Source organism: Ischnura elegans, chromosome 7 (genome assembly GCF_921293095.1).
Source record: "Ischnura elegans chromosome 7, ioIscEleg1.1, whole genome shotgun sequence".
NCBI classification, from domain to species: Eukaryota; Metazoa; Arthropoda; class Insecta; order Odonata; family Coenagrionidae; genus Ischnura; species Ischnura elegans.
In genome coordinates, this window is record NC_060252.1 from 4,362,616 (window position 1) to 4,924,422 (window position 561,807).

General features: G+C 38.7%; 2 protein-coding genes across 2 annotated transcripts; one reads left to right on the forward strand and one right to left on the reverse strand.

Moving 5' to 3' along the window:
- The first annotated feature begins 49,050 nt into the window (after positions 1 to 49,050).
- Positions 49,051 to 422,656, forward strand: LOC124162013 (gamma-aminobutyric acid receptor alpha-like). The gene is made up of 11 exons (XM_046538331.1): positions 49,051 to 49,871; positions 197,548 to 197,820; positions 203,410 to 203,555; positions 206,148 to 206,215; positions 322,970 to 323,196; positions 393,273 to 393,355; positions 404,092 to 404,304; positions 409,232 to 409,384; positions 410,254 to 410,387; positions 413,032 to 413,449; positions 420,326 to 422,656. Exons 2-11 carry the CDS (start codon positions 197,738 to 197,740, stop codon positions 420,748 to 420,750), a joined length of 1,950 nt encoding a protein of 649 aa, XP_046394287.1. The 5' UTR covers positions 49,051 to 49,871; positions 197,548 to 197,737; the 3' UTR covers positions 420,751 to 422,656.
- A 2,588-nt stretch (positions 422,657 to 425,244) lies between these two features.
- On the reverse strand, positions 425,245 to 510,972 carry LOC124162014 (gamma-aminobutyric acid receptor subunit alpha-6-like). The gene is made up of 11 exons (XM_046538333.1): positions 510,876 to 510,972; positions 482,229 to 482,491; positions 475,893 to 475,960; positions 473,572 to 473,798; positions 471,691 to 471,773; positions 470,955 to 471,089; positions 468,660 to 468,812; positions 466,004 to 466,164; positions 436,896 to 437,174; positions 434,602 to 434,835; positions 425,245 to 432,830 (listed from the first exon to the last, which is right to left on the reverse strand). Exons 1-11 carry the CDS (start codon positions 510,896 to 510,898, stop codon positions 432,333 to 432,335), a joined length of 2,124 nt encoding a protein of 707 aa, XP_046394289.1. The 5' UTR covers positions 510,899 to 510,972; the 3' UTR covers positions 425,245 to 432,332.
- Between the last annotated feature and the right edge of the window lie 50,835 nt (positions 510,973 to 561,807).

The following is a 561,807-nucleotide window of genomic DNA, read 5'->3' on the forward strand; positions in this document are numbered from 1 at the left end:
TAAACAGTGCACCTAAACAGATACTCCCCTATTCGAAGGAGCGCCCGCCCTGACATTTAGCATCAGCTCGGACCACTAGCATACATGGTCAACATTTATTTATACATTTATTTATGCATGGCAATCACTATTCTGTTTAATGTGCGTGCGTGTGCGAAAGAGCGAACATTTTTTCTTGAAGTTAAACCTTTTTCTATGCATTAAATAAAAGTAAATGTTTCCTGCAGGAAATAAAATTCTTGAATCAAATACAAAAACTCTTTTAGCTTCAAGTCGACTGGTTCAGGCCAAATTCTTCTTGGGAATTATCGGTTTCATTTTGGGGCCAAAATTTTGCAATTGCCTATGCGTTGCTAGTGAAAAATATTGGTCCCAGTATAAAAACATTTCATGATGAGCTTATTCTAGATCACCTGCGTCAACTGTCTCATGAGTGGTCCAGTAGATGCGCAAGCTATGGAAAGTATCTCATGAAAGGGTTGATGTTGAGGCCTACTGGCTCAATGGCAAATGATATTGTGTACAAAAGAGCGCCTCTGTTCTAGTAAATGACGCAAGACCTGAATTTTGTGACGTAAGCTGAAGGGAGGAGGTGCCTTATTCACCATTACTGCACCATAAAATTATGTACCAAACTGGGAGAGTTGGTATTATTAATTTAAATTTTATGGTAATCATCAGGAGCGACTGTTTGATGAAGACTTATCACTACATTTCATCACTTTTGCTGCGATTGGTGACCTACGCCCACTCGTGCCATTGGCGTTATTTTAATGCTTATAAATTTGTGTTCACCGTTGACTCCCTTGCCTGGAATTATTTAATGCTATCCATTTCTTTGCCAATATTGTACTCTATATAGGTGTACAGAGTTACCATAATCATTCGAGAATATGAAATTTCAGTTCGCAGATTCATTGTGGGATGCATTTTTGGTATTATTTTTATCTCGCTCATTTCGGTAGTACCATTGCGTATAAAACCGTCCATTTTCCAATCCTTCCCAATGGATAGCCCAATTTAGGCTAACATACAACCTTAAAGAACTGATTCATGATAATTGAGACATTATATTATTCGAGTGTGAATGAAGAACCAGGTATTCAAGTAGGTTGACTGCTTACCTAAGGGTTCAACTCCGGGGAGGATAAATCACCCTCACGATACCCCATTAAATATCTTTGTGGTACGGTGTGGCCTGAGGAAAATGACTCCCCCTTCTACCATGAATACGCGGAACTTAACCACTGGCTCTGCCCCGGGCGAGCTCTATCCCACACCCATCGAAACAAATGCTTGGATCGAACCACTCGGTGAGTAAGAGAGATTTTAAATGCTTTAAGAACCCGATTGTTTTTCGATCGATTAAATGGATATCAAACCCTTCGAGGTCTCAAATGCGTGCTGTATAAACTATCTTTCTCTGTTCGCGGTTCTCGTCCATGCCCGCTGCGATAGGCAGCAGCAAGAAGCGCATAATGAGCAAAAAAGCACAATCATCCTTCCTAATGATTCACGAAACATCGGGACGGAGAGGAGATTGAAATATACCAAAGAGAGAGAGAGAGAGAGAGAGAGAGAGAGAGAGAGAGAGAGAGAGGGAAGGCTGCTGATGAAGCAGCGGAGGTGGCATCAAATACTAATGAGAGGAATGTGCGGCTGCTCAAGGGAAGAGTTTCACGAAATGCGGTTGAAGAAGCGTTGGTGTGGCGGCAAAAAGATAGGTCCTCCCATCCCGAGGGCTTTGGTTACAATCCCGAAGGTTTAATGGAGCTGAGCAGGGACTACAACGGGGAAGAGGCATCCTTGCGCTTTAAACAGTCGTATGTTATCTGTTTTGGTTATGTTCAATTCTCATTCAATAATTGAGCTCTCGTTTGGAAATTTCCAGAGCATGTATAGTAGCCAAAGGTAAGCAAGTGGTTTTTGCAAGCTGCCATTTTTTTTAAAATGCCGTGCCCTTTCAAATTTTGTGTTGCCATTGGGAATGGCACCAAAAGTTGTTTATGAAGCTCATAATAGCAACTTCTCTCCCGGAAAAAACCTATGGGTCGTCCCTGTAAAGTGTGCGATATTAGAGAAAATATTCCGAAAATTTCAAACGCAATTCAATAGGATCAAATATCGAATTAATCATTCTGTGCTCTCTCCTCTCATTGAAATTCAGCAAAAAATTCCGAACTTCACTCAAATAAAAAATATTTTTAGATAACCGACGTAAAAAAATGAAAAGTAGTAAGAGAAAAAGCCTTTGGCAATTATTGCATAATTCTCAAATGGCATGATGAATTAAATCTCATTTTCAAATAGTAATGAGGAAACTTGTTCAGATTTGAGATCAGGAAAATGTCGAAGAATGTCCACACGCCAAATATTTCATGACGATAACTCAAATTTGTTGCGGATAACCCGTCACCAAAATAGGACTGCTTTAGTGACAGATATGATAAAGAATGACACTAAGATGGGAAATTTGAGAAGGAACGACGTGAAGAATCGGAAGAAAATATAATATCGATGAGGAGATGATGATGTTGTAATTAAAAGGATTTTGGTCGCCATGGCGAGGCGAGGGAGGTGGAGGAAAGAAGATTGGTGCATCTGAAAGGGAGGTGGCGGTGGAGTTGGAGTGTGTCCTCTCGGAGCGACAGAGGAGACTGCTTTGAAATAAACAAAGGAATTCGGTCGAAAGCTTCGCTCTCAAGAAATCTTTCGCATTTTACTCCCGTCATGTTAGCCTTGTTCTCGTCCTGAAGACAATGGCCAGTGGGCGATGTAAGCGATCTATTTCGAAGATTAAGACGGTCTAAAGGATGAGGGATTCGCTGAGCTGATGATGGGCTTCATTTGAGAGTTAAACTTTATACATGATTTTCACTCCTCCTTGGATCCACGACAGGTTTGGTCTAGCAGCAGATATCATCAAGTATACATTACAGGTACTTTATTCTTTAAATATGGGTCGTCTGAGGTTAACATGCGTCATGGAGTTAAAAAAACGGGGATAAGGGTTTAGGGCAGGGAAGACCTGGTTGACGCGTCGGCCATGGCTCAAATTCCTGTGATGGACGTAAAAATGGAGCGAATTTTAACCCTAAAGTACTGTTAAGTTGTGCAAATAGATGGGAGAATGCATTCACTTGCTTATATTTCTTCACAGGACGACCCCATTTTGCTCTCTTCAACATTCGAGAACGAGTATTTTCGTCTTCCCCTTATTTATAAATAAAGCGATCCGATTTGCTGTGGGGAACTAACTGTAACTAGGGCTGTAGACTGATATTTTTGTCTGTGATAATATTATGTATCAATTGTATTACTTTTCAATACAAATATCCTCTCTATTGCTAACTCTGATGGCTAATTAATGTATTCTTCGATGAGAATAAATGTAGCTTTGAGCTCATTGCTTCGTGGTGGACATTATTTAGAAAAGTGAAAATGCATCAAAAGAGGCTGCGTAAAATAGCATTTACGGCAAGCTTTGCATGAAGTATCCTAGGATTACTCATTTAAAATACAAATGGGTATTCCTCAATTGAAATATTCCCGATGTGCGCTGATAATGAAACGCGACTCTCGCGATGAAGGAGCAAATAAATTCGATCGGATAACTACGGACGAAACGAGAGAGGCTTTGAAAGCAATGACGGCGGGACCGTGCATCGAGGGAGTGCTTCGGGACTTTGTCGCGTCCGTTGCCTATGGAGACGCCGTAGATGGGTGCGTCGCCGGGGGGAGAGATATGGCGCCAGGGGTCAGCCACGGACAGGGCGATGAATCAAGGGCTGCAGAGGAGAGGGGGTCGTGGGGGAGGTGTGGGGGGAATGGCAGAATGGGTGGGGGTTGGATGGAATGCGGGGCTGAGGAAAAGAAACATAAAAAGAGGGAGGAAGATGTTGAGGAAGACATCACTTGCTTCTCTCTTGGACGACATTTAACCTTCGCGCACACTCTTGCGAGCTTTGAAAGACTCCAATCGTAACCCCATTTGACGACAATGATAAGGTGGGCACTCCACTCCATCTTTAGCTCCCTCTCACCAACTCCTAGTAAAAAAGTTGGGACATCCCGTCTTAATTATTGGAAAAGCACACCCTTAAATTTAATGTGACTGTTTGGTATTGGTATTAAAACTCAGGCTTGCGATGTTTGTTATTCAGGAGAATATTTATAAGGTTTCAGCAAGTATGGATAGGAGCACAGAAGTGAAGAATAGGAAATTTGGGGATGCCGAAGATAAAATGGGCCGACTAATTGAGAAACTTATTTATTCAAATATGTCTAACTTCCACCAATAGGGTGGTTTCCTATTATTTTTTATTGCCTAAATCGAAAGATTATTAATCCTGGAGTACATATTTCACGCTTTTAGATTTTTAAATGGCGATACCTATTTTTCACGATTAAATGAAAAGTGAAAATTTTCAAGCGCGCGAAAACGCGACAGGTATGTATGAATTCCGGGAAAACTCTGTGTGACGTCATTCTGGTTCCCATTGCCGCAAGAGAGGTGACCTTGGGGCGAGGCTTGAACGACGCAGGATGCTAGCAGGTAGCAGAGTACCCTGCTAGCAGGTAGCGCTTGACTTAAATATGGATTATTACTACCTTATCAAACGAAGGAAACTTTCCGACCTTAGACAATTTTAATAAGTGATTATTAAGAGATGTTTCCCTGATCTCTGTGACTCATGCATGCATTGGTAATCTCAGATGATGTAAAACTCCTATCCTCTCGTGTAGAAACTAGGTCCCCCTGACGTCACGTGGAGTGGAAACGCATGTGCGCGAATCTGGCCTTTTTAAATGAGGATAAAATTGACCATTGCCATTCGTCTAAACTGTGATTTATAAAACAAAATAATTTGTATATTATGAATACACTAATGGTGGGTAACGAATCGTAGTCAATGCCTTTCGTTTTCTTTGATGAAGGAAACTTCCTTATTACAGCCTGAATCTGTTGAGTTTAATTAAGTAACGATGGAGCGCTGAGAAAAGTGGGAAGAAGGAGAAGAAGGCGGGGAAATATAATCGGCCGAATCGTTCGGCATGATGGTCCGACTGAGGCAATCCTAGAGGGGCAAGTGGACACGAGGAGAGGTAAAGGAATGCCCCCAATGACGGCCGAGCGGCGAAGAATGTAAAAGAGAAGAAAATATCTAATGGAAGTGCTGAATGGATAGGTGGGTTAAAGCAATCCCACGGACGACGACTGCGCAAGGGAAGCGGGATGACGAAATATGCTACCGAGAGAAAAAAACAACGGCGAATAAATTTTTGATGTAGGTGCTGAAAGGATTTAACAAAAATACATGACTGTGATATAGCCAGCGAAGGAAGTTTTAAATTGCAATGTGGGCGTGGAGGTGGAGCCTGCTTCTTCACTGCACTTCCAATTCTCGGCGTAATTGTTCGCTGGGAAAAGTTTATTCGTCTGTTTTTCACGGGGCTTTAACAATGGAGAGCTGAAATGCGATCCATTTACTAAGGTTCATTTTCGACTAAAGCATAAAAAACAGAAGAGGAGGCGGAAGCGCACCTTATTCGCGTCGCGCCTCGTTATGCCTGCAATTTGAAAGTACTCGTCTCGGCGTGGGCGTCATTAGCAAATACACAAGCTAGAGTGATTCGCAAGCCCAATACTTGTGATTGTCCCCGAGGCTCCATCTAACGAAGGCACAGAGATAACAATACGATTTTATCTGTGCAGTAGTCTCCAACTATTCAGGAATAGTCTCCGAAGAAATTATGGCTTTAATGGGAATTCGACGAAGTTGTGCGTGCGTGCGGGTGGCAGGTTATTCAGAAGTATCTTAAAGCCACATTCTGAAGTCTTCTAAATCAAATGGAGATTGAGAAATACTGAGTCAAATTTTGACATAATTAATTTTAACCATCCATGTTTCTAAGTTTCGCGTCAGAATTGGATTAAAAAACCAGGGTAAAATATCAGATGTGTGTTTCTACCTAGAAAAATACACCTTTGACTTTTGTATTCGCGTCCGTGCCTGATACTGAGGCTTACTATGCTTAATCGCAGGTCGCCTTTGGCAACTTAATTTGGGATGAATGAGCTATTGCTTCCCAGTGCCTACTTATCAATGACTGAATTCCATGCTTGAGACAACGTGTTACATTCAACGCATTTGCTACACAATGAACGAATTACTTCGCAAACGAATATAATTAGATGAATATAGGGTGACCGAGCTAGATTGTTGATTTCACATCATCTGGACCCGGGTTTGAATCCTGGTGGAAGCAGATTTTCAGAGACTGTCCAATTCCTTATTGAAGGAGGCTCCACTCCACATCCGTCGGATAAGACGATAAGCCATGAGTTGGGAGGAAGCTAATGCCGACGCCGGGTTTCTCTCCGCCCTTCCCTTCCCTCGTGGCGACTAAAAATTCGTGACCCTATTCGTCGGTTGCCTCCTCCAAATGCCACGTCAAGTCGAGATGAAAATGGTTAGAAACACACAATGAATACTTTTATCAAGAGTTAATTAGATAGCAACTGCAGGGAAGAAGGTAGCGTAAAGCAAATATCAGTACAATAATATATCAAGGTGAGTATGACTTAACTACGGCAAACTTCACCTACACTTGCGTCGTTTAATTCAGGGCTCTGTGAAAAACCAAAGCTTTAATGAGTTTCGTATGGCGGCACATAACAAAGGGTGTGCATTTTTTTTGGACAGCAAGGAGATAGCGCGGAATGGGCCATTAAGCCCCAGATGAGCATTTCACCTCCGAAAGCGAAGTGAAAGGAGGTCGATTGTTGACGACCATCCCGGCGTCGTATGTCTTAAGACGCTCTCGGGGGAGATAAATGGGAGCCAGATTACGCTGTTTTTCTTTCCTCCGCCTCCAACTTGCTAACATATAGCTCATCCCCGTGCAAAGGTCGTGGGATGTCATTTTAGCGAGCCCGTGGATCGCCGGACAGATTTCTCTGGGAACAAAATTCATCAACACGCTCAGAAACAATTCAATTGAGAAAGATCATCATCACCATTGCATTGAAAAATTCGCTTTTAAAGAATGGAAAAATAATCAAACTCGCAATATCAGCCAAATTCACACTTACTGTCAACACCAAAACGGTTGATTTGGTTTCAATGGATGAACGAAACAATCATCGATTAATGTCCTTGAGATTTACGCCCTGAGCAGAAAAAACGCTCATTATCTGCAAGAAACAACAGGGAAAAAATCACATAACTCAGTCATCCAGATAATGACATGATAAATATATACCAATACAATCTATACAATTAAAAAACTGAATGTGAAGGACAATGGATAAGTATCATATGGCAAATACATGTGCATACATTTTGTCATGAAGTTAGCAAAAGATGACGCTGTTTTTACGTTTTTTTAGTTTTATCCATGACAATAACGAACTGACAAGTTTAAATAAAAATTATTAAAATTTGCAAATCGAATGAAATAGAATGAGTTATAACGTGCAACATAGTAAAAATACGAATGCATAATACGTTTCACGTTCACAAAGAGTATATAGCAAGATTGAGGATTGATGAGGGTAGAGCTCGCCGCAGGCTTATCCACGGGCAAGTAAACTTCACACATTTTCCCTTTGCTCTCCCCACTAGATCATCACGCTTCATCATACCATAGTTTATAACTTCGCGGAAAATCTGTTAGCCCTAATAATTATTATCAGTTGTAATATTCACACAATTTATAGAGACACAATACACGGTCGTATGAATTTATAACGAGTATAATTATATCAACGATTTCAATGTATATTATCTTCATTTTATTGATGCTTTCAGGTCCTATCTTTATTCCCTCAATTCAAAGATTTCCAGTTGTATTAAAACTAATTAAATTTTCCCAAACACCTCCAATGAGTGGCTGGCCATAAATTAACCTCCTGAAATTCTCTTTGATACTTTTGTACTCGTATACTTACGTTTTATTTTCAAATATTCAGTAAAAATCACTTCATTCAAAGAAATAGTTTAAGACTCTTGATGAAGATACTCTTGGCCACGGTTTACAGACAACTATTTTCCCTCACCCAATTTGTTAACGGAAAATTGTATCATCAAAATGAATGCAGCAAAGCAGTTGAAGCTGAGGTGACGAAACTAATTTGAAAATCATATTTTAGGAGTAAAAGAGCATTCAGGTGGGAGCATTCATTCCCATTTAATGTCATATTTGAGCGGCAATCCACTCTACGAGCGGCGACACCTCGCGCCATCGGAGCGAGCGTTTAAAAAACCCCCGCCATTCCTCCGTTCGTCTCAACCTCCACTCTCCATGCATAATTGAACCCAATAAATACGTCCGCTAAATGGAATGCGGCTCAATACATTTTTCATGATAAATACATCAGCAAGCATATTCATTAATACGTTTTATTGGAGTGAAAACGTTTGGGCACAACTCTGTGTTGGTAGGGTGAAAAAAAAACAAAACAAATCCGCGACCCTCCGAATAAAAAGTGACGGACGACGCGCAAACACAGTCCCTCTTATCAGTATTCCGTATTCAGTATTCCATAATTCCCACGAAATACTGAATACGGAACTGAGAAATAAAAAAAAGAAAAGAATTTTGTAATGCAAGGGACCAAATAGAGGTGGGTGTAACGGTTCGTTTTCGATGAGCCGTTCATTTTCATTCTGTAAATTAAGAAAAAACAGTTCTAAAGATCTGTTCTTGGAGAAAAATAGAGGTATTTCATATCATATATATTACATATTTACCATATGCATACATGACGCACGATAAATTAATCTTTTCCTAATACGTTTTCCTTGTTCATTGCTGGCTATTCGGATCAGTCCAGTTCCAATCTCCCTAAAGAGCTTCAGCAATTCAATTTTTTGAATCTTGAATGTTTCACGATTTTGCTTTTCCAGATAACAAAAAAAATAATTTTAGCAAAAAAAGAGCATTCATTTCTTCCTGATTCTTAATATAATTTTATTTAAACCGCTTTGTGAAGTTTGGACGATACGTTTAACAAGATGTCCGTGAAATACTTAAATACGGTATAAAAGGATCTTCATCATTAAAATATCTTCATCATTCTTCAGCAGCGCCACATTTCGAATGTTTCCACTCTTCACTTCTATGCTGCTGTCAACGCCATACTTCACGCACATAAAGAAACATGCTTCATGTGTAGCACCTGATGAATTACACGATTCTACTCTTTTGGACGATACATTTTATAAAGTTTTCTCTGGCTTCGCACCTCGTGAATGGATCGATTAAGTCCACCCCGTTCAAATCCTAAATAGTTTGATCATTACAGTTTATCAGCTATTCACCAAGACCTAGAAGCCTGAGAAAATTTCACAAACCTGCTCAATTGTTTCCTTACTGACTGCATGGTTAATTAATGGCAATGGACCATGCTTATGGTGCGCAGAGTCGCACAGTTCACACTTATCTTTTCAAAGACTGTGGAATACCAACCATGTACTTGTTTTTCTGTCGAATAGAGTCATTTTACGACAACATGAGCGCCCTCAAGAAAAGATGAAAGGCTGGAAGATGGATGCCACTGGTTCCTGCCTCGTGACTTCTCTTCCTTCTTTCATTCTCTCGTTCTGCTCCTCGCACAATATCTGCTGGATCTCGCATGAGCCAGTGACGGGGGAGGCAGCGTTTTTGACACTTAATGGGCCGAATCCCGCTTTTCTTTTCTTTTTTTGGATCATATCTTTTGCGAAATGGAGGAACGGCTATGAGATATCTGACGTTTTCCTCGCATGTAAGTGGGAGTGGAGGCGCCTAAATCTGAAGGATTTATTTCCTTCCTCCATTTTAATCGCAAGATTTGTGTCTGCGCTCTCTGTTGGCGAGATATGCACTTGACGGGGAAGTCTGGCAGTTAGTTGCTGGATCAGAGAGAAAGAGAGAGATGTGAAAAATTATTCCTCGTGTGACGTCACCTCACAATTTATTTACCGAGTACGTTGAGCGCCCTCGTCTGCCGGAGATGGGAATTGCTCGCTTTGCATGATGGGAAAACGATGACTGGGATTCGCGGGGAAGGAGGGAGAAGGCGTATCCATGACGCCTCGCGCCAGACGAGCTAAGAGCCGTTAGTTTTCGTACTATTGCTGAAAAAAGCTCAATTATTTACCTTTTTAAGCCAACTATAGCGTGATTATCATGTAAATAATGTGAATTGTTTTCAAAAACAGAACTTGATAACTCACCGACAACTCGAAAAACAGTGTGTTCACGTAATTGCGTTTTATTTTTATCGCAAATCTACTGCTACGACGGATATCTATGACTATTTTTTCCAAACTGAAATAGTATTATAATCATAATAACACTGCATGCTTTGCACCTGAAAAGTATTTTGAATACACCAGAAACAATCATTGGATATTTTGTAGAAGTATACAAAATTCTTCCATCATATTTATTAATTTTTTATAATACAATTTAGTTACCAAGCAACTGGACCGCTCTCTACCGCCGGAACAGCACGATTTGCATGATGGGAAGGGGAATGACTCGCACTCTGACTCATGCGGAAGGTGAAGGAAGTGAGCGTTCTCACGACACTTATTGCTTCTCTTTTAGAAGGTTCCGTTGCGCCTGACATATCTAAAGCAATTAAATTTCCGATATATAGTCAAAAAATTAATTATTAACTATTCAAGCCAATTTAGGCGACATGTACGGGAATCTAACGCATTTTGTTCAATTATCGAACGTGATAACTTGTGAACAGCCCAAAATGTCTTTGTATCGTAAGCATCATGGAATGACGGATATCATGTCTTCCGCAGATGGGAAGTGCAAGTGAGTGAGCGAATGAAAGTGTGTGTGTGTGTGAATGCGTTTCCACTGCACACAATATATAAAATTTCAAATTCTGCGGCGGCAATCAATATCTGACGTTAAACATTTTTTCTCGGATGCATATAAAAATTCGTAAATCAAATATCATATAACCGTTAGAAGGCGATTAATTTAACCATCATTTAAATTCAGCGACTTCACTTTCCGAATATGGGAATTCCGCGCTCTGCATGATGGGAAAACAAATGACTGGGATTTCGAATGATGGAGTGGCCAAGACCGTGGAGCGTCCCTTAAGGATGTTTGATTGAAAAAAAAACCGAAAGCAGTCACTTTTTACGTGTTTGCTTTAACGTTCAATGTTGACATCATGTGGCGCATCATAATATAAAAAGTTTAGCTTTCATGGACTGTGTCCAGTGATGTCAACAAAAATGACATGACGTAGCAGAAAGTGTCACATTAAAGTCTTCTATTTTGATAACTGCTCATCCTATTTTCCAAGTTGTATGACCCACCTGTGGCGCTGTATTTATGTTACCAACGAGATGAGTTTTCAACCGCGTCATTCATGCTTTTGACTGAAACTCTAAAAGTGGCGTAATCACTATTCTGCGTTTCATTTTTATAGCAATTCTCATGATGGAACGAATTTCATATTTCTGTCAATATATACTAATATTTTCTTTTAAATGATACCGAAGGATTTTCATACGAAAGACCTTCACAATTAATTATTTCATCACCTCATGCATTTGTGAATGTGTTCTCAAAGGAATCTGCAAAAATAACACCAGTGAAATGTAATTTAATTACTTTTAAATGGGAAAGAAATATTTTTTCTCATTAAAAAATTGCATTAAAAAATGTGTTGCTTCGTTGAGTTGAACTACGCATTTTCCGCCATCGAACTGCGAAGTTTATCAATAAATTCAACTAAACGACTCAAGTCTGTTAGCAGGAAGTTTCGCTGCGAGAAAGTCGTTTGTTTGGATCGCTCTTAAAATGTTTCGCCGGAGGCAGAAAGGAATGGTAGCAGAGCGTTGGCCCCATTAGGGCTTTGCCACGGATCAAGCCAGCCATTTCGACCCAATTGAGAGCAATCGCCGATACGTCGTCGTTATGTTTTGCCGTCAGCGCTACCGCGTTTCAGCGATCTGAAATCATTCGCAAAGGGGTTATCATGGCACGGGTTAGATGTCTCCGCGTGGTTGAATGTGGCTAGGCACGGCCTCACTCAGTCTCTCCGTGATTCAATGCGAAGATTAGTTTGGATAGGCGAGGGTAGAGCTCACCCCGGGCTAAGCATTAGGTGTGTGATGATCGAAAATTCAGTGTAAGTTCCTTTCCCTGGTCCGCCTCACAATTCAAAGATTATAATTTTTGGATATCTGAAGGCTTTTGAAACCAGATCCGTGTGATCAGCTGCCAAGTGCTCAATCCACTATAGCGGGAAGCAAATCGATAGGGTGCTGATCGATTTCTCGAAGGCCTTTGACAAAGTCAATCATGAAACCCTAATGGGAAAAGTAGTCTCATTAGGATTTGATAGGAGAATCGTTAAATGGATATATTCTTTCAACTCGGATAGAACGCAGAGGGTTAAAGTGGGCGATGATTACTCAGAGGAATAGTATGCCATAAGTGGTGTACCCCAAGGAAGTGTGTTAGGACCCTTACTCTTTATAATCTAAGTGAACGACACTAATAGATTGATGAACGACAGATCCTTGACGATAAGTGAACGACAGATAGGACCTTGAAAATGACACAAAATGTCGAAACCATTGGTCGGTCGTTAAGTGTTAAATTAAATAGTGTGGAAATCACTATTTGTGTTCATATCATGGATATAGCAATGTTTCACAAAATCAAGCCTGGAACGATTTTATAAACTTGATTAGATTCAAGAAAGGTAGAATTGTCGTATTAACTGATTACTGTGTTATTATGGGAAAAATTCTTAGGGAAGTTAATTGCTGCAAATACTTAGGAGTGATATTGAGTAGGGGTTTACCATGGGGACCGCACGTTGGAAGTAACTAAAGCTTTAAAAGTATTACGCTTCTTCATGAGAACCATTGGAAAAAGCTGCACCAGTATACGATGGGTTTTGCCTACAAAACATTCGTAAGGCCTATTTTAGAATTTGGAGGGTCAGTTTGGGATGCTTACGTGGGATGAGATATAAAATAACTATGGAAAGTTAATATGAAATATTATTTCAAGCATAATGGGAATAGCCACGGTAAAAACTATACGGAGTCGCCCTCACACCATCTGATCAGGTATAGTCCACAAATTTCCGTGCTTCAATTAGAAGCGTCGGTGGCGCGAATGGTTAAAGCACTCTTCTTTCTATTGAGAGTCACGTGTTCGTATACCAATCGGGGCATTTATTTATTTTCTCTGTTGAATTTTCGCGCAGTGAAATATAATTTAGAAGATATAATAAAAGGTGCCACAAGAGTGACTGTTTGGCATTTTTGTACCAAATAAAATGGTGTTATATAAATAACCGAGTACGTGCAAAACAGATAACAATCTAACCAAATTATTTTTCGTTATTTAAACCTACATAAATCGAGCCATTGATCATAATGGACACCATTCAACCCTATTTAATCACTGTATTTCCTTCCAGCGTACCTCCACTTTAACGGAAAATTTGTAGGATGTTTATGGCTTACCATGAAGGCTATAATATTATTCAAGAAGATATTCAATTGATTAAATTCAATTAGATCAAGTCAATATTCACATTGGATTGAGAAACACTATGAAAATATGATTATTTGGTTAAACAATAGAGCAAGTAAACCATATGTTTTCGGAAAAAAGGATGGATTTCGCGACTACCTGTATTTTAGTTCTTATGACCTTAACAACCAACCGTGCTCTCAGGAGAATGAACAAACGTGTTTAAAATTTACCTTTATTCCCGTTATTTGCACAAAACGGCAGGGGATCACAAATATTAAAAACTACAAACGGATAATTCTAAAATAATTTTACCCCGCAATAACGTCAATTATGTGACAATCTATCAACTAGTACTTATGTATGCCCATATATACCTCTCGCCTCCATTGTGAAGTGTCAAACCTGGCGGTAGGCTGATTTTCGCTGCTCACTTGTCTCTTGAAAATTATGACTTTTTATCGTTTCCCATTTCGGATGACTACTGACGTCATACCAAAAGCGGAACGCTCTCCGATAGTATGTGTGAAACGCACGGAAGACGAGCGTAGGATAGGTTCCCGATAGACTCGGACTGAATCCGTTTGCGACGCCGCCAATCCTATGAGACTCTGAAACACTCTCCTGGTCCCCAAGAGTTTCTCAGCGCGAATCCGGTGCGTCGGTTGAAATGCCGCTCAACCAATCGCATCGCGGCAATTGCCTCCTTGGAAATCCAATCGCAATAGCTCGTGGGCGACCTCACGCCCCCTTCGCCCCTCCGATTTCAAAATAAGTGTGTCTGAAGGAAAAGAGTCCGCGCACTGAGTCGCAATGCCAGACGAAGACAGAGAAGGCCACTCAAAGAGAAAGAGAGACCAGCATGGGCCTCTTCCTTAAAGTGTGGCGAAGAATATCGCAAGAAAGATTGCTACTCATGATGTCCATTTTAGGTGCGTTGTTTTGGGTCCGTTGCCGGCTGGTGATTTAATGTTGATTTCCGTTCCCTTGGAAACAGCAGCAATCAAATAAATGCGACCCCAAATTCAATATACCGCACCGTTTTCCTCTTTTTTTCTTGACCATTTTTTGGTTTATTATTCATTAAACATTATAAAATGATAAAATGTTATCAAGTGTCAAAATGTTTGATCTATTATTATGTTAAAAATGTTAGCAGAGCGTGATTCTTGGTATAAACTCGCCCAATATATTACCAGAAATCCACTCCTGGGACATGGAATCAGTAAAAATAAATACACCACCTTTGCTTGACAAGAGCACAACCAACAATACTTTATTTATATTTTACCTCTCTACAAAAGTAAATAGATACCAGTAGCGACTATGCAATTCCTATACTTGCCGCTAGATGGTGTACCCATCGGTATAATCGCAGCTGATATCATATGATCGCAACTTCCAACACCTCCCCTCAATCATTTAAATCAGCTGATAAATTACATACAGTAATTGAACAAAATTTACACGTTAAAAAAAAACAGTACATTCAAATCACAGTCAAAGTACAGTCACAAACAAAAATATTCAAATCAAACCCAATCTCTGAGTGAGCATCTTAGTCCTCACACCCGATAATATTTTTGTCAAGAGATCAGCTAAATTATTTGACGACTGAACATACTCCAAAATTATTGTCCCTTCTTGTACTAATTCCTTCACATAATGGAACTTAGGTCTAAAGTGCTTCGTTCTTTCAGAGACATTAGTTCCTTGAGCTAACTTTATTGCTCCCATGTTATCAACACAAATTTTTATTGGACTCTCTACAAACTCTCCCACTCCTAATTCCTGGAAAAAATACTTTAACCATGCAACTTCTGTACATGCTTCATACAAAGCCATGTATTCTGAGTGAGTTGTAGAGGTTCCGGTACAGCTCTGCTTGTGGCTCCTCCAAGATATTGCTGCACCTGCAAATATGACTACATAACCTGTGATGCAAATTCCATCTTGAGAATTATTAAAATCTGCATCCACATATACCTTAATTTTTTCTCCAGTTCTTACATAATTTAACTTATAATTCCTAGTACTCTTTAAGTACCTCAGTACATGTAAAACATTTGCCAATCCTTATGGCTAGCTTTCTCACAATATTGACTTAACTTTGAAATGGCAAATGAAATATCTGGTCTAGTTCCTCCTGCTAGATACAAAATACATCCAATCCCTTTGCGATACATGTAGTTATCAAAAATTTCCTCCTCACTTGGCTCCTCTCTGTCCTTTGCATTTTGGTCCAAAGGACTCGCCACTGGCCTACAGTCACCCATACCAAACTCGTGGAGTATCTCATCTACATACAAACTTTGGTCCAGTGTTAGCCCACTTTCCTCTTTCTTTGCTGACAAGGACAGAATTTTTGTCACTTCCCCTAAATCTCTTATTTCTATCAGTTCTGATAATTCAGCTTTAAATTTAAGAACAGCCAGTTTTTCACCAATGACTAATATGTCATCCACATGAATACCTAAAATTACAGTTTCCCTCCTATACACACACTGGTCATATTTGCATTGATAGAATTTCAGATCTAAAAGAATTCGATGTAGGAAATGGTTCCAATTTCTACCCGACTGCTTGAGACCATACAGGCTCTTTTCTAGTTTACAAACAAAATTTTAGGATGTTTCCCTTCCATCAAATGCATTTCTGGCTGCTCCATATACACAGGGATGTTTAATGGGCTGTTCAGGTAAGCTGATATTACATCAACTTGATGTATTACCCACTGTTTCTCAATTGCTATAGCCATTAGTAATCTAAGACATCTTCTCCTCATGACTGGGCTAAATGTCTCCCAAAAATCAACCCCTGCAATTTGCCTAAACCCCTGTGCAACAAGTCTTGCTTTGAATTTTATAATTTCCACATGGATATTCTTTTTAAGGGCAAATACCCACTTACTGCCAATTACATTTCCCGCCTCAGATCGTTTAACTAAACTCCAGGTGTTCATCTTCTTGAGGATAGACAGCTCCTCCTCCATGGCTGCCCTCCATTCAGCAGCCTGTGGGCCACTCAAGGCCTCACCTATAGAAGTTGGCACGTCAATGAGGGTCCCTTTCCGCTCTCCTTTGGTGATCATGCAACATGGTAGGCGGCATGGTACTCTTGGGTTGTGTTTCCTTCTCGCTTGTCCCCCAAGGGCTGGATTGCCACCATCGTTTTCGTTTACCTTGGCACCCTCCTGGTCATGCTCGTTCCCGGGTTGTTGCTCTATTTCTCCCCTGAGCAGTGCCTCCCCTGGATCCGGCGCCTCCCTGGATGGTGTCTCTCCTTCATCATCCTCTCCTTGGCCTCCCATTAGTGGTGCCTCCCCTGGATACACCACCTCTCCATCATCATCCCCTGCTCGGCCTCCCCTGAGTGGCGTCTCCCTTAGATTCGGTGTCTCCCTATGTCCAAACCTTGGTTCACTATCCACTTGGTCTGTTCCATCTTTCTGCATTTCAAACATTTGTGGAGGCTCAACTGGGTGATGCTCCATCTCCTGTGGCCTCATAGGAAAAACTGCTTCCCTGAAAAATACATCTCGTGCCACAATAACTCTTTTCTCCTTTAATACCCAGAGTCTATACCCCTTTACATCGTCTTCATACCCCATCATCATACATTCGACTGCCCTGGCTCCAAACTTCCCTTCTTGGCTCAGTTTAGGAATCCATGCCCACGCCCGACACCCAAACACCCGCAAGTATGAAAAATCAGTTTCTCTCAGTGCTCTCCATTTCCATATCTCCAAAGGTGTCTTGAACCCCAGAGGTTTAGATGGGCATCGATTTCTCACATGACAAGCAGTCTTCAAAGCCTCCGCCAAAAATGCACCAGGCACCCCCGCCAGGATCAGCATGCACCTGATAGTGTTGCACAGTGACAAGTTCATCCGCTCGGCCAATCCATTTTGTTGAGGTGTGTAGGCCACTGTCCTACGGTGCGTGATGCCACATTTCTCCAGAAAAGTTTGGAATTCTTTGCTGGTCAGCTCTCCTGCACCATCAGATTGGATTTGCTTTATTTTCCTGTCATGCTGCAATTCCACTTTGGCCTTGAATTTCATGAATTCTTCCAAAGCTTCACTCTTTCTTCTGATGGCTGTGGCAGAAACATACCTGGTCGCTTCATCAATGAATGTGATGATAAATTTCTTTTGTCCCAATCAGGCTGGTGTGATTGGTCCCATGATGTCTGTGTGAACCCTGTCTAGCACATTCTTCACTCTGTCATCCTTTGCAGTAGGAAAACTCTCTCTCCTCATCTTTCCTTGGATACATGCAGAGCAGTCCTCAACCATTTTCTTCTTACTAGTTAAAGAGGTCAATACTTGTAATTTCTTCATAGCATCCAAATTTGGGTGCCCCAACCTACCATGCCAAGTAGTGAAAGTCACTTTACATGCCCTCTTGTCATGATAAGCACCTCTTATATCTGAAATGCTAGAGCTCCCAACTGTTGATAAATAATACAACCTGTTAATTCTGTGGGCCTTAAACAATGTCCTTTCTCCCTTAGATGCCACCTGCTTGCCCCCTTCTGTAACGAATTTAACGCCCTTCTCCTCCAATTGTCCTACAGATATCAAATTATGCCCCATGTTTGGGACATACAGTACATTTGAAAGAGTAATATCAATATTACCACACTCATCAGAAAGATGGATACAAATAGCTCCCTCTCCTTCAATCTGTACAGGCGCATCATCCCCCATAGCAACAGTCCCTTTTAATTCTGTGAAACTAGTAAACAAATCCCTCTTGTTACTCATGTGATCACTCGCCCCACAATCAACCACCCAAATTCCATCATCTTTCTTTTCAGTTCTCTGCGCACAAAATGCTACATGTTCTCTGGTCACTACTCCTGCGGTTGCTTGTTTTTCTATCTTCCTCTCCTCAATTTTTAAAGGACAGAACCTTGTAATATGATCATTCTTTTGACCACAAGCATAACACCAGTAAACTTTAGCTTCGCCTTCTTTTCTCATTTCCTGTTTTCTTATCTCCTGGTGTTCCCTTTTACTCCCAAAGTCGCCGCTAGCGTTGTTCCTGGGCTTGTAGAACTTTTTCTTCTGCACTTTCAACGCTTCGTGAGAAACTCCAAGATCCATTTGCTCCTCTTCCTCGATTAACACTTGTTTAACTACGGACATGGTGAGGTTTTCTTTTTGGGCAATTAATGTTTTTACTGTTATTTCGTACTCTTTCGGCAATCCGGTAAGACAAACTGCGGCCAATTGTCTATCCGTGAGACCCAATTCGTTCCGTGTTAAACATCGGTTCATGTCCATCATACTGTTGCAATAATCTTGAATAGACATACCTGGTGTCTTCCTGAAACTTGCGAGTTCTCTAAATTTCATTGCGGCTCCGTATTCGGTGTTTTGGCAACAAACCCTTTCCAGATGATTCCAGGCCTCCCTCGCTACTTCATAATTGGCGATGTCGTTTATAAGTTCGTCTCCGACAGTTCGCATTAAAATGGCTAGTGCGATAAGATTTGCCTTTGTTTTTCTTTTCCTTGCATCGCTCGTCGTACTCTGCTTAGTCACATTACTGTCTTCATCTCCGTATCCTATAATCGCCTCCCATGCCTCCTTCGCCAAAAGTTCCGCTTTCACCCTTGCCTTCCATGCATTCCAGTTCCTTCTATTTAAACGTGGAATGGTATTTTGCGATATTACTTCCATCTTTAGTTTTCGCCTTCACAGTATTTCACTAGGTAGTGTATGTTTTTTTTTTCTTTTTTTTTTTCAAATAAATATTACTTTTCACTGTACGTCCCTGAGTCTGGGCTCCATAACCTGTTAGCAGAGCGTGATTCTTGGTATAAACTCGCCCAATATATTACCAGAAATCCACTCCTGGGACAGGGAATCAGTAAAAATAAATACACCACCTTTGCTTGACAAGAGCACAACCAACAATACTTTATTTATATTTTACCTCTCTACAAAAGTAAATAGATACCAGTAGCGACTATGCAATTCCTATACTTGCCGCTAGATGGTGTACCCATCGGTATAATCGCAGCTGATATCATATGATCGCAACTTCCAACAAAAAATACCTTATTAAATGACATATTTACGTTTTCATGCTTCGATTAAATTCAACTTGATAACCGAAACTGAATTATCTACTGTAATATGCTATTTATTTATGTTTATATGTAATTAACTTGTAATGAATATGTTATCAACTGTATTATGTATGTAATTTGCTCACTGCTTATGTACAATTTGTGCTCTTAGGGGTATTATACCCAGAGCAAATAAATATTATCATTATTTATAGTGTGAAAAATATATCACACGCAATCTTCAAATTAAATTTATGTGAATCTTTTTACAAACACTATCATTTCAATCCAAGTCCGGTTTAATTAGCTGTTTATAATCTTCATATTTGGAGGCAATGACAGTGACGTTATGAACGAAATGATGGTGATTCAGCAGACTGGTTTTCGGGGTTTCTACCGCGTAGATTCATCTCTGCAGACCTGCAGAGATGAATCTACGCGGTAGTAACCCTGAAAACCAGTCTGCTGAATCACCATCACACCGCGAAAGCCTACACAAGGATCTGACATGATAATGATGTTGTATTATCTTCATGCTGGAGCATTCTTCAACATCATCACCAGAAGATATCTCAAAATGTATTGAAAGCTGTTGTGAAGTGAAATTGAAGTAATTTGGGGCATTTGATAGCAATATAATTCACTAATATTTTTCAATTTACCCTGAATAAACTTGAGATAGTATTGAAAGGTAATAATTCCCATTTTTGTATGGAGTCTGCGAGATAAATATCATCTATCATTTTGAAATGCTGCAGTTAAATAAATGTACATTTTCTCGCTGATGTTACAGGTGTGTCCAGACAGTACTCGCCTTATCACCGAGAAAAATTGAGTTGCACCCTAATAAAATAGTAATTTCGAATTAGAAAAAGGGAATAAGTAAGAGAAAGCGAGAGAAGGGGGCCTTTTCAAGAACAGTGTTGGTTACCGAGAGGGATAAACGCTGAAAATCATCGTTATATGCTCACAAGGAGGACATTAATGAATGCAGGACTTGTGAATCCATGGCCGATACATTATTCATGGGAGAGCGGAAGATGGCGCTCAAAGGGCGTTTTAAAACGCTCAGAGCGCATTCAGCGGAGAAATCCTGGTCTCGCACCACTTGATATTTATTCCGACCCCTCTCACGATTAAATTCCTCAAAAGACAAACAATTAATTGAAATATTAATTCGGCAAAGAAGAAAATATGGAGAAAACTTAATGAAAGAGAACTCAAAGATTAACCAATATCAATTATCAAGCCCTTCAAATTCTCATAAACGCTGGGTCAATACTAAACTCTAAATCTACTTTATTGATACTGATTCTGGTTCCAAAATAATCGCTTCTCGAATCTCAATAACGATACCATCGAGGTTGCAATTCTATTCAGACATCTTTTAGAAAGACTCACCGTGCCTGATTTGTGCTGGAACAAATTAAAGGTATTCATAAAATCCGTATTTTCAATTCGAAAAAACAATGTAGCATGCTCAGAAATGGTCAATTTACAGGAAAAGCCGAACTCATAGAATTTGCACTTCATGAAAAAGCGACTCATTGGGCAGGTAAACAGTGTTTAACACTTTGGATTTAATTTTCCATCAAAAAGTTATTCGGCTTCATCGGGATTCGAACCCGGACCTTCCCATTATCCTTGCAGTACACGTGGCTTGGTAGTATAACTACTTGCATACCTGACTTTAATAATTTGAAGATCCGGTTTCAACTAAATCATTTGTCCATGGTAAATGTCACCCTTGATACGCGCATAAAATTGAATATGCTCACGAAGGCAATGGCGGAATAAGAAAAGCGAACGTATGCACCGTAACGAATGAATGTACGATGCGTGGATTCCGTTTGCCAATTCTCTGTTCCATGTGCTCACATCTCTGGCAACAGATGTGTTCCGTCAAAAATTCAAGCGAGTATTTATTACAAGAGCAGTTAAAAGGTCTCCTACGACTCCTCCGGCTCCTGCTACTGACCCTCTGAATAGCAGTATTGAGGAAAATTACCATTAGAATATGTACCAACTGAAGAGGGAAATGGCAAATATTTCAGGCATCACCCTTGCTTTCAAACGCATAGAGCGCATCGTATACATATAAGGAAGCAAATGAAGTAAACGATTTGAAGCTTAAAACGCATTGACCTATAGGAGGAAAACGAATTGTAAACAAAACAATAGTGATTAGAAAAAAGGACTTGTAGTAGCAGCGAAGCAAATCCCGTTATTGGAGTAAATAATGGAGAGTGAAAAGAAAAATGAAAGCCATGGACGGGAGGCTCAACAAAAATATCAATGAGGCTGTAGCTACTTCAAAAATTATTTATTTCACAAGGGATGTATACATACGGTTACACTACACAAGTAGGGAAACACCCTTAAAGATTCAGGAATATATGACTAGTAGTTGGTCCAGCCGTCAGGTTGCACAACATTTGGGTTATCAAACAGGAACTGAGTGATTCCACCTAGGAATAGACACAAAAATATTTCATTTTTTATTAGGGGATACATTTTGAATGGGGGCTCATTAAGCTCAGGCAACATTGATAAATACATCTCCCGTAAACTTCGAGGGGGGAGGGGTGCAGAATGGTCCCCCTGAATACCTTCCGCTTGCTATTCCCTTACCGCATGTTGGTTTGGATAAGTGAGGCTAGAGCTCTCCCCAGACAAATCCAAAGGCGGATGAATTGTGCACATTCAGTGTAGATGCCTTTTGTGTCAGTCTCTGCGTGAATTTTTATTCTGAGTTCTCCTAAGGCTTTACTCCGGATAGGTAGTCAAGCTCTTATTAATAAATAAAATCGCAGATTAAACGCATATTGAAATAGGAAATGTCAATCGTAAAAATGAGAACATAATGAAATTAAAGCCCAAGATATGCTCTTGAAAGAAACATTTTTCCTGGAGAAAATAAACGAGCGTAGGAAAATAGTCTGCAAACAATCGGGTTAGCAAGAATACGCAAAAAGCAAGAGAAAATACCACAAAATAGAATGAGAAGGAAAAGGCCAACAAAATCCTCGAAAAAATGTTACACGTGCGCATGACGAAGGTGATTAACGCAGAGAAATGGTATTTTTTCATTAGAATTGAATGAATATTTCATTAGAATTGAATTTCATTAGAATGAATTGATGCGGCGGAACATGTTCTGTGTTGATGGCTTGTAATTTTTAGCTGGTCTTATTACAATTTAGTGACACGACTAGTATCTAGACAACGTATCTCGAGCCTCAAAAACAATATAGTTCATCGGAAATGTTCGATTCGTGTGCTCACACAATACTGTGGGTTCGTGCACAGTATGCCGGAACAAGTCGACTAGTTTTGATGCACTGCATGGGTAAAACAGACGACTAGTTCCTACACGCGATCTCTCGAGACTATAAAAATGATAAAGTGTTTGGTAAGGAAGTATTCGCTTCAAATACAAGAGAAAGCGGATCGACTGTTGATACTAATCGATTAATTATTGATGCATGGAACTAGTGACTCAGTGCGCATTTGCGCGCATTGGCGAAAAGTTAATTACGCCCGGGATGAAAGTTGCCATTAAACGATGATTTGGCTCAGCCGATATCCCTGTATCGATATTATCAATGGCATTGATGAATTTTACCTCGTGATTCGAAAATTATACTTTTTGCCGGAACTTGTCGTCTTATTATATTTGATTTAACAATTAAAATTCGCTATAAAATTTCTGTATAGGTGAAATTGGGGATTTGTCAATAATTAATTGGACCTCCAGTGGACTGAGAGAGGCAATCCGTGAACAAGTGGATTGATGAATAGGGGAGCACTCTTCCGGAAGGAATCAGAATGGGAAGGGGAGCAGTGCAAAAGGAAGGAAGGAAGGGGAATGAAGGGAGCGGATTGAGGGAATGAGGAGGATGTGCGTGAGAGAGAGAGAGAGAGCGAATGAGGAATGCGAGTGATGCGTTCAGAAGGAGAGTGGAAGGAGGGAGCGATCGGCGAATAAATTGAATAGAGAAAAGAGAATTGGGGGGCGAGAGGGAATTGGGAAGAGGGGGAGGGGGAGAAGGTATTGGAATGCATTCAATGCGATGAAAGCACGAAAGTGTACTCTGTAGAACAGTGTTGTGCATTAATTGTGCCGATCACGTCCAAAGTAAGCCATGCGAACAGCACACAGATGATGAGTCAGAATTAATTGCGAGGAAAACACAAAGAGAAATGCAATTAAGTTGCGATTAATGTGCAGTATTTATGCTCAAAATAAAGTATAATATGGGCACATATTGATTACTGTATATTATATATCTATTTGACTACATTAACCTGGAAAACTATTAAATAGAAGCTTAATTTCACCCTCTTTTGACTAGAAATCTCAAGGCTCAATATCCTGGGCATATCTTATCAACAAAAAAACATTTTCCTGCTCCCACTTCCGTTGTAATTCCATTTCCCTTCGCGACCCGTTGATTCCTCTGAAATGAAGGCGACACTTGTGTCCAAGAGTAAGTGAATGACCCCTTTTTCCAATCAATGTAAAAATGTAATTTCCCAAAATGCTCAGTTCAATCTTGGGGGTGTATCACGTGAAACGTAGATAACTCTCTCCTGTATGTTGTTTTCATTATTTGTCCGCGAACACGCTCCAAGTGTGCATGATACAACGTAGCACTAATTCAGGCGTGTGAAACAAAAAAACAAAACAATGAAAATATATCGTCCATCTTGCACTACAATTAGAGATACTAACGTCTTACCTATATGTTTATGTTTGAAAACGAAAACTCAGGGGGGTGCAACCGATGAGTCTGTGGAAGCAATTTGGCGGATAGGCATTCAAAAAATCACTCGGTCGAAGGTTAGTCTGAGAAAAACGGAGGAGAAAAGTTGGGTTATCTCATAATAAAGAGAATTCACATTTTATATACTAGTATAGATCGATAAAAAAATAAATATAAAAATTTATGGGTTCTACGAAAGCGATCATTCTGGTAAAATATTACCATTTAATCAACTGATTTAAGAGCGTATTGAGAGTTCACAAGCAACTCTGGTGTAAAAAATTTACTGATGTTTCCAGGAACTACATCTGATCAGGGAAGAAAGGGACAAAAATGGAAAATTCATAATGTAAACATATTAATTCATCTCAAATATTAGAAGAAAAAGTTAACGAGAGTCAAAATATAATAAAAATAAGCTACCATTGAGCTCAAATGGATTTCAACATGATATCATACGCATATATTAAATAATTTATTTTATAGGACATGTACTTGAAAGACAATATTTTTGGAAACTTAAAGACAATTTGATATTTATTTTTAAATTATCATCATAAATTATAAATACAATAAAATATCCTTCCTGTCGGGTACTTGGAAAATATTTCAATCACGGAAATAGGATAGTAATTCCGCATTTCCATTGGAAACGTAACGGTAATGGGCTACACTTGAAATGAGTACTATGCTATTTCGCATGCACATTCTCGTTTAGTCTGTTGACAATTAATGCTGTCGTTTTCCGATGCATTCGCTTGTCTTGCATTATATCAGTGAAAACTTGAATGCATTGACAATTTAAAAAAAGCCGCTTTGAGGAACTTAAACATTTGAACGTCGCTCACCGCTATAAATTATAATCGTCTCATGAGAATGAAATAAAATGGTAAATTTCCACACAATTTTATTTATTTGGTTTTTATTAGTTGGTATTTTGTAAATAAAATTGTGTGGAAATTTACCATTTTATTTTATCCTCATGGATATTAAACATTTCCACCAGATATCGCTGGATTATATCGCCAGACTGTGAATTATAATCGCCTCTTTTTGATTGAGCTCTTAAACGCTTACCTTCGACATGGATAACGTCACTCTTATTGATTATTTGGGCAAAATATCTGGATCGGGAACGCCATTTCTGGCCATTTCTTCATTGACATCACCGGCATTTTCTGTCATTCCTTTCGCTATGACATTATCTATCCACAATTCAACATTCTTTGACATGCAGCACCGAGGACTTTCCCTTTCTTGCTATGTGCTAAAGGTCGCGGCTTATCTATTTCGTCATTCCTTTCATTCAGTACGCAATCGAATGCTCCTAATAATTCTATGAAGACGCCAATTTAGTTAATCTTTGTATCTTCACTGCTCAAATGTATTTATAGCTTCATTTCTGCATCGATACACTATGGAGGGATGGGTTGTGAAATATCCAACTATTTTCTGTAGTAAGACTTAAAATAAAGGAGGTTATCGATAGAGAGTTATCGCTATTAAGTTTAGCTTGGCGCCGCACCGATATACGTGGTTTTATGCATCAGCGACCTAAAAGACATATTTGAGAGAAGATTCAATTAAATGACAACCTTTTCGACCTGTCTCTTCGTGTTAAAAATACGAAATGCGCCAAAAATCCATTGGTACGAATCCGATGAGCTGTTCAAATCCCTTCCATCGGAGGTCCTTCCGAATGCTCCACGGCGTTGAGTGTTGCATCGGGGGTGTCCACATCAGACGCACTGCTGCTGCCCCCCCCCACTCACCTTTCACTCTGTTCATTTCTCTCGCCCCTCACATAATTCACACCCGCGCATCTGAAGGCGCGATGTTTCGCGAGGACGAACGGCCTTTCGATTTCTGAGTAACGACGCGTGGCTCATCCATTTACCGGCATCGCGCATTCGTATTTCATTATCTAGGCAGTCCATAAGTAACAATCGTCGCAAGTAAAGGTCCGAAGGAACACCGATAATCCATTATGGCCTCTTGGAAACGGGGGCGGGCCACGCCTTGAAATTGCAACGAAGCCAATTCAAAGCATTTTCAAAAACGTTTCCATTCCATCTTCATTACCTCCAATATTGACAACCAATATGGCTGTCTCGAGAAAATACAACCATTCCTACCATAATTCAAGTCATAAATATCCCAATTCTAGCTACCATAACGTTCATTCATGGAAATTTATCGCTGCGGAAGTTTTGATCAGTTTGAATGTTTTTTGATGTTATTTTCACGGCTATAACGAAATCAAGGAAACTTTTGTACGAATGCTATTATAGTGAACAAAATTCAGGCTGATTAAGGAAATGATTCGATTGAGTTTGGTCCCGTCCTTTGTAATGATGAAACAGAATCAAAAATTTAAGCAGCATTCGAATAAAAATAACTTACCATATGAAGCGTTAATAATTGAAAAATAATCATGATTTTAGACATATGCGTTAATTTTTCGTTTAAAAAATCGAGGGATAATTTTTCATGGTTTGATGTCTCAGTTCGTTAATGGAAGTGAGCCTCAAATGCATAAACTTAGTTCGGGAACAGGAAGAGGCACTAAAAAAAGAAATTGCTGACAGATAAGTGAAGTGAATAACTACGCAGAATGATAAAAAGGAAGTAAGTTTATTCAGTAAAATAGAAATATGGAGCAGTATTTATTGCTGTTTGCACATTATGGTAGTTGAAGGATCTAAAGTTGTACCGGCGAATAGACTGGAGGAAGAGTTCTCGGGTTTCCAGCCGGGTCCAAGGGGTTTTCAGCACCGACGTTTCGAGGGCGAAGTCTCCCATCGTCTTTAGAACTCTTCCTCCATTATGTTGGTTGCTGCTTGGACTAGAGTAGTGGCTGGCTGGCGAGCCTCGCGCCCGCCGCATACATTGGAGTCGGGGCAGGTGCGGATGCGAGTCTTGCAGCAGAAGAGAAAGCATTGCGCTCATTACACAGGTGTTCTGTGTGCTGTGTTTTGCTGTATCTGACAATGAAAACCACTTACTCTGACAATGAGCAAATACAAGCCGATTATTGCTCTATTTCCATCCATAGAGATATGTTTCTGTCGAAAGATGGCACACAAAGTTTCATTGTGAGTACTGCTCGCCCCCGGTCAACGATCGCGTGAACAGAAGCACAGCCAGAATAGAGGTGGAAGTAATCCAGGGGTCCACCCTTTAAGAATTCAGTTGGGACCGTCAATGACTTCGCTTCTTCTTCTCAACGGGGTCGCGTTCTTTCCCTCCTATTTGTATCTCTCATACTGGAAAAAAAGCAACGTGTCCTGATTGATTGATTCACAGACCCACACAATCACTCATCCACGCTCAGCTCAAACAACTCGAAAGATACAGCCAGGGTATTTCAGGACTTCAGTCATGCATAGGCGATAGGCGCAATATGAAACTTTTCTTTCGAGAAACAATTTTTAGGGGTTGTTTATGCCCCATAAACGTTAAATTTTTACCCCCACACGATTACCATTGAATTTCACGAGTAAGTGTTTTCCTTTTTTTTTAAGCTACTCACACCCAATTTGCTGCGAGAAAATTTGTATCACTACGCGAAAGAAAAAAAAATATTTTGTTCGGCCCTTCAACGCGCTTTGCTCGCTTCCATCTTTTGAATTTTCACACTCAAATTTACTCATTTTCCTTCCAGTTCAACAACTTATATATTACTGTATCAATTACGTGTTAACATACATTGATATCATATAAATAAGCGGAAACGCTTCTACCTTATCTATTTCTTGCTTTCCTATGTTGCTATAAACCTTTAGCCATTGCATCAATTAAATGTAAAGGCCTACGACTAAATTCATCTCGTCCATTTCGCTGGTCTATATAAGTGTAACGTTAGGGAGAGAGGGTCATTATTTCCAATTTTGAAAACATGTGTTTACAGCGATTAGGAAATATATTTTCCATTGCGAGGTTTCTAACGACGTAAGAGATAATATTAGAAATACAATCGATAGAGGTTACTTGATAATTCAAATTATTTTTAGAAAAAAAATTGTAATGCATTTAAAGAAAAACAGACCAATTGAACAAAGAAATATTTCAATTGTATAATGACCTGACTCTTGTAACGAGGAAACCAAAAAGCAGAAAGAGTGCAGCCAAAGCCACGCAGACACTAACCTTTCTATCATTTCAGAGCAATGTACCGTCCCGTTGGGTAAAACTGCCATTTGTAGGTAAATTATCATACAATCTAAAAAAAATAATTCCCAAAGACAAAGCTAGAGTCGCCGTCTATACCCCGGCAACATTGGAGAAACGATTGTGCAACTCTAAGGACATGTATAACCAAGAAAACAAAAGTGGTGTATACTTGCTAAAGTGTAATATTTGTGATATTTATTATGTAGGACAGACTGGGAGGAGATTTAAAGGTCAAGTGATTGAACACAGGAATAGTTTTATCAATAGTGACGAAAAATCATGTTTTGCTAAACATTTGAACTATTGTAAACATTTTAGTAACTTTGCTTTTGATATTTTACATTACATAGAGAAAGGGCAAAAGCTGGACTTTTACGAGAAATTTGAAATTGTTAATAGCCCACATAATGTTTGTAACGATGAAGTGTATTCTACCCAATCGCCTCTTTTGAATCCTGAACATTCCTGCCCGCTCTTAGATGTTTTTAATTTCTGACCTTCGCCAACACCCGCTCCTCTCCTGGTTGTCATGACTTCTCTTCCTACCTCACCGATTCACTGATTTACGTAATCCCTAGTCCCACCCCCCTCCTCCTTCAAAGACCTTCCCTATTACGCATCTTTTTGATTAAACTATCTCCCTCCTCCCTTGCTATCCTTTCCACCCCACCTTTCTCTTGCTGGACGGTATATATATAGAACTTGGAAAGGCAAATTGGTACCTTGATAACGACACTACGTGTCGAAACCGGGTCGGTAGTTTAGTAAATAAAATTGTGTGGAAGGTTACCATTTTATTTTATTCTCATGAACAAATGACTTATATATCAATTTTTTGGCTTTGTGGTTTATAAAACCGAACAAATTCTCTATTCATAAGTGAAATTCATATGCGGGTTGATCATTTGAATCAATCAAAATACCTAAGAGGAAGGAATTTTCTAGTTAGCATACACAATGTTTACTCGGAAGCATTTCGCAATATATTTTTATTTACTGACGCAGTGGCTTCTGAAATATGAAAATTATACTAATTTGACTGGTAAAATGTTTTGGCCAATCCCGCTTGGTTATGCGTAAAGGTCATAGTTGCGACCATCAGAGACATACCTTCCCTGTAAGTGATGACAGAATTTATAAAAAGATCGGTTTTAAGTCTTTTGCCATCGTAACCGTTTATTTATCAAACCATCCTCACAGTTATGAAAGATTCACAAACGGAATTATACACAGAAAATCATTCCATCAACAACTCCGTCGTAAAAAAGGTAAACTTTTTTGAGGCCTTTAGAAATTTTTTTGTAATTAACACACTGCCGCATTGACTAGAATCTTATACTTTTTCTCAAATAAAATACTCTATATAATGTTCGTTAGCCTCGCTAAAACTCGAGTGCGACCGGACCGATTTGTCTAATTTTTATTTATAAAATATTCTTGAAAGTTTAGGGAAAGTTTGAAAAGTGAGAATATTATTCTGCAAGGCCCATGAGGCCCTGGAATGGGCCGTGAATAATTTCCATAGGAAACAAATGTTAAGATTGTTAATAATGCCTGCAAACCTTTTTACTTTTGCATATTTAAATTAGAAATGATGTTCACATATAGTTTGAGCGTATATAGATATAGCGAATACAAATAAATTCATAGAGAAGGAAAGAAAAAGGGATCATATAATGGAAAAAGGACGAGAACAATGGTGCTGTGGTGGATGGACCATGTTCCCTGTTCTATCTTCCAATCCCTTCCTTTACTAGCCTGGGTTTTATTTGTGTGTGTGTACATATAAATACTTATTTATTATTAAAAACTCCGAGAAAATAAGAAGGTAGTTTAAATTGCATATGTTTTGAAAAGCAACAGTTTTGAAATTTAACCAACCGATTATGCCAGAAGCGAACATAAAATATTATTCAGCACTGACACAAAAATTCCCTTTTTCAGCGAATGGCTTCGGGGGTAATTTTTAAATGCCGGTAAAGCTGTAAACTGCGGTGTAGGAAACTTTTATTTGTTGCTCTTCCCTGTAGGGATATATAGCAGAGAGAGAGAGGGGGGGGGGGAGGGGCGGTTGCCGGGGAGTTGTTGAGCTTTTGATGTGGTCGGTTGATTTGGTGGTCCACATTCCTTTCCTGCCGTAGTGGCTTCTAGAAAATTTTTCTAAAATGGTCAATTAGCGCTTGAAGGCTTTTTCTTTCAAGGGAAAGTTATTTGCGTGTGAATAGGGAAGTGCACTAGTGTTTCAAATGCACCAAACACATTTTTTAAATTAGAGTTCAGAATAACATAATGTCGTAAAACCACAGTTTAAATCCTAATAGTGAATACTTGATTCGAGATGACCGTCTGAAATATGGAAAAATTCAAAGGCCGCGAAAACGGGTGTCCATGTTGAATATTGGCCGTGACGTCACAAGGCAGTAGCAGAAGGCAGCTTCTACACCGTTTAGTTCTACCACTATTATTGCATAGAAAAATTACAGAATTTGAGGGTATCCGTTTTTTGCTGTCATAAAATATCTTCAGATTATATATGTGGCTGCTTCTCTTTTGAGTAAACGACTTCATCATTGCGTAATATATTAATATTCATTTACGTGTCAACTTCAAGTTTGGAAAGAGTAGTACGAATAGCACATTGAATCTTTAATAAATGCATGATGGCATTTATTTTTCGCTGGGTATATTTTGGCACAATGCCGTTTATCATGCCAAAACTTTTTTTTTGTAAGAACCGAGTCAAACTAATAAACCTATTTCAGACGTTTGCTGCAAGACTTATTCGTTGCGTATGTATTCACGCCGGCCGGAACGTTCGCCCTTCGCTACTAGAATCATGGGATGTTAGCCTTATTTCCGAGCTGGCTGGTTGTTGCAATGGTTCGCTGTCCAGGATGGGTTCAAGAAAATATAATCTTGGTTGGGAGAAGGAAAATTCCAACGATTTAAAATGGTATACCAAACTTTGATGTATTTATGGTTACTGAATAAGGAGGACAGGTTCAACGCTCCATAGAAATGCGAGACGTAAGGCTAACAAGGGGAGACCGCGTACCTTGCTCCATCTTTTTCAATTAGGGCGTAAGTTAGGCTGTAATTAACTAATTTTCATGCGTTACTTTTTACAAGTTATACATACAAATTCAAAATATCCTCATTTTCCCAATAGGTCGGTTGGGGTAGTGGTAGAGTGCACGAGTCGAAGGGAAGTTATTACCCGAAGGACCGAGGTTCAAGTCTTAGTCATGGCATTGGTTTTTGTTGCCTTCATTGTGATCATACGGCGTCTAGTTTATCATTAATTATAATTGCAGCAATCATTGACATGAGACAATTTTTTTATCGTCATTATGGCGTTTAGGTATTTTAGCAGTGTCATTACAAACGCCGAGATACGATGACTACAAGGGTTGGTGTGCGCTGAAATGTTAATTTTTTCTTTGCTTATACTGACCAACTTCCACATTAAAAATGAAAACCACTCTTGCAAGAGCACATACTATTAAATTCTCGCGGCAAGCAACAATATGCGTACAGGCATAATTAATAAGAACACAAAGCGAATATAAAATGCCATATAACTCGAACACTTGTAATTCACATTACTCCAAAGGGAGTTTACTTACTCAGTACATACCTCAGTACCTTGTACTCAGTACCTACCAGTTTACCTCAGTAGCAGTGCTAAAAGAACCATTCTGAAATATTATTTCAACTAACAAATAGGATGAAATAAAAGTTGATAACCCTGGACCGGGCGCGCTGGCGTATAAAATACGTCAATCTTTGAAAACCAAGGATTTCGACATTGTACGTACATTCTGGGCTATAATGGTCTCGTGTATTCTTACAATGTACTTTGACTGCCTATATTGCGAGTTTTCAAAGTTCGAGGTATTGTAGCTAATTTTTTAGATCAGCAAGATGAACCCGTCACCAGTGGAGTACAAATTACGCCGCGCGACCTGCCGTGTACCTTTATATCTGTATCACCTATAAATGTACTAATTTCAACAAATAAAGATTAACTTTAACAAAAATCGTTTGTTATCATATATGCACATATCATGGGCAAAGTACGCATTTTGCCCGGTCGTGTAAAAAAACAGTCGCGCCATAATTCTTTAACCAAACTACTTTCAGTTTATAAATTACGTAGGTCTACGCGGAAGATGCTATATTTTGACTCAACACACTTTCTGATGTGACTGAGGTACCTATTAAGTAAATTATTATAATATAAATATCAATTTGATCTTACAATACCTTCAAATGATCTTCAAAACAGAACATCATCGATAGGTAAGAGTCAGGAGCAGCCTTCAACCATTTATTCCGTATAGCTTGTGCTTAAGGCACGGGAATGAATATCTTCTCCAGGCTTTTGTTTCGACGTCGAGATGAAATTTGGAACAAAAAATCATTTATAATTCTATTTTGAATTCATTTTTTCGGTACTAGACGACATTTTTAGGAAGCAAACTCCACCGATTCCCGGAAACTCTCGCCGCGCTAAAGAAGGCGACGGAATACAGTGATACTCCACTGGTGACTACTGCCTTGTGACGTCACATCTCAATCAAGATGGAGGCACTGTGTTTCAGCGCAACATGAAATTTTCCGACTTTCAAAACGTTTTAAAGTGCATACCCCAGATGCAGAAAATAAAAGTGACTATACTAATGTTTCTTTTTTAGGCAAAACTTTCAAATTCAGCAATAAAAAAAAATTAGTGCACTTCCCTATTGGCCTTTAAATTTAGTTACGCCACACATAAACCCAGTTGTTTTGAATTACAACTTAGGAAACTCTAATTATTTCTCTTACTGAAAGGTATGACTTGCTTATTTCTATAGACAGCGATCTTTCTAAACTCTCAAATGCTAATGAAAAGGAACTTTGATAGAACATGAAATGAATCTTTGGCTGTGAAAATTTTAACACGATCAAAGCGGAAATATAACATTCAACATCCATGAGTGCATAAATGCAGAATGCTTGAGGAAAATAAGACAGCCACTTTTAGGCCAAAGTTTACACTTGCGCACGTATCCCAATGAGCCGGTATGTAGGTACTGTAGAGATTGTATTGTAAAATTTCTTATGAAAATAGTAAATCAGCGATTAATTTGGTGATAGTTTTCTCAAATCGGCGGCATTCTCTAGGACAAATCAGAATGATACAATACGATTTGATGATGAGTGAAAAATGATTCATGGTAAGAATGATAAGTTATGAGTATGTGAAATTAGATATCTTCAATACAAAATATAGTGCTAAATTCACAAATTTTGATGCAATAATCTTATTTAAGCTTGATAACGTATAAAGAAGAGATACACTTCTCAGTTTTTTTTAGATCTCTTTGGATAAATAGAATAGGAATCTTCGTAGGTTATACTCACATGTTACATTTAACGTGAATATGAAACCCAGCATGGCGTTGTGGTTGACCCCATGGCCGACAGACCCGAAGACCTCAAGTAGTGCCTTAAAGGCACTTAAAAAAAATTAAATTTGCCCCACCTAGCAGAGTACAAAATGTACGAAATTCTATGTAGCCTTCATTTCACATGCCTTCATCGTTTTGTGGATCATGAAATAAATAATGAATGATTATTTTTTAGCCATTAAATTCGAGAAAAATTAAATTTCTGGGACGATCGGAATGCATACGAGAGGAAAAATCGATGAATGGATTGGAATGGATATTTGTTGGAGTTTAAATACGTTGGCTAGAGGGGTGAGTAAGGCCTTTGATATTTCCAGTGAAAGGGCTTGTTGTCGTGCGGAAATCAACAAGGAATTTCATGTTAACCTTCGATACTTAATTTCCCCACATTGGCAAAATATCGAACGCTAATCGAATTATTGCCAGGAGGTGATATGAATAAAAATTGAACCTAATTTTTAAACTCAATTGATAAGGCTGGGATTGTGAATAAAAAAGACGGCTATCAAGATTATCACTGATGAAAACGTTGGGAATTTCTAAAAAGGTATGCGAAAAATTAAAATATTTCCTTCAGATGGGCTTTAATTACATTGAAGTTAACACAGCGACTCATGAATACTGAGAGGAACCGTGTTGGCATAGTGGGACTGCTGATCGGAGGGCACTACATTCCAATAGGGTAGTTTCCTTAATAAAAGAAAACGAAAGGCATTGATTGCGATTCGTTACCCACCATTAGTGTACTCATAATATATAAATTATTTGGTTTTAGAAATTCCGGTTTAGACGAATGGCAATGGTCAATTTTAATCTCATTTGAAAAAGGCCAGATTGGCGCCCATGCGATTCCACTCCACGTGACGTCACAGGGACCTAGTTTCTATACGAGTAGATGGGAGTTTTACATCGTCTGAGATTACCAATGCATGCATGAGGCACAGAGTTAAGGGAAACATATCTCAATAATCACCTATTAAAATTGCCTAAGGTCGGAAAGTTTTCTTCGTTTGATAAGGTATTTATCCTTAATCCTTATTCTTATTTTATAAATTATTAACCCTTTCGAGACCGCGGAGTTTTCGTCTTAGCTTGACTGCTGTACCGAGCCCAAAGAAACTCTTCTTTCTCGTGGTACGGAGCATTTTTGGAGGGCATTCGTTAAGAAGGGTCTCGCTGAACCTTTTTCGACCCCTCCACGGTGGGACTCCGCATTATCTCGGACTCCGAGAGTAGTTGTGCTCCCTCCTTTCCGGGTTTACGACCATACCTGCGGCATTGGTTCGCGGTCACCTTATGTATTGCTTATATGTATTTAGCAAATGGATAATTGTTGCTTGCACGTAAATTACAGACATTGAATATAATTCCTCATTTTTATCTGAGCATTGTCAAATTTTAAACGAAGTTCTAAGGCCATTATCAAAGCATTTAACGCAGCAACAATTTCCATGTTGATGTTTATACATAACTCGAGATATAAGTTAATATTTGTCGTAGAATTTCGTTTAAAAATTCTAAACGCTGCTCAAAAGACAAACAATTCAATTCTTAGTTTATATTTCTTGAGAAATGAACAAACATTTATTTCGAAAATTGACTCTATAAACAATTGTATGACCGCTGTCCCTTACCGCTGAGAGGGGTTATAAAAGACGAAGGGTCCGGGTACCTGCTCCCGGATTCGGAGGGTTAATCCTGAACCCCGAAGCATTGGGGCCCGAGACAAAGGCGACCTAAACCCACGACCGTCCTGAAAGGGGGAGAGCTAGAAAACGTATATATACGGGTTTCGTTTTCTTGACCGGGAAAATCTCACACGTATATATACGCCCGTGGTCTCCCGGGTCAGGAAACGTCCACACGTATATATACGTGTAAGGTAGGGAAAAGGTTAAATAAGGAATAAATTAAATTATTAAATAAGGATTTATCTTAAATCCTTATTTAAACCAAGCGGTGCCAGCTAGCAGGGTACCATGCTACCTGCTAGCATCCTGTATCACATCAGCGCTCAAAGCTTCGCCCCAAGGTCACCTCATTTGCGGCTGTGGGAACCAGAACGACGTCACAGGGACTTTTCCCATCATTCCTACTTAGTCGTCGCGTTTTCGTGCGCTTGAAAATTTTCACTTTTCGTGTAATCGCGAAAAATAGATATCGTCATTTAAAAATCTAAGAGTGTGAAATACGTACTCCAGGAGTAATAATCTTTCGATTTAGGCAATAAAAAAATAATAGGAAACCACCCTATTGCGAGGGAATCCTTTTGATGGGCCCACACACACGCAGCCCTCGAAAGGGTAAGTGACGATCGGGAATTAGCCGATCCTCCCAAAACGAGTGGATTCAATCGCCAGTGACCGAGTGAGAAGGGTGAGCTTCTTTCTCTCTCTCACCCTTCCAAACCAAACTTCGGGTTGAATCACTGGGTAGATGACAAAAAATTATGCATGAGTGATATTGGAATTGGTTATTTATAGGAGGCAACTCGCCATAGCGCAGGAAGCTAGCGCCGCTGCTCCGATCGGATTTCCTTTCCAAATCCGGCCGGTGCTGACGTACGCCTCACGCCAGAATGGAGTGGCCGCATAGCGTGGACTTCCAGCGCGCCTCTCCGTGTGATTGATAACGCTGCTCTGAAGAACGTCCTCAAACTGGGGTGGAACTACGCAAGAGAGTTGCTATACGCCCTCACAGGCATCGAACCAATTGAAGACCATCTGAAGACAGTCGCCAGGGAATACTTCGAGAAAGCCGAAGCATCAAACATCACGGACATCCGACGAACTGCAGCTGAAAAGCCGTCCACATATGACCGCTATAAGCGGCCATGCTCTTCAACTAGCAGGGAGGAGGATCTGCCGCCGAAGAAGAGACGGAGGTGAAGGACCCTCCCAAAGAAATGGACGGGAGAACCTCTACGAAGAAAACAACAGCTGACAAACAAAACGTTAGAAAGCTGATAGTCCCAGGCACTAAGGAATGTCTGGCCAACACACCACCATTGGAGCGAAGGAAGAGAAAAACTTGTCGTGGACGTTAGCCTCCTCTTAATGAGAGACGCCGAGGGGACAATGGCTGAACGTCCCACCCGACGGACGGAGAGCTGTTCTTGAAGTGTTACCCATACAGGACTCATGCAGGATTAGTGCTTGTAATATTGGACCCAGTGGAAATGTAGTTCGGAAATGATTCCTCCCAACTTATTTCATTCCAATCAAATCGAAAAACAGTAGTATGTCGAATGTTGGAAATAGCTTCTAAAAATATTTCTGTTTCATCTCATATTTGCTTATTCTTAAGGGCATATCAATGATCATACAATTATCAACAGACCACAAAATGCATATCAACCGAATTTTCAATGCATGAGGCATCGTCATCAAGGCACCATATTTCATGATTTTTCGTGAAGTGGCATGATTTAAACTGACGATTGAAACGTGTGTAAAATTAACGCTCAAAGTGTTGATAGATAGTCATACCACCCCTGTCGAACATTGAGCAAGGACAAAATCATGGAATACTTTTTCGACACGGTGATCGTCACAAGGACTGCTCGAGACCCTATTTCTACGAGACCTCGCACATCATGGGATGATGGACTGATAATGTATCTGGACCCAAAATATTTCCAAGGGCTCTCCATTGAGCTTGCATCTATGGTAGGTCAGCGTGAATGTAAAGGTTATACGAGTTTTAAGACAAAAAAGTGATGATAGGCGAGCGATTAAAACGTAGTGCAACGAATTGATTAAAAACCTCGTTTATTTTACGCAATCGTAGAGGATTTTTCTTTGAGTAACACTGCTTTCACCGCGGATAGAAGCTGTATGCAACACGAGGTGCTCAAGGGTCTCCATCGATCGGAGTACGAGAACACAGCACATTTTAACTGCTTACTTTTCTTTCCCCGAAATCGATGATACATGGCATTTTTAATCGCCGGCAAAGGAGAGGAATAATACCTTCTCCAATGAATAATTCAAGGATCCGTGAAGTTGCTGGGAAGGCAAACGAGCTTCATGGCGCTCAATACACTTGCACACCTCACAAAGGAGACGGCGATGGCTGGGAACAGATCCCCTTGACTTGGTAATCAGAAGAGATTCCCAGAGTCGGGAGGCATGACAACGAAACGGCGCTAATGTTTGACGAGAACCAACAGGGGAGGGGAAGAAAACCTCCCCGGGATGTGCTGCATTCATATTGCACTGGGCCGCTAAGCTCGGACGGTGGGAAGGCAGTCCACGGGAGTTATTTCATAAGGGCCAAGTGAGCCGCTCTCATCTGGGTGGCGGAACAGTCCAGCGCATGGCATTCAGAAATCCTGATGATGGCGAGCGAGTCGGTGGTCGAGACGCGAATAGAAATGGAGAAAAACACGCGGAGTAGGACCCGAGAAGATTTCTATTATTTCTACTAATTTTCTACGGGTGTGCACATGATAATTTTTGAAATCGCCTCGACTGGTGCGCGGGGAAAAGGACCGGATCATTGTCCAACTGTCTCTACGAGGAGGAAAGGCATTTATAATTTGGAGGAGCAACTACGCATGGAGATGGCTTAATGATATACCTAATGTAACGAGGACGGAAGGAAGTCGATCCGTGCGCCATTTGAATGTTGCATTCAATTAATCGATTCATCGAACGTATGTATGACTGTGTGGCAGTTGAGTAAAGTAATCCGCGACGGCGCTCTTTGCCAATCCGCTGAGTGGTGAGTGACCAAATCTGCTCTTTATGTGTGTGATCGAGTGCGTCTTTCTTCATTTTATTTTCTTCCCCTTTCTCATAAACTACTGTATTTAGTATTCCATTCATTTCTTCTCCTCCCCAATCCTTTTGCACAACCATTCCTTTTCTTGGCCCACATGAAGTGCCTTGTGGGATTATTTCACTCAACTTATCCCAACCATTTGAAATTTCGATATGGCGAATTATTCCTCGAAATACAATGATCCGGATAGACAGTTTCACCATTCATGCTATGGGAATGTCTTTAAATGTTTGCAGTGTCTCGAATTGGGTAGCGTAGTGGGTGGAACTCTTTGCTGCTGATGTAAGGGATATGGAATACTCAAAGTGTGAGTTGGCCCTGGGGAAGGAACTGGCCCTGATTCACTCGCCTTTGGATAAGTCTGGGGTGAGCGCTACCCTCACCTATCCAAACTAAACTTGGGGTTGCATGAGTGAGTGATACATTGCATGATGGCTGAACCTCTCTCCACTGAATCAATCGATAAAGTCTTATCTCAATTTTCTTCCGTTGCAATCCCCATGTATTAATTTCCAGAAATAAAAACACACCAGAACACATTGGGTTATTTGAAACATTTTCTTTTCATTTTGAATGCTGAGGTCACTTAAAAAGAAGGGCTTGGATGGATTCGGCTTTCACTAGGTAAAACATCATGCTGAATGAACGCATAAAACCTTTACGTATTTTCACTGATTTTTAAATTGGGCACGACGTACTTCGGCATCATCCTCTAGAACAAAGAATTTTACATGACAGTCCCCATTATATATATTTTCTATGGACGAGGGCGAAAGGGATGGGAGGGGAGGGGAGGTTGGGGTGGAGTAGGTGGGGGTTGGGAGTGCTTGCTTTGGTAAAATGCGGAGGGATGGAGCGGTGTCAAACGGAAAGGGCGGAGGGGAGTGCTTTTGAAAAATAATGTCAATTTTTTCAATCTGGCGTATAATAGCCATAACAATTTGATAAATCTTGTCAATAATACAAAAAATATGGTGAAATTTTTTAAATGTAGTGGGATATATACATAAGAGTGTAGATAAAGGTGTATAGATTGTGATGCGATGTACAAGGGGTGGACGGATCCTGACCAGAGCAGAGGAACATAAGAGGTGTTTTTGCAAAGGGAATGTGATCCAATCCCACTTTGCGAAACACCTGTGGGAAGCCGGACACAATGATGACTTCATATCTGAGATTCTACACCACGCCGAGAAGAGGAAGAAGATGGACATTATAGAAGAATTGGAGATTGAGAGTAATTTGAGTACTCCTTTACGAAGTGCGTAGCTTGATTTGTGGGTTCACCTGAATCACAATTACTTCGAATTTCTGTACCAATTTGGGATAAGATTTCTTTTGTTAGAGGACTGTGATTAATAGTAAGCTACTTCTATTTCATTATAGCACTCTATACAAATAAAGTAGGTCACATAATAGGGCATTTTCACGACAGAAATATGCACGAGCTTCCAAAATGTTGACGCTCAAAATTACTCACCGCCGTGATTATGCATTTTGAAGTACCTATTTAAATTCTAATCGCGCAAACCAATAAGCAACCATTTGCATTCAAGATTATCGTATTTTATCATATTTGGTAAATTTCTAAGATAATTATAAATACACGTTTGAAAATACTTAAGGCTTTGGAGAAACCCAATCTATGAATTATGTCCAATTTGCACCTTTTCAGCATTTGCGGGAGTGTCATAAAGAAGATTTATATAAAGCAGTATTCATTATAAATAATTTAATTTTATATAATAAATAATACAATAATCTAGTTAAGTTTAAATAATACGCTTGATAAGTTCTTTTATATTTTTGGGTTCTTTTTCTAAATAAATATTTAAACGTATAATTTTCGTGGTAATATGTTAACTGTCCTGCCCTCATCAACATGATCGCAGCCTCCTTACGTTGAGCTAAAGTATGAATTAAGGCAAACGTGTGTATTTCAAAACCAATACATACTATTTTTAATTATAATTATAAATATAATCAAATATTTAAAATTTTATTTATTTTATATATTAAATTAAATATCATAAATTCTACCTACCTATACCAGAATCATCGTCAACAATTCATCAACAACGTGCTCACGAATTCATCTAATATATCTTTATTCCACGTAATTAATTACATATTACTTGATGTAATTAATCCAATATATTAACTTTTCTCAAAAATGGCTCTCCACAAAATATTTAGCATTTACGTAAACCGAGTAAATGCATTTGAATGTTATGGCCTAGATGTCACAATCGCCCACTTGTCCCACGAAACCCGAAGTTTGGATCGGAATGGCAGCATTCACTCACTATAAAGTGTTATTTTGTCAATTCATTTCTGTTCCAATTTCAGTGCCGCTGAGGACTAAAAGTGCGGAAAATTTCCAACGATGAGGACTGTTAGTATAAAAATTTCCAACTTTTTGTCCGTGATTTTTTCTGAAACTAACTTTTTCGTACGTGACCCACCAAATGGACCTCAGGCGATAGGAAGAGTCTCTTTCTCGGAAACTTTAAAAATTTCAACGTAAAACCATAAAAACCTCATCTTTCACTTCAAATCATACAAAACTTGAACTATTTTCTGGGGGAAAATTGATTATGAGCTCATTATGATTCCAAATTCTAGGCCTGCAGGTTTTCAAAGGCCGTGGGGCTGTAGATTAAAAATTCGCGGAAAATTGATAACCAAAGGTAATTGTGTTTAATTCTAAGAAATAAATTCAAACTCGAAAATAATGAAATGGCTTAGTTGGGAGATTGAAATAGAAATATATAATACCTTATTGTCGATGAAATGTTTTCGCTGCTACTAAATTTGAAGTTCAATAAACTCTCGGGTAGTGATTGAACACCCTAATTTTACTCTTTTTATCTTCTTCTCATAGGGACAAAAATATTTGAATTTTCCGAAGATGAAAAAAGAACAAGCGAGTTCAGTTTTTTTTAATTCTCAGATCGATATCGACCAAAATGTTGTCACAACCGCCATAATTCATAGTATTCATTACATGCCTAATCTGAACTTGTTCGATAACTATCATCAACAGTCGATCGGAAACAAAGCAGCTATAACAAATACGATTATTTGGAAAAATCGGAGTTGTCAAAATTGGGAATAATTCGATAAACTGGCGGAGGCATTTCTCGGTGAAAGAACGAATTCGTTTAAAGGACGCTGCCGTCAGTTAATTGTACGCCGTTTCGGAAAAAATAAATTTTCTACAGAAGGCGACTTTATGCTCTTTTGAATAAACAATAAATTAATTTTAATTCGTCACCGCCAGTGAAGTTTAAAATTAATCTCGTATGATTATATGATAGTTTATTAAGTGAAAAGAAGTGAAATTTTAGCCGAAAATCCGCCTCTGATCGTTTGCCATGGTTTAAGTTTACGAGGGGAAGAATGCGTGTGGAAATGGATTGGTTGTGGTGGGGGATGAGGAATTGATGCCCGGTCCACTTTAATTGGATACTGCCAAATCGTCAGTGGATTATCCCGAGGAAGCGAAGTGGGGTGGTGGTCAGAATATAAGGGCGGCTGCAGGGCGGATTGAGTCGATCGGCCCAAGCGGGCAGCACGGAAGGAAAAGACGTCAACACCACTTCCGTGCTAAACTAGATTTGCGTGGCCAAACCACATTCAGCGGTGCGTCGGGGGATTTTATGCATGGAGGCGTGGGGAGAATATATGCCTTATAAAAAAACGCTAAATAGTCATTCCAGGAGAAAATGAGCCTATGTGCTCAAAAAATAAAATTATTTATTGCGACTAATTTCTGCTCATTGTTATCCAAAAGGCAAAAATCTTCATATGTAAGGGAAAATAAATATATTTATCCTCTCTTAATGATTCTTTTATGCTTTGAAAGAAGATCACTCATGTTTGGAGGTAAATAAATATCCTCACACGTACTCTTTCTGATAAATAGTTGTTTATTTACTTACCTTAGTGCATTTTTGCTAACGATTGATGGCATAAGTTACAATTTAATTGCCTTAATTCCTATTTTAACCCTAATTTCCCATTTAAAAAAATAACATGGTTCCATGCGGGACAGTTCTGTGCCATTTATTTCTGCTCTGGATCTCACAAGCGTAGTATTTGTATCGCACACTGATACTGTGCTCCTAGTTTTTGACCTTTACCTCATGTTTATATAAGCTGCCAGGTTATAATTAACGTATAATTTGGGTGTTTTTTCTTATTAAAGTTAGCAATAATCTTGCCTAGCTCTTTAAGTCAGCAACACCTATGCAAAATGACCCGCTCGGCTGTAAATATATAAGCAAAGGTCTGGGAATGAAAATCATTGTAAAAACACCAATTATTTTACCGTTTCCAATCCATTACATGATTCAATGGGACGAAATTCCGCAATCGTGTTAATTTCAATTATGGCAGGGAATGCTCATGCGTAATTGCTCGTCAAGTTCTGAGAGAAAAACCAGTTAAATCTTTAAAGTAAGTATTAATATTATAATCATGCACAAAATCGGTTGGATGAATTATACTGGGGTAACATTTATCGCAACTAAACTATGCATAATGTGACAGTGGAAAGCTTTGCTGAAGCCTTGTGAAGGCGGTACCTGCCTTGTTGAAGTACTTCAACGTTTTTGATGTTGTGAATGGTTCCTTAAATGGTGTGAGGCTGCAATTTCTCACAAGGAAAGCGAGCTGACTCGCTCTCTCTCAGTGATACGAACCAGTAGGTTGAGCTCATCCTAAACCAAGCCACGCGTACGTAGATATTGAGTATTCAGGAGAGGAGGACACAGTTCCTTTCCCTCCGTCACTTCGACGATTTTCGTTTGGAGTGTCCAAAGATTTTCCTCGGGAATTGAACCTGGGAGGATGAGCAGCCTAGTGAAGACCACCCAGCAGATCACCACGCTCCTTGGTGCGAGTTCAATATTGGCATGTTCGCAAATGGCAGAAAATATGAACCGATTTAATTTTGCGGCATATTTTCCAGGAAGTGGATTCCAATTTATCCGAAAATAGCTCCTGGTTACGAAAAATGAACGAATCGGGTTACAACTCCAAAACAAATGGGAAAATCAACCGGTTAATTTCGGGAAAGGTCATTTTCTGATGCTCGTAGCCTCAGGGAAGAATAACAAGGCATGAATCACAAGATTGGACTTCTCAATAAGGTTAACTACTCAGCGTCATCGCGAAGCATCGTGAAGAGTAGGATCTGAAATAAGGTCTTGTTTTTTCCCGGCGTACGATGCTGCTAGTGAAGTCTTATCGGGCTCTCCACCGGGTGAGTTCATTGTATGGCGAAGTTTCGATGGCTGTCTGAAATAGGCCATTGACTAACTCCAAGACGAAAAAACGTCGGCGAAAAGAATATGGTGTAATCATATGCCGCTGCTGTGTGGTAAACATTTACTCGAAAAACTTTCCTAAGGTTAGCCACATTAGTTATCTTTCAAATCTAATCAAATTTGCTAATCTTCAACGAAAACTTTGTTCACTCCAGCAAATATTTTATATCAAACAGTTTCCGCTGGCAATTATAGATATACAGACAAAATGAACAAAATAAGTATTACTAGGATTGAATTTATTGATAAAAAGTCAATCGAAGTGCCCAGGTGAGCCTTTGAGGTTATGCAATACGCGACACGGAGTGTTACTCCGGATGCATATCACCAGGATAACGAATTGTCGAAAACGCCTCACACACAAGCGGTTTTAACTCGTAAATGATTTACAAATAATGACATATTTTAGTTCGGCGTGGTGTTTTTTTTTAGAAAGTTCGGTGCTGCAAAGAAAATTTGAAAGATATTAAATAACCTGTGCCCTACATACAAATCCATTATTTCCATGCGATAGAACTGAAGTTACAAGGACGAATAAGTCGGGGTGTGGAATGGGACACTGAATCGCACGTCATTTTTCAGGAGTCATTGTCTCGATAAGACACACCCGATTGTCACATCCACACTCACTAACCGTAGATATGAGTCCTCTACAGCGTACATCTAACGGAAGAATTTGAAATGGAGGTTAATTTTTACATGTAAATTTGATTTTCACAGTAAACTAGATTTTATAGAAACTAAAGTCACTATTGCAGCAAAAGGGAGGAGACTAAGAATCACATTAAACTAGTAAAACACAGGATTTAACGAGAGAAAGTGTTTTTTTTTCTGAGTGGGAGGCCGATTTACCAGGGATGATGGAGCAAGAGGAAAAATGGCCAGTTGAACAGCACAGGCGAGGAGAGAGCATTCTCACAAAAGAAGAATGTACTTACAAATGATACTACAAGCATAGAAGTATGGGAAACATTAATCAGATGCTACTTTAGGAGAACTTTATTTTGTATGGTAGCGAGGCTTGGACATGGACAGCAGCAGAGAAGTCAAGAATGAAAGCATTCGATATGTGGGGCTACCGAAGAATAATGAAGATAAAATATACTGACAAAGTGAGTCATGAGAAAGTGCTAAGAAGGGTGGGAGAATGTGGAAGTCTCTTAAAAGGCCTTAAGGAGAAGACGAGAAACTAAGCTGGCCACGCCATTAGACATAATGAACCTGTGGACGGACGTGAAGATGGGAAAGGGACGTCCCCCACTGAGGTACATGTAAATAATGTATTAAAAACAATGAAAAAAAGCTAAAATAAGTGGGCAAGTCATAAAGGATGTACAAGAGAAGAATACGTTGCTATGAAAAGGCTAGTGAATAGGAGAGAGAAATGGAGAGCAGCGTCGAGGAAACCTCACAATTGCTGATTTGGGATGAATTTGACGAAAGAGCGATAGAAGAAAGCAGATTTTCTTTTCTGAATGAAAAAGGCTGTAAATAATGGCGTCATATGGGACGTGTGGAGCGGAATATGTTGTACATGGTTGAAAAAGTTGAAGATTTTTCTGTAGTGCATTTTTATCAGTGGGCAGTATTCTCTTAAAAAAGACCGTTAATTGGTCAACAGTAAATCTTTATTATAATTAATACTTAGATGCATTTACAATTAAATTTCAATTCTATAAGGGTTTCCCGGTATCTTCAGCAATCTAAACTGATCTTTTTGAACATTTTAACCTAATTATATTTTTAAGTGATAGCATCAGTGCTTAGGATGCTGAGTTATACTTATTATCCAGGTAACCATTTGCAAAGAAATACTTCAGGCTAATTACAGATAAACTTTTAATGTTCAAGTGTCACCCCGAAGTTAACAAATTGTGCACAAACTTCACAGAAAAAAAATATCTGTATTCATCTGGAGGTTTAATAAAATCAGGTTATTTATCACTTGATAGAGGAAAAATGGAAGCTTTTTCATTATTTACTTATTTGTAAGCATTGATGGGTATGGTATATTTTAGGGCGGTAAGTTTGTCGTTCTAGCATTTTCAACACCATTAAAATGAAATACATCAGTTTCACTCAATCTCTCAACAGTAAAGTAATCGTACAAATGTATCATTCGAGCAATTCCTCCCCGCAAGAAGATTATCGATCATATACTGTTGAATCAAATTTAAACAAAAAGATTTATGCCGCCACAACGGAAGCAGAAGACGACTTCCCAATGTCTAATTCAAGCGCGCAGAAAATTTCAATGCTTCTCCTACCTTTGTTTTCATTTAGAATTTACTTTTGTTTCCGAACATTTTTCAGTGCAGTGATATCTTAATGATATCCTAGGTTTTGCTTATGAAGTATGATCAGAAAATGGTAAAGCGCTTGAGATCTTCTGCCTGGGGAGAATTTTGCTGATGTAAAAGACGAATGATAAAATGTGTAAGAAGAGAGAAGGGATATTTAAGAAAAGGGGTTATGCAAGAAATGAGAATGGATACTGAAAAATATCAGGGTTAAGGGGGTAATGAACATTATTTGAAAAGAAGATAATTAGTAGCTTTTTGCATAAACAGAGGGTCTAATATTTTATTACCTTGGGTTAACTCTTTGGGCACCCCAAACCAAAACTCTCAAATTCTGATTTTTCACCTGTTATATTTTTTACAGTACATTACTATAGTTTACTTGGTGGCACGGAGAAAGGAACTCTTAGCATGTGGAAAATTCACACCTGCGATTCAGTATGCGGTGAGCTCAACCCCCACCAATTCAAACCAACCCTCGGTTTGAAACTCTGGGTGAGATAAATGTGACTTTGTTCTGACGTATGTTTATTACTCTTGAATAGGTGGATATTTCGAAGAATTCTAATATAGACAATTACTGGCTTGTTCATAAACCTTGTTTTTGAGCGTTATTTGCAGATAGGTACATGCTGGGGCGTAATATAACCTTTTGTTTACGCCACCGCCTTCTTTTGTATCGGCATTTCCCGCAGCGGTGACCATCTTTTCGTCCATCTCACCCGAGGCGCGCGCTCGTTCTTCCCCTGAACACTCTTCCCGGGAGAAATCGGATACAACGTGCTGCAGCTTGGGTGTGTTTACGAAGCGCTCAGCGACGTAGTTTATATTCACTTTTAGGCGTCGTGTACACCTCCAACCCACACGCTGCCATGCATCTAGTTGTTTCATTTACAAGGGGCTCATGAGTGGAAAAAGTAAAGCTTTTTTAACATATATTAGAAACCATCGTTTCCGAACATTGTTCTCTCGATCAGAGCCAAAATTTAGAAAAAAATGAGGAGTATGTCAATTCAATCGAAAGAGTTTATTTATAAATAATTTACTACAGTTTAAAAAATGAAATATTTGAAAACTAATGTCAAAGCAGCGATAGAAAAGTATCTAAGTAATTTAATAAATAAATAGAGGACATGAGTTTTACCAAAAATAAACTTGAGTTTATAAACTTTACCTTAAACTAATTACAGCAAAATAAAAAACCCTAATACATTTACTTGTACCTGTTTTCTCTCAGATAATTAATCAATAAAATTGGCAAGAGTTGCTACTCAATTTTGAAATTTTCCTTTGCTTGTTACTAGCATACTGTCTCAACATGTCTAAAATATTTCTTTGATTATTTTTTTCAGTGTTTTCTCTAATTTCAATTCAAAACCGTCGTATTTTGTTCTTTAGACCAGCCCTAGACTTGCCATGGTACGCCGCGAGCATTTGGTTGACGAAGACTTCCCCAAAAGTGCAATTTGAATTTTTCCCTCTCCTCCTCCTAGCTGAGGCACAGGGGTGGGCACGGTGCGGTGCATCTCTTACCGCCGATGTTGATTGCCAGATATGAATGAAATGATTGATAATTATGTTTCTTTCAGCAAATTTAAAATATATTTAATCATAAATAAGGTCATCATTGGTTAGGTATTCGAATATTGGTTTGGCGCAGTGGTTCACTCCATTCTCCAATCACCTTACCATTTCACACTTTCCTACACACAGTGATAAATTTCAATTCAGCCGCGTGAACAGCGGTACAATTCTAATTGATAACCATGGGGCAATATTACTATGTAATCCAAATACAGACATTTAGCTTTCAGATAGGTCATAATATTCCCGGGGAAATATACCGAAGTTCATGGTGATGAAGGACTTTAAAGAAGCGTCAACCATTTGAGATACTTAGTCAAATATGCATTGCGGCAAATGCGATGTATGGCAAGGACTCTGCTCGAACTGCAGTGAAAATTACACCATTTGCCTTGGGAATCGAAATGTTTACCGCCGCACTGTTTTCGCGGCAGCCTTGAAATGCACCACTATATGCGGGTGATGTGCCGATTGGTTAAACAGCTAAGAGGGGAATAAGGTGGAACTCTGCGGGAATCCAATATTCGAATCTTCGACTTTGGACGATCATGACAAGTAAGGATTGAATTGCTTTTGAACTCTCATTTCACATGCAATGTGATTCGTTGGGTTCCTTACCGGGTATATAGGCTGATTGTCACCGTACGAATTGAACCCCTACACCCGGTGGAAAACCCGATAACTTCTCTCACAGTCGGTTTGGCGGTATCCCGTGTTCCACTTGCATACTCGCGCCCTTAAGCGTTGGCGGTAAAATCCTCCGAGGTTGGGTGGAGAGGGAGCCTGCTCAAAGCAGCGAGGAAACGAAAAAAGGACGACCAACAAAAGAGGTTAGAGGGAGCGCAGGGCGAAAGTTGGCCTTTGAGCGCACGGGGGTGGGGGTGGGTTGGGATAGGGTGGCGTTGGGAGCGGAGAGGGTTGGTTGCGCGGCCATAGTTCGGCGCCTGCCCGATGGGCGTCGCCCCCGTCGCCTTCCTCCCCCCCGCCCGCCCGCGTGGTCGCTCCTCGCGCGGGCTGTTCGTCCGTCCCATCTAGACATCAGCCACCGCCGCGAGCCCTGCCACCGCCAAGCGCCCACCAAGGCGTTCCCACCCGACACCAGCTCGCTTCCTCCAGCAAAACCAAGGGGTAGACTCACCAGCACCCCCCAGAAACGCGCCCTTTCTCTTCGAAGGTATTCTCGCGGCGTGAAATTCCCAAAGAAGAGTCCGCGTGGGGCGTTGTGTTTTTGCGAGTTGGTCGCCGGTGGCGCCGCGAGCGGCGGTGGTGGTTGTGATTGGAGTGTTGTACGGTGGTTTGAAGTGTTGGAGCGCGGCTACCGGGTGCCGTGGAGCCGGCGACGGAAGGAGCCTTGGCAGCGGGGGTGCGGGAAAGGTGCCGGAGCCGCGCCGCGCGTGGGAAGAAAACTGCGCCCGCGATCCGAGAAAATAGTTTTCTCAAAGTTTATGTTGCCACTTTGGGGCGAGTTTTTCCCCAAACAGGAATTCGAAAACTATCTCGTCACGTGACACAATCGCCAAACCTTCTCCCAGAAGGAATGCGCCGCAGTTAATCGAGTTTATGTATTTATTTTTTTGCTTTCGACGCAAGTTAGATCACGCCGCAACACATTCCCTTAATTCCGTGTTTTTAGTGAGAGTGACGACAACCAGTGGACGTTTTCCACTCTCAGACGATTAAGTGGAATAAAAACTTAAATCTGACATCATCTTATATTCGTCGCTGTGAATTATCACGTAAAGACAACATTTTTGTTTGCCCTGTCTGCGAGACGAGGGGAGTGCTGACCACCAACCTAGGCGATTATGAGACGGAAGTTCATCACCGGAAGGACCGAATTTGGAACACTACTTCGCCACGGAACTCTTTCATAAGGTAATTACTGTACAAGGTTCTTTTTTGCTTAGGAAAGTGCTCACTTATCGCAGGAATGTGCTGTCACAAAATATTTCTCTCGGAAATGTGAATTAATCCTCTCAATATCATGGTCAGACATGAAAAGGATGATTTGCCATTACAAAAAATTCTCAGGAGCCTCTGTGGAGAAATCATTATTATGTATATTTTAGTGTCTTCCTGTTAGCAGTGGCTCGAAATTTTAAAACGATGGCTCTAAGGGTTAGGAACGGAACTGATTCGCTGTCATTGTCGGTTGCTATGACGATCGTTTCGGAATGAAAGCCATAGAAATGTTGGGATTGGCCCGAGTGGGACGAAATGGGGGACACGCAGCCCCCCGTGCCATTCTGGGGGTGCACACCCCTCCCCCCCTCTTCCCCTCCAAATGCCACGCCCACCACCCCCTCCCTCCTGGCTCCACCCCATCTTCGAGTCCACCTACACGACTATCATCTGTTCGACAAATATAATCACTTTTGCCGAATGAATAAATCAGAATACATTGCGTCATCATGATGAGTCACCGATCCCAAGATTGGTTTGACGCAGCTCTTTACTGCGCTCTCCCGACACCTAGATCACCTCTCCACACCTGCGTAATTCCTCTCGAAAAATAGAGCGGTTCGCAAACTGATAAATGAAAAGTGAAGTGTAAAAACATCCTTTATATCCTGTCCTATTTAATTCATTGATACCCATTGCCTTTCATCCCGTGTACCTGACCTTCAACGACTGCCTTCAACCAGCTGTCTTGCCTCCAGATATCAACCTGTCCCGTCTTCTTTATTGAGATGTGTACTGAGCGAAATATTTTTCATTAAATTGAATCCAGCCAGGCAACATGTTTATAAATGGCATTCAAGGTAAAATTTTACGCCATTTCACAGAGAGTATATTGATTTGTGTAACAACTTAAACCGAGGTTCATGTCTACAGCGTTCAAGAACCTCATAGTTCTATGTTACTTTTAATCTTGAGGGCTGAAAAGATCCTACAAGGGTAGTATAGAATTGCAAAATTTAGACATAAAACAAAGGTAGGATAGTGCGTCAAGTACACTCCAAAATGAAAAAAATGGAGCGGTTTTAAAAACTGAGAAATGGAAAGAGAAGATAAATGTTGGCCTATAAAGTTTGGGGTTTACCGAAAGAAGACATTCATTGGCACTGCAAATGTTAACTGCAACGTATTATAACTACGAAAAAAAATCATGAACTTGACTTTTGGAATGCTTATGCAAAAGACTAAAAAAAAAAAGACTCGATTCCTGCTATCGATTTTTAATTGCTTTAATCAGCGCATAATTTTTAACACTTTCAATACATGATAACCGAAAATATTGGCGTTTTAGTCTATGGCGCCTTTTAAGGATACGTAGTTTATAAATTAAAAGGAGGAGTAAAAAAAGAATCTTGTGAAAAAATGAGCTCGTCCATTCATTTCACCGCGTTTCCATTGCAGTGTCTCGATTACATCGCGCCAATGTGATGTAAGTATTTATGAAAAATCTCGCCATTAACACGTTGGAAAATGAATCATCTATCACCGGATTTCCCATTTCCCCAACCACCTACAACCCATCTGGGCGCGCACTTTACACGACTTTCTTTTTCCTCGCAAATAGCAATCAATCGCCCCACCACGTGATGAATCTCGAGGTCCGCGGAGCCCGTTGAATAACCGCGCGTGAAAGTTACCCGCCATCGAATGTCGTCGAAATCGCCAACAACACGCTGAAACACCAATCACTTCTTAGTTATCATTTCTGCTTGCATTCACTAACACTCATTAAAATGAATTTCATTTTCCAAAGATTGACGTATGGTATGAACAATTAGCATGAATAATATCATATTCAACTTCAGGATTAGCTGTAATAGTTGCTGGGATGTTGCAATGCACCAATTTCAGTTTAAAGAGTTGCGATGTTTCAAACACAATTAGAAATCCGATATAATACTAAAAAAATGAACTTAATTAAAGAAACGGCAGTCTAAAAACGTAATATTGGTTACAATAAGCTAAATCGTTAAATTTAATAGTTATAATAGAATCAAATAATAATAATTCTGAATATAAAAAAAACAATTAAAAATGTAAGGTAAGGTTTCAGCCCGTAGAGTAGTGCCGCCACAGTTATCCAGCAAAGACGAAAACACAGCGAAAATATAATAAGTTCCTACGACTATGACGGATAAGTAAGGTGGAATTGATATTGGAACGAAGGGAGCGAGGAGATAATATTTGATTCATTCATGTTTGCACTTGTTGAGCTGTGTGTGTAATGATTTTTGTATTTAGAGGACCGGTGATGCGTTACATATAATACTGGTGCTAAGTAATTGCTTCAAATTGTGATAAAAATGGGCGTATCGATATGGCACCATGTCGAGATGAATATGCTGAGACAGTTTGGGGAAGAAAATCTTTTGATGAATTAAGGAGAAACAACAGGCAAAGCAAATTGACTTTCTGAGTATTAAAAAGAATGCATACAGGATTTTCCACATATTTTACTAATGTCATAAACCTTTGCAATTAACTGGAAGCAACATGCTACGAAACATTTTTCGACGTATTTTAAGACGAATACCAATATTTCAAATGCGTAGAGTTAACTGTGAATATGGATTCACTTAGTTCAACATCTCAGATAAGACTGCATTTTAATATGACTAAATAGCAACTAATTTTCGACAATAAGTGACATATATGATAACAGGCACGTCTTTAGTGAGAAAACGTTTAAAAACCAAAGTAATAATTAATGAAACGGATTTTTCACATCATTGTGATGGATTTTAAGGTGACTAATTAACTAACTAATAAAAATTAAAGAAAAAACTAATTTATTAGCTTATTAATTAATTAACTCTGCCTATTAAATCAGAGCGTAAGGCTCTACGGCTAGTTAAACTGGAGCAGTATGACTCATGTTTGAGGGATAAAAGTGGTTTGCAGATTAATTTAGTGCACATTATTTACGGAGGCAGTGAAGAATGCCTAATTATAAGCATTGATATGTTCGATTGCGATATTAATATTCACGAACGATAAAAGGAGAGAGGCAACCAACAGTTTATCTCTAAATTTGAAAACGTTTTGATTAGAGTTTTTTCAATTCAGTGAAAAAATTGAAGAAAGCCTCACCACAAGGTCTAAACCATGTAAGGCTGTATACCTGCAGAAGGAAAATTCTTTAACCTTAGCATTTGACTCGAATTTTGCACTTTATATCGTTGTCTTAATGTAAGAAGTCTTCAGTTCCATGGCATTGATTGCACCTGCTAATCACGTTCAATGATGCACCTGTGAGGCGTATCGTGGCGAGGCGGAGTATTACGGCGGCCCTGAATAAAGATATTAAAGCGAAAATATTTTCATGCCACGCCCATGCAATAAAGATGATTAGGGAAGTATTTTTGCGAAAAATCAGTTCAATAGAAGCCTTGCCTTACGCAGATTCATGCTTCTTCGACATTCCTATCTGTGGTTGGCAAAGTGAATTTTGGGATGGGATGTATTTTACCCTCAGCCGCAGTCTCTAGTGATGGCTTCGCTCGGAGTGGCATACTAAAGTACTTGCTATGACCTTGCTCAGAAACTAAAGTAACGCTCATCGTGGATGAACAAAAATACATTGAGTCCCCCAGAGATGAACACTATACGTAAGCTCACCATTCGTGATCTCAAAAATGAATATTTATTACTAAGAATATTTCTATCTTTTTTGTACGAGTACATTTATCATTTCGCCTTGAAGTGGGTCACAACTCCAACTATTCTGCATTTCTCCTCATTTCAGACGAAATGTGACTTAAAGTTAAGGCATTGTTGACAGTTCTTCTGCTTACTTCTTAATAAGCATATCATTAGAGTTGTGTAGTTTTTTTTCTGGGGTGTTTTTGAATAAAAATCAAGGCGCCACAGCTGCTTCACAAGCCATCAATTAGACCTCAACTCTAGATTTTCGATCGTTCACATTCTCTCTTGTGAGAGTAGGGAACTATTTTTTTTCCAGCAATTTACGGATCTCGATGATCATAGACAATGGGATGAATATACAGGGATTGGATGAAACTTACACGTGCACTCGTAAATCTGACGGAAAATGGTGACGTCTGCTGAACTAGCTCCACAGTTGTAAATTGGATATTATGCTGATAACGATGATTTATTGTAGAACCGTTTCCTTTAATAGTTGATTAATTTTTTAATCTAAGTTTAATAGTCTATCCAAAAATTTAAGCTTCCTAATAATTACCCTACGTAGCAAAATTATTCCGAAGAAGAACCAGATTGCTGGTGAATATTTTGACCTTGATCCAAATACCAGCTTTTCGGGTAAATATTAATTAAAATTTTGAAACTGTTTCTGCTATTTCAGAAGTCGACTGATATAGAAAATACTATACGTTTAAATAAGAAGTTGACATTATTGATTCAGATATTGTAACGAGATAACAGCTCAAAATGTGTAATCCCTAGTCAAGACTATAAGTACATTTGGAAAATTAAAATAGTTACATTTCTACTTTCAAAATATTACAGAGAATGAGTCACCAAAGGATAGACATGCAGAGAAAGCGACGTGCTGCGTGTTAACATTTTATAATTGGCTAGCAATAAGTATTGAAGTCTATAGAATTCCTTAATACAGCGATCGTTATATTATTGAGAGGTTTTCGAATATTTATTTGAAGCAGATATTTTAGGAAACTGCCCTTTGGAAACATTGGCCATGATTACATTTCAGTTGAGAGTATGCGATCTTCTGAGAACGTTTATGTTTTCATAAATAAATTTTAAAACAATGCTATACTGTTAATAACATTAAATGCACCTCTCTGGATTTCAATATGGGCTCCCAAGAGAAGGTCTGCTTTGAAAAAGAGGTGCTGTTATTCTACGTGGCTTATGTGAAATTGTATTGGAACAGAAGCATAGTTTCACTGAAATCTGTATTTATCAATTAAAATTCATGATATACATGTGTAACGTAAGACGATTAATTTTCATAACCTTTTTTATTTACTTCAATTCTCTCCACAATACTCCACAAAACCTCTCCTTTTCACATCTCCCTCAACAATCCCCTCTACCAAACAAACCCTTCACAACCAAAATAACAACTTCAAAAAATCAGACGTTACACATGGCATTCAATCAGAAAAAGAGGAGTAAGTATGAAGTTTAGTCCTCATTTTCTCGGAGGGTGTTACTCAAATGTTTATAAAATACTGTTCTATTTTCAAAACCCTACGGTTTTCAATTTACATTTTTTATTTAAAATAACTAATGCATTGGTAAAAATGTTACTCTATCTCATTTGACAACACAACGGCTGTATATCAGAAGGGTATCCATCAATGAATTTATCAAATAGAAATAAATGACGTGTGTTAACATTCGTCTTTGGGATGTATACTTGCATTAAAGGCTTTAATCAGTAACATTTACAACTGCTAACCACATTTGTGTCCTAACTTTTGGTATTTCTCAGCAGTTGTGATACAAATGGTGAAGGTCCATGATCATAACTCGGTTGTTCAATCAAGAGGAAATTGGCAATTTCTTAAACTCGGAAGATGGCTTTAATATGAAGTGAAAGGTTGGCCAATTTGTGATTCATGATTCGATAAAGAGTGCATATTCTGCGCTGTATTACAGTCGTTATTAGCAGCAAGTACCAACCCCTAAGCCGCCTAAAAAGGCGTGTAGCAGGAGGTGTTAGGAAACTAGCTGTTTACATATAGAAAGCAAATGTAGCTGTTTACATATAGAAATTACGACTAGCATTTATTGAAGTCATTTATGGTTCTATTGGGGAAAACAAATTCGCATACCTAAGCGTTCGGAAAATATATCTTTAAATTTATTGCTTCTGTCGGACCCTGAAAACAAAATGATTGCCTAATACGAAGTTCTCCGTGTCGCTCTTACGGTTTGCGATCTGATCTCAATTGCTCAAGGAATCTGAGTCTAGCCTCCGAGTCTCCAACGGGTCGCACCCTAATTCGCTAAACATCTAAGTTACGCTTCCTGTACGCCCGTAGTAGCTTTTAAAGAATCGTGCTTGCCGTCCTTGGTATTTTATTCAGTCCACGGATTAAGTCTTTCTACGCCGTATCCCATCTGCTCGCTGCATATATTTAAGACGTGCCTTCAATACCGACAAATATCATAGAAATTGGTACGAACGCATGTAATTTCGCAACTCTCATTAAATTGCAATTACCTACTAAAAACACTAAATCGCACTTCATCGCGGTAGTCGCGTGAGCTTCATCTTGCTTTCAAGCGCATTGAGTACTCTGTGGAGAAAGACAGACGCCGTGACTCTGGTTTTCTTGTGATTGGGTAATCTCTCGATGCAAGGTAGTAATAGTTCCGCTGCTTTTGCTGGTCATTCAGGTGGTAGATGGTCCAGATGAAACCTAGCTCCTTGGGCGCAGCCCACGAAATCATAAATCATGCTCAATAACGACACTAAGATTGGTTGGACGCACTCAACTTCCCCGTCTGCTGAACAATTGACACTTGCGCTATTCTAGCCAGTTTACAGTGATGCATTTAAAAAATAGCGCATGTGTACTACAGTGCTTATACCTCTGGACGACTCCTGTCTTGGTCCTCCTCCCGAAGTCTCTTCTGATTGGCCGCTGCGGGGGCCAATGGAATCATCTTCAGCGTCGGATTCCAAGCTTTCATGCTGTCCCAATTAGATGGTCCAAGCGGCCATGGTCTGTCTGCTCTGCCACTGCAGATTATTCGGGTGTTTCGCATAACCTCATTCCACCCGTATTCCTCCCGTGCACTTCACGGTCACACACACACTGCGTATCCTTCACACGCCCTCGGATCTCACATCAGCCCTAATGGCAGCTAACTAGACCATCGAAACGTCAGTAGCAATGCCAAAAATCACCCAGTGGGAAAACCTGGTAGCCTTCTAAGACGCTGGTTGCCAGGGAAACACGAAGGAATACTTCATTCATATCCGTCGAGGAATAAACATAACGATGACTAACAACACGTAACTCAAAATTTGGCCGGTCTGACGCAATACTTCTAATACTGTGCATAAAAAATAAAATTCAAGTAAGATTAACTCTTGTTTATAATATATGCTTCTTTTTCAGTTTTATGTATTTTTGCTTTTAAATTATATACAATTAGAACAATAAATGTTTTTTTTGCTCTCCGGAAAGGTTGTTATTTTTGAGATAGGTGTTGTTAGAACTTAGCCATCGATAATTGCTGCCGTAACTGTTCTATTTTGAAACACATTTCCACTGAATATCATTCATAGACGGAACTCCAGCACCTGAAGACGCACTTATGCTTGGAGATGACTCGGTGTGTGTCGAATTAATTTGCATAAAAATGCAGCATTATTTTAATCATGGATTATCGTCATTAAACATTGAGCCCGAAATATGACTGACGGCGTTGTTTTTATGGCGAATGATATTCAGGAACAGCTCTCGCGTTTTCAAAGAAATGCCACGAGTGATTACTCGAGTTTATAATTGCGTGCGATCGTCACCAATGGTTAACTAACTCATGAACTTCATCGCGAGGAGTATTTACTGCCTCATCGTCATCTGTGATAGGTAATATTACATTTATCAGGCGGAAAAGCAGCAGAGATAGTAGTTTATTTAGGAAATATTATAACAATTTCCATGTTGGTTTAGTCTTTTACAATATAATTCAAATAATAGAACAATATTTTTTTACAAATAATAAATGCAGTACCTATCGTGTTATAAAATATCCGTGAGAGATTGTTTAATGATCGGGCCCATTTCGATGCCATTAATTTCCTCAACACAGACAAAGGCACGTTTCATGCTTTTTACGCTATTTTCCTTTCCTATCAAAATCAGAATAGTTTATCAAATTGTTTGAAATTAAAATAGAGCACTATATAGATGGATCATGGACCATTGCATTCAAATTCGACCACAGGTTTGCCCTTTCATTGGTCACCGCTTTCAACCGAATTGGGGAGGCCATCTTCACTTGATGAGCAAGCGATAACACTAGAGTCTTCCTATAAGCATTCAACGGTTTTCGGGGAGTTGAAAAGTTGTGAATTGCAATTTTCAGGAAGCGTCTTCACATTTTACCTCTTATCTCCCGAAATAACGTATAAAAGCGTGGACTGGCTGATTTTAAAGGTTTCAAAATGAAAATATATCAATTCGATCGTTAAAAGACATTTGAACTATTTGATAACGCTTGCAGCAAATTCAAACTTTCGAGTCGATTTTTGGCTATGCAGCTAACCCTTCCATTTTCTTCATGTCATTCCATTTTCCTCGCATATGTCGTGCACCCATTCATATATGCTTGCAGAAAACCACGTCATGTTCGTTGTCATTGATATCAGTGGGGAGGGAGAACTTCGTCGGAGCGGAGGTCGCGTGCAGCGAGTTAAACTTCCGCATTCCTCTCCACCATTCAATAAACCATCGGTTATTCTCCACTCATTAGAGAGACACAAAGACACCGAAAGCCATGGGAACCACCCCCTTCCACCCTCTCGTCTCAATATTCATGGGGTTGCGGGAAAAAAGGAGCGAGGACAGTCGGAGCTAACGAGCGAGGGATCATTCTGAAAGCCCACACCCTCACTCATCTACTCATACTCAAACAATAGCAACGATACTGATTGTGAGAGCTTTTTTACGGCAGTAAACATTCCACCATGTTTCATAAAATTCACAGATCTGAGCCAATGAAATCTTAAAAAAGACTGGAGCAGCACAGTGGTCATTTAAATCGGATTCCGGATGCAAAAAAGCGAGCGATTGAACGAATTTGGCGACCGTCATGACGTCGAAAATTAATCGTCATTTTTAGGTGTTATACACTTAAATTATTCGTAATTTTTTGCCAAAGACCTTTTGCGACTTCATTTACGAATAAACTTACCTCGATTAAAACGCAAAGAGTCCATTTGCAAAAAAAAAATTTTCAAAGCCAAAAAAGACCAAATGATATAAGACCACACGGAAGAAATGTTAACTTCGACGGCGATAAACTGATAAATGTGAAATTAATTATGGAAAGTATTTTGGCTGTTAAAATGTAAAAATTCATTTGACCACTCAAATATCATGCGAAGAGCAATTTTGTAAAAATATACCTGTGAATGCAACTTAAGAGTAAGTATAAGAATTTTTTTCCCACCTTTCCACCCTTCTTATGGCGCTAATAATAATCTTAGCGGTCGGTCGCCTACCACTGATATTATACCATACTTTTATTAAAGCAGTATTTACCACCATGCAATTTTATTAATAAAGAAGAGTTAATATTTTATAAACTGTGCCATTCATTTTGCCACAGCTTGTATATTTAACTTCAACTAGAACAGGTCAGAGGAAAAGACAATTCAGAAGACATATAGCGTCGACAACGAAATAATTATCCCATGCATAACAGCATAGAATGCTTAATTTTGAAATAAATAAATTTGAAACCATTCAGAGTTCGCTCTTTTCGAGCAAACGATATCTAGTGAATAAGTTAAAAAGTGTTTACAATTAGTTGTATGCGAGTAAATATTTTTCACTCGAATCACAAATGCAGAATGCGATAATTGAAAGATAGTTCTGAAATGTTTTTCGGAAAATGAAATGATAAAGGGAAAACTACTCATTTGGGTAATTGCTTCAGAAATATTAGCGGGTACGATAGTGCTTTTTGCGCAATTTCCATTAGCGAATCCCATAAAATGTACCTTATTCATTTTTATCAGCTATATAGTTTTCATACACAATACAGTATACAAGGTTCGAACAATCAGTGAATATTTCCCAAAATTATTCCTTAAGCTCTCCGTTGTTGCGTGTTGAGACATGTTGAGCGCTTTTGTTATAATTCCCTCTTTTGCAATTATTTAGAGTTTTTGGAGTGCATATCGAATATTCCTTTTTGGAAAAAAATAAAATATGGATCAAATAAATATTCACGAAGTTTTCCTTTAATTTCATTCAAGACGAACATTATGGACACGCGAATTCATGCTATCTATTTAAAAGATTCGAAAAAAACGGTAAAGCATTCCCATAAATATATATATTTTTGAGCTCGCTTCGATAGCTTATTGAAATTTGGTTATTTGTGCATGCTAAGAAATTACCCATAGTGTAAATAGTCCTCTATGAAAATTCTTTGGCCGTCCTATTTGGAAAAAAAGATTGAAATCGGGTTTTCTTCGTTGACATATCATTCGAAGCAGAGATTGTGGGCCCGTATCTACGGAGTCAGCACTATAAAAAGCATTTCCTCGAAGGAACCTGCGGTGAAATTACTCAGGAATTGAAATTCATCACCTTTAATCTGTGCGAGTGTTGGTTGAGCGCTTAAAGAAAGGATTTAGCCCACAGACGTCTTGCGGTAGGAGCACTCGGGCGCACTCCGGCCTGCCTAAGATCCAGGAGCAGACTTCCCTCACAGCCCTCATTAACGACCCTTCTGCGGCCGTGGAACAATTTGGAGTCCTACCTCCCTACGTGGTATCGTGAAAGTTCATATCTTGTGATTGAAAAAAGCGGGATTTATAAGTATATATATCCGCGATGAAATGCAAATCCCTTCAAAGACGAATGCACGGCCCCCGAACGTTAATGAGGCACGATTACTCGCATCTCATTGCAGCTGTTGGCCTAATAAAATTTTGCCGATTTCCCGTGGTGGAAAAATATTATAGATTCCACTTTTTATATTTCAAGTTCTCCGCTTGAATGAATTGGCAGTGCGTAGTATTGTGACACAGGAAAATACTAATTACATTAAACATTTGTCTTCAAGGAAGAACTACCGTGCCATTTCCTGCGAAGCGTATCCAATTTTGCTTTTAATCAGCGAGATTTTCTTTTAGCAGCTAAAATTACTTTTCTGCAAACCACTCAATTCAGCATAACTCTGAGCATCCCAAAGAGAAAGCTTACTCGTTTCAGAGACTCAGTTGCGCACAATTTTCTGTGACATTCTGCGTGCACTAATTCGTCTGCTCGTTGGAGTAATTTCTAATGGTGATTATCACATTCCGGTATAATTTAAATTCCACATCGAGCACAGATAATTTTCCTTGCGTCTGACGTTCGATCTCCACCTTTCCGTAACTCTTGTTTCATTAAAAAACAAACCTCATTGTAACTGTTTTGAGTTCTTTTCCTCGAATTTCTTGAGACGAACCAATTTATTCATTGATTGTTTTACTAACATCGTAGAACTGACGGAGATAAAACAGAGAATACGAAATCTCAAGGATCATCATCGCCATCACTGGTCAACAATCCTAAGATTGGTTTTTGATTCAGCAGCTATCCGCTCAATTCTCCTATCAGCTAATCTTTTCACACCAACGCATTTCTTCACTTTCACATCCTTCTTTACCTGTTCTACATATTTGTTCGAGGTCTTCCTTTTCTCTTCTCTCCATCTATTTTTCTCTTGACGATTGTCCTCATCAGGCCATCATGTCTCAAGATGTGAACGGATATAAAAAATTAGGATGGGGGTCGCTCGAGCATGAAATGGAGGCTAATGAAAGACAACGTCGATTGCAAGTAGCAATAATACTGCTTGGCAGAACAGTGCTTGGACAGTTACACGTATAAGAGAAGCCCGAATGCACCATTTCCATTGAGAGGAAAAATAATGCGTGCAGAATATATTTAATTTATTTTTATGGCATACGATTGAAAACAGCGCTATTTGTCTAAAAATCGGGGTTTTTCTAGAATTTAACCATTAAACGTACGAGAAAATTCATTCTATGAGTAGGTTGTGGGTCGCAGTTCTTGTAAACTAGTTTGCACCTTATACCGTCGCCATCCATTCGATATTCTTGGTCGTGCGTCTGAAACAGCTCTCGTTGATAGAGAGAGGGAAATTGTCAGTATTAATAGACGGAAAAGGTATTAACAGCAAATAAAATGGGATTGAAATAAAAAAAACGATGAAGGAGCAATTAGTTTCACGACAGCACCCTTTGCAGCCACTCACAAAACTACAATGATTGATGACGTAATTTTCAAAACACCTGCAAGCGCAATTGAAGCGCAAATGTAGCTCAAATACTCAACTAGCTCTAAGCATCGCATCCTAGTCGGGATATTTGAGCCATTATTTTTTTCAGCTCGTTCTCTCGTTTTGCACTTACTTGTTTACATGTTTCTTATAATCGTAAATTCGCTGCAATTGCTTCGTATGCTTGCTCACTTGCCCTCGCTGATCCCATTCGCAGAGAAATTGACTGCGACACATTCTCCACTCACTCCATCACGTGTGATTGCAGTTGCCCTGTGACGCGACGCCGACTTTCCATCCGTTTTTTGAGATAATATTTCACGAAATGGTGAAACCGCACGATTCGCAAAAACGGAGAGTTCTGCGATCAGTCAAAAAAATAGGTGACGTATCACGTGGTCTAGATTGGAAAAATAACATTTTTGAAAAACCGATTTTTTGACTCGTTTGTCGGCGTTTCAACGACCAAATACTAGAAATTGTTCGTGATAGTCTCCTATTTTTTGATAAAATTGATATAATGCGTATTAAGATCGCGCAACGATAGGTAGTATCTACAGTGCTTTCTTTCGAATGCTTAGGCAGGGATCGTCAGAAATTTGTCGTTAAGGTACATTTCGTTACCTTTGGGTGTGTTTGGATGCTATTTTACTGTAATTTTACGCGAAAAAATGAAAATGATCGATTACTGCTTCATTGATATTTTTTCCGTGAATTTGTACTAACATTTGCATTTGGCCTGCCTCCTGTTTTAAGTTATCCACTTTCGCTAGGTTTAGTCTATATTTACGTAAATCAATAATTTATTTTTGGCATTTTAAATATATTTATACGTCATCCGAAAATTATTTTCCTCAATGGTTTCATTTAGAAAGAGAGGTTGCCTTTTCTGTTGAACATGGAGCTTCATTACCAGCTTCTTGAAGCGGGTTTTCATGATCATGAATTTCATTACAGTATAAGTACCTTTAAAACCAAAGGAAATTGAAACCAATTAAAACATTTGCCATAGCATAATACATCCTCTTGGTCTTAAACCAGTAGTTGAACAGAGACGCGGTTTTTATCTTTCATCACCGGGTTTCCCTATTTTGCAAATCCTAAGCCTTCAAAACGTAGCCATCCAAAATACGCCATTCCATGCTCAATTCCAATTTTTTTGAGACTTAATAATCATAAAAAAACCAAAGAGCAATTCGATTGAATTTACGGTGATTAGAAACTTATCATTAGTCACAAAACGAGAGAACGAGCTGAAAAAAATATTAACGTTCAATGAGGGGTAACCGATTCAGCAGACTGCATTTTCACAAGAGCACACGTGATCCTCCTCAACTCATTACTTTAAACTGCTTGTAACACGCAAGGAAGAGACCAAGAGTGGAAAACGGGGAAGTCATTGCACACGAAATAATCATTGAAGCCAACATAAATCGTAACAGAATGAAAAATCCGGAATAAAAAAAAACTTCTCCCTATCAGTTTGCATTTTAGCACATAATATAGTAAATATTCGCGATGCGATTCGCCAAAGACAGCAAAAGGAGTGAGGGAAACTACATTTCCTAGAAAAGCAGAAGTGGCGCCATAAACACCTTTTCCTAAACCTTTTGAAAGTGACTGTACAAGCCATTAGAATGCTGGATCCCGAAACGGGACCCAAGCACGGATAATTGTGAAAATTGTTGTTTTATTTCAGTACGACGAACTTTCGCTGTATCTCGAGTGAATCCGAGCAGAAGTGGCGTATAATCTCCGTGGCTAGTCTCGGTAAACTTAAATTAGACTCAATAGGTTTGATTCATGATTTTTACTTTCGATTGAAAGTGAACGATTTAGATCATGAGTCAAAGAAGATGCGATTAAATTACTTAATAGTTAACTTACAGTAGTAGTAGTAAACGTTTGGACGAACCTAGTGTGATGTGGATGTACGGAGGACAGGAGAACTATCACCATATTCAAATTAAATTAGATTATGTGAATAGATTATAGTGTAGCGACATTATATATACCAGATTATAGCAAAGCGACAATCGCACTTTAACTCAATTATTTTAGTGTGCGCGGCGCGTTTGAGTCGGCAGAGCTCATCATCCTGTTATCCAATGTCTTGCACAGTCACTTTCAAAAGCTTTAGGACAAGGTAAGTGCATAAAATATTACTGTACTGAATGATCTGCCTTCCATTAATTTAAGTATCTCTTTCCATTCCACTCATCCAATCCTTCTCTTCCTCCCTCTCAGGCCGTCGCGTCGTTCCCATTTTTTGCACGATATCAACTTTCCTGGCTTTCGTCTTCACTTAACCCCTTTTATCATTCACCTGTCCTCTGTTTCAAGAGTAAGATCTATGGAGTTGAAACAGGCTCTTTATAGAAGAGGTCATCTCGCTGCTATGCAGTGAAATAAGAATGCATCCCAAATAAACTACACAACAGCATGCAACCATCTCTCTTGCTACCTTTTTGACCTCAGTGATGAGCGCTCCTCGGACCTTAAATGAGTCACGATTGGATATTTTGCAAATTTTAGCTGTGCCGTTGTTTTAAACTTGCCCAAAAACCTATGAAATTCACCAAGAAAATCAGACTTATTCAGAGTGTTTATTGTTTTGATAGGCCTTCAGATATGTGACATTTAAGATATAACGGGAGACTTTGAAGCAGTAAAAGAAAAACATCGACATGTGCATGAGATTATAGCCTTAAGTCCGAAAAAGGAGCGCTCGCCTGAGTGCAGCGCATCAAAATGCACGAAGGAGATATTCCTGTAAGGGCAAGACAACTCAATGCATTTCAACTGAGTTCGTGTCACGATTAGGGTGATTTCAAGACGACTATGTTCTGCGTGAAACTAAAGAAAGGCTCAGAGTAACGTCGTTACATGCATTTCAGGCAGCAACGGAGAAAGAGACCGTGACAAAATCAATCCGATAACCACCTACCGAGAGTTTCAAAGCGATAGTCTTCGTCAACTCTGAACTCGCGACACAACACCTTTTATCCAAAGTCTGGGAATGTGGAATTCTAATGCGGTTACGGGCGAAGATGCAGGTTGACGTGGATCGCTTGATGAAGGAATGAATGAGTCTGGAAGGAAACCGCCTCTCAACAATCATAGAAAGAAAAAAATGCTTCCTGCAATCCTTAGAGGATTGAGACCTTTACAATTACCATATAGGTACTTTAAGCAAATATAACAAGGTCAAAACTCTAACGAAAGCTCCCAGAAACTTGAATAAAAATTTGAAGTGCATTAAAAAATTCTAACTTAAATCAAAGAAATGAAATGTGCATTTAAAACACGACTATTAACCTTTTGTTGCTTCAAATCATTTATTTGAAATTAGGGAAAGAAGTTGAGTCAGGTTCTGCTAAATTTACACTGGTTCTTCTGAGTAGCCATCAAAGGTCTACCAACTCAAGGCAGCTAAGAACTCCCGAACAGTACTGATTGTGAGTCATGCGATAGGGTATTGAACTCACACCATGATAAATGAATAATATTCCTACACGGAGGAGTAATGTTCTGTATTCCTGCAGAAAAGCTCGAAAGATTTCTGAAGGTTTGATAACACTGCCTGTGTGGTACCAATGGCAAAGGGATAACGACCCCTTCCCCCCCCCCCACCCGAAATGCGGACATTTTGGGGAAGATTAAGAACCGTAAAAATGATCAACTCCATAGAACTGTATGCTCAAATGAATCAGATGCAATGGGGATGGGAAATCCAAAAAAAGCATCATTCAGTATTCACTAGCCATAGATTTTTCTGAGACGCAGTCCTTTCGTCCTTCTCGTCCAATTCGCCACCACAAAATGTATGCATGGAGCGCGTGGGTCGTAGGTGAAGGGAGACCAAAGGACTGATTGTAAGTAAGAGTCCGCCACGAAGCGCCCGCCTCTAGACCGATCGCCTTGGATGTTTGATGTCGGGCCTCTTAGAAAGGCGGCTTGCCTTTTCATTGTGATGCATCTCTTTTCTTTTACGATCTGTCCCATCCGTCATATACTATTATTATTATTTTATGCATATATATTAATTGAAAATGTCACGAGATGTCCTTGTTTGAAGTGAAGCTGTAACCTTAATTTGATCATTGTTCCCTCAAATTTGCGGCTTTTATAACTCTATGTTGGAGCAGGAGGGGAAGGCGTGGAGGAAAAATCGCTGAAATGAATTTGACGAGTATTGCTGAAGTTTCGTGATCGCCTTCCGTCACTCATCTTTTTCTCTGCCTAGGGCACGATCGAATTTTTACTTGATTCGCTAATGTTAGCCATGAAAATACGGATGGCACCCCTTGGCAAGTCCTTGGTCTGCCCGTGCATACACCAATGCAAGGTGGATTATTTTAATGAAATTCTACTAATGGTATTATTTTAAAATGAAGTAATGGAACGAAAAAATACATTTAAAATACCAACTGATTTTGCGTTACTTGGTGGAACGATAAAATGTTCATGGTGAAACAAAACCTAGTACTGATCCACAAACTTTTTATTATTAGCTATCAACTAGTTTTGACAGCTATACCGTCATTATCAAGACTAAACAGATCTGTTATTCTAGATAATGACGGTATAGACGTCGAAACTAGTTGACAGCTAATAATAAAAAGTTTGTGGATCAGTACTGGGTTTTGTTTCACCATGAACATTTAAAATACGACTAGAAATGTAGTAAGGAGTGAATCACTCATTTAGCCATTGAAACGTAGCATTTCTTTTGAGGCGCGTCGTTGAACAAGGATAACTTTACAAATTTTGCAAGAATTTAGAGAGGTGCTAAAAGTAAGCTGGGGAGGGAGTCGAATAGAGGGAAGCACATATAAGACGTTATTTAGGTAATGTTTGAAAGACATGGGGGAAAGATGAGGGGGAAAATCTTTTTCGCTGCTCACAAAAATATCTTCACTTTTCAAGACCAATGAGAGGCTTTGCTTGAAAGCATTTAAATCCCAAAATAACTGAATTCCAATAAACTTTTTAGTTCTGCGTGTTTTATAACACTAAATTCACAAAATTTGAAGTCGACTGGAAGACTTAATTGAAAATTCTTAAGATAACCTATTTACACTTTGCTTTTATCCATCAAAGTCAACAGTTTTCATAATTACCGTCTTTTAAAATATATAAAATACAGGATGTGCTAGTACTCGAAAATTCGAGATGAGTCGAGTACTTGGTACTCGACTCGAGTGATTCGAATAGTATTACGAACGTCGAGTCGAGTAGTTTCGGTTACAGAGCTGTCGAGGTCAAGAAGTTCAGAAATCTGCGGGCAGAGGGCGCATCGGGCATATCGTGAAACTCTTGTGGTAATATCGTTTGTTAAGTCGTTCTAATGCCTTGGACCAGGAGTTTCAGCTTTTTTATACATAGCAGTCAACCCCATGGTAGTGGGTGCCGAATACCTTGTCGTCAGCTGCGGCGTTCGACCATCTTCCGCCCCGACAGCGTATTCGGAGAGATAATCCACATAATCGCTCATACTTTCTTATGCGATACTTTTATACCCTATCACACTTTCTTTACTCAAACGCCTGGGGGATACGTGTAAATTGTTATGATTTATATAGAATAAATGCAAACGTTTCGTTTCAGCGGGCGATGCCGGTTTTTCCCAGTGTTTGACGTCACATGTGGTGCCATCTTTTAGCGTTTTTGAACACTAAGTACGTCCAATGTTAATTTTCGTTTATTCCTTAGAGAGGTTTAATTTCTCTCTTGAACTAACAGAAAATCAAGCAGAGTACACAGCTGATAAAACGAAGTATGAAATAAAGAAAAATTCTTTTTTTTTTAACCGGGACGTTAAGTTCTATAGTTCGTTCGCTTCGCCCACTAAAATTTCATGAGTATTCAAGAACCATATAAATCGTTGATATAACTTTTAATAAAACTTCCCAAGGTTTCCAAGCCTTCCAACTTTGGAAAGAAAGTATTTGTGCCACTACACAAGTGTGTTGCCGAAGACATTTTTTTGCAGGCAGTAATACTGTAAGGTGGAGACGTCAAAACCTGCTGCCTGAGCATGTAGAACAATTTCTGCATGAGAATTTAAAAGGGTCAAATATCACATTTAACAATACAAACTTAATTACAATTGTACAAATATCTTTATTTACGGTTCTTCTGAGCAGTTTGGATACATGCATGAGACGACATATTACTAGAGGTTAATTCATTCCAATTGTGCTTATGGAACTGTTTTAGACGCATTAATTTACATTCATCTCCTAATTGCGACTCAAATACCTTCAACTTTCCTCGTTATCTTTCCCTTTTTACACCATTTCCCTTTTTACACCAAGCCAAGCATTCAAAACAGAAAATTCGCAAGGGGATTGAAAAAAAAGAGAATATGTTGGAGCATGCACCGCTGTACTGTCTTGTTCAATAGTTACCATACTCGACTCGATTCTCGCGAGTAGTTTTCAACTCGACTCGATACTCGACTCGATACTCGACTCGATACTCGACTCGAGGTCAAAAAGTACTGCTCGCACATCCCTAATAAATTTTTACCGTCAATACCAATTTCTTCTCATTGAATACGTGTAAGAATTGAATTAACGAATTTTATAACATTTTACAAAATTTAAAAAGCTATTCCACGAACGATTTCTCTTAGATATTCAAAAACTTCATCAGTTACAGCAATTTGTAATAATGGGGGAAAATAAAGTTAGCAATTTAAAAAATTAAGTTTATGTTTAACTAAGACTTTATTTTTATTTTCCTCTATAGTGCATTTTCAGCCTTCAGAATGGAAGTCTGACATATTGCTAATACAAAGCGGCAATGATTCACGTTAAGGCTTATAACACATCCGGTTTCAAAACATATAGTTCTATATTAGCCTTGATGATGTAACTAAACGCATTTAAACCAGTGTAAGAGTGCCCGATTGCCGTTCCCGCGTCAGTTCGGTTTCGCTCCCGGGGTAGCAGTGGAGCAGTAGAGCAGCAGGCGCCGAGTCACGCTTACTTGTGGGTCTGACACCCCTTATGCCTTGCAACCTATTGGCGTGGAACCGGTCTCCATGATCAGGGATGGCTCTAATGCCCTACGTCGTTTAACACGCTGTAACATAATAATTGGCGTGGGACGAGGTCATCGTGGGAAGGTGCAGGCAATGCAAAATCCTGTGGCCATTTCCAGCCAATAGGAAGACGCCGAGAGAGTCACGAGACGACGCGGGTGCGTTACGTGGTTCGGAGGGCGGAGACACCTGGGGGAGTCTCGTTCTGTGTATCTGAGGGAGCAATGTGCCTGTGCTTTGTGAATTAATAGTGTTAAACAAAACGCCCGACTTACCGCGCCTCCTCCGGACCTGGCCCTTTCTATTAAGCTCAGAGCTTACACTAGTTACAATATCAAAGCCTTCGTAGGAAATTGCTATCGAGTTCAATAAATATAAAAAAATAATTAAACAATAATTAATAAAGTAATAAAATAAAATTTGCAAATAATAAAATAATGAAAAATAATATTTAAAAAATTGGCAGGAAAAATATATCCGAAACTTTCGATTGCCTTAGGCAGCCATCAACGGGGATGAGAAAAGCTTCTAACGCATAAAGTGCGATGGCTATGAGTGATGTCATACTTATTTGCGGTTAAAACCTGTTCTCCTCTCTTGTGATTAACTAATGCAATCGAAAAATCGGTGCCGGAGGTATTTTTCCCATCAACTTATATTGGGATTTGGATTTTCTGTCTTCGGACTCATTCACTTCCTTCATCTGGGAGTGCATCTTTCATTATTCCTGCATCCCTTCCTTTCATATGAGGACCCTTTCATATCCTGGTGATAACTGAGGTGTCGCAGTACGTGATACAGCACTTTGAGTTGAGCGTGGACTTTGCCCTCGCGTTGAGGCATGACGGGGAAAGAGTGCCGGCCCAAGGAGTAGGTTTTGCTGTGGAAGTCCTTCAAAGGGGGTGGGAAGTGGAGGGGGCGGTTGAGATAAGCGGCCCAGATTCTATTCCGGAAAGGGGCTTTTGTCGAATGTGGGTGGCAGCAGACACGTGGAGTCAGGAAAGAAAGAAAGAAAAAGTATGAAAAAAAAAGAAAGGAGGAAGGGAGAGAGAGAGAGCGTAAGAAGCGAGGCGGGCTGTGGGGTCAAGAGAGGGAGAGAGCTTTTCTTTCTTCATCCTCCTCCTCGTCAAAGTCGTCTAGAGAATGTCTCTGAAATGCCTTTATCCGCAAAGCAAAAGGAATTTCTCCGCGGATAGAGTGGTTTTGTCCAGGGATATGAAAGTGAGAGCGAGAGGAAATATGAGGAAGGGATGTTTATGCGCGCAGAGGAGAGTGTCCGGGCAGCCGCCAGGAGGCGGGCCAGGCGCCCACCCGACTCGCTCGCAATATGAACAGCGCACGCCAACGCTGCCGATTGCCATATCTATGGACGCATGGGTTACCGTGGCTACATTTCAGTGTAAACCACGCATGGGTTACCGTGGCTACATTTCAGTGTAAATCCCATCCCTGATAGTGCGTAACTCTATTTAAATCATGAATAGTAATAATAAAATGGATACAGAAAAATACACACAAAAATTCATCCTACCTAGCCAAGCATAGGAAGTCATAAAAATACATTGCTTAGCCTTGTTCGCTACCATTCCAAAAGTGCAATAAATATCTTGGATAAAAAGAAATATGAGTTGGACATAGTATTATGCTGTATCAGGTAATATAGTTAATGATTACCATAGCGGTAGCACCACGGTAGGTATCTTAAGGATTGTCCATCCTTCCAATTTTGCAATTCACTTCGCGTTGCCCCCTGCAGCCGCAAACGGTTTTTTCCCCTCGCGTGGGGGTTTATATCGTTTTCTTCACTTTTCCCTCGTCGGCCCTAGAAATAAGGTGAGGTTCTGGCTCTCCGCCTCACTACGAAAGACACTTATTCTCAATTGCTCGAGCAATGTAAGTCCAACACGTGCTCTCAAGCAATCTCTCCCATCCAAATTCGTTTATTGCGCGAAAAAGATGATTTATTCCTTTTTTATTTACAAAGGAAACCATTCAATATATCCTCCTGTGCATTAACCTTTTAAAAAATTGCATTTATTAGTGGCCACACCAATAGTACATGCAGACAGCCTCAGAACACCGGGATCGGTTCTCATTCAGATCTTTGCTCTATATTTATACGAATAAATTTCGCTTAAAATGAATTCACGGCAAGACACCAATCGCGTCTTATATTGATAAAGAAAACCTCAAGCTATATGTGAGATACTTTCGCATTGGGAGAAATTGACCTCAACAATGCGTCCAAATTTACCGATTCGTAGCTGTTATCAAAGGTAATCTAAAATGTTGGCACCTTGCAAACGGGAGAACGAAATAAAAGACCAAGGGTGGATCTACATAAGCTGACACCCGAAAGAACGTGGAATGGGAATACACTGAAAAGCGTAGGTATCCTGATTAATTACAAGTAGATTCATTCTCTTCGTAATTTTTCAGTTAAATTCTGTTGAATTATTATGTTTTGATGTATGAGTTAGCGTTTGCTCATCAGCAGCAGTAGTGGTTTCAAATGATTCATCTCTATGTGAAATTCGTGTCCACGCAAATGTAGTAATCCAAAACCTATTTCATTCCGTCGTTTACAGTTACTTAAAGAATCTGTGAAATGGTAACAGCTTCGTATCTTCAGAAGTACTATTTTTTATGAAGTTCATTGAAAACGACAGAAGTTGACGAATTGCTGTCGGCTAGCATTTATTTTAAACGAAATCGTTGCTGAATGTAAAAGTCTAGCAGAAAACAATCGTGAAAGTTGCCGCCCTCTTTTTAAGAGCTGGTGATGTCAGTAAAACTCCGATCTATTTAATTGGTTTGGAAGAAACGCTCACTGAGAGAAGGATTCATGGGAAACGAGAACGAAGAACGTGGAGAAGTATGAGTAGCGGTGACCTTACTCGGGAAGAGCGCGTGACGTCATCAAATTATCTGTGGAAAGACTTATATTTGACTTAAGTAGTGATGACTGTATGCCAAAATATTATGCTGAATTAAATCGCTCACCACTCGGTTCCTGACTCTCATGGGTCTTACCTCATCACGTCTTCCATAGCCGGAATTCTATCTACCCATATAATCTATTCACCCCTAGAAAAAGACTTTCCCATGCATCAACCAGATGAGGCCCTTCCTTTCTTCATGCACCCCATGCCCATACTATTCTACTTCAATTTTTCCCTAACCACTGATTCCAAGTTTTGGAAATCGCTACTATCCTACGTAAATCTACTTTATTCCCCCAATCTTTAAAATCCAAATTTTTTTCTTACTATTTAAACACAAATTGTAATAGTATGTATCTTAAATCTATATTTACCTCATTATTATGTATATAGAATTATTTTTCTATACGTGTATTATGTCTTTTGAGCAGACTATGCCATTTATGTGGTATATTCCTCCATGGGTTCCCCCAGAACACAAATCAACCGTTCTTTTATTCATTAAAAAGGTTAACCCTGCCGAATTTCCTACGCATGTGATTTGAAAAGTAAACAAAGGCTCGAAAAGCGGAAGAAAACACTGGTATCATTAATTATTTCAAAAGCGGAAACATAACAAAAAAGTTGAACGATTCAATTATTAACACGTTTCGATGGGTAAGTGTTCGCTTCAATCCATTTAATGCGGGATATAAAGGAGTACTATCGAGTTCACCAACTCTCCACCGCGAAAAAGCATTCGATTCGAATAATTTGTTTCGCGCCATAATCGATGGCGCAGAAATAATAAGCAAGCGTCGAGACAGATGGCAAATTCAAACAATCATAGCAGCGTTCCCCAACGGTGGAATGGGTGATTTGAATGGGGTTGATTTTTCAACCGCAGGTGCACTTGTCTCGGAAGAATGGCGTTGAAGGGCAACGAGGAGAAGCGGAACGAATTAATTAGGCCCATCAAAGGAGGGCGTGCGACACGCTGTCACGCGAACGATATGCCGTCATCCCGACGTAAGTGAAGCCTGCGGATGATTGGGCGATGGGATTTTGATTGGATATCGCCCATTGGGGTTGAATCGCTTGGACGGGAATTCTGGGTGGAGGGTTACGTTGTGGGGGCAAGAGACGCTTGCGGATAGCCACTCGAGCACCTTTTCAATTCATAGTTTGGGTTTCCATGGAGCATGCAAATGTGGTGAAATTAAATTTTGATTAACTAGATGTCAGACCACCGAAGGCACCTCTGCGGGAGGTTTTGACAGCGACCGATTGCCGCCAGATGGAGCGCAATGCATCGGCCGAGAGGACTCCGTGCACTTTTCAAGCCACCAAGGAAGAATCAAGCATGCATAAAAGAAGAAATGAAATGAAAGTTTATCTAAATCACTCCCCTGATTGTCACAGTGAATACTTTGATGCCACGTGCCGTTTGAAATATTGAGTACCACCAAAGAACTTTGAAGAAACAGCTTTAGCAGCTATAGCGACAGGGATAAATCAAACACCTTGAAGTAAAGACCAAGATCAGAAGTCTTGCTTAGCGAAAGATTAAGTTTAAATATATTTCTCAAACTGTAGCTAAATGTAAGTGGAAAATGCGGAGTATTAATTACGTAACGTAAGTATTAATCAATGTACAGCATAACATTCAAGAGTGATTCAACGCCCATGACTTCAGAGAAAATTAGATCCAATTTTAGCTCGAGTTACTAATATTAAGTGGAAACCGCAGTTTAAAATGGCTAATTGCAGTGTATGTAATGTGAATGTTCTTAAGCGCCAGCTAAGGATTACCTGCAGTGAATGTCAAACTCAGTGTCACGCTACTTGTGTTCACTTGTCCAAAGAGGATATCGAGTATATTGGCGCTGAAAAGCAAAGTTGGCGTTGTCCTACCTGTGCTGCGGAAAAACGTAAGAGCATGTCAGTAGTTCCACTGGCGGATACGGACACTGCTAGTATCTCTCATATTATAAACCTTCTAGAAGAAGCTAAAGAGGACAGAAAACGCATGGAATTGGACTTGAACAAGGCTATTGAGTTTGTGCACAATAGATTAGATGAAAATACTAAAGTGCTTCAAGAAAACTCAACGCAGATTGCTGAATATTTAGCGACAATAGACTTACTTAGGCAAGAAAATGTTGGCTTAAAATCTCGAGTGAGTGAATTAGAAAAGAGGTTAGACGACCAAGAGCAATATTCTCGCGTTAATGACCTTGAAATACACGGCATTCCCCAGCAACCAAATGAAAATACCTTAGAAATCGTGAAAAGTGTGGGGGACGCCCTTGGTGTTAAAATAACCGACGATATGGTGAACACATGCCACCGATTGGGAAAGAAGGGACACGAAGGCGGAACGAGAGGTATCATAGTCAAATTCGTCCGTAGGTATACAAAAGAAGAAATTCTTCAAAAGAGGCGAGTGAAAAGGACCTTCTCCACACGGCACCTGGGCTTGGCGACCGATACTCCGGTGTACATAAACGAGAGCCTGAGTCCAGGTCGGAGGAGACTCTTCGCTGCTGCGCGTCTTGCGAAGAAAGAAAAGGGATACAAATATTTATGGCTAAGGCATGGGACAATACTCATGAGGAAGAAGGAGAATGATCAAGTAATCACTCTGAAATCCTCTGATGACCTGGAGAAACTGTAAGCATTCTGTGAGTGAGTTATGTATGTCTTCAACCTATCTTTACTAACAAAATGCAGAGTACTGTTAATGATAGTGAATTGAATGGTGGCAGGTTCCTTGTCTTGCATCAAAATATAAGAAGTCTAAGAGCTAATTTTGATAAATTTGTATTTCAACTAATTAATCTCGATATAAAACCCGCTGTAATTGTTTTGACAGAAATTTGGGTCAATGACACTGAAGTATCTATGTATCAAATAACTGGCTATCGGAGTTTTGATGTGTGTAACAATAACTATAGGGCTGGAGGAGTTATTGCATATGTAGCAGATACTTATGAGTGTTCTTCTGTTGATCTGGGTGAATTAAAAACTGCTGATATGGTTAAAATATCAGTAGGGATAAATGATTCTTCTTGGATAAGCATTATTGGTGTATATAGACTTAATTTTAATCCTGTTGAACATTTTTTGAGTGAATTGGAGAATGTATTAACCATCTCTAGTGAGAGGAATTTAATTGTAATTGGTGATATTAATTTATGTATATTACAACCCAACGATATTTCCTTTGAATATCAAACCCTTATGGCTAGTCATGGACTGGACCAGCTTATTCGAGTACCAACTAGAATTAGCAAAACGGGTAGTACATGTATAGATCACATTTTTTGCAGAAGTAGAGATAACTATAAGTATGAGGGAAGAGCGGACGATTGGGGTTTAACAGACCATCATGCTGTATCATGTTCTTTAAATATTAATGTACCCATTAATATATACGAACGAGTTTATCGAAGCCATTGCCGGATAAACTTTAACCATCTAAATAATAGTTTGCTAAGATGTGACTGGAATGATGTTTATTCACAACAAAATGTCAATGAAGCCTATGAAATATTTATAAATAAATTGAAATGCTGCATTGGAAAAGCTGAATACGTGTCAGACAGTAACAGATCGGGAGGAATGAAGAGGCCATGGATGACTTACGCTTTGTGCGGGAGAATTTCTAGGCGAAATTTTCTGTATAAAAAAATGAGGAAACACCCTGAAAATGAAAAGCTAAATAGGTACTACGTATCGTACACGCAAAGATTAGAATATGATATTAAAAAGCGCAAAGAAAAGTATTACAGGGACCTATTTGATAGTAATGTCAATAATACCGCTGCTCAATGGCGCATTTTAGATTCACTCACGGGAGGAAAGCAAGGAAATGAGAATTGTGTAAAAATTAGAACTAGTAATGGTATCGTTGTCACTAAGTGCCAGGACATTGTAAACGAATTTAGTTCACATTATGGTAAAGTAATTCAAGAATTGACCCAGAACAATTATTTTGAAAGTAATACGAATAAATACAAAGAAATATTCCCAACCTCCAATTCAATTGACTCACTGTTTTTTGTTCCTACTGATGCGAAAGAAATTAGCAGCATTATTAAGGAATTAAAGTCTAAAAAATCTAAAGGTGTTGATAATATTTCCACACAAGTTATAAAAGAAGTAAATGCAAATATTTCGGAGGTCCTTGCCCATATTGCTAATCTAAGTATGTATACTGGAATATTTCCTAAACAATTAAAAACTGCAATAGTGATACCAATTTTTAAAAAAGGTGATAAAATGAACGTAAATAATTACAGACCAATATCCCTATTATCTGTATTTGCTAAAATAATAGAAAAAGTTGTTAAAGTCAGACTTCTTAAATTTCTAAATCAGCATAGTTTTTTCAATAAAAACCAATTTGGATTTATGAGTGGTAAGAGTACAGAGGATGCATTATTAAAATTCTGTTCAGAGCTGAACGACGGACTGAATAAGAACTGTAGAGTTGCTGGCTTATTTGTAGACATTACCAAAGCCTTCGACTCCATTAATCATAACATACTAATGAATCGATTATGGGAAGCGGGTATACGTGGAACCGCATATGATTGGTTTCAAAGTTATCTTTGTGATCGAGATCAATGTGTGCGTCTCAAAAATTGCTACAGTGAAAAGATTCGACTCACCTGTGGTGTCCCACAGGGTTCTGTGTTGGGACCCATACTGTTTTTAATATATGTAAACAATTTATGTGCTGGCAGGTTTAAAGGTCAATTAACGTCATTCGCAGATGACACTGCACTAAGTTACTCTGTTAATAGTGTTGATGATCTATATGAACACATACAAAGTGATCTATTAACACTCAATATGTGGTTTTCGGCTAATTATATGTTGTTAAGTGAAAAAACGAAATATATTATGTTTAGCATGAGTAAATCTACCTCAAACAAAAGTAAACTATACTATCAATGTGCAAATTGTATAAAAGATAATGTTACTTCCTGTGATAAATGTATTTTGATCGAACAGGTTAGTCACATAAAATATTTAGGTATATATTTTGACCAAAATTGTAAATGGAAGTCTCACATAAATAAATTAAAATCAGAAATGATTACTATTGTAAGAAAATTCTACTTCCTCAGATACATATGCCCTGAATCAGTGTTAAAAATGGTATATTATGCTCTCGTTAATTCAAGATTGCAATACGGAATAGCCTGCTGGGGTGGAGCATATTTTATCAACATTAAACCATTGATAGTGGCGCAAAAAAGGGTTATCAGGGTTATAACACGATCGTATAGGAAAAGCCACTCATTTCCTCTATTCAAAAAATTAGATGTCCTCCCACTAAGGCATTTATTCATTTATAAAGTCCTTAGAATATTCTATAACCGTAGTGGTGAAAAGGCCCGACCACAAAACTATGACATTAGAGCTTGGAGAAACTTCCATATACCTAGGCCGACGACCGAAATTTATCGACAGTCATACAATTACTTAGGGCCTAAATTGTTTAGCATGTTGCCGAGTAATGTAGCAAACTCGGAAAAAAGATGGGGATTTAAATCCGCAGTTAAAAAATGGCTTATGATGTGTGAGGAAGTAGAGTTTCTACTAAGAAAAGTGGGTTAAAAAGTTTACAATAAAAGGTATATTGTATATTCTATGTATGTAATTATGCGTTTATATAAGAAAAATAAGAAAAATAGTTATCCTTGTCCAAATATTTGAAATACGTTTTGTAATAATGAATGCAATCGGCAATAGAACAAATAACTGAATACAAAGAAATTTTACTTCTCATGTGTGCTAGCACCAGACCTATGTAAAAAGTTTATGATGGTAGCCCCAAAACTACTAAAAGGGGTACCTATATATTCCAAAATATTTAAGTATGTTCTAAAATGTAATATTTGATTGTAAATGGAATAAATTATATATTATTATTATTATTATATATTATTATTTGATTCCATGATAGTCGTTTATTTTAGTTAACATTAAAATCTCAATTATTAATACTATTAATTTTAAATTATTTAAGATAAAAAAGTTGTAGAGTACTATTACGAACATCATATTATTATTATTATTATTATTATCAAACGAATTTGAACGAAATCACCCTAAAATCGCGATATAAAATGCTTCCAAAAGAACCACAATGGCATCAGACAATTTGAAACCCTTATTCTTAAGGATGTAAACACTTGCGGGATGGTCTCAAAAATTTCTTCAGGTAAGTCATTACACTCCTTTATTCCTGGCAAATATCCGTTTTCTGCTTCTTGAATTAAATATTGAATTTCTTACTTTCCATCCTAAATAGCAGGATTGGTGCTCCGTTTCCTCTCAAGCCTGCTCTTTTAAAAACGTATTCACATGACCCGCATAACCTATTCGTGGCTGTAACGCTTTCGCCTGTTCGATACCTCCCTAAGGTACACCTTCGTGGCTTCCTTCGAACTTTCTCAAGCTTTGAAATATTTCTATTGCTATGAGTATCCCTCACTGAAATAGCATACTCTAACACAGAACGAACCATACTCAAGCAGGCCATTTCTTTGATTACTATTGCACTCTCTTTAATATTTCTTAATGTCCAAAGCAGCGTTTAAAATGAGTTTCCCACTACCTTACCCATATTCCTTCCTCAAGCAAGGTGTGATATGAAAAGAACTCCAAAATATTTACAATCGTTATACCACCAGAGTGCACGGCCGACTTATTGTCACCCGGAGACAGGATAAGGTCTTTCTTTAGAGGCATATGCGTATGCGAAGACAAGCCAAGTCACCTCGCTTTCAGTTTTGTAAGAACTACCTAACACTCTTCTCATATTCTCGAATCCATGGTTACGTTAAGTCACAGTACGTTCTAGCGGACGAATCTTATTGAGGAGGGATTATTAGCCACGTTAAGAGGATGCATTACTTATGGTGTATCGGCCTTTTTATCATGACGTAGTCCTCACTTGAAACTTAAGCTGTTACCTCGGAATTGAAGCGGCAGCTATACATAAGAAAGCAAACCTTTGCACATTGTGCAATGCCCATGTTCCTCAGGAATTCGAATGTTTGTCTTTAGAATTTTGTTGATGTAAAATGATGAAGGCAAATGCTGAACAAGTCCATACTAATATGTGCCTTTGAAATTTAAGTATACTTTGCGAATAAAGATTAAATGCGACCAGAGCAATACGTAGTATTTATAATCCCGTTTTTTCAATTATGGGCCAGGACCAAAAGTTTAATGAGAGTAACTCAGGAGGATTTATTTCAATAACATTTCCTTTTATAAAAAAATATCCACATTCAGGTGATTGCAGTATTTCCTTGACGGTCCTCAAAATATTGAAGGACTTTTGTCCACATGTTGTTCAAACTATTATTAGTGAGTCGAGATGGCGCAGCAAGCAGAGGGCCGGATGTGGGGCATCAAATGGGGCTCGCGTAACCCAGTGCCTTATGACTGCAAGCGGAGGTAGATTTTCGGCGTGGGGGGTGAGATTACATTGAATGGCAGATGTGGAGAGGCAGAATGGATTTGATTGGCTCGATGGCCGCGTGGCATAAGCGGGAGGAGGGGGAGGGGAGAGAAGGAGGCGGGGGAGAGGTAGAAACGTTGACAGAGAAACGAAAATCGCGGGAATGAAGATGATACGCTGATGATGTCGCTTCAACCAAGTGAAATTACGATGAAGAAAATGATTTTTCACATCAAACTCTTTGAGGGGTTATTTTGTGAAATTTATGCACAGTTGAAATAAATAAAACTTTCACAATTCGCTTATGAATTTTAATCATCACACTACTCCGTTATGGGTTTCGATACATTTCTCATTAGTACATTCTATGATACATTCCTTCACCTGAATATGGCAGTATGTATCGAAACCCTTGTGGTGAGTTTAAGCCTTCTGGATTGGCAGCAACCTTTTTTTTAATCTCTCAGCTAATTTCAATGCAAACTCACAGTGCGGCGGTGGCTACGGATTGCTACGAGACAGCGATTTGCAAGCACGCCGAGGTGGAGGTCGAGGGGGAGGGTTGAAGTCCTCCCTCCCTCTGTGCGTAATCTCTGCTCGCAAGTAGACATAATCCGCGGAACACAGAGTGCATATGATTGCGGAATCTATTCTCAACCACGCGATTCAGAGGCAACCGCAATAACAGCGGCCGCGAACACGGCCACTGGATTCATGATGCAGTCCACCGCCTAAGTTGCCCCGAAATCAATCCATCCTACGCAATCTACGCATGTCCCACAAATATGGTGCCAAAAATATGTTAGGTGGGAAAATGGGAAAAGAAAAGTAGAGATTAGAAACTATTAATTTAGAAAAAAATAGGTTTTAAGGATAGGAAAGTCTCCACTGAATGTTATTTCCATGCGCTGAAACTAAGAGCGCAAGCGGTTAGGGTTTACGAATACTTGAAGTACTTTGACTTTTAACAGACACTGGATTTTTGGAGTTTGAACCCACGCAAAGTGGGGCCAAATGCTTAAAAGTTGGTCATAATTATTAAATATCATGTAATTTGCTTGAAATTTGGAATATAACAGTTTTCGAGGTCGGTAATTCCGAATATGATATTGAAATATAAAGAAAATTTATATTTTGCCAAAAAATTGGAATATTTGCTAAAATAAGACAGTAATTGTTCCATGTGTCCAGTAAAAAGGGGGGAATATTTTTAATTATATAATATTACGAATATGAAACTGATTTTGAAAATTTTATGAAATAAATTTCAAAGCTTTAAGGCAACCAATTAATAATTTTATGGATTATTTTAAATAAATATCATTTTATGGCTATTTTTAATTTTCAAACATTCTAAACGAATTAATTTCGGATATTGTTACATGTATCTTAATGTTTGTACACGTTATAAGCATGTATGCATACTTATGGCTTAAAAATACATCCTGGAACATAATAAGGTAGCAAAGAAATTATTAAACACTAGCTGACCCGGCGAACTTCGTACCGCCTAACAATCAATGAACTTACAGTTTACTTACACCATTTATAAATCAAGAGCGGCTGTATCGTTTTTAACCATGTTTAATTTATTATAATAAAATAAGGATACACATTCAATAAAACTACGTAAATGAGAACCAAAATTGCTTGTCAGAAAGACATTTTCTTTATCGAATGTACATAGGGTGAATCGGAGCACGTTTACGCGGATTTTTTTCAACAAATTTTCTTACGTTTTAGCTTAAGAAATTTTGGGCATTGTGGTTTAATAAAGCAGTTCATGAAATAAAAATTATACGCATTCAGTTGTTGGCTATTTGCGTTATTAGCTGTAAAAAAATGTTTTTAGGTCCTAGTCTGTTGCATACACTTGGCCCATTCAGGGGGCAGGTTGTAACGACCCCAGACCGACGCTTGACTGATGCTCAAAATCGTGCAAGATAAGCCCCTATGAAGCAGCATTCGCATTAAATGACTTAAGGCGCGCCAGTTTTAGTATCTTTGTTTGGAAAAAATGCACTTCGTAAACGTACTGCATGCGTAAACGCACCACGGTGAGCCCTACACATTCAGGTTTAATGTCTTGCGTCAAGCACCTTCTGAGAAACAACAGTTTTTGTTTTGTTATCAGGCGCAAGATGAAGCGGATGAAGCTAAATAAATATAGCGAAGCAAAGCAGTGACGCAGCGAGGGGAGGTTTTGGGGGATAAACCCCCCCCCCCCCCAAGAGCTTAGAGAATTTTTTTATGAAAGATTATGTTATTAATATTAGGGGGACGGATGACTAACAAACAAAACATATTTAACTATTCACACAGCCACAAAACCCACTATTTTGAACCATTTATCTTAAAAAATGTCTGGGGGAAGTGCCCCCACACTTCCCGCTCACCTTAGCGAGTTTTCTATACGCTACAGACCCGTGGTATTAGCTGCACCCAAAACCCCCTATCCTAGCTACGCACTTGAAGCGAAGGAAGAAATACAGAGGATGGTTTATCAACTCGTGAACATAGCACGCTAAATTGACCATGAGAAAATCATGGGTTTTCATCAGCACATGAGCACAAACAACCCAAAAACTGAAAAAATGACCATGCGATTTTTTAATCGTTATCACGAATGCAACACGAATTGTAAATTGAATACGTTTATGCTCAAAAGGGCATATGAGTTGAGATCATGGAATCTACGGAATGAGGACTTCCTAACCTTTGAATTTTCCTTTGAGTAAAGTTGCGTGAATCACATTCATCACCAATTTTTTTAATGACCAAACACGTTCCGTTGGATAGTTATGGTTGGTTTAGGCTTCGAAAGATCATGAGCACAGAAACTACATTTTTCTGTAAATCGTGCCTTGGTAAGCCAGGTACGTCCAAGGACTTAAAATATTCAGATAGATATTTGGCGATTTCGTCTTCGTTTGTTACACATTTAAAAGATCGAATCCATGCAGAGTACGAACTATTTGAATTTACCTCGTTTTAGTCATCCACATCTTCGTTCTTGCTCGCTAAATCAACCATCTTTGATTCTTTTGGTGATCAATCATATTCTGGAACTCTTTGTTGATGAGCTCACTGAAACTAATTTGCAATCATTCCAAGGAAATGAGTTAAAACTACTCGATTCCTCGACAGGAACACGGACATTACCGTTTGTCAACAGTTGCTTGGAGATTTGTTTACAAACACGGTAGTGAAGTGTCAACTCGAGCTGGGCCACGGCTGGGCTTACAATCAGCTCGAATTAAATTTTAAAAATGTAAATTCAATTTAATTAATATTTTGAATATATTTAGTAATTAAAATGTTACATTACACGCCTACATTTCTTAGATAACAGTGAGTGCTTGTAATTTAATATGAACTTAATATAATAGCAATAAAGCTCAAATTGATTCTACGTTTTAGTTAGAAAACGTTTGTATGTGAAAAAGAAAAGGGCTGTTTTTAGGGTTTTCCCGGCAATTATTCGATTTTTTCTCGCCGTAAGAACCATCCTTGGACTTCAACGAACATTTTAAAAAAAGAATTGGCCAAATTGGTCCAGGCGTTGTTGAGTTATGCGCTTACCAACACATTTTGCGATTCATTTTTATATATAAGATTATTGTATAACAGTCAATCTGCGTAAAATATGAACAGGCCCGCGACCACTCACTTAAAAAAATGCAAACACTAAATATAATCCGTCTCTAATTCGTTCCATGAATAATTATCTAAGCACAAAACTGCATTATTGAATAAACCCACTTATTATTTTAAATACTAAATGAAAACTAATAACTTAAATGTCTTTTTAAGAATATATAAAAAGTTAACAAACACATTTACATCACACATTATTATGTAGTAGGTTTTCTACGTTGAATATGAAAAAAGCTGCGCACATAGGCTTGTAAACGTAAACACAAATTTCAATCAGACTTCGTTCCATCCAAAGAATCGTCTACCGATTCCGATGAAGATCCTGATTCTATCAGGTAGGATTCATACAAAATATTCATGGCTCCGGAACATAAAACTGTCGATGACTTGGACCGCATCACAATCTGACTTTCATTAATCGAGTTGGAATGTAACATCAATCTCACGACGAAGTCCACTACAGTTTTTTTCCTCGAGCACTTTCGGGTAAAATCTTCCCTGAATTTCCTCAACAATTTGTTGTACGCTTCCTCTGACATTTTTCCGATTGGTAACAATGAATTTTGTATGGCATTCCTTTCGTGCAACAGTATTTAGGGTAAACATTGTTGGCATGCAAAACCAGTGATATAATTCAACAATAGCCGTGCTGTTTAGATAGAATGCACTTCGCAGATATCTATATTTATTTTACAGCCAGAAGACGGCTTGTAAAAAAGTATTAAATCTCTGAAGAAGCTCCAAATTGAGGCCTGTTTTATTGGCGGAAATTTCAGAGTTCTCGAGCTGTGTTGTCGTCATTACTACTACCATACACCTACTTTGGCCGGTTTAAACTAAGCTCCTTTTTAAGTCCTTCTCATTCTTCGGCTCCTCCACCCATTTTTTAGCGTTTGTATTGCAGATCTTCCAGGTTTTAACTTACATTCTGAAAGCCACTTGCAAAGCAGCATTCGAAATTACGAATCCATGCATGCAACGTGGTTAAACTACATTAGGGATATCATTCTTTACTGGACGAGATATTATAGCATTAACTTTGTACATAATTTGTCTTGAGTCTTTGTTGCGGCAATTTATTGCAAAAGAACTCATTTTGTTACGCCGATTATAAAGTAAGTGCTCCCTCTTGCATGCAACGTGTCAACGAGCTGCGCGCTTCGGCGTCCATACGGTTGGAGGTTACTTACGTATTTCTTCATTAATTCACGAAGGGGCGGGTTGGGGCGGTTAATTTTTTTTATTTTGATAGCCGAGAGATGTGGCTACAATAATATAACTACTTAAGAGCACCACAGAGCACTGCTATATAACTTAATGATGTTCGTATTTTTATTTTTGAATAAAAGTTGTGCAATTTATTGGTTAATATTTATGTAAATAATAATTTTAATATTGTTTCAATGTTATGGTAAAGCAACATTTTTTATCTATGCACATTGTTGCGTTGATTCTATTTTTTTAATTTTAAATTTAGCCCATTGAGTAGCTGAGGAGGAGTCTAGAAGATGAAGGTATTTCGAAGCGAGAGGGAGGCTATGTATCCCAGCAGCGCACCTGTCACTTTGAAAGTGATTTTTACGAAGAGGTGCACACTTACCTGCTTCACGAACTTATTTCTCAGCAGCTCAAATAAGTATCTTCCCAACCATGTATAAATAAATCATAACCCCGAACTTTTATTTTTCTAATTATGGCCACCTTTTATGGATTTGGCCCCACTGTGCCACGTGTAAATTATCGCAAAGCCTAGGCATGGAATGATACGTGGCCATGGTAAAGCAATGGAATGCTGACTGCTACGTCAGGGCCGTAAATATGAAGTCAAATTCCTACACATTCCTAGTATTTTACATTTCTTAAAGAACTAGAGCTTGCAAGAAAAATCAGCGACTAAGACTGCACGGTAGTAGAAAATGTGGGGAATGCAAAAAATTAAGTATGGAAGGAATAAAAACAGAAAAAGTATTGTTTTTTATTATTGAAAACACTACATTCACTTCAAAAATCTAAGTCTAAAAGCAAGACAAACCATGGATTGATACAACCGTCAGATCATAATGACCCTATGTGATGTGAGTTGGAGTTTCATTACGGTAGTCGCTTCCAATAAATCATTTCACCGACAAATGGTTTAAAAATATCATCCATTCATAGAACCTATATACATGCTCTGAAACTTTTGAAGGATATTATCTGTTTAACTTTTTAAGCAAAAGATGATGCTGCTCGCTGAAGTAACAAAACCGCGAACCATCAAATGAAAGAAAGGGCGAAAGAATGAGCCTGGAAGTCGCAGATTACAAAGTTGCGAAAATATTAATGACAAATCAGAAGTTTATCACACGGATGTAAAAAACTGTTAATACTATGCAACAAGTACGGAAACGTGATGCGCATAATGCATAAACCGAAAATACACATGCCATAACACTATATCGTTCAAAGCATTCCACCACATCCACTGGAAAAGAGAGTCTAAGACAATTGATTCATACGGTTAAAAGGTCGCATTTTTTGTTTGGCGCACAAGGCAAGTGGACATTGTTATTCAGTCGCTATATGGTCCAAATCTTCCTTGTGTCATTGCAATAAAATATGTAAAATCATAAAATCAGCCTGCCAATTACCATTGACCCCCTGCCTATTTAGTCATCGCACTGTATCCGAACTCAGTGATCTCTGGTGCAAAACCTAATCATTTAAATCTTTTCCTTCACTAGTCATGAATATTTCAAAATATTTTTCAACAGTTATTTTCTTATGTGCATTCGACTAATATAGGATCTTTTTCTTTTTTACTAGGTTGCTCAGCCAATAATGGCGTGGGTTTTATGATGTTTTCGATTTTAAATAATGTATTGCAAAGAAACTGGAAGGAGTTTTAAGAAATAAGCAATAAATAAACATGTCTATTTGCCTTCTGCACTAAAAATGTCATGGAAATAACAGAGTCAACTCTCGTAACCGCCCCTTTACAGCACATTTTGAACCAGATTCTAGGCTCAGCCATGACACTGATCGCACGCTGTATCTACTTTTTTCCATTACATTTCTCGTGCATACGTCCTCAGAGATTAGCTGGAGCAATTTTTCCTCGATTGAATCCGAGAAAAACGAGTCTTGCATCTCCTCAAAATTCACCCCTTTCCTTGTAGATGATTTTAAACGATTCGCTCCGATTATATGTGAACGATGGTCTAATGAGTATTCTTTCCAATCACATAAATGCTGATGAAAATAATTAAAAAAGGGAATAGTTATGGGGATCGATTTGTTCCGTGGATTTATTAAAAAAATTAAAATCCAGTTCCTCCAGTTCTTATTATATCCGTATGAAAGCGTACTTCTAAGTATCTACCGCTTGGTCAGCTATCAATTCAACTGGAATGGTTATTTCCACTTCTCGCCTGCAATAGAGGAGGCACTAATCTGCAAAATTTTAGTTTTGAATCGGAAATAGAAATTTTGAAATATCGGAGGAGACACGAAAAACATCCGAGGGTAAGAATATTCAGGGAAGAAAAATTATCGCAATTATTAGCGGGCCATCAGTTGAGAAACTTCCCATATAGCCGAGAACAGCTGAACCATATTCACATCCATCTTCACTTCGCAAGAGAATTTAATGATAGCCCCAAAATCACTAGGCCAGACAGCGTTTAACAGAATCTAAAAATGGTTTTTGACCCTTTGTCGAATAGATCCCAGGTATATATCTCTTATCTACATAAATATATGCATAGAATATCCAAAGTAAATTATGAAACTGACAATTTTCATCTGTATTTTTCTCAGAGCTGGTTAGATTGGCTCATCGCACTATAAGGCCCATTTTACGATTTCATTTTGTTCTGCAGCCACAATTTGCTCACCGCTGTGAGGTAGCTGATTGACAGTCCTGTGAAGGAAGGCGACAAAATGAGGAAAATTGTAACTTATTATCGCCGTGTTAAATATTTCTCTTGTTGTTATGCTATAACGCTTTGAATCTTAAAATCTGAACCTCATGACATATTGCTGAAAATGCACGCAAAATGATGGCTTAAAAATAAACACTAGATAGACAAAACGCTTTTCGGGTAACGCGGTATGAAAGTAATTTCCATTTTCTCGTATATGAATTTAAATATGAAAAGAAAATAATTTTAGCCAGTTTTAATTATTAATAAGCTTTATGTAAGGACCTCCACCCTTTCTTCACCCTCATTTTCAATAGAACTCTATTAATAACCGTTGTTTGAACTTGACACCATCGAGCTCAATTGATGATTCCACAAATAATAAAAATTCCAAGGAGGAAATCGATAGCATTTCCTAAAGTTCCTGTCTATAAAGACTGGAAAACGCTATTTTCTCCAAGAACTTATACACTCTGCTCTGTGGGAAAAGAGAATTTTAAAAATTCCCGAGGAAAGAAACGTCCTTGGAAGCGCCTTGCAGATGCTTCTCTTTTCACTCCAGTTGGAATGCAGTCAGATGCAAGTCACGTTCGGTGAAAGTGCAGACGACAGATTTTGCGATGACTCAGAGAATTATTGGAGGACAATAGGCTTCGTATAGCTTCGAGTCTTTCTTTTCGAATTGTTTCAAACTTTGAATAATACTGAGAAAGACGGCTCTTACCACTCTACTTTGGCAAAATTGAGTTAAGTAGATGATTTAAAAATAGTACAAATTCTAATGAATGCGGAAGTTGTGTCATTTGGAAGAGTTGGAGTTGACAATTGACAGTTCTGATAAATTTGTTAATCGCAATATGTTAAAATGTTAAACAGGGTGTTCCTTGTTCCTTTTAGGGTAAATTATTGTTTTTTTTACTAATTAGTGAATTTTCCACTCATATGTTTTTTATCTACGCATAATGTTATTTCTTTTTTGACATATATTGTTTTCTTATCGTAAATTAGCTACTATATTGGTAAAGACATCTAATATAATTGTTCGGTTCTAATTTGATTACGTATATGTCGCTTAATAATTTTGGCTAGACCCGATATTCATTTTAAGAAAAATAGTGTGACTAATTCTTTTTTTCCTAGAATTTATTTATATTAATTTTTAATCCGTTTTTAAAATATGTAATTCATTATATTCTTCGAAATCTCTTGAATACCAACTTTTTTTTTTAATTCTTGGAGTCTACTAAGTACACAGTGCATATGCATGCTACCTGAAGAATTCATGCACAATTTGAAACCAAAGAATCGAATGCGACCGCCTCTGAATGGCAAACCCTTATTCTCTTATTCTCGCGTGAGTGTTTGCGTGACGGTGCTAGGTCCACAAGGCCTGCACTTTTACTTTTGACTGTAATAGTAATTTTCTTAGGCTAATAAGGATGTTTTTATCATTTCGTCGTTGCAGCTTTCCCAGACGATCCCACTTGGTCAAAAACTCTTTTGCAAAAATGATAAGAAAACATTCAATGAGCAGAATTATTACAAGATCTGAACCTCTAGCTATGCGCTCTACATATTCCACGCTGCTTCATAATCACAAACATTTGGCCCTGTGGCATTGAAATATTTTTATGCTCTGTTTTTATTGGCGGAAATTTAAATTAGGCACTTAACCAAAAATTTGCTTCATTGCTCCGGCGTGTTCGTAGCACGAATTCTAACGCATTTCGATTGCCATCCGTCATAGTTTTGAAGAACCAACAGCAAACTGCCCGCCGAACACGCTGTTTTAAAATTGCCTCGACGCCTTTTCCGCAGCTTACGTCTCCAATCCGCGATTTGTCATCTTAAGATGCCTCTTTAATAATACACGGTTTAAGATTGAAAAAAGAACGGATACTTATCGTCAGAGGCAGCCAATTTTCGCGAGGAGCAATTTTAAGTTTACTTCTACAATATCAGTTCCCATTATTGCAAAAAGTACAAGCTATGCCTACAGAGGATGAGTAATGTTACTATGCAGTCTCTATAGCAACCATATAAACACAAATAGGTAAACTAGACTATGCAATTTCGCAGTTCACGAAAATTCGGTGCCTTTGGTAATCGCGGGAAACGAATGACGATCACGCTCCCAAAATGTCACGCTCTCATTCAAAACCCCAACCACACAATTGAATGTTCACCTAGTTCTTACCCTGCCTCACGAGCTATGCATACATATAATATTCAATGAACGCCACCGCCATTGCTCTTAAGTTACTATAGTATTACGCAAGAGATCCCTTAGTCAAATTCATAAATTTTTATGCATGTGCATGTATTTGGTAAAAAGGAGGAAAGCTGTACGCAGTGAATTTTCTTAGAGTTGGCTGTATATGCTTAGCCCCTAGATTGTCTAGTGCGTCCTTTGCAGCAGACTAACACGCCACATTGCCGTTGCTTAATAGGGTGGTTTCCTTTTATTTTTTATTGCCTTAATCGAAAGATTATTACTCCTGGAGTGCGTATTTCATGCTCTTACATTTTTGAATGACGATATCTATTTTTCGCGATAAAACGAAAAGTGAAAATTTTCAAGCGCGCGAAAACGCGACGGCTAAGTAGGAACGATGGGAAAAGTCCGTGTGACGTATTTCTGGTTCCAGCTGTAGGTGTGTGAGGTGACCTTGGGGCGAGGCTTGAGCGCTGATACGATGCAGGCTGCTAGCAGTTAGCAGAGTACCCTGCTAGCAGGTAGCACTTGGCTTAAATGTGGATTGTTAACACCTTTACAAACGAAGGAAACTTTCCGTACTTAGTTAATTTTTATGTGTGATTAGTAAAAGATGTTTCCCTGAGCTCTGTGCTTCATACATGCATTGGTAATCTCAGACGATGTAAAACTCCTATCTACTCGTATAGAATCTAGGTCCCTATGACGTCACGTGGAGTGGCATCGCATGGGCGCCAATCTGGCCTTTTTCAAATGAGGTTAAAATTGACCATTAACATTCGTCTAAACTGGGATTTGTAAAACCAAATATTTTGTATATTATGAATGCACTAATGGCGGATAAGGAATCGCAATCTATGCCTCGTTTTCTTTGATGAAGGAAACTACCCTATTGTGTTTTGTCTGGATATTTTCAGGTAAAATATACTTTTGCCACTTTCCATTGACTCCATAAAATTAGAACTTACGTGTAGTTACGCAGGTTCGATAATTTTCGCCTGATATCGCAGTGAAGCACAGTTCATTAGGAGCTGCCTGATGAAATGAGCTCGAGAGTTGTGCGAGCATATCGGTAGTATTTCGCGGTAATATCGCAAAGCATGTCCCGTGAGGCTAAGAGTACGCATCCCTGGGTACTTATACACGCAGTACGTACTTGTACCCTAGCATCAGTGATACTCGTTTATATTTATGGATTCTCAATTCTTGATTTCATTATTTATTTTAGTAATTTTTACTATTTCATGATTAAATTACAACTAACAAGAAAACGAAAAAATGCTCAAATAAAAATGGAGAAAAATGGAGAAATAAGAGATAGTAACGGTTGAGAAGATGGCAGAAAAGGCAAAAAAAGAAAATGAAAAAGAAAAAAGCAGTAAACAATAAAAATATTAAGGAAAAAGCAAAACTGACATTCGACACTAAAAATCCTCAGCCATGTACGTGCTCTGATTAAGTCATTTAGCATACCAATTAAAAAATATGAGGAAGTAGGAGAAACTAGTTGCGCAGGATGTGGAAAGTCCTTTAATGACAGCTGGATTCAGTGTGGACTTGTAAGGAATGGTGGCATGATGCCTGCTCAGCAGCTGAAGGCAACGGACTTCTCATTTTCTCATTGATAAGTAATTTCTGGTGCGCAATCTTAGCCTAATGATATGCGTGCTCTTTGACTCCATGGAGTGCAATGACTTATTTTATTATTGGTAAATTAAGTGGTGGCAAATGACTTGCTTTATTACTTTTTATGTAACATGAAAACATTCTATTTTAAATTCCAAAACTTTGTGTAGCTAGTTAAATTAAAGTGTCCATGACGATATTTTGGGTTGATTGAATCACAAGACATAACTGATAATCCAGTAGGTGCGTACTCTTACCCTCCTTTGCCATGCAACAAAATAAAAAAAGCATCCTATCCCCGGTGACTTGTATGGACTTGACAGCAAGTTCCATCAATCATTGCATAATTACTATGGCAGCTGCATTTACCATTATATTCATCTAGTGCAAATATTTACGGACAGTATTGTTTGGATTCATGGCACAGCAGTACACCTTTTTGTTTACATCATTTTTAGTCTTCTTTCAGCCATCTTTTAATTTTTATCTTTACTTTATTACTTGTGGTTTTGCTACTTATGCAAAATTGTATCATAATGTTGCCTATACTATGCCGACCTTAACTCTACCTGCTACCTGCCACCCTACATATTCCGCCGTCTCTTCTGCTCATGCGAAATCTGAGCGCCGGATACCCGCCTACACTCTTTCATTCTCCCCCTGACTCTCTCCCAAACATAATCCCAATAGCGCTTTCTCTCAGGGGCCATCAAATCTTCATGAGCGCTCTCTATGTTTGACAACCGATTGAGCCATGCGCCCGCCCTGAGCACTCACTACTTGAGTGAGCCCTCGCCTCCGCATGTTCAAATGCTCTAGTCTCTCCCAAACCACTATGCTGCAACAATTGCCATTATTTTAAAAGTGATTTTTATTTCCCACCCTGTTTTACGGATATTTTTATACAGTCGAGGCTAGTGAGCCTTACTTACGGCAAAAAAATCGTTTTTCAAAACACCGACATTACGCAGGCCAACGATACTTGGCAGAGTTGGCTACCCCTAAAATATCCCTTTAAGATTCTTTAACCTTCAGATATTTCTTAATAAAAATTAATTTATAAACTAACGTTGACGTTGAGGCATCGTTGATCTACTTCCATATCGAATTCGCGGTAAAACATTTGTCTGAGGAAAAATGAAACTCACTTCCCCATTTCAGAGTGAAAAATACCTCCATATTCTACAAATCTTCAACTAGTCAAAAATTTAAAAAGAGAGATCGAGATTCAACGACTTAAAAATTAAATATTCCTCCTTCCTGTTTCATATGAATTCTTCAATCTGATAAAATTTCGGCTGGACATAAAAGCGAAGCGTAAATTCACGATGGCCTCTCTCATGTACTCCCTTTTAAAAAACAAAGAAACGCTATATTTTATCGATTGTTCACACTAAGGTAACTCTTAGGACGTTGTCATCAGGATTGATTCGGAATATCAGTATGGACTTCAAGTAAGATAAAAATTATACCAAAAATAAATTATGGCTACAGACTCAAACACCTGGAATAATTCGGTGAAAATCATAGAAGACAAAAACACATACAAAAAACTTTTGTGCGTGTTTTTGAACTTTTGTTTGTTTAAACACATACAAAAGTTCAAACACGTAAACGATGGGTCCACTTCTCTGTGATTTTTTCCCGGAATGGGCAAGTTGTATTGATGCTTGCATTTTTGTTGATTCTACTAATCGTAACGGTCATTCATTTAAGAATTTTCACTGCCTCCAATGTTCCAACCTGTTATTACTTTATCACCTTTTTTATAATTTTGACAACAGAATTATTTGATAGATTCATTGTTAAAAATGTTCTCAGTCGATGTGAGTCCAATAATTATAATTAATTGAATGCCGCTTATCACATGAAATTTGGACGAAACGATAATTGAAAAATATAAACTGGAGCCTCTTTCTTATTTGGCAATTAATCTTTACTCCATCGGCCGTATCCTTGAAGGCTTGAAGGCTGATGGGAATAGGAGGTGGTAAGAACGGAAAAGGAAGACTTCGAACAAAGTACATGGGACACTTACCGAAGGATGTGAAAGAGAAGACTTACTTAGGTGTCGAAAGCTTAGCTGATAGTAGAATTTATTGAAGAGCTATGTAAAACCAATCTTAGGATTGTTGATGAGAGTTGATGATAATTATAACGGTAAAATTTGTGACTAATGAATTGAATTTAGGAACGCATATTAGCTTAATTGCCTAATTCATTTCAATAATATTACTCAAGCGAGAGCTAAACTTTCAAATTCCAATTATATTATATCAATGAAACAGTTTTCATTACCAAATGCGTTGTGTAATATTTTGTGCATGGAAAATTAAATCATTCCTGCCCGTTTAAGCATTAAAAAAGCTAATTCTGAAAATCTTCCATAAAGCACGGCATCTGAGAGCTAGCTCGTGAAATTATTGTTTTAATTGAGATATCGCCAACCTTATATTAATTATGGATTTTTGAAAGAGCGCATGAGGTTTATCGTATGAACAGAGAGTGCACTGCATGAGAAAGAATAAAATGAAGGCTGGTGAGCATGGCACACATATATTTCTCGAGTGAAATTCATTCCATCAGCTTGAGGAAATTCGAGTGGATGGATTGCAGCCGATGAAATGTAATCTAGTCCATTCCTCTCTCTCCAATGGGAACTAAATGCAATCTCCACTTATCTCTAAACACATACACACGTATACGAGAGAGCGGTGCACACGGGTGGTGTTCGGTTGAGAAATAAGGCGAGGTTGGTGGGCAGTCGGTTGCAGTGAGGGCAACCGCAGCGCCGCGTCGCGGGATTCGGAGGAAAGGAGCGGAAGTCATTTGCATTCACCCGCCCGATGCAGTCTGCGCGCGGAAGTACACATTGGAAACCTTGAAATGGAATGGCCTCTTCAATATTCAGTCCACATGATGAAAATGGAGGCTTGCATGGTGCAGGGGTGAAAATTGCCCACAGCTTTAAATATATTCATTGGCATAGCGACGCTTACGAACCCAAGAATTTCCATACAACGTGCAAAAAAATAATGAAACTTGGATACGGTGATAAAGAAAGAAAAAAGTAGGCAAGAGAGCAAGATAATACTTAGAACGTGTCATAATCATCTGAGCAAATGAGTGCATATTTCCAAGGTCTCCAGATCTTTTCACGTAAAAATACGTATAGATGTTAAAAAGGATCCAAGCACAATACGAATAAACAGAAGAAGTTTTGGAAAGGAGCCAAAAGTAAAAGAAAACATGCTATTGAAATCCATATAAAATCTCGGAAACGTGGAAGTCACCTTTGTGCCTTGGTGGGACGTAAAAAATGATAAAAGCCTTGAAAAAGAAGCTGTTGACTGATTATGAAACGGCAAGAAACACAATTAATGCCATGACAGTATTGAAAGATGCAAAAATATTTATTAATTTGAAAAAATAAAGAGAATTACAATGAAAAATTATGATTTGAGTGTTACGTAACTATTGTTCTATAATTAAAAAAATATAATGATGACGACAGTTTAAGCCACTTTCAATTTTTAGGGGAAGATGAGATCGCAATATTTGCTCCTAAATAAATCAAGGTAACACTACCTAATTTTTGCAGAAGATAGCCCACAGATTATTTTAAGATTCAAATTTTCTGAAGAAAACATCTAGATACCTTAGCATTCATACTTTTTACTCCCAAAAAATATAATTAATTAGACCCATTAATTCATTTTATATATCTCCTCTCGTAGCCTGTACTGTGATATAAAATACACAACCAGTCAGGTATACCTGTTTCTTAATGTAAAGTAGCGTTGCATGATGGAAAACCCAAGGGAAACAGCATATTGCTCGCATTTATCACCATTACGTATTCCATGTATTTCAATGGTATTCCTACCGAGGCTCGGAAATGCTTCCCAAAAGTGAAAACAAATACATCATGTGATAACCCTAATCCTTAGTCTTCCGGATAGACTACGCTCGGAATAGAGCCGCAGAAAGAGGCCGCGTTTTAATACCAAAAGAACGCTCGTAAAAAGTGCTTCACTGAACCTAAAAATGTTCCCGCTCTGTGCCTTACGTGCGCAATTCTTAAGCCATGAAGTGCGTCTATTAAAAACAATTAATAGTTGAGGGCTGCATTCAATCTCGCAAACCCGTTTTAAACTCAATAATAATGAGAAGAGGAGAGAGACAAATTCAATAAAAAATGTGCGACATCGTTATCACGCAAACTTTAAAACCTCTCTTTCACACGAGCACTCGAAAAACGTTGTGCTCAACTCGTAACGGAGTAGAGGGTTACTGGAGTAAAAAGAATGGAAGACCTGATGGATTGTGTGAAGAGTGGGAATGGCTTGGATCCATGTCATCCATTTATGACTCAGCAAAGTCGTCTTCTCCTTGCCTCTTTTCTTACGATTCCCTCTTTTTATTATTATCATCATTATTCCTCTCATCGCCTCCCACGTGCTGTGACTTTCATTGTCGTAACCAGCCAATCGCGCTACACAATCAACTCCTCAGTCTGAGGTCCTTCATCTCCCCATCCACATTTATTTGAAGCCGCTTGCAAAGCGCATTCATGCGTTAAATGTCACCCCTGTTCAATGACCGCGATCAGCAAAGGTTTGCCACTCGAAGTTGAAGAAATTATTTCTCGGCATATCTTTCTCTGCCACAAGATGCCAGTTCAAATCTTGGGTGCTTATTTTTAAATGATCAGGGTGTTTACATAAATTAGACATTTGAATGTATGATTTGAAAATTGAAAAAAAAATAATGCGCTGAAGAGTATAAAATTGAACCTAATTTGTACAAGTTGCGTCGTTTTTTTAAACATACTTTTAAAACTTCACTGTTTGATTTTCCGTATCTTGGAGCTTTGTGCATTTATGCATCAAACTAATTTCAGGCCTTTCTTTTCAAATTTTCAAGTACTTCGGCTAGAGGTTCTACTCTTTGCTCGGACGCAAGGGGCGGGGGACGCAAGCGGTCCAGCGAATTTTTCTCATTGAGAAAAACGTCTTTCTGAATTATCCCTATCATATCAGGCTCAACTTTGCGGAAGTTCATTTTGACGATAATAAAATGAAAACTGTTGGTGTATTCTACCAATTTATTGTAAGTTTACAGCGCAGCGGCGTCATTTTCAGGTACCTGAGGTATTCGTGCTTGAGGATAATGGCGTCGCTCCGTCGAAACTATTCGTACCTTTAAATAAATTGGTAGAATACATAATTTTTTTCATTTCATTAACGTATTTCTGGCTGGTTGCATACAAGGGTGAATCGAAAAAATCAGTTTCTCTCTAATCCATCTGGCTCAATGAAAAACAAAATGTGCAATCGATAAAATATAAGGCCTAAAAACTGGAGACCTCTAAGAGAACTCCTGGCACTCACTAATCGTCCATTTCTGGTGGTGATGGTCAGAAAACGACTAATTTAATACATAATGGTCATTATCTATAGATTTGGCCGAGTTACTAGCCTTTCGGATTAATTTTTTGCGCATTTTGATACATCTGCCTCCGTTAAGCCACGTAACGCCGATTTTGAGTCCGCGAAGAGAACATCTCAACGCCCACGCAGCGTGGCGGATAGAGGAGCTGCAGGTCGCTCGCGTGGTCCAGCAAAAGCGTTCCAACCCCGAGAAAGATTTTCGTAATGGCGCCGATTTAACCCTTATTTTCCAACACCTCATTTGCGTTGCTGTGGACACTATTTCAGCGTAATTGCAGTGGCTTAACTTGTCATTTACGTTGTGTGCAAGATGAGGTCACGATATGAATAACCAATGGCTGGGCATTCATGCATCAATGTCAATGACGCGATTTAAACATTAATCAAAACGTAAATTAAAATTTCCACTAGGTTACAAATGAACTGAATATTTTCATGGAGACATTTTTAAACTTCATGTCACCCAATGCGATAAATCTCTTGTAAAAGCGTCGCGCACGCAAGTACTCTGTTCTCATAATCAATTGTGACTTCAACAGGGCTATTCTGTAACAGATAGCGACTCCGCTATCACGACGAAGATGCTATTTCTGGCGCAATATTACGCCCCCCCGATTCACTATCTCAAAATAGCGGCCCCTAAGCAGAATTTGGGGTCGCTTTATAGCATCGACAATAACGCCAGCATTTGGCTCGCGTTATTCCGATAGCGGCCCCTACCAGGGGCGGAGTTTTGTACACGTCCAATCATATTTCTCGATTCTTTGCAATAAACAAATGAGACACCGAAAACGCATCAGGATACTCGGCAGCCCGGGAAGAAGTTAAAAATACGATATGGCTTGTGTTTGGAGATTTTGCTCTTTTTCTATCGGATATTTTCTAGCCTAAGTAAATAAGCGTCAATATTCTAGGGTTAAACAGTCGCCGACGGAAGAATATCGCCAATTTTTGAGCTTAATATATCGGAATTTACAAGTATAATTGTCTTGAAGAGGACTTCGTCCGCTACGCACTATTCGTTCACCTACGCCTATAATGATTATACTCTTATGATTGGTGGTGACGAAATTATTTTTACTAGTACGTTCATCTTCAGCCTCGGCTTGTTTACATCGTTTGCCTCATTGCTCGCCGTAATTCTACGAATTCCACAGTTAATCCACAGTTGTCCACAAGGGTAATTATTTAATTATAAAACATTTTTGTCACTTGAAATCACATTTTAGGCAATTTTAAATACATTCGTTGAGGAAAACAGCTGTTTTCTAGATTACGCGGATGTCATGGAAGGAATCATCGCGAGTGCTGTGATTGTGAACTCGTGTGACATACTTTACGGTTTCTAATACCAATTTCTCGAGCAATGATTATGGAAGTGTTATCATGTTTGCATTTTGATACCATTTCCATGTTACTTCAAACAACTTAGAGTTGATATGACTCGGACTAAATATACTGCGGTACAGTGTAAAGTTGTGATATGCCGCCGGAGTATTGATGTTGAAATTAAATGTATGCAGTTTTATGATGAATAATTCATTAAATGTTTCCTTGTTTCGAACAATCATTCTGTTTATTTGCCCCTTTCTTCCGTTGGAAATAACGGTTAGTACTTATTAGTATATATTAGTATAATGCATTGTCAATTGCAGCGGTGCTGTCTGTGCTGTGTGATAGAATGCTCGCAAGGGCATTTATGAAGGTAAGAGAGATATTTTCATGTTAAATCCCATTCTCTGCTGATGAGCTTGATCATTAGTACTGTAAGAAATTTTCGTCGTCTGCAATGCGCGGAGCTATTTTCGACCGTCATTTGTATCTTGCTCTCGGAGCTCGGAGATCTTGGATTTGTAGGTAATACGAGATACTCGTACGTATCATAAACCTAAAATTGGCTTTCGCTGACCGCTAGATAACGATGGAATAATTTAAAAAAGATATTTTCATCATTATTATGTCTAATAATAAGATATTTATAAATAACTTAATGAGTTACTCGACTTGTATTATTTGCCCTACACTAGGGGATATATTCTTCAAGGGGGCGATATATTACGCCCCCAAAATCGGCGTAATATAACGCGATGCTATTTGCTGAATCAAAATCGATGCCATTTGAAAGAGGGAAATAGCGGCGGCGCAATAAAGCGCCCCCAAGATACAGAATAGCCCTGCAAGTCTGCATTAAAGAAGATTCCTCTCTCAGTCAACACCCTCATTGTTATGAAATGATATACCTAAGATGTCCATATTGGGTGGCTCATTTAATGGTGGGGGTAGGCACTTTTCCCCGAGAGAGGAAAAGGAGGAACCCTTTCAACGTATTTTATAGCCCCGCAAGCAACCCTTCCTTTCCATCTTCCTACCTTTAGCCCGACCCACTCTTATGCTCACCCTTCCTATCGCCATGCGACACCTTCTTCGCACATTGTCAGGCTGTTTACTTCTCACTCGTCTCCAGGGAAATGAGACGGCAGTTAGCGATCTCACATCCCCTCCCCCTCGTTAACACTCCAACGGGCTTTGAGCACTGAAAAGCTTTTCACCAGATTAAATGGATTTCATAAGAGAGCTTGGTTAAGACATAAGAGAGGATTATTTAGACTATTGCGTTTGAGCAATGCTTTTTCAACCTTTGCCACAAAATTTCACGTAGTTCTCCTCTGAAATCCTTAGGAAACTTCAACGCAGCTGAGATTTGTGAGACGCATTACGAACCTCACAAACTCACGACGAAATGTTCGACATACAATCTTTCCCTCGCTTATACGCGAAACTGATGTTTTTTTAGCCGATGTGTTCATCACAATAGACAAGTAAATAGTAAAAACTATGATAGTGCAATGCTAGTTGTTATGAATTGGGAAGGATGAGAATATGTTTGAATAAAGGATACTACACAGTAGAGGCATTTTATCGTTCAGTGGAAGATTTATTTATTTTGCCGCTTACGGCGCATGACAATCGGTTTTCAAACATGTCCACCACGCGGCGCTGTAACTTCATTCGGTCCATAGCGATATAATTTCTCTCAATATTTATAGCTTTGTATTTGCACTCACGAGGAATGAATTTGAAGAGTTAAGTACCTACACATTTTATATATTTTATCGCCAAAATATAAAGTTAGGATCGCTCTTCAAACAGCGACGCCAGTGCAGGCGTCTGTGGATCCACTTGAATGCATAAAAAGTGTTTGAGTGATGAGTAGGTATAGGTCGCTTCATATAAATAATTTGCGATAAATATTAATCACCGTTAACGAAAACATTAGCTACACGGGTTCGAAGGGGCATTCACTGAAGAAATTAGCGTGAAGTGGACGACTTCTCTTCAGCTGAACTATAATTGCCAACTACCAATGCACTTAATATGATATTATATTTTGTTTTTTTCACGATGAACAATGGCAAATCATTGGATTCCTGAATCCCTCATGACAATGGGCAAATTGTCCGTCGAGACGTTGGAAGGAGAAATGGAGGACGTGACCCGGTGCGAAACCCGAGAAAGCTTAACTTCATGCTCGTTATCATTTCCATATCGAGGAATCTTCCACGCGTTTAGAAATAACAAAAAAGTTGAGTAACGCGCGAAAAAATAAATGCGACACTGCGTTTTCAGAGCTTCAAGTTAATTTTCCCGTTAAGTCAAAATAGACGAAACCCATTTGCGGTAATTTCACTTCGGATAATACCCGCGAATATTTTTTTCTACGAACGTCGCCACTGACAGATGAGTACTGGAACGTCACGCTAAACCCTCGATAGTATATGTGATTTATTGATAATTTAAATTTATTTTTAGGGATGGTTGGATCGGATACCTCGGATCCAAATATCCGCGGATGTTGCTCTTCATCGGAAACATCGGATCCAAAGTCGCGGAAGACATCGGATCTACATCCGAAATTTTAAACAATAGTCCAGGAAATGAAGCATTTTGGCTTGCAATTTTTTCAAACTGAATCGATTTTCTTGAAATTTTCACAATAAGTAGGGAATATATCAAGAATCAAAATCTATATCATGCCGAAGGGCGCTTTTATCCTGGGGGTGGTTTCCACCCCATCTCGGGGGTGGAAAATTTCAATTACATTTTGACCACAGGAATCGATAGAAAAGTAAATTCTAAGAATAAAATTTTCTTTCCATTTTTTGCGTAAAATTAATATTTTTCGAGTTATTTGCGATTGAAAGTAACAGTTTTTTGACGAAAAAATCAACGATTTTAATCGATTATAGGCAAATAACTTGGAAAGAATTAATTTTATTAGGAAATTGTTCGTTACAAAACTGTAGCTTGTAAAATATTAAATAAAAATCTTATTTTATATTTCCTTTACGACTAATTCGGACCGAGCTACAACTTGTTGATGGTTATCTATTGTTTGTCATACGCTAAATGTGAAAGATTCAATACCAAATAGCGGGATAAATGTATTTTTCGAGGAAATCGTATGCAATCTGTTTAAAAGTGTTTTTGAAAAACTTTCTTAAAATGAGAAAAAAAAATTTATCATGAAATTTGAGCGAGTTACGATTAAAAATAAGATCAGTCCCTACTTTTTTCTACGGAAAAATCAGTGAAAACAACGCCTTATTACCACACTATTCAAAATTGATCAATGCCGTTCATAATTTCTCTTTATTTAAGTATTTTTAATTGATCCTAGAAGTTTGTTTAATTTACAATTCTAAATTTTGAAAAAATTGGAGGAAAAAGTGAAAAGCCATTTTCTACAATTTCGTTAAAAATGCTCTTTTTTTCAAAATAACTCCAAAATAACTTGAGATATGAAAAAATTCTAGGGTAAGAAATTGTAGCTTCTTTATTTTCAAATGTTTTTGTGTATTTTAATTTTCTATACAATAAATCTTTGGTGAGATATTGATAATTAAAACCTCTATTTCCAAGGGAGCTCCACCTTATTCAAACCCTTAAATCCCTCCCCTTTCAAAACTAAAGACTTGAAAAAAATTTAATTCACATGACCTCGTAGTCAGTAAAAACCCTACAAAATACAATTTAAATGAACTTTCTATCATAAAAAATAAAGGAGCTATGTTTGAAATACCAATCAAATTTATTTTCGTCTCCGTTTGATAGTGTTTCATGCAATGTGTACATAATTATACATTTATTTGTTTATGTTACCATGACGAAGTATGTTCTGTTTATCCTATTGTTATATCTTTTCTGTGCTGTGATTAAAATACTGAGAGAAAAAAGTGAATACATAATAAAAGGAGTAAGAAAGTGAATAAGAAGATACAATGTGATAAATAATTTATATTTTTAGGGTAAATATTTTTTTACATTAACCCCCAATAAGGGTTGATTATTATGGGTTGAAACGCCTTAAAATTATTTTCCAAACAAAAAACAATAATTATACAAATTATTTAAACTAAATTTTACCCGAATTTAGCTTTAAAATATATTTTTTTAAGTTTAAGCTTTTAGGGGTAGTTTTCACCCCTAAAAAAATAAAAGGCGCCCTTCGGCATTATTTAGATTTTGAAGAATCCCAGTATAATCCCAAATATTTATGCAAATCGATTTTGTTTGAAAAAATAATTTGAAGGAGGTAAGATTAGTATAATTACAAATTTTTATGCAAATCGATTCAGATTGAAAATTCTTTTTTATATTAACCCCCAATAAGGGTTGATTATTATGGGTTGAAACAACTTAAAATTATTTTCTAAGCATAAAAAAAATAATTATACAAATAATTTAAACTAAATTTTACACGTATTTAGCTTTAAAATATAATTATATAAGTTTATCTTTTAGGGGTAGTTTTCACCCCTAAAAAATAAAAAAAAGTTAATTCATGATTTTTCAATATTTTGTTTTCTTTTATGAAGGAAAATAATTGCGTTTTTATATTTCGGGGGGGTCCTGACACCCTGTCTTCCGGGCTACGCCTCTGTTTGGATCCAAAAATATCCGATCCGAAAGATCCGGCTCCGAAAATCAAGGATCCGATCCGAATCCGGATCCGAAAGAAATCCTGGATCCGTCCATCCCTATTAATTTTATTAAGGTCTTGAGGCCATGATCCACAGACATCGGTCGAAGGCAAAAACCGTGCATACTTGTGAACAAAACTACAGTTTTACTCATCATATCCCACGGATTTAGTCAATCTTCAAGTTGAGTTTAAGCTAATTTCAATTTTAACCTAAGAAGCCTCACCAGTTCTATTTAGCCTCAATCCGTGTGCTCGTCGCCATTTTTTGATTTTTTAGATAAATATTCCTCAACCCTAATATACATTATTTGCAAATACTGTCTATAAAGCGGTCATAGGAGAGGGCAAAGTTATGGCAGGTGTTGAAAGGGAAGCAGGGTGAAAAAGTAAGGAATTCGAGGAGAGGGTGATAAATGGGAATCTTTCAGGAGGGGGAAGTGTGGAGGGGGAACGAGTTTTTTTCACCCGCTTAGTGATGCGATGCTAACGTTTCCCTGAATATATGAGGGTAGAGCTCACCCATTAGTAGGTAACAGAGGAAATCAAAAATTGGGGGAGGAGCTTTTCCCAGGGCTAACTCACGAAACAAGGATTTCACAATTCTGCAAAAATTTTTTTTGTTGTTGCCGGAGATATTTCATCGAATACTGGGTATATTTGGTATGCTAAATCTGAATCTGAAAACTGATTTCCCCAATTGGCTCTAGTTTCTTAGATACAGGCTATCTCTGACATGTAGCGTTTAATCGTTAAATTATCTGTAAATCGGTTGTGATTCCCCAATTTTGTATGCCTATTCATTTTATATTTTGTAACTCCGTATGTACAAATGTAATATCTTATATGTTACACAATATAGAGGAGAAGGTGAGATTATGGGACGTGGTAGTAATTTGAGACACCCTCATGTGTCTCACAATTTCAAGGAGCGTCAGTTAGTCACACTATTGCAGTGAAGGTCAGGGTCGTGCGCAGAACGGCTGTTGGGACCATTGGGATGGGGTGTGGAGGCATGCGTGACAAGAGGTGGCTTTGTTCGACGGGCTTCGTCGGCTCAGAGACACGGACGGAGCGCTCAGTCTTCGGCGCGGCGTCAGACGAGCGAGTGTGACCTATCCAGTGATGTGAACTACTATCGTAATACAGTCCACAAACCATTCTCAAGTTCGTGTTTTCATTTCTGTACGTAACCCACCCTTTGGACATTTCGTTGGAAAATACGAATTTCTGAAGCGAACAACGGCAGTCGAGAGAGGGACGAGCGTGTGAGAGGACGCAGTTTGTGTAATAGCCATTAAAAGTTTTCCTAGTGAAGAATTTCTCGTTCACAGTATCAAGAAAAAGGTATATCGCGATTAGTTACTACATTATATTCTTAGTTAAATGTAACATATAGATAATATTGTTATAAATATTGTCTTATTAGTTCCACCTTACCATATTTACAATATTTTTGCAAATATATTTTTTATTTTATTCTTTTCATAGATTTAACATGAGTTCTTCGCGTAAAGGTTGTTTCAACTCTCCTGATGAGTTCTGCTATATCTGTGGAGAATACACTCTGCAAGAACAACGAAAGAACATTACTGACTTTGTGAAACAGGCCTATCTTGCATATTTCGGTGTTAAACTGGGAGACCAAGATAAACATTGGGCTCCTCATAAAGTTTGCAAACGCTGTGTGGAGTCTTTACGACTGTGGACTAATGGGAAACGAAGGGGTTTAAACTTTGGAGTGCCAATGGAGTGGCGAGAGCCAAAAAAACCACCATAATGATTGCTTTTTTTGCATGGTCAATGTAAAAGGTTTCAATCTCTACAAGAAGCATAAGTGGGAATATCCCGATTTAGAATCAGCAAGGCGACCAGTGCCACACAACGATGATATTCCTGTACCAGTCTTCACCACTCTGCCAAAACTACTCCCTTCAGATGACGATGATTTGCAGCACGTGAACACTAGTAGTAGTGAATGTGAATACGAAGGAAGCTCCAAAAGACATCAGCTCTTCAGTCAGGAAGAGCTTAACGATTTGATAAGAGATCTCGGTCTTTCTAAACAGTCTTCTGAACTCTTGGCATCTAGACTTAATGAGAAGAATTGCCTGCAACCAGGAACTAAAATCACAGCTTACCGGACAAGAGAAGCAGATCTACTTCCATACTTCAGTCAACAAGATGAACTTGTTTACTGCAGTGACATTCCTGGTATACTACTGAAACTGGGACTAACAAAATATCAACCTCTAGACTGGAGGCTTTTTATCGATTGCTCAAGCAGAAGCCTAAAATGTGTGTTGTTGCATAATGGTAACCGCTATGCATCCATTCCAATTGGCCACTCAACAAAACTTCATGAGGAGTACGAAAATATCAAGATGATTCTCCAGAAACTTCGTTATAACCAACACCAATGGTCTATCTGTGTTGATTTGAAAATGGCTAACTTTTTGCTTGGACAGCAAAGTGGATACACAAAATTCCCCTGCTTTATCTGCGTGTGGGACAGCAGAGCAAAGCAAGATCACTGGGAGAAAGTTTCATGGCCATCAAGAGACACCTTTACTGTAGGAACAGCTAATATCCTAAAAGAACCATTAGTTGATAGGGACAAAATCATTCTTCCACCACTTCATATCAAGCTTGGTCTGCTGAAGCAATTTGTGAAAGCATTGGAAAAAAATTGTGACTGTTTCAAATATATATGCAAATTATTCCCTGGACTCAGTAATGAAAAATTAAAAGCTGGTATATTTGATTGTTCCCAAATTCGGAAACTTATGCATGATTTGGAATTCATTAAAGTTATGAATTGCATTGAAGCATCTGCGTGGAGCAGTTTTGTATCTGTTGTCAAGAATTTCTTGGGTAACTACAAAGCACATAATCATGAGGAACTGGTGAAAAACATGCTCAGAAACTTCAAAACCTTGGGGTCAAATATGAGCATTAAGATTCACTACCTCCACAGCCATCTTGATAGATTTCCGGACAATCTTGGTGACTACAGCGAGGAACAAGGTGAAAGATTCCATCAAGATTTTCAGGTGATGGAAGAACGATATCAAGGTAGATGGGACCAGCACATGATGGCAGACTACTGCTGGAATCTTCAGCGTGACTGTCCTGATGTTCAACACAACAGAAAATCACACAGGCGGAGTTTTTCGAGATGCTAATTGCAGTATTTTTAAAAGACTGTTTTTTTCTTTCTTTTTCAATTACATGCTGAATGAACAATGGATCAACATTTTTGTGATTATTTTCATATGTTTTCTCATTTTCATTTGCTTGTGTGCACAATGTATCTCAATTAATATTTTGAAGTTTTTTGTTTTTTGTTTTTTTTTTAATCTACATATTGTACGTTATAACAATAAATAGAGCCAATCTAGCAAAAAAATGACATATCCGAATTCAGGGCCATAAAGTTATCCTAAATTCACTGAAAATTGATTTGCAACAAAATCACTTCTGACCAGTGTTTTAGATTGATTAATTGCTGTGGAAAAATGTGCATTGTATTTTTTTGTTTCAGGAAATGACCAAAAAATACCAGACGCACTTGAATGCGTCTGGTATTTTTTTTCCATTGAAATAATTGATTTCAGCGAAAAGAGTTCATGGGTGAAACGATAAGTACGCCATACGGATCACAAGTGTCGCATGATGTTTCACACTAATGCCAATGTCTAGAGCGAATGTTCCCTCGCACACCACACTGCTCACTATCTCCTATTTACGTGCTCTGAACTTAATCCTTCTCAAGTGCCCTTCCTTTCCGTGACAGAGGGAATATTTATTTGGGGGGCCTTCCTCCACTCCCCCCTCTCAATTCCAATGCCCTCCATCAATTCCATCAAAACATGGATTCTTCATTCGTTTTCACCAAATATTTTGCAGTAAAAGTGCAAATCTAGTCCGGGGGCACTATTCTTCTGACCTTATTCTGGTTGTTAAAATTTGTGAATTTGTGAACTGAAGGTATTTAGTCACATTCGTCGTCACTGTTACAGTTTTGAATGACAAAAAAATAAGCCATTTCCTTTTGCACAGTTGCCATGGGACCACCCTCGGCATCTAAGACATCGAACCCAGCCTTATCCATTTTAGATTGGTTCTTTGGGTTCAATCAATGGATACACAGCCATTCAAGTTTTTTTGACATAAAGGAGAATTGCCTGAAGACTGAATTGGCTTTGAGTATCACAGTTGCATGAGATTCTATCATAGAACTGTGGCAACTCGGCTCAGGAAAATAGAAAAATACTAGAAGAAAAATGTAAAAATGCAGGGCACGATTAAGAACAAAATAAAACGAAAAAGTAAATAATTTTCCTTGCAATGACAATTTTTAGACTAAATTTTACAAAGTATACTTACGTATTTCGGAATTGCTTTGCATTGATGAAGTCATTAATGACATATTTTAAAAGTGTAAGCTATAATTTCATAAGTGTTTTAATGTAGGTAATGTCTTACTTCAGTAAAATATGGAGAATTTATTACAGATATATCTGAATATCAAGTTTAACACGAAAAGTATGGAAATAGAAGTATATTATTGTAAACTCTAAGGGACGAATCTGTCACTCAATTGAGCAATATATGATGATTTGCAAAACTGAAAATACGAAAAACAGGTAATCCTTTCCGCTTGAATGACTGATACTCGACTGACTCGCTGAAAAACTTGTGGGAATATGGAACAGTATCGTAACTGTACTTATAGTGCACTGCGTCAACGGGTCCCATGCGTGAACGTTACCCGGCCTACTTAGCCTACTTTCCCTCGGGAGTGGCGGATCGAAATTAATTGGCCAAGCCACTGTTGAAGGTTTACCAATCCAATTTCACACACCAGTGGCTTAATTTGGGGCAGATTCAATCCTTACAAACCATATCTATCAACCTTCGAGTCGAAACGCCGAGTGAGCCAAAGTTAGAAGGAATAAGACCATTTTAGTGACTTGCTAAACATAACACATTGTGTAAAAGTGTACATGCATCTGAAATAATGAAGATTGTAAATAACTGTGGTGCATGCAAGTAAGATAGATATGAAAACCTCGGTAAAATTATTTTCCTAGTAATAATATATTTTTAATTAATTTTCCAATGTTATGAAAACAGTTTCGGCAACCGCCAATGATAGGCCAACTTTCTCTCATCCAATCAAACACAGGCATTCAAAGGAAAACAATATTCAATGTGAAACTTAAGTGGCGAAACTGAAGAGCCGTCACGGAAAAACCGCAATTTAAAAAAATGGCGGAGAGCATATATTTGTAGGCCAATTGGTAGAGGTGCGGGTTATGTTAAGGGAGATATTGGAGAGGGTGAGAATCTGCAAGTCATGCGAAACATTCGATGGTGTGCAGTCGTCAAGTAGGGCGTGCTTGAAATGTGGGCGTGTCATTAGGTCTAGTGGGCGTGGGCGTGTTTACGTGAAGGAGGAGACGCGATTGTGCAGCGTCTGCTTCGAATGGCTCAAAAGTGGCAACACTTTCATGGTCTTGAAAGTACGATCCTGAAATGAAGAGAAATATACATTGGCATGGTGTTTGTTCAATTTGGAATTGGTGTACGCCAGGGAAATTTTATTCTTGAGTTCATAAATGTGTTTTAAGGAATTATCAGGATAAGTTATCTACTTAAAGTAAGATTTAAAATTTACAATGGTCTAGAAAAAAAACTTATGGTGGAGGAAGTGGATTGGACGAGGAGGAGGAGGAACGAGGAAGTGCTGGGCATGGTGGGTGAGGAGAGGCAGCTTCCAGATGAGATTCGGAGGAGACAGAAGGTTTGGATGGAGAGAGAGCTGAGGTGGGAGGCGATGTTTAAAACAGTGTTAGAATGTTGGGTAAAGGAGGGAGGGGAAGGGAGAGAACTGGGTTTGTAGATAGAATATGAAAGGATGTAGGCCTTACTGTGAATGGAAAAGGAAAGTCAAGGAATGGATAGCCCATGAATACTCTTACATGCAATGAAAACCTACGTTAATCGGTAGAATAGTTTAGCAAGTTAAAAAAAAAGAAAAAATACTAAAAAAATCAAGTAGGTATATTTACTCGGCTTGGCATTACTATTGAAGGAAGCGAGTGACACAGGGGTGGATGAGAAATGCGTGGAGCAGTGGGAATTCTCGTCAGGGTTCTGTCGACCGGTGGTATAAGCTCAAGTGGTGAGTGGCAGCCTCATGGGAAGCGAGGGACCCTTCGTGACGTCACACACTGACGTGGACGAGGAGGAGCGGGCGATGACAGCGCCTCTTTTGATGGGCATCGCAGTAACTTCGTAGATGAGGGTGAGGTCAACTTTGTCTGGGGGTAAAATTAAACAAGTACAACTTCCAAGACTTTTTCAGATTCGTACCCATTGAAGCGCTTGAATGGAACTATCGTCGGAGGAATAGAAGTTAAATGTGATGCAATTTGAAAAGGGAGGATTAACATTGGAAAAGTAAGTGAGGGAGGGCTTAAGAGTACGGGAAACTACTTCGCATTTTATAATCCTCCGCTTTCATGTCTAACGATTGAATAATTAAACACTTGAGGCATTCAATATTGTGGAAACATCGGATTAGGAATTATATTTGGTAATTATGATTCCCTCGCATTCAATTCCCAGGCCAATCCTTGTTGTTTTATCATTTATTTGAGAATACTTTTTATAATGGATGAGGCAATTATAATTTTTAATCATTTCACGACTGTTAACTTCCTTCATTTTTGTTCCTTATAGTCGCTCAAAAACTACCTCGCCGTCAATGGAATTCGCGAATGCATTTCAATCCTTGATATATTGCCAAAATGCTAATTTGACTCTGGAAAGTTGTGTTGCGTGCAGTCACTTTGGGCAAATCCAATCGGCCAGAATATTTTAACGATTTCCTTAAAATTCTATTTACAATAAGTAGTACTCATAAATTTAATGTTTTATTGCTTTTAATTACTATTAAAAATTTAAATTTTTTGGGCAAAAAGTAACGTCGATGTGGTCCTTTTTGATTGGCGTCATCTTGAATCTAAATCCTTACAATTTCCTTCTTACTTGATAACTCATTGTACGTATTGCAAATGCAATAGACAACTATTCTCTGCTCGTGCGTTCTCGGCATCGACATACTTTTCCCCTTGCACGCGCTTTCCCACTGCGCCCTAAATATTTCGGAATGGTAAATTGAACGGTAAATTTGAAGTGATTTCATTGTTATATGCCTTGGCAAAAATTATTATTTAACAGTTATTGAGCTCCGTTGTTTGCATCCATGGCTGTTCATTCTTCCTCACCATGAAACAGCCATTATAACCATCGCAACGAAACAAAATGACCGATGGACTTTTGTAAACACACTTTTATTTATCGACTCAGGTTTCAAGCAAAAAATCTCATCGTTAAAGATCTTCGGTCAATGGTTCCTGACAATGGCATCGTTTGTCGAGACGTAGGAGAGGAATCAAAAATCCCCCGACCACATAACCGTTTTTCTACCATTATTTTTGCACGTCCCACAAAATAAGCTTCCTATTTACCATAAAGTTCATTCATCGAAGGACAATGTTTTCCTGGAGTATTATCTGCCGATATCCATTCGAGCGGAGGTGGACGCTGGAGTGTGAAGTTTCATTGCACATGGGAATGCAAACACCTGCATTCGCCCATAATTGTGGCTGGTGCACTTGCTCCTCGCCGCCCCGGCAACTCCTCTCTCTTTATGGCCTGAATGGGATCTCGTCGCTAAGGCACCACCACAGCCCACCGCGTCCTCTCCATGGCTCCCATTGACGCGCGGACCGTTGCGATGCAGAGTAAACGGCTCAATTCCAAAACCCCGGGCCGTTCCACTAATGCAAAACGAAGATAGAGAGTGAGATCGTGGACATTAGGACCTAGTTTGGAAAATGAGGAGCCCATTGGGGAGGCCATGCATTGTATGCCACGGAGTTATCGATCAATGTGGAGCCTCATTATTTTCAACGTTCTTCCGTTACTATTGCAATCACTTACAAGAGACACTACCAGCAGAATTCAGAGATCCTGATGCAATCTTTTGCGACAATTTGACCTGTTCAAACATAAATTCCACTCTTACTGTGAATAGCATACGATTTCCGTTTTATACCAAAATTGTGTTCGACATGTTTTGCAATCTATATCATCACATTTTAATATTTCTATTTTTGATATTTTATTGCTCATTTTTACGTATTTCACCGCCTGAAGGATCTCCACAACCGACCATCAGACAGGTTTCCATGGCTTCCATTGATCCTTAAGCCGTTCCGATGCATGTAGACGGCAGGATTCCTAAACGCCGTTGATCCCAGTAATTTCAGAAGTAGGCAAAGAGACAAAGGGTATTTAATGGAAAATCAGGCCATTGTAAGTCGTGAGTTTGCATGGAAGGGGTTGTCCGGGCAACAGCTAGCCGTGATCACTTCAAAGTTCTTCCGCAACTACAACAAGAGTAAGAGGCACTCTGGCGACAGCAGTGAGAGATACCATTTAACTTACTAAACAGTTATATCAAAAGATTTCACGGTTATTCACGATGCCACTAGATATCCGTAATATATAAATAGATAACAACATCGATTACTGTTTTACAATACATTTTCTTCTACACACTAATGACTATTTTATCATTACATTTCAAGATGGTATATGTTATGGTGTGATATATTTTGTTTTCCACGTCATAATTTTATATTCATATTTAGTGCCCCCAGTATTATTTTTATATTTTTTGGGGGTTTAATCGCCAAAAGATCGACCAAAGCAGAGCGTTAGACTAGTCTCCATTGGCGATTGCGGTAGTTGCAATGCAAACCAAACGGCTCCGTTCCAAACCTCTGTTAGTAAAACAAGAATACGATAGGGAGTGGGTGCTAGACAAAAGCGTCTAGTCTAGAAAATGAGGAAGCAAAAGAAGAATGATATTGTAAACCATCTATTCTCTATAGTTTTCGAAGAATACCAATCCGGCGTAAGTAGAACATTTTTCCCTTAGCAAGAAATAGAAAAGGGCTGGCGACACAAATAATAAGATATGCTGGTACTATTATTTTTGATGGGTGGCGAAACGTGTAGAAAAAAATGAGGTATAAAATAGCAATAAACGTAAATATTACAATATCACAATGAAAAGAACAGGAATGGAAAATAATGAATCAGTAAATAATCATTTTTACTTTCTATTTTATATTCCATGATTGTTTTGGATTATGACGCTCTTTACATATTTATATTTCAATATTTATGTTTAATAGTCTTTCATTCGTTATTTTGATTCTGTAAGTTTCACCATCTCAAAGACCGCCACGGCGTCAGTGAATCATCATTTTTTTGTATTTTTTATATCTAGATATCTTCTATTTCTTTCTTTGTTTTCCCTTTGCGTTTTACTGCCTAAGGAAGCTTTGGATTAAATTACAAATAAACATTACTTAAAAAAATCGATTGTTAGAAAAATCACCGAAGATGTAATACTTAAATAGCAATGAAATTACTGTTAATGAAGCCTTGTCGGGAAATTAGCCGTGTCAGGATGGACATTGCTGCTTATCAGTAATCTCCATCCTGACCCCGCTGATTTCCCGAGAAGACTTCATCAATAAGATTTGCCGGGAAAGCACCAAATCCTTCATCATATTACTGTTACTTCGTCACGTGACATTAGTGTCGGCAACTTAACATTTTGTCACAACCGCACACTTAAACAAGTTTAAAAAAGTCACCACTGGCGGAGCTGAAGGGCAACGCGATCCAAATTTCACTTGGAAATAACTTACAGGTAATTAGGGCCGAACTTCACAATCGGGACGGTTTGATTCATACAATTCGTAACTTTTCCATTGTAGTCGTAATGGCGGTTTCAAATGCAGCATCGCATGCGTTCACATTATATGGATCACTCCGCACTAATCGCCGCCATGCGGACATTTCTGGAAACTGATTAAAATGCGCCATAAATGGAAATGAGACTCGAGCTTCCAACGTGATGGACGGACGACATCCTTTGAGAAAACTCTTGCCCATGATGTTTGCGACGCATACCTACATGCCCAAAACATCCGGATTTTGATAGTCAGCTGTTTGACATTCTTTGGCCAATTTTTTAAAATATCCTTTTGGGGATGCTATGAATTTTTTAAAATGTAAAATTCCATTGAAAGCTAAATTTTTGTTCCCATCCTATATTTATACGCAATAATTACCACATTTATCAAAAAAATCGCTACTGGTGGCTCATGACGCTTTTAATACAATTTAATCCAATTTTCTGGCACGTCGTTCAGAGAAACACGCCAATAGGAATGTTTTTTTTTTGGTGAATTCTTCTCGGCTTCTCAGCCAGGTTAATTCTTTCGTATAAGCCGACGTTTCGAGAAGCGACTACCGTCTTCAAGGTCGTCTATCAGCACTTCGGCTTATAGGTAATAACTGAAGAATTCATCAATAGTATTCACCTTGAGAAATTGGAATATTTTTTATTCATCCCGTTATTTTATTCCAATAAATAAAATAATAAATTTATGCTTAAATTAAAAGAGAATTAGCCCTTGTAATAAGCCATGGGAAAATTCAAATAATCGCTCTTGTTTCTCGAACTCCTCCTGATGAATACCGAAGGAAATGATGAAACGTTTTAGTGGTTTCTGTTAAGAGTTAGCTATAATTCCGTGCGAAATACTACTAATACTTTCCCTGGCGCATAAATATTTTAAATTAAATTGAAATGCCAAAAAACGAGGCAATTGACTTAAGATATAAAAGTGAAACTAAATTGAAGTCAGCCATAAGAATGAATGCCATTGCAATTAGCACATATCCCGTGGTTTTCGTAGGGCGAAGTCAAAAGAACAGGGGATAGGTTAGAGTAGATTAGGGTGATATGCGGCCTGTATATGTCGCCTGAGGCTGCACATTGGACACAAGATTGGACCTACAAAAAATTGATGGCAAATGTGGTTTCAAAAATTTGTGAGGAAAAAAATGATTTTAGTTATTTGCAATGATAGACGATTTATCAAAAATAATCAGCGGAACTTCATGATTCATTTATCGTCTGCCTACAAGTTCTTTTGCGTTGGTGTGTTTAGCATCCTGATAATGATCAGTAGTTTCAACGATCCTAAAATGGTATTGGCCAGCATGAAATTATTCTTTTTTCAAACAGCTCTCAAAAATAGCATGGAGGATCTCTCCCTATCTGTCCGCAACGGGCTTCCTTCTCACACACGACCCCTTCCGCACTGTGAAACACATTCTCGCCACGGGGCCATGTCCAAAACGACGACTTCTTTTTATTGTTCCCCGGATTCAAAAGGACCCACGTCCGACTCTGTGTCCCTCAACACCAGCCGCGCCGCTTTGAGCTCTCGGATTGGGAGTCACGTGATCACCGCGTCACATCCGATAACGGCTGAATACCCTTCCACTCTATCGGTGTGCCTGCGATCACCAAAAGATCACCCACTCCTGTTGTTGAGCTCCATCGATTATTAGCCTCCCGCATCACATCACGATTGCCTCGTCCTTTCGGATTAGATTTCGGATTGCAGAGCTCAAAAGAGGGAGGGGTGTTAATATGAATGGTGTTTAAATAGATGGAAAAGAAATCGATTACGGAATCGACTCCAAGCAAATGATATTATGATCTTCCGAGTGTCTCTAAATTCACTGCCACTCACCGTGCATTTATGTGTTTTATATCGTTGCCACTCTCGTCGCTGACCGCAAAACAATCCGAATTTCAAAAGGAGACAAGCTTAAAGTACTTAGGGCTGTTATCCCAACTTCATATTCGCGATGACAATTTTTTTCGAATTCATAACTTTGTACGGTCCACAGAATGTAATTACTAATCAACCAAGGTATTGATAGGTTATTATTTTCAAGGTGGAATTACACGTGATGTGAGGAAATCTATATAATTTTCAGAGGATTTATATTTCTTTTGGATTTAGAAAGATACTTATTGCAGTAGGACTTGTGTCATTATGAACACAAAAAATTTACTCTACAAGAATAAATATAGTAAACGTATACATAGGGGAGGATGAGAGGGATGATAAGAAGTTGGAGGATGAGGGGTGTTGGACTAGGAGCAGACGAGTTCGGTTTGAAATTGGTGGAGGGGAGGAGTGGGCAGCAACTTGTGAATGAATGTTAAGGGGAAGGTTCATTACAGGTGCCCTTCACCAACCGAAAGGACGTATAGTTGCACATAATAAGCATTATTCATTGTATCATTCTATTTTCTATCCAGCATGCTTGCATATTGCTTAACGTTGAACGCTGTTGAGAGAATGGACCCTTTCTTTTCAGCAGTGAAGTCGTGGCTTCTCCTTGCTCCCAGCTGGACCTAGTAGGCGTTCACTAATCAAGTTCGTCCTCTCTGACGTTTGCATTGCGATCGTAAATTTTTTATATCCATAGAATATAATCCGGGCAAATCCCGAAAACATTACCACCCTGTCATCACATAAGAAAGATGAAGCGATTGCGTTTTCGGTAAAGTGACCAGGATAGGAAGGGAAAGAGGAAGGTTAGCCGTTTGCGAAAAATAAAGCTACAGTTCCCGAGACATAATTTTACGTATTCAGAGACGAACCACAACAACACAAGAATGCACAATTGAAAGAGGAAATTTTCCATTCCGGAATCACTGCACTCTCTCCCGACTTCCTTGAGCGTCTGGCCGAGAGGGAAGAGCAGGAAAGTAATCGATCATCCAGATTTGTTCGCTTGGCTCGACACGATCTTCTACACCTGGAGCAGCCGGAACGAAGAAGAGTGTCTCACTCGTCACTCACAAAGGATTCGGCCGACCAAGTTGGAGTTTGGAGTCGCTCACTCCTCTGCAAACTCAATTGATGCGCATCTCGGAGATTATGATCTTCTCCTTAAAGAGAATTAAGCACTCAAGGACAAGTTAATAAGTAGGCTAATGAAATCGGGAGTATCTGTCATAAAACCTTAGGGTCACAAGTTCATCCGCGAGTGAATGTGGGATCGCAAGAGGAGAAGAGAAGCCCCTCGGGGTCATAGCGATTAATCACGCCCCCCAAGGGATCAAATTAATACATCCAAGCGAGAATGGGTCGAAAAAGTAATGCAACGGTTTAATTTTTGAGCCACGTATAAATCTAAACAATTATGCGGCTAATTACTAATTTGGAATTAAAAAGTAATATAACAGTAGCTAAGTGTATCTTTCATATGTTCTAATTATATTGGTTTATTATAATGCTGAAAGTATTAAATTATATGCAAGGTGAGGCATAACATAACTATGATCTAATAACCCTATTTAACATAATATAATTAAAAAAATAACGCGCAATTCTCCACCTGAATTGATACGATACTTGATTTCCGAAATATAGGCGGCGTGGAGGATAGGGTTTTGCTCTGTCTACTTTTGAAATACTATTCAATCCCGTCGAATTTCATAAAGAATGTTTTCTGGGTAGAAAATAGATATAAATACCCTGTCACAGCCTGTATCACGAGATTTTAAGAAAATATAATGAGGAAAATTTTGCATTCCTTGGATAAAAAGTTTTAACTTGGGCAGAGTTGTTAGCCACTACTTTAGTAACTTTTACTCTTCGAAAAAATTGGCTGAAGGATGAGGTGGGGAGTGAAAAATGTTAGAAATTGCAATGGTTAATGCATTTATAAAAATAGTTAAGTACTCATTTCAATAATTCTTAAAAATTGAAATATAAAAAAAGAGCTGAAATTCTTTCAGTAAACATAATTGGAGCTCAAAATTGTAAGAACAACTGATTTAACTGAAGCCCTTAGAAAAATAAATTTTAAAGAATTAGCTACTCATAACAAAAAACTACAGTAAAATTGTATTGTTTCGAAAAATAGGTTCCAACCATCATGGCAAGTGAACATGCTTACGTCAAATTTTATCGATTCTGAATACGCAAAAGAACCTATGATACAAGTATGAACTTCCTGCGATCGGTATTTATTCAAATTGCAGCCGAAAAAGTCATCAGGAGCAAAAAGTTTGAAAAAAAAAGAAACCCGTATTTTTCCATTTTTAATGAGTTGTCTATTTATGTGCGGCTATTTGAAGCGAGAAACCGACGAACTAAACCTTATGGCAGATTAGTTTGTGACGTCACTAGCTCATGCCAAGCGTCTCGCCCCCTCTGTTACTCCTCCCACATGGGCCTCGCGTGGTTGTATCCCTTGCTCCCGATTCCTTCCCTCAGTATAAGGTCCTTCCTGATCGAGTAAATTTACCAAAACTTTGATGACGTCATCAACTAATGAAAAAAGGAACGAAAAATTTCGTATTTTTTCCTTTTTTATTACTCTTACGACGGATTGGATGGTAAGAATTGTCCGCATTAACTCATCATTTCCTTTTTTATACAGAATTATTTAAATCAATGATGGAATGGGGTTGTGTAATTGCTGAGGATAATGAAGTCCACTCGAAATGTCTCTCTTTCGAAATCGTGGATTTCGCAACGAACGCGGGGAATACCTTCACGGCCAATCTAATGATTCCCTCGTCACTTGAGTGTGCCGTCGAAAGAAAGCGAGCGATCGGAGGCGGGTTGGATGCGGGCGTTTGCGGCCAAATGAGAATGCTCGCCGCTGTGTGCCAAAACAGTTGTGCCTCGCTAGCATATCGCTCCCCAATTCAAACGGCTCATCCTCCACCCAACCCGCACCCCCCCCCCTCTCTCTCGTGAAATTCCGATGCGATTTCGTCCGCCGCCGCTGCCAATTACCTATTTATGCGCATCCGTTCGCTTTTGCTCAATGGGCGACTGAGGGACCCCGCTCGTTTCGGCGACAAAAACACCTGCCCTTTTTCCGAATTATTGGTGAGCTAAATCAGGTCACTTATCAGGTATGTTAAAGCCACTTTCGATGGGCCAAGGTCCAGAAGCATAAATGTATCATAGCATGGAATTGGATAAACACTCAAGTGAATTTTATTCAGCAAAAATTTGAATTCCGCCTCAGAATAAAGTACTTCTTGCATCAAATGGACACCGATACTAAAAAATACCGATTAACACGCCAATATGTAAAAACTCAGAGGAAATAACAAAAAGAAACTTGATATTTAAAAAAATGTAAATCTGGGACTCCAAAGAATAATAATAATAATATAATTTATTATTCTCGGATTTACATCCGTTAGAACATTTATATGTAGCCAGATTTTAGCTCAGCAATAAATTTAACCAAATAAAATATTACCAGTTAACAAAAAATGGGATTAAACAAAAACTTCAAGACAATTTAAACACAACAGGAGTAAATAAATTGTACCAATCAACAGAAACCAACATGCACAAAAGATTCAAGTCAAACAAGTGCAGCAGAAAACAACTTGAACAAATTAACAAAAATTAACACATAACAAAATTTTAAGGTCAGTCAAATACAATGGAAGGAAAAATAAATTGAAACAATCGACAGAAATGAACATTTACAAAAACTTTCAAATCAATCAAAATAAAGCGTAGGAAAAGTATACAAAAACATCAGTAGAGAACACACAAAAACACGTCTATGCAACGTACAAGCAGCCAGTCAGGATGTGCTGCCTAACATCAAGTATAGTCTATTGCGGAACACTTGTAGGAATGAAGATTCCTTAAGTGTTATGGGGAGGCTATTCCATAATTTAGAGGCGGCAACTGTAAATGATATTTGAAACGTCGTGGACCTATAATGTGATACATGGAGATAGTTCGGATCGGCTCTGGTAATGACATTTGGTAAAGTTGTTCTCTTGGGATAGAAATCTATGATGTATTGTGGTTCGTTATTTTTAAAGAGGGAAAACATGAAGCTGGCCAATTTAAACTTACTTCTTGTTTTAATATCCATCCAGGAGAGTTTTATAAGATAGGGGGTTATATGTTCATCTTTTCTCAAGTTGTATATGAATCTTACTGAGGAATTCATGAGGCGTTGAAGCTTAATATCAAGTTCGGCTTTGAGGTCGTGAAACACCAGGCAACAGTAGTCGAAGTGTGGAAAAATTAGTGTAGAGACAAGCTGCTTTCTTACATGGATAGGAAATAGTTTTTTATGGAGTTTTAGTTGATGAAGAGCAGCATTAACTTTATTTGACACGTATAAAATGTGATCTTTCCATGAAAGGGTATTGCTAAATATGACCCCTAAATTTTTAGCCGCTTTTGTGTAAGGTATTGAAATTTCTTGAACTTCAATCGTTGGCATATTGGCAATATTTAGCCTAGAAATTATCCTAGAGTGGCCGATTATCATTGATTTGGTTTTATTACTATTTAGTTTTAAGCAGTTGTGTTGAGCCCATGACACAATAGCAGTTACTTCGTAGTTTAATAATTTAACAGTTTCGGAGAAATCGTGCGGGCGACAGTGTATATAAATTTGGAGATCGTCAGCGTACATCATGTATTTGAATTTTTTGATACATGCAGAAAGGTCTCCCACGTACAACGAAAACAGTAATGGCCCAAGAACTGATCCTTGAGGTACTCCATGTGAGATAGACGCCCATTCAGACAAATTACCATTGGAGTCTTTTACTGATTGGCGTCGTCCGGTTAGGTATGATTTAAACCAATTTAATGACGAACAGGAAAAATTTAGATTTCTCAATTTTTGTAGGAGCAACTTATGGTTTACACAGTCAAAGGCTTTGCTAAAGTCGAACAGTACCAGTATGGTCAACAATTTTTTGTCAATAGAAGATCTGATGTCATCAGAAACTTTGATTAAAGCCGTTTGAGTAGAGAAGTTTTTGCGGAAACCTGACTGAAATGGATCAAATAACTTATTTGTTGTGAGGTAATCAACATTTTGTTGAAATACTATCTTTTCAAGACATTTGGACATGGCGCAAAGTATCGATATTGGGCGGTAGTCACAAGGGGAAGACGGACTTTTGACTTTCTTAATCGGACAAATAAGGGAAGATTTCCAAAGTGTGGGAAAAATTCCAGACATCAGCGAAGAGATTTCAAAAAGAGCAGGAGTCACAACTTCAGAAGCAATTTTCAAATATTTAACAGAGATGTCATCTATACCAACTGAATTAGATTTCGACGCAGTGAGTACCTTACGCAGAGCGTCTGGCGTAACATAATTAAAGCAAAAATTTTTATCGTTATAAGGCACAAAGGCGACAGGAGAAGGAAAGTTTGTCAGGCGAGCATCAGCTGAGTTCAGGGGAGGAATACCACTCGTTGAAAAGTAGTTGCTTAGTTCATTTAGAGAGAGCCCACTTACAATTGAATTGTCCGGTTTTCTAATGAGTCCCAGGTTTTTAAGTTTTTTCCAGAGTTCATTGGGATAGGCTGGTTTAGAGAGCGCATTTGTGTAGTACTCTCTTTTTGAGTTCATCAAGGACTTTTTCACAAGGTTGCGTTGTATGACAAATAATTGGTAATAGGCAGGATTTTTCGTCCGAATGAAATTGCGTCTAAGTATATCTCTTTCTTTGATTCGCTCCTTTATTGCTGGGGTAAACCATGGAGCTCTGGAACGCTTAGGCTGTATGAGTCGTTTTAGAGCATGACGATCAAGGCACTCATGGAAAACAGAGTTTAAGCTTTGAAGCATTGCATTAACATTGAGAGAGTTGCACACATTTTTCCAATCAATGCTCAATAAGTCATCTTGGAAAGTTTCAACATTGAAACACGCATTACTTCTAATAACCAGAGGAGGCTGAGATTTTTTGGTGACATTAAATTTATAAGTTGCTATAATTTTATCATGGGCCGACAGAAATGGAACTGGAGATTGACTAAAAGAAGAGACTTTATCTCGTGAGTCAACAATGAAAAGATCGAGGAGCGTGTGGCTGTTCTCAGTATGATGAGTGGCATTCAACGGTAGAAGGTAAAGATCATTGGAATATATAAAATTATGCAAGAATGTGCTGTAATAGGTATCGCGGAACAAGTCTGCATTGAAATCACCAACAATTATAATATTTTTAAACGTTGGGCTAAATTTGGAAAATACATTTTCAATATCTGACATATGCCCAACTTTTGGAGGTCGGTAGATAATGAATAATAGAAGTTTAGAAAAAGTTACCCCCGCTATTTCGATGACCAGGAACTCGGGTCGTTTCTCGTAGACCTGAGGCGATGTATCCAGGACCTTTGAGTGCAGCCTTTGGTGTATAAAGGCACCGACTCCACCACCAACTTTGTTAATCCTATCGTGACGGATAAGGTGATAGTTGTCCAGTCTCACCATATCGTCAGAAATGCTAGGCTTCAACCACGTTTCAGTCAAGCAAATGATATCAGCTGGATTACATGTGAAGTGGTTTCGAAACTCGTCAATATGACCCACCAGAGACTGACAGTTAACGAGGCTTAAAGAATAGTGATTTAGGTATTGGGAAAGAGGAAAAGGTGTAAGTCTTTGCTTTGAAAAAATTTTATTTGAAGAAAGCATTTGATATGGTAAAATTGGATAAGATAATGGAGATTCCTAAAATGAAGAAAGTGGAATGGAGGGATAGGAGGCTGATAAAGGGATTGTACAATACCTAGACGGTGGTAGTTAATGAAAAATTGACAGAATGGATGGAACTGGTGAGGGGGGTACGGTAAGGCTGCTGCCTTCCACGCACCCTATTTAATATATCCGTACAGAGGGTCATTAAAACCATGGAACGTGTAAAAAGGATTGGAGGACGAGAGATAAAATGCATGACGTTTGCCAATGACAACCTGGCACTTCAGGGAATGAAAAAATGATTAAAGTAAGGAATGAAAGACTATGGAATGGAAATACAAATTTGTGAAAGTGAAATTTATGACAGTAAATTATGGCGAAAAGGTGGAGAAAAGATAAGCCAAGGTAGAAGGCATAGTCATTTAGGAAGCGCGCTGAATGAACCCTAGAGGAGTAAGACAGAGATAAAGACAAGGATAGCTTTGAGAAAGGAAGTTTCTAATGGGAAGAGTAAGGTGTTATGTAGCATCATGGACCTAGAGAGGAAGAAGAACTGGTGAAATGCTGAGTGTGGATTGTTGTGTTGTATGCATGCGAAACGTGGACATTTGGAAAAGAGATAGGGTAAGGATAAATGCTTTTTAGATGTGGGTGTGGAGAAGGAGAGATTGAAGTGGGTGGATGAAGTGAGGAATGAGGAGGTAATGGATAAAGAGTTTGGGAGGAAAGAACATCATTGAAAACTGTAATGAGGAGGAAGGAGGATTGGATAGGGCGTATTTTAAGAGGGAAGGGGATTTACAATACAGAAGTGGAGAGAGGGAACAGTGGGAAGAGAAAAGAGAAGAGGGAGAAGAAGATGATGGACGCGGTTGGGTTAGGAAGGAGGTATGGGGAAAGTGAAGAGAAAATTTGGACGGAATGAGGGGGAGAGGACTTTGGCGTTTGGGACAGTGAAAGGCAATCGATGGTGATGAGCCTGACCCCAATCCACGTGTATTACCAATCCTCGCTTTTCCAATCGTACAGTGCCATAATATATCATCGAGCAATTTGATCGATGGGTTATTCTTCCTCATAGGATAATGCTCTAAAATCGCTGGCACATTAATGGCTTTGCCTGGTTTCGCTATTTAGTGGACCCTTTTCGCCTCTATAGCGTTAAGGTGTTTTTCCCCGTCCTATCCCGGCCAACCCTTTCTCTACCCCAGAGGCGTCGTCGGGCTCCCTTCGCGGCGGCGCCTCTTTCCTTTTCCCTTCCTCGCATCCCCCTCCCCGGAAGTCTGGGCGTATAAGCCACTGGCTTGGTTCCCGGCCCCGGTGTGTTGTATCCCTGAAGGGTTCACCTTGAACCCTCACACTCTTTGTATCCTAGAAGGGCTCCCCTGAGCTCTCATATCTTGTCATAATATATCCTTTAAACGGGTCATTCCACCCAAATTACGCTGGTTGACTGTCTTTAGGGAAATGAAATTGTGCAAAGAATGACAAATCGTCTTCATGAAATTACAAAAATACAGCAAAGCCTTTTTTCAATGCATGCAACGGTTGAGAAGATATTACAAAGTTGTAACAATAGAATTTAACGAAAGTGTCTTCGTACTAGAAGCCATATTTCTGCAAATAATAAGGATTGGTTCATTTTCAAGTTCTTAAATTTAGAGTATGGTTGATTTGTCTATTTCCGAATTTTTACATGTACATAAAGTCTCATTTCTTTCTTTCTGAAGTCTTTGTATTTCAAACTAATTTTAGACGGTGAAGCAACCCCTTAGATTTTTCCGTCCATTTCTTTTATACAAAGTTTAGAGATGTTTTATGATATGTTCTGAAGCGTTGACCGAACTCGAGCAAGTTTCATGACTGGGCACTACGCAAAATAGAAGTTTTCATTTCCAAAGGGTGCTATTCTGGAGAGCGTTTAACGAAAATCATTCCAGCGTCTTATACAGTCATTTTACCTCTCACTGAAAAATCAAAATCGTAATTTTATTACAAGTAAACCTATGCTAATTGTTTCCACGACGCATACTTAATGTGTTCATTGCACATGCATTTCTATGCACCTTCAAATTTGAAGTATACGTTTCAATCAATAATAAACTAAATAAAACATTACTCTGAAATAAAAAATAACACTGAAGTGTATTTCTCATTGATATTATGAATTCTAATCATTGTTATCATAAAAAAATATGCAATGAAATCTAAGAATTATTCCTGCCGTGACGAATTCCTCTTCTCTGTTTCCCTACTTTTCCTCATATTTTCCTTCATTCTGCCGCCCTTAAAAATCTAATTTTTTGAACACTTCTCAATTATTATGTTCCATAGTGAATCAAACAAGGACCAAAGTTATTCGTACGGTTATATAGATCTCCTGTGGAATTTCAAACATCACTTTTTTTGTTGACACTTTCCTGTGAATGTATTGCATAAGTTGGAAATGAAATAAACCCAATTATTGCGGGAAAGAGTACTTTGGAACACATACTAATAAATATACACCATCGTGGAGAGGACTGTACCACATTAGCAACATTTGCGAAAAAACTGGACATGGAAATGAAAAAAAAATATATATATATATATATTTTATTGTCACGTAACAGAATATTCGTAAGAAGGACGAAAACAGAATGCCATAAGATTATATGATACAATGGTGGAATTTCGTACATATTCTTAAAGTTCATTGTTTTAAATTTATGTTATGGCAGTAATTGGCTCAGATGATCCATTAATTACTTCAAAAAGATTGATTTACTTGAATGAAAGTGTCATAGATAATTTGCTAAACGTAATAGTTACATAATACTTTTTAAGATTATCGTGATTATTTTTGTCACAGTATTCAGATATGTTTGTTATTATTATGTTGGCACTTTGATATTTTGATGGATGAACGCAACAAAACGTCTCTAAATGAATGAATAAATGAATATCCGATGGAACTTAGCATTCGACTCCGCCGTCAGATCGAATCCTATGCTCTCCCTCGTTTCCATGGCAACGTCGCCGCGGCGTTGACGCTAACCCTACGGCCCCACCTATTCGGGCCCACGAACGTGTGAGTGTGTGTGTGTGTGTTTGAATGCATTTGAACGCACTCAGTCGTCGTCGCTTGTTCACCGGATGATTTTCACGGGTAGTGAGCATCCATCGGGATTTCGTGGTGGAAATGTATTCGGTGCGGTGGCGGACATTACTATGGGCTCGTCGTCTGTTGGGGGAAATTGACACACCGGCGGACCTGTTTACAAAAATAAAAATGTAAAAACAGGCAAATGGAGAGGAGGAATGTGGCCATGCCCGTATGCTTCTGCTTTTTGTAAATCACGCTTCACCATTTGTTTTTTTAATGAGACTTCCACCGTTGGAATAGAGCCATGCTCCATTTTTCAGAGATAAGCGGAAATGTGGAAATTTCCGAGGCTAATGAAAGTTCTCTGTGGATGCTGATTAAAAAAATTAACCCATTCGTTCCCAGCACCTACTTCGTATTTTGGTCCCTCCCCTATTATGCCGCGAGATCAATTCCAGAGCTACTTCCACAGTGCGAGCCCATTTAAACTGACGATTACAGCTATCTAGGGGATGAACCATCGTCAGAGAGTCACAGACGAGCGACGGTCCCGCTGAAAAGTACCACCCTGGAAAATCACGAAGTAATCGTTGAAAGCAATCAGAAGAGATTTTGTCTAAATATTTCTACCAATGCACCAGGAATTTTCTGATGAATAACAATTTGATTCTATATTTTCCACTGCAATGAATGAAATTACATGCGTCGCACAGGAAACCGGTTGCAAAATTTGATGAATAGGTAGGAGGCAAGTACGCAAAGCACATGCAAGGAAATGCGATGCACATGTTACAAAGGCTACAATGTTATCATCGACTCTTTGAAATGCAGCTATTTATTTCGCTGTGAAGAATGTCTTTGAAAGGTGTTTGAATGGGAGCAGAGAGGCGTCGGGGTTGTTTTTTGTGGTCGTTTAAGTCCCACCCTCGCGTTGGTGTTCATAAATTGTGGGTGAGAAAAGTGGGGAGTGAATTTCACCTCTCTGTATCATTTTCCAAAAAAATAATCCAAGAAGTTGAAGATAAGTTGTCTTCATCGATTTTAAAATTGATTGAAATCACATTTGAAATTATTTGAGTAACGGTTAAAAAATAAAATTTTGGACAAAGAGACCCAAATTAGAAAATTTAAACAATTTTCGTTACTCATCTCTAAGTAATCAGCGTTGGCAGTTTATCACGAAAACGCAACATGGCGTCAATGGCTGATCCGTCCATGCGATGCATGGCAATAGTCATTCAATTTGTCTTCAATGGCCAGCTCGGTTCGAATTTTAAATGATAGAGTAGCTAAAAAATTCTCCGCTTGAGAATAATTTTCCACAGGAGATCAAGTACATGCCTGAGAAAGAGAGAGAGTAGCGGCTTCTGCTGATGCGACCAACACTCATAGTCGAGATCACGAGGCGTGTGGAATATCGCCTCAATTTGTTCGGGAGATAAATTTGCATTTCACAGTTTAAGATCAAAGTCGGATGACGTCACATGCTTAACTAAATATAAGTATTGCTTCTAAGTGCAATGAGCGACCAACTGTGGCACACGACTCTTTTTCACGGAAACAGTTCACTTCCATCGCGTAATTATCTCCAAGAATAAACGACTCATTGTACGGTTCAATTGAAGATCCAACAGCTCTCCGAATGACGTCATTTTCATTCAGAAATACAGAATAAGCCCAATGATAGACACATTGGGCTTATTACTCCCTCTCCGATAATAACTCCGATCGCATTTGTTTTGATGTAGACATCGATTGAAAAGTTATTTCCCTAAAACTTAATTAGAAAGAGAATTTTTATAAATACCAATTTGTTTTTAAGATAAAATGTAAATAAGTACTTCTTTTGCTAACAATGCGCGCTACCCAGTTATGATGATGAGGTTTCAATGTGGAGCCTATACTTCGATTACTTAGCAGTCTATGCGAAAGCTCTTGCCCAGATTGACTCTGAGAATATTGCATACAGCGAGCGATTTTAAACCCTTGCAATTTCAATGGAAATTACTAGGTGCATGCAATTTTCCTTAAGTTCAATAGTCACCAGTAGGAAAAGTAAGATGATTTTGATGAAAGCAATTTACTGTCAATTTGCTGACTTTTTCCATTTCTCACATTAAAGATGAGGGCGAAGTGGATAATTGGATAGGAAGAGAGAGAGAGAGAGAGAGGGAGAGAGAGAGAGAGAGATAGAGAGAGAGAGAGAGAGTGCCCTTGGCTACTGATTGAAGAGTCTCCGATTCGAATCCCAAATGAAGCTTTCGGAAAACACTACAAAAACAAAATCCTGGAAGGAGGAGGCCCAGGGCAAGAAAATCCCTCACTCACCACGAATACGTCATATCCTCAGGCTTAGTTCGAGATGAGATCTGCCCTCACCATACTAACCTTCAGGTTGAATCACTGAGTATTAGAATGCATACATAATAAATGGAGAAGGAGCAGACACTTTGTGGGGTGCATAGGATGACCTGCAGCGGGAAAAGAGAATGGGCAGAACTTGGGAAGATCATGCAAAATCGGAAATCATTATCAGCTCTTTAATATAAAGTTTCCTAGCACTTTTCCACAATATTTTAATGCGTACAACGCGTTCCGGCTCACAGGGCCATCAGAACAGTCAACAGTTATGACTAGAGTCCTCCCTCCACCCCTGGGTTTTCCCGTATTTCTTTAGTTGTATGTTTTCTCACTGTCTCCACTCTGTATCTACCGATTTGATCGATAGATTTTTCTTCCTTATAGGAAAATCTACTAAAATTGGTAGCATATTAATTGCGTATTGCTTGGTTTCGCTAATAGTAGGACCTGCCCGCCTTTGTGACGGTGCAGGATTCCTCGTCCCGTCCTTCCTTCCCCGTCCTTTCCTTGGAGGCGTCGTCGGGCTCCTATCGCGGCGGCGCCTCCTTCCTTGTTCCTTCCAGTCCTCCCCCTTCTGTGGTGCAGAGGTGATAAGCTAACGCTTCAGACCTCGGCCCAGGAGAGCAACCCCGCGAGCCCGCCCAAGGGTTTCGTATCCATTGTCTCCACTCTGTACGCCTGTTTCCCACCCCTTCCTCAAACATGTCACATCCTCCCCACCCCATTCTCAAAGGTAAACGGTGATGTTTATATGCAAGACAGTGTCTTGAACCAGATGATGGCTCTGTGAGCCGAAACGCGTCGTACGCAGATATTGTGGAAAAGTGCTGCCATCTTTTATTTAAAGATGTCGAACTTCCACCATTTAACGTTTGAATCCGTTGAGCTTATAAAGTTTCTCTCACAAAGGATTAATGTAAAAACTTATGCAACTCGAATAGAACAATACTTGATTGGAACGTATTGCCAGCAAAACTCTTTGAACCGTTCCCCAAAAATTTAAATGCCACTAAGGATTTTAAGGACGCAAACGCATGGAATAGAGTGTGCGTAATTTTGATGCTTCTATGGCTTATTATATTCTGGTCCACCACCCGGCAATCTGCCCAATTTCAACTATCATCATCGCTGGGGAACAATCCTTAATATTGGTTCGTTTCAGCCATCCACATATTATATCAGCTGATCTTTTAACACATTCAAAATACTTCTGCTCTAAATCCTTCTTCAACTGTTCCATATATTTTGTTCTAGGTCTTCCGTTTCCATTCTTGTCCCTCAGCAATTGTCTTCATCAGGCCATCATGTCTCAAGATGTGGCCTCTAAGGTTGTTCCGTCTTTTTATTACGGTTATCATGAGGCTTCATCATTCTCTCCTTGAACTTCATCATTGCTCACTCGATAGGTCCGTTTGATCCTCATCATTCTTCTGCAGCTCCACATTTCGAAGGCATTCAATATCCTTCAATTCTCCGCTGCTGTCAACGTCCAAGCCTCAGGGAATCATACTCTGAATGTGAGCTCTGATAAATTTTTCCCTTACTTCTACTGCCCTGCCTTATTCTTACTAACTACCCTGCTAATTTATACATCTTTAAATCTCCGCTGAAAATTGATTTATTTTGGTGGAATTATCTCTTCAACCGGGCCATTCTGCTGATTATTCATTCCCTGATTCTTTCATCTAGGGTAAGTCTGCTTTTCAAATAGCAGACTATATTCACCTCTTCCCATTTTTGTTTCCCAATTTCAATGCTACTTCTGACTCCTTCTCTGCAGTAATTTATTATCAGTAACAGTGTGAACTCTGAGAATGCGTGCAGATAGTGAAATTTGACCGTCGTAGTTTTGCTTGAGAGCGCTCATTGAGTGAATGCAAGGGAGCGTTCGTTCCCGCCGTGACGGCGGAGCACAGCACAGCCTCGGGCTGTTGGGAAGGCGCGCCTTCGCGCAAGCAGCCGCAAAAGGAAATGCAAACAGCCGAGAGATTTGTGCGATTCGGATGACACTGCACTCCACTGCGGCGCTCCCTTGCTCGCTGGAGCGAGTGCACCGCGACAGCACCGCGCCGTCGCATTTGGAGCGCAGCCTCTTCGCTGCTCCTTCTTGCTGCGACGGAAAACATCTGCTCCCCTCCCACAATGCAACGAGCCAGCTGCGATTTGAAGCAAGACGTTCCCCAGGGCATGGGTGGGTATTTAGGTTTACGTTCAAAATATTCATTCACACGATCCTTCCATCTTTGAGTCGTGGCTTTGATTTCACGCAGCATGACCAATGACGTGTCCTTGTAGAACTCGTATATATAAAAGTATGCGGCCGATCGAGGAGAACGGACAAAAGTAACACTAATAAAAACATAGAAACACATAAAAAAGGACACTCACAAAGAATCTTTCAGACGTTTCAGCAGGTTGACCCGCTATCCTCAGTGCCGAAGGCGAACTGCTGCAGGCGGATTCCTCCAGTAGCCCTCCTTGGTGAAGTAGTGGGGGTGGATGAAGGGGAAGGGGAGAGGGGGGAGGGAGGATAGGGTTTGCTTTGGCTGTTAATGGGCAATGTTTAGCCCGGGCGTTTCGAACGCTTTTTGAACCCAGATATGTGCCATTTCCCTCGTTCTCACCTCGATGATGGTTGCCCTCTCTGGCAGAACTTCAATGAAAGTTAGGGAAAAACATTGGTCGAAGGAGCTGTTGTGTGAGGCAGTGTGAATGGGGATGGGTTCATGAAAGGGGGGAGTTTTGCAGGAGTGCCTGTGGTTATTCATTCGGATGGATATGGGTGTGGTACATTCTCCTATGTAGTACGAGGGGCAAAACTTACAAAACAGCCTGTAGACAACGTTGAAGGAAGTACAAGACGGTGTGGAGGAGGATCTATTGATGACAGGTGAAGTGGTGGGGCGTAGCAGAGGGCAGCACTTGCAACGGGGGCGGTTGCATGGAGTCAGGGAGGAAAGTTGGGGGAGTGAGTGCCGGAGGAGGGGGCTGGTGGATTTTAAAATATTACCTAAGTTAGGTGCTCTTCTGTAGGCAATGGAGGGGCAGGATGGAAGAAGAGCAGCTGTGGTTTTGTTTTTGCTGATGATGGGGTACAGATCTTTTAATATTTTTTTAATTTTTTGAGTGCCCGGGAAGAATGTGGTGGTGAGATTAAGTTTGCTAGTTTGTTAGGGGGGGAAGGGAGGATAGGGTTTGCTTTGGCTGTTAATGGGCAATGTTTAGCCCGGGCGAGTCAAACGCCTTTTCAACCCAGATGTGGGCCATCTCCCTCGTCCTCACCTCGATGATAGTTGCCCTCTTTGGCAAAACTTCAATGAAAGTTAGGGAAAAACATTGGTCGAAGGAACTGTTGTGTGAGGAAGTGTGAATGGGGATGGGTTCATGAAAGGGGTGCCTTCTTGAGTCTTTTGTAGAGGGTACTTAAAGGACACAACGTCCGTCGGAAGGGACGCAAGCCGTGGTCCTCTTGGTGCATCCGACGCCGGATTTCCCTGCACCCTTCCTAAACGACGCTACCTAAGCTGCCCATCACCACCTCCAAATACCATGTCATAATAATAAAACGCGATAATATGCTGCACTTTTAATTTAATATCGACTGACCTGGGTTTCAGCATTTCACACTGAGCAGCCGAAACACGGCTCGGTCAGTATTGAATTAAAATTGGAGCATATGATCGTGCTTTATTATGAAGAACATCCAAAGAACTTACTTTAAGTATCGCCTGAGACGAATTTTTATAGCTATAAGGCTTAACTGGATTAAAATTCTAACCACAGTTGATTCTGACTGCTGTCACTCAGAAACTCCACCCGAGTCAGTGTTGATATCGTAAGAAGAGCGAATTCATAAAGTAACGCGACTTTTAAATTAAAAAGCTCATCAAATTATGGGCTGTAAGAGCTGTAATGCATGTGTATAATGAGCGGGCGATGCCACTTGCTACTCCAGAACTTTGCTTTGCACGGACTGACGGAAGCAAATAATGGTAACATAGCCATAGTTAACAAAAGTCTACGATCCTGCATTGCCAAAGAAAGCGTTTTAAGCGTGTTCGAAAAGATAATTTAAGGTTACATGAATTTAGAAGCAAATTTAAATGTTTAGTCCGCGTTACAATGCACATTACCGTAGAAAATATATGCTGATAATAATTATAAATCTCATTGCGCAGGCAATGCTCGAGGTGAAGCAATAAACAGCATAATTAGGCAATCCTGCTCATGACTTTAACGTCCATAAAACTTAAGACCGGTTTATAGAAAGCAGTGGAGATAAATTATGCATTGAAAGCACTTGAAAATCCAATTCTCATACATCGATTATAGAAAAAATTATCGTGGAGCTTAGGTGACTTAACGGGAAAATTAACGTGAAGAGGTTTGGTCGATTTTGAGTTAACGGGTACATTATTGAGGAACTTTAGAAGTGCAGTGTCATATTAATTTTTTTCATGCGTTTTCGACCGTGTTTTTTTCCTTCAAATAGTGAAGAAGACAACTCGGTGAGAAAAATAATAAGGATATACAGACAACCCCATAAAAGGAATAGATGCGTCTTAGATAAGGCTCAACTGAATTTAATTCCCGTCACTTTGCTTTCAATTCCGAAATACGCCCTCGAGGACGCGATAATATTTTCTGCAAGCGCACAAAATCTGCGAAGCTTATGTTTCGTTTAGCACTTTATTTAAATTGATTGCAAATTTAACAGCAGCCATGGGAGAGACAGGAAAAAGACGAAGAGCACGCACGACACAGTTTGGAAGTCCGTATGTGTAGATCGAGAGCATATTAGTTACGATACGCTAGTTTTGCACTGCCTATCAGCATGGACTGCGTGACTTTAAACCATCAAATGTTCTAACTTCGAAAGGCTGAATTTTTTAAAATTAATTTGCCAATTTATCAGCGAATACCATAAAAAATCCGCATAATCATATTTTCAGAAATCTATACTGAGAAAACTTGGCACCTGCATTTACATTTTAAAATGTACCATGTAAACGTACGGAATTTTACTTCTACAATATCACAGCATAAGTTAAATCACACACAGTCCCGACATTTCAAAATAATTGAATGACAATATGGTTTTTCCTTCCGTGGCATATAACCTCAGAATAAGTCATGAATGTGGACCAAACGCACAGTGAGTGTAAGGACTCAATTAGAATGCGAGGGATATTGGTGGCCGAAACTTAAGTATTGAGATAATAAGAAACTTCGGCTTCGAAAGGAATGACTTTGGTTTCGGATCTTCGATAAAAAACGCGCTGGCTATCATTTCATCATATTTGGAGTTGAATACGCCCCGTGAAAAAAGGAAGGGGATGACAATAATATATTTGCATGCGGAAGAGAGAAAACTGTGGTTGCAAATATAGCAGACAGGAATTCGAGAATAGAGAACAATGTGGATATCTGTACTACGCCAAAGAAGAAGAAGAAAATGGTGGATTGGCACCGTAATTAGATATCAGGAGAGAAAGTAATGGAAGGAAAAAATCTATGGAAAAGTACGATGAGAGAGAAAGAGAGAGAGACCTAAAGAAAAGTACGGAAATAGGACGGATCAAAGAGGAGAGGGGAGCTTGAGGGAGGTGGAGGAATTGCCTTGTGGTCGGGAGGGCTGCATTGAGCCAATCTCAGGGTTGCATCAATTGGTATGTGTGTTGGCCGAGTGAGTGAAAATTACCCCTTCCCATAAAATTATTGAGGCGTCACATTCCCTGTTTTTACACTGCGGACGACTTTTGCATTAGTTTTATGATCAACGATTCGCGTCAGCTCCCTTGAGATTAGCAAGAGCACATCAGCAGTCTCTTCCATTGTCAAGTATAACGGAGGAATTGGATTCATTGTTTGGGTGGCAATGAATCGAGCGAATGAACATTTGAGCGTCGAAATGCGAGTCGCTCTTCCCGCCTGCTTTAAATTTCCGCCGCTCTTCCTTGCCGACGGAATGTCTTCTTCTCCGACCCCTCTCATCTCGCCGAGATTTTCCACGTTGCTGGGTGCGAAAATGAAGTTGTCCTCGTCGCATATAAAGACAAGAGCGTAAGACACTCTGATTGCTTTTGTTGATGATCCACCGGATAGTGAACTACGATGATTATCAAAGAACTTTCATAGTCAAGCAATAAAATGATCAACTGTAATGCATTAACCAAACATTTTACGTGAAAATGTACCGTCAGCTTGACAATGGAAATGCACTCAATATAAATTTGAAATATATGCAAATAATGCATATGTAAATTCAATCAATGGAAAATACTTAAGTGTCGTCCCTTATCGTGGGAGTTAAGTTGGCACGTCTACTTGTCCACTCTAGCGGCACGAATAACAACGACTCTTAAAACATATCATGATAGATTCTACTAAGTAACCCTCTCTTTAAACCAACCTCAAAGTCAGCCATTTTTCTTTCCGTCAACTGGCACTTAGGGAATTTTTCTCGGAGAGTCCAAAGGCCACTCCCGGGGTTCGAACCAAGGAATCTCGGTTGTAAGCTCAAATCACTCCACTAACTCGCTCTCCGCGTAGCAAGTTGAATGTGCATTTTTTATAAAATGTTGGAAATGTATAATATTGCCACTCTGGTAGCATTTAACTCGTGTTTTCATGGGAACATTGGAGAGTATCATTTGGACGTTTCCATTTTTCCAAATTGCATCACAAGGAACGAACAAAACTTGGGAAATAAATGCAGGTGTCGGTATTTTTAGTGTAGAAATTTGGAACTATTGCGTAGCCTATATCATACAAAACGAAGATAATCTCTCAAAGGGATAAATATGAACGAAAACGTTATATTTCAGTGATGTACGGAGGGAGAAGATAATTGAGAGAATCTGGAAAGAGTCCCGTTCTTTCATCGTAGCGCTGATATTCAAGGAGGAGAAGTTAGGCGCAGAAAAATTAATAACTTTCTTCGAGAACACAAATTTATGATAAAAGGAGGAAATGTTGGTGGAAGTTTTTTCCTGTTGGACGAGCTCTCCACCATTTTAGTGAAGCATGAACTCTCCTCGTAGCTGGAATTCACGCAGGAGGGTGGTGCGGCAACGAAAAGTATCTCTTCCGGAAGAAAATGAGTGATTTACGCCGAAGAAATCTCTTTCAGACTCTTTATAGAGAGTTAGCAAAGTTCTTCGATATGAAGATAGGGAGATGAATTATAGTTTCAGGCAAAGGATAATTATAGTAAACCAACCATAGGTATCAGATTCACCATGATTTACCTTTTCTCATTGTTTTCCACGGGAGTTATTTATCCCAATATTTGGTTCCCAAAGTACGAACATATTTGACTGCCCTTGCATTTTGAAGGAGTTAGCTGTATTCTATTACATTCACTAAGCAACATCGAAATCGTTCGCATCCATATTATTCATTGAAATGGTTTACAATATAGCTAAAAGTATTTTGTTGCTTGAAATAAGGATTTCGATACGGAGAAATGAGATAAAAACATTTCTCATTGAATTAATACTTTAAAACGAATCTTTGTACCTTCGAAGGTTTCTTAAAAATAAGGTGATTTTAATTATGATAAACTATTTTCACTTAGCCCTATAACTGCCAAAATTCTCCTCCCATTCTACCTTTTGCACGCACTCATTACACTGTAATAACTGTAAGAGATATTTTTTATTTCAGTTTGAGAATATGCAACAATAGGCGTGAATGTTCATGTCAATGAATCTTGAAAGCGCACCCAAGTGAAGCATGTGAAATATTTTCGAAGTCGCCACATAAAACGCAAAGTATTGGCTGTGTAATTATAACAATGTAATTACAAATAGTATGTAATATTATTTTAGGAGAGTTTAAGTATATATGATGTAATACTACTTAACCCGTTAACGCCTAGCAGTACCAAATGGTACCAGTTGGTAGTGCAGTGTTAAACGTAACTTTTTTATTATTTATCGTAATTTATTAAGGTTTTTTAGAGTTTTAAATTGATGAGAATATTTTTGATAAAATATTTCCGAAATGTTTGGTATTTGAAAGCTGTATTAAACGCATTTAGAGCCGTTTGAAATTTTAGAACTATCAATTAGCCCAAAAAAACGGAGTTTTTTAGAGCAAGCATTTCAATTTTCCTTACTTACGTCCTATGTATTGTTAATGCAAAGGTTTTATTGCATAATTATAATTTTTGTAGCATGTACATCTCATATAAAGTATGGTTATTTGATGTGAGCCTAATATTTGGAATTTTATGATGCAAAACATTTTGGTGGTACCATATGGTATCGCTAGGCATAATTATTAGTGGTAAAAGAATACATTTTGCACCTTATGACTCAGAATTTCATTGACATTTAGGAAAATGATTGCCACAAAAATCGCAGAAACTTTTTAATTAAGGCGTTACTGGGTTAATATTTCGATTAATGCTTAGTATTCAAATTTAAAAAATGGTAGCCCATTGAAAATCCAAGTTAATTGAAGCTGAGTGAAACTAAGGCTATTACGGGCTAAAATGCTAATCCCAGCTATGTTTTCTTAAAAATAAAAACGAGCCGTAAGAAGCTGATGAATTATTCAATCTTTGGTTGAGAAAGAAGTTACATCTTCGAAAGCTCCAAGTTTTACTTTACCCTGCGAGTTTTCTTTTTCTCCGTCTATGTTTTGGTCACAGTGACATTAATATTATGTGCTACGTGCATCTCATTTTGACACGACATTGTGTATGCGCTGCTTCCTGCCGAATTAAATATTTTCGTAATGTTTGAAAATCTTTCTCCGCGGCCTCAGCTGTCTTCTCTCTCTATATCTCTTTTGTGAATGAATGAATGAATACATCGCCTCCTTTGTCTCCTTGGCGACGTGTCTTTTGAGAGACGTATTGGAAAGTCCCGCAGAAATGATGAAAATAATCCATGAGCTGAAACACAAATGCCAAGTCAGAGGGCGCGATCGTGGAGGACAAAGTTTTGAGGCGACACGGCATCTTGATTCGGGGGATAATGGCGGGCTGGACGAAATTGGATGCTTGAGACGTGAGAAGCAATGCAAACGGAGAGAAAATGCCGCGGAAAGGAGTGAAAAAATATTGGAGTTTTCTGTCCTCGAGTTTGACTCTTATGTTTTAAAGAGAGCCACACATACGCCACACTGCTTTCATGAGGAAAAGGGGGAGCGTTTTCCAAGCACTGCCAACGACACCTTAACTATTGCTATGCATCAAAAATAGCGCATTATCAAAAACATTTTTTTGGAATATTTTATACAAAATTCAGTTTCCGGAAAGTAAAGCGCTGGTTTTCACACTGTGTTTACTTTACTAAAACAACAAGGAAAAATGTTAAAATTATATTCGTATTGAGGTGTATTAGTATTTTTTATTCCTGGAAAGGAATATTTTGAATCATTTAAATGAAATAACAGCAAGTTTAGAAAAATGAAAAATGTTTCCGACGAAGAAACTGAGAATGGACAAACTGAGAGGACATTAATTTCAAAGGGATCAAAATTGAGGAGAATCCCAGAAGAGTCCCTTTTCATTAGAATACTCTTTCTTGCGATGAGTGGGGGATATGGATTTCCTTGAGACACCGAAAGCAGCCTCTGGCATAAGATGACGTCTTTTCAAATCAATTCCGAGATGAGAAATATTCCGTGAGCGCTGCAAATGCGGAATCGACCAGAGGAAATGACATTCGGACCACTGGCTGCGTTTGTGGACGCGATGGCTCGCCCACCGTCGCATCAAGCAAAGTGCTTTTCCTGCTGTGGGCTCGAGCGAGATGTTTACTCCGGCTAGGTCAGCTCCAGAGACTGCCGGAATTTACGGAAAAAGCCGCCGTGATGCGAAAAAGACGGAGACAATGGTTGTTTTTTTGCCGAGGCAGTCCGAGGCAAATTAAGCCCTCACCTCGTCCTAAATTTTGACGTTTCCCTTTTATATATATTCCGAATGTGCTAGCGTCTCGTCCCCGGCAGCATGAAATTCATATTGTACGGAATCCGTGCGCTTGCCTGGCTGGCTAATGCGCTATTTCCGCAGCCGTGATTATTATCCCTCTTCCAGGGGGAAGCACGCGCATAATATCTAATCCACCACTACTGCTGACCGACGCGATGAATACAAGAGGTCATTGCGACCATTTGGCAACATTGGGATCGCCAGTGACTCTTGCTACGGCCACGAGGGAAACTGCATGTCCAGGTCTTGCGACTCTTTTCAGACTCCAGGCCAGACATCTGACGCTGGGCTCATCAACTCACGATGCACTGCCTGCATAAACATTCCGTCAAAAGTTGGAGAACGAGGTCAGAACCAGAAATAACCTTTTGCAGCAATATCACTTGGGTGGGGCAGTGGAGCCATAATGAGACAGATTTAAAATCTGCCTTATTTGCCAAGTTTAGAGTATGATGACTCAAAAGACTCAAATACTTAATGTACTTTCAACTAAGAATTAATTCATTCCCATGGAATGCAAGGAAGGGATGTTGAACTCATTTGTAACAAATTTTAATCGGATTCAATAACCCAGGTGTAAATACGATAACCGCGAAATTAAGAGAATATAGTTAAGTGATATATATAAATAGAATATGACTGCGTGCATGTATGACAAGATAACATGAGCAGTACAGCATAAGAGTTAGTTTAAAGAGAAAATTTACAGAGTACGATATATTATTTACAAAAAAATAACTTGAATAACAAAAAACATTTGCAGTCACATATCAAGCAATCCAATAATCGATTAATACACTTGAATTGAATTGTTACCCGAAAACGAATCCATAAGGAAAAAGTCCCAAATTCGCATGATCATCACAAACTAAACAGCATAAAATTTCCAATTGTTATTTATTTTCTTAGCCAGATATCGTTCGTCCTAGGCCCATTAGCCCAAAAGAAATGTGTGCAATTTGACGGAAATTCACCTTATCTAGGATATTACAGTTAATAATAAAAGATCTCCCTTAGGGCTGAATTTCAGGTACATTAAGGTACAGGTCACAATATAATCGGAGCAAGCGTAGCAAAATATTCGATACAACCTTGTCCTAAGTGCTTTGCAAGGAATTTTGGCGTCGGTGGATATATTAAGGCCGTCTTGAGTCCAAAAGATCGCTATCGTAGCCCATCGAACCCCTCCTGATGGGGAGAAGATTTTGCGGGAGGCGCTAATTTCGGCTTGGTGAACAACATGGCCAACATTCTTTCATTTTGGATCCAAGGTCAAGCAGGGTGCAATCAATCCGCTCTTCAGTGATCCAGAAGAGGCAAGATGGTGGGGCGAATCAGGAAAGTCGCGAAACAGTCGGAGACACAATACAAGTGGGATGTTTCAAAATGGGGAAGTGCACAATTTTTTTAAACTACTGGAATACGAAAGTCCAAAATAGCGCACTCTTAATCGGTTGCTTAAAAAGCATGACGTCATTGGAGTGCCCGTGTGTGACGTCACGGCACGGCATTAGCTGCTGACAGATCGAGGCAGTGGATAGAAAATTGGTTAACGTGAGAACTCAAGCGCGAATTTGGCGAAAATAATTGCTGTTGTATCATCAGACTGATGATCGTGTATATGTTGGGTTGCCAAGGCATTGCTGAACGAAAGAGATTTCGAAAAAAACTTATTAGAAAATAAGTTGGTCGCATTAACTAAAATATATAAATTGGTTTCAAAGAAAGATTCTTGTGATCTACGATACAGAGTTACATCATTTGTTTAATGCGATAAGTGTATTGGTATTCATCAAAGCAGCATGCATCGTCGAGAGATAAACGTGCGAAAACCATATAAATCGTGTTTGGTGTCCCGTTGCTCAAGTGCCTCTATTTCCACGCCGGGGAAGGTCTTTTCTTGTGTACCAAAGAGCAAAAATATGAGAAGAACGTGATTGATGACCTACAATAGGGAGAAAAATATTTCATCTTTACATTCAAGGAGCTATTTCTGTTAAGATAATTTAAACGCACTTACAATTAGATATGAATCAGAGTTACAGTAGATTTTTTATATAATCACCAGTTTTTGTCGGAAAGCCAAAATATTAATAATGTGCCATTAATTTCACTTTCTAAGCATCACCGGAAATGTACTTATTAGTAGATTAAGTATAAAGGATTTAAGCAGTAGGTGCTTATTCGCGAGAATAAATTCTGATAACGACCGCAGCATGGAGGAAAAAAGGAATATACGAGAAGTATGAGGATTTAGGCAACATGAACTCAATACTTTGCTTGGTTGTGATGCCCGTAACGTCTGCTGCATGCCAACGCCAATCCTAAAATTTCGACTCATTTTTTTCGTGGGTCCCGGTTTAACTCGAGAACACACAGCGTAAATAGCACCTGTAATTTGTTTCTGTGTCCATCAACTACTCTTTTTATTGCTTTTTACGACTAATTGTCTCTCAGCCAATTGGAGAAAAATATCCTAGTTCCGCATGGTAGGTTACCAAGTAAACCAGTTAGATACATTTTCAGCTATCAATGAATCTGCAAAATTTCACCGGTCAATAAATAAATATTTCTAAACGTTGGTAATTTACTTTTTATAATCGAATAATTGCTTTAAACTGCTTGCTTTTACTCCATGCATCACGGCAGTGACGAAGCAATCACTGTTTTTCAGGAAATAGGACGTCATATGGGAGTCAACCAATTATTATTTCCGGAAGCGGCGCTTTACCAATTTTTCTCTCTACACTCAATTAGATGTTGTATTTATAATTCGAATGGGCAAAAATTGCATTATTAACAAGTAAGTCACAGGGTTAAAGCCCAAAAAATAAAATAACTAGCTAACTTTCGTGGTGAAAATGGGCTGCATACGCATTAGAAATTTTCGTTGAAAACGAATGAAGACGATTTAATTTTAGACGAAATAAGAATATTTATCCTTTACTCCACATTATTCGTGGAGCCTAAGTCACCTTTTACACCTCAGCCGTTTGCGTCGCTACGTTTTGAATAAAAACTTTCGCTTTCGATGGAGAGAATATTCTCCATTCAGCAGTTTAGCCACCTTTGTGTTTCCCGGATGCATCCTGGCTATTTGTGAATCCCGTATTTCTCGCAGATTAAGCGAGCGAACGACACAGAGAGAGAGTGGGAGGAATATCGCTCAGCACAACCACTATCGATCAGCTGATGACAACGCAGAGGGAAGAAGCCACACTGAAGAGACCCGCGCCTCAACTCCACGCCCTCCAAGAAATCCTTCCTTACCTCTGGGGGCAGGCGTTAAGCAGCGGAAATTGAGCTACATACCTACGTGACTCACGCGCTCACCGACGGACTCATGAGAGGGGAGATTAATGGTTGTCGGGTTGGACTGGGAAACGCGTTAAGTTCTTACGCTACGCCTCTTATGGTTAACCCCTCCCGATAAGACAATAATTTTCATTGAGAATAAATGGAGTTTTAGAAAAATCCCATGCTTTTCGGGCCATCAAATTTTCATTTAGCCACTTACACATATGAAACAGATAAGTTACTAGGTCGGATATAGGCTAGGATGAAGCAAAATCATGATATTATTTAATTTATGAATCACCGACTAAAGGAGAAATTTCAAGTAAAACACGGAAATTTTTGCTCGTTATCAATTGTTCTAATTCAGCCTCAAACTTTACAATGGAGAACTTGCAAGGATTTTGTACAGGCAATTTAACTCATGCATCGTATAGAACATCAAAAATCTTTAATGTGTATACTTCTCTTTAACCTGAGTGACGCATATTAACTGAATAATAGCGCCCTGAAAATAATGAAATCGTTTTACGGCATAAATGACGCGTGACGTCATATATGCCGTTCCGTGGCATGGTAACCAGGCATAACAAAGTGCTTATCAGTTCGAGACGCTGGAAAGTGGATTTACCTTGAGATATACATCTCCTGCGCTGTAGTACAAGTTTAAAGAAGTACGCTTTCTGTTTTTATTTTACACTCAAGAGAATTATCGGCATGGAAGCTGGATATATTCGTGCGGAGTCCGGAAATCTACCCGAAGTCGATTCTCCCATAATGATGGAGTACTTAATGAGCTGTGGCAAGTAAACATCAGCTGAAATACGAAATGTAAAGGCTTTGCGGTAAGTATTTTATGTTATTTACAATATATATAAATGTATAAATTGTTTTTATGTGAATTCTGTTGCAGTAGGTCGTCATTATCAGCAAAGTTGTGATAATACATGTGACCTTTTCGCAATGTTTACATTATGAATCTCTATTTCAGATCTATGAGAAAAGAATACATTGAGAGGGCGACTTGACGTGTGCCATTACAAAGATCTAATAATTTATGCCGGGTGAAGTGTTTTTCTGGAACGTAAAGTTACGGCCAAAAGTTATAATGCCACCATGGTGTTCGACGAAGCGTCGAAGACGATTTTGAGCATTGCCTGTCACGATTGCACAGCGTCGTCGGGTAATTATAATGCTTCGGCGTAATGATCCATTAGTACTAGTTATTAACTAATTCATGCATATCTTTATTAGTAGCTGCGACCACTGTTAATGGCTTTATAAGTACCTTTATGTTATGATATTTATTTGTAATGGTTTCAAGTAACTCTTAAATTTATTGTAATTTCATCAAAGTTTAGACGTATATCGACGTTTTTATAGACGAAATATGCAAGTAGAATCGATGGTAATATGTAAAATAATAATTTGTAAAAAATAAAATGTGAATTATTTTTCTGGAAGATGACTAATGATGCAATGTTTACCACTTCATGTTTTAAGGGGGGTGCAAGCATGCCTTCCTTGGCTTTCCTAGTGTGGCTCCATAGCAAGAGCTTAGAGCTTTATCCAACTGAAGTTGAGTGCTATTGGCGCAAACCACCTTTGTCTGGTGTGAGAAACCAACTCCTTATGGCCACTGATCTAGGAAATTTGAAGCCTGTGGACCCAATTCTTGGAATTGGTGATTTCAAGGACCGGGTATAGATGGACTGCAGGGAAAATAACGATCAATGTGTTCTGTTGGCTTACAACTCTCCCTCTCACTCCCTTGAGTAGTTGGACTTATTTCATTTGGGCATTTTATTTCAAACTCAAATTTTGACCCATAAGCTCTATGAGGATTCAGCTGACAGGTTTTCGGAATTACTACCGCGTAGATTCATCTCTGCAGATGACAGTTTCACCGGCATTACAGCAGGCTTCTTCAGGTCAATGAAGTGGAGATCCGTGGTATCGCCCGTCTCTTAAACACCCCGTCGGAGGCCGGTGCAAGAAGCCTGCTACAATGACGGCGAAACAGTCGTCTGCAGAGATGAATCTACGCGGTAGTAACTCCGAAAACCTGTCTGCTGAATCCTCACCACACCGCGAAAGCCTACACAAGGAGCTCTATGAGGACTTCATTCAATTTGCTAAGTCAAAAATGACCCTGCCCCTTTGTTTACAAGCATCATCATTGACTGTTGGGCAGGCATCATGTCACATGTGGCATACGTTGAGGTATGCACGATTGGGTGCCTCAATGATTTATACAGAGGCTAACTGTAAGATGGATGGTGGTGGTACCCTGGCAGAGCAGCTGTTGGGTGCTCGACCCTTTAAAATCACAGGGCCAATGAAGAGGGGGAAAGACCTAGAAGGTGATGTCATTAAGACGAGAGTTGGGTGTTAGTTTTGAAAATACAGGACTTTTATTGAAAGCTGAACTCCCTGAATTTGTGGCATCGCCTGATTAGTTCTGAATATGTGGTAAAGGTGAAGTGTCCCACATCTGAAACATGCAAGAATTATATTAGCAAATGTGGGAAAGTGGGCGGTAGATGCCATGCACAACTGCAACTCCAAATGTTGTTTTATGGGAAGGAAAAAGGAATATTGTGCGTTGCTGACCCTAAGTATGAAGTCAATTCCAAAATTGAAATTAAAATTGTCAATTATGATACAAATTTAGCGAAGACACTGGTTGACTGGGCCAGAGAACTCTGGAGAAAAAATATATTCCCACTGTTATTTAAAGCCCTTTGATTTCAATAAAATGTTTTAATGGATTTTACTTTACAATTTCTTTTAAAACCTTAATCCATTTAAATTTCACCAGAAGTCAACTGTCTATGTTCACAACCTATCCCTGTATTCCATAATTGGAATGATTGCATTATGGATGGCAAAATGTAAGTAATGTGAATATGAAAATATGAGTTACCTGAGAAAATATGACGTGCTTCTAAACTTATGGTAAAATACTGATTTCAGAGGTTTGTCGAATGTTTTAATGCTTTTATTTACAAGTATTGCTATAATATTAGACAAGCTCTCACTGACTCATTAAATTTCAATAACTAATCACACTTCTTAATTATCTTATTTTCTAAATTTATCAATCCTGCAGCTATTTTATTGACGTAAATTTTACGCAATTTTTCTGACAATTTGCCATTTAAGTTACATTTCATTACCATATAAGGCTCCGCTGCCCTCCCCAAAACTCCGCCCGTGCACCTTTTCCCCGTTAGTGCCGCCCAGAGTCCCGGAGGAAGCGGCCGGAACGGCGGCCCCCGCTGCAGTACTACCTCGGAGTACTCGGAACGGCATATATGACGTCAGACCCTTGGAAACAACCACGCCCCCTTTCGAACGCCGTTTTTCGCGCCATTGGATTTTCGACAAATTTGAGAATTTTTATCTCGGGAACGAAGCGTTACCTAGCCTTCGGGTTTTTTGCGTTGTGCAAGATTCAACGTCCTCTATCTCCTCTATTTTTTTCAAAAAATGTGCAAGTTCTCCATTCACGCAAATCTGAGATAATATAAATTTTGGAATGCGTATTTTAATGCATTAATAAATGCTACCGCCCTCACAGCGTTGCAACCTTTCCACTCTCTGCTTTTCCCGTTGTATGAACCAATAGATTTGATAACCCTTGATGCTCAACACGTGATGATTCAGAGCAAAGAAAGGGGGGGCATTCCTCCAAACGCATTATCAGAGAAGACTTGGCCTCACCCACTCCCCCTTATCCACCCAACGCAATGATTTCGCTGTAAACCATGCAAAGAAATCTAGAAAGCTGACTTTTCTACTCTTTGACCAGCTCATGGACTCATATTGGTATAACTAATCGAGCCGCCCATCAAAGTGGTTCATTTTCAAACTAAAACCTATCCACATGGTTAAAATATCAGGGGAGGGTTTTTGCTTGCTCGTAAGAGAGAAAAGTGTCCAAAACTCTGGCAAAAAGCCTTAGTTTCAGGCTCTGTACGGATTTAAATGTTTTCATGCGGATCAATGTAGATTTTAAAAATGTCTGCGTTTGGTCATATTTTTTTTAGCCATTAAAACATTAAATCAGTCAGTATATAATTGGGGAAAGCCAAATCACGCGATAGAGTTTCCTTCAATCATCGATAAAAAAGATGTCGAAATTCACTGATTCAGTTGCGATTTTTTAACTTTTTGAAAATTATTTTTTCCGAAGTGTGGAATAATACCCCTATTTTTGGTCTTTCATTTAAGTACGAAAAGTTCAGCCTCACGAAATTCAATGCAAGAGAATACGAGCAAAAATAGACAGAGAAAGACATTTTGTGACGCCTCTTTCAACGAATTCACATCGACAACGTTGAAACTTATTCTCACTTAGTCTCCTGTTTGCGAATTAAAAGTTCCCACTCATTATTTTAGTAATTTAACATCACGCTGTACAAGAAATGAATAACCAAGATATAACATATAAATAAGTATATCATATCCTTAAGAAGCGGTGCGATAGAACTCCTTAGTTTTCTGACACGAGTGGCGATGTGAGGTAAGATGAGATTATTTGGAACATGTCGACACAAGATGGGATGAGGCCTTCCTTCTCCCCGACTGATTTTAATCCGATCCTCTCGACGATCAATCGGAGGATCAAAGATCGGGCAAAGGGGGCGTGTCCCCTTCGAAGCAGACAGACGAGGAGAAAGAGATTGATGGCAAAGAGAGGAAGAAGGACGGATGAGTAGAGGAGACGCATGCGACCGATGGGGGCGCCGGCGAAAGGCGGCGGCGGTGGGCGGAAGCAGAATCGTCTGGGGGCGAACATAAACGCTCCTAATGGCGATACAATCCACGAGAGGCCCTCCGGACAACTTTCTTCCTTCGGCGCACAAACACCCATCCTTCTTCTCGCACGCGGGCGGAAGCAGCTTTGACAGCCGTGAAAAACACATCCCGAGTGGCGAGCAATTTTTCGCATTCCCGGAGCGAGGGAGGATTGTTGGAGACGCAAAGAAATAAAATAAAAGTTATCCGACGACACAGGGGATCATGATATGAATGGCGAGGAAAGCTCTTCGAGCGAACTTGCCCATTTGCGTTTGATAGATGCTCCGTTGAAGATGCGATCATAAAGCATCTCCCCCGACATCTTATCAATTTCCATCGGTAGGACGGTAACGTATGTACACGGGCGAACGGCAAGCTGTGTGGGTGAGCGAAAAGCAATGTAAAGGCATTGATCACCATCATTCATTATGAAAAATTAATAATTATAACTTTGTTATTCTACATGTGTTTAAGACAGCTATTCTGCGAGACGATCGTCTTCATCAGATACATTTGATATAGAGTATATAGTCAGACTTGTTTTAGTTTATTTTTTTGGATATCATTATATGTCTATTTTTATTTAGCATAGCTGTTTGATTAACTATTCCATTTCATCTACGCCCCAGGAGCCTAATGATGACGATATTCTACGAAGATTAGGTCGCAGAGTAGTTGTGCATTGAATATTTAATTAATTAAATTAAAAGCCCCTGGAAAATGACATCAAATACATAGATTGCACTTCATGACTGGTTCGAGTACATTTTGTGCGATCGCATTGTGGTGACTCCACGAGGGAAAACCTCGCCTGAAAATAGTAAAAAGTATTTTATACGAAAAAAGTTATATCAATTTGGGCGACTTCTCCAGAAAAAGTCACCGAAAGATATAACCAAATATTTTGAAACCGTTCGTGAATAGAAATTGAAGTATTCGTGGAAAATTGGCAGTGAATTTAAATCTAATTTTATGCTAGAAGTCAACCGTTTGAAACACCTCTCTACTCTCATTCACCTTTAAATCAAGTTCCCTTCCTTCTCCAAAGTTCTCTTACTAAAAGAACATAGAGTATACATTCGAAACCACCGTACTTATCGGGCGTGGTATGCATTCCTTTCTTTCTACTAACACCATGATTTTCCACGGCGAGAACCCCTCACAATTGCTTTAATTAGCCAGTCGGCCGTAATTCAATAACTAAGTGTTGCGCCCTCCCCGTAAAGTACTCCATTATGTTGTTTTTGGTACCCTGAAAAAATAAGAAATAACGATGGTTTCAAATTTTGATTCTGTCAGCAACCCAAGTGCAGAAATTCAATTGCAGAAATAAGGGGTAAAATGAAATGTGAATTAATCTCACCACAGGAGTCATGTTGGCTCAACTAAAGGAATTATATATTTCCTTTAATGCCCCATGCATTTGCGTAGTGGTAGAAGTTTTCCAATTGACATCAATAATTCAATATGTTAAACCTCCCATGAAAGGCACACATTTCCCAATTATCAACACAGAAGGAATAAAATTTCTTGTAATTCGAGCACAATTAAAATTCAAACTTATGTCTTGAAGTTGTTTAAACCTCAACTTAATACTGACATAAATATTTCTACGTATGATAGATCTATATCCACGGTCAAAAGATTCTAAATATAGCCTGAAGAGGTGTTATTTTGCACCTACCACGCTAATAATGAAGTTCAACAGTGACTATCATGATAACACATGGAACCACGAGTTAGCATTAACTTCTAGTACGACGTGATTCTTGATTGCTTTCTTGGCAATTAATTCTTATGGAGCACTGTTGGTGGCTTCGAAAGTCTCAGGCGCGCTCGTTTCCCGGTCCACGTGACTATTCTGTCGTGGAAATTAATTCGAATTCACAATGATGCAAGAGAAGCAGTTGGGTGAACAATTAAGATACCTAATTTAAAGTTGATATTTTTCAAAATAGTCATGAAGTTAATGTATATTTCCGAAAACGGTCCACTAAGTGAATCTCGACTACCACACAAGACCCTTCTGCTGCCTGCTCCTACTCAATCGAAAGTCAATCGTCGAATAAACGAGTGAAGTTTAAGCTCTCGCAAGACACAGGGGTGTGTGTCAATGGGATTGTTCACACGGAGACACGAAATAATGATTTAGTAATTTTAATTCGACCGAAGATGGATGCGTAAGATAAGTTATAGCGTTGAAGAAGTCTTTCTCATTAATCAGCCATTTTCTAATAAACTTAAATAAAGAAATGGGAAGGTCGACTCCCACATTTCATAAGTGAGTGACGTCATTAAAGTCCTGGTTCATTGAGTCGCTCTGAGCCTCCGGATCCTTGACGGAGACAATCGCTCATTAGAGAGTTGCTAATGACAACGAAACACGAGAAGGATGCGCGCGGCTGAGAAGAAGCGGTGAGCCGTTACGGCTATAGTCACTGACGTCATAAACTTTTCAGCGAAAATTAGATTAATGTCGCAAGAAAGTTTCAATTCAGTCTCTTTCTACGGTTATAGGCCGTTGTAAGTTTCTCAATTCTCAACGAGAATTCTAACTTCTTAATCTTCATCAATCCATCGGTTTGGATGTTTTATTTTTTTTAACTGTCATAATTTTAATTCGTACTTTATTTCCAACTTTTTGAGCAATTAAGGATTACAAATTAAAAGATTAGGGTGCGTAGAAGCGTTTTGGGTAATACGCTTGGCTTCTAACCGACGGTTCATCAATTATTATTTAACAAGTGGCTACACTTGAATTATTACTATACTCAAATGTAACCTCGAAATAAAAGTTTCAGGCCCTTATTAAAAGGGGCTGTGCCTTAGCCCGAGATGACCTCTGCATTCATCTATTGAAACCAACATCGGGTCAACTGTACACGGTGACTGATGGCTTTCATGGAACTGAGGGCACTAAGATCGGTCTCCTTCTCCACTCATCCATTTCCCAAATAAATATCTACCCTCCGCTCTTTTGAGGCTCTATTTCTCTGTACCCTTCTTTTTTTTGTATCCCTGTTTAATTGTATGACAACTAATATTGAATTCCCCTGGTGAATAAAGCAAAAATATTTGATTTTTGAAAGTAGAAAACTGATTTTTTCCTATGAAAAATTTTGTAAAATTTTTACCAGAAAGACTTCGGTTCCTTAAAATAAAAACATTTTTCCGATTACATTTTGGTAAAATCGCTATTGATTGACTAACGTGATTGATTAAATTACATATCAAACATACATTGGACGAACGTAGTAGCTGAATTATTAATGCAAATGCGTAGAGAAAATGGAGCATTGTATATGTATCTACTATGAGTCAGTGCAATGAAAGAGAGGCTTCGAGGATATACTGTGGAGTAAATTGGAAAGTTGGGAGGGCGCAACTGGTATCGACTCTCCGGAGAGCAGCTGAAAAGGAGAGAGGTAAAGGATGAGATAAAGGACTCGAAGGGGAAGAGGAGGATCGTGGGCGAAATGAGATGTCGATGAGAAAGAAGCGATCCGAGTCCCCTCGTGGCAATCTCAAACGGAGAGAGAGAGAGATTCAGGTGGGGTGGGAGGGTGGAGAGGGGGGAGGGCGGCGAGTCAATAATTAAGCGGCAGTGAAAGCGGGAAATGGGGGTGGGGGTGCAAGAGAGAGAGGGGGTGCTTTCCCCCACCCCTTTCCTCCAACTGGATATTTTAATGACTGAAAAATCGCCGCTTGGCGGAGATATCCCTCACAAAAAAGGGAAACGCGTAAAACGGACCCTCTATAGTTCACGGATAAAACCTAGGTGGCGTTTCCCTTGCTGTCGTATTCGAAACCATTTTCAATGAAAAACTCTGAGAGTAAAAAGGAATTTACGTTACTTGTGCCTTCAATACTAACTTGCTAGCAATATACATTTATTGCACAGGACGGCCATCTCTTTAACAAAAATTATAAAAACATCAAGTAACAAAATTTTTTGCTCCATTAAATTTATCAAAAACTATTCATTCACATTCCAAAGTTAGGGAAAATTATTGTGGGGCATTCCAAATGATTTTATGGGATGTATGAGAAATTGTCTACGTGAAAACATTCACCTTCCAAGTAAAAAAATAATGCTCATATTAAGGGTAATAAATTGTGAAACATACCAATGCCTCTAGAGTATGACAATTAAGCGTAATCATCAGGTATGATTAATTGTGAGAAAGAAGGCACAAGTTTAGCGATCTCATAAAATTAATTATAGTATCACTGATAACTTGAGTTAAAGGGTAAGACTATGTACGTTGAAGCATACGCAATAAAAGTAAGGACAAAAAATTTTCAAATTCTTCAATGAGTGAGTATCACATTTTGTTTAGAAACTAATTCCATTTTCCTTGACAAGTTGAATTTAGTCAAAGCAACTAAAACCTTAAATGTATGGAAGACCTGGAGAGAGGATGATTCGAACGTCTTCATTCTCCATCCTTTTTAAAAGTCCAACATTTGTGCATTATTACTGAAAAATGATCGAAATATTTCCGTCATTTTCACAAAAAACGAAACTTCGAGAGTACGTACGTTAAAATGAATGCAACCATTAAATGTACTGCTCAAATAAATCACTTTCAACGAGCCCACGAGACAAATATCAAAAGTTATTTTCCATATTTTCATTGACAACAAGTCCTGTATGATGCAAGCGGCGTAGATTATCCGCCAAAATTAATAAATGAAGTATCTCTAAGAATAATGCTATGGTTTCAAACTGGCAATCAATATTAGTTTTAAAATATTATAAATAATAGTTTGCATTTGAAGGATTGAAATAAAAAAACGTAATCAAGGGGGCTAGTAGTTTTGCCATGATCGCTTCGTCTTATAAAATTATTCGGAAGTGGAATATAATTATTGTTTAAGTCAGGCAGCAGATAGTAGGGACTATTAATAGATCATCCTAATTTAATTTTGGTGTTCACTTTATGATGCTCATTGCACACGAAATCTAAATGTCAACACAAATTCTAATGTTGACATGTATTCAATTAATGCCGTGTGAAACGTATTAATGTTATCATTGAGTTATCTTACCCATAATTCATCTGAAAAAAGTTGAAATTTTCGTGGAAATAGGAATTCGCTCTTACCGAAATATATTCAATGAAATCGCACCTCGCGCAAATTTCCTGGGGGAAGCTGCAAACAATTTCGTGTGGGCGATAGTATAGTGTGTAGAGGGAGTCGGAATTTGGGACGTCGCCTCACAGACAGACGGAGACACGAGGGTTGTCATGGCGACGGAGCGTTAGCGAGGCATTGTGCGAGCTAGGAGAGCGGATTGGGTCGCGGGGACTCAGAGGGAAGGGGGGGGGGGGGAGATACATCCCCTCGAAAATCACAGGAGGGTGTACCCGTCTCTCAAGATAAGGGAATGTCATGTGACTCATCAATTAAATAAATAAAGCCTCTCTCCCCCTTTTGAGTCGCGAGATGATCCTTGTCGCACACCATTTTATGGATATCTATTGTGAAATTTTGTATTGCATTGCATTGGCATCCATTGCATAGCTTCTTATCTGGTCACTGGCAAAAAGCTATAATTTCGACTGGAATCCATTTTTTTGCGATTCCATCCTTATGTCGAATCCATACGATCGATGATGAAAATTAAAATTATGCTGGTCATTCCATTGCTCTTATAATTTTTCAATCATAGTTTGAACATAATATAACTAAAAGGCTCTTATAAGAAAGTTTATCCATTTAAAACTTTGACCTGTAATAAACATTGGTGATAACAATTCATAATACCATATTATGAATTAAAATAACATTTATCATTACATTATCATCAAAATAAAATTTATCATATCATAAATCCAAAGTTAATTCTAACAATATAACATAGCAACTCAAAAAATCAAAAAAATTACAAAAAAAGAATTTGCGCTAATGCTTTATTCAAAATGTAAAACAACACCACTTGACATATTTGTGTAACTTCTAATTTTACAATACCACTCAATCATAGTTTGAACATAATATAACTAAAAGGCTCTTATATGAAAGTTTATCTATTTAAAACTTTGACCTGTAATAAACATTGGTGATAACAATTCATAATACCATATTATGAATTAAAATAACATTTATCATGACATTATCATCAAAATAAAATTTATCATATCATAAATCCAAAGTTAATTCTAACAATATAACATAGCAACTCAAAAAATCAAAAAAATTACAAAAAAAGAATTTGCGCTAATGCTTTATTCAAAATGTAAAACAACACCACTTGACATATTTGTGTAACTTCTAATTTTACAATACCACTCTTAATCTTCTGTTTCATACTATTTCATTGTAAGTCGTGAGGAAGAACAATAAACGTTCGAAATATTGGCCAATAGAGATTTTTATTCGCAGACTTAAACCTCTACAGTAATATATAATTATGTGAAAAGTCATTTTTCACGAATATAAGTGTTTCAACGTCCTCTTTTCACTTCTTGTTGGACTCCAGCAGCCATATTTTTCCACCCCGCGCAGAGAGTCAAACAGCACTGTCCGCTGGAACCGCCGACGCCTAAGGGCCGCGTGATCACTCGTTGATAAGCTAACGAGGGCGTCGTTTGGCGGCGATGGATGGACGGAGGCCCCTGATTACTCCGCACCCACTTAATGGACACCAATCAATCAATCCTCCCACATACGTGCTCGCGGAATATCGCCCACCGCAAATCGTCCGCCGTTATCTTCCCATTGGACGCACCGACGTCGTTTCTTTCATCAGCAAAAGAGTGCCATGTCGCACCGCGACCACATCGTCGAACACTGTTCCTCTCTTCCGTAACAAAAAACAAATGAACAAATAAATTCTCTCCCGCATGAAATCTTCGTCCTCTCTCTTATCCAGTACACAGATAATTATGACTTGACATCAACTCATATTTTCCGAAATTGTAATATAATTTAGCCAATATTCAGCGTATGGCTGTTATAATGGATTGTGTGTTATCTATATTTGATTTCTCCGTCTCTCCATTGTTTATTTTTCTCTATCATAAGAACACATGATTATTTATCGCTGCATGCGAATCAATGCTTTATAAAAAATAATAAGTGGTCACCACTGTTTTGAACATTGGAGAACAATTGCCATAGTATTACACGCTTAATTGGAGGAAAGACGGCAGTTGGCGTATTGCTGATTTGTTTGCTGGTATATGCTAACGTATACAATTTTGAAAGAAAAGAAAATTTCTACATGCAATATTTTTACCCGCACGCTGTTTCGGTTGCTTTCAGTGTTATGACCACGTACACTAAATTGAACAATGCCAGGGGTTATGCAGGAGAGAAAAGTGATTGAGTTGGAAGTGAGAAAGAATATATCGAATGAGTCGAGAACTGCATACTGAACTGGATTACTATATGGTCTCGCCTCCAGCTCCATCGCTCTACCCGACAGTGCACTCCCTTCAATGCTATCCGCGGATTATTAAGTGTCTCTCACCACTCTGATTTTTCATCGTGCGTATATTAGTTTTGTAGGAACATCCATGTTCCTTCACATTCATCATAATCATTAAGCATTTTCACATACGAATCTACAAATATTAGCTGACGGCATTGAATATTTTCCAGGAAGTTATTTAGCATACGCAAAGACATTCTTATTTCTTTCAATATATATCATTCTAACATTTCATACATATCGCCTACTTAGTTGTGCAAAAATATAGAGGGGAAATACTAAAAATATAGTGGTAGTGAACCTTTTAGAAACAGCACTAAAAAAACACCGGTCCTTGCCATTACCATTAACTCGAAAGACATGTTTCACTAACCACTTGTCTGTTTATACTCACTGTTAGTCCCACAACTCTCGTTAGTCCCTCGAATTAGTTAAATGCGCTGAAGAGATGAACTGGTCGGATACATTTATTAAAGGAGAAATGTTGGAGAGGGAAAAATAGAAGCCGAGGTCCACCGAGAAAGATAAAGAGAACAGAGCTTTTGCACTCAAATATCCATGATATCCCGCAAGCCGTTTGGCTTAACTACTAGGATACCATCTGTGTACCTGTGCATATTCTGTAAAGAAATTATGGTGTGTGATGGTCAAGAATTTTGACAATATCCCGGCATTTATAAAAGTGCTTTACTATCCGAGGGGAAACGAATTCCAATTGGCCCATTCGGCAAAATACATCCGTTAGTTTATCGTATCCTGATGACCTGGAAGTACGATGCAGCAGCTTCAGATTAGTGATTGAGAAGGTTCAAGTGGTGTACACGGTAGAAGTACTTGAGGTACTGCATTGGGAAAGGGACAAATGGAGGCACCAATGTACAACAGTATCCTCAGAAGCGACATCCAGAAGAACCTCACATGCGTTCCCGTGAGAATCGTAGTCACGTTCTGACAGTTCCTGTGCAATCGCCATCTTGTATTGATGTAAACGTAGGTCTTCATGGAGAATTCTCCTCGGAAAACGATTGGAAAGTCCAAGGGCAGATGCATGCTTGCGCGCAGAACGCCGTGGTGATCGCAACATTGAAGCGCTGACTGCCTCAACGTTCTCAGGTGATCTAACTGAACGTATTGGCTCACGTAACAATTGTTTTCCAGTCCGGAACAGGGGTCAACGGGGCTTAATTAAAGCGATTCCGAAAGACGATTCCGCTGAGTTGCGATCACAGAACATCAGCTCGAAAAGTAGGCCTCAACGGCAAACGCACGCTCCTCACTATTCCAACGCATGATAGTGACTGAAATGTGCCTCGACAAAACTTTATGGCACTGGCGGTCGAACGAGACCACAGGCGCTCCACTACAACATCAACCGACCGAATGCCGCGCATTACAAAAGAGGAAGTTATTCTGCCCCACCCTGTACTTGTATGAACTTTTCCTTAATCCACACTCCCGAAAAGGGCCCACATATTCCTGCCGTTCAAATTCCGCCGTCCCTGTCCTTCACCGCACCCTGAACCATTGAACCCTGGAATCTCGTTCTCTGCGAGATGAAAATCATCATCCAACTGCCCGCCCCACCTTTCACTTCCAAACTCTTTCGCCCCCTCATCTCCCACGACCACTGCTCCACGATACACAACGGCCCCCCCTCCCTCCCCACCCACATTCGGCTCAACCTTTCCCTCGGTCATTAACGGTCAGCACAATTTGTGGCGAACATCTTTCTCCACCGTCCTCACTCAACCTTTTCCACTTCATTTTTTCGCTGATTTCTGTCATTTCGCCGAGGACATGCGTCGGAACGTGATTTCTTTTCATTCTACCGCGTGAGCGGCGGTGAAATTTACATAAATTGTCACGAAAAAGTTCCCTTTGGCCAGGAATCGAACCGCAGTACATCGGATTCCCGAGAAACTAGGCAAACGTCTGCGATATCCAGCCATTACTATGGGGATGAGTCACCACTCCCAAGGCAGCTGTCGCCTAAATGTCGCTTCTGCTCAAGTGGTCAGTCTCCAATGTGTCGCGTCTTCACACACCTCTCACGTGAAATTATAGGAATCAGCAAAACTGAATGTTCTGATAATCAGTAGAGAAGGATTCGGGACAAAACTTTCTATAAATTAATGACTGAGAAAAGGTTGAAGCAAGTAACAGCCGGCCTCGGTGGCGGTGGGATGAAGTCCTCGCCTGCCAAACCAAAGGTCGTGGGTTCGAGTCCCGCCTTGGTAGATTACCCTTAGGCAGGGCATGGCTGTTTGTGCCTCCTCGATTGTGAAAATGTTCTCAGAAACCCCGATTTAAACGCCGAATAGTGCTGTTTTCGGATCTGAAGTGTGGATATAAATAAATAAATGGATTTCATTTATCGGAAAAACGCTGTTTTGGACTCTTTTTCGGTCCATTCCCACATTGGTAGCAATTATGGGTTGATATTGATAGCCTTGCTCTATATGCCGTAAAGCTTGGAAGTTTCCTATGATAATCAACGCTAGGAAAAGTTATGTCCGTGAATCTTAGTTTTTATCCAGTAATTTTAAGAGCACGGCTTATAAAGGCTAAATGTACTCTTATTAATTCGTAAATTCAATTTTTTTGGAGCGTGAAGGTCGGACGGGAAGAGATTTGGGAGGATAAGAATTGGTCTAAGAAATCACATTACTAAATGTCACTTATAAGGTACTTTCTTGTATACTGCAGAGGAGATTTAACACGTATGCTGAAGTAATCCTTGGTGAATACCAATGTGGCTTCAGGTCGGGAAGAGGAACAACCGACTAAATCTTTGTAATGAGACAATGCATGGAGAAATGTTATGAGTACAACATTGACATACATATGCTTTTCATTGATTTCCAGCAAGCTTTTGATAGTGTCAATAGAAGAAAAATGTTGAAGGCATTGGAGGGATTTGGAATACCAAAAAAACTAATTTAGTTGGTAAATATAACTATGGAAGGATCTCGAGCTAAGGCCTATATCGGGGGCAAGACTAGTGAAGCCTTTAAGATAGCAACTGGAGTAAGACAAGGAGATTCTCTATCAGCAGTACTTTTCAATCTGTGTCTACATGAAGCCATGAAAGAACTGGGGTTAGAGGGGACAATTGTGCATAAATCTACTCAGGCATGTGCCTATGCCGACCATATAGTTCTAATGGCAAGGAATATGGATTCTCTGAAAGAAATATTCAAAATCTTAGAACAGAAGAGTAAGAATATAGGGCTCAAAATCAATGAGAGAAAAACGAAATACATGAGAATGTCGACCACGGAAGACAGAAGATGGACTCAAAACGTTACATTTGGGCAGTACAACTTTGAAAATGTAAAATATTTCAGCTACCTCGGTACTAATTTAAACTGTAAGAACTCAATGACAGAAGAGATCAGCAAGAGGATAATGGCTGGAAATAGGGCTTACTTTGCTAATATTAAGCTCCTGAAGTCAACTCTTCTATCTAAGGAGACGAAATTCAAGATCTATAAGACATTTATCAGACCGGTCGTGACATATGGAGCAGAAACGTGGAGCATCTCCGCTGGAAACAAGCAAGCTCTGTGGATATTTGAACGGAAGGTTTTGCGAAATATATATGGTCCCGTGACAGATGGGGTAACTTGGAGGATAAGAACAAACAAGGAAATAGAAAATATTATCCGAGGCGAAGACATAGTGAGGTTTGTGAAGACCCAACGGCTAGCTTGGCTAGGTCATGTAAAAAGAATGAGTGAAGAAAGGATGCCTAAGAAGATTCTACATGGAAATATGGATGGAAAGAGAAAAATAGGAAGACCGAGGATAAGATGGATGCAGGATGTGTAAGAAGACATAAAGGCTATGAGGATTGTCAGATGGTGGGAAAAAATTGCAGAACAGGAGAGAATGGACAGGCGTCTTGAGGGAGGCCAAAGCCCATACCGGGCTGTAGTGCCGAGGAAGTAAGTAAGAATTGGTCCAAGAGCACCGAATTCGAATCCCGGCGGATGCACTCGCAAATAGAATTCTCAAGAGGAAACTAACCACCTACCCATGGGAAAGGAAATGTCTACTCTTGATGAGTGAACTCCATACACCATTGGTTAGTCTGGACTGAACTATGCTCTCATCAACTGATAACAACCAAATAGGATTGAACCACAGAATGCGTGGAATGTAATTTATTTTGGTAAAGTTATCTGATGTAATACTTTTAAATGTTTTGATGATGGCTAAAACTCTTCACGTAGCAGGCCTATATCGGAGGAACTGGTACTTTTGACCGATTAATTCTAAATATATTTAATTCTACTTTGGTAATATGAGAATGTTTTCTGCTGTAAGAGGTTTTTAAATGGTAAACGCGTTTAATTATTTGCGCTCTTGTGGAAAAATAGCCTTAAAATACGCTTCAGTTGGCGCCACATTCCCTATCTTAATCCTTTTGCCATTTAACTGGCCCTGGGAAACACTTGTCACCGTATTTTATCGCTCGGGAAGCACTTTCTGCAGACTGGCATTCAGGGAAAGGGAACGGGAGAATGAAAGAGGTGCGATAGAGGCGGGTGCGAAAAGGATGGCGACGGGCCGCAGATTGGAGAGGGCGTCGCAGGCAGTGGGGTGGTGCTCCAAGCGGGGAGGGTGGGCGTACGTAAAAGTGAAGCCGGTTCATTGCTACGGTCGCCATAGAGATCACCCGCCTTTGTTGAAAATTCATGGATAAAGATGATACTACAATCATGTAAAATCAAACAACTTTGTACTCTACATATAGCTTAATAGGTACCACATTCCATTTCAACGACTAAGCGCCATTTCTACATGAATTTAATATTTAGATTGCTCTCCTACCCTTGAAAATGATGCTAATTCGTTGAAATCGATTAGGGTATGTATAAAGCTGTGTAGATAGAACAAAATTGTTTCATTTACCGTATTAAACGTGTTTTTTGTGTCAATAGCAATTTTTTTTCGAAATCCGAGGCTTCCTAAGCATTCAGAAGATACGTAACCATTATACACTCACCACGCAATGCATCGCATTCGATAAGTAAGAAATTTAGAGTACGGACATTTATTTACAACACATCTAACTATCTTTCTTCGAATAAATGCGTTAGAAAAGGATAGCTCACCAGTCATTAGAGAAAACATTGAGTTTTTATAGACATATTTACAGTGAGAGTCTGCATATTTCCGCTTCTCTTGAGGTAGAGGAAATTTTGGAACTGCAGCTTCATTTTCCATTGGTAAAAGAAAGATCTCAAGCCCTCAGAAGAAATTGTTCCAAACGCAGGCTTCGATATACTGCTCATTACCATTCACTATTGACATCTACGATTTGATTTATGATAGCATCAAAATAAAAAAACAATGAAAATTACTGATTGATTAAACTATTTCTGGGCGAATTTGATAAAAAACTTCATAAAACTCACATGATTATATTGAAAATTCAAGATTAAATGCAAAAGTAGAGAAGTACGTACAAATTTGAGTTCCAATTAGACTTAGCTAGGCATGTTGAGATACACTGAAAAAAATATCTTAACGATTACATTTTATTGAGTGAGAAAAAATACTTAACGATGAAATTAAATTACAATGATACCTTTTAGAAGTTCCTACCTCATACTTTGCGTTTAAATGAAAGGAATAATGGAATATAAGAAAAAAATAACATAATTAGAATTCTACTGCTCACGCAAAGCTGTTGAAAATTCAAAGAAATTTGAAAGCGGTTGATGGCATAAAAATTCTTATCGCTTTGTAACCAGCTTTATTAAATTAAGGATAAATTACCATTGACCATTAAATAAAGGATATAGGTATGTTATGTTATTTCCAATGTCTAATAAATAAAATATTTCGCAATTTCCTTTCCAATGGTCGCTCTGAAAACATTCAACACTCTTCAACCTGAATTTACCTCATTTTTAAAGTCAATCACAGCCACGGCATCAAACATATATGTATCGAGGTTTCCCAAGTATTTCTCACTAATCATCACATGTGCTATCCTTAAAGAATCCATACGTCTTATTATATCCATATAATGTTATTTTTAGAAAAATATTTTAATGAGGAACCAGTAACATAATAATAATCAGCAATCATTATGAATATGGAATTGTTCTATAATTATTAAAGATTTATCTATGCCATATGAAGTTACGGGCATTATTCAAAACAAAATGATTAGGAATCTGATTCTAACAGCAGTATTGAAAAAAATAGAGCAACAAGTGTCGAACACCATTTTTATTGGACATTTTTGTATCCGAGTTGAAGGAGTGAAAAAGTTGCCATCAAAGGAGCAATTGGCAGCCATCGTGTTCGCGGGAGGGTGCACTGGATGAGCGTAGGTTGGGCGGACACGTATGGCTCTCTCTCTCCAGAAGTAGAGGAAGTGTTCGGTTGAGCGAAATGGCGGGGGATGTGAGTTCGGAGAGGATTTTCCTTGGGGGAGGGGGGCGATTTATGGGCGAGGGAGGGAAGGAAGGAAGGGTGGTTTCCTGTGGGGATGGGAAGTGGGGGAGGGAGGGGTGAGGAGAGGGGTGCTTTGTGGGGAAGTTTTTGAATGGGGCTTGTCACGTGGCCGTGAGCAGATTTCCTGAGGGTGCGGCGGATGGGTTGGTGCTATGGAATCAAACGTTTGCATCTTTTGGGGGAAGATGGAGAGAATGGGGCTTTGGTCACAAAATCGATGAAACACGCATGAAGAGAACAAATGACAGACGAAATGCGGACGTATTTCTACCCTTTTTCGTTAAACTCCTTCTAATTTATCGAACTCGCGTATCAAAGGCCAGGAGAAAAATGAAATTATTGTTTCCAGACAAATAATCTACCAAACTTCTACTCCCATGATGGGAATTGATTGTAGAAAAACAAACTTCATTTCTACTCATATCTGTGTTCACATTCCACAAAAATCTAAAGTTATGATTGAATATTTTTTTTCTTCTTCTCTTGACCTCATTTAATACATGTTAAAATATTTCCTAGAGTTTAGGTCAACGTATGTTATGCAGACAAGTTATAGCCAACGTATCTGTTTATTAAAAACCATCATCAGGGCTATAAAAGAAAAAAACATATGAACAGTATAAAATACAAAGATAATAAAGATATACTATATTTTTACATAAATAAATGTTACGATTGCGTTACTTTTACAATAATATAATTTAAAATAAATAAAATAACGAATATTTATAAAAGAACGCTATGTAAGAAATTGCAAGGTCGCAAAAACTTTTGCCAAAAATTGTGTTTTTCCACTTTTTGAATACAAAAGTGGTCTCCCACAGTTTTTCACTGATCGCACACATTTGAAATTAATGAAAATATAATGCATTTGTGTCATGATACATCCTGTAAACTCCCATGACAGTTTAAAAAAATATTTTAAACGAAGTCTTGGCGAAAAATCACTGAATAAAAATCACAGCTTTCTTGGAAAAGGATGCCTATGCCTATATTTCTACTACGCCTGATTTGGAGTGGATTTAGATGAGGTTTTTAAACCATAGGCTCCACAGGTAGTGAGTTTTGTGTATATTAATGTCTTTCAACGGCGAGTTGAGGAAACTAAGATGTTATTGAAATTTGGCAACCACATGATGGCAGAGATGGCATAGTAGATACGCATACTGGAAGAACAGGATATAGATAATGATTACTTTTTATGGTATAATAACTTAATACTATTTTTGATTTTTAAGACACCTCAAGATGTTAAGCCTAAAATATGCTGATTTCGGGGAAGAGGTGATGATAATTTAAAAAAAGGCAAACGCTCCACCCATTAACATAAGCCACCAAGCTCTTCATTCACTCCGAAAAGAATGCTAACAATTGACAATCTACATGCTACTTACATTATGAATTTGGATCTGAGAGTCAGGATGCCACTTTTAATGAATCCTATGAAATGTTTGAACAGCAAGGCGACCTGCGATGAGATCGTATCACACGATAATACCTTAGGAATCGATGGGCATTCCAATGATATCCTGGAAGTGCCTCTACATAAGCACACGTGGGATGCACAGGAAAGCATATCTTCACGTGTGATTAACTTCGGGAGCTCCAACCACCCATCTCAACGTGGCTGACAGGATGCAACAACGATTTTGTGTCAACATTTCATCAAGAAATGTATCTCCTTTGTATCCTAGGAAGGAATATCTCTTTCTAACTAAATCCACGATAAACACTTAGCTCCAGAGTTCATTCTTGGATTCACTTGATCTGGTGCACTGTAAATATAACTGAAGGTGACCTTCGAGGGCTAAATTAGCTTCAATCGTTGAACCAACATGCAAGTCAATTCCTCGCCTTTAACCTCTCTCGAGACATACAAATGTGCCTTTTGGCAAATAACTCAAAAGATAACTCGAAAATATTGTCCTTCAGTCTTATGTCATGCGTCATGACTTCGTGACCCAGAACTAAAACGATTGGATAATGAAGTTTGATAAATTGCAAATACAGCGGAAACTGGATAATTCAAACTTCTTTCATTCGAAATACTTATTCTTTAATCCGAATATTTCTCTTGGCCCCTAGCATTTTGTATTCAAACAATGCTTAAAAAACCGTGGACAATTTGAATTTTTATTTTGGATAATTCGAATTTTTGGTGTGTCACATTAAGGTATAAATTATAATCTACGACTCAAAATAATAGTGAATCCATCGGCAAATATGCTTTACTAACGCTATTGCCAAAAATGACAACTTGTCTGTGCGTTTACGATTACGAGGTAAGTTGGTAGTGCACAGCAGTTCAGATGTTGCTGAGGGCATTTTAAGGTTAGAATAAAAATGTTACCACACTTTACCTCGTAGTAAGTTGAAATAAATATTCCCGTTTTAAGGTTGCTTTAATCTTGTTAATAGGCGCTAATCATAGTATTTGTATTACAAGAGTGTTAATTTAATAAAGAGTTCTGATTGGATAAATAAATTTTACTTTTTTGGATCTAATTATTTAGGTCTTCTTCATTTCGAATATTTGGATAACTCGAAGTTTTTAACTAGTCTCTTGATGTTCGAATTATGCAAGTTCCACTGCAGTTACATATTTTAAGATGAAGAGCGAAGGCTGATGTCACGAGGATAGCTTAGCAAATTTGGATAGAAACCCGGCGTCGACTCTCAGCGAAAGGCGCCCAGGAGCCCAAAGCCTGTGGGGGAAAGTACGGGTACAATTTTGTGTTTACGACTCCATGATATGGGGTTACTTTGGTGCATACGCAGGAAGTATCCGATTTGGAAGCGTCGGTATTTAAGAATATAAAGTCGGAGTATTTATCCTGGAATTCCTTGAATAGTAATCGGCATAGTAGTGGATTTGGAGTAACGAGTAAGCAGAAGTCTCAAAGCTGGGCGGGGAATTAACCACGGCGGCACATTGCTGTACCCGGAAGGGTAAGTTTCGAGCAAGATAATATTGCATTCTGCAATAAGGTTTCTAAAGTGAACGCTAAGAGGCTCTCGTCCATCCGTTAAAAAGGTAAAAAAAAAACAGGAGACGGGGAAAAATAATGTTAGAACAGGCCTGGTTCGGCGCTGATAAAATTTTTGCGCATCAATTTCTCTCTAAGATTCGCTAGAGTAGACTCTTCTGTATCGGCGTATATGCTCAAGGCAGGAGAAGTCTTGAAGGCACCGGCTGCTTTCCAATGTCCAGTACTATAGACCGTCGACAGCGGTTTCATGTAAGTCTCACGAGCGGCCGAGTATACCATAGAACCGGAGTCTTGTCGAGAGGGCAGTAATGCTTGATACAACATTAGCATTGATATACGATCAGTGTACCATGTCCAATGAGATAAATAACGTAAACATTTCAAAACTTTGTAAAATTTGTCCTCAAGCATTCGAAAACGTTCGCGCCAATGGGGAACATACATGACTTTATTTTAACATGCTCGTAAGTCTCATTGAATAGACAATTTTCTCACAATTCCAAATATATAAGCCAAAACCCTCCTAGAACTCCATAAACGTCAGTAAATACTAATTAAAAGTGCTCGAATATCGCTTGAAATCACGTGACCTGAAACGCCTTCTGACGTCATCGCACGGTACGCCATTCACTTCGAGAAGAGAGTAGAGCGGTAGAGGCAAGAATGCAAGATATCGAAGTAAAAATCTTCGTCGAGCTTTGTAGTAGTTCCTGAAAGGATAAATTGACTTAAGAGGTATTTAAGAAAGCACAATACCTCAGTTTAAATTTTTTCAACTCCTTTATATGGCGGCTGATTTTCTGAAAAACAGAGATTGCTTCGTCACTATGCGATGCGTGGAGTAGAAACAAGCAGGTAAATAATTATGTGGATAATCAAAATTACATTACGAACGTTTTTAAATATTTATTTTTGTCCATTAAGATTAAATAAATCCCAGCAATAGAGATACAAGGACATGAACATCCCACCCATGGCAAAACAATGCATTTCGTTTTCTCGCGAGAGATACAGAGTCCACTCCTCAGAGACCAGACGGAGAGGTTATTCAGAGTCGAGCAAGTCAGCCCAGAGACACTCGATACTTTGGACGACCAGCAGGGCTAGTAGCTAGCTCATCGAAAAACGGGACGCCCATAAATGGCGGACGAATGAGGCACGCTTTGTATGGACCTCTGAGGTACTCCATTCTCCTGTGCATTAACACTAGATAAATATTTACCGATTCTAGCTTTAAAAACATGGGCAAATAAAAATTTCTTTGACTGATGGTAGGTTTCCTTGAAATGACCATTTATTCAGTGCTTTCAAATTTTTGTACTGCCAGACACGGTCGGTCGTACGCCTTCTTAATGTCAAAGAAAACGATTTGGTGGAAAACAAAAGCTTCCGGAAAGAAATTGTCAGTCCTGGCGAGGTGGTCGGAGGTTTGCCTTCTCCGCCGAGAGCCGCACTCAAACATCTGAATATCGTTTTCGCCGCGCCAACGAGACGATGATTTACCATTCTTCCCATCGCCTTGCACACTCGCGCCCAAGTGGTGGGAAACCAATCAACTAAACACCATAGCGACACGATTCAGATTATACTGAACAAGAAATTTAACCAGAGAATTTGGCATCTACGATACCTGAAAAGTGATTCGTTTATTTCTTTGGCCTAAATGTTTCATCAATATTTTATTAATTCAACTTTCAGGTGCAAAACTAATTTCAACCAAGAGAGGGTACTTGAGTTGGCTCATCGTTCAGTCATTCAGACAGGGGCTGAAAAAATATCTCATGGGCCTCGTTGTAGAGGGAGCGTGGAAGCCAACAAATGGATATCCAAAAAGACCGACCAACTCGATTACATGCCGTCCGGTATTTCCCTGAAACAGCGAGACCCAAGATTCGCCGAGACCCCAAATCCCAAAGCCACATCCAACAGGAAAATAAGCTAGCATCCATATGCTTCCGTGTTTGGATGCAGTCTCCCCGGGGAACTCCAAGAACGGATGTGGGCACTTGTGACCCTAATTTTCTCAGTATAATGCTCACATCTGTCTCCTCCCCAACTCACATCACATACACATTTATCCTTTCCAGGGATTTTCTTAGTTTTGAGACCAGACGTCTTATCTAACCCAGTGTATTCCAGATTTATTTCCCCTTGGCGACCGTAAATCCTTTATTTATTCGCATTAGTCTTAGCAAACCATTCTTTTCCAGAATATGGGTTAAGCGAAGGAACATATTTTCCTAATATTCACTTGTGGAAAAATCATTTTCTTTAGACGTGACTAAAACGTGTAAGCTCACTGTTAGTCACTCGATTGGGATCGAACCCTTGCTGCGCATCCAAATCCCGTATCATACACATCGAAGGCAATTAAGAAAGTTTCAATTCATAAAGAAAGTCATCGACTTGAGCTTCTGTTTCGAATATTATACAGCATTGATTCTTTCCAACGTTAACAAAAATTTGCATGATTTAAAATGCTTAAACTTCATCCTTAGTGTATATCAAGTTATTTCACGTAACGCCTGAAACTATTAATTACATTGTAATACCAGAAGCGCTTTCCAGCAGATAAAAGTACAATAGGAGAATGCATGTTATATTATGAACAAAACGTCAAATCTACAAAATTTCAGTCGAAAAAAGCGAGGTTGGAAGACAGGAAAATTTGTCGCAGGAGTTTGAAAGACATGAAATTACTATTGCGCTTTTGAGGTCACTACGAAAGTGGTTTACAATATGTGCTTGAAGTATTAAGAGTGATTTGATGTGAAGCATTTCACGCTGCATCTATTGAAGAGGAACGCCATTGTGTTGTGAAGACTAAAATGAACGTTACAATGAATAATAGGGTGTGGTAATCAAAGTACCCTGTGCGATCAACGCAGGGAGGCTCATGTTCAAAGCAAGTATTGAATATTGTTAGTCCCCTAGAAACACGAACACCAATATCAACTATCATTGAGACCGGAACGATATGCGCATCTAGTTCAAACGCTTTCAACTTATTTCACAAGAACAGGATAAGCATGGAGAATAATTTTAAACAGCTGATAATGGAATTCACCCTGGGATCATATTATTTCAATAATTGAACACAGGAAAACGTTAGCGCCGAAGTTCATCGAAAAACAAGACATCACCTGTCTCGTGCTAATAAAAAACGGAAAGGGCTCGAAATAACAATTCCCTAATAAAACAAAATCTTCTGGACGAGAAACATTTACAGCCAACTTCAAAAGTATGTCACCATGAGAAACAAAAAAGTCTCAATATACCCACAATATTTGTTCGATTATGGGAAATATATAGAAATTTGCACTCTTTGAGAAATGTCTAGAAAAAGACTTCGTGGCACAAATTATACATGAATGAAGGAAAATTGCTGTATTTTGCATTTCTGTCTCTGTTCCTGAAATTGGAGGAGGGAGTCGGGGGTACGTGCCCCCCCCCCCCCCAGACCCTTAAAAATATGCTAAATTTTTAATACGGTCCCATTATCATGGTGTTCGTTTTGTTTGACGAGGTATCCTTATGCCCCCCCAGAACAAAATCGTGGATACAGCCTTGCTTGTGCCCCCCCCCCCCCAGAAAGAAATCCTGGATCCGCCCCTGATTACCTCCCACATGTTATGGAATCATTTTCCAGTAAATTCTAGATCCTCTTCGACAATATCAACGTTCAAGAAAATCATGGCAAGACTTATCACTTTACACGTAAAACTATTCAGTTGATACTATTTTTATATGCAATGAATACAATTTTCTGTAAGAGTTTGACTACTGCGTGCGATTGACAGTGACAGGTCTTTCCTAAATTCTTATTTCAGTGATGAATGTTTGTTGTGAATGAAAGATTGTGAATGTACCAATCTATGCATCACCTTAATTAAAACGGCTTTGTCATCTTTAAATCCATAAATTATGATCTTAAACCTAAGAAAATCTGTGCTGATATTTGAATATTATCATGATATGTATTCACTTTCTTTAATCGTTTTATACGAGCTGCTCAATCACGCATGTGGCAATGAATGGTATTATCTCCATTTTTGTGATAAGGTTCATGCAGACATTAATGGTCATGTGGCAGAACACAAAGTCAAAGCTTAGTCAAAATGAAAAACGAATTTCTCTGACTTTTGGTGAAACAAAGGAGCTGGCAATTTGGCGCTTTGTACCAATTTATTAAATTAGTTTTTCTTACTCATTTCGGGATACAATTTTTTAAATACTAGAGGGAACTAACATTCCTGGAAAAATAAACAACAATTGGATTTCAAATCAATATTTGCCTAATTATAAAAACGCCGGCATATAATTCGCTCAAATTAAAAAAAATATTTAGACATTTTAAAAGCAATTGTCAAATAAGAAGTGAAAATGTCTACATAAGCCCACTTTTTTCGGATTTGATTCGGATTCTTCACGTTAATAATACGTTAGCCGTGTTATTTGTAAACCAAACATTTTAAAATAATTAATTAAAACTAATTTAGTGATTTAGTAAAATTTTACTTATTGTTATATAATAATATTGAATACTGTTAGTCCCCGAGAAGCACGAACCCCAAATATCAACTATCATAGAGACCGGAACGATATGCGCATCTAGTTCAGACGCTGTTTAAGAGGGAACTGTCGGCGTTTCTATAACGCGGAGATTAGTACGCGAACATCTGCCACCTCAAGATTTTGCAAACCTCCTGCCTCCGGTGGAAGCGCGCAGTTTTGGGGCAATAATTGCGCCTCCAATCGGATAATGGCCGAACCATCTTGCGTCATCTGCAGTGCAGCAGTGAGGGAGTGGCTGAGGCTAAAGCGTCGCTCGTCCTAAGTCAACTCTGCTGCACTAACGGAGGATCAAACACTAGGACTAGGGTAGCGATGCCATTAAGGAGCATCCGCAAAGGAAAAACGCTGGGGATAGCGGGAGGCACCACCAAAGCTCTTAGCGATAGGATCTTTCACCAGCATCTTGTTATTGTGGATTGATATTGAGAGGGAAAAAAAGGGGATTATGTTCTTCGATTTGTCATTTATAAAAATTATTTCAGGAATACAACATGATAATAAATAGGGAGGAAAACAAAATAGAATTATTTGCCTTCGTTCCAGAAAGAAGCTGGGGTCTGACTGATTGTTATAGGTATATTGACATTTTAAAATGTACTATGCAAACGTACGGAATTTTACTTCTACAATATCACAGCATAAGTTAAATCACACACACTCAAGATATTTAAATATTATTGAATGACAACATAGTCTTCCTTCCGTGGCACATAACCTCAGAATAAGTCATGAATGTGGACCAAACGCACAGTGTAAGGTCGCCTGGGAGAAACTCAATTCAAGGCCTTAGAATAATGCGAGGGATACTCATTGCCGAAACTTAAGTGTTGAGATAATAAAAAACTTCGGCTTCGAAAGGAATGACTTTGGTTTCTGAACTTAGATAAAAAAACGCACTGGTTATCATTTGATCATATGTGTTGAATATGCCCCGTGAAAATAGGAACGAGGTGAAAATAATATATTTGTGCGCGGAAGAGAGAAAACTGTGGTCGACATTCTTGTCAAAGGAGAGAGATTGGAGCAAGTGGAGTCATTCATTCAGACACATTGGGAGCGTAATTATCTGAAGGCAGAGTTCATGAAAAAGAGTTATGCTCGAAGAGTATAAGGCAGGAGATCAGAAAACAGTACGTGAAAATATTCGTGTGGGTGGTGATACTATATAGTTAAATAGCTTTGGTTATCAGAATAAGTGTGATTGGAGACGTGGGTGATGATGCTGGGGATATAAAGGAAGTTGATATGCGGTTAATGAGGAGGTATAGCGGAGAATAAGAGAAGAAAAGGCATTAAGCAATGCACAATAAAGACTCGCAAACAATTAGCAAATAGCTTCTTATTTATACGGATTTTACACAAAACTATCGCACCATATCAAGGTATTTAAACAGGCTAATTGAGCATAAATCACTATATTGTTTCAATGTGTGTTTCTCGGGAAAAATAAATGTGTATAAAACGTATTGGCTGCATTCAAGTTCCTAATGATCCCTGGCGTCTACCAGGCCTCCTGCGAATGTGGCCAAACGCAAAGGGTGGTGGAGCAATTGCCATTTGGCTTAAGATCGTCGGAGGTATTTTAGGCATGGACAGCCGTGGAAAGACATGGGCAGACATGGAAAGACTGCTTTGGCTAAACATGGCATCACGAGATAGACAGGAACTGCACCGAATTAATCTGCCGCTCCAACAACTTCTAAGGCAGGCTTGCTAAGGATACCGATGGGATGCGACTTTGTGAAAATAATTTCAATCAAAACACGCACAGGGTATAAACTTAGCAGTGCGTGGGATCCTATTTTGAAGGGAATAAAAAATTATAAGATCTCCTCTTTTTTATCCGAAATTCCGAGATCTTTACTGCCGATCAGAAGTAATCCGATTTTTGTGACTGATAATAGTTATGTCCCAACGTTTTTATATTCATTCGAACTTATTCCTTCACCCTGATGACGATGGACCAGTTGAAGTGTTGGCGATACAAAGCGATTCACAGCGGTGAAATTGCGAGAAGATTATGTGTGGCTCCATGCTATCAGATCCCATTTTCGTAATCCCAGAACAGGCGAAATGAAAAAGAGGCAATTCGGTATGAGACATTACAATTCTTCGATTGATACATGCATTAGGCCTCCATTTCTTCATTCCATTCTTTCATGTGATTGTGGCACCTACCCACATCCATCATTACTTGTATCTTTGCCTCCTCCCCAATCGTACTTCACTCTATTACTATGGAATAAGCTACTAATCAAACTACAGAGATGGATCAATGCCAGATTCATTTAAGATCTCAGAAATTAGGATCTTACGTGCTCCTATACTCGTCACCTTGGTTGGATCTCTTATTTCCGCGGATTGAGAAAATATTTTTTGGTGTCCTTTTGTATATCTTATTTGATTAAAAGCGTCCTAATCACTTGCTGGAAATTGTTTTATATAAGACCACCTTCGGAATGCAATTTAAAATTAGGAACAAAAACAATGAATAGCATGGACCTTTGTTTTTCAAAAACAATGCATAATTACAACATTTTGTAGTAAATTCCACAAAACTGTGGAATAATATTCCACAATGATATTCAGAGTGAATATTTCCCTTGTGTTTTCGGCCATCATTCCATCTCCACTGTGTCATTTTCATGTGTTTATGTACTTCTCTCTTTATTTCAATATCTATCTTTATATTAATTTTCCGTTGTGTTTCCTCTCAAATACGGCCAAACAACGTTCAATCAGCTAGGGAAGGCCCAAACTAAATTTAACTGTGATTGATCCACCCAAATCCTCAGACACTTGATTACGCCAGATCTACATCTACATACTACCACCCCGCAAGCCGCCTAAAAGGCGTGTGGCAGGGGGTGATAGGAAACCAGCCATTTGCACATTTAAGGAAATGCTCCAACGAAATTACGACTGGCATTTATTAAAGTCCTTTATGGTTCGGGGGAAAAAGGAATTCGCATATTTATCCTTTCGGCAAAATATCTATCTTAATTTATCGCTTCTATCGGGCCTGGAAATATAGTGGGACTCCGATAATATTATGTTATCCGAATTGCTCTTAAATATATCCATTCTCAATTGTTCCAACAATCTAAGCCTAGCGCGCAGCTTCCGAGTCTCCAGCGGCTCCCAGCCTAATTCGCTTAACATCTGCGTAACGCTGTTTGTACGCCCGTAGCAGTTTTTGACGAACCGCGCAGCCTTCCTTTGTATTTTGTTCAGTTCGCGGATTAAGTCTTTCTGCACCGGATCCCATACGCTCGCTGCACATTCAAGGTGAGGTCGGAAGAGTGTGAAATAGCACCTTTCTTCTACTTTCTCAGCCGAAAATCTTCCCACAATACGCTTGAGGAATCCTAATTTCTTCAGGGCAATGCCGAAAATATTCCTCCTATGTGTTCCCCACGAGAGGTTCGAGGTTATCTTAACTCCCAGGTACTACACTTCGTCTGTTGCCTTTATGTTAATACTATTCACTGCATAAACATGGTTAAATTTGGACGAACTCTCCGCGAAAATGTACCAAAATGCATTTTCTCAGGTTAAGTTTGAGTCCCCACTCTTGGCTCCACAAATGAACGTTGTTTAAATCCGATGAAAGAATTTCATAGTTAGAGTAATCACCAATTTCACGATAGTTGACAGCGTCGTCAGCAAATAAACGCATTTTACTGCTAATTCGGGATCAGAGGTCACTAATGTATATAGTGAACAAAAGGGAGCCGATTACGCTTCTTAGTGGAACACCTGGTGTCACTTTGACTACATTAGAGCTAATTCCGTCAAGAACTACGTTTTGTTTACTATCAATCAGAAAGTCGCGTATCCAGTTTAAAACTGTTTCGTTTAATCCGCATGACTGTAATTTGCATAAAAGTTTATTGTGAGGTACCGTGTCAAAAGCCTTCTTAAAATCTAGAAATAGTAGGTATGTCAACTTTTCTTTCGATTCAATAGATTTTATAACGTCGTGAAGAAAGAGCGCGAGCTGTGTTTCGCATGATCTACGTTTTCAGAATCCGTGCTGACAGTCATGGAGGAAGTTACATCTGTTCAAGAAAGTCATGATATTTATAACGACGATATGCTCAAGTATCTTGCTTATAATCGATGTAAATGAAATCGGACGGTAGTGTCCTGGGTCATGTTTGTTTCCCTTTTTAAATATCGGTGTAACGCTTGCAATTTCCCAGTCTAGTGGTAACATTCCTTCAGATAGTGACTTCTTGAATATTATCTCTAAGTAAGGTGCAACCTGTGGAGCTAACTCCTTGAGGACACGCGCGGGTATTCCCTCCGGACCCGGAGATTTACTATTAATTGTTGATTGAAGTAGTTTAGTTATCCCATCGCGTTGTGTAGAGATTTCTTCCATCGGTTCCTCAGTACATGGGATGCCTTAGTTATATTCAGTATCGTCAGTAGTGTGTACACTTTTGAATTGGGAATCTAACGTGCTTTGTCAATATTTTCGTAGATAAGCTTACTATCATTGTCAAATAACGAATCAACGTCTGAAGATTTTCCCTGAAGCTCTCTCGCATACGACCAAAAATATTTCGGATTTTCTTCGTGTAATTCACTGAGTACTTTTTTCTTGAAATTTCGCATCGCCATTCGAATTGCTTTCTTGGTAATTGAGCGCTGTGCACCGTAACACCCTTTTGCTTCGAGTTCCTTCGGCTTATGACCTGACATGATTGACTTTCTGTTCAAGTTGTATAGTTTTCTCTGTTTCCCGAGGTCCCTTCTGAGATCGTTGTTGAACCAGCGTCGTAGGTACTTTATTATCACTTTTCCGTCTTTGCGGATTGTATTCGTTGAAGAAGAACATTATATTTCTAAGAAGTGTTTCCATGTTACATCTGTGCTTTTATCCTCTGTTTTAGCTACGAATTTTGTGTAGGAATCGTTAAGATTCTCGCCAAATTTTATGAAATTGCATTGATCAAATAAATAAAAATTACGTTTTGGTTTTGCAGCTGACAATACATAAATTTTAAACGTTGAAAATATATTCTGTGGTTACTTATACCGTCAATGATATCGATTTGTTTTATCAACTTAGGACGGCTTAGGAGGAATATAGTGAACACTCACACATTTGGAGGAGAAAGTGAGGTGGGGCATTTTCCTTGATTAATGATAATTTTTATGGAAAACCATACAGATATTGAATATACTTCACTTCTAATAACACCTGTCTTTTTTTAAATTAAGTAAATAATAATTAAAAGAATAATATAGAAACTAATTATTTGTTCTCACTTCTCGTTGAATATCTACGGTTGCCTTATGAAAGCGTAATGCATAAAAAAGCAATATCACTGCAGGTAGAACTAGAGTAAAAAAATGCATGAGACACTGGGTGCGTTCATCCAGGCTAGCGCTGAGCTAGCGAAGCGAACAGCGCTGATGTATTAGCGCTAGGTTCGGGTGAACGCCGCGCTGTTGCCAAGGGAACGACATAACACCGCGCGTATGTTTGAAAACAGTTTCAGGCGTAAATTTGGATAACAACCAAAATGGATATTGTGCTGAACATTTTATTTAATGAGTTGGACGATTATAATGACAACATTTTAAATGGCATAGTACCGGCAATTCGTCAGTTAAATGATGCCGCGAATGTTGTAAACATTCTTGAGGAAGAAGAGGAGACACCGGTCCGGAATGTGAACTATTACGAAACTATCATTCCCAGATATCCGCCTAAAGATTTTTTCGAAAATTTTCGGATGTCGAGAATTACCATGCAGGTATTTAACAATTTTCATGTATATATTTTTGATAAGTTCTTACGGTTTCTCAAATTACCGCTAAAAGATATGATAATCGGGTAAAAATATGGGTTTAGTTCACATAGTTTAGATTTGATTGACGCTATTAGTTAGCATTCACATTTAATCATTAAGTTCAAAATTTCAGTTTTAAATTTTATTAATTTTTAAACAGTAGACCCTCATGAATGGGTTTTTCATCAATGTTTATTATATTTTTCAGATTCTGATTGATGAAGTTGGAAATAGAATGGAGAAGCAATCGGTAATTCCGGTAGAAAAAAAAGTTCTATTTGCCGTTTGGATGTTGTCAAAACCGGAATCTTTTATTGCATGCTGTGACCGATTCAATTTAGCCAAGAGTACAGGCCACCTAATATACGTTGATATATGCAAAATTTTAAGAAGAATGATAAATGATTACATAAAGTGGCCAAATGTAAATGAATCGCATTTAATCGCCGAACACTTTGAACAAAGAACTGGTTTTCCTGGAATAATAGGAGCAATAGACGGGTGCCATGTTCCGATAAAGTGTCCTCAAAATAATGCTATTGATTACTTCAATCGGAAGTCATTTCATTCAATTGTATTGCAAGCAGTGTGTGATCATAGACTTAAGTTTTTAGATATTTTTATAGGGATGCCAGGCCGTGTGCATGATGCTCGAGTGTTTCGAGTGAGCCCTTTATACGACCACATAAATCGTGAGGATAACCCCTTGATTTCTCCGCAATTCCACCTAATCGGTGACAGTGCCTATCCTCTCATGATGAACCTCCTTGTGCCATTTAAAGACAATGGACATTTGACAGATGAACAAACAAATTTTAACTCTGTTCTCAGTGGAGCCAGGAGCAAAATTGAACAGGCGTTCGGGAGGCTGAAAGGGAAGTTTAGACGTTTGAAATACCTTGACACGAATCTAGAATATGCCAGTTTGACAGTATCAGCAGCATGTGTTTTGCACAATTTTTTGATTCAACATGAAGTTGATCAAAATTATGAAAACCCACCATCAGGAGACGAAGAAAACATTGACGATGCTGTACATAGAAATTTAGCGGAGCCCCTGATGAGAAATGCGCCAACTGCATCCGAAAAGAGAAGTAGAATAATGAGGGATATTTTTCAACGTGCACCCTAATATAATGATGAATATATTAAATGCTATTGAGAATAGGCAAGAGTTTTAAATGCACGGAAAATAAAAACAATGCTTAAAAATGTAATTAAAAAAATGTGTTATTAAATGAAATCATACTCCACTCTGGTTAATACGTGTAATGTATTTAAAATATTGTGCAACCAATCATAAATGGATAAAAAACAGGAAATTTTTAAATATAATATTGAAATATTGGTCAACGATTAGCACTGTTCTTCTTAAATTCCTCCAGTATTTCCCTGAGCAAATTGTTCTTTTCTTCTTGAAGGAGAACACTCTTTCTATAAGTTTCATTCAAACTAACCAGTTCATTAGAAATTTTCTCTTGAACTTCAATGAATCTTTTTCTAAACTTTGTCAATTCTGACATTTTTCGACGTTTCACATCAATAACTTCCCTCGTATCACTAGTTTGGGTATTGCTGAGAGGATCAGTTAATTCACTGGATGTGGATGGTTTGGACTGTGAAGCACTGGCAAGCAAGGTTGTTTCTGAAGGCTGAACAGGAGGATGATTGGAAGGGAGAGAGGAAATGAGGTGTTGTGGGTGGATGGTAGCATCTGGGGAAAAAATTTCATCCATCGCTGTAAAATATGGCCAGCTGACTCTTGCACGTCCCGTTTTGTTTGCATTGTCCTTCACTGATTTATATGTGACTTTTAAATTCCTAAATTTTCGGTCGCAGGCTTCTGGGGTGGTTTTGTGGCCAAACAAGTTTATTTCCTTTGATATTTTTTGCCAGATGTGATTTTTTTTAATTTTTGGATCACGAAATTTTGACGCTTCTCTGCTGTATTCCGAAATTAAAAGTTTGGTGCTGCTATCGTCCCATTTGAATGATGAATCCTCTGCTGAAGTGCTAGTTGTTTCCTGTTCGTTTTTTTTTCATTCGTCTCCTTCTCGCCGTCCGAAGATGCTTTCATAATTTGCGTTAAAACGCTGTTTCTGAACGAGTCGTCTAAAATGATAAAATTAAATAGGGTTTAAAAATAAAATTCAAGATTGGTAATACATAAAACCTGGTCCATCCGAGAGCTTCACCGTAAAGCGATAGAGCGAACAGTTAAAATTGATGATTACCGGATTCCATCAATGGAAGCAACGCCGAAGATATTTTGGAATGGTAGGTCTTTCCACCGTGGGTAAATTCAAGAGTTATCACATCCTCTTCGGCCATATTATTTTTTAAAAGTGTGCAGTTTCCCTTTCAACAACAAAAACCTCGAAATACCTCGTTCGAATAACCTCGTCTGCAGTAAACACGCTATAGCAACCAATCAGGGATCACCGCTAAGTCCGCGAGCATAGGAAAATTTCGCTGTTGAAAATGGCGTCCGCTGGAGGTAGCGAACACCTTAGCGGAGCGTTCAATCCCGAGAAGCGCTGTTCGCTAGCTCAGCGCTAGCCTGGATGAACGCACCCACTGTCATGCGCAGATGCCGATAATCGCTGCCACCATTGTTACAAAGTGTGGCCGTTGCTCGTGGCAACGCGGCCGACTGATTCCGCAGCAGCAAAGAGGCCTAGGTGCTCCCACTTCGGAGGGAAAAAGACTGGTTTGACGACACATTAGGGTGGTTGGGGGTGAGAGGGGGTGGGTGGGTGGTTGGTGGGTGTTGGGTTTTGACGTGCTTGAAGAATTCTCCGCTGGTTGTGGCGGAAGGGTATGAATGTCTGATGAGAGGAGGGAGAGGGGGTTGGAAAGAGAAAGCCCGTGGAACAATCTCCCAAGGGGGTGGATGGGGAGGGGGTGAGTTTGCTCGTTATATCTTTTTTCTTTGGGGGGATGGAGCACTCGGCGTCGGCGGAAAGCGTCGCGCTCCAGAAGTAACGCGGCCAAAGATGAATCCTATACATTTCCAAGATTTGAGTATTCATCACCAAAAGTCAACAATCCTAAGATTGGTTTGACGCACCTCTCCATTCCTCTCTCTCGCTCTCCTATCCGCTATCCTATTCACAGGGACCTATTTCTTATCTTTCACATCATATTTAACTCATTGTCCTATGTGCTTAAGTCACTTGGGCCGTTACCCCTTCTTTCCATCCACCTGTCATTTCACGATTGTATTAGGCGTCTATTTTCATTAAATAACACAACCATGTACAATATTTTATGATGAAGATAATGGACCAATAATTTCAGTCGCTACGTGATCCCTTTTGTTGATGACCTCGAATAGGGCATGAAAATTTGCAGGCAGAACAAATATTACCTTTATTTTCACACCAGGTTATTCTCATTTACAGATTGATTCAACTCAAGGGTTGGCTTGAGTAGGTGAGGGTAAAGCTCACCCGAGACAATAATCGTGTGAATGTCATGTATGACAGGGTAGAGGAAGGAGCCCACAACTCGCGCTAAGTAAGGGGAGACTTGGGTAATGGCGATCACCTAAGCGAAAATGAGTATACAACTTCACTTCATTTAAAATATAGAACGCGATCAAGTGGACTCGCTTACATATAGTATATTAACAATTGCAGGCTTTAATTGAGCCCTACTTAATGTTACCTTACCTATTTATATTATAAAAAATATAGCAAAATCAGCTTCGACCGGTTTTACCCCTGCCCTGGAGTATTGGCAGTCGGTAATGTCATGCTCTACTAAATGGTTCTAAAATAAGAAATATAAGGAGTTTCGATGGCACAAACACGCTAGCATATTTATGTCTATTTCATTAAATAATGGCGCCTTTAGGGAATTACAAAAAAGTAATTGAAAGCATGGACATAATATGATGTTTCAAAAACATCTTTCCATGGTAAAAAGGGGCTGAAAAATTTAAGGTCATTGCCAATATGTTTTTTAGCCATTTTTGTTTCTTTATCAAACCTATAACTTCATTTTTTAATGCATATTCAAATGCAATTTTTCTTAATTTCAGTGAAGAGATATCGTAGAAAATCTTCGATAAAGTTTTTGTGTGGTCAGCTAGAGCTGCTTCGTGTACAGGAGGGAAGACGCACTTCCTGCCTACGCTTGGGTCACAATCAGTTCCACTCGACATTATGTCTAAATACCAACGAGCTGAATGGCATTTTAAATTGATCCGCAGCCATTCTAATCGATAATCTCCCACTAATGTCTTCTTTTTCTTTCTTTGAGCTTTCTGCAGTCCATTTACCTTTATGTTTTCGTATGCATTTCTGGGCATCTGAAGCAGGGAATAAAAGAGTATGAGTACTAATACAGGTCAGTTTCCAAAGCGACTGCCATTTCTCCAACCGCATGTTTTCACGGATAAAATCGTTTTCAAGGTTTTCACGTATAAAATCGTTTTCAAGGTTACCTTGAAAACGATACAAAGTGTCGAAACCATGCTCGGTTAAGTGTAAAATTAAAATAGTGTGGATAAAACCATTTGTGTTTTAATCATGGATACGCATGTTTTCATTCAACTCAATTAAAAAATAAATATCAGTGCTTAAAACGGTGCGTGATAGAAAAATATGGATTACGATGCTATTGCGAGGTCATTTTCATTCCACGAAAAGTGAATGGAAAGCGGTGATTGTGGATTAAACTTTTGTCTTTCTTGTTGGGCGAAACGTCAAAACAGTCTCTCTTATGAAACAGACAATTTACGACTGGCACGATGGCGAGCACTGCAGTAGTATAAACTGTCGTGAGTTGGCAAGTATGAATATTCCGTTTGTATATACACCTAGCCCCCCCCATGTTTCATACTGTCAAAATATTTCGAAAATACTAGGTCATCATCAAGATACAAAATAATGAAAGTCCATTCCTAAAATTAGGATGATGAGCAGGGGAATGGGGGTGGGGTAAAGGGAAAGTGTGAGTGAGGGAGGGGAGGGGGGAATGCGTGGTGTATGTCGTAGTAATGCTTGTTTCGGGGGGGGGGGGTAGGGGAGAGGAAGAAGCGAGAAGCGAGGGGAACTCACAAGCGAGCAAAGCCATAATGCCAACTCAGAGGGGAACGACCGCACGACCATGTCAGCTGTGCGACTCTCCAGAACCATAGAAAGAAAAAGACGTCGCTTAATTGACAATTCTTACTTTAGGAAGCCTATTCACCATCATTTCGTGGAAATATATAATGAAAAACCAAAATAATCCATTTTATGATGAGTATTATTTAGAAATAAATTAATTTATTCGGAATAAATAAAGAAAAAAATCGTCGTTCTCGACATTATTTTCAAAATTAATTTCAGAGACAGTTCACGGAAGTCCTACTCCATGGGACTCGCGACACTTCTTTTTTCAGCAGATTAGAGGCATCGAAAATGGAAAAACCGTTGTGGACGAACAATGTGAATTTTCATTTCCAATTACATGGCTATGGAAATATTTTGAAATACATTAAAACACAAAAAAAGTTTTCTTTTTATATATTATTGCGGACGCATGAATAGAAACCGTCGTATTTTGCAGCCTGAGATAAAATAAGAATAATTGGTGGTGCTTTGAGTGTTTGGGGTGTTTTGAATTTAAGACGTAAACGTTAAACTAAAGAGCGCAATACTTTGCAAAGACTCCACTGATGTGTCCTCTTCTTATCAAATACACTCCGGGCGTCCCAGGACCAAATTCAAAGCTACGAAAGAGGAATTTGTAATGGGGAAGAGAGGCACTTTCAATGATAGCACTGAGTCACCTCATGGGATTCGGAGGAGGAAGAGTGGAGAAGGAAATCCAGGGGAGTGGAGAAGGGGAAACAAGCGAAGGTTGGCACGCGTGCGGCGGTTGCCTTTATTCCGAGGCGACGGCGATTCGAGGCGGAGAATACGAAATGGGGAAAGGTGTGCTGAGAGAGGAAGGGAGATGGAGGCTGAGCGAGAGAGGTCTCTCCTTGAGCAAGTGGATGGACGCACTTCAACTCGAACTATTTTGCTGAAAATTATCCATCTATATCCCATTAATTTTCAACAAAAGGTTTAGCAATCAATATTTACAGGATAATCAAATCAACTGGTTTCGGCGTTGCTTAGTGAAACGATGATATACCTACTCTAGGTGGAATACAAGGTGGCAAAAAGTACTCTTCCACGAACTATTTTAATGATTTTCTAATAGTTTTAAAGGCTATACCGTCGTTATCGAGGAAACAGACAATATTTATAATAGGCGTACTACAGTGTAGTACGCACATCTTACAGTGTAGTATCTTCTTATACGAAAATATGGCAAATATAGTATATAGCATATAAGAGCATACACTCATCCTATTGATTACCCTTGACAACTTCGGGCACTATTTACACGTTTTTGACTGAAAAACATCTCCATTTCGCGTCATTTATCGCATGCATGACGTAAAATGATACTGTGTGCTGCGGGTTGCCTACCAACAAAACTGCTTTCGGGGACACGATAAAAGGTCATTTTCTCGATAATCAAAAGGAATAGTGCTGACGTCTAAAATTTCAAGGAAAGACTTATGTTATACATCATTGGAAAAAATGATTGCTAACTAAAACCAAATTTAAATTACTTACATTTTTAATGTTTTTCGTTAAAAATTTCGAAATTTCAAGAACAAATGGCGAACAGTAGATATTAACCGATATTGAAAAAAAATCACATCTGTAATACCCACATGGATACGCAATTTTTGCTGGGTATTACAATTTGCTTTTAAAAAAAGTGGCAAAACGAGGCACCCTAGTTACAACACCGCAAACCACCTCGGTTGATGAGTGGCAGGGGTCCCAGAGGAGGGCCCCAGAAAAGTGAGGACCAACCAAAAACAAAAAAAGCGACCGAAAAAAAAGAAAGGAAGTAAAGATGCGCGTTCGAGATATTGGACCACAGAGTCCGGCGTTTATTAAAGTTATTCATTTTTTTGGGGGGACTTGGAAACATAGTGAGGTGTGCACACGATGTTCTTCGTGTCCCTTCCTGAAAGGTTTTCAAAATTTTCATTTTCTTTAATCACTCAAACGCTTTAAGTCTGGCACGTAGCCTCAGAGTCTCATACGGCTCTCAGCAAAATATCGCAAAAGCTGTGAAACGCTCTCTGCTACAGTTTTCACTGATCGCACCGCTTTCTTTAGTACTTCATTAAGCTCACGGGCACTATTAAATGCAGGGTAAGGGCACATTTCCCCTGGTGTGTGCACCGCACATATTCGAATTGGAGGCGCGGAGTGCACAGTACCTCGTCATCTCTTTCATCCAAGAACCTTCTCATATCATCCTATCGGCTTGAATGGCGATATTCGGTAAATGTTAGAGACGAGAGATTTTGTGGAGGTTATTTGACTTTGAGGTCTCATCAATCGCTCACTCACGAGGCCGCAGGCAAAACGATTTTTCTTGGGGGATGAGATTTCGCCGAATGGAAAGATGCATTTGGAGGGGATGGCCATTTTGAGGGGGTGCAGCGAAGACGAGTGTGTAGCAAGCACTTTGGGGGGGGGGCGCTTTGAACCCCTTTCTTTCCACCCCCTGCTCGCCACAGCTTGGCTATCGAAAGGCTGCTTTGGATACGGAATGAGCAGATAATCATCTGTAGGGAGGAGCGTCTTTGCGTCAACGGTGGAGATAAATGAAAAAAAACATCGCGGAGATAAACACCTGAAGTGGAATTAGCGCGAAGGGCGATTTTGAATTAACGGGGATATTAGCGTGAAACTTTGGAACCTGCAGCGTAGAATTCAATTATTTCGTGCGCTTTGCTACCATGTTGTGTTACCTCTGACGAGAAGGACACCTAAGGATGTAAAATAACATGGACATAATGTGAAAGAGAGAGTTGAACCCCGTGAAAGACATCGATCATAAGTTCTTCAATCTTTAGACTCTTAAGGATGAGTGAGGGTAGAGCTTGCCTCGGACTGAGCCACGGTCATGAGAGTATAATACGTTTTGCGATGCGACCAGTTGCCGGCCCAACACTCAACAGCCTACTCCCGCCACGTGTGTGGGTGTGTCATGGCGGATAGAACTCAACGGACGAGGTGAAAGCGTGAAGGAACCGAGTGACGTGTGACGGGAGATTCCCTCCGTCGACGTAGTGGAGCTCCTCTTGAAACAATTGACTGTCGCTCAGCGCAAAGTTGAATTCATGGAACAGCGTCTATATACAAAGATGGGCATTTTATATTTAATATCGGTGGATACATATTATGCAAGACGATGTAGCGATGTATTTCGGACTCATGTCAATTTTTACAGTAACACACTTAATAATATTTATTTATAAATCTCCATGCAACCAAGAATAAATTTATCTCACACCAAAAAGTACCTTGAAAATCTTACAAATCTTCTGTGACAGACGAAAGTGTTCACAGCTACGAAATCTTTTTTCCTTGTGTCTTTTATGGTTTCCGATAGGTGTCTCCCACTTCCTGTAGGTATTCTGATTGGTGAACGGGAAACGTGAAGAGATGGGAGTTGGAAGAATCTCTCACGCACCGCCTATCGCGCTCACACGGGTTGTGCCCTGCGCAATCCATACTACTTTCCCGTCGGCCATCTCTCCGTGTATTCCCGTTCACGTCACACCTTCGCGTTGATTTTGTCTCAATGTGATGACATTATGAAAAATCAATTAACGTAATGATGGCGCGTGAAGTTAAATTAAATTATTACCTTGGAAAGACTCAGCCACCTCCTAATAAGTTCGAGGATGTACATATATGAGAGGTAATCTGCAACCTGTGCTACCCCTTAATGAATAAAATAAACATCGTTTTAAGCCACTCGCCGCGAAAGAAGTCAACGGCGCACAGATGCTGAAAATTGCGCCACAATAAGCTAATGGAAGAAAATTAGAAGAAAAGTTTTTGAGGTCGTTGGGTACAAATAACCTACGGTGAGTTCTTGTTCCAAATTATTGATAATGATTATACTCTACGTACAGAATTTGCAGGAGCGGTACTAAAGGTTTGCTTCACTTTTCAAGCATAACTTTTGCATATGCAAACTACTCCTTGTTAATATTTTAAAACTTATAGTTTGGAGAATAAGCTCAATTAGTTGGTCCTACATAGGAATATGAAGGTAAAACGCAGCAGCACTCTTTCCCAAATAATTAAATTTCGCGTGTGGTACTCTATGTTCTCATTTTATTGTAAAAATGTAATTAAAACACGAAAATAATGCGTTTTACAACATAAAATCTAAAAAAAAATCATCTTATTATTGCTGTTTCCAACTTTTAGAAGAACTCAAATACGAGTAACAGCACTATGCATCATCTCGAGAAATCATCAATCCTGCGATTGGTCTGACTCACTCCCCCAATCGGCCACTCTCTCAACGCCTACATGTTTCTCTTTTGCTTTCCGTCCTCCATCACATGTGCCCCATGTCCTCTCTCATCCGCCGTCTACCTCTGCTTTTCCATCCCTTCCGCTTCTCCCCCTCAAACGATAAGTCCCATCGCGTCCCACGAATAGGCCGATTAAAGTGTTCCGTCTCCTAACCGAGGAGGTTTTCAAAAGACTCCCTTCCCCTTCTCTGCTGCTCACCTCAGAAGTCTCGCATTACTCACATCATCCCTCCATTTCATCTTCATCATTCCTCTATAACACCCTACATCGTAGTATCGTGGTCCACTGATCAGCGAGTGATATTGACGCTTTCCGTGGGGCCATTGGGGTTATTTCTGTTCCAGAGGTTCTACTCGTACTGTGAGTATTTATTTCGGAGGCGTCCGAAAGGTATAACACAGGACCTATATGTACCAATTCCCATGCATCTATACGAGTAACTCAATTTTGGCAACCATTCGAACGCAATCGTTTAGCAATCTTAAAAGATCATACTCCATTGTTATTAGGGGAAGGTTGCCTAAATCGCACCAATTTGGGAAAAAACACATATTAACTCAAGAATAAGTAACGCAATATAAGTTTTTAATGCTGTATAATATGAGGAGGAATGTCTACTTCTCTCACAATTTATGGGGACAATCGATTCTAAGTTTAATACATTTATAAAAATTCAATTTCAAACCTCTGCAAACGGTGCGATTCAAGCAACCGGTTTCCCAAATCGCACCACTGGAGGCAAAAATTAGGAAATGACGTTTCAACAACAATGAGAGGCAAAGAGACAAGTTATTTAAGGTTATTTTTTAGATTCCTCATCAAAGAAAACATTGGCATTAAAATACCCGTAACATTAGAAACGAAAAAAGTTAAATGAGTCATATCTTTGGCACTAATAGTACAGATAGTTTTTTGCTTGATAAAATAATCTGCAATAATTGAAACTAAATTTACAAGTCTTTTGTATAAGTGTTTATGCTTTGGAACAGTCTTTTCACGGCAACTTTTTTGAGACTTGTTATATCGCTCAGGTATAGAAAGACGTGGTGCAATTTGGGAGCGACCGCCATTTTATATGAAATCATTTCCACTGCGTAAACACGTGATTATACCGCGCTAGTACTGTCGCTAAATGAAACACAATAGACTTCAAAAATATGATCTGTAGCTAACTCTATATAAATACAACTTATTTGTTATCAATATTCTTGTGAAAAGACGAAAGAAATAGCAGGAGACACACTTCTTTTCTTAATACCTACGCACTTGTCACTACACTGGTGGCCACAATTGAAGTGTGGTGTGCTTGGTGATTTGGGAAGTTCCAAAAGCAGCCATTAGATTGCATATCCCTGTCGAAAAGGAAGCGTTCGGGGAAGTGTCCGGGTAGTGTTGCGGGAGTGTTCAGGAAGCGTTTAACGGTACGTGAACGCTTCCCGGCAGCTTCCCGAACACTTCCTCAACACTACCTGACTGTCGACCCTTCGCTTGCCGAACACTTCCTCGCCACTTCGTGGTTGAAACACTTCCCGGACGTTTCCCCGACACTCCCGGAACGCTTCCGAAGCGTGGGAAACACTTCCTCGACGCTCGCTGGACGTTTCCCCGACACTCGACCGCGACCGTTGTCGACACTCCCCGAACGCTTCCGAAACACTTCCGCGGAAGCGTTCCAAGTGGGCCATAATCTGCTTCCCGAACACTTCCGCGACACCTCCTCAACGCTACCCCAACACTTGCCCGCCACTTCCCGAACACTCCGTCCGACGCTTCCCCAACACTTCCTCAACACTTCCGTTTCGCCTGGGATATATCTTAGACATTGGTTTCTAGCACGGTGGTGCGATTTGGGAAGCGGTGCGATTTAGGCAACTCTCCCCTACATCAAAGAACAGAAAATATCCTAATATATACAGGCAAAGCTAGAAAACTTATCTTTGGCAATCGTTCGAACGTAATCGTTTAGCAACCTGCCAGCCCCTTTTCGCGAAATCAGTTGAAAACTGACTTCAAATCGCTTGCGTATCAGTTGAATGGTGTGCGGCCACCCGCGTTCTCATGATCGTTGAGTCAGAGAATGCCCATATTTTTAGACCATTTTTTGGTTTCTAACTAAAATTAACCCCATTCAAGTAATTTTCAGTAAATTAAGTGTGCATTTACAGTGTGTACTTTTAAGTGTGCCTGTATACTTGCATATTTTATTATAAGCATTTTTCCACGCAGTTTCCTAAAAATCTGTCACATCTGAAAATACAAATTCTACACCATCTTCCGAAGTTTTGTTTTTATTTTCCGTAAAATTGAAAGCAACAAAGGCAATAACCACGTCAAATAACTTTCAAGGGACACTTTTACAAGAATAAGGTGTTTTTCTGTCTTTTTGTGGCTCCGGTCCGAAGTGCGTGTGCTGCACTGCTGAGAATTGCGGCTGTTGGGACGCTGACGGAGGGAGCACTTCTCGGCCGCATTAAGTATTCCGAAGTCACACGGCCTCCAAATGGCAGCGAATAATATTTTTCTACCGGGAAGACGAGCGTCATTTGCTCGTGGACCCTTCCTGAATGCAATGAAAGCGTCATCTCATATCAACCAGATCATGCTGAGTTTTTTGTACGCACCACTTTATTGAACTGCCATTAAAATGTGGGTGAACCATGAAATGCTCATTTTGTCCGATTGCGTCACGGAGTATATCGTTTCGCACTCAGAAATGCATCATCACAGGAGCGAATCTCAGCGAAGAGCAGACGCAAGAATCCGCAGCGTAAGTTCACGAGACATGAGCGTTTTCTTCTATTTTCACAAGTCATTCAATGTCTATTCTTTTTCGGTAGCATTAGCAAATGCTTGAAATAATAGACGACCTAAAGATAGGTTTTAATAATAATCCCCATGAATAAGTCAATGCAACAGAAAATTAGAAAAAATAGACTCCATCAGTTTTAACTTGAATAAAGTAGGTCACTGGAACACATCGAAACCAACGCTATTACATAACTTTTAGGAATAAAATTTAATGAGCAAGACTTAAGACGCAATAAAGTCTAGGATAACGAGATTGTTGGAGTTTTCTAAGAAGGAACGGGATCAGCTGATTTGGGTCGCCATGTCCGGCTTAAAGGAAACATGCTGACCATGCCTATCCAGTACCACAGCAATGCGAGAAAACTTAAGGGGAGACTATGGAGGACTAGGGCACATTTTGGAATACAATTTTTTGTGGAAATATTAGCGGCTCAAATAATTTCTTTGAAATCCTTAATTGCCTTCACCCTTCTAAATTCCTCTGAAAATTTCTCGAGAAATTACAATGGTTTAGTACTGTGGAAATGAGTGTTTTCTGAACATCTGACATCTGTCCCAATCCTGCCTCATTGCGGGAGGAATGGGACACTAATTTAATGTGCAAAAATGGTAAGAAAAAATTAATTATTGATTCCAAATACATATTTAGTAGTTATTTCTGATCATATTTACACGATTTATGGTAGTAATTGTAAATTTAAACAAGGAATTCACTCTTTAATCAAAAGTGGAGAATTCATTTTCTGAAAAATATCTTATTTCTCCATGAAACTAATATCTTTATGTCGAGAAATAAAAATTAAATTGGCTCCCCTTTTTCGCATGAACTTTACATTATATCCATCAAAATACTCATAACTACAACCTTTCCCTGTGTAGTACAAAAGAGGAACAGCATTTCAAATGTCAGATCACCTTGAAAGAATACATTATCACTGTCCTTGCTTCATATCCTACGCAAATGCTTCCAGTGCATGTCTTAGTAATGCAGATTTTGATGATTTTTTTACTCTTGCTAACTCTCTCACACTTTGCCGTCATCAGACACCATCTTCACAGATTCCAGAATGGTGCAATTTAATACTGATACCATATCTGGATATTTTCACTGAAACCATTCGGGATATAAGGCGTAATTACCTAATTCTAAAATTAAAATGCCTTATAAAATAAAACTTAAAAAAATAATCGTGTTCGGAAGGAGTGGGACACTATCCCAGTCCTCCCACATACCTGATGTCCCAGACCATTTTGTATTTCACATATATTATTAGGCATTAAGAAGTAACTAGATGTTATTAAAATTACTAGTTCTACACCCGATGGATATGCATTTTCAGAGTTTCCAGGGAGAGAAAGTGATTATTAAAATAATAGAAATTAAAAGTTAAAGAATCTCACGAAAGTAACAAATATTGGAGTGAAAACCAATATCCTCCTTTTAAATCACATTGAGAGAAGTGAGCCTGGAGCAATTTTAAGAGGAAATGCAACTATAGCTTTTTGTACAGGTGAGAAAAGCAAGAGCTAAGAAAACTAAATCAAGAGAGGGAAATTTGAACTGCTCCATACCTCCCTTGTTTCCCCTGCTCATAGTAATGTAAGTTAGGGCCTCTTTTTTTGCAAGAATCCTTTAGTAAAAAGGCTTCGAAGCAACAGCTTTGTTTATTATTCGTTTGTCATGCTTAACATCGGCTATTTGCTAAAATTGCATTTGTAATGAAGGCGGGAAGGAGGAAAAGACCCGGTAATCAATAGAAATAGTGGATGGAAAAGATATTTTTATATTCTGTGAAAATATATTTTGATCGCTGGATTATTTTTAGCAGTTGGCGAAAGTAAGTCGCATTTTAATAGTAAGCTTTTTATTATACAGAATAGCTACTTGTATAGAAAAGGTTGGCTGAATGAATGGTGAGGACATCCTAAAACGAGTGCGAGAAAAGATAAGAATAAAAATTCTAGGAGAAAGACAAAACAATGAACCACATCATGGGTTATAATTCATTCTGTAATTCATGATGGGCCCTTGATATTGATGACGATTCAAGAGACATGAGGAAGAGAATCCGGGGGGGTGGGGTGATTGGGGGCCGTCGGCTGGGGCTCATGAAAGGGCCCCTCTTACGGGGAGATGCCCCCCCGAGACAATTTTACGAAATTGCATGAAATTGATTTTGACGCCATTATGACTCTGAAGGCCGTTTTATACGGTACACGGAATTGCGCAATCTGACGTACGTGCGAAGGCGCAATCAAAATTGCGTCGCATAATGCGGTAAATTGCTAGAACACATGCGAGAATGCGAGGATGCGAGACTGCAAAATAGCCCCTGTTCTAATTTCGTTCATGCATTCGCGCCATTCCGCGCCATTTTAGAAATTAATGCAGCTCTAGCCTACGCATTTCCGTGCCCCGTGTAAAACGGCCTTAAAAGCAGCTAAAATAAAAAAATAGCAACTATCCTTCAGACAAGTGCGATGTGTTATGGCACCCACACATTGTAATCTGATATTTTTCACGGGGACCTAATTGTGGACTCAAGTATCCCGAATCACAGCTGCGAGGATATCGGGTTTCACTTGAGAACAGGAGACTTTGGGAAGAGTGGGGGAGGGAAAAAATGGCTGAGGGCGGGACATGAGAAACGGAGGGAAAGAGAAGAGACGCAACAAGCGCAAGGCGGCAACATCACGATAGACGCGAGCGTTTTGGCCCCCCCGTAAGCTCGGGGCCCTCGGCGATCGCCGACCAGCCGACTTGGCCAGACCACCTCTGAAAACAATGGTCGAAGAACAAGTGAAAGGCGAAAGTTGAAAAGGCGTATAGGTACGTTAGGGAGTATCGAATTTAAAAAAGATTTAGGACCTATCACAAACATAATGCGAGCAGGCTCTATCTGGTTCAATGATAAGAAAGAAAAATCATAGTTCAGACATAGTTTATCTAACACGTTGGTGATTGGTTCACGAGTGGTTAATTAAGCGGGCGTTGAAATCCTATTAGCAGCTCCTCGTGCTGAATCGTACGCTAGTCACTGAAACTGAATTATCCAAGAGATCCTATCGCTCACGTTTCCTGCAATTTTATAAGAATGATATGTCGTAGTCATCATCATCATAACTAAACATTTCTAAGATTGGTTTGACGCAACTCTCCATTCCTCTCTCTTATCCCCTAACCTTTCCACAGCGACGCATTTCTTCTCTTTTACATCCTTTATAACCCTTTGTCCTATTTTAATTCATTCGTGGCCATCCCTTGCCATTCTTCCTTTCCACCCGTCCTTCTACGATAGTCTTCATCATTCGCTCTCGTCGTAATCGGTATTAATCCATAAAAATAGTTTTTTTTTCGAGACATTAAGACAGCCATTTAATCAAACGCATGTATGATCCGTCGAAAATTAATTTACCTAAAATAACGGAGTTCTCACCAATTTTTTTCTTAATTTCGTGTATGCTTTTAACGCTCGTATTTTAAGGAATGTGAAACTTGAGCTAAAAAAATAACATTTGAATCGTTTATTTGACATATCTCACACTTGAGCCAGCAGGAAATGAAGCGTTTAACCTTTCATCAATCATTATCAGAACCGAAAGGCTCAAGATATTAACGAAACAAGAGAGTGTTATTTTAACCACACTGAAAATTTTATTCCTTGTCGCAAGCATTTACACATAACCATAAACAGAATGTCACAATAAATAGATCCTGTCGCCAATTTAATGGCATTTGCTCTAGAGACAGTTTCTTTCCTTTCATATAAATTGTTGAAATATGTAATGTTTCGATACCAACATATTAGAATAAATTATCTGGATGAGTGACGAATGCATCATTTCGTACATATAGTGATCACGATGAACAAAAAAGAACATTTCACATAAACTGAAATTCCATCCTTCCATTGATATGTCCAAGTGATATAAAAACGGTCCGGCGAACTTATGAGTTTGGAATGGGATATCTCGCTCGTAATATTCCCATTCGCAGTTCATGGGTGCGGCCGTTTCCCGCCGAAAAATGAAATTAAAATGGAGGAAGGGGCCTTTAGCGGGAAACCAACCTACTTTTCTTCAAAGCAAAAAAAGGAACGTGAATTAAAAACTTCGAAGTCTTTGGGAAGAGATGCCTCATTTTGGGGAATATCGTCCTTTTTAGCACCCTTAGCGGATTAATGGAAAATCAACCCCTACTCCCCCTGCCCACTCCCGGTCGAATATTGAACCGCACTCATCCTGCCGTAAACAGCCAGCTCCTTCAAACTTCACAGCATCTGCAATTAATTGCCTTCTTTAATCCGTACATTTTTCTCTCAAAAAGCGTTTCCGCTCAATTCAAGAGAGCTTGGGTGGTCGAATAATAATTGATGAGGTTACTCGGTTGATTGCTTTATACAAATATGCATGGATCAAACACATATTTTGAGGATGTATTGAATTATTTAAAATTTCCAAAATATAAGTTAAATCGGAAGGTATCATTTTTAGCTGCATAAAATATTCAATGGTCAGGGATAAAAATAATTCCTGAAAAAATATTAAATTTGCCTTTTCATACTTTAAATGACATGTTAAAGTACTTAAGTGTCTATAAGGTGAATGCCTCGCTATCTCAATAATTTTGATCTTCCTCGAATTATTGGCCCTGTCTTTCACCCACATTCTCCACTTACATTCTCGAAGAAACATTTAACTCTTGAAGGTATTTCACTTTATATGGCATTTAGTACCTAATAATGGTATTGCCTCTCATTTACTAATAGATACGTAATCAAGCGGCCATTTTATTGTTAAAATAATAGAGTTAACACAAGTGGAATAAGTTTACTCTAAGAGCTTAGTCCTGCTACAACAATACGAGAAAAAAGGTAAATACATTTTATGATACAAGTTGTCATGTAAACATAACAACAACAAAAAACTGGAGAAAAGATAGAATATTGAAAGTTGTTAGATTACAAATTCAACACCCTCACTTAATCTAACAACTACACCGCGTAAGTACAACAAAAAATTCAAGTACATATTTAAATACAGCAGTTTGACACAGTTTAAAAATTTGTCTCCAGACAGAGCTTTAGTTAGCATATCAGCTGGCATTTCAGTGCTTGGCAAGTATTTTACACTCACTTCACCATTTTCAGCCAACTCTCTAATACAGTGATATTTAACTGAAATATGTTTAGTGCGTTTATGAAACGCTGGATTCTCCACAAGTTTCCCAGCACTCTGATTATCATTATAGATTGTTGTCACTCCCATATCTTTAGTCAACTTTGAAATTAATCCTTTAACATAAACATCATCTTTACATGTTTCACATATAGCAACATATTCTGCTTCAGTTGAACTTAATGATACAGTACTTTGCTTCTTGGAAATCCAAGATATAGGTCCATTATTATAAGTCAAAACACATCCAGAATAAGAATGACCATCAATTTTACAATTTCCATAATCAGCATCAGCATTTGCAGTCAGTTTACTATCACATTTCGTGAAACACAAAGAATAATCAAGAGTACCTTTTAAATGTCTAAGAACACGCTTTACAGCCACAATGTGATTCCTACCATGACAATTATTGAATTGACTTAAATAGCTAATTGAATAATATATATCAGGTCTAGTACATACAGCATGATACATTAAAGAACCAATAATTCTTTGGTAATCAAAATTCTTATGACTATCTATTTCTTTTTCAAGTTTTAAGTTAACTTCCATTGGAGTCTTAACTGGCTTACAGCTTTCCATGCCAAACTTGGGAATAATTTCCTCTGCATATTTAGATTGATTGAGTTTTATTGTGCCAGTGTCTTTGCTCCCAACAACTGTGATTCCCAAACATTGCTTTAATTCGCCTAAGTCTTTCATCTTAAAGCTTTGACCAATTTGTCTCTTTAATTCTCTTGTCTCCGACTTATTATTGGAAAAAATCATCTACATGAAGACCAATTACAATAAAAATTCCATTATGATGTTTAACATACACACAAGGATCATATTTTGGTCTCACAAAATTAATATTAGTCAAAAAAGAATGAATTTTGATATTCCATGACCGTGCAGCTTGTTTTAGACCATAAATTGCTTTCTTTAGTCTACATACTTTATTTTCGCATCCTGGCTCAACAAATCCCTTTGGTTGTGCTCCATATACAGCTCATCATTTAGCTCCGCATTTAAAAAGGCTGTAGTGATATCTACATGATCCATTTCTAAGTCTAACTGAGCAGCCAACGCAAATAGGGTACGCATTGAAGTCAAACGAATAACAGAAGCAAAAGTATCCATAAAATCTTCCCCATATTTTTGTGAAAAACCCTTTGCTACCAGTCTTGCTTTGTAGCGAGTAGAGCCATCTGCGCTCACTTTTCTTTTAAATACCCATTTACACAGAAAAATATTTTTATTATTTGAACAGACAACCAACTCCCAAGTTTCATTACAAGTAAGGGCTTCCATTTCTTCATTCATGGCCTGTTTCCACATATTTTTATCAGTTCGGCCTAAAGCGTCATTCACATTTTGTGGATCCTGTTCATTAATAACAACAAAATTTTGAGCACCATCACGAATTAAGAAGGAAAAATTGTCATACTAATATTCATAATTTCTTTGCCTAGTAGGGTATCTATCACCTATTAGTACTGGCTGTAGGGGTTCCATACCTAAAGCTTTGACTTGACCCTGGTCATCATCACCACTCTTTTTACTGTTATCAGATTCATCAAAAATTTCCTCAGCACCTTCAATACTATTCGCAGGGACTAAACTTTGATGGTGAACTGCAGTGACCGACACAATTTCAGAAGTATTGTCTTTTTCTGAATTGGGTACTTCATATTTGGAATCAGATTCAATAATAACGGCATCACGAGTAAAGACAAGTGTTTTAGGATCATCAGCAAGAACACAACGATACCCCTTAGTATTTTCTCCATATCCTACAAATATGCATTCAACAGATTTTTTATCTAGTTTATTATGCTTTACATCAGGAATATGAACTTGTGCCCTACTTCCAAAAATTCGCAAATGTGACACATCAACTTTTTCACCAGACCATATTTCCTCAGGTACTGCATTTTCTACGGCAGCAGTTGGACACCTATTTTTTATATAAATAGAAGTATTCATAGCTTCGGCCAAAAACTCCTTTGGTAATCCTGAATCAAATAGCATGCATCTAACACGTTCAATTAGAGTACGATTAGTACGTTCCGCCACTCCATTTTGTTGGGGTGTGTGGGGAATGGTTTTTTGACGAACAATACCATGTTTTATCAGAAAATTTTCGAACTGATGACTAGTAAATTCACCACCATTATCAGTCCTAATTATTTTCAAAGGTTTAACAGTATAGTTTACAACCAGTGCCTTAAACTGCAAAAATTTAGAGAAGGCTTCACTTTTTTCTTTGAGCATATAACCAAAAGTTTTGCGACTAAAGTCATCCACAAATGTCAGACAATATCTAGCACCTGACCAAGATTGTTTTTCCATCGGTCCCATTATATCAGCATGAACAAGCTCTAAAAGCTGTGTGGCTCTTACACTTAGGAAACTTAGTAACCGTCTGTTTACCTTCTAAACATATGATGCAAGGGTCTGAACATTCCTTATTGAAAGCGATCACTTTTACAAGACCTCCCTGAAGTAGGCGTAAACCTTTTCGATTTAAGTGACCTAAACGTCTATGCCATAGAACATGACCGATTGCATTCACCAACGTGGCCCTTACTTGCTCTTTATCCTCGCTATATTGATCAGCGATATAAAGGTCTCCTACAAGAGTTCCAGACAGTCTAGGTGCAATATCTATGGAAATAAGACTTTCATCATACACTTTAAAACCATATTTTTCAAATATTACAACATAACCCTTTTCAGCAATTTTTGAAACAGGTAAGAGGTTAGAAGTTAACGAAGGTACATTTAACACATCTTTAACCGTCATCGGAATATTTTCATTCGAACATTTAAATTTAACGTTAATATCATCAATGCCATCTGAAATAATTTTACTACCATCAGAACAGTAATATCTTGATAGCAATTTTTATGAAAATCAACCATCATACTTCTGTTGGGAGACATATGATTAGTGGTTCCAGAGTCAAAAGCCCAAGAATCTTTTGATAAAGAAGTCAAAAGCATTGTGGTTAACGAAGTAGATTTTTTAGGAACACGCACAGAGTTAGCACTTTTACTAACATTTCTATTTAATTCATTATTAGACCAACTTGACCTTTTTGGGCAGTCAGGACGCATGTGTCCTTCCTCATTACAACCGTAACATACCACCTTAGCATTTTCTTGCTTTGGTCTCCATTGCTTCTTCTTAGCACCTTGAGACAGCAATGCACATGAACTCTCCTCTTGACACTTCAGTTTTCTACGAGCACTTTCCTCCAGAAAAGCAATCTTAACTTCGTCCGAAGGAGGAGTCGTCTTCTTGTCTCGCGTCAGCATCATGACAAGAGCCTCACAACTCTCATCAACTCCGTTCATCAGAGCAAAAGAAAGGTACTTGTCCTCGATGATCTCACCCATGGCGAGTAATTTACGATGAGTTGCAAATACTTATATATAATTAATAAAATCTTCTATGCATGGAAATTGGGATTGACGGCTGTTGGACAGTCGTCTTGTTTAATCGAAAACGTGGCTCATACTTGACCCTCCAAATGCAGCTCGGAGACTCTCCCAGGCCATATTAGCGGATATAGCAGTTTGGACATGAATATAACAGGAAGATTTAACACTCAGACATATTTTGGCTAACGCCCGCCAATCTATATCCCGATTACTGTCCGTTACCGTCTCATTACCACTCACGATATCCCATAATCCCTCTAACATGAGGCTCATTTTCATAGCGAATTTCCACGTACCGTAATTTTGCTGGCCTTCTAATTTGTCAATATTAGGTACAGAAGTGGAAATCGTCACTGGGCATGCCGCCAAACTATCTTCGGGCTTCCGGGGCTTCCCCATGTTCACTGCGTTAATAACGGACTATATAACACTCAATAAAGAAAAAATTTCATGTTCTATGGCCCCATAACCTGTTAAAATAATAGAGTCAACACAAGTGGAATAAGTTTACTCTAAGAGCTTAGTCCTGCTACAACAATACGAGAAAAAAAAGGTAGATACATTTTATGATACAAGTTGTCATGTAAACATAACAACAACAAAAAACTGGAGAAAAGATAGAATATTGAAAGTTGTTAGATTACAAATTCAACATTTATTACGTTATTGATAGTAAAAAATGGTGATTTTTCTGTAATGTAAATAAAATGCAATTAATGCTCGGCATTGTCTCGTTGACAAATGCAAAATAGATTCAGACAGATTTTGCAAATGCAAAAACACAAATGAATGTCGTTGGCGCGAGATAACCCGTACTCGGCGAGGACTTGTCGCCTACTCAAGTGTCCACGAGCTAGCACTTTTCAATACCTCCCGAAACGTTTTACGACATGATGCTAAAAAAAGAATTCCCAGCACTTGATTTGGGGAAGCGTTTGACTTCCTTTCGAGGTATTCTTGATACGAACGTGTCGTTTGCCTCTCAGGAAACGCCTACGATAAGTGAACATTCGATATAGCGCAGGAAATTAATTTTAAAACACGAAATTTATTCCCGCGATAGTTCTATACTATGAAAATGCAATTTTGCAAGTGCAAAATCTGGCCGAATTTCAGTTTTCACGTAAAGACATAACAGAATATGGACGCTTTTGTTAGAACATAGATGAAGATGGGAATATTGAACGTTAACATTCCAATTATTTTAGCTCTTTCGGAACTTTTTTAGCTGAAATTGTTAAATTGGAACTCTCAAATTATTGCATTTTCAAAGTATAGAACTATCGCTGGAATAACTTTCGTGTTTTAAAATTAATTTCCTGCGCTATATCGAATGTTCACTTATCGTAGGCGTTTCCTGAGAGGCAAACGACACGTTCGTATCAAGAATACCTCGAAAGGAAGTCAAACGCTTCCCCAAATCAAGTGCTGGGAATTCTTTTTTTAAACATCATGTCGTTAAACGTTTCGGGAGGTATTGAAAAGTGCTAGCTCGTGGACACTTGAGTAGGCGACAAGTCCTCGCCGAGTACGGGTTATCTCGCGCCAACGACATTCATTTGTGTCTTTTTGCGTTTTATTTTGAACGGACACGTGGAGGAAGAACCTCGAGTGGATGTTATTTCCAGGATTTGAATGAGTGTGTTTGGCGATTGAGTCGACCGTTGAGCTGCGATCGGAAGGAGAGATGCGCTTCTTCACGTGCACTGAAGAGGGAAATGCGGATTGAAGAGTGCGGAACCTACTCTATTCCTCAGCTGCAAGGACGCCCGTGGCCTCGTTGAGCACCTGGTGTTTACCTCTTCTCTGTTATTTTTGCTCTCCCACCGTTGCATCTTGACATTATCTTCTTAATCGGTATTTTTTCCAATTACTGCATTTAAACGCCTTCAAAGCTTAATTTTTTAATGGTAAAAGACTGAATTGGCTTTGAGTATCACAGTTAAATGAGGTGATATCATAAAAGTGTGGAACCTCGGCTCAGGAAGATAGAAAAATGCTAGAAGAAAAATGTAAAAATGCAGGGCACGATTAGGAACAAAAAGGAGACGAAAAAGTATATAATTTTCATAACAATGAAAATGTTTAGATTAAATTTCAAGAAGTAAAATTATTTTGGCATTTCTTTGCATTATTGAAGTCATTAATGATATATTTTAAAAGTGTATGCTATAATTTCATAAGTGTTTTGATGTATATCATGATGCATTGAGTTGGGCCGAATACGGTATAAATTTTACTTAAGTGATTTAGCTGAAAAATGTAATTTTTTAAGTTTTCAGAAGGGCTGTTCCAAAATTTGGAGGTAGAAATCAAAGGGAACTCGTGAATAAAAAAAAATGGATTGGCCCCATGGATGCGATTGAAGCCCTTCCATCGAAACAATAGCATTCAAATTCACCGTAGGTATATGTCCCCACACATATTGCGTTGCATAGGTATTTCAGTACAATGTACTACTAGGAGTATAACAACCTAAGTCAGAAACTAGCCGGAAGCATTCATAAGCTTTGATCGGGGTTTGAACCACGCACTCTACTACTTCCTTCACAAAGCTGTCATTGATTAAATGGAGAAAATTTTTGAAGCCAAAATTGGGCAACTCTCGAAACTCTCTCTCTGAGTGATCCCAGACTCATTATGTGAGGACGGGAATTTCCGCGCTGCGCGATAAAGTTCTTCATTTCCGGTTACTACGGCGTCGATAATTGCAGTGGCTATGACAACAGTTTCGCTGGTACGTCCAGGAATAGGTAAGCTGCTACGCCTAGTATGTTCCGGGTAGATTTTGTAGCTACGTAAACTTTAAAGAACATCAAACACACAAACTGATGTGCCCTTTAACCATAAATGGAATAATATTAACCTATAATAATCTATCCTCGGTTCACAATTACATACGCAGTCATTGATGCACATGCCGGCTGATAAAATTTAATGCTTTCATTTTAGGGTCATATTTTCAATTTTATAGACACGTACTTACACCTATTAAAATTCTGAGAACCTATTGCATTGCATTCAGTTATTTAGAGGAAATTGTAAGACCAAATTATAAGAACCAATTTGCTTAGCGTGGTAATGCTATTGATGAAATATTCTCTGATAATAATCGCTCATTAAGGTTTTCGAGTTTAGTCGTTCACCAATTCAAAAACGTGTTTAATCAATCAGGCAGTAGAGTTGTTCCTACTTTGTCTTGCGTGGTGGTCACGTGGAAGTATTTGGTAATTCCGAATCATTTTTTTCGCTTAAAAGCGCAATTAAATTTGGCTCAGCCTTCTTCCGCTATAAAACACCCCCTAACTTTTAACTTCGGTAATTTTATCCTACGAGCAGTAACGGTTTCTCGTCAGTGCTCCAATTTCACAATTTATTTTCTGGCGCAGGTACTTCTCTTGACAACTTCACCGTGTAAATACAGTGGTCAAACTGGAAGCCGACCAAAATAAAGGAATATATTTCACTATTTTCCACATTTTATATTTTGGATTTGAAAGAGATTATTTAGTGAAATGCTACGTTTCTTGAGTATCAAAGGCTTTTTTCAAACGGCGGGCTATTTTGACTTAAGTTGTTTCTTTTATTCCAAAAACGTTTTTCTTAAAAAATCCTTGCACTATAATGCCATCTACACCTTATCTTAGACTTTACTGCTATGGCTGTCAAACGCAAAGTAAATGACTTAGCTAGGTCAAAATTTCACAGTTGTTGACTAATAGATGGCAAATAACGAATAGATAGCAGATAGATAGCAGAAGAACTCTTACAAAATTTCTGTTTTCTGCTTCTTGATCTTAATTTAGAATTTATGATCGTTCCTTTCTACGTGGCAGAGTGAGTACAGCTTTAGACCCAGCTTCCAACCCCGCTCGTATGTGAAGGCTTTGTAGACCCCACATAACCTATTTATGGTTCTTCTCACTTTTAGAGATTTCCATCACAAAAACCCTAGCATAGCAGTGACAGCCTTTCTATGCTTTTCTAGAGTACACTTGGCAGCCTTCCTTTCAACTTTTTCGAACTCTTTGAAGCTTTAAGGTATCATTTTTACAATGGGGATCCCTCACCGGAGTTGCATATGCTAATTAAGGTCGAACCATTATCATGTAGGCTATTTCTTTGTTTTAGCACTCTCTTGTATATTCATATTTACAGAGTTTTAAATGATTTTCCCACCACCTGATCAGTATCCATAAATCCTCAATCACATTTGGATGCAACATTAACCCCCAAGTATTTACAATTATTAAAGCTGGAAATATTTCCACCGAACAGGAAATACAATCAATTATCCTCGTTTCTCATTCTCGTGAATTTCATTTTTCGTCCATTTTATCGTATAAGCATCCATTTTGTTGGTGATTATCCATGAAGATATTTTATCTAAGTCATTCTGAAGGGTGCACCGGTCTTTGCTGCTTTTGATCCTTCAGTAGATTGTGCAATAATTCGCAAAAAGGCGTATTTTGAAGTCAATTCCCACATGTACGTCTTTAATGTATATTAAAAATAATAGCAAACCTAATACGCTTCCTTGCGAGACCCCCGATGTTACCGCTATCTTCATGTAATATAATATTATAATAATAATTTATTTAATCCTAAATTTTGATATTACGGCTGAATAACGAAGATAGCAAAGAGAAGGAGGTTAAATTTACGCAATTCATACGATACGATATGGCATAATTCATACATAGATGACGTAATACCACAGCATGTCGCCGTCGCACTCTCGTGCGCATTATTCGTTAAACTATTTCAGACCAATTATACTCTAAGGGTGGTTCGCATTGCCTCCCCGATTGCTGGAGGCGCGCCCTGCCCTACCCTCAATTACACCCTGCCTCAATCTTACACCTACCTACTACCCCAAAAGCCGCCTCAATAGGCGCATGGCAGGGGTGTTAGGGCAAAATTCGTTGATAAATAAAAAGGAAATGTTAGCTACTGAATTCTAAGAAATACTAAGCCACGCCCACCATTTATTTTAGTCCTTTGTTGCTGTGGGAAAAAATGAATTCCTCCACTTATCTGTTGGGCGAAATATCGTCATTCATTTGATCGTCTCGGCCAGACCTGGATGTAGTGGTGTTCTGAAATGGTGTCCTGCGTGTCGCTCTGAAAGACACCTATTCTTAATTCTCTAGCAGTGTAAGTGCTGTGCTTCGTCTTTGCATGTGACTTCAGCCGGGAATGTCGACTAACCTCCACTCCTTGTGTTTATTTCAGGGAAATCTGGACCAGTGATGACTCGCCCTGTTTTCCATCCACCGACTGATCCTCAACAATTGATGAGGTCAAACAATTGCAGCATCCGCCCTCCATCCAGCTGAACCACAACTCCCCTTCTCTCCCTATCTATTGTATCGTCACCCCCTTCTGCCGGCCCTGGCCGTCGCCGTTTGGCCCCCCCTGACGGATGACGGCCCGTAGGATGAGGCCCCTGTGGGCGGCCCATTTCATCGGCGTGCTCGGTTTTCTCGCTTCGGCCCCAAACAGCAGGTGAGTGACCAGCGGGGAATATTTCACGCAGCGTACAAGCCACTCAATACGGGGGACATTAGCCAGGACGAATCGGAAAACTGGTTTCCCACCTTTCGCTTGAATAATGCAGCGCGAACTCATGGCAGGGTACATATATATTTTGGTAATTCCATGCAGATGCAACTGTGATGTTTCTTCTGATTATTCAAAACGTGGGATTGCTCGAAATGTACGCGAAACTTATACGATTCGCCAAAATACTTTCTATAGTACCAGAGAACTTGGGAATAATTTCCAAGCTAAAATTGAAGTTGAATGCTGAAAAGGGTCTTCTCTAAATACCATGAAAATTTCAAAATATTGGTGTAATTTTTAAGCTGATGGCAAAGTGAATATTAAAATTAAATTAATTGAAGTTTTAAGTAAATCGCACAGAGTAAAGCTTCAGTTAACACAATCGGCTAGTAAGACACGAAAAAGAGGATTTCAGCTATTTCACTGAGTATGAGAATCCATGAAAGGCGATATTTTGTGGAAGTCGCACATCTTCAAAACGAAACACGATCATGAACTCCGCAATTAGCTTAACATGGACCGACCCGGCTTTCGGCCGAAACTCGTTTCGGATACTATAAAACTAAGAGACGACATGAGGATAGTTATCTGTCACGATCTCGTCAGTATCTTTCGCTCCTCATGGTTTTACACTGGGACCCAAGCGCACTGCGGAGAAAAGGCCCTTCACTCCGTCCCGTTTCAGTTCGCGCTCTCGCCACACGGGGGCGCACTTCACTCGACCCTCTCAAATGTTCTGGTGATAGCGACGAGGTGAGTGCGATCCTCTTATGCTTACAACTTAATATTTCGAATTGCGGCGAACAGCTGTGGAAAGTTATGAATGTGATGGATCTCAGAGATTCTTGAAAAGACCATTAGGCCCAGCCGGGACTCTAAATTACGAATCTCTGAATTGGTGGTCAGTAATTCTGCAAGTTACTCCAAAATTCCATCTCGTTCTACGGGTTATTTCTTCGGGAGAATTTGGTTCGATGCATAGGTAAACCTAATGATGGTACCATTACATACTTCAAGCGTGTGGGTCTAATTTTACTCGTTTCATGCATTAAATTTCAATAGTAAATATTTTTAAATGTGTGCGACATGCAATCCCAACTCTTCACGTAATTATTAAACATGAGAGGATAATTTTTCTCCAATTTTTCCTTTATTTTTTCCTTCTTTCCAAAACCTGATGGAAGCAAATCACATATAAACTCATGAAAAAATCCACACGGTGGACATATTGTCTTTAAAGACTCTTGAAGCACCCCAATGCATGAAGAATGGAAAGGAGAAAAATCTAAACATATTTTAACCAGATCTGACGAGTAAAGTCAAAACTTCATACAGATTATATGAAAGTACAAATCTACACACCAAATGACGAAAATAAGTCAAACAACGATTTGAAAAATGTTTAATTTAAAACTAAATTGCTCCGCCCGATTTTGACAAGGCCACTCCGAGAGTCCAGATTAGCACAAAGGCGAATCACAATAAACTGTACATAATTAAAAGTGTTTTTCCGCTGGAGCGCATGCGACCAAAATTGAAATGGCGAAATTCTACTTACGTCTTTTCGGATTGATCTGATTGGCTGGCCATGACAATGGCGTGAGATATTACGTTGTTTCCTCCGATTGCAAAGACTAATTGCCATTAAATGCTCACGATGAAGGAGAAGTAAAGAAGAGCCCCGTCTAGTAATAGATTAAACTTACGATGGTCTGGGCTCAGTTGATTTTACGCGCGATTTTTAGGATTAAAATTTAGACGTTACTGTTTCCACTCTTGCTGTGTCACCAATAATTTAATTCTTCACTAGTAGATCCCATAGAATCGGGTGCATCATTATCGGTAATTTAAAAAAAAAATGTCTGTAGCGAGGTAGTAAGTGCGACACATTCATTCGCATTATAAGCAGAAGAGGAGGATTTGCATTAGCGAGGAATATCACGATAAAGCTACGAATTTTATTAGTTATTTACACCATGAATTTAATTTCCCATAAATTAAATTATTTGGCTTAGCCGGGATTCGAACCCGGATCTCCCAATTGGCGGTAAGATTACCAGTTATACCACCAAGCCAAGACCAGTCATTCCCGGTTAAGCATAATGATTTTTTTACGGTGAGTTTCATCGTTAATGCTTGCTTGCACCTGACTGCGTACAATGACGTTTCGCACATGCAGTACCTACTTGATAGCTTGTAACACTGCGAGATGAAATTTTGGCTGAAAGACAGCCGTGGATTTTTTGATCATTCTGCCCCCACCGTGGCGATTTGCGACTCTCGTAAAGAAATACAAGCGTGTGGTGGGTGGAAACACGCATGGAAGAACCCCCATTGTGATATCTTTCCTTAGGATATCCGAATTCACCGTTTGCAGGGCAGGGCAAGCATTAATCTGGTTTGCAGTGTCGTCGTCCCTTGCCCCCCATTCAGCAGCTCAGCGGACGGATTCGAATGTGTTCCGGTCGAGAATCATTAGGGAAGTGGATGGGACCCAGCCAAGATCCCTGAGGGACATCCGAAGACGTCTCCTCCTCTCGACCAACTCGGCTCTCCAAACACTTGACGGATTGCGTTCGTTGGAGGGAGCGGCCTAAGGTAACCAAACTTCACCGGTGCAATATATATCCGCACGTTTTCTCGCCATTTCCCATCTAACCGCTCCTTCGCTCGAATTCGAATTCCTTTTATCGAACGCTGTCGCCGAAGGCCTCCGCAATTTTCCGGGGGCACACAGCAGCAGTCAGCCATTGAACGTTGAAAACGGCGACTTTGCTCTCGGGGCACTTTTGATAAATGATCTCGGAGTAGTCGCATTTAGCCCGAGGGTGATTATCCATAAGGCTCCTGATTTTACTTCAGATCTCAAAAAATTAAAATCATGACCATATGTTATTTTTCACACTTTACAGAGTTATATTAAATATTTATTTGCCAATAACAACAAGAGTAAAATAAATGACAATATTAGAGAACTGAATGACAGATTTGCATTGGGAGTGAGCAAAAATAGAACGGATTTAATGGACAAATTAAACACAAATGAAACACTTATAATTTTGTGAAACTAAAATTATTTGCACTATATTCTGAAACGAGCTCCAGTACACAATATCTCAGGAGATGGGAAGAATTGTAAGACGCTGTGTCAATCAAAGTAAACCAGGCTGCTTTACAAATAAATCCGATTTCTGTTTTGGATTAAAATGGTACCTTAATATTCCTCACTATTTTCTCAAAACTGTCTTTCTCAAAATTTTATTTCATTCAGCTCAGAAATTTTTGGTTATTGATCAGCAAAGCCAAAATTTCTAATGCCCAAAACTTGCAGCATTAGCAGATTTTGAGGACGAAATATGCTTGAGGATGAAAGACAGTTAAGTTAGTGGTAGCGTACCGACGCGACGCTAAGATCAGCCGGTAACGAAGGAAGCGCTCCTCAAAGATAGCTTTCCAATTTTTCTTCGCAGCCTTCCATCGGCACTGCAATCTCAAACGCACACAAAGTGAGAAATCTAATGAACAATATGGACTCCAGTGAGTTTCACTGGCGACAGAACACCGACTGTGAGGCTGTCTTTGAGTGTTTGAATGGCGAGAAAAAGGACTTTGGAGATTCCTTGACAAAACTAGAGAAAAACTATGAAAGCAATGTCGGTTAACATCCCACTGGAGATATTGCAGCCAGGGAGGGAGGGGAAAACGAAGAGAGAAGCGTGCAGGGGGAATTCACAGTGCACAGAGGGACAGACAAGTGTCACATATTTCTTGATTGTAGCTGGGTTACTCTTCAAAGTCAGCCGTAGCGGAGCATGAAGCCACCGGACACGCGATCGACTTCCTAAAATCAAGAATCATCGCGAGGGTAAAACAATTCAAGGCCTCATGCGACTCATCCGCGAAACCATAGAAATAAAGAAGAACAAGAATAATTATAACAGAGACACCGGATTGAGAATCGGCAGTACTTGGAACCCAGTCATCCGCAACATTTCGTCATCTTCCCCCTCCAGTCTTCACTCCTCACACCCTCCGCCCACCCGAAATGAAAAAGGCAGGAAAAAGCAATTCCCAGCATCATTCCCTTAAAGAAGTGACGAGCAGTCGGTCGCGAAACTTCGGGGCAATCTCCATTACGACACGCGGCATATGTACACCCGTATGTCACTCTCTTTTACTCATGTGTCACATAGTCTAACAAAATAAGATTCTCAGTCTCCTGCACACTTCTGTCAATAATTTATTCGATTTGTAGGCAGATTTTCGTAATGCAGAGTCGATGATGCCGTGGTGTATGGCAAAAATCTTGCTTCCAATTATATTTCTGAGACGAATGGAATTTTTAGCCGAAACCAAATGATACTTAATTAATGTGGTTTGGGCATCCTAAAAGCATGATAAGCCCATTCATCGAAATGTAACATTGGAATGAAAATTTGGGTGTTTCTATTATCTATTGATCACCATGCCTTATAATTAGGGTGTGCTTGAGATGAAAATACAGAAAAAACCTGACCTCAATGACAGGTTATGGAGTGAGACCAGTTATGTGTCAAAATCACCAAATACAGGCAGGTCGTCTTGGTATAGAATCTAATCTTTGAAAACTTCAGATGAGGAATTTGAAAAATCTTTCTGCATTTGAGTAGTGTGTTAGGTATACAAAAATTCACAAATTTTCCGATAGAGTAGACCATAATTATTCATGTTCGATTTTCAACCAGAGAAATGAATCAATACCATGACAAATGAATCAGTACGACCATCAGTATATTGGAGGTGAAAAATGTATGCCTTTAAACCATTTATTCCGCAAAAATTCCTGACTCTTAGACAATGTAGCGCATATCTAAAATAAAAATTACCTACCTCTAGCCATTTACCAACATAATCACCCAGTGTTTATTAATGAACTACTTACAATGAAACTTACATGTATTGAAATTTATTCGAACATACAGTGATGCAGTTAAGTGAAATTAGTTGGCCACGTTAAATTTCGAAGAGGAATTTTCTTGATGAATAAATAATTTTTCCTTGTTAGAAAAAATAGAATTAGAAATATTTTGAAAATGTTTTCATTAACTCATAATATTTAGGACATTTTTCATCTATAATTTGCCGATTATATCTATAACTGATAATTAAAAGTGCTTAAATTATTACGAACATTTCACTTTGCCTATTTCATTGCATTATAATTGCATTAAATAGGTCTTAATATAAGAATTTTGCGGCTAGTTTTCCCTTGTAAAAGTAAAAATACCTTGTATGCATTAAGTAATAAAAAAAAGAAAAAAATATTAGATTTGTTGGGAAAGAATTATCCCCGTTGAAATATGAAGATAAATAACCCACAACTTATGTTTCTGATTGCTCACTGTGGAATGACCAGTCAGAAAAAAATGGAAATTATTGTGCGACAAACTTTTGGTACTTCAGCCTATAACTGATAAGTTTCTTCTGGGAACATATGTCTGCTGTGTTGAAAACAGTCTCTCTATCGCAATATAGATCGTATCTATCTTTCAGGGGAGCAGATGGTGCAAAGCAGAGCAAAGCCCACACCATTAGACAACTACAGCAGCAACAGCAGAGGAATAATCATAGAAACATCTCAGATTTGTTGGACAACTTGCTGCGAGGATACGACAACAGTGTGAGACCTAATTTCGGAGGTAAGTTGATTTATCATACACAGTAACAAAAGATAAAAATTAAACACTTGAAAAATCACTCCTTGTTTTCGCTTAAATTAGAATTTCTCAGTCCGTGTTTTAACCCGTAGTTGGTTAGGACAGGTGAGGGAGGAGCTCACCTCAGGCTAAGACACAGTTTTGTGATTAGAGCACTTTGAGGGAAGAGGAGGCCAGCTACTTATCTTATATCACCTTGCACTTGGAGGACATGACCTTGGTCCACTGGTCCACCTTACTCTCACTCTACCAACTAAGCTAGGCTATGGAGCTAAAATGGAGAAGCGTGGTGCCTTAGTGGGTGGTGGTTGGCTACTGTCTGCAAGATACTGGGTTCAACTCCCGATTCGTCCGTGCATTAACTCCAAGTACCACGCTGCCAAGGGAAAGCCTCCTTCCTTGGATGTGTGTGATATTCACACGGCCGAGACTTAAAGGTTAGTCGAGGGTGGGTGACGTCATTACCTTGGTCCCAACGTAGGCACTCCGAGCGTCTCATTGGTGACGTCACATTGTGTCACGTGACTCGCATACGATTTCCGAGCGGTGCAATGACTTTGGGTGCATTCAAAGAAACTCATTCGAGGAGAGCTCAGTGACATTGGAGAGTAAATTCGAACACACATTAATAAATTTTATTTCATTTTGATAAGTGCCTGATGTTTTCTCGCGTGTTCGTTGGTGGGAAAATGCCCCACGTCACGTGTTTAGTACATATGATGGGGTTAACGAAAAGGGTGCTAGCTATTCGTCCGCCCTCTGCCAGTCCTTACTCTGAGGGCTGATACTTGAGTGAGCTCTATACTAACCTAAACTTAAAAATAACCCTTGGGTTGAATCGCTGAGAGTGTGGAGTTTAAAACTATTCGTAGAAAAAGGAATAACTGTGCAATGTTGAGCTTCAGTGAAGTATCTTGCCAGTTCACACGAAGTGCAATTTAACTGAGGAACAGGGAGGTTGCCACTCCATAACGGACCAGAAAATATCCCTCGACGTTGCGAGAACTAGCCGAACCTAATGTGAGAAGATACTGGGAAGTGGTTTCTCGTTGACATGTGAGGTAAATCTTGAAGGAAATTCAATTACACTACCTGAAAGGGTACTTTCTTATCGGCGGCTGTAGGATTAAGATTAGCCATGATAACAATTAACGTGAAAGACATACCTATGAGAGTAATTGGGACTTAGTGGAATAGAAATATTTCTCAACTATGGAAATGTGGCGGTTGAGGTAAATTTCTATAAATAAAACCACACCATTAAATTTAAGATTTTTTGGGAAAGGTAAAATTTACAAACGATGACTTGTTTGGGGCTCATAACTGCAATTTTCGCCGTAGAAAACGCAAAAATGCTATTCTTGCATACTTTTGCGGAAATGTTTGAATTTGGTGGTATCTGCGTCCATGGTTTTTACTTATTTTCAACCATTTAAGCGAACGGATGAATTGCATTTGACCCAGGACCCCTCCTTACCCCCGAAATGAAAATCTGGCAACGGCCCTGCTTAGAAACAATATCAACTTTGACCTGGATTCAGACCGGTAACATCAAATTTGTGCCTCCAAATGCAGAGGAAAATATTATGAGAGAGTCCAAGTGAAAAGTGGTCTGAGTTTAAAATTGGGGGGACACGTCATCGAATATAGGTCAAGGAAATTTAGATCTACTCAGCAAACTTTCGACCCTCACTGTATTTTTTGAGTTCTTTAAGCAATTGTTAACAATTTATTTTTCCTCGGGAAGAATATACACATTAAAGCGCTTACGTATCTTTCTCATGACTATAACCTATAAAATATTTTAAACTTGAGGATACACCTTTATATTTTTTTACAGAATTAGGAAGAGTAAAAGAAATGAAACTTTCTCGCTACGTTTTACTCACGACAATTTATTGTCAATATGCCAATTAGTTTAATTAAAATGCTAGATATTCATTAAAAAAGCCTGAAATACTCTATATTTGGTATATATCGCTCTTGCTTCTCTCTTTTAAAACAAATTTCTTAATTACACCTCATGCACTTATAACAAGATGAAAAAAGGCAACTTTGCGTACTTCAATAGGTAAGAAAAAATGAATGCGAGCTGGATTTCAACACGTTGTGCTATCATCTGGTAATTTTACCGAGATTCCGTCCAGTTATATGTTCCATTTGTTTTTAGCACAATCTTAATGGATGGGGTGGGTGAAAAGGTGGAAAGGGAGGGGTTTACCGCAAGGGTGGCGAAAATAGTGTCTGCTTGGGGGGGAGAAAGGATTTGGATTCGGGAAGAGGAGGGGGGGGGAAATCCTTCCCATAAACTTCCCTCTATTTCCGCCACGTATGTGAATGCATGTATTGAGCGCACAAATGCATTGAATCTAAGTGGATCATTGAATTTGGACAGAATATCTGTAAAGTTGTCTGAGGATCGCTCATCGTATTGAAACCCGGAACTCATGTAATTTTCTTACAGAAATCCGTAAAGTCTGAATTTTTCCATCGTGGATTAATATCACAAAATCAAACCTTAACCGTTCGTTTTGAGAATTTTACTAATCAGATTTAATAATCATTTTTTTACAGGGTCTCCGGCAGTCGTTGAGGTGGACATAATGGTTCGAAGCATGGGGCCAATTTCGGAGGTTGACATGGTGAGTAGCGCATTACATGTTTTACAATTATCACTTTGGTAAAAAATACTATTTTTGACATCATATTTTTAGAGCGAAATCCGATAAAGCCTTCATCTTCGTCGGTTTACCTCGCCACACGTGAGTTAAGCAGAATTCGCTCGTTAAATCGGTGTCTCGGATAAAAAACGATTCAACCGCGTAAAAGAGAAATTAAAGCAAAGGTGGGACGAAGTAAAAAAAGAATAAGAAGGATCGCCTCGACACAATTCCGGGGAAGTGAATATGGATACGATCCCTCGCTTTCCCGTCAATGGCGGCGGAAAAAGCAATTTTTGTTCACCGTTCCATGAAATGATAAATACACTCAGAGACGCGATACCTCATCGGATGATACGAGAAAACAAATACCACTTGTCGAAATAACCGCAATTCTTTTGCTTTTCGTTTTAATGGAAATTTACCGTGGGGAGGGAATAGATATGGAATATTTCGGTAGAGAGAAACTTTCCCAGTCGGCCCCCTCCATTTCCCATTTAATTGGGTTCACTAAAGTGGCCAATCGTTTTGCTGATGGACGGAGCCATTTTACGGAGAAATATTTGGGGGTGCCGAACGAAATTTATATTTGCGGCGATGTGATCTATCAAATTCCTAACTCTTCAACCCTATTACTGCTATGAAAAGTATTAAATTGTAACCACAGTGGAACCTGGATAATTCGAAATATTCTTTAATTCAAATATAAAATTCTCTTGGTCCCTTGTATTTTGTATACAAACAATACTAAAAAAAGGATAATTCGAATTTTTTTTGGATGGTTCGAATTTTATTTCGGATAATTCGAATTTTTGATGTGTCAAATTAAGTTATAAATTATAATCTGCGACTCAAAATAGTTTGGAAACCATCGGAAATGATGCTTTACTAACGCTATTGTCAAAAGATTTCTGTCAGTCAAAACACGTGACAGCGTAGAGTGTGATGACTAACTTTTCCCCTCCCGCCCGCCGCGACGACCGTTATTTTACCAAACAATATTCTGTTAGTAAAAAGTTAGTAAATAAAGTACGTATTCAATATTTTTATTCTCTTTGGTTATTATGATTCTATTGCGGTGTATTATGCTATGACTATGAGATTACGAGTTAAGTTGGATGTGCACAGCAGTTCAAATGTTGCTGAAGACATTTGAAGGTTAGAATAAAAATGTTACTGTACTCTGCACTTTATTGAAATAAATATTCCCGTTTTAAGGTTACTTTAATCTTGTTGATAGGCGTTAATCAAAGTATTAATATTTCAAGAGAGTGAATTTAATAAAGAGTTTTGATTGGAAAAATGAATTTTACTTTTTTGGATATATTTATTTAGGACTTTTTTAATTCGAATATTTAGATAACTCGAAGTTTTTAACCGGTCTCTTGATGTTCGAATTATTCCACTTCCACACCATTGAGGGTAAATGGATCACTCTGCACGTCTCGCCGCCTGGTGGACATTTTTGAAAACCGATTGAAGAGCGACCGAAGGAGCGACATAAATCGCGGATCGAATGGTGTCTCCTGTAATGTGTGTGCAGTGTGTCAGTGCCCTTGCAATGGATCACCGCTCCATTTGGGCCGCGTGAAGGGGGGCACCTTCGGGGATATTTGGCTTCCGTCCTGCGCGTCATTGCCGGCGGGGACGGGAGACGTGATTGCCAATCAATGACGGCGCGAAATCGGAACGGAGGGAAGGGATTTGTAAATGCGACATCTCTTTGAACTCTCGTTTCTCTCCATCCACTACAGCAATGTAGCTGACGCATCAATTAGATGCTATGACGATGATATTGCTCTCGGATGCCTTCTACTCCTGATGCAATTCGGACACTTGACACGTGCAGCTGCTACAACAATATTTTTGGGGCAGGATGTCTCCGGATTTCAAATTATTACTCCAGCTAAATAAAAGTTACCTAATTTACTAGTCTATATTTAACCTTTCAATAAGTATTTACTATTTAAGATGAGAAAAAAGGTGTCCCAAGCACGTTCCTTTTAATAAATTAACTATTTAATTGAAATGAAAATTATGAAATGGCACTGAATATATTACTGCAGCTAAATAAAAGTTACCTAATTTACTAGTCTATATTTAATCTTTCAATGAGTATTTCATATTTAAGATAAGAAAAAAGGTGTCCAAAGCACGTTCCTTTTCATAAATAACCATTTAATTGAAATGAAAATTATGAAATGGCACGAAATATAATCTTGATTTCCAAAAGTAATTCCTCTTAAGGGTGACAAACAAAATCAATTCAACATGGAAAAAAATAAAAGGGAACGAACGCGCGTGCAACTGTGGACCGTACTTCCAATCGAGATTAATCCTTCTATATAATCACCCTTCCACACACAAACACACATCTCATTTTCGCGGCGCCTTCCCTCGAGGGAGACGAGTCCTCATCAGGCAGCAGCAGCAGCCGCAGTCGAGATTCCGAGAAGGTGGCCCCCACGACCTCACTCACGTATTAGTGCCTCCCCGAATGTTGATTTAACGCGCAAATCGCTTCCTTGGGACGAGAGGTCTTGGGCCAAACCCACTCCCACACCCCAATTTCGCACCCTACTTCCACACTCACCTTCCCAGCCACTTCTCCCTCGCCTCCACCCCTTCAACTGTCTTCTGCATCCTCAATCAGGGACCTTCGCTGAGAATCTTTGACCCGGACTTCCACCGCCATATTTCAATTCAAGGGTGAGTGGCTTCTCCGTGCTATCCGATTATCAGACAATTATTGGTATCAACAGAGAAAAGGATTGCTAACATTCCAAACGCGAGTGGCGGATTAAGATGGCACGAGGATCGTCCCGCAATATCAGGAAACATTGTTAACATGATAATTTTTTAATTTGGTATCTAATGTAAGTTTTTAAACCGCCAGCTCAACAAGCAATGTCAAAAAGTAATTGATTTTCAAAAAGCTACATGTCAACGCACGCCAGACCACAGACGCACTATTTCAGCGAGGAATTTAATGCAACTAGCGCGTGGTAAGTTATGGATGACACCCAAACAACGACCTTAATTTGACCGTGGTTTGATAATGAAGCTTGAGATAGCATAGCGAATCATTGAATGATAAGCAACGAAAACTCTACCCTCTAGACCAGGGGTCTCCAATTTACTAGGCCACGAGGGCCACATTCCAAGTTCCGAATCGCCCCGCGGGCCGGATAGCAAATTTGCCGATGACTGAAGTATTCGATACCAATGTCTACTGAAGAATCTGTTGGCGTATTTCTTGTTTACGAATAGTTGAAGGCGACTTTGACGTGCAGTACAGCGCTGCAATGCTCCTCGCGGCGTATCACAGAGTTAAACGAGCGAGAATCGCGCGCTACTTGAAACGAGTGCGCGGGCCGGATCCGGCCCGCGGGCCGTATTTTGGAGACCCCTGCTCTAGACTTAGGCTACGTCAGTAATTTAAAATGAAAACCTCATTGTATAACAAAAAATGTGAAATGAAAAAGTAACGTAGGGTAAGATTGAAAGAAGTTCTAAAAATCTTTCAAATGCGATGCGCCACTGTCTCCGCCTTCTATCTCCTCAATCCGAGAAGTTCACTGAGGATCTCTGGAACGGACTTACCTTCCGATATTTGAATGAATAGACGTATCGATTCCGGCTACGATACAATATTCTAATCAGCTATAATGATCTACATCTATCTACATAATATCAGCTATAATGATCTACAAAATACCCTGCGAGCCACCCCCAGGGTGTTTGGCAGGGGATGATCAATCACCAGCATGCAACATGCAATTGTACTCCCACATTCACTCCACCTGGTCCAAAAAACGTCACGCACACTAAAAAATTATACTACCACATTGATGCAAAAACATGCCAACTTCTCCGTAAGGTAATCTACCAACAAAGCTAGAACACACAAGAAATGCTGTTAGAAATAATAAGAAAATTCTGATGCATACATTAAGGAATATATAAGTTAGTAGGATACACTATCATTTTGTGAGCTGCCGTTATAATCTCTTATAGATACTGGAAAAAATGACATTCTTAATCTATCTGTTCTACAGTCTATCTCTCTTATTTTATTTATATGATCTTATCTACCGCAGTATGTTGGCTTTCGTGAGATATGGCTAACTTCGTCGGAAAATACGCTGCGCCTGAATTTACTCATACGCTTTAAGTAAATTCAGAAGTCAGTCGACCGTCACGACTAACTAATTCAAGAGTAGTTTCAAGACGGGTTAACATGAAGGTAAAAGTTATTCACTGTTAGAGTGCATTAAGTGGGATGTTCAATTTAAATTTATAAAAGTAGCACATTTACGCATCGAGATCAGCTCGGAAAATCAAAGTCAAGAATGAGTTCTTATTACCGATAGGTTTTTATTACCCTTCAGTCGAAACAAGTCCCAATTGGTTGAACTCAATCCAAGATGGAGTTTTGTGGTTGATTAGCAGAGTTCGCAGAAAATGAAGGCAGAGAGGGTTGTGATGAATTCAGGAGAGGGATGAGAAATGCGGATGAGAATGGGATCCAGGGCCCACACCCGCCCACCCCTCGCTCTCTCCCTCGCTCGATGGCAATATTAAACGGGCGACTTTCGTTAGGATACGTCAAATCAAAGGGGGAATCAATCATTGCGACCGAACAACTCAAAAGTAAAATTTTCATTTCTTAGAAAATGTCTTCATTTCACTCACCCAAGCGTGTAAAGTAAAAACAACGGTTCGCATCACATGTATCTAAATGGTCTCACTGGTTAGGGTAGTGAAATTTGTACCGAGATATTTTGAAATATTAAAATTATGAGCTGAATCTCAATGAAACTTTATTATTTTATGCCATCCTCAAACAATTGAAAAGAGATATTTCATTATTTATCGGTTTCTCCGTTTTTTATCCCTTAATTTTCTTTATTTTTGGGGAATGCAAAAAGCATCATAACCTACGGTTCTGATTTTTTTCAAAAATATTTGGCAGAAAAGTTTTCGTAACATTTGACTTATCAAAATTTAAATAAATTATGTTTAAAGAAATTGAAAATAACGAAAAAATAAAAGTTGCTTCTCCTACATCGACGAAAAATACCAATTTTTTCCGGTAATTAAAAATGGAGGAACAGGATCAACAACGCGACTAGCTGCTTTTTTGTAACTTTCAATTCCGAGCTCTATCGCTCTTTTACGATTGCTGAACGGAGCAATCATACGCCAAACTGTTGATCTTTTCGAATTGCGGATTGTGCTTTTAATTTCAACTGGAAAACAAAGAACTGTTCGAGGAACGATTCCCTCATTGCTGCTAGAACATAAAGGAAAGATTCGGGTGCAGTCTCAAACGAATCAAAGACACTTTATCAAGGTTGACGGAAGCAATAGCCTATTACCCCAGTTGGTGGATTACAAGCAATGCAACCAGGTGTGTGCTCAATGCGTATCCATTCTTTTAAATCTATGCTCATTCGTGCTTCGCAAACCAACCGTAGCATTTCTATTTCATGAAATGAACGTGATTTGGTTTTAACTTAAGCATTCAATTGCTGATTACCGAATACGCACTATGGTGATCTGCCAACGTCAAATTCGACCTTTACTCCATCGCTATAAAAAATGTCACTCCAAAAAAACTTTTACACTTATTTAACCTATGATAAATTTTTTTCTACTATTTGTTAAGTGCCAATATAATATCGTAGGTAAAAGTTTTGATTTTTAAGGGCAATGCCTGGAAAATGCCTAATGAGCCCAATTGTTCATATTTTATCACAACTTAATGCATTTCAGCCTTATTAGGAGATTTAAAGTAAATTTCCATTTTCTCCTTTTTTTGGTGGAAGTTTTTGTTTTGATCCTGCATAATCTCGACGAAAAATCCTATTCCCGCGCGCTTCTAACACCTTCAGTTCTTAAAATTGATATAGCCGAGTTTTCCCTGTTGGCCTCATTGCTTATAATTGCATAAAAAATTGCATATTGAAAACGTAGTTACTTGAAATTGGGTGAATAAAATTAAGTTATCAATATTTTTGTGAGTTGTTGACGTTCATTTTGAAGAGAAAATTTGGAGATTAAAACGAAAATGATAACTTTCTCCTTTTCTGAGATCGAACTATTTTATCGCCTCTTATAGTTAGCCTCGACAAAGACTCTACTTTTCCTCGTCTGTCGAAACTACCAGTTCATCCGCCTGGCCCAGCCGATTTTTCAGAGCTGGCATCATAGCCAATGGGGACTTAGATGTTTTTTAAATGATTAGTCCTTAGGCATTACATGCTCAAAGCCGAGTACCCTCGATACTCGAGTACCCGGAGTAACCCTCGATAAGGCGGTAGCAAACGATGGAGTATTATGAAACCTCAACTAAGAAGCTATTTTCATATCCCAACAGGTGCTATACTGGTTGGAAACTTGAATCGCCGTTATACCAATAAATTAGATAGCATATTTTAAAAATTACCTAAGCAGAGAAATAAAATTGAAATCTCAATGTTTACGGCCAATCTTTGTAGTCCTTTTCAAGAGCACATTAAGATATTAAGACTTGAGTGATAAAGTGTCCACTGTTCAGATGGCTCTTGGATAACCTCAGCGAAGAATCCACCTTCCTTAGGCTGCGTCCACTCCATCCTCCTGGGCCATCCGCCTGTTTCACTCTCACCGTGCGACGAGCACATTTAATTTCTCTGGGATTCGCCCCCATCAGCGCTAACATCAGCGCTAACATCGCGCCCCGAGGGAGAGAGTGAATCCACCAGATGACGTGTTCGCGAACCAAAAACCTCATTCCGCAAAAGTGGAAGAGTGAGAGGGGGATGGTTATTTGAGGACCCCTCGTCAACGAAAGGGACGGATATTTGTGCTGGGAGGGTGGGAAGTGGGGCGGCTGTTAGATTAGAGGGGATTGGAAATGATTTCATTCATTTCCGATCCCGGACAGTTACATCTCAATCTTTCCTCGCACCCCAACTGCGTGTGACTCAAATTTATTCCCATTCCTAAAAGAGCGCGCAAGGTGACTCATATGCTTCCATCGGAATTGATACTCACATTAGCTTACAGCCAAATTCTATGATACCATTACTAGACTCTGTTGGTGTAGCACCGGCAAAGTGGATTGCTTCCCCATTTAAGGGCGTGAAAAATTCATGCACGTTCGATCAAAACAGTAAACGAATGGCGACACAATGAAAAACTTTTAACCTCACCCCACAATTTCTTCTGCAATTTGGAGAGATTTCGGCGACTTAAATGAAAATACAACGACCACAAGAAAGTTAAATTGAAATTTCGGCACAAAGAGGTGGAAATGTGTCGTTGTAATTCTATATTAGCTGACTCATTTTTTTTTAAAGGGACAATTATATAAAGTTAAAAAGCAATATACTAATAGATCTTGATCGAATAAAATTTTGGTTTAGTTCAAAGAAATAATTAAATTGTTTTCAAGCGAAAAAAAACCAAATATGTTTTATTTAATGTAGAAAATAAATTAATAGAAGAACGGAGTGTTTGTTACCGTTACAACGAAAAATCCTGTCCGACATGTTTTAAATTTCAGCAAGTTAACTTTGTTAGGGATCTGGGATAACTATTGATGAAAATATTGCATGGAAATTACATGTTAATAAACTAAAATTGGAAATGCTATCGATCGCAAGGAAATTCTTTATTCTAACATATTTATGCCCAATATCATTAGCTCGCTCTGTATATTGTGCTCGAGTTGAGTCAGGACTAGAATACGGCGTTTCTTGCTTGGGAGGAGCCTCCCTTTCTAATACTAAGCCTTTGCAGATTTCACAAAAAAACTTACAAGGGTGACATTTTAGACAGCAGAAAAATAGGCTTTCGTTGCCCCTTTTACAAAAACGTAATGTTCTACCACTAAGGTACTTATTTGTATTTAAGGTTCTCAAGATGTTGATTAAGATTCGTGAGGGAAACAGAACAAAATCGATCGAATATGCAAGTAAACTCAGGTTAAAAAAAGACATGCCTTTGTGAGGCTTAGGAACGGTTATACCCAAGACTAAAAATAAAGCCTTCAAACATGCATACACTTTTTCCTGCACCAAAAATGTTCAGTTCCCTCCCGTTTGATATATTGAGTCAAAACTCAATGGCTTTGTTTCTGGCTAAATTAAAATAATGGCTTATTTCCAAAGAATGTGAAAATATTGAACAATTTTTAAAAGGTAGTTTTATAGTCTTGATAATTTTAATTTGCTATTTCTTTTGTATTTTCTTTGTTAAAAGTTATCATTACTATAAGTTTTGCTAAAAAATTCTCTATACTTCTTTAAATTCAGGATTTATTTTATATTTCCATTGTTATTTATATTATCCTTGAATTTTATTTTCCCTATTCCGATCTTGTGCAGGAAACATATATATGACTATCAAAATTGTTTTTCTCCTGTTATATATTTTGTTAAATGTTTATAAATCAGCCGCTGATTTAAGAAATGATCGTAATCCCTATTCAGCTATACCTTTATTCTACTTTACTGTGTTATTCATTGCATATTTAAGTATTTTGCAGTTTATGAATAAGTAGAATTAATATTATTATTATTATTTATAAGTTTGCTTTTAAATATCAGACAAAGGTATCCATAAAAGCAGAGTACTTTAAACAGTAACAATAATCAAAGACACACGGTAATTTGGAAAAATATGAGGTTTCCCTGCCTCAGCAGAAATCGTCGGAAAAGGTCAAGACAATTTTCCTTTCTGTAGCCTAACGTTGCCGCTGCAGCGCTTTCATTTTACATACATTTTCAGGAAAAAATTTACATATACCTGGCGTGACTAAGAGACAATTTTCAATGAACATCAACCCGAAAATAATCATTGCTTATTTCATCGTTAATGTAAAACATAGGCTAACAATTAACGTATTATTTGCCATTTATCAAAATGTCAGGCAGTTGCTGCAAAAATTACTTCCTTTCTTTGTATGGAAATGGAACACAACATTAAAATTAATGAATATTGAAGATTTGCGAATTAAAAGAATTAAACGAATGCACGTTCCCAGTTTTTACATAACAACGCTTTAAGATTCTCATTAATTGCTATGGGATAAATTCACCTGCACCACGAATCAAACCTTTTGGCTTTCAGACCCCCACGACAACTGTGTTCCTTGCCATGGATATCTTGTCGAGGTTTGAATCGGTGGGTTTTAATTTGAGCTTCCAAGTCGTTCACTCGAAATACTTCACATACTTAACGAGCCCAAGAAGTGAGAGGAAACTACGCACTGGAGGCCTCATGCAACAGTCATAGGTATACTCGAAGTTTAGATACAAGGCCAGACCAAGCTTCTGCATTCACAGATTTGAGCACTCATTGTCACTGAAAGTAGAGAGTTCCCTCAATAACTCGTTTTGAGCCGCGGAAGCTCAGCGCAACCTCTCCTGAGGAATGGACTGCCCATGGGACCAGCGGCCCACTCACTTGAAAGGCCCGCCTTTTCTTTTCCCTTCTCGCGTCAGTCGCCAGCCTCCCAATCTGGTCGCATTTTAAAGCGCCAACGCAACCAAATGTGACACCCACTCACAAGGATTCACTGCTGGACCAACCCGTCCCACCTACGAGACATTGGACGAACGAGGAAGGCTGGAAGGAGAGAGAGCTGAGGAGAAGACGATGGGGGAGAGGGTTGGAGCGAGGGTGTGAGTTTGAGGGAAGAAAAACGAATGGCGGGAAAGTGAGCAATTAGGAGGCGAAGGCTCAGACTCATGGCTCGGGACATGAAATGGGCGAATTCCCAAGAACCCAAAAACTGACTGCGCTATGCGATGATGAAACGATTTTCAAGTAATTATGGAGAAGACTGATTTCCATTAAGTCCCACGATTGACACCCAATAGAATAGAATTCTTGCACAGTAATACAGATATGACCAATAGATTATCGATTTCCGTTATGGATTTATATTCCCAGAAAATGATTCTTGGTCTTCGATATCGACGTCAAATATGTGGTTGATTTAATCAGTACAGTAATACAAAAAAAATACACGAAATTAACCAAAACAAATGAGCAAACTTTTTGAGCACACAAATCATGCATTTTAAAACACAAAACATATTGGCATTTGGAAGGGAATCCAGGTGGCAGCACTAAATTAGGTGTCATGGCCGAATAGAGGTGATCGGTTGCATTAGTACGTTTGTTCGTGTGAAACGATAACCTGCCAGCACTATGCCAGTATACTCTCTTACCCGAATATCAATAGCATTGTGATGAAAAACATAGAAGGAGAAGTTCATGAGCAAAAAAATATGCGGCGTTTAAAATTGCACCAACCAGTGTGAGACAAAAGCTATCTCTCAACATTATTATTATAGTATTCTACCGATTAAGATTCCATGGAGTATTCAAGAAGTGACCTGGGAGCCTCCCTTTCCTTCCAGCACTGACTTCTTTAATTCACTGTAAGGCCTACTCCCTTTCAATCTATCTAAAATCCTATTCTTTTCCTTCCCCTCCCTCGTTTCCCTAGCGTTCTACCCTCCAACACCATTTTCAACATCCCCTCCCGATAAGCACTAACTCCATCCATACTTTCTGTCTCCTCTGAGTGGGTATTCCCTTAACGTAAGAGATGCAGGTTGGATCTTTGTTCACAGTTACAGTTATGTTTTTGGGTAGTATTTCGCTGTTGTTAAAGAAACTATTAAAATATGGAACAAATATTTATCTATAAGAAAAATTTTTTTTAAAAAGTAAGTGGAGTATAGATTTTTCTAAATTCAGTAATATCTGAAAATGTTCTAAAAATAATATTTAAAAAAACTTGGCAGTCCCCATCGCACTGCCGCTTGGAAGTGAAAACTTTTTATGCTTAAAAATTTATGATTTGGGTTGACGAAGTTCTTTAAAAGGATACATGGTTATCTTCATTATTTTAAAAGTAATATTCTGATTAAAAATTATGCTAAACTAATTATTTTTATTAATTTGAAATTTTTGAAAATTGTTACTATTATAATGCACGCAGGTAATATACACCAACTAAAATGTACATACAAGAAGCCCTTGTTACTAAATAAACGTAATGCAATTATGTATTTTCAGTATTTACAATATCTGAGTTCTCATCTTCATCAGTAATTTCAAATACTCTTTTATTGCTAGCGTTGTCTTTATTTGTAAATTCTAAAACTGATACTATATGCATATGGCAAATGAAGTAAGAAACAAACAATTTTGTCTCGAATCCATCCAAATGTCTTGTAAAAACAGCATCAATTGTAGTTTTGTATCTTGCGATCTTCTGATATGGCTAATCTAAACAGTGCATTATTTATTAGTTTAGAGATCCAGCCTCGTATTCCTATGTTAATTTAATTTTATTTAATGTAAAGTTTATTTAATGTAATGTTTTCGTGATTGTTTGCAAAGAGTTTTTCTCCAACCTTTCTAATTCCATTGATAAATCTTCACGATGAGTTTTTGAGAAAATCAAAAGAACCTCTTTTGATTTTCTGATGCTTACGCCTTGTAAGTTTGCTTTGTTTGCAGCGGCGCGCTTAAGAATTGATTACCAAATACTTTGACAGCTATAGTCACCAACTGTGGTGAGGAGGCTATCACCGTTAGCGAAAGGTAAACAATGCATTATTTTTCAGTTTAGAGATCCAATCTCGCATTCCTATTTTTATGTAATTTTCCGGCACTTAACGGTGTAAATAACATCCACACTTCCCCAACGTGAGGTAATGTAAGGCCAACAGAAGTTCTGAAGCGCACTGCGCTCAATCTGTTTCATTCGATATGCTCATCATTCGACGAAGCGATGAAAATCAGCAGGATTTATGCTGTCTCTTGAAGCGAAAAAATCTTCCCTCACGGAAAATCTCTTCCTCGTCAAAACAATAGCCACACCTCGCCCACCTATCTGATGGCAAAACGATCTCCTGGGGAGGTGGGAGCCTTCAGCACAGACTCAGGCCAGTAAGGAAAGCCTGACGAGGTGCGGCCATTAAAAATTCATAACCCCCTTGTAATCGAGATAAGTTACAATTCTTTCACCGAAAATAATTTTATAGTTTAATCCAAATTTCATACGCAGCATAAATGGATCTGTATCGTATGGTACTACGGTTAGTAGGCGACTGCCTCCCACCATACAAAAATAGGCAATCTAGGCTCAGAGGTACTTAACTGAAAATATCAACGTCGAAACTCAGCTTAAAACACAAAAAGGTTGACCTATACATGAAATTAGGCATTAAAAATTTCCCTGAAGTTTTCAGGATGCTGTTGAGAACTGTTACCCGGAAATTAAATGAAAAAGCCACGGATGACTGCCACGAATTAGTGAGCGGCTGAAATTATGGCGAGGTAAAAATATTTGAGAAAATAAAAAAATAATTCCTTTTGTATTCAAGATATGTTTACAATATTTTCACTAAAAATACGTTTATAGTTTTCTTCAAATTTCATACGCAGCATATGTTGACCTATATAGTAAGATACGAAAGTTAGCAGGCAATTGATTTGTACCTTAAAAAATTCCATACTTTTCGTCCAAAAGATATATAAACAAACATAAAAACGTTAAAACTGAGTTGAGAGCAAACTAAAGGTGACCAGTATGGAAAAAAATGTATAATGTACGTTACGTGCAAGTTTCAACATACTACTAAGAACAGTCTGCCGGAAGCTGGATATGGAATATAAACTCGGAAAAGCCAAGTTAATAGCCTAAATTCAAGAATATATTTTTTAACGGTTGTTTCGAACAAAATTGACTAATTACTGTCAACACTAAACGTAGCGACCCTTTTTGCTTCAGAATATATTTTCATACATGAGGAACAAGCAAATGCAAAAATCTTTCTCGCTTTATTTCCCTCTCCCCTAACAACGAAGAGATGACGATTTTGAGGTGATAATCACACGAGTTCAGAGTTTTTTACCATCTGAAAAAGTGCCCAACACGCCATAACAAGTTTCCACTTCAAAAAAATAGTGAAATATATAAATATGAAAATTTTATTTTCAAAGAAGAGCTTCGCTTGCTCTCAATATTCTGCAATGCTTGTTGTTTTAATTAAATCCGTAAAATGGATTGTAAACGACGCTTGGGTTGCCATAGATAAGAATTTTCGACGCCATATTCAACGGGTGAAAAATACCCGAGGTGAGTGTCTCCCCTTGCGGAGTAATGAAGATGCCTGCAGACTAGAGATGGGTCAAAAAGAACCGAACTGCCAAAACGAACTGTTCACTGAAATGAACCGGTTCGAAAATGAACCGTTCTCTAAAACACCCTGTTCACTGTTCATGGGGCCGATTGTGTAACTTTACGTTCGAACGTAACGATCCGGTTCCCGTGGAATTTTGATCAACAACTCGAAAACAATTGAAGGAGCGATTGTGTAACTTTACGTTCGAAAGTATTCCGGCTCTCGATCGAAAGCATCTCTTCGTCAACACATCACTTGACGATAAGGCTATCGAATCGTTCGCAGGTGAGGTTTGGGATGGAATTTAAATGTTTATTACCTTTCATGGCCACATTGTTTGTCCTTTTTTTGGGATTAAGTGAATTATGCAATCAATTATATTCATAAATCGCAGTGTTATGTTGTTGATTACGTGAATTTGTAGTGAATTGACATAAATAATTGCAATTTGTGCGTATTAGTTCACTATGGTATAAAGATGAGCAAGTTTACATTTGCTTCGCTGTGTAATGTGTGTGCAATTGAAATGAAATTAACTCATGCGGAATTAAGTGAATTAAACATTCTATTTAATTTATACATCATTGTGTTATGTTTTTAATAACGTGAATAAGTAGTGAAATTACATCGATAAATACAATTTGTACGTGTTAGTTTACTATACGATACAAAGATGAGGACGTTTTCAATTGCTTCGCTATGTAATGTGTGTGCAATTCAATTGAAATTATCCTTTTTTTATGCTTGATTTAAACGTGGTTCCACTATAGTATATTAGGTAAATTATAGTTGTGCTATAATAAATTGCCAAAATTATATTCTCAACGAGGTTTAATTTAATTTGGATCATCGGGCGGTTATTGACAAGTAAATGATTTAATTTATGTATTCAAATAGTTTATTTTAACTTCTCAATGACGTCGTAAATTAAGTTGAATTTATATGGTTTATGTACTTCAATTAATGTCTCTGATGCGATGTGGTTTCCTCAAAAAGGGTAAATTTTTTGAAGTGATATTCGGGTGTTTGAGACGAGAAGAGATATCAAAGATGACTCTGCATATTTGCTTTTTCTTTCAAGTAATAGGTGAAAGGTTTGTGATGATGAGAATGTTTTTTATTGAGAATATTAACGTACTTATTTATTTCATGAGTTACGTGCTCTTTTATCTGTTTACCTTACGACTATTATTAAGACGTCGTACTAATTCACACTCGTCAGTTTTTATTTCTTGCAAATATTCAATATTCTGCGGCATTGCTCCTTGCAGACACACAAAGGCGAAGACGAGAGCCTATCACTATCTAATATCCGTTCATATATTTGATCTAAATGACTTTAGTCAATTACAAATGATACAAGTTATTATTTAGCGAATTGCAAAAGTAACGAAACGGAGACTTACCGCGGCATTTCTAAATAGTCAGCGATATCTAAGTAAAAACTACTTATCCCAAATATCAGCTACGCTCCAACGAAAAGGAGGAAAGGAAATACTGAATTGAAAGAGATTGATTTATACGCAAAGTTAAATTCTTTCATTAATATAAACTTAATTGGCCTATTGTCTCTGAAACCAATTTTTGTTGTTAAGTTAGTTTCGCTATTCAAAACAACCACAAGCACTCTCAGCCTTACTGCGCATGAGCAGAAAGAAAACAATCGCGAAACGTATTCCCAATTCCAAGTAAATATGACAACGTCGTAACTTTCGATTGCTTGTTGACGATCGTCCATACACAATCGCACATACGGCTTACGTTCGAATACCGGGAACTCTATCGAGAGTGAACGGATCTCTAACGATCGAAAGGTAGCCAAGTTACACAATCGGCCCCCATGTCGGCACTGCACAATTGCGGCGTACTCGGTACAGTAGGTATGATCATCAAGAGGCATTTTGAACTGCAGCTTACTCGAGCAAGTGCGTTGTGGGTACAACAGATGGCGGTTACGACGGAGGCCATCCAAGGCCGCCGAAGTGCGTCGTAGACGACCGAGCCCCTCCCCTTCTTTCTCTACTATTCCCCTCCGATAGCCACTGAACGGTTCGTTCCAACTAATATTTGAACTGATATTTAAAATATTAGTTCTTTTGAACCGTTCGAAATGACTAATATTTGAACTGATATTTAAAATATTAGTTCTTTAGAACCGTTCGAAATAACTAATATTTGAACTGATATTTAAAATATCAGTGCTTTCGAACCGTTCGAAATATTAGATCAAATATTAGTTTCCTCGGGGCGTTCAGTTGGGAAATCACGTTCATTTTGATTTCGTATTTTGAACATTTGTGGATCTGTGGATGCATCTCCAAAAATATTGTTTAAAACGCGATTCATGAACTTAGGAAACGATTGAACTCATGATTGTGAAACATTTTTTTCGGTCCCCTTACCAAGATGATCTTTGGACTTAGTTTTTGGCGCCTACGATGAAATTTTTTAATGTGGATGCATCTCCAAAAATATTGTTTAAAACGCGATTCTTGCTCGAAATTACCATAACACTCTCCAAAAACCTTACGATACCACACTAAGCTTTCACGTACTCTAAACGCATGATAAACAATATTTTCTACCGAATGACCCTACCTGTTCACTATGAACCGATATTTTGAACTGTTCTTTTTACTGAACAGGATCAAAGTGAACGGTTCATAAAAATGAACAGTTTAACCCACCTCTACTGCAGACGTCACGCCCTCCATCTCCGCTGTCCCAAATTACCTCAAACGCCTTTTCCTGTGCTCCGTGACTACGTGCAATTCGTGAGTGTGAATGGGAATAAGCCGGATTGCCTCTAAAACACCGCGCCAAATGCCGTCGCAATATGCAGAAGATGCAGAGGGGCGTAAGTACGTAGCGATGAACGGGAGATTCGAATCCTTCCTCACATTCTCTCGCTCCGTTGGGTCCGCACTCATCTATCGCATTAACGGACCACCTGAACATGTCGTCTCTAGTTAAGCCTCCCGCCGACGACGTCGCCTCGGTGCTTGCATCCTGTGCTCCTCTCTGTTCACGCCCGCCGTGACTCTAGTGCATTTCTCAAAGGAAGTAGAATCCATCGGAGCATTCAACATCTAGCAAGGGAAGGAACCACAACGAGCTAAAGTGATCATGCTCCAGAAGTGATCTCCACCAAGGGTATTAATAGAGCTGGAAAACTTGGATGGGCGCAGGGAGAGGGAGGCTATCATGGCAGCAGCAAGAGAAATGCAATATTCGAGTCATTCCACGTACTATTCGACCAGAGATTTCCCCTCGGGTCGAATTGTATGGAAAAAAGTCGGAAAATCGTCTACACTTGATTAGAAAACGAAAATCCTTAAGTGTTTTTGTAATGCACGCAACGCTTTACAAGGTACTTCAAAATTGTAAACTATAATTTTACGACAGCGTTTTTCGTTTAGACGTCATATTTTCGGATATAAGGAACTAATTAAAATCATACTAAAGTGTAATGACAATTTAAATTCATATTTTGAGAAAATGCCGACATAGTGAAAAATTCTAGACGTAGCGATTAATAGTGTATCTAGAAATAGGGGCAAACAATAAATGCATCCTTATGCTTCCGCGCCAGCCACCTCAATTAAAGAGGTGGGTTAAAAAGTTCATTTTGACGAACCGTTCACTTCGATCCTGTTCAGTAAAAAGAACAGTTCAAAATATCTGTTCCTGGCGAACATTCAGGGTCAGTTAAGTAGAAAGTACAGTTTATAGGGCGTTTAGAGTATATGAAAGCTTACTATGGTATCGTATGGTTAATGCAGCATGTTATAGTAATTTCAAGCAAATTCTCTCACGGGCTTTCATTGGTCATTGCTTGTGCAGGAAAATATCTGCTGCCCGCTTGTAGTATAAGCTTGAATTAATATTTATCAACCTAGCGTCTGATGTTATGCGCTTATTTAGCACCAGAAAAGTTTTTAAATTCTCTTATTATGAGCAACTTAGACTTTTATATGCAGCTAACTGTTCTGTATAAATATTTTGAGAATAAACATCATTTGTGAATCTCTCTTTTAGACTCCTCGGTAAGATTTCGATTATTTCTCCTCGTCACAGCATAAGTCAGATATCTATCCACTCTAACGATGCGATTAACAGGCAATTATAGCACGCGTAACACCATGAGAAATAATCAGTTTCATTGCCAAATTAGTACTTTTAACGCTTTGAGGTGTATTTATGTGTTATTAAGCAAAGTGGTCACAATCTAATGCATAAAATGTCGCGACGTGACAAACCTAATGTCATCAAATAAAATCATCGTAAATAGCATATTAATTTTTTCATTCCTTCGTAAATTATGAATAGACTTTCTCTCGGATGGAAATGGTCTCGGTAGACTTTCTCCGGAAGATTACGAAGTCCTTCTCCTTCGATGTCTAATTACACTACACACAAATTAATTTGAGGTAATTTGGAGCCAAATTTTTATTTCCCAAAATCGCCAGTTCAGACCTCTTAAAGCAACACAAGGTAAAATATAGATTAACCCAGTTAAGAGTTAATATCATCACGAATAATTAAATAAAAAAATAAATAGTGAACATGATTTAGATAACATAATTTAACGATTACTAATATTAATCTGTATAACTTCTGCGTTTGCCGAAAAAGATTTTTTGCATTAATATAACTAATAAAAATAAATTATTAAACTTATGCTTAAATTAACTTTGAACCATAGTAAAAATTACGATAAGATAACCGACCTGTGAATTGACCGCGAACCTGAACCATCGCATTCTGTCCATCGAACGCAAATGTTCAACTAAACACGAAATCATCACGAAATCGAAATCAAATTAAACTAAATGGGTGCCCACTCCTGGAATGGGTTGCCTTGACATGCGGGCTCTGTTAATGTGGGTCAATGGGTTGAGGTCTTTCCTATGAAAAAATCTGAGCTCCAAAGCGTATATAAATCATCACCGTCATCAGTAAAGGGTAGATCTCAATCACTTACCCAGTGCCATTACCTGAAGGTTGGTTTAGATAGGTTAGAGCTGAGCTCACCCCGTGATTTCCAATTTGACGCATTTCGGGACAGCCTTCTTTCCGAGAGCTGACTTGTATAGTTGGGAAATATATTTATGGAAAAATCTAAGGCTAGAATAGGATGTGCATCTGGAACTAATAGATCAATTGCGAAAATCTTTACCTGATACAAAACAAAGCACCAAAAATACATTATAAAGATCGGCCAGTATACTTAAATTGAATCTTAGTGCGAGTATATCCCCTATATCAATGAAGGAAGGTAGATATTTGAAATAAAAAATTAAAAACAATACTGGATGCTTGGTTAAATTTCGAGTGAGCCGGCCCAAAGGCAGAGAAAAGGCCTTCAAAATCATCAAATTATCGGCCGAGAAAAAACTGATCCGCAGCGCTGAGCTTCCTTCACTTCCTCCGCCGCGGATTGATCCGCTTGGGCGGTTGCGTCTTTGGAAACTTGGTTCTCGTCCGCTCCGCCAACTTCGCATCGCTCGATTCGCACGCGACCCTAAGTAGCCGTAAGACATTTTGCGGGGAGGGTGCGATCCTTTAGGAGATCGCCGAAGCGGAAAGTTGGTCGATGGGTCTTCTGGGAAACATAATTCGGACGTGAAAGGTGCTCATCGCTGCTGCGGTGAGGGAGGAGTAGTGGTCCAAAAGGATAGACGTGCCCATGAAAGATGACCCCCAATGCTAAGCAACGAGAATCTCACGCAAAAAAAATATGTTCGGCGCATACCACATCTCGTGTGATTTCCTCTTGAACTCTTTTTTCTAACACGTAGGTATCTAAAATCACGTCCTTTTCCCCACGTTTTATTTTTACAGCAACCATCCTTCATGTATTATCAATAGTTTTCTTAGCAAGTACTAAGACAAAATAAACCTTAATTATTAAAAATATTTAAGCAGTCATTAAAACATTGCGTTACAACCGTATCTCCGTAGTTTGAATCGTAAAATCAACCCTAAGATCTCGGGGTGTAAGAGGGAAATACCCATGGTAGCCTTGTTAATCACTCATCCTGTATATATGTATGTATGTATATATTTATATATTATACATTATGTCAGTATATGTAACATTTTGTGAGTCCTGCCGAAATATATACATATTATAAATTATAATATGTATATATTTCGGAGGATAATGCGTATCTAATCATTATATTCTGTAATTTTAGAATCCTGTAACAATATATTATTTTTCGTATGAAGATTTTTTTCAGCTTCTTTTATCAATGTTGGTGGTTGTTTTCGGGAATTGTTGCGTAGGTAACATTTTCTTACTCGTCGTTTCACCCCTCCTGCTGGGAGCGTTTTATTTCTCTTGAGAAAGAAAATGTGATCTACGCAGCAAATTCCCGAAAACAACCGCCAACATTAATATTTAGTTATTTCAACATTTAATTCACAATGTGAAGTATTTTTTGGAGGGTAGCCAGATTACCTCCGTGGGATACGAATTTGTCGAAATGGAATGCTAAATAAATCTGCTCTTGCTTTTATAATCCAGCAATAAACAAAATTTGTTTATGTCATATTACTTTTTGTTTATGTCACTGCCAATACAGAAAGTATAAAAATATAAATTTTTAAAAACCTCTTTATTGTGATGAGGGAATTGCATCAAAGTTTCTTATTAATGAATAATGTATATAAAGGATATAAAAACGTCAAATTAAGGGTGTAGTGCTTTCTGTTTGTGCTTATTATCGAATTCAAGAAATGGGGCAACCGAGTTACACTCACTGTAAATAAACACGTGTTAAATATCTTGGTAGGTGGAGGATTCTATGTTGAAAGACGTTGATTTAGGCGTTCTTGACGTTGAAAAAGGCATTTTAAGATATTCCAATCGGTACAGTTAAATGAGCGATAACTAAAAACTCAGGAAAAAAGACTCCAAAGCTCAAAATATAAATAAAAGATGCATACTTATATCTCTAATTCTGAAAACTACATTTCGTTTGAAAGATTAACATTCCTAAAAAGATCAATGATCTCATGATTGGACTTCCAAAATTGGTTTGTTAAACAAAGTCTTGCAACAAAATGCTCCAAATTCCCGTAAATTTAAGTAAATAGCTTGAGTTTACGCTACAAAAGATTTATAAATCGATTGAAGGGTCAAGACAAGTGAACCTATGAGAGGGAAAATGATGTGGGTCAAATAAGAGAGGCAATAAAGAGAAGCACGATTTGCGCCAACAACTCAGCACTATTATATTCAGACGTGATGATACATGGTGCTCGTAATAAACGGGGCATCATTATCCACTGGATTTGAGTGCCCAAAGGTAAACATAGGCGAACTAGCATATGAAACATCACTATTGAACACTATGTCTGGTATTTGAGCAATTTCAAACTTCACGAGGACATTGTATTTGGCCTCATCAGTAAAATGGTGTTCAACAGCGGTGCACTATTACTGACATGATTAGATTCACAGACGAAGGTGATTTGCAAATTGGCTTTTACGTTGTGGAAAGAATTCTTCTCCCAATTTATTGTTGACTCGCCCGTTTTCATTCAATTAAACGCGAGTCCTATTTCCCAAATGGCATAATTATCAGGTTTTTAAGCATCATAATTTCACTCGTTTCCTTGCGCTGCGTGGCAGTGTTCTGAATTCGAATTTTTTAAAAGTCTTTGTTTAGTTTACGATCAATCAGCTCAAAATTAAAACAATACAGCGGTTTTTTTCCATATATTACAGCAGATGATGACGTATGCTGCTTCCTACGCTATGAGCCGCAACATCACCAGGACACGCGTCGCGCAGCAATTGGCGCATCAAAATCGGTATTCGAAGGTCACGAGTCAGTTCACATCAGCACAAATTTCGTACCTGATGGGAATACAACACAGCGTTATTTCGAGAATTCTTGGGAAAATATTCGTAACAATAAATTACATGAATTATGAGGAACATGTACCCTTCGATGCATACTGGTTAGTAATATACAATTTTAGAGCCAATTCGAAATGGAAAAAATAAAAGAGACATGAGAGGCAGGGTAACGCGAGAAAGAGCGGCATTCCTCAAATTATGAGTCAATCCAAGCATCTGAAAGCAGCAGCATTGGAATATGTAAATGGTTTTTGGAGCGTTACATTGAATGGACACGAAAATTCGACGTGGCCACGGTCTGTCAGTCAGGGAGAGGAATCCCTTTGAAGTAAATATTTTGATGAAATATCATCCTCATTGTGCTCTAACAATGCTGTGCTTCCTGCATCGTATTTGATGAGAATTGAGGTGCGCAACTTTCCTGAGAAAAACAGCTCTGAGGTAAAGTTAGAATCATGGACACTTTTCCAATATTTATCGCAGTATCTTTCCTTCTATATCATGTTCGAGGTTTAATAAGCATGCACAAAGTATCACTTGGCCAGAGCTTAAACACGGAAGAACAGGTGCGCGCAGCATGGCTTCCGTTTGTCCTCGATTCACCTTAGTGACGACAGTTTCCTGGCGTTGAGACAAGCGCAAGTATTCAGGTTTGAAGAACACAGCGCTGGCGTTCTCATGCGCTGGTATGTAATTATCAAATGTGTGTGAAGCCTTAAGATGCGTGCTGCAAATATCGTGCGAAGATGAATTGACGCGGAGGAAAACCCGGAAGCCAAGTTGCGCCGAATGCACCGCTCCCCGGAAGCCTCCGCCATCACCCAAAAGAAACATTTGTTAAAAGGGTGGAGCTCACCGCTGCCTGAGTCACTCATGTTTAAATGACACACCAGAGGCCTAAGTCCAATTCTTCTGTCACATAGGGATTGCTACCGCTAACGTTAGCAAACCGTACAAGCGGACGATAATGACGATCGTAGCGAGTCTCGAATTTGTTTGAGTTAGGGAAACCCAATTAATAATCGAAAAAATTGCCCCAGTTTCTTTCTCTGGGTCACATCAAAGTGTAATGCTTGAAAGAGGGTTGTTCATAGAAATCGCAAAATGAAGGTTCAATAATTTTGAAATAATTTAATGAGGTAACGCGCTAATTTCTTATGATTTGGCGATTCATCGGATGGCAAATCAGGTGATTATGATATATGAGAAAGAGAAATAGTTGGGGCATTCCTAAGCGGCGGAAACTTTAAACGCGCATATCATCAGGATATTGATTCCCATGGCATGTGCTGTCAAATTGACATGTTGATCATTTGATTCATTTATTGTTAGAACAACTCACTCCCACTTGACGATTGTTTTCCGTTTTCCAAACAGACTTATATTATTATTTATAGCCATTAAATGAAGATATAATATAACATATGCAAATAATTACTCTTTTTCCTTTTCACGAAAACAAAGCGATAAAATAGGTCCGAATATGCAGCTAGAACAGAATATATAGAGACAATGTTCAAGATAATTTTCTAAAAAATTTCTTACTTAGTAGTAAACAACAAACAATGGAACTAAGTGGATAATGATTAATGGAAATGTCCAAAATGGTTCGGCGTTCTATCTCTGGCATTCCTGTCCTGAGATAGTATCATATTAAGCATTGACAGCAGGAGTTTGCTCATGCAACCACGATTGAAACAGCAAACTCTGGAATGGCGTGTTGGGTATTAGATTCTGACGATAGCGCTTGTTTGAATACTATTTATTACTCAATCCAAGGCATTGATTGAATATTAAATACAAAGCTCATGAGGAAAAAAACTCATGCTATTCATTCCAATTAGGTATATAATTAGTATCACATTTAACACTCTCAAATGTGGTAAAATATCAGAATTAATTGCATTAAGATAATATTGTATTATCTTAATGCAATTAATTCAATTACTTTTAAATATCTCTGATATTAATTCATAAATTGAAGATTTCAATGTCGGCCTCAGCTTCTGGCTCCTTAGCACACATCTTGACTGCTCTTGCATTAGTTTGAAAATCCGAGATGCGATCCCATCCTACTCTCAACCCTTCACACGCATCCTGATCATCCGAGGGCGTAACCCTTCGCGAGGACACAATGTCGAGAAATTATCTGGCGAGAAGCAAGGAGAATGGGGATTTCTCATTCCACCCTTGGCCACAAACGCAGAAAATAAAGAACACTCTTATTGTTAGCCACACAACTCTTTTAAATTTCGCGGGGGATAAGTGGGTCAATCGCGATCGTCAGGGCCAGGCTAGCAGCTCAAAGAATGCCTATATATCTCTCTATCTCTGTAGAGTGGAGTAGCTGATGAATTCGGGCAAGGTCGCCTTTCGTCTTAAGCAGCGTCGTCTCTCGGTATTTCAATGACGCAGGAAGCAGTGGGGCCATTTAACGCGACGAACGACCCGAAATCTTAAAGGCGCCGCGAAAGGGGGTGGCGGTTGCCTGGGTGACGCTTCCCCCCGCTCCCTCCCTCTCATGCTGCGCTTTCGGGGTGTGTTTTCATGGGGAGGAGAGGGTGAGAGTGGAGATTCGGATGGGTTGATTTGGAATGCATGGACTAGGAAACAAGACAGAAAAGCTGACACCATCCTTTCTCAGGCAAATAAAACATTTCTTGTTTAAAGGAAGGCATACAAGTGGCGGTGTATTTAAGGAACCAATGTGCTCTTAAGGTTACGAGTTTTAATTTGGTGTTGAGTGACAAATTCTTCATAAAATAAGTGAATTTTTTTATTTTCACTCATTTCCAAATTGAAAGGTAACACAGAATGATGCAAACCGGGTAACTCCTGAAACTATTAATTTAATTGAAAATATTTGCTCTATTGACAAAATTTTTGCAATGACTGCATTGACCAACAGTACTTAATTTGAAACAATGTTTAAATTTTTCAAAATTACATGAAATCATGTTGAAAATTGTCCGCTGTCTTTTTTTCTTTGCAACTTTTGTGAGTTCTGATGGGTGACTACTTCTTATTTTATATTTATTCGAAGTATTTTGAGGGTCATTTTTTTCATTACAATTTCCGTTTTCACTCCAAGGAACTCAAGCTCGGTTTTTAAAAGTTATCAGTTTTCTTACAAGTATTTGTAAAGAAATTTCCTGACAAAGGATGCTAGAATTTTGACTTTGTCTTCATAGAAAATTGCTGTTTGCTTGACAACAAAATTAATTTTAAAATAGCGATATTACTAAACTTTTTAAATGGGAGTACAACTGATGACGATATATCGGCACCTTACGCACTAAATTAGACGGTCTTGGATAAATTTGCTGTCCAAATATATTTAAATTATCGCAATTGGGGGGTCATTACAGACATCATAGTTATTATTGAGCGTTGACAACCCTAAATAAATACTGCAGCAATCTCAATGGTAATTGACCTAAATATTATTAATATAATTTGGAATATCCATGCAATTATTGGAGTTATTAATATGAGAAAAGCGTTTCGGGTGAGTATGGCCGCGATGGACAGAATTGGTCGGAGGATTGTAAGCTGTAAATTTTGAAGCCTGTGGATATTCAATCCAGACTGCGGGAGTTGCGATGGTGATCATAGAAAGTGCACAAATCTATAATTATTTGTTTCCTGATGATTGATACCTATAATTAATTGATTAGTATTTACGTGATTTTATGGCCAATATCAGCAATCATTCAAAGTTATAGAGATACTAAGTTTGCAAATTCAAATGCAAATACGCATTGGTATACTGCTGGGCGTGAGGAAAACAGCTGCCAATTACTATTTTCGCTTTGATATGGCGTTTTTAGTATTTTTATTGGTATTTGGTGTTTTAATGCTGTTAAAACGCTAAATGATAAATGATAAAGGAAAAAATGAAAAGCTAGTAATTTATTCCCATCTTGAAAAATGAAAAAATTATCTGTTCCCTTTTAAGATTTTAAAGATGAGTTGTTGCATGTCTTTTTGCCTTCCTTTTTGATGGCGATTGATGGCGTCTGCGGACAGAATGGACAGCTAACTAACTCAATTGAAAAGATGCTCCTCAAAAAACGTTCCGTCAAAGCTCAACAGTTACTCTTCAATCCAGGGAAAGTGAACAGTGAGAAATTGCGATGGTGTAAATTACCATATTATGGCTTGATTTCGGAAAAAATAGGAAACCTCTTTCCGAAAGATAAATATAGAGTGGCTTTTTATAACAGTGATAACCTCAAAAAATTCTTAGTGAACACTAAAGACAAAGTACAACCTCTCGAAAGAAGTGGTATCTACAAATTAAAGTGCAACGACTGTGAAGCGGCGTATGTGGGACAGACCGGACGCGCATTCGAGAGCAGAATTAAAGAACATGAAAGATGTTACCGATACTGCAATATTTCACAGTCCCACTTCGCAAAACATCTTTGGGAAGAAGAACATGTAAGTGACTTCATACCGGAGATTCTTCACTTCGAGAACAAAGGAAAAAAGATGGACAAGAGAGAAGAGCTTGAAATAAGGAAGAATATGGGAAAATGTCCCTTACTCAACGACATCCTATTTGAAAGGTTTTCCCCCCTCCTAAAAGTATCTCTAAACTACACTGAAGGACGTAAAAACCCTAACCTCCCACCCACACCTACTGATAACCCATATCCACCCTAATCCTTTACTAATGACCCTTTTGCATATAGTCATCAACACTGTCCTCGCAGTGGTTTTCCCATCCCTCACCATAACCGCCACCCATTACTCTCCCCCCTCCTAACACCCTCTTCCCCCTCCAACCTCCCCAAGTCCCTTCCTGGTATAAATTTACCCGACTTTTGACAAATCTTTGTACTCGTAAATGACCGCTCAAGGTCGAAACATGTCGTACCGTGAAAATAAATTAGTGGAAGAAAACGAAGTCGTTTTTTCATTTGTGAAATGAAGATAGTTTGCCAAATGCGGTCAGAATAGGTGACCCAAACGTCTGGTCGAAGGTGTGTGAAATGACCCAATCTTAAAAATTATTCAAATGATCGACTATTTGAGGCTAGATTATGAGAGAGCCGACGTGGAGTGAGAAGCGTGTTGTGGTCGAATAGCCGAATGGGCAAATTGGGTGGGCTCGCGGGAGTGAAGGGAAGGGGATTGCCGCTGACTGAGGTCGAAGGCGGAGGGTGGGCCAGATGGATTCCATTAGGACCCAAATCGAGTAAGGAATGGGCGGCAATTCGGCGAAATTCTTCTCTTCTAAAGGCTTAATGAATGTTCGGTGCCAGACGGCGTGGCGGGCGGATATTTCACTTGGGAAGACGTGAAGTGTGGATTGGCTTCAAAATATCCGACCAAAAGCTCATCACAAAAGCAAAATGTTCGCCCATTTTCTTTTAAATTCTATTGTCATGGTGTTTAGAAAATTAAAAGTGCAATATATTTATGTACTTACGTCGTCCGCTCGGCGAGCTTTTTGCAATGAAACATAGGGCGCGTTCCGAAATTCACTGGCAGTACTGACAGTGCTGCCAAACCGTTCCAAAATCAACTGGCAGTACGGTACAGTAACCGATGACGTCAGTCATTTGATGACGTTCCCTACTGTGAACTCTACTGTGGCTACTGCAAGCCCAGAGCAGCAGTAGCGGCAGTAAGCAGACGGAAGGCGATGTTCACCTGTGTTTGGAACACAGCAACCGCTTTGTTTAATAACATATGGTACGCAAGTAAATGAAGTATAACGGTCATAATTTTTATTTATTTATTTGCAATAAACCCAAAAACAGTACATGAGACCTTTTACATTGGATTTTTAAATAAATGGATAAATAATAAAGTGGAACAAGAAACAACGACAAAAAAATAAAACTTGATTAAATACACTCAGATATACATAATACTCCACTTCTATGAACGCCTCATCCGCTCATATGCTATTTGGGAAGATTGGACAAAGAAAGAGGGATTTAAAGAGGAAGTTTCCTGATGGCGGTCGTAAATGATGAAATTGATGATGTTATGTCAACAGAAGGAGGTTTGATGGAATTGTAGGTAAGAGGTAGCCGGTAGGTAAGGGATCTCTGGGTCACTGATAAACGGTGGAGAGGGAGATGGAAAAGAGATGAGTTCCGTGTTTTACGGGAAGGGACACGGAGGGAGAACATTGAAAGAATGTCGTTAGACCTGAAGTGGCCATTCATGATTCGGTGGAAAAACCTGAGGTCACTAAGAGTATGTCTTCGCCCTAAGGGCAATATGTCAAGTTGAGAGAGGAGATCATCAGCAATTCATAATATATTCACGTAAACTGAGAAAAAGAACTTCAATTTTCAATTATAAATATGTATTGGATGTGAAAATGGCAAGTTGTGCGCGAATGAGTGTTTTATTACCTATATGAAATATTTGTTTTGCTAACTTCATGTGATTTACCGATGGTGTCTTGAATAATGTCTAGTAAATTCCAGTGGTACATAAGAAGAAATTCCTGAAAACTTCAACGCAAGAAACTATTATTATTAAAATTAAGGTTCTCAATGTATGTATGGGTATCGTGTGTTACATAAATGCATGCATAAACTTTGTTGATTTCTTTCATCAATGCAATGAATTGATACGTAGACTTTCTTGTTCCACCCTACCGTTTAATGTGTGAGCATAATAATAACATAAGTAATGGCAAAAGCAATTTTAATTACACGTCGGAAATTCGTCTCTCTATACTACATTATTCTACCATATTAACTGTACGTATGTTATCGTCTGCTTAAGCTTCAGGATACTGACCTAATTGTTTTGTGCCATTGCATGAAGTACGAATATGTGAAGTGTATAGCGTGTATTGCGTTTAAATTTTCTTCAAACATGAATATTGAGGTACACCTAATTAATTCCTGCATTGGTGCCTTGTAAATTGTTCTTGATTATGTTTACGCACTGTTTGAAGGCATTTGTCAACCTGAGATTGAAGTACTTTTAATTTTAAAAGTTTTACATGTCAATCCTCAATTGCAATGGATATTTTAAAAAATATTTATTTAGGCTGCAATCCATCAATTTCGAACTTTCATGCTTACAACGTATATGTTCAATTTCCTTAGAAAATGGCATTTGCATGATTCATTCCCTACAAACACAGAAAGTATTAAATCTATATTAAACCTGTATTTTGAAATCCATAAAATCCTAATTATATCTAGAGTTAATCTCTTTCAAAGGGGTTGCTATGTCCACTATTTCCCGCGAAATTATCAACAGCAGCTACTATTGACCGTTTCGAAATCACTGCTTTGCTTACAGTGGCAGTACTGTTTTCCGTTCCGTTTTGCAGCAGCGGTAGCAGTACTGCCAGTGAATTACGGAACGCGCCCATAGACGGCCTTAGCCCTTTTCCAGATAAGTTGATGATGTCACGAGCTCATAGCGGGAATGTCACCGCTTCTCTGCCTCACCTCGGCCTCGCGTGGTTCGATGCAGACTAAATTCTTCTCTAATTGCCAATGCTTCAATAAACCTCTTGAATGAAACAATATTTACAGTCATCTCCTATAGATGCTTATTCATTTCCCTATATTCTGGTACCAAGCCATCCTAATTCGATGGACTAGAAATCAAACGTTATCACATTTCAATAATAGTTGTAATAGACACAAAAATTCATAGTAATCGGAAACAAAAATAAATTAAACATTTTATTAAATAAGTACGCCTCATTGGGAAAATAAAAAACAGAAAATGAAAGCTACGCTATTGGAGTAAGCAGTAAAAAGAAATGGAATCTTTGAGCATGCTAAGTATGAAAGTTTAAAAAAAGTCATATGAATTCGATGCATACAATCGCAAAACAGGTCAAGTGGCACATACCGGGTGTTTCAAAATTAACATTGGGTTTTTAATTCTTTATAATATTTATCACACTTAGCGCAACGAATAACGCATAAAATGAAAGAGCATCTCATACAGTTTTATTCGAAAGCCTGCAAATTTTCGATGTGAACGCCATTCGTCGTACGTCATCGAGACGATGTGCGAGTTCTTCCCAAACGCTGATTTGTGTCTCTCAAGTCTTAATTGTTGCAACAGCTGCTTCAGTCCTTTTTCTCAATTCAGAAAGGTCAGCTGGCAGTGCAGGATTATAATCGCAACCGAGCTTAATACGGAATGCACGCAGCACAGTAGCTACAAAGTCCGTCTTCGCAATCTGTAAAACACAAAATGTTTTCTCTTAACTAGCCGCCATCTTTGCTACTAGCACTCTCTGACGGATGGCGATGGAAACATTGGGTGCACATTGTTGCCAACAAATAGAATTGTTTGAGCAGTTCCTTCATTCGATGTATCATCTTCAGCCTTAAGTTCAGTGTGGTATATATTGTGAAGAGTTAAAATCCCGTTTTTCATTTTGGAAAATGCGGCATCGTTCTCACAGCCAAGGAATCTAAAAGGCAGCGTTCCTCATTTTGTTCTCCTTTGATTTTACTTGATACTTTTTCAAGCATTCATTGGGGACAAGAGAATTTCCGTATGCGTAGCATTTGCACTTCTGGAGGTAGTCTATTAAATTATGTGAACGTGAGCGATTAAGGAGTACCTAAGTCTGACTGAAATCTTTGAAGGTACTGTCATACAGAATGGATCATGCAAACCAAGGTAACCCTTCTAAGTTTTTCTTCCTCTGTATAACACTTATGAACACAATTCACGTTCAAAATGTAGATACATTTATGAATATGAATTACATGCAAAAGACTTTTTATCCACGTGACACGCTAGAAAACTCGCTGAGAGACGGAAGATATCACTTCTGATGTGCAATGCAATCCCTGGAATTGAATTAACCCCGGAGGGGCTGTGAGAATTCGGTGCTCGTGCATACACTGAGCTGTCGGGACAACGTTGAATGATTTGGCGGCAATCGTCCTCCAAAAGAATTCTTTCGCGCCGTCAGTCGCACGTCGCGTCTAAGTCTCATTTCTTTCCATTTATATTCCAATGAATACTTAACTGAAGCAGCCATAAATATTAATGGAGATTCATTCGGCGCCGTTCCCAGAGAATGACACCCAAAGGGATGGAATGGAAGTGCGACATCTTGATATCTCTCCAATGACTGGCAACGGTGGGTACAATTATGGGTGGATCGGCGGCAGGGGAAAAGGGCTTTGGACGTTTTGGACGGTGCATATCTAATGCCGCAGACTCAACGAAACGGATCTCACCAAAGGACCTGCAAAGAGGTGACCTCTACCCGTCCCTAATTAGCTAACGAAACGAATTGAACGACGAAACATCCAGTATCGCAACTGTGGCTATCTTGCGCAAGATGAAGTACTGGAAAAGTACTGATCACCCCGTGCCATACCCCCTAGAGGTGGCTCGCAGGGTATTAGGTAGATATAAATTGCATGCTTTTATTTATCCATTGCTCCATTGGGGAGCGCGCTAGTGGGGATTATTTTACATTCTGCATGCTGGTGATTGGTCACCCCCTGCCAAAGACCCGAGAGGCTGCTCGCATGGAGTTATGCAGATGTAGAAGAATAAATGAAGTAGTGCAGGTCGGTGAAAACTCACACCCTGCCAAACACCTTTGAGAAACCTCGTCACCAGAATTTCTGAAACACGTGGGCAAGCTAAAAATTGGAGTGGGGGGAGAAAAAGGAGCTTTTCGCGTTCCTCCTCCTCTCACAAAATTTCGGCGTTGCCAATTCAGTGGAGGCCATCGACGTAAATTTGAGCACTTTTTGTAAAATCCTTATTTCTCACCGTAGAACCTCGATCAAAAGACGCATTTAATCGCTCAACGGCAATGAGTGTGATAGGTGTATTTGTTTACCTCTAAGTATTGGCATTAGTAAAGTAAAAATTGTACTACGACAGGTCATATCGGCAAGGGTAACCTCATGCTGTGACGACCGTCTCCCGGACACCCGGCTTATCTCTGGGAGCCCGAGAAAAGGTTCAGAAAAGGGTTGCTCTCGAGCGTTGCTTCGGTCCAGTATACCTGGATATTTCTTGGCCCCACGAAACTACCACTAACCAAATTAAATTCTGTTCGGACCGAATTTAAATTCTCACGAGCAAATATTTATGGACGGGGTGTTAAAATTAATATTTTATTTCCTTCTACTAAAAATGGGTATTTTGACCATTTCATGATTTAAAAGTTAATTTTTTAGGATTTTCCTGCATTGCTTTAGTTCTCCGTATCAACGGTTAAATTTCAATTTAAATATCCAGTGAAAACAAGGGACTACATGGAAGAGGGCCTGCTGCGTCCGATAGAAGCTACGCTTCCCCTTTGCTCACTTGTCAGTCGCATTTCAAAAACATCCGAGGCGAGACTATGTACTAAGTATTTTAAGATGAGTTGACGTAGGAGTTATGCAAGGATTATCACGAAATAAAAAACACTACCATTTATAAACAGAATATCTTGTCTATACTATGAAGAAGTGTCTGAAGCATCTGAAAAATGCTTTCCCCGAGTTTCAAGAATCAATATTAAAGTTAAATGTAGAGAATACTTGGAAAGCTTTTCTTTCGCTCGTAACTTCGGGAATAAATAGCTACATCCCTAGTAACATAGTAAAAGAAGGCAGCGAACCGAGATGGTACGACGCGGAAGTGAGAAAATCATTGAGGCGACAGAGAGCGTGTCATGCTAAAATGAAAAAAGTCAGCACGGATTTATCCGCTAATGAACGCGAGCTAATAATTAAAAAATATAGGATGACTAAAGCCGCCACGAAGGAAGCGTTCAGGAATGCGTTCACGAATTTTAAAAGAAAAACACTAGTAGAGCAGTTACAGGATAACCCGAAAGCATTTTGGTCATATGTTAGGGAAGTTCAAGGTAAACGATCTACCGTATGTTCGCTGAGAAACGACAATGGAGATGTGTTGACAAGCAGTTACGATAAAGCCAATTTATTAAATTCCTATTTTAAGAGCGTGTTCACGGAGCCTTCCGAAAACTCACCCGAGACCGATGACAATCCCTGTATACATAAGATGCCAGCTATTGACATTAGTACGCTCGGAATAGAAAATATATTGAAGTCGCTTAGTCCAAATAAATCACCTGGTCCAGACGAAATCCCTTCTCGCGTATATAAAGAACTAGCCTCAGAAATCTACATCTACATCTACATAATACCCTGCGAGCCACCTATAGGGTGTTTGGCAGGGGGTGACCAATCACCAACATGCAGCATGCAAGAGGACCGCCACATGCACACCACACAGTCAAAGAAATATTACGCACACTAGAAAAATGTACATGCTTATTCATAAAAAAATTGCTAATGGTTAGTAATTCCTAGAGCAAATACATGCAAGGTTAGAACTACGAAAAAACATGCAATGGGTGATCCTAGCGAGCGTTGCCATTAATCCTTTCAATTGAGACAACATTGCTATCCTTAATAGTACGAGGGAAGAATGACATTTTAAATCTCTCTGTTTTGCAGTCTATTTCTTTTATTTTTTTCTCATGATCGCGTCTACTATAGTACGATGGTAAACGAAGGATATGCTTCACGTCGTCTGAGAAAATATTATCTTCGAGCTTCCTAAGTAAGTTAAGCCTATACTTCGATCTACGCTCCTGTAAAGATTCCCATCCTAACTCGTTTAACATACTTGAAACGCTGCACTTTTTGTCGTAACAACTCATCACAAATCTGGCCGCCCTGCGCTGTACTCGATTAATTTCACCTATTAGTCCTACCTCGTAAGGGTCCCACACGCTAGCAGTATATTCCAAGTGAGGCCTCACCGGAGTCAGGTAGCTTATTTCTTTCACCTTTTTTGGGCATTTACCGAGAATTCTTTTTACAAATCCAAGTTTACGGTTAGCTTTCCCGCATACTTCACGTATGTGTTTACTCCACGATAGATCCCGAGTAATGGTGACCCCCAAGTATTTAACGAATTCGGCATTTTGTAGTGGAATCCCGTTAGCGGTGTAGCTCCTTCTTGAAGATATATCCTTTTCCCAAAAATTCATCACCATACTCTTTTCAAGATTTAATTCTAACTCCCAAGTACTGCACCAGTCATTTACGGCAACGAGGTCCTTTTGTAATGCTAATCTATCGCTAAGGTCGTAAATTTCACGGTATACCACTACATCATCTGCGAAGAGGCGGATTTTGCTCGTGACCACGGTGGTTATATCGTTAATGTAAAGAAGGAACAAAAGAGGGCCGATAACACTTCCTTGGGGTACGCCTGAGGTAACTTGAATTGTATCCGAGCTAACTCCATCCAAAACAACTCTCTGTTCGCGATCCTTTAGGAAATCTTTTATCCAACCAATAACGTGTGTATCTATGCCGTATGCTTCCAACTTTTGAATCAGCTTTAAGTGCGGAACCTTATCGAATGCTTTTCTGAAGTCTAAAAATATGGCGTCGACTTGAACATATCTGTCACCCTCGGATAAGATATCGTGAACGAAGAGAGCAAGTTGAGTTTCACAAGATCTCCCTTTTCTAAACCCGTGCTGCTCTTTTGCTAACAGATTTTGGCTATCAAGATGAGCCATTATCGAACTGAAAATAATATGTTCCAATATTTTGCAAGAAATGGAAGTAAGTGAAATTGGACGGTAGTTACTAGTCTTTTCCCTATCTCCACCTTTAAATATAGGCGTGACGTTCGCTGTTTTCCAATCGTTAGGGACTGTGTGTTCTGCTAGAGATTTTTCGAATACTATCTTCAAGTAAGGCGCTATCTCTGACGCTGATTCCTTATACACTCGAGCTGGAATGAGATCAGTGCCTGTCGATTTCTTTGGATCAATAGAGCTGAGTTGTTTTTCTAAACCACTGTTTGAAATACAGATAGACGGCATCTGCTCTTGGTAGAGTCGAGGTAGAGGTGTTGACATATTGGTCGTGAAATTAGATAAGATACTATGGAAAAAGTTATTCAAGAGATTAGCTTTATCTCGATTGTTCGTCACTCTTTCGCCACGTTCATTAATGAGTGAAGAGACTGTAGCGCAATTTCCCTGTTCCTCCCTCACATATGACCAGAAAGCCTTAGAGTTGTCATCTAAATATTCGCCCAATATTTTTGTTTTGAATTCACTCAACGCCTCCCTAAGTGTTTTTTTCGTCCATTGCTTTCGAAATTGCCCATTACTTGCAGTTAATATTCAGTAAATCCATCAAGCAACACGAAGTACCTAATGACTGGAAAATCGCTAATGTAACGCCAATATTTAAAAGTGGAGACAAGGAACAGCCATCTAATTACAGGCCGATATCTTTAACGTCCATCTCTTGCAAAGTCCTTGAACACATCGTAGTCAACTCGGTAATGAAACACCTAGACGCGCAAAACTTATTAATGGGAAATCAACATGGATTCAGGAAAAGCAGATCGTGCGAAACTCAGTTAGCGCTTTTCGCCCACGATATTTTAGTCTCCGGGGAAGACAACATTCCAGTAGACGCGATTTTTCTTGATTTCAAAAAGGCATTTGATAAAGTACCCCAAGGAAAGTTAATAATAAAACTGAAATCTTATGGTCTAGACGAAGATGTCATTTCCTGGATTAGAGAATTTCTGAGCGACCGCGTCCAAAGAGTAGTATTAGACGGTGCAGTCTCCAATGAGGTTAGAGTCACTTCTGGCGTTCCTCAGGGTAGTGTCATTGGCCCACTCCTATTCCTTCTTTATATAAACGACATTGGCGAAGTAGTGCAGAGTAAGTTACGATTATTTGCAGACGACGCTGTAGTTTACAGATAAATCCGTTCCAGCAAAGATATAGATGAAGTAACGAATGACCTTGCTGCTATCCAAGATTGGTGCGATGCTTGGCAGTTAGAATTAAATTTGGAAAAATGCGTCGTAATGAATTTCTGGAAGAAGAATAACTCCCTACAGCGTAACTATATCATTCGGGGCACCCAGTTAAAGGCAGGTGAATCCGTGAAATATCTAGGGGTTAGACTCAATAATGATCTATCGTGGAGTAAACATATTCGAGAAATAACCGGTCAAGCTAATCGTAAAATGGGTTTTGTTAAAAGAATATTAGGAAAGTGCGCCGACAAAGTGAGAGAAATTAGCTACTTTTCCCTCGTTAGACCACATTTGGAATACGCTGCCAGTGTTTGGGACCCTCATGAAAAAGGCTTAGTAACAGAGTTAGAACGAGTGCAAAGAAGAGCTGCCAGGTATGTGAAAGGTCGTTACGATAGTCTTGTTAGTGTAACTGACCTCTTAGATAAACTCAGATGGGAATCTCTGTCGGACCGTAGATTGAAAAATAGACTAAACCTTTTAGATAAATTCAAGAGCAGTGTCTTTTCTGACGAAGTTAACCATATCTTGCGGACACCAACGTACTACGGAAGAGCAGATCATATAAATAAAATAAGAGAGATAGATTGCAAAACAGACAGATTCCGAATGTCATTTTTTCCACGATCGATAAGAGATTATAACGGCAGCAATAGAACTCGTAAATAGATTGCATGACTTGTAGATAGCCTACTAACCTATGTAAAACTAAATGCATGTTTCTGAATTTCTATTCTATATTCTATTTCTAACAGCATATAGTAGTATAGTTTGTTAGTATACGGGACGTTTTTTGGACGGTGTGGTGTGCATGTGGGAGTCCAAATGCATGCTGCATGCTGGTGATTGATCACCCCCTGCCAAACACCCTAGAGGTGGCTCGCAGGGTATTATGTAGATGTAGATGTAAGTGTCTGATATTTTTGAGAATATTTGAGTGATATTCTCAAAAATATCTGACACTTATGCATAGTATAGACAAGATATTCTGTTTATAAATAGTAGTGTTTTTTATTTCGTGATAATCCTTACATAACTCCTTCGTCAACTCATCTTAAAATACTTTCGAAGATAAATGAAAACGGGCGTTTATCGGCAATCATGTCGTGTTTCATCCCCTGTTACTTGGTAATGAATGAAAGATATCTTACTATTTCGTCACTACGAATTATTTTCGAGTATTTTTGCAAAGTTTTAAGATACAATCTAAAAAAAAAATCAACTTTGGGATTTGAGCCCACTGTGGCGACGCCAACAAAATGTCATCAATTCGGGGCATCAAGATGGAATATCATTGCACCGAAATCAGTCGTATCCTGAAATGATGTAATCCAACTCAAAGACAACCAATTCACTAAATCATTCCCACCTCACAAAAGAGAAGTGAGTCCAATTGCTTCAACTCCGCGTCAGATTTGGAAATAAATTCTCCGTACGCAAATAGACGTATTTCCCAATTGCTGATGCTTTGTCCATACCAGCATTTGGTCTATAATTTGATGTTTTGTTTCGTGGTGGTATTGGCCGCACTGTAAATATTCAATCCGAGTCCCTACAAAATACCTCTTCGTAGACCGTCCACTCCAACACTTCCTAACCACCTTCCCTTAAGAATTTCAGTAACGAGTGCGTTGAATCAGATTGAATAAAGTTATTCTGCCTCTTCTCTATCAAGGGGTCTGCATCACCACATGCCCTCTTTAACAACCACTGCAAATGCCTTTTTTCTTGCAGCAAGCTTTTTCCACCCTATCTAAACACCAACATCCCCAAGTATTCCCCACTTTAACATGCCGCTGGTGTGACATTCCCTTCTACAGCAGTGCAATCCAAACGATATTATGTAATGATTATATTATAACTCAATAAATGTCTAGGTCCGACAAAAACAATAAATTAAAAGAGATATTTTTGCCGAACGGATAGCCATAGGACATCTTTTTGCCCCAGTGACAATAAAGGGCTTCGAATAGCGCTGAGTAGATCACAGATCACGCGAATTCCCTTCCTTATTTTTTTCTCTTTCTTCTCATGTATTTGTAAACGGCAGCTGCCCTTAAACTCTCTGCCACAAGTTTATTGCGGCTGCCTGCGGGGGAATTATATAAATACATGTGTTTGATCGATTAAATATATTCTCTGGTGATGAATTAGTGCTTTTCCAGAGCAATCCGCGCCTTCACTTTTATGGATCATTGAAAATTGTCCTATTTTTCTGTGTTGACGAGATAACGAAATATTGAAATGAATTATTCTCGGGTTTCCCACCGGGTCTTCTGCCACCGACGTTTCAATATTTGTCTCCACGATTATCAACGCCTTGAGGATGATGGCAGGGTTAGCCAATGGAAAATCAGCAGCAGAAGAACTCATCCCATTAGTTAGCCGGGAACGAATTAAATCCTAAGCCAACGAAATACAGAGTTACATTGAGTTCTAAGCTGGTTTTTTAGTATATTGTTAATTAATAGTTGACAATTGTGTGTATAGTGATTCTTTTGGATCATAATATATCTGTTCTTTGAATTTGTATCGGATTTTTAGAACTAAAGTATCATTTTGGAATTTTGACTACCACTTCAGAGATAATTGCTTGTGTGTGCCGGCATCATGAGTAAGCTAACCACTCTACTCCAAATATCTTCACCCCTATATCCACACGTCTCGTCAACATTCTAGTTTTCTTTAATCTCTCCGATATTTTATCTCTCGCAAGTTGTTAAGCCTGGATATATTTCCCACGGTTGGCAACCGTGCGTGAGTGAAAAGGGGTGGGGTGGGGAAGCGGCAGTGTCTTCATCCCCTTCCTATCGGATTCGTGAATCCAGCGCTCGTCTTCAGAAAACCTTTCCTCCATCCCCTTCGCCCCCACTCCAGCTGGAGAAAATAAAGGAAGGGAAAGAGACTGGAACGGAAGAGGCTGCTCCGCTGGAAGATTGAGGTTTGCGGATGTAGCGGGGCAGAGATTGGATCTCCTGTATCAAGACATTGCTCAAGTCAATACGTCAGACATACGTCATTGCGGGAGAGTTGGTTTGTGGCAGATCAGGTGTGCTAGTGCGACGCGGTAGTCGCGAAATGAAAACATCAGTATTTGCAGGTTTTGAGGATAAAGTGAGTAGGTTATTACTAGATGCATGAGATTAATTCAAGACATTTTAAAGCATTGTTGTGAAATATTTTAAAATTCAAAATTACACAATAAGTTCCTTTACCGTTTTAAATATATTTTGACCGATTTGTATAATTGTCAGGTGAGATAACTTACGATACTAAAAAATGAATTGAAAACGGTCTTGATGAGATAATTAAAATATAAATAAACTTCTTATCTAAGCGCTCGTTGTTCGGTGGAGGAAGAAGGTGCGCGAACGGAAACGTCTGAAAAAAATGCGGGATAAACCTTGAAAGAATGAATGGAATATCTCGGGTTTCTGCGCGGGTTAGACTATCTAATTACTACTCTAATTGGATTATCTTACTCGGGAGGGCACCCTATAAAAGTTTATTCACCGGAAAAGTGTAAAACCACATGTACCAAAAATATTAATTTATAATCAATGGTCCGTAAAAGGTAAGATCAATTAATAATATTAAAGTATGTAGGGACATTTTCCAGTTAATTATAATATACAATAAGCTGAAACTGAAACATATCGTCATACAATGCAATGCATGGGCAATAAAGGAAGGCTTAGTTTTTAAGTGAGTGAAGCAAATAAATTGAGCGTACGGAAGTAAGTAACACCTGATTCACAGGCGACATTTCTTTCCCGAACACGTGATGATAACATTATTCATTGCAATCATTTAAAGAATGGTTAAATTCTATTAAAATAGGTTTTGTGTCATTTTAATTAAGCGTCTTAATTATTACATCCTAATTAGTAACATAAATTATCAATACCATATCATATCAATCTTAATAAATAATGTAAATTATCAATAGCAATATCAACCCAATGATGGAAAGTAACAAGACAAGCTTAAATATGTGGAATATCGTACATCACTTCATTCGGTGAAAGCGCCAAGGAAATGAAATCTCGTTCATGAAAGTGCAGAGCCTTTCGATTGAACGCATTAAAACTTTCAAGGATCAGAAACAATTGACACATGCCTCACGAGGAAAGTACTTACGACGCTATTTGATACTTTTTTCAGCTCGACCTAATAAAAAAGGATACGTTTACACATCAATCAGCTGTAAGCTATGTTGTTGAAGATAAGAGGCCTTTGTGAAATCTCCGAATGTCTTCCTTTGGTTAATTTTAATTTAAAAAAAGTAGCTATATTATGTAAGCAGTGAAAGACACCGATTTTTTCCGTCTTCCTTATTTTGTTTCGGAGATCCTCATTAAAACTTTACGAACCGTTTTCAGAGCGGCCACATCCACGCAATTCCAGAAGTAAAGTTGGAGGACATTTAAATTCAGTGGGAATTATGAATGCATTGTGCGTGAGTGTGCGTGTGATTGGGGAAGCTGGTCGCCTCTCTCCTTCTCCCCCCCACCCCCCTCCCTCCTCGCTGCAAAACCTCAAAAACTTTGTCCGCCCCTCCCGGAAGGCGATTGGTTCGATAGGGGAGGGTGGGGGTGATTAGCGGGCGGGTGGAATGGGAAGGGAGGGGAAGGAGAGCGGGGGAATAAACGGTCCCGATTCGAAGCCGACCGCTGTTCATTACCCGTTTTCCACCCCTTTCCCTTTCTTTTGTTTCCGCCTCATTATCCCTCCCCTCCCCTCCCGGACGACACAATCCCCGTCCGTCCGACGAAATTCCACACCCCCCAACCCCCCACCATTCATTCCGCTTTCCATTTCAGACTGTCTTCCTCGAGCACTCATCTACATCCCTGGTTTCACTACCCAGTGGGTTGGAGAGATTAAGCAACATACTTACGTCAATAGATAATTCAGCTACCGATAAATCCATGGAACAAATCATTTCCACTCCACTGGTATTTTTCCATAAAAAGTCAATGAGTGGATAAGGTTTTATTCTTCACTGCAGGGTAAAAAGAAGCCTCCTATCATCATCATCATCACTGGTCAACAATCCTAGGATCGGTTTGACGCAGGTCTCCATTCAGTTCTCCTATCAGCTAATCTTTTCACATCTGCGCATTCCTTCTCTTTTACACCTTTCTTTACTTGTTCCATGTAATTTTATTCGAGGTCTTCCTTTTCCGTTCTTGCCATTTATTTGTCCCTCGACGATTGTCTTCATCAGGCCATCATGTCTCAAGACTATATGGTTGTTCCGTCTTCTTGTTAAGGTTTTCATGAGGCTTCTCTTCTCTCCTAATTTTCTTAGAACTTCCTCGTTACTAAATCGATTGATCCATTTGATCTCCTACACGAATAAAAAAACAAACAATATCAGAAGTGCAAATACTTTTTAATTCGCAGCCAGAGAAGATGAAAAATGAATAGGTGACCCATAAGAATAAGCTGAATTTAATCTCTCACGTCTCAATTCTAGGTTGACTTAAACACACTTTGCAGCCCATTTTTTTCGAAGAAAATACGGTCTTCTCCAAATAAATGACACTTCGCATTTATAAGCCTTTGGATCTTGATTTATAATTATTTGATTCCTAAGACTATCATTACGACAATGACAAGATCCAACGCGTAAAACACCATCCTGCAATTTTTTTCGCGCGGGTCACACTGTGAGACATTTTAGTTTTTCAATTTGGGAACAAAATAAATGCTTGGCGAAAGAGAATGTGGACGTTTAATCTGAAAAAGATACAGTGTCCGGCGTGATGCGGTGGAAATCTTTCTTTACTTGTTCCATGTAATTTTATTCGAGGTCTTCCTTTTCCGTTCTTGCCATCTATTTGTCCCTCGACGATTGCCTTCATCAGGCCATCATGTCTCAAGACTATATGGTTGTTCCGTCTTCTTGTTAAGGTTTTCATGAGGCTTCTCTTCTCTCCTAATCTTCTTAGAACTTCCTCGTTACTAACTCGGTTGATCCATTTGATCTCCTACATGAATAAAAAACAAACAATATCAGAAGTGCAAATACTTTTTAATTCGCATCCAGCTTATTAAAACAACTTGTATGTTTCCACACTATTTTATTTTCACCGACCATGGTTTCGGCAACTTGTGCCTTAAGTCACCTTTTCCACCACGGAAGCGTTGTCACCAACCACGGAAGCGTTGAGCAGCTCGGAAAGAGTGTCGTCATCAGTATTTCGCGACGAATTTCTCGAGAGCAGAGCAGATCGGCGATGGATCGAAAATCGGAAAAATACGAAAAGTCTCTTCATTTTTCAAACTCCTTCATCTAAATGTACAAAAAAGTAAAATAATGGTGATCGAGCCTATAATTAGTACATTTATTTCTAGGGGAAATCTACTCAACTTCAGGAGGATTTGTTCAATATAGGCACGCTTGACACTCCACAGAAGCACTCGCACAATGACCCAACCTTGCATGAAATGAATGAATGCACTTTGACGAGGCAAACCCCTCCCCCTCCCTTTGGTGTCAGGGGGGACGAGAAGAGAGTGGGACGGAATGCGAAGACAGAGGAAGAAGGGCAGACAATGGACGCCAAGGAGAGGATGTCGGAAGGAGTCGTTCTTAATGTAGAAAGAGATAACATGAAAGCTAACCTAAATTTGGCAACAGCGCCCGTTGCAGACGATAATCATATACCGTGAAATATAAACGTACGATTCAAAAAGCAAGTGTAAACGTTAAATTGGACGAAAGACAGAAGAAATTGTTGTAACAAATGGAGCACGGATTAATTACAAGTGAAAAAAACACGTAGGAGTTTAAAAATTGTTATATGGTTAAATATATTTGACATTTCCAAGTGACAGAAAGTGAAAACAACCAGGTTAACCTCATATTTGAGTGCTAATATCTAATTATATAATGAAGGGAACCAAAAAATGACGAGAGAGATGAATAAAGTTGCCTATTTCAAGTGAGAGAAAGTGATAACATCCAGGTTAACCTCATATTTGAGTGATAATATCTAATTTTATAGTGAAGGGAACCAAAAAATAACGATAGAGTTGAATAAAGTTGCCTATTTCAAGTGACAGAAAGTGAAAACATCCAGGTTAACCTCATATTTGAGTGCTAATATCTAATTTTATAATGAAGGGAACCAAAAAATGACGATAGAGTTGAATAAAGTTGCCTATTTCAAGTGACAGAAAGTGAAAACATTACAGGTTAACCTCATATTTGAGTGCTAATATCTAATTTTATAATGAAGGGAACCAAAAAATGACGATAGATTTGAATAAAGTTGCCTATTTCAAGTGACAGAAAGTGAAAACATTACAGGTTAACCTCATATTTGAGTGCTAATATATAATTTTATAATGAAGGGAACCAAAAACTGACGATAGAGTTAAATAAAGTTGCCTATTTCAAGTGACAGAAAGTGAAAACATCCAGGTTAACCTCATATTTGAGTGCTAATATCTAATTTTATAATGAAGGGAACCAAAAACTGACGATGGAGTTGAATAAAGTTGCCTATTTCAAGTGACAGAAAGAGAAAACATCCAGGTTAACCTCATATTTGAGTGCTAATATCTAATTTTATAATGAAGGGAACCAAAAAATGACGATAGAGTTGAATAAAGTTGCCTATTTCAAGTGACAGAAAGTGAAAACATTACAGGTTAACCTCATATTTGAGTGCTAATATCTAATTTTATAATGAAGGGAACCAAAAACTGACGATAGAGTTGAATAAAGTTGCCTATTTCAAGTGACAGAAAGTGAAAACATCCAGGTTAACCTCATATTTGAGTGCTAATATCTAATTTTATAATGAAGGGAACCAAAAACTGACGATAGAGTTGAATAAAGTTGCCTATTTCAAGTGACAGAAAGTGAAAACATTACAGGTTAACCTCATATTTGAGTGCTAATATCTAATTTTATAATGAAGGGAACCAAAAAATGACGATAGATTTGAATAAAGTTGCCTATTTCAAGTGACAGAAAGTGAAAACATCCAGGTTAACCTCATATTTGAGTGCTAATATCTAATTTTATAATGAAGGGAACCAAAAACTGACGATAGAGTTGAATAAAGTTGCCTATTTCAAGTGACAGAAAGTGAAAACATTACAGGTTAACCTCATATTTGAGTGCTAATATATAATTTTATAATGAAGGGAACCAAAAACTGACGATAGAGTTAAATAAAGTTGCCTATTTCAAGTGACAGAAAGTGAAAACATCCAGGTTAACCTCATATTTGAGTGCTAATATCTAATTTTATAATGAAGGGAACCAAAAACTGACGATGGAGTTGAATAAAGTTGCCTATTTCAAGTGACAGAAAGTGAAAACATTACAGGTTAACCTCATATTTGAGTGCTAATATCTAATTTTGTAATGAAGGGAACCAAAAACTGACGATAGAGTTGAATAAAGTTGCCTATTTCAAGTGACAGAAAGTGAAAACATTACAGGTTAACCTCATATTTGAGTGCTAATATCTAATTTTATAATGAAGGGAACCAAAAAATGACGATAGATTTGAATAAAGTTGCCTATTTCAAGTGACAGAAAGAGAAAACATCCAGGTTAACCTCATATTTGAGTGCTAATATCTAATTTTATAATGAAGGGAACCAAAAAATGACGATAGAGTTGAATAAAGTTGCCTATTTCAAGTGACAGAAAGTGAAAACATTACAGGTTAACCTCATATTTGAGTGCTAATATCTAATTTTATAATGAAGGGAACCAAAAACTGACGATAGAGTTGAATAAAGTTGCCTATTTCAAGTGACAGAAAGTGAAAACATCCAGGTTAACCTCATATTTGAGTGCTAATATCTAATTTTATAATGAAGGGAACCAAAAACTGACGATAGAGTTGAATAAAGTTGCCTATTTCAAGTGACAGAAAGTGAAAACATTACAGGTTAACCTCATATTTGAGTGCTAATATCTAATTTTATAATGAAGGGAACCAAAAACTGACGATAGAGTTGAATAAAGTTGCCTATTTCAAGAGACAGATAATGATAACTTTGAGGCTAACCTCATAATTTAATGCAAATAATCTTATTTTAATGCCAATGGTAACACCAGCTTATGTTTCAGTGAAATATATATGCCTATTGCATATGAAAGAAAGGGATAACTAAATGGCAAACCTCATGTATACATTATTTAAAATATTATATTTCTTTGTGAAGGGAATGGCTTTGGGAAGTAATTTTTCCTTGTCAGCTATTTTTTTCTTTTTAGGTCTACAAATACCTGGTAATGAGTGTTCTATCATCACTTTATTTTTATTATGTTGTACCTAAATGGTTTTTCAAGGGACCAATGTTTGAATCCAGTTGAAACCTATTAATGTACAGAGTGAAAATACTATCAGCATATTTTATTACTACAAAAAATCCTTTCAAAGCATCATTGCAATCTTAAGTGTTTGCATAAATCTCACTTTAGTTAGTAATACTTAAACAACCATGCAATCCACTAAAGTTCTGTAGACCAGTACTCAGACAAGTGGTATTGTATAAACATTTAGGCGTATTATAGGCACGTCTAAAATACAGACTACATAAATTCATCACTCAAGAACATACCATGCTATAGTAGCATTTATGAAATAGCAGTTCTTTTAATTTATTTTAAAGGCATATTTTTTGACTATTTTAATTCGAAATGGAATCTTATTGTAGATAATTGAGGCTGAATTATGAGGACCTCTCTTGCCTATGTTTAGTGGCTGATTTGCCAGATGCATGGGGGCAGCTAGGAATTAACGCAGGTGGTGGTGGGGGTTTAGGTGCAACTAATAGTGCGATGTGTGGGGGGGGTTGTATATAATATCCACCAGGATAAGCGGTAGGTGCGAGATAAATAAATTGCTGAATGTTAAGATAAATGGATCAAAATGGTGAGTTTTACGGCTTTATGAGGGAAATTTTATTAATCCTTACACTATTCTATTAGTAATATCAATCCAATTAAGTATAATGGATTAAATTAAAAAATTTCTCTGAGCTCTGAGGTTTTATCCCCCATACCACCACCCTTGCTGTGCCACTGGCCATGAACATTTTCTCTACCATGTCTCATTGCTATAATGTGTTGCAGAATTGGGCATAACTAGGTATAAATACATGGCAGAGTGAGTGACATGAATTTCAAGAATATTTTAGTCTTCCTAGCACCCTTTTGAAAAGCAGAATATGGATTTAACAGCCATCTTTTGCATTGAAAACGACTTGGACGCTACACTAGCATTTCTCTGGAAGACAATTCCGTAGGTATGCTAAATAGGGATGAATTTTGGCATACTCTTTAAGGTTAGTGAAGGCTTTTATCGGGAGTGCAGCTCTTTACAGTGTGGAAACATGGGCACTTAGGAAGGAGGACGGGAGAAAATTGTGGACATGAAGGCAAAGAATGGAAAAGGTGTAGCGGATGGAGAGGAGGAGGAATGATGAACTGCTGCATAGGATGGGTGAGGAGAGGCAGCTCTTATATGAGAAATGGAGGAGACAGAAGGTATGGATGGAGCGAGTACTTAGTGGGAAGGGAATGCTGAAAAAAGTGTAGGATGGTTGAATGTTAGGTAAACGAGGGAGAGGAAGGAAAAGAATGGAATTTTTAGATAGATTGAAAGGGAGTAGGCCTTATTGTGAATTGAAGAGGGAAGTGGTTGAGGGAAGGGGAGACTCCCAGAATGCTTCTTAAGTACTCCAATGAAACCTACCTTAATCTGTAGAATACTATAATAATAGATAAGGCTCTTATAGCCTGTGTTGAGGTAGTTGGTATAAGTTTATTAATCATGTAGATCGCAGTAGTTATTTTAGTGATTATTGCAGTACTATTATAATATGTGGTTGTAACCATGTTGCAACCATTCATATGTGGCATGCCAATCAATATTCAGATTAAAATATAATCCAAGAAATTAAGTAGTGTCTTGTGTGGTCATTAGTATCAAATACTCTTTATGTGTAAAAAAAATCCGATGATGTCTTTCTTATTAGAAAGCCCCAAATTATCTTATTAATTAGGTGAAAGGCTGCAGTTATGGTTGAATATTCATTTGAGAATCCATTATGAGAAGGATGCCCAACTGGAAATTTTTCCTACCGGTTTCAGTAGGCTATATGCTTTTTGAAACATCCTACAGGGTTCGGTAGGCAACCGAACCCCATCTGTAGCCAACCGGGTTCGGTAGGCAACCAAACATCATCTGTAACCAACTGGCAACTGAACGTCATCTGTAGTCAAGCAATCACCTTCAGAAGCTCACCAGATTTTGTAACCTATTACGAATTTTTAACAGAGTCAAACAGTTAATTGAATATCTCATAAGACCAACCAGGAGCTCTTATAACCTCTGTGACACGAAACGCTATTAACTGTATCAAAACATTAACTATCATTTCATCTAATGTGCAAAATAAATCACTAACTATAACGTTTCAAGAGGGAGATTGAAAATACATATTCACTCTCTCACTGGAAATGCTGAGAACAGTACCGTATATGTCTGAATATAGTCCCCCCTTTTTTTCCAAAAATGCCCGTGATAAAAGTTATGGGAGGGGACTATATTCAAACCCATTTTTTTTATATTTTTTTCCAAAACTGAAGCCTCAAAATTAGGGGGGGACTATATTTAGTGGAATATGTTAATTATATGCACATAATTTACATACGGTTTCATATTCAAATGGAAAATTCACTAGAAAATAAGTAATGAACCCAATCAAGAGAATATAAAGATCAATTTCATTGAAAAAGTGATTAGAAACTGGCATCGTTAATTTTAGATGATTCATTTTATAGCAAAAGTTAGAAAAAATCAATCATTATAATGAAACTCATTTGGTTATTAACAGAAAAATAAATTCTAGTACTTTTATGCATTTATGTAATCACAAATCTATTTATTTTTTAATTTAACCTTTACATATGTAAAAGGTTACATTTTTCATTACCTGGATATAGTCATAACATAGCTTCAAAGACTTTAGAAAAAATAAGAAATGCCAATGGTTCTTTAATTTTCATAACCACTCCGAGAACCTTTTTCTATGGATGATATAAAACATGTTATGAGAGCTTTAGGAAAATGTCCAATCAAGAGAGAAAGATTTAATATATAACAGAGAGGCAGATATATAATTTTTAAATGGTAAACAGATAAAAAATGGCATAGGTATCCATCCTAACCCACAGACCGATTGTTGTCAAACACGTAACAATAACAATTTTAACTTAAATCAGATCTGAGGGAGCCAAAAAAAAGACAAATAAATAAAATGTGGATGGACAATATATCAAAGTAAGACTAGAGATGCAGTGAACTTCACAGATTGGCAAAATTGTTAATTGAAGTGATTGGAAATCTCTAGCAACTACCACACTGGAATACTATTGAACTTGATGATAAAATGAGGAATACTTTTGTTGACATCATTAATTGTTTGTAGGTTGATTGTATGCCAATCAGCTTTGCTGTGCTTATTTGATCTTAGAATATGGCGGCTAAAGTATTTTTTTCAAATCATTAGGTAATTTCAGTCAGTATAATATTCCTAAAGACTTAGCCAAGGCTAGTTGCTTCCCCTATGAAAAAATTGTATAAATCTGTTTCAAATTTTTATGCATTCTTATACATTGCCATGGCAATGTATAAAATTTTGAAACAGGTTTATACAATTTTTTCATAGGGGTTCTCATAAACACTAAATTGCTGAAGCTGCCCAAGTTTTTCAAAGTATTCCTATACCTCTGGTTTACCATGGTATAGTCTATCAGATATCTCCTCAAAACCTCGAGGTCCAGATCTGGACTTATCCAATTGGATGTGTGTACTTACACTGTGTGTGGACACTTAAGTGTAACTCTGCCCAGGAGAATTAACACAAAGGGGGGCTTTAGGCACAACTAGTTCTGAAGGGTCTGTGTGGAATGGAATACCCACTGGGGTAAGCGGTAGGTGCAAAAGAAACCTTTTAAGATAAATGGTTCAAATTGGTATAAAGTTTGCGGCTGGGTGAATAATTTCATGTGATGCTTGTGAGCCACCCGTCCCCCTCATATTAGTTACTAAAAATGCCATAATAAAATATATAAAGTTCAACAGATTCAGGACTCAATTGGTGAAAGTTAGGCATATTTAAATAAATAAAAGATCGTAGCACTTTTCCACAAAATTATTCCAAATATTTTGTGGAAAAGTGCTACCATCTATTATTTATTAAAATATATTAATAAAAAAACATTCTCTGAGTTCTAAGGGGTTAAATCCCCTAAAACCACCGCTCGCTACGCCTCTGCCTCCACAACTAATGTGATGCCTGGACCGTGGTTTTGTTATGACTAATTTGTACCTCCAACAAATTTCTTATTTTCTCCCCACTAATGGCTTCCCCATTTCAAGTTCTCCTTTTCCCCACCTATCTCTGACTTCCAGTCCATCGTAATTAGATATTTCCTCCCCAAGGTTTTTGGTTGAATTGATATGAAGATTAGATTAGCAATTAAATTAGGACCAACAGTTTTCTGCGTAAAAACGAGAAATTTGTAATAACGAGGACTCGTTAAATGAGAACTTCGTAAAAACGTGGACTTCGTAACAACAACGATGTCGTTAATTAAGACCTTCGTAATAACGAAGACTACGTTAAATGAGAACTTCGTAGAAATGAGACCTTCGTCAAATAAGAACTACGTAGAAATGGGGACTAAGTAAAAACGAGGAATTCGTAAAAACGACTGTACTCGTTAAATCGGATATCCACGAATGATTGCTTATCTACTTAAATTAGGAGATTTTAAAATTAAATATACGGTTTGCTGTCTAGTTATCTCTTTATTTCACTTGCAATATGCAAATATATTTCCCTGAATCATAATCTGGTAATAACCTTGACATTAAAGTAAGAAAATTTTAAATAGATATCAGGTTTTCTATATTGTGATCACATTCTTTCACTGCAATATATATGCAAATATATTACACTGAATCATAAGCTGCAGGTGATACCCTTGAATATTAAAGTAAGGTATTTGTAAATACTTATAAGGTTTGCTGTCTTGCGATCACCCTATTCCATCTGCAATTATAATACATATTACTGAATCATATGATGGTGATACCGTGGCAGGTGATACCCTTGAACATTAAAATAAGATATTTGTAATTAAATATGACGTTTGCCGTCTTGTGATCACTTTCTTTCACTGCAACATGCAAATATATTTCCCTGTATCATAAGCTGGTAATAACCTTGAAATTAAAATAATATATTTGTAATTAAATATGAGGTTTGCTGTCTTGTTATCACTTTCTTTCACTGCAATATGCAAATACATTTCACTGAATCATAAGCTGGTAATACCCTTGAATATTAAAATAAGATATTTATAATTAAACATGACGTTGGCCGTCTTGTTTTCACTTTCTTTCACTGCAATATGCAAATACATTTCACTGAATCATAAGCTGGTAATACCGTTGAATATTAAAATAAGATATTAATAATTAAACATGACGTTGGCCGTCTTGTGATCACATTCTTTCGCTTGCAATATGCAAATATATTTCACTGAATCAGAAGCTGGTGTTAACTTTGACATTAAGATATTTTTAATTAGATATTAGGTTTGCTGTCTTGTGATCACTTTCTTTCACTTGCAATAAGCAAATATATTACACTCTTCCATCATTTGTTGGTTCCCTTAACAAAGAAATAGGTTTGTCGTCATCTGATCACCTTCTTTCAATAATTACTATTTGCTATCGTAGAACATCGGAATATCCATATAGAACACATTAACTATTGCAATGTATAGTATTAATACATATAACAATAAATAGCAGGGTGCATCTTAAAATTCACAATATAAACACATTTCAACAAGTATATCCACCGAAAGAACGTGTTTGTCAAACGCTTGGCGCCATAATCCCATTCCCCGCATTTTATAATTCATTTGTTTTTAGTTCCCAATGTGGCCATAGGGGCGCTGTCCCTTATGGAAATATGGCAACACTGCGGTTAGCATGGATGTTTTCTCTTTCTCCAGGGAATGAAAATCTGTCGGAAGACGTTGAAGCGCGCCACGCAGCGGCGCCATCCGGAACTAGCGACGTGAAAAGGGACGGATCATCATCCATGGGGAGGCGAAGAGGGGGGGGGGGGGGGAGGAAATCGACCTTGGGTCCATCGGAGGAGGAGAAAGCGAGGGATTCTCAGAGTTCCTCCACTCGTACATGGAAAGAGCGAAGAGAGAGAGAGAGAAAAAAGGAAGCGAGGGAAGAGAAAGAGAGAGATTCTACAAGTACAGACTCAATGCGCCGGCACTTAATTATGGAAACAAAACTTTTGAGAGCTTCGTGGTTTTTAATAGTACGTTTAAATCAATTATGTAAGTTGCTTTGCGGATATAATTTCGAAAATTTCATTGAAAATCACGAAAATTGTCGAGCCTTGTTAGGTGCCTTCAGTAAAAACTTTACGGTGAAGCCTGATAGATCTTTTACTCATGATAGACCGCCAGATTTAGTGAAAAGTGATATTTAACTCGGTTAATGAATAGCTTAACTGGAAAAGTATTGGCGGCGATTTTTATTCATAAGCTATATGTTTTGAGAAAATTGTACCAAATGGTATAAATATCTGTTTATCCTCAATCGTGGGAATATCCTGAAATGAATAAAGTTTAAAATTTGACTTTGGGGAGCTTGCTTCGCTGATATTTAGCCAATGGTTAACACCCATAAAAATGATGAATTAAATCGACCCTGGGTCCCTCGGGTTAGCGTGAAAGAAGACCTCTTTCTATTCTTCGATTCCCTCCTTTGAAGAGGACAGGACGAGAGAAATGCAGAACTGCGAGAGGAGAGAAAAGAGATTCAACGAGTGAGTAATCCACCACCACTCATTGGGGTGACCACTCACCTATTTAAGTAAAATGTCCGAGGTTTTCTTTACTTTTTTTTTTAGCTAAATTTGACTCAATTTCATAAACTGGATAATTCGTATAAAATATTTGAAATCATAAATGAAATGTCTGTTTTAAAATAATTTCACCTATTCACTCAAATATATTATCCATTATTACACATTATGTCCAATGCCTGATATGAGAACGTCATTTGTTGCTTTTTTTTCAATGCGTCTACCATATTATAATAAAGTCCTTAATTTTTTTAAAGATGGTACCCAGAAAAGGCAATTAGGATAATGTCCCTCGTCCCTGCCGTTTTACTTTGCTCCTTTCACCACGTTAAACAACTCAGAAATCTCCTTTTATGGAATCTATTTATTTATTAAATGCTGAAAATCTCTCACACCCGCGAAGGTGAAATCACGATGTGTTCACGAATTTAGACGCAGCTGTGAGTTCTATCTTGAGGCTTATAATGCAGACCCGCTATAAGTAAGATAAAGTCTATATTGGTGAATGGTAGAACCTACACCATTTTCTTTAAATTAAGTGTGAGCACTAGGACGAAAAGAAAATACTAATTTTTAGGGTTTGAAAATTTTCTTCATCATCTTACTGATAACAAACTTATATTTGAGTAATAATGGTGCCTCTCAAATTTTAGCGTTTCTCCTCTCTTTAAGAATACGAAGCAATCTTTACTTCGATTACTATTCCCGTGGAAACTTTAGCCTATATCAGGATTATTTGCCAGTGAAATATTCTTTTCTGGCAGTTTCAATATTACCGGATGGCTTCCAGCTCTGTTGAACACATCTTTCGAAGATAACGTGTCCCTTTATAGACGATCGTCTTAAATTATAACTGTATTTCAAAAGATGCTAGGGGAAAAACTACGCATAAAATCTTTCTAAGCAAAATTTTCAGAGCAAAAAGAGATGAAATTAATGATTTTTAAAAATTATTTAGTGGTATATGTATTTGTACATTTCCATAAAATATCTTATTTGATTCCTTGAAACTGGACGAGATTTTGAAGTCCGCTGTGGAAAAGGGTTGCGAAGACAAATAAATGCCTAACACATGATTTCCGTGATGTTATATGCCTTATTCCTCTAGTCCAGGGCCAGACCGTGCAGTATGCCACATTTAGTAGTACATATCAGAGGTGGATTAGATTATTCATGTAAATACCGCTATCATTTTGGCATCCCTTTTATGAGCAAGTTGCAATTCATCTGGCGTTTGAGTGAAATTTAACTGTCGTATACTGGACGCCGGATTACAAACGGGTGAAAATCACTGGAAGTGACCATTTACATCATGTAGAGCTCAAATCCGAATATTAGTATAGAGTAAGTACACATACAGTTATTATCTATGATATTAGTAAGGACGCCAATTTGTTGGCAGAATGAAAACATTTTGCATGTTGTTAGTTCAGCATTATCCGGGCCGAGTGGCGCTCACTTCGAAGTATATATTTTGATCGCGGTTGCCGCCTTTCAGTCTGCGCACCAATGAGGGGTCCTCGGTTTGACAACATCGCTCTGCCTCGCGCCGCTTTGCATTTCTCTAAATTCAAGCCCCTGGTGCGCGTTGGTGCCTTGGTGCACTGCCTGGTGGCGGAGGGCACGTTATCCGGCGTTACGGCTCCACTTCCACTCATATCACTTCGATAGCTAAATTATTAAAAAAAAACCCATCTTTCACCACCTGGTGAACCAAATGCATGCAGAACAGAATAGAAAATGAAATTTATTATTCCGGGACAAGTTTGTCCCTAAGGAACATAGATGATTATAAATATAATAGAGTCAGACATATTACAAGAATAAGTAGATTTACATTATACATCGGTTTCACAGAATGCAACAAAATATATGACAGAGTAGAACAAAAAATACATATTTATATATAATTAACAGCAATACAAACGTATGGACTCATAAATACATCTGATTTTATTGAATGCGACTAAATATATGACAGGGTAGAAAAAAAGAAAAAAAATATGTGTATGTGTAATTAACAGCACGACAAACGTATGAACTCATAAATACATCTGATTTTACTGACTTTAGCATCAGAACAATAATCAGTTAACTTAATCATTCGCACAATAGTCAGTTAAGTTACAATATTCAATTTACATGTAGCAATATTTCATAATATTTCTTTTTGAATTGTCTTACTTTTTTAGATTTTTTTTAAATCGCATCACAATTTATTCCATATTTCGCAGGCGGTGATATAGAAAGATCTAGCTTAAATGGATGTTCTATGGCATGGTATGTAGAGTTCCTCCATATGGCGTGTCGGGCGTCGCATGTAGAGGGAAGGGGTTACACGTAGAAGCGGCATTTGTAGACTGGGGTGACATTTGAATCTTTTTTTCATCATTTGGGAAATGTCCAAATATCGGTTTCTCCCTCTCCTGTATGGATAGGGATCAAATGACGGAAATGTGCTCACAGCTTGGAGTCCTCCCCCTCTCCGCCCGTACTTCTTATTTTTTCCAATTCCAAGCCTTATTCGCCCGAGATGTGATATCAGGTTACCGTGGCTATCGCGTTACTTATGGAGGCAGTTCTCGAGTTAAGCGAAAAAAAGGTTTCACTTTCGTTTGCGAGATGCGGATTATTTTACCTTAAGACCGGCCTTTTTTCCCTGCATTGCTTCATTTTTTTAGAGGCTTTCGCCAGGGAGACGTTACAATTTCCCGTTCTCACGTCTTTCACGTTACTATTACGTGGCAGTAATGATTCACCCAAGGGAACTCTAAGGGGAGAGGCCCACCTGTTCCTCCCGTAGAAGCGTGCTTTATGCTACTAAATTTGGTGCATTTCATTTGAATCCCCCCTCTTTGATTAACATCACGATATATATGCACTTCCCTTCGCTCAATATCGAGACTCAAATGCACTAAAATGAAACTGAAATAATTTTTTTTAATGAATGAGAACATTTAGATCCCGATAGTCATGCTAAGATTCAGATCTCGTCATCGGTAGATTTATACCGCATCATAATTTGAAAAATTACTGATGAATTTTTAAACTTAAACTTTATTTGATCGTTACAGTTTTAATATATTCAATACTATTATGACTATGGCAATAAATATTGCGAACCTTGGTGAGGAAAAATTATCAAAGTTTTTCGTGATTATTGGGATTTTAAATGCTACTCCGAGAAATTTTGAAGGTTACCCTGTTATCCAAAATTGATGTGTACGTTTTTGAAATAAATAGCACCTAAGGATATGCCCATTCGAAAAAAAGGGATTAAAATAACGAAGCGCAAATATTATGTCATCCATTGGTGAGCGTGACAAGCTAAATTGTTTCACTCGCAGATGAATTTCACTTGAACTCTTTCTCATGAAAAGATTCATTAATAAATCGGAAATTTTCGGCTGGAAGAGGGAATCATGTTTAAAAGCATTGGAGCCAAGACTCTCCTCTTTGGTCAACAATCCTAATATTGGTTTGAGGCAACTCTCCATTCCTCTCTCCTATCCGCTAGCCTTTTCATACCGACGCATTTCTTCTCTTGTACATACTAATTTGTAACCTGTCCCATGTAACTCATTCGGGGCCGTCCCTTGCCCTTCTTTCCTTCCACTTTTCCTTCAACGATCGTCTTCATCAGCCCATCGTGCCTCAAAATGTGGCCAACTAAGTTGTCCCTTCTTCTACTTAAGGTTTTTAGGAGGCTTCTCTTTTCTCCCACTCTTCTTAGCACTTCCTCGTTACTTACACGTTCATTCCATTTTATCTTCAGCCATCTTATTATTCGGTAGCACCACATTCGAATGCTTCCACTCTTGACTTCTCTGCTGCTGTCGACGTCTAGCCTCGCTTCCATAGAGAAACATGCTCCATTTTTAGCATCTGATGAATTGTTTCCTTACCTTTAAGCTTGTATTCTCAGGAAAAGGAAGATTATTATTTCGGAGAAAGTCCTCTTCGCCTGCGCTATTCCACTATTTCTTTCTTGCTTCGGCCATCGTTGGTAATTCGGCATCCCAGGTAAAGAAACTATTTCACCTCTTCCATATAGTGCTTTTCAATCTTAAAGTTTGTCTTAGCCTCCTCTCTTTTGCTGCATACTAATATCTCAGTCTTCTTTTTGTTATTTTCAGCTGATGACGGGCCATTGTCCTCTCCACATTTGTCAAATTCTTCTGTCAAATCCATCTATGTCTCGGCTATGTCGTCAGCACACTAATTTTTCCCCGTGGATAATGACATCCAAAGCCTTTTCCTTGATTTCATTGATGGCTTTATCGTTGTAAACATTAAAAATTATGGGGGAAAGTGCACACCCTTGTCTCACCCCTTTCTTATTCTTGCTTCTGCACCGTTAAGTCCACATTTGATCACATCTATTTGGCTTTTATACACACTATGAACAATTCTATGATCATTGTAGAACACTCCGATTTCTTTCAGAATTCTAGGCATAAAAGTCCATTCCAAGTCATCAAATACCGTGTCTAAATCACCAAATGCTATGAAAGTCGGTTTGTTCTTCTCCATTCTCTTCCCGATGAGCAGCCTAAGTGCCAAAATTGCCTCTCTTGTGCCCTTTCGTTTCCTAAATCCGAATTGGTCACATCCAGGAATTCTTCTGCTCTTCGTTTTATTATCCTGTAAAAAATTCTTGTCAGGATTTTCGACGCTTGTGTCGTCTGGCTCATGGTCTTAAAATCTTCGCACTCCTCTGCTCTCTTCTTTTCGAGTATAAAAATGATGATGTTCTTCTCAAAGTCATTAGGGCACTACTGTTGGGTACATATAGCAGATAGTTTTATGCAGTTGAGTTAAGACTTTTCCCTCTGCATTTTTTATTAGCTCTGCTGGAATGTCATTTAGTCCTGGGGCATTATTCTTTCGCAGGTCACTTCTTGCAGCGTCAAATTCCAATCTTAAGGTGCTCGCTCCAAAGTCATCCTTTTCCACCTCACTTTCTTCTTCGATAATTTTTTCGCTAAGTTTGCTTTCGTTGTATAATTCTTCCAGGTGCAGGATCAGAGACAGAAGTCGGAGATAGAGTTCCGAGACATTATAGTTCCGAGCATTAGAGACTCCGGCATTTGAGTGCGCGAAATTCCTCTTACGCCAAAAGACGTTTCACGCTAAGTCTTCGACTAATTCCGCAGACTAAGATTTCCGCAGAGGGTAGATTTCCAAGGGTAACTTTCCGAATGGTTTCTTAAAAAAATGCCACAGGTTAGGAAGAATTTATCTTTCATTATTGCGCTGAATAGAATTGAAATTTGAGTACTAGGATGTAAGTACCAGGATGGTAATACGCGACCACGGCAGTTCTTTGTTTTTAATGTTGAGTATGAAATCATACATCCAGCAAAAACTATTATCCACAGGTGGTGCTAGTTCTTGCAGAATCCTCAACATAACGATATTTTAATCTCTGTATGGACATCCCGATATCAGCCAATCAAGGTGCCGATATCATTTGTGGAGTAGCCCCGAAGAAGTTAGGATTCGTTACGCTTACTTTGGGAAGATTTTCGGATGAGAAAGTAAAAGAAAGGTGCTATTTAGCACTCGTCCGACCACACCTCGAATATGCAGAGAGCGTATGGGATCCGGTGCAGAAAGACTTAATCCGCGGACTGAACAAAATTCAAAGGAAGGCTGCGCGTTTCGTCAAAAACTGTTACGGGCGTACAAACAGCGTTACGCAGATTTTAAGCGAATTAGGCTGGGAGCCACTGGAGACTCGGAGGCTGCGCGCGAGGCTTAGATTGCTTGAACAATTGAGAATGGATATCTTTAGGAGTGATACGGAGATAATCATCTCAGAGCCCCTATATTTCCAGGTCTTATTTAGACTATATTTCCAGGGCCGATAGAAGTGATACATGGAGAGAGATATTTTGACGAACGGACATGGGGACTCGTTTTTCCCCGAACCACGAGGGACTTAAACAAATGCTTTGCCGCATGCTTAAATAAATGCCGCATTTTCTTTTTGTATGTAAACGACTGGTGTCCTAACACCCCCTGCCTCACGCCTCTTCCGGCGGATTGCGGGGAACTATTTATGTGTAGATGCTGCTCCCTTTTTCCCGCCCAATCGCTCATCATGCGACGAATACTGCAGAATGATCCGAGAAAGTAAGATTTCGGTCCAAATAGAGTCAATGGGGATCATTAACCGTGAATGATCTGACTGGCCATCACCACAGCGATCGATGCCAATGCCAATGATGAATCCACCCCGTGAGGAAGTGTTGAGGGTAGCATAATGAGGGCTCTGCAAAAGCGCTCACGGATTACTGCTCGGAGAAGAAATGAGAAAAAAAAACAGACTAATGGACGAACGCAATCGTGGAACGAAACACAGCCCTGAAAATCTCGCCATTAAGCCTAATACAATATCGATAAATTAAAATAAAGCCGATATAGGAGGTATCTAACCGATGCTCAATGAATCAGAAAATGGACCAGTAGAAAAACAGCCGATCTGTAAAAGAAAGGAAGTCTTTGAGACGTGATGCAGAAAAATGAGTATATTGAGGAATGAAAGAGTATACCGAAGTAAAGGAAGGGATGACTCGACTTTTGTCTTATTTTACCTGTCCCGGGTGAGACCGCAATCCGCCCCCCTCGTCCCCTGAGCCAGAGCTCTTTTACATGGGTACATATTTTAAGTTCATTCTTACAGTGCACAACATGATATTGTTGCATATTGTTTTCTTCTTGTAGTCAATCTTGTTCAGCTCCTTGGACATTCGTTGGCCATTAAATGTTGAGCTTGTCGAGAACAGTCAAATCTTTCCTTTGCTTCAGTCGAGTTCATCTCAGGAAGTCCAGCATTTACAATATGCATGTGAAAATATTAATAAAAAATAAATAGTTAATTGAAGCAATATAAAAACACATATGTTGAATAGAAATAAAAATATAAACTGCCTTCTCATCATTACGTAAACGTAATGAATAAAAACCATATTTAAAAGTTGGAATAAAGACTATAATAATTGGAATAAATGGGGAACTATGAATCAGCATAATATACATGCATTGAGTCAGAGAAGACACCAACGGAGAGACATAAGATTGCGATTACGTGGGGAAGGGAAACATTAAAGGAAAATCCCCGAGGAACACCTAGAGGTAAGTATTTTGGACTGAAAATTAAACAGGGGCACAAGATGAAGGCCTAAGGGAAACTGCAGGAACTGGCTTACGAAAGAAAGAAGTGGAGAGATACAGTGTACCAATCTTAGGAAATATTTCAATACCATGAAAGAAGCATCTCCCAAATCTCCCCAAAGGAGAATGCATTTGAAGTACCTGTCGCGCGCAGCAGTTATCACGGACGCAGCCCACATTTCCATCTGAAAATAAAACGCGGAACATGTATGGACGGAATGATGCTGAAGGAAGTTTGGATAGGGGGCAGGAAGAAATTTTCTCCTCAGTTTTATCACTTTCAAAAAAGTTTTCGACTTTGCAAACAACACAGGAAGTTGCGCGGCTGCCCCAGCGGGGCGCTTTGGTCATTTTAAAGTGCGCCCAATATCCCCGGAGGGGGAATTATGCCCACTTGATGCAGACTTGGAGGCGCGCCGCGTGCATTGAAGAAATTGAGGGGGAAGGGGATGAAGTATCTCTCTCTAACGGGGAAGGAAAAAATAGAAATTATGAGCCAGTGGCGAGAGTTGGCGAAAAAAGAGAAATCCATAAAAAGGAGCTAACATGTAAGCTGTGAATGTTTTTTATTTTAAATTATGATCATGAAATAGTGCATTCAAACCATAAAAATATTACATTAACAGATAGTTAAATAGCTCAATATCATCAAAAGTAAAAAAAAAAAAATTGTCTTAAAAATAAAAATTGATCAAATTAGCAACATTATTTTTCCTCTTAATTTGCCTTTTTACGTTAATGGATATTGTTTTTGCTGAAAAGCATTATATTACATAACATATGGGAAAATGGTTTATTTTGATCAATAAGAAAACAAAGTTGATCAGAATTTGCTGAAAATAGTAAGAGTTAAAATAAAAGGCGTGTTGTATTTTGATACTTATAATTCTGCCGATTTGAAATTCCACATAAGCAATTATATTAATTTTCTAAAATGTTTTAAAACGTGTCCCATGAATTCCGTTGAGATTAACACGTACTAAGCCATGATTTGGTTTTTGGAAAGTTTATTTTGGATGTTTGGCAACCACATATGCTAGGATATTTTGAAAAACATTATACTCCATCCACTTTAAACCCAAAAAAAATATTTGTATTATATTTCTGAACGTATTAAAAAGTGTCACATTAAAATCCGATGAGATTTACACTTCCTACGCCATAATGTTGATTTTGAAAAGTGTATTTTGGGTGAAAGGTAACCACAAATCCTAAGATATTAACGAAACTATTAAATCCGTCGGAGTTAAATCCCATATAAACATTTTTATTATTTTTCTGAACGTTTTAAAACGTATCCCATCAATATCCGATGAGATTTACACTTCCTTCGCCATTATGTTGTTTTTGAGAAGTTTATTTTGGGTGTACTGCCACAAATCCTAGGATATTCTTGAAACTAATGATTCTGCCAAACTGAAACACCACATAAATATTAGTATAATTTTTCTAAACGTTCTAAAACGTGTCCCATCAAACTCCGTGGAGATTTACACTTCCTATGCCATAATGTTGCTTTTGAAAATTTTATTTTAGGGTGTATGGGCCCCGCAAAACCTATCGTATTTTTATATACCTGTAGATTTTTATATAACCTATTAGATTTTCCGAACTGAAACTCCACATAAATATTTGCCTTAGTTTTTAGAACGTTATAAAACGTGACTCATCAAAATCCGACGAGATTAACACTTCCTACACCATACACACCTAGGATGTTGTTTTTGGAAAGTTTAGTTCGGGGGTTTGGCAGCAACAAATCCAAGTTAATTTTTGCAAATATACAATCTCTCACAATGAAACTCTACATAAATATATTTGCATTATATTTCCGAACGTTTTAAATGTGCCTCATCAAAACCCGATGAGATTTACACTTCCTACGACATTATGTTGTTATTGAAAAGTTTATTTTGGATGTATGGCCACAAATCCTAGGATATTTTTGAAACTATTCATTCTGCAGAACTGAAACACCAAATAAATATTTGCATTCATTTTCTGAACGTTTTAAAACGTTAACCAACAAAATAAAACGAGATTTACCTTTCCTACGCCATAACATTTTTTTAAGGTTATTTAGGGGGTAAAGCTGACACAAATCCAATAATATTTTTTAAACTATAAATTCCGTCGAACTTAAATGTTATATAAATATTTAATTATTTCATTGAACGTTTTAAAACGTGAAGCATTAAATCCGATGAGATTTACACTTCCTACGATCCCATCAAAATCCGATGATATCTGCACATAATGTTGTTTTTGAGAAGTTTATTTTGGGGGATGGCAACAAAAAATCCTAAATTATTTTATAAACAATTCAATCTCTCGCAATGGAACTCTAAATAAATATTTGCATAAGTATTCTTAACATTTAAAACAAGTCTCATCTTATTCCGAATATATTTAAACTTTAAAACCCATAATATTGTCATTAAAAGTTTATTTTGGATGTATGGTCATAAATCCTACGATATTTTTGAAAATATTAATTGTGCCGTACTCCACATTAATATTTGTATTATATTTCAGGACATTTTAAAACGTGTTCCAACAATATCCGATGAGATTCACACTTCCTAAGCCATAATGTGGTTTTTGAAAAGTTTATTTTAGATAAATGGACACCACAAACCCTAGGATATTTTTGGAACTATAAGCTTACTCTCACATTTCTAATTTTTTCCCTCTCCGCAGTGAAATAGCATTTATGACAAGGATTTTCATTTTCAAATCAAATGTTTAATTTTTTCATTGTACGCAGTGAAATCGAGTTTATACAAGGATTTTCATTTCCAAATCAAATTTTTTATTATTTCACTCTCCGCCGTGATAACGCATTTATAACAAGGATTTTCATTTTCAAATCACATTTTTAATTTATTTATTGCCCGCAGTGAAATCGCGTTTATAACAAGGATTTTCACTTCTAAATCACATTTTAATTTATCATACTCCGCAGTTAAATCGCGGTTTTAACAAGGATATTCATTCCAAAATCACATTTTTATTTTTTTCTCTCACCACAGAAAAATCGCGAATATAATAAGGATTTCCATTTCCAAAACATATTTTTAATTTTTTCATTGCCCGCAGTGAAATTGGTTTCTAACAAGGAATTTCATATTTAAATCGCATTTTAAATTTTTTCACTCTCTTCAATGAAATAGAGTTTATAGCAAGGATTTTTATTTCCAAATCATATTTTGAAATTTTTCAGCGTCCGCAGTGAAATCGCGTTTATTACAACGATAGTCATTCCTTAATCTTAAACATTTTTACTTCTTTCACGCTCCCCAGTGAAATCGCGTTCATAACAATGATTTTCATTTCTCAATCAAAATTTTTATTATTTCACTCTCCGCACTGAAATCGCGTTTATTACGAGGATTTTGATTTCCTAATGATATTTTGAATTTTTCGGCCTCCGCAGTGATTCGCATTTATAACAAGGATGTTCATTCCTTAATCTCATTTTTAATTTTTTCACCCTCCGAAGTGAAATCGAATTAATAACAAGAATTTTCATTTTCCAATTAACATTTTTTATTATTTCACTCTTCGAAGTGAAATATCATTTATAACAAGGATTTCCATTTCTAAATCACATTTTTAATTATTTCAGTTTCCGCAGGAAAATCGCGGCTATAACAACGATTTTCATTTTTAAATCATATTTTTTATATTTTAAGTCTCAGCAGTAAAATCGCGTATTTAAAAAGAATTTTAAGGTCTGAATATATTTTTAATCTTTTCATTGTCCACAGTGATATCGAATTTGTGGTAAGTATTTTCATTTTAAAATCATATTTTTAATTTTTTCAGTGCCCGCAGAGAAATCGCGGTTATAAAAAGTATTTTCATTTTCATATCACAATTTTAATTGTCCACAGTGAAATAGCGTTTGTAACAAGGATTTTCATTTTCAAATGATATTATTAATTATTTCACACTACGCAGTTAAATCGCGTTTTTAACAAGGATATTCATTTCCAAATCACGTTTTAAATTTTTTCTCTCTCCACTGAGAAATCGCGTTTCTAATAAGGATTTCCATTTTGAAAACATATTTTTATTTTTTTCATTGTTCACAGTAAAATAGCATTTATATCAGGGATTCCATTTCTAAATCATTTTTTATTATTTTAGAGTCCGCAGGAAAATCGCGGCTATAACAACGATTTTCATTTTTAAATCACATTTTTGATATTTTAACTCTCAGCAGTAAAGTCGCGTATTTAAAAAGAATTTTAATGTCGAAATATTTTTAATTTTTTCACTGTCCGCAGTGATATCAAATTTTTGGTAAGGATTTTCATTTTAAAATCATATATTTAATTTTTTCAGTACCCGCCGAGAAATCGCGGTTATAAAAAGGATTTTCATTTTCATATCACAATTTCAATTTCTTCATTGTCCACAGTGAAATCGCGTTTGTAACAAGGATTTTCATTTTCAAATGATATTTTTAATTATTTCAAACTACGCAGTTAAATCGCGTTTTTAACAAGGAGTTTCATTTCCATATCACATTTTAAAATTTTTTTTCTCTCTACTGAGAAATCGCGTTTCTAATAAGGATTTCCATTTCCAAAACATATTTTTAATTATTTTAGAGTCCGCAGGAAAATCGCGGGTATAACAAGGATTTTCATTTTCAAATCACATTTTTAATATTTTCACTGACTACAGAGAAATCAGGTTTATAATAAGGATTTCCATTTCCAAAACGTTTTTTATTTTTTCATTGTCCGCAGTGAAATCGCATTTATAACAAGGATTTTCATTTTATGATTATAATTTTTTTCTCTCACCATAGTGTAATCACGTTTATAAAAAGTATTTTCATTTCTAAAAGGCATTTTTTTCACTGTCCGCGGTGAATCCGCTTAAAATAAATATTTTCATTTTCAAATAACTTAATTAATTCTTTAATTTTCCGCAATGAAATCGCGTGTATAAGAAGGATTTTCATTTATTTATAACATTTTTAAATATCACCGCAGTAAAGTCGCGTTTATAACATGCAATTTCAGTTCAAAAATCACATTCTCAATTTTTTCAGTGTTTTCAGTGAAATCGCGTTAAAAAAAGGATTTCGTTTCCAAATCATATTTTTAATTTTTTTATTCTCCGCGGTGAAATCGCGTTTATAACAAAAATATTCATATTCATATCATATTTTAAATTTTTTCACTCCCTGCACCGAAATCGAGCTTATAGGAAAGATTTTCATTTCAAAATATATTTTTAAATATTTCAATATCCAAAGGAAATTAACGTTGGCAACAAGGATTTTCACTTTCAAATCGCAATTTTAATTTTTTCAGTATCCGAGAGAAATCGCGGTTATAAGAAAGATTTCATTTTCATAAAACATTTTTTATTTCTTTATTGTCCACATTGAAATCGCGTTTATAACTAGGAATATCTTTTTCATATCATATTTTTAAGTTTTTCAATGTCTGCAGTGAAATCGTGTTTATAACAAGGATTAAAATTTCTGAATCATAGTTTTCATTTTACCACTCTCCGTAGTGAAATGGCGTTTGTAACAAGAATTTTCTTTCCTAACTTACATTTTTAATTTTTTCACTCTCCGCAGTGAAATCGGGCTTATAACAAGAAATTTCATTTCCAAATCACTTTTGAATTTTTTCATTCTTTACAGAGAAATTGCGTTTGTATCAAGGATTTTCATATTCAAATCAATTCTTTCATTGTCCGCAATGTAATCGCGTTTATAAAAGGAAATTTCATTTCCAAATCACATTATTAATTATTTCACCCTCCGGAGTGAATTCGCGTTTATAACAAGGCTTTCCATTTCCAAATTCCATTTTTAATTCATTCAGTGTCCGCAGGGAAATCGTGTTTTTTACTCGGGTTTTCATTTTCAAATCACTTTTTTAATCTTTTCACTCTTAGCAGTAAAATTGCGTTTTTTACAAGGATATTACTTTCCATAAACACTTTCAATTTTTTCCCATGTATAACAAGGATTATCCTTTCGAAATCATATTTTTAATTTTTTAAGCGTTCGCAGGAAAAACTTTGCGGTTGCAACGATTTTCATTTTAAAATCACATTTTATATTTTTTCATTGTCCACAGTGAAATCACGTTTATAAAAATGATTTTCTTTCCCAAATCACATTTATAATTTTCACTCTACTTAGTAAAATTGCGTTTATAACAAGAATATATATTCTCCAATTACATTTTAATTTTTTCTCTCTCCGCAGTCAAATGCCGTTATGACAAGAATTTTCAGTTTTAATTTTGTCTCTCTTCGCAGTGAAATCTCGTGTATATCAAAGATTTTCATTTTTCAATCGTTTTTAAAAAATTTTTCTTTGCAGTGAAATCGAGTTTATAAGTAGGACTTCCTTTTTTTAAGCTTATTTTTAATTTTTTCTCTCTTTGCAGTTACATTTTGTTTATAAAAAGGATTTTCATTTTGTAATCTAATTTTTAATTTTTTTGTCTTCACAGTGAAATCCCGTTTAGAACAAGGATTTTCATTTCTTTCTTATTTTAAATTTTTTCTCTCTTCAAAATGAAATAGCGGTTACAACAAGGATATTTATTTTTTACACTAATCGATCATGTTTCATCTCTTAGCCATGGAAACGTGTTTTTAACAAGATTATTCATTTTTCAAACTTATTTTGAATTTTTTCTCTCTTCGCAGTAACATCGTGTTTATAACAAGGATTTTCATTATTTAATCTTTTTTTTTAATTATTTTTCTTTGCAGTGAAATTTGGTTTATAACAAGGATTTTCGTTTTCAAATCTTATTTTTAATTGTTTCTTCATTCCCACTGAACTCGCGGTTACAACAAGGATTTTCATTTTTAGATCTTATTTTGAATTATTTCACTCTTCGGTATGATATCTTTTAAACTTTTTTTTTTAATTTTTTCTATCTTCGCAGTGACATCGAATATATAGCAAGGATTTAAATTTTTAAATTTTATTTTTAATTTTTCTCACTTCGCAGTGAAATCGAGTTTATAAGAAGGATTTTCATTTTTAATTCTCTTTTTTAATTTTTTCTCTCTTCGCAGCGAAATCACGGTTATAACAAGGATTTTATTTTTTAAACCTCATTTTAAATTTTTTCATTGTTCCCAATGGAATCTTGTTTATAAAAAGGATTTTTAATTTTTCATCTGAATTGTATTTTTTTCTCTATTCTCTGTGAAATTGCAGTCAAAAACATGTTCATAACAACGATTTTCAGTTCCATATGACATTTTAATTTTTTCACTCTCTGCATTGAAATCGCATTTATAACAAAGATTTTAATAGCCACATCATATTTATAATTTTCTTAGTATCCGCAGGTAAATTGCGTTTATAACAAGGGTTTTCATTATTTAATCTTCTTGTCAATTTTGTCTCTAATCGCAGTGAAATAGCGTTCATTGCAAGAATTTTAAATTTTCAATATTATCGTTAATTTTATCTCCGTTCGAAGTGGAAAAACGTTTATAACAAGGACTTTCATTTCCAAATCAAATTTTTAATTTTTTAATTGTCTGCAGTGAAATATTGTTTATGACATGGTTTCACATTATTCACATGGTTTACATTTATAAATCTTATTTTTAATTTATTCTCTCTTCACTATGGAATCGCGTTATTAACAAGGATTTGCATTTTTAAATATTATTGTTAATTGTTTCTCTCTTCGTAGAGGAATCACGTTTACAACAAGGATTTTCATGTTTATATCTTATTTTTAATTTTTTCTTTCTCCGCTGTAAAAACTCGTTGATGGCAAGAATTTTCATTTTTAAATTACATTTAATTTTTTCTCTTTTTGCTGTGGAATCGTGTTTATAACAAGGATTTTCATTTATAAATCTTATTTTTAATTTTTTCTCTGTTCCCAGTGGAATCGCGTTTTTAACAAGGATTTTCATTTCCAAATCACATTTTTAATTTTACCAGTGTCCGCTGTAAAATCGCGTTTACATCAAACAGTTTAATTTTTTTATGCAGTTTATAATTAATTCTCACGTTCTAGTGAAATCGCGTTGTAACAGGGTTTTCTCATTTTTAAATATAATATTTCATTTTTTCTCTCCTCGCAGTTGAATCGTTTATAACAAGTTTATTTTCTTATTAATATCTTCTTTTTAATTTTTTCTGTCGTAGCAGTGAAATGGAGTATATATCAATGATTTTTATTTTAAAATGTTATTTTTAATTTTTTTCTCTCTTCGCAGTGTAATCGCGTTAACAGCAAGGATTTTCATTTTCAAATCACATTTTTAATTTTTCCATTTCGGCAGTGAAATCGTTTTTATAACAAGCATTTTCATTTACAGCTCATATTTTTTATTTTTTCAGTGCCAGCAGGAATATTGCGTTTATAACAAAGTATATATTTTAAATTTTTTTTAATTTCATCTCTCGTCGCAGTTAAATCGCGTATTTATCAAGGATTTTCATTCTTTAATCCTGTGTTGAATTTTTCCCCTCTTCGCAGTGAAATCGCGTTTATAACAAGTATATTAATGTGTTATTTTTAATTTTTTCTATCTTCGCAGTGAAATCGAATAGATAGCAAGGTTTTTAATTTTTAAATTTTATTTTTAATTTATTTAAATAAACTTAGCATTGAAAACGAGTTTATAACATAGATTTTCTTTTTTAAATCTTATTTTTCATTTTTTCACTCTTGGCAGTAGAATCTTGTTTATAACAAAGACTTTCAATTTTAAATCTATTTGTATTTCTTTCTCTCCTCGCAACGGCATCGCGTTTCTAGCAAGGATTTTTTTAAACCATTTTTATACATTTTTAAACCAATATTTAATTTTTTTAATCTCTTCGCAGTGAAATCGCGTTTATTACAAGGAATTACATTTTGTATTCTTATTTTTTATCTTTTATTTCTTCGAAATAAAATTAAGTTAATTATATTTTGATTTTTTTATTATTTCAATTTTTTCATTGTCGACATTGAATCGCGTTTTTAACAAGGATTTTCATTTTCAAATCATACTTTTTAATATTCTCACTCTTTTGTTACAAGGATTTTAATTTTTAAATCCAATTTTTATTTTTTCCTTCTTCGCAATGAAATCGCGTTCATATCAAGAATTATTGTTTTTTAATCTTTTTTTTATTCTCTCCCTTCGCAGTGAAATCGCGTCTATAACAAGGATTTTCATTTATAAATTATATTTTTAATTTTTTCTCTCTTCATAATAAAATCGCGTTTTTAACAAGGATCATCATTTTTAAATATTATTTTTTTTCTCTCTTCGCAGTGGAATCGCGATTATAACATGGATTTTAATTTCTCAATGTAATTTTTAATGTTTTCATTGTCAACTGTGAAATCGCGTTTATAACAAGGATTTTTATTTCTAAATTACATTTTTTATTTTTTAACTCCCAGCTTTGAAATCACATTTATAACAAGGATTTTGATATTCAAATAACATTTCTAATTTTTTCATTGTCAGCAGTGAAATCGCGTTTTTAACAAGGATTTTGATTTTTAAATCATATTTAAATTTTCTCAGTCAACGCAATGAATACATATTTCTAACAAGGACTTTCATTTCGCAAACACATTTTTAATTTTTTCTCCCCCCGACATGGATTTTCATAATCAAATTTTATTCTATATTTTTTTCACTCTCCGTAATAAAATGGAGTTAATAAGAAGGGTTCCAAAACAAATTATTTATTATTTCACTACAAGCATTGAAATGGCCTTTATAGCAACGATTTTCATTTATAAATCACATTTTCATGTTTTCACTCTCCGTAGAGAAATCGCGTTCATAACAACGATTATCATTTATAAATCCAATTCTTAAATATACAAGAAATGCCATGAGAAAAAATTCCCCTGGACCGGGAATCGAACCACGGACCTTTGGCTTTCCGAGCCACTGAACAGACCACTACGCTATCCAGGTTCTTCAATTCTCACAGGTAGGTCACATACCATTTTGCGCGGCTTTAGCGCAGGTTTGAGGCTCTCAACCGGTTGTGGCTTCTTGGAAGTCCTCTCTCCCTCGCGTTGCCATCCTTGAGGGACCGCGAGGGCCTAACACCTAGTACCATGAGCCTCGTTATAATTGCCATGAGAATTAAATACCCTGGATAGCGTAGTGGCCCGCAAAATCAAAGGTCCGTGGTTCGATTCCCGGTCCAGGGGAATTTTTTCTCATGGCAATTCTTGTATATTTCACCGCCGTTCACGCGGCAGGTTCAGAAATATTACACCAATATTAAAGTTTCCTCTCTACGCAGTGAAATCGCCTTTGTAACAAGGATTTTCATTTTTAAATCTTATTTTTCATTTTCTTCACTCTTTGCAGTGGAATCGCGTTTCTAACAAGGTTTTCATTTTTAAACCTATATTTAACTTTTACTCTCTTCGCACTGAAATCGCGTTTATTACAAGGAATTACATTTTTTATTATTATTTTTTATTTTTTCTCTCTTCGAAATAAAATCAACTTAATTATATTTTGAGTTACATTTTTAATTTTTTCACTCTTAGCAGTGGAATCACGTTTGTAACAAGGATTTTCAATTCTAAATCACATTTTGATTTTTTTCACTATCATTATATTTTCTCCTTTTTCTTGACCTTATTTTAATATATAAAATGATGTTTCCTGGAGTTTAGGTCAATAAATTAAAAGTTAGCAGCCAACGTTTCGTTTTATTTTAAAAACATCTTCAGGGCTATGTTAGAAAAAAAAATTATGAAACAATATAAAATGCAGAGAATTAGGCAATATACAATATATATACATAAAAAAGGAGCAATCGTGCCTTTTTTATATAAACAATATAATTAATAGAAATATATATAAACATATATATATGAACAGAATGGATTATACAAAAATTTTTGACATACCTCTAAACTTTGAATATATTTATTGATATTTGGTTTCTACGGTATTGAAACAACCTAGGTTACCATTAATTTTGATGTATTAAATAAAAATAAATTTTGCTGAGGTTATCGATGTCTGTTTTTTTATTACAGCAATTTTTTGTTTTTGAAATATAAACCATTTCTTTAAAAAGTCTTTTTTTCAATATAATTTCATGATCCAAAATTTCGGCGTTCTCAAAATCAAAAATATGGCCATTGTTTATGCTATGGCTAGCTAGAGCACATAGAGTTATACCACCTTTTATTGTTGATTTATGTTGAGAAATTCTATTTTTTAAATATTGCGATGTTTGTCCTACATAACAAGTGTCACAGTCGAGGCAAGAAATTTTATATATTATATTACTGTTTAGATTTTTAGGGGTTTCAGATTTTATTTTTGTGTAAATGAGCTTGTTTAGAGTGTTATGATTCTTGTGTGCAATTTTATAATTTATTTTTTTGAATACGTTCGAAATTTGTTCAGATAATTTACCAATATAGATGATTCCACGGTATGGGGATGTTGTACTTGCTGAATCATTTTTGTTTAGTGAATTTTGAGTACGTGAAAGTCTAGTGTTGTTTTTGTAAAGTATAGAATGAACAAGGTTTTTTGGAAAATGGTTTTTCTTTAGAATATCCTCAATTATTTTAATGTTTTTTTCGTGAAATATATTATCGCTCAAATTCAGAGCTCTAAATTTTAGTGCAAGCGCTACATTTACTTTATGTTTAAGAGGGTGATGTGATTCGAAATTCAGAAATCTATCCGATTTGTGTGGTTTCTTCCACCAATCCACATGAATCGAACCATCATGATTTCTAATGGTCAGCATATCAAGAAATGGTAGAGTATTGTTTTTTTCATATTCTATTGTAAATTGCAATTTAGGGTGGAAACTATTAAAATAATTTAAAATGGTGTCTTCCTTGATGTCATTGGGAAGTGCTAAATATAAGTCATCAACAAACTTGTAAATGAAAGGAATTTTGAAAGGTAAACTAGTAATTACATTGTCTAAGAGATGGTTCATCGTCAAATCAGCTAAAATGGTCGCTACTGGGGAACCCATGGGGACTCCATTTTTTATTTGATATTGACGGTCCTTATATTGCATATATCCTTGATTGACAGTAATATCATACAATTCAAAGAATTCTTCCTTGTTTAATATTGTATGATCAGATATTAAAAGCCAATTTTCTATAATAATATTGTTTAATAGATCTAGTGGGATGTTTGTAAAAAGAGATTTAACATCTAGAGAGCACAGTTTATGATTTAAGGGAATCGTTTGTTGTTTAATTGTATTATAAAAATGAAAAGAATCTTTTAAGTTATATTTATCTGAGGATAGATTCTTAAGAATGCAAGCAAGGAATTTGGCACATTCATAAGTTGGACTATTTATGAAACTCACCACCGGTCTTAGGGGTATGTTAGGTTTATGGTCTTTAACTAAACCATACAATTTTGGAGGAATACCGTTGTTTTTTGTTAATTTACATTTTGTCTTAAAATCTATTTCCTTTTCTTTAAAAAGTTTTTTAACCAGTGTATTTACTTTAGTTTGAAGTGAAGTAGTAAAGTTTTTATTTTTTGGAATCTCCGTATATATGTCATTATCATCGAGTAAATCATTAATTTTTTTATCATATTCTTCTCTATACATTATTGCTGTGTTATTAGTTTTGTCAGTTTTAAGTACAATTATATTTGGGTTATTTTTTAAAAAAACCTTTGTTTTATGCAATAGATTGATCATATTAGACGATTTAAAGTTTACCTTTTCCTTTTGAATGAAGTTAGTTATTATATTAGTGCATTGTGCTCTGATTTTGTTTCTAATTGATGAATTGTTCAATTCAAATATAATACTGTCTATATCTGCTAAAAGTTGTGTTATTGGAAAATCTTTAATTGTGTAGGGGAGGGCAAATTTTGGACCTAAGCTTAGAAAATTGGATATGTTAATTGGATATTGGATATGAAAATTGCCTAATTCTCTGCATTTTATATTGTTTCATAATTTTTTTTTCTAACATAGCCCTGAAGATGTTTTTAAAATAAAACGAAACGTTGGCTGCTAACTTTTAATTTATTGACCTAAACTCCAGGAAACATCATTTTATATTTTTCACTATCCGCAGTGAAAATAAGGTTTCATATGTGATTTTCATTTTGAAATTATATTTTTAATTTTTTCACTCTCCGCAGTGAAATCGCGTTTTTATCAAAGATTTTCATTTTGAAATGCAATTTTTAATTTTTTCAATCTCCGCAGTGAAATCGCATTTATAACAAGGATTTTCATATTTAAATCACATTTTAAATTTGTTCACTCTTCGCAGTGACATCGCGTTAATAACAGTGATTTTCACTTCAAAATCAAATTTTAAACTATTTCACTTCCAGTAGTTAGCTCGCGTTTATAACAAGGATTTTTAGTTCATATCTCATTTGTGGATACTTCACTCTAAGTACTTAAATCGCGTTTATAACAAGGATTTTCATTTATAAATTTTATTTTTAATTTTATCTCTCTTCATACTGAAATCGCGTTTATAACATGGATATTAAGTTTTGAATTAAATTTTTAAAATTTTCATTGTCAACTGTGATATCGCGTGTATAACAAGGATTTTCACATTCAAATAACATTTATAATTTTTTCATTATCCGCAGTGAAGTCGCGTTTTTTTACAAGGATTTTCAATTTTAAAATCATATTTATAATTTTTTCACTCTTCGAAGTGAATTCGCGTTTATAACTAGATCTTTCGTTTTCAAATCACAATTTTATTTTTTTAGTTGTCCGCAGTGAAATTGCGTTTAAAAAAAGAATTGTGATTTGTAAAACATACTTTAATTATCTCAGCCTCCGCAATGAATAAACGTTTCAAGGACTTTCATTTCGAAAACACGTTTTTAATTTTTTCGCCCTCCGACGTGAAAATGCCATTATAACATATATTTTCATAATCAAATTTTATTCTTTATTTTTTCATTCCCCGAAATGAAATGACGCTTATAACAAGTATTTTCCTTTCCAAATCGCAATTATAATTTTTGTAGTCCGCAGTGAAATCGCGTTTATAACAAGGATTTTCATTTTTAAATCTTCATTTCATTTTTTTCTCTCTTCGTTGTGGAATCGCGTTTATAACTAGGATTTCCATTTTATAATCTCAAAGTTAATTTATTAAAAAAGTTAATCTCTCTTCGCTGTGAAATCGCGTTTATAACAAGGAATTTCATTTTTAATCGTTGTTTTTAATTTTTTCTCTCTTCGAAGTAAAATTGCGTTTATAACAGGGATTTTATATTTTGAATAATTTTTTTTTCATTGTCAACAGTGAAATCAAGTATAGAACAAGGATTTTCATTAATAAATCTTATTTTTAATTTTTCTCTCTTCGCTATAATATCGGGTTTATAACAAAGATTTTCATTTTTAAATCTTGTTTTTCATTTATTTCTCTCTTCGCAGTGGTATCGCGTTTATAACAAGGATTTACATTTTTAAATCTTATATAAATTTTTTCTCTCGTCATAGTGAAATAGCGTTTATAACAAGGATATTCATTTTTCAATTCTATTTTTTATTTTTTCTCTCTTAGCAGTGGAATAGCGTTTATTACAAGGTTTATCTTTTATTTATCAAGGTTTATGTTTAAATCTTATAGTTAATTTCTTCTCTCTTCGCGGTGAAATCGTGTTTATAACTAAGGAATTGTTTCTTTAATTCTTATTTTAATTTTTTTCTCACTTCGTAGTAAAATCGCGTTTATAACAGGGATTTCATATTATGAATCACGTTTTTAATTTTCTCATTGTCATCAGTGTAATCCCGTTTATAACAAGGATTTTCAATTTTAAATAATATTTTAATTTTTTTTACTCTCGCTATGAAATACGTTTATGAGAAGGATTTTCATTTTCAAATTATATTTATAATTATTTATTTTCCGCAGTGAACTCGCGCTTTTAACAAGGTTTTCCTTTTTCAAATCATATGATTAATTTTTTACTCTTCCCAGTGGAAACGCGTTTGGAACAAGGATTTTCATTTCTAAATAACATTTTTAATTTTTTCACTCTCCACATTGAAATCTAACAGCGTCAGTATTTAACAGCGATTTTCATTTTGCAATAAAATTTTTAATAATTTCATTTTCCGCAGTGAAATCGCGTTTTAACAAGATCATTCATTTCCAAATCACATTTTATTTTTTTAATGGTCCCCTGTGAAATTGCGTTTACAACAAGGATTTTGATTTTTAAAACCTATTTTAATTTTCTCAAGCGCCGCTATGAATACACGTCTCTAACAAGGACTCTCATTTCGATAACACATTTTTAATTTTCTCACCATCCGAAGTGAAATCGCCATTATAACATGGACTTTCATAATAAAATGACATTATTTTTTCACTCTCCGCAATAAAATGAAGTTAATAGCCAATTATTTCACAAAAAATTATTAATTATTTCACTATCAGCAGTGAAATTGCCTTTATAACAAGGAAATTCTTTTAAAAATCACATTTTAAATTTTATTACTCTCCGCAGAGAAATCGCGTTCATTACAAGGATTTTCATTTTTAAATCCAATTTATAATATTTTCTCTCTTCGCAGTGACATCGCGTCTATAACAAGGATTTCATTAATAAATCTTATTTTTAATTTTTTCTCTCTTCGCTATAATATCGCGTTCATAACAAGGATTTTCCTTTATAAAATTTATTTTTCAGTTATTTCTCCCTTCGCAGTGGAATCGCGTTTATAACAAGGATTTACATTTTTAAATCTTTTAGTTAATTTTTTCTCTCTTCGCAGTGAAATCGCGTTATTAGCAATGATTTTCACTTCAAAAGCAAATTTTAAACTATTTCACTTACAGCAGTTATCTCGCGTTTATAACAAGGATTTTTGGTTCATATCTCCTTTTTAGTTGCTTTACTCTCAGCACATAAATCACGTTTATAATAAATATTTTCATTTTTAAATATTATTGTTATTTTTTCTCTCTCTGCAGTATAATCGCGTTTATAACAAGGATTTTCATTTTCAAATCACATTTTTAAATTCATTATTCACAGTGAACTTCGCTTATAACAAGAATTTTCATTTTTATTTTTCAACTGCCCGCTATGAAATTGCGTTTATTACAAGAAATTTCCTTAATAAATGACATTTATAATTTTTTCATTGTCCGCAGTGAAATGGCGATTATAGCAAGGATTTTCATTTCTAAATTGCATTTTTATTTTTTTTTATTCTTTGCAACGAAATCAAGCTTATAACAAGGATTTTCATATCCAATGCACAATTTTAATTTTTTCATCGTCCACAGTGAATTCGCGTTGAATGCAAGGATTTTAATTTCTTAATTGCATTTTTAATTTTTTCACTCTCCACAATTCAATCCAGTTAATACCAAGGAATTTCATTTCCAAAACATATTTTAAATTATTTCACTATCATAACTGAAATCGCGTTTATAGCAAGGAATTTCGTTTACAAATCACATTTTAAATTTTTTCACTCTCCGCAGAGGAATCGCATTCATTACATGAATTTTCATTTTTAAATATAATTTTTAAAATATTCTCTCTTCGCAGCGAAATCGCGAATATAACATGGATTTTGATTTATAAATTTAATTTTAATTTTTTCTCTCTTCAGAGTGAAATTGCGTTTATAACAAGGATTTTCATTGGTAAATCTTGTTTTTATTTTTTTCTCTCCATTGTAAAATAGCGTTTGCAACATGGATTTTATGTTTTAAATCACATTTTTAATTTTTCCATTTTCAACAGTGTTTATAACAAGTTTTTCCATTACTAAATTACATTTTTTATTTTTTAACTCCCCGCTTTGAAATCACGTTTATAACAAGGATTTTCATAATCAAATAATACTTTTAATTATTTCATTGTCCGCAGTGAAATCGCGGTTTGAACAAGGATTTTCATTTTCAAATCATATTTTTAATTTTTTCTCTTTAAAGTGGAATCGAGTTTGTAACAAGGATTTTACATTTCTAAATTACATTTTTTTATTTTTTCACTCCTTGCAGTGAAATCGAGCTTATAACAGAATTGCCATTTCCAAATCTCATTTTTGGTTTTTTTAGTGTCCGCAGTGAAATTGCGATTTAAACATCGATTTTAATTTTTAAATAATATTTTTAATTTATTCACTCTCCGCAGTGAAATCGTGTTATAACTAGGATTTTTATTTGAAAATTAAATTTTTAACAATTTCACTTTCAGCAGTGTGTTCGCGTGTATAACAAGGCTTGCATATTTAAATCAAATTTCAAATTTTTTCACTCTCCGCAATAAAAGGGATTCTTAAGCATACTTTTAATTTTTTCAGTGTCTGCTGAAATCGCGTTTATAACAACGAATTACATCTGGATGTCATATTTTTAATAATTCATTTTCCGCAGTGAAAACGTGTTTTTATCAAGGCTAATCATTTCTAAATTCCTTTTTAATTTTTCAATCTCCGCAGAGAAATCGCGTTTATAGCAAGAAATTTCATTTTCAAGTAACATTTTTAATTTATTTGCTCATAACAGTGACATCGCGTTTATAAAAAGGATTTCCATTTCCATATCTTCTTTTGAATTTTTTTATTGTCCGCAGTGAAATCGAGTTTATGACAACGATTTTCATTGTTAAATCACAATATTAATTTTTTATTATCCGCATTGAAATCGTTTTTTTTTGACAAGGATTTTAATTCTAAAATCACGTTTTTGAATTTTTTACTTTCCACAGTGAAATCGCTTTTATTTCAAGGATTATCATTTCCAAATAAGACTATAAAGTTTTTACATCTTCGCAGAGAAATCGCGTTTACATGAAGGGTTTTCATTTGCAAATTATATATGTAATTTTTTCAATGTCCGCAGTGAAATCGAATTTATAAGAGGAATTTTCATTTCTGAATATATTTTTTGTTTTCCAACTCTGTATTTCCAACTGTTTATAACAAGGAATTTCGTTTACAAATCACATTTTAAACACATCTTCTTTTTAATTTTTTTTCTCTTCGCAAGTGAATCGCGTTTATAACCAAGATTTACAGTTTTAATTCCATTTTTCTTTTTTTTCTCTCTTCTATGTAGAATCGTGTTTGTAACAGAGATTTAAATTTTTGGAATCACATTTTTAATTTTTTCATTATCAACAGTGAAATCGCATTTATAACAAGGATTTTCATGTTTAAATTACTTTTTTTATTTTTTTACTCCCCGATATGAAATCAAGTTTATAAAATAGATTTTCATATTCAAATAACATTTATAGTCTGCAAGGATATTACGTTTCTAACAAGGATTTTCATTTTCAAATCATATATTTAATTTTTTCTCTCTTCGCAGTGAATTCGCGTCTAAAACAAAGTTTTCCATTTTTAAATCTAATTTGTAATTTTTTCTCTCTTCGTAGTGAAATCGCGTTTTTAATAAGGATTTTCATTTTTAAATCTTATTTTTAATTTAACGCGATTATTATTAATAATCGCGTTTTTAACAAGGATATATCATTTTTAAATCTAATTTTTAATTTTTCTCTCTTCGTAGTGAAATCGCGTTTTTAATAAGGATTTTCATTTTTAAATCTTATTTTTAATTTATTCTCTCTTCGCAGGGAAATCGCGTTTAAACCAAGATTTACATTTTAATTTTCGTTTTTTATTTCTTTTCTCTTCGATGTAGATCCGTGTTTGTAAAAGAGATTTTAATCTTTGGAATCGCATTTTTAATTTTTTCATTGTCAACAGTGAAATCGTGTTTATAACAAGGATTTTCATATTAAAATTACCTTTTTTATTTTTTTACTCCCCGATTAAACTCAAGTTTATAACATAGATTTTCATATTCAAATAGCATTAATTATTATATCATTTTCTGCAAGAAAATTAAATTTTTAACAAGGATTTTCATTTTCAAATCATATTTTTAATTTTATCTCTCATCGCAGTAAATTCGCTTCTATAACATAGTTTTTCATTTACAAATCTAATTTTTAATTTATTCTCTCGGCGCACTGAAATCGCGATTTTAACAAGGATTTTGGAATTTAAATCTTATTTTTAATTTTTTCTCTCTTCGCAGTTAAATCGCGTTTTTAACAAGTATTTTCATTTTTAAATCTTTTTTTTATTTCTTTTCTTCGCAGGGCAATCGCGTTTATAACCAAGATTTACATTTTGAATTCCTTTTTTATTTTTTCTCTCTTCGATGTATAATCATGTTTGTAACAGAGATTTTAATTTTTGAAATCATATTTTTAATTTTTCATTATCAACAGTGAAATCGCGTTTATAACAAGGATTTTCATTTCTAAATTACTCTTTTTATTTTACTCCCCGCTATGAAATAAAGTTTATAAAATAGATTTTCATACTCAAATAACATTTATTATTATATCATTGTCTAAAGGAAACAACGTTTTTAACAAGGATTTTCATTTTCAAATTATATATTTAATTTTTTTGCCCTCTGCAATATAAACGAGTTAAAAGCAAGGAATTTTATTTCGAAACATACTTTTAATTAGTTCAACTTCAACAGTTAAATCGCGTTCATAACAAGTTATTTCGTTTACAAATAACGTTTTATGTTTTTTCACTCTCCGAAGAGAAATCGCAGGATTTACATTTTTAAATTCAATTTTTAATATTTACTCTCTTTGCAGTGAAGTCGCATCTATAGCAAGTATTACCATTTTCAAATCGTATTTTAATTTTTTTCTCTCTACGCAATGAAATCGCCGTTATAACAAGGACTAATGTTTTTAAATCTTATTCAAAAATGTTTTCTCTCTTCGCAGTGGAATCGCGTTTAATACTAGGATTTTGATTTCTAAATCTTATAGTTAATTTCTCCTCTCTTCTCAGTGATTTCGCGTCTATAACAAATTTTTTCATTTACAAATCTTATTTTTAATTTTTTCTCTCTTCGCAGTGAAATCTTGTTTTTTACAAGAATTTTCATTTATAAATCTTATTTTATTTTCTCTCTTCGCAGGGAAATCGCGGTTATAGCATACATTTACATTTTTAATTCGGTTGTTTTATTTTTTCTCTCTTCGATGTAGAATCCTGTTATTAACAGACATTTTAATTTTTGGAATCACATTTTTAATTTTTACATTGTCAACAGTGAAATCGCGTTCATAACAAGGATATTCATTACTAAATTACTTTTTTTATTTTTTTACTCCCCGCTATGAAATAAAGTTCATAACCAGGATTTTCATATTCAAAAAACATTTATTATATTTCCGTCTCAGCAGTTAAATCGCGTTTATAACAAGTATTTTCATTTTTAAATGTTATCGTTAATTTTTTCTCTCTTCACAGTATAATCACTTTTATAACAAGAATTTTCATTTTCAAAATAATTTTTTAAATTTTTTTCATTATTCACCATTAAAATAGCTTTTACAACAAGATTTTTCATTTCTGAATCACATATTTTATTTTTCAACTCCCCGCTGTGAAATTGTGTTTATAACAAGAATTTTCATAAATAAATGACATTTATAATTAGTCAGCAGTGAAATCGCGTTAATACAAGTATTTTCAGTTTTAAATTACATTTTTATTTTTTTCATTCTCTTCAGCGAAATCACGCTTATAACAAGGATTTTCATTCCTTAATCGCATTTGTAATTATTTCTCCGTCGGCAGTGAAATCGCTTTTTTAGAGACGATATTCATTGCCAAAACACATTTTTAATTTTTTCATTCTCAGTGAAATCGCGTTTTTGACAAGGACTTTCATTTCCAAATCACATTTTTAATTTACTCCCCAGTGAAATCGCGTTATAACAAGGATATTTATTTGCAAATTAAGTTTTTAACTATTTCACTTTCAGCAGTGTGTTCGCGTTTATGACAAGGCTTTTCATATTTAAATCACATTTTAAATTTTTCACTCTCCGCAATAAAAGGGAGTTTATAACAAGGGATTTCCTTTCGTAAGCATACTTTTAATTTTTTCAGTTTCTGCTGTGAAATCGCGTTTATAACAACGAATTTCATCTGGATATCATATTTTTAATAATTCATTTTCCGCACTGCAATCGCGTTTATATCAAGCCTTTTCATTTCTAAATAACCTTTTTAATTTTTCACTCTCCGCAGTGAAATCGCGTTTATCACATTCTTAATTTTTTTTATTGTCCGCAGTGAAATATTTTTTTTGACAAGGATTTTAATTTTAAAATCACGTTTTTAATTTTTTCACTTTCCACAGCGAAATCGCGTTTATAGCAAGGATTTTAATTTCTGAATCACATTTTTATTTTTTTCACTCTTCGCAGTGAAATCGCTTTTATTTTAACGATTTTTATTTCCAAATCAGATTATAAAATTTTATATCTTCGTAGTGAAATCTCGTTTATATCAAGGTTTTAGAATGCCTCATCAAATTTTAAAATTTCATTTGTCTTCGCAGTGAAATCGCGTTTATAAGAAGGGCATTTCTAAATAATAGCTAGCGTGTCTTATTAAATCCGATGTGAATTAGACTTCCAACGCCATAATGTTGTTATTGAAATGTTTATTTTGGATGTAAGGCAACAAATCCTAGAATATTTGTGAAACTATTCATTCTGCAGAATTGAAACTCCATGCACTAATTTCTGAACTTTTTAAAACGTGTCCCATCAAATTCCGATTTGATTTACACTTCCCACGCCATAATGTTTTATTTTTGAAAGTTTCTTTTAGTTTTATTGCAACTAATCCAAAAACATATTTGAAACTATTTATTCCGTCAAATTTATATCCTATAAAAATATTTGAATTATTTTTCTTAACTTTTGAAAACGCCAATTACCGATTTGCATTACACTTTCTACGACATTAATGTTTTTATTGACAAGTTTATTTTTGATTTATGACTACAAATCCTCGGAAGTTTTTTAACTATTGATTCTGCCGACTTAAAATCTACATAAATATTTGTATAATTATTAGGACGTTTTAAAACGTGTCCCATTAGAATCCGATGATATTTATACTTCGTACGCCATAATGTTGTTTTTGAGAATGTCATTTTGGAAGTATGGCTAAAAATCCTTGAATATTGTTGACACTGTTCATTCTGCAGAGTTGAAAAACCACATAAATTTATGCATTATTTTTTTTAAACGTGCCTCTTCAACATCCGCTGATAAATACACTTCCTACGCCATTATGTTGCTATTGAAAAGTTTATTTTACATGTATGGCCACATATCCTAGGATATTTTTGAAACTATTAATTATTCAGAGCTGACACTCTAAATAAATATTTTCATTTATTTTCTGAACGTTTTAATACGAATTCCATCAAAATCCAATGAGAGTTACGCTGCCTAAGCCATTAAGTTTAAAGCCAAAAATCCTAGGATATTTTAAAACTATTCATTCTGTAGAAATACACACCACGTTGCATTAATTTTCTGAACGTTTTAAAACGTTTCCCATCAAAATCCGATGACAATTACACTTCCTACGCCTTAATGTTATTTTTGAAAAGTTTATTTTTGGTTAATGGAACCACATATCCTAGGATATTTTTACAAAACTATAAATTTTGCCTAATTGAAACTACACATAAATATTACATTTATGTTTTTGAACGTTTTAGTCCGTGTTCCAGCAAACTTCGATGAGATTTACACTTCCTACGCCATAATGTTTTTTTTTAAGTTATTTGGGTGTTTGGCAACCACAAATCCTAGGATATTTTTGAAACTATTAATTTCATCGAACTTTAACCCTACATAAATATTTGAATTATTTTTTGAACGTTCTAAAACGTGCCCCTTCAAAATCCGTTGATAATTACGGTTTCCACACCCAGACGTTGAATTTGAAAAGTAATTGTTGGTACAGTAGCATGCACAAATCGTAGGATTATTTTGAAACTATCAATTCACTCGCTCTGAAACTACAAAAATATTCGATAATTTTTCTGAACGTTTTAAAACGTGTCTCATGAAAATTTTTATTGGCTTCTCAGGGAGTAGTAATACCTTGAGTTATTCATCCCTATGAAATGCGATATAACGCTCTAAAGGAATGATATCTTCCCGATTCAACGGCTGCATTAACTTTTTTAAAAATGGATAATTAATGGATTTTCAGCTTAGAATAGAAATACTAGGAGTAGAGAATAGCAAACGTAAATTGTGTGACAGAAAAAATAAGGTTTATTAATAATGCAGCGTTTTCAATCAAAATTATCAATGAATATTGCACATGAAATTCAATGATTTGATGAATCTTATCTTATGGGTATAATACGTATGTATAGTATGGCTGATTTCAACCAAAACAGTATTCACGGAATAATTCCTTTCCCAAGTAGTCAAAGCGAGAAATGATGGAAATCGATACTTGGTTTTTATTAATTAATCGTCACGGCAATTAGGCATGACGCGCTATACATTTATTTTTTTAAATTTCGTTGGAATTTCAGAATTACTGGCTCTTATTTATCCATCATTACTTAGAAATGATTGCATTTGAGAGGGGAATTTGTTGAACAATGCTACTGTGATCTATATATGCCATATTAACAAAAATTATATATAATTTTTCCACATTTGAGGAACCATAATAAAACCTGGTCAAGAAATTGGACTAATTTGAGAGTTGTCAGAAAGAATTTTCGGTTTTGTAAGAAGAAATATCTACTACAAAAATATTAGGATTGAATTTTTCAAATTCTCTGTGCTCCCATTTTATTGACCTTTGGTTGGCCTAGAATGATGTTTTATGGAGCGGGAAAATAGTTATTTTACGTAAAATATGATAAACTTAATTGTTGGGAATTTCGCAGTTGTGAGCGTGCCTCCTTAAGGAGTTTCAGCTCCAAAATAAAATGCTTAAAGAGACATGGTCGCGAGGTGCGGTGACAACCGCTTGGCGTTGAGGATCAGCGCCACTCAGCGGAGAGCGGTGCAACAGTGCCTCAGTTACGCCATGTCACAAGTGGAGGTAACTTGAGAGAACGTGACTCTGGTTTGGAAGTCCAAGAAAAATACCTCATCACCCAACGTTACGTTTTATGTGGAGCCGCAATAAACTGAGATTCGTTTTATCGCACCACTAAGCTCATAGTCTGAAAATTATAGGCTAATTAGGCAAAGAATGATTTGCCTTAGAATCTCTTACTCCCAACAGATAAATATCAAGTAAATCTAGGGAAAAATAAAAAAAAAAGTGTTTGATAATTTTTTACTTTTTTAACTTTGAATAAAATTGCCTATTTCAATATTTCAGCATTTCCGTCGATGGTCAGTGTAGACTACGTAAGCAATTCCGCAACGTCGTACTCTCGGATACTAGTATTTACGAAATAAATATTAAAATAATCACCTCAAGTCAGCCAGTGATTCAAATGTTTAACCCAAAACTCGATGCAAAAAATAGTTGAGCTCACTCCATACCATGCGAAGGGCGTGAAAATTTCACTCACAAAAGCCCATTTTTTAGTTGTTACACTTCGAGGATTTTTGTTTAAATGGCTTTCTATTTATTTGTGAAAGGGACAAATAACATAACCAAGACAACTGAGAGATAAGTCCTGTGCAGCAGAGTATTTGCAACTAACCTAACCGACGACAAAAAGAATTTCTGAGGCCTCAGATTCTGATATCAAACACTTAGTTCATCTCCAAAATATGCTGCAAATGACAGGTCATAAAGTCTTCTAAAAGTTTCACTTTAGAATTAGAGTGAAAATTACGATAGTTTGGGCTGTTGGACAGCTTATATAAGTTGGTCTAATCTGCATAATGTGACTAATAGGAAGAGGATAGTTATATTTCAAGCAACTTACGCGTAACATAAACTAATAAAAATATTCAACGGGTTGAAGGGTAGGGGTGTATCCTCTTAATAAAAGCTTAAGAGTGACTCTTTCTTGGAGATATCTACGTGTATTTCCCGTCAGATCTTTTCTTGTCGGTGTGGATGCCTTCCTCATGCTCCCAAAGACGTCTTCTGTCATCCCCGGAAGGGCGCCTAATGAGCCGCCAAGCCATGAGGAGCTGTCACCGCAGCGCGCGTCAAAAGATTCGCGAATAAATTGGCGACACTCCGCCAAGGTGCCAAGTGACGCGGGTCTAACCGCGCGAGAGCGATGCGAAGATTGTGAGCGACGCGGAGGGTGACCACGGCTTAATTAGTTTCGCTGCCGAGGGCGCATGATGCCTCGAGAAGGGACTCATTAATTAGAACACAAGCGGCACGCACAGTTCTGGGACCACGTTAAGGAGTTCCCATCGCATCCGAACGACAAAAAAACAAAACAAAACCTTCGCACGTAATGCAATGAAATTTCATCTTCAATAGGCGAAATATTATGGCATTAGAAATGACATTGTATCGGACATTTCAAAGACTTTATTTGTAGCAGACGATCTCCCAAGTTTTGTGAGGAGATCGTGGCGCCAATTTCATGATTCTCCCGAAATTTATCCACAACTGCAGCAGACTAATTCATGAACTCAAAAGGCCGGAATTGAATTAAATTTATGGGTGATAATGATATTTTCCCTCTTTTTGGATAGCCATCGCAAGCAACCACTAAGCAACTCTACGGCTCTATAGCACTGCTGGTCTATTATCATGGATACATACTCGCTGATTTCTCATTCATATTTCCATGATATTTAGTGTAAACGGTTTTAAACGTCTTCCAGTATCCCGAGTTTAAATATTCTTCTGAGTGTATCGTAACATAATTATGATGTCGTGAATTTGATCATTTGTAAACTTTCGGATTTAAAATTCGATTTTCAGAAATGTAGCTTGGAAATACCGATTTATTTCGTTTGCAGTCAGTAAATTTCGAATAGCGGACAATTTTCTGTAATTTCAATGCAAACTCCTTTCTCGAACCACTCTCAATATTGCTCCATCAGTGCACCAACTCGACGTATGCGCCCCTCGTGGCGAGAACTCCAGTCATGAAGGGTGAAGTTTCTTTCCTTCGCTCTCGCATCTCATCTAACTTGGTTCAATTTGCTCGCCGGGGAAAGGGAGCCTTTTGAAGCCTAAGTTCTTGGACTCGATCTAATTACCATCCTTAGGCCTCCGTCCCTTTGGGATCACCATGGAGACGTTAGCGGAGTTCCCCAACGGAAGGCTTACCACACATTTTTTCCGGCATTATAAATCAACAATTCCCCTGCCTTCACCTCATATCTCCATGAACTCTTCCCGATCCAAATTGGCCTCACCTAAACGACGGCCTTACATAAACCGTCGATAGTCCCAGCTAAAACCTCGTGCCCAGTCTCTGCTGAATAAATTTATGCGAGCACTTTTCTCGATTCAAGACGAAGAAAACGATGCCAATTTATGAACGACCTACGGCCGTTGAGCGAAATGACACCCCATGGCCTTAGTCTTAAGTGGGCAAGGAAAGGGAATGGTTGCAGAAAAGTAATGGGCGGAAAAAGACAAAGAAGTAACTAGAATGTAAAAAACATTCAAGTTCTGAAAAAGGGGGAAGAAACTTGAAAGATGAGAAAATGAAACTTATACCCGTATTTTGGATTCAATTTCAAAGAGTGAAAATTTAAATTATAAAGGGATGAACAAAAAAATGGTATTATCCGACCCCAGAAAATAATTACGGAAGCAATGATAAATAAGCATGAAAAATAAAAGCCGAGGTAGCCGCCTTATGTGGAGCCGCAATAAATTGAGATTCGTTTTATCGCACTACTAAGCTCGTGGTCTAAAAACAGGCTAAATAGGCAAAGAATGATTTGGCTTAGAACCTCTTACTCCAAACAGATAAATATCCAGTAAATCCATGGATAAATCATAGAAAAAATGTTTGATAATTTTTTAAAGCATAAAACTTGCCTATTTCAATATTTTCACTTTTATTCTTCACTATTTCATAATTTCACTAGTCAGTGGTCTCTGCCTTAGCAATTCCGCAACGGCGCGGCGTAAGGGTTTCCATTAGATAAAATAGCTAAAAATACGTGATCTAGGCGACGTGAAGTACATCAAAGTTCGCATGTAGTGGCAAAGGAAATACAAAGCACCAAATGGTAAACCTTCCACCTTCTGCACCTTTACCTTAACCTTCTGAATCGATGCATGATGTAGGTTAGGCGACTAATTTTAGCATTTCTGATTTGCCTTGGTGAATGAGACTCCTGTCTAAGTTAGTGTATTACCAAATATGAGAAACGTAAAAATAGTATTAACACTTGCTTAAGAAACAATTGGTGATTAGCATGACGATAACTACAGCATCCATTCCAAGTCTCATAAGTTTCATAAGGAAATACAAATAGAAAGGGTGGGATTAATATTTTAACGATGGCCACGTCAACTATGGTATTTCAACCCACCGAATGAGAGCGCACCACATTCCCTTATAGGCCCCCACTATCACCACTTCACAGTCTACACACTCTCACTGAGAACTTTTCGAATGAGGTAAAAACTAGTTCGCCATTTGCAGAAAAATCGTTACGTTTTACCTAGGTATTGCCAAAACTGCTGTGAAATCATGAAATTATGAATAAAAGCATATCCGAGCTGTGTTTAACTTCCACAACAGGCTCAAATTGCTGTTCCCTGACCATTTTTAGTTTTGTTTTTCACCCCAATGACTTAAAAACTTCGCTCCCACAGCAAAAGCGATCATCACCGTGAATATCTCCTTCTGTATTGATCTTCACCCATACTCGAGATCCAAATACATGCTGTGAGGAACCTAAATGTTTTATGCTCTTGTGATCACCACAGTCTCATACACGATTCCTCCTCTCCCCCGCAATTGATTTCAACCTTCAATGTCACCGCACACGTTCCTCTTCCGTATAAAGAAGACATCCAATCTTTTCTTGCCAATGAGGTGTCGTAGGTAATGCATCTAGGAGCGATTTGATCATTTTTTAATAACACCATTAATGCATTTTATCTACCTCAATTTATTTATATTGATCACTTTTAACAGATTTAATTTTAAATTATTACTAATTTACGCAAATTAATCTTTTTATGCATGTCGCCAACCCATTACCGTGGCATAAGCAGTGATTTGCCTTCATTATTTAATTTTCAACCTGGCCACTTCCTTTGCGGCCACATATTTCATTCACACCCAACAAAGCGATCGTGTATTATCGGCGACCTTCAGATCGGCAAACACGATTCCACCCTCATCGCCCACAAAACGGAACGGAGAAATATCACCGGCATCGCTTTGTTGTTTTTTTTTTCGTCCGAAGAAGGGATTCGGAAGTCTCCTCGGGGAACAAAATAAAACGAATTAGGCGCCATCTCAGAAACCTTCAGCAAAAGTCTAGCTGGATTTTTTCTGGCCTTGCTCCCCTTCCTTGATCTGGTTTACTTTGCCATCGCGAGGTTGTTAGCTGTATGGCTTATAGGGAGGGATCCCATTCGGGCTGTTGAAAGGAAAGCCATGCCGTAGAGATTTTATTCCAATTGGAATTTCGCGTTAATCCCTCGAAACTAATAACAATTACTAGATATGCTATTCGTGGTTTCATGCTCGCTGTCAGTCAAGAAGCACTCATTGGTCTTCGCAGTTACTTTTTTGCAATAAAGTCAGAATTCGCCGAGAAAGATGATCCGATGTCACCTTGACTATAATATTCTAACGAAAATTTGAAAATGAGAGTCAGCGTAAATAATAATAGCAAAGTTTTAGAATAAAATATTACCAGTAGCGGAAACGTGGTCTTTTTATGCTCACAATTCAATAAACTGGCCATAGTTTTTCTCCTGCAAACGACAACTCTTTAAGTTCTTAAAGATTAAAACAAACTGCATACGAAGCAATTTTGTGAATACAATATATATTTAAATTGTGTTGAAATGTAATGAATGTTAACAAGATGTATCGTTTATTTGCTAAATAGCCTTGAAATGAGCTTATTTATTTGTTAAAACAAGAGTAAAAATACTCATCTCTACAACTAAAACTCACTCTTAGAATAAAACCGAATCATACAAGGCAAACAATTCATTGCAAGTATTTTGACTCATTTTTTTTAATACTTGAAGTCACTCTCTCACAAACACGAGTGTACAAGATGTCGGACGGCGAAAGCAGGGAGTGGAGTGTTGAGGCAGGATTGAATTAGCGAGAACAAAAGGGATGGAAGGAGTTCGGATTGGGAAACTGATGGAAGGGTCTGAAATGAATCAGCGGCGTCTGGAATGATGGGATTAGATATGATACAAAACCCACCCGAGGAGCCGAGTTTATCCGGAAGAGGAGACGGGGGTGGGTCAGATTGCTTCTCGGGCGAAATGTGAAAGGAACTGCTCCAATGGCTTGAGGCAGGCGGTGACTCCTTCGGGAAATACCAAAACAGGGACTTAGAAACTGCAGCGAACAAACACAGAATTTGCTTGGAATGAGCAGGACATTTTCAATGCGAAATGAATGAGAGCTATCTAATGTTGAATGAGAAGAAAGGAAACATATTGGGATGGCTTGAGCGTTGGCTTCCCACCTCGTGTGATAGGGTTCAAATCCTGGAAAGCTCCCCATATGAGCCATGGATAGATTAAAGATGGATAAATGTGTTCTAAAGTAGATTCCATCGTAACTGAGGAGTATAAAATTAATTTTTCGCACTTCAAATACAACACTCCGTCCGTCGGAAGAGACGTTCTGTCTCGATCCCCTTGGCGCCTTTCGCTGTGAAGAGGCAAACGCCGTCACCTCCATCCTTCCTTCCCTCAAATGATCTCAGTCGCCGGTCACCTCCTCCAAACCACACGAGGCATCTAAATGGACATTCCTCATTCATCTGAACTTATTTCAATAAGTGTCTGGTTGCATTAGTTGGCATCAAAGAGAGTTTTTCAATGCCAGCCTGTATGCTTTACATATACTGATACCTTAATCTATTCTGTCCAATCTGAAGTTTTACTATATACATTCCTATTGCACTTGGTAGTTGCCCACATAGATAATTTTATGATACGAAGTCAGACAAAAATTAGTGCTACGTTTCCAGTAAATTCATTACAGTTAATACATTCAACCTCTCAAGTTAAACTCACAATCAGGATAACGCTGACAATTATTGTGGGATAACTATGAGGTTGACAGAGAGGCACTTTCCATTCCTCAGCCCTCTACATTATTATTATTATTATTATTAACTGGAATATGGACTGGAACCGTGCTCCTTCTCTGCACCTTTTCCCGCTAACATGACCCACTCATATTGTCAGTTATATCTCTTATATCGCATTGTATACCTACCCATTACTATCAATATAAATGTTATCATACCGATATCAATTTATTTCTGCCTTTCTATTGCTACTTTTACCTCAGTTCCATTGCTACAAAATCCAACATATCTTGAAAACGTTCCGTTTAAACATCAAGGAATGCTTGACAATATATAACTTCATAGGTTAAATGAATTTTGTCCCTTCTTATAAACTTAAGGATTCGTACGGATGTTAATATTTCACTCTTTATAAGGAAAGAAACTCGTGTTCTTTCCGTCAAACACATTTCTGTCATCTCAAGTGCCTTGCGACACGTGAAGTCGTTTTCTTTTGGATATATATATTCTCCTCTCATGACAATCTCCATTTCACCTAGAATAATCTAGACACTTTCAACGTCTGATCTAAAACCACCGTTTAGGGAATAAAAAGCTGTCAACTCTACGCGAGTTATGAGAAAAATAGCGCACGAATGAATGAATTCGGGAAAAACGGGAAGGAGTGGAGTGAGTTGTTTTCCCGCCTCGATGTGTGCGAAGGAGCAGGAAATGGGATGCCGAGTCGTTTGAGCGATTTGCGAGAACAAAAGAGAGGCGCAATCCGCCTTCTGCTGTTCCTTGGAGAGGTGGTTGCTGGGAGGGAAACAAAGGAGGCGCGCCGGCGTCTCCGAGGCAACAACGCTTCGCTCTCTCTCTCTCTCTTCCCTTCCCACTCACACACTCACAGCCCATCGAACTCTGTCCAATGCGTACACGAAAGGACGACTGTGTTCGGCACTCACTGTGAGAGGTTGAGTGACCCACGGGAGAAGACACCTCATTGATGACGAAAGCTCATATGGAATCATTGATTGCCTAATGAAAGTTATCATGGTAAATATTGAAAAATAAAAGCATAGATGCATGTATGCATGCCGCGCACCCACTATCTCTTATTATGATGTTACGGTCCGCTGCTTTGCGGCGAGATTAGAAAGGCCAATCAAAGAGACACTTTGTTGAGTGATCTCCAAAACTAACTTTTTTTGTAGGCACTGCTCGTTATTTTGCTCATTACTACAGTCATCCATTTTGGTCGCTGAAAATATTTTTAAAAAAGTTTGTTTAAAAAAAGGCAGAAGGAAATCGCTGAAGAAACGCCGCGCCGGCATTTCTCTGAATTGAGATAAATTACATGACCAAAACTGCAGAAGAGACTCGGCATATTTGCTTTTATAAAGTGATTGCTGGTGGAGTCGGTCATTCTTAATGAAGCCATTTTTTAATTTCCGAACGCGGTGAATTTCATGATGATTTCAAAATGATTTTGGATCCCTTTCGCCGCGTCAATGTTAGGGTGGCTGCGAAATTTCCCAATCGATGCTTCGCATTCGCGATTAAAAGCTATCAATGCAGGGATTCTTCATCGTGTCAATGTACATGTGCTGAATAGGAGAGGGGTGGGACGATGAAAATTTGGATCATAGTAATTGAGAATTATCAGTAGCCACGATTCTGTTCTGCATACCTCACGCTTACTCTATACTATCGGTTTATTTTGAGGCCGGTGTCCCGATTAAAACTTTTTTGTTCTCGTTATGAATTTCTTCTGATTTTTCACCGTTCTTGGCTCAAAAGCGTTTACTTTGGTGACAATCTTGTGTTCTGCAAGCCGATTACGTGTCTGCAAACCATTATCCGTTTAACACTTTCGTGGGTGTTCGCCATGGTGATTATAAATTCGATCTGAGAAAACCTTCCTAAAAACAAACACTCCATACTTGCCGGAGGCATAATAATTGTAATCACGAGGAAAAGCATTGAAAAGATAGGAATTGAATAAATCATATCAATACGAAATGAAAGATCGTAACGATAAACGGAGGGGAACAGAATGAAACAAATAATCGAAATTTAGTTGTAAATCCAGTTATATTTATTCCAATGACGTTTTGATGCATAGGATGATTGGATGCCTACTCACCCATTGTAGAGCACAAATGTCATAGCTGAGAAATATTTTCTAATACCCGTAATTGTAATTTGAAATCAACCATCCTTTTTTTTCATTGTGCCCCACGTTTGGGGTACACTGAAACAGGTGATGGAGCATTGTGATACACACATTTGTAACATTTCAACATGAATTACTTATCAGGTTTTTCACAAAAATGTATTATAAAAATAGTTTTTGGGCATTATGACATAAAAAACTACATTTTTAATGCTGAAATGCTATTAACTACTTAGCATTAATAAATTAAAATTTGAATTTTTCACAATTATAGAATAAGAATGTTCAAAGCTACCAAATAAATATAGCTCTTCATTCAATAACTTTGAGGAAATGCTTAAAGAGTTTTATCCAATATTTTTAGACGAAAAGTCAATTCCAAATAATAAGTAGCTCCTGAGTCTTTTTGTTTGTCCACACTGATCAGGTTATGGGAGAATCATTTTTATTTGGCTATGCTGCAGTGATTGCACCATTCTTCGGCTGGTGGCTTTAGAAATGAATTATCCTTGCGTGTGCTCCTCCTAAAAAGCTTACCACACGCTCTTCTTCAGAGGCTTTTTCTTTGGTTACAACACCAACATAATATTTCTTCCTGCCGGAAGTAATAGATTAAATAGATTATATTTTCATGGGCATTAATTTCGGTTAACAGCCCTATTTTTCCGTGGAATTCGGATCGCTCTGCCCATCAGCGACGCTTGCGGCAACTTTTTAAACGCATTTCATTGCGAAGTGGGTGAGGACACATCCAGCACCCGATTGGAGAATCCTTCATCGTAATACTCGCGGTTTTTCTAACAAAATATTTACGTCAAAATTGAAAAATGTGATGCAGGGGACGGCAGTTCCATTGTGAGAGCAGAAGCCAACTTGGTAATGGCTACTCGACGATGGAGGGTTTTTAGCGATCAGGGCATTAACACCGGCGCCAAAATGAGGAGATCTGGAAAGATTTTCTGCTTTCCCGGCGAATAGACTGCGTGAAGAGTTCTCGAGATCGCTACCGGGGCAGGAACTGCATAACGGCCTACGTTTTGATATCCAAAAGATGGACGAGTCGGACATCGAAACGTCGCACAGTGGTCCCAAATCGAAAAAAGCTGGCCAAAAGTAGTTTTTTCGAAAATTTTCAAGGAATTTTTGGACCTTATATTCGGATTCTACAGGATATGGTCTACAAAATACATTACTAAGTTAGCATTTTTGCTCATCAGAGCGGCTGCAGTGATCCGTCAAACATGGAGCATTCACCGTAAAAATGACAATTGCGTGAAATCGGTCGATTTTGAAGAAGTTCAGCGTTATGCAGGTCAACCTTTACGCGATATATTTAGCCAAAAAACATTTTTAACTACAATTATAAACATTATTACATTGTGGGACATAAACTTTATTCGGATTTTACCATGTTTACTATTTTATATATATTTTGTAACTGTTAGTGTTTTTTATCCGAAATTTCAAATAAAATGTACAATATCGTTTAGAGCGCCACGTTCCGACGCGGTGTCTTTTGCACCAATACAAAGGGAAAGGTATATGCAACGCAATAGTAAAGAAATTTTTGCTACTAGCTTCCACTCCGACCTCAGCATTGATTGAACTATAATGATGCAATGCGCTGACGCAGGCGGGCGGCGTCCTGGCTGGCGCGTGGTAGGGCTCGAGGAACTCCAGTATTTATGGGTGTTATTCAACATTGTTGGATATTTCATTTCCATAACAAATACTTACCCTATGAATAAACATCTCTTGTCATACGTAGAGCATTTTGTCATTAATAGTTTCCAGTTGACCTTACCTTTTATTTACGGGTGACCATGCTCTCATAAAAATTGCTTAAAGACTCGAGCGGAAGGATATATTTATGGAACGAAAGTTCGCAGCTGTGCTTATAGTAATCCTAAAAAACTTGACTGCATTCAGAACAAAAAAGAATCCCTCAAATGCTACTCCACCCTTTCCTTCCGTTGGACGGATTAGTTTTCGTCCTCACGCGGCACATTGTCCCTCTGTCGCCTCCTTAGCGGTCTCCTCAACCACATGCAGGGCAAACGACTGCCGAAAATAGGCTATTTATTGCGCCCACCGGGAAAAAGCAACCACCGCCCTCTGTACACCTGTAATGAATTGCACTTTGGCCACCGGGGATGAACGGAGTAAGCCATTTTACCCTTCAAATGAGAATTTTCCTAGAAAATGGAGATAATAGCATCGCGAACCTCACACTGTGGAAAACCCATATTACTTCTAGACATCGCTCGCCCGAAATTTTCTCGCCAAAACTCAGTTTTAAGCCGTGTCCCAACTCGTTAGCCATTAGGCATCATGTATTTAGCCAGCCAGATTCTGGGCAGCCAACCACAAGGGTGCATGAATTGGGACATCCTTACGCAGTTGCTGCCATCTACTGGGCACTAGGCCAATGCAAAACAAGAGATAATCGGAATGATTTGAACAAATGATTAACAAAACCCACCCTAAATTGTTAAAATGTGATGTGTCAAGTGATTTTGAGTATTAGATGTCGGAGAAGAGTATTTAATCATAATTTTAGTATCTTAGACAATCTTTTTGTAATAGTAAAGTAGGGGTATACTTTCAAATTCGTATTTTTAGTTCCGTATGGTTATGCTTAAGAGGTTATAGCTAAGTTTGTGTCGAAATGTTAGCGTATATTCCTTTTAATTGGTTTGTAATAATTCAATCGTCTCTCAACCAAGTACTTTTTCGAATTCCTTATATTTTAGCAATTTAATTTCTAGTTTTGAATTATTAAGAACAGGTCTACTTAGTCTATTCAAACGGTTACCGTCTGACTTGGGAATTATTTTCAAAACTTATTTAAAGTATGGTTTACGTAGATAAATCAGGTTTCGGTATCATCTTATAATCACTATAGATTTTAATTTTTGTTACTTATTCCGATTCCAATTTCGGGACTTTGTCCAATAACATATAATAATAATAATTGTTTATTCTTACGGGTGTTAACCTAATGTACAAAAAGTGTTAAATAAGAATTTAGACATAGTGTTACATAATTAAGTATACCTATATTCATATAAACATCAATAATCATTATTTAACACGTTAAAAAAGTAAACGGTAGCAAAAGATAACATGTGATCGGTAGAAAAAGTTATAAACTAACATATACATACATAAGAAGCATATAGGTAAACATTAATTAGCATTAAAATTAACGCCGCCTTCTCTTTAACTAATCTTCTCCGTAATTCTTACACTTCCATCAACACTATTTCATTATTATAAACAAAATAAAAATTAATAATTATTCGAACGAGTCTCAAAATATCAACACTACTTGCAAACAAGTACTATCCCTTGTTGACAGCCATGATGCCCTTTCTCTGATTTCTTCCTGAAGACGCTTTGCACGCTTTGAATCATGGGAAAAGTGGGGCGAAGGATGCACTCCTCGATGCCTAAATCTGGCGGCCGCGTTAGCTGCCTAAATTCCCTCCCTTATGCTGGCTAACGAGTTGGGACATCCTTCCAAGATGGCGTCATGGCTAAATCCTGGAATTGGCATAGCCAAATGGCCAATTGGGACACGGCTTTACTCAGATTTTGCCAAACGAAAGACGTGAAAGTGAGTTTCCTCAAGCGTGAAGATCGAGTCTTGAAAATGTTGAGTATCCCCGAACTTTTGTAAAGAAGACATGTAGGGTTGAAGAAGAGTGCCCATAGTGTTTTAGTTTGATAATCCCTGCAAAAAAATTCTGTTATTACTTTTGGTGCAATAAGGGTATTTGATTTAGCTGTCGCTGTTAGTGCCTTCAGCTAAGACCTCAGAAAATATGAAAATTTTCACGAGTCTTGAGATGTGCATGAAAAATTTCTTGAAAGTGGAAAAGGGTCCGTATCGTTTAAAAACCAATACTTATTGGATTGCTGGAGCAACAAGTTTGAGTTAGATGAGGACGTTAATTCAAAAGTTATCCTTAAAAAATTTGCGGAGAAGTGTTTTTTTTCTCAAATTATCTTCGCCGGTGGAAGGAAAGTAAAAGAAATTACAGGTTTTTTAGAAGAAAGCTCGCTGATTGCCTGAATGAGAAGTTGAAATTTCCTCTGCCTTTATTTAAACGTCAACCCATTACATCTAGTAAGTATTCAATGTAGAATTTGTGATGAATTTAGAGTGTTATTCATTCTACTTAATTCCATATGTTAATCAAAATTGCTACTTTTGAAGGTTCATCAGGTTTATTGAAATTGGTCGACCCAAAAAAAAAGCAATTTGAGAAGTCCAGTGAAAGGGCCAAGAGAAGAAAAACGGAGGATCATAGAGCTAGCACATCGCCAGTAGAGCATCCATGAGTTATCGAAGCAAAGGTGATGAGTTCGTGGCGAAAATAATAAACGAGGTGACAACAACCACTCTCTCAAGAGCTCGGCGAGTGTTATCGAAATGGTGAGCCAAGGATTTAAGGCAAAGTCAAATCTCCCAGAAAGAAGCCCTTTCCATGATCGTTTCTGGTAATTTCACGAAACATCAGTACTTGCTCCTCCGATGGACATCTAAAGAGGCTACCCTTCCTATTGGCCACTTGTCCGAGGAGGCAATGGAGGCGAGGAAGTACGACATAAGAAGATTCAGGGAGCACCATGCAAGGAAATTTTCCAGGATTGAAACGAATGAAGATCTGTTTTACAAGATTACTCCTAACTTCTGATATCAAGTATTTCTAAGGTTCAAAGAAGGAAATTACTTCAATTACCAGTCGAGGTAAAGAATTTAAATCCTGGGAGAATTGAGTGAGTAGAGTGATGACGACAGGGATGAGGATTTGTCGGATAGTGATCATGAATGAATTTAAATTTTTTTCGTAACAATGACTGAGAAAGATAAGGAGAAATGTTAACTTATTTTTTTGATAATTAAAAAAACCCAAATGAATGGAAAATCTCATTAAATTTTTCGAACCAAATCATATGCCCGTTATATTGATTACCCACCGCGTAATGAGCTTATTGCAAGCGTATCGATAAATTTGGAGTTTAACTTGAGTTATAGGAGTTATGAAATATTGTTTATAACATTTCAATGATTGTAATATGTTGAAACTTGTAAAATGAGGAATCCCGTTTATAATTGCTTCCAAATCCATTGGCACGTTTCAAGGATCTATAAAATTGTCTACTTAATTAGAATTAGATGTTATAATTTTTTAAGTACCTAATTAATGCAGTACAATAATATTAATAATAGACTTATAATATAAATTTACAATTAATATTAACATATTTTTCGTATCAAATACGATAAAAAATATGAGAAAGTAGAAAAAGGTTCTCTTGGGTCATTGAAAATCAGTTGTTCAAAGATTGTCCAAAAATAAACAATGCAGTCATTTTATGTGCATACATGTATACGTTTTAAATATAATTCAGTTCTATGATATGTATAATTTCTATATACTATCGCCTGAATAATCTCAAATTCCAATGTTAAAAAAATAATTGTTTAAACAAAATGTGAAATAACAATAAAAGTATTGCAAATACATAAAAATAGTTATAAATTCAGAATAAGCGGGTCAAAAACAATAGGGATAGAACTTTAGGTCAAATATATGCATAATAATAACGGCGTAATTAATTTTGGCCAGCTTTTTTCGATTTGGGACCACTGTGCGTCGGCAGTGCAGTTCCTGACCCGATGGCAGAACTCTTCACGAGAGGTGATCATGGTTCAAACCTCGGCTGATATAAATGATGTTTTGCGTCGACTTTTATCCTTTATGCATTTAACTGTCACCCCAAACACAAGGCAGCGTACAAAGCTTTAGGCACGCCTTTTATAGGCATAAAATTTCCCGCCTTATACAGGCGGCGGCGGCTCCTGACCCGCTGCTGCTCCCTCATTGGTCGGTTGTCCATCTCTCATTGTTGGTGGTCGGAGAATCCTTTTCCATGCGATATGCAGGCTGTAGCCTTGATCCCTGTTGAAATTCGCCGGCGTTTTTGCTATCTCAATAGCTTCTCTGATCAGGCGAGGGAAGTATTTATTTTCTTTAATAAATACTTTAAAATTTTCCGAGTTTCCTCACCGTCGGCCTGAAGACGCTGACTGCAACGTCAGCGAAACTGTTGTTACTAAAACACAACGGACGCGGTGAAAACCCGAAAAGAATGTAGAGATAATCTAATCAACGCCGCGAAAATCTTCGAACCTACAAAGCTACTTGTTTACTGACCGTCCATTATCCTAAAGAGACTATCACTTCTAAGCAAAATCCGAACATTGGAGACCATCGGATAAAATTTAGCTGAAAGTAGCACAGACAATTTTCGTGATTTAGTCATAGAATTGAAATTTTCATCACTATTCTACTTGAAATATCAAAAGCAATAGAAAAATTATATAAAACATCGATCTATCTTAGCAGGTTGTTTGAAGTGATTTGCACATATAAGAATTGAGAAAACGATTCACCGAATTTTAAATGGGAAAAGCGGTTTATATACTACACTCAACCCCTTTTTTGGATGACCATTTCATGTGCTGGTTATTTATGTTCTTTTGAAGATAAATGTTTCTGACCTCATACATATATCATTAGTTGTTATTGACTTCCGTTACGAGTGATCTTTCTTCGAGTTCCATTCAAACAAATCCTTTCTTCAGCTGTCATTTTCTCTTTGCTGACTTTAGCTCCCGCTCCGCTACATTCTTTTGTCTCCGCAATCCCAAAGATTTCTGACACTTTGCTAAGTTAGCAGTGTTTTCTTCCCAACTTGCGATCCTCACCCACCCCCACCTATTCCTCGGACCCCTTTCTTCGGATTCTCATCGGAAGCACCCTCGCTCCAAATATCACTCACCACAGCGTCCTTTTACGTTTGCTTCGGAGCGAACTCTAATAACCTGGGCTACTAGCCGAAATGTATTGATACCGTCCCCAGCGCCATAATGTGGACTTGGGACGTAAATATCTTGTTCGCAAAACATTGAAAGAAATCTGCCTCCAAGGTAGCTTCCGTAGTTGTGTCACTGTTAGCATATCTGACCAGAAATCAATGGTAGGACCCTGTCGTGGCCACGACGAATGATTTTGTCATGACAATAGTGCAAAATAAATTCGTCAAAATTACCGAGATCATATAACTGACCTGATTTTTTCCAAATTGATCAACATATTCTGCCTGATTTCATGCATTTATATTCAAAAGGTTAAACCACAAAACACAAAATTGTAATTATAAGTATTATATTAACAATTATTTTCTTCGAATAAATTTAACAATTCGTTGTCCGGGAAAGGGACGTCGTTATTTATAAATATTTTACATCCGAATGAGCAAGAGTTTGAAAGAATTCCACGTTTTCTGTTACTCCATTCGTCGTCTGCTTCTTGAGCTATTCCTGGGGAATGATCGACGGTCCTGACCTGTCACAGGTAATCTGATGACGTCACGAACTCACGCAGAGCAGCTGTTAGGGTACCTTCACAGCTCGGCGTTGCGAAAACAAATGAAAGGCAAAAAGCGTTGGCTCCTAAAAATCGGCCTGGGAGCATATCATCTTATGATTTCGAGCCAAACGCACAATACATACGTTGATTTGTGCATTTTTACGCAATTTTATTTCTTAAAATATTCTTCTTAACTATGAATAGCATTTGAAGTTAATATGGCGACCATAATGTCAATAATCATGCATGTAATGATGAATAATGGGATAATAATAGTAAATAATGAAATAAACAACATTTGTCTCTCCCATTAGAGCTAATCTTGCATATTTGTATACCTAAGATTTCCATAAACAAACACCAATTCGAAATCGTCGGCGTACTGCCGCCTTCATGCAGAGAAAATCCGACATGTTCAGTTTTTCTGCGACGACGCAGCGAGCTGGAGACGTGACGTCATCAATTCTCAAAGACGGGCTCTGATTGGCTAGCCGCGGCGTCAACGCAACGCCGAACTGTGAAGGCACCCTTAGGCATCGTCTGAACGCGCGTTGTTTGACGAGATGTCTGCAGTTCGAAACGCTGCCACTTAAATAGGGGGAACCGGAAATAGGGAGCATGAAGAGGAGAACGACTGCAGCTCATCGAGAGCGAATATGAATCAGGGATGAAGCTTCGGCGTATCTGAAGGGATTATCGAGAAATACAAGGGAGGTTATTTGCATTGAAATGCATATTTTCCAGTGGTCATTTAAATTCAGACGAGTTTCAAAACATCGATACTCGAGGGCAGCACCACGGTCGTGTGAATGCACCTATTATAGGTTAGTTACCGAGGCCGTAGGAGCATATGCTCTAACACCAGTGCTGGTTAGTCACTCCATCTGTACCACGTATGGCATAATTAAGCACCTCCCTCGTCCAAAGTGGCAAAATGAAGCTTCGAAGCCAACTTATCAGTCAGCCCTTCCAAAAGAAGCTTCGGCAGACCACCAACTGGAAAACTTGCCGACCGACTCTCACATTGCTCGTACTTTTCTTTTACTTGGGAAATCGGTAAATACCTTCTGTTATACTTCTGCTCAAGAATTTCGAAACAGTGATCATAAACTACAAAATTGTCATAATTTATTTCCAGATGTAATAGTGATCATTTTTTTCACAATTACCTAACAGACGTCATTTTATTGAGCATTGACGTTATACCTTAAAGTTCAATATTTATTGACTAGTGGACGGTTTCTTTCAAAGTTATAAACAAGTGAATTAGGAAATCAGCAAAATTCATTTGCATTTTTTCCATTCCTGATTTTAATAACTTAAATAAACCAATTTCTTCAGGTCAATTCAGTGGAATACATACAATAAGCTTACCAAATAAGTCAAAAACACTACAGAGGTGTTTCCTTGTTGCTGGCTCGCGAATTCCCACCACTTTCTCCACATCCCCTTCAAAATAGGAGACACTCAATTCGCTCTCGTACCTCTCTCCCTGCGATCAACGCGACTCTCACTCACCATTACACTACGAATATTATTGATTTAAGCATACCGGGACTAGCCACGGTGATAACTGTGGATTTTTCGCACGAATATTATTATTCAAAGATAGACAATTTAAACGCAGTTACTCGTGCACTGATCCACTCTCTCGAGCGAAAATCATCAAAAAATGTACGCAAAGGAATCTTTTGACATCAATGACAACATAAATACCCAGAAAAAGTTAAATGCAATTAATGGCCACACTTCCAGACCGATCAAGACCGATCATGTTATGTCCTACAGCGCTGAGCCACGCGCCATACGAGAAATGTAGATAATTCTCGGCGTGGCAAACTTTTTTTTCAAATATATTCTCTAAATAACCTAGAAACATCTTAAGATAATTGTCTGATGTCTGAGTATCTCAGTGTCCTTTTTCCTAATAAGGATTATGTAATCCACATCTTGAACAATTTTACCGGAAAAGAGTCCGCCATTTAGTGACGTAATAATACTCATAAATGTCTGAAGTTTGTGAACAAGATATAGAGTTAACAAATGGCAATGCTTTTTATTTCATGAAAATCCATCCATTACTCTGACGTCCACGTCTCCACGGAGAAACCTTTTCTTAATCACCAATTTTTTGTGCGTATATTTTCAAAGTTTCACCGAGCTATCTTATAAAAGCTCTTATTGACTATTGTCTAGGGATTTCCGATTTGGGACTACGCTCCCTTCAAAACTCACGTCTCCTGCCATCACGGTTAAGTTGACGGATGTTGCTTCACGGCCCATCGCGTCCAATCCGAAGACTCAACCAAAATGGGGTGCTTCTTCATACCAGCAGCTAGTTTCTGGGTCCAAGTGAAAGTTTTCCCTGAGGATAATGATATCTTCCTGTTTACGCGGGGGAACGTAAACACAAATATATCTGCGACACCAAATGCAATAAATGAAAGCTAAAACCGGCCCACGTCTCGTTCGGCGGTTTCAATTTTTATAATTTTTAAAGTAAAAAATATCGGTAAGATTCATAACTTTTCGAATTTTATCTGTCTACTGCTCATCAATGTTTAAAAGGACCAATGGGTCCACGACAATATTTATTTACAATTCTAATTACATTAATTATTTTTATTGTTATCATTGTCACAATAATTATTTTTTTACGCCCCAAAATCGAAATTCTCCAAGTGCGAATCAGCCTATTGTCTCCTGGACTCCCGGTCCGAAATGAGTGAAATGCATCCGCCATGCCTAGAGTTCACACTGCCATCCCCTCCACGTGTGACATTCATTTGCTTGCTAGGGGTGTGAATCACCCTTCCATCCATCCGAGACAACGTTCGAGTGAGTGAGGTGAAGGACGCAATAAAGAGAGAATAATGTGAAGAGGAATGAGATGCCGTCGAGTGTGGGTGAAGGTGTTAATTATCGGAGAGCACATCCTCTGAATATATTAAGCTGAGGTCCAGTTGAGGAAGGGAGGGAGAGGGGTGGGTGGGGGCGTTTCGATGAGAGACCGGAAGCGAATCGGAGGATTGGGGGGTGGTGTAACTGGCAGGGGGTGTGTGTGTAAGGCGACACTCGCTATCCCTGAGATGGCGACGATGTGATATCGATAACTTAGACCCATTTAGTACACAAGAAAAAAGTAGTTGGGCATTGGAATACCAACAATATCAACTAAAATGCCTTAAAATATAATAATAATAAACCAATGAGAAATGAGATCACAAGATGGCAATCAGACAGAGTTATGCGAACTCATAATTATGGAAGAAACATATTAAAGCTTGAAATTGCACATAAATAAAGAAAATGTGGGAAGGCAGGTGAATTCATTGTACACATAACTTCAGGCTGCTCAGCTCTTGCTAGTGATGGCTATCTAAATAGGCATAAGCAGTTGGCCAAAATTATCCACCAAAACCTAGCAACTACTAATGGACTTTTTAAAAATACTCCACCGTATTACAAATACCATCCACTCGCCGCTTTAGAGACAGATACACACGTCCTATTCTGGGACAGACCGACACTTACAGATAAAACCATAAATTACAACAGGCCAGATTTTTTATTGATCCACATATCACAGCAAAAAGCAAATATAGTTGATGTAGCAGTGACACTGATTCACAGCGTTGGGTCTACAGAAAGAGAGAAAATACAAAAATATAAAAACATCTGGCCGGTGAAATCAAAATTTTGGCAGTTTAAAAAAAGACAGAATTCACCCACTAATTATCTCAGCGGAGGGAGTCTTATCAAAACGATTCAAAAAAGAAGTTGAAGACCTGGGAATTCAAACCACCCAAAAAACGCTCAGTCGGAGGTGTAAAGGCGTGTATAATACTCGCAATGTGGAGAGAGTTTACGTAGGATTGAACTTCATCAAGTGCCGTTGCTTTCGTAATTAGATCCGCGTACCTTTTATGCTTCCGTCATTTTGAAATTACAGTGAAAAAGGCGGCAAGTGTCAACAATACCTAAGTATCTACGCACTAGTACTATATTATCACTCGGATTTCACTTTACTTTCATCATTAAGGCATCACGACTAAGTTCCACTCAAGAATAATTAATTAAAAAGCAACGAGGCAGAAATTACTAGATAGTTGGTTGCTATGCGAGTACTTGCACAATGAAACGTTTTTGGGAAAAACGTATATATCATTGGCACAACAATTCCTAATATTTCCGTCGTAATTATCCAATTATATATATTTTTTAATGATAGTGTATGTTGAAGTACAATTGGATCGATTAGAGCAAAGCCGCTGTTAATTATGCATACATTGAAATGCAATCCTAATATTGGAATCCATCCCAACATTTCTCCCTACATCTCGGTGGCACACGATCGACCACCCACTGGCTCTCCTTCCCCCTGTCCTTCTTCCTCTCTCTCCCCCTATTCTCCGCCTTATACCTCCTCATTCCTCGCCCTATCTCCACTTCTATTTCATCTTCGGTATCCTTCAGCACCAGATCTTCATAGCCTCTATCCTTTCCTGACCACTTTTTCCGATAATCCAAGATTCTGAAATATAGAGTATCACTTCACACATGAATGTTTTCATGCACTGTTTCCTGATATCCTGTCTTATGATCTTCGAGCATGGAAGAGATATCCGCTTTGCCATGCCGCTTACTATTGACATGTAATGATGTTCCCGAGGTATGACTCCTCCTGCTTCAATATCTCTCCTTTGATGCGAATGACGGCCACAGTTTTCTCTCTTTCACGAACAAATAACTTTTCTTCAGATTGACCTTTATGCTATATTCCTGAGACACTTTTTCCTTTTCGGTGATCGGGTCCTGTAGGTCTACTCATTGCCATTGTAATATCATCTGAGAATCGTACCATGTTTGTTTCTCATCCATTTACCTTGATCTTCTTGATTATTTGTTGTTCTATGTCTAAATTCGCTTCCTCTATGCTCATATTGGAGCGCTGGTGATAGGGTATATCCTCGCCGGACTTCTTCGTTAGTTTTTGCCTCTCTATTTCTTACGTGCGCATGCTAAGTACACTGCAAATGGTACTCATTGTATGTCCTCACGACATGGTGTTTATCGCACTCGGAATTCGCACGCCGTTGAAGTGCAAACCCGTTCGTTGGAGTCATCGATCTGGGAGCGCCCTCGGACGGCTCCCACCCCCGCACTGAAGACGAGTGCGTCAGCAGCAGGGGTAGAAGAAGGGCCCACGAGAGAGAGGTTTCATAAGAGAGGGAAGAGTTTTGAAGGATTTAAGGGATGCCGCGTGGGGTTGGGGAGGGATTTCGCCCTTTTCGGAGTGGTGGTTGGGAAACGTGGGCAGGGCAGGAAAGGGGGGGGGGTGGGAGGGAGACAGTAGTCGCCATGTCTTGAGTTTTCCGAATTCCGAGCAGTTTAGAGGGTGGAGTGATTTCTTAAAGGAACGAGAAGCAGATGACAACTTGAAAAGGAGAAGAACAGATGAACGTGATGAATAATCTTCCTGCTTCCCCACTCATTCCGAACAAGTGGAAGACTCGGAGGATTCGCGGAAGGTCAATGACCGCATGTACAAATATGCTACGAAACTCCGAATCTTAAGTGAATCGAAAGTTATTGGAGCGTAGAATGTTTTAAATTGATACTCACCAAGCCTTTGATATGGTTGCCTAGTGACTGTGTTAAGGTTTTGAGAATTGAATAAAAAATACTTATAAAATAATACAATTTAGACCAAGCGAATACATGACGCATGAAGTGAAGACCTTTTTTAACAAATTCGAACGTGCAAAAATCCATTACAGTAATTAAATACTATTTATGGACAGGAATACTTCATTTTTAGAAAAGATTTAATAATGAGGTCCTTCAGGTCACTCAACGCAATAAGCCTCCGCGGCATACATCCTGTACAACTGCCTCAGTTGCGCAGCCACCTTACGAGCAAAAATTTATAAAAATAATCATACACTACGGATATCGACTTAACTAACAAAATTCCAGCCTAAAGATGAGTAAGAGAACTCGTTAGTCACACAAATTAATTGACACAACAATAACTCATGCCTTAGAAAGCAGGGAGTCCAGGGAGGGTCTACGTTTACCAATGATGCCATTGCGAAGAAACACGAGTAAATGTGAAAAACGCTGAGAAGAGAAAAAAATGCAATGAGCGTAAGTATAAGCATGGAATCGGACGGAAATACGGAAAGGAAAATGATCGAGGTAATTAAAAGGTGTTGTGATGCGTTTTTGAAGTCATGTGGAAGAACGAAAATATAGACAACCAGATCAACGTCAAATTTCAAATTCATTAGATTCGAAAACATAAAAAGCATAAGCAGCCTTAATGAGAAAATACCTATTCCATTTATCATTTTCATCGTGTTTAGAAATACAAAAATGTTTGGTAGTAATCAAATTAAATTTTAGCATCAGCGTATTTCTGACCATTTTTTCTTCTTTTCCTTTCTTCAATTTTTGTTTAAGCACATATTTATTCTCCAAACGGACACAATTTACTCAGGAATTGCATTGGATGATCTCTGGAAACTATCACATTGGGTACCAATAGGTTGAATGCCACCAAACCCCTCCATTTCATCAAGAAAAAATGCTAGCCCGGCGCGAAAGGCCGCGAAAATCCTCCACGCTACCCCGACATTGTGCTCGTGAACCTCCACACACACACAAGAGTGGACGGAAGATATGAGAGCACAGCGCGCGTCTCTTTAGAGAGATAAAAGCCTCGCAAACACAATGTCATTCATTACGTCGCATTCCTTTTTTCCAACGGTGGTGAAGGCGAAGTGAATCGCATTGCATTGACGGCCGATTGCAAAATCTCTTAACACGTTATTGAGTGCTGGACATTTAATTTTCAATCCCGACCCATAGACTAAGCTGTTTCCCCAACTCTCCTAATTACACCAAATACTACACTAAATCGAAACTTGAAGCTTGAGCGTGGCTCCACGTTAGCAATATAAACACTTCTGGACTTCAACAATTTATTTAGAAAATTACGACCTATTTTGGCCATCAAGCCATTGTCAAGTACATAACAAATCAACCAATATTCTATTAAACCCCCATTGCACTTATAAACCTGTCCCCGCCACATTTTTTCGTTGGTATTTTTTTATTTGAAAATGGCTTGATAGACGAGCTAGGTGAAAATATTTTAAATAAATTGTGGAACTCACCAAGTGTTTTCATTGCTAATATCAAATAATACAAGTCTCGTCGGATATTGGAATTTAAAACGGCTGTTATCAAAAAAATTTAATTAAAAATAAAGTATTGCAGTTGTTAATTACCGAATGGAATGTCTAAAAGCGATGCAGCTATTGAGGAGCTTAACGTGAAAACATGCTATCAGTTACTTGTAATGAAGCACGCAATTTTAAACTATACAATTAGGTTTATACATAAGTATATGGATGGGTTTACTTAAATCCCTTAAGGCAACCAAAATCCTATATTGTAGTGGATAGGAAACGCAGGATATGTATTCCTCCGCTTGCTTTCCCTCACAATGATTTGCTGCCTCCAAGGCATAACTCACTTATTTTTCGGCGAGTGCTCTTTCTTCCGGAGCAGATGCTCATGTGGTCATGTTGCTGGAGAGTTCATTGCTCCACTGGTGAGTACATAGACTCAACATAACCAGCAAGTTCACATCGAAAACTTTAAATAATACGTAAGTGTCCATGCTGACTTACATTCCGACCTGCGGATGCTCCAGAGCAATCAGATACCGAACGTTCCAATCACATACACTCCGTGGTTGACCCCCCGCGCCCTGTACGACGCGGACGATGACCATCTGGGAAGGGAAGAGTGTGGGCCATTGGCGCACGAATGAGTCGAGATGGGCGGCGTCATTGTCGCCAATGTGCGCCGCGGAGAAAGGTTTTGGATCGCTGCCATTATGTGGGGTGGGAAGAGGGAATTAGGGGGGGGTCCACCATGCGATGCTCATGGTGGACCATTTGGGCGTTGCGACGACCGTTTCGAAGGAATAGAGGCACTTGTTGCGCTGCGAAGTGGCGCCACCAATAGGATGAACGTGCCTCGACTTCATATCGCCGGATTGGGGAGCGCCAAAGACCCGAGGAATATTGGTCACTGAGAGGGTGGGCAAACATTATTAGCTGGATAATAATTCCTCGTGAATTCTCGCTATAGCCATACATCATTAAAATCGACGCATAAAGCATCGACAAGGAATTTTAAGACCAAGAGCACCCACCGGGTAATATATCATTAAAATTATGACAAAGGATTATTTGAATTTTAAAAGTTGAGTTTTCAGGCAATTATATAATTGAATAAGAAATAATTCTTGCAAAGCAGAAGGGCCTAGATGAATAGATAAGAATTTCTCATTCATGTTTATGCACTAGTCATTGCGCCATTGAAGCCATGCCTTAAGCTATCGAGAATGAATTTTTAAATTATTTCAGGTAATATAAGAGCAGAGAAACAAAACGTGGGAATTTACGAGAGGATATTGAAAGAAGGCAGGAGGTGGCAGGTCAATAGTTTCACCCAAAAGTCATCATGGCAATGAGAAAAGTAATTGTGAAAAGTAGATTACAGTAGATGTCCAATCTTTGAATTGGTCGGTAAAGACGATGGACGCAACACATGAAGACTGTGGAGACAAGAAAGTAAAGACGTTAGGATGCAATGAACTGTCAGTGGCTGAATAAAAACAAGCATTAAAATCAGCATGGTTACGATGCAGATAACTGTGATTTCTAAAATCAATAAGTGACAAACACATGGTTAAGTATTAGATCTAGTAAAGCAGTGCAGTTCCAGTCATTTCCAAGTATGAACCTATTTAATTTTCAACAATGAGACTCAAAAAAATCACTATTTGCCTACACAGTAAAATACTAGCAGTTGAGGGAACCTATTATTGTTGGATTACTATTACTCCTATCTCGCAATGCGCGAGATTGAGGTAAATAGCGATGTAGTTACGTTGATAATACTCTAAACCTAGAGCTTTCAGTGTGACTTTAAAAATATATTATGTGTTAATTTACCGATCGAACACGCTGCTATTCAGTGACATCAAGACAAAAAAACACGGCGCATGACATCTGATTGTATTCAAGAGACAAAGAGGTGTCGTGAGGAAAAAGTAAAAGCATTCACTGATTTTAATGCCAGCAAATGTACCTTTTCACAAAATTCATGCTCCAATTAGACTTCATCACTATATTGCATTTGAACTTAAATATTTAAAATTAAAAACACAACATCCAGCATATCAAATAATAAATTGCATAGATCTGACTCAACTTCACTTATCCTAGGGAGGTAAACGACTGATTTGGTCTCATGTATGTGTCCTGTAAGTGCTTTCTGTTCCAGCAGGCGGCAGCCGCCTCTATTCCAAATAAGTCTGAAAATGATCTTCGTAGCAAATGCTCAGGAGAGCAAACTTAGCTCATATGACGGGACTGGGATTCTCTCACTGTGAGATTTCGCCGCTTGCGAGTTACCTGCTCTCTTCAAATGCCGATTCGTGTAAAAGTTGAAACGCGGAAGTTGAGGGCGTACAATTCGAAATCCATTTGCTCAGAGAAGCGAGGGGGAAATTGCGAGAATAAAATCGCGAATCACGGGAAGCAAACATTTGACTAGTGCCTAGGCATCAGATCCCAATTCAGGAAGCACCTTTAGAGAATCTATTGCGCGCGGATTATCCGAGGGACTGTGCTCTCTTAAAGCTGTTATCAACTGTGCATCGAAAATAGGGCACAGCAAGGGTATTGCATTTCGCTAACTTTTAACAAATATTTAGAGCCCAGAATACGCATAGTTGAAAATAAATTTCCGCTCGAAAAATCGCTATTTTCCAAAAAGTTTGCTATTGGAGCGTCAAGAATCCATTCAAAGAGAATTCGATAGTCAACTGCAATTTTCTTTTCTTAAAACCCAAAAACAGCTGAAAAAGGCATTTTGTATTAATCAAACACACGGCATTATTTTCTTGTATTTAATAACTTTCCATCAATGCTATGGATCTATTTGGCTTTAACAAATTCTATTGTATCATCAAAACACTTGCCATTGAAATATCCCAATGTGAGTTGTACAGACACCTTCAAAATTCGGTCCACTTATCAGGCGCAGCCGTCTCCGTTATTCTCGGCCTTCCCGTGTTGCTTACGCGTTCTTTGTCCACTGGGGATCGATTTCACTTAATCGGGTTGTACAAATGGAGCAACTTGACTACTTTAACCCTCACCAAGAGCCCAAAGCACGATTACAGAGGTAGGAAGGCTCTGTGAACCTCACCCCCTTCCCATAGCCAAACAATTCCACCATCGAAGAAAGCGGAGAAGAATTTAAGGATGTTTCCGGCGAGTAACGCATCGCGCGAGGAAGAGTGGGGAACATTTGAGTCGTTTGGTAAACTTATACAGCACATAAAGTACAAATAAAATTTTCGAACCATATATTTTTTTCTCCACATTGTCTTGTGGAGAAAACAATATTGGAGGTCATGGAAAAACATAATTTAGCAGCCCTTGTGAAATGAAAAAGGGATCGTATTTGATAACCATTAAAGGTATTCTGATAATTTTGGATTGTATGGAAGATTTTGCGGATCACCCCGCCTGCGCCCCTCCCAATTTAAAGTTACCTCTTTAATTAACAGTGACGCCCATTCGCATTAGGTCCTGTCATACTATCCATATCCTTACCTACTTTCATCTTTCCCCTCCTCCCTTACCTCAAATCTCTCCACTGCGGATAGCACTTACTCATTTGTTTTCCTCTCCAACCATATCACCTTTTCCGGTCATTTTAATGCTCACATCTCGGATGCCTTCATTCTTTTCTTGTCAGTCTTTCGTTGTCGACTAAGTTTCCACACTGTAAAGCGAAACATCGCAAGCAGTATATTTGGTAGATAATAAATATAGTTTGCATAAATTGCGTAGAAATAGTCGTCAGCTGCCAAACACGGTGCAATTTTATCGGACGTTAATTATTCATGCGTAGTTTTGTGTTAGTAGGAAAGTGATAAGCATTTGTTCACTCGGTATTCATGACGTGAGCGTAAGTTCTATTACTGCTGTGAAATCACTTATGTATAATAATGTAGAGGACAATGACATGCATGATATCACCAGGCGTCAATTACGACTGATTCGATCAGAATAAAAGAAACGGAAAAGGGGAAAGATTTAGTTTGACTTCTCATTGAATGGGGCAATGATAAAAGATATACTAAATTTGCCTTAAAATGGTAAGAAATAGGCAAACAACTCATGTAATTAATCCTTCCGATGGTTTTTTTAATCATCGAAAATATATTTATGTTAACTGTTAAGACATTCGAACCTTCGCTGAGCATAAAGATTAAATTAAAAGAGAGTAAAATACTTATTGATACCGAGAATATATTAAGCATTATTTAAATAATTGGTTAGGGAATTCTTAGTAACGACTGGAATAAATATCATACCGAAGTAAAAAATGACTTAGCGCACATTAGTATGCATGACTCGTGAGATACACACGTAGAAAACTGTGGAATAATATGTATCACAATAACATGCTTAGAAATAATGAATGCGCCTATCAGAGTGTCAAAAATACATCACGTAATGATATTAGAGTCATGCCCATTATAATTCGCGAAGTGAATCTTATGAATTATTATTTACTTATTTTCCAGTGCATTTCCACGGATCCTTCAATCGAATTACCTAGACAAAAAAGAGATCTTCGTTTTCCTCCCCCGCTCCCCACGCCTTCCCATCATGCAAATGACGCCCTCTTCCGCTGCCATGACAAACAACTGCAGAAAAGACCTGACTCAGGACACTTGTCCATTCTAGGCCACAGCCGATAGGGAAATGTTTAGATTCGGTCCATGCATTTTTTCAGAAGAGAAAGCAAGATTATTCCGTAGCGGAAGAAATGTGACATTTTGAATACTAGGCTCATAAAGAGAAGTTTCAGTGAGCACAACAGGGCTCCCAAGTCACTCTACGACAAGAAGAAAGCGTTGAGGCGTGATCAAATGATGAAAGTGGACTCATTTCCAAATAAATCCGCCAGCAATTTTCAAAAGAAGTTTAAGAAGCATGCCTTCATAACTAACGGAAATAATTGCCGTTAAATAACATTGGCTAAAGTTGAAAAGAAAGCTGTAAAAATATGTTAACTATAAAAGGGTTGGATTATTGATTAATTCGACGGTGAATAGCGTATAAATGGCTGGAATGAGTGTAAAAAGTGACTCATGCGCGAAAAACATCACAAAAAGATATGTAAACTACTACACAATATTTGGTACGCAATTAATTAAGTAATATTCGATACTGTTGATGCAAACATTTCAAAGGGTGATATTTGTGTAAATATTCCTAAAAAAAACATTATTTGTCCTCAACAGAGTACTTTCCTGACAACAATAAATTAGTTTAAATAATTTGTACATAACTTATTAGTCTAGGGAAATATGCATAAAGTTTGCGGCATAACTTTGTGAAACTACGCTATAGGAAAAGAAAACCCAAAGTCTCTCTCAGCCATACATTGTGCAACGTACGACTAGGATGTTCCTTCCCAGAATACTTAAACATTTAATAGATATTGCTAAATGGATCCAAACAAAAAAAAATCGATTGCATCAAAAATAATACGAGGACAAATATTCTGAAACTATTTTAGCTACTGGAATTACGAAAGTGGACATACACGATGACTTCTTTATATTTTTTATACACTTCAATTTAATTCAGGGTAATGAAGTACTTCTGACAATTTTTTCTATGTAATATGGGCAAAAATCGTATAATTCCACTGTATTCACAATCTAAATAAATTTCTCATATATTACAGCCGGTGTATTCAATTGAAGCGACTTCAAAATGTATGCATTCATGCATAAAGTTTGATGCCAATAATAGTGGACACGTATCACCATATTAACAGTTGCAAACCTCGCTAAAGGTCACTGAAGATAAAAATAGCGCAAACACTGATGAAACCCCACCACCATTTTATTTGTATAAGCAAATAGTATTTGACATTGATTCTAAAATAACGTGTCATATGAACTATTACAGAATTAATGTTTTAAAAGCAAGGAAACCATAAAATTATATCACTTTGCATAAATTGTATTTTAATTTAATACACCGAAAAAAGAGGTTCTGATGTTTATCTTGGCGTCGACATTAGAGGAAATCTGCGGTGAAACAAATATTTGGTTACACGTACCACTTTCCCACATTATATTTTAATACGATGCGTCACACAATATCGTCAGGTGTTAGCGGCGTTCATACAGTAGGTATGGAAGCAAGTGCAGATTTAGCGTTCAGTTAAACTGTCTCCTTCGATGTAGCTCTCTACCGCGTGTCTACTTCTCAAGTGCCAATTACCAATTTTAACCGTCTGGTGAAGCTCCGGTGCCATGTGCCTTCCATCTTGAGTCTCAACTGAGGCGAATGAATGTTGGGGGACCGGCCGAGTTGAGACAGGTGGCTAATGAATACGTCTATCCGCTGGGGGACAAATCTCTCCCTACAAACAAGAGGAGTAAGAAGATCAATGAATACAGTTGGTGCTGTTTTAGTGAAATTTAGATTACGAATAATTGCATAAAATATAATTACAGATTGTTGTCAAATGCACAAAAACAAGACAAGCTAATACACACAGAATCGGAAAATGCGTTCGCACGTCTTCCTAAGATAGTACGTAGCTAAAATATGGCATGTGCAAATGAGAATTCAGTGATACTATAATTATTCAATATGTTTACGTAACCTTCAATTTTATAATCATTTTTTTCAGTGAGACATCACTAAACAAGGTCTTACGTAGGCAAGCTCATTATAATTCATTCAAGCATGAAGCGAATACCGTATTATGAAGTCAATGTAATTTGTTGTTCATTTCATGTCAACCAAAATATCCAAGTAAGTCATTGAATAGCACTCATTGTCCGGAAATATTAACTGCACAAGTAGTTGCCAATCTAGTATATAACTAAATGCCATTATTTCCTTGCTAGCAAGAGATACTTAGATAACTCTATGAAATTACAAAAAAGCCATTGTAAGTATCAATAACACTGGACAGCATTAAAATCGGCCCTGACACAATTCCAGCTGATTCCAGTGTAAAATGACCTCCTAAATCCGAATATGAACTCCGTTTTTCCCCATCACCCACCATTTTTGGGGGAGCCCCCCTCCAATATTTTATCATTTTTCGGTCATTTGGAGGAATTAAAAGGATAATTTTAGCATTTAAATTTTTTCGAGTTGTTTTAAGGGGTGAAAAATTCTAAACCATTTATGGGGAAGTAGCGTCCGTAATTTGCATAAAAATGCTTTAAGAATGATCAACTATGCCATTTTTTCGCAAATTTTCCCGTGTTTTCTAAATTTTCCAGCTTCCATTTCACATCATCCTCAAAAAATATGTAACAACAAGAAATAGCAGTAATAATAAAAATATTTTGCTGCATAACACAGCAACAATAATTAAAATACGTAACAATAGCTCGGAAGATTCACTTTACTACGCTGGCCCTCGCAATGCCTCGCCCGCTCAGGACGGCAACACTCTTACTTTCGCGGCTAAAAAAGGAAAAGTAATACTCTCTAATTCCACGAAAAATATAAGATTGGGATTTTAAACTCTGATTGGAGTTAAAAAGTATTCTGTCTCCTTAATCATGGAGTTCCTCAAAGAGTCTGTAGTGATCGCAGGGTGTTTCGGTGTTATAGAAAAGTATCCTTTTTTTCGAGTACCTAGTTTAAATAGTGTAAAACAGTAGAGGTTGTTTTACTCTGGCTTTTTCCAAGTAAATGTCAGTATATGGGCTTCAGTTGTGTTTATAACCGTAGTTTAATGTATAATCATGCTACGCGTATGTAAAAACCATCATCATCCCTAAGGGCTAAGATTGGGCTCAAAGAGTTTGCTGCACCACATGCTACAGTGGTTTGACCAAATGGCACAAGGTTACGCGTAAATGGATGCCAATCTCTTAGAAAAGGGCATAAAAATCTTTTCCTGGAGGACAATACAGTCAACACTAAAATTGATGATTACGGATGATTAAGGCTGTTTTTTTACTGTAGTTAAATGCATTTTTGATAGAACTGATGATGCCATGTGACCAAGAAAAATGGAGACTGTTTATGGATTCGTCAAAGACAAGCTTTTAAGTGGTCCTGTTGGCCAATGGGAATGAATTACCCTCTGCCCTGTCTTCATACTCTGCTGAAATGAAGGAGAAGTACGAAAAATATCAGCCAAATCCTTGAAAATATTAGTTATCGTGATTACAATCGGTAAGTTTGCGCTAATCTGAAAGTTGTCGCTCTACTCACGGTACTGCAATCAAGTTTCACGAAATACTACTGCTCCCTTTGTAAATAAGACATCCGTGCCTGAGAAAAACATAACATCGTACGGAACTGACCTCTGCGAGAAAGCTTCACTCATGGTTATAAAAATGTCGCTCAAGTTTCCCTGGTTCTGACAGAAAATTTTCTCTTGCCACCATGGCGCACCAAACTACGATGAAACACTTTGTGAAAGCAATCGACAAGACAGGAGCTGAATTTCAATTTTTAACTTAATTTCCCCATCTCAGGGATGTTAAACCAAGGAAGGAATACTCGTGGGCCCCCGGATTAGGAAACTTTTCCAAGATTTGACGATCGATCTATGTATCGAATGGCAACCCCACCAAAAGAGAACTTCTTCTCGGTTGCCTAATTTTATTCCATTATAGCTGATGTTTACTGCATGCTATGGATCATGTAAATAAATGAAATGATACACATATTTCCAATCTTTATTATTAATACATATTTCCGTTGTTTTAAGACGACATGTATTTAAATATTAAGAGATGTAGGGAAGGACAGTTTGGCGAAGGTTTGACACGAACAGCATAGAGAGTGTCAGTGAGTATTCGATGATAGTTTCACTCTGTGCTGTCCTTCACCTTTTCATTATTTCACATTGATAACCTTTACCACTCTTAAGCCTTAAATTATTCACAATCGTTAATTACATTTGGGCTGTAATCACCTGGAATCATTTCCCAGAGATGGTGTTATAGCGCTGAAATCATTTGCACTAGAATAATTAATAAAGAGGACCTCACAAATGAACTTTTTTTATGTCTTATCTATGTGCAGAAAGGGCTTGATGGCCTCGAGGTGTAGCGCCGGCGTCAGAGTTTCTGGATGCAATGTGGACGGGTGAGGGGAGGGATGATGTGCGCAGAGGAACAGGAGGGGAAGACAAAGGAGAAGGTGGACCGAGTGATTACGAAGGAATAATGAAGGAGGGAGAAGAATGATAGGGGAAGCATGTGGGAAAGGTGCAAAGATAGGCACTTGGGGCCGATAAAGAAGGACTCAAGCAAGTAGAACGTCAGCGAAGCGATGCTTGGGAGAGATAGGGATAAATGGATGGCATACACTGCAGTTTGAATACCAACCTTGTGATTGTACCATTGCTAATGAATGCATTGGTCTGCAGACAGTTGTTTCCGGCTTAATATGATGAGATCCTAACGTACAGTCATTTAAATCTTACAGGACATTTTCAAAAACACTGATAAAAATCCTTATATCTACAATATGCCCTTTGGCGGATCTCAGACTTTCTTCAAAAACATTACCTAGCTGGGCGTAGATTAAAACCAATTCCCGTGTGGAGGAGGAACAAGTAATAATTAGCAAATAGAGCCTCGATTTCCAATCGCGTTTTCATCACCGACTCCGCACGAGCTTCGCCACACAGACTTTTTTGTGAGTGCCTGTGGAAATTTTGCAGCTAGATTTGATTAACAATACAATTGTCCGCCACAATTGTCTACATCCATCTTTTACCATTCCATTGAATTTAGACATTGCCTTGGTAATGAAGCTTTGACGCCCACGCCACGTCGCTGTTTCATTGCACCATTATTTCTGTTTGTCACACTCCGTCGTCTCAGGGTAGAAAGCGAGACAGGTGGGGAGGCGAAGATGAGAGTGAACGTTGCCAAGGGGCGGGCGAATGAATCACCAAGGCGACGAACAATTTGCTCCGCTTAGGGAGCAATAATGCCACTCTGCCGCTATGAGATGGATTCGGGGGGGGGGGGGGGGGGGGGGGAGTTTAAGATATTAAAGCCACCGCCACTCCTCACTCGACGCCCCCTATCTCTCGCCGTGCCCCACACGACAGTTTTGCGGTCTTAATGAACGCATTCGAAGCGGAACGAGGGACGGAATTATCGCCTCCCCCGAGACGCATAAAGACCCCTCCCTCTCTATAGGTGGGCACACACACGTATTCTGTGTGCTTAGGCCCTCGGGGGTGTTCTCAGTCGGAATTTCAAAGGGATTATCATCTCTTGCGTCCCACCAACACGCTTCAGCGTCTGAATTCGCAGATCAACGGGAGACAGGGCCGCGTGCGCGTCTCTTAATCTGTTTATGTCTCCTGACTCATTTTGGTTCAATGGAAGCAATCGCTTTCACTTATTTTTCACGGGGAATAAAGTGATCTCCCACTTTTATAAAAGGCTTAAATACTCGGGCAGTTATCATCGACACCACTCAATTTCACGATTTTACGTTGAACTGTCGTGTCTGCAATATGGTGGCCTGCAGCCAGGAACCGAGAGAGGCTTGAACAAAACATCGGATAGAACGTGATAGCTATATGCCAATGGAGGAAAAGGCTTTGTCTTCGTCACCACCGCTTTGTCTAATACCGCATTGTGCATGAAATGAGAATTGAGGCATCAGGTGAAGGCAAATGCCGGGCAAACACATCAGAAGCAAATTTTTAAAATATCTTCTCTTTGCCAAGTGACCGGCTGCTACCTTCTGTTAGGCACGCTTTGAACCGGGTTGAATAGGATGGTGTCCCTCGCGAGTACATCTGTAATTAATTGTCTTTACTTCCTAGGAAACTATTTTCAGTCGCCAAATGTTAAATGAGTGCAATTACAAAGAGATGAATAAGAATTGAGAGTCATTGAAAGTGTAAATCTTGTGTAAATTGGAGGAGTAAAAAATAATCTGCAATTGGAGGCCAAATTTGAAAAGAAGTCAGCATTTGAAGTTGGCCTTAGGAAAAGACTTCAAATTAAAGGTTCACTCCTTAGAGGATAATTGCTTTCATAGTCGTAAAATTATGCGTTATTGATTTAGAATGACTTCCAGTTCAAATGGAGGACTTCACCAAGCAGATAAGCAATAAAAGCAGATATTTTCAGATAAAAACTTTAACAGTCGAAGGGACCAGATGATAATTAAACATGGTAGCTTTAGCAATAAGTGCCACAATATGCCTAAGGGTGGCTTTCAGTGCCGTAAATATATATATTGCATAAAACATGGCACCAAAATAATTAAAATAGTAAATCAAAGAATATGCATTTGTATATGGAGTGAATTACATGATGAACTGATGTAACCACCGCAAAAAAGCACATAAAACATTTCCAATCTTCAATTTGTTAAGCCAGCCGATACAGGTAAGCAACTTCACTTATTAACGTTTGACAGAATATTTTTTTATTAAAACATAGGTTTCAACTATTTACACTAAGTACCCTTTGGCCTTGACAATGACTTGTAAAGAGTTGAAACTTCTGTGGTTAGATTAATGACTGAATTCTGCAGAGGGCAAGAGAGTCAAGTTATTTTCAACGAACAAAACCTCAATAACATCTTCATTTACTTCCAATTACTACCCGTCAAGCCTCAGTCATTGGCGTGCGGTGGCGGGTGTTAGAACAGCAGCCGAGGCAAAAAAAATAAAAGAGCCCGTTGGACTTGTTTCACAACTGGCAACAAATTAAACAGTGCGAGTCCCACTTACAACCTATTAAAGTTTGGGGAAAAGCTAATTTAAATACTTATCCGTTTGGGAAAATACCGTGTCGCTCTGGAAGATATTGGTAAAACAACGTGAGCCTCGTATGTGGTCTCCGATCGCAGTGTCCAGCGGATCCCGTCAGATTTACATGAAAACTGTGTAACGGTCTCTCGTTTGGATTTTCCTTGATTGAGAAGTGTTGTTATTCCTTTGCAGACGTACTCGATGGACTGTTACTTCCGGCAGTCGTGGGTGGACCGCCGGCTGGCCTTCCGAGGCGGAGACAAGGAGACCACGCTGGCGCTGAGCATCTCCATGCTGGAGCGGATCTGGAAGCCAGACACGTACTTTTACAACGGAAAGCAGTCCTACTTACACACCATCACCACGCCCAACAAATTCGTGCGACTCTACCAGGACGGAAGGGTCCTCTACTCGTCAAGGTAAGGAACAGACTCTCTCTCATCAATGAAACAGATCAAACGAGAAAATGCTGGATGAAAGCAGCCACCGTTTATTTATTTGTTTGGTGCTGTTAACAACGAAAGTGATCGATAAATTGGAGCGACCGCAACGGTTGCTGGGTAATCTTCTTGATAGCAAAAAATGAAGACTAGTCTATCATATCGGTATAAAAGAAAGAATTTCTTCGTTAAAGGCAATATTTAGATGACGCTACCGATATTAATTTATGTATATTCAACAAATTAAGCAAATGTGTGTTTATTTGCTTCAGCAAAAAGAGAAGTAATGGCCGATACTAGTTTTCTAAATAACTATTTCACAACGGTCACACACACTTATTACAATACATTATTTATACTTTCCCCAAAACATGATGTTGATTGAATGACAGAAGCCATATCTTAGTACTTGGCACTACATTCATGGAAAAAGACTCCAAAAGTTGAAGATTTGCTCAATTCCATATAGGTCTATTTAGAGCTATAAGATAATAATGAAGAATTTTTCAATTCCGTAATTGAAGCGGTCAATTCGTATGCATTAAATGTATCAAAAGCAAACGCGTGAGCCAAAATGAAATATTCCGTCTGGTTTTCATTTTACATTGGTATATTGAGATGGGCGCCAATAAATGCCACACAAACTAGCACTAATAATTACATAAAATGAAACTTTTGATCAAGCACGTAAAAAAGACCGCTTTCGGTAGATTGCAAGTTGCCAACATTTTAAAGCATTTGGGTTAAATGCGAATCATACACGACCGTCAGGTAAAAGTGACAGTTCTTTTGATCCTCTACGATGCCCTCCATGTAAGTTTTGACGAGGCATTATGCTAGGAAACGATTTTTAAAAACTAGTAGATAAACAATTGCACTGAAGTAAATAGTTTAATTGTGAGTGTAATATCCCAGCACCATTGAGGGGATGAAATTTTTTTTTTTAATTTCAAACTACTCCGAATTGTCTCAGACACCACGGTAAGAAAAAAAAATCTTATCCATAAAATAAGTCCTTTGATTTTTCACCGGTGCGTTGGGCCTCTTGCTGGCGTAATTACAGCATTAAAATATTTCTATAATTATGGATTAACAATGAAAAATAATTAAAATAATAATTAGGATTCTAATAATAATAGCTTTGTTTTTCCACACATGTTGATTGCATAACTTCTTTGCGACTTACGTTTCGAAGAAAATCTTCGTATCCTTCACATAGCAGTGTGGCTGTGCCAATAATATATATGGAATAGCAATGCGATTATTATTTTTTCGCGAAGATTAGAAAATACCAAGCTACAACGCCTGGAACAATACAATAATCTTCTTTTACATCAATAACTCGCTTTTTACCTCATTCAAAAAATACTGCTACAGACATATTCGCTTAAAAAAGGCGAGGGTAGCTCCGTATAGAAGGAGCTGAGGTTAGTTCCGTTGGAGGAAGTAGTCCCGACCAGCACAGTAGCCAATTAACTCGAAAAACCTCGCCAAACAAAGGAAAAGGTCCAATGTGTGCACGCGGATGCTGTGGGGAGAGAGAGAGACAGGTAGAGAGGGGACGGAGTGACTCGTGCCGCGACGCAAGGTGAAGAAAACGAGCGCTCGCTCTCGGAATCGATTTGATCGATTGGGTTCTTGAAGCACAGCGGAGAACGTGCCCTTGATTGAGTCGTCGTCGCGGCGGGACACTCCAGAGGGCAGGCCGACCGCAGCGGGGGCATGACAATGAAGACGAGAGTCATTCTTTTTTATTACTGTTCCCACACCAACGGGGGACACGTGCTTCTCCCTCGATCAAGGGATCCGAGCGAAGGGCAATGAATGGCGGCCACGCCCAGCAGCGCGCCCCAGTGAGCCTTTGACCAACTAACCACTTCCCCCTTAAGTTCACATACGGCGGTGGGGGGCCAAGGCCAATGAAGGTGGGAAGTGTGATAACGGAGCGGCAAAGGACGCGAGCCCAACATGCAGCCGTATGCACTTGCGGTGGAAGTATTCAAACGCGGGGACAGCGCAGAGGTCCGTGCCGAAGAAACTTGATTTATGTGCCACCAACAAGGCTTTAAAAGTGTCCTCAGAGCAAGAACTATTTGTTCTCCATTTGTTCTTTGTACTCGGAGGGAGGAGGGGCATTGATAAGTTATGAGTTTAAAAGACTAATTATATCATCAAGAATAGATATAACGGTTGAAAGTCCTAAGTGTAGCATGTTCCCCGTGAAATTCGGATCGCTCTACCTTCAGCGCCATGAGTGTCGACTTTTGAAAGCCCATTCAGACGCGCGGTGAGTGACAAAGGCGATGCATCTGGTGGTCCACTGCAGCAGAATCCTATATCGTTATGTTCGTGGACGCGGTCAACTTCAGATGAGAGATTACAGCTATGCATAGGCACAGCCCAAATATTCGGTCACGCGGGTACAATCATATTGCAGCCCAGTTCATAGTATAATGGTTAGAACGATCGTACGAATCATACGTGCGTTCACATTACGATGATACGGTATGTGCTTCACTCGTGCGCCGAAGTTTGGAAAGAAAGGAAAAAAGTCACTAGCGCTCCCCGAAATGCCGATTTCAATCATCCGCATTGCTAAGTTCCCGCGAAAATGCACTTTGATAGGTATTCACGGGAATACCCCAGACAAAACCACCCCGCGTACATCACTTCAAACGTGGAAATCATCTTATCTGAAACTTTGGACGCATTCTCGATGCTCCTTCATTTTTGGCACCAAGATCGTTCGGACTTGCCCATTCCCGCCTCCTGATATTGTTCAACCTTTTTGATTTAATCCATGGCTTCCGTTTATTATATCGACATCTTGCTCCTGAAATTAACCTTCTACGTGTTTCTCTGCTTACATTTACTTTGGACGGTTTCTGCTTCATCCGATTACAACCCTGCGCTCCTGAACTTCATCCCTCCGCTTTACTTTTTGGACTACGATTTTATTTTTACAGGCCCTCAGGCAAGTTTCCACGCGACAGTAAGGTGAAATTGACAGCTTAAAAATTATAAATCAGGTGATTCCGTATGAAATGATGATGATATATTGAGATATATTAGTCCTTTTGGTTCTTAAGCGAGGTTGTCCAATTCCATGGGAAGACGAGCGGTATTTCATCGTACTCTTTCCCTGCCTTGAAATATATCGCTGCGACAAATGAAAGTTGGAGCGCCACTTTCTCAGGTTTCACCACTTCACAAGGTTTCATCTTGTCATTTCCTTTTCCGGTTTTACTGCGCCTCGTCATCGCTATAAGGAAGCGTTCGGAACAGCGTCTTACAGCGCTCTCCGGACAGCCATTAGCACTGCAAAAAAGATATGATGTTTTCCCGGCGTTTGCTGGTATTGATGGCTACTCGGGTTCTTTTGGTTGTCGACGTTTCGAGTCGCGAGTGGTACTCCATCTGCAGGACCTAAGGTCGTGGCTGACACCGTGATCATATGGCCAGCATCGTGAAATTCCTTTGCGACTGCTCAAAAAGTGTCCGTCTCACGTAGCGGTGCTCGGGGCTTCAAGTTCCCTCTCATTGATTCTTGGTTCTGGCCAATCGGATTCTCTGGAGGACGGATGTCTGGTGTTGCTGAGAGAGTATCCGTCATCTCTATTGATGTTATATTATTAATGTTACATTATTGATGTTATATTATCCGTTAGCTGGATCTCTTTGGCTTCCTTCGTAATTCTTTCTCAGAATTTATTCTCTCGAGAGATCATCGTCACATCTTCCCAATAGATGGCATGGCTTTTTCTGATGCAGTGTTCTGCCACCGCAGATTGTTCATATTGACACAGCCTGAAATGCCTCAGATGTTCCTTTATCGTTGTAGAAATTGTCCAACCGGTTTCCCCCAAGTAAACATTTCCACAGTCCCTGGGAATCTGCTAGCGAATTCCGGGAGTCGCGAGGCCACAGGGATCCCTCGCTTTACCTATCTGGTCCCTAACTTGGTACTTGGTCTGAAAAAGGATTCGATTCCATGTCTTTCAAAACTCTTAGAGCCCAAGATATCTCCTCCTCGCTGTAGCAATACAGGCGGAAAGTTTCTTTTTAAGATGATTCATCTCCTGTGTTATGCTCTCGTATTCGGATATGGATCTTGTTCGGCGGAAAAGCGTAGACAAAACCTTTGAGAGGGTGGATGAAGACTGCGTCCATTAAATTAGAGATCGGTGCGTGTAGGTTTTCGGTGGACGCTGTGTCTTTATCATCACCAAAGTTGTGAAGTAAGTTCACCGTGTCCTTATCAAATTTGGCATCCATAAGCCTCAAAGTAGTCATAAGCGGAACACGAGTGAAAAGTGACAAGAAATCAAAGCTGACCATGATGTCAGTTTGCTTCAAGTCGGCAAGATTCATCACTCGGATGAATTCTTGATGCGGTGCTCGCCATGACGAACGTGTTGGGATAAAACTCATAAAAATATTGCCAATTACTGAGGTGTGTGCTTGGGCGTAGGTGTGATTTTCCGCATGTGTTCATGAACACAGTGGCATTCCCTTTGTCCGCCAGCAGAATAGTCTCCCCTTGGTCATTTCGCAGATCTCTCAAGGCTGAGCGCTCCTGTCTGGTGCTGTTAGGCTTTGGAGGAACGGCCGGTTTTCGGACGATAGCTATTTCCACTTGCCATTCACGCTAATTGTAAGACTTCCACCCGGTTCATCGCGAACACCATAGTCATGAGCATGGGGCACTAATTGTACGATATACTTACGGCGTTGCGTAGTTCATGACAGAGAAAGTAACCTCTCCGAAAAGCGGTTTGCAGTGTGCGAACGGATGGCAAGGGATTAAAGCAGACCCTTATATATGGTTTTCATCGACAACTTTGAAATTCGTTGCATCGAAGTGTGAATGCCCCGAACTAATTCCCGCAGTGGATTAAGAGGACGCACCACTCCCGTTAGAAGGGTCTGTTTTCACGGTGAGTACATCATGTAAATACAACGCTGATTCCTACAAAATATCAGAGGTAGATGCGCAGAACCTATACACAGTGCCACAAGCTATCTTTATCTCTAAATTTCCAATTCAAAAGGCTGAATGAGAAAATTTGAAATATAGGTAAAAACTATTGATGACTGCCGAATTCCTGGTTCTTCAGCCGAGTTTGTCGTTTGTGATTGACAAAAGTCTCGAGGCAGACTTCGACCTGGAGACGAAAGCGGAATGACTTCTGAAACAGTTGTCAATCGCAAACAACAAATGCCGCTGAATAACCCGTAATTTGGCAACCATCAGAGACATCGCCGCGGAAACATACGCATAGTAAAAACTGTTGTTGAAAAAGCTGCCCAGCGCAGCTTAAGATGCAAAGAAACAAGTTTTAAACTCGTAATGAGTGGAGGAAAAAAACACAGGCCACGACTGCTAGAGAGGGTTTGATACGTTTTTTGAAGTAGGGGCCATTGTGCATGGCTTGAAGCAGCATGCACTCTTGATGTCGGCTTCACTACGAATCGCATTGCCCATCACACCTTTGAAGTCAATTCGCAAGTTGGCTTTTCACGGTTTGCATTGTTTTTGGTTTTTCTAATTAGCGCATTTTCATGTAAAGTTTTCATTAGCTCCATAAGCCTCACTTTAATATAGTTAATAAAATTGAAAATATAATATTTCTATAAGTTAAAAAAATCATCTGAAACACCCAGTTTTCATTTAAACTAAAAATATGAAAATATTACAATGAATGAAAATTTTTATGCATATTTCTTATTGACTGGAATAACAATCGTGGGTCTTTATGTTAAAATTTTAAATTAATGTGATATTTTCCCTTATTTCGCTTTCATTGACTTTTAATGCCAATGGAAAATGAAAATGAAATCCAGAGAATTAAGGAAAAATGATACTACATCTCTACTCTAACATATTCAACCTACATAAAAAAGATACCAGAAACTGTAAAAATCATAGAGTAATCTTACAAGTCTATGTGCAAAGTTAATGAAAAGAATAAGGCTTAGCAAAATTCACGAAAAATAAAGCGAAAAACTTATTTTATATAAATGTAAAAGCGAATAGATATCCCATTCCAAAGGCTGGTGTCAGCAATAGTAGGTATGTCAAATGGAATGTAAAAGCAATCATTTAAATGTAGCAGAAGTATAAAAAACTGATTTGACAATTTGTGTATTTGAAGGTCGGTTTAGTTTTATTTACGACTCAGTCATCGTCCCAATTTTGGCAACATGCTCTGCAATTTAATACACAGTGCTCAACGCCTATAAAACGCTCAGCGGCTATTAGAGGTATTGTATAAATTTATTTCTCAACTTTCCGGATGAAGAGTAAATAGAAAAACAATAGCGGGAGGGCTCACTTTTCGCCACTCTCCGATATTCCCAAAGGGTCTAACAGGCTAAGATGGTGAAAAGTGCCCCCCGACATTTTGAAAAATAAAAAAATATACACTTAAAGTGCATCCAAAATTATGTGTTTTCCCAAAGTCAATAGTCGAAGTCAAAGTTAATCAATAATATTAGAAACTGATCAACAATCGTTGCTCTCAACAATCAAATCAAATATCCCCCTGGAATACATAGATGCAAATGGCAGAAAGCAGTTATTCGTGTTTTTGATACTGTTCTACCAATTTTAAAAATTTGAAAAAAAATTAGATTTTACTTCAGAAAAGGGGTAACAACATATATTTTTTCGGCGAGTCTATTGTTTTCTTAATTTTTAAATTTAATTTTGAAAATTTCAAACTTATGTAAAAGATTAGTTTTCGGTTCAAAAATTTTGAAAAAAATTAGGACGGTAGACCATAATAGTACACACAATTTGAAATCAAGAAAACGATTTTATAAAAATAAAAACTGGATATATGGTTAAAAAACTAAAAATCGTGTTTCACTTTTCTCAGGGGTGATTTTCCATTGTTGAGGTCTGAAACTTTGGGAAAACACATAATTTTGGATGCACTTTAAGTGTATATTTTTTAATTTTCAAAATATCGGGGAGCACTTTTCACCATCTTAACCTGCTAGACCCTTTACAAAAAAGGCTCAATGTCAACGCAACAATGTCATTCAGGAGGCTCTAGTGGCCATGTTCCCTCGTGAAATGATCGGCGATTACAAAAGTCTGCTATTGTCGCAATATATCCGGAAATGGTTCATACTAGTGCCACTAAGTTATAGCATATTGTTCACATGGTAACTGTGTTTGCGAGGGAAGTAGGAGGGGGGGTGAAGAGGTGACTTCCCCCCCCTCTTCTCCCACGGGAGGTCGAGGACTTTTCTCCATGGCAGCATGAAGTGGTCGAACGATCAAAAATTGATAAGAAGCAGGGCCACGGGAGCAAAGGGGTTGAAGGGGGTTGAAGGGGGTAGCAGGGGGTTGCAGGAGGGGGTAGCAGGGGGTTGCAGGGGGTTGCAGGGGGTTGCAGGGGGTTGCAAGGGGTAGCAGGGGGTTGTAGGGGGTGGGGTAGTTTTTTTTGTGCTGATGGAGCACAAGAGGAATCCATTGCGCGGGGGGGGGGGGGCTTTCGGATTGTCAACGCCTCCAACCAACCCTCGTCTTTAAAGCGAAAATTTCTTTAGACATGCCGAGATTTTGGGTGACCTTAAAAAGCGTAATCACTGTACGCCAAGAAAACGAAAAGCAATACATATACAACGAAGGATCAAATGCTTCCCAAAGAATGATACGGGTTAATTCTTATCGGGTGTCCCTCCGGGTCGGGATCCCATGATGTTGGGAAACGTTCCGTTGGGAGAGTTTCCCATCATCATCAGGGCTCATTGAATCATCGTTCCTAACACGGACGGAAACCCGATAATCATTCACCTAATTCATTCATCGGGAAAACCTTCGATCCTCCCTTCTATATGCGTGAGTTCATGTTTTTTTTCATATTTAACTTCTGAAGCACTTTTTTCATCGATCATTTTTCTTTCTCTCTAGTAGGTAAATTATACGTTATATATCAAGGAAGGATACGGAGAATCATATTCCCGAGGAGTGGGGATGCCCCTTCCTTAAATTCAGTCGTTCCTTAAGAGATTAGTGGGTCTTAAAATAGCTTTGGCCCCGATGTGGCCATGGTGACGATAGACGATCGTGCCAGTAACTCTTAGGTAACAGGGATATTCATTAAATTCAATTCTGAGGGATCACACATCAGTCTGCTTCAATATTCATAACTAGCGTGTACTCGGGCCAATAACTATTAGCAATAACTCAAGTTAATATATTGATAAAAGTAGAGAAGGGCAAGATCAATGTAAGGTTCGGATTGCAATAATTTCCCAAGATATATTTAAGTTTTTAGCATACACGAATGATGATATGTGTATATGTGCCGGGAGCATCACAAAACACTTCTCTCGTGTCCTTGTGGAGGATTCAGAGTTTCATAGTGCAATATTTAATTACATTTTTAACACACTTTACTTCATGAGAGGCCAAGGATCCCTCGACACCTCTAATATGCAATCCTGATTCTTTTCCATCTTTTTTGCCATCCAACTGTTAGTATTTCTATGGCAACCATAAGGGTTATGCTTTCGCCATCTAATTTCATGTTTTTCGCGGGAAAATTATCGTCTGAAATATATGTAATTTATTTTCCTTATATATGCTTTGATGCTAATTGAAAGGTTAAAAAAATAATGGTTTTCACTCAATACTCAATTGGTCACATCATAAGCATCGAGAGCTTAATAAATCGGCATAATTAAAGATGTGCCGTAAACATTTCCGGCCGTATTCATAGTTTCCTTAGTAAGCTACTAACGCCCAAGTAGCGTTCTAAGTAGTAGCATACTAGCAAAATGGTATTCATAGATCGTTAGTAAGGGCTACTAAGCTTAGTATGCTACTATCTTAGTAGCCGGTTCTTAGTCGCCCTCCGGCCTTGTCTAAGGGAGCTACTAAATATGGCGGACCGTTGTGGATGATCGAACTCCGGTTTTATTTGTATACTGTTATAGAGTTTTTATGCATTTGTGCCAATATTGAATACGAGAATCCATTCTTCAAGTAAGGCAGGCAACGTATGTAGTGTAATTGCTTACAGGAATTGAAAGTTTTTCGTAGCTGCGAGGAAGCTACGACTTGCAGTGAACTTGTGCCTCTAGTGTAAGTGAACACAATTTGCACATTCAATGCGCCCCTAAGTGAATTGATTGCATATAGACGATGAAGTAAAGAGTGAAGCGACAAGTGAAGTGATTTGTGAGTGTATGAGCTTCGACAAAATTATTTATTTCTTTCATACTGGTTTAACCATTTCGATCGAAGGTATCTACTAGCTGTTGCGAAGGGGATATGTTTCATATTTGAAGTAGTTGTTCTTTAGGGATACAGCAAACGCTTATAAATTTCCATTCGTTAGTACGCTTATAATTTGTGTTTGATTATATAACTTATTCAAGTCACTTTATCGTGAGCTTTCGGCAGTGTTTACATTTCGCGTATTTCGTTGCGCTGTTGTTTTTGTTTTGGTTACGGTACGAGTGATAGTGGAGAGTGAGATTGGAAGTTTGTTGATGTTACAATTTCTGGTTTAAAAATTTGTTTCAGCCTATTTATTTCATTGCCTACGAAATGGTAATGTGAAATAACATCAACTGATTCTAAATCATTAGTGATGAGTGGGAAGTGAGATGTGAAGAATTATTTCGAACGTCAGCGAGTGCAAATTCTTTTGGTGTGTGCAGAGTGATTGGAAAAATGATTATCATTGTTTACTAGAGTTACGTTATAGTGTTTTAAATTAAGTGTGAGTCAAGCTTTTCATTGAACCAGTTGATTCAGAATGTACGGATTATAAGTGTCATAAAGACAGCTCGTGAAATGTGAAGTGAAATGTTGTGTGCGTTGTAGTGCTATTTGTGATATGATCAGCAAAAATAAGTAAAACAAGTTACGTTAATTATGCTTTGTTTTTTACATTAACCACCTCTAGTAAACTATATGCCGTATATTTCCGCACGCTGTCAATATTTGAAATATTTAAATGTAGCGAAGCAGATTGTTGTTTCCTTGACTAACATTTTAGGAGTTGCAAACATATGTTACTAATTGCTCGCACGTAGGTGTTTGTAACGTAATAAACGTAGTGTAACATTCACACATTTATCTCAACGTTATTTTCTTAACGATTCATTTCTGCATTAGTAGCCGACTAAGTTAGTCGCCCTACTAGCGTGTTTTAGCGGAAATCTATGAATACGGCCGTTAAGTTCTCACTTGTGCGGCCCAGTGCCGTGAGAGGCACACACTTTTCGTCGATCCATTCGATTGGTCCAACTCACTCTTGCTGGCCTCTTGGAGCCCTCCTAGCCGTCCCATTTGACTCCACGGAGTTTGGTGGAAGTTCGGGAGAGTGGTTGGAGGGAGTTGTCTGGCTGAAGAGGATCCACTTGAACCAGTTTCGAAGGACGGAAGGAAGATTGCAGCGGCAAGATTCATGACAGAGCGGAAAAATAACGCTTTTGAAGGTCATACTCCCTCATTTCATCCCGAAATAAGGCTCAGAAAATGGGCAAACGAAAAATATGGATATTCACCATGTTTATAATACAAAAATATGATACAAAAATACAATACAAACATTCGATTATTTAAAGATCTGAGAGCAAGAAGCAGATAATTACAAATTAATGAAAAAATGAGATTACCACAAACGCATGAGCCCTCTGGGTAAACTCTTCTCGGGATTCCCACCGGGTTATACTGACCATTTTATTCGACGTGTATGACTTTTCATAAACATTGGCCAAAATGAATGCCATTTAACCCGGTGGATTTCGCGAGAAGATATTACCGATATTACTCACCGGTAAATCATCAAATGTTACATGAGCCCTCCCCAATCCCCACCTTATCCAGACATTGCTCTTTTCAACATGCTCCAAATAATTTTAGCAGAAGTTGTTGACAACTTGCGTTCTAGGTCCTCTATGAGTTCAAGCACCATTATTTGTTTCTCATTTTCATCGAAATTTCATTTTTTGTCATTATCTGTTTCTTGCACTTCTGCCTTCAATTGGAGATGAGTCATTCGCGAGCGATCGACATCTCCTGAGTGATCCATCGATGAACGGAACATCGAGAGCCTTTGGCACTACCGTCCACCAAATTGCCTGGATACAGACCTCTTCATCCCCCAGTTCATCCCGCCAGATAGACCTGGGCGAAAAAGGTAATTACTCGAATTCCGTGAAGTGCTCGAGGAAGTAGGCTAATGAGACACAAATCCTCTTTGAGATGAGAACTCGCTCTCGAGTCAAATAAAGAAGTGAGGGAGGTGGATCCGATAGAATATTCGGGTCCGTCGTGTGCGGGATATTTCTGAGGTCGCGAGTCGGTTACCGCCGCATAGGGAACCTTCCCTCGAAACGTCATCTACATTATTGAGGCGCCCCCTCGCATGGCAGCATGGAATATCGGAGCTCTCGGCTTATTGGTCCGCGAAATCTGATCCAATCATTGTGTGCAGAGCCATCTGTTGGCGGGCGGAGGAGACGAGGGGCGGACAGGAAAATGGCTGGCAGGTATGGAATAGCGAAGAATGTATCGGGATGTGGTGGGAAGGAGATATCAGAGAAAAAGAGGGGGACAAGCAGAATTCCTCGGAGGAAAAAGGTGAGTCGTGCAGGGACACCATTCTTGAGAGGAAATCAATGCTGAGGCAGCTCCCCAAAACCCGAGATCCCAATGGAAGAATGGAGAGTCATAAAAACTACCGACCACATTTCATTTTATAAATCATGAGCATAGGTGCACAAAGAGAGATATGCAATGCTAGTATTCAGCAGAAACAGGTCTAATTTCGCTTATATTATGACCCTTCATTGGAGGATTAGAGTCGTGGGCTATTGCAAGTATTGCACGCACCCCTCACGTCAGTAAGCACTGGTGCCTATCATGTGCATCACGTGACTTGGGGAATTTGAACATAAACATTGGCGAGAAGGAGAGTCACATCTAAGCGAAATGCAATTGATCAATTAGAATATGTGTTTACCTTTTTCTGATCTATGGAAAGTCACTGAGATTCAAATGAATGATTTTTCTTGGCACCCAATAGTAATGACAGCAGCGTTGTACAGTTAATCGTATATAAGTCAAGTGACACAACACGACCATTGAGACGCACCAGCTCTGTCGAAGTAGTAGTTACTGTAGTAGTGGACTGAAGTAGCCACGTCATCCGTCCTCTATTGATAATCCTTACTCTCACCGATAACAACGCAGTTGTTCATTTCATACTTTCTTCCGCAGCCCTTCCCTACTCTTTAAAGGAACGATTCTCTATTTCTTGAGAGGGAAAATTGGCAACCATCCCTTCGTAACCAAACTAGTGCTTCTATTCTCTCTTAATAGTCACAATACGTCCCCATCAGCTTCAAACTCTTCTCCCAGTTATAATCTTCCATGAGCTCTGGTAGCTTAGATTGAATAAGGTAAACGCCATTCAATAAGTCTCCTGGGTACATAATATCGATTTAAAAGGAAAATCCATAAGATACCTAACACCTGGGGATATTTGTTATTATGTAGCCATGAGCCTCGAATCTTGCTTCCAATCATTTGTTTATACGTGTTCTAGTATTCCATCTAGAATTGAGTTAATGGAAACGCGTTTTCAGTGTTTAGAAGCGAATAAATAACTATAAACATAATCATTTTATGAATAAAGTTATATCGTAATACTTGTTTTCTCGATCACCGTTAACTTTAAACATCACTATGTGATATGAACATCCAATGTTCGACGCCTCGTTGCAATGTGCCCTCCCAACAGAACCTGGAATTAAAGAATTGAAGGAGATGAACATGACTGATCGCCGTGTGCTCTGCTCCGAAGAGGTCCTTCCGCACACAATTAAAGACGACAGACAGATGATTGGCCAAAAAGGAAAAAACAAATCACTCTTCGTCCGTTACGCCATTTCTTTCGTCTTGGATACGTCTCCATGCGTCTTGTCTTGTCCTCCAAAAGCAACGGGAGAAATGAACGATGCCTAAACGATGAAAAATCACCCACCGCCGATTTTCCATCGTTCTTCTCTGACTCTTACACACTCTCCAGGCCTATCTCACCGTATCTTACTTATCAGCGAATGGGATAAGCCGGTTTATGTTCCACGTCGAATAACTGGAGCAGTTAGCAAAAGGTATAAAAGAAAACGGAATAAACACTCTTTACCATTCAGAAACCTATCGCAATGGATAATAATAAATAAAATGGTGGACGAGGCCTTTGTACAAAAGCCTCATATTACTCGCATGCTTTTTGAGCGGCATCGTTTACGGCTTGGAGGCAAAAAATGATTCATTGGTTGCATAAAAGTTTTAGCTCCCTCATATGCCTAATAGCAAATTTGATTTATTATCTATTCAAAGCGCAGGTTGTAGAGGTATGTGAGGGTAGAGTTCACCCTGGACTAAGCCAGAGGCGCGAGAATTTATCACTCATTCAGTGCAGGAGGGCCAGTCCATTTCCCTAGGTCGCCTCCCGCATCAACGATTTTTCTTTGGCATCCAGAAGTTATATAATAAAATACCCAATTGTCAATTGGGGGCACTCTTTTTATTCTCTCACACACTTCACAAGCTACCATCGTTCACCAATTGATATTACTACCAGCACGTAATGACAGTTGGTTAAACTTTGAGGCATTAGGACGGGTCGAACATAGCAGAAAAGAGAAAGAAACTTATGCGACACGTAGACAATAGTGGTCATGCATAAGTCAGTCTCATCGACCCGTGTACACTATGTCCTATTCATAGCGGACGAAGACAACTTGGAAGTTGGAATTATGGAACTGAAACACCTCAGGGAAACTTGTTCGTCAAAACGGGTACGACAAGAGAGAACATGGTGGCTCTAAAAGGACCTTCGGAAAGGATACTCATGACAAATTTGCATGAGAAAACCATCCGCTCCCAAAAAAAAACCCTAATCAGCTTAAAGGAAAACCTTTTAGCAGAGCCTTTATCCCATATATCGCCAAAATATTCGGATAACTGTCCAGAATACTCAGGAAATACAGCATGGAGCCCATTAAAAAACGGCCACCAAAGTTCAGGAAACATCCACTTCACACGTGAAAGACAAACTTGGACTTGGAACTCCCAAAGTAAATGGAACTGCCCGTGAGTGCGAAAACGCTTACATAGGACAGAGTGGCCAAACTATCTAAAACACAATGAAATGACATAGACAGGGCATTAGGCTAGGCTATCCTAAAGCAACAGCCATCGTCAACCACAGCTTAACACGAGACCACCGTATCCGTTTTGGCAAGACGGTATTGATCTGTACAGCGGACGGCTACTGGGATAGATTGGCAAAAGAAGCCGTTGAGAAGAGGAGAATAAATTCAATAGAGATGCACTCGCTCAATCGTGGAGGCCCATCCTCTGGAAAATTAGGGAGAGAGAACAATCAGAAGCCTCCTGACGTGAACTGACTGTTTGCAATCGTATTTATAGGCTAGAAAATCCATTAGCGTCCTGAGGACTGTGGCCACTGAAACGTCGACAATAGAAGACAAGGCCCGGTGGGAAACCAGAGTAGATTTCATCTCATAATGCATATACTTGAGGTCCAACTCGTAATGCATGCAATGGCAGTGTCACCACCAGTGTCTTTCGATTGAGAAGGGACCCGAGGCTTCACAGCTGATCACTCTCCTGACGTTTCCTCCCTCATTCAATCTCATTCGATGCCATTCGCACACTCACTCGAGGTCTCCATCCCCCTTCCTTCCTGCTTCCCTACTCACCCCATACTCATCTCCCTCCCTCGAACTCAGCATCCTCCATGACTCTCCACGACCTAATGCTTTTCATCACACTTGTATCACAAGCGATCGCCCCTACGTAATGATCGATTAACGCTATTGGCCCTCCAGGGTTCGAAATCCCTTTTCTATCTATCCTATCACTCGGAACGTTCTTTTTTCCGTCGCTGAAGTCTTCGCTGCTACCGCCTATCAGAATGCACGACCGCTAATGGCTATTGTGACGTCACGCATGGCTATTATTTTCATGGCAGTGGTCAATAAGGAATTACACGGTTGACAATCCATGCAAACGAAAGATACCGCCTCTTGACATTAGTATTCACGAGTAGAAAATTTATTGAAATGTATCATTCAGGGTACCCAATTAGAGACTGTAGATTCCGTAAAATACCTAGGAGTTAGACTCAATAATGATATATCGCGGAATAAACATAATTGGGAAATCGTAAATTGGGTTTTGTTAAAAGAATATTAGGAAAGTGTGACGACAAAGTGAGACAAATTAGCTACTTCTCCCACGTTGGACCCCGTTTGGAATACGCGGCCAGTGTTTGGGATCCTCATAAAATATGCTTAAAAAACAATTTTTACAGGGAAGAGCTGACATGCACGTGAAAAGTCGTTTCGACAGTCTTGTTAGTGGTACTGGAATCTTATAACAATTCGGATGGGAGTATCTGTCATATTGTGCACTGAAAACAATAGATTAAACCTATATATTATGTAAATTCAAGGGCACTTTATTATCCGACGAATGAAGTCATATATTACGAACGCCAACGTACTACGGTGTATCATAACACGACAATAAAATAAGATGGATTCTATAATGCATGTTTATGAATTTCCTATTTTTTCTAACAGCATGCAAGCTCTAGCTTCATAGGCGGATTGCCTTCATGAGTAGTTGACAATAAATTGGAAACATAATGTTGAAGCATGCGAAACATTTTTATGTCCGCGTGGTGCATGTGGAAATCTTCTTGCATGCTGGTGATTGATCACCCCCTGCCAACACAGGTGGCTCGCTGGGCATTATGTATTTGCAGATGAGGAGAGGTTTAATGATGTATTTTAGCATAATCTCCTTATATATTTCTACTGTATAGATGCCTTTTTCTCAACTTATACGCAACCAAACTCTACAAATGAGGTACCAAAATGCACAGAATTTATCAGAGAACATGCGACGGCATATCTTACTCACTAAATATTGCTATTGTTTCCTAAAATTGGTTTTAAAAAATGGCCCTTGATATTTCTCTAAGGGGATGAGGCGATCCGCCATCTTGACGTCACGCACTTGCGCCATGGTGCAGAGCAAACCTTCATTTCAGGATATTTAATTGATACCAATTTAGTTTCAGATACATATTATTATATTTATTGCAATATATCGCGCTTTCAACATTATATTTTTTGCAATATAACGCGCTTTCAACACATTATTTCAAGTTAACACAGAAAGGTCTTGGACTTAACACGTACTCAGTCTATGGCGAACCATTTTCTGTCTCTCTTTCTCTGGCACCCTCTTTTCTTTGTTTTCGTGACTTGGTTATAGTGGAATGCTTTATAACATCGGATGTAGTTTTTTAAGTATGAGGCCCTGGAATATTTTGACTAAAATCTCTACATATTCTGAGAATTTCAAGATCATAGCATAAGTCATCCAGGTGACATATTGTAAAAATGCGACATGCCGAGAGAGGGAGCAAGGCTTCATCTGTGTAAACTGACCTGCAGAAACATTGATAATTCTATGTTCACATTTATAGATACACTAGCATTGCTCGGTATAGATATTGCCCAGAGAAGTGAGAAAATTGGGACTTTGAATTCATCGTCACATTGCAGGATATTTAGGCAAGCTGAACAGGAAACAATGGAATAAACGTTTTTCGTGAAACGCGCACGGGATCGGATTATTCCCCACTCCGAGTGTGTATCCGTACGTGTGTGGACGAAAAATCTCTTGTGAACTCATACCCCAGCTAAATGGTTTGCACAGAGAGGATTATTAGGTGAGAGTAGTATTATTTCAGCCTTTAGGTGTGTCAAGAGGTGTGCCTACCCTGCAGGATGTCCAACCACAGAAGTTGTATCACGTGATGTTAGGGTGGTACTTATTTTTCGAATTTCTTTCGGGAAACCCCCTCATTTTGTGCCAACTGGTGTAAAAACATATCCTGTAAAATATTATTACAATAAAATGAAGGGAAGACGAGCCGCATCGCACTCAAAGTTGAGAAATTTTGGCATTTTTGGCTGATTTTGGGATAGGAATGGCGACAAGAACGTGCTGGTGCTTTCCAATTGATTTTATATGGTAACCAACGATACATTGGACATTTTACATGCTATGCCTAAAACACTTTCCAATTGTGATCAGTGGTTCCCGAGATAAGGCCCCAAGAGTGAGCGCGCGCCACCCCAGGCAGACACTTTGGGTGGCACGCGGGTTGCATACGCTCAATATTTGTCGACCATTCTCACTCATCGTAAAACCTTAAAATTCCTTAGATAAACTTTAAACTTCGTCAATATAACTTGAATGCTATATTTATCACTATTTATTGGCAAAACGGGCGAGTATTTGGGCTTAGGGATCTATTCTCCATAGGTTTTGAAATATTTAAAACGGTGTAACATAAGTGTCCGAAGACTTCCCAAGTGGGAGACTTTTACGGCCGCTTGCCTCAGCAGGAGGGAGGAAAGAGGAACGAAGGAAGCGCCGCCCTCGCAACAAAGGAGCCCGACGACAACTCCTCTAACGGTAAGGATCGGGATGTAAGGAGTAAAATGGGGAAATACTTAAGACGTCATTGCGACGGCGCGGTCTACCATAAGCGATAGCAAGCTTTGATTTTAAGAATATTCTGTAAATAAGAATACTATACAAATTTTTCCCTGAATTCTCAGACGTACAGTCATTTCCAATAGTATGCATCGATTGCCATTCACCAGAGAAAGTAATGGGGACATATATAGAAAAACTATTCGGTGTGCACGCAAGATACGAGGAGCGTGTGTTCGAGCCGTGGAGGACGGTCGTGAGGGCCGGCAGTGTGCAGGAACAACGCAAGCAACGCACTGGAGAGAGAAGAGTCCACGGCCCTCTCTCCCTCCGTATTTCCTTTCCGTCGCTTAATTTTGGGCTATTTTGATTTTTCATCAGCAAAGAGACGATGGCAAACCGAGCTCACATTTGGTCGCGAAAGTTCTCTTGTCGTATTATAAGAGTGCGATTCCAAACAACAGCTACTTTTTTCGTCTCGAGTTTTGTGAAGGTTGGATTGTGCTAACAAAAATTTCTTTACATTCCCAGAAACACGATCATTGAGTACAGTTTCCCATCACAATTGTGGAATGAAGAAATTTGTGTCCTTTTATTGAAATAATTACAACATTTATTAAGCACAATACTTAGGAAATGCATTTATTTGTCATCAGAGCGAAGTAATTTGCATTCGTTGCATATGGTCACTTTGATTAAATTATAATTGTAAACTAGGAACGATTTACGTTGATGAAGAAAGCATATTTTTCTATAAATATTATAAAGAGTATGCATTCTTTTAAGAGAATTGATTATTTTACAATCAGTGGACAGGTGGAAATTAGGGTGGTGTATGGTCCAGGTATATAACATTCCTCAAACCGCAGTTCATTGGAATATTATTGCATGCGAACTATTCATGGGATTATTTTGGAATTAAATTATAAATGCGCAGGAGCCGAAATGGATGTAAGTAATATTGAGGTGATTAAATCGTCATTGAATTGGAGAATGCAGGGGATATCAGAAATTTAATAGCATTTTTTCGTACTTTTTAGCATTTTGTGGATTCACGTCAAGCTTCAAGAACTGTCTGCAAACGACGACGTACAGTTCGTAGGTATTATGTTTTAAAAAAATTGTATTTAATTCAATAAAAGGACACACATGTTTATTTCACGAATGAGAAAGTTAACAGTAATCAACGAAATGCGGAACGAATTCATCATGTTAATCCTTTATGTATTGTTGTAAATAAAAAATACGAGCGTGATGCGCCCGCTCCCAGCGGGCTTCCCCCGATCTTTTCAATGCAGATCCACAGGGGGATAGGCGCGTTTCTAATTTCAAAATGTAGAAAAAAGGCAGGGTCTTATGTACAAATTTAATTGGAATGTTCATGTACAAATTGAGGTCAGTTAGAGGCAAAGTTATAAAGTTTGAGACTCAAAGAATGTCCGCCGGGTTCTACTTCAAATGCCATGATTATTTCAATATATTGAAGCGCGCTACACAAATCATTCCAGCTGGGATTGGGCAGTCTCTGAAAAGTCTCCGCCGGGAGTCGAACCCGGGAAATGGGAGCGGTGAGCCAACACTTAAGCCCAAACACCAACCAGACACGCCCTTTTCCATCTCATGCCTGTATTTTTCATATTGCTAGTTCACATAGGAGAAAATACTGATGCAAGATTCTCAAATATGAGACACTCGCTGGTGTCGTTCATTCTGCATGCCCTTAACACATCATGATGACTGCGTAAGTTTTAAATCAGTCATATCTCAAAATACAAGCATAGGCGTAAGGAGTCAACTCATCAGGTGCTGCATACGAAGTATTGTTCTTGGGAGCGAGACATGGACTTTGAAAGCAGGAGGAAAGCGCAAGAGTGGGAGAATTGGAAGTGTGGCTCAGCAGAAGATGATCACGATGAAATGGATCGTCCGAGTAAGTAATGAGGAAGTGCTAACAAGAGTGGAGTTTTCTAAAAGTCTTTGAGAAGAAGAAAAGTAAGTCGGTCACATGATGGGACACGATTGCCTCATGAATATAATCATCGAAGGACATGAGGACGAGAAGAAGGGCAAAGGACGGCCCTGAATGAGTAATAAAGGATTTAAAAGAGAATAAATACGAATCATATTAAAAAGATAGCAAATGCGTGGTGGACACCTGATTCAAAAGAAAATCATTGGGTTGCTGCATATTATGATGGCAAAAATGGTCCACACGAGAAAGGTGGATCAATCAAAATTTGCGAAATCACGATTGCGAGTTCAATTTGAGCGGTCAACGGTGAAAATCTTCCGATCGAGTCTCTGCCAATCCATCGCAAATCCGGAAGTCTCTTTAATTCCGAAGAGACGGGCTCCAGCTTATCGTTTCCATTCAAATTTGAGGATGCAATCGCTTGAGAGATTTGTAAGGTTTACTTGAGAACCGGAAATGGTTTGATGCGAGCGAGGGGAATGATGCGACCAGTGCAACCTCGGCAACACGACGTGCAAACGGAGAAGGGATGATGGAAATTCAAAAGACGAATTTATTACGGAGGCAAAACGGAATGAGGCAAAAGCACCGTTAAAAATGCTTAATACGGATTCAAAAGACGATAGTGGATTATCTTTAACATTGCGCATAGATCCTTGACGCTATTCAATCAATTTATAGGTATCGGATATCAACATCCTCCTGTAATATTTGATCAGCAAATAAATTCATCGTAAGTAAACAAGGAATATATGAAGTAATTGCCAAAGCCATGGCACTTAAATGTTACACAAACTTCACAAAGCACTCAAGCCGGTTGCGGTCTGTTGAGAGTCTTCACTTCCATCGGGATGTGATTCCAGATCCCCAGCAATTATGTTTTATAACTTGCAAAAATTCTGAAATAGTGTTTCTCATCAAAGGCCGCGAAGCACACTCTAACGCATCAAATAATGAAATTGGAGAATTGGTAACAGATGACATCGATGCTCTGCATTGGGAGTGAGGATTCGCTGATGGTAATTTGTTCCGCAAAAGCGCTTTTAATGAATTTTAATGCCAGTGATGCCAGTAAGCAATGAATGATTGCTTACTTTCAAATAATATATCAATTTCAATTACCTTATCTAATTATAATTTGTTATTATTTATATTTAACAGCAATACGAGACTTTTTCTCATGTACTCATATATTTTTTTACGAGCATAAATCATTTATTACTCAATCATTCATAACGCTCACTACAACCCTTACTCTTTTATGAGTTTATTCTGAACTCACTTGGCACCGAGAGTTGGTACATGCATCATAATTTAGCCCTTAGCTGTTTTTTTAGGAGATTGACTTTAACAGAATGTACAGGTGTTAGAAAATACTGAACAACAGATTACTGAGAGATTAGAGAGAACCAACAGAGTGCTGTCATTATACCATAGTGTCGATCTTAAGTGTTAATATGTGTATTATTAGGTTGGTACGTATGTCTATTCTGTCTTTCATCCCCTGTTGGAGCAAACATTTTATAATATTATTAAAAACTCAGTATTTTTAGTATATTTTTCATTTGGAATGGAATGAAAAACTATTTTTTACACTTTTCTGTCCTCCATCATTAAGAGATTTTATTTGCGAATTAGGGAACACATTATTCACTGACCAATCTTAATTGTGAGTTTGAATGTGAGAAATACTCCACTCATAACTTTCATTTTTATAATTTTAACCTTAAGGCGTCACATTTGGGGGCATTTGGGTCGAAATTTGTTTTGAAAAAATTCAAATTTTCGGTATATCACAGGTTGTACAATAGGGCGGATCGCAAAAATCGATTTTTTTCAAATCCATCTGGCCCAATGAAAAAAAGTTGTGGGACCGATCAAAAATAAGGCCTGAAAAATTTGAGACCTGTACGTGAACCCCTGACCCTCGCTCAAATGCAATTTAGGGGGGGAGGGTCAAAATTCGAAAAATACAGTATTTTATGGTCATTCCTTATAGATTTTGCCGAGTTACTGTCCTTTTGGGCAAAACTTTCGTGCATTTTGACGTATCTGCCACCGTTTAGCCACAAAATGCCTAATTTGAGTCCGCGTCCGCGAAGAAAATATTCCAACGCCCACGCAGCGTCGCGGATACCAGAGCCGCAGGCCGATCCCTTCCCCTCCACGCTCGCTTCTCCCCCTCCCACGCCTCTAACACAGCAAAATTCATCCCGCGCATGCTGCTAGGAGGCCGTTTATCTTTCATAATATAAATCAGAAGATGGTAGAAGGTAAAAAGCGATGCGTAGTGAGACGACTTGTCCCTTATTTGGCGCCTCGTCGGCGTGAAACAAATCGATGTTACCAACTTTCAGAGAAGTGATGAAATAATTTTAGACCTGCGCACGCAGGAAAGGAGACTACGGTCTATGAAGACGCCTCTCGAGTGGCTATGAAGGTGTGCGAACTATGGTGACGCGCTTCTCTTCCATTATGAATGTGACTAAATGGATTTAGCGGTACCACAGGAAGTACTAAAACTTACGGAAAATCGTAATAGGCCAAAAGTAGGGTTTTGATGAAGTATAAGACTCAAACAATTTTAAAGGAACATTTTAAATTATGCGATATTTTTGCGTGTAAGTGCATGGAGGAGCATAAGGTTCCCCCAATGAGAAGTATTTTGAGAGACAATCTGACGAAAAGAAAGATGATGGCTGCTGGATTGAACCGTAAAGAAACTCGACAACTGAGGAAAAAAGGGAATCGTAGGAGAGCGTTGAGTCATCATCGTTAATTCTTGTACGGGAAAATAGTATCAAAAATTGTCTTCATCAATTCATCGGAAGAAAATTAAACTGGCAAGAAATTAGCCGATTTGTATCTCTACTTTCCTCATGAAATAAACATTAAGGACTGTAACCTCAAATTGGAACTTCTTCGGGGAAAATGCGTCTGCCAACTGTGATAGAGGTATATGCAAGAAACAAGCAACAGCAATGATCGTTCCCGCAACTTTAGCTAACGCAAAAGTCATAGATTCGTAAGATATATCAAAGCTAGTGTACCAGAATTACTTACGTAGACAGGAAAAGATGCTAATTACTGTGAATAAGAAAAGAGAGGTGTCATTAAAGGGCCTTTTTTTAATGGAATGAAAGACTATACTCTTGTCTAATGAAAAAAGGGAAGAGGACTTATCAATACAAGTTTAGAGGGGAATGTGTGGTGTTAGTTGAAGAAACAGGGTCCCACTTTTGGAGGTTTTCCTCCCCCGTCGGAGGATTAGCAAAAGTTATAAAATCTGCGATTATCGATTCCTTTCCGAGTGAAAATTAGATACACAGAATTAAAAAGTATTTTATTATGATGGTGCCAAGCGAATACCGCCCATAAAGGAGGCATCATCCCTTTGCTATAAGCATAATCCCAACATCCCTTGCAGTGTGGGTAGACTCTTCTCGGGATTCCCACCGGGTTAATTTTTCCATAATGGGCAACATTTCAAGCTCCGACTGGAGGCTCATACTAAGGGATAAATTTTGTTGAACCCCGAAAAGAGTTTACCCACATCATTCGCCGGGAAAGCATCAAATCGTATTTCATCCCTTACAGTGGTCTATTTGCTAATTGCATTATGTTGACTTGGATTTGCGACATAAACGTTGTGAGGGTAACCTAGGGACCCAATTTGCGTCTCTGCAAGGATGCGTTTGGTGACCAATCCGATTTTTTTAATTGCTGGATTTTAATATCGACATAAAGGCTGATGATATATTGGAGAGAGACTCCTGTTCCTTCGGCTATATATATTCGGATATCTGAGCTTAGCGCTGTGGAATTTAAAAATCTATTGATGAAAGTTCAAATTTAAATTTCAATATTCATTTTGTTATACATACGGACGAGAGATTCGCGAAAGAATTTACCAAAACTTTGTTGACAGCAGCAAAAGACGAGGAATGACACTAACATAAGAAATACAGACTGGAAAGCAGGTAATTGAGTAATTCCTTCGTGATTGTTCCTCACTGGACGATGCTGATACATCAAATGTTAGTAAGACTAACGAAGAAAGACGCACTTGGTGTGAATTTTGTTGCATCTGTGGCGTTCGAGAGGGGAGCGGGGAGGGTACTCCGGCGGCCTTCACCCTTATTCATCCATTTAGTCACAGCTGTCGGACAATACCGGAATAGAAGTGCATAACCTAAGTTCCCAAACCTTCATAGCCACTCGAGAGGCGTCTTCATAGACGTAGTCTCCTTTCCTGCGTGCGCAGGTCTAAAATTATTTCATCACTTCTCTTAAAGTTGGTAACATCGATTTGTTTCACGCCGACGAGGCGCCAAATAAGGGACAAGTCGTCTCACTACGCATCGCCTTTTACCTTCTACCATCTTCTGAATTATATTATCAAAGATAAACGGCCTCCTAGCAGCATGCGCGGGATGAATTTTGCTGTGTTAGAGGCGTGGGAGGGGGAGAAGCGAGCGTGGAGGGGAAGGGATCGGCCTGCGGCTCTGGTATCCGCGACGCTGCGTGGGCGTTGGAATATTTTCTTCGCGGACGCGGACTCAAATTAGGCATTTTGTGGCTAAACGGTGGCAGATACGTCAAAATGCACGAAAGTTTTGCCCAAAAGGACAGTAACTCGGCAAAATCTATAAGGAATGACCATAAAATACTATATTTTTCGAATTTTGACCCTCCCCCCCTAAATTGCATTTGAGCGAGGGTCAGGGGTTCACGTACAGGTCTCAAATTTTTCAGGCCTTATTTTTGATCGGTCCCACAACTTTTTTTCATTGGGCCAGATGGATTTGAAAAAAATCGATTTTTGCGATCCGCCCTATTGTACAACGAGAAGAATTGAAATTGTTCCAATCAACTCACTTCTCTTTTTCTCTTAGAGTCCCGGTTCGACCGAATTATATTTTCAAGACACAGACCTTACTTCCCTTCCCAGCCCCTTTCCTCATTCTCTCTCCTCATCTGTTTTTTCAGGCTACAAATGTGTTGGCTGCAGTGTCCTCTCTTAAAAAAATGACGCTATTGAGTCGACACTGTACACGTTATAAAACTGAGCGAGTAAATGTTTTAGTTACACCATTATAACCCATGGAAATCCACGAAGCAAATCCGTTGTTACAATTCACATAAAACCCTGCCAGATTTGAATCTAAACTGGAAAATCAAATTATTTTTCAATATCATGAACAATTATACACATGAAACTCGTACTCCTGCATGATGAAACGAAAGATGTTTCAAAATGAGAAATACTTTTTTAACACAAGTGTGCTAACTTATTCGCGGTCAAATACTGCGATAGCACTTTTAATCGTTTTTTTATCCTGCCAAAACCTTCGTTTTTTCGTCAATACTCCGAGGCTTTCCAACAGAAGATTTGGAAAAATGGAACAGTGTATTTTTTATTGATATTTTTCTATGACATGTGCGTATTAAAAAACGGTTACGATAAAATAAATGTTCTCGATAGCTTTCATGAAATTGGAAAAGTTCATATTTTTAGAAAACGGAGGAAATATTCTCCTATTTTTTTAATAACTCGATGCTCACTTTTTTCATTCCCAGCAAGAAATATTTCCCCGTGATCAACAGTCATAAAATGGCTTTCGTCCAACGTACAGAGGACATCATCTTTCTGCTCTGTAATGGATCAAGGATGTACTTCGTATTTATTTAGTATTTTACCGTAAAACCATACTATTCTCCACAGTGACATGGGATTTAGTTCATATTTGCTCACAATTTCACGATAAAATCCAACGGCTGAGTTTCCCCTTCTCGTCGCTTCGAGATTCGCTTCACTTTACACAGCCATCACGAAGCGATGAAATGCACGCACTATTTCGGTGTCGATGACGCTTTTTTTTAACAAAGACGCCGTTTGCTTTATAGATAGAACGTCGGCTGCAAATACTGAGTGGCGCGTGACACAAATGGAGTCTCGCCCGAAATGGAGTCTCGCTGGGCAGGGGAAAACAATTATCGCCGCCGCCGAGAGATTTGATCGAACCCTCGCCATCTCCGGAGCTTAATTTCTCCCACCACCGCAGAGGCGCTCCAGGCGGGGGAAGGGCAAAGATATATTGCAGCCATGGTCCATATATACCAACCGTCTATAAGGACCATGATTGCAGCGATTGGATGCGCTGGTAATCGAAGTTATGGAGCTTCCATCGGAAACTAAAAAAAAAGGAAGCACTGATGTCATCATTTGTTTCAAAAAATTACTTCCCACCGCAGATGACATGATTTGGTATATTCAACTGGAGAAAAATAACAAGTGCATTGCGGAGTATGAATTGCACCGTAAGGATGGTGAAAATTAATTGGATGGACCGAGTAAGCAATGGGGGAGTTCTAAGAAGAGCAGGAGAAAAGAGAAGTCTTCTAAAAAAACCCTAGGATGGACACGAAGCGACTTATTCGTCCACATGAAGACGACTGTCGGAGGACAGGTGGACTGGAAGAAGGGACGGACACGAATCGATTAAATAGTTTACACGCAATACCTGCTTTCCCTCTCATCCTCTGGTTGATTCAGAATCGCCGTAACATCCTAGACAAAAATATTTCAACGTTACTTACTTAGATCCTTATGGCATTTTATATTCGTTTTGTGTTCTTATTTATTACATCTGCAAGCATATTGCTGCTCGCCGCGAACCTTAATGGCATGTGCTCTTAAATAAAGTGGTTATCATTGTTAATGTGGAATACAGTTGATCAGTATAAGCAATACAAATAATTAACATTTTAGAGCACACCAACCGTTGCTAGTGTAGTCGTCATATCTTCGCGTTCGAAATGACACTGCTTAAATACCTAAACGCCATTATGACGATAAAAACTTTCTCTAATGCCTATGCTTGCTGCCGTTAAAATCAATGAAAAACTTGACGGCATATGATCAAAATGAAAACTAGAAAATACATAGCCGTGACGAAACCCCGCACCCTGGACCCCTGGGTATAAGGTGACCACGCCACCAATGCACCAACTGAGCCATCTGTGGTGCGAGGTGATATTTTGGAATTATATGTGGCCTCTTTAAAATAATGCATGAAAATTAGTTCATTGCAGCCAAACTAAGGCTCATTCAACGGAACCACTACCAGCTCAGAGATGTTTTCACCATTTCGAATGCCATAAAAAATATGGCATTGAAAAAGGCGGAGCAAGGTACGAGGTCTCCCCTTGTGAGAGAGAAAATTACAATATTATATTTCTCATAGAATTTGGAATTAAACATTCGTGCCTATTCACGTGATCATTAAGTTTTGACGATGCATCCAAAAGAAAGTACTCAATGTTTGCTTTGGATCACACAGCAGGCCCTCGAAGCAGAGAGAGGGAGAGAGAGAGAGAGAGAGAGCGAAAATCCGAATGGAGAGTGGTTGTGGTTGGAGGGAGTCATTTTCAGTGGGACGATGATGGAGCAGAGGGCGTATGCCGCCAACGCAGGCGGAAACACGGAAAAACAAATGAGAGGAGAAATTCGCAGTCGTGAATGTGGGGCAGGTTCTCATTAAGCATAGCCATGCCGGTCTCAAACACAAGCCACCCCACAGCATCCATTCCCCTGGAGAAAATCGCCACCGATTTGCGGAAAGCGCCCAAGCGAGGAATGAGCCCAGGTCAGCACTGTAGGATTTTATTTCGAGCTCATTCTCATAACAGACACACCATCGAGGGAACGAGAGACAATGGAAAGCATCCTCTATCATGTGGTGTAAAAATGAAGAGATCACCGTCTTTGTTTTATAAAAATTTTCTATCATTCAAATATAGATTCCTCAATCACCTGAAAAATATCCTGGAAGTATATTTCAGATATTTGTGTTAATAGTTTAATACTAATTGAAAGTATTTCATTGATAATTATTCAGTTACCTTAGTCCAATATGTTTGGAACTTTATTTTGTATGTGATTCAGTTTAATTTTTTTTCTGGACAGGTATTTTACATATTATTTATCGGTCGTACACTCATGCTGTTCTTGGTCCCTTGCATTGAAAATTAACTGTCATTACTGTACTGTCTAGTGATTTCAGTCTTTTTGTGCTGTGAACTACGAAAACTCAATAGAGAGGTACTATGTAACACTTTTTTGTCATTGCAAGGGCGCTCCACAGGGCAACTGAACTTATATCTAACTATCATTCATGATTAATGGTTAGCAATCCTGGGATTAGTCACACGCAGCTCTCCACTCAATTGTCCTAACAGCAGATTTCTTCACACCCACGCATTTCTTCTCTTTAACGTGGCCTCACTATCATATCAGACCAAAGTAATTAATCTCCCAGGTACTGTACCAACCACTATGGTCAACAACTTCACACGGATGCAGAAGAGCTGCTGCCCTCTGATGCCCAGGTGGTGAGTGGCATATTATCTTGGCAGCTTTCTATCCCCACGTCACCGTATATTTTCAAGTTACTGTAGCATTCTAACAATCCACCTTACCCACGGATAGACCATTAAACCCACAGAATGCCATCGCTTTTTGTCTACGACTGCTTATACGACAATAAATACTAGCATATCTCACAGTTAACTACTGCATGGAGAGATTTATCCACCATCTGCAAACCAGTGGAGGTACTCGGTGGTTTTAAGCTGAGCCGCAAGGAAATGACCCAACGAACGCTGAAATAACTGATCAATATGTCCTAGAGCGTATAGCATTGCAAAGCACATTGGTAATAAGAGCGAAACATACGCGGGCTTCCAACCGGGTGACAATTGGCCTCATGTATTTCCTGAGGATGACAGCAGAGCTAGCCGTCGAAACATCGAAGGAGAGAACAGAAACGATATAAGAAGCCCAAAAATGCTAAATCAATCTAACTATCTCAACAAGATAACCTTCAGTAAACTACTGTCAAGACGGACTTACATCTGCATACTCCACCGCAATAGGCGGAGGACTCTGGCCAATAATAATGAAATGAATATGAGAAGTGGGTATCGAGCATTTTCTTAAGTCGCTTGTTGTTGCTTGGGGAAAACTTATTCCTATACCTATCCGTTCCCCAAAATATCTCTTTCAAAATTTATCGTTTCTGTGGGCCTAATATGTAAGTACTGAGGTTCTGAGTTTATGTTCTCCGAGGTGCTTTAAACGTTAAAAAAATGCAATGCATATACAAGTTTGCCACAGATGGGAAAATGGGGTAACAAGCAAATGAAACTTTTCATCGCACCGAAAAAACGCGGGACATTGAGGAAGCCGACCACATGTAGCCCCAAGGAAAGTGCATTGCTATTCATTGGGTAGATATATTAGGACCGGGCGAAGTTGAATGAGAAATGGCTCCTGGCTGTCGAGGTATAATTTGCCTTGAACAGTAAATCACAGCTAATAATACTATTATTTGGCCAACTTTATTCACTGCAGTTGATTTCAACAAGTGTGCACTCTCTACTCTGCAATATAGGCCCAAATGCCTCATGTTTCTCAACACTCAGCTGTCCTCACGAAGTTTAAAACTAAACTAGAAATGGATGAGGTGATACTTTGCAATATTTTACATTCTAAGTAATGGCCGACGTCCGTACTTGGAGTTCAAAAAATGTAGCCCCACTGATCACCTTTTAGTGGAGGTCAAATATAGCAAAGGGTTTGCGACACTAAGGAATAACCGTAGCGTATTACGCATTTCATCAATTTAAAGCAGAAACTATCGTCGATATAACCGTTGAGTTTCGAGAATATATCGGTGCCGTGAAGTATATGAATGAATGAATACAGGATAAAGGAAAAAATATTTAAAATCCCCTAAAAATCCGATTTGAAACATAGCAGAAAATAAAAACGCAGATAATTGTGAATATTGTTTGTATTAAATCAGAGAGGATCAAACGCGTTGGGAGTCCTTTCTCCAGTCGCGTCAAATTAAATAACACCTTACCAGTAATAAATCCTATTTTTTTAATTTTGCTTTGCAGGACTTTATGCATGCATAAAACCCTTTGTCACTATGATTTCTGATTTGTTGCTATTGTGCATTGATATTGATATTTTGTATTCTAATAAGGCACTTTTCCGTGCATAAAAGATGCTTAAATATTTTTTCCTGTACTGCCAATTGTATCGAATGGCAGCCCCGCCGAAAGAGGGTCGCTGCCTCATTTCATTCTATGACTGGTGATGCTTATTGTATGCTACGAATTAAGTACATGATTGAAATTTAGCCGTATATATGTAATTATCATTAGTCCATTGGTATAACTTTTCATTAAATAGTTCTTCTATTGATTTAACTGTTAATTCAAATTCGGAATTTAAAAAATTATAAAATTGGAAACATGTTAGTATGCTTCAACTCTTTGAATTTGATTTTCCCTCATAATTTGATTCTCCCCTTTAACACCAAAGCTATCGTTTTTCCTTCGTTTCGTAGCTCGTTGGGAATATTTGAATTCTGTCCTCGCCACTTTGGGAGCATTTTACTCACTTTTATAAATGTTCGCGGATGGGTGCGGATGCATTCATTCATTTCCCAATATTTATAGCATTATAAAAACAATCACGAGGGCCAGTGTTTAAGAGCTATTCCATTGACAGATCACATTATCACAAACATATATTTAGGTTGACAGCCCAAAGTATAGTTTAATCCATGTATGATCTTAGATTTTCCCGGCGTATCAGTTGCAGAAAGGTTTCTCGGGTTTTCCACCGGTTGATGTCGTCCATGTCTCCCGACGTTTCGATCTGCGACTTGCTGATCATCCTCAGGGGATCTTCCGAATTCAGGGGATCTTCATTCGGAAGATCCCCTGAGGATGATCAGCAAGTCGCAGATCGAAACGTCGGGAGACATGGACGACATCAACCGGTGGAAAACCCGAGAAACCTTTCTGCAATAGTTTAATCCAGTTTCAATTAAGAAAATAAACACGCACCTCAAACGAAGGAGTTACCTCGCATCGGGTGTTATACGAGACCGATGATCACGTGGTCGTTCCCAGTATTTCTGCTAAATGCTGCGTTTGGTGAAAGAAAACAACAAACAGAGCAATTCATCAAGTCAGGAAGAAGCCATTCACAAGCCACTATGAGGCGCAGAAAGGCATACTAGCATGGAAAAACCAAAAATTCACACTGACTACCATTTACGCTTGACAATAAATTGTGGAAAGTAAAGTTTTCGTTACTTTTCAACGTGAAACACCGACGTCATCAGAATAGAACGGTTTGCGAGATAAAGGAAGAGCGGCCCTTGTGTTTCACGGGAATACCCATGGATGGGGTATTTTTGAAAGGATTACAGAGCTTGCAACATTTGCAATGTATTAGGATGGCAAATCCATTGCGCATGATGGCCGCTGGAAAACATAGTGTAATGCCCTTAGTGAAGTAAAATGAGGAGAATATTCGATGTATTATTATAATATGCATTCTACCGGTTAATACGATATTTATGTGGATCATTTAGTTGGATCTACCTGCCTGACTGTGCAATTCGAACTTCCCACTTCACACTATGGTCTATTCCCATCAAAGAAAAAACATACCCTTCCTCCTCATACCCCTCTTGCCTCTTCTCCTAACCCACCACGAATAGCACTTCTTCTTTTTTCCTTTTCCACTTCGTCCGTCTCACCTTCTTCTCCGCACCTCGAGTTTCTTTTCTCGCCCTCTTTCCAAAGCGACCAAGTTTCCGATCCATAGAGAGCTACGCTTTAGATCAGAATATTTGATTGCCAGTGAGGGTACATTTTATTTTGCGCATGCATATGGCTCGGGAATCATAAGCATAGACTTCTAACAGCTAATTAACTATGTAGTAATTAAGTATGTGTAATAGTTTCGACGATTGTCTAACCAGGTTAGCCAGTTAGGTACTCTGATACACGTAAGACTGCGATAGTAAGTAGATTGCATCCTTGTAAGTGGAAAGACTAATTAAGTTAGCAAAATCATTTTGCGCAGTACTTGTTTGGAGGGTATTGGCATGCATAATGTCACCAGGCGACAAATACGACTGATTCCTGAAGAAGAATACGTCGATGTGCTTGTTGGGTCTCTAAATGATACGGACAAAGATAAAAGATTGTACATTGTATCTAAGTAATAGTGTATAAAGAAGCAATGCCGTGAAATTAATGCTTCACATCGATTTTCTTTCGTTGTCAAACACATATTTATGATAACTTTCAACCAATATATTCACATTTAAATGAAAATAAAGGGAAATTACAATTGGTAGCTCGTAAATTTAAAAAAATATTGATCGCGTACTAATTCAAGCTGCGACTTACATAGCAATAATAATATGTTAATTGTGTAAAAATAATCGAATCATAACATTAGGAAAAAAAGTAACGCAAAACAAAATACAGCGAGGAACGGGAAAATAATGCTTTCGATTCCTCATTTGATGAGACGTGAAGGAAACTATGAGATGATTACCATCCCAAGCAAAGTATGTACTTAAATATTAATGAATGTGGCTATCGAAGTGCCGCCAGGGAGTGTTACTTTAGATAAGAGGGCCATTTCATCTCAAATCAGGCAGATAGCGCAAAATCATGTCAGGTGACCATCACCGATTTCTCTGAAATTTATAGCCAGTAGCAGTGGGTGTTTGCACACATTGGATGCCGTGGAAGTAAACAACATTGAACTTGCTTTCACTCAATAGATGTAACCAATCATTCAGATATGAACTTTTCACTGTTATGAATGCTAAGTAGAATGGAACTTCATTTTTATCCTCATGAAGGTATGCAATCTTGGTGTAAAAGAGTCGACAACATGCCTTAAAACAACTTTGACATGCCAGAGTCGACAACATGCCTAAAAACAACTTTGATATGCCTTAAAACAAAAAGTATAAAAATACTACCTTTTTTATTTTTTTAATTGAAAGCAGAACATTTAAACTACCCCTTGAGAAATTTTAAAGAAAATAAAAGGTGGCCTTTTTTAGTAATAAGTTGTTAAATAATTACTAATTTTTATTGTTTAAACAAGTCCTATTTGTTTATTATTGCTTCAAATGACTTTCAAGTTATGCCATAATGTGCATAAATGAATTCTCTTCAAAATGAAACAATAACCACTGCATTACAGGCCATGGTTCCTTAGTAATCAGCATTTATGTGATTTTTCATTTTTTACTCTGAGTCCTGACGCTGCAATGTTCAAAGGACGGTAACTTTATGACGGTTTGGTTCTGAGCTGAGATAAAGGCATCATTATTCATCATAAGGATACTGCTTTCACATATATAAATTTCAGAGAAATCGGTGATGGTCACCTGACACCCCTCTGCCTGATTTGAGATGAAATCCCCCAAGAGCAATACGCCCGGTAGACATTTGGCAATAATTTTTATAGACATTATCTAGACGTTCGTAATGTAGTTAGCTGTTTAAATCTCTTTCTGGTGGTAATTTCGGTTATTTACTCTTCCCAAAAGTGTTCGTTGCAACGTCAGAATCCTGAAAGACGAACCCAGACTACTCAGCAGAGCGCAAATCACCCTGCTGGGAACATGAGGCTTTGAGCTGAGGCCTCACTTCTGGAGAATAGACAGGGATTGTGAAGAATGCAACGCCCAGTCATTAGCGAATAATCAGACAAATTCTAACAAATCCTTTGAAGCTATGGAGGGCATATAAGCAACTTAGAAGTTTCACCTTCCGTTCGACGACAGCGTTACTACCGCCTGCCATCATTCGGGACTGTCACTCGAAAAATGTGGGACTTTTTATATTTGCTATAATACATTAGGTTTTTTTCATTTTCTTTTTTAAAAATCATTAAGTAATAAAAGTACTGTACATAAGCCTTCAATAGTGACAACTCAATCGGAAGCATTTTGAAACTCTGTCGGCCATCCCCGTTGCCAGGGGTGATTTGTGGCCGTTGTTTCCACTCACTACGTGCATGCATAAATTCCGCATTAGTGATTTTCAATGCCTCTCTGCGGTATTGCATCTCAGGGTGGAAATTCCGAATTTACGAAGTCGAGCTCGCAGTTGGATGACGTCACTGGTTTAGCGAATTGTAGGCAGTGTTTGGAAATTCAAAGAGTGAGCGCCTAAGCCAATAACTGCTCATTATGGGAGGAATGCTTCATTCAAGGTTGTTTATGATTGCGCAATTGTTACTATAAGAGGTGGAATACCCGAAGCCAATATGTTTCTCAAGATAGATCTCATGCTTTCCCGGCGTTTGCTACGAGTCGTACTCCGAAACGTCGGCAGCCATGGAGGAGATCACGCGGTGGAGCATTCGAGAAACCTTGACTACCAATATGTGTTGTTTTCGGGGCATATAGAAATAAAATAGAAATAAATAAAAAATAATTAAAAAATGGCTATTTCTGTCAAGTCATAATTGTCACCTCGAGCAACGAGTGACTAATTGAACGATTCATTTGAATTTCCTTTGCCCTAAAAATTTAGCATGAGTTTAACGCGAGTGATTCGTCTCCGAAAAGACCGGTCAGGAGGGAGGTACGTACGCGTCCAGGCACAGGTAGTTTTCCCAGAAATTTAAAGGACCCCCCCAAACCCCCCTCCGCCCCTCACAGCCAGCATTTCTTCTGCCGAGGGTTCATCAAGGTTCGAGCCTCGGGGGAGCGCACATTACGGACCATCGGTCAAGTGCACATCATCTCCCTTGGGATGCATTGCCGCACGGTCCTCTCTTTGCGATGCTTCCGACTCCATCGCATCGAACTCCCTCGCGAGATCTTAACTAACTTCACTCCCTAGAGTCCACAGCTGCGAGGTCAGACTCCCCAAATCAAATTCCCTGCTTGCCGCTTATTTCCTGAAAATCTTCCGTCAAAAGAGAGCAACGCCGTTACGATGGAAGAAATTACTGAGGAAAAAATAGATTATTTCCACCTCCGTGCTTCCTTCACGTAACTATTACTCCCGAGAGAATAGAAGATACTTCTTCAATTTTCTTTTTAAGTAATAGGCACTCAAAATAATGAAGCATAATGCGAAGTTATTTCTCACTACCGGATTATTTTATTCTGTTATATCATTCATGATTTGTAAGAACTTTGTTTTTCCCAGCATTCGTATTTCAAGCGTCAAATCCATTTTTGTTCTTCTCATACATTTCAACTCATGATACGTCCATGGCCAAGAAGAAGAACAGTTTCAGAGATTTTTTCAAAAACAGCCATCTATCATTTATACTTTTCTAGTTTTAAATAATTTTATGAGCATCATTCACTGAACTAGGCGATAAAGGCAGTGATTTATTAAAAAATTTAGTTTTCACTTACGCCGGCCTTTCCTGTGGCTGCTAAATTTTATTTTAATTCCCTAAAGGTTAAATTATCTGTTCTCTGTAACGGCTGAGATCAGTGTCCCGAAATCAAATTACATACTTAAATTTTATTTCCTGAAAATCTTCCGCAGCAGCGATGCAAGAATGATACGGCGCTAGCAGCTGCTGACGCGAACTGCAAGATCTTTTGTCCATCGCGTTTCTCTCTTTAAAGATAGCACTGCAGTCCGTCCGCCCGGTTCAATCTTGATATTTATTGGCCTCATCCATTCGTCGCATTTTAATTGGATTTCAGGAATATCCGCGAAGCGGCAATGAGTCCTGAGCGATCTGTTTATTCTCAATATTTCCCGTTTAATGTTCAAAATCTTGAGGAATAGCATCGAAGAAGTTATGGCTTTTGTAAATATCAAATCACCACGAATACATTCCGTGGAATTTGGATCGCTCTGCGACGCGAGTGGAAACATTTGTAAACACATAAAAATGCGCTGTGGATGACAACTTATCCCAATGCTGATTGGAGATTGCATCCTCATCCATTGCAATACTAGTGCTTTATTAAGCTCGTGCTCAGTCCGGTGAAAATGATTACACTGGACCAATCTGTTGTTTTACATCTTAGACTTGTTTTTGACTACTTTTGGCCTGTGGATAAGAAAATAACCTCAGTTTGTTATCTATCACGTCAACTTTGTAAGCTACAGGATACCCTGTTTTAGTCTCATATGTCATACAAAATTGGGGTGTGCAGGAATTCAAAATCTTAAGTTTTACACTGCCCATACAGAATTATTTTATTTATACAAGGGTAACATACAGTTACTACAAGTTAAAATTGCGATCAATCAAATAGTGACCTTATTACCAACCGATGAATGTAAATATTATGGTAAAAATTTTCCCTTCAAGCTTTTGTTCTCGAATGCTTAATGTGTGGACTTTTTCCGTGATAATATATTCGAGAGAGACTCTAATATTGTGCCAGAGCATTAGACTCATACTGGTCAAATCCCTTACGAACGGAATCATCTTCACTTTCAATTTTCGTCATTGAAGTCACTTCGATCTTTACCAGATACGTATTCTAGTATTTACAAAGAGTTGAAATGGGATACTTTGAAAACTTGCAATCGGACTTTAGCTAGTTAAAGAACTGGGCGTATAGATGATGATTAACTAGGATATTCTATTTTACATTTGATTTTCTTGTAGTAGATGCTCGTAAACGGATTCCAATACTACACTGCTTATCCATATTCCACCCGTATTTCAAAGGCACTCCCAACTTAACAACGGGGAAAGAGAATTTTAAAGGCGTAGCAAAACATCTTGTTCTGTATTCACAGGATAAACACTATCTTTTTTCGCCAAAGAAATTTCATAGCAGAAATAACCGTACGTAAAAATGTCTGGCAAAAAGTCAAAATATACGTCATGCGTATGCACCAATAACCATACATGCAAGTCTATATTTTATAAGTGGAAAAATTTTCGACGCAAAAGGTATCTGAATTGAAAATATATTGGTAAGTGCGCCATACCTTTTCCCATAGATGAAGGGAATGAATAAATGTCCTCATGGCAGAGGTGTCATGGAAGAGGAAAGTCATTACCTCCAGAACCCCAGCCCCTTAAAATGAGAGGAGAGCAGAGTTCTAACGAGCTGATCGGAGAACGGAGAAAGTACCTTCTTACTTCGATTCAAAATACCAATTCACGAAACGTAATCAATGCAGACTACATTTTGACTCAATCACGAACGTCATTAATATTTCCGAAGTTACTGGAGAAACCTTATTACTATATTCAGGCTCTGAAAATGCTCCAAATTTAATCTCTAATGGAGTGGATTAATAACTAGCATTGAGGGAAAAGAGAGTTCCGTGCGTGTTTACTGTCTGCTTTGGGTAAAAGGATTAACTTCCGAACGAACTAATCCCGAGGCAGGAAGCGAAATGAACTCTTTAGTGTAGCGGAGGCGGATGCAGCCCAGTTGAATGACGCAAAAGCGCAATAAATGTCTTTCATCCGGGTCTCGAGGCAAACATGAAAGCGCGTAACTTATTGGCTCAAACAGCTTGAGAGTAAACAAGAGAAACGGGGGAGATTCGCACCGAGTCTGTCGAAAGTTCTTACTTTTTATTCGTCCTTCACCTCAACGAATATTACGCCTGAAAAAGTAAAAAAAAAAAAAATAACTCGGAAGCAATCGCATTACATTCCACGCTCCTCCTCGTGTTCTCCAAAATGTTAATCTGGTGCAGAATTTTCATACTCTTTGCACAGATCCTGAATTTTATCAAAAACTAGCGTTGATTGCAATTTCAAAATATTTATGCAGTCAAATTCAACGTAATTAACATGGCAGGATCTTGAAAATTTTGATTATTCAATTGGAAAGTCATTGCATTTACTTGAGCAATGGCTATAAGTAAAAAATACACCCTAAAATGACAATTAAATTGATATAAGAAATGTAAAGAGACACAATGCCCGTGCATCATCTTCAGGCAAGGAGTTCATGAATGCGTCAAAGGCCCACAAGGAAAAAACCTTGCATTGGATGACAAGAAAGTTTCATTTCGTACACATGATCTTTTGACCTAAAAGAATCGTTTCACATATGAAACTCAAAATATTTCCCATAAGGATATGACGTCTGATGTCCAAAATTATGACGTCATCAAATGCAAATGCAATCTGGTAAGAAATGTCTAGCTTCATTTTCTCAAAGACGTCCTGAGTCAGATTGCCGCTAATCTGTCCTATTATGTATTCCTAATAAGAAAATGAGTTGATGGTCAGTAGCTTATGAAATTTCCCACGGTGCAGCAGCACTGACGTAATTTGGCGGCTTATCTATATATAAAAAATGTCCAATGCATTTCTAACTGAAATGCATTGGACATTTTTTGCATGGGTAAATAAAATTTTTCTTAGAAGTTGAAGAGGGAATTTTTTAAAGTGAAAGAACAGCTGAAAATGTACAGAATATTTTTAAAATTTCAAGTGGATTCTTTTATGAACTTTTTGTGCTGTAGGTCCTGGACTTGATTGCACATACAAGAATGCCCCTTGATACGGCTCTACGTGTAAGAGGGAATTGCGGGTGATGAGGTGGGACCCATGAGGGATACAAGAAGAAGTTTTTGAGTCGCGGACCTCAGAGTGAAGTGTTCGACCCGAGCTATTTTTATTGTAGTTGAAGTAATTTTTCTCAAAAACTGTTTTTTGCAGGCGAAAATTGAGAGAATTATCTGATCGATTACTGGATTAAAACGTAATCTAAAATCTTGTAATTCCATAGCAGAGAGAGTGGAAAATATGTCCTGCCAGAGTCATTGAAAAATATAGAGGAGCTCATTCTCGGTCAGCTGATAGGTCCTGAGCCCCTCATCGCCTTGCCCCCCCCCCCCCCCTCGCGCCTTCCCTAACGAGAGTCGGCGGAAGAACAGAGGAGTCGAGTACTTTGTTGGCGTTTTTCACACCGTGTGTTTGCTATCGTACATCCTTTAAAATAACTTCAGCACTGTTCTTCGAACCTAATGTATGACAAATAATAAATTTTCAGATTGAATATCCCAAAAAATATAATGGACTGAGAAACTAAGATATGAAAATAGCTAGTTACCTATACTTACGCTTTTCAAATCAATTGAAAGTTTTAATTAATTTCTCTAATCTCCACTCCTCAACGCAGTCATGAAAGATTTCAGCAGTCGCTCTTTCACTGGCAGTTCTGGTGTGTTTCGAAATCTGTAATGTTATTTTTCTTTCATCAATCGGCCATGAGATTTTCAGAACTAATTAATTACGTAACATGCATAACAATAATTAAATTACTTTATTAAACGAATGAGTGAAAATTTCCTTTAGTAGCCAGTAACCCTTGTAACTACAACACAGTAGTATCAACAAGGATCTTTGCCGCTCCTATCGCTCTAATGCCCAAGGCATCACAGATTATTAAATTTGGGGGCTAACGAGAATTTTCCTACGTATCTACCTTCTACTTGACTCCTTTGGCTTATAATCTATAGAATCCGTTTTAAAAAGTCCTCACTGGTCAATAAAAATATCGCCATTTCTTAAAAGAATAATGTATCATTAACAATAATGCCATTGCATAAAAAGAAAATCGATAGATATTTAGTTTTACAAGGCCCATAACTTAACCTTCTGTTTATCCTTTAATTCAAACTTCTTGCGATACTCGCCATATCTTCTCTTCCTCTCCACTCGACGCGCCGACTTCTCTTCCTCCTCTCTCTCTATATAAGTGCTACTGCTTATAGAGAGAGAGAGCAAGCAGCGTGGATCTTTAAGATCTTTTGAAGTGCCAGCACTACCGGGGCGTCCCCGTCGCCTCCGCATTTTCAAGAACACTTTGTCCTCATCATTTCGCATAACTTCTACAGCATTTACCGTGGCAATGTCAAACAACTGATCCAATTTTTCTTTAAATTCCATATAATTCTTCAGCTATCGCGAAGGTAATTTTTCTTGAGTTTAATGGCTCACTGCACAGTTTTCTATTTCCTCCAGCCCACGTGCTTCTTGAATCATTAGAATTACCGACATAATAGTCCAAAATGGGACCACGGACCTTATCGTTAGTCTCGCATTTGCACGCACTCATTGTTTCAGGGTTAAAAGGTGTGATAGAGTACCAGCAGCACTTCGCGAATCAAAGGCAGCTTATGTTTAATGAAACAATCGGCTATATTACCTGGGATGCCGATTAGGACAACTTCACCAGACTTGCGCGTGATAAATGACAATGTTTTTATCACTCTCGTTTCAACTCTGAAAATTTATCCTATTCCGAATTCCGACTGCGATGGGGTCAACCTCTCATCAGGTTCCATAATGGAATTACTGAGTTCAGGTTCAATGCGCCTGGTAGGCACAGATGTGAAAAAATATTATAAACTCTTAGCATGGCTCAGTGGTACACATTTACAGTTTAAAGCAAAATAATTAATGTAGCTGAACACTTAAGTGATGTCATTCGTGCTATCCATAGACCCCTTTACATGCCGTCACACGGCCCCGGACCGATCCAGCAAGGAGCGATTAAACGCGCTATTTAGGCTACTATTTAGTATTATTATACGCAATGTATTTTAGCACGTGAATTTAGTAAGATCAGTTATTTTGCTATCTTATTTATCTAATAATGCTTTCACTTTGCTTAATTATGCTGAATAATCCGCCACTGATGTGTCGGCATAAATGCGAAAAGCAAAAAGGTGCCTGTAGCATGTCAACACAAACAGCTACTGTAATAAGCGCTAAGGGTCTAAGCCATCTAGTGCCGTGGAGAAATGAAAAAAAAATCATTCTGTGCCTTTCAGATCCACAGCGCCCGACGATAAGGTAAAGGAGGTGAGAAACACGCAAACTTGGGCAAAAAGACATGCACATAGTTGTCTCTAAACATCATTCTTAATGGTTCCATCTATTCTGCTTAATCTCAATGTAACAGTCTCATGAATTTACAACAATGAAAAGCAATGCAAGTTTTTAAGTAGCCCCTCCCTCATTCCGCCGACTCTCGTTAGGGAAGGCGCGAGGGGCAAAAGACAATGACGGTCGCTGACCGTGAATGCGGCCTGCGAGCCACCAGCTCGCTATTAGGGGTGTGACGCGCGGCTGTATCTCGCGGAAAAGTATTGTATTCCTGGAAAAATGTTGAGCGGACGTATAAATGGATCGAATTTTGGTACTGAAGAGATGTAAAATTGTGCGTTACCCCTAAAATTGATGTTATTTCCTAAAATCGGGAAAATTGAATGTTATTGCCTTCTTTGAGCGACCTCTTAATGTGAAACAATCGGGCTGAATTTTTTAGGATATCCATTCTGCACCCCAAAGCATATTTTGAGAGGTAAAAATAAAATCCGAGAAAAAATAAGCGACGATTAGTTATTTCCCTTAGAAGGAATCGTTACTCGCTCTTTACAAAATAAAATTTACTTAGAATTAAAAATTCACTGTAATATTTTAGATGATGATTAATGAGTAGCAACATTCCTGGCTCATGTGTTAATTCAACTTTAATCACCTCTACGAATCACACTTTCCGCTTTCCTCAACACATTTCGTGTGATTTGCCGCACTGGTTTCACGACGACGCTAAGTAGTTATAAATCGTATGGCTTTTTCACGTTATAATTTGTGCGATGCCGACAATAACCATTGAAGATGTAATATCTCTCCGTGAGAATACTCGTGATTATACCATTCCAACGGAAGTGAGTGCATAAAAACATACGACGATATGAGGAATTAAATCCGTGTGCAAAGATATTCACGCCACGTCTTGGAAATAATAAATATAAGAGCAAGCAGCGTAAGGAAACCGAAAAAATGGTGTTTAATAATCATAAAAAAGAGTAAAACTCCCATTATTAAGATCGAGGCCAGCAGTAGATGCTAATCGGATTGTGAAATCAGTCATGCAAAGATAGCAGAAGTATTATAAACTATCAACAAAATATCGACGAAGTCTTCTCGTGTTCTTAATAAATCAATGAAAACTTATTGATGTAGCCCAACCACCTGAAAAGGCAAACAAATATGACAAAATCAGTATATTTGTTTGCACTTTGCATGTTCCTTCCTCCACTTGGGATGGTGCATAATTTCAACAAATATCCCTTGATGCTGTTTTTCCAATCAACATTCAGGAAAACTTAACTTTTTCGCTCTCCAACTCTTGTCAATTCTTCTTTCACAGAAGTAAGTTGGTCCCTAAATGATGATCAGTTGAATCGTTTTACAGTTGCATATGTTGTTACTTGAGCCCGATGATTGGTTTTCATTTCATGAATGTAGAAGTCACCCATGGCTAAGCCGTGAGCGTGGGGAAGTGGCACATTCAATGTAGCGATTGGGGTATTTTTATTCTCTCATGGCCCACGATGTAGTTCGAGGGCTTTTCGAGGGAAGAAGCACGTCAATGGCTAAGTCACAGAATGGGCCAGTCTGCCCTGCGGCCAACCCTCCCTACTTTATATTTCTTAACGTCGAACTACTTTGTCAATTTAGGCCGGTATCTACAAATACTGGCGAAATATTAAACTAAAAACTCAAAGACACTCAGGAGCCCTCATACCCTTGGGGCGCTTGTAAAGAAACGTGTCACACACAGGACGCCATCTCTCTCTGAATGCAACAACCAACAGGAACACTGTCGCACACACTACACGAAAACGGAGTTGAGTCGTCCCTTAACTGCCTTGACGACTTCTTCGGCGATTATTTATCTTTTTATCCTTTATACGCACAACGGCACTACGCACTCGAGAAATTTCACTCTCAAAAAGTCAACGCACACACACACGAGTGTAACCGGTTAAATTTGGATTTTTGGGTCGATTTAAAACGCATTTGAACTGTTTCTGAAAATGTCCACCATAATATGTCCATAATGTCCATATATCCATAATAAATGTCCAATACAATCCGACGATAAAGTGAGTGATATCTATTTATTCTGAATATTTACTAAATTATATTCACAATGGTGAGGGAGAGGATTGAAAATGTATGAATTTGATGGATCACTTAATTACGAACTTAATTTTCGGTTAACAATTACAGCTTAATTATCCAAAGAGAAATTCGGGTCGCTGTGCCTGTCAGTGACCCGAGTGGCGACTTTTGTAAACCCATTAAAATTCAATGCGGTGGATGGCAACATATTTGGTAGCCGAAGAGAGAATCCTCTCTGGTAATATTCGTATTCTCTCTACTTCAAAATCAATTAAACCTTGCGCTAATTTTTGTTCATGTCTCTCGCTAATTATCTCCATAGAAGACGTCAGTCATATTCTTTCAGCATAATCTTACGCTTAATATCGTGCTCCTTTGAGTTAATTCATTGAAAATAATTTGCTCCATGAACGAACCGCTTTTACTTGAACGTAACAGTCCCAAACGTAACACGATGGGATTTATCCGTCGTCATAGCGATGCAAAAATGAATACTGCTTTTTCCCATTGGATTTTTTTACATGACGCAGATTTCATCTCAAAATGAAACATTCATTCTTCAACGTTCAATTTTATTGCTAAAGGTAATTTGAAAATCGTAATGTAGTCTTTCCAAGAGTCACTTCCAACTCAATCGATTGAAATTGAAACTTTGAGATCACTTTATAATATTTATATTTTTAGGACTTAAATGCATCTATCTCCAAAGGGATGCATAATTCGAGCTCTGATTCAAGCAGTAAGTCATCAGAGAAGCGTGGGGTGGACGGCTTCAGATGGAGATGTCTTTAAACATCCACGCGCTGGACTCAGCCCTAACCAAGGTGCTTCAGGGAAGGAGACAGCCCCTAAACTGATGATTAAGTAAACCTCTCACGGCTGCGGCTTAACCCAGGGTGTTTTCTATACTCACATACTGAAGCCAATCATCTGGCTGAAGCAACAATATATCGACGTCAAATGACTGAAATTATTAACAAATTTGGCGACAATTTGATTCCATAATTGGTAACCTATATTAGACTGTGAAAAAATACGCATCTCCTAGACTTGAGATGCAAAGCAAAGATGACAATGCGGATGGTTTGTTAATATACAAAATGGCAAACGGACTGACTCCATGACTGAATGTGAGTGAGGCACCGTATTGTGGGAATGTGAGTGGAACTGGGGCCGCTGAATAAATGACTTTTTTCTAGTACATGGTGTGATTATATCACGCAGTGAAGAATAATGGAATCGAAACAAAATACAGGAGAACAATGGTTATCGATCCATGTGATACAAGCCTGCATTGGGCTCTACTTTCACCCATACAATCCTTCGGGTTGAAAACATCAATCGAATGAATGAAAATACTAAAATATTAAGATATGCAACTTAACATAAAAAATGTCCATTTTTTTTCGAGACGGAAGAGCAGAAAAACTTTTTCTTTCAGCATCCAAACACTTCCCTTGCGCACTCTCAGTGGTGACCTAGTTCCCTCTTGTGTGGACTGCGTTGGCCTTTTTGCCCCCGGCGTAAAAACGAGCATGCCCAAGGAACACCTTCGATAGCCCCATCCCCCACCGATATTAATCAGAATCCGCCGCTCTCAATTTTAATCCAACCGCATTTCTCTGCACGCCCGAAACGCTCCGCGGCCAAGGGCGCATCAGAGCCAATTAGCTCACGCAAGAGGAATGCCTAATTAGGCGAGTGGGCCGCGGGGTGAACTCGATTTTCGCCCATGAGCATCTTGCCTCCGACGCTACGTAAAGAATGCCCGCGAATGTTCGTGAGCGCCAATGGGAGTCGCATTCTAAGCGAACTCCGCTCACGTAACTTAATCAGCGCTTGCGATGCGCTGCCAAGCGACTGCTAATCCAGATGAGTAAATGTGGCGAACAATCTGTATCCAACCGAGAGAATCCATTCTCACGATTCATTTGGCAAAAGGAATCTGCCATACATTTTGGAGCTCTGCTTCCGTAAATAGTGGAACTCACCGGCTGTATTTTTAGGGCTTGGTTGGTGCAGGTTCGCACGGAATATTTGGTGAATTAATTCAGCCAGTGACATGAGAAACGTTTTTGTTCTCGTGGACGTCTTAAAACGTCGAATCGTTGCCCTTTATTGGTTGACTTTAATTTTTGGAAACAAGAGAAAGGCCTTAGGGAGAGTAGGGTGGCTGCAGGATGCGGAAGTTCAGCTTTTTGGCGAAAAACTCTGTCGGGATCAGCGTGTGAGCCGGCGCGTCGTCGTGGTGTAAACGCCGTGATGAGGTATGAATTTTGATGTGACGCGCGTCATGCTTACAATTTCTGTCAAAATTGTCTGACAGGATTCAAAACTAATGCTCACTTCCTCAACTATCTCTCTAATAGTTAAACGGCGAATTGTCCGCACCGAATCGTTCACCAATTAGAATTCGCAAGTCTTCATCTGTCCAGGTTCTGTCCGATTTGAAACGACTGTACCACTCAAAACACTGGCGTCGACGCATATCCTCATTTACAATTTACAATGAATATATGAGTGCCTGCTGAATCATTCCAAACTTCTCCGTATTATTTTTCCAAGTTTGAAATAAAATTTCACGGACACACGCTGTTCCTCTAGCTCCTTCATGAATTAAGAGATTGAAGACTAAACGTGCGTAGGTTTGGCCACAGTATGCTGCACAAGGAGATGAGCTCACGTCGAATTTGATTTTGAAAAAAGTGTGCGCAGGCTGAAGAGACCCTAGCAACCTTCCTTCGAGTCCAGGCGAATACTTAACGGTCTTCAAAGGCACTGCAGAGAGAGAGAGAGAGATAGTGGGAGAATGAAGTGCATTGTGGGGGGTGGGGAAGGGAGGAGGTGGTAAGTAGAATAGAAGGGATTACACTATCAAATATTTTGTCTGAGATATAAAGCAATGGGTGTAAGAAAGGCTCTCACCAAATTTTACCATTGAGCGAAGAATAATTTCGCCCCTAGAGCAGTTTGAAGTTTAAACTTGAATTCCGCGCCAAAAACGTATTTCCCGGGGACGCCATGTTGATGACGTGTGAACCTCATGATATCTGCATTGCTTGCATAAGGGGTACATTGTCGTATACGTTATTTCGAGTAAATACTGGATAAAACGGAGAATTTAAAATGAGTGGGGAGTGAACCTCATGTATATTGTTGTGTGCCGAGATGTGAATTTACCCCTCGTTAAGCGCCAGAAAAGTATTTTTTGTGATGCCAAACGACCCAGACCGGGGAAGGCGGTGGTGTGACGCTGCACGGAGACTGCATATTCCTTCAGAAATAGGCTGTTATAGAATGTTAAAGGGCCATTTTAATGTAAATCTCCTCTGCTTCTCAAAGGGATTTAGTTTCCATTGCTCCTTTTGTTGCCTTTGGCCACATCGCAAAAATTTCGTATGTGCTTAAATGTATACGCACTCAACGGGAAATTTCACTTTTTAATTGCAAATATATCATTCTGCCTCAATTTATGTTGGATATAATGATTATTTCGCGTGCATTTACTGCATATTTGCCCTGGTGTTCACTCTTCGTTTCTATCTTGCGCATGAAAAGCCAACCACTGCAACGGAAAGGGTCTTCGACGCTAACCTGGTAATGTGTCAAATAGTACAAACTAATACATGATAATCTCAAATTTGTACTCCAGGAACACTACGACAGCGAATTACTCACAATAAACAGAAATAAGACCATTTGAATCCCGGTGACGCCAGGTCTATAAATAGAAGTACAAATAGTAAATAATAAACACGGATAACTTTGCAAATCTTACAACAAAACAGAGAAACCGGAGGCAAATACTCACTGAATGAATAATAGCAAATAGTTTGCACTATCATTAATCGAAAAAGAATAATTGATAAATAATAAATTATAATATGTGACTCCTTTCGCCAGACTTCAAACTGTACGTTAATGCTAACGCCAGGATTTTATCCACCATTTTTATATTAATTTTGAAAATTCGCATCGGCAATAATAAAAGCATAATATTAAATACAACGAGATTACAATTATAAATAACCTGTTAATAATCAGGAAAAGGAGCTGAAAAAATTATGAGAGACAGTCCCGACCCCTCAATCCTCACTATCCCAGTTCAAAGCGTTGCTCACTAGGCCGCCGCCGCGGCGACCCGGGTCACGGCTGTCACATGACAAAAATCATACAATAATTACTTAAACCAGTAAGGGTGAAAACCGGTGCAAGTATGCAGTAAATTGACACGAAATAATCATTACACCCTACATAAATACAAGCGGAATGATAAATTTGCAGTATAAAGTAATTTGTCCCTTCGTGTGCATTCATATAATTACAAGAGGAATGTAAGCGGAGTGCAGCAGATAACTACGAAAGGAGTATAGGATACTGAATTTCCTTGAGAAGCAGAAGTGGTGCCACAAACTTTGTCCTAAAACTTTTGAAAGTGACTGTACGTGTAACTTTGATGTAAATCTAAGTGAACTTACGGATATTTTCATGTAAAAATCCCCATCTCTGAGTTACTCTTTCATTTTGATGACAATTGTTTACCATTTTTCATGGTACGAAACTGATTTGAACATTTATCAGGAACATAGGTGGGCTAAATCGAGATCTCTGCTTTAAAAAAATGCTGTTCAAACGAAATTTAAATGCTTATCCTAAAAGAAACGGAGAGAATCCCGAATTTCCTACCTTCTGAGGGCAAGAAAACAGCTATAGCTATAGCACATTTGTCCATGTATTTCACAATTTGCATCCGGAAGCTAAAAACAAGTAATAAGGAAAGGATTGTGTGATGGTAAGCCCACAAATTAAAACATCCACGATAATTGCCGTGATTACTGTCTCTTTCAAAAGTGTAAATATTTCATCTTAAGAAGTTTCATTTCAATGAAATGATTCTTTTCGAGAAAAAAAATTGTCCAGAGTCCCTGTTAATAATGTCAGTACACTTCTGGTATCTGCCAGAACCAAATTAACATTGTGTTTCGCCATGACGATAAACTTTTGGCCACTATTTCCACGAATGCAGTGTGTTTACGGCTTCTTCAAGCATTACTCTCGCGACATTCATGAGTTTCACACGTCACGCGGCGTCAGCCAATAGAAATACGTTTCGCGCCGTGGGCGTGGCCGAAGCGCTTAGCGGACTTTCAAAGCTACTTATCTCGGTTAAAAATCGAATTTGAGCTCTAAAATTTGGCGTGAGTGTTTTTCATTCATATCTTTTTGGTTTTATATAACGAAAACCAATTTTTAATTTTGAGTGTTTCCTCCTATTGAGCCACACAGCGGACTACAATGGAAATCTGAGTATTGAAATTTAACCGCCATCATTTTAATTTGTAGGTATTTATTTACTCCACTAGGAGTATATTGAATTAAACTTTCTTTCTAAAATATACACCTTTTTCCATGATTCCTTAAATTTCGTATCGATTAAAAAATTGTACCAATTCTACCTACTTCAGCCGCTGAGCCAATTATGTGGCGACCCAGAACGTAAAGCAGTGGAATCAAAATTTTAAGGTCACTAGCACTAATCCCAGATAAAGCCTATGAATGCCTGACTACTAGGAATAAGTAAGTGGAATTCTCTGAATGCGAGGTGTGCCAAGGGAAATAAGGGCCCGTCCCTTTAGCCTGAAGGTCACACGCCTGTGACTCAATTTTGAGGCGAGCTCTACCCTCAAGCAACGCCACGAACCTTCCAGATGAATCCTCGAGACAGGGAAAAGCTCTCATATTTCTATTAGAGGCAACCTTAATTGGCGACCATATTTTTAGCTGGAATATTCCTTGCCGTTTCCATATTGCCTATTTCAATATAGTTAAAAATACCCCTAGTGGAGTGGCTGTAATACATGGCTCGGGCTCCCCTGAAGACACCCCACTTTTGAGAATAAGAGCTTGGCATTAAATTAAAAATTGGAGCAGACTCAAGTGAGAATCGATCATGAAAGAAAGGCTTTTGTGGCGTCACAAGAGAGCAGCTGTTCAGGGCAAGACCTCTTAATTGGGGACAGGGGGAGGAAACGGTAAACTCGGAGACCTTCGTGTCCTTTTGTTGGCCGCTTGATAACCAGCCTCGGCTGCAATTATCCGAGGAGAGAACGTCAATGTGGATCAAACAATTAGACCTGACCACCATTTTAACCTTTAAGAGATATTGGACGAGAACTCAATCGGAGCAAGTGCACAGCGGCGCAGTTATGGCATAGGCCAACAAATAATCCATCCCCATGCACATAATGTGGATGGTGCTCAAGTAAAGGCGACGGAAATGGTGAATAGGGAGGTTTCCCATTATTTTTTATTGCCTAAATGGAAAGATTATTATACCTGGAGTACGTATTTCACGCTTTTAGATTTTTAAATGACGACATCTATTTTTCGCGATTAAATGAAAATTGAAATTTTTCAAGCGCGCGAAAACGCGACGGCTAAGTATGAATGCCGGGAAAACTCCGTGTGACGTCGTTCTGGTTCCCACTGCCGCAAGTGAGGTGACCTTGGGGCGAGGCTTTGAGCGCTGATACGACGCAGGATGCTAGCAGGTAGCAGAGTACCCTGTTACCAGGTAGCGCTTGGCTTTATTGAGGATTATTAACACCTTATCAAACGAGGAAAACTTTCCGACCTTAGCCAGTTTTAATAGGTGATTATTGACATGTTTCCCTGAGCTCTGTGCCTCATGCATGCATTGGTAATCTCAGACGATGTAAAACTCATATCTACTCGTATAGAAACTAGGTCCCTGTGACGTCACGTGGAGTGGCATCGCATGGGCGCCAATATGGCCTTTTTCAAATGAGGATAAAATTGACCATTGCCATTCGTCTAAACTGGTATTTATAAAACCAAATAATTTGTATATTATGAATACACTAATGGTGGGTAACGAATCGCAACCAATGTCTTTTGTTTTCTTTGATAAAGGAAACTACCCTATTACTGTGTGTTACAATATATTCAAAGCCGTCGTGAGGAACACACGAAAGATATATATTCGGCTGAGCCCTCAAGAAGCTAAGATTCGTCAAGCGTATTGTGGGAAGATTTTCTGATGCAGAAGTTAAGAAATGGCGGACTTGTCACTCCGCACCTTGAATACGCAGCGAGCGCATGAGATTCGGCGCAGAAAGACTTAATCCGTGTACTCGATAAAATGCGAGGGAAAGCAGGCGATTCGTCGAAAACAGCCAAAGGACGCACAGAAGGCGTCACAAGGATATTAAACGAATTAGTGTGGGAGACGCCAGACAGACGTCGCTCTATACTTCGGATTGATCTCTTGAGCAATTACGAGTAGATATCGTTCACTTCACCTTCTCCATTCTTCTCCACACCCACATTTCTAACACATCCAGTCTTTTTTCGTCCTAATTTACATATGTTCAGGTTTCCGCACCGTAAAGATTGCGATGGAAAATTTTATGTCTGGCGACATTACCTCGTACATTTCTAATAACGTAGGTCGGTGTGTTGGAACCGTTCGATCATTCACATCGCCATCCACTCCACATTACCAGTGGCATTTCGATAAGTTTTCTAATCATACTCGATAATGATACTTGCTCATTGCTTACTCGGTGGATCAATTGCATTCATTGCTCCAAAGCACCAAATTAGGACCGCACCCACTTGACCTCTCTGCTGATGTCGACGACCAAGCAGCGCTCGCATACGGAGGCATCCTGAGAAGTTTACTCATCTGATGTTGCATACGGAGGCATCCTCCATACGCAACAGCAAATGAATAATCCTCTCATGGAATTGGAGTAATAAAGTGTAAATTTGTATTTTATTCTCAGTAAAGTATACCTCGATTTTTCATTAGAAAAAACGATTTCAGATAAAACTTCTCCTTCAAACTTCGCCTTACCACAAAAGCAATTCAATTTATTCACGGTTGTATTAGCACAATTGGGATTCTCTACTTGAAAAACAGATGAGCGCTACACTTGAAATCGGACCTACGTTTTAAGGATGAAAAAGCGACTTCCCTGAAACTTCGTCCTGCCCTCTATTTCATTGTATTCCTATACTCTCATTGACTATTTTGCCGACAAAAATATGCCATTGAAGAGGTGAGACGATATGGTGGTGACTTTTTCATTATTTCAGCAGCGCTCTTACTTGAATTATTTGGCAATTGTATCCTTTACAGACTGTTCGACATGACGTGCAGGAGTGGAGTGTGAGGAGGGGAGAGGTAGGGGGATTCTCTGATGGACCTTTCTCCCTCTTTCGCAAAAGCCTTTTAAGATTGAATTGGGGAAAGCGAGCAGGGGATTTTATCCAGACCGTCGCTGATGCGATTTCGAATCGAAGAACGCCACGAGGAAATATCTCCCTGCCCACAAACCACCTCGTCCACCCCCAACACTGCTTGTTTCTTGCGGTCACGAGTCGGGGGGTCGGATGTGGAGGGGGAGGGGAGGGGGACGCGCTCACTCCATTAGGGGTGGGGGAAATGCTACTCATTTCGAGTCATGTGATTGTCAAATCGAGCCAAATGAATCGCTCTTTCGATTCGTTCGAAACGAAGCAAATGAACTGAAATAAACATGAGAAACGACAAAGATCAAAATGAAATCTGCGAACCAATGACATATCGATCCAAATTGATATGACGAGAAAGAAATCCATCGAAGATTGAGCTTCTTACTGCTGCACGCTGCCTCGATGGTGGATCACGAGAATCTCAGAAATTACTCAGATTTCCGAGGTTGAATTTTGAAAGTGCATTACCGAGAGAAAAATACGAAATCGTAAGTTAGGCAGTTTTTTAAATTTACCTCAATTACTTCAGCCAAAATTTCACTAAAATATTATTTATTACTCATCTTCATGTCATATCATCGTTATCATTATCCAGATGCCATAAATTCGTATTAATTTTGTAACAACCACCAAATTAGGCCCCTTATACTTAGTTTGGCAATATGTTTTCTGTGTGATTCCATTTCCCAGTGGCGGATACATATGGGGGCGCAAGGGGCGCCCCCCCCCCAATTGTGAGGCCGCCCGCTTTTCCTAACATTGCAGAACCACAGTTGTTACTTTTTTACATCATAAAATGGCTTTGTCTTGTATATGCGTATTATCGGTTTGAATAAAATTTCTATCCTTGCACGTGGCTTATTTATTTGTCATTGCTACTAAAGCAAAGGTCGCTGAACATATCTTCTGCGCCCACCCATTGAGTTTTTTCTGCATCCACTACTGCCAATCCCCTTCAAAGGACGATTTTTCGCGAATCGCATGATCGACATGAATCATTTCGTTTATAATGATCCATTTAAAATGAGTACTTACTTAGATACCGGTCGTATGGCCCATGGCAATGAACCATTCAAAATGAACGATTCACTCATGAACGACACAACTGTGCCCTCTTGCATTGGAGGGAGGTCAGGTGACGTGGAGTGTGAGTGGCTCTTTAAGTGCCCCTCTTCTCTGAATCGACTGTGAGTGGAAGTATCTACTACTACTACTACTACATTGCTCAATTTGAAATGCATCGACAAGCGATTTAAATAAAAATCTAGCCTTGTTTGCGGTTCTGACTTGTTCTGGAGTACTTGGAGGAGAGCAAGCCATGCAAAGAAATTAAAGTGATTTCTATCGTGACAGTGCTGCTGTGATAGCATTGGTAGATAGCCTGGATAATAAAGTGTTGATGATTGGGTTATCCCCTAAGAATAATCAAAATTTTCAAATAAACTCCTTTCAATGCATCATATGGCTTAAAGAGGCTTTGAATGTTTGATAGACAGCGTTTTTAGAGTGATTATGGACACAAGAATCGAATAATCAAAGCATATCACCACTACTGAGGTCTGTTGGAAAAAGGGCTTTTGGAATTCAGAGGTAGATGTAAAGAATTTTTTTTTCTAGCTATGCCATTGGGTAAAAATAGATCGTCATTGTTAATGAGACACATATACAAGAAATATATGCGCAAATCCAGTAATTGACGGAGTAAGAATGAAATAGTCGGTGGAATAGCACAAGCAAAGAGGGTAGGTAATCCTTAAATATAGTAGTCCTCTCACAGATGAAAATATGAGCGTTGAAGTCAGGAGGTAATTTATTAGGACTTGCATTTGAATCCTCCTTTTTTATAACAGCGAGGCATGGACGATGACGGCTGCGGAGAAATATAGGTAGCGATCTTTGTAAATGTGTTTCTGAAGACGAATGATGACGATCGAAGGGAAAGATGGCGAGAGTAATGCAGATGTTCGAAGGGATGAAGATGAGAGGAGAAGACTTTATTTGAATGAAACTTTGGGCAGAAGAGGGAAGGATTTGATTGGGCCCAACATGAGAGACGAGGGTCTGATGAGATTGAAAAACAGGTGGACGTGAAGGACTGCAGGGGTGGGACACGCTTGGAATACAGAGAGCAGACGAACAAGGATGTAAACCAGAATAATCATGCAATAGCTGAAGCATTAGCTGATGGGAGAATTGGGTGAACTACGTCAAACCAAACCAAGGATTGATGACTCCTGATGATGAGCGATGGATATTATTAAAATAGTAAATGTAATGCCCGAACTAGAAGAAGAATTGAATGCAGTCTGTATAAAAACGAAGTCGCTGTGATTACATCCAGACTCAGCTGCGTAGAAGTTAGAACAAGGAAAGGAATGAGATATGGGCGTGCATTGTCCCCGTAATTCTCAATGCATTCATTGAGAAATATATCAAAGAGATAATAGAAAAAGCGCAAGGAGTGAAAATCCACGGTGATAATTTAGCAACTGCCGAGGAAGTAGCAAGTGATGAAGTATCTAAATCAGACTAATTATGTAGGTTTCTAAAGATTAGCCGATGGGAGAATTGAGTTTAGAGTTGAGTTAAAACAATCTCAGGATATATCAGTGTTGATAATGATGATTGGACGGAAGAAAAGATCTTTGACACACTTGACAAGGAGACGAAACGCGTCCTGTTGTCTGCTGAGTGCAGTTTTTAAGTGAACCTGCCGATTCTATCTCATTCATGATGGAAGGGCTCACGAAATCTCACTCGAGACAATCAGATCAACACGAATCAGAGGAACACGAATTCTTATTCCCATCCTTCCGGTAAAATATCCCCCTTCAATACTACCTGCAATCTTTAGTTTGGGAGAAAAAAACTGCCTTCAAAAGGCAACGTAGTCTCATTTGAGGTTATGTCACCAGGATGATGGTTGAGGGCCCCAAGGGAGGTAGAATCTCGTGGGAAACAGGAAATGAGATGAAAAATGTGTGACTTGGAGGAGGCTGTGTGCTAGACAAAGGGTTTAATGAGGAGTGTGGATGGAAGGGGAAGGTGGAAGTCTCGAAGAAAGCTCCGGGGATGAGTTTGGGAATATGTTTCCTTGCAGGAATGCAGCTCCAAAGTGTGTTTGCCTCCTTTTCTCAATCGACCTACACATGGAAGTGAAACATTTCCCTCTTTTTTTTCGATTTCCTTCCTTCCTTAGAGAAATTGCGTATCCTTTACCCCCTAAACCCTTCTATATCGACTCGCAGAAACTGAGGATCCTAAAACGGATTTCATTCACTCTCATGTAACACATTTATGAATCTTTTTACCCCTTGCATTAGCCATTGTACAATTACGCATAATACCTCAAAGACTCATTTCTCGAAAAAATATTTCTCTTGAAAAAATTGAGGTTGATAAAGGGTATTTAGTATTTTTATTCTACTAAGGGCCTTACCAAGAAACATGGACTCTTCAAGTGAAGAAAAAGACACTTGACATCGTAAAAGTTTATCAGCACACTTAATACTAAATTTTATTCAAAGCACTATCGGCCCAAAAAAGGAAGAACGTTGAACTTTAAGAATTTGTGTAAAATTCTGCCGAATCTCCAGAGGTTCGTATCAAATATCGTTTCTTTCATTGTTTATTTTTATACAAATGCTTAAACTCCAGCGCTCTGCCTTATTTGCGCCGATAGTGGTCTCGTAATTCACCGCATTGTTGTTCTTTCGCAAATTTGAAGGAAGAAAGTTGAAGTAGAATGAAAAAATAAAATAATTTCACTAACACTAATTTTTTAATGATCTGTGATTTTTCGTTATGAATTCTTCATTTCTGTAGCTTAGGCGTAACTTTTTACAATATTTGGCCAAATTTATTTTTCAACGTGTAGTTGGTAATCTACGATTTGGATGGAGCAATTACTGAGTGAGAAGAGGACGTTAACAAACCGCGCTAGAATGCATGTTAAGCAGGAGAATAGCAATACGACGTAGAGGTGGAAAGAAAGAGAAGAGGGCGGAGTGAAGAGGGAATTCAGTCCATGGAGGGAGGGCTTGGAGGCAGGTCGCAGCGAATCTCGATAGTTATTCGCATCTAAATTATAAATAAAGACGTAAATTATAAATAAAACTGATCGAAAGGTAGTGGTCTTTATATGATCCATCCAATTTCTATGCGCAGTAGTAGAGGAATTTTAAAAGCAATGGGTGCAAAATATGTGAATTCTCTTCTTGCTTTTCATGTTCTCCTTCGTTTTGTGCCCGAGAAATCAAAATATTATAAAAATTATCCATGATAATATTTCAGGTATTATTATTCTTGCTCATGAATTTTATAACCCAGCCAGCAGCATATATACTGCAGTTGGAGATTGCGATTAAAAATAAAAAATATATTGGAATATTCAAAGGAGAAAAATGTTTTCTAGCTTTCGGAGGACCTCAAATCCTAGATCCAGATACCACCGTAAGATTATCTCTTTCCTCCCTGCACCATTTTAATTAAAATAATTGTAATGTATGTAAAAGTTCCATTTCTTATAAATTCATCGATAAACTATCAATGCCACCAATATTCGTTGCTGGTAACATGATCTAAATACTTTTGATGGCACTTAGCTTTCAATTTATTCGTTATCTCTTGATTTTAATGACGTATTTTTCTAGTGCATAAAACGAAATAGCTGGAGCTGCGGATTAATAAAATCGGTACAAAAAAACCGCAAGGTAAGCAGGAATAAATCATTAATATCTAAATTAATATTTTTGCTGCCTTTTTCACGAAGTTAACCTCAATATGTAGTTTCTGAGCGGAAAAGAGTACCAATGCCCTATATCATAATGATCCATACATAAAAATTACATTTTGAGGGAATTCTTCGGAACCGAGGCTTCAGACGCTGGGAGTGACTTCAGCGGGCCTCTGCTAGACCGTGCAATCATTGCCTATTCAAACTCCCGGCAATTTAATATCCGTTACTGAGGTTGAGTGCATCGTGAACCACTGCCTCCAAATTCTGATTTCGCAGAGTTTCGGGGAGTTTCCTACCCCCCCCCCCCCCCCCCGCCCCCCAACACCCCACCCAACTTTTAAAGGGGAACTGAGCGCTCCAAACATTCACACACAGGCAGGTGAGTCCATCTCCACAGTCCAAAACGGCAAAATGATATATTTACAGCAGAGTAGGTACTCCTAAATTATTTTATCATCGAAAATATTTTTTTGATTTTGAAATTGAACTATATATCAAAATTTTCTTTGAGAAATAAAATCTTAGTTACGAAATTTTTGGATTTTGAATAAAATATTTCCCCGATTCACAAACTTTTTGAATATTTGCATTCATGGTGGTAACATCCGGAAATCAGAGACATTAATACAAATAAGTACCATTGGATTGAAAAAAAAAGTCTGCTCGATGACTAGAAGTGAAAAATGAGGAAATTAAGACCATTCGCCACGTTTCAAACTCGTTTCCTTGGTTTTCCGGAAGGAATGGAAAATGGCGTTATATTCCTTTAACTTCAGTTATTTATGACTTATCAGATAGAGTACTCAATTTTTTATCTAAGAATGCTCATTTCATCCATGAATGTCGTGTCTTCATTAATTTTTTCCACATATTAATAAGGTTTGTATGGCGCGGAAATATTAATTGATTGTTTAATAATTTTAGGTAAGATTTTTTATCTTATTTACAAGTAAACTTTCAAAAAAATGTGATCAAAACTTTCGGAACTATATTTTAAAGGGACACCGTAATGTTGGTGAAGTAGAATAAATCTCTCAGCCATTAACAAACATTCTGTGTAGTTTATGTAAAATTAAATTAAAATATATTGTGAAAATTATTTTTGAATTACGTTTCCAGACTATTACCAGGTTATTTCCAGTGAAGCCATCGGATATTTGAAGAAAGAAGCGATTATTGCTGCTCCTTAATGGAAAGAAAGACTAATAGAATGTATGACCGCCAACGATTGATCAAGCAAGCGATATCCCTCGTATTCCGAAGAGATGAACTGAAGAGAAACTCTCACACTTGCACAGTGGTAAAATCCGAGGGTTGATTTGAATTAGTGAAAGCTCGCGTGAGATTAGGCTGGAGGCGGGTGTATAATACACATCTAGAGCATAAAGAGCACACGAAATAAACACCGATATGCAAAAGTTAATTTAAAATAAACGAGAATAAAAGCATGCTAAAAAGACGAAAGGCATTGAGAGGAGGGGTGGTAACTTTTCCCAACTCGTACTTCGAAAATTTCTCTCACGAGATTTCGATGCTATACTGAGTAGTACCACTATGTGAAAATGTGTACATTAATTTATAGTGTAGTTTTGGGCATAATTTTGGCAGCTGATGGACCAGAGAAAAACTGAAACACTGTTGTTCCTAATAGTGTTGAAGGGACCAATGGCGGATGCAGGGAGGAGCTATGGTACTAGTCCATCTGCTCTTGATAAATAGTGCGAACTATACCCCACAGGCCCCAAGAAAACCCCCTCTTTGTCCATTACCCTTGATATGCCAATGGAATGGACAACATGTTAATGAAAATGGTGCAGAAACAGAGGATATTGGAGGGGGTATACACTGCTTCAGTAAAAATGTAGCCGATAACTTTCTCTCTACGCATGAATAGCTGGGACACAAAAATGTAACGAAATGCGTATTTATAAATGGCAGACGAGAGAGAGGGAGAGTGTGAGTCAGCATGTGTGCTAGTCATGTGTCAATTGGTTGGCGGAGAGCGCACTGAAAATTACTGAATGAGGGCTTAATTCGTCACCAACACTGGAGGCATGAACTGAATCCTACCTCGCCCATTCAATGCCCGAATTCATTAACCCGAAAGTTAGTTTTGGTTCAATTTAAGGATGAGGATGCAACTCTCCCTATGTATGCCTCACGCGTGCAAATACTTATCGGTTATTCAGGAAACTGTTCCTCTCCCATGGCCGCTTCGAATCGCAAGGACTTCTCTCGGCTTTGCTTCACCCAGTTCCTGAACCCAGGACACTTTGATTCGCACACTGGACCAATATACCTCCCTTGTACTTCACAAATAATACGTGCTAATCACACAAGTGGCGGCTTCACATTTCAGGCAGGGGTTTGAACCCGACACACTTCCGCCAGCAACCATGCGGTCTACACTCACTAGGCCACCACCATTACCACCTGTACCGCCTTTACACTGCGTTATTAGATGCTCATTTATTCGCGAGTGGGGCCGCATATCCATTTCAGCCTTCTCACACCACCACCTTTAAATCATTGGCCGCCGTTAAAATTGAGGGCATCCTTCGGAGCCCCTTTGACCGCGATTAGAACACGACGCCTGCAGCGCAGATTGGGGGGTTGGGGGAGGAGGGAGGGAGGGACAGGCAGTGCTTCATAAACGGAAGGTGAGGGGGGGGTGGTCTCTCCCGCCCGCCATCTCGCGGCCCGCCCGAGAAGCATTTTCCGCCCACCTGAGCGCCTTAACCTAGTTTGCTAAATTTTCAGTTTGGCGAGTGGTGAGTGGCGTGGGCCCTCCAGAACAACTCCCCACCACCGAACGCGGTTTCCGAATATTTTGCACAAAATGTGTGCAAGGACGACCCTCGGAAACGTCCTCTCAAACGCGATCCTAAAAATTGCAATTTTACACCATGGTGAGGAGCTCTGTGCGCCGCTCCGCGGAGGAGTGCGGAACTATTCTTGTACTCTCCATAAGTATTATTAATTCGGGTTATTTTCATACTTAATATTTAAGTCAGAGGGTCAACGATTAGAACAAGTTCGAGTATTTATTGCAGATAGGAAAACTAAGTCGAACCGTTTATGCTGGATGAAGGGGGCCTCAGTCAGTCCCGTACAAGTTTGACTTTGTGACTCTGGGGGAACTTAATGTTTCCAATAATGACTGTACGAAGCAATGAGTTCAATTGAGTCATCTCTCTTGTTCTCAAAATGTGCAATTGAGTGATTGCACTAGCAAGGAATGGCCTTCTATACATACATTACACCCCCACGTGCATGAATTTCAGTTAACGGCCCCAATTACAGTTGTTTTTCCTGTTGAATTCGCATCGCTCTGCAGTAAGCGACACAAGTGGTGATCTCCTTAGACATCCATACGATCTTCGAGCTGATAAATTTTACGTTTCATTATTACGTCCAGTATACCAAGAGACGAATACATAGAATACAGCATAATTCTCATGCAAGGAGCAATATGTTCAGAACATTATTGCCGGTTAACATTGCATTAAGAAAATACCTCTGACATACCTAGATTTGAATGAATTTGAGTATATTAATTAGGAAACAGACAGGAAATTTTGCTTATGAACTATATTGCATTATCGGTTTTCGCATCATCACCAGGAACCTTCATTTCGACGGGCCTAGTTAGAATAGCCAATAGGGTAGTTTCCTTCATCAAAGAAAACGAAAGGCATTGATTGCGATTCGTTACCCACCATTAGTGTATTCATAATATACAAATTATTTGGTTTTAGAAATACCGGTTTAGACGAATGGCAATGGTCAATTTATCCTCATTTGAAAAAGGCCAGATTGGCGCCCATTCGATGCCACTCCACGTGACGTCACAGGGACCTAGTTTCTATACGAGTAGATATGAGTTTTACATCGTCTGAGATTACCAATGCATGCATGAGGCACAGAGCTCAGGGAAACATCTCTTAATAATCACCTATTAAAACTGGCTAAGGTCGGAAAGTTTTCTTCGTTTGATAAATAATCCTTACTTAAGCCAAGCGCTACCAGCTAGCATGGTACTCTGCTACCTGATAGCATCCTGCGTCGTATCAGCGCTCAGAGCCTCGCCCCAAGGTCACCTCACTTGCGGCAGCGGGAACCAGAAATACGTCACACGGGAGTTTTCCCGGTATTCATACTTACCCGTCGCGTTTTCGCACGCTTGAAAATGTTCACTTTTCATTTAATCGCGAAAAATAGATATCGTCATTTAAAAATCTAAAAGCGTGAAATACGTACTCCAGGAGTAATAATCTTTCGATTTAGGCAATAAAAAAATAATAGGAAACCACCCTATGGCAATTGCGGGTGGGGGGGGGGGGCATTGGAGTACAAAGGCTGTAGGAAGACGATAGCAATTCCTTTGGAATATCTATTTTGATATATCTTGATGAGGCCTCAAAATAGAAAAATGTTCACAATATATATTGCATAGGAATTGCTATCATAATGGATTTGCAATTAATGAGAAATTCTTAAATTTTTCTTTCGAAAATGACTTTTTCTTTCGAATTAAATCATACGACGGAGCTTAGTTAAGAACTGCAAAGTTTCTTTAACTTCTAACATTATAAATAAATTTTAAACCTGCTATCTATTACAAAATTTTTGCAGACAACGAAAGCTGCTATTACCTACTTGGCGAAAAATTTTCCATGATTAAAATGGATTATACGTAAGCAAAAATTTGAGTATATTAAAAAAAATAAGATCAGATGAAAGTATTTCTCGCATATAACAATAAAGAGGCATACAACCTTCAGGATATGTAGCAAACTTCAGTTGTCCGTCTTTAATATAATTATGTTGCTTCGGCGTTAAAACATCGCGCACACGGTCTCTTCAGCTCCAAAAACCGCAAACGAAAAATCCGCGCCGTCATATCGCTTGCCTCGCCGCCCGACATCATCAAATTGGCCGCCTTATTTCCTCGCTAGGAGGAAGGGGTGCTGAGTCGCCCGAAGGCGCACTTCCGTGCAGAGCCCCCACCCCCTCTGTCTTCCCCGTAAAGCCGCAAACAGGCCTATATATATGCACTCACGGTCCAAAGCGGAAGGTGAATAAAAAATGCGATTCCCTCGAAAGGAATCTGGCCTTTTTGAGCCAAAAAGAGGCTTTCCACTGTCTTCCATCCTCAAGTAAAGAGCTTGGAAAAGAATGCTCGTTTTTGAGCGCAGTAGGCGCAAAAGAGTGGAGAGTAACTCAGACACTTACTTTGGCGTTTGTCTTGTGCGGCCTTAAATTTTGCTTTCTTTACGAGCGCTAGTGTTCCCAAGAGGGAGCTAATAGGCGATTATATTCAGTGAGGCCCGTTGGAAATGTGAGTCAAGAATGTTTTCTTTAACTTCAGAAAATACTCGCATCTTAAACGTATTTTCTTCCGTAGTACTTCATATGGAATACCTACGTAATTGATACACACAATCACCACGCATATCTTTGAGGCTTTCACCAAACGTTGGGGAAACCTTATAATTAACCTATGACTAAAATTCTGGCGTCGGAGGCAAACAGAATAGCATTCCTCATTACGCTGACAAAACAAACAAATCCAGGAAACTTCTCCACGCCGAGGGAAAAACAGAAATTGGAATGCATGCTCGAACACATCCAAAGATATATCATCGAGAGAACCTATTGTAAGCATCCATTTCTTAACCGTGTGATACGAGGTAGGACGCGGTAGCAAAGTTTGCATCATGGAGGAGCATTTCGGATGTAATTTCCTTGAAAATCATCTCTAAATCTCTAGTTTGGCTCGAGATTATCTATTTTAGCACCAACATTAAAAAATGCGTAGAAACGAAACGCTATGCAATGAACGGAGTCAATGGGTTGGTAGTGAAACTTCATTCAATGAGCTTCTATTATTATTTGTAAGCATTGCAAGAGGATGATGAATATGCGTGGAAATCCTAACATCCGTTTGAAACATCTCTCTAATCGACTCTCCTTTCAGCCAATCTTTTCACACCGGCGCACAGTGGGCTGAAATCGAAAAAAGCTGGACAAAACCTCGAAAATGGTTTTTTTGAGTATGGAAGTTGAGACTTTGCACAGTTGTTGCCAACACATTAGTGCATTTTTTGACGCAAAATATTTTTCTTAGGCTAATATTTTATATAAAATACATAGCCTCAAAGTTGAACAAATTTGGCGGAAATCGCCCGCTTTGAATTTTTTTCGAAATTCACCATTAAGCCAAATATTCTTCTCAAATGATGGTGGCCGGGTTTTTCGACGGATTTCTTCGGGTCGCTGCCAATACGCATATTTTATCGGCTTTCTCGTGGATGAAAAACAGCCCAAAGAGTGATCAATAAGAATTATTGAATGTAACGTCTGTCAGTACCTCGACTCATTTCATTTTCCCAAACATTGGATGTCCCGTGTACGATATGTCCGACAGCAGCCGTGAGTGACGCGAGAGTGCCGTTGAGGGCCGATCACAGGGGGCGCTCATTGGTCAGCCAAAGCCACTCCCATCCACACCCATCTGGCCTTGAACTTTGCGCTGAAGAAAAAAAGCAGGGAGATAACGCAGAGGAAACCGTCCCACAAAAGCTTCATTAGTGCTCCCACTTAGCTCACTTTGAATAATCGGGTTTCAAAAATGCCCGCAGCCAAGAGCAAAATGTGATTTCTTCATCTCATCAATGTTTACAATTGAGAAATAGCACTCGTGAGGAAAAGCATTGAAAAGTAATGAAAAAGTTCGATGTCTCATATCATCAGGAATATGAATATCGCAATGTCTCTAATCACAGATTTTGTTTCCGTGAAATCCGTGTCCCTCAGTAAGTCGCATGTGGAAACTTTTGCAAACTCACTTAAATATGCGATTGCCTAAAACAAATGTAGTGACCGCGAGGAGAATCGTCTTTTGTTGCATTCGTAAAAATAAGCAATGGTAGTATGCTTTCCATGTTTCAAACACCAATTAATATTGTATAATTTGATAACCATGCACACAATCAACGATAACACTTTTAGATGGATATAATGCAGCAGTTCGTTTTGCTACTTCTAACCTCAAATGAAGAGAACGGTACGAGGCAAGATGCTGAGGAATATGACAAATATCATGCAAAATTTAACCAAAAATGCGTAAACTGAGACTAGTTCGAAGCACAAACAAGACCCCGAGATTATAAAACAGCATATGATAGTCGCAATGCGGTCACACCGGTTGGAAACTCAGGATAGAACACGATGTTACTTTCGCATAAAAATGTAACCAAAAAGTCACATTCAGCAAAAAACTTGCTGGGAGAGACCACGGAAGGAGTTTTCAACTGAATATCCTGCCTTTTTGAACGGTGTGAAGTCACTTAAAGGAGTAAAAGAGGGATAAAACTGTGAAATGATGATATTGGATTTCAAACCTATTTCAGGGCCTTTTGTTCCCTCCTTTAGAATAAACATCTCTTAAATGCAGAGGCATTTTGAGTGATAGCTTCAGTCGAAATAATGCGCCATAAAATCTCTCAAAAATACTTCGCAATGATCTCGCGTTACCATGGCAACCACGAGGGCCTTGAAAGAGAGGGACCAATATGGCGAAATGCGCACCGGCGAGTTTACAATCTCTGTCGCTTGGGGGTGGCGGAGGGATCCGTAGCGCCCCTCGAATGTGCGGTTAGAATCAAAAACATGACATGGCAAGTGTCAAACGAAATGACGAGCGCAGTGGGTCTCCGTGGGTGCCGTTCCTCCCTTCGACTCCCGAACAGGACACAAATTATTTCACATCGTATCCGCCTCCACCTCCAAACGAACTCATCCAACTATATTTCTCTGCAATTCCTTGTTCCGAAAATGCTTGCCCAAGCGATTGAAAATGATGACAATTTTATGTTTTTCAATATTTTTTCTTTCTTAGAATAAAAATTTAACTCTCATTAAAAAATGAGCCCAGATACATTGTATACAATCCCAATTATAGCATTTAACTTAGGAGATATAATATTTCTAATTTAATTTATGCGACGTTTATATCATTTTTGTTTCGTTCCCTGCCAAACATCTGTTCTATTTTCAATCAATAATGTTTTTCTACAATTTTTCACGATATAAATGGATAATTGGCGGCTTTCCATGCTGAAAGCTGTTCAGTAAATCACACATTGAGCTACATTCATTACATCTTATTGCGGAATGTCTTCAACCAGACAAATATGTTTGTGGTCTTGTTTTATTGCCATATTAAATTATTACTTAATTTCATACCACGATGGACAACTCTCTTATACATAAAACCTGCCAATTTTATCACCATTTCATTAAATGTCAGCAGCTTCAAAAAATTACTATGAATCGCCAGCATTATTCGCGAGAACATTTAGCAAAATAATCGAGGAATAAACGATATTTTATATTTTCAGTTTAAATGTAGAAGTGGTTTTTAAGTTGTATCACTTAACATCCATTTCATTTAATGCATTCGACATTATTAAAGACTTCCCCCATTAATCGTGTGTTATGCTTTGTCCCTAACATGTATTTGGCACTTGAACTTCTGCGATTTTTATGACAATTCAGATAAGTTGATTGTTTAGGATGATGAGATGAGGAAATGTAAGCACTTTTTCCCCATGATGTTGGTCTAACAATCTGATGATCAAGTTTTGCCTTGTTGAGTTTCAATATTAAACATTTGGAGATAGAAAAGAGTCTGGATTTCTCGAAGACCTTTTCTTAAGAGTACGGCAAACTTCATTAAATCCGCTGAAGTTAAAAAAATCCTAATGCTAGATATTAAAAATGACACGGTTAATAAGACAGTCTAGAGGTCAATGAGAGGATACACTACTTATGTTACGGTGAACATAGAGGCCGCATAATGCCTTTTCACATCCGCACACCACACTCTTGCCTTCTTAAGAGCGCTGAGTTCACTCTTGCCCTTGTTGACGAAGGCGTTGCCTTTGTCTGCTAGGCACGGGCTCATTCTTCTCTCTTCATTCATTCTGCTTCAATCAACGAATTTTAACGTATTACAAATTTCATCTGCATATTACCGCTCGAGTCGCCTTAAAACGTGTGGCGGGGGTGTTACGACACCAGCCGTTGACAAAGAGAGAAAAATGAGATGCGCATGCAAAGTTCCTCCTATAAGTTACTCAAGTTGTTCGGGCGAAAAACGAATTAATATCCGTTTGGCAAAATATATCCATTAATCAATCTTGTCTGTCGGGGCTAGAAATATAGAGAGTTTCGGCGATGATGCTCTTGGAATCGCTCAAAAAGTTGTCTTCTATAAATTGCTCAATTAATCGAAGCCTTGCGCGTACCCTCCGAGTCGCTTACAGCCTCATTCGTGTAAAAGCAGTTTTCAATGACTTTCTTCAGCCTTCCTTTGCAATTCATTTAATTCACGGTTTCAGTCTTTCCTCATTGTATTCCAAATGGTCGCTCCGTATTCAAGGTTGCCTGCGCATCCTTTAGCGCCGGATAATATTTCTGTTTCACTTTTTGGAATATTGGATGCAAATAATCTTATTCCATGTGAAGTCACTTTTTTACGCTTAGATTTCAAGTTGAACTTAATACTTCTTACTTCATTTTACTTAATTGATATTAGAGTGGAGATTAAGTACAACGTTTTTGACTGTGTTCGATGTACCCCCAATCATCATGAAATCCTTCGGAGGAGTCAACATTATTCTAAGTTACCAATCCAAAGATTGCTTTGACTCAAATCTCCACTCCGCTCTCCCAATGGCTAAAATTTTCATATTTACACGTTTCTTGCCTTTCGCAGCCTTTCACGGCTGTGGAAAACCTTAAAAACTTGTCCCATGAAACCTATTTAGAGTGAGGCATCTAATAATATATCTAAAAAAGAAGGAGATTATTTTTTTACATTTTAATATACAATATATATCTTATTGTACGTACATCCATTTTCATACGCCGAAATTTTAATTTAATTTAGCATCACTAAAGTATATCACATTTTTATTTACATAGTGATAAAATAAAACAATCCGGCAACGCTGTGCTCGACACAATTAGCTGAAGCATAGAAACAATGAAGTCACACTAACATGGTATTACAAATGCCATCTCCACTAAATCGCATCGACTCCATACCTTAAGAATTAAGTTGTAAAAAAGTGAAATACGGAACGCACATTTGATTTATTTGCACGTTCTTTACATTCGCATGCGCCCCAATTCCGGCAATGGTCGTCAGCCACGACCCTCGAGTAGAGGCCGGAGTGAGCGCCGAGTGAGAGGGTTGCTCAATGACTATTCCACCCCCTCCCGACGTGCGTATTTATTTTTTCATGCCATCACCATTGAAACCGATACGGTGCCATCTATAGGAGTGGAATTGAAATAAAGCATGGGGACCATTCAGGAAATAGTAATAAAAGAAAAAGAAGAGGCCATCGTAGCGAAGAGAGAGAGGCCTGCTCCCGACGGCGTATTGCTGAAGTGAATGGGGATTGCTGCTACTTCGAGGCATGAGGAACCCCTCCCTCCCCACTCTCTCCCGTCCACTTCCAAGTCACGGCATTGATACTGTCTTTTTGCGCTCTTCGACGCACGACTATTACATCTGCGAGCAGCCTTCGAGGACAATCTGATCGGGGAAAAAATTGCTTTAAAAAATGTATCGATTTATCTACTAAATCATTTGCCATGTCATGGTGAGGCAATGATTTCACTTATTTTTTCAGCATTACGTTGCTAAGGACAGGATGATTACCTCCGTTAGACGTAATTGAGTAGGTAGGTCGTTTCAATCCATCTCAAATTGCCGTTGTTTGCATTTTCTTATTCACCAGTACCCAAAAAATCATAGTTTTCATCTTGAAATTTTCAGATTGCAAACCCACATTCCAAACTTTAAAATTGTTACACCAACAAAAAAAGTGATTAAAACTTTTGACACGCATTCGAGAGACAGTCACAGGATGTCACAGTTTTACCGTGTAGAAGTATTCCTAAAAACGTCAAGAAATTGGCTCACGTTTTAAACTAGTTATAAATCATCAATGAAGACTGGTGAATTTGCATCCCCTTAAGGTAGAATGATATCCATATCTGCCCAAATCCATCTGAGAAAATTCATTTTCATTTTCAATTTTGAACCTCAGTCGTTTGTGCCAATTAAACGTTACGTTCAAGAGATCTATCACACTCTGAATGAAGAAAAATTCCCCGAAGGGCAGAACTCCTAAAAATGGTCATTTAAGCAAATAAATGGATAGGATAAAATGAGGGGCTGATGGTAGGAAGGCATTCAAGTGAATTAATGCCCATCGAAACAAATACATAAACGCTCTCTCTCTCCATTTGTCTCTCTCACTCAGTCACTTCATACATTTTCCCTTCTGAACAAATTTCCGCGTGCACCTCAATCAACCTCGCACACACAGTTTGTTAATCTCAAAGTTTTTTGATATTTCTCCCACGGCAGTAATCATACCCTCACCAAAAATATGCACGGTTCATACCACCTAAAATTCGACCAGGAGATTGTTTGACTTTAGGGTCACCGATTTCGACCAAAATTTGGTACATCGTCTTCACCTTATTAGAAGGAAAAATCCTCAAAGTCTTTTTGTAATCCATGTCACGGTTTTACAAGGAATTGCAATGATATAAAACTGCAAATTTGCGAAATTACTCTTTGTCTAATAATACGTCTTCGTGAATTGGATGGATTAGGCAGATACTTTGTGGAGATCCATTATGAGATATGAAGTGAAACACTTTACACTTTCCACATAAAAATTTATTAAAATAGAGTCGATATGTTTGGATGCACTGCAGCATTATCAAGACTACACCAAGAAGTTAGCCATACCAGTATATATATACACAAATTGCACACTCGCAAACATTTGAGAAATTAGGGGTGGAAGGTGGGGTGGAAAGGAGGGTTGGGCATTTTATCATCGTTTCTGCCATTAGTAGGAAAGATGTTATTACTAATGACCATGTTTTTCCCTTCCATTTTCCGACCCTTGACCTCCCTCAAATAATGGGGGGAAAAAACCCTCCGAGCACCTGAAAATAGTCACCATCCCCCCTCCCCTACCTCACCCCAGACCAACGGTCAGTTTAAAATTCCCAACCCTCCTTTCCACCCCACCTTCCACCCCCAATTTCTCAAATGTTTGCGAGAGTGCAATTTGTGTATATACATTTGTATGATTAACTTCTTGGTTTAGTCTTGATAATGCTGCAGTGCAACGAAACATGTCGACTGTAGTTTAATAAATTTTTATGTAGAAAGTGCAAAGTGTTTCACTTCATATCGAATACGTCTTCGTATTAGACGGAAATCTCCTCTTATGTGAGGTATCTTCAGAGGATCTGGCGCAGACGCTATTGATCTCCATCAAAATGGAAGATAAAAATACTAGCAATGGCTCATTTTAAAGGCCTTGCATTGAGAAAGATAATTAATGTGTTGCATTACCAAAGCTATCCGAATTACTAAAGTTTATAACAAATTCAAATTCTCGTTCGATTGTTGTGGATTAAGCTATCGCCTTAATTGTCCTCATTTTATGCTGCTGTCTCTCTTCCTCGAATTGTGTGCGGACATAAATCTTTAAATGCATTACGCCTTATAGTCGCCGCGGAGTCTGCCTTCTGCACTGAGCTTCCAGTTGTCGGTTCTCCAGATCTTTCAGGGCGCTTTTGATTTCTTCGTAAAGAAATAATGAAAGCGGCCCTTTTACTTGCAGGCATCCATTTGCCCATATCAACAGAAATTGCTTTCATATACAACTTCGTATAGTACATAATTTGTAGAACTTGAGTGCATTTCACCCGTTTTTAGGGGTACAAGCAAAGCAATATGATTCACTAAACCGAGTTTGCCGAGAATATAAGAGCTATTACAGCATCCTCAGTCTGTTGCATCACCCAAGGACATCTCGAAGGTGGTGCTCAATTTCATTTTCACGCAACATCGCCCGCAAACGGCCTTGGGAACGGACCACGTGGATCGCTGCAAATATAAGCAACACGTGGCAATCTGCATCGCCCTTCAGGCTGACCGATCTCTGAGAAGCGCAAAAATGGCCAAATTGGAAGAAGGCGTGCACTTTGAGTTTGGGCAAGAGAAGAAGGAAAAAGTGGTGGGAATATTCCGGGAGGCAGGCCGGTGGCTTCCTATATAGCAGCTGACAGTAGCGGATCCAGGATAGGGACCAGAAGAGTTAAAAAATTCCAGCAGTAGTGGGGGTCGGAAAAAATTACCATTCAATCTAGTGTAAAATGGATACCCAAAGGGTGAGCTATAGCACCCTTGCCCCCCCCCCCCCTATAGATCCGACACCGGCAGCTGATGCCCGTTCTTCGCATGGGATTCCACAATCCAGGACACAATTATTTCTGAAAATTCTTAGCTAAGTATTCGAAATGTATACTTTTCGCTCCTCTCGAGATGAGTAGATGAGTTGGGAGGGAACTGTTGCAGTGGTAATTGAGGGTCCCGTGAGAATGCGAATTAATGTCAGAGTATCCGCGAGAGACTTGAGTCTGAATCACACGCTGAAATTAAACGTTCGCGTATTATGCCTATCGCTAAGAGAGAACCAGCATACGTAATATGAACTGTAAGCACCACTAATATATCATCAGAGGAAACGGAAGAAAACGAGTTTTCAAATATTTTCAATCAAAAACTAAAATTTAAACATGAAACTAGATCATACGATATCATTATAACATTAAAGGTACGAGTCTTTATTGAAACACTCCACTCTATTTACAGTAAAAATTTGAAGATAATACGAATATGAAAAAAATAGTCTGGTTCGGCTGGTGTGATGCAACCAATAGCAGCGGTTGCCAAGGTGTCCTTCCGCTCTTCGGAGTGGGCCCAGAGGTTAGTTGTCGATGATGTTGAGCGTGGAGGGAGGCCATTTGGACACGATTCATTGGCGGGAGGGCGAGTGGGGAAGCGACACGGCTGCATCCATGTGGCACTCGCCTTATCCCGCAGAACAGACCAAACAACTTAATCAAACGGAACACATATGCAACAGTGACATTGACTCGAAGCGTGGATTTTCAGAGCATACGTGGCAATTAATTTGCTCAACCTGCAATGAAATTGAGAAATTAAATATTTCCCAAACTAAATTTTCCTTGCCGCCAAAGTAAAATAATCGTACCAAGCGTATTTTATTTTGAACCAATTAGTTGTTTTATATATCAACAGTCAAATAATAGTAAAAATAATTTTCAGGCAAAATTATACAGCCAATATTTTTTTTTTTGCCTCTCCACCGCCTAGTGCTGTGGTATGTATACGTGGTATGTATATGTGGTATGTGTAGTATGGTACTGAATGGCGTTTTCAAAGCACAAAGACCGTTTACATTTTGTACAATAACCTATTTATTGCCTTTCTCACTTCGAGATTTTCAAAATAAACCTTCGCATCAATCTTACTTGTTTATTAGGATATGACGTCTAATGCGAAGACGCTTTCCCAAAACTTCACTTTTATAAGATTTCAATACATTATAAACTGATGTATGTATTGAAAAAGATTCACGATTCATTTCCACTTTCCAATAACACTATTGGCTTAATTCTGTTGAAATCCGTGGCCTAAGGGGCAAGACGCGAAATTGTAGTTAGCATAGACCTTTACTTATTCAAAAGCCAAACATTTAATCTTTTCTTTCATATTTTCCAGGTTAACTATCAAAGCGGGTTGCCCGATGAATTTGGAAGACTTCCCCATGGACATCCAAAGATGCCCGCTCAAATTCGGAAGCTGTAAGTTCACTATTCACATACACGCAGTCGTTACACTCACAGATTTGAATCCGGAGAAAAATCGAATAAAACGCGACTCTCCGTGGAAACATGGATTTCATGGTCTAAGTGTGTCAGAGACGTTGAAATGCCACGAGCCTAAATTTTCATTGCTATGTAACGTTCACTTTGGATCGTTAGTACCAATTTTTTTCAACTCTAAATTAGTACTTCTATAAAATGCACGAATGAATATTAGAGTAAAATTTCCGACTACAAGTTTATTTAGCGACCAAATATCGCTTATAACTAGAACCTCACTGCAGAGTTCGCATGCTTTCACCAAATTCTCTCAAAAGATTTTCTGACTCTCTACTGGAGCCCTAAAGCAATACAATATTATTTATAAAAATTCTCTGCTATCAACCGACTGCTATACGTTATTGTGAAAGTATTTGAATAACTTTCATCATTACAGAGACAGGCAAAGGTTACGTTGAAAGCATAATCTTAATAACCAGGAGTAATAAGCAAAAGCACAACAACATTCGCGAACCACATTACGCTGTTCTTCCTTTTTTATATCAAATTGATGCTACCTGATAGTGTATCTTATGTTGTCCTGTATATTTTTATGCCAAATAAAATTTCACACCCAGAAGTACACACCATGAACATATATTGTAAGATATAAGTACCCTAAAAACGACGATGTTATATTTCAGGAAAACACAGAAAAAATACAATTTCTATCAATGCCTAATACATTCCAATATTGTTCAGGGAAGCATTCAATTTATGACATTACCGTGTTTTTCACATCACTTTATGGTCTTCCCATAGTTGCGGCCTTATGCATGGGAAACTTTTCCAATAGAATGCAAGCACAAATTGTTCATAATACTTACGTGGTTTAATAAAACAGCAAACGAGAAACTTTGAATTATGGAACAAGTGTACACACAATAAATAAATCCAAAGTGGAGTGGAATTTTTTGGACCGAATAAATCTCTCGTACTTTAGCCAAGCCATGTGAAATAAAGTCAACTGCAGCAGCACGTCGATTTCGTGGCGTGGAATATCACGCACGAAATGTATTTGCGACGCTCATTTGATGCCCGTATCCATTTCACAGCTTAACGCCCTTAAATCTGCTGTGGGCTTTTGTGCCGGATCTGTTTGCGCCGCTTGCTGCGGATGAGAAAACCCAAGCAGCAAAGATGAAAAAGAGTTTAGTGACCGTTTGAAACCCAAAACTACATCATCACTTTTATTTTACGCCGAAAACGGTTGCTTGGTAACCTGCTCGATCGCAGCGACAGTGCATTTCGGTCCAATTAATACCATATAATCCGCGCACACGAGCTGCGGCCATCCAGTCGGAGCAGAAGCGAACTCTCGGCCATGAGGGGGGGGGGGGTTAAATGGAGGGAGGAATGGAAGGGGTGGGTGGGGAGAAGCCAACGCTTCGCCGCGACGCGTCTCAATTGAGGATATTCATTCTTTTTTTTGCTATGGCAAATTTTAAGGCAAAGCGTGCATTTTTTTGAATTACGTAAAAGATGTAAATACCGATTAATGGAAGAAATTGGGAATAAATTAAACTTGGTGGCGTGAGCGCACTCAGGCCAACGGAGGCAAAAAAAATCAAGCGGAAATTATAAGTTAATTGACGAAAACATAAGCAAAGGGTGTTATCGATTTTCCTTTATTTTGTAGTATAGGTTTGCTTCCCTTGAGACATCTTTTTATTTACAAGGTTTTACGTCGATTTTTCGTGAGAAGTGGAAATACGGGGTTATTATTATACAACCGTCCTTCCTTCATCCTACGAAGATCACGTATTACATTCCCAAGACCTAACGCTGTATAAACGTTGTTTCTTGTTTATAGGCCCAAAAGTGTATAATTTATTATCTGATTCACGTCTGAAAGCAAAAAATAATAACGCAATTATGAAAAATATACAGTCTTGGTTGTTTAGAATGCAAAGTATGGAGGATGTTTTTCTTTGATATAATACCATGCAATACTTGTACGTACTTACTTCAATTCAAATGTTGTGCCTAAAATGTTTCTATGTAAGCATGACCCTATGTAAATGTTGGTAGCTATAAAGCAGGTTGTCCTTAATGGCTACCTAAAGTTACTCCTTTTTATGTTTTTAATTCTATTCTGTACTTATTTTGGAGTAATAAAAACAATTATGAATTATCGTGTATAAACAATTGCATTGGAGACCAGCTTTTCCGAACTGATTGGGAACGAACCATTTTGGGATTTATTGGTTGTTGGGATAAGCCGAAAGAAAAGTAAAAAAAAATCGGTTTGAAAAGAAAGGACGAATAACAAGCATTGCATAATACCGTGCAACTACACGACACTGCATTCGTCTTGAACCTTCTTCGAAGCGCCACACTCACGAATGGCAACTCCTGGGAGATCCTGACACGTTCGCCAATCCTCACTCACCATCACTGTAATTCACTTCAAATTCACTATTGACTATTGTGCGTGGCGTCTACACTTATCCGATTATTTTTTGGAAGAACAATCATGGGATTACCAACAGCATACTTTTCGTTAAAAATCAACGGGCAAATTGTTTTCTCTCAACACACACATACGCAGCTTTTATCCCATCTATCAGAAATAATCTATTTGATTACCACATGACTTTAAAAAAATTAATTGAATGAATCTTCAATGAAAAAGACTCGACATATTATTATCACGAGAAAAGAATAGGAATTGATGAAGAGTTTATTTCATTTGCTTTTATAGACTACTATTGATCCAGACATTCATCCGAAACATGAATAGTTGATGGAGAAAAATGACGAATATAATTTTCAATTTTATTTTCATCTGTCTCTCTTTTCCACTCTGCTGCAATTTATTTGAAAAATCGACCATTTGCCACTTATGTAAATGAGAGCGTATTTCCTTGGAAACTATAGCAACAGGTCAAAGCATGTTACAACAGCCGGAGTGATAAAACAGGCAATTGAATGTAAGTGAAAAATTCATTGAGAAGGACCGCTTTAGAGGTTGAACAGCTGATTCAAGTAAAATTACGAATAATGTACTGAGGAAAAATTTATAGCAACATTTTTATACAGGTTAAGTGCCAATAAAATCAGAATTTATTATCTTATATGGGATGAAATACTATGAGATTTTCCTAAAAATTCCACGTAAAATAAACAGGTCGATAAATATATCTCTCTCGTATCCTCTAGGCGGGAAGTTCTTAAAAGCCCCCTGGGAACTAATTACCTCGCAGTGACCCCTGCGGACCGATACGAGGTCAGAAAATCCTCTCTCTTCCGCCTCAAATTGTGAGGTACTCGCTCAAGGTGACTTCCTCAAACTGATCCTCGGGTGATTGATAGTAATTAAATACGACATTAATGATAACAGATTCCGAACTGGTGCATTTACGAGAGTCTGTTGCGAGCTCTCCAAACACAATCGCCGCGGTAGGCTTCAACATTTATTAAAGGACAAATTTATCAATCTTTCGCTATCGGTATGAACTTTATAGGCCTCGGGATGATTCATTGCCAATACTTGCTTCTCTTCCTTTGTTACTGAGGTCGCTTTTTGCCTACATATTTCCTAAATGGCTTACTCTCATTAAATACAGTTCAGCTTAGAGGGGATTTATGTATATTTCTTCAAGTATACAAGGCGTTTTGTAATTATCCCTTTCCTAAAAATTGAAAACCATTCGATCGCCCCATACGTCACCCTTGTCCTTCCACTTCCAACGTTCGCGTCCCTCGCTTCTTCCCTGCGAGGACGACCCTTCCCTCACACTCCAACGGGCTTTATTTACTCTATTGTATTTGGTATGGGACTGTTTTTACTATCGATGACGAATTCATACTCATGTATGTGACGCACACATTCGATATTTAAGTAGGTTTATTAAAAATTTTCAGGCTATTCAAAGTGGACAATTTAAAACATTTTCCTACGCATCAATTCATGATTGTCAAAATTCCTCAATCCTAAGATTGCTTTGACGCAGCTCACCGCTCAATTCTCCCATCGGCTACTCTTTTCACACCTGCGTAATTCTTGCGTCGATCATCATCTGCTCTCGTCTGTGGCTTTCCTCCCTTCCTCCTGACATATTCATCTCATGATTTGCCCGATCCCGCCTTCTCGCCAACGTGTTTGAAAGGCTTCCAGTCTCTCCTACTCTTCACAGAACTTCCACACACCATTTGATCTTCATCATTCCTCTATAACACCACATCTCGATAGTTTCCAGGCTCGATAAAAAAATTACACCTGGGAAAATACCGAGGTCAAATTTTCAAGTTTAAGATGCAGGCAAATATTTTCCGCGTCTCCTTTTTGTAACCTAGAGAGTTCAAGGTGAAATGTGCATGAGTTTCAAGCGAGAAATGCGTCACCAATAAAGAGTGGTGGCGAGGGATCTCTTAAAGGCAACGCACGAACTTTAAATGACTTAATGAGGACTGTCTTTGGGGGAGTTGGGTATTAGTATGGAATACATTACATTCCAAAACACTAATAGGGTGGTTTCCTATTATTTTTTTATTGCCTAAATCGAAATATTATTACTCCTGGAGTGCGCATTTCACGCTCTTAGATTTAGGAATGATGATATCTATTTTTCGCGATTGAACGAAAAGTGAAAAAATTTCAAGCGCGCGAAAACGCGACGGCTAAGTAGGAATGATGGGAAAAGTCCCTGTGACGTATTCATGATTCCAGCTGCTGGCGTGTGAGGTGACCTTGGGGCGAAGCTTGAGCGCTGATACGACGCAGGCTGCTAGCAGGTAGCTGAGTACCCTGCTAGCAGGTAGCGCTTGGATTAAATAAGGATTATTATTCCCCTATCAAACGAAGGAAACTTTCCGAACTTAGGTATTTTTAATGTGTTATTATTAAGAGATGTTTCCCTGAGCTCTGTGCCTCATGCATGCATTAGTAATCTCAGACAATGTAAAACTTCTACCTGCTCGTATAGAAACTAGGTCCCTGTGACGTCACGTGGAGTGGCATCGCATGGGCGCCAATCTTGCCTTTTTCAAATGAGGATAAAATTGATCATTGCCATTCGTCTAAACCGGTATTTCTAAAACCAAATAATTTGTATATTATGAATACACTAATGGTGGGTAAGGAATCGCAATCAATGCATTTCGTTTTCTTTGATGAAGGAAACTACCCTATTGATAAGAGTTGCTTTTCATTTACCTTGACCGATTCTCGATATCATGAAATAAATTTTTAATGAATAGGCCGATAACAAGAACACTAAAAATATTTCAGCAAAAATTTTGTCAAGAAATCAGTAGACACGTCAATGTTCGCTAATAATCATTCTATGAAAAGATTGGTGTCCGTAGTCGGAACCCTATAAATATAAATATTTTCTAGCGGAAGAATACACGAGCAGCGTAAGTTTAAAACAGCAATTGAGTCACTAAGAATAGGAAAAAAATAAGATCGGCCGAGAAGATACACTCCCTCCTCTCGAGGTTTCTACGAGACACTTTGTTTTTGCCAACGCTTTTTATGATGCCCTCAGTCATCATTTTCTATAACCTCTGCATCCCTTTGTGCGTCAACTTAGCTTCGCAATTAATTTAATGTGTATCCCATACTTGGTTTTTGGAGATAATTTATTTTATGGAATTACCGATGAGTGTCACTTAACATCAGCACAGGGAAGCATATTATCCTCTTCAATAACAATGAACATTTTGACCGTGGGGGCGTGGTTAAGTCCTCGCCTGCCACACCACAGGTCGAGGGTTCGAGTCCCGCCTGGGTAAGTTATCCTTATCCAGCGCATGGATGTCTGTGAACGTTTCACTGTTGAATTTTATCACAAACCCCGATGTAAAGGCCGAATAGTGCTGTTTTCGGAGGTGAGGAAATTAAAAAATTAAAATAAATATTTTTGGAAGTGATCTTCCAAAAATAATAGAGGTAGGCCTCTGCAAAAAAATCCCTTTTTCACAGAGGGGACACATTAAAAAATGAATACTTGTATCTGGTTAAAGAATGGGGTGAACATCATGGAACAGGAGTCACCACTAAAGTCAACATTTATACATTGCAGCGAAAAGATGCTTAAATAAATATGTTTTCGTAATAAATGAAACGGGAGATGTATAATATTTACAGGACAATCTCAGATTACAGAAAAGAAGAAAACAATTCTCCAGTGATTCTCAGAATGAATGAGAATATCGGCAATTTTTTTTTTATAAAATTAATGATGTTATAGTAATAAATTCTATTTGTGTACCATAATTTCAATTGGCAAGAGCCCAAATCGCATTCAATATAATAATGAATCAAGTGATATAGGAGAAAATATGCTAATTTTCAGTCTATATTTAATTGCTTTGAATTCCATTCACGAGATAATTGGTCAATTCTCTGTTTTGAAAATCCAGCAGTGAGAATATTTAATTAACATTTCTAATTTTTATTGAATTTAAAATCGATAAAAGTGCGATGGAATGCTAATTCTATTGTTCACTTCTATTATTATTTTTTCTTCGTGGATGTGTATTTTGTTAAATTAGTGATCTTCATGTCCGCGCTGTCGCTAGTGACAGGATCAGAATGCCAGATTCGATACATTCTCCCTCCAAACCCCGATTCGTAAACACAATCCTCATTTTTCTAGCTGGATAACTAACTGTAATACTGATTTCAATTTTCTCGCATTCGAGATGTCCTGTGCTTTATAAAAATTAATCGTTTTTACTGCATCGGACAGCAGAGGATTATTGCATGTGCATATTTGAGAACAAAAATCAAAAGATAGGATACAAACTTACACTTATCAAGCAAAATATATGCACTTATCTTCTCATTAATGCTATTTAAGATGATAACACTTATTCGGTATTAAAATCCATAGATAGAGATAAATGGTCTATCATAACGAGGTTAAATAGGCCAAAGGGCAAGTGTGTCGTATTTAAGGCAAGCGTTTGCTTAGTTATTGATTAGTGGCGTTCTTTGAATATGTTTTCGGAGGTGTTAGAAGGAAGATACAGAGATACTCCCGGAGGCAGGAATTTACATTTCCACCACCGAGATACGGTCACAAATGTCTGTAATTTCTACACAATTCGTTTTGGCATATCGTTAAACTTTCTATTTCAATACCATTAAATAAAAGAAGCCGAGACAAGTGCAATTAATGCTTTAGTCATTGGTACCGACACATACGTTTTGGAACTCAGTGTCAGTTTCAAGCGGAGATTAGCAAAGAAATAGACGATGGCCAAAGAGCTATTTAATTCTGTTCGTGGCTATGTGAAAGGAAATAAGGCCTTATAATCATGTATATTCTGGTTCTCTGAGGATAAGGGCCAATAAAACATGGATATTCGCATTATCATTGGCATCAAAATAATATCGTGTCATTTTCGAAAAGTGGGTATTTATTTCAGTCTGTCCAGCGGGTGTGAGTTACTACCGCGGCAACTCACAGACATGAGAAAGTGAGAGGTAAGTCATTGTTCCTAAATTTGCAAATCTCCGTCAATTTCAGAACCAGCATAATATTTAGCTCATCTCTTTAGTAAAGCGTCTTCAATTTAGGAGGAGTATCGAGTAAAAAAACCGCTCTGGATAATAGAAAGTACTTAAATGGATTTAAAGTCGATAATTAAAAGTGGTTTGCTTACTTTTTCAAACGGCATCCAACCAATGAGGACCATTATTAGATGAAAACTGTGCGATTCAAATGCGGTGCAATTTAAAAGTCAGTTTTCATCATCGTTGATCACGAAAATTATATATTTTCAATTACCCTTCTCATAAGCTATTGGATTATAATCCAAGATTTTTTAAATTTGGGATATTTCTTAGATTTACAGATAATACGATAATTTCAAACCTTTAGCATATAGCAATTTCCGGTATTTTTCTTATTATGTCGATAGTAAATTTTGTCAATGTTGCCTGGCTTTACAACCATTTCCCGCAAGTAAATACAAGTAAAAAGGAAATTAATTAATCGCGAAGAGTGATCATTAGATTTTTCAATCGACTGTGTCTTAAATTCATCAACAATAATGCTAATAAATTAATTTGATGGGATTAATTCTCCTCTGTGCAAATTTTAAGCTAACCCTTAATAGTGCCATGTCATATTCAGTGGTATCTGGTGGTATATGTTGGAACAGAATCTCAAAAGTTAATAACGAAGCTATAGCATGCTCTTGATAGTCGACTTGAATGAACGCCTCAACTTAACAAAGGTCAAGTGATGTCAGACAACTATTGATCCTATCTGATGACGTGATAATTTAGCTTAGGCGTTGAAATCTGTCGAAATTAAAGTAAGACTGCATAGATAACAACAGCTTCGTCATTTATCACAACAACGCAATTCATAATATTATGAAGGCATTCGCGGGTTGCCCACACTAAATGTGAAACCCTTCCGGGCTTCACTCCGCCTCCGTCCAAATTTCTTCCGGACAATAGTTTCGGCGGTGTTGCTGTCGTTTTTTTCAGTTCTCTGGAGTGACGTCAGCAAAGGGATTCCACTCAGTCCTGCCTAAATCTCCAGTCAACTGTGTTGATATCTGCGTGGAGTCTTCTCGAGATTCCATTCGGTTAGAATAGTTGCATATCGCCAATGTGTCAACGGACGACTCGTACATTGTCATCAGGGTGAATGCATACGTTTGAGAGACTAAAAATCCGTTGAGATGAAATCAATCGACTGCGTGTACGGTATGATGCGGTGGAAATTCTTCATCAATATCTGCAAGGACTTCATGGTTAAATAAAAACACAGTACTATTCCACAACCTTATATTTTTGCAGTCTACTAGTTTCAACGTTACAACGTCATTATCAAGACTAACTGAGAAAAGCATACAACATCCAGCCTTATTTATCCAACAATAGTGTGAGGGAAGGAGGAGGGGGGGGGGGAACTAAATGAGGAGGAGCATTGAGCATTGTTGGTTGGGCATTGTTGGTTGGATAGGAGGTTCAAACCAAAAAGTATAAAAGCTTGGGGAGGTGGGGTGGGGGCAGGCAGATAAAAGTCAGGTGGTAACGAGGTTAATGAGAAGGGGAGGAGGAAGGATTGTTAAGGAAGAAGTCAGATTTTAAAACAGTAGATAAAAAGTTAGAACATTTGAATACAGTGATATCATTAAAAATTTCGATGTTACGTGCAAGAGTGCATTTGGTGATTTCTAAAATTTCTAAAATATCCAGTTTTACACTTTTGTCATGTACATGTAAAATTTTAATATTAAAATCACTGTTGTGACCGGATTCGGACAGGTGTTTAGAAAAATGGGAAATGGAGTCTTTCAAACGAGCACTTCTTTTGTGTTCATCGACACGAGTTTTAAACTTGCGGCCCGTTTGACCAACGTACACACCGTTGCACTCGTCGCATGTCAGGGCATAGACACCACTTTTGTCTTCAGGATTCACTTTGTCCTTGGAGTTAAAAATCACTTTACCAAGGGAGGTCGGGGAGTAAAAACACACTCTGTATTTGTCTTTAGGTATGAGGTTGTGAACACTGTAAGACAGGGGGCCAAGGAAAGGTAATTTGCACCACCGTTTGGGTTCTGTTTTGGGGACCGGCAGCAAACTGGTTAGGGTGGGCGATACTCTTATACGGGTTTTTTTAGCCAGTAATTTACGGATGAGGTCATCATTATAGCCGTTATTAGAACATATCGATTTAATAACATCAAGTTCCTGGTTGAAACTTGAAGCAGTCATTGGTATACAAAGGAGTCTGTTTAGCATAGAGTTAATGCCTGCAATCTTGTGGGAGTAAGGATGGTTTGAGTCTGCGGGGATAAGTACATCCGTAAAGGTACTTTTCCGGTAGATTGAGAAGTCATGTTTGCCTTCTTTGAGGGAAATCGTAAGATCTAGGAAGTGGATTGAGTCACCTCCGAGTTCAGTTGTAAAACTGATAGATCGGTGGAGGGAATTGAGTAGCCCAAGAAAGGAGGCCAGTTGTCTCTTGCTACCGGTCCATAAGCAAATAATGTCATCCACATATCTAAAGTAGTAGCACAAGTTTTTTAAAAGAGGGTGACGAGAGCTGAACAGTTTACTTTCCAGGTTATCCATAAAGATATCAGCCAGGATAGGCGAGAGAGGAGAGCCCATAGAGAGGCCGTGGTTTTGTCTATAAAACTGGTGATTGAATTGAAAATAATTTTGGTCCATGCACACTGATAATAGTTTTTTGAAGTCACTCACTAAGTCGTCATTGACGGATGATTTTCTGAGCCAATCTAGAGTTATATCTATGGCTTCTTTGGCAGTTACGGAGGTAAAAAGGTTGGAAACATCAAATGATACCAGTTTTACATTTGGTGGGGGGGGGGGGGGATGGGTTATTGTTAAAAGACGTTTTGCTAGCTCAGAGGAATTTTCAATGCTGTGCGTAGGCTTGAACCCCGAGAGGGTCCGTATGAGTGTATTTAGCTTTGAAGAAAGGAGATGGGAGGGAGAAGAAAAATGGGAAACCACAGGGCGTATGGGCACGTTAGACTTGTGGGTTTTGGATTATTAAATTTCTGTAGTCATCATTTCTCCTGAAAACCCGCGTCGGTTTGCGGATCTATTAATTGACATGGTCAAGGGGGCGACTGCAACGCCCCCGACATTGTTTTCCGGAAGAAGTATGGACGGACGCGGTGTAAAGCACGGAAGGGCATCGTGTTCACCCATTTAATTCGATTGTTTTCAGTCGGCTACACCACCCGCGACGTGCTCTACCGCTGGAACTCCGCTCGCCGCGTGGCAATCGCGGAGGACATGAAGCTGTCTCAGTTCGACCTCATCACGACGCCCACGGCCAATCAGACGGACGCGCTCAAGACAGGACGCGGGCGGGCGGCCGGCGCCAACGGCGGAGGCGCCACCTACGGCGCCCAGAAAGCAGCCAGCGTGGTCACCATCAGTAAGTGTCCTACAACTTCAAGTGTACTGACTCAGGATAATAGTCTAGGACACGGTGCTCACCAACGGCGTGTGAAATGATGTGCGCGAGAATTTGGAAACGAATGATCAAAAAACTAAAAGGGACATTAAAATGTAAAAACATGCAAATTTTCCTTGTTCAATCCTAATTTGCCTAAGATGGAATTTTTTGTCTTATGAATGTATTTTTACAGTCATTACAACAGTTGCTACTTAAAAAGAACACTTTTTTGAGGGGTGTCCAAGCGAAGCAACACCCCAAGAAGTGACATGGTAAGAGCCTTGTTCTTTCAAGTTATTACTTCTCATTGTTCACAGCACATTTAACGATACATATATTATCAATATTCTTAAAGGGAATGAAGGAACTGTGCGAACATTCTACATTCCAATTAGCCTGAGTGATTTTTCCCTGTGAAATTTTCGCACAGTTTTTGCATTGCGGGCGACTCCGTTATAGTTATCACCGCGGCTAGTCCCGGTTTACTTACATTAGGCATGAAGGAATATAATATTAAAAATAATGCTAGATGAAATGAACAATAACTACCGTCATAGCGTAAAGTTTAAGCCCACCCGTTACGTGGAAATGTATTTAATGATCCCGAATGACCTAATAAGCTAGTAAAAAGAGAGATTGCTGTAGAGCATGCAATGTCCATGAAAAGAAGAGCAACAAGAATCATAGGTTAATGTTTCAGAGTCTAATAAAAGAGGGAATGGTGAAGGCGTGTTCAATTCCTTAAGCAATATTCGTTTGTATCTGCGTACAAAGAGATAATCGAAGGCATAATTTTGCTTCCAATAGAGCCACTGGGAATACTTGGGTACCCTGCGACCTCACCTTGAGAGTCTGAGTGAAATTTGAATTCGCATATAACATGGCTGCGCTGGGTCAGATTGCTTCGAATCAGCGGTCCTCCTCTGAAAGTCCTCCTCTCCGCTGCAGCAGTAGCGCCAATTCCAGCCGCAATTCTGGCCGTTTCAAATAATCTTTCATATCGCCCTTTTCGGTCTGCGCTTTTCAACTGTTCCTCCGCGGAATTGCATTGAAACCTCTTGCCGTCCGTGGCACATAACTTTAATCTCTGCCCCGACTGTCAGTTGTCTTCTCTTTTTTTCTCTCTCTCTCTCTCTCTGCCCTCCCCGTCGCCAACACACACCAAAGAAACAAAGAAGCATCGAGATCTGATCGAGATAAAATGCCAAAGCAATCCAATCTCTAAGATCACGCCCGCGATGCTCGACTGTTATTATTTTTTCCCTTATAACTCGAGTTGGCGTAGACATTCAAAAGGAGATATTGCGCACGAATATCCGCATGCTATGCATGATTTTTCCTTCGCGAGAGGATATAGCTCCTGCAGCTCAAATGTCTGAGGAACTAGAGCAAGAAAATCTCGACGAAATTTGTTCCCCCAAAAGAAAAGTTCGCCGCCTCATTGGAAATTTTGGCAATAAAAGTTCTCATTAGTAATTCAATAACCAACCTCATGCGAGTCAAGTGACGATATATATTTATATATTGTAGAAAAATAAGATGCACGTTGCACATAATATTCACGAATCAAGTCACTAATGTAAAAACAGAGACACAAAATAGGAGAAACACTCACAGGAAAAATAAAACGTTGGAGCTTTCGAGATCTCTTCCTCAGCTGAAGAGAAAATGGGAGCCATATTTTTATACACAAAGAAATTATGTGTGAGTTAGGAAAAAAATGGATGGTAAACAGTGCAAAAAATCTAATACAACCAAATTATCACAAAGCACTAATAGGTATCATTCGCCTGGACATGCTGCAAAAATAGTGTTGTCTCTTCCAAAGTTAAGAAACGGGGAAAGGCCATAAGTGCCTGTTATTATTTTTTCTGAATTAAATACCAATGATAAAAAACTTATGTAGTCCATTTACCAATGAGTTACGCCAATGGGTCACATCAAATTTCTCACTGTGTATACATTTTCAAGTTTCATTAGTTTTTCCTGGCATGAAAATCTTCGTCTTGTCAGCTGTCATTGATGTTCTTTGGCATACAGAATCCAGAAGAATGGTAAGCATAGCGTCCAAGAGTAGAGATGTAATTACGAGCCACATTGAACGATGTGGACCATTGGAGCATGCCGCTGACCAACAGGGAGGTGGCGATGATTACTTTTCATCGACACTTCGGGCACATTTTAATTATTGTTTTTTTAATGTGGGCGTATCCATGTATTTACTCTCAGCCTACTATGTTCTATCCTCACTCAGCACTACTCGGACACCAAGTGGAGTCGTCGCTTACATTAATTAAATTACTCTTCGGACCAAGCGCCACCAATTGCTTCGGTCGCCTCCCTTTTGTAAATAGGCATATATAAAATGAGAACGAATGTTTCAAACAATATCCGTTGAATCGCTCAAGCGATTCAATGGAAATTATTTTTACATAGTTAGCGGTGATTGACGTCACCTAAACGAACGAAATGTCAATCGGAGACGGGCTATAAATCTTACGCTGGTCAGGAGGAGGCAACAATGATTGTGAGAAGATAGACGTGCCTGTTGAGACAAGGGATTCCCTTTAGATGAAAATGAAGACGAATCTGTTGCGAACGTAAATGGTGCCATCAGCATTTATATTACTGCCAAGGATGATTTCTGATTTGTATACGATTATGTAAATAAGTGATGGTCCGACACTGTAAGGGGCATGGCATCATAAAAATCTCTAATAAATTGATTCGAAACACGTGGAGATCTTATCAATACCCATCTCTACAAATCAGACTATGTCACAGCAATTTAAAAATTAGGAAGCCGTTTTGACTTTAGCACCCTTCATATGACGTGCTTACTAATATTAGTTCTATATTGTTGGTTCGAATTAGCTGAAACGAATACTTATTAGAAATATTGTTTTGTTGACGAGTTGTCAATTTTTCTGAATTTAAAAAAGGAAAATTCAAAATAAACTCCACAAGTCTCGATGCTAATGCTTCATCACAGTCGACCATTAACTTTGGGCCAATGGCGCGACGCGACGGTAGGCTGCGAGCAGGGGTGGCAAGTGAAACGAAACGAAAAAGTTTCGTTTCGACCCGGAGGGAAACGAATATACGAGGCCTGGGTTTAGTTTCTTTCCCGCATGAAATTGAAATCACCAAGAAGTTAAGTTTCGATCCGGGACGAAACTGTACTCCCGGGAACGAAACTAAATTAATCGAAAATCCGCTGCTGATAAATATGTTTCGATCCCAGAAGTTGAGTGGAGGGATATGAGATTTTCGACCCATACGTTTCACATACGTGTAGAGAGGTTCCCATTCAGTGATGGTACTAGAGTTTGGGTTCATAAATACGTTCCAATAGAACGAACCATTGAGGTAAATAGATATTGCTCCCGATAAGTGAGTAGGCATCCTCAAGCCACACGAGGTCTATCTGGAAGCGGTGACTCTTAGACAGAAGTGCGTGACATTATCAACTCACCTGTGAAATGGTCAAAGCCCACAGATTTCGCCGCAAATAGATGGAGAAGTATTCGGTGGAATGAAAAACAGAAAAATACGCATCTCTTAACTTTTCAAACTCCATCTTATACAGCCCTTTAAAGTATTTACGAATAAGCCCTTTTTGAGCGAACAAGCCACCGAGGAAAAATCATTCGCCTTGACCGGGATTCGAACCCGGAAAAGAGGGAATAGTTTCGACCCATTTCGAACCCGGATCTCGGTCAAGGCGAATGATTTTACCTCTGTGGATTGTTTGCACAATTTGTGCATTGCGGGTGACTCCGTAAAAGTTATCACCGTGGCTAGTCCCGATATACTTAAATAAAAAAGCCCTTTTTGCATTATCGTATGTTTAATGGATAATAATGTAGTGGGTGTATGCTGGAACAGTGTATTACTGAGTGCTATTTCTTCGTTTATCCTAACCCTATCCTTGATCCTTTCTTGCGTGATATAGTCGTAGGTGAGCTCTTTCCTCACCTATTCAAGCTTGCCTTCGGGATGAGATTTTAAGTGAACGAGTGGTAAATGATTTGTTTTACTGGCAGGCATATTATTGTGGATGTAGCGGTCATTTCATCAATCAATGCGCATATTCCAACTATGGGTCAAAAACTTTACCCTGCAAATGGAATGGCGACACATGTGCTTCTGAATATGGCGAGCAATTGCGCGAATGCAAAGACGAAATTAGAGCTGGTGCAATTTTGCCATCTCACGTCCAGGCATTTTATCAATTCACCGCTTTACAGGACGCAATTTTGACTGCGCCTTCGTACACACGTCACACTGTGCGAGTACATGCCCCGTGTAAAACGGCCTTAACGACGTAAGTTCATTAGCTCTCTACCAAAATCCTAAATATTCACCGCGTGAGGAAAAGAAACTAAAAAATTAAAAATGGAATGGAAAATGAAAAAGTTCACTCTCCTGGTCAGTTCACATGATCTCCTAAACCAACCAAGGTGCATTCACGCGACCGTGGTATCCCAGTGCTGCTCCCTTGTACCGAAGTTTTGAATCTCGTCGGAGTATAAGGTTAGTGGCAAATAAATTGCATTCGGTGGACTCAAAAATGACTTCTCTCGACAATCGCCCCCTCGCCCTCCCCACCTCCACTTCCGCTCTCAATGTCCTCTTCACGCTCCCTTTTTCATTATTCGGACGCGCCAGCAACGCTGACCACGGCCATGTGGCAGAGTTACGAACCACTGATGTCTCGGTAACCAACGAGTGTTCAGACGATGGTTAAGAGCTACCAGGGAACGTCGTGCCATGGTTACCTCCGAGGTTGTGTGGACGGTGGGCTACCTAGAACTCCTAGGGGCGCCTCACCAATTGTTTGCCAGCTGTTTTCATCATGTCATAGTGCGTTCCGATGTGCTCCTAAGGCTTAATTCCATTGCAGGCGAGTACTCGATGCTGGTGGTGAGCTTCCACTTGCAAAGGCACATGGGCAACTTCCTCATCCAAGTGTACGGCCCTTGTGTTCTCCTCGTCGTGCTCTCGTGGGTCTCGTTCTGGCTGAACAGGGAGGCCACGGCAGACCGAGTGTCACTTGGTAAGTGAATACCTACAACAGCAATTGCATCGATCATCGATATGGTCGCATCTCTGTCGTCACATTTCCAAAATTCACATTCAAATCGGAGGCCAGAGTCAATCTAATTTTCAATCATTTAAACTTCAGAATTTAAAAAAAAAACCATTACCTGAGGATTACGGCAAGATAAATGAAGTTTAATTCAGGATTTCTTCTCTTGGCGTAGATTTATGTCAATGGATACATTAGAAATACTGACTTTTCGTCGCAGTTTATATTGCTTAAGAGTGAATGCCATTTTAACCAATCCTTATCATTGCATGTATTTTAATTCCTCTCCACCGGTCAAGTTCGATTTAGGTTCAAAGATTAAGGATTTAGCTATATTTCTGTACTACGGTTCAGGTAGGCAAAACGCACTTTTGAAAAGCAGACAATTGTAAAACTATCTCTATTACGCGACTCTTCTCTTTATTGTTCATTAAAGTCACACAAATATTAGTAAAAAAAAGAGTACCCACGGATAAATAAGTAGCAAAGCAATTTAAGGATGCAAAGAAAAAATAGGTTTAAAAATTCAACTAAAATTTGCGATGGGTTTTAACACAACGATAAGGTGGCAAAAACGAAGACAGTTGCGAATTAAAGAGAAGTGAAAATTTGTGCGTCTTTTTTATGAAATAAAAAGTCTAATCAGTCTGGAAGAATACTAGAAATTTAAAGTGAATAATAATATGGGTAGTTTTGATTTCCTGACGCGGTTCCAGAGTACAAACGACGCAAGTATTCTGATTTTTTAAAAATTATTCCGGTAAACAAAATGTAAGGTTCCTCATTCATCCCGTTCAAATCAACTTAGAAATAATTGTGATTTTCTTGGTCAACAGGAATCACAACGGTGCTGACGATGACCTTCCTGGGGCTCGAAGCGAGGACTGACCTGCCAAAAGTGCCCTACCCCACGGCGCTCGACTTCTTCGTCTTCTTGTCCTTCGGATTCATATTCGCCACGATCATACAGGTACGCAAACAATTGAAAAGAGAAGGCAAAGAGCTTTTTTCATCTTTTGGCATTTGAAGTGAAAGCACGCCCATCGTTCAGTCTTTAAAACTGAGTAACACAGTACCATTTGACATTGTGGCATATTTCGGGACTTAACAGCAAAATATTATCAACGTAGGAAGTTTGAAATATAAGTGTTTTCTGAAGTGAATCTGAGGATGCCGCGGAAAAAATTGTCCACAAATGGCAATGCTAAAAATTTGAGAAATTCTTTGATATCCGCACACTATATGTATTAAAACACGTAAAAAATATGTATTTTGGAGTCTGATGCAGTGGCATCCACGGAAAAAAATCTAATTACCTACTGAATGAATACGCAAAAATTAATGAAACAATATTTCATGAACTAAAGGTGTCACCTTATTTTAAAATCTGTAAAAAATACGTCTTATTTCTTGGTGAATTGCTGGCCTCTTTTGCCAACTCCAGAGACTGCCTGAGCAAAGGGACGAGGTCGTCATGCATTTGACAATCCAACCGGTAATTCATGATCACTGTTTTTCAATCTTATTCCAATATCATTTTAGCCTATTTTACGTTCAGAAAGAGTAAAAATATGAGCAACATAGCTACTTTTGCTTGCTAAGTGGAAAACTATAATATTATAGCTTTAGAGGTTTGGTTCCCGAGAAAAAGCAAGTCAAGTAGCTTACGGAAATTAACACCTTTGACACATTAACGATGCGTGAAGTAATATATTAAAAACAAATGCGTGAGCACCACACTCACTAGTGTATTATTTTGAGTATTTTTTTTTAAGTTATTCCACTGAAAAACAGGCGCTGCAACGCGAATGCCGGAGTAAATATGTTTGTTTTTTCATTCCCTTGGCACGCAATCAATAAAACTAAGAGCAAACAATGAGTGCGTAAAGAGTGGTATAGGTACTCACTCGAAAGAATGGGAATGGCGCCAAGTCCTTCCCCGGAATCGCTGCAGTCCGTCTCTCCTTTCCTACAGCCGATGCCATCGGTATGGAATTGCTAATATGCCTGCGGAGGAGAGCGCAGCAGTCACCAAGAATCAGTTAAACATTGCGTGACTCTCTCAACAACCCGTTACTAACAAACCGGCTGCGTAATTTTCAATCAATTCAGAATCAAATACTTACCATAACACCGCGAATTTAAGCAAAATCTCGTGCGACGATCCTTCATGAAGTATAAATTCATTCACTGCTCCTAGGGCAAAAAAACACTCGATGTGCACCTCAGCACTTCCAACAGAGAACTGAGACCAGGGTGCTACCAGAGAGAGGTATGTCGCACGATTTACCGCAATCGAGTATTTGGGCATCACACTGTCACAACGACCTCGCTCGCAGGCTTTCCAGTGGGAGGAATTGAGTGCATTCATTGATTAATATCCCACCAGTTTAAACTCTAGAGTGAAGTTTTCGAAGCTAGACACTCCAAGGTAACAGGAATTCCGGGTTGTAGGCATAAGAAAGATGTTGAATGGACCTCACAGGGGTGGGACTCATGATATGTGGGGTTGAAAGCACGAATGAATCAGCAGGTGGACGACCGTTGTGTAGTGACGTGTGTGTTGTTGCTTGGGAGTGTTGAGGGTTTTGTTGAACATGATTGCAAAGAAAACTGTCCATTAAAATGAAATGCGGAGAATTGGTGATCACCAGGGAAACACGAAAACAATGGGATTTTTTGCTGACTAAGAAGGTATACTTACCAGCTACTTATGTTATCTACATTGTAAATTTGGAATAGGTTTGGGGTTTCAGGAGGCATTTAAATAAGATAAAAGGAACTGCGATGACTTTTATGATTTTGGAATATTTACAACGATTTATGGAATTTCTTCCCTTTCGAGCATAAATACTTCCGCAAATAAGTTTGCGCGTTGGTATGGACGTCGACCGGAGAATCTCCTTGAGGAAAGTAAAATCAAAATATTGAATCATACAAACATTCTTCGATGCTGAAACTGTAATATCAGATGATTTTTTCCTTTTATTTAATAAACATAATAAGGGGATAATTAACTAGGGGAATAATACGGCCATTTTCCTTTAAAAAAAACGGCCAAATTTAGTTATACATACTTATTCCGTTCTTTGCAAACTACGCACTGTTTCACAATAAGCGCATTAAAATTGAGCAGGCATTTAAAAAAATACTATGGAATTCCACAAGCATAATTTTACACTACCGGCTTCTTCGCGGGAGGAGGATGAGGTTTGTGACATTTAACGAAACGTTGTGTTTGCAGGACACATGAAATTAATCTAAGCAAATTGAATTAATGTGATTATTCCTCAGCGCATGTAAGCATTTTGTTTTCGACGATCATTTTTTATAAATATTCTAGTCAATTCTTCTTCTTTTTTATTTTGATATTTCATTTTTTACATTGATTGTTATTATTTCTCTCTTTTTTGCAAGAAAGGTTTTTTGTTATTTTTCTCTTGTTTCTTGTTTTCCATTGTCATTAACAATTTAAACAAGGCGTATTGACATTAAGGAAAAGGTTTCAAGAGGGCTCCTCAAGTTAGAAAACCTATTCTAACCATGTATTTATCTTGCCCCCCCCCCAAAAAGGTGTAAGTAATGCAAATTACTGTATATAATCTTGTCGGCAGTTTGCGGTGGTGCACTACTTCACCAAGTACGGATCGGGCGAAGTGTACTTCAGCTCCGACTTCAGCAGTTCGGGCGAGTCGAGTTCGGAGGGTGAGTGGGAGGGGGGGGAGGCCAATGCCACCGCGACCCCCCCTCCCGTTTCCGGGGGCAACGGCCGCAAGCCAGAGCCGCACCGCAACAGTCTGGACATCACGAGGCTCGAAGTCATCCCCCTTGCTCCGCCATCCATCTACTTCCATGACCGCCGCAGCCTGTTCACGCAGACGCAGCGCCACCAGCGGCGGTTCGGCCACGACGCGAGGTTCCAGAACCGGATAATCGCGGCGCCACCGTCTGTGGTGCTCGTGCCTCCGCAGCAGGGAGGGCGCATGCGCAAGGCGGCGTCGGCCGGACACGACCAGCGCCCGCCGCCGCTACGTAAGAGGCTTCCTCGTTTTTCATTTCCAACTGGCTCATTGCCGGCCATTTAATTGGGACTCGAGGGCGGCAAAAATTGCGAGACTGATGCAATGAATGCGAAAAATAAAATAACAAGGCACAGAGTGAGAGAAAAAATATATTACCCCTTATTTTGTAACCTTGACTTGTGAGGATCATGTCTGCTTCGTTTTTCTCTCGGCTATCTTCACATTCTCTCCGTGTGACCGAATTTAGAAATAATTAGCCCAAAAAAATAAACAAAAACACCGCCCTGGCCACCGGAAGTCGAGGAAAAATGAGCTGCAACCTATTCACGCTTTCAGATGCATGGGCGAACGAAAAATACCAAAAGGAATATTTCCTCCCAAAAATACGTCACATTTAAATTACCTTTCATCTCTGATTTTCAAAATATTAAAGGAAGCATCCTACTCAGATCCAAATGCCAAAAACGCTCAGAACGCCATGAAATGAGTAAAAAATCTAAATCCATAGTCCGTAGGTACTAACAATAAGTACGGCAATTGTTACCCAAGTAAGATATCCATGAGCAATTTGAAAAACGCAGGATGTGATCACAATAGTGATGAAATAAGCCTTCCCAATGGAACAGCCAATTAAAGAATTCGTACAGTAAATTTTACGAGGCAAATGTAATTACGGATGATATATCGCCATACAACTCCATGTCTCAACTGATTCTGAGGTGAATTCCTCTCGCGGTCCCCGACAGGTAAGGACTTCAGTTGCCGACGTTTCAATGGCAAACTCCGCCATCTTCTTCAAGGCAAGGATAACGGGTTGGATTATTCATGGCCTTCATGAAATATTTAACGAAATTCCCGGTGGCGTCTAGAGTCAGGTGGCTCCTGATTGATCCGTTAAATTCTGATCCGGATGTGGAAGCAAGTGGAAAGAGGGACATTAGCCAATCAGGAAACACTTTAAACGGAACTGATGGTTAGGGATCATTTATAAAGGCGAGAAAAGACAGCATCGACATCCCGGGGGTGAAGAATCCATAGCAATTGAAGAAATAAATACTTCGCTTCTTCCAATTTGTCTTTCCTCAATTCCTACGATGAAAGATTTCAGCAAAGTTACGCCCGCTACGATTAATTACGCGAATAATTCATTTCGCCGGGAAAGAACTAAATGCGAAATCCTCTGATTCTCTTGATTCAATTTTGAAGGAAGTGATGGAAAACAATGTCAAAGGTTAAGCCACACATAACATCGTCATTGCCTAATTTTACTCAGTGAGAAAATACAATTTGATTACAATTTCAGGCAGTCACTTGAATCACTCCTATTTTCCTGGCGCAAATCAGAAAATCATAAATTTAATTAATATGAGGTAACGCTAAGCCTGAAAACACATGCGTCAAAGACACTGGCGGTGGTAATTTATAGAAGAATAGAACGAAAAGCAAAAGAGTGCTTGGTTGAGGGACAAGAGGGTGTTTCCTTCATCAAAGAAAACGAAAGGAATTGATTGCGATTCGTTACCCACCATTAGTGTATTCATAATATACAAATTATTTGGTTTTACCCAATCCCAGTTTAGACGACTGGAAATAGTGAATTTTAACCGCATTTGAAAAAGGCCAGATTGGCGCCCATGCGATGCCACTCCACGTGACGTCACAGGGACCTAGTTTCTATGCGAGTAGACAGGATTTTTACATTATCTGAGATTACCAATGCATGCATGAGGCACAGAGCTCAGGAAAACATCTTTCAATAATCACCTACTAAAACTGCCTATGCTCGTAAAGTTTCCTTCGTTTGATAAGGTATTAATAATCCTTATTTAAGCCAAGCGTGACCTACTAGCAGGGTACTCTGCTACCTGCTAGCAGCCTGCATCACAGTGGCGCACATATCGTCGCCCCAAGGTCACCTCACACGACGGCAGCGGGAACCAAAATGACGTCACACGGGATTTTTCCCAGCATTCATACTTTGCCGTCGCGTTTTCGCGCGCATGAAATTTTTGACTTTTCATTTAATCGCGAAAAATAGATATCGACATTTAAAAATCTAAAAGCGTGAAATGCGTACTCCTGGAGTAATAATCTTTCGATTTAGGCAATAAAAAAAAATAGGAAACCACCCTATTCGGATTCAGAAAAAGCTAAGGCACCAGGGAAGCAATATTGGCTCTTAGGCTGCTCATAGAGAAGAGAATGGAATAGAATGAAAACCAACGTTCATTGCATTCGTGGACTTAGAGAAGGCAGCTGACAATTTGGATCGGAACTCAATGTTTGGAATCGTAAAAGAAATTGAGTTCTCTACAATGGCAGAAGAATCATCCACATTTTATGCAAAAACCAAGCAGCAGTGATAAAATACCCTTAACTGCAATACATAAAATACCCAATAATATCCATGAAATACGCAAGATGCTACCCGTAATTTTTAAGGTCTACATCAAGAAATCCGTTAATGAAATAAAAGAAAAGGTTTTGGAAGTGAATATCCTGGGAGAAAAAGCATTGAACGATTTTCCGATAACATAGCAGTCATAGGAGAAACAGAGGAGGATTTGAAAAGATTCTCGTTAATATGAGTGGGGTAGTGGTGCGAGATAAACGTACCAGCTGAAAATAAGCAAAAATAAATCCGAGATATTAGTATGCAATGGAAGAGAAGTCGAGACTAAAAATAAAAAAGGAAACAAAAACTGGAAGAGGTCGATGAATTCTGTCATTTGGGAAGCATTTGGGATAACGGGCGATGCGAGAAGCAAGGATGAAATTATCATCAGAATATACCAGGCGAAGATAGCATTCCACCAAAAGAAAGATCTTCCTTCAGCAGGAAATTTAAACATTTAAGTAAGAAAACCATTTATTAGAACTTAAATTAGAATTATGCTTCTCCACCGAAGTGAGGCATGGAAAATCACAGCAGAGGAGAAATTGAGGATCGAGGTCTTCAAAATGTGGTGCTACCGAAGAGTGATGAGGATGAAATGGATCGTCAGAGTTAGTAACGAGGAAGTCCTAAGAAGAGTAGGAGAGAAGAGAAGCCTCATGAAAACCTTAATAAGGAGACGGAACAACCTTATAGGCCACATCATGAGATATGATGGCCTGATGAAGACAATCGTCGAGGGACAGGTGGAAGGCAAGAACGGAAAAGGAAGACCTCGAACAAAATATACGGAAAGAGTAAATAAGGATGTGAAAGAGAAGAAATACGTAGGTGTGAAAAGATTAGCTGATAGGAGAATTGAGTGGAGAGCTGCGTAAAAACCAATATCAGGATTGTTTGCCAGATGAGGGAACGCATGGCTAAAAAGTGTAATTTTTTCACAAGATCTTCGAATTGCTGACCTCACCGAAACCTTGATGACTGCTCGGAAAAAAGAAATTTTAGTTGTGGAACTTGAGCAAAAAAATAAATGAAAAATAAAAATTTGTAATTGAACCATAATTGAGACTTGTAATTAGATGAAGCTTCAGAATTTTCACTGGCTGTAGTTTTATTAGTTGGAAGTTGATTGGTAAAAGTAGAAACTTATCTTTTCCCCCGGATCATTTTCATTAAACCACTTCCAGCAATTTTACGCCGACGTAAAGAAGTTGAAGAGCACTGCCAGCCACAAGGGACGATTGGAAACAGATTGACGGGCGACTTAAACGGTTGGCTGCTGCAAACACTACCGGAGTCACAAACAAATGCGTGAATTGGATTTTATGGAATGTTCTTTTCATAAGCTGGCCTTGGTATTTAAAGTTATCAGTGACTTAGTTGTGATTAAAATTGAGAGTTAATTCGAAAATCCATGAGAAACATGAGATTTGCGTATTTGACTCAACAACACAAAGTCTTAACCATGGCACGCATTTGAAATTTTATATATTATTCAACAAATTTCATTCATTAAAAGTGGAAATTATGAATGGAAAGCAACGTCTCATATTTTTTGCGATGCCTTTTAAGTATAAAAGAGAATGAAATCCTCAATAATTTACCGACGGAGGCCAAGGTCAAATTTTAATCTCATAGAATCAAACGCCTTACTACCTTGACGAATATGTCATTCGACATAATCACAAAATATCATTTTGCCTTTAACAAACAAATCAAAGCAAGAGAACTTCACACCACTATTATCTTGCCAAGATCAATGGTCGCCTAAACGTAAATGCAATGTGATTTCTCCATCTGACTAAAGACTGTCTTTTATCTTTTAATTAAATTAGCTATAGATTCGCTGGGGACGCATTATTCCGCCATACATTCCGTACACATCTTTCAGTAAAATTTCTCAATTTCTCTCTCATCTACTTCCATGAAAGTACCTTCGTTGTGGGTGCGGTTAGATATAAAGGGGAAACCTTTCCCTAAGAGGTTTAACACGCCTTCGTCACTTTATCCTCGTCCTAATTGGCTATGTACCTGCTCTTTCCTCTTTCGCTTTTGCGGCTTAAAATCACACGAACGCAAAGAGCTCTCCACAAAATTAGTCCAAAACGTACAATAAGCCTGCCGAAAGGACTTTGGAATGTTTTTTTTTGCCAAACAAATGTTAACCCCCTTGTATCACCTCGGTGGAAGCAGAATAACAAAGCAGCCTGAAGCAGTTTTGCCGCGGCCTCAATACCTCAAAGGAATATTGCATTCAACTTTTTATTCAGTTTTGGGTTATATAATGGACGTTAGAGATGTTTGAGAGACTAAAGCATTCGAACTTCTCCCCGTAGATGAACTGGTGAAAGGCTGAGAAAGAAGAAAGGGGGAAATAAATGTCGAAAAAAAGAATACTGCGAACACTCTGAAAGCTCTTGGTCGCTTGGTAAGTCTATTTTTTTGTGGCTCTCAACACGATTTGACAATAGTCCCCTTTGCCGTAAACGCTGGGGCCCCCTAAAGCTAGTATCCCTTAGATATCTCAAGGACTTCTTCACAGAATAAAGGTTAAGAAAGGATTCCGTAGCCAGCATCGTAAGTTGTATTGCAAAAATATATTCTTACAGCGTATAATTTTCTCTGCATATTTGTTTGTCGCCACGGTATGTTCAATGAGCAAGTGTTATGAAATGAGTTTTCTGATGAAGACCGAGACTTTTGATTTTAATGGTTTAATCGATCTATAATAATTATTCCTGCCGTTCCTTCTCTGCTTGCGACATCAGAAGTCCGTTTCGCTGAGTAAATCGTAATAATCATGCTCATTGGAATCCATTTCAAATTCTTAAAATTTTTATCAAATGTTTCTCAAATGAAAGATAAATTTTATTTCCACTCGCCTTTCAATTTCATATCAGGTAAAAAAACTTATATTTTTGAAAATACATCTTTATGCATCATATATTTACTAAGGACTCCTGTATCCTTTCATTTTATTTGAAATATTTCAAAAGGTATTAAGAAAGTTTAATATCACTTGCTATCTCTTTTTAGTTTTTTTAGATGGTATGACATCGTAACAAATTATATCCAAATCTATTAACAGAGGAAACAAAGGATGGAATGCGTTAAAAGTTACACTTTCTCAGAAAGGAATAATAATATTTTTGCCTTTAAGTGCTGAATAGAATATTTGTTGACTTTGAGGCTATTAATCGTAAATATTTCAAGTATGAAAGATACTAGAAACTTGTGCAGTTGGCGGTGAAATCCATATTGAATATGAAACAACAGTCTCGGTGTCCATTGCCTAGAATCCAACTCGATATTCTAAAGAAGATAGCGTTGAAGACTTGTAATTTATCGTGGGAAAATAGCCGAGATATGCTTAGCGGTAGCGATAATTCCTTCGTCTGTAATGCTCTCGTATGAAGAAACTGGGTTTGAGAAATAATAAAGATACCTCATGAAATCTAAAAGAATGTCCTTCGTTCAAAAACGCATTTCATGTTATCAGCCCGCAGCAGCCATCTCAAGTCTCTGACCACGCAACTGTAGCGTGTTACGCGCAGAAGCTCTAAAGCTGTACGTTTGTTGTTGAACTCTCCTAAGGTTTTCAGCCGGTTTAAAAGCCGGAAGCTTTCATTAGCATTACACGCTCGGAAAGCAAAAGATTTTTCATCTCAAATATACAACGGATCTATACATTTTCGTAAAAGGAGTGACGTCACAATTCCTTTAAATAAAAGATGATCTCCCTCTTTTGTGGCTTATTAATTATTATTGAGCCTCTTTGCAATGACGAAAAAGTAACAAATGTGACAGTACACAAAGAGACGTGGATAATCTTATTTATGTAAAAATTGAGAATCACATTAACTTTATAATACTTTGCATAACATAATCACCAATTCAGGACAAATCCTGCACGGGTTTCCAATGAGTTTCTATGAGTTATCATGGCAGCATAGTGACAAGTGAATATTTTTATTCCCTCAGAAAAAATGGGATTAGATCTAAGAGATGAGCAGTAGGTAATTCACTCTAGATGAGACGGATTTGCTCCCGAGCGGTGGTCGTCAAAACGAAGATTGCATGACATCACGGCATTCAAATGTCGATTATCCCGAATGTGGCCGTGGAAAAGCGCGAAGAAATTCAAATATTGCGTCTCTCCATTCGTTGTGAAACTAGAGCCTAGAGGCGCGGCGGACCCCTAGGTAACTGAGTGCCATGTTTGCGACATAAGAGCATGCTTGTTTGAATTGAGACAACCGATTGGCCTCGTCGCCACGCAACGGGCAAGAATGCCATTGGCTCGCGATCCCTATCGCATGCTACACGTCCACAAAGCCCTCATCACTGACGAATCACATCGGACTTTACTTTTGCTACCTCAACTAATCTTATACTAATTAAGGATGGTGTGAAAGGAGAGAGTGTGAGAGGATTGCGGAATATAACTTGTTTTATTTTTTTCTTTTTAATGAGCCCCGTCTCCGCCGGCAGGGACCGCGTCCCCGAGTCCGACGCTGTGCTGCTTGGTCCGCGGGGACCGCGCCGCTCCCATCAGGGACCACCCCGCGTCCATTGGCCGATACGACGTCCCCCCCGGCCAGCAGCCCACCGCATCCTCGGTGCAGACGTCTCCGCTGCCGCAGATGCAGCAGGCGCGGCAGCCGCTCCGCCGGCGCCTCAGCGACAGCATCCGGGAGCGGTTCCAGAGGCGGGAGAGCGGTGGCGCCCAGGGGACGGCCGCGCCCGGAACTAGGGCGAGACGCAAGAAGCGAACCCCGCGCTACAATTCGGTGTCCAAGATCGACCGCGCCTCTCGCGTCGTCTTCCCACTCTGCTTCCTCGCCATCAACCTCTTCTACTGGTACTCGTACCTCGCGAGGAGCGAAAGGATGGGCGCCCACCCCAACAGAATATGAACAAAGTGGCGCCATCCGCACGTAGCCATAGGTAGAGAGAAAAAATATATACATTTGCAGAACAAATATGTCCTCTGCTGACGCTGCCTCGTACGACTAGTTTCAACGTCACCACGTCATCAAAGGGACAATGAGAGATATTACGTAAATTAATGTTTAACTGCACGCGGAAACATAGACGTGCCCGCACGCCGAGATAAACAGACATCCTCGCCGATTCACCGATCGCCATTGCAGTCGGCACATTCATGTATTTGTTCGAGGAGACGATTTTTACACCGTCACAAATTGCCCTCAGGGCCCCAAAAGTCTTTCTCGTGGCCCAAGTCTTTCTCGTGGCTTTCATTCTTACGACAGGAATATTTTGTCGGTTGGCTTAAACTACGAATTTTCTTATTCTATCAATTCCCATTATTCAACGCTTATTTGCTTACAAAGCAGTTTTTCAGTTGAAAAGTCTCGCAATTTTTACCGACATCAACTATAGCACTTCTCCTTGATGACTCTCAACGGTAATAATAGTACTTTTGGCAACGATGGGTGAGTAAACCGTGATTAGAGTTTAAACTTCAGTACTGCGTCCTTTCAAATTGTTTACAGCTCCGGTCGTATATATTGAGTGAAGAGAGCCCAAGCAGGACAGCACCTTCGCTGCTGCTACAAATATCAGATGTAACTCTTGACCACCTTACGTGCACATATATCTTTCACTTTAGTTTTGGTCCAAAGTGAAAAGTCAGTTTCTTCGACCACTGAATTTTTTTCCACAAAATTTCTTTCTGCAAAGATAACCCTTCAAAACCAAAAATTACACATACCAACACATGCATGTAACAATGAAAAAATAGGAAAACCTTTGCAATTTAATTTTTGATTCCTAAACGGATCCTAAATTATGCTTGGTAACTTCTTGTTTTCAGAACAAAATATTTAATACAATAAAATCATATTTAGGATAGTTATATAACAACTTGTGTGTACCGCTGGTAGCGACAGATTAAACAGTTGAATAAATAAAGGATTGCGCCATCATGGCGATCAGATGTACTACAATGCACGGGATGTTTAATTACGGCGTTTCCAGAAAATCTTCAATACAACTGAAGAATTAATAAGCAGTTGTCGCGTTTCGGCGCGGATGAGAATTTCTAAGGCAGCCGACGCACGTTTAGAGCTCCGTCTTTATTCTATCCGAAAGTATTAAATCATACCCAAGTGAAGAATTGTTTTAAATTAAACACATGCTTTTTAATTGTTAAGTACTATTAGGAAAATTGAGCGGCATGCATTATTTACATTTCCTTTTCTAACGCGTTGGGTAATTTTCGCTCGATTGTGCTCAATCCGCACAGCCTGACATTGACGCGGTGACGTTGAATCTTAGCGGAACGCAGCAGCAATGAAGGGTGAACATTCACCGAATGATCGTCGATCACTATTCGGAAATTGGCCATTCCCTCCTCTTTCCCATAACGAACCCAGTGATCGGCGTCATCGAAATATTTCCCGGCCCAACTTCCCGAAAGTACACAATGTGTGCAAATTCAAAACTACTCAATGCAGCAATTGGTGGTTTTCCTCTCCGTTTATTGCTTTTCACCTGATTTGCGTAATTTTCGTCAGTAGTTAACAAAGCAAAGAGAATGCAGAGTCTGGCTCACTCACCTTGGAAACAGCGGAAGGAGGATGAATGCGCGACAAACAGCAAAGTGTTTATTTGCAAGTACTGCCTCCAATCGATTTCCTGATCGAATTTCCGCGAGGTGAAGTGGTCAAAAAGGGAACTTAGATACACGAAGTTCGTACTCTGAGTGTCCCTTGCCTCGAATTACGACTCAGTTCGATCTATTCTCGGTGGCTTATGAATGCAAATTGATACTTATTCATTGATGCGATTTCTTGTGTATTTTGGGCAAAAAAGGTGGTCATTTAATTGCGTGAGGGCAGAAAGAGTGGCTAGGTGCATTTACTGGTATTATCATGCCTCTCTCAAGAATAATTTATTAAGTAAGAAGAGATATGAGTCCATCTGTTTCTGGCTGTTAACGACTCTTTGCTGTGTGTGTATATTCTCGTTGCTTCACGCATTGGTTTTAATAGAAACGGCATAAGTGGAAAACAAAATGGATTGCTGAAGAATTTCTGAATGGATCGAAGCTGAGAATGAGAACGAGCCGAAGCCCAAGTTTGCATAAAGACACGGAAGAAACAAGCAAATGGTGGCGAAGAGGATAGCGGGATGACCGAGAGAATTAACTGTTAAAAGGACGGCCAAATTACATTTCTCAAGCTCACATTTCCATGTGCGCAGACGTTGAAATGGTTGGGGGGGAGGGAGGGCAAGGGGAAGAAAAAGAGTGGAAAGCGAGCACAAAGAATGGCCGACAGGGCGTCTACTTGCGCATAGGAATAATACTATGCGGAGGCCGCGCTCAGTCCCGGTGAATAGTAAAAGTTCTAATGAAAATATAATGAGTGATGTGCTCGCGACAGAGTCTTCAAATTCTAAACTGATATGACGGCGAAAATTCAAAAGAAATAGCTCAGCTACCCAAAGATAACTTTCCTCCGATGTTCGTTTGCCTCCACTTTAAATCGTTTATTTTCATCACGAAAGTACGTAAGCTTGCGATTGCATCTTACTACTTAAACTTTAGCAATGATCCAATATTGTGAGCATTGAACATTTTTCGCAGAATGAAAGAACTCTCAGGTAACTATAGCCACTGCCCCAAATTTCCTAAAAATACTCACCTTAATTAGATTTTTGCTGCTTACTACTTTTTATCCTATTAAACCTCTTCGAGCGTTGGAAATCCAGACCCATTAGGCAAAAGTTTTAATTTATAATTTAGAGCATTCAGTCATACCTTCCCGCATCAAAAGATTCCAAGCAGATCAACGGCCACCTGTTTGATCCATTGATTTTGGTTAAATTAGAAAAAAAGACACAGATACGCAATCAAACGTGCGGCTCTCAAGAAGTGGGAGCATTCACTCGCACTTGCCATTGATTCGAAGTTCTTCAAAAAGTCAATTTTCTGGGAAAGAAGGCTGGAATAAAACGCCGTAAGGGAATACAATTCCTATTATCGAACCACGGTTACAATATACAGCCCGGGTAGGTAAATACAATCAAAAAATCAAGGTCATCGAGGGATAACAGATCGAGAGATGAAAAGCATCAGACAAGGCCGAGAGAGGGCTCCACCTTCACCAAAGAATAAGTGATATAATTTCTCAATCAGTATCACCTTTCGATCTGAACCAGCATTCGGGCTAAAATCATCGCTATCATTTGCGAAATATGTATTCCTAGCCTTACGCGTTGACAAGGCAGAATTTCACAATTATTGACGCGGGGAAACATTCCTTTGGACCGGGAACCGAACCCCGGACTTTTGGAATTCCGTGGCACTGAACGCCACTGTACTATCCAAAGTTCCTTGATTCCCATGGAAACGAGGATGAACAGGGCTAATTGTTGGGCCCATTAAGAGTGGCAAAGCAAGAGAAGAAGGAGTTCAAAGAAGGCAGTGGCCAGAGGCGAATTCTCTATCACTCCGCTCCATCCATCACTACGTATTGTGTGTCACTTTGCGCGTTCATTTGTCCCTTAATGTTCATTGGCTACTGCTCGCCACTGTAGTTGGACATAAATAACCTGCCGCGGACATAGAATTATTTGGTTATTGGTGTTTAGCATCTTTAGCTTATGCAGCGTGACTTTATGGCCCATAATGCCTTAGAAAGTTGTCCTTGTGTGTAATGCAATGATACCCATGCCCGCGATGCAATACCGAAACGGATGTAATGCTCATTTAACGTTCGTATATTTGGCGTGTTGTGTAATCAAGAACAAAAAAAGCGAATAATCCTTCTTATGATATTTATGCAAACATATTATTTAGATTAGAACTAGGGTAGTCGATATGCTGCATGATGGAAGGGGCTCAGCGGAGATGGAGAGAGAAGTGCGAGGTAAAGTGAACTGAAAGCGTAATGCATTGCCGCTTCTTCCACGAACAGGAGAGTTTCGCGAAATGGCATTTGCTTCATCGGCGGAAATTCCAGTAGTGTTTGCGTCTTGAAGAGATTTATGGATTTTTATAGCGTGTAAATGTACTTAAACAAGAATGTAATAGTGCGAAAAACAACAGAGAAAAAATCTATCCCCTTGACCGGGATAAAAAAAAGAGTGTAATAATTTCGGTGATAATTCAAACAACTCAAAATAAAACCATTCGAAGATAGCTTGAATTTAAGCAGCATAAAAATTAGCTGTTTGGCGTTTAAAATTCAACACATTGTTTGTAGCACACACTCAGAATCATGAAAAAAGCAGGGTAACGCTCGACTAACAACAGGTTGGAGAGGTAAAAAATGAAATAATATATATATGAATGCAAAAGAATTCCCTTTGTTACGGTTGATACAGTGTTGTTAATGTATTCATATAGTATATGATGAAATAAATTCTACGTTTGAAAGATATCTTGGAGTAGGGAGTTTTATTCACCTTCAATAAATCTTCATGTGCTCAGGTGTAAACAATTACAAAGGGTGCTGAAGGTCATACTGTCATGCACATCAAATCATATGTGCCACATGTATCATCGCTGATTACTATAGCAATTATTTATTCCATGCACAGCGGGTTTCATGTTTTGACATTTTTATACATTGATTGGTTTGCCTACTAAGTACAAACAATCGAAAAAGGTAAGTGAGACATGAATAGTTCAACATTTTACTCATCAACATATTCAATGTTTCGTTTTATTGATGCATTTTATGCGCAATTGGTAATGTATACAAAAACAAATAGCGTACATGAAGATTTAATCTCAGAAATAAATAGTCTAAATGACTGGATGAAAGCGATATTTCCTGGAATATCCATACACACCTGTTTGGGAAGTACAAAGAAGTTTTTACTAGGCACTACTGTAAATAATTCTATCCAACTACAGGAGGGGTAATCCAATTGCTTTTTTTTGCACAAAAGGATACCGTACACGCCAAATTTTAGTGTAGTAAAATTAATACTCGAAAAAATTACATTACAGTTAAATTCACCAGACTAAACAACATAATCAGCACTTTCATTCTAATACTGCGATATCGAGTACATTTTACGAAGTAGTCTATACATTCTCTCAAACTTAACAATCCCAGACCCTTTCGAAATATACAATTATACTTAAATTTACTAACAGGGTATGGACTAACAGAATATGTTTTGAGTCAGCGGCATTTCACATCCATACATCGCATAATATAAAGTAAGTTCCGGCCCAATAAATATTTTGGTTGTTGGGGTTTGCCTTTCTCTTACGTGAAATCCAAAAACTTTCAATATTAAGCTCAAGTCTTTCAAGAGACCAAGATAAATGCATAATATATGCATTCACTTGTTAAGGCAATTCATTAAACCTTGAGAGTCGTTCACGAGGCAAAAGCATGTAACCGTTTACCAATTGCAAATATTGCTAATTTTTAAATCTTTTGTCTTGAGCTAATTATTAATGCAAAAGGAAGTTCTTCATCTAAAATATTTCACGTTCATGAAAAATAATTATATTTTCTTTAGAAATGCTTACATCTAATAAGGTTAGGAAAACAGCACGTCTGTTATACTGGTTGACTAATGTTACCTATTGCACCCAAATTCTGCAATATTACTAATAAGCAGGAACTACTAAATTCGTTACCCCAACAGGCTTGGTTCGAGAGAAAATAGAAAACTGAACTTCTTCTATCCTAGTAAAGATCCTGTTTCCTCCAAACATATAATTTGCCACCATTTGTGATAGCAGAAATGATCTTCAACTTGAGTAACCAATGATGATATTGATAGTAGCCTTAAAAAATAAATTTATAGTGTCTTAATTAAAAGCATAATTTTTTTGACCCCTTAGCGATCATAATTTAGCCTGAACAGATCAGATTTTACCCTGAAAACTAGTAACAGTGGCATTCAATCTTGTGGTAATTTAAAAAAAACATATATTTGACATCTCAACTACAAGTATAACGAAAAGTTATGTGCAGAGAATGTGCCGTAACAAATTATTTTAGAGACGTAAGTAAATATTTAGAAGGAAAATTTGAATTTTCGGTGTGTCTCATGGATCAACATTCCAGGATACCTAACTCTGATGCCTTGGCATAGTCTAATGATTTCTCCAAATCCGCCGACGCAGAAACAAGTTCATAATCACATAGTGCTCACGTTGATTGTATCCGAGCCTTTCCCGAGCTGTCTTCCTTTCCAATCCTAATTTGAATTAAGTATAATACAGCTAACTCTCCATGATCACTGACAATGAAAGTCTGTTGCATCTCAATTTCCTGTTAAAATAAATCTTTCGCCTGCAACCCTATTTCGTTGACTCCCATGTATGCAATTCAGTTCAACCTGATAATTCAGGCCAAGTATAACGTGCTGAAGTTCCCATGTGTGATGGCATCTGATTCTCTAAAACCTGATTTTGGTGGTCTTTTTTTAACAATTCAGTGAAAATTGTGGGAATATGAAAACAGGGTTAATAATTAAGAAGGCCTGATTAATAAAAGGGTTAAACCTAATACTTTGATGAGAAAGCTATATTATAAAAAATTTCATTAATACTTTTTTGAAACTCTGTACTTTAGACTAATCGGAGAACTTTTTCAATAGAAAAATATAAAGCATAGCCAATCAATAGCCATTGGCCCAGGAGAGCGACGACACTACTTATGCCGCAGCCACTAACCTCACTAACCGCCAGGGTAAAAATTTAAATCCAATCGTCAAGGAAAATGATACGTGCCAAAAATGTTGTGCCTCGCTCATACACATATTTACAACATGATGAGCTCTAGCGTCATACGTGAGTGTTAAGCAGTGGTATTTGAATCGATGCTAATTGCATTTTATGCGACACCAAACGTTCCGAACACTCCTTTGCAGATGTTGAAGTGACAGGCATCCGCAGAGAAGAAAAAGCTAAACCCTCGGGAATAGGAGGATTTCTATCACGATTTAACAACCTCTAGGCTATCATGTAACTATGAACTATGAACGTACAAACAATTAGAGAATATTGAAATAAAACTCTTACAGAGACAGAAAAGTTTCTCGGGTTTTCCACCGGTTGTTGTCGTCCATGTCTTCCGAAGTTTCGATCCGCGACTTGCTGATCATCCTCAGGGGATCTTCCGAAGAAGGGAATCATTAGAAGGGAGACATGGACGACATCAACCGATGGAAAACCCGAGAAACTTTTCTGCAACTGATACGCCGGGAAAACCCTAGATCATACTCTTACAGAGATATTAACTTCACAGCTGTGGGTCGTTTATAAGAAATATTTAACTCGTAAGACATTAATCGCTCTTCTAAAAACCATAATCCAGTGATTAACATGGAGTTGTTCTTAGCCAACAATGAAACTTATTATTCCCTCACATAAATATTAATGTGACTTTTTTTCCTATGATGTCTTCAGCCATAATTTAAGAGAAGACAAAACACGAAAGAAAACACTGAAACAAAAACCTGCGCCAATGCGCTCTCATAGAAGTTCACACAAAGCCATTATTAAACAAACATCACGCTAATTTTACGCTTGTGTCTCGCTCATTTTCTCTACCTACGACACATTTGAAATTAGGGTGATATAATATTAGACTATGTGATGCCCACGGCAACTATTCCTTTCAATTAGCCCTTAAATATGAACATTAGCATTAATACTTTCAGCATGGGGCCAATAGGTATAACGACGGAACCTTGGGGCGTTACTTCTCTTGGAATAAGGCAATTTAGTGAGCAAAAAATATTCGAATACTCTTTCAACGCGAGTGAGTGTGAGTTAATATCGATTTTTATCAATCTCTTGAAAGGCAAACCAATACCAAAGAAATTCAGCAGCTTAAAACTTCCGATTTGAGTAATTGATTACCCACATTGGTTTGAGAACATACTTTGGCGTAAAATTGGATTTTTTTGCAGCTGATCCTGAGGTATAGGCAACAGCAGATGCGGACGGACTTCCGGGGATTTGCTGCGAAAATTGGACTTTTCTCCGCGGATTACGATCCGCCATTCCACAAAGAGAGAAATGGAGACTCGGCTCCATTGCTTCCATCATCAAAATCCAACCAATATTCTCAATGAATCTATTCCAAATTTTTGTCAATAGCAGAGTTAAACGTATATATAAAACATCCGTGGAAATCATAAAAATGCAACTAAGGCGAAGAGAAACCTATCATCACACTCTCCGCTCCCGTATTAAACGAAAACGATCTTCGAGGGTAAATAATATTCTATCTGGATTAAATTTGTGCAATCTATAGCTCACAGTGAACCAATAAGAAAAACGCTTACACCTGATGAGTTGTCATTTGATTTATGGTTTTGCCGAACAGTCGACATCATCAAGAGTAGCCTGAATGATTCAGTTGAAATTATCAGGAAGACATGTTCATGTTCACTCATGTCGACAAAACCAAGGTCGTGAAATAAATAATCCTATGAAAATGTACAAAGATGTTTTTTGTCAGTGATCTTACATGACTGGATACTTTCTTGGTCGATCGTATTAATGAAGTTATTTTGGGTCAGACACCAGGTAACTGACATCGTAAATGTAAGCGCCATTAACCCCGAGAAAAATCAATAAATCTTCAATTATGTTAACGGTAGCTACGTTACTGGGGAATACTGCGGTCATAAGCTTAAAAAAGTTATCTTGAGGAGTCATTAGGGGCTTGCCCGAAGGGAACACCACCGTCACACGTCTCTCGAGCCGCACCGCGCATGCGCAACTCCAAACGGCCAATAGTGTTATGATTGGAGTTCTCCAGGTGAAAATACGAGCTGGCGCTAGTTTCCAGGTAAGTAAATATTGGTACCAATGGCTGAGGCGTGTGAAGGGGTTTCCTCTCTTTCAATTGTTAAAAGGGCTCCTCTGCATATGTTCATGAGCGAAGGGAATATCAGCAGATACCGAATATCAGCGAATTCTGACACTGAGTACTATGTAAGCGCACTAGCTTCTGAAAAAAAAACTGAAAACAAACTGAGCTGTGGAAATCACCTCGAGATTTCCAGTCATTGATATTCCTTGGACATCTTAAATTGCTATGCAAGATTAAAATTTCGTATTGCCTCAAATGTCAAAACAACCTCAAGAGTAATATTTTATAAGTGCTATGCAATTGAAATATGCCATAAGCCAACGGTTTCAATGTCATATGAGCAAAAGAATCCAGAGAGTCTACTTTGACAGCCCAAGAATGAAAAGTTGCGATTTACACAACTCATTTTTTCATTAAATGGATTCCTGGTTTAGAATGGGTCTAGGTAACTTAATGACCTACAATTATTTGAACGCAGGTCGCAAGAAACGAGGTCACGACTTTCGTTAAATTTCACAGCAAAACAATGAGAGTGCATTTTGACCATGAGTGACGTCAGTTCAAACCCAAGTTACACAAAACCGGAAGTGAGGAGCAGGAAATGAAATTGACCAGAGTGGTGTACCCAAGAGTTATGATGAATAAAATGAAATAAATAAATAGCATAGGATATTTAGGATAGAGGATATTTCACTAAATATTAATGAAGGCTCGTATCAATTGGCACCTTGCACCGTAAAACAAATAAATGTTTGAGTGCTCGACTCGATGATACTGATAAAATGTTTCCCTAGAGTCACTTAATCTGTCTAAAAACATAAAAAAGTTACGCTCAGAGGTTTGCAGTGCAAAACTACTAGAAAATAAATCTGAATCTGAATTGTGTGAATAAAGCAGGATGAAAAAACAATCCGTGATGATGGGGAATGATATCGGATATGCTAATTCATTTTGAACTACAGATTGCCCCTAATGACATTCTTCTTACTGCTAAGTCTTTTCACTTTAAATCAGCCATAATATGTATCAAACACGCTAAGGAGAACACAGAAATATTTCATATCGGCCTATTTCCATATCCCCATAGAAATATCTTCGGTTCGAATCGGCCTTCACTCTTTAGCTGGCCGGGAAACAAACCCCTCCCTCTAGTTATAAGTATCATTCATCTTGAAGGAATTCCACAAACAAATCAACAAAAAATTAGAAACATAGTTGGAATAAATTACGCGATCTTCAAGTGATCTCCTAATTTTATATTCCCTTTGCAGAGTACCAATCGCATTTTTTACAGCAAGAAAACCAGGCCACGACGATCTCGAATAACAACTTTAAATAGAGCAGACATATATTTTACGAGTCTGCACTGGCTTTCGAACAAGTCGACTACTCACCAAATAATAGGAGTTCCGCGGCCGTCTCCGTTACGAAATTATCAGGAAACTCGAGGAATTACTTCACGACCTTGTTTAATTATCTTATCCAACTATTAAGCAAACTCACCTCATGCATTGCGAGAATCACAGAAGTCATCATTATGGCGGAAAAACTAAACTGCACACGAAATAGACCCCGGACGCAAGGCAAAGAAAGTTTCACGAGTACACTGTTGCTATAAATTGATGTCAAAAAGATGGTTATAAATAAGATACGGGTTACATAAAATGGCATAAAGTTTTTCATAAGGTACATACGCCTAGACGCGAAGAAAAACCCGAAAGCCCCTTTGTTTAAGGAAAAGTCGGAAAAGCATAAGAGTCCCACCTCGAGGAAAGCTATCGAGTGCAATTTATCAACCTTGCGCGCCAGAAGCAGTGCATTCGGTAAATATTAGTTGGAGTCTTAATGGATAACGCTGGAGTCATACCGGTTCTTCCACTTGAAAGTAAATAACAGGTAGTGTTTCCTCTCATGCAGAGCAGGAGTGTGCCAAATGCCCTTTCGTATTGCTAGCATGTGCTCGAAAACTGAGGGAGGTAATGGATTAGCCAGACAGGTGGATGAGAAACCATGAATGCCTCTTTCTACACGTGTATGACAAGCATAGATAATTTTCCAAACGAGAAGACAAATACTTGCCGACCTTGCCTGTGCAAACGACTAACAACCTGGATAATAAGGTATAGCCTCGTCTGTTATATTTGGCATCATTCACATTTACCACAACCTCTAATGTTCAGCATGAGTACCTGCACAGCATTGAGAGTATTCGAGTACCTGTTTGCGTACTAGATTATCCTCCTGGGAAATGGAGAACTATTTAGTCCGCTATTCTTTGCATTAGTCACTTTTCACACACTTAAATGGTATATCACGAGTGCCAGTATGGGAACTCCAGTTCTTATCGGTGGATTTGTGCTAAAAAAATCTGGTTAATGGATTACTATTTCCCGTGACCTTCCGCAAATCGTATATATTAGGACCACAATACTTTGAGAACTCCAGTACTCGTCTGCATACTGGAGTATACTCGGATATTGAGTGGCAATTGGGCCGCTACAATTTGCACTTAGCGCACTCCAAGGATACATCACGAGTATTATAGCAATAGTGCTGCGGTAACTGTTACCGTACTCGAGTGCAGACCGTGAAAATTTATATGTACATTTGTCATAAATTGTGATTACATCATTCTTCGCACCCCTGGTTGTTCCTATTGCTGGAGCATCGCATCAGGGCTTGAGACCGGGCGCGTCTTTCCAAGCGAACTCGTCCCCGGAGGCGACCACGTATCCGGCCCAGTAGAAGAGGTTGAGCAGCCCGAAGGACGCCGGGAAGAGCACCCTGGCGGCTCGGTCGATCTGAGACACGCTGTTCACGCGGCCCGCCGTCGCCGAGCTCAGCCCCAGCATCCGCGGCACGCGGCTCGGGTCTTCTCCCGTCAGCTTGAGCGCCATGGCGGCCTCGGCGGCGGCCTGCCTCTGCCGCTGTCGCCTGTACTGGTCGTCGCCCATGAGGCAGTAGAGCAGCTGGCGCCAGAAGGGCAGCCGCTTCTCCGTCTGGGTCTGCCGCTCGACCACCGTGCGCAGGTAAAGGCGGCCCCCCCCGCCCGGCACCACGCCCCCGCTCACGGTGGAAGTGGCGGTCGTGGTGGTGGTCACGGCCAGGGTGCGCATCGCCTGCTCCCCGGGTGCCTCGCTGCCGCACCCGACCGCCCTCACCAGGTGGTGCTGCAAGGAACAGGAGCAGGGCAAGGTGAGAGAGTGATCGTGCCGCGATATAACACTCGGACATTCAAAAGAGAAAAGATCACAGAAGGGACGGAGTGAAAATAAACGTTATGGTAACTTAGTCGTGCAATTCACTATTCCCCGAACAAAGTGCCAATCGCTTTCTACTTCGCATAGAGCAAAGCAAGGGTGTCCTCGAATAATCTCCGCCTTCTAATTTGGTACATATTATTTGAAGTAGCCAACTGACAATCAAGGTCAACCACGCCGTGCGGAAAAGAGTAGCAGGTTCAGATAAACCCGGTTTGTAATTAGTTTAGTCGGTGAAAAACTTGAGCAGGTAGAGAAATCCGACTATTTGGGCAGCACATTAGAGGAAAACGGATACAGTAGTAAGAACATGAGGAAGAGATTGAGTTAGCAAAGGAAGCGGTCATAAACAGGAAGGAGCTTTTGAGAGGATAATTATACAAGGAAGGAAAGACTAGTGAAGAGTCTGATTTTGAGCGTAGCGCATAACGGTGCGGAAACGTGGATACTAAGGAAGGAGGAAGAGAGAAAGAATAGGAGGGTTCGAAATGTGGGTCTGAAGGAGGATCGAGAAGTTGAAGTGCACGGAGAGGAGGAGGAACGACGAAGTGCTAGACATGGTGGGTGAGGTGACAGGTTTTAGGTGAGATTCGGAGGAGACGATTGTATGTTTGCGAGTCGTAATCGTGCTGGGGGGGGGGGGGGAGTGGTTGCTGGGTGCAGGCGAAGCAGGGGGAAGAGGAGAGAATGACTCAGAAGGAGAATGAGAGGGAACATTGCGGATAGTAAATAGGGAAGTGCATGATGGGAGGGAAGGAGCCCTCAGTCACTCCATGCAACTTAACCGATAGAACACCTTAGAAACATCAATAACAAGGGTAATGCACGTAAAATTGCTGACGGCACCATAATTACGTGCCAAAATTCATTTACATCTACATCTACATGATACCCCGCAAGCCGCCTAAAAGGCGTGTGGCAGGGGGTGTCAGGACACCAGCCGTCTACGCATAAAAAATGAAGTGCTCTACGAAGTTGGGAGTAGCATTTATTAAAGTGCCTGAAAGGATTAAGTCTTTCTGTACTGGATCCCATATGCTCGCTGCATATTCGAGGTGCTGTCGGACGAGAGTGAAATAGCACCTTTCTTTTAATTAAATTAAAAAAGGAGAACTTTGTGCTTTCTCATTAATATTTATTCACGACCATGGTTTCAACGTTAGACGTCATCATCAGGTGACCTTACACGAAGTTCTTCTTTTTAATTTAATTATGAATCGCTTTCACCAACTTACGCCTCAAACAATCAACTTTTCTTTTACTTTCTCATCCGAAAATCTTCCCACAATACGCTTGACGAATCCTAATTTCTTCAGGGCTATTCTGCAAATATTCCTTGTATGTATTCCCCACGAGAGGTTCGAGGTTATCGTAATTCCGAGGTACTTCACTTCGTCTGTTGCCTTTAGGTTAAGACCATCCACTGCATAAACATGGTTAGAGTTGGACGAATTCCGCAAGAAATGTACGAACATGCATTTGCTCAGATTAAGTTCGAGTCCCCACTCTTGACTCCACAAATGAGCGTTGTTTAAGTCCGATGACAGAATTTCATAGTCAGAGTGGTCACTAATTTCGCGATAAGATGATTCATTCCGCATCGACCCAGTTTAGGCAAAAATCAAAATGTATCACTTGTAACTAATGCTATAAACGATGCGTGTGTGATGTGGAGTAGTACCTCCTTGGCCGACGGTGACCCCAGATGCGGCGATGCCGCGGCGAGGCCGCCCGCCGTCCACTCTGCCGCCTGGTTGGTGTCCGTTGTGTGGTGGCCGGGTGCGGCAATGGGGTGCGGGGAGGTGCGGGGGGCGGGGGAGGAGAAGGCTGACGGCCCCGCGGCACCAGGATCCGGGTTCAGGAACAGCGGCACCGGCGCCACGATATTAGTGGCGCCACTCTGCGTCACACCCGGCTGAGAGGGAAAGGCAGTCGTTATTATTAGTATTACAATTGCGAAAGGAATTGCTCCCAAAACGATGGAGACAAATATTTTGTTGAATCATATCCAACAATCATTTTCAATTTATTTTTTTGTCTTTTCATATTAAAAAATGCATATTTTTCATTTACCGAAGGATTTAAAGGAAGGGAAAGAAAGCTGAGATCATTTGCACTATAGGGAAGGGGGTCATGAAAATTCATCTAACAGTAATATTTGATAGAAGAGCGCTAACTACACATTTGAAATCAGTCTCCATATTTTCCTTCACAATCGCACTTTATCTGTAAATGTAGACTCGGAAAAAGTTAACTTGACCATTTAGTCAGTAACTGCTACCAAGAATAGTATAAATCACAATTTAATTCCAATACGTATCAAAAATTATATATCTTAAGACAATCAAGGAGAAGACCTCACAATGTGGATCCTATTAATCAGACGTATTCCTATGAATTCCTTGGCATTCGAGCGAATCTTTTGCGACACTTTCGTCGGTCATAGAAATTAAAAATTTCGTTTCAAGAATTACGTATCAGATCGCCATCATCACAGATCAAGGTCACCCTTACGCAGCTCTCCCCCCACTTCCCCTGCCAGCCTATCCGTTCACATCAACATATTTTTCTTTACCTGCTCCATATTATATCCGAGACCTTAGTTCTATGGGCCTATTTGTCCCTCGACGATCGTCTTCAGCAGGCTGTCGTGCCCCAAGATATGGCCGATTAGTTTGTTTTGTCTTCTTATAAAGGTTTGCATGAGACTTCTATTCTCTCCTACTCTCATTAGGACTTCTTCAATACTTACTCAGTCAATCCATTTGATATTCATCATTCTCCTGTAAAACCACATTTCGAAGGCCTCTATCCTTGCTTTCTCCGCTGCGGTCATTGTCCATGCCTCACTTCACCAGGGAAGTAAACTTCAAATATAAGTTCTGATGAATGGTTTCCTTACTTTCATATTTAAATCTCCCCCTTTAATGAGCTCTTTCTTGTGGTGCAATGCTCTCGTCAATTTGACTTTTCTAACGATAGTTTCTACCCTTATTCTTTTTCCCAAATAACGGAATTCATCCAGCTCTTCCAGTTTTTGTTTACCTGTTGTAATATTATATTGCTTTATTGTATTACTTCTTCTCTTCTGCTGCGTACTAATACCTTGGTTTTCTTATGGCTCATTTTCAAATGATATGTACCCATTAACCAATTCATATTTACCAAAATCTTCTTCAAATTCTGACTCTTCATATTTCATTGGCAAATGAAGGCGTGCTAAATTTTTCCCTTGGAAATTCACTCCTTCCGCCTTTTCTTTAATTCCATTAATCATTTCCTCGTATTAAACATGAAAATTACGGATTACGAAGCACAACCTTGTCTCACTCCTTTCCTTACTCTTGCTTCTTCACAACTGGGCCCTGATTTCATAACCACTACTTCGTTCTTGAATAAAATGTGGATTATTCTCATTTCATTGTAAATAACTCCTCTTACAGAAGTTGAACTCTCCTGTAATCATAAATAAGGACTCCGTGCGTAGTGCTCCAATCCAAAATTTCAATCGCCAGCTTTAGGTCTACAAACACGACGAACGTGGGACTGTTCTTTCCCATTCTCTCAGTTTCATTTGCTTTTTCTGAATTCGAATTGGTCCTCATTCAGGTTATTCCCTGCTTTTCGTTCTATTCTTCCGTGCATGATCCTTTTCGGCATCTTGTTGAAGAAGAACAGGATAATTAACCCTTTATAACCCAGTGTTGCTTTCAAGCAACATCAAGAATTTATCAATTTCCTGCTCTATTTAGGAAATGTGTAAACCAAGGATTACTTTGTAATGTAAATTGTAATGACGAAATATTTAGCTGCCACAATAATCATGGTTGAGTGTAAATTTTGAAGTTTTCAAAACGAAAAATCTTGAAATTCGATTTCTCCCAGAAGCAGCTCTGGGTTACAAAGGGTTAAAAGGACAGAATGATGATACTTATGAAACGAGCGAACGATGGAATTCATAGATGGTTTGATTACGTTGTAGATGGGGCAGATGAGGGTGCTTGATCTCCTCCTTGGCCTGGGCTGTCCCTGTGGGGGCTGCTGTTGCTGTTGCTGCTGCTGTTGTTGCTCCGGGATGTGCTCGGGGAGCGCCATGACCCCCACCACCACCCTCTCCCGCCCCACGGTGACCCCTGCGAACGAGGACACGCGCGTGTGTCCCTCGAGCACCCATCCGCCGTCCATGGCGCCCAGGGCCTCCGCCTCCAACTCCTCCCACTCGTCCTCGTCGATGGGAATCTCACCGCTGCCCACCTGCACGCAATGAAAACGAACGACACAAGATAACACCGTCTCGTGAAAATATAAGGTGATCACAACTACCAAATGTAAACAATTAAAACATGAAAATAAATTTGAGCGTAAACATAGGAACCATTATAACTAAAATAAACATTAACCCTTTATAAAATCGTTTCAGGCTTAACTTTGTGGAATATTTCTATATCCATGGTTAAAGCACAGATGGTAATATCCACTCTATTTTATTTAACACTAAACCGACCATGGTTTCGACACTTTCGACACAGGAAACCATGGTCGGTTAAGTATTAAATAAAATAGAGTGGATATCTGTGCTTTAACCATGGATTAACCCTTTATTTCCGAATAAGGTTTTAAAGTAAAAAAATAATTATAGCAAACACTTTAATCCCAAGAGTCATATTAGATACTCCCAGTACCGAGGCTACAGCGTCATTATCAGGTACCTCGTCAGCTGGAGGACGCCTAGGCCCCTGATGTGGTCGCAGTGGCGTCAATACCGACTATTAGCAGCGAATGAAACAGAGCATATATGTGGATTAAAACATATTTATCATTCCATGTGGGAAGGAATGAGTTTGAGGGAATGTGTGTATCATTGCATGTGTGGAGGGGGGAGGCCTTTCGGATGAGTCCTGTGCATCGCACACGTGAATTTCATCATTGTTTTGCCTGTGCAGTTTTCACGCTTATCGTTCACGCTTGGGTACTCAATACGCAACAAGGCGTAGATAGGCAAGCCATTCCACCTGACACTTGCCACTGATCTGCAAAACACCTTCCTCGGAATTCTTTTGAGTATTTCGGGACGAGTTAATCTTCAACTCTTCACCAATATTCCAGCTTCAATGTCATTGGATGATTTCCTTCCCACCTCTAAATCACCGTAAACTTTCTCGAAGGGTTCGCACGAGCCTGTCTTTGATTCTTTGGGAGAACTATTTTACAGGAAATGGCATTTCAATTTTCTAGCAGCAAATATTTATAACTAATATGTGGCATGTACACTGTCAACTTATTTATAAGGCGCAACTAATATTAACTTAAAATTAACTCCAATGGAGAGTGGTATTCAAAATTCGACGTTCGCCATTGCATTTGGACATCATTCTGATATCGTATCGTATCGAGCATAAATACTACAACTAAATCGTGAAAGTTAATGAGAATTAACGATTAAAAACCATTAAATAAAATTTTTAATTTTTGTTGCCATTGAATTTCAACAAAAAAAGTGGCATACTGAATGACTTTTTAAAAAAATTTTATGAGGGTAATTTTAGAGAAATTTGGTCAACTTTGAGGCCATGCAATTGGCTTAAAAAAGGTAAGATAAGGATAACGGTTTGCGTCGAAACATGCACTAATTTATTGACAAAAACTGAGCAAATTTTCGAATTCCATACGAAAAAAAAACATTTTTGAGGTTTTTCCAGCTTTTTTCGATTTCAGCCCACCGTGCGGAGAAGAGGAGAGTGTTTCGTGCGCATTCCCGTAAAATTCATTGCAACATTGGTACATGGTTCCAAAAAATCTCCATTGTTCAAATCATTCTTAGCCAAGTCAATTTTTAATTTTACTCTTGACTTGCGTTCTTCTCGCATACTTAATAGTAATACCTAAACGCCCAGCCATTGCTTCTTGGAATCATGATGTCAACTTGCACATAATTTACATGATAACTTAAAATACTGCACTTACGTTGGAATGATCTTCACAGCAGCGCAAATGCCACGATGAAGAAAGTAGCGTCTTGAAATGCTTTTGAGTGGCAATCATACTTCTTCTCATTACGGGGTGGATTTTCACGCTTACGCAACCCTTTCTCGAGGTAGAAGTATTCGTTGCGTGGATGAAATACTTTATATAATGATAAAGAATTTTTCAAACTAATTAATCCTTCATTCCAAGAAAATTAAATGGGATAGTCTAAATTAACAATTTTTTGGGAATCTCAAAGATTGACTGAGACTCGCTAGTGACCAAGCAACAAAAATATACAAACAAATGCAACAGAGTAAAATCCGTGATATGCATGCACGGTGACGTCACACATTGAAAAACATGGAGGCCGTGGTTTTCACTGCAATTTCAAATCCGTAAATTTTAATGATGCATAGTAATTTAATGATGTCTTCTATATATGTTACATTAGAAATGGTGTGATTGGCTGACACAGATTTTCAAACGCAGTCTCCCAAAAGGGAGCAAACATTCTATTATGGCTCCGCGTCTGCTACGGTCTCTCTCTCCCCAACTGCCCTTCGCGTCATGAGAAAAGCTTTACAACCAATACAATTCTCGCTTCCATCCACCCCTCGCCCCCTACAAACACGTTAAAGACACTCCAAACGCCACGGCACGCGCCCTATTCGCCCTTCTGCAATCAGTGAGAATAGCCGGGGGCCTCAGATGAGATTCGAGGATGAAAAAGAGAGAAGATTTCGTCGGTTGTGTGGCAATTCCAACGGGCGATTCACACAATATAGCAGACACAATAAACCTCACCCAGATACCATTCTCCGGCTCTCTGAGGCAAAATAACAGTCATTGGATAAAGGTGGTCGAAACTGAGGCTCATACAGGTATTACACGATTTAACACCGATTTTGGCACGTGAACGGAAAAGCCCTTGCTTCAGATCGATTTACTTTAATAATAGGGAAGTGCACTAGTGTTTCAAATGCACCAAACACATTTCTTAAATTAGAGTTCAGAATAACATAATGTCGTAAAACCACAGTTTAAATCCTAATAGTGAATACTTTATTCGAGATGACCGTCTGAAATATGGAAAAATTCAAAGGCCGCGAAAACGGGTGTCCATGTTGAATATTGGCCGTGACGTCACAAGGCAGTAGCAGAAGGCAGCTTCTACACCGTTTAGTTCTACCACTATTATTGCATAGAAAAATTACAGAACTTGAGGGTATCCGTTTTTTGCTGTCATAAAATATCTTCAGAATATATATGTGGCTGCTTCTCTTTTGAGTAAACGACTTCATCATTGCGTAATATATTAATATTCATTTACGTGTCAACTTCAAGTTTGGAAAGAGTAGTACGAATAGCACATTGAATCTTTAATAAACGCATGATGGCATTTATTTTTCGCTGGGTATATTTTGACACAATGCCGTTTATCATGCCAAAACTTTTTTTGTACGAACCGAGTCAAACTAATAAACCTATTTCAGACGTTTGCTGCAAGACTTATTCGTTGCGTATGTATTCACGCCGGCCGGAACGTTCGCCCTTCGCAACTAGAATCATGGGGTGTTAGCCTTATGTCCGAGCTGGCTGGTTGTTGCAATGGTTCGCTGTCCAGGATGGGTTCAAGAAAATATAATCTTGGTTGGGAGAAGGAAAATTCCAACGATTTATAAATGGTACACCAAACTTTGATGTATTTATGGTTACTGAATAAGGAGGACAGGTTCAACGCTCCATAGAAATGCGAGACGTTAAGGCTAACAAGGGGAGACCGCGTACCTTGCTCCATCTTTTTCAATTAGGGCGTTAGTTAGGCTGTAATTAATTAATTTTCATGCGTTACTTTTTACAAGTTATGTATATAAATTCAAAATGTCCACTGTATCCAAATGGGTCGGTTGGGGTAGTGGTAGCGTGCACGATTCATAAGGTAGACCTCACCCGGAGCACCGTGGTTCAAGATTGCGTCATGGCATTATTTTTTGTTGTCTTCATTGTGATCATACGGCATCAAGTTTATCATTAATTATAATTGCAGCAATCATTGACATAAGACAACTTTTTTATCATCATTATGGCGTTTAGGTATTTTAGCAGTGTCATTACAAACGCAGAGATACGATGACTACAAGGGTTGGTGTGCGCTAAAATGTTAATTTTTTCTTTGCTTATACTGACCAACTTCCACATTAAAAATGAAAACCACTCTTGCAAGAGCACATACCATTAAAGGCTCGCGGCAAGCAACAATATGCGTACAGGCATAATTAATAAGAACACAAAGCGAATATAAAATGCCATATATCTCGAACACGTAATTCACATTACTCCAAAGGGAGTTTACTTACTCAGTACATACCTCAGTACCTTGTACTCAGTACCTACCAGTTTACCTCAGTAGCAGTGCTAAAAGAACCATTCTGAAATATAATTTCAACTAACAAATAGGATGAAATAAAAGTTGATAACCCTGGACCGGGCGCGCTGGCGTATAAAATACGTCAATCTTTGAAAACCAAAGATTTCGACATTGTACGTACATTCTGGGCTATAATGGTCTCGTGTATTCTTACAATGTACTTTGACTGCATATTGCGAGTTTTCAAAGTTCGAGGTATTGTAGCTAATTTTTTGGATCAGCAAGATGAACCCGTCACCAGTGGAGTACAAATTACGCCGCGCGACCTGCCGTGTACCTTAATATCTGTATCACCTATAAATGTACTAATTTCAACAAATAAAGATTAACTTTAACAAAAATCGTTTGTTATCATATATGCACATATCATGGGCAAAGTACGCATTTTGCCCGGTCGTGTAAAAAAACAGTCGCGCCATAATTCTTTAACCAAACTACTTTCAGTTTATAAATTACGTAGGTCTACGCGGAAAATGCTATATTTTGACTCAACACACTTTCTGATGTGACTGAGGTACCTATTAAGTAAATTATTATAATATAAATATCAATTTGATCTTACAATACCTTCAAATGATCTTCAAAACAGAATATCATCGATAGGTAAGAGTCAGGAGCAGCCTTGAACCATTTATTCCGTATAGCTTGTGCTTAAGGCACGGGAATGAATATCTTCTCCAAGCTTTTGTTTCGACGTCGAGATGAAATTTGGAACAAAAAATCATTTATAATTCTATTTTGAATTCATGTTTTCGGTACTAGACGACATTTTTAGGAAGCAAACTCCACCGATTCCCGGAAACTCTCGCCGCGCTAAAGAAGGCGACGGAATTCAGCGATACTCCACTGGTGACTACTGCCTTGTGACGTCACATCTCAATCAAGATGGAGGCACTGTGTTTCAGCGCAACATGAAATTTTCCGACTTTCAAAACGTTTTAAAGTGCATACCCCAGATGCAAAAAATAAAAGTGACTATACTAATGTTTCTTTTTTAGGCTAAACTTTCAAATTCAGCAATAAAAAAAAATTAGTGCACTTCCCTATTAATAAGATAATTTTCAACTATAACTCGCGCAAAATAGGGTGGTTCCCTCTTATTTTTTTTGCCTAACTCGAAATATTATTACTCCTGGAGTACGCATTTCACGCTTTTAGATTTTTAAATGACGATATCTATTTTTCGCGATTAAATGAAAAGTGAAAATTTTCAAGCGCTCGAAAACGCGACGGCTAAGTATGAATGCCGGGAAAACTCCGTGTGACGTCGTTCTGGTTCCCGCTGCCGCAAGTGAGGTGACCTTGGGGCGAGGCTTTGAGCGCTGATACGATGCAGGATGCTAGTAAGTAGCAGAGTACCCTGCCAGCTGGTAGCGCTTGGCTTAAATAAGGATTATTATTCTCCTATCAAACGAAGGAAACTTTCCGAACTTAGGTTTTTTAATGTATGATTATTAAGAGATGTTTCCCTGAGCTCTGTGCCTCATGCATGCATTAGTAATCTCAGACAATGTAAAACTCCTATCTACTCGTACAGAAACTAGATCCCTGTGACGTCACGTGGAGTGGAATCGCATGGGCGCCAATCTGGCTTTTTTCAAATGAGGATAAAATTGGCCATTCGTGTAAACCGGTATCTCTAAAATCAAATAATTTGTGTATTATGAATACACTAATGGTGGGTAACGAATCGCAATCAATGCCCTTCGTTTTCTTTAGTGAAGGAAACTACGCTATAAATGAGTTTTGGTCAAAATGAAGAGAAGTGTCATCTAATAAGGTCCTGAAATAATTGCGAAACCGATTGATGGTCGCTAAATAACTGTAGGCCTCCATTGAACATTCTGACATATTTTAAGTCCTTTCAAAACAATAGAGAATTTCTTAAAGGGTCTAAGAATAAATATACTTTCAGGATTTTAACTGCAAGATATTTCCGCTAATGGGGAAGTTGCATGAAATTTTTTTCATCAAAATAATATATGATTCTTATAGCAATTTTCACCAGGAATCCATTTTCACCAATCAAACTTCTCGTAAACCATTGATTTTATCATGAAATTCATTTAAAACAGTCAAACGCGAAGTTAGCTCTGATTGTTGGTGACGTCATTTCTCCCTACAGCGTTTTCGTTTTGCATGTACGGCCGCAGAAGCTACAATGAAGCAGTCGTTGAGTAAGTGAATATTTCGGTATTTTTTAAATCCGTGTTTGCTCTCAGACATTTTATGACGTTATTTAGTCACGTCAAGTATATTTTATCCATTTTCTGTATTCGTAGAACAAGAATATATCGAATATATGCGAAATGGAAGACGATCTCGTGGATAGGCTGTTGCGATAATCTCCCAGAAGTAAATTCCATAATGATGGCATTATATTTTAAAAGTAACCCAGACTTTTTGGCTGCAGAATTTAGAGAAGTGAAGGCTTCGCGGTAAGTTTTTCTAGTTTATTATGGCATTACTGGACCAGCTTTTACGAATACAGTAGTAGCTACTCGGCCTCCGCTGAAAATTTCTGCATGAATTGTTGATGCATCTAGTTAGTGCAAATATAGTTTATATGGTACAAGTTATGATTTTTTGCTTTCTGTATGATATCAGCTTTTTGACTCAGTATGTTGTGAAATGCTTTCTGTGCACAGATTTAAGGTAATTTTTCTGTACACATTATGCACATCATACTATGGACAGTTTTAAGGTGTGTTCTGTATGCATACTGTCTGAAGTGTGCACAGGTTTTGACAGGTTATGCACTTTTGGAGACGCTTTTATAGTGGCTGCTTAACGATAGGCATTAGCATAAGATAATACAGCTTTTAATGTTAGCTATGAAACTTCTAATAGATGCCTACAAAACAATTAAAGGCTATTTAGCAAACGCATGACAAAATTCAATCATTTATGTTGAATAGTATTATGTGCGCAACTAATCTCTCGCTGTTTTTAAAATGAAAAGTACATCTCTATAGAAAAAGGTTATAAATGAATCATTCAAAGTATTTTCCGTTGCTTCCTAAAAAATTTCCCCATCATTGAGGCAGAGCCCGAATATCGTTATGGTAGAAGTGATTGTCTTTTAAAGCTATCCTCTAATCCTGCTTTTTTGCACCAAACGGTTGTCAATGCAGGAATGAAGGACAAGCAACTTGTATTCCCTGACCTTTCTTATTACTATCTCCACATGGTTCCTAAAGCTTTCTATTTGCTTGGTTATCTTAACTTCATCTTGAGAGCTCTCTACATTCTTGGAAACTCTTGGTGGTCTAATTAACTCTCAAATTTTACCACTGAATGAGTGAACAGTTAATTTGAACGCACGATCTACTTTTACCCCACAGCCTTTTAGAATTTGCTCAAGAAATCCAGTCTATGCGAATGACACTATCTATTGCCCGGCCACCATTACCCCTCGAAATGAAATTTTCTAAAGATGAATCATATGATTTATTTATTTTATTGAGTTTAGATAGAAATATTTGAGCTATAAACAATTCATTGATTTTATAGTAATGTTAAAAATGATTCCTTTTGAAATAATTGCGTTTGAAAAAACATTATTTCTATTTTTCTTCACTATGAGCAGTATAATGCACTGATTAGTACTGTAAAAAAACGGATTTAGAGTTTCCTTCGCAATTCACTTTTTTACTTTATACCTATCGCAGCGTAATAAACTAAGCGCAATTTGTTATACTGATCGCAGTAAAAAGAACTGATCCATACAATAGAAAATGTCACTCACTGCAGTGAGTACTGATCTATTTTTTTATGCTCCAATTCAGGTTAAACTTTGCCAAATTGGGTTACCTGGTTTTTCAATGCCTATTTCTAAACAATCAATAGTTGACTCTACATGCGAATTGCGAGCAGGAAAGGGAATTGGCATATTAAGCAACATCTTATTTTTGTCAACCCAAAAAAATAGATTTTTCAAAAGACTAGCCAACGCAATAATGGAAGCAGAGAAATATCGTGCCGCTGTCGAGGGTGAGACATTGAGATCTTCTAGGCTAAAATATTGAAGGATTTGTTGAGTCTAATTTTCCTGAACATAGCAATAACAGGTAACCCAGTCTTTCCTGATAGCATATTGACATTAAAATAATTTTCGCAATCTACTCTTAAATACAATGCTGCCTTTTTTCCAAGAAAAACACAATATACTTGACCCTTTGGCTACATATCTCCCTGTCTGATTCCATGTCAGTCACTTATCATATTCATAGGATAAGTAGCAGCATTGGCGGAAACAGGTTTCTTTTCTGAACACCAACAATTTTTGATTCTGGTTTCAATTGGCATGATTTTTCCTGACCTCGACTTTCCACCACTTCCTCAGGTTGTATTTCCTCCTATGGCTCAAAGTCAGTTGATTGGAGGAGGTAGTGATTATGCATCAGTGAGTTTCTTACAAATTATACTCTACAAATATGGTTTCGAGGGAGTTCAGTTGGAATACTATGCATGTGAATCAATTGATTTCGGAGAGAGGGAGGGTAGCCTGCTGTATGCACCCTTTAAGTATTCTTATCATGATTAATCATTGACGAATTCAAAACATACAATAATTATAAGACATCGGGTACTACTAGGGCCGTCAACCTACGATAACTCAGCAAAAACAGCATGCAAGCGGCAGGCGGGTACTGCGCGAACAGGGCAACTGCACGTCCTCCGCACCACACGCTCAAGTCATTTCTCAGCATAATTCTGTCGTAATTACACTAAGGTAAAGTGATCTTCACGAACAAATCCCGTCGTTTTCGTCGACAGATCGTTCTTCCTCTTCATCGCCTTAACCATCTTCTTTCTTCTCGCTTTATTATTCGACATAAGGACGAATATTTTATTAGAATTTCGATATGTATTTGAACGCATAGGCACCACGCAATATTTATTATTCGAGGTTATAAACAGCACTACACGTAGAGAAACATACCGTCTTCCTGGCGTACGTATACCGCAACAATCTCGAGGCTCCACGCCTCGGACGTCAGCAACTCTGTTTGGGGAGAAATGACGTCACTCCTCTTGGACACACTACTTTCGTTCGCACCCCCCACTCCTCCACTTTGACCTTTAATATCTTGAAAACTAACGTTAGTATTGAAATTTCCCCCGGTAGATATTCTTTCCTAGAGATTTACTACATTTTGACAGAGTTTTCAAAAAATGTGAAAATTCCCCATTGTATAAGCTTCATTAATATCCTTCGATCGAAACTTCACAGCACAAGAAATCGCCTCTTATAATATTTGTAATCTCAGCACCGTCGGTTCGATTATTGTCTAACATTGGCGACGGTTGCGATGATATTGAATTTCCAAATGGAGCTTTGGGCGTATTTTACACACTTGCCTGTTTTGAGGAATGACGTGGACTCTTTACGATATTAGAATTAGAGTATTATATTTCATTCCATACGTTCAAATCCTCACGTTAGCAGATATTTAAAGCCGAAATTGAATGTAGCTGATGGAGTAACGTTTAATGCCATTAACTCTTTGACATTATTTTTGCAAACATTCTATTACCTTTTAGCAATGGACACTGACTGATGTGGCCAAGTAATAAGAAATAGTAAATCTATTAATTGCATAGTAATTTTAATGGGCAGTTAAGAAGGCGCAGTATTTTGAGAAACATTCTAAGCAATAGTAAAACCATTGAATGAAATGTTCAATATTTTATCCCTCTCAGTGGCCCTGGCTCTACTTCCATCCCATGATTGAGGCACGCAGAGTCAGAATTACTTTCCAGCGGTGGTTTTCGCATTAGAATGACGTGCTGGCTTTCCCATTCTGCCTGGTATTTGTCTGTCCCACCCTCGAAGTCTCTTCGTCCCAGTGCTGCCAACTGCCATTCCCAGCAGTCCCCGGCCTGTAATTAGAGTCTGCTCAACTCTCTGATGGCAATGAAGTAGGCGCCGAAAGTAAGCACATGCCGTTGGGGCCCAAGCCCTGAGGGAAAACGGATTCTTGTGCGAGTGGAATGCGGAGGGAAAACAATCGAGGCTCGTTGCAGCGAACTTCACAGGAATAATTGTGACAAGCGCAAAGGTGAATGGCGATTTCATTTGTTCATTTTCCGATTGGCAGCTTGCTGTTCTCCAAGGAACGAGTTTGCTTCATCTGAAAGCTCAGATCGGGAATCAAACATTCGATTGAAGATACGAACATCGCTCTCATTGGACTGCTGCCGGCGATACATGCTGCACAAAACAATTGAGTTTTCTTCCTAGCGGTATTCATACTTTGCATTTCTATCCCAGCGTTACTTGTGCTATAACCAATCGCAGCAAGAATTTCATCGTCTTAGAATTCTTTTAAAAAGCTCAGCCATTATAAAAATATTTATAATAATTAATCACCTTAAACAAGATCGCCAGGTTATTTGCAAATAAGTTCAATTTGGTAACATTGGCTAATTTTACGGTCGCAATGATATTACTCTTAAAGGGAAAATACACACGTCTATTATGGAGTTGTATTTATTATTGAATAAAAATAAAAGTTTAAGGTTACAAGAGGCGCGTCAATCATGGTTTACGCAGCCTCGGCGATGAGCGGCCAATCAAAACAAGTACCAATAAGTCGATTAAAAATTAAAGAGCAAGAAGAGAAAAAACCATGCTGTGGATGAAAATGTCAACTATAATTGAAGATGTTAACAACATTACAGGATTAAAGCCTATAAATAAAATTACAATCGAAATTCTAACGGAATGCATTAAAGCAAAAATAAAAAGTAATGTACCGGAGGTGAGAGATCTAAGGAGGGGCAGAGAGGCGAAGGAGATAATGACGCATTTGTTGATTGCAAAATGCATAATCCTTTAATTTCTTAGCAGTCATTGCAATAGAGGTGATACTCTCATCTCCGTCGAAAGGAAGGTCGAAGGTTGTTGTTTCGCAATCGTCAGGACACAACGTGAATGCGAAGAGAGCATGTGGGATCCGGCTCGAATGGATGAACTCGGTGGTAAACAGAAGAAACCTGATCTATTCGTCTCAAACTGCAACGAGGGAATAGAAAGCGTTACTCAGCTTTTATTCAAAATAGGCTGGAAGCCGCCAGAGATCAGGAGGCCACGTGTGATGGAGAACATCTCTCAAAGAATCTTATGATAGTCCTGGTAGCCCAGGAAGTGAAGCACTTTGGCTTGCAATTTTTTCAAACTGCATCGATTTACTTGTAATTTTGACAGTAGATAGATAATAGACGAAGGATCAAAATCTAAATTATGTTGACGGGCGCTTTTACCGTAGGGGTGGTTGCCGCTCCATCTCGGGGGTGGAAATTTTTTATTACATAAGGAATCGAAGGAGAAACTAATTCAAAGCAAAAAAATGTTCTTCGTAAAATTAACATTTTCCGAGTTGTTAGCGATAAAAAGTTAGCTTTTCTACGAAAAAAGCATCGTTTTTAATCGCCTTTTCGCAAATAACTTGAAAAATATGATTTTATCAAAAAACTCTGGATTATAAAATTGAAGCTTATAAAACAAAAAATAACATTTTTTATGTTATTTAGACCACCAATACTAACCGAGATACTGCTTCACAATGGATAGCTTTTGTTTGCCAAACGCTAAATTTTAGAGATTCAATGTCAAATAGCCTAAAGGGTAAGAATTGTACATAGTGCATAACAGAAATAGCGTATAAACTATCCACTTTTCAAGGAAAAATTTGCTTTCATTTTTATATTGTTTTAAAAACCTTTCTTAAGAAACATTTAAAAAAATCTTTAGCATGAACTTTGAGTGAGTCTTCTTCTTCTTCCTTCCAGGATTAGGCTACTAAGCCTGTTCCGGCTCCACATCACCATCTTTTCCTTGGTCTTCCTATACTTCTCTTGCCAAATGGTTGATATTCCATTGCTTGCTTTGGAATTCTTTCATTTGGCATTCGAAGTAAATGTTCTTTCCATCTATGTTTGTATTCTTTTAATTTGTCAGTGACTGCTTGGACACCCAGTTCATCTCTTATTTGAGTGTTTCTTATTTTATCCAATATTGTGCAACCTTTAACTGATCTTAAAAATTTCATTTCAGACGATTCTATCTGCCTTAATTCCTTCTTTTTTGTTACCCAACATTCTGATCCGTAGAGTACAGTAGGGACTGCCATCACTTTGTAAAATTTTATTTGTGTTTCTTTTCTTGTTTTGTTATTTAGAGTTCTTCTGATAGTGCCACATATTCTCTGGAAAGTGTTAAGCTTATTTATAATACCTTTTTACTCGTCATATGTTATGTCGCATCCTAAGTACTGGAAGTGCGACACTTGCTCCAGGACTTGATCCTCAATAACAATTTTTGTTCTTATCGGGTTGCTTCCTAAAAATGCCATAGTCTTTGTTTTGTTTTTTGAAATTCTCAGGTTGTATAGCTTGCTCAACTCGTGTAGTCTGTGTACTACCATCTGGAGTTTGTCCTCTTTATCTTGTATTATAACCTGATCGTCAGCAAACAGCATCGTATTTAAGTATTGAGATGGTCCTATTTCTATGCCTGGTGATACATTATTCTCTTTCCACATTCTTAGAACGTCATCTATGTATAGATTAAACAAGGTTGGGGATAGGCTGTAACCCTGTCTAACTCCTCGGTTAATGATAATATCTTGGGTGATCTGTTTCCCTGTGTCAATTACAATTCTGGTGTCTCTGTATAGACTCTGGGAAGCTTTTATCAGATGTCCAGGAAACCCTCTTTTCTGCATAACTGACCATAACATTTCTCTATTTACACGATCGAATGCTTTTTCAAAATCTATGAATGCCAGATGCGTTTCCAGATTGAACTCTCTTCGTTTTTGAATTATTTGTTTTAAAGTAAAAACATCGTCGATGCAAGATCTTCCCTTCCTAAATCCAGCCTGTTCTTCTAATAAAATGGTATCAGAGATAGCTTGTAGTCTAGTATTTATTATTCTACTGTAAATTTTGTATGCAGTATTTAGTAGGCTTATACCTCTGTAATTCTCTAGATTATTTCTTTTTCCTTTTTTAAACAATGAAACAACCTTCGCCACATTCCAATCCTTTGGGATTTCAAGCTTTTTCCAACACATGTTGTATAGATGAAGGATTCTTATTTGTAGGGATGTACCTCCATATTTTATCAGCTCTGATTCAATTCCATCTATGCCAGCAGCTTTCCTATTTTTTGTCTTATTCAGACCACATTCTAGTTCTTTCAAATCAATAGGGTCTACTCCTATTGTTTCCTCTGGAGTGTTGATCGTATCATCTAATGTTGGATCATACCATAATCTCCTATAGTGTTCTATCCATTCTTCCTTCGGTATAACATTTAGTTGAGCAGTATCTTTCTCTGCTTTGTTGAGCTGTTTCATCAGTTTATATGCTATTTCTTGCCTACCATGAATATCCTCCTCTACTCCACTTATAAATCTATCCCATGATATCATATGTGCATTCCTTATTATTGCTTTCGTGCGGTTTCTAACCCTGTGATATTTTTCTTTCGTTTCCTCTGTTTTTCTCTGTAGGTCTTCTCTGTATGCTTTGTTTTTATTTTCGATGACCTGTGCTATCTCTTCGCTCCAGATTTTTAAACCTCTTTTCCGTTTCTTTTTATTTCTGGTGCCCAAAACTTCATTAGCTATTTGTAAAATAGCTTTCTTAAGATTTTCCCATTCCTTATTGATGTCATGTTCTGGTTTTATCTGTTCGAGCAGTTGTGTAATCCTGTGTTGGTACAGTTTTCGAATACTACTCTCTTTCAAAAGGTATGTTTTGAAGATTTTCTTTACTTGACATTGTTTCTTTTCCGTATTATGCTTTTTCCTCCTTGCCCATAGTTGTATTTTTGCCTTAACAAGGAATTGATCGGTGCATGTATTTGCTCCTCTATATACATGTGTATCAGTTATCCTCGAGGCTAATTTTCGGTTAACAATTATGTTATCAATTAGGGATCGGTGACCCCTGGTTGAGCAGGTGAATTTATTGATATCTTTTTTCTTGAAAAATGTGTTTGTTACTTTTAATTCGTTGAAAGTTATAAATTCTCTTAATTTACTTCCATTTTGGTTCAGATGGTCTTCTCCATGTACTCCAATCAATTGTGGAATTGGCTCTTTCCCAATTCTAGCGTTAAGATCACCAGCTATTATTAAGTAGTCCCTGTTATTTAACTTCCCTATTTCTTTTTGCAGTTGCTCATAGAAAATATCCGTTTCTTCCTTTTTCCCATCTTCAGGTGCATATGTTCCAAGTATTGTTAAATAACCCCTATCAAATTTGAGTCGCACCGTTATTATTCTCTCGTTTATGAAAGTGTATTCCCTGATATTATTTTTACATTTTTTGTCTATTAAAATACTCACTCCACAACGTGCTCTTTTATTCTGATCAACTCCACTGTGTATCATTACGTAATCTTCCAAGTATTTTGTCCCTTTGAGTTTCTTCTTTGTTTAAGTGATGACCACCATATTCACTTTGTATTCTTTAAGGGTGTTGTTAAGTTCTAACTCGTGATTGCCTAAGCCTTGTACATTCCATGTGGCTATGTTTAATATATCCGTTATACCCGTATTCATATCCTTACTTTTGCCTAGTCGTCGTCTGTTGAATCCTAACCTATTCCGAGGCTCTCTGTGAAGCTTATGAGTTAAAGAAGGTTTTACATGGGCAGGTTACCGGCCTGTCGCACAACCCCAAACCTGGAGGACCAGTGGGCTACACTTAGTCAGTTCCCTACCCTTTGACCTGTCTGGCTTGGGTGGCCCTACCAGGAGCATACGCTCCCGCCAGCATAGCTCTCCGGGTCATTGGGGCACTCAAACCTCTCCACCACGATAAGGTGGTAGCCCTGGGAGAGGTTTGAGTGAGTTATGATAAAATTAAAGCCAGTCCCTACTTTTTTCTAAGAAAACTTCAGTGAAAACAACAACATAATTACCACCCTAACCAAAATTGATCATTTCCCCTTAACAGTTCTCTTTTTTAAGGAAGGGGAGGGTGGTGTATCTAGGGCATAGTGTACCCAGGAACACTTGAAACTATTGGCAAGTGCTGCGACCTAGCGGCTTTAAAGTAAGCTTTTACGCGAAAGAAGCACTAGATTGTATCATAGATCAATTTGAGTTCATTTGGGCCATGTTTACAGATAAGACGCAAGTTTGAAGTTTTTGACGTAGAAAAGTAAACAATTTCGGTTGTATATCGGAACCTTTTACAAAAAATTGATCACTTCTACAGCGGCTATCGTAGCGTAGCATAGGTGAAATCGAAATAAAATGGTGATTAGTATTAGCTACTAATTTGGTATTTTAGGCGTAATACTAAACAGTAAATTCAGCCGACATTAAAAATGGCTACCTCTTGTACCAAGGAACATAAGCCCATGATGTACCTAGAAAAATATTACTGTGTTTGTGACTTTTGTAGTCAGCCGTAATTTATGGTCTAATATATTCTATAATTGGCTTTTTTGTATGAATTTATTATATAATTGGACTTTAAAGAATTCTCTTAATTTAGGAAGGTTTAAAATAAGTTTATTTTTACTTGAAACGAGTTTTATTTTAAAATTGATTTTTTTACCAAAGCTACGTTAATTTTCTTTATAAGACACGTTAATGTACTTTTAAATTTAATAAACAAGTCATATTTATTTCCATTTTTCCCTTTTAAATTACTACTGTACCCACAAATCTAACTTGTGCTCCCTAATATAATAGGTAGTGCTCCTAGATACATTAACCTGATGAACCTAGGAACAATTTTAAACACTTCTAAAAGTTTCTATTAGATCCATTAATAGCGAAGGTACAAGTCTAAAACCTAAAACTTATGTTGAGTAACCCTGATGGATTGAATATTTACCATTAGACTGAATCTTCAGGAAATATATTTTGCTATACATAAAAAAATTGAAAAAGTGTTCGGTGTTAGAATAATCTCCCTTACTATCAACAAATGGTAAAAGTTTGATCAGTTCAAATCCTTAATGTTGAAAAAATTGGAGCGAGTAATGAAAAACGATTTTCCAAAATATCTTCAAAAATGATCTCACTTTCAAAATAACTCCAAAAACACAGAAATATACGAAAAAAATGTATGCGTAACGAGTTGCAGCTTCTATAATTTCCCAGCTTTTGCCTTATGTAATTTTTTTACGATAAAGGCCGTTTAAAGTCCCTGTTCACAAGCGAGAACCACCCTCTTTAAGCACCTTAAATTCACATCCTTTAAAAAATAAGCAGTTCAAAGGAACTTAATTTATAGAACCTCTTAGACCAAAAAAAATCCAACGAAATAATTGCAAATGAACTACTATCATCAAAATAGTAGGATCTAGAATAAGTTCGATAAATTGTCCTTAATATTCGAAAATCGCAATTAAAAGCGTCATAATGAACATTAACGGTATATTCTTTGTATGCTACACGTTCAACACTGACTTATACACTCAATTACTCCAAAATGAACACACATACCCATAAGATATGCTGAGTTCAATGAATATGTGTGTATGCGTGCATTCGCACGCGCGTAACGTGAGTTCATGCGAGTAACGGGGAGACTAAGAGGAATCCATTAGATTGTGTTTTATGATGTATAGATACATGAGTATACATTTAATTATTTACCATTGCACCCCTTTAAAATGAACTAACCGCCTGCACCTGAAGAAATTGTCAAAATACTTTTTTTTGAAATCGCAAGATAAGGTGCGCGGTTCCATGTGGCTGAAGAAAAGTGGGATAATATTGCAACTCGATTTGGATGTTCTGGGTGCTCCGGTGAAGATTTTCCAGTGTTAGAAAAAGACGAGGATGGCGTCGACGACCACAATGATTATATAAATGAAGATGATTAAAATATTGATTTATAACTGTGTTTGTATAAGTTTCATTTTCGTCTATGCATGTAAATATTTAGTGCATTTATGTATAAATAAACGTTTATGTGTGAATTTACTTTTTTCCTAATTATACATATCAAGGTAGTTTAAAAGAATTGCAAGGTTAAATGGGGTGGTTTTTGAGGGTGGAAAGTTTCAAAATGAAATTAGTGCATATTTTAAGCAACAACATTCTAAGTTAGAACTTTGTGACTAATAATATATTTTTTTGGAATAAACATTCAATATGTTCCTCGATGAGGTGTATATCACGTAAATATCCCAGGTTGGGTACACACAGTAAAAAGATACACTAAAGAAAAAAATTCACAAGATTAAATTTTCGGTGGAACCTCAGAGTCAGGAAAAGAATAACAGAACTATTAGTTTACAACCCTAATAACGGTTGATTTTTAAGGGTCGAAATATTCTGAAAATATGCTCCAAAGCACAAAACGATCACTATTCAATATTTCAAACTAAATTTTACCCAAACAAAGCTTTAAAATGTAGTTTTTTAACTTTTAGAATTCAGGGGTAGTTTTAACCCCATAAAGAATAAAGGCACCCAATAGCATAGTATCGATTTCAAAATAGAGGGTAAGATTAGTCTTGCCCAAAATTTTCATGCAAATCGATTCCCTTTAAAAATTGCAAGGTTTTGCACTCTTTTGAGCTTCATTTCCTGGACTATAGGTCCGAAAAGAGTGATAAATTAGAAGAAATATTTTGCCAAAATAATGTGGAAAACAATTCGTTGTTAACCGGAACAATGAAGAACTTAAAGCGAGCTTAAACTGAATCTTAGAGCTAAACGGAACTACGAAGTTAAACCACTCACACTTAGGCGAAACTTATTTCCTGGTAGCGACTTGTGTTCAAACACCACCACTACAAGGATATTCAATAGAGGAGAAGTTTGATTTGTGTTCGTCAACACTCCGAGCGCATTTCAATCTGTTTTTAAAAGTGTCCGCAGTGTGGCGATGACTGCAGAGCGATCCGTTTATTCATCTTATCCCAATTCAGATCGTTCTGCTTGACAGTAACGCGGGTGGCGACTTATGATCACCGGATGAAATGCGCGGTAGGTGAAGACATATTTCGTGGCCGACTGTAGAACCCTCTTTTGTTGCAATGCACACACATCTTCCATCCGCCTCGTGGTGTACGCATGGGGGTGGAGAGGAGTTGGGGTTGTGTCAGCGCCACCCCTCCACATCTCACACCCCGGGGAGAATGTCTAAGGTTTTCCGGAGGAAATGTCCACATTTCGAAAGGGGGTGCGCCGTCTTATTTCACACATTTCCTATTCCCTGAATACCAATGAGGTGGCAACTCCGAAAAACCAAACTCCCACAAAAATATAAATCGGTTTTCTTGAAATCACAAAAAATTAGTCAAATTTTGTAGGAAAAGTTATTAAAACAAAACTCATCTGCGCTAAAAATAAAAATTTGCCCCAGGTGATTTATATATGGCAACTGATATTGTGAGAAAATTTATTTTTAGGAAAGGATTTTAAAATTAATTTATTCGGCTCATGATATAAAATATACCTTTCATATAAAAAAAGAAAACAATAAAATTTTTGATACCCCAGAAGTATTTTCCACTCATAACACGATAACAATCTTTGATAAAAAGTGAGTGATAGACTACTTGGATCGGTCCGCTTCGGTCTAAGAAGAGATTGAAAATAAAATGATGTACAGGGGAAGAATTACTGATTTCAGTGCATTGCGGCATTTTTTAGTGAACCCCCGCCCAAAATTTCTGGTAATTCCCCCAGAAATTCCTCCGAATTCCTTCGAACTTCCTCCAAATTTATCCGCAGAACTTCTCGAAAAACAGTGTCCGCCATTTTGTAACTGCACGGTAACAATTTATCGATGATATTCTTTAAGATTACGGAAAATTAAAGAAAAAACCCTATGCCAACAGATTATGTGGTTTTTTATTCCGCAAGAATACACCCATAACTTCACCATCTACATACTTTGAAAGATTTTCAGAGTAAATTGAAGACGGGCGTTTTTATGGAAATTTGTTCACGTTTGAGCCTCTGTATCTCAGTAACGGGTGGGGTGTATGTCAAATGAAGTACATATCCATAAATTTAAATCATTTTAGAGTATAATTGCAAAGTTTCAAGTTTATAACTCAAAAAAAGCCATTTTGTAATTTTGTCCGGCTTTTTCCGATTTCCGCCCACTGTGCGGAGGCCCCCGCGTGGGAAGCCAACAATAAAGCCACCACACCTACCGATCCCTTTGGGATTAAGTTTAAGGCCGATATATCGGCATCTCGAGCGTTTTAATGTTAAACCCAAAAGCTGAAATATCGGCACCTAAGAGTAAATGAGCGTCTAGGAGTAGATTTAGTTTGAAAACAATTACAGGGAATATATAGGCCTTATTATACAATTATTGTGCAATACGAGAGATAAAAGTGCGTTTACGTTGAAGAGAGTAGGTACGTATTGGATTGGTGCGTTATGCCTGCGTTTGTCGTTCGCCTGGGCGACGGGTGACGAAGCGAGGGCTGTGAGGCACAGTTGGCCCCATCTGCACTTCAAAGGAGGAGCGAATATCACCTTTCCTCACAACCACCAATATCTTTAAGCGACCGAAGAGCTCTTTGGAATTCACATGGGCCCATCATGTTAATGCAACTCATATGGTTGCAATCATTTGAAGGATTCGAGTGGACGTTATTTTACTGGGAATGTGGGAAATACCTCAAATGAATAGGTAATTGAAGTTGGATCGTAAAAATCGTTACGCGGACTTATTGTGCTCAGCGAATGGACTCTCCAAATTCCTCATGAATATTTTAATGAGAAAGTTCTTCGATTTATGTAACTTTTTATTGAATATGCATTTAATAATGTTCAAGGTGGTTTCGTGAATACATCTTAGCTGGCATAAGACCGTAAAATTTTGAAGAGTGGAGAGCCCGTGAGTAATTCGTACGTATCATTAAACGTGTTTTCAGGGCACTTCATACTTTCATTAAGGCTTTAGTATGAATTTGAAGCAATCAGAATGAGTATAATAATGATTTAGACACTAAAAAGTGGGTTTACCACTACGTTCATGTAACGTACATATCTTTCGAAATCGTTACATTTTTTTTCCAGGGAAGTCTCACCCGGTAGGCGAAGTAAATAACGTGAACTTATCACAGAGTTTCATCGAAATGAATGCTTCTCATTTAATTGATAAATTACGCTTTTGCCGTCGAGTGTATTTTATGGTTATTCAACTGCGATTTAGATACTCTTTCGCTCTCATTTCCGTTGCATTCTGCGCAGATTTCCACGATATTCCAAGCACAATGGTCACTTAAACAAAACAATTATGCTTGCGAAAACTTGGTACAAGTGTTATGAAAACAGATTCAGGCAACGCCTTGCGCGAAGTAATGAGTTAAAGACTATTCAAGGAGGAAAAAGGGAAAGAAAATATACGTTATTCGAAATAAAATTCTGCAAAAATTTGAGTAAAGAGCTCGAAGTGAGTGGAGTAAAATATACGTCCGATAAGTACCAGGCATTCAAACCATTGCCTCAGATTTTGCTTTCCAGAACTTAGTGGTCCAATTGTAAGATGACACATATCTTGAAAAATGCGGGAATTATTCAAATCAAGAAGCCGATGTGGAATATCTTGGAGCTTCCGAATTTTCCAGAACTGTTGATGACAGTCCCCCAGACAGATGACAGTCACAGACAGATACCCCCGTCACTGAGACATCGCAAATTTGCAATGCTGGTACATTTACATTTTGTGATGAAGTAGACGTTCGATTGGCAGGCGCCATGATTAATTCCATATAAAATTAATCATTGAAGGATTATGACAGGTAATTCTTCATTCTCATGGAGTGATGCCTTAATATTGATGATTTCATAGCAAGAATAACTTCAGTTTTCATTCTAAGAGTTCACAAGTAACGTAATTGCTACTTATTTCGGTAACATCACCCTCAATTATTGGATTCTCACTTCGAATGAAATATGGAAGGTCCAAGCTGAGCAGCAATTGACGTAAAATCAATCAAGAAGCCCTCAGATTAATGCAAATGGACCAGAGTGCTGACTCCAACTCATAAGTCATTGGTTCATAAGAAATGGATCGAAGGAAGTTCTGCTATAATTTATAATCAAAATATTCTCATTCACCCGAGACGGATCCTGCTTCCCAGACACTCTTCACCTCATATGATAGACACAGAATTCAAGAATTCGCCTGAGTACAACTTGATTCACAGTCAATGGGCAAATAGGATCGATCAAGAGGAATCTGTGGCAATAAGAAAAACTATGAAACAACATCCTAGAAGTACATAACCGCAATTAAGACCAACACGGCCATTTTTGTGGATGAGTGAAAATAATGAAATGATTTTAAACGCTCGCAGATATCGTCAGCTCGAAGCGAACAGCCAAGTGGCTGCCGCCTCCATGCATTTCTCAGCATTTTCGCTCCCAATCATTCTCATGGCCTTGAATGGATAACGCTTCCGTGCTAGCGTTTCTCTGTGTAGAAAATTTTCATTCAAATGAGAGAACGAATGTTCAATGAAGCATTGAAGGCGTATTGATAGCAATCATTCAACTTGATGAATTATGCCTTCTAATATGAGAGTAATAGGAGACTGAAGTGTGGCAATTCCTTGGGATAATCATCATTCACCTTGGCCAAGTCTATAACCAATATCTCCGGAAATGTATTCCAAGAACTTGGCGAAGAAAAGACGTCTATTTAATCCGAATATCTCTTTCTTAAAGTAAATATTAGATTAGCTGTTTGCGATTGGACTGAGCATAAAGTTTCCCCGCCGAATGATGATGCCGTCCAACAATGGGTGCACTAGATGGCAGGCCACGCGGTGAGCTGTGATTGGAGGAGGGGAAAGGAGGAAGGAGGGGGGGGGGGAGAAATCCCTGCTTCCACGCTACACCGCGAGAGGCGCTCGCTCTCTCGACCACTCATTCCATTCATTCACCTCTCATTCCGGAATGAGGGATACATGTGTCGGGGTGCTTCAAGAGTCTTAAAAGATAATATGTCCACCGTGTGGATTTTTTTCGTGACTTTACACGTGGTTTGCTTCCACCAGGGTTTGGAAAAAATTGAGACACGAAAACATTGGAGAAAAATTAACTTATCATGTTTTATAATTGCACAAAGAATAGGGAATGCATGTCGCACACATTTAAAACCTTTAGTATTGAATTAAAAGCATGAAACAAGCAATTTTGAACGCAGCACGCGCGTGTGTGTACCTCTATATCACTGGTGAAATATGTAATGGTACCATCATTACGTCAACCTATGCGTCGAACCAAATTCTCCCGATGAAATTTCCCGTAGAATGAGATGGAATTGTGGAGTAACTTGCAGAATTACTGACCACCAATTCAGAGATCCGTAATTTAGAGTCCCGGCTGGGCCTAATGGTCTTTTCAAGAAGAATTTCAGCTTTAAGGTAAATCGGTATTGTTGGTATTAGCATAGAGTATTTACTTACTTATATGGTATTAGTTAGGCGGTAAAGTACTTACCGTAAAACCTAGTTATGTTCCTTATGTGTTTATAAACACTCAATTTCGAAGCATGATCATCAATGGTCAAAATTTCTAAGATTGGTTCGACTCAGAAGCTCTCCGCTCAACTCTCCTACATGCTAATCTTTTCACACATTCGTATCTTTTCTCTTTCGCATCCTTCTCTACATTTCCCATGCATGCATCTCATTCCAGGCCTTTCTTTTCCGTTCTTCCCATCCATTTGTCCCTCCATTCTTGTCTTCAGCAGGCCATCGTGTCTCTAGATATAGTTGCTCTGTCTTCTTAACATGGTGTTAATGAGGCTTCTCTTCTCTCCTATTCCTCGTAGGACTTCCTCAGTACTTACTCAGTAGATCCACTTTATCAATCAATTCACTCATAATTTTTCCGTAGCACAAAAATTCGAGGTGGATTCCGTACCCCAGATTTCTCCGCCAAAGTCATTGCCCAAACATTGCACGAATATGCGCCTGAATCACCATATTGCCTCACGGCCTCGCTTTCGAAAATAATTGGAGCTTCGCTGCACTGAAATTGGTACCATCTGTTCATTTGAGGCAGCGACGCGAGACAACTGTATGGTATTTGGAGGAGGCGACCGACAGCTGAAGTCATTTGCACCATGAAGGAAGGGTAAGGAAGGAAGGTTGGAGAGAAAACCGGCGTCGGCATTAGCCTGCTCTTAACAAAAGGCGCCAAGGGGACCACGGCTTAACGTCCCATCCGACGGACGGAGTGTTGCTCTTGAAATTTCCTCCACTCAACATTCAAGCAGTGATCGGGCAGTCCATGAAAAATCCTCTGCCACCGCCGGAATTTGAACCCGAGCCCACGGGATGGGAATCCAACAATCAAGCCACCACACTAACCCGATCCCCGCGAGACAACCGTTGACATTTCAATATTTATTCATATTTCGTCAATAAAAGAATGTATTAATGCCGTCAAATGCGAATGCTCACGATTTAACCATATTGTCATTCTCATGAATGGAAATATTTACAAATGCAGGAAACAAAAATAAACTAATTCGTTTTTCTAAATGGCTGATTGACTCTAACTACTACTTAATCAATTGTTGTTATAGTCCACTTAGTCCAAATAAATCACCTGGTCCAGACGAAATCCCTTCTCGCGTATATAAAGAACTAGCCTCAGAACTTGCCCCCTACTTGCAGTTTATATTCAGTAAATCCATCAAGCAACACGAAGTACCTAATGACTGGAAAATCGCTAATGTAACGCCTACATTTAAAAGTGGAGACAAGGAACAGCCATCTAATTACAGGCCGATATCTTTAACGTCCATCTCTTGCAAAGTCCTTGAACACATCGTAGTCAGCTCGGTAATGAAACACCTAGACGCGCAAAACTTATTAATGGGAAATCAACATGGATTCAGGAAAAGCAGATCGTGCGAAACTCAGTTAGCGCTATTCGCCCACGATATTTTAGTCTCCGGGGAAGACAACATTCCAGTAGACGCGATTTTTCTTGATTTCAAAAAGGCATTTGATAAAGTACCCCACGGAAAGTTAATAATAAAACTGAAATCTTATGGTCTAGACGAAGATGTCATTTCCTGGATTAGAGAATTTTTGAGCGACCGCGTCCAAAGAGTAGTATTAGACGGTGCAGTCTCCAATGAGGTTAGAGTCACTTCTGGCGTTCCTCAGGGTAGTGTCATAGGCCCACTCCTATTCCTTCTTTATATAAACGACATTGGCGAAGTAGTACACAGTAAGTTACGATTATTTGCAGACGACGCTGTAGTTTACAGAGAAATTCGTTCCAGCAAAGATATAGATGAACTAACGAATGACCTTGCTGCTATCCAAGCTTGGTGCGATGCTTGGCAGTTAGAATTAAATTTGGAAAAATGCGTCGTAATGAATTTCTGGAAGAAGAATAACTCCCTACAGCGTAACTATGTCATTCGGGGCACGCAGTTAAAGGCAGTTGAATCTGTGAAATATCTAGGGGTTAGACTCAATAATGATCTATCGTGGAATAAACATATTCGAGAAATAACCGGTCAAGCTAATCGTAAAATGGGTTTTGTTAAAAGAATATTAGGAAAGTGCGACGACAAAGTGAGAGAAATTAGCTGCTTTTCCCTCGCTAGACCACATTTGGAATACGCTGCCAGTGTTTGGGATCCTCATGAAAAAGGCTTAATAACAGAGTTAGAACGCGTGCAAAGAAGAGCTGCCAGGTATGTGAAAGGTCGTTACGATAGTCTTGTTAGTGTAACTGACCTCTTAGATAAACTCGGATGGGAATCTCTGTCGGACCGTAGATTGAAAAATAGACTAAACCTTTTAGATAAATTCAAGAGCAGTGTCTTTTCTGACGAAGTTAACCATATCTTGCGGACGCCAACGTACTACGGAAGATCAGATCATATAAATAAAATAAGAGAGATAGATTGCAGAACAGACAGATTCCGAATGTCATTTTTTCCACGATCAATAAGAGATTATAACGGCAGCAATAGAACTCGTAAATGGATTGCATGGCTTGTAGTGTAGCCTACTAACCTATGTAAAACTTAATGCATGTTTCTGAAATTCTATTCTATATTCTATTTCTAACAGCATATAGTAGTATAGTTTGTTATTATACGGGACGTTTCTTGGACGGTGTGGTGTGCATGAGGGAGTCCAAATGCATGCTGCATGCTGGTGATTGATCACCCCCTGCCAAACACCCTAGAGGTGGCTCGCAGGGTAATTTGTAGATGTAGATGTAGATGTTGTTGTCTAATTTCACGAACATATTCACAGTCTTGAAGATGGAAATATAACTGACTATACATTGTTGAGTAATTAATTAATCCTTAATTATACTGTTGTGTCCTCAATTACATTAATCCTCGTGAGGAAAATTAAACATAACTAATAGTTTCTAATGCACTTGACGCCATTTCTGAGTTAACCCCGCCATAAAAAAACATTTATCACGAATAAGTCACCATCGTCATTTTCTTTGCGTTTAGGCGGAAATGGGACGAGGAAGCAAAGAATTTCTCAGGGGAAGCACCTTTGAATGGCAGTCACTGACCGTGGCGGAAGGAGGAGGTGACGGATTGGATGGCTGCATTGCAGGCGACGACACCCTCAGCGAGCCATTGAGCCAGCTCACTAGGAGAGGACGAGTCCCTCGCTCGCTCGCTTCAATGACTCAAGGAGGATGCTCTCAACCGCCTTTCGTTTTAACCCAATTATGAATGCCCTTCTTAGCTCGTAAATGTATATTTCTGTGGGTCCGAATCAGGAACGAAGCTTTTTCCCTCATCGCGACTCCCCGCCATCCACCCTCAAGCGGAGACCACTAGGCCACGGACACCACTAAGGGCCGTATTCTTAGTCGACCCTGTAGGGCCAACCGACCCTGGATACGTCATCAGCCCCTACATAAACCGTTCTCGCCCTAAATACGCCACATCAAACCCTACTTATGGCCGTTTTTGGAACTAAACGGGCCCTACTTGATGTAGGGTACCCGAACCAGCCCTACACCCTACAAAAACATGGCGGCCAAATATCGTCTGCTGAGCACTTCTATTAAAGATTCTACGTTACAATGGACATTAAGGGAGACGAGCTCACACAAACCATTTTAAAATGTACAGTAACACAGCGGAAAGGTAATAATACTACCACATTATAACCACCAAGTTAAATAAATAATAAAATTGACTGAACTATTAAGAACAATTCAGCGGTATACTTGCATCTTGTTTCTAAGAATATATCATAATATTTTTCACTTTTGGCACTAGGTATACTTTTGGGAAACCAATACTTCGTTTAGATATAACCATATAAAATGTATTTTCATGCCACTATTTGTCACATAATAAACTTAACCACGGAAGGTGAAAGCGAATGACGAACCTTGATGATGCAACTCAAGTTCCCACGCCAATGATCATATTTGCTCCGTACTTATTACTTTATTACTATCTTGTACAGACTGATTTTGAAGTAATTTAAAGGCAATGAGGTTCCACTTTTGGCTCGATATGAGGGTATTTGTAGCGATAATTAAGGTACCGACACGACCTGGCGGACGACACCTATTGTTTATTTACCTTGAACCGTTACCCAGCAATACGCCCGAAAATTATCGGACGTCTTTTCTTAGTTTCATAGTTAGTTCCCATTAAGCCACCAGAGTGGAAAATTGGCGCTGTGCCATCATCTACGTCATCTCAGAGAACTTGACGACGGAATCACCCCCCACCACTTATGTAGGGTCGACTGAGAAACGCATGTAGGGGCCTTTTGTTGTGTAGGGACGGATATGTAGGGTCGACTAAGAATACGGCCCTAACACTCTCATACCCCAATTCTTCGATATGCTTCCATTTCATCAAGTACGTCAATGGGTAACTTCGGATTCAAATTTAAGTCACGCAAACAAAATATATAGCAAACGCATTGAAATGTATAGTTTTCCGGATCACGCCAATTGACAGGAAAACGTCGGAATAGGAAACCTCCCAGGCTCCAAATAAACAACTCACCCTGGCAACTTGCCAGACCCAAGAGCAACTTACACTCATCAGTCGAAAACGAATTTTCGGATCTTTTTTCTTTGATAATTTTACAATCAGTTAATTTTAACTTAAACATGAGGTTGCACAAACTGAGAAGCACAGTTATATTTGTTTACATACCGTCATCCATGTTACGCATCAACACAGCCTTATCAATCATTATCATTTGTGAGTGGGAGTGACGGAAATTCTGATCGCTATGACATGTGGCCTAATCCTAATAAGTGCCAGTGAGAATTAGTATGATAGGGCGTTCAGTTATGATTGAAAGCGCTGCAGAAATAAATGTACAGAGTTTATTTCAGAAGTGAGCGAGTAAAGAGAGGTCCTTGCCTTGGGACGACTCACTCATTTTAATGACTCAACGAGGATGCTCTCAAATGCTCTTAGATTTTTAACCCAAAATTCCAATTATGAATGCCTCCTTTAGCATGTAAATGATTATTTACATGTACCTGATATTCACTCAGTTTTTCATACCTACCGTTATTCGCGTTTCTCATCAACACAGCCCCAACAATCATTACCAATGAATCGAAATGATGGAAACGCTTTTTTTATGTTAAGCGACCAAACCCTCATGAGATTTTAAAAAGAACTCCATTTAGGTCGACAACACGGATATTTAATATTTGTTAATTTTAGAGCATGATCGGCCTCGTAGAGCCAAGATTAAATAGCCGGAGAAATCGAAACACGAGGAATCGGCTAATTTGAAAATGCAACGGAGAAAAAAATTGGATAGATTATGTAATAAAAAAGTGAGGGGCACACGAAGAGAATTTATGATTTGAGAATACTATATTAAGCTACGTCAGATGAAACAGAGGAAGACAAATAGGACGGCGAAGGAGACTAAGTGGAGTGAATGGGTATTAGTCCCGGCTATATGATTTCATTGGAGAGAGGATGTAGGTTTATGGAATAAAGGCTGTGACAATTTTAAGGTAGATTCAACTCCTCGATGTATGCGTTGAATCGAACGAGACTCCGATATATATATATGTGCATTACAAATAATATCATAATAATCATTACAAATAATTATTTTACATGATTATCATAACTTATATGGTCAACAGATATTAATTTTTATGCCCTATAAGTGAAAGTTTAAAATAAAAGACCGACAAATTTCTTTGAAGCAACATCAGCTCCTCACCTCTCCGAACCATTACTTATGAAATCGCTCTTTCTGTTCAACCCCAAATGGAGCTTTTTTACGTCACCAGTTTAAATCCAATTTTGTCATCGAAAATAATTCGTATGAACATGCATGGGACAAAATAAATGGGTAAAATTTGATAATGCGTGAATTTATTGAATAATTTTCAAAAATCTGTCCTTGGGTATGACGAAATTCCGATTCAAAAATATTTGCAAACGGAAAATGTTAGTAAAAATTCTTAATCACCACAGGGTCAAAGGCTTTTTGATTTAGATGGAATAATTCATAAGTCTATTAGACATTTTTACAAAATTAACACCCTTTCCACGTTGATTTTGGCGATCGAAGTATATTAAATCTAGAACTGGAAAACCTTTGTGTTTCATGCATGTTTACAGCCGAGTCTTTGTTCGATGGACTGAGGGGCCTGCGGGCATAGTCCATTCATTTCTTCGATCGGAGCCAATCAGCCATGATTTCTCTCTCTACCTTGGTGAAGTAGTGCACTCCGGCGAATTCGAGGAGAGTGGCGATGCAGTAGAAGAAGGACATGAGCAGGAACCAGTCGAGGGCGGTGGCGTAGCGGACCTTGGGCAGGTCAGTCCGGCTGTCCAGGCTGATGGTGGACAGGGTCAGCACAGTGGTTATACCTGCAACGGAGATATGCATGCGTGGCATTTGAAAACAAACACAGCGATTCAACGCCCAGGTTGCTATTTGTCACCCCTGAACTTCGAGACTTTTAATTGAGAGTGTCCGAAATGCTTCAACCAGGATATGGTAAGCTCTCAACCCACTCAGCTATCATGCCCCTCCCCCTTCACACACAAATGATTCGTTGAAATTCAATGGTCAAGGTTTATCGACTTTTTTAATTACTATTTAAGATTTTGTTGGAAAGTAAGTATTTTTATCTTAATTGACCAGTCCTCTTAACAGCTTTTCGAAACATTTACTTTCGATCTTTAGGGCTGTTTCCATGTATATAATATAAAATTTAAAAAAAAAACATTTATATCGTGATTCTCCTCCGGTAAAAAAGTGTTCAGCTTCCATTATGAGTGAATATGTCTCCATTGCTAAAATTTCAAGTTAAATGAAGGGCTCGCAGTTTCAATTTCGTGCGTCAATTTATAAAAATAATCCAGGACATCATAGCGAATGTTATACCTTAGCTGAGTATTTGGGTTCCAAGTAAAATCATTTCAGGGAAGGTCTGTGACTTTTAATAGGTGAGTAAAATATAAAATATTTGAATACGTATTGCATTTCATGGGCGTACCCAACAGGGGGTTGCAGGGGGCAGCTGCCCCCCCTAGAAGAAAAAGTAAATTTAGTTCAAAACGAATTTTTTGGACAAATTTTCTTTAAATCCAAGAAAAGTGATATTCGTGTAAAACATGCAATAAAAATAAAAATATTTTTTCCGAGAAAATAATTTTAGAAGTTAATAAAGAGCTGTTATGATTTCTTGAAATTTTGGAGTCCTTAACCTTTTCTGTGTTTCAACACGAACGACCTCGGCTTGCCCCCCTCTACTTTTGATCCTGAGTACCCCCTCGTTGCATTTCACTCTTGATTTGAGCCTTATTCTTCCTTCTAGGCTCGTTGATGCCCCACATCTAGTGATGCATACGATGGATAGGTGCACGTGTTCACCTATTTTGACGCTGGCTACTCATGCGCCTTCTCCTCTCATCCTATGCGGGCAAATGAATATTGCTAGGGAACGGGAGAAATGTACTAACAATAGAGATGCATGATATGAATGAATGACATTTACGACACGCTATAGTAAACATTTTTCGCTTATAGCATATCACACATAATGGAAGAATTTGCAGATAAATAATTCAACGCCAAGCTCTGACCCAAGCGTAAAATCTGTTGTCCCCAACGCCAATAGGATGTGCGCCGCGGGAGACTCGAAGGCTGCGCGCCAGGCGTAGATTGTTTGAGCGATTGAGAATAGATATCTTTAGGAGCGACACGGAGAACATAATATTAGAGCCAAGCTATAATTACAGGTTCGGCAGATGCGATAAATTAAGAGAGATATTTAGCCGAACCTGTGAATTCGTATTTTCCCCAAACAACAATATAGGACTCTGATAAATGCTCCGTGGAACTTGGTGGGACTATAATTTGTTAACTGTTTGGGTTCTAGCAACCCCCGCCACACACCTATTGAGGTGGATTACGGAGAAGTATGAAGATATATATATATAGATTTTTTACGCGAAGGAAAACGAAAATGCAATGGCAGCAACGCTTTCTGCCAAGTGGTGTACCTCCATAACAGGACACATCTTAGCCACTCGCATGGTCTCATTTCCTGACAGATTACCTCTTTAAATGTAATAATAACATTAATAAAGTTTCAGGAGTGTATTGTAGACTGTATTAATAACTACGTTCGCTTAAAGCAAGAAAATATTTCTAGGGAACTTTTTTATGATTAAATTTTACGCTGTTTTTAGTATTAATTGGCAAAGTTTTGGCTGTACCCTGAATATTTCAGTAAAGCAAATTCCCAGTCTCACAGGTCGCCACCAGCGAATACACAACGATAAATACAAATAGATGATGAAACAAAGAGATAGGAACACAAATGGTTAATGATGGCACGGTGGTGAGTGGTGTGGAGATGAAACAAAAGCCGGAAACACATGGACACCTCGACTGGCAATTGAACCACGGATTTTCCGGTCAAATTCTCGGGCTCCCGAAGTTGTCATATTTCAAGTGCTTTCGGTGGGGAGTTTATTCATCCCATACTGGCCAGAAGTAGTCCAAAGCATCGGCGAAGAGATGGAAATAAATCCCACCACCACGGAAGAAATATCACACAGAATGAAATGATAGATAGGCACTCTCACAAAGAAGGATAGGTGAAGGGTCGAGGTGAAACACTTTCCATTTGCTTTCGGCTGCCACTTGAACACCACGCCACCGTCATCTGTTTGTGCACCTATCTCTTCGTTTCATCTTCTTTTTGTATTTATGTAAGTTTAAAACATGCCATGCACCAACAAATGGGGACAAAATATGATGGGTGAATCGTTACTTAATCTCTCCTCCTGGTATTCGATAGATAGTAGGTTTTTAGAAGGGAGGCAAGGCAAGGGTAAGGCGAATTACTGACCGAGGCCCACCCTGTCTGCGGTCGCTTCGCGGTGGATCCAGAAGGAGACCCACGAGAGGACGACGATGAGGATGCACGGCACATACACTTGGATGAGGAAGTAGCCCGTGTGGCGCTGCAGGTTGAAGTTCACCTGCAGCACGGAAAACTCCCCTGCGGAAACACAAAACAAAAAGACAGGCACGAGTGGAGTCACATTCAATGAACGATACACACTGCTAAAAGAATATCATGTCTCACGAGTAATAAGCGTAGAGGCCAGCAGAAAAATCACCCCATCGTTGCATGCGTTTCATATGGTTCTGATTGGCATTTTAGTGTCATTTATCAAAAGTATCATTTAAATTATGCCCTGGTCGTAATGGAAAACTCGCATTTCCTGAATTTGGAGAATAACCACAGAAATAGGTAAAATCAAATAACACCACGCATGATTGACTCGAACTGAAAACATGGCAAATGCTTAAAATAATTTAAATCGAAATTGAGGCACTTGTAATTAGAGCCTGTTGATTAGAATAGAATATGTTTTGTACCTTACCGAGCCATAGTAGCGAATTTTTAAAAATAATTACGTAAGGAGTCATTCATTATTCATGGCAAAAACCACTCGAAAAAACTCCATACACGAAAGAAACGGAAATGAACTGATGACACTCAATTTTTTCTTCTATTTTCTTTTTCCCCCAATAAAATACTTATTTATACTTTCCTCCTTCTCATCTTAGGAAGAAAATTTCACAATACATTTATCATAATGCCATTTGTTATTATGATATATTAATATATTTGTTATGTTGATTATTTAATGCAATTTCATGTTTTTTTGGAAAATGCCAGATACATAATTCAATCTGAAATAAAAATTTGAGAGCATTTGTTATTTTTTAACTAACAGCAACATTCATTCTTAATAAATTTCGAATATTGTAAACATATTTCCATAGATTAGTATGACTTCTATACAGAATAATATTACAATGCCTCGACCATTACAACGAGTCTCGACCATTACAAAAGTACCCTCGAACACGTCCTCTGTCTTGAAATATTTCGCTGACTCCAAGTGAAAGGAGTTAAAAAAACTACTTGTAAAATATAATCTCATTGCAAATTGCTAATAGCTTCTTTAAATGCCTCTTAAGATTTTATGTGCAGTGCGTAATCAAGAATATTAGTAGCATGAATCAAAAAAACATGAGTGGTGATCATTATTTGTGCTGTACTTCACAAAGGCATGTGAGAGGACGTTTAACGAATTACGAGACAATACATTAACTCTGACACACTTCACTTTTATCACCTTTTATTTGGAATATTTTGTTATTAAATCTCTTGCCAAAATCTTTATTTGATCTCAAATTTGCTAAATTAGTTACTCAATCTAATATAACATATGGTTAAGTTTGGATTGAACTATAGCTGACGAAAAATACCTCCCTTTAATATTAATATTCGATCAACAAGTAATGGCTCTAAGCATCAATATGATAGTGCCATCTTTCGATATGTTTACGAAGGAAATTATTCCAAATATTTTTATCCCTGCATTGTATTAAAAGATGGCAACTAATTCCTAGGAAATTCCTTGTTTAACCTGACGATTTGATTGCCATGGCATTTCGACACTTATGAAGCGAAACGAGGGTTTTGATTCAATAAGTTGGGGAGAGAATATGGATAACATTTTGACTGAAAATGAAATAATAAACCACATTAATTTTTACTGAAAAACGATTGCATGATAGATTCTTTCTACGAAATAATTTGTGAACTTTACTCTAACAAAAGTTATTGGAATGCAGAGAAAATTTACTTGTTACGCAAGTAAAAAGGAAATTCAAGAGAGAATTTTCAAGAAAAATCAAAAAATGGAGGGTAACGATGATTTTTCGGAGTGGTCACGCTTCTTTCATTACATTTTCCGATTCTATGTAAATAAATCTAAATAAATATTTTCTCGACATCATGCGGTTGCAACTTTTTATTAACAGTTTTTATGCTCGTAAAACCACGCTAAAACCAAAAAACTGTGTCACAAAACCACGCTAGACGAAGCATCACAGGAGATGGACCTGATAATCATTTATACACTGATAGAACCTATGACCCTGGGTGAAACGGGAACCTGTCTCATTAGGAAAAAGTTGGTGACTCGTGTGAATACACTTGAGATCCATTCACTACGCCTTAAAAACCAACCGAAAGGAAGGATTCATCAAGAATACGTGGATTATAAATAATAAACCATGCAAAATCGATTGAATACGATGTCTGCAAGTTGACGCGAGTTACCTTCCCTGCGGACGAGGGAGAGATTCCGCTGTGGGCTCCCCATCAAATCGAACTGCGAGAGTGCCATTCCAGGAACGAAGTTGACGCTGTTTCCGGATTGCCACTGATAAACAAGCTGCTTGGATGTGTAGGCGTCTGAAATGCGAGTAAGAATGTTATTAGCAGACTTTCCATGCTTACAATGTTTAGCCAAAATTTCTCAGATAGTACAGGAAAAAATAAATATGGAATTACAATTTTCGCGTGCCGAAGATAAATGAATTGGATTGTATCTGCGCTTTCCTGTAACACAGACTGAAAGTATTCTATTTTGCGATGCAATTAGTAGCACTGCTTATTTATCTCACCACGTTCATGACCAAAGGGGTATTAAGCTAATTATTAATTAATATTTTTGAATTGGTGGGTAAAACCATACCAGGGGATATACTGATGAGAAAAATTGTGGAGAAATTTTTTCGCAAATCAATGAAAACAAGAAACCAAAACATATAAGTTTTTGGCTTGATTCCATTGAGCGTAAACATTTTTATTTTGGGATATCAACTTCTAGGGGTTATGCAACGGAAAATAGCTAATGAAGCTCAGAAGTTGGTTTAATATAACATAAATAATTCACCTCTTCAAATGAATTCCTCTCATCAATAGCTGCATAAAAATGACTTGCTTAACTATTGCGCACCCTTTACTTATAATGACTATGAGAATTGATGGAATAGCATCGATTGGTACTCACAGCTTCCCAGAATCAAGGGACACGACTGTCTGTCCATTGGGAAGTTCCTCAGCTCCATCGGACACTTGGCTTTAATCGTGAGCCTGTTTCAATGACAATTGCATTCGGATTATGTACAGCTTACGATGCACTATTTAAATATGATTTTTATTTACAATGGCCCATTATGTAGGCGGTTTGAGGTTCTTTTCAGCGGTACCTCAGATAAATATTTTATTTTACCCTTTTCAATGGCTTATCTGAATAGAGCTCGACTTCTCTAAAATATATCAGCCGGCAACATTACATTCGAATGAAATTGCCAACAAAAAGAAAGGGAATCGCTTTAATATTACTGGCGAATGAAACTTGTTGGAATGGGTGTTTGAGATTGCGGGGGAGTTGGCTGATGAAAGATAAGCACTGCACTTCCCATGAGACACAAGCACAATTGCCAAGTAATGATTCGTGAACATGCTGCAAGCCATTCGAATTTACATTTATGAAAATTTTGAGCCATGCATAAAATATTGTGAAAAATTTTTCAAAGTTAGGTTTCGGAACTTTAACTACAAATAAATTAGAGCGGAGAGTAAAAAATGCATTTTGACTGCTTAACAAATCACTGCAGAGAATTAGATTTTTGGACTATAATTAAAATTCCGCGCTACATTTTTCGTAAATTAAAATTGAAATTACAGATTTGCATGCATATGGTCATGCCGATGCTGTTATTAAAAGCAGGCGAGAAACGTTGACAAATCCAGGAATATATCTTTTTGACACAAAACTTAAAATTTGGTAGGCACAACTTACTTCTCACAAAATAGATGAGATTTAGGTTTGTCATTCGATCAAATTTTCAGTCAATTCACGATACAATCCTGCAGTTGAAGTTAAATCACGCTAGTAGTGTTTGCACCAAAATATAGAAAAAGGTTTAGTTTAAAAATATATAACAACTCAATTCCCACAATTCCATTTACCCCTTATTTGGTTTTTTAATCTTGATTTTGGTTAATTTTACGTTGGGGTAACCGTTTTTGATAGTAAGCGTGAGAAGTATTTGTTAAGAATCGGGAAGTCGCGAGCGTAATTCTCGATTCAAATCTCTCCCTCCATGAAATTGCTATTGTGATAAATTATTCAAATTTAGGTTCCAAAACTTAAACTACAAATAAATTGGAGCGTAAAAAACGTATTTTTGAATGCTTCGCGAATTACTAAAAAACATAAAGCAAATGATAGCCGTGTTCAAATGTGATAGTTAATTACAATGGATACCACTTACTGCATCTGAACCGAATTATTAATAAAGAATATATCCTCAATGAAAATAATAATTTCCATCTCGCTAGATGTGCTGCTACTCATAACTCACCCTGGGCATTTTCCATTTGCTTTCGGAGAGAATGTGCTCTTGCAGCCACGGGAATGGCATATTTCCAGTTTATAGAAGATTTGGAATTTCCGCATGATACGATTCCCAATTTTTTCTGACTCCTAATACTTGAAGAAGTGCAGCCTCTCCGAATAAATACTCCATTTGAGTTGAAAAATAGGAGAGTTCCATTATTTCAATTGGAATCGGTAATTGGGGATTTTCTGCAGAGGTTCCGAAACAAAAGAAGGGAATCCAGCGGCTCCGATTTCGAAGTATCCTTGGCCTATTTTTTATTGAACTCAATACGGTATCCCCTCTGTGAGAAATCTAGAAATTGTGCGTGTCGCCTGAGATCTTGGGGGTTACGTACGTACTTACATCGAGCATTTCGTTCCACTTTAAGTGCCATGGGAAACTTTGACATTATATCCTACGCTCTTGCATTTTGGATAGCACTTGGAAGTTGGCTCGAAAGGGGCGCTTCAAATACAGTCGCGGAGAGCGGCATATTTCCTCACCTCATGGAGTAGAGTATGTCCCCGTCTTGTCCGATGCGCAGCAGTTTGTTGGGCACTGTGATGGTGTGCACGTAGGAGTTCTTTCCGTTGTGGAAGTAGGTGTCGGGTCGCCAAATCCGCTCCAGCATTTTGATGCTCAGACTGAGGCTCTTGATGTGCCCGGCGCCGGAGAAGCTCAGCCTCGAGTCCCTCCAGTATTGGCGAAAGTAGCAGTCCATTGAGTAATCCTGCGAACATGCAATGCAAAGGCTCACTTCATTTCTCCATCAGATGATCTGACTACTTCACAACCACTCATTAAACCCCTATGTTAATTATCTGGGCCATAATGTCCATGTTTCAATAATATTACAAGATTTCCTGGGAAACTGATACCAAAATTGTCATTAGGCTCCGTGTTTCTGTATTGTTACTGCTGACCTTTCGGCCAAGGTTGGCTTCACGTCAAATACGTGTCTTCGAATTTCCATCTTATTGGTTGTTACATACAGCTGTAGGCTCTCAAAGACTCGTTCCTGCCCAAAAAAAGAGTAGCCAAGCAAAACTTACCGTGATAACCACCCAAAATAAGACTTAACTCACGAAAATATAAACGTATATGTAGAATTGAACAGCAAAATTACTTGGGGAATTAGTGTCTCAAAATAAATGATGGCTATGTATACCCAACTTCCAAGTTTACAAAATCAGATATAAAGTTAAACACGGTAATGGAAAACAGTTAAACACGGTATTGTAATGGAAATCGTATGGCATTACCCACAGCTATCTTAACATGTTCCACTCAAATGATGAAGGGAAATGACAATCTGCGGTAGTTATTATAATTAGCGAAAATTTTCATTTAATACTAATGACTTCAAAACTTAGATAATTGTGTCATCAATATTAAGGTTTGTGCTGATATTACCACCCAACCACATTGCTTAGTGATAATAATGAAAAAAGAAAACATGATGAGGAAAATTTCATTTAGAACTGAAATAAATAGAATTTACGGATTATCACACACTTGCTTAAATCCTATTGGTCGCTAGTTTCACTCCACGTCCTGCCCAAAATATTTAATCAATTTACTACTTCTATTAATTTAAGAAGTAATTCATGCGTCCCAAAATTTCAATTTGAACCGTCCAACTTAACGGAAATAATTCAGAAAAAGACTTAAATTCTCTAATGATATTGACATTCAAAGACTATTATCCTAAAGCAATGGATTAATATTTCAAATTAAAAAAAAAGCGCGTTCGTCCCTTCCATTCGCGCCAATAAATGCGATGAATGAAAATTAAAATGACACAATCATCAAATAGAAATTTATGCCTTATCCTTCAGTATACCAGTGTAATTTTCTAAATGACTACCGTGAGATTAGGGCAAAATATACAATCATGGAAATTACCGCGGATAATTTGTACATTGTAGGTAGTTTTTAAATTGTACGAAATACTTTGAATGAATAATTAATTGGTTTTTTATGTGCTTTAAATAGTTACAGTCATTGAAAATGCTGAAGAGTAACATAAGATTTAAACTCTTATTTCTCCAGGAGAGGGAATACTCCGCAATAAACAGAGGTTTCTGCAAAAATGTAGCCAATGCCGAACGAATAAGTTTTGAAAAAATGTACGCATTGAGCACATATGTTTCACACACACTAGATATTATTCCTTTCACGTATGTACTAACTGATATTTTAAAACCTACTGATTGATGAAGACAGAGGCAACATAAAATTTTGACGTGGTTTGTTTCCCGGGCGTCAATTGAAACGCACATACCTTGTAATACATAGGTCACACTTATGCAACACTGCTGATTCCTTTCCATTTCTCTCCATAAAAGTTCCAAGATATCTTTATTTACTTAGGGCATGTAACTTATTAGTTGCTCGGGGCTATTAAGAGATGGCATTCCTTTCACAAACACTCACCCCTCTCGTATCAAGTGAGGCTAAAACTAAGAATCGTCGTATTACTCATTTCAAACTTACTTTTTCCTCTGGCAACTTTCAAAGTAGTTTAATTACCCCCTTGATATAATTTACTTCAAATGCAAATATAAAAAATTACCCTCTTAGAAAGAAATAAGATAGAACTCTCATACTTATCCCTGAAAATGTTGATAATATAGCATATGTAGTCTAAGGACTGCATTTGAAAATTCGACTCGGATTGAAGTGCTTTCTCAATCGACGATGCCCAGCTCTAGGACCACGTAAACATTTCATCAACATATATTGAATATAAGCTTAAAAATTTGCATAAGAATAAGTAATAATATTTTTCTATACGATTAAAAATAAATCATTCATAGCTTACCATGTCCAATTCGGAAATGGGCCCCATGCTTCTAATGAGTATGTTGGTACGGACAACGGTTGGGCGACCTGGAAATTATCAATTTTAACCATCAGATCGATAACATAGATAAATTCGGGTTTTACAACACAGCTAAAAAGGTAAGAGAATTATTCACTTTCTATATGTTGAAAAATGGGGGCATTGCTGGTGATGCGGTCACGGTGAGGTTGAGGTTGACTAATTGTACGGAAAATCCAGAGAGAAAAAATTATTCGTCTTAACTGGGACTCAAACCCGGATCCCCCGACTTCCGGTTATGCTACTGAGGCATCATTCTCCCCTGTGGAAATTTCTCTCACGTAGAATGATGCACTCCATAAAAACTGCTGTCAAAGAAGTCTTCCATCGTTAAGCTTACCATCATACTTAGCTTGCGATAAGATTATATTGGACAATTTATTGGCATAAATTTATTACTTATGATGTTTCGGATCGTAGTCAAAAATTGTGAAAATGTTAATTTTGAGAATTCCTGTTTCCGGTGGCATGAATAAACATAGAAGAGAATATCCGGAGGCAGAGCAGCTGGAGTGAAAACATGCCCAATGAACACAGAACATTAGTAGCATGAAAATTGAAAATGAGATTAAATACTGTGAATTTTATTAGAAATTAAGTGTATTACTATAAGTGAGTTATATTCCTTCATTTGTGGATAATAATATTTTTTTTCGAAATAATGAATATACATTTGACTTCATAATTCTGCATCGGCACAATTCATCCAACATTTAATGCTTGATCCACAGTATGTTGCCATGGGAACTCATAAACCTGGATAGCGTGGTGGTCTGCGCAATGGTCTAGGTTTGATTCCCAATACTGAAGAATGTTCCTTCTTATCAATTCAAGTGAATTTCAACGTTCACGCAGCATGACCGAAATATCACACGTCCTTTAGGGAGAGAGGGATAACCTCATATTACAATCAAATTGTATTTCTAGGTCCGATAAAATAAAGAATATATTTTTCATAACGGATGGATTTATACATTTGTTCTTCCTCCAAACAATGAAGGTCTTTCATAAATGCTGGGTTGAACTCATGTTCTTTTATTTCTCAAATCAAAAACCAAATTTTAAAAATGTATTTTCTTAGAGGTTTAAGGCCATTGTCCCCACATCTTCCGCCACACAACTATTTATGTCGTAGCATGTAGGTGTGAGATCATGATCACTTGAAATGGATCGCAACAAAAATTAAACCTGCTGTACGTAATGATAACAGTTTTGAAATTAACTAACCATCATTCACAATACATCACCGATTTAAAGATTACAGTCCATTATCACTTGCGCATTTTTATAATATGGTATTTCCTGGAGTATAGGTCATTTAAACAAAAGTTATTAGTCATAGCAACAATGACCGCAGAGCTCATAGTGACCAACACATCAATCCTGCCCGAGAAAAAGCATGATACAACAGCTATGACCCCATCGCATACTTGAAATTCCCCTTCAAACTCATCAAATTGGCATCGTTACGCTTCCCCAGTCTAGTTTACTAATCCACTGTCACTCAACTGCCTCGGTGAGCGCCGCCGATGCAACTTCACTGAAATGGACGCCCTAGACAGGATAAGTGCCAAACGCCCACTACTACCTTTCAATATGGATCGAGATATAACACTTAGTCAGTTCCAGAAATCAAATGCAGAGTTCCTCATAGAAACACCAACTCTAGGGCATTTTAAATTTCCCTGAATATTTATTTCACAGCGATCTTTTTACACGTTTGGCCGGCCTGGAAAAAATTCCTTTGAAATTCCCAAAAATCATGGGAATGTTTCCGTTAACTTAACATTCAGTCGCTCCAAATGATTGGGTCGATTTTGCTTGTTTATCACCACCATTAGTTAAATAGCGTAAACGGGGGTATTATTTTATGATGTCAAACTAAATACACTGCAGTTGGTGTAATTTCATGGGACCCAACAATTCATGACTAATACCGCATAATTTATGGTTCACGTTTGATACCTTTAGATTTATAGCCGCAGAAGTGGATAGATCTTAGTATGGGTTTTGGTAAATAGAAGAAAAGAAGCTGAAGAAATGCTTCGTTTCCTTCCCATTAACATTACAAAGCAGCTGTTTCCAGTAGTAAAGGGGATTCCTGGATGTTACCCGTATACCCCTGACATTTCCCTCGTGGGTGTGCTCATCGCGAACTAAAAGAAGAGTGGATTCAGTGACGCTGTATTGGCTTAATTGCAGATCGCGAACGAGGAGAGGCAAATGACGAGCTGGGGATTCGGAGAGGCATTCCAGCGGACAGACAGGCGACAAATGGACCCACGACAGTTGTGTGATTGGCAAATGGACGCCCGAGGCACGAATGCTTCGCGTCGATACAGGAACAGGATGTCACAAATGTAAAAATCCTCGCGACACCTTCGAACATGCAATATCAGGGAGGTGAAGCATGTGGGCTGGATAGAATAAAGAGTACTTGAGTGGCAGTATGGCAAACACACTCTCAGAGCTAGAATATAAGCATTAGTAGACAGAACCAAAATATATATATTAGCAAATGAATGTTTTAATGAAGCCATGTCGCATTGCTTACATAAATAAAGTCGGTAGGTACTGTTGAGTCAAACTTTTGAAAAAGTAGCAGTCAAAAGACATTATTATTGAATTTTCCACATTCCATTAATCTATCTTGTCTTTTCAACGCCTAAGAATTGCATCTCGGTCGTTCATAAGGTCGTGATGGATCCCATAGTAAATTTTTGCAATCGAAATAGAAAATTTACAGCTGTTATAACAATTAGCATACGAGGATTGTCCGGAAAGTAAGTACAATTATGTTTCATCTCCTCCGAAACGCTAGTGTCACAGTTCCGCGCATGCGCACTGGTCTTTTCGGTTCATTGTCTTTCGACTGACTTTACTAAAGTCTGGTCGTGTCGTATTTACATTTGTTACATTATCACGCGCAGTCGCAGCTAATCCAATTTCAAATAATCAGACATGATGGAATTCTCTTGTGTAAAATTTCCAAAAGGAAAATGAAAGGAAAGTTTTGGTAAGTTTGGAGATAATGCCAGTAGATGGCTGGTATGATACAGGTTTACATGCAAATGAAAGACTGCAAGGACGACATCTACGAAGATATCACAGAAGTAAAAACAGGTTTAAACGGGTGAATAAAAACCTTATTAATTTAAGTGATTGGAACGCTGTCGTCGGCGAACGTCAGGATGGAAGAATAACCGGAAAATATCGGTTATGAATTGAAAATAAAAGAGGAGAAACGCCTCTGGTGCTCCGCACAAATTAGTGGTTACCAACGAACTGCTTAAGACTGATATGCTAAGGAGGCATGCATGAAATATGTGCAATTCCCCATAAGTTTTAGTATTTACAACGAGAAAGCCATCAATTAAATCAATGAGGAGGGTTTGTCTATATCCGCGTAGAAATAATTAGGATCCTGTGATTTCAAGTGATAGCCGAGACGGAGTATGATTTGAAAAAGACGTTGACAAATATGAAGAGGACAATGTCCAGATATCAGCTGAAAATGGACAAAAAAGACTAAGATATATAGTATGCATCAAAACTGTGGAGGCTAGGACAAACATTAAACCAGTGGTAAACAAAAGCTTGAGGAGGTGAAAGAGTTTTCTTATCTAGGAAGCCGAATAACCAACGATGGACGGAGCAAGAAAGAAATAGTCAGTAGAATAGAGCAGTTAAAAATGGTTTTCTACAAAGAACTTTCTCAAGGCAGAGATACTTACAAGCATTTAATTAAGGAAACAATTCATCAGATGCTACTTATGGAGTATGTTTCACTATGGAAGCGAGGCTCGAACGTTGACAGCAGCAGAGAAGTCAAGAGTGGAAGCATTCGAAATGTGGTGCTACCGAAGAATGATGAAGATAGAATAGATCGACCGTGTAAGTAACGAGGAAGTGTTAAGAGAAGTCTACTAAAAGTGAGAGAAAAGAGAAGTCTACTAAAAGCTTTAAGCAGATGACGGGACAACTTAGTTGGACACATTATTATGCATGGTGTCGTGATGAAAGCAATCGTAGGCGGACAAGTGGAAGGGAAGAAGGGCAAGGGACGGCCCCGAATGAATTAAAATAGGACAAAGGGTTATTAAGGATGTGAAAGAAAAGAAATACGTCGATATGAAAAAGATAGCGGATAATATAGAGGAATGGAGAGCTACATCAAACCAACCTCAGGATTGTTGACTAATAATTATGAGTATTAGCAGCTACTTCTACCGTCAAGAATTGAAAAATGTTTTTCTATACATAATAACACAAACTATTTAACTCATAGATATCTTTCCTCTTTAGTTGGTTTTGTTTCTTCCAAAACTGCTACTGATATGTATATTTTTCTGAAGAATTACAACTATCTGAAAGGCTATTTATCCAATAGAATTTTAGAAAAGACGTAGCCTTAGTAGGATAATAGCCATATCTAATCGAATTGTTGGCCAAATAATAAAAATCAAACTTATGTTCCCTCGACAATTTATCTTGGCGTCCAATTTCCACGATGGTAGTTAGAGGGGATTTTCAAAGTATAGAGAAAACTTTTAGCTGGAAAATAGTCTTAATGAAGGGATAACTTTAATTTCACTCACAATAATTGGAAAACGACCATAAGTTCTTGGTCACCGCAACAGGCGAAACCGGATGCAGAAGGTAATCGTGATGATATCAAGGTGTATTGAGTTCAAAATGTAGGAATACTATTTTCCTAATGCATCAAAGTGTTTTTCTCACATTTGCCGAGGACTTAGCCTTGCGGCGACCTGAAGGCAATTCCGAAAATTTTTCTCCATCATCCTCACATAATGCATACAGCTAGACCGTATTTCTCTCTTGGTTTTCTTCGAATGTGAGGTTCTCGGGTTCAGATGTTCTGGGGTTGGGCAGGATATGGAGATTCTCGAAGGTTTTATAGTCAGGAAATATTGCTTGGGTCTATTGGCGAGAGCAAAAAAGGCAAGTTGCACCAACCACATAAGCAATTAAGTCAAATTGACTCTCAGTGGGCATGAAACGCATAAAAAATATGCGAAGGTCGACTTTGGGAAAGCCCGGTGACGGCTGCGCCCTTCATGTGGACCAAATTTTGAAAGTGATCGTACGTGTGTATGTTGGAGCAGTGCATGCCCTGATGTCGAGGGACAACTCACACTTCGAAACGTCGGCCGAGATGGAGTTGGAGAACCTGGCCCGGTTAATTCCCGATAAAGCTTCCTGGAGCCATAAGTATAGTTTAAATATACGTAAAATGCGAATCGCTCTACCATGAGCGCCGCGAGTGGCATCTTATGTCGACCCATTGAAATAATTGCACGGCGGGAGAGGACGCATTTAGCGGATGACTGAGCCATGGACTGCAGCGGAGCATTCTGAGGTCAGCCACTTGCATTTGTCTCTACCCTCCGCGCGTTTGCATGGATTTACCACTGTCGCCACTGGCGTCAGAGCGATCCGGATTTCAAGAGAAAATAAGTGATAGTTCCGGATCTTAACATAAATTTCAGTTCGTAACTAATGATATAATCCGTCAAAATCATAACCATCCAATACTATTCCTGGTGTATGCAATTATTCCATTCCAAATATTTTGAATAATTAGATCTCTCCACTCAACGCCATGCTTCAGACACTCCTGACGGTCAATGCAGAAGCGACACTAGGTATTACGACATTGAAACTGAGCATGTTGCAGACGGCCAATTAAGATCTCGGGGAAGAGTTGTGAATGAATTTATAATGGGGCACAACAATGGCCCCATTTGACTCGGCTTGACAAGACGGAGTGGGAAAGAGCTCCCGATCACATGAGAACATTGGAGAAACAAGCGCCGTGGATTCACAATGCATATATACGGCAGCGAGAAGGCGAAAGGGGCGGTTGGAAAAACGACAGGGGTTGCGCCGAAGGCATTCTAGTTCCGGAGGAGGGAGAGAGGAGGCGGTAGTATCGGAGGCGAAGAGATAAGAGAGAGACGGGGGTAGACCAGCCATTTGAGTTTCAAGTTTCAATTTTTGTGCAATACCAAACCAATGACCACTTCAAGAGCACCTGCATTCTATTGTTTTCTCACCACCTCGCCGATTCCACCGACCCCTTTGGAAACGTAACAATACTATATCAAATTTCTACAGGGTGAAATAGGGCCTCCTCTACGCAAATTGGTACATATTGGAGAATATTCTCGTAGTAGTAATGGGGAAGCATTCCATTATACTAAATGTGATACTATAACTTTCAGTGTGGCTCAGTTGGTCCAGCTCTAGCCTGACCTTTTCCTTCCGGGGGCAGCTGGCTGCTTTCGTAGTCCTTGAGGAGATTCTCGAGGACCATGGTGATGTTGCGGCTGACGACGTCACTGCCAGAGGCAGGGGGGGTCGAGGAGGCCCTCTTGTGGTGTAGGGCCCTGGGGGAGGGGGGCTCTGAGAAGGGGGGCCTCTGCCGGATGGGCCACAGGTCTTCATCGCTCCCGTCCAGGGCCCTGAAGCTCCAGTTGTAGGCAGGGATGGGAGGCGGCAGGAACAGGAACAGAAACCTAAGAACAGATTGAAAAGGGATTAGGGTGTGCCTTCAGAGAAATCGAAGCGCAATAACTTTATAACTCACAGGAATCAAATGCCATGGATTTCCAAATCTCCCGCGTCAATGACGGTGGAATTCATATCTATTGCAAATGGAAATAATTACCCCAGTCTAAGAATCGCACGACGGGCCTTGGCCTTAACTGGCTACTGCAAAAACCACTACTTTATTTGGTCCCTTGGTCGCAAAAGCGAATTTTCGAGGTTCAAAGCGAGCGGAGTTGGGCTCTTGCGGCCACTACAAGATGGTAACGCTAAGGAGAGAGGACTTCCAAAAAGCAGTAACCAATTAAAAATCACCGAACCTATCTAAAGCTGCGCATTAAATTATATATGATGAATTTAAAACTAACAAAGTTCAGGAATCTAAGTATTCTGACCTAGCGAGGCTGGTTTCCTTTAGATCCTTTCTTCGTGAGAAGGGAGTGGAGGTCTCTCGCCTGAGCGTCAGAATGCGTCGTCGTTTCGAAGCGAATGGAATCTCGCTTTCTCCTTGAGTGGGCGCCAATGACCACTAACACACGAAACCTGGACGTAAGGGGGTGGCTTATTTACTGTTTATTTTTCTCCGATTCTTAATTTCAACCCCTTAAAGCGTGCTTTTAGGCAGTACAAGATGGTAATTAGTTAACAAATCAAGTCCTTTGATCGACATTTAGCGGTTAAGCACATGAACATTAAACCTAATGTTAATCGATTTTCTCAAATTAGCCCAATGCCATAATTTCTGAGGCTGAAATGAAAAGTAACAAGAGACCTTTCGCACCTCAATTCACTTCGTTTTTACGGCCGTTTTCAAGCAGTAAAATCTTTCAGCGTCAAATACGACGGCCCTCTTACACGCTGCGACCCCTGTGCTGGCGATCCAAACTGGGTGGGTGTGCACTAAAAGTATTTTAGCATGTTATCTTTCATAAGACAACAAACGAAGTTGGATCGTTCACTCTGAGACCGATCCGATCTCGAAATTTAATACGCAAAATCGGTGGATTACTGGTACCATTAAGTTATGACTAATAAAAGTCTTTCGCCTTAATTAGTCTTTATTTCATAACTTTAAAATGGAAATTTGCGAAAGTTGCTATCCACTTTCATGAGTAAGTTACGCCAGAAAATTCTGGTTAAATAAGTCGTTCTGAGCGACCCGGAAAGAATCTCAAAATGGAATGTTTATGACAAGGAAGCACGTGAGCGGAGCCGAGGAACATTGGAAAGCAGTGAGTCAGTGACGTCATAAGCTTATCAGCGAAAAGGATATGGACCGTCGATAATTCACCACTAATGTCTCGAGCAGAAGGCGAAGAAACGGAATTATACGAGTCTTTCTATTTCCTGATTCTATCGCAATCGACAGTTTTAGCAAAAATGTTGAACGAAGCCGTTATTATTGTACACAGGTTTTTGCAAAGATATTTCCAAAACAGTATTTACTTTTAGGGTACGATTCGTGTATTTTTTAAGCAAATCAATTTTATTGCAGAAAAAAATATGAGACATAAATGTCTTTAATACATCTTTCCACAGCTCAGAGGTACATCGTTTTGTTGGAGGGGCTGCAAGAGGAGTTGAAGGCGTGTGCTAGTTGACAAGCAGTTAATCTCCCCACGAGCGGAGCGGCTTCCTCAAGCCATACAGACAGTTTACGGATCATAAACACAATCAACAGGTGGCCAACAGTGAAAGCGAAATTCTGCCGCGCTTCTGGCGGCGAACCGAGGAACTACTTTTCGGAAATTTAACCGCACTCATCGTCTTTAAAGAGGTTTATAAGTGACTGCTAGGGTGCGCATTTTGTTTCAAATGTTTTTCTTTCACTTATAGCGACCTCCTAGAGCTAAGAAGCAGACTAAAATAGATTAAATGTAGATAATTCACAACAAATATTTTATATTAATACCACGTGCTTGGATCTCATTTAGAGAATTTATTTCATAATATCTCACAGACTATTATGACGAAGTGCCTCTGTTACATTTTTATAACCACGCTCATGAAAATTTCGTCCTTACATATTCGGAAAAGATAATTACCACTACATGGCGTCATCTTTCACCATCCAGGAACAAAATGTTTCCAAATCATTGCATTTTAAAGGAAACGTGTAAGTTCAGTGTATGCTCATTGTTGTTAGTTCGACCATTTCTGCGCATTGCAACTTGGCGTGAGGGTGGCCACAACCCATAGAGGTTACTGGAGGGGGCGCGCCCTATCCTTTCCAATAGCGGGAAGTGAAGCCAGGGGGGCGTGGCCAAATTGCGCATTTAGCCATGATGCAGTGCCCCGCTATAACACAGAGTCTTACGGGGCAACGACCAATTTTTGCTTTTAACTCATAAAATAATGCCTTTAGGCATTTTTCGCGAAAGGTACGATGAAAATTAATAGTTATACATGCCCAAAGAATAAATTTATGCTGGATCAGAGCCCTTGTGACCTGCAGGAAGACAATAATCAACGGACAATGAGGTGTTTAGTCAAGCATAATTGACTCAATGTTACTAGCAAAACAATGGCTGGCAATTCGAAAATTGCATTAATTTCAACTTAAGGAATCTTAATCCGGAAATTAAAGATCGATTGAATATGTTGCTATGCACCTTCGTTACTTCTACGAACATAGTAGTCACCATTGAACTCGTCATGAACTGCTCCTGTACGATAGAAATATTGTCCAAACCCGAAGTTAAAATAATTTTTACGACATTACGCAGAAATAACTCACGACTTTGTTTCATATAATTCCATTTTCACCGCCAAAGCCCCAGAAAAAGAGCAGTGCTCCCTCTCGTAATGCAAGTTAGAGCACTACGAGTGTGTACGTCCGCAGTTAAGCACGCTTAACGGACGGACGAAAGATTACCAAATCACTACGTTTTCCATATAAATTATTTTATTTTTACTACCCAACCCTGGAAAATATCCATACTACATCAAGTAATGCCCCTTAGCACGCGAGTGAACTCGTCTGAGTGCGTGCCTCTAAATTTAACTTGACGAAAAGGTCGAAATATTACGATTTTCAAAGAAAAATAAAATCAAGCATAAAATTTCATTTAATGGGAAAATTACAAAAAGATTAATTCACGACACAAAATAATTTTCACATTGTTCAAGTAAAAGATTCAACTTTGGCAGATCAACAGCAAATGTAAACATACACAATGCATGGGTGAGGCCAAAAATGCAAAACCGATCTGCAAACAGTATAAGGCGATTGCAATTCATAATTTTTCCAGTGAGCAACTGCCACTCTTCATGATTCATCACAGGAAAGTAAATGGTGAAAGGTTTTCGGAAATGGCTTAATAAAAGGACCAGCAAACTTCCAAGGATATCCTGAAAAAAGTAGAAAGGCTGCGAAAGTGAATATGTATAGGTGGAAAAAATTTCCTCTACAATAACGATTATTTTTATAAATACACCAATTCCAAAAAATATTACTATAGATAATGTATTTAAATTAAGGTACTAACAATAATTACCACTTCCTGCCCCGTAAAGTGTAACATATGCTGAGAATAACAATCAAATAATGTAATTAACAGTGTCCGGTGATGCCTTAAGGTAATTACAAAGGGCAGAAGCTGGACTTATGAGAAAATTGACATTGTTAACTGCCCGCATATTCTTTGTAACAATGAAGTGTATTCTACCTAATCGCCTCTTTGAACCCTAAACATTCCTCCCCACTCTATGACTACACAGATGTTTCAAATTTCTGACCTTCACCAACGCCCGCTCCTTTCATGGTTGCTATGACTTCTCTTCCTACCTTCCCCATTCACTACCCTTAAGGAATCTCTCGACCCCCCCTCCTTCAATGACCAAACTTTTTAGTCAAACTGTCTCCCCGCTCCCTTGCTATCCTTCCCACCCCAACCTTCTCTTGCTGGACGGTATATATAAAGCGAGGAAGGCCAAAATTTGTACCTTGATAATGACACTACGTGTCGAAACTCGTCGCATTATTTCCCATCGTTAATATTATACTCGCAACAAAATAGTTAACATGACACTTAAAATATTATACTCGCAACAAAATAGTTAACATGACACTTAAAATACAAATAAAATACTTAATTACTACCGTTGACTAATAACATTATCAACTATTCACATTAAAAGGCACCCCAAACGCGAGCACGTTGTAGGTAACAAATTCAATATGTATCAGGTGTACTCGTCTCACGGATCATCTTATTGCACGCACGCATTCGTTCCCACTGTCCGAAGCAACCATCTAACGATTTGATCGTTGGATCATACTCCCTCATAGAATGATTCTCCAAAGTCGTTAGAACATTAATAGATTTGCTTGGTTTCGCTTTTTAGTAGGGCCCTCTGTTTCTATAGCGTTGACGTGTTTTCACCGCCCCGTTCCTTCCGCTCCTATCCTTATCCCAGAGGCGTCGTCGGGCTCCTATCGCGGCGGCGCCTCTTTCCTTTTTCCTTCCTGTCCTCCCCCTCCCCGGGTGATCGGGCGTATAAGCCACTGGCTTGGTTCCCGGCCCCGGTGCGTTGTATCCTTCGAAGGGTTCACCTAGAACCCTCATACTCTTTGTCCGAAGCAACCGATCCGCATCGCAACCAATCTTGCCGACGAATCCGATTCCCAATTCACAGCTCCTCATCTCTCTCGAACCAAATTAGCTGCTGAGGACGAAGTTCGAGAGTTAATTACAAAACTACGATCATTCTCCAGTCGCTCACTAGATGTCACCACGCACTCAAATGGATTTACCAAAGTTGGCGCTCGTGTCGCTCCGCGATCCGAATTTCCCGAAAAAATTAACTCTTTTCAGAGCAGTCAACCATCATTTATATTCGATACCACGGAATATATCGTATTCATCATTTTTTCAATGTTACTCCCCGCGATTGCAAATATTCTATAGTAAATATTTTGAATAAATGTACGACACTGCACTAATCGCCGCACTACAGACACTTTATAAAGACCGAGTGATCAAAGAGGCGAAAAGAGAAATCAAGCTCCTTCGGCACGAATTCGGCCTCCCTCTCGCAGTTTTCTCGCCTTTCATATCGAGAACAGATCAAGGGAACTGGCACCGATCGTGGACAATGTAAAGCATCAATCATTTCAACTCTCCAAATATCTTTAAAAATCGATCCGCAGTTTCCTCCCAACTAATCCTACTAATAATTACGACTCCTAATTCACTGCTTTATCGGTCTCTCTCTCGGCTCTCCGAGGAGGAAGTTCCAGCATCACGCCCTTGCAATCTTCATCTTGAGTGAACGGCGCGTAACTCAATTGCTTTCCTTCTGCTCCTATTGGATTCATCGCTGCAATCGGATTACACTCCCTGACGAACGGCGCCAATTTGAAACAAGGAGATGCAAAAGCAATCCTCAATTTCTCACTCGATTTTTGCGAGAGTGGAATCGAATTTTCTACACGGTTTTCAGCCGTTAGAGACTTGCGGAATACATTTATGCATTCGTAATAAATTAATGTGCCTAAAGTTTCCGTGATAGAGCACTAAAATAAGGATGGGATTAACTTATAGAGACCTTTTATTATCTTTTTGAGACGACGGAACGGCCTACAACGCATTGGCAAAGCAAAATGTCTGGTAAGTGGGGAGGAGAAGTAAGATGATAGGATTTACTGGATAGAATGAAAGGCAGGGATTGTAACTGGAAGGGGATATCGTGCAGTTGTGTTAGGTCCAACGCCTGCTTATGATGAACGTGTGACTTAAAGCAAAAAAAAAGAATTCGCTGCCGTTTGGAGGTATAGTAAGGGTGGAATATTCAAGCACATTAGAGAGAATTCGGTAACGTCTGTTCCTGCTATACATTAGCTTTGAACCTCAATATACATATCAAGATCCAAGAGATACGATAAATAATGCGAGGAATTTTGCCGAATGAATAGGTATGGAGACATCGCGAGGCTAAATTATGAGTGAAGCTCTTTAACTACCCCTTTCTGCAATTCCCTTACCTGTAAAATGTACCCATTAATATAGAAGATACGTAAACCCCTTGACACTCTAAATACTATATGACTCATTACCATTAAAATTTTTAAAAATCAATTGCAGGGAATATCAAGACGCGTAGAAAACTCTAAATAAATAAAAACCATTGAAGGAGGAAAACAAATTTTTTGATCAAAATATTCCACAACTGGGAAGACATTAGCATTCCACGTTGCCACCGCTTTTCTTAAAATTGAGTGCCATTCAAAACATAAAATAAAAACCAAATAGTTAACACGAGAACAATTACGCAGTAATCCCATAGAAATTGTAAAAATAATGATAAATTTTTAAAAATTAAGTAACTTCCTCCTTTGAGGTCAAATGTATTCACGTACAAACGAAATATATGCGGTGAGTAACCAAAGACTGCGATATGAGTAAGGGAAATTGAATTTCTTGAGAAGCAAAAGTGGTACCACAGGCTTTGTCCTATAATAACTTTTGAAGCTGACTGTGCAATACTTTGAAAAACCTTTCCACGGAAGCCGAGCAAAATTTTGTGTTAAACTGTGATAATGACAGAGGCGCCTTTCCGCTCTCTCTAATTCCTGTGGAAATGAACGTGCGACTCTTAGCACGGCTTAAAACGACTCTTCATCTTCCGACCAACTCGGATAAATTTGCGAGGAGTTCGGATGAATCATTGAGAGTGTGCGAGAGGAGCTCAGCCTTCGGAGGGAATGCCGGGAATGATTTTCTCACGACTAGAGAAAGCGAGCCGAGTGTTGGCGAGGCGAGAAAAGATGAAGACGACACCTCGCTGTGTCACCTCGCTATGTACTACGGCCCACCCATCCATTTTGCCGCACATGGCGGCCATTTTGTTTTTCCTCTGGGGGATTAATCTCCCTAATGGAAGTCGTCGCGAGAGGTTTAAATGGTCGTCGGAGACGGAAGTAATAGAACAAGGGGTGCCAACCCTGTGAAGACGCGAGAGTTACTCACATTAAGGAGGATAATAAGGGAGCTTTTAGATGCCATGTGTGCCGCGTTTTCACACTTGCCTCGGAAAAAAGTAATATTCCCTCCACTAAGTGTACATTTCAACACCTTCAGTAAATATCCACTCTTAAAGCATTTGGAGATGTAACTTGATTTCTGTCTCCTCGAAATCGAAAGAAATCATTTAAAAATGAAAAACCACCTACAAAAGATTTAATTAGTGGATCTCCTTTCCAATGTAAAAATGCATGCCAATACGATACACTGATAATGTGACGATATAATAAACAGTTCTTTGAATTTAGAGAGTGCAAAGAACATTGTATTGCTAACAAAAAGTGAAACTATACAAATGATGAGCGCCTGGAAAAATTCTCTATTAATTAGAAAACCACAAGAATAAATCTAATAATTAACCACTAGTTAAAATGCAAATTTGCAAGAGCATCTTACATCATAAATAATAATAACGATAATTTTATTAAGTATTTCTTAGTATACATTTCTTAGGAAAATGTTTCTGAGGTATCGTATGAGATTTGATTTCACATTAACCTAAAAAATATAATAAATGCGCCATGTAGAGTAGATTCCATCGCTGTCGGTAAATATGCATTCATTAAGCGTTTGGAGAGGCAACATGAGGGAAATCCGAAAATTAAGAGGAATTCTGAAAACCCAGAACGCAGTCACAAGCCAACTCACCGAAACAGCCGTTACAGATGTTTTTTCTTTCCTCCATTTCGGTTTTTTTCTTACTCTCCATGTCTTCTAATAATCCAATTAGCCCTAATCCTGATCCCCTCTTATCAATTTTCGTATCAATTCGTCAGGACCCGCATTATTCTAATTCGCGTCACACAGCAGGCCAATTGAGGTCAGCAGATATTCTTCCAATAACTATCAACCAGTCAATGAGGTTTTGCCCTATGGTGATCAGCCCACATCTAATTAATGTTGAACTTTGAACTGCTTGTTTTCGTTGAAATGTGTTCACGGAATAAACCTACGTTCGTCGTTATTGGGAATCTCACCCCAAATTGGGAATTTGGGAACCTCACCCCAAAATTTTGCATTCATATCACATTCTATAGTTTAATAATGCAAATCAAACAAAATATCGATGCAATCTTGAGGAAAAACAACGTTTTTATTCCTTAAAAATCCCATTTGGTTTTTCCGAATGACCACCTGTAGAGAATTGATGTTTGTGATTTAAGCTCTCTCAAATAAAATTTTTTATTAATTATTTGAGCTATGGCATGGGTAGCTACGCTTCCAAAGTTTTTTTATACAATCTTGGAATTCCAAGGTGGTGCCAGTGGCAATATGGATGCCGTGCATTCATATCATTCACGGAATCGTCAAATTAAATTAGAACATGCTCTAATTTCATTCGAATGATCACACGAATGACAGGACATTTCCATTTTACACGTTGAATGATGGGTCATTCGCAAGATCATTCAAATGAACAAGCAAAATGTCGTTCTTCGTGTAAAACGGTCTTAAAGCAATCACTCAATCGGCCAGTCTCTAAAGTATCTCCATAACCACCGGGATTCGAACCCCGACCCACAGAGTGGACTTCTCCATATTCAAGAGATACTATGAATAACTAGAGATTACTCAGCCCCAATTTGGTTTATCGCCTGCCCAACAACTTTGCATCAGTTGAATCGTCCAGCCAATTTGAAAATTTTCGTCATCGCACTCGGATATGCCACTAAATAATAATCTGTCCTTTCGCCCCTCCGTCGAATGTTTCGTGAAATGAGGCCCCTCCATAGAACTTGAAATGGTCTCAAATTCCGTTCAAATGGCTTTCTTCTCCCCCATCCCACATGGCCCCCCTCATACTAAACTCAACAGTTCTCTCCCACACGCTCCAAAATTTCAGCTCTCAATTTCTTCGTGTTCACCATCACTGTGACTTCAGCTCCGTCACCTCGCAATCAACCTTCTCCCAATTGACCTCTCCTCCGCTAACTCTGCATTCGGATCCTCCCTCGTGATTGGCGTGCACTCACATTCCTTCCCTTATAAACTGTCCTCATACCGTTCGTAGAAATTCTGTCAATTTGCCATTTCTACGAGTTTCCATTTTCTGCTATTTTTTCGTTCTTGTGTTTTCTATTTCTTTTTTATTTTGACCAATCAAGTGTAAAATGCCTTGGTGCCGTTTTTGGGATATTTAAAAATGAATAAAATATAAAAGTGGGTACATCATCCATGCCCAAAATTGGGTAGAGCTGCTAATTGGATGAAATGAATCTTAGAAGTGTACCTATGTCCTAAAGCAAATCAAAATGAGAAACAAAGCATCCAAAGGCGATTTTTCGGTTGCCTAGGCAATCATGATTGGGGAGGAAAGAACCTGTTTCGAGTGAGAATGCGGTGAGTGAGGTCCATTTCCACGTGAAACTCACTATACGTCCTCCTCGGGACGCCTCCTCCTCCCCAATGACGGTTGCCTTTACAACCGAAACATCGCATTCGGAGACTTTTACTCCTTTTTTAATCGCTTTAGTACGTACTCTTCTACAGCTGTCCAAACTAAAATTTTGCCTTGCCTTACTTACATATTTAACCCCTTCTAACCCAGAGCTACTCCTGAGAAAAATCAAATTTCAACACTTTTCACTATGAAAACTTGAAAATTTTGCTCTCAATGACCATAATCGTGGCAGCTATATATCTCGTCATTGCAGTTTACATCACAAAATAATGCTTAGTTAAGATATGTCCTAAAATGAGAAGAAAATTTACACATTTTTGATGTTGGTTAGAAGCAACATAGGGCTATAAAGGGTTAAAATGAGGCAATTTCAAAAGTCTCAACCTAGCGATATAATACAACCATAAGTGAGGTATACTATGCTCAGGAACAGTTAACATGTGTGAAAGACGGCCGGGATGGTTTCCTCCACAGATGTGGTCCCGCATGGAGGAAGGGATGTGATGTGATGGGCATGAGATAGGATGGATGGAAGGGGTGTGTGTGAAAGCGGTGAGTGTGTGCTCCAATTTGCCGGGGGGCGGGCAGCTACTCACTTGCCTCCGTCCCTCTCTCTCTCTTCGGAGAGGGCGTTCGTCTGAATGTGAAAAGAAGACGACCCCGCGGGACGGAGGCAATCTGAACACCCCTTCTCAAACCCCCCCCCCCCCCCAAATCGGAAACCGATCCGAGCGCGAGTAGCGTGGGCGAAAGTTGAAGGGCGGAAAGCGACCCCGAGACGACATGCATAAAAGACGCGAGGATTCTCGACGGATCCGCTCTCGTAATGGCGAAACCAATCCGTATCAAATGACGCGTCGCCTTGGAAAAGTTACACCGCGACAATTGCAATTTCCTCGTGTCAAGAACTGCCCACTTAAGCCTCAGATTGGCCACATTGAAAACAAGATCTATGGAAAGTTCTCACAAGTACGTACACTGACAGACCTTTTATATAGTATGTATGATAAGGAAAGGTTACTGTCGAAAATTAATGGGTAGTAAAGAAAAAAAGAAAGCATTTAAAATTTGTAAAATTATTCAAAACACAGGTTCAATAATTGCAGTCACTAAGTTAAAAGCAGAATCATGCCATCACCGATCCAACGTCGGCATTCTCATCATTTTCGGCATATTCTCAACCAAGGAAAATGCAGTTCTCTTATTCCTGCTCCCTCGCATAGTTCTATCACATGGAGATTGAGACTTCATCGCCTTTTTTTGCCCTCTCCAACCACTCCATATCCGCCCATCTACCTCCTTGCGATCTAGTAATGCCAGGCGAAATTCACCAAAAACCTTTTTACGTGTGTACCTCATTACTCAGGTAATTTAAAAATTACACATGCTAAAGGAAGATATTATTAGAATGTGAGGAATTATATTATTTCAAATTACAATTATTTGGTAAAATAATTTAAGTTTTAACCACGGTTCATCGTAAACGTTTCTAACATGGATGTCTGTAAATGATATTTACACTGCTCTGAGATGAAAATTTTTCGAATACTTTTGAAACCATTTCATATTCATACTCAGATTATTGATAAAAATGATTCAAAACTCAACCATCCACCAATTCCCATCGCTTTATTATTACGACAAGCCAAAAGTCGGCGAAAATCCTCTTTCAATCATTATTTTACCATTAAAACATTGGATTTCACTTTTCAGACATGGGAATTCTATCTATAAGTATGAACATGCTATAAATCTGACTTCATTTTGACCATATGGAACGCGATAAAAGGTTTTTAAAGCCACCTCAATGGGCATGGAAGGAATTGTGATGACAAGAGGCCATTTACAAAATCTAAGAAAAAAAATCGCGTTAAATTGATTTGATAACCGAGTTCCACCAAAAATTTATATAGAAGTCGTTTATTAATCGGGATAAAATCGAATCCCCATCGAATCCATTCCGCAGAGTGACTCCGTTATTTTATTTTTCCGTCAAAACTGGAAATATAATAGTGTTCTAAATGATTTTTTCCGGAATCGCTCCGATGGATATCTTTTCCTATTTGCTCGAGCAATCTAAGACTAGCGCGTCTCGAGCGGCTGCCGCACTGATTCGACCAAAAGCTCGTTAACTTTTTCAGTTCGCTCGACGCAGGTTTCGACGAATCGCAATTATTTCCTTTGCATTTAAACCAGCTGGCGGATTAGTTATTCCGCGCCACATCCCATATGCTCACTGCATATTCAAGGAGTGGCCTGAGCGTGAAATAGAACATCACTTACACTTTTACATTTTATAATAATACCTCCACCCAGCGAAGGAATACCTCCACCAGGAGCGAATACCTCCACGCAGAAAGCTGGATGAATCCTAGCCTAGTCAGGCATCTGTCACAAAGATTTATCTCACGTGCTCCGCAACTTTGATTCCAACCAAAGCGACGCCATTATGTTATATAAATCCACTGCAACTCTTATAAGAATTGTGCTTCCGTGCTCGGCTAAATAGTTCAATTATTGCGAGCATTTACATGTATTTTTCTCAGCATAATATTTGACCTTTCATCTTGAGGAACTCCTGCGTACATAGAGCAGAAGTGTGTGGTTGCCGAGGGAGTCTTCAATTGCTTAATACGCTTTTACCTGCAGTGCAGCTGAATGGTACCCATCCATGTGATCAGTGAAATTCATTCGCCGCATTTATTTCCATTTCATTTCCAATCACCAATCAATTATTCTGCTGCTTCACTGACTTATAATGATGATGTCGCTAAGCGATGACGCTGATCGAAGCGTTTCTGTTAATGGTCGCTTTCAATCCTATTCCTACATTAATCCCTTCTAGACTTGATCCTAGAATGAATACTAGATTTCTGTGTACGGTATTTCAAAAGACCTTCTGCGGTCATGAATATTCAAAAACTATGAATTTGAACATCGTAGGAGACACCCGAGGAGAAATGAATGTGATCTCAGAAGAGGGTTTTCCAAAAAATATTCATCTGATTCTGCTTCCCTGAGAAATATACATTCGAATGACTTCGATGCATATTCCGTAGAATCGGGAGTTTTTTCCCAGATATTATGTACAATGAATAATTAAAGCAATACTGTCTCATCTTTCGAATTTTAGGACATACTGAGAAAAGCATCCGCCTCTTTATCTCCATCACTTTAAAATTTTCTTGATGGTTGGCGAAAATAATGTTTCTTATTACCTTAAAAATTAATATTCATGAAAAAAACTTTTTCCCTTATAATGGAAAATTTTTGAAGTGCTAACCCGAGTGCTAGAGAGTGGAACCTTCAACGAGCTACGCAAGACGCGGAATGGTAAGCCAGCTATAGTAACTTGTACTCTGCTTCACTTACCCCATAATGTTTACATCAATCTCAACCCCATCTGCAAAGAGAAGACCGTTATTGCAAGCAAGAAAAAGCAAGATAAACTCTTATAATTTTTATAAGCAATTATTCAATTGATACGAAACTAATAAATTCACCAAAAAAATCAATGAAAGCGATCGAGAGAACTTGGAGTCAAATTTGAGAGTTCATCGTAAATTTTATTGACGTACGTAGATCATTCGGATGAGTGGTGATTATAAATTGAATGAATCGGAATAAGCCCTTAAAATTTTACGTAAAATCGATTTTTCATTGACTGCATTTGTTCCTTTGTGAGATAATTCTCTCAGAAAAATTCCTGCTTGCTAAAAGCTTGAAGTTCCCAATTGCTGGTGGAAGTAATTAGCAATGAATAATTGATGACAACTGAGCAACGCACTCGCTGGAAACATACGTTTACAATATTTTCGGGCAACGTGTAACTGCCACATACACTGTCTTTTCCATCGGCCACGTGCCCGTTGAAAACTCGAAATCTATGTACCATCTTGAATATTTCAGGGTAGAAGCCGTATGAACATTTCCGTACGTCTCAAATTTGAAAATCTGACTTGAGTCTTTTCTCAGACAAAAAGGTTATGTATTTGAAAGACGCGTATATGTTGACAAGGATAAACTATTCATCCTGAGAATTTCGCAATGGTAGCGCATATTTTAAACAGGCGTTTTTCACTAAAAAATAATAAATTACCAACGGCTGAGTGCGATTGACTTTGCGCCGAATTCAAGTGGACCCAATAAGGGAAGCCCATAATCGCCTCAGCTAAGACCTCTTGCATGCAAGAAATGTCTAGAAACCTAAAAGTTTAATGTCGTTGACCTATATCACTTTCACCACATTACAATGGCCTTCTTGTACATAGAGAAACAACTATTTGGATGATTCTTAAGGGAGAAAAATGCGGTCCGGCCCGCAGCTGTCTGCGAACAATTTAAAATGGAAGTTGATCATACGTAATCGGGGACATCTGGTCCACACACACATCAAAAGGCATTCTCTCACTGTGTGTCATTGCAAGAAGTTTCAATGGCGGACGAGGTCTTCGCGAATGAAACCCAAATGCTAAGACGCAGGGAAACCACGGTGGACGTCGTACTCTGCACGGCGGACACATTCAAAGCCGCCTCTTGCAACACTTGGAGCGATTACTCGATCCTGAACTGCGCGCGCCGCCATTCCAACGCGAGGAGATCCCGCTGACACTTGACACGATTCCGAAGACAGTTCGTTTGAATTTAAATTCTCCACATGAGGATCGCATTTGTTGCAGCCGAGCGCACTTCGGTACGTTTAATACGACCGATCCGCGGGTGTCTCTGTATCCCACCGCTATATTGTACCGCGCAGTGGAATATCTCACCCTGACTGGATCCAATTACAATTTCGCGACGGTTCGGCCCATTATGAGAGCAGGGACCTGGGAGAGCACCATGATGGCAGCAGAAGAAAAATTGAAGACTCTCTCTCTCTCTCTCTCTCTCTAAACTGAACGAATTCTCTCTTTTTTTGGCAACACGAATCACTTGTTAAAACTTATGTTAATACCATTAAACAATTTCTCTCTGGTTCGTGAGCATTATATTTAATGGAAATGAAACTTTAAATAAGATAAAATGAACTATCAACTAACTGCTATCAGCTAACCAGACCTACCAAAGATCACTCAACAATAAAATGTTGCCGCTTCAGTAGTGGTCGCATGAGTTATTTTCCCGTTAAAAAGCCGTTTGAGTTTTAATAAATGATATTACTGATACGTACGGAATTAATTCGGATCGGTTATTGATCCATATTTAACCAAACATTAACCTTAAGTTTCTCCTTGATACGTAAGTTATTTTATCGCATACAGCAGTGTCCCTTATGCTAACCCCCATTCCCCGCATACAAATATCATGTTTCTGTTTCATGGCCGGATGATTATTGAATAGGAATCGGGTCCTCATTCATGCATGCAGTTTACAATTTGACGGTAACTAAGGAAGGTTGAAAGATGATTTTTAGTTTTAAAACGTTACATTAGAAGAAAAATAAAAGAATATGGAAGTGACATGGAGGAATAACTGATCCGAAAAATTTTGTAGTAGTAGTAGTGTTTGGATTTAGGGTGCGTCGACGGCTTGTTCATTTTGCACCACTACCGTGTGATTTAATTACAAAACTTATGTAGAAAGTGATCCACTGCATATGATGTCTTCGTAGAAAGAGTGCGCATAATTAGACTTTATTAAAAATATTTATTTCTCTGAGGAACCGAAATGTACAATTTAAGTTGGTAGGGTGGTCTCCTAAAAGGGCTTCTAGGTCTCCCCCTAGATTATTCCGTCTTCGCGCTTCGCGGTACTTAACACAATCTATCAGGATATGTCTAATATTTAACGGGCACCTACAATCATCGCATTGGGGAGGTTCCTTCTCTTCGGTAAAGAAATACGCATGGGTCAGGGGGCTGTGCCCTATCCTCAATCGTGTACCCATAAAAATCGTTTAAATAAAAATTTTGTATAGAGCTATAACATTAATTTAAAAAACCTTATGTATAGAACTATAACATTAATTTTAAAAACCAAGGGGCTCTTTAGCCTAAAAATAACCTAGCACATTATTGGCATTAATCATGCTCAAAAATTAATTTAGAAATGAATAACAAAAATAGTCGTACGTGAATGATAGATACCAAGACTCCATATTATGAGTACCACCCCGAAAATGTACTTGAAAACAGCTCATATAAACGATTTTAACGACTGGCCGATCCAAACAGATAAAACAATTCTCAATAATAAACCATAAATTATGTTGATTTACAAGGAATATAAAACATGTTACATTTTTGATAACGCAATACCACTCTCGTATAACATTGAAAGACAATAGCCGGAAAAATAAACAAGATCCAAGAATAGGGTAGTTTCCTTCATCAAAGAAAACGAAAGGCATCGATTGAGATTCTTAACCCACCATTAGTGTATTCGTAATACATAAATTATTTGGTTTTAGAAATCCCAGTTTAGACGAATGGCAAATTTTAACCTCATTTGAAAAAGGGCGGATTGGCGCCAATGCAATTTCGCTCCACGTGACGTCACAGGGACCTAGTTTCTATACGAGTAGATAGGAGTTTTACATCGTCTGAGATTACTAATGCATGCATGAGGCACAGAGCTCAGGGAAACATCTCTTAATAATCACACATTAAAAAACCTAAGTTCGGAAAGTTTCCTTCGTTTGATAGGGGAATAATAATCCTTATTTAAGCCAAGCGCTACCAGCTAGCAGGGTACTCAGCTGCCTGTTAGCAGCCTGCGTCGTATCAGCGCTTAAGCCTCGCCCCAAGGTCACCTCGCAAGGCGGCAGGGGGAACCAGAAATACGTCACACGGACTTTTTCCCATTATTCCTACTTAGCCGTCGCGTTTTCGCGCGCTTGAAATTTTTCACTTTTCGTTTAATCGCGAGAAATAGATATCGTCATTTAAAAATCTGTAAGTGTGAAATTCGTACTCCAGGAGTAATAATTTTTCGATTTAGGCAATAAAAAATAATAGGAAACCACCCTTTTGGCGATAGAAAGGAAAGAAAATGGATTATGGAAAAGGCTTTCATAGCACCTATCGTCATCTCTGCCACCAGTATCATCCAGAGACAAATACAAAACAGTTTTACAGTACTCAATCTTAATCAAAATACATACATCAAACTGCAATAGGCCATGACAATCAACTTGTCACAGAAAATTTCTCGACTCAACAGAACAGTAAAGGGTTACTTTGGTGGGAACCCGTACTTTTTACCAATGAAGCTAAGAGAACTGTAGAAAATTTAAAGAAAAAATAATTATAATAACTATCATTGTAACAATAATAATAATGTCATTAACGCAATTACGTTCACACGATTTTAAAATAAAAGGTCGACAGCACCTTTATCCAGGAATTCATAAACTTAGAAGCATATACTTCGATTTTCAACGGAACTGCAGAATCTAGAAAAGGTTGACCAATTTATTTGTTCTGAGAATGTACTCTCCACAGAATTTTTCCAGCCACCCCTCCGCTTCTTCTCCATTATATTCAATAAATAGGTTAATCTTCATCTATCTCCACATACTACCCCGTAAGCCGCCTAAAAGGAGTGTGGCAGGGTGGTGATATAACACCAGACGTATTCACATAAAAATGCTAAAATAAAATTATGACTAGTGTCTCGGAATAAAAAACAATGTTAATAAACCTAAAAATCCCAAAGGACCAGAGAAATGCATTGTTAAACATTCAAAATAATAATATTCTTTACCCTTTAACAATGTCATAACAATAATGAGAAAAGAGGGGGCAAAATTTCACTTATCAGTCAGTCAGCCTTGTTCTGCCGAACAACATGAGCATATTTCATGGGGCGGGGGAGGGGATGGGGGGGGGGCAGTTGGAGCACCACGTGTTCACATTCAGAGTTCCACACAATAACTGGCGACGAGGTTACGACTGACTCAGGCGCACACAGACAAAAAAGAACATAAAAAACTACGCCCTCCAGTGGCAGTTACGACAAGTAAAAATACTCCTTGTTTACGGAACAACTAACATTTATTAAAGTACTTTATGGTTCGGGGGAAAAACGAATTCCCATAACTATAAGTTTTGTAAAATATCTCTCTTAATTTATCACTTCTATCGGACCTGGAAATATAATGTGGCTCTAATATTATGTTCTCTGTGTCGCTCTTAAAGATGTCCATTCTCAATGGATCAAGCAATCTAAGCCTATCGCGCAGCCTTCGAGTCTCCAGCGGCTCCCAGCCTAATTCGTTCAAAATCCGCGTCCTCTCTTAGTTCGCTAGCAGCAGTTTTTGACGGATTGATATAATTAACATTCTGCTGTGATTTCTTCACCACAAAATTTATCATTATATTCCCGGGTTTATTGGTGCTAGTGCTATGAAGGGATAACCTGGAATGACCTTAAATAATAAGAGGGCGATAATTCTTTCATGCATTCCGAAAGAGATAAGAGTAGGTACTTCACGCGTTATTATACCACAATTGTTCCAATTAATATTTCAGCCATGAATGTTACATTTGGAAAACCTAAAAAAGCCGAGAAAATTACATAGAGGGGATTTCATACCCACAATTCATTTTTTGGGGCCGTCAAACTTTCGCTTTCGGAAAAGCAACTTTGGATCTAAATCAGACAGGAAATATATAAAAGTAAGCACGGAAATACTACGAAACCCCAAGTTCCTTGGGCGCAGTCGTAATCTTAGCCTATTTATGGTGATGTGTGAGCTGGCTGAGGATGGGTGCTCTTTAGACATTTTTTAAAGGGAGGGGGGGGAGGAAGGTTATAAAAAAGGGAAGTTGATGACGAAAGCGGAAAAAAAGGACTTTATTTCCTCTCTCTCTTGTTCAGCTCTCGAGTGGCGTTCGCCCTCTGGAAGACGAGAGGGATGGGGGTGGATCCATGATGCACGGAGAAGCCACGGGGGGTTGGTGGCCCCCATATAAGCACTCTCAGGGGCTGGGGTCGATCGGGCCCTCATTCGCCCCTTTACTCCATCCGAGGCCCATCAGAGGATATTGGTGCATGGATCATTGATTGCAAGTCCCCACACCCCGGCGTAATAATATACGAAAGCATTAAAGGTGGTTGCAGCAACTGGGGCAGATATGTGTATATGCTGTTATCTCCAATATTATGATGGGTAATCGAAATTTTTCTAAAATTATATACTTATAAACACACTATTTCATGAAAATCCATATTCATCTCTAAGAAATTGATGTGCACTATACACTACCGTGGATACATACAAAAATTCACTTGCAACCCATGCGCTCACCACTAGCATCACCAGAACAGAAGTTAAAGTACGTGAAGAGAGACAGCATCATGATTAGATTATATCGACGTCTAAGGCTTACAGTCCAAATTGATGTTTTCATAATAAAGACAAATACATATCACCACGTTCCTACTGGTGTTTTCATAGATACAAACCAGGACATACCTGATGACGATGTTAAATGTTCACACCTTGGCAGCCGGAGAGTAAAGCAACTGATAAACAGGACAAGCTGATCCACTCTACTAATCTATGGTCCTGACTCCATCTATCAACGATTGTGTGCAAAATTAATCCATGTGCATTCAATATCCAAATTCAGACAAAGTCAATGGAGCATCTACTGTCAACAGGTGTACAGTTAGTCGCTGGGTTCAGAGGACAAGGACATTAGAAGGCAGTTCGGCGGTGGTCCAAGATTTGCAGCGGTCAGGGAGACTATCCACGGCTGTCGCACCTGACACGCTGCAGCGAACTGATGTTGCTATTGCCAAGAGGCAGAAACATTTATTAAAAGGCATATGTCAACACATTAACAAGCCTCAAGACGTGCTTCCTGCGATTTCGGCGCCATGCACCCGAGGAGATGTTTTGATTCAACATGATAACCCTCGACCCCACACAAGTTCGAGGACTGCTGAACACATGGCAAAACAGGGTTTGACATATTACCCCATCCTCTCCACAACCCTGAACTGGCTCACTCGGACTTCCACTTGCCTGAGCCATGACAAGATACCATCAAGGAAGACATTTCGAGGGCAACGAGGACGTGATTCACTCAGTGAAGAAATGGCTCCATGACCAGAAGAGGGATTCGAACCAACAGGGCAAACACGCTTTCCCGCTGGAGGAGGACCATATAACGCGGCGCAGATTATGCAGAAAAATAGGGTGAATAGTTAAAAAATCATTCTTTCGTGGTGTGATTCTCATAACGTTCAATTGATAAATGTTGAAGAAAAAAAATATGGTGCATTACTTTATGGGCAACCTTCGTAGATACAAAACTTTACATAATTTTTTATGTGTGATCTCGTCGTGGCAACTGAGGGTAACTGAAGATGATAAAAGATGAGAAGAAGTGACTGTCACGTTGTAAAACTCCTATCCTCTCGTGTAGAAACTAGGTCTCTGTGACGTCACGCGGAGTGGAATCGCATGGGCGCCAATCTGGTCTTTTTCAAATAAGATTAAAATTCACCATCGCCATTCGTTTAAACTGGGATTTCTAAAACCAAATAATTTGTATATTATGAAAACCCTAATGGTGGGTAACGAATAGCAATCAATGCATTTCGTTTTCTTTAATGAAGGAAACTACCCTATTCCATTTCATTAATTAGAAATTTTCTTCGCAATCTTTATTATTAGGCATGTGATGGAGCATAATGTTGAATACGATACTCTCCATGTACCCTTACGATTACAAGATGGTCGCCTGAGTGTATAATAACTCATTGCTTGGACGCGGCATCCCCGTGAGAATGATCCGTTCCCTTGAAGCGTCGAGGCATTTGCGCCTCGTCTCGAGGTATTCGGGGGCAATTGAGGGTACGTGATCCAACAAAAGACAATCGCCACCCGCTTCCGAACTCGGCTTCCTTGACGACGGCACGCCCAGTGAATAGCACAGAATGAATAGCACACTTCAGGGGGGAAGGAAGCTAAAATTGGCTGCGACCGGCCCTGTTACTTGGTTACCGCGAGTAGGTATAATATGCCATGTCATGTTTTAAAGCATACCGGGACTAGCCATGATGATAACTTTACGGGAGTCACCCGCAATGCACAATTGTGCGAAAGATCCACAGAGAAAAAATCATTCGCCTTGACCGGGATTCGATCCCGGATTGGATTTCCGGTCGAGTGCTTTAGCCAGTTAAGCTACCGAGGCGTCTGTGGATGCCGAGGCCCTGTGGATATTTTTTTTGAATGATGAATGATTTTTTCTCTGTGGATCTTTCGCACGATTGTGCATTGCGGGTAACTCCCGTAAAAGTTTTCACCGCGGCTTGTCCCGGTATACTTTAAAACTAGTCTAGAGCGAACACCTCTTTGTGTTCTATGTTCGGGCCTGCTCTCCGGCTGTGGCGCTGTGCGCACGATTTGGACTGCTTGTGGCATCATATGCTCAGCAGTCCAGCAACATCTTGTCCGGTAGTGACCGAAAAATATCCACAGTGAATAATGACGCCTCGGTAGCTGAACTGGCTAAAGCACTCGACCGGAAATCGGGGGATCTGGGTTCGAATCCCGGTCAAGGCGAATGATTTTTTCTCTTTGGATCTTTCGCATGATGCCATGTCATATTGAGTGATGGTATTCCTTACGGATGAAAGTAAAATGATCATTCAAATATGTATTGAAGGCTCCTCCTATTCCTCGTTTGTCCCTCAACTATTTCCTTCTAAAATTATAGAGTTTCCTGTCGAGCGGACGGATTTACGTAAGGATGCTCAGGATGCTTTTTTTCCTGTTACGTAACCGGAGCTCATTAAAGGAGAAATTAAAGATTCCTCTCCCTCATCCTTAAAGCAGAATATAGAATCGCTTTCCATTAATGGTCTCCTCTGAAAAGACAAACCTCGGATAATGTTCAACTAACATTCCCTCGCTATTCAACGTAACATCCGATTATGGTCACAAAAACTATAAATATTATCAGATGTTAAGGTCATACATTCGAGTGAAAACTATCCTTTTTATTCAAAGAGTGCTACTCCATAATCCGATGATGAAAGCGAACAACAGTGAAAGTGGTAGTTTAAACTTTACGCCTGATATACCACACACAAGTACGGCCACACCGGACTTGATCACGGCCAACTCACTTTCGATTCTCACGCGCGAATCCTTAAACACCGAGTCATCATTCAGGAAATATCAGGTATTATAGTCATTAATTTATGCATACTAAAAATGTACAATCATAACTCACATTCCTGATAAATCATTGCAAACATTAAGTTGTGTCTTATTCAAACAGAGAACATTGAGGATGAGTTTCATAATTTGGTGTCACATTCTATTATTTAAAAAAAGAGTTGTTTCCCTCCAACTACTACAGAATTATCGCCTACAATATTATTACGATCTCTTAAAACGAATACATCTACAATATTAGTCCAAATTACAGGTTTTACGTAGTACATTTACGTTCTGATTCATTTATTTTGAGGAAAAGGAAGTGATTACGGGCTCTCAAAATTAAGCATACCGTCTCATGGATACTCTCATCATTCCTAGTGTGACCACAATCGCTAATGTAAGGGGTCTGTACTTATGATTTGGTAAACTTTGCTCCTCAATAGTTGAATGAGACAGCAATTAATAAATGCTGGTTTCGTCAATGAAATATTTCAAAGTGTATGATAAAATTTTTATTTAGGATAAAATAATCTTTGCCCAAGAAATCGCACAACATGATTGACCCGAGTATAGCACCAGCATTTCTCAACACTTTGACAGTAATCCCTGACAATTTTTTATACAAAAACTACTTTTACACATGTACAAATCTATTGCGGAAACATTAACGCAGGCATCAGAAATATTCATTCAGAAAAAATCAGTCTATGCTGGAATATACATTATCACAAAGGCCTAAGGTGAAACATCATGCATGAACACACTGTTTGGGAGCATAGCAAACATAATGCGGGTTCGCATGTTCATCATCATGGATAAGATGCACATCACTTGACAGCACACTCATCCATCATGCCGGTATATTCGGATATCATTTTTCAGACTTATTCACTGAAGGTCACCAAAACCAAGTTGGAAATTGTGTACACAGCCCATGAAATCGTTCAAAATTAAATGCCTTCGCCAATCCAAACGTAATAGATTAAATTTAGGAGATCTCTATCTATGTTGACCTTAATTTCATACAGGCGATTGAAAAGGCATTCGAGTATTAACAACTAGTAATAATCTAGGTTTTTATCGGATGCTGAATAATATAAACAGCGGCTGATATCTACTAATAGGCACCAAGAAGGCGATAATGGCAATAAAATATCTAGGTGCATGATATTTTAACCATAAACCTAAAAAAACAAAAATTAGTCTCAAGTATCCTAAATTATTCAGCTGGATATTAGAGGTAAATAGAATTGCCACCTGTAAAATCATGCTAAGATTTTACCAGGTGCTAGATAAAACAAGTAGCCATAGTTTGAAAGCCTGCAAATAACAATTGATACGATGTAAGGTCAAAAACTTTTCAGACCCTCTTTGAAAACTAGAGTAGAAATGAAGAACACACAGCGCACTACTGGCTTATTACTATAATTCAAAATATCTTCAAGCAAGCCTCAATTATTTCTCGATTGCTTTCCGACTCTAGGAGCAAATAGTGATAGAGACCAGTTCTCTGAGGTATTCTCTTAACATCCAAAAGTAATCGGAGGCGAATCAAAACAATTTGTGCAGGATCGTAGTCAAAATTGCAATGCTAGAAAGTCATTTGCACTTGGAAAAGGAAAGGCAAGAAAGAATAACCAGGATGGCGTGGTAATATATAAAATATTAAATACACTGAATATGAAACCTAAAGTATCAATACAGCTTATGAACTTCATTGGGTTGTCGTTTTCTAATAACGTAACATAAAAATGTGAAGGAAAACATTTGAACTATTGCATTCCGAAGCATATATGTTGCATACTACCGTTATTCAATTTTATTTATGCAAATTTTGGCGATGATAATAGGTAGCTTTGACTGTAACCTCTGACTTAATTTTAATTTTATCGGTATTTATGGAGATTTTCCTCATCGCTTAGCGAATTTGGCGGGTTGCTGGTCGGATGATGATCTCATGCGAACCCGCAATCGATTCCCCTTTCAGTTTGAATAAAAGCGGTGGCCATTGTATAATTAGTCTTCACTCAATGTTGAACTACATGATGGTGCAAATCTATTCCGCTCCATGCTCCCTAATCAAAAGACATATCCAACTGAATCCAAAGGCTATCCATTGTGGCTCCGTCCCTGCAAATCTAGATAAGCCAACAAAGCACTGATCGAAGAATTAGCGAAGGCGACTCTCGGGAACTCGAACGATTCACGCAATCTGAGAGATCAAAATTTAATGTGGGTTGCCGGGAACAAGGTTGTCAAACCATGCGCTGCTTTTTAACTGACGAAGTACACTTAGTAGATTACAATCAGAAGAGCAATAAAGGTCTGTCTCATTCAACGAAAGATCTGGCACTTCAATAAAACATCAATCATTTCATCATGAACATCAATCACATATTGTAAAATTCAAAGGATACGCACGGCCCCGTATGACACCGCGATTACAGAATAAGGAACCATAAACTATCAAGGAATCAGCTAAATATATTTATGACTGAAGAGATTAAAAATTATTCATGGACATCATAAACTTTGAGTCCTACTGCACGCAATTGGGATGCTTCATTATGACACATAATTTTACGTTGTCAACACTAATTTCTCATAAGTGAAATTATCTCATGAATGGCAGAATAAATACTGTAAAATATACTGGTATTGCAAGCAAAATACGAAAGAAATGAATTAGCAATTCCTCTGAAGCGGTCATTTTTCGCTGTGATACTATTGCAAAAACGAAATAAAAGCAATTGAATTATTGTTAACGATTGCATGCTTGGTAATTTGTAATTGAAATCGATAAATTTTCTAAAGTAGTTTTAACAAGTAATTTACTCCAAAGCTTTTGCGAGTAAACGACATTTTTAAATCATCTAAAGTGAAATTTTGAAAACCAGGAGCGCTGATCGAAAGGCATTAATCTCATTCGCGCGTCTACATTTTAGGAAGAACATATTTATTTAAGCCTAAAGTGCCTACATTATACGCTAAAATAATCATTTTATACAATTTCATTAAATGGTAATTAAAATGTTGGTTTGCGTGTTAGTACTCCCTGTTTGAGAAAATGTTGACAAGGATTGTTTCATGTTCATGAGCAAAAGTAAAAGTATTTGTGATGTGATCGTTATAAAATCCGACTAATTACTTTTCCCAGGTGTAATTTGTAATTGTAATTAATTTCAAATTTCACAGTGGGATTTTAATAGAGCCCGATTATATTTTATCAATATTGTTCCCATCATTGCTTTCTTGCGTCGCATTGTCATTAGCCTAAAATGTAGTTCAACGAATTGTTATTAAAAAATATGCTGTATTCTTGAAAATTTCACGATATGCTGAAACTCTTGCTACATTTTCCTCAATCTCAAATTTGAAAAATTTCATCCTTCGTTATGCCTTTTCCTCCTCATTGTCTATAGAGCAGATTTAAAAAAAATGAAATACAGCTCAGGCTAATAGGGGAGTCTCTTGCATGAGCAATGATAATTTTAACAGCATTACTTAACTATTTAATTGGTGATTCATAACGTATAAAACATGGCCGGTTCCTTTAGGCCTTCCCTTGGTGGCCTTCAGAACAAAATGAGATAAAAAGAGGAACTTTTCTTGTATCATCATTGATTTCAGCGAAATTGGCAGCAAGAACATTACAAAGAAACGCTTCACGAGGAACTTGGATGAGACTGCTCAGAGCTCATTGAATGAATAGCCGATTATAATCTGGAAATCCTTCGCTTGTATTATTTGCACAGGCAAAATCTTCGACAGAGATGAAGATAAGGGGCACTATAAAAACGAGAAATTCAACACGCAGACACGCGCATTGGCGCAAAAGTTTAAACTCCTAGGAAGGAAATTCTCCATGAAAAAAAAAGATTGATATACCATCGCAAGAATTCTTCATACCGAATTTCTTGCTTTGGTGAAGTCTTCAGGCTGAAAAGTAGACATTAAATACGATGACTCATCAATGCTTGTGGTCTCCGATTAATGTACGGACGGTATAATCTACTTTTTCCAATTTATTTCCGCAAATTGATCTGTATTGATACCAATATGTTTGTGCGTCCGTGCACCCACGCATGATTACTCCCTCAACCCTCGGCTGCGACAGGAAAGCCTGAGTGACAACCAAGCGGTGATTTGATTGCGCACTTCCTCTATAAGGGGTGAACAATTTACTCGCTCGCTCAAAGATTCCTCGCATAGGTAGGTCTACATTCTAAGATAAGGCTCACCCCTGACTATATCACAGGCGTTGGATATCTCATCCTGAGGGTGGTACCTCAGGGTAACTTCCTTGCGCTCACCGCCGTCAATTGTTTGCATCTGGAGGAGTGTCTGAGGGCTTTGACCATCAACGCAATAGCCTAACTCCTTCCACGGGGTTTTGGCCCAATGTCAAAATAAAAAAGCCACAAGATATGATGATTAAAAAAATGGTACCCAAAAGGTCGTTTCCTCGCCCTTGGTAGTCTAGATAACTGATTGTGCCAAATCATAACCAATACAACACATTAACTTCGGTTCATCCGTCGATATAAGACTCAGATAATATAAGCTGCCATGAAAATATAATAAAGCTATTGAAGCGAGAGTTGTTAAATCCTTAGATAACTTGAATTTGCAACCGTTGATAAAAAGCAGAGTTAACATTGGAGATTGGTCGCATATATGGTGAAAAAAATCGATGTTCCTTTGCCAATGGTGGTTTCAAAATGTTGATAAACGGTTATGACCGCCTGGGTTGGAACCAGGGCCTTCTGTGTGGAAAACCTACAACCAAGATAAAATAAATGAGAAACACCTGACGCACAGTGATTGATGCTATGAATTATGCAGATGACTGACTACTCATGGTCGGACAAAAAGACGTACAAAAGTGCTGAAGACTCCACAGCCATTAGAATGGGCTATCTCTCTACTCTTAAGATGACGCATCACTCTAGCTCCATGGGCCATATTTTGTCTTTTATCGTCACTTGTCACATTCAACAAATCAGCGCTTTTATCGTGAAATTTCCAGGGCATGCTTCAAGGGAAGTACCCTTCCAGGTATAATCTGGAAACATGCCCTGGAAATCTCATGATAATATACCCGGGTCAAACATCACAATCACTAATTTAATCACTAACAATCACAACTAGCTGTCACAACCCTAATTTAACATGTAATTCGAGTTAAAGTGGTCACTTGAGTGTCAAATTCCCTCTCAGTGATTCTCGGTTCAAATTCCGAAGTTGGACGAGGTTTTTGAGAGAGTGCCCGATCCCTGCTCGAATGATGACAGGAGGCAACCCCGAGTGCAGTCCGCCGTCCGTCAGATTGGACGTTAAGCCGTGGTATCCTAGGCGCCTTTCGTTGACAGCTTGCGCGATGCCGGCGCCGGCTTTCTCTCCTTCCCCACCCACCTCCAACAGCGCAAATGACTCTCGCGTCACGTGTCCCTCAAATCAAATGCCACACAACTGAAATGGAATGGGAAAACATTCAACGAACCGTCGCGTCTTCACGTGGCAAAAATTCGCGGTAGGAATGACAATGGAGAAACGGAGGCGATATACGCCAAGGGAGGGGAACAATGAACACGCGTAGGCGCCACCCAATTCCAGTGAAATGGTCAAAGGAGCAACGGATTGACGTCCCATTCGACGGACGGAGGATTGCACCCGAAGCATGTGCGTGTGCTCTGTAAATAATTCACGACAAGCGCCAGGATTTGAACCTGTGTCCTCAAGAAGGGATGACTACAATATGTCTACAAAAATGTAGGCATTCTGTCGTACGGAATTTACGATCCAGAAGTCGTTAACTGTGAATGCATTGCTTTTATCAGTCCATCATCCATAAGCACTGCAAACGCTAATGAGATCTGATCCAGCCATTCCGCGGAGATCATTAGATTGCTAATCTCTCCCACACGACCTCTCATTTTCGTATTTCCTAAGTTGTTTTAAACTCACGATACCATCTTGACATGATCACGGTGCGTGAAGTATACGATTGTTAACGTTAATTTGCACTTTTCTTTCAGAATCTTCTCAAAGAAACTATTTTTTCACTTGAATTGCCGGTCGTAAATAAAAACTTAATAGCATTGCCGACAAATAATGAAATTACCTGTGGGAAATTGCTTAAAAGTTTTAAATTCCAATATTTTACCGTAACACCAGTTAAGTCTGAATCAAGTTTATAAATATTTTGAGTTGACGGTTTTGACGAGTACTCTTAACGTACCCTTAAAATTTTGAATTTTCGATTAATCGTTCCGGAGTGACGCGTCTCCTTAAAAGTGACACGTGACGTACGAAGGCGCTCTCCCGAAAAACAAATGCCAAAGTGCGGTACACGACGCTTAAGACGACGACTCACTCACTCCCCCTCGGCCGATCTCTTCCCAGAATCGGAGGAGTGAACCTGAGCCTACAGTTGCCTGACCTGAAAATTTAATATCATGCCTCAGTGTTTCCCAGTGCGATGACTTCAATCGAAAATGCAGACAAATGTTGAAAACAGCATAATTGACATGCGCCGAAATCTTCCAAGTCATAGTTTCGTATGAATACAAGCGATTCGCCACAAAGCAGACAAAATACAGCCAACCAATCAGGACAGTGAGGAATACACAGCGGTAAACAAACACACGCGATGGATTCCCGGAAAGCAGTGCTGCGACACGCCACGCGGCTAACCAAAAGAGGAGGGGTGGGCGAAGAGGGGAGGGGAGGAGGGGGGGGGAATATATAAGTATATATATACGTAAGTGGGGGATGGGGAGGGCAAAAGATAGTGTACTCACGCGGCGAAGTGGAGGAGGCCCATGATGGCGGCGGAGCGCAGCAGAAGCAGTGGCGGAGGAGCAGTCGGAGGATGACTTGTTCCCTAGCGGCGAGGGCAGAGGCGTCTGTCTGCTGGGGAGACGAGCCATCCGCTCCGAAAGGGACCCTTTCCCCCTTCGCCCCCGCCCCCCCCCCCTCCACCCTCTCCCCCGCCCGCCCCCACCCCTCCCCCACCTAAAGGGACTCACTCCGCTCACCTTCCTCCCCCCACCCCTCTCCCCTCGACGCTGCAAAACTCGTACTTTCACGCCATGGCCACCCCGCCCCCCGTTCAACACATCTTAATAACTCCCATGCTATGCGTGCGACCCGAATGCTTGTTGATTATTCGAAGAGCCAATGAATGTGGCTTTGTTCCATTGTATTTTTGCATCTTGTATTCCCTAAGATGCACTGGGAGAAAGCCGATGAATACGGAAGTCAACTGTAAAATATATATTTTTTACCATTTGACACATTTTTCAAGAACGGTAAAATTGATCGACAATAAAAAATCGTATTTTGATGGTTTGTGAAAGAGAGAACTTTGAATAACTCTTTTTTGGATATGTATCCAATCGTTACCGCGAAACATTATTTTAAATTAACAGTAGATTGCTTTTTCCTAAATATTAAGCTATCATTTAGTTGACTATTTTATGATATATTTACTTCAAATTTCGTAGGCTCGTTGGGGACGTTGAAGCTCATTCGAAAATATTAAAAACAGAAATCCACCCTGTTATCTCCAAATCCCATAATTACGCCAAAATGAGGTGAATTCGCAGGATGGCCCCATGGATGCCATTTAATAACTGCATTTCAAGCGATCCGAATGGTTGCCGATTCTTTGGAAAGCCATCATTTGAATGTTGATTTGTTTCCCTGCATTTTTGGAATTCCCACTATGCACTGGGACAGGGGACGACATTTTGCGAAGGAAACGCCATTTTTTCTTCCGTTATGTTTGTTAGTATTGTTGTGTCCCCCTGCCACTCCTAACTCACCCCCCTCCAACCACCACCCCCGAATTCTTCCCCCCCCCCTGTACCCGCACAAGGGGTCGCTTTCCCCACCCACCTTTCTCCCTCTCCTTTCCTCGCGCTTCGAGCGACGTCAGCTCAATCCCCAATCTCTCCTTTTCGCTCATTTTTTCCATCTTCCCCTCAAAAAAGAAAAACAAAAACTTTTCCTCCCTCTCTCGTCAAATGCCCTTGTGCTCTGGATGCATCGAGATTCAAATGCCAGAGGTCAGGGAACTCCTTCAGTGACCAGTTTCACGGGGACTTGTATATTCTTATAGGAGAGAACATGTCTCCAACGAGCGGTCTGTTTTTTGCGGACCAAGCCATCTGATAATGTACGGCAAAAATAATTCTCGATTCTTTAAAACGTTTAGTTTGATGGACGGGAAAGAGAAGTTAAGGCAGCAAAATCTTCCCATATTCAGCCATTCTCTCAAAGTTTAAAATAAGGAATCGTGAAAGCGGCGTTCCCTTTCTTATGAGTGGGTGACGTCATTTTAGCTCAGGATCATTGGCTGGTTCCAGTAGCTGCGCTCATTGAATTAAGAAATAACGTGCATCAGTGAAAACCTTATTACGCGCCTCGATTGCTTCCCCTGACAGTTGTCCCAAGTAAGAATGGACTCTTTTGCAATGCCAGCTCCAACAGAGTTTGTTTTTTAATAAAAGAGTCCGTTTCCCTACCTTAAGCACACGATTTAAGTCCATTCTCCGCAGTAGTGTATGGAATGCACTCAAAGAAAGAAGCCTTTCAGTGCACCTCTTGCAGAGCCCAGCGATTAAATAATAAGAGTCATTCGTAGCAATATTTATTAATTTTTCTTTCTGGTGATTATTTTCTATCACTATTATATCTGTTATCCACATATAAAAGTGAATGAGACCATATTGCATCCACACGCTTGCCGCGTCGACGTACTTTCCGCCGCCGCCGGCCAGAACCGGAGTCGACCGCACGCTCGAAAAAACGATTTAAAATTCGGGGTTGCAAGTTGGTGCAAGGTTTGACTTTAGATCCACAATGCAGAAGCTTCAAAAAACGACGTGGTATCAGGCACTTGGCGGGAGTCCGTGACAATATCTACTTTTTCTCTACGTTTATGTAAAAAATGGGCTGAAAACGGGCTCCGCCATTTTGTTATATATCTATGGTTATTGATGAAAAAAAATCTTTATAAAGCTCTCAAATGGCAGAAAAAGAAGTGTTAATTAAGATGGTATAACAGTTGTGTCCATAAAACTATTTATGAAACCACTGTACGAGGATAAATTTGGCAGTTTTCAGAAAAAGTCGAGGTTGGTCGTTTTTCACTAAATTTGTTCAACTTTGACCTCACATATATTGTTGAGGTGAAAACACAGGAAAGAAATAATCTGGAAAGTTATGCACAATTTATTGAGAATATGTATGCGAAGTTTCAACTTCCTAGCTAAAAAAATCGTTTTTGAGGTTTTGGCCAGCATTTTTCGATTCTAGCCCACTGTGCGCCGTCACAATGAGGTAAAAGTGGAGACAGGACTGCAATATCTTCATCAATTTAAAGATAGGTCATTTCGTTTCATTCCAAGCGACTCCTCCCCTTCTTCACTCGCGCTTCCCTTTGGGCTTCATCCCCCTTCCCACCCACCTCCCCTCTCAACCCCCAACCCACCCCTCTCTTTGTGTTCGCTCATTTTTCCATCTTTGACTCAAGGGCTATCCCTTCCCCTCCGTCAAATGCCTTTTGGATGCACCGACAATCAAATGCCGCAGGCCAGGGGACTCTCTCTCAGTGCACAGTTTAGCGGACACCTACCTACACACGGACGCCTGCCTGCACTAATGCCTCTATTGGAAGACCATGGGGTAGGAGCATTTGGCCGTTAACAAGTCGACCTTGAATTGGCGAAGACTTCAGATATAAGTTGGATGAAGGAGGGATCTCTTACGAAACAAATATACTTGGCAGCTTTTGTTTACATCGGGCGATTGGGTTAAAATCGATAAATGTTCGTCGATTCATTAAGAAAGCGAGAATATTTCGCCAAAAATTTAGCGATACGTTCATTAATTTGCAGAGAAAATCAATTGTACATACTTCTTCTATCTTTACATGACTGAATTTTACATTCCGATTAACATCTCAGGGTAGACACCGGCCTTTACAATGGTATTTCTACTCACTTTCACGATTATATTACGTAATATATTTCTTTTTCTCTACTAAGGTTACTCTTCACATTCGTAGGTTTAGCGTGAATACCCGATGCACACGCAATACTTCTTAATATGGCCGTAAGTATTAATGAACTCATTTCCGATGTATTGGTGTCATCATAAATACTCTAACGGATTAATTTTGCATTTTCATTGGTTGCTGTCGACATCTGATACGTCGGAATATACAACACCCATACTTTGTATATCTCCTTACAATTAGCACCACTGTGGAGCAGTGCAATCAAGCATACGAAATTTTATTGAAGAATGGAAATAGTGCTTCATAAAGGCGATTTTAAATTGATATTTAAAATCGCCTTTATTAAGCATCTAGCTAATTGGTTCGTCATATTCAAGAAAATTCAGTGATATTGTAATTCTAATTTAATTTCATTTTATAAAGGATACGTAACGTTCATATGGCACGAGGATGGGTGGATGGATGGGTAATAGTGACATCTTCAGGTGAAGAAGATTAACTACGTTACGAAACCCGGGTGGTGCCCATATTAATATAATAGTGAACCTTGCAAAGTTTTATTCCTTTATTTCCAACTTCTACAAGATATGACCATTCGTCAGAATCCATGTTTCGACAGAACCCTGAGCCTCAAATGCCATTATCTTAACATAATAATTGCTTACTTCCCACTCTAAACCTCTTTCATTTTACTATACTCATGAACTATGTTCCAATGTGCATAATTTATTGTGCTGTTTGTACTTTAGTATGTAATTACATTTTGACCCTCAACAAATGACAAAAACCAATTTCTTTTTCGTTACAAAACTTTAATTAAAATCATTAAAACGTGTTATTGTTTCATGAGAACATATATTTTCGTGAAATAATATGAAAAAGCAAGAGATTATCTTAAAAATGAAAATCTCTTAGGAGCTATCCATTCCACTCTGCCTCAAGCGAGAGGGACCATGAATGATATTGGTCGTAGTTTTAAATTCCCGGATGATCTAATCCGATAGCCGTGCAATAATACCTTATTGCTCTCCATTCTAAGACTGCCTATAGCCCTCTTCCCTGAAATTGAGGAATTTGTTGCATAAAGAGCTTGGAGATTATAGAGTCTATCCTTATCTCTATCAGAAGAACTTCCTCGTTTCGTTTCTTCTCCGTCGTCCGGAGTATAAACTCTCATTTTTATGTTCCTGCAATGCTAAAATTTCTATGCGCTATAATCAAAATATTGATAAAGTTAGTTTTGACCAATATGCTTAGTTTAGAAAAATATTTGCCGGGAAAGTGTAAAATCATATATAATATGCTTAGTGTTTTCAAGCAAATTACAAACTATTTTTCATAGGTATTCCATTTTCGTTTTCTCCTTCATGGCCCACTTCCACTGTGGGTGAGAAAGCGAAAAACAGCCCACGAATCGATGCCCAATCAGCTGAACAGGAGATATTTATTTATCTCCCAGAATGCACTCGACAGAAGAAAAAATCCTCAACATTCAATCATAGTTTGTCTTAACTTTAAGAATCGTTGGCGTCTAATTTGTGCCACGTGTCGTCTGCGCCCTCATACGAATGCGCCGCGCATCCTAGAATAGTCATTTGTAGTCGGCGCCCATCCATTACCCCACTATAACCTTATCGCTAATTCATTCATCTCCGTCTCAATGCTCATGTTTCTCTAGCAAACGCCCTTGTCCACTGAATCCGTCAAAAAACAGCGGGGATTCCTTTGGTGGACGGTTTAACGGACACTCGAATTCCGGGAACATTTCTACTAAAATTCTATTTTTCCCGAAATTACCTTTTAAATCAAAGATAAAATATAAGAGAACAATTTATAAAAAATATTAAAACGATCTGCAATTAATATAATGACCTTCTAGGCGACACGGTGGATGCCATATTAGAGCCTCACATTATTCCCAGGTCCGAGAGAAGAGATAAATTTAGAGAGATATTTAGCCGTACGGATTTGTAAGAGCATTCATTTTTCCCCGGACTTGAACGAATGCTAATCCTAACTTCGCAGGAAAATCTCCGATTTTTCTTTCAACGGCTGGTGTCCTGACCGTGGTGCGCGTGGCGAAGTAGATTGTAGATGTAAGGATTGTTGGTATATACAAATATATCTATACTAGCTGACCCGGCGAACTTCGTACCGCCTAACAATCAATGAACTTACAGTTTACTTACACCATTTATAAATCAAGAGCGGCTGTATCGTTTTTAATCATGTTTAATTTATTATAATAAAATAAGGATACAAATTCAATAAAACTACGTAAATGAGTACCAAAATTGCTTGTCAGAAAGACATTTTCTTTATTGAATCGGAGGGTGAATCGGAGCACGTTTACGCGGATTTTTTTCAACAAATTTTCTTACGTTTTAGCTTAAGAAATTTTGGGAATTGTGGTTTAATAAAGTAGTTCATGAAATAAAAATACGCATTCATTTGTTGGCTATTTGCGTTATTAGCTGTAAAAAAAATGTTTTTAGGTCCAAGTCTGTTGCATACACTTGGCCCATTCAGGGGGCAGGTTGACACAACCCCAGACCGACGCTTGACTGATGCTCAAAATCGTGCAAGAAAACCCCCCCCCAAGAGCTTAGAGAATTTTTTTATGAAAGATTTTGTTATTAATATTAGAAGGACGGATGACTAACAAACAAAACATATTTAACTATTCACACAGCCACAAAACCCACTATTTTGAACCATTTATCTTAAAAAATGTCTGGGGGAAGTGCCCCCACACTTCCCGCTTACGTTAGCGAGTTTTCTATACCCTACAGACCCGTGGTATTAGCTGCGCCCAAAACCCCCTATCCTAGCTACGCACTTGAAGCGAAGGAAGAGATACAGAGGATGGTTTATCGACTCGTGAACATAGCACGTTAAATTGACCATGAGAAAATCATGGGTTTTCATTAGCACATGAGCAAAAACAACACAAAAACTGAAAGACTGACCATGCGATTTTTTAATCCTTATCACGAATGCAACACGAATTGGAAATTTAATACGTTTAAGCTCAAAAGGGCATATGAGTTGAGATCATGGAATCTACGGAATGAGGACTTCCTAACCTTTGAATTTTCCTTTGAGTAAAGTTGCGTGAATCACATTCATTGTCAATTTTTTTAATCACCAAACACGTTCCGTTGGATAGTTATGGTTGGTTTAGGCTTCGAAAGATCATGAACACAGAAACTACATTTTTCTGTATGTCGTGCCTTGGTAAGCCAGGTACGTCCAAGGACTTAAAATATTCAGATAGATAGTTGGTGATTTCGTCTTCGTTTGTTACACATTTAAAAGATTCGAATCCATGCAGAGTACGAACTATTTGAATTTACCTCGTTTTAGTCATCCACATCTTCGTTCTTGCTCGCTAAATCAACCATCTTTGATTCCTTTGGTGATCAATCATATTCTGGAACTCTTTGTTGATGAGCTCACTGAAACTAATTTGCAATCATTCCAAGGAAATGAGTTAAAACTACTCGATTCCTCGACAGGAACACGGACATTACCGTTTGTCAACAATTGCTTGGAGATTTGTTTACAAACACGGTAGTGAAGTGTCAACTCGAGCTGGGCCACGGCTGGGCTTACAATCAGCTCGAATTAAATTTTAAAAATGTAATTTCAATTTAATTAATATTTTGAATATATTTAGTATTTTAAATGTTATATTGTTACTAAATTCGGTTATTAAAGTGGTAAAAACAAAACAAATTATTTGATTTGTAGTTTTGACCGACTTATCAATTGTTGTGTTACTATAACTCCTAAAAGCATGTCCATAGGAAAGAGATGAATTTTTTTTGTGAAATTATCCTTTTTTTAATGGCCTATATGTTAACCCCACCTGAGACGAATCCAAAGAACCAAATCTCATTGAAATCGGTGCAGCCGTTCTCGAGTTATAAGTGTTCTAACTAACACGATTTTCGACTTTCTTTTATATATATAGATATGTGTATTCTCTTTTTGTTGATTTTTTTAAATATGAGTTTCAGGGTGTGAATCTTTACAACGGAGAAAACATGTTCTTTAAAGATTGAAGTAACAAATTAATTTCCATCCGGCCCGAAAATCAACACAGTACAACAATTATTGCCATCGTGTATTTTATTAGCAGTCCTCTGTCGCTATGGAGAGTGAAATCTCCTCTAAACTCCTCATCCACCGGTTTTATTTGACATTTCTCATGCCGTATTATTCCATTAAATATTATGATTTCATTTGAAAATTTCCAAAGGTCTTATTGCCACGCAGGAAGGCAGCAAAAGAGAAAGCCTTGAAGAGAAGACGAGACGGCACAGTTCGCCACACTGTGACGCATGATGGCAGAATGGCAGGCGGTAGTGCAAGGGACGTCCCCGAATGAGTTACAGAGGACAATGAGGATGTTTTGAAGCTGTAAAAAGGATAGCAAATAGTCATGACATCGCCAGTTGGGAGGCAGAACTGCAACTGTTGTCTCTCAATGGTATCAACGCGCCTTAAACCCGGAGACAATACGATCAAAATCTGCAGAAGCCGAACACGAAGCATATTTCTCCTGCCGCATTATTACATTAAATATTATGCTTTTGTTTTGAAATTTTCCAAATGGGCCACGCTATGGACATGCAGAGTACAAAAATAAAAGGATTTAAGCAAAGGCTGCCGAAAGAAACGATAAAATTGCAAATTCATCCATTCTGTCATGTGCGTGTGCAATAAAAGATGGCGAAAGTTAGCGCCCATTTTTCACGTTGAAGCTCATTGATTGGATAGCTCAAAGGCAATTAATCGCTCTCAAGAGTGTTTTAAGCGTTGGGAAAGTACGAACTCGTCTTCATTTGCCTGAATATCAATTTTTTTATGTTGCCGTAAATTTTCTCCAAACAGAAACAGAAAACATAAAAATGTTGACAATCGCTTACTTTGTATGGTCCGAAATTTTCAAAATGAGTTAGAGAAGCGTAGCTTTGAAACAGGCATTGCGGTAGCGAAAAATGGGTCGAGAGGATATGCCCTCAACGAGAAAGCATACTTACGAGGATGCCGATTGAACAGCCGGCTGAGTCTCAAGATGATCAAGAAGTGATCAAGAATATCACTGTTCAGCTGTGATACACATCTTGTCTGGAATTCTTCTCCTTTTCGTAAACGCTCTTTATTTAGCCATTCCATACCATTTTCTTTCACTTTCTGCCATTTCCTTCTGCCCTTAGTTCATCTACCCTTACTTCGAAATTTCTATCTTTCAAAATTGAACGAATACTACAGGGAACAGGATTACAGTCATAATGTGAAAATTGCATACTCCTATTGAAAGCATTGACAGAAAACGAATGATTTTCATCATTATCAGTCATAGTTTTTGTCTGTTTGCCGTTGACATATCCAGTTATAAATCATGTCGTATATACAATGGATTTTTAGGATCATTTTCGATCAACCTCTTCTAATCTTTCTCATCCAAACCCCTACCAGCTCAGGACGTTATTTGTGGGTTTTCCTTAGTTCGGGTCGAGCTCCATCCTCAACTATCCAAATCAAACTTAGGGTTGAATCATTAAAAGTCTGTGCAAATAGTATCCATTCCGTTCACTATTATACGTATTAATATGGGCACGATCTGGGTTTCGTAACGCAGTTACATCTTCAGCTCCGAAGGCCTGAAAGAAGACCTGAAGATGCAACTACTTTACGAAACCCGAGTCTTGCCCATATCATTATAATAGTGAACCTGACAAAGTTTTACTCCTTTATTTCCAATATGGAGAGGTTTCACAAATTCAAGCCAGAAGTTCTCAGTTATAGTTAAAGGACATTTCGGTTAATTTTCTCTCCTTCATTCTATTCATGATTCCTCTCCGTAAATGTAGAAAATACTACAGACCACAAGACATTTACAAGGAATAACATTTACCAATTATAAATAGTTAAATATTAAGGACGATGATTATCTCCTTTACTAATTTCAAGTTGAAGTACGTCACTCAGTTTTTTGCCATCCTCAGTGTCCATTGCTCGCACCTGGTAGCTCAGCATGCAATTTCTCCATCCAAAAGTCATACAAGTGGCACAGGGAAAGGACCTATCCTCCGTATCCTCATTTTTTGAGTTTAACACGCCCTTGGCTTAGTTCCGGGTGAACTCTACCCTCTGCTACCACATACAGACTAACATTCTCGTTGAATCTCCAAGTGATTGCAAATGATGAATAATATCGATCTCAAATGGACAACAATCCGTTCGTAGGTCCTCCCCCATCCCTCCCTCTTGCTTCTCCTAAATGGTCCACTGGGATTCCATCTTCTCCTTCTTCTTCTTCTGGTCTTTTCCCTCCGAGGGTGGCTCCATCCCCCGCTCAACTCCCTCCCCTAACTCTCCCCACTCTCCCTTATCGATTCTTTCCTTTTCATTATTTTTTCCCGGTCTCTTTCATATCCTCCATCAACCCTCATTTTTTCCCTCTGAGAAATTCCACTCTTCTCAAAACACCGATATTGCTACGGATACTACTCTCACAGAGCAAGGAATCGTGCTGGTGTGGTGGTTCTCCACCTTGTGGCTCTGGGTTTGATTCCCAGCGGTGGCAGAGGAAGTTTCATTCCTGCTTGATTGCCATTAGGAGATCACTTCAAAGTTCAACGAATCCACTGCGTTCGCCGGAAGGGCCGTTAAGTCGGTGTCCCTTTGGCGTCTTTCGCTAAGAGCATGCAAATATCGAGGTCATGATTCCTGCCTCACTCCCTTCCCGTCCCAAATATAACCAGAGGATTCGATGGCCTCCCCCAAAAGCATTTTTCATATTTCAGGCATTAATGGGATTTTGTCACTACAACTTTAACCGCTTTTGAAGAAACATAAATTCATTCACATCTCTCAAAAGTGAAAACTATCATTGTTTTAATTTACTTTTGGGCTCCTTAGAGCATTATTTTTGCGGTACTTTATAGGTAAAACTACAATTAATTAGGATATATGGTATCGGTATCGATAATTGAGATTTAATTTTTCAAGAGTCGGCATTGGTATGGAGTTTTGCCACCGGAATATCTTTGCTTCCGCTTATTCCTCCTTGGATCTTCCACAATTTCGTCATTCTCCCTCCACGGCTGCTTCCTCCGTTTTTTCCTCCGCCGAAACGTCCTTGTCTTCTGGACACTGCACTCCGCGCCCCAATGAAATGCCAGAGGGCACACCAAGACTTTGATTTTTTTCGTTGGATCCTGAACGCCATTCTCCGCATTGCTCTGGATCCATTCGCCACGCCTATCACACACTCTCCGTCTTCATTCCACGGTCATCGCTTTAACGGACCAATATGCGACCTTCATGGCCAAATGAGCTAGGGCAAGAAAGTTGATTTCTCAGATTAATGAAGGAGCTGACACGTTTGTTGAATGCAATTATATCTGGAAATGTATAATTGTCTTTAAGTCTTACCATTCCGTATCATTTGACAGCGGAAAAATCGGCCTGTCTCATTGGCTATGACTCATGAGGTGGCTATTTCGTTAGTAGGTATGGAATGGTATTTTGAGGAGGCAACCGATGGCTAGGATCATTTGCGCCACGAGAGGAGGATAGGTAAGGAAGGGTGGAGAGAAACAGTCAATTGCTTTTTCAACTTCATGATTCGTTAAAAATATTACCGCTTTTCGTTAATTTTTTACCTAACGCCAGGAGGAAAGTTACCGCCGCTTACCACTCCTGAGAAATTTACACCAGGAGTTAGACTGAAGTTCTTATTATTAGATAGAAAGGAAAAATCTTGTGCCAACTTGCAACCCTCCGATTTTTTTGTGGTAAAGCAAAATGATACTCATTATTTGAATAGAATTAACTATAAGTAGATATATCGCAATACAAATGAAGTGCGCATTACACATAAGAACTACAAGGTAGGTAAATTATGGAAAATATCTTTTATCATTCGTAACATTAAATAAAAAATAAAACGATATTGCATGCTTTGTATTCCAATGGTTCGGAGAATACGAATAGCCAAGGATTGCCTCTGTCGTGCACATTACACTAGAAGCAAAGGTATACCTAGACATGCGGATTAAATCCAAAGGGTGAATTCCAATCAAAGTACTCAACCTCATTGTATACCGTGCAATAATTCAAGTAAGGGCGCAGCTAGGAAATAAGGCAGGGGGAGGTTTAGGTGCAACCAATACCAGGGTGTATGGGGGTTTGGTATACGCACCAGGATAAGCGGTGGGTGATAGATAAGTAAATTGCGGGATTATAATATGAATGGTTGAAAATGGTGAGTTTTACGGCTTTCTAAGGGATATTTTATTAATCCTGACACTAGTCTATTAGTAATATCAATTCAATTAAGTAAAATTGATCAAATTTAAACATTTCTCTGAGCTCTGGGGGGGGGGGTTTTCCCCCAAAAACCCCCCTCGCTGCGTCACTGAATTCAAGTACATGAGTAATCACCAAACCGGAACGATCCCGGTCAAGGCGAATGATTTTTTATTTGTTTCTCTGTGGATTTTTCTCACAATTTGTGCATTGCGGGTGACTCCCGTAAACGTCATCACCGTGGCTAGTCCCACTAAGTATGCTTGAATGGCCTGCCCTCTCTTGACTCAAGTGACCTGAGTTCATATCCCGGATGAAGCCTTCGGGTACCTACAGTATAAATCCTCCAAGGAACTGGCCACTCCACCCTGCATTCGTCTAATACAAACGCTTAGTGCTTATTCCGGGACGAGCTCTTCCCTCACCTACACAAACAGATCATCGGGTTAAAACACAGGTTAATCGGTGAGTATACCTTCTAGGTTTAGGCTGTGATGTTTGATCGTATGTGATCTGCTTACTTACCCATACTAAAAAAGCTTAGGTGGGAAGATTTATGTCAATAGGGTGGTTTCCTATTATTTTTTATTGCCTAAATCGAAAGATTATTACTCCTGGAGTACGCATTTCACGCTCTTAGATTTTCGAATGACGATATCTATTTTTCGGGATTAAACGAAAAGCGACATTTTTCAAGCACGCTAAAACGCGACGGCTAAGTAGGAATGATGGGAAAATTCCTTGTGACGTATTTCTGGTTCCCGCTGCCGCCCTGTGAGGTGACCTTGAGGCGAGGCTTGAGCGCTGATACGACGCAGGCTGCTGGCAGGTAGCGCTTGGCTTAAATATGGATTATTACTACCTCATCAAACGAAGGAAACTTTCCGACCTTAGACAATTTTAATAAGAGATTATTAAGAGATGTTTCCCTGAGCTCTGTGACTCATGAATGCATTGGTAATCTCAGACGATGTAAAACTCCTATCCTCTCGGGTAGAAACTAGGTCTCTGTGACGTCACGTGGAGTGGAATCGCATGGGTGCTAATCTGGTCTTTTTCAAATGAGATTAAAATTGACCATTGCCATTCGCTTAAACTGGGATTTCTAAAACCAAATAATTTGTATATTATGAATACACTAATGGTGGGTAACGAATAGCAATCAATGCATATCGTTTTCTTTGATGAAGGAAACTACCCTATTCGTGAGCTCATTGCAACACCAATCTAGCATATTTACTTCTATTTGAAACGAATTAAATTTTGAGTTACGATATTTACGATGTTTTTTAATCTACTATCGCAAAATTTTTCAATATAACCAGAAAAGATGACCCAAATACAACTAAAGTTTCCAGGCCTCACATATGAGAGTTTACAATAGTAATAATGTTCATCTATATTTTTATGTTTCGAAAATCACAAAGTTTTCAAAATTACACCCTCAGCTAAGAATATTTGTAATGGACAACAATCGAGAAAAGAAAAATATGTATAGGAATGGTACAATGATTCTTTTGGCACACAGAGAGAAAACTGATTGTTTCGATTGGAATACGCAATTCAAGTAGGTATACCGATTGAGATCGAAGTAAATGGTACCGAATTCTAATTGCACTATTTAAATAATTTTATTTCAATCAGATAGTTTAACAAACAATTGTTGAAATAAGTAAGACATTTGGGGATGAAGAAAGTAATCAAGCAAAGATTGAAAGAGCAGTCATTAGATTTAATAGTCCTCATTTACGCATCAACTACCGCGGCTGCATAAATGAGCGAGTTTTTTCTCAGTTAACGAGTCATACTGAATCTGCCGGAATTCTAGCATATTAGTATACTAAAGGATTATTATAATTATTACATTGAAGGATATCATATTCTGCTAATTCTCTCATTTCTCCTCACGACCACTTTCAACATTTATTTATTTTACATTGTCTTCGGGTAAAACGCCGTAAAACGATAAAAAAACGAGTGGAAACCGGTCGTGAAGTGAAACTAACGTATTTGTGGAGAGTTAACCGTACATTTAAATGTACAAATAGAAAAACTAGTCAATAATCGTTGCAAAAGTAATAAGCTAATGCAGGGAAATGCTGAGGCTATATGCGGGACTCGAAGTTTGTCTGGATCGCAAAAAAAATACTTCCTTCAATGAAAATATGTTGCGCGTAGTCCAATGCGGACAAATGTGACAAATGACTTGCTCCGAGCGCTATTATTGCATGCAAAGTAATGAAAGAAACGAATGAAGCAGTGCAGGAAAAAAAGGCCTCGGAGGGGTCGATGGAATATTTACGCGAAGTAAGCGAATGAGTTTGGGAAACTTGGAGAGGCTCCTTGAGCGCTCATCAGCAGAGTTCGGGTTTTTGGCGGCGGAACTAAGCGGCCAGGGGGAAGCCAAGTGTTGGGGGGGGGGAAGAGACCCCCCAAAATAACGGCCCAAACACTTCCCTCATATGCCTGCAGGCCACTCAGCATCAGAAAAATGGATTCGGTAGCATTTCTCCGCTTGAATCATTTCGGGGCAATTCGGACGTTTACGTTAGTTGAAAGCTGTTAAGTTCCATTTCATATTGCTACATAATCACCTAATCTCTCAGCTATTCCAACAGGAATTTGCTTTGGTCAGGTGAGGGTAGAGCTCCACCCGTTAGAATTAAAGAAGAAGCAAAAGGAATATAGATTCCACACACTCCAAGGTACGGGTACATTTCCTTCCCATTCCGCCACCTCATAAGCCTAAGGATTTCAATAGAGATTTAAACCGAAGTCCCATCGACCAGTAGTCAAGCCCTTGAAACCGTTTGAAAATGTGGTTTTTCGAATAAAAATGATTAATTTTCGGAAGATAATAACTCAAAAAGTATTGATGTTTTAAATAAGCTTCACACTTTTATTAAATCCTCCATTGAATTACGGAGTTGCATTGAGAAATAATTCACTCCTCGAGGGAACACATTTTGGTAGAAGCGTCAATTGGTGTAGATTCATTAATATTCGTTGACGCATTCTCAACCTATGAACAAAATTGCGAGTAGATTGCTTTTTGATTCAAAGCATTTGGAGGATGAGGATGCGGGGGATTCGCTGATTTTCAGTCTCAATGACTGGCCCAATGAAAGGAACATGTGTGAATCACATGCGCCTGTGCCCTAGCAAGTATTGCTACACACTGCATAAAATATACATTAAGTGATGATACTCTTCAAATCACACCAATATATATTTGGTGAATTATGAGGTACATGCATATAGCATTTCATGAAAGCTTTTTGAGCAAAACTGGGGCATAAAAGAAAAAAAAATTGAATAAAAAAATATAGCTTCAATTTATTTTTTTTAGAATTTAGAGATTTAAGTTATTACGGTTTATTGTTGTCATTCCAAAATTATTCTCCTCAGATTCCTATCCCTGCATTCGCCGTATTTCTCGATTCGAGCGCCTCCCGTCATATCCGCAATCAACCAACCTCGCTCCCCCCACCCCACCCCACCCAACCGCGTGGCCTCCCGATGAAGTGAGATGACCCCACTCCACTGCTCCCACCCCGCCTCCCATCCCCCTGCCACAGCACTTAAAGCACACAAGGCATTGTTAAGAATTCCAACAACTAAACTGCAAGACTATTTGTCAAAAATAATAATAATAATAATTTAGTTTATTTTCGTCGGCACTGAGGCCCAAAGGGAAAAAAATGAACAGCTTTTTACATTTTCTGCATTGGTTTATAAAAAGAAGAAAAGAAGTAAATAAATAGAATTGCAGACAAATGCAACCAGTGTTGATCGCCAAGAGCATGAAAACAATTCAGCAAAACAATATTTTCAACAAAATAAAAAAAATCGCACTTAGATATAACAGACTAATTACAAGAATCTAAGGTGATAATTCGTTATGACAACAGTGTCAAACAAACAATATTTTTTTTTCAAAAGGAAGTCAAAACATTGGGATAACACTGTGATTTTTAACACTGCGATTTAGAACTGTGCTTTATAACTGTGATTTAGGACTGTGATTCAAGAATGTATTAAGTTGGTGTATTGTAAGGAACGCCAAAGAGGAAGAACACAGAGGATTGCCCACGGAATGAGGCAGAGCAGTTGAGCGGGAAATATAAAGTAGGGAAATATTGATGGAAAATCTCCATAGGAAGACCAAAGTACCAATAGTACATATGAATACAGATGTAAACGGGGAAGAAGAGCGTCAGGGAGGTGGAAGAACTATCTGAGACGGCGTTGGGAGAAGTGGACAGCTGTGGGCTGCAAAACTATGATGTTGATCAAGATGATTAATGTAGTAAAAATTTTATCTTAATATTGACATTTCAGAAGCTTCAAAATCAAATGGTCAATAGTTTGTCGAAGAGATGAAAGCGTGAGTATCACCAGATCCAAATGGGCCATTCACGAATCCGTCATGCCAGCGAATTACAGAACGAAACCCGTGGAATGCTCAAAACCTCGCTCTTGTCCAAATAATACGATACTCTGGAATGGCAGACGGTCTCTTTGGATTTTATTTGTTCTTTTATACCGAGGAAAGCCTATTGGCTAGCTGAACGGAGCGTAAACTGATAAAGATTAATCAGGAATGAAATATAAACAAGCGGTGAGTCTCGAAATCCTTCAATGATTCGTGGATCTATTCCAACTTTCGGATTTTCGCCGCGTTGGCCGTCAAGCGGTTGACGACGGTTTCGCCGGCATTCCATCAGGTGTCTTTCGGTACCTTTATTTGTTTCTTAGGTATAAAAAATTGACGATCGCCATTCAAACGTTTCTATGATCAAATTAGATTGGGCGACTACTAGTAGACGCTACAGACAGCGATTATGATAACCAGGACGTCGCTAACGATGAGTGCAACAATAGCAGCTAGGATGCTGGGTGATGATGCTGCATTTCAGTATTCTTGCTCTGAGTATCGCGATACAGGAAATCCACCCCTCGATAGTGATCTCGCCATAACATAATCGGATTGGCTAATGGAAAACGGTTGCGTGAGGCAGGCTGCACGCATGAGTGACCCTAATATGAGTGTTTCCCGCCACGGAAATAGTTTTCCTCAGGGGAAATTCGAGAGGTAAGCAAGTGCATTTTTTTTATATTTTAAACATTGTTTTTTTTCGCACCATTTCATCGTACTCAGCCCCTTAACCTGACCATTTAAGAGAGTGGGGGAATCTTTTTATCCTTGTAGTGCACGAAGCCATGAAAACGGCGTCATAGATTAAGTTGCCACTGGTATTAGGGTTGATTCAATTTCTAAATTTGTTTTTCCACGATTTTTTATGAGATAAATAATAAATTTGCTCATTTTAATGTAACCTTGAGTAATTTTTTAGAGGATAAATTTTATTCTGTTATAATAGTATGTTTTTCTTATTTAGTACGTAGCATATGTAATTTAATTCAAAAATTTACTTTTTTATTTATGATAATTTATCTTTTAGGCTACAATTAATTAAGAATGCGTTCTATTCATTACCGACATTTTACAGTAAATCCTTAGTCCTAAACCCAAAACCCTTAAAAGAGAAAAGACGAATCTCATTTTCTTCTGGGATTTATTTTTCGCGAGTGCGAAAGCATGTAAAGGCAAATGCGTCCATGATTTCATCGCAGCACTGCATCGTATCACTTTATTCGAACCTTGATCAAACTCAATTGCCATGCAAGGCACCTTATTGTAAATTTGAAAAGATAAAAGAAGTGAACGAGTTTTATTTGTCAAACCTAGCATTCAATTCGAGGTTCATTGGAATTCGTATTTACGATTCAGGATGTTTTTAATACAATTGAAATAATAAAGCATAGATAAAGTGAGTTCATCATGCATAGGTAATTTACCTACGAGATATTTATCGTGAGTCTCAAGGTCTAGCAAACTCAAAATCAATTTTTAGCCACGATGAAATTCATAAACCACCTCCAAGATTATGGTCTTCCTGCAAAAACCTGGTTTGCCTGACGAGATTCCGACAAGAATCCGATTTTAAATGAACTTCCCACCAAGTGTTGTCTGGACAGTTAATATTTTCTTCATGTCTGCTGATGAAGTACAATCAGAGGAGAATATTTTCATGTATTAAAAAAAATAATAAACTCTTCGTTTTTCGATGCAACCATCAGGGGCCAACCTAGCCAGAAATTTCAGGGGGAGCCTAGGTGATTAGCGGGGTGCCAACGCTAGTATTGTTTTTAATCCCCAGGCATGGCAAAATTTCATTGAATTAACTACGCATTTCGTTTCTTTGCCCTAAAGCGCGTTCTGTAACCATACTCATCCTTGGTTTTCCCCGAATTTATAATAGTTTGGTCTCCGTAAGCGTCTGTTTCCAAAATACGCCTGATTTGTCGAAAACGTTTTAATCTTAAGGGCATTGGTGATAGTAGTTAGTGTCATCCGATTTCGAGAAAATTTCGGGAGTGAGACATTCAAGATCTCAGTCCACAATGGATGACAGAGAGCTTATGAGGACAGGTGTACCTCAAGGAGAGTGATGCCGGGTAGCAGCTGCGAGGGAATTAATGTCGTGGGTGTAAATTGAAGCCCCCTAAACCCCCGGATACGTGCTTCGCAGCCATCTTAATCATGAGAAAGAAATGAATTCTTCGATAAACATTTAAAAATGGACGACCAGAGGTTTTCCGACGATATGTCAACCTTAGCTCCCAAAGAAATCCGCGCATCAAAGGGTTGCATCTCTTTACCAGCGTTCTCTCCGGCACGTGATCTCAAAGACGCGATCGAAAGAAGAAGAAGAAACTCCTCACGAATGCGTTCGAAACGCCGATCGCCTCTCTTTTGTTTTCCCTCCGATCGACTTGCGCTCTTTTCAATCCGTGGAGTGCGCTTACCCTCTGACGAATGGCGAATGCTGTGCTCCACGCGACAGAAAGAGGTCGCGACTTGAAAAATCGCGAATCACAGACATTTCTGTGAAAGAAAACTTTAGTTATTTGTTCTTGTTCTTGAGTGCGTCAAGCAAAAGTCCACCTTCAAAATTTGTAAATAAATATACATAAGAAAGGAGACGAAACACACATCGAAGGAGCTCTAAAATATTGAGGTATCGAAATGTCAGCGAAAAGTGAAGCCTCATACAAAGGTTGCGGCCACAACATAGACCGATAAAGAAATTCGGGTAATATTCTTAGACAAAAATTGGTAAGTCGTACATGTCACAGGTTATAAAAAAAAATATTCGTTGGAGTAGCGCTTCTCAGAAATAAAATGAGAATTTATTTGGACGATTGTTACTTTTGTTAGAAATCTGAAAAATACACAAAATTCATTTCAAGTTAATACCGAAATTCACTCCGTTCCAGAACAGATAAGCTAAATACAAATGTCATCATAGAATTACAATCCTAAGATATGTATGCATAATGCACTACTCCATTCCTCTACATCTCTCCCATGACAGCTTATTTATCTCCCTGTCATGAGACTATTCTACCCTCTATCCTTCTTGATATTCTACGGTATTTGGGGAAGGCGACCGACAGCTTAGGTCATTTGCGTCATGAGGGCAGGGTAGGTATGGAAGGGTGGAGAGAAATCTGGCGTCGGCAATAGCCTGCTCATATCGAAAGGCGCCCAGGGGACCACGGCTTAACGTCCCATCCGATGGTCGGAGTGTTGCGCTTGAAATGTCCTCCACACAACACTTAAGCAGGGATCGGGCAGTCTCTGAAAAATGCTCCGCCATCGCCGGTATTTGAACCCGAGCCCGCGGGGTGGGAATCTAACACTCTAGCCACAACGCCATCTGTCCTGTTCACTAGTCCCTTGGTCTTCCTATGGGGACTTTTTCCCATTTATATATCCCAACATAAACACTCCTCGAGCGATCACTGCGTCCTTCCTCGGCCAATTGCTCAACGGTTCTCTCTCTTCTCCTATCCTTCGCCAAATTTCGTTTCTCAATCTCTCTGTCTACTTCGAGTTTTTCACCCACCACGCTGTCTTGACCGAATCTATTCGTGGGTTTTTTTTCCAGAATATCCATTCCAATGGACCATGTTTCCGATCCTTAGAGAGCAAGGGATGAAGGACAAGGGTTGGCGCCGAATGAGTTACATAGGACAATGAGTTATAAAGGAAGTAAAAGAGAAGAAATACGTCGCTATGAAAAGGCAAATGGATAGGGGATAGGAGAGAGGAATGGAGAGCTGCGTCAAACCAATCTTAGAAATGTTTAGATATGATGATGAGAGAGCAACAATTTCGCCTCCCTTTGTCTCAATATTTTTGGAGCCTAACAGCGGCCTTTTGCCTCGACACGATGAAAAATCTTTTAAAAATTTTGTTTTCCGCAATTTTACTTTTCCCACCATTTTCCTTTTAATAATGGCAAGTGAGCATTCTGAGTTGTCGCAGTAATTTTCATGTTAACATTTCCACTCCTTTTTCCTATCAACAATTGTGACGGGGTTGGTTTATTTTTAGACTTAAGTAGTCATCGGTGAGTGTAGCCTCAGGCGTATCAGTGGCGTGAATAGAGTAAGAAATGATTTTTTGAAGCCAAAGTAAGCAATATTACATAAATGTATATTTAAATGGGAAATATGTTGCCTTTATCGTCAGTTGCTATTTTATCAATACACGCAATGACCAAAATTAAGCTCAAACCCTATCCTGAAATTGTGTAAAAATTTTACGTTAAAGTCAGATGTTAGAATTTTACTTAAAAATCAAGGATGAAATCCTCCATGAAAATATGATTTTGCTCAGCCCGGATATAACGTTTTATGGTGAATTACATCCTTGATGTACATTATTTCTCACTTGCGACAGTCTATGTACAAGTCACTTGATATACGCATTACTTCGATTTTGATTGGAGGTAGAATAATAGCTCCAAGTATGATCTTAGGTTTTCCCGGCGTATCAGTTGCAGAAAAGTTTCTCGGGTTTTCCACCGGTTGATATCGTCCATGTCTCCCGACGTTTCGATCCGCGACTTGCTGATCATCCTCAGGGGATCTTCCGAATGGCATTCATAAATGGCATTCGGAAGATCCCCTGAGGATGATCAGCAAGTCGCGGATCGAAACGTCGGGAGACATGGACGACATCAACCGGTGGAAAACCCGAGAAACTTTTCTGCAATAGCTCCAAGTGTTTAACGCACAATCAATTATATTTGCTTTCATTCAAATTATTGAAAACAGTTTGTTGAGAATCCTGGACTGAAATCTACCTCAGTTTCAATCTTCAGCTCCATATAAATAAACGAATATCGCATTCACCGAAATTTATCTTTTTAAAATTATTCTGCTAAAAAACTGATGTACCGTTTGATATGATGTTACACGCATATAGATTAATATTTTTGCACGTATACTGCGGATCCCATCTTACCCTTAAGCATTAGGAAATTCTATTTCTCTCTATCGAAGCAATTGCTTACTGATTGTGAGTCTTAAAGTCTATGATAGGCGTTCCTTTCTCGTTCGTATAGGAATAAAATATCAAATGACACAGCTCCTCTCTGCATATAAGTAATAATTTCGTTAATAAAAATAAGTGCACTACACTGTGCAACTATGTTATACTAATAATTGTACAGGTGGAAATTCGTTGACTTAAGCCTTGAATCCAAATTCATGCCCTGTTTTGCCACAATGCATCAACTATCATCAAATTTTGTTTTGCATCAACTATATTTTTAAATAAAAATACATGTTGGAAGGACATTTTTTAGCAATTCATTTCAATGAAAAGCGCTCTGCAAAGTTTTTAGATCTAAAAAGGCATTTGAAACGCTTGAATTTAGTTGCTTACAGAATTGGTGTAGTTCTTGCGAGAGTGTAGAAATGGTGTAAAAAGAAACGTGAGAAACGCAGTCACACTAAAAAATCAGTAGGTCTCCTCATAACTACCCTCGTTTCAAAACCAATGTTGCATGAAGATTAAAAGAGCTTTTTTCAATAAAAATTATAATTTGCAATTATTTACATGGAATCTCTAATTACTGATTAATTTTACTGCAACCAGATTTACGCGCCGTAACTACATGTACACTTGGGATGAAATTCGCTCCAGCTAAGCATCTGCTCCTTACTTATAGCTCCTTCGGATACTAATATCCTCTGCTTCGTAGGACCATTAGTAATATTGAAAACCATGGATTTTGCTCAGCCCGGATATAACGTAATATTGTAATAATAACAAATGTTGTCTTCCTTAACTGTAAAGAGATGCTCATGGCTTTTCGGTACTCTTAAAAAGTATTAAGTAATTCACTTGTTTGAACTGCAATCAAATGACGACAACTTGGTCCACCTCTTCTCATCATATACTCTGTCGCTTATTTTCGCTTCTGTTGATGCAATGATGACTAAATCGAGTATTTGAACCACTTTCCCGATTTGGAGGACGTATAGCGATCTTTTCTCACGTGCATTTCCTCACTAGACATGACAGCAAATGTTTCGAACCACAAGAGAGTTAATGAGTAAAAGGGGACTCAGGAGAACATCGCTGTTTTATTAAGCTCGAGGATTAAGCGCCAATGATGAGAATGATTGTAGGGGCCTCACGCGATTTTATTTCGGAAATTATTATTTGCTCATAATCCTCGTGCACACCACGTGAGCCCTTTCTTCTTCATCAGCGTCGCTTCACTTCACTCCGCTCTTCACCGACCCTTCCCCCATTCTCTCATGCAGATAATCCCTCATCAGACACATCCTCTCCACCGCCCAGCGTATCTGAGCGTAGCCTATATTGCTCCAGTAAATCAATCTGCTTCGTCCCACGTAATATTTCTCCACAATCGCCTCATTTTCAAGATTAAAGGTCGCTATTCTCGTTTGTTGATATTCTTTTATGTTTCAATAAAACGGTTCACTTCACCATTTAAATTAACAGTATTTCGAGTTCTTATGACGTCTGAACAAATGTTGTCTTCCTTAAAAGTCGGCAGTATAGCAAAACTCGTTCAAGCGAAGAGTCCCTGCGGAGAGTTTGCGGCTTTGCTTATAAAAACGTTATTAATAAGGAAGAATAAACCAATATCATGCCGAAATTCTTCTATAAAGGTGACAATTGAGGTCAATGCGGAAAAAAACTCTCTTCTCCAACAATGGAAAATCTAGCCCAATTTTCCAGCTTTATTAATATTTACTAGACTAGAGGACGAGGACTGTCAAATGCAAATCAGGCGAAAAATGCAGTAAATTAAATAAAGTAAAGCAAAATAGAAAAAAAGTTATTCCCATTTTTAAGCCATTGCTGAGCAATCGAATTTCCCAACAATGAGAGGAAAATTAATGATTTTATCAATCAAAAAAATAAATGTAACTAATGGTGTGTTCTCCATTTGCTTCAAACATTTTCCAAAGCGTATACCATATAAGAAATGTTTCAAGTCTCTTGCACCAGACAAGGTCCGCAGTTATAGGTTATGAGTTATTATTTATGAGAATTAATATGAAGAGCTGCACCTCAGGACGAGGTGATGATTGTTCTCAACATCCGTTAAGGAATATTTTAAGTGTCTCTAATGCAGAGAGAATTTCTCGTAACAATTATTATTCGTAAAAGGGTCTTTCCTGTGGTTCTTCCAAGGACTCTAGACCTTATCCATCTAACCTCGGCGTGAGCTAAACGTACGAGATACACTTGTGAATAAATTAGATAAATAAAGATAAATTGTGTTCGCAGTAGTAGTTACTGAGTAAATTCGTAGTATACAAATAGACACCGTTCAATGTTTATAATTTTTTTTATTGAATATGCTAGTCATTCAGGTATTTACCATTCAACGAGAGCCCATGACGGAAATAAAAAAAAATGAGAGCACTTAATGCCTATTATTACTTACAATAACTGCAAGTATTCATTACATCATTCCTGTTTACGTACAAATCCCAAAATAAATTAATGGCACTCTTATTCATTCATTTTATAAAATTTTCAGGAACGTCAGGTAAATTCATTTTAAAGAAATGCCCTGGTTTCCCTGGGTAGTCATCCGACTGTTGCGTACAATTTTATTGGCGCAAGAACCGATTTAAAGGTCAAACCGAGATCTTAAAGAATCAGCAAATCTTTCCCCCTATTTCGAGATGTTTATCGTTCCTTTTTTATGTGAATGCTAATTGCCCTTGTCCACCCCCCTCAACCCCCACACTCCTCCCCAAATGCCTTCTCCCTCTTCTTCATATTTCATCCGCCGCTCCCTCTACACCACCTCACTTTACGACCACCGATCTCACTTCTTTTGGAAGACAGAAATTGGAACTACCAGAGATACCTAAGCAGAAATTTTAACTATTATCGGCTTCAAATTGGTCCACAAATCAGAAATATTTCTCTCCAAGAACTTGATAGGAAATCAAGAAGTGCACTTTATGTCTCGAGAGCTAAACATACATTGAAGTTACTTAGTATTGTGCATTCAAAAAGCCTTGGAAAAAAATCACTGTAGAACCATCCCCTTAAATAACCATAACATCAATTAAAAAACAATGAAAAAACTATGCATTTAATTTTTAAAAAGAATGATGACTGTACCCTGTATTCCTGGGAATTCATAAATTTCATCGTTTCACAACTGAAGCATCAATAATTTAGCTGAATAGCTTAAATATCCGTAAAAGGATTTACAAAATTTTATCTTCATAAGGTTCGCTAATATTAGTATTTGGAAGATCGTTTCGCATAAGAAAATGTTAATATATCTGAATGACTCCAACAATAGCCATTGATAGGGCAATAAAACATCCGTAATCACCTACATACTAGTCGCTGCCACAACTCTAGTTTACTCAAAAAGCAGAGATTGCAAAACAAATGCGTTGATGTAATGTAATGTTTAGTCATTCGTATTCCAAGTTTTATGAGAGAGATAAGATAGAGCACAATTACAACACAAGGCGCATGGCAATGCATTATGGGGAGGCGACCGACAGCTGAGGCCATTCGCGGACTATGAAGGAAACCCGGTGTTGGCATTAGCCTGCTCTAAACGAAAGGCGCCAAGGGGACAACGGACAAACGGCCCATCTGACGGACGGAGTGCTACACTTGAGATGCTCTCAAAAAAACACACATGTGCTCATAAAAAATAACCGGGATTTGAACTCGTGTCCACAGGGTGTAAAGCAAATACTCTGACCACCACAAAAACCCGATAACAGCTTGAGCGATAAAGTGCGGCAGCAATTTTCACAAAAATGCATGAACGGCGCATGGGAAATTGCTTTTCATCCCGGACTTTAATAAGTACTAAGCCATTTCCAAAATCTCTCTTTCTTTAACCTTACGGTATTATATGATGGGGTTTACAGACTAACTGTCACTAACACCACTTTTTATTTTAAATTAAGCGACCTGGGTTTTGGGGATTAAACACCGTCAACAAATTGAAATATGATTATCCCATTTAATTCAAAATTTAATCCTGCTTGATACAAAATAAAACTGGTACTAGTGAAAGTGTTAAGTCTGCAAACCTCATAGTTAAAACCTCACAACGTACACGCTCATTTCCAATTAATTGAACTTGTTTGCAGAGCAACACCCCCCTCCATACACTCATGGAGTCGTCCGATTACAGCATGCAGATGTATTCCGTTCCGTCCGTGTCAAGAACGAAAGCCATCCTCACCACTTCACAATTCACCCAATCATCATCCCTCCACCCATTCCCCAACATCCCTCCACATCCGAATAAAAGGGAACACCACCCAATCCCTCAACCCCCTCACTCAAAACTGCTTTTCCCCTCCTTGATCTTAGCAGCGTGGAACTCCCAAACCAGGGTACACAACTTCGAAATTACCAACACCCTTTCTTTAAGCATTGAATTCTTACCCCTCCGTACTTCTGTGACTAGCGCCTACTGCTTAAAAACGGAAGCGAATTCCAGTTTGATTGTTGAAAGAGCCGTTTAAATGTTGGATCTAGCAGATATCAATTCGGCCAAAACCCGAAGAGATTCATGCGGTCGACAAATAACCTCGGAAGGTTCCCAGGATATGATCAATCTCATTTTTTAAATGTTACATACCTTAAGTAGGCACCGCATCCTGAAAGCACTAGTCAGGTCTATATTTCTTCATTTTACCTCCTTGCATTCCTCCCTCGTCCTCACGAGAAACAAATGAATCACGCTCTCCGCATTCGCTTCCAATTCCTCTCCCCTTCCACATTTCTGCAATCCCCCCACACACCATCCTCAGCTCCACTCCAGTTTCAATTCACGCCACCACTGTAAAACAAATTCATCGATACAGGGGATTGCGATATGTTTAGAATGCGTTAACAATTGATCGATAGGCCATCATCAACAGTCACCAATTCTACAATTGGTCTCACTCAGCTCTCCACTCACTCCCCCAATCGGCCAATCTTTCAACGCCTACACGTTTCTCTTTTGCTTTCCGTCCTCCATCACATCTGCCCCATGTCCTCTCTCATCCGCCGTCTACCTCTGCTATCCATCCCCTCCACTTCTCACCCTCAAACGATAATCCCCATCGAGTCTCCGGGTAAATCCACGTCAATTCAACACAGAAAAGTGACATTTTCAACCCGACCACCTCAGATTTCTTTCAAATTTGGTGTATTCAATGGTACTGGTAAGTGATGGAAAAATATCAATTTGTAGAGGTCAATGATGATTTTGACAAAAGTTACAGGTCCGCAAATGTTGTGAATTTGTCAAAATTTCAGCGTGTCTCTCTAAAGATAAATGACTATAATTCCGGTTATATTCAAGGTAGAAAAATGAAACTTATGGTTTTGGAAAGGTAATATATAGGGCTTTACAATGATATACAACACGGCCTATTTATAATAATTTTAATACTCGAGGTCATTGACCTTGACCTTTGACCTTGAATATCTCAAAACACCCCCCCTTCAATTTTTTTTATAAAAATATATGTTAATGCTCATACATTTTTCTACACACATACAAAATATCAAGATGGCACACTTAGGGCGTCATGCCCAAAAAATTATTTGTCTACAGAACTACACAAGCAAAATGCAAGAAGTACCACTTAAATATGAAATGCCCATTGTTGAACGGTATAGGTCATGGCTATATCATTACAGTGTTACAGAAAACAATGTGATGGGTAGCTTCAATGAAAATACAGTTAAAATTGGTAAAAACCAGGGGTGGTTCCAAAGAGGAGCTAGGGGGGGCTAATCCCCCCTTCGGTATCCAATTTACACTAGATAAAATGGTAATTTTTTCGGGCCCCCTCCACTGCTGCAAGATTCAGGTCAATGCCTTCACTATTATTGCCACGATGAAAGAGAAAGAAAAGCAGATGATAATGAACCACAGAGGAAAGCAATCAGCGCCCCCATGCAGAACACACAATCGCTAAGAAAACACATAAATCGGAGCGTGAGTGGAAGACTATCTTCTGTGAGGGTCCACCAGGCGCTGCTTCTAAAGGAAGCATCCTAGCATCAGCTGGAAAAAATATCATTAAAAATACGAGCACGCAAACGAAGGCAATGAAGAGGCACAGAATGAAAGCAGGCAGATATATCTCATATACACTTACTAAAAGTACACAAATGGAAGTGTAAGAGATAGGAATTCTTAATGAAAGACTCGGACGCCTTTGGTCTATCGCCCACGCTTTAGGCATGGCATTTAGAAGACTCATACAGTGCGTTGCGCACGCTTAGAGAGGAACTACGGGCATTTATAGTCACGCTTGAGTGGTTAATCTAATTAAGACTAATTTGCAGTTAACCTAATTACATACTTTCATTATTGAATCAAACTGTGAGAGACTAATCTGATTAGATTTAGAGGGTTTAATTTAGAGTGAGAATCATACAGTCATTTAAGCTACTTATCTGTTGCTTGTCCCATGGATGTCACTTCAGTAGGAACTACAGTGAAGTGCATGTGTGAGAATCAGACAGTCATTTAAGCTAATTATGTGTTGCTTGTCCCAGGATGTGACTTCAGTTGGAACTACAGTGAAGTGCATAAGTGATTTTTAGCACTATTTATTTTATGTGAAACATTAGTTTGTGAAAAATGGCTTTCAAGTCAAAAATGTACTGTTGCAATCCATTTAAAGAAGAAGGCCATGCAAGAGTAAAGAAAAATTTGAGAGACGTTCAGGATTGGATGGCAAATGAATCACCTAATGTATTGATAGGTGGGAAAATTTGCAGTAAATGCCGAAAAAAATTATCACAGAAGTTATCAGAACATGCTGAAGTAGCCTCTGCTATGCCAGGGACTTCCAAAGAAGATGTAAGTGAAGATGAAATAGCACCTGCTATTGCCCTGGATTATTTAAATAGTAGCCTTCAGTGTTTAGGTGCATCTCCTGTGAAGAAAAAGAGACTTCAAAATGAGAAAAATTACCCAAAAGAAAAATTGAAAAAGGTAGCCTCAGTTTTGGAGCATACTTTTTTGGAGCAACCTGAAAAAGAAGAAAGTGTAGAACATGCAGAAAGTGAAATCATAGCCCAGCTCAAAGATAAGTTTCATTGTTCAGACAGTGTATGTGACAAGGTACAGATTCTGACTGTGCTTCCGAAGAGCTGGAGTGTTAGGAAAACCATGAAAGAATTTTCTGCCTCAGATTACATGGTACGGAGAGCCAAACAATTAGTGGCAGAATATTGTATTTTAGTAACACCAAATCCAAAGCCAGGTAAGACATTATGTGAGAAAACAGTTCGATGTGTACGTGACTTTTACTGTGACTATAACATGAGCCGTATGATGCCAGGAAAAAAGGACTATGTGTCGGTGAAAGAAAATGGGGTTAGACTGCATAAGCAGAAGCAGCTAGTGTTGCACAATCTCAAGGAAATGTACAGATATTTCAAGGAAACATATCCAGATTTAAAATTGGAATCTCCAAATTTTGTGAATTGCGGCCGAAGCACTGTGTTCTCGCGGGTGCTAGTGGAGCCCATTCTGTTTGTGTTTGCGTCTCCCACCAAAATTTTAAGTTGATGTTTGAAGGATGTAAATTAAAGGAGCTAACCAAGCACGAAGAACATACGTTACCATCATACAAGCATTGTTTAGCATTTGTTACATGCAATCCCGCTCTTCCAGCATGCTTCTTTGGTGCATGTCCCTATTGTCCATGTGTAGAAAAACTAAATGATTATCTGTTTGAACTCTTCCGTAGAAATGGCATAGATGAAGTTTCATATAAGTGTTGGTTAACTACTGGCAGGGCAGTTTTAGAGACTTTAACAAAATCAACGGATGATTTCCTAGAGGCATTTTCATCCAGTTTAAAGCAGCTAATACGACACTCATTCATAACACAACAGCAGTCACAATTCTTTAAAACTACAAAAGAAGAACTCAAAGTGAATGAATATCTTGTGGTTTGTGATTTTGCAGAGAATTACTCCATCATTCAAGATGAAGTTCAAGGATTTCACTGGAATAACTCACAAGCCACAATTCATCCATTCGTGGCTTACTATCGAGACGTTACATCTAATAAAATACAGCATGTGTCATATGTAGAAATATCTGACTGCCTTCACCATGATACCGTACGTGTCTATTGCTTCCAGCGCAATTTCATCAATTTCCTGAAATGCCACTTTTCAACTCCAAAGTACATTTATTATTTTTCCGATGGATGTGCTGCCCAATATAAAAATAGAAAGGATTTCATTAATCTGAGCTACCATCAGGAAGACTTTGGTGTCACTGCAGAATGGCATTTTTTTACTACAGCTCATGGCAAAGGACCTTGTGATGGGGTTGCAGGGACCGTAAAAAGACTAGCCACACTTGCAAGCCTCAAGAGACCTTTCGATAACCACATATTGACAGCACAAGAGTTGTTTCAGTGGAGCAAAGTAAATATCCCTTCATGTACCTTCAATTATACACCGACTACCCATCACGATGAAGACATGGCCAGGCTAAAGCATCGTTTCGAAAATACTAGGACGATTCCTGGTACCCATAAACTTCATTGTGTCATACCTATTAAAAAAGGTATAGTGAAGACAAAGGCATATTCCATCTCATCAGAGTGTAGAGGTGAGTCAGTGACAGCTGTGGTGAGAGAAATATTGTTTACAGACATACATGGATTCGTTGCTTGTTTATACAATAATCACTGGTGGGTTGCATATGTCGAACACACTTATCAAGACACAGATGAAGTACAAACCCGATTCTTGCACCCACATGGACCATCTCCATCGTTTGTGTTCCCTACCAAACCAGACAGTCATATCATCAAAAGATATGACATTCTCACAAGGCTCGATCCTTTGAAACAAACTGGAAGGACATACAGTCTCCCTGGATCAGACCTGGCGAACATCAACAATTTAATTGGAAACTTATGAGGTGAGTTGAAACAAAGTTTTATTATATTTTCATTGAAGCTACCCATCACATTGTTTTCTGTAACACTGTAATGATATAGCCATGACCTATACCGTTCAACAATGGGCATTTCATATTTAAGTGGTACTTCTTGCATTTTGCTTGTGTAGTTCTGTAGACAAATAATTTTTTGGGCATGACGCCCTAAGTGTGCCATCTTGATATTTTGTATGTGTGTAGAAAAATGTATGAGCATTAACATATATTTTTATAAAAAAAATTGAAGGGGGGGTGTTTTGAGATATTCAAGGTCAAAGGTCAAGGTCAATGACCTCGAGTATTAAAATTATTATAAATAGGCCGTGTTGTATATCATTGTAAAGCCCTATATATTACCTTTCCAAAACCATAAGTTTCATTTTTCTACCTTGAATATAACCGGAATTATAGTCATTTATCTTTAGAGAGACACGCTGAAATTTTGACAAATTCACAACATTTGCGGACCTGTAACTTTTGTCAAAATCATCATTGACCTCTACAAATTGATATTTTTCCATCACTTACCAGTACTATTGAATACACCAAATTTGAAAGAAATCTGAGGTGGTCGGGTTGAGTGGTGTGTTGAATTCACATGGAATGACCCCTCCAGAAGAGGCCGATTAAAGTCTCCCACCCGAGGAGGTTTTCAAAAGACTCCCTTCCCCTTCTCTGCTGCTCACCTCAGAATTGCTCACACCGTCCCTCCATTTCCTCTTCATCATTCCTCTATCACACCACATTTCCACAGTTTCGAATCTTGATTTCTCCAATGCTCTCATCGTCCATCTAAATAAAACTAAACGGTATTCAGATATATGGGTACCATTTATTTAAGATACGATTATGCCATTCTTTACGTCATATCAGTCGTCGGAATTATTTTGAGAAAAGTCCAAAGAAGAAACGTATAACATTTATGGAACGTTTATGGCATAAGAAGAAACGTGAGAAACACAGTCACACTAAAAAATCAATAGGTCTCCTCATAGCTATCCCCGTTAAAAAAACAAAGTCGCAAAAAGATTAAAAGAGCTGTTTTCAATAAAAATTATAATTTTCAATTATTTACATTGAATCCCTAATTACCGATTAATTTTACTAAAGCCAGATTTATTCGCCGTAACATCATGTACACTTGGGATTAAATTCGCTCCAGCTAAGCATCTGCTCCTTACTTATAACTCCTTCGGATACTAATATCGTCTGCTTCGTGAGAACATTAGTAATTTTGGAAACCATGGATATAACTGTAAAGAGATGGCTTTTCGGTACTCTTAAAAAGTATTAAGTAATTCACTTGTCTGAACTGCATTCGAATGACGACAACATGGTCCACCTCTTCACTACCAAACCCCAAATTAACTCAAAAACTTGCAATTAACAGATATTTTTATGAAACATTAGCGAAAAAAGTGAAATCCAACTGATAAGAAATCTTACGATAAAAGTTAACTTTTCGGTTTGATGTTATTAGTTGATAATCCAAAAAGGAAAGACGATGGCAGATTCCACAATTGTTTTTTGATACGGCCGGTTTCGATGCAAAGCATTGGGCACATATCACAGCCATCATTTCCATATGCATACATGTGGATAGTTAAGCGTGAGGAGGGGATGGGGTGGAATGGGAGGCGAGGGGGGATGGGAGGGAGGGAGGAAGGGACCCAATGCACTGGAATTTTCTCAAATCTGGTGCTTTTAAAAAGCATTTACTCCATCTTCAGGCTATACTTAAACTCCCATGTTTCCCATTGGGGAGCATGCAAAATTTTTCAAAAGTACTTTAATAAGAAGGTCCCTACCTTAAATGTATTGGCCGAAAATCTGGCGGATGAATAATGTTTTTTAGCCGAGTTATGAGTCTTTAAAAATTAATCTTCATCGGCTGCTTGAAAACACGACGTCATCGGAGAGTGACGTCACGGCACGGTATCCACTAATGACAGACTGAGGCAGTGGATAGAAAATCGGTCTATGCAGGGTATATGCTTAAACGAAAAAAATCGGTATATGCGTAAACGAAAAAAATCGGTATATGCTTAAACGAAAATTTGGTGAAAATAATTGCTGTTTTAACGTCGCAATGCAGATTATGAATATATTGTGTTGCCAAGGCGTTGTTGAAATAAATCAAGGATTGTTTGGGGAGGATTGGTAAGATTAAATGAAAATAGTTGATTGCACATTTTGATCTACGCTGCACACCTAGATCATTTACTTAGTGGAATAAGTGTATTGCAGCATGGATATTGAATATCCAATAGAAACACGTGTGAAATCGTGTATAGTGCCCCGGCGCTCAAGAACCTCTATTTTCTCGCCAGAGAAGGTTTTTGCTTGTGTCCCAAAGGAAAAATAATAGAAGAAAGTGGTTGACGGCCTACAGAATGGAGTTAAATACTTTATCTACGTTGAAAACGGAATATTTATCAACGTAAGTACACTCTTGAATCAGGGTTACAGTAGGGTTTTATCGAATTGCCAGTTTTTCTCGGGAGGCCACCAAATATAGGATATATCACTCATTTCACTTTTTAAACAACCCTAGGAATGTACCTAATAGTCTACCCATTGTAGGATTAAATATAAAGGAAGGTGGCCATTCACGAGAATAAATACTGATTACGATTAAACCACGGAGAAAAATAAGGAATATACGAGAAATATGAGGCTTTTGGCAAGGTAAACTCAATATTTGCCACTGTCATACCAAAAAAGTTCGCTGCATATCTACGCAAAACCTAAAATTTCGACTCGTTTCTGCAGTGGATTTCGGTTCAAAAACACAAACTTGAGTAAATACATCGTAAATAGTACTTGAAACTTATTTCTGTGTCTATCAAATACTTTTTTATTAGCATTTAACGATCATTCGGATCTCAACTCCGGCTGATTGGGGAAAACTATCGAAGTTCCTCATGGTTACTAAGTAAATTTATAAGATAGATTTTCAGCGATCAATGGATCTACTAAATCTTAATGGACAAAAAATAAATGCTACAAAACGTTCGTAATGTAATTTTGATTAACCGCATAAATATTTTCCTGCTTTGTTCTACTCTACGCACTCTACTTATACTTCTGCTTCTACTCGCGCCAGTGTCGAAGCAAGCAAGAAACTCAGCTGCCATAAAGGAGTCGAGCAAAAGTAAACTGTAGTATTGTTCCTTCTTAAATCCCTCTTAAGTAAATTTGTCCTTTGAGGAACTACTGCACAGCTCAAAGATGAGTTTTATTTCAATATCCTGCATTAAAGCATTACCGCTCTACTCTCTTAGCGAAGTGAATGGTGCTGTGCGATGACGTCAGAAGGCGTTTCAGGTCACATGATTTCAAGCGATATTCGAGCACATTTAATTAGAATTTACTGATGTTTGTGGAGTACTAGGAGAGTTTTGGCTTATATATTTGGACTCGTGAGAAAATTGTGTATTCAATGAGACTTACTAGCATGATGAAATAATTTGATGCATGTTCCCCAATGGAAGACGGTTGCGTATTTCGTGATAATAGGGAAGGGAATGATTCTAGTCTACCATTTGTGTTTCGGTTATGATGTGAGCCCAAGGAGCCTCGCCAAAATTTAAGAATAAAATTAGAAAGGACAGTAAAGTAATGAATAGATAGTTAAAATTTCAACTTGAACGATCTTCCGAAGTACCGATTAAATTAAATAATAAACACTGAATACCCTGTTTGGAGACAGGTCGGTAATTTTATAATGAACATGTCGTCACACCGACGTTCAGCAATATTAAATTATTCATTCTTAAGGCTAGAGCATCCTTATAAATTGACACGTCAAAATTCAACTGCTGGAACACTAAGCTTGAAATTTTGATAATGATAATTAAAGCGCTTCGACCGTTCCAGTTATACGTGTTCATAAAAAAAACTTCTGAATCCTGGAGAAGGAATAATTACAGGGTGAAAAATGCCGTCAACGGGGATGATTGATCTTATAAAAAACAGACACGGCCAATAAAAAAAGCAAAAAGATATGCATTTCAATAGAAGCATCAAGAAATATTCATTGTTAAAAAGCGACTACATTTTTCACGATGTTGTAATACCCGATTACTTTACTGCCCTAAATTACCCACTCATCTAGCATAAGACGAAGTCCTGCCTTCCTCCTCCCCTTATTAGCGGCGGTGGAGTGGGAAGAGAGACAGAAGATAGCAATGGGGAGAAGTAGAGGAGGCCCAGGCGCAGAACAAGGGGAGACGGACTCCTCTTTCTTATTATTCTGCTCTTTTGTCATTCAAACTGTTTGGGAGTCTTTATGAGCGCCGCGGCGCGGACGGAGCCACAAAGCTTTGACGGCGGACTTAATCTTGTTTCGCGTTCCGAACGAATGTACGAAAGCGAACCTAATTATACCGAATGTTAGGTATCCTCCTCTTTGAGTTATTATGATGCAAGAAAATTTTGTGGAATAGCCAGAAATCTTCTGAGACCGCTTTAACGTGAAATAGATGGCTGAAAACACAAAGCTATAAAACACTTTAAAAATTCCCCGGAAAAACTAGAGAAATTTCCTCCAGGTACAATTACAAGGTATAGATATGTATCTCTTCCAGCAACTACGCCTAAGAATTTTATATAAATTTGAATTGTTACCTGCATTCATTCGGCGATGCATAAGTAAAGGAAACATGTGGATTAATACAATATAATTATCGTCAGGGAATATCCATGGATAAAAAGTTAGCATGCAACGATTTGTCAGTGCCAAAGCAGTCACAGCAGTGTCAGAGAACGAATGGAGAAATATTCTGGTAAATATGAGCTGGAGACTGCGTAAATGTGAGCTGAAAATAAGCTCTTAGAAAACCAAGATATTAATTTGCAGCAGAAGAGAAGTCAAGACTAAAATTAAAATTAGAAAATAAAAGCTTGTAGACGAGTTTGAATTCTTTTAATTGGGAAGGATATTAACTAACAAAAGAAGAAAGAAAGAAATTATTAGGAGAACAGCAAAGGCCAAGAGAGCATTTTACATAAAAATAAACTAACAGCGGTAAATTTGAGAATAAATAAGAAAGTAAAGTAAGAAAATAGAATGAAGTAAAGAAACAATTGATCAGAATTTATATCTGGAGTGTGGAGAATGTTGAGAATGGAATGGATGGAGCGAGAAAGTCCAAATGTGGAAGACGAAAGAGGGGTGTAGGAGAAGAAGCCTCGTGATCACTTTGATGAGAAGAACTCAAACGGACACATGAGAGGACTTCATGGCCTGATGAAGACAATCGTCGAGGGACAAGTGGATGGCAAGAACGGAAGAGGAAGACCCCGGACAAAATATATGGTACAAGTAAAGAAGGATGTGAAAGGGAAGAAATACGTAGGTGTGAAAAGATTAGCTGATGGAGAACTGAGTGGAGAGCTACTGAGTTTAAAACCAATGTTAGGATTGTTGTTGATCAGAGGTGGCGATGACGTTGACGAGTGTTATCCTCTCTCTATCTCTCACGCGTGCCATTCTTAGCGATAACTTGAGATCGCTTGTGTTCGGGGGGATGGGGAGGGGTCAAGATCAATATTCGAATAGGATACCTCACTTTATGCAAGGACATCTCATATCATTTAAAATTTAAAGATAGGATATGACGGATTATCACGGCTTTCCGCATCAACTCTGTGCCTCTTAATCCATTGGTCCTTTTAGTCAATCGTGCTTATTTCCATTTTTCTTTGTCTCTCCTATTTCGGGGAGTCTTAAGCCCCCACCCCTGAAAATCCATCCTTCAATGCCCGCGGGAAAACTCGGAGGCCTAAGCTGACATACTATTTTTTCGTGTTGCCGGCGTACAAACATGGTCCATTCTCATTTAACTCACAACACTCGAATTGAATAAATATCCCTGATGAACAGCCATTGGAGTAAACTGGGAGACATTTATTGAATGTGTTTTAGACTTTCCGATGTCATTATTGCAGTCACCGTAAAATTCAGATGGATATCTATCGCTGGGCTGCCCAGCATTTTAATGGTCGCTCTTGACCACTCGTTCGCCAACGAATAAATTTCGTCCCGCAGGCTCGGCGATTCGTTTATTCGCTTGCCTTCGGCGCGATGCAACCATGATCGACTCAAATCAAGTCAAATAGCGAGCGAACTTCCTCATGCATCTATGCAATAGGAATCAAAGTGTGCAGATCTATCCGTTTGTGAATCGCCATCACAGGAGAGGTCCCGTCGCCAGCAGATCCTTGAATCATAAACATCCGCTCTCCACTTGTCGTAGTTGATGCAGACATCGCCCGCCGATGTTTATCCACCCACAGGAGCATCCATTGATATTCAAAATCTCGACCCAGAACGCTCCAAGAAAAAGCATTCCCAGCTCCTGAAAGAAAAAATCTCGCGATGAGATCCGGGAGAGGAAATTTCTAACGTTTTGAAGTTCTACTCTGACATCTTCATCAAGGATATAACTCCAGGGCGAAATCATTGATTAAAGATATTGATCCTGGTTATTTGGGTAATTAGGGGCAGCCGCCTACTGGGGAAAATGTGAAATCAGTCGAAGGATTACCTTGAGTTTTCTTCGATCAATTGGAACAATAAAATAGGCGACGCACCGGTGTTATTTTCCCGTTAGATGCATTTCCTTAAACACCATCAACCGATGTTACTCAACAACGCTCTCAATCAAACTAACCCTAAGCACACTTCTGTTCTCTTTCATTCTGCCCTCTCTCAATCAAGATATCTTTCCTCTTTCATTATCTCTCCTAATACCGCTGAAGCTATATTTATAATAGAGTTATAACTGAAGAACAGCTGTTTCGATGTTTATTATATATGGTTTCTTGGATTCGTCCCAGCCCCAGATAACAATAAAAATAAAAAAGTTTTAAAATTTTAGGAAAAAAATTACTCTTGATCTTAGGAGTTGTTTTTCATGAGTTTGTAACACTGCAAAAGCTGTCATGTCGCTCAGCAGTAGACGATTTGTTTTGTTTTGATCAATTTAATTTGTTAGCTTCGTAGCAATGTTGAAAACATTTTAATACTTGCAACATATTCAATTAATATTAAAATCATTTAATTCGAGATAAGTCCAACTCGAGTTGAGTTGTCACCAAACACATCACTCCCGTATTTGAAGAATTCTCTCCGACCGTTCATTCACTATCGATAATGATGGCAAACAATTGTGAGAGCGCGCAATTTTTGCGGCAAAGGACGAAGACGTGGGTGACTTAAAATTCTTTATTCAGAATGAAATCGTTCCTACGCTGAACTGACTCAAATTTATTGACTGTGTAACAAACGGAGACGAAGTCACCAACTGTCCATCTGAATTTTTATACTTCTTGGATGTTCCTGGCTTACTATATACCGCACAATTTACTGCTCGGAGGTTGGATCGGTGGTCATGATGCTTCGAAGCCAAAACCAACCAAAAATATGCGATGGAACACGGATGGTGATAACAAAACTGATGATCAATGTGATTCACGCGACTATTCCCAAAGGATAATTCAAATATGAGGAAGTTCTCATTCCGAGGATTCCCAAGATCCCAACTAATATGCCGTTCGAGTTAAAACGAATTCATTATCCAATTAATGTTTCATTCGCGGTGACGACTAATAAATCACAAGGTGAGCGTTTGTAGTCTGAATCTAGAAAACCTATGTTGATCTCATGGCCAAATATGTGTAGCATGTTCACGTGTTGGTAACTATCCACTTTATTTGTTCTTTCGCCTGATAACAAAAGGTACCCGCAGAATTTGATTGCGACTTCAAATTGCAACAATGGCGTGTTTTTTTCAATTTTGATCCGTGATTATCGAAAGTTTTCAATGGACGCCAAATTCATTCTTCAGGGTGGCTGCATTCAATCCATGTCTAAAATGACAAAAATTATGGTGAACTCGGTTATTGTTTTTGACATGAAAATTTTCAAAGATTTCTTCCACTTCAACAACTTCCGGGAGACCAAATTCCGTGGATTTACAAAATATCCAGCAAACTTCGACAAGCACTTCCTAATACGTGTTTAAGTTGAGTTGTTTCCCATTTGGATGAAGCTGAGATGTATCCATACTGTAAACTGGTTTCTGGAAGAATCCGGTCACTATTATATGCTGTGGACTAAGATCAGGGTTTAAAATCTAAAGTTTCTCGAAACTGGACAACATTGCCACTAGCGCCTTAAAATTCAAAATGTGTTGATGACTGGGAGGGTGGGTTGCGTAATCAAGCGGAGCCCAATCTGCAACCAAAATAGCCGTTTCCATGGAAAGCAACAGCGATTATAAATTCCAACGTCGCGCAAACGAAATGAACCGCTTATTTCATGAAATGTGTGATTTTCTGATGCGTGACTTTTGGCAGAAAAAATGGCCAATGTGTGCAACTGTACAACCAATGCCACCTCCTCTATCCCTCAGAGCAAACTCCTAGGACAAGAGGCTGCTGCATGAGGCGATTGGTCGTATAGTGATGTCGATCACCGCTTAATTGCAAATCGCGAATAACCGATCATCGGTCTCTAGCACGAGTGTACTCACAACCGATGTCGATCACTCCCTATGTCTGCGTGTATTCTCTTTATGTATTCTAAGCAGTGGCGCAGCGAGGGGGAGGGTTTGGGGGTTAAACCCCCCCCCCCCCCCCCCAGAGCTCAGAGAAATATTTAAGTTTTAACCATTTCACTTAATTGGATTGATATTACTAATAGAATAGTGTAAGGATAAATAAAATATCCCTCAGAAAGCCGTAAAGCTTACCATTTTGAACCGTTTATCTTTAAATTCCGCAATTCGTTAATCTCGCACCTACCGCTTATCCTGGTGGGTATTCCATACCCCAATACACCCTGGTATTAGTTGCACCTAAACCTCCCCCCCAACCTTAATTCCTGGCTGCGCCCTTGATTCTGAGTGCACTTACATAATTAGTCACTAAATGTCTTAATTGGAAAAACCACGATTGCACCAGGACTCACATTGGCAGAGGAATTTCATTCGTTTCCGGTCGTGAATGACTTTTCCCGATCACGAAAGACCGGCACTCAGTTCGATCACGACTTAGGACCACCGACTTGGGTCGACACTGATCGACAATCGATATCGGTCGAGAATGATCGATCCCGTTCATAAATCCTTCGAAAAAAAGAAAAGTGGGTGGGCGCACGGAGTGTTTCATAGCTCCCCTCAAGTAGCACTCAAAAAAGGCAATGGCTGAGTCATAGCCAAAGCTTAAGTGGAGGCGTCATTGTCTCCCTATAAACTCCCAAGCGGTCGGTCGCGCCACGCAAACTCCTCCTCGCAAAAGCGCCACCGAGAAATCCTTTCGCGTTCGCTTTGCCCTCGCTCGGCATCACGTGGAATTCCTCCGAGTGCTAGCCAAGTGCTCGCTCCGCACACGACACGCGCCCTCTCAGTCCCCTTTTGAGCTCCGATTGAACGCGGAGCGCAACGAATACGTCGTTGATCTCGTCGAGAATCAAAGCAGGAGGCCCTTTTGAAAGCGCTCGACAAACGAGGAATAAAGAGCGAGAATAGCGGATTCCATATGCAAAGAATCATGCCCTTCACAGAATCCACCTCGAATGGCGAACCATACATGCATGCGCGCTATGAACACCCGAGGACTAGAATTGAGAGCCTTTCCTTCTTCCAGTTGGGTGTGGGAGTAGAGTCAGGTGCCATCGAATGCATGAATAAATCACCACCAACGGTCATTATTTCCATGATTAATGAATCACAGAAATATAGCAAATATGCAACTGATTTCAATTGAAACGGACTTTTCTCTCAGACATTAATTCGGCACGAGAAAAGAATGTAAATCGGTGATCGACTCTTGTCTCGTCTCGGGGACAGCAACGTGCCATCAAACCCATTTAAACACTAGCAGGTCACGTGCATTCAGTTCTCAAGCGAGGATCTAGATTCTATGTACGTCCGTCATTTCTTCTTATCTCTTGAAAATGTGTCCTCCTCACTTTTTTTATGAAGTTCATCCGAGCCCACGATTACGTCTGAATCACTCACTGTCCTTCATAAACGACAATGGGGTCATTCACGCAGAGACCCGAATTAGAAATTTATTTTGGTATATTTTTGTAATATAATTTGTTTTGTAATAAAGTAATGATAAGTACCTAAAAAGAAGTCTTCCTCATTAATCAGCCATTTTCTCATAACTTAAAAATGAAAAATATCAAAAGTTGCCGCCCACTTCTGATGAGTCAGTGACGTCATTGAAGTTCCGGTTCATTGATTCGTTCTTAGAGACTCGATCATTGGTGGAAACAATCGTTCACTAGAGAGTTAATGGCGACTGAGATACGAATGCGCGAGACCGAGGAGTTTCGGAGAAGCGGTGAGATATAATGACGTCATCAACTTATCAGCGAGAGGGGTAATCCTTGTCGATAATCCGCCGCGAATAGCTCGAGTAGTAGGTGACGGATCGAAAAACGGATAAAAGCGGATTCCTCTGGAGGGTGTATTTTTCAAACTCTATCGGAATCGACAAAATTTATTTAAAAAATGGCTAGCGACCGCATTGAGAATTTCCTGGTTCCAAAGGTATCATACTTACATTAATAGGAACAAGGAGTCAATATTAGAATGTTTGCCATTGAATACACGTTTAAAATTATATTCATAGGAAATAGTGACTGATATTTAATATCTCACTAATTTCATGTCTGGCTACGGTGTAAGCAATAATAATCAATTTTATACCAGGGAGCAATTAATACAGATACATCTTCATACAGGATACATCTTCCCACTTACCCCGCAAAGCACCTCAAATGGCATGTGGCGGGGGGGGGGGGGGAGTTAGGACATCACGCGTTAACAAATTAAAAAAATAATTAAAAGTAGTTCAGCCTATCATTTATTAAAGTTCCCCATGGCTCGGGAGAAAAACGAATTCCCATATCTATCCGTTCGGCAAAAACATCTCTCTTAATTTATCGCTTCTATAGGACCTGGAAATATAGTGTGGCTCTAATATCATGTTCTCTGTGTCGCTCTTAAACATATCCATTCTCAATTGTTCAAGCCTTTCCTTCGGCTTTCCTTCGTGTTTTATTCAGTTCGCGGATTAAGTCTTTCTGCACCCGATCCCACATGATCGATGCTTATTCAAGGTGTGACCGGGTGAAGAGCGAAATTTCCTCTTTACTCCAAAATAATTTGGTATAAAAAACGAAACCTGATTGATGAACTGGAAAAATGTAGATGTACTAGATAGAGTGGATCGTGCGAAACCCAGTTAGCGGTTTTCGCCCGTGATATTTTAGTCTCCGTAGAGGACAATATTCCAGTAGACGCGATTTTTCTTGATTTCAAAAAAGCATTTGAAGTGCCCCAGTGGAAAGTCATTGATAAAATTGACATATTACGGCCTAGATGACGATATCATTTCCTAGATAAGAGAACGTTCGAGCGACTGCGTGCAAAGAGTATCATTAGACGGTGCAGTCTCCGACGAGGTTAGATTCACTTCTGGCGTCCCTCAGGGTTGTGTCATAGGCCCACTCCCATTCCTGCTTTATATAAACGACATTGATGAAAATTACACAGTAAGCTACGATTATTTGCAGACGACGATTTAGTTTACAGGAAAATCCGTTCTAGTAAAGATAGAGATGAACTAACGGAGGTCCTTGCGTGGTGCGATGCATGGCAGTTAGAATTAAATTTTAAAAAATGCGTAGTAATGAATTTCTGCAAAAAATGACTCCCAACAACATAGTTAAATCATTCAGAGTACCCAATTAGAGAGAGTAGAATCCGTGAAATACGTAGGAGTTACTAGGAGGATACTCAATAATGATCTATCGTTGAGGAAACACATTCTGGAAGTAAAAGGTCAAGATAATCGTAAATAGGGATTTTTAAAAAGAATACTAGCGAAATGGGACGACAAAGTGAGAGAAATTTAGCTAAAAAGAGCTACTTTTCCCTCGTTAGACCCCATTTAGAATACGCTGCCAGTGTTTGGGACCCCCATGAAAAAGGCTTAATAACAGAGTTAGACCGCGTGCAAAGAAGAGCTGCAAGGTACGTGTAAGGTCGTTACGACAGTCTTGTTAGTGTAACTGACCTCTTAGATAAACTCGGATGGGAATCTCTGTCGGACCGTAGATTGAAAAGTAGACTAAACCTATCAGATAAATTCAAGAGCAGTGAATTTTCTGACGAAGGTGTCTTACGAACGCCAACATACTACCGTAGATCCGCCGTAGATCAGATCATATAATTAAAATAAGAGAGATATACTGTAGAACAGACAGATTCAGAATGCCTTTTTTCCGCGATCAATGAGAGATTATAATGGCAGCGTTAGAACACATAAATAGATTAGATGACTTGTAGTGTAGCATACTAACTTGCGTATACCTTAATGCATGTTTCTGAATATTCTTATTATTTCTAACGGCATATTTTGTGTGTTCTAACTTTATTGGCAGAGAACCTTAATAAGTAGTTTTAATCGTAAGTTTTGCCTTTGGATGAATGCGGTACTATAATATGTTAGTATGTGTATCGTTTTTTGTACCCTGTGGTGTGCATGTGGGAATCCAATTGTATGCTGGTGATCGATCACCCACTGCCAAACACCCTAGAGGTGGCTAGCAGGGTGTTATGTAGATGTAGATGGTACTTACCTTGCACGAGTTAAATATTGAAAGCAAGTAAAGAAGGATTAACGGAACAAAATATAAAATGCTCGAAATCTAACAGAATTATATGTATCATCTCTTTTTCACATAAGTATCATATATGTAATAACAAATTATATGATACTTTGACAAGAGATGCTTGTATATATGTTTTCACTATCACACGTTGCTTGGGAGGGTAAATTAAAAAGGTAATTGTAACACGTAAATAAAACGCAGGTAAGTGACATTTTAAATCCAAACCTCAGAGATTTCTTTAAAATTTGGTGCCCCTTACAATTATTGAAAAAATTACCAATTCGCAGAATTTTACAGAAATCAATGATATAGTTTAAGAAACTAAATTAGGAAAAAAATGTGAAAGGCGTGGGTCGGAGTCAATGGAAAATGGCCATTACTCTATTGCAGCTATGGCGCAGTATTTAAGAAATTATATTTTAAAAGGAAACTAATACAGTCTAATAGTGTTTCATAATTGCGCTTTTTTGCGTGGATGCCCAAACCAGAGATAAATGACTTTAAATTTAAACCTTTAGTTCCTCAAAACACCACTTCTTTAATTATTTTCACACATTTTTATTCCCCAGGGTATTGAATATTCTCAGAAAAATATCGGAAGGATAAACTCACACTCATAAACATTAACAGAAAATTTATCGCGATAGTGAAATTTCAAGAGACTTGAGTAATAACACAACTGATGGACGGGGTCACCGGGGCAATCAGGTCAAGGGACTTTTGTTAAGCTTTTTGTACGTTTCATTAGGTTATCTGATGCGAAATATATTTCACATCAGATTGTAATCTAATATGAAAATCAGTATTCATTATAAAATAAATGAATTCAGTGATTTAGGTAAAATAACGATATTTACTATGTAACACATCTATGTGGCATTAATTTAAAAATACAATAATTGAATTGTTAAAAGTTATTTACCGTCGCCAAGATTTACAACACCCCACGGCTCATTATATAATGAGATGTAAGAGATGGTGACATCACACACGGATATGTGATTAAAAAATAAGTTCACGTCGTGTGGTATACTTAAAAAATATCAAATTTTGCAACAAATACTACTACAAGAAATTTAAAAAAAAACAGAAAGCTATCGACAAACAAATTTAAAAATTTTCAAATTACCTATATAGGGTTAAAAAATACTTAAAATAGTTAATATTAAAATGCTTAAGTATTTTTTACCAACTATCCAAACCAGTGGCGTAGCCAGGAATTTCGTTCGGGGGGGGGGGGGGGTCCAAAAAGAGGGGGGAAATTTTTGAAAAACAGGGTACTACGTGATGGGTTTTAAACTAATTTTAACACTTTTCATAATCGAAAACACTTCATTTGTTAAATAAATAATTTTTAAATTCATGATTTTTCACTATTGTGTTTTCTTTTATGAAGGAAAATGATTGCAATTTTAATTTCGGGGGGGTCCGGACCCCCTATAACCAACCCCTGGGTACGCCACTGATCCAAACAATAATTTCTTATGACAAATCTGCGAAATTTATGTTTTAAGTTGTTTCCTGGTGACAAACCCTCATTTCTGCACAGATTGTCCCATTCCTTGAGTCTGAAGTGAGGCGCGGCAACTAGCCAACGCACGCCCGTGCACTCGTGCCGAAGTGACAGCGAAAGATGAAAAATCGCACGCAGCAAATCAATCAATTGCACCTACACAGCGCGCTCGGCGGAAGAGATGCGGAGCAAGTAAGGCGGACGGCCGAGAGATGGCAGGGGGGTGCTCTGGCGCTGACACGCTCACTACTGGCGACCACGTGCGAAGAAGAGACGGCCTCCCAGGGGGCAGGAAGCGAGTATGTAATATGTATGTGGATTTGAGGGGGCATCAAGATCAGTGAAATATTATTTTACATGAATGACCAATGCTACGTAAAAATGTTAGAGGACATGCGATAGTAATGTCAAATGGAAAGTGACTGCTACGATAGCTCTAAGTGGTAGACAGCGTAAACGCCAAAAGTTATTCCCATTCCCTGAGGAGACGGCCCTAGCCCGCCGCATGTAAGAGGACGTGGTCAACAATTTGACCATTTTAAATACCAACTCTCATGTTTGAAATACATTTGGTTTTCACATGTTGGTTCGAATAGGCAAGGATAGAGCTCAACCCGGTCTATAAAACTCGTGTGGACATTACGCAGTGTTAAGGAGGGCGGATCAGAAAAATCGATTTTTTTCAAATCCATCTGGCGCAATGAAAAAAGTTGTGGGACTGATAAAAAATTTAAGACCCCTAGGTGAACCCTTGATCCTCGCTCAATTTATTGCCATTTATAAATGGGGGAGGGTCAAAAATCGAAAAATATAATATATTATGGTCATTCTCAATAGATTCAGCCTTGAGTCCAGACATTGAGTGCATTTCGACGTATCTGCCACCGTTAAGCCACGAAATGCCAAATTTGAGTGCACGTCCTCAAAGAAAATATTCCAACGCCCTTGCAGCGCGGCGGAGAGCAAAGCGGTATGCCGCTCGCGTCCCCTCCCCGCTCGCCTCTTTCACCATTCCTAAACCTCTGTCTTTCCATGATGCAGTCTATCTGATATCTCTCCACATCCTCTACACTTTTCCATGCGTACCTTATTGATGAATGTCATTTATGATGAACGAACCAACCCAGATAACACACACTTCTGTAATACACCTGTATTTTTCTTGTATCCTTACACATGGATTCATACAGCTGTATTACACATGTATTAGTGTACTTTTACATGTGGAAATAATACACATGTAAATCAGCTGTAAGAATACACCAATTATACATATGTATCTATACAGCTGTATTAACATGTATTATTCGTGTATTTTTACATTTGGAAATAATAAACATATGTAATACAGCTGTAAGAATACACCAATTATACATATGTATTTATACATCTGTATTACAGATGTATTACATGTGTATTTTTACATATGTACAAATACAGCTGAATTACACGAGTATGAAGTCATCATCGCCTCTAATATTCATGAACAAATATTCAGGTAATAATCATTTCATAATAGGATTTATTTTCGACCTATAATTGTATAAATAATGCCGGTACCCTTTTTGGAACCCATATTTAAATATGAACGCTGATGGTAATGTTTTGTTGTTAATTAATATGCTTAACGTACTATGCTGCGCCATGGCCACCTGCGCTCAATCGCCATATTATTAGACAGAGTCCTCTTTTTTTTCTCTGCACTCGTTGTTTACGTCGTGAAAGTTAATGTGGCCGGCAGTTGCTCGGCAAGATTTTCCGTTATTTGTAGAAGAAATACGGCACAATAAGTTGTAGTTCGGCTCCTAATTGCTCCATTACCACCAAGGACGAGTTTAAAAATTTTAGTTTCCCTCAAAATACTGAGAGAAGTTTTTCTACTCATAATGGTTCCTTAAATACTACTACCTTAAAATTTTAATAGTGTTGATCCACGTATTTCAATCATTTGGTTTGAACTGTGCCCAAGTAGTAATTTTTAAATATGTATTCCGGTTCAGATAATCCGGCGAGGTTCTTGACGAGTGTTTTAATGCTTCTTTGTTTTCTATTCATCAATGGAATATGTGAAATTTTGTGATTAAAATATAATATTTAGTCTGGATTGCTGAGATGATTGTCGTAGTGTTTACTAACAATAAGTACCAGAAAGTGTAATAATAACTTATTAATGATGCTAGTTTTGTATTCAATAAAAATATTTGTTTGTGTCAATGCCGGTATGAAGTAATATTACGGTCATTCACAACAAATAAAGGCAATTACGTTTTTGACTAGAATCTGCTTATCCCGATACATATTAATGGATGAAACTTCGCTTTTCATTTTTCGCATCATATTTCGAAGTAGTATGAATGCTGAATTTTACGATGCAATTAAAATCTCGACGAGTCGCTTTTGCGACAAATCTTTTCCTTGATTCATTCCGAATTTTTTAATTCCAGTTTTGTATTAATAGGATCACATTCCTTCGGCTGGTTAAAACGGAAAAATACATCAACACCGAAATTTTGTCGTGGCCCAGAGCTGATGCTGCTGTCTGCTCCTTTGTACTTGAAATTTCAACATCTTTGGCCGAATAATTACTTGTGGTACGTATTCAAGCTTAGTAACTAATTGTAAGATTTGAAAATTTACAATTAATTAGGTTTTTTTAAAATGGTTTCAGTGATTATCAAAGAGGACGGTGCCATTCATGCCTAAAAATTTAGAGCCATTAAAAAATATGGCTATGGAAAACTAGTAGTTTTTCATTATTTCTTCGTACATCATTTCAATTTCAAAACTTTATTGTCAGTGTATATTATTCATATATATTTTTCTAGGACTTATTGTTTTACTTATAGATTTCCTTTTGTTAAGCCTATGTGTTTAAGTGTGCTTTTATAAATGCCATGTAAAGAGTGATTGTGATGAGTGGAAGCTTATTGTTAATGGTTAGATATAACTTATTCAAGACCTGATGTGGTGTTGTGTGAAAATATTATGGTTTTAATGATATTTTGGAGATTTCATGTGCAATTAAAACTTCTTTTAAATGCATTTCTTAGTGACATGTTGTGATAAACCTTGGATAATGTACTCCTAAATCCATTGATGGTGTTTATCCTTCCTTGTAGGGGGATTTTCTGCCATTTCATTTTGCATTGATCCTATATTCTAGTGATTAGTTATGTTTACCATTGGTATAAATTAATAAATTTGATTTGCATGTTGTTGCTGCTGTTCATGCAGGTTCCCAATTTTATGCATTGCTACTTCTGACCTGAAGATGCCAGCAGTATTGCAGGAGAAACTGCCGTCACCTATGGACAACTCTTATGATGTACCTACTTCAGTATATAATGAACTTAAAATTAAATGAAAATTTTCGAATGACAGAATATGCACAATTCTTGTGATATTTAATAATGTATATATTGTACATTAAATGATAATTTTTATATGAAAGAATTTGTATAGTCCCTGTTATATTTAATGATGTACATATTGTGCATTAAATGATAATTTTTAAATGAAGGAATTTTTTGTCTTCACTATATTCTTAATATGCATTACAAATGGTTATTGGATGCATTCCTTTCTCATGGAATTCAGGATTCCCAGCATGACATTCACTTTGTCATTGGTCAGGAATTGCTAGGATTGACTACTTCATTGTCCTAACCTCCACTCTTCCCTGTGCTAGTCCTCACTGCTTGATAACTCATCCTATGTACTTCCCTTTCTTTTATCCGTGAACTTCATAAAATGTTTTCCATTGAGAACTGTTCCATTTTCCCTTCAATCTTGCTCTTCATGCACTCAGGGTTTGTCCAATCAATTTTATTCCTCTCTGGTATCCTATATGGTCCTCGTTTTTTACAACTCTGTAAAATTTATTGTTTGTGGCCGTCCATTTTATATTCTCAATGATGTTCGATCTTCAGGTTTTGAGGGCCATCACGTTTTATCAAGGAAGATTGAGGGGCTCTGCATTTGAACTAGTACAGCTGCTACTTAGAGTAGCTATGGTAAGATGATGTGTGATCAAGTGAAATTAGAAATACAGAGCGTAAGTAAGGTTTAGTCAGATTAGTAATTTTTCCATTGACTGCCTTTATAAGTCAGAGAAAATTCTTCTATTAATTCCCAGAGCAGCTAATATTAGAGGAATCAGCATGTTTAAGATAATGAGGTCAGCTAATGAATACTATTGAGCAAGAAACATAATTTAGATGTATCCATACATAGGGTATACAGCTGTAGTACACATGTATATTAGCTGTATTATGTACATATACAGCTGTAATACACGTGTATTACAGCTATATTTCCCAGAAAAATACAGCTGTATGTATTACAGTGTGTATTACAGCTGTATGGCAGGACTTTTGAGCTACTTTTACACGTGTAATACAGCTGTATTACAGATGTATACATCAGCTATACGTCATGTATAATGCATGTAATACAGCTGAATTACAGGTAACCACCACAAGAATCATACCACTTACCTGGTCTACAAGTTGAGTTTCTCATTTATTTTAAGCATTTCATTTGTTTTTGTAATTTATTTTCACACTAGCCCATTCCGCCGCATACCTGGGGCAGAACTTGGCAAAGGACATAATATTTTGCTTTAGTGAAAAAATATATAATTAAAAACTTTCTCCACTATAGTATTGTATTTTTGTGTTCAATGCATTTCAAAAGGTCTATTGACAACGGGAGGCACTTTTATTAGACCGTTGTGTGCTTGTTTTTTAATGTTTTGAACTCGATACGTCATTCTGCCCCGGGATTCCCTTAAACCCTGAAACCATCGCTCATTCAATAGTCACAACCCCTCCCCTCCGCCTTACCTCGCATAATCCTATGATATCCATCCTCCCTTAATCCATTTCCCTCACATTCCACGTCCCTACATTTATTGCCGACTTCTTCTTCTCCATCTTCTTCGGTTTCTTTGGTTCTTTCTTGACTACTGCTTTGACCTCCTCGCTGCCGTGAACGACACCCGCCCTTTGCGGACGGGTCCCGTTCGATGAGATTCCGAGGCTCATTTGGTTGTACTCCATGTTTTCAGGGAAGAGATAGTTGGTAGGGTTTCCCACTTCCATTCCAACAGTGTTTTTCACGTGACACCATCACGTGGACTATCTTTCGTATGGCTCCTACCCTTCGACCTATATCTGGCATGGGTGGCCCTACCGGGTGTAATTGCGAATTAATCCCGTCAGTGCAGCTCTAGGGGTCATAGGAACGCGAAAGCCTTTCCACCACGACAAGGTTGTAGCCATAGGGAAATGCCATCATCCGTTAGCATATTGTAAGTTACATTTGAGACATGTGTCAGCCTGTGTGAGACTGATGTTCGGGTTTCTTTGGGTATTTACCCAAATCTAACTTTGATTTCTGTGTAAATGCTCATTTTATTGCGCTCCCGGACGCACTTCCGTAACTCATTGGTTGTGTAGCTGTAATTAAAGTAACTGTTTCATGATTTTTCATTGTTAATTTCGATTGCAGACTATTTCTATTGCTATTAGTAGTCACGATTCAGAGAACAAACGAACGCGAGAGGTATCGCAATGAATTACATTTTTCAGGTTTTCACTTTTTAAAGTTTCTCATTTCCCAAACTAGGTCCGAAAAAAAGACGTTTTCAATATTTTGCTCACAGGAAATTTGGGAGCGATATGATGAAATCAAATTGAATAGTGACAAGATAAATTCGAATCCAGCGAATGGGGAAAGCATGCAAGAAGAAAAACAGCGCCCGCAGAGGGCACAAACAAATACATCACTTGAAGTGTGGGGAAAAAAGAAAAGGTGAAGGAGATGTTACTTGGCTATCGACAGGCCGCACATCGAATACACGGGAGAATTAGACAGAAATGATTGAACGTAGAATGAAAAGAAGCGAAATTCGTAAAATATATATGAAGGAGCCCTGATTGTCGACTCCTCTATTGGTGACTTCTATGGCCGAGCTCTCTCATAAACCTCGTGATGAGTAAACCATGCCCTCATTGCAAGTAATTGTCATCACAACTAGCCAGTTCACTATAAAATACTTTTTGAGCGCATTTGTCTATGCTGAGTCCGTAGTGTGCTGTTTTCTTTCACACAAACTTAGAATTAAACATTGAAAATATTACTTAAAAGATATTCTACAAATAAATTCAGCATATTTTTCACAAGGTAGTCATTTTTTATATTTTTCATTTTTTCTGTAATTTCTTTCTTTTTTTGTTCAAAATAGCAAATTTTATCAATTGATACTTTTTATCTTTTCTAATTCTAATATGATAATTGCATCCAATGAATGAAGTGAAAACCAGAAGAAGTTGAAAGGCACAGATACAAGGCTCAGACAAGAGGAAGTTGATAAGCCAGCGCGTGTGTGCAGACGGAACTGCAGGGTCGTGGCTCCAAGTGACTGAGAGTAATACGTCATTGGATTGAGCCTGCTAGTAGAAATTATTGACTATTAATGGATTGGTTGACTGATGGAAGTGCGTGGGTGGAAAAGACGTCGAGCTAATTTGGAGAGATGGAGGACGGGGGGAATAATTTGGGGAGAAAAAGTCTATTTCCAATGCATTTGTTGAGAGCAAAAATTTCGCTGGCATAAAGAAGTGTCGGTGCGATTGGAATAGAGATGAGTTTTACCCTAAAAATGCGGGGAAATGAAAAAATAAAGGGGATTAGAATAAAAAAAGATCTAGTTCTCGTGCTAATGCTTTGGAGGCGAACAATCCCAGACGATTATGAAAGTTCACTTGTTTTCTCAGTAGACGCTTATAAATTTATGAAA

Excerpts from the sequence above, each read along its gene's own strand:
- LOC124162014 (XM_046538333.1), bottom strand. The coding sequence starts at position 510,898 with ATGGGCCTCCTCCACTTCGCCGC. Across the intron at positions 437,175-466,003 it reads GAGTGCACTACTTCACCAAG|GTGGGCAGCGGTGAGATTCC; the intron begins GTAGAGAGAGAA and ends CATTGCGTGCAG. Across the intron at positions 432,831-434,601 it reads GGTCACCGTCGGCCAAGGAG|CACCACCTGGTGAGGGCGGT; the intron begins GTACTACTCCAC and ends TGTTCCTTGCAG.
- LOC124162013 (XM_046538331.1), top strand. The coding sequence starts at position 197,738 with ATGACGGCCCGTAGGATGAGGCCCCTGTGGGCGGCCCATTTCATCGGC. Across the intron at positions 393,356-404,091 it reads CCCGCTCAAATTCGGAAGCT|TCGGCTACACCACCCGCGAC; the intron begins GTAAGTTCACTA and ends GATTGTTTTCAG. Across the intron at positions 404,305-409,231 it reads AGCCAGCGTGGTCACCATCA|GCGAGTACTCGATGCTGGTG; the intron begins GTAAGTGTCCTA and ends ATTCCATTGCAG.